Below are 514,397 nucleotides of genomic sequence, written 5' to 3' on the forward strand. Positions count from 1 at the left end.
CTTCCAGCCTGTTTTCCCCTTTCAGGGAAGTATGAATTGGTGAATCTGGGAGAACAGACAGGGTCTAGTATGTTCAGGCTCCTCCGGGTACAGTTTCTGGGGTCGAGGCTTATGTGTGTCTTCTCATTGGCACTTGGCTGGCTACATGGTAACTTGGCGGCGCACCCTCAGTCGCGGCCCCAGCTCTTCCTGAAGGGCACGAGCTCCTCCCTGCCTCCGGTCCTGCCCTGGCTTGAGCCTCGCAGCTCTCCACTATGGCCTGCCCTCCGGTCTTCGGGACGGGAACTCCCTCATTTTTCAACGCCACCCGCTTCTCGCCATACTCTTTTCTACTGCCCAGGGTTCGCAGGTAAGACCCCGCCTCCTCAACCCTGTCTGCTTGCTCAGCTCTAGCCCCAGCCCTGCCCCTAGGGCCAAGTGGGCCTTCTTTCTCTCTCTCTCTCCCGCCACTCCCCGTCCCCGCCCACAGACCCCTCTCTAACCCCGCCCACCCTGTCTGTGTTGGTTCCCCCACCAACACACGCCCCAGGTCCCGCCCCTTCTTTCATGCCACACCCTCCTAATCCAGGCCCCGCCTCCAGCGCGGTGGGGCGTCTGCGTTCCACCACTGCGTTGGCTAGGCGCAGCTTGGGGGCCCACCTTCGCAGTGTTCTGATTGGCTGCTCGGACATCTTCCCACCACACTCCGTGTGTCAGCTGACTAACGCTCCCGATTAGTGTGCGGGGACTGGAGGGTGGCTGTTCCTACCTCTGAGCTCAGGTTGCGGGGCTCCAGCGGCAGTCATGACTGAGGGCACGTGAGTCCTCGCGCTCTGGACCCCACAAGAAGGGAGAGCGCTGTCGGGGCTCCGAGATTGGGTCACGGCGGGGAGGGGGCTTCCAGCCGAGGTCCCGCAGCTGGGGACCGCTTGGCGGGGGCGGGGCTGAGGGGAGTCCGGTGGGATGGGGGTCCTGTATCTAGCGGTAGAAGTAGCACTAAGAATGTTTGCATTTTGGGAGGTGAGGATGACGGCCTGCCTGTGGGTGGATGGAAGTGAGACCTCTGGGCTCTGACCTAAAGAAGAGGAAGGATGCCCATTCATACTCGTTTCCAGGTGTCTGCGTCGTAGAGGGGGACCGTATAAAACAGAGCCCGCCACCGACCTCAGCCGCTGGCGTCTCAGCAATGAGAGGGGAAGGCAGGTGTGGACCTATTTTCAGGAAGAGGACAACCCCGGCCGGGAGCAGACTGCGCTGGAAGCTCACTCCTTGGGATTGGACACTGTAGGTGCTCCAGTCTGCTCCTCACACAGTATCTGGGACTCCTGCCCCTATCCCTTTTCCTTAGCGCCAAGAACCAACAGAGAGCGTTCCAAAGCTACCTGTGGAGGGTAATTTTAAAGAAGGGGTGTGTAATGTGGGGCCTGGGCCCCATGTCACTAAAGCTGGTTCTTACAGGAATCAACTGAGTTAAAGACAAGGCATGAGTGGAATGGACCCCTTTGCTTCAATTCCTCTCTCAGTAGATTGTGAGTAAGGATCTGCTCTGATTTGATTTTTTTATTCAGAAAAAATATTTTTGATCCAATGAATTTCATGTAAGAAATTCAGCTAGTCAAAGAGTATGCAGTATAAATGGGACCTCCTGGTCAAGCCCTGGCCTCCACTCGCTGCCAGTCACTGTGTGATCCCTGGGCCCCTTCCTGTGAGATGTCCCAGGTCTGGGTGGACCTCAGTGCCCCACCCCACCCTCTTGGGCATTTGGTTTATTTATTTAGGATGGCTTGGAGAAGTGAAGAAATTAAAAAATATGTTTGACTGGAAAGCAAAACCATGAGAATGTGGAACTGTCCTTTTACTTTGCTGAGATGGCAGTACCATCATCAAAGAGTTTCAGAAACAGCTGAAACTTTTATAGTAATTCAGATTCATTGTTTCGGCTTGGGCTGTCAATGATGAAAGAAAGCTCCTTTAACCTGGCCACAGACTCCCCTCAGGTCTCATCTCTTTTCTCCTTTACAGAGGAGTTACTTTAAAGACTTGCCCAAAGCCCACACAGCCCACGAGGGGGCTCTGAATGGGATAACATTTTACATGGGGCTGCAGGCGGAAGATGGACACTGGGCCGGTGATTATGGTGGCCCACTCTTTCTTCTGCCAGGTAGGAGGGTGTTGTCCTGTCCTTTGGTAAGGGCACCCTGGGGCATCATTGGGGTACTGGCCTGACCTCGTTCAAGCTCTTGGTGTATGTCTGTGGTGTGAATGAGAGCAGGTAAACACCTAGGAGCTCACCTGGAAAAGGGTTGGAGAGGGTTACCCCGCACCCTGCTTGTTCTAGTGTTGGTCCTGGAAGATGGGAGTGAAGGCACAGCTGGTCTAGTGTTCGGACAAGGGAAGCAAGTGGTGGCCTGGGGTGAGTGGGGGAGGGGAGGCTTTTGAGTTCCAGTGCAGTGTAGTGGGGCATTCTGGGTGGAAGGCTGAGCCTGCGCAAAGGTGCCTATGCAAAGGCAAGGTAGTTTGAGTCCTCTGTGGGCGGCTCTGGCTGCCCAACTTACCTTGAAGGGTTAGCTGAGGAGCTCAGCCAGGTGAGCTGTAAGTTAGGAGGACTGCTGCTGGGTTTGGTCTGATGAAACTATAGCATCCTGTGAATGTTTCTCTAAGGAAATACTCAGTCTTGTAGTATGGGAAATCACCTTCTATAAATGTATGCAGAGGACCCTTTTTCCTAGGGGGAAGAACACTGCAGGCCCCTTGAGCTCCCATCTCCACTTTGCTTGACTCCTGGATTTTTATCTTTCTGTCCAGGGGCTCATGGGCCTATCCTGGGGGGCAAGTCAAGGCCTCTTTCTTTCCTTTCACCCACCTGGAGCCTGTTGAGACTGCTTTGACTCTGGGCAAAGCAATAGGACTTCAGGTGCCTTGGCTGCCTCACCTGTGACATGGGGGTGATGAGAATCTGGTTTGAACATATGTATATCACTGTGGTGAGCACTGATTCTGGGGTCCAGCTCCCTGAGCTCCAGCCCCATCCTCACCTCTTAGTTTCCTTCCGGCTGTGCCTCAGTTTCCTTCCCAGTGCAGTGGGGGAAGACACTGGCTCTGCTTCCTGCCTGTGTGTGTATTTCCTGTCTTGACAGTGTTGTGACTGTTCTGAAAGGAGATGGGCTTGTTTTCTGTGAGCCTCTGTGGCATCTCAGCATCTAGCTGTCCTTCTAGGCCATGTCTATGGCTATTGTGGTTACCAGGGCTTTGATGCCTCTGAGTCAGAAGCAGGCATTGTTCCATGGCACACTGGCTGGGCTCACCCTGAGACTCCCGTGTGGGGTGTCACAGGTATGTGGTTGACAGAGTTGATATGGGAGTGTGCCGGGGAGCAGCCTGTGAGTACCAAGCCCAGGAGGGCCAGGCAGGGGAGGGAAGGTTCTTTGTAGCTGTTTATTGTTGTCTATCTCCCCCACTTGCAAAGTGACATATGCTAGTAAGTAACTTGTACAACAGAAACATATAAAGAAGTAGATGTTACTCCACCCAGGGTGTCCCAGCCCGTGTGGGTCCTGGAGTGGCTGGATGAGCTCCGCATACCCTGTGTGGGGAGTGTCATGTGTGCTGTTGCTGCTGTACCTGGGACCTGTCTCCAGAGTCCCTGCTGGTGCCAAGAGGAGCGGCCTTTCTAGGCTTTTTTCTGTGGGAAGAAAAATGTTGAGAAAGCTCCCTGTTGGAGAGATTGTCATGAGGAAAGGGGCCAGGCTTAGCAGTGCTGAGTGCCTGCTCCTAGTGACGGACATCTCTTCTGCCACACAGGCCTCCTGATCACTTGCCACGTGGCACGCATCCCTCTGCAGGCCGGATACAGAGAAGAGATGGTGCGGTACTTGCGGTCGGTGCAGCTCCCGGATGGTGGCTGGGGCCTGTGAGTCTGCCCAGCACTGTTGCTGCCCATGCGTGCATGCATGTGCACAGATGTAGCATATGCATTTGTCAAAGGGTGGGGTGACCGTGACTGTCGACCTGGTTTGGGTGGGGGAAGAGTTCAGTGTCACAGCTTGTCTTGTAAATTGGTTTCGTCACTGGCTGAGAGGCTTGAGACCCTCATGCGACAGTGAAAACCATCCGGCTGTTATCATTAAGGCAGAAGGCACTGGTTCTGACTCTGCGGTCACAATAGGTGTAGCCAGGCTGGTCAGTTCTCCCTCGTCTCAGCCTGCCTCATGTGGGGGGGCTCGCTCTGGGATCAGGGCCCTCCCCCAAGGTGGTCAATTGCCTGCCCACCCTGGTCGTGGGCTCTGGTTGGGCCAAATCCACATCACTGGCCTCCATTTCAGAACCCTAGGGGGACAGCTCAGCCTCTGCTCGCCTCCTCAACAGGGGCGGGAGTCTCTCGAATTTGAGGCCCTGGCTCTGGCCTGTGGGTCCCAGCACACCATGACAGATGTTGAGATCTCACAAGGGCCTACGGCAGGCAGCTCAGGGTGTTAGCATGCCCTGACATGTTGCCCTGTGTGTGTTCTGTGTGCCATAGCAGTGAACGGGCCTTCGTTGGGTGGGTCATGCTGATTGAGGTGTGGGAGAGTAAGCAGAGGAGGCAGGCGGGTTCTGCAGGGCCAGTTTTGGAGCTGCTTAGTTGTCAGGAGAGGTGGCTGTTGCGGGTGTTTCTTGTGCTGCGGTGTTATGGAGGTGTAGGCTGTTTTAGTGGTCCTGATTTTCTGAGGAAATTAAATGGAAAGCATTGCGTAATTTCTTACATGTCATAAAAGATATTTTGGTACTCCTTCTCCTGCTGCTGCAGGCACGTCGAGGACAAGTCCACGGTGTTTGGGACTGCGCTCAACTATGTGTCCATGAGAATCCTGGGTGTTGGGCCCGACGATCCTGACCTGGTACGAGCACGGAACATACTTCATAAGAAAGGTATACCCTGCACAGCACACGCTAAGTAAAGGGTCTTTGTTGCTTCGGTTTAACTTAGTTCTTGCAGATGAGAAATAGAAAGATGCACCTTTACCTGAAACACTGGGCAAAATACATGAACAGGGAATTCATCAAAGCAGTAAAGTAGCCTTACCTGTAGTTTTTTAAAAAGCAAATTAAGATAAGCATATACCCTCCCGCGCGCTGGGTGGGGCTTCTGGCAGGTGGCACCTCTCCCCGCCTGTGTGTTCTGAAGGCTATTAATTCAGCCCTGGGGAGGCGCCATGGTTCCCTCTGCTCTGAGAGCTCCCCTGCTGCTCTGCAGAGCCTGGCAGGTCTCACCCGCCTGCCTCTTGTGGCTGTTCCGCTGTCCCCCTGTCCCCCTGCTCGGGTGCTGACGCACAGGGGCTCTGGTGCTCACGCATGGGTGGCTCCAGCCAGCCCCTTGAAGTACCTCGGCTCTGCATGCTGCTTCCTCTACCCGGGGTCCTGCCGTCCACCTTACCCCACTTCTTTGGAGGCTCCTACCCTTCACCTGGCTCCTTGCATGTTTCTTCTCTGGGAACCCTTCCTGACTTGCCCAGCTAGATTAAGCCTCCTGTGTGCATTCTAACGACATCCTGCCCTCTTTTCACATGTCATTCTTGCAGTGAGTTCCTCATTAGCCTCTGGTCTCACTGGCTGCTTTTGGGTTCCTTGCCCAGGGAGGGAATGTGTTGGGCCGCCCTTCCTTCCCTGGTGGCTTCCTGGGTTTGGGCCTCCTCATGAAGCCTAGCCAGGATGGTGTTCTGTGCCTGGGACCCATGTTGCTGGGGTGGCTCCAACTCGGGCCAGAGTGTCACTGAACCAGGTTGGAGTCCCGGCCTGCCTGCTGAGTGGGGATGCACAGGTCAGGGGCAGCTAGGAGTGGCCCTAAGAGGAGAAGGCCGATTGTGCTCACTGCCCCTCATCACTTTTCCAGGCCCATGTGGCAGGGGCTGCTGTGTGCATCTGGGCCCCTCACCTTCCCAGGTGGCTGCCTGTGTGTGTCCTTCCTGAAGGCAGGGATGTGAACGCCTCTCAGGGCTGGACACACTTATTTTGGAGAAGCTGCTGGTCCCACCTTGTGGCTGTGGTGCTGGATAGTCTGGAGCCTGCTTCTCGTGGGGCTTGGAGGATTTTTAGCAGGACTTTGCCTTCAGTTCATGCAGGAAGGGCCTGTGCGACTCCTGAGGTCCAGTTGGAGGGAGATGACGTGGGCCTGTTCTCTCCCCAGGCGGAGCTGTGGCTATTCCCTCCTGGGGGAAGTTCTGGCTGGCTGTCCTGAACGTTTACAGCTGGGAAGGTCTCAACACCCTGTTCCCAGAGATGTGGTATGCTTTCCTCTGTGGGGACGCGGCTGCTGGGTCCCTGCTGCCTTACTGAGAGCAATGACAGGGCCCTGGGTCCCTTGCTGCAGACAGTAGAAGAAGGGAGGGAGGTGCCCTGGGATGGGCCACGTGGCAGACAGGTCACCGTACAGGGCTGTTACAGAGCCCTGGTGTGGAGGAGGGAAGCTCTGGCTCTGTTGCCTAGGTGAGCATGATTGCATCTTGTTGTACGGACGTTGTGCGCATCTGCAGAAGGGGAGAGGAGGTAGGAGCCCAGCACCCCTTGCCAGCCCCAGCGCTGGGGTAAGCTGTGCTGTTTTATCTGTCATCTTATCTCTCTTGGTGGCAGATGTTAAAGTTAATCCTAGACATCACACTTACCCATGAACACTTCAGTGTGTGTCTTCAAAGATAAGAATTTTCTTTTGAACAGAACCACCTTACTAGTTACGTACTCAGCAAAATCGATACTAGTTCCTTATTGTTTAATACCACCAGGGCCTTCTAACATTTTGTAAATATGTAATGCAGGCTGGGACATTTCCCCAGAAAACAGTCACATGCATAGAAGTACCCTACTGTGCTTTGTGGGTGGTGAGGCCCGAAGAACCTTGCCAGCCCCCTCACTCTCAGCAGGGTTGGGGCCCCCAGGGAGCATCAGAGAGCTCGAGGGGCTCTCATGTTAGGTGACTTTGGTGGAGAAAGAGTGTGAGGTAAAGAGGCCACTGGGGAGATGACAGCAGGGTCCTGGAGGAGGTCACAACCAGGTCCAGCAGGGTCCTGTGATGGAGGTCACAACCAAAGGCTCAGGCCTAACCATTTTAAATGAGCTTTTTATTTTGGAATAGTTTTCTGTTTCCAGAATAGTTAGTCTGGAGCTGCCCCACAGACCCCTTGCCCATTTCTCACTCCTGACGTTCCCTGTTACATGGTTTGTCTACAACTGAGAAACCACAGGCCGTCCTGAGCGTCAGGATGAGCGTCCCAGCTTTAGGGGGCATCTGGTAGGTCCAGGCGTGGCCTGTGCCCTGGAGCACTGGGGGGTGAGCATGGGTGTGCAGTGCTGGCCTTGCGGACTGGGGCCAGGACATTCGTTCACCCTGAGTCTGTGCTTGGGAGGCCTGGGGCTGTGGCGGTGGCGAGGGTGGGGCTGGGGCTCCTGCTGATGCCCTATCTCCCCAGGCTGTTTCCTGATTGGATGCCTGCACATCCCTCCACACTCTGGTGCCACTGCCGGCAGGTTTACCTGCCCATGAGCTATTGCTATGCCACCAGGCTGAGCGCTGAGGAGGACCCGCTGGTCCAGAGCCTGCGCCAGGTGAGGACCTGGCCTGGGTCGTCCTGCAATGTGGCTCCCGTGGGCCTGGGGAGCTGAGCCCCCGGAGGTTGCGGTGAGGCCTCTGCTCCTATCCCCTCAGTGACTGCCCAGGGGGACTCTTGCAGTGGCATGGGGTGCAGGCACACCCGTCACTGGGGTGCAGGCCCGGAGGTGGGGTTGGGGTGTGGGGTGTTCATCAGGGTGTGCCCTGGTAGGACAGAGGGAGGAGACATCTGTGGGCAGCTGGGGGCTGAGGCACTATTGCCCCCAGGAGCTCTATGTGGAGGACTATGCCAGCATCCACTGGCCGGCACAGAGGAATAACGTGGCCCCTGACGACCTCTACACTCCACACAGCTGGCTGCTCCACGTGGTGTATGGTGGGTGCTTCCTCGGGGCTGGTTGAGCCTCCCTGGGGTCATCGATGCCTGAGGTGTTGATGAGTTTGTCCTCTCCTATCGTTTGGGTTATGTGGTGGTGGGCCTGCTACATCTGCCTCTTGTCCAGCAGACTTGCCCTGTTCCTGCCCTTGGAATGAGCCTGGGGTTTGGGCTCCTAGACGAGAAAACTTGGAGCCGAGGGCCTTGGAGGGTGTAGTCATTCCTTCTCTGGGGCAGGGAAGGCAGTTCCCCACCAGGCCCAATCCAGGCTCACCTCCCTGTGGGACCCCCGGAGGCCAGCACAGGCTGCTGTGTGCAGAAGTGGTCATGTTCCCTGTGCTGGGCCCTGGGCGGTGTTGGGTCTGTGCCATACCCACGCTGAGAGGTAGCTAGATTTGCACTCATGAGAACTGTCCCAGCCCAGCAGGGCAGCCTGCCAGGGTGTGCAGGGGCAGGCAAGGGGTTGGGGGTGAGGGGTGTGGGGAGACAGGAGGAAAGGAAGGTGGAGCGTGGCAGGTTGGGGGTCCTGGCACTGCCCTGTGCCTGGCTGGGCTGAGGCCAGGACTCCTTCATGCTCCGTGCTCTCTGATGTCCTCACCCCCACAGCGGTCCTCAACCTGTACGAACGCCACCACAGCACCAGCCTGCGGCAGCGGGCCATCCAGAAGCTGTATGACCACATTGCAGCCGATGACCGCTTCACCAAGTGCATCAGCATTGGCCCGGTCAGTGCCCCCTGCCTGCTGGGTATTGGCCTTGGGTGGGCATCCAGCTGCAGCCCTGGCATGGGTGAGGATCCAGAATGGAAGGCTTAGAGGCCAGTCTCTGGGGAACTGGAAGTAGGGGTCTCTTTGAGGGTGGCCCTCTGATCCCACAGGACTCCATTCTGCCCCATCCGTGTGCCTGGTCCCGCTCTCACCCCCACCACCTAGTGAGGCCACCTTTTAGGATTTTTCTGGCCAGCCTCACTTCCAGTAACAACCACCTGCCCTTCTCTTATGGGGTTCAGGGTGCCAGGGGTGCTTGGGTTTCATTGCTGGATCTTTCCAAGCCCCATGATGTGGAACTCGCTGAGCTTCTGACCTGGCTTTGCCTCATGGGGGCAGGTGTGGACACACCTACAGGCAGTGCGGCCAGGAGCACAGCAGCCAGTGCAGGGTAGGGGAGGCCAGCTCATGGCTGTGGGTGACGTGTGCAGGAGGTGGAATGGTTCTGAGCCCCTGGGTGGGCCATGACTGTAAGTTCTTGGGGGTGTACCCAGCCCCACTCCAGACCCTGCCCCCAAGTATTTTCTGGGCCTCATGGAAACCCAAAGGATCAAAAATGATGACACCCCACAGACCAGTCAGTTGTGCCCCTCTAGCAGCAATGCGGCTCTTGGGGTTTGACTCAGCATTGAATAAAGCACACCTGGCTGGAGAGAATGTCGGCTGTGGTTGGATTTGGACTCAGGAGATCCCTCAGTGGAAGGTCTGACCTCTAGGACTTGCCGCTCCGAGCATGTAACCTCCTGCACAGGCCTGGTTTCTGCATCCCCCCCCCCCCCCCACCGTGCCCCTTACCCTGCAAACCTGCTCTGGCACCTGCATGGTGGTTCTGCTTGCTGGCTGGCTGCTTGGGCTCACAGGTCACCCTCCCTGCTCTGCGCACACCCTCAGCCCCTCCCCACTTTCCCCGGAGACCTGGTTTCCTGGGACCCCACAGTGGCTGTGTCTGTCTCAGGGCCTGGGAGCAGCACACACTCAGGAAATGTGGGTTAGAGCAGAAACATGGTTTAGCAGGGTCGGGCTACATCCTTGTACCTGGGAGGTCTGGAGCAGAGCCCTGACGGACCCCTCTCCTGTAGATCTCGAAAACCATCAACATGCTCGTGCGCTGGTATGTGGACGGGCCGGCCTCCAGCATTTTCCAGGAGCACGTCTCCAGGATCCCCGATTACCTCTGGTGAGTGCGGCGGGAAGGCCCAGTTGGTTGGTGTCACATTTAGTCTCTGATGTGGCTGAGGGCCCAGTGTGCATGTTTGTGGGCCCTGCTGCCACAGTGGCAGATGTGTGTCAGTATCTCTATCTCATGTCCCGGTGGGGGTGCTGTGGTGTCTGGCATGACACTGAAGCCAGTAGTTTCGGGGTTGATAGAAGCTGGGGAGGGTCTACTCCACAGCACAAACTCTGGGTGTTTTCAGAAGGCAGAACCAGAGGGCCTGTGGGTGGACAGGGAAGCTATGGGGGAATGTCAGGAAGACTGGTGACAAGGGGAGCTGGTCATTTGTGGATTGTACCTGGGAGGGGGCCTCCTGCTGCCCCTGCGCACGGCTCGGGGGAGGGGCGCTGTCCTCTTGTTCCCTGTGCTGTGGGGGCTCTGGGCACCGCCTGACTCCCAGCTCTTTGCCCTCTCCCCTTCACAGGCTGGGCCTCGATGGCCTGAAGATGCAGGTAAGGGCTGCAGGGCTGGCTGCTGGCTTCCTTTGCCCCCATTCCTGCCTGTGGGTTTGTTAGATTCAAAAGTCACCCCTTGCAAGGCCTGGCAGTATGGTGAGCAGCCACAGGCCCTCTGTCCCGTCTCTGAGGGGACATGGGGTGCCTCCTGGGCTGGGCCACTGCAGGGGAGCCTAGAGCCCTAGGGTTGTGGTAGTGCTGATGGTCAGAGCCTCCCAGGGCTGTGGGAACGATGAGGTTCAGAGCCCAGTAGAATTGTGGGAACATTGAGGATAAGAGCCCCCAAAGGTTGCGGGAGCACAGAGGGTCTACAGCCACCATGTGGGAGCCAGAGTAGTTCAGAACTGCAAGCCGGGAGGTGGAGTTCTGAATGGGACTTCCAGGTATATGTTTCAGTGATTTTTAGGAATATTACCAAGTGATGCAATTATACTGTCAGTCAGTTTAGGAGCATTTTCATGACCTCAGAGCTCACACACTGGCCTACCAAAATTCAGGCCTCAGGTAGGAGGGGAGCCCTGCCCTCCGATCCCCAGCCTGCCCAGCCGTCCCCGCCTCTGAGGGTTTGTAGCCTCATCCCCTAGCGCTGAGATGCACTCCCTCGGGCCCTTCTCTGTATGCGTCCCACTGGTTTGGATGTGGTAGGTGATCTGGCACCATCACTGCCCCCACCCCAGGGTGTTTCCTGTTAGCGGCCCTGGGGTGGGGCGCCACGTCACAGGCTGCCTGGTCTCATCTTCTCTGGCTGTAGGGGCCCTGGTTCTGTGCGCTGCACCTGCTTGACTCATCATGGGAATGTGGAGGGTCCAGCAGGGTCCTTGGGGCACCTAGGTCACTGGGCCTTTGGTAGGGGCATGGGGTCAGCACCCGCAGTGCAGACTCACCTCGGTTCCCTCACCAGGCATGCCCCGAGCCCCTTGCCTAGCTCCTGACTCCCACGCTGCCGGTCTCTTGTAAAAGGTTTTTTAAAACATGCCCAATAGAGGAGGGCGGCAAGCCCCCATGTGGGCCCCTGCAGCACCTCAGCAGACGAGGGCGTCCTGGTCTTCAGGAAACTCCTGTACTGCTGCCGCCGCCGAGTCAGGGACGCCTTAGTGTGGTCTGCAATGGGTTTTTTGGCATCAGGACTAGAGCTCAGCGGCTGATCCTTGAGGTCACTTTCAGCTAGCTGTCTCCTCAGTGCCTTCTTTCCTGGCAACTTTGCCTCTAAAGGGTCCACTTTCCAGATGTGACTTACTGCTTCCCCTGGGCCCCATGTTTTCTGCACACTGACAGTTGGACGCTGAGGCTTGATGCCGTTCAGGTTTCTTTCAGCCCGGCGTCTCTCCTCTCCGTGTGCGTTTTTCCCACTTGTCCCTCTGGGCCAAGATTGCCGGCTGCCCCTTTGGTCACCTGTGGGCCTGGGCTGAGGCGTTCCCACTTCCACCCCATTAACTGCGTGTCTGTCCCAGGCCCGCTCTGTCTCCCTGGGGTGTGGTCGTTGGTATTCTGGTGGGAACGGAGTGCTGACCAGGGAACCGGGCTCCCTGGGTGGGTTTGAGGGAGGCCTTCCCAGCCCAGCTGAGGCTTCGGCCAGGCCCCTCCACCTCAGACGTGGGGGGCGTTTCTGGGCACTGCTGTGAATGGGACCAGAGGCTGTCGCTGGGCGGGTAGAGGCCACAGGCAGTGGAAGCCATAGGTGGTGGCCGTCTAAATCCTGAAGTGCCCTGACAGACCTGGCCTGGCTGGTGGCCTGGTGAAGGAAGGTAGGGCTGCCCTGAGCACCAAGCCTGCGTGAGCTTTGAGGGGTACACAGAGCCCAGGGGGTCAGGAGGCGCTGGGCTCCTGCCTCTTTGCCGGAGCTGGTGGGAGGACGCTGCACTGGCTCCTGTAATGTCTCCCCGTTTGTGTGCAGGGCACCAATGGCTCGCAGGTCTGGGACACCTCGTTTGCCATCCAGGCTCTGCTGGAGGTACGTGGCTGTGTCTGTCTGTCCCTCAGCCTCCAGCTGACCTTCCTGTCACCTGTCCCTCTGCCCAGCACGTACACAGGCTGATCCTGGCTCTTCGCTCTTCTGGGCTCCAAGGCCTCTGGCGATGGTCCAGCTGAGGCCGGGTCTTGCTCGGCCTCTTGGGTCGTGGGCTGGCTCAGAGGCTCCTGGAGCAGGGAGGCTGGAGAGGCTCTGTCCCAGCAGGTAGGGCAATGGGGGCTGTTCCGGGCTCTTCTCAAATGCAAACTGCTCCTCTTAGACACTTTGAGAAGAGCCACTGAGCATTAATAGAGAAAAATGGGGGTTTTATTCTGGTGGAATGAGGTCGCAGAATCCTGGGGAGCCCTGAAGAGGGGTCTGGGCCACATGGGGACTGCCTTGGACAGGTCAGGACCCTGTGGGTGTGGTGGGCAGCTGTGGTACCCCTCCTGCCCACTCTGTTTCTTCACTATGTCATTTTGATTTGCCAGTGGACGCCTAAGCACCCAGGTGGGTTTGCTCCCGGTTCCCACGGGTGGCAAGACGTCACTAGGACCATCCGGAGACCAGCCTACCCACACAATTCCTGCAGCCAGTGGCTTAGCTTCTTCTCTCTTCCAGGCAGGTGCACACCACAGGCCTGAGTTTTCATCCTGCTTGCAGAAGGCACATGAGTTCCTGCGGGTCTCACAGGTGAGCCCTAGGAGCTGTGAGGCGCTTCGCATGGGCAGAGGTGCCCCTCCCATCCTGCCCTCCCCAGCTCAAGGGGTGCCCAGCGGGGTTTCCCAGGAGTGAGTGGGGCTGTGGGTGGTGGGCCATGGGGGTGATGCCTTGAGGGCTCCCTCAGGCACCAATGACTGAGAGGCCACAGCCCTGGGCCCCCCATATCCTGCTGTACCAGCCCTGCCCTGGTGTCCAGTGTGGCAGTGATGTGTTCCCTCCTGTGCTTTCCACGCATGTTCTTCGGATGCTGCCCAGGTCCCAGACAATCCACCTGACTACCAGAAGTACTACCGCCAGATGAACAAGGTACCACGGTTGCACCTGCCAGCCCAAGCCCTGGGAGAGGCTACCTGTTGGCTGGGCCTGGTCTTCAAAGAGGGCTCCTCCCTCGGCATCCTGGGGCTTTGTCCTTTCATGGATGATTGTGGGTTCCAGTGACGCTCCCGAGATACCTGAACTGAGTCTCTGGGCTTGACTGGGGCAGCTGAGCCCCGTGGGCTTCTTCCCAGGCTGTGTGCACACCCGTGCTCTGTGATGCTCCCAGACAGACGCAGTCAGACATGAAATAAGCACAGGGAGAGGGCAGAGGGTGGAAAGACAGTTTCTTCAGCATGTGTGAGAGGGCAGACACGGCTGTGGCTGCGTCCTTGCAGGGGCCAGGAGGGTGCCTGTGGCTATCTCGTGCCTGTCCTGTGGAGGGGCCCGACAGCTGATGGGGTGAGGCTGCATCCAGTGGGGTTGCTGTGCTAGAAACCTGAGGCCTGTACATGCTCGTGCATGTGTTCGGCTTGGGGCTGTGGAGGGTGCAGTGGCCTTGGATGCTCACGAAGATGGGTGTGGGCTTGGCCTTCTGCCCCCGCTCCTGTCACAGCCTCCATGCCTTCCACAGGGCGGCTTTCCCTTCAGTACTTTGGATTGTGGCTGGATTGTTGCTGACTGCACAGCCGAGGCCTTGAAGTCTGTCCTTCTTGTACAGGAAAAATGTCCTTTCGTCACCATGCACATCCCACGAGAGCGGCTCTTTGACGCTGTTGCTGTGGTGAGGCTGCTGGGCATGGGGCTCTCGTCCCCAGACCCTGAGGGTGCCGTGCACACATGGGTCCCTTGGGTTTGTTTAGTGTTGCAGATGAGCTGTGCACTCGTGCAGTTCCCACGGGGCCTGTCTCAGCCACACTCAGGGCCAAGTGTGAGCTGGAGGGGCACATCTGGGCTGGCAGGAGGCCCTGGTGGTACTGAGTCTTGCACTTCCCCAATGGTATGCGAGGCAGTGTCCTTGGCCCAGCCACTGAGGGCAGGCTAAGGCTGGGCCTATGAGGCTGCTGCAGCCCCATTTTCTGTCTGGTTCTGGAGGCCAGCAGACCTGGCTGTTGACCTCCCAGAGGGCTGGGATTCTCACAGTGTGCCTGATGAAAGAGGGAAAGCCTTTTAGCATGTCCATTTTGGTGCATGTCTTCCAGCAGAGGTCACGTATGTGACTTAAGAATGCATGCACATGTTGGGGTGTGTTCCCAGATGGTTACTTAACAGGGTAGCTAACTGATAAAGGTTGTAGCCCACTGCCAGGGCACCTGAGGGTCTTGGTCTGATGTGAAAAGTAGCTCCCTGCTGCCCACCCCTGCCCATTGGTGCCTAGCCCTGTCCATTGGGTGCTTAGCCCCACCCAGACCTGGGCATCCACATGCTCAGCTCTCAAGATATGCTGTTTTTGGTTTTAGTTGCTGGAGTTGAGAAACCCTGAGGGGGGGTTTGCTACCTATGAGACCAAGCGTGGGGGTTACCTGCTGGAGCTGCTGAATCCCTCGGAGGTATTCGGTGAGTAGCCAGCCTGCCAGTGTGTGGGCACAACCCGCCCTTGCCAGCCCCGAGGAAGATTTGCTGAGCAGAGCCCTGAGGTCTATCCCCTGGCTAGGGGCAGTGCCCACAAAGGTGCTGGCAGATGGTGATGGGTCCTTTAAGGCAGGGGTCCCCAGCCTCTGGGCCTCGGACCGGTTCTGGTCTAGGCCTGTTAGGAACCAGGCCACACAGCGGGAGGTGAGCTTGAATGTAGGGGCCTGAATCATCCTGAAACCATCCCCCACCCCTGATCCATGGAAAAATTGTCCACAAAATCAGTCCCTGTTGCCAGAAAGGTGGGGTTTTAAGGAGCCTCCCAAGCACTGGAGTGTTTCATGCTCCTTGGCCTCCAAAGGTAGCTGTGGTGCCCCTGATGTGAAGGGAAAGCTGCGGTTCTGGCTTGGGGGTCACGCCCAGCTCTGGCCCTAGTCCGGACCGTCTCCTGCTCTGTTCTTCATGGAAACTGCCCCATCTCCTGAGCGCTCCTTGCAGGGGAGGTGTCGGTGTGGCCCGTCTCCCTTATGTCCTCGTGCTGTGTGTCATGGTTCTGGTCTGTAAGCGCTGGTTCTTTACCCTGGGCTGCCTCTGCATGCCTTGTACCCCTCTTCTTAACTGTGAACCGGGTCCAGTGGAGGGTTTCAGGGTGGGATGCAGCTCTGTGCTGTGTGCCCCCTCCTTCACCCTCTTGCACTCTGCTGCTGACCTGGCTGTCCCACAGCAGATGGGCTTCCAGATCACTCAGTCACCAGGTCACCTGTGTAGGTACCACCTGCCACCTTGTGGCTATGGTCACTAGTGACACCTTACTCGTTTCCTCCAGGGAACTTTCAGGCTCTTGATGTGCCATGCAGGCCCCACACATTAGGTGCTGGGTTCTTCACCGTTTGGCCTGAATTGCCAAGGTGAAGCTCACGATCCTTCACTTTCCCAGGGGACATCATGATTGACTACTTGTATGTGGAGTGCACCTCGGCGGTGATACAGGCACTGAAGTATTTCCACAAGCAGTTCCCAGAGCACAGGCCGAGGGAAATCAGGTAAGGGTGGCCCGTCCACGTAGCCACGGGTGCCACCAGCTTGGCAAAGAGCTCAGACACTGCAGGCGTGACACAGAGCCATTGTCCTCTAACGAGGGCCCTGGAGTGAAGCTCATTGAAACATGGGAGGGCTTTCCAGTGTCCTAAACCTGGTTGTTTGCCCTGAAGTGCATCAGAATTGTGTACTGGGGCTCCAGGGAGTGAGCATGGTTACAACACAGGGGCAAGTTATTTCACACATCTTCTTAATGTGAAAGACCCACACCCCCTGCTTCACCTGCATCCAAATAGATGGTAGCTTTCCAGCCTTTCCCTCTGAAGTCTGACACCTGTGCAGAGCAGCGTGCAGACCCTCGGTATGGTGCCTGAGGAACTGTCCTGAAGTTGGCAGAGTGTCCGCAGGGCGCACACATGTTACCAGAAGCTCCGCTCCTACACCCAAGGACCCAAGGTGGGGACTCGTGGGCTTGGCGCCCTTCTCTTGGCCTTGTGCTTGAGAGGCTGGGCTGGCAGAGTAGCGGTTCGCACTGTGCTTGGCGGTCAGTGTGTCTGCTGAGTGGGGGTGCCACATTGTGTCCACCTGTTTGTCGTGGGTCTGCGCAGGCTGTCCATAGTTATTATGAACCACCCTGCCGTGAATACATGTTTTGGGCACACAGGATGTCCGGGAAGTGTGTCATAGCCACAAGGGCATGTGCCTTGCCTTCCCTCTCTGGTTTTGAAAGGCTTGTGCTGGGTCCCCACGATGAACTAGGGAGTGTTTTTTTTTTTCTTTCTTTGTCCCTGAAAGAGTTTGTGTGAGATTAGGATGCTTGTTCATGATAACTTAATAGAATTCACTTATCATCAAACTTCTAGGCCTGGAGTTCTTCTGGGAAACGTTCACATTTTTGAGTCCTGTCTTTAGTAGTTATAGGACTATTCAGGATCTCTATTTCTTCTTGAGGCCCTTTTGATAAGTTAATTTTCCTAGTGATTTGTACACTTTACCTAAATTTCAAATGCATTGCCTAAACTTTTCGTGTTTTACTTTAACTTTGATTTCCACTCTACCTGTAGTCATTTCTTCCTGTCACTCATATTTATCTGTGCCTGCACCTGTGTGTTTGTTTCCTGTTGCTGAGGAACAGTATCACTGCAGACTTGGCTTAAAATGATGTGTGGCGATCACCTCCGAGCTCCTGGGCCAGGGGCTAGGCTTGGCTGGGGCGCGTCACCGCCCGGCCACCATCTTGTCTGAGCATCAGCGGAGGAGATCTGCTCTGAGCTCGTGTGTTCGTTGGCAGGTGTCCATTTCTTGTGCAGTGTCAGCCTCAGGACCCATTTTTTTCTGGTTGTTGGCTGGAGGCCACCCTTCATTTCTGGACCTGTGGGCCTCTGCGTGGCTTTGCGAAAGCTGGCAGGGGAGAGAGTCGAGAGAGGGACTCTGCTGGCCAGAGGAAGGCCAGAGTGCCACGTGATGCTGTCACCGGCACAAAGTCCCATCCACTCTGCAGGAATCTGTTGGTTAGAAATAAGTCTCAGGTGCTGCCCACGCCGGAATGGATGATGTGGGGTGAGCCCCGGAGGAGAGGGTCATGGGCACCTCAGTCTGTACTTGGGCCTCCTCGCTGGCCTGTTAAGGGAGCCACTTTTTCCTTTAGGAGTACCTGTTAGACTTGTGATGGAGCTTCTCTGCCCTCTGAATCTTTTGTTTTCTCTCTGGTTTTTTATTTTTAAAGTTTCATCCCATGTGATTTACTCAAGCCTGTGCATGCCCCGACATTGATTTCAGGGACACCGATCCTGTTGCAGCTGCTTCTAACCTTGGTTCCTCTCGAGTGTTTGCTTTCCTTTTCATTTAACTCCTTCCTGCGTCCTATAGTTGCTTCTGCTCTGGCCTCATATCTCCTCTTTGAACTGTTTGTTCATCTTCACGTATTTTTAGAAGGGAGAGCACAACTCATTCTTTTCGAGATGGTAGAATGGGTGGAAATGGCGTAAGTCGCTGTTTTGCTGGGATGTTCATTGGACCATCCTCGTGTTGCAGGGAGACCCTCGAACAGGGCCTGGAGTTCTGTCGGCAGACGCAGAGGGATGACGGCTCCTGGGAAGGGTGAGTGACGCGTGCGGGACTGACAGGCCTGCACTCACAGTGTGCCTGTGCTGCTCCAGGGGACTCAGGCAGGGAGCTGCCAGCCTCAGATTTCCGATGGACCTTGTCCTTTGTGAATGCTGGCCCTTCACCCTGGCGGTGTTTGTCAAGTGTGTTGGGCATGCTCCGTGGGCCGTGCCTTGTTTGTTGGGTCTGATTATTCACGTCCCCCCCAAGTTTGGATCAGTTCTTATGTTGTGGTTCCAGCAGACAGACTCGTCCTCTGAAAGCCATGGGCAGGTCTATCTCACTGGTCTTAAGGCTCTGCTGTTGTGCTGACTTGCAAAGGCCATGTGGATGTTTTTCTTGAAAATAACCACAGCCTCCCTGTGCTGGAGGGTGTTCCCATCCTCTCACACCTGCTGTGAACTTGACCTGTGAACTTGGCAGCTGAGACTTTATTTCCCCATGTCTTCCTGCAGCTCCTGGGGGGTTTGCTTTACCTACGGCACCTGGTTTGGGCTGGAAGCTTTTGCCTGCATGGGACAGATTTACCAAGATGGGTAAGTGTGGATATTTGGCCCCTGGTGGGATGGGGTCTTCTCAGCATGATGCTTTGTTGGGGGGAGGGTATCTTCCTTTGATGTTTGATTTTGGGTGTGTTTTTACGTTTTTGAAATAGGAGAATGGGTTAGAGTCCAGCATATGCACTGGATTGGGTTGAGGGAAGGGCTCGGTCTGAGCTGTGTGTGGTGGTCTCGCCCAGTTCTGCCTGGCTGGGTGGGTGTTCATGGGTTGGTCATGGCGGTGAGGCCACCTGCAGCCATAAAGCCTTTCACTTTATCTATGGTAGGGGGCGCCAGCCCCCCTTCCCTGGCCTTAAGGAGACCTGGCCAGGGTGACAACCCAGAGGCCTTGGGTCTCCACTGTGTGATGGGGTCTCGTGTCTGGTGTCTCTGCAGGGCAGCTTGTGCAGAGGTCTCCAGGGCCTGCAACTTCCTGCTGTCCCGGCAGATGGCGGACGGAGGCTGGGGGGAGGACTTCGAGTCCTGTGAGCAGCGGCGTTATGTGCAGAGCGCCCAGTCCCAGATCCACAATACATGCTGGGCCCTGATGGGGCTGATGGCCGTCAGGTGGGGGCAGGTGAAGGCAGGACACTGAACCTGGTGACTTGGGTGGGGGGCAGGTGGCTGAGCTCTATGCAGGGATAGGAGGAGGTGAGGTTGCAGGGTTTTGGGGGCAGAGCTATAGGTCCATCTGAGTGATCTGAATGCACCTGCGAAGAGGCTCACTACCACAGCGCCATGACAGAGGACCTGGGGCTGAGAGGCCCCAGGAAAACAGTACGAGGTGTGAACCATCTACAGCTGCGCTCCATGGTTCTGCCTGTGTCCACAGCAGTGCTTAGCTGTGTGTGTGTGCAGGCAGGTGTACACACAGGTATGCATGTACACACATGCAGATGTACACACAACATGCACACACATGTACACATAGATGCGCGCAGTTATACTGCGCTGTGCTGCCTTGTTGGGTTTGGGGCCATTTACAGAATCTTCCTAAAACCTTCTACAAGTTAGGCCAGGCTAGTGTGAGCAGCAGGGGCCTAGTGTGTGGGGACGTTGGGGAGAGGGGTCAGCCCCTTGTCTGCTTCACACAGCTGAGCTTGGTCCCGAACCTGCAAGGATGGTCGAGGTTAGCACACGTGGCCTCTGTGGCCCTCAGAGGGCCCTGAGCACCAGTGGGCAGGGTGGGCACCAGGCGGGGTGTCCTCCTCTCCTGGGGGGTGTAGGAGAGCAGCACCTTGTGGCAGGGACCCCTGGTCGCCCTCGTTCACCGGGCTGTCTGCCTGGCCCTGTTCAGCTCCACAGGTGCTGCGTCCTCCACTTCCCCGGTGGAGCTGGGCAGCGATGGCCTGAGGTGTGCTGACCGGCCCTAGCGGGGCCGGCACCTCCTGGGTGTTGGGTTAGGTTTTCCACGTCTGTGTCCTGTGCTCGGCTATGGAGGGTGCGGGCTGGGTTTTGGCTGCAGCTAGTGGTGGTTTCATCCACAGAGTGGTGATGGTGTGTTCACTGCCTCCTCTCCTCACAGGCATCCTGACGTAGAGGCCCTGGAGAGAGGAGTCAGGTGTCTGCTCAGAAAACAGCTCCCCAGTGGAGATTGGCCCCAGGTATGCTGTGGAGGGCTCGGCACTGACCTCAACTTTATGTCCCCTCCTGGCCCTGTGTCCCTCATGGGGTGCTCAGTGGCACGGTTTAGCTTTGGGCATTTGAGAGACACCGCCCGTGAGTGGCCTTTGTTGAAGGCAGATCTGTGATGGTCCTTGAGAATCTTGCTTTTTGCAAATGAAGTAGAGGCTTGGGGGGCGGGGCTGCTGGATCCAGAAGGTGCTGGGAGGCCCTGGATGGCCCTTGGGTTCTGCCTGATGGCCCCTCATGCCCGATCCCTGCTGGCATGGGGTCATGAGGTCATGTGAAGCTAACTCCCCTCCCCTGAATGAGTTTGGGGTCAACAAGCCTGTGCGGGACTGGTGACCAGGCCAGAGGGTGCTGCAGGTGGAAGGCTCCGAGAGCTGGGAGCACTGCCGTGGAGGCTCTGCTGTGCTGACTCCCCATGAGCTGGCCAGCCCTCCACCTGGGGTGTCACTTCAGGGAGCCTCTTGGCTCCCTGGTGGAGCCTGAGTTGAAGTTCCTGTGTCCTTTCAGGAAAACATCTCCGGGGTCTTCAATAAGTCCTGTGCCATCAACTACACGAACTACAGGAATATCTTCCCCATCTGGACCTTAGGTCGCTTCTCCCGCCTGCACCCTGAAAGTACCCTTGCTGGCTACCCTTGAGAGGGGGCCTGTGGGCGCCTGGCCGGCGGGGCTGCAGAGTGAGGTTGGAACATCTTGCCTGACCGGGAGCCATTGAAGCCTGCCCCACCCTCCCCTCTCTGGTGGGAATGCTGGGACCAGGCCTGCACAGGGGCAGGCTGGTGGTTTAGATGCTTGTCAGTGTAGGGCCAGGGTGAGGGAAGGAACGAGATGAACTGTGACACTAGAGAAGGCACGGCGTGTCTGCGGCCCTGGGCGTGTGTCCTCGTGTGAGCCCAGGGCTGGGAGCGCTTTCCTGACCAATAATAGTCCTCAGCATTGTGCCTTATCTGCCTCCTGCCTGGTGCTGGACTCACCCCCAGGATGGCTCTTTCTCCATCTTCTGTCTGTGAGACCGAGGGAGGTGACAGCTTCCCTGAACAGCCTGGGGTAGAGGGGCTGGGCCTGCCTGTTCACCACGCCACCCTGGCCTCAGTGAGGACAGGGACCAGCACGGCAACCCTGCCCCAGATCTCATTCATCCACACTGCACTGCTGTGCATTCAGTTTCCGGGTGCCAGCATCCCCCCTCCAGAGTATACAGTCATCTCATAATGACAGAAACACCCAGGGGGGCCAAGCATAACAAACGGTGAAGGGTTACTGGTTTGGTGGCTACCACAGCGGGGCACCGCTGTGTGCCAGGGACAGCTGAGCACCCCAGCCTGTCGGTCACCACCCACTGAAGCTGGTCAGGCATGTGTGACGCTCAAGACACTCTGGTGACAGCTGTGACCTTCGTGCCCTAGTTTGCTCTGAGTTGAAGTAGGAGCCAGATTTCCCAGTAATGCTTCTTGGGTGGTAAACCACTCATTTCCCTTCTGGCTACTCTAAACCGTTTGGTTCTATGTACATGGACTTGGGGCTCAGGATAGACACTCTGGGGCCTGGGTTTGCCACTGGCCTATGAGGATGAGCAGCTCATGTGCTCACAGCCTCCCCGGGGGTATGACTAGGAGGAGTCACCAAGAGCTTTGATGAGAATAAAACCCGAGCCTGGTGTTACCTGCAAGGCCCCACCCCAATGCCACCTCCACCTGTCATTTCTCTGTGCCATCTCCTGGACTGACGGCAGCCCCACGCTGCACTTCCCTGGCCACCTGTCCTCCTTAGCCTCGTCATCACCTTCCTGGAACCCATCAGGGCCCTTGCCACTCTCGGAGGCTTTGCCTACGTGGCCCTCCTCCTCCTGCTCTGGTGGTCCCAGACTCTCAGAGCTCATTGGCTCCTCGGTTTCAGGAAACACAAGTAGCTGCTTGAAGATAAGCAGGTGCCTTCCTAGGTATTTCAGGGAAATGATTTGCCTCAACCTGATTAAAAATCGAGTCCTCTATCCTAGGTAAATTGCTGGAGTCTTGAATTCAAACCTCTATTTTTCATTGATTAAATTTTGAATATTATGCTGGGAAATTTTCTCTGGAGTTTTGTGAGGTTTTCTATGTTCACCATGATGTAAATTTCACACCCTTTGAGGAAATGTCGAGGAACTCATAGTGGAAACTTACCTCTAGGAGAAATGCTTTTCCTTACTGAACATAATTGCTACTGCTACATAATTTGTATTTAGGCAATAAAAATGTCTTAGGAATCCATACTCCTTCCTTGTCTCCCAGCAATTGCATAAGAATCATAGGTTGCCTGGTCGGCTTCCTTTACTTTTCATCTCCACCCGCAATATAAATTTTTATTTAATAATTCACTTTTCTTCAAAAAGGAATTAAGGTTAGAAACTCGAGGCAAAGGGAAATAAGGGCAGGAGAGTCTGATGGTTTGGGGGAACGTTAGCACACGAGCTCCCTGCCAGGGGGCTGATTAACGTGCTGTCGTTGGCTTCCAGACTCTGAGCTGGCTCTGCAGGAGGCAGTGAAGAGGAAGCTCATTGTAAGACAGGACCCCCGTGGGTTAGGAGGGGTGCGAGTCCCTGGTTGTGCCGGTCCTCACAGCGCGGCAGCGCAGTGCACCTGGTCACAGCAGAGCCCATCAGCACGGTGCCTGCAGGGGCAGCTTGGACAGCGGGGGATTTACTGGGTACGCTGGGCAGCACTTCTTGACCTTGAGCTCCCCAGTGATGTATGACCTCAGTGTCTGGCATTTTCACTTGCCATCTCTGGTGCCATTCCAAGACCCCCTTTCCTCAAGAGGATGAGAGTGATAGAGATAACTTCGGAGTTACTTGTTTTCTTTAGCAAAGATAATTCAGCCAGTAGTTTCCATGTGATGATGGGGACAGTGATGTGTCCGAGACCCATCCTGACTCAAATGAAGGACAGCTGGTTTGCATGGCTTCAGGCAGCCTCAGTTGCCCACCCCACAGCCAGGCCTTGTATGGTGGTGAGATGCAGTGATCCTGAGGCCCCTTGTTCCCTGATGTCCCCTCTGGTTCTTGGGCAGGTAGAGGAGCAGGGCCAGCCCGTGGCCGTTAAGGCACAGGTGAGTACTACAACCCCCGTAGTGGCCAGGAGACTTCAAACCTCAGGGACCTGTTGGATGATACAGGCTGGGGCAAAAGAAGGTTTACAGTTGTGAGCATGCAGAACAGTTCTTGTATTATTTATTAATTATATTATTTTCCATATGAACACCTGTGAACATGCTTTTGCCTCACCCTTTATTGAGTGGTGTGTAACTATATATGCTTGGAGTCTCCAGGGAAGGGTGGCAGGGGGTGGGGGTGGGCAGGAGGCAGAAAAACTTCCCAGGTAATCATGGCTGAGATTCTTCCAAATATGAAATATGTAAGCCCAGAGATCCATGAAGCTCAGCAGACACATACCAGAATAATCACACAGGGCCCCTTAAAAAAACAAAACCAAAAAAGCACTTCATAACCAAACTGATCAAACCAATGATGAATAAAAGTCTTAAAAACAAAAGCAGACATCACATAATAGGTGAACAAAGACAAAGATGATGGCCAGCTTCTCATTAGGAACAATGTGGGGGAGAAGAGTGGGAAAAAGAAAACAACTGGTCACCTTAAAGTTCCATATTCGGAGAAAACACAAGCCAGAGCCGAAGGACTTCTCCAGCCTCCTCGCCCTAGAAGAGATGTAAGTTGTTTGGGCTGGAGGATAGTGACGGATGGAAACTGGTCCTCACCAAGGAATAAAGAGCACCAGAAATGGCAAGTCTGGGAAATGTAGAAGCTAACCCCCTACAGGGGGGTTATTTAAAAAATTTCCTTTACATATAATTAACTTTCAGAAGCAAAAGTGATAATGGCATTTTTCGGGTCTGGAGAAGTGACAGGACCCCAATATGGGAAGGGTCATGGAGAGCATGGGCCAGTGCTGCTGTGGGGGTCTTAACTCACGTAGAGGTGGTACGTTCGGCGGCAGCATGTTCTTTACGATAGACTGATAAGGAGAAGAAACTGATTGTAAACCCTAGAGCAAACCGCCACCACCAGGAGGTAGAATGATCAAAGTGAAGACAGGAAAAAGAAGAAAGAACAGATGGGACAAACAAAACAATTAAGATAATGGAGTTAAACCCAACTCTAGGGCAAAACTGTGTCCTCCCCCAAATTGGTGTGGAACTGAATTAAGAGACAGGGATTTAAGGAGATAAGGAAGATTAAGTGAGGCCATAAGGGTGAGGCCCTCATCCAACAGGACTGGTGTCTTCATGAGAGAGACACACCAGGAGTGCACAGGCAAGGAGAGAAGGCCACCGGAGTGCATGGGGGGGTGTGTGGGGGGAGGGGCGGGGGGAGGGCTATCTTCCAGCCAAGGGGAGGGGCCTCTGTAGAAACCAGCCCTGCCCACACCTTGATCTTGATCTTGATCTTGATCTTGGAAAAGCAGTTCTTGGAGCTTCCAGAACTGTGAGAAAATAATCTTAGGTTGTGTGAGCCCACAGTCTGGGTTGTTTTGTTATGGCAACCCTAGAATACTAATGTACCAACCGTTTCAATAATTTTATTTACTGTAAAGGGCTAAGTTCTCCACTTGAAAGGCAGAGATGGTCACCCAGACAATAAAAAAGCATTACCCATACATGTCGTACATAAGAGATTTTAAGTATAAAATACAGGGTAGAAGTACAGTTCAGGAAAATAAATAACAAAGACACTAGGCCTAAGCAAGCAGAAGTGCTGTATTTTAATACCAAAGTCGACTTCAGGAAAATGAATGGGACCAGAAATAAACCATTAATACTGATAGGAACGTCAGTTCATCAAGACAAAGTAACAGTCCTGAATGCATATGCACCTAGTAACAGTTTTAGAGGGCATGAAGCAAAGGTGGAGAGAATTGGACGGATACTCAAAGTGGGAGATTGTGTCACTCGTTTCAGGAATTCTAGACGCAAAGCCCACCTTGAACCAACTTGCGGGAATCGGCATTTGTGGAGCGTGTCACCTCACGTGCTTTTCAGGCGCTGGAGGGCGCGAGGGCTGTTTGCTGGGCCTGGCCATGTGCTGGGCCACGAGTCTCGAGGAACCGCACAGGGTGCGTTCTCTGATCATGATGTAGTTAAATTACGGGAAGACTTAGAAAATCCCAGAGATTTGGAAATTGTTAAACAATACACTTCTAGATAACCTGTGGTCAATAATGAAAGCACTTGGGAAATCAGAAAATACTTCCAGCTGAATGAAAGTAAAAACACGGCATCAAAGTGGGGGGTTGTCGCTAAAGCAGCACTTTTACAGAAATGCCGATAGGCTTACATGTTGGTGCTGTAAACCAAGTTTAAAGTCAACGATTTTATTTATTTTTGAGATTCTATTTATTTTCAGAGAGGGGAGAAGGGAGGGAGAAAGAGAGGGAGAAAGAGAAACATCTGTGTGTGAGGAAAACATCGATCAGTTGCCTCTCCTACGCCCCCCCAGCTGGGGACCTGGTAGCCAGCTACTTAGGCGTGCTCCCCGACCAGGAATTGAACTGGTAACCTTTTGGTTTGCAGGCTGGCACTCAGTCCACTGAGCCAACCAGCCAGGGCTAAAACCAATGATTTAAGTATTCCCCCTAAGGGATCTTAAAACCAAAGTGTTCAAAGAGGGGAAATAATAGATAAAAAAGTTAATTTCTATTAAAGAAAAACATAATAGAGAAGACCAGTGAAACCAAAAGCTGATGCTTTGAAAAATTAACAAGCCTCTAGTCTAAGGAAGTAAGGAGACAACCTGTATCAGGAATGAAAAAGGTACATCACTATGGATTCTGCAGGTAGCAAGCAAGCTGTCCAGCTTGCCCTGCTGAGTGCTGACCTGGTCGGGTCATTCCCGGGGCCTGCTTCTTCAGGCTGGTCACCGGCCGAGCTGACCGTCCAGCCTGCCCCACTGAGCCTGCCCCTTCCTTCCGGGCCATACTGTTCCCACCTGCCCTGTTTGACGCATACGCTGCTGCCGCAAAGACCTGCCAAGGCTGCCTCTCCGCTTGTCCCTCACGGTTTCCGCCTTGGCTGTGTTTCTCTGTCCTCAGACTGCGGGGGTGGGGGTAAGGCGATGTCACAAACTGCCGAATGACAGTGCTCCATGGTGTAGATGAGGCAGATTCCTTCACAGACCATTGCCTAGATGGACATGCAAAGAAATGGAAAATTGAAATAACTGTGTCTGTTTAACAGATTGAATTATAAATTAAAAAGTTTCCCAAAAGAAAACTCTAGGCCCAGACGGCTTCACTCATGAATTTTATCTGACATTTAAGAAAGAAAGAAACTAACACAAATACTGGAAAATGGAGGAGGGAACCCTCTGCCACTCATAAGGTCACTGTGACCTCGACAGCCAAACCAGACCAGGACGTTACAGGAAAAGGAGACAGTGCAGTTTCCCCTCACCACATAGAAAACACTTAAAGTAACAGCATGTTGAATCCAGAACTGTGTTAAAAGCATCACGACCAGAACACTGGCAAAAATGTTGATAGGCCCGAGGCTGAAGGGGCTGGCAGGGGGGTCCGACCCCCGCACAGCCTGCAGGCCATGCGCAGCCCAGGATGGCTATGAATGTGGCCCAACACAAAACCATAAATTTACTTAAAACCTTTGCTTTGCTCATCAGTTTTCATTAGTATTTGTGTTTTTAATGGGTGGCCCAAGACAACTCTTCTTCCAGTGTGGCCCAGAGACGCCACAAGGTTGGTCACCCCTGGTGACGTGGAGAAGGTTTTCTTGCTCTGGGAAAGAAATGGGATTTGAATGCAATGGGAGGAGCCCATGGAGGGCCTCTGCTTTGGGCTCTGGAAGCCCCCACACCTTTCCTGGAGGTGCTGCCCTCTGATGTGAGGGCCTGTGGGTCCAGACACTAGTGGGGGGGGGCGGGAAGTGTAGGGGACCTTTGGGACTTAGAAGTCCTCCTTCCGACAAAGCCTGACTCTGGCTTACGGTCTCTGAAGCGGCATGACAGACACTGGGCAGCATGGGGAACAAAGGCCTCGCTCTGCCTGGAGACACCTGCGCACCGCCTGCTCCCAGGGTACTTTGATGCTGAGCCAGGGGCCCAGCACTGGGGCTAAAGGGATGGAGGACACGCTGGTTCCCTTTTGGGGCTGTGTTCCTTTTCCAGAGGGTCAGGGGGTGACCTGTCTGTTGCCTCGTGGTTTTGGAAAAGCAGGACCAAGACCTTTGGAGCCAGGAAATAGCATGGAGCTCAGTTACCTGATGAGCAGTTACGGGAGGGGCTTCCTGGGGTGGTCCCATGGGGGCGCTTCACGGAGGCCCGGCAGACCGTGTGTGGGCTGCAGTCTGGTTCTGGCTCTGGCAGTGAGCCACAGGGCTGCCTGGGATTGGTCCAGATGGCAACCATGCTCCGGCGGGGGGGTCTTCAGTTAGGTCTATTAAATGTCAGTGTTCAGACCCTCTGCACTGTCTGTTAGGGACCCAGATGTGCCGCCTGGGCTCTTTCCACCTGGGCAGTGTGGTCAGCAGGCGGCCTCCACCTGCCAGTCCTTTGGAGCTGTTGGGGCTTCTGAGGCTGGGACCTTCATGGACTCTCAGCTTGGCTTCCCCTGCCCTCACTGCCTCTTCTTCCCTTGCGAGTGTGTCCCAGGGGCACAAGACACCGGCCTGGGTTTGGGCTGATTGGCCAGCCTCCTAGAGCCTGGCTGCGCCTGGAGTTTGGAAGTGGCTGGGCTGGGGGCGGTGGAAGGTCGGGGTCGCAGGGATTGAGAGCGGCCGCACCAGTCACTCAGAGTGAAGGCGGTGTCCCCACTGGGCCTGCGGAGTCCCATGGTGTGGATGGATTGACAACCCTCAGCCTAATATTCTGGCTGTTCCTAGAAGGTGCCAGAACTGTCTGGTCTCAGGCCTGGTCCTGTATGTTCCCTTGGCCGGGCTGGCCTCCCCATGAACATCTCAGGTCCCCCACCTAGACTTTCCTTGGCCCCACCTCCCTCGTTTCCCCCTCGTGTGAGTTGTCTGCCATGTGCGCCCCGGTCTGGGCACAGTGCAAAGTCTGTGGGTAGGGGTGGGCAAGGCGCTGCCTCTTTAAGGTGACATCACAAGGCTGTGGAAGGTGGGGCCATCGTGGAACTCTGGTCTGGACCGTTTCTGGGGCATCCGTGGCTCTGGATTTCCATCTCCATGGGGCCCAAGGCCCACACGTGAGCAGGAAGTCGTGGCCATGGCTGAAGGAAACGAGCTGATGAGCAGGCTCATGAGTGAGAACGCCGACCTGAAGAAGCAGGTACGGCTCCTCAAGGAGAACCAGATGCTGAAGCGCCTGCTCAGTGAGAGCTGCCAGGAGAGCTGTGGCCGTGGCAGCCGGGACATTCTCTTCCCCAAGGCGCCTGCCTACCCCGAGGACTGCTCCCCTGGGACTGCAGGTGAGGGCCCAGGCTGGCCCGGGAGCAGGGGGGCTGCTCCTGCAGGTGGTCCCAGCCACCCTTCCTTCCCTCAGGTCCCAGGTGCTCACTCTGCTGAGTGTCCTCAGGTGAGGCCCTCCTCCTCTCTGAGCCCGTCAGTCCACGCCTGGACAATGGGGTGTGGTGGCTTAGCCACTGGAGCTGGGAAGTGTATCAGTCAGTGACGGGCACATGAGCACTGCCACAGTGGTTTAAAACAGGGTGTGTGTGCTCTCTGGTCCTCCATGTCCTCTGGGGTTAGCCCGGCAGGCTGGCACCCCCCTCTGCTGCACATATCCCTCTGCTGGGGCCGGAGAGCTCACCTGGGCTTGGGCATCTCATAGCAGGGGGAGGTTCGACAACCATGCCAGCTTCGATCCTCTGCTGTATCTCCCCTGCTCACATGCCATTAGCCAAAGGAGTCCTGTGGTGGAGCCCAGCACCCGGGGCAGGAAGCGACCATGCAGGGAAGGAGGAGAGGTGGGGTGGGTGCAAGTCCCTGGGAAGGAGTGAGCTCAGAGCTGGAATCAGCTTACCACGTAGCATCTCCTCCAATACTCTGACTTTTCATAGAAAAAAAATAGTCTTCGATTACTTGCTGCAAAAGTAGTTGGTTCTGATTTATCTATTTTTGTGAAAAAATTCCCTATCATACATGGAAAGTGTGACTTGGGGCGTGGCTGATGGGCATGAGTGGTTTGGACATAGACCATGGACGGAGCCCTGTGACCGAGCGAGCTCTTGGGAATGAGCCCGTTCAACCGCCTGGCCAGGCCGGGGCTGAGCATGCACCCGGCCTGCTGGATTGCCCTGCTGGATCAGACAGCCTCTCTGCTGGCCTTCGGACCTGCCGTTACAGGGTGAACCCCTTTGGCGGGGTGCCAGTCCCCCAGTGGGATGCTCCAGGGACTGGCTGCTGGGCTCTGCATTGGATGTGGTCACTTCCCAGAGTCCACCTGAGCACCTGCCCCTGCCCCCGCCCCTGAGCAAGGTCAGTACAGGTGAAGGCGACTGCCTCCTGACTGTGGTGGCTGCACAGAGCTCATGGGCCTGAAGCCCTTGGCTGCATGGACCCCTTCATGTCATCTGAACACCTTGGAGCTTCAAAGGGGATGTTAAAGAGGGAGCTGGGTTAAGCATGGGGTCCTCAGGGGTTGAAGGGGGAAGGCAGGAGTAGAGGGATATACCAGGAAGGAAGCCGAAGAAACCCCAAGCCCCCAGGCCCCAGCCAGCTGCAGCCCCCTGTTCTGAACTCGCCACTAGTGGCTAAGGCACCTGCTTGTCACTGGCGCTTGCTGAGGAGGGACTGGCCTCCCAGTGTTGTGTCCTGGGTGTGACAACCTGGTAAGGATCAATGCTGCCTTCTCAGGCTACTAGGAAAGACTAATGTGCAGCCACCAAAGGACTTGTCCGAAAGCCTCACTGCCTGTGACAGCTGCCGAGTCCATGCGCCTCGTGCGGCTTCATTGTCCTTCATCCTGAGACTTGAGTCAGGCTGAGCCGACCCTCTGGGCCCAGGCAGGCAGTGTGGTTGGCAGTGGGAAGGTGCTGTGGTGTGCTCCCTGACCCTGTGCCTTGCCTGGATGGAAGGTGGGCTTTGGGAGGGTGGAAACCATCACTTAGGCTGGGCTCTTCCTATAAGGACCCTTGTCAGCATCTAAGCCAGAGCTGAGTCTCCTGGGTCACAGCCAGCACCCCTGCCCCTGGGCGAGTCCAGGTCTTGTTGGCTGTCAGCCTGAAGAGCAGCTCCATTCACCGGTCAGCTGAGGCCACCGAGCTTCCACAGAGAGGTCTTGGAGCCCAGGGCAGAGGGCATGGGCCAAGTCCCCGTGGGCCCTGTTACCCCCAAGGAGGGACCTCAGCTCTGATCTGGGTCATCCCCACAGCAGGGACTCTGGCTGCTGAGTCCGGCCCCACTGGACCCTCAGCTTCTGCAGGAGCAGCCTGGTCCCTGGGGACTGGCGGATGAGCGAGAGTTCCTGCACAAGCAGCAGTTCCTGCACAGAGGGAACCTCACAGCCGCAGCTCACACATCCCACAGTCTCTCAGCCTCTGCCTTCAAAAGGATGTGCTTTAAAAACTCGTTTTTCTTATTCAACAATATAAATACCCAAGACGACACACACAGAAGGCTGTGCCGTGCTCCTGGCCCCACCCCCAAAGGCAGCCTCTGCCAACGTTTGCTTGGCTTTCTATCTGAGGTTTTTGATGTGTATGTCTGGGCATCTTTTCGCCTTCACTTTGACTTTCCCTCCACCGTCCGTCTCCCTGCCGTCGCCCATTGCTCTCTTCTGTAGATCTAAACGCCAGAGAGCAGACTGTCGGTGTGAAGTTCATTGTCCCTCAGCCCAGCGCCATGACAGGCAGTGTCCTTCCAGCACGTTGTGACCACGGACAGCCTGATGCGTGCCTCTGTGACCTGCTGCAGGGGTGACTGCCCGGGAAATCCTTGGGTCAAAGGGTGCAAGCGGTTGAAATGTTGACACGAACGCTGACAAATATCCTCTGAAGGCTGCGTGCGGCCTCTGCACTTTGCCCGCGGAGGAGCAGGTGCCGCCTTCCGGCACCTTCCCAACGCCCAGCACTGCAAAGCAGCCGCGCCTGCTCCGGGCGCAGGGCGTGCTGGGCTCCTGTCGGGCTGTTCCCTTTACTTGGGTTTTCAAGCATGACGAAAAAAAAAAAAAAGATAATTTTGATTCCTTCACACTGGATGGCTACTGTTGTATTGACTGTTGTCATTTTTCATTTGACAGTCTGAGGGGAAAGAGGTCAGTGCCCCCGACTTAAGAGTCCAGGTGTTGCCTGCTTTGAAAATTCTTGCAGCGCACCTGTTGAAAGTTGCTGCTTTAGAGCATAATTATTTTATAACTTCTAGATTTGTCTTCATTCCTTATTGGTCCATTTAGGTTTTCTACTTCTTATTGAGTCATTTAAAAACAATTTCCCAGAATATCTCTTCTTTTGTCAAAATTTTCAGTTAGTATGTAATTGCATGTAATCTTTTATAATTTAAACATTTCCTCCCTAGTCATTCTTATGCCACTTTCTCATTTCCAGTTTTATTCCTGCATGGCTTCTATTTCTCTAAAGTAGCTGTCCACGGTTTGGCTATCTTATTGGACTTTCCATAGAGCTGTTTCCAATTTATTTCTACTGTCATTTTTATTATTTTTTAACTTTTGCTTTCCTTAAGAGTTACTCTCACATCTTGATTTGAGTATTTAATTTTTTTGGTGATTTTTAAAAAGTAGTTAAAGCACTTATGTTGCTGATTTCATGCCAAGTATAGTTTTAAATGTATTGGTGTCTTACTATAGTGTTCTGATTTTCATTATTTCTCAATAATAGTGTTTTCTTATTTTTATTTTTTATTTTTGATGTGATTGTTACTCAGGAGAATCTTTTTAATTTTGAGGGGACAGAGTTTTTTGTTGACTCTTGTTATTCCTTTATAGTTTTATTGTAATGTGGCTTAAAATTATACCTACATTTTGGACATGACTGATGGTTAAATTAAAAAAAAAAAACGTTGAACAGAAATTTATTGAAGTCTTGGAAACAACAGGAGGGAATTACAATTTACTAAACAGAAGCTGAAGCAAAGCCCAAACTCATCTGACCACAACAAAAGTCCCTTTAAAGCCAGTCATAGATGTCACTCTTCCCCAGATTCCAACCCCTGGGAGGGAACCCCCTTTCTGAGCACAGGGCTCCTCTGTCCTCTGCAGAAGAACTCAGGACTGAGGGGGTTCGATGTCTCATGCTGGTCAATTCTTGGAAGATGTCCATTGGGAGTTTCAGGGCCATGCAGCCGACTGGGGCGGGAGCGGCGGAGGCCCTTGGGCAGCAGCCGGGATTAGTGGTGTTGGCTGTGGGCAGACTGGGGGCGGGACTCATACTGATCACTTTCCTTCTGTAGAACATGTTTTTTGGGGAAAACATTGCTGGGGATGGATTAGTTGGTCTCTGAGTAGCCACATTTAGGATTTAATTTTGTAATATAGTTCTTAAACTATTTTTAAAATATATATACATTTGCTTTATTTTGAGGAGAAAAAAAGTGACACAGGAGTAGATGACATAGGAGTTGAAATGCATTTTATAAGTCACAAAAGGATCGGTAGGTTCTATATGATAAGAGTCACCATAAAAGGGGTTGAAATGTCACCAAGGCACCTACTAGAAGAAGGCATTTTATGAACAAGAAATTAGGATGCAGAATACAAAAGGAACACTACCAATAATTTAAAATGACCACCCAACCAAAAAAATGAGCAAAGAAGAGACACAGATAATATACAGAATGGAACCCTGACAGGCCCACGGATCCATGAGACGTTCAGTGTCACCACAGATTAGGGAAGAGCTATGTGTCATCATCAGCTTGGCCTGCACATACCAAGGAGTGATGGGGGGGCGGGGCAGAAGCTGCTGCTGTTGTAGAAAACAAAGTTAAATGCACGCACCTGAGCCCCCCTGGAGACAACAGAAGCACTCTGGGAGCGAGGAGGTGGGTCAAGGGATACTCATCACAGCTTTGCTTTTACAAGAAAAGCTGGAAACAGCCCCACATGCAGTAGGGCACTTGGTAAAAAACTCACCGTGCCCATGTGTGTACATATCCACATGTGCAGAAAGGGGTTGGCTGAACCAGGTAGCTACCAAGGGACTCAGCACAGATAAATCTCAACAAGGATAATGCTTCAGCAAAAGGTATGTTGCAGGATAAAACAGGCATAGGTTGATACCATTTACGTAAAATTTAAAAAGCAGTAAAGGTCACTCTGTATTGGGTGTGAATGCACACACAGGTGGGTAGGAGCTCGAAGGTACACTTGCTCCCCATGCCCATAAACTTGAGTCAGGTGGCTTCCTTGGACAGGGGTGGGGCCCACGGTCATTGCACCTACTGTCCTTCACCTTCCCCAGAGGGGAGGGCTCTGAAGATGGGGAGTGTGAGCAGGTCTCACAGCTTGGGGTGGGGCAGGCGAGTGTCCTTAAAGTGTCCTCTACACTTCTGGGGATGTTTTAGGAACATCAGCCTGACCTCTCCTCCCTTTGCTCCCTGCTTCAGTGCCAGATATTGGAAGGTTCACCAGCGTTCCAGATGTGCCCTCCCAGCTGCAGACACCCTCCCTAGAGGACCTGCTCTGCTCGCACGTCCCGCTCTCCAATGAGGATGATGCTTCCCCAGGCTGTGCCACGACCTCCCAGGTGCCCTTCAAGACTTTCCTCAGCACCCCGGAGCTGCACACAACTCGAAGCGCGGACAGGAAGCTCTGCCCACTCCTGAACCCGCTGCAGGACCCCCTGGTGGACAAGACCCTGCTGGAGCCCAGGGAGATGGTGCGGCCCAAGAAGGTGTGCTTCTCGGAGAGCAGCCTGCCCTCAGGGGACAGGACCAGGAGGAGCTACTACCTTAATGGTATGGGGGGTGGGGTACCAGGTGGGCACGTGGTGCAGTAGCCGGCAGTTGGGTAGGGAAGCTCTGGGTGGGCAGTTGGGTGCAGCTTCTCCATCCGTCCAGCACAGGGAGAGGGTGTGGTTGGGAGACCAGGGTCAAGGGCTGCTGTATCTGTTCAAAGGTTCTGCCCATTTAAAGAAAATTGAGTTAGTTTTCTTTTTTTATTATTTATTTTTAAAGATTTTATTTATCTTTAGAGGGGAAGGGAAGGATAGAGGGAGAGAAATATCAATGTATGGTTTGCCTCTTGTGTGTCCCCTGCTGGGAACTGGCCTGCAATCCAGGTATGTGCCCTGTTTGGGAATCAAACCACAATACTTTGGTTCGCAGGCCCGCACTCAGTCCACTGAGCTACAGCAGCCAGGGCTAAGTTATTTTTCTTACCATTGTGCGGTGAGAGTTCTTCATATAGTCTGGATACATGTTCTTTTCTGGGCATGTGTTGCAAATATGGTTTCCCAGTTGGTGACTTTTTCATTTTTATAACTCTTTTGAAGAGCAAAACAATTTAATTTGATGAAGTCTGGTTTATTGACTTTTTCTTTCGTACGTATACTTCATGCTTTCTGTGTCCTGTTTAAGAAGTCTTTACCAAACTCAAGATCATAGATATTCTCTCTGATATGTTCTTCTAGCAAGTTTATAGTTTTAGGTTTTACATTCAAATTCCTGGTCAGTTTGAAGCTAATTTTTGGATCTGGTATGAGGTTTGCATTAGATATCCACTTCTTTCAATATTTAAAGAGCTTATCTTTACCCCACTGAATTGACTTGACATTTTCTTGTCAAAAATCAATTGTCCGTATATGTATTAAGTCTACTTCTCGCTTCTTCAGTTTGTTCTATTTTTCTGTGTCTATGTTGATTCTAACACATACTGAGTAAAGCAGATTGCTCTTTTTAATGTGGGTGGCCCTTATCCAATCAGTTGAAAGCCCAAATAAGACAAGAACGCTGACCCCTCTCAAGGAAGAGAGACTCCTTCCTGCCCTTGGACTCCAATGGAAACATCTTGGGTCTCTTGCCTGCTGCTCTGGACTGGAACCACACCGTTGGTTCGCTTGGTTCTCAGACCTCTGAACTCAGGCTGGAGCTGTATCATCAGTCCTCCTGGGCCACCAGCTTACTGACTCACCCTTCAGACCTTGGCACTTGTCAGTCTCCATGATCACGTGAGCCTCTGTTGTCTATAAGAAACACACACATGCACACACACATATTGGTTCTGGTTCTGTTTCCCTGACAAATGCAACCCTGCACCCTGAAACCTCACTGAACTCGGTGGTCTGGCAGCTTTACAGCAGATTCCTCAGGACGGATGATAATGTTGATTGTGAATAAAGACAAGGTTATTTTTCCATTCTTAATCTGTATGATTTTCCTCCCTGTCTTAATGCATTGGCTAGAACCCCTGGAATAATGTTGAATAGAAATTGTAACAGTGGGCAGTTTTTCTTTTCTTGATGTAGGGGGAGAGCATGCCGTCCGTCACCGTTGAGTATGATGTGAGCTAAGGTTCTTGTATGTGCCTTCACCAGGCTGAAGACCTGCCCTTTGTTCTTCAGTTTGCCTAGTTATCAAAAGAGAATGTTGGACTTTGTTGGGCTTTTTTTCTGCGTCTGTTGAGATGAGCATTTGGTTTTCATTTGTAGTTTGTTGATACAGTAAATTACAATGAAGAATTTTAAAACCACCTTTGCATTCCTGAGATAAACCCCACTTGGTCATGATGTATTATACTTTTCTGTATTGCTGGATTCAATTTGCTAAATTCTTCCTAAGAATTTTTGCTCTCTGTGAGGGATATTGGTCTATAGTTTTTTTTAAAGATTTTATTTATTTATTTTGATAGAGAGGGGAAGGGAGGGAGAAAGAGAGGGAGAAAAACATCAATGTGTGGTTGCCTCTCATGCGCCCCCAACTGGGGACCTGGCCCTTGACCCAGGCATATACCCTGACTTGGAATTGAACCAGTGACCCTTTGGTTCACAGGCTGGCACTCAATCCACTGAGCCACAACAGACAAGGCTATAGTTTTCTTATAATGTCATTTTCTAGTTTTGATACGAGTTTAATGTTGGCCTTAATGAATGAGGTAGAAAGTGTTAAATCTATTTTAATTAGCTAGAAAAGTTTGTATAGAACTGGTATCATTTATCTTTTAGATGTTTGGTAAAATTTTCTAAGCCTTGAATTTTCTTTGTAGGAATACTTTCCCTCCACACATTCAATTTCCTTAGTTCATACAAGGCTGTTCGAGTTACCTGGTTTTTTTTTTCAACGTAAGTTTTGGTAGTTCAAGTACAAAAGTAAGCTTTTGTGTCTTTTAATGAATTGGTTCATTTCATTTAAGTTGTCGAATTTATTGGCATAAAGTTATTCCTAGTATTCTGTTATTATCCTTTTTCATGCCTGTAGGATCTGTGGTGATGCCATCTCTAATTTCTGATGGTGGTAATTTTTGTCTTCTTTTTTTCTGTAATAAAGGAGGTTAATCAATTTTATCGTCTTGTTTTCTTTGAAGAATAGGTTTTGGGCTAGATCCTGGAAGGCCTAGGTCAGACTACACATGGTTTCTGGGAAATCTCAGGGGCAGCTTGTTTCTTTCAGCTAATTTATGCTTTAGAGAGAGAGGGAGGTGGGGAGAGCGATCGATTCCTGACGAGGGGAGTGTTTTGATAGAGAAGGGGGGTGTTGTATTCTGCGCTTCTACCCCTCATCCTCCCTAACCTACTTCTGCGTGGGGGTCTGGTTCTCGGCTTTAATTCCCGGGTAACTTCTGTGGCCTTGCAGTGTGACTAGGGAAGGGGCACACTGAAAACCACAAAACATCATGGAAAGAAATTAAAGAAGAACTAAAGAAACAGGAAGACACCTTGTGTTCATGGGTTGGAAGACGATATCATTAAGTGGAAAACCTTCCCAAACCGATCCACAGATTTCAATGTAATCCCTCCCAAAATCCCAGCTGGCTTTTTTGCAGAAGTTAATGAGCTTAACCTAAAATTCCTATGGAAATGCAAGGGGCCCAGAATAGGCAAAACAGTTTCAAAAAAGGAGAGCACAAAGGGGGACTCACACACACCAGTTTCAAAATTTGCTCTACAGTTACAGTAAGCAAGACAGTGTGGTAGTCATAAGGATACTTATACAGACCAATGGATAGAGTTGCGGGTCAAGAGATAAACCTGTGCATTTAGAGGCTTGATGTTTGACGACGGTACCAGAACAATTTAATGGAGAGAGGTGGTCCTTTCTACAAATGGCGCAGGGACAAGTGGCTGTCCACATCCACAAATGAAAATTAAAGTGTTCAGTGACTTAAAAGAGCTAAACCCATAAAACTCTTTTTTTTAGATTTTTAAAATTTAATTATTTTTCAACTACGGTATTCTGTCTTTTACTCCCATCCCAGCCCGCCCCCCTTGCCCCCCACCTCCCTCCCATTTCCACCCCCCTCAGTTGTTGTCCATGTGTCCTTTATACTTGTTCCAGTAAACCCTTCCCCTTTTTCCCCTGAAATTCCCTCCCCTCTCCCCTCTGGTCGCTGTCCCCCTGTTCTCTATTTCAGTGTCATTGTTTTTATTTTGCTTGCTTGTTTGTTTTGTTGTTTACCTTCCTGTTCAAGGTGAGACCATATGGTATTTGTCTTTCACCGCCTGGCTTATTTCACTCAGCATAATGCTTTCCAGTTCCATCCATGCTGTTGCAAAGGGTAGGAGCTCCTTCTTTCTTTCTGCTGCATAGAATTCCATTGTGTATATGTACCATAATCTTTTGATCCATTCATTTACTTAAAACAGAGATGAATCTTATGACCCTGAATTTGGCAATACATTCTAAGACATGACATCAAAAGCATGAACAACAAAAGAAAAAGCAAACCTGACCTTTATTAAAAAAAAACTTTGGTGTTTCAAAGGAATACATTTCAAGAAAGTAAAATTTCTATCCACAGGATGGGAGAAAATATTTGTAAATCATGTATCTGACAAGGGAATAATACTCAGATTGTCTAAGAACTTTAGCAACTCAACAGTAAAAAGACAACCAATCTAATTAAAAATGGGCAGAGAGAGCCAGCCAGCTCCTGGGCACAGGAGGTGCAGCAGTGGTGGCCCCCCAGCTGCAGCTGGTGGCATAGCTGGTGGCAGCTGGTGGCACAGCCCATCTGCAGCTTCCGGACTTTCCCATCCCAGGTGTGCTGTCCAGGGATACCTCGCCCCTCCTGAAGGGCCTGTCTCCTTTGTGCTTCCATCAGCCCACTGGCGAGTCACCAGAAGAAGACCCATGGCAGCAAGATTGATGACATCGTGGGCCTAAACTCCCGAGGCCTTCTGTTCGGCCCCTCCGCAGCCCAGGAACTTGGTTTGGGCCGTGTGCTCATCCAAAAGGGAGGAAACCTACCTGGCCCCTCAGTGTCCACCTCCTATGCGCTGGAACATGGGAAGGCTGACCTGGAAACCCAGAGAGACACCCTGGAGCCAGGGCGGAAGGTGACAGTCATGGACGATCTGCAGGCAGAGCCCTGTGTGTAGCCTGCGGGCTGCTGGGCCAGGTGTGGCCCAAGGTGTTGGAACACGTGAGCTTGGTGGAGCTGACCTTGCCCAATGGCAGGGAGAAGCTGGGGGCTGTGCCCTTCCTCTCCCTCCTCGGCAGTATGAGTGACCTTGGTACCCCCCCCCAACGCCAAGCAGAAAATGGAGAGGGCCAGCCTCCATGGCTACAATGACTTCCCCTGCCTGACGGTGGGCACTTGCTGCCCACCTGGCCTTTTTTTTAAACGTCCATTCCTGTGGTGAGTGACTTTATCCAGCACCCAGGGACCTTCCTGCAGGTGCTGAAAGTGTAAAGACCTGGAGCCAGCCGCTCAGGGCAGAGCCAAGCCCAAGCTGCTCAGGCTCCCCTACAGTGAAATAAGAACATGACCGGAAAAAAAGTGGGCAGCGAACTTTCATACACATTTCCCCAAAGAAGATACACAAATGGCCAATAAGCACACGAAAAGATGCTCTATATCATTAGTGACCGGTGAAATGCCACTTTGTGTCCATGTAGATAGATGGCTAGAGTAAAAAAAAGGGACAGCGAAAGCTGTGGCGGAGGATGCGGAGAAGCTGCGCCCACTGCGCAAACAGTCCGGCAGTTCCTCCGAAAGTTACGCGTGCGGCTCCTGTGGGCCCCAGCAGTCCGTCCGGGCACGCGCCAAATCAGCAGGGAGCAGTGGTCCACGCAAACGTTTTTATGTGAATGTCCACAGGAACATGACTCACAGTAACCGAAAAGCGGAAACAGCCCAAGTCCCTGTCCATACAATGGACCATTAATCAGCTGCAGTTAGGAGTGAAGCTCTGATTCACACTCCGGCATGGGTGGACCTGGAGAACATCATGCTGAATGGAAGCCAGACACGAACGGCCACAGGCTGTGTGATCCCGCTCATATGAAACGGCCAGAATAGACAGTTTACAGGGACAGAGAGCAGATGTGTGTGTGTGTAGAACTGTGAGTGGCTGTCAAGGGGTATAGGGTTTTAGTGATAAAAATGCTTTGGAAATAGATTGTGGTGATGGTTGTACAACTCTGCGAATACAGGGAAAACCACTGAATTGCATACCTTAAAAGAGTGAATTTTACACTATGTGAATTATACCCCAGTAAGCACCAGTAGCTGACCGGGGAGGCAGCGGGCCCCAGGCCTCAGTTCCTTCGGCTGTGAGCAGCATGCGCAGCCCCGGGAAGGGTCACTGTGAGGGTAAATGGGGTCGAGGACGGCTCCAGTGCAGGGCCGTGCCGGGTGAGGAAACCTCAGGGGGTCCAGGTGGAACCTCACCAGGACCCTCCCTCCATGACTTAACTCTGAGGCCCCAAGGCTTTGCCGGGAGCTGCTCCAGCTGCCCGAGTGGCCACAAGGCCACTTTCTTGACACCTTCCCCCAGTGTTTCTCCTGGGCCCTGGGAACCTGGCCTCTGCCCCCACACCTCCTGCTTCCTCACCCTGTGACTTTGCAACCCTCTGACCAAACCCCACGGCCCTCATGTAGCTCCGGGTCCTATGGCTCAGGAAGGGCCTTCTTCCTGGAACAGCCACCCCCTGTGGCCCCTCCCTTTCTGCACTCCCACCTGCAGAGCTCACCTCCCCTGAGGCCTGGAGTATCCCCAGTGTGCTTCCTCATTCAGCCCCGTGAGCAGGACAGGGGCCCTAGGGCCACCCAGTGGCCCATCTGTCAGCAGCCTGCCCAGAAAGGAAGAGGCTGCCAACACCTGGGCTTGATTCGCCTGCGCCTGCCAGCTGCCCTGTTGCTGTGCGAGAGTCCCTGGGTGGGGTCCCGGGACAAGTGGTTCCACGGACACAGGATGGAGCCACAGGGGGGTGAACAACTGCCGAGGTTGAAGGCAGAGCTGTGACCCAGCCACTGAGGCCTCATAGATTCCTGTGCAGTAAGTCCCCTTGGGCTGGTCTCGTGGTGACCTAGGAACCCCCTGAAGGCCACAGAGCCAGTGAGGGCAGGGGTCCGGCTGACCTCTTTGCGTGGTGTCAGGGGCAGAGCCTCTGGTGGGCGTAGGCGTCTGTACCAGGACCCGGGGCCTGCTGTCCACAGCACCGCACCCGGCCTGTGTACCCACTGCTGGCCGCTGGGCTGAGCCAGCAGGGGTGCGCCCAGTTGACACCCTGGGAAGAAAAAACTCTGGGGTTTTAGAAGTGGGTGTGTTGTAAGCATCTCCTGCAGGGATGGATGAGCAGCACCCGGAGAGTCTGTGCCCACAGGTTGGGAGGGGGCTGCCAGGTGCCCACTCCCCATCGTGTGGCCTTTGGGCTCCGGGTGTCTGACCAAGTCTCAGGCCACCTTCCCTCACTTTGCGTCTTTCGGTTTTGGAGGCATCTCAGTTCCATCAGTCGTCACCGGCAGGGCGTGTTCAAAGAGCACATCCATCTGAAGGGTGTTGACACGCGCCGCGTTGTGTGATGGCCACTAGTGACATTGGGGCTGCTGTGGAGACGGGAGACTTGGAGGGGTAGGGTGGCGGATGTGACTGGTAGTATCCGGGAAATTATTAAAAACAGAATGTCCTGCCAACCCAGCCATCCTCTGCACAAACGTGGGAAAGGAGTCTTGTTATTGAATAAACATTAAACCAGCCTGTGAGGCCCTGAGGTTGCTAAGATGGACAGAACCTCCCCTTTCACCAGCCAGGCAGACTGGACCCTTTACGTGTTACAGACGTGCTCTCATGTCAACCGGTACCCCACCCTCAGGCGGTGGGAGACCTGGGCATTTGTATTCACCTGGTCATAGGACTGGGGTCTCCCTTGACCCAGGGCAAGCTGGCAGAATCCCTGGGGACGGGGGAGGGGAGGGACACGAGAAACAGTCCTGGGCTGTAAAACAGGCTTTTCCACATCTATGTCCATATCAAGGGGAGGAAGAAGCCAGGACTGAGCATCCAGGGAACATGTTTTCCAGGGAACATGTTAAGAAAAGGGAAAAGAGGAAGGAAGGGGTCCTTCCCCTTGTTGGCAACAGAAAATTCAGTTTTCCTTTAAATTAGTATTTACCCTCACAGTGGGGGCTGGAGGAGGGTGCTCCCCACATGACCAAGACCAGGGCCCTAGGGGGACCCCACCAGAGGCCCCACAGACTTCACCAGGAACCCGAGGAAGCCACTTTCACATCAGTTCTTTGCCTACAATGGGTACTGGACCCCAGGCAGGAGGAAGGTGGGCAGCCCTGGACCCTTCATGTGGGGGACCCCAGCCTGTATCACCATCCTCCCCCGATCCCCTCACAGAGATTCAGAGCTTCACCAGTGCCGAGAAGGACGGGCGCATCGTTGGGGAGATTGCCTTCCAGCTGGACCGGCGCATCCTGGCCTACGTCTTCCCGGGGGTGACTCGGCTGTACGGCTTCACCGTGTCCAACATCCCTGAGAAGATCAAGCAGGTGTGCCTCCCTGCCCCATGGGGGTGCCCTCCCTGCCCTGGGGTCCCCTTTCCACCCTGGGACAGGAGACTGGGTGACCCACTGCCCTTTCACCTGTGGTACCCATGCAGCTGTAGCAGGGCAAGCCTGAGCGGTGTCCGAGGCCCATGTGCCACGGGGGCCTGAGATCCTGCCATAAGTACCTCTGCTCTGTGGCCTGGGACAGTCTCAGGAGCAGCTCCTGGGGCTACAGAGCATGTTGGCTTCCTCCTCATCTTGGACGGGGCCCTGCTCTTGTCCCTGACACTGGCTGCTGGAGGGGTGACTGGGCAGCTCACTCCCTGTGGTGGGGAGCTTGGCTCTGGGCCTGGTTCCCCCTTTACGAAGCTTCCTTCATAGAAATCTGGTCTCTGCCCCTACCCCGGCTTCCCGTGGTGGGGTCTGTGGCTTCAGTGGCTCGGCCCCACCCCACCATGTGCCATGTCCCCAGACGTCCATCAAGTCCCTGGATGGCTCTGTGGACGAGAAGAAGATGCGGGAGCTGACACACCGCTACCTGACCCTGATGGCACGCCTGGAGAAGCTGGGCTACAACCGCGACGTGCACCCCGTGTTCAGCGAGTTCCTCATCAACACCTACGGCATCCTGAAGCAGCGGCCCGACCTGCGCGCGAACCCGCTGCACAGCAGCCCGGCCGCCCTGCGCAAGCTGGTCATCGACATCGTGCCCCCCAAGTTCCTGGGCGACTCGCTGCTGCTGCTCAACTGCCTGTGCGAGCTCTCCAAGGAGGACAGCAAGCCACTCTTCGCCTGGTGAGCCCGCGCCCCGGCACCTGCCACGCCTTTCCTGCAATAAACGTGTTTGTTCCAAACCCGGGGGCAGCCGTGCCTCCTGCGCGTCCCCTCCAGACGGGGGAAGGGCCATGTCCGCCAAGGGAGTCCCGAGGGCCACAGGCAGGAGCGCTGGCCAGAGCAGGCGCCCTCACGGACCGGCCGGGCCCACCCGACGCCCACAGCCCCGCCAGCTGCCCACACCTGCGTGGCACTTGTCACACTTTATTAAATACATCTGTTTACTTGTTTACCTTTACCTTTGGCTCTTTGAGGGCATGGAGAGCGTCTCGGTCACCCCTGGGGACACAGGAAGTGCCCCTGGTATTCGGAGAATGGGGCCCACACCACAGACCACAGGAACTTTCCCCTTATCCAAATGCAGGGCCCGAGGCGAGGGTTCAGGGGCCGGCAGGATGGCTGCCGAATCTGCGGGGCCCTGTGCAAAATGAAAACGCAAGCTTCTAGTTCAGAATTAGGAATTTTGAGATGGCTACAGCAGAGAGTGAAGCCAGGAGTGAGTGGGTCGTGCAACTGTGTGGCCAGTTGCCCATGAAGCTGGCCCAGGGCAGGCAGTTTATCTGGGAGATGGTTCGGGGACGCAGGGCCCTCCCACTGGAAGCCAGGCCAGCCCCCGGTGTGCCGAGAGGCTCACCGCGCCTGTCCCCTGCCTGAGTCTGGAATCGGGAGTGCTGACCCTCTCACTGGAGATGGTGATAGAAACGGTGTGGGCGCCAGGTGAGATCACTTTTCCCTATAAACGGTGGAGCTTTCCGGGGTCCCCTGTTCAGGGACTATTTGTAGCACCTATTAGAATGTTCACTGTCTCACAACCCAGCGTCACACCAGGTCCAGTCCCTGCGTTGTGTGTTCCTGCCGTGGCCACGCCCTGGCGTGGGACCATTTCCACAGGGAATGTACCACAGCTCATCTCTCCTGTGGGCCACCATGGGGAGGGGACCTCCTGGACCTGGAGGTCCTGGAGGTCAGGACCAGGGCCTGGCGTCAGCTCCCTTCTGGGGTTTGGCTTCCAGTGCAGTATCTCCAGTCACTTCTTTGTCGTGGGGGCCGGGATGAAGGTGTCGGGGTTTGAGGGCCAACCCGAGTGTGGGGTAGCCTGTCCCTCGGTGCTCACAGCCTGGTGGTCCTGGACCCCAGGACCCTGGGCCCCGTCTTGGTCAGTTGGGTCACGACAAACACCACAGACAAGGTGGCTTAAACACCAGGCACCCCTCATCTTACAGTCCTGGAGGCTGTACAGCCAAGGTCAGGGTGTCACGGGGCAGGTTCCTCCCGAGGCCTCTGGCCTTGGCATGTAGACACGGTTGTCTCCTGTGTCATCACATGGCTGTCCCTCTGTGTGTCCGTGTTCTAATCTCCTTTTCTTGTCTTTCCTCTACTGAGGATGTGTTTATGGATTTGAGAGAGGGAGGGAGAGAGAGGAATGAGAGAAACGCTGATCGGTCCCTCCCGTATGTGCCCCGATTGAACCCACAACCTAGGTATGTGCCCTGACTGGGGACCGAGCCCGCAGCCATTTGGAGGTGTAGGAGATGGCACTCTAACCAACTGAGCCACCTGGCCAGGGCATTTCCTCTCCTTACAGGGACACCAGTCTCATTTGATTAGGGCCCACCCTTGTAACCTCATTTTAACCTAATTACCTCTGGAATGACCCTCTCCCCCAAAATAGTCACCTCAGGGGTTAGGGCTTCAATGTGTGCATTTGAGGGTCACAGTTCATTCCATAACAGACCAGCATCCTTCCCTCCCAGCCGCAGAGCACCGACATCTGGCGGAGGGGCTCCTGCCTCTTGGGGGTTTCTGTGGTCACACAAATGCAGCACCAGGGGCCTCTGCCGGAAGAGGTGCTGGCGGGCACCCCGGGGCCGCAGGTTGTCTCCTGGCATCAGGGTGAGTTTGGAGAGCCACCTTTGCTGGGCCTTTGGCGTTTGCCAGACGCTGCTGAGGCTTCCACAGTCCCTCTGGGGACCCAGAGATGGTATAGTCATCACCCACAGTCACCCACAGTCAGCAAGGGGGGAGCCATGGCTGGAGAGGGCCTGGCCAGTCCCCAGCCTCTGAGGGTCTCTGGGTTCCCCTGTCTGCTCCGGGGTGGTGGGGCCCCTCCTCCTCCGAGTCCCCTTGAGTGGAACAGTTGGGGATCTGAAGATCTGGGCACCGCCTCGTCCTAGCCCCATGGAGACTGCCGAGGGGTGAAGCAGCCTCAGACACCGACCACCCTAAAGGCTGCGTGGGGTACCTGCACCCGGCAGAAGGGCAGATGGGGTGCAGCCTGCTCTTGGGAGGGGATCGTGGGGCAGCCACGAGATTGGTGGGGGGCCTTTGCAGAATGAAATGCCCACCCTGATTAAAGATCATCAAAGATTTTGCCTGGCTGGTGTAGCTCAGTAGATTGAACACGGGCCTGTGAACCAAAGCGTCACCAGTTCCATTCTCAGTTGGGGCACAGGCCTGGGTGTCAGGCCAGGCCCCAGTGGAGGCCTTGCAGAGGCCACTGCACACTGATGTTTCTCTCTCTCTCTTTTTCCCTCCCTTCCCCTCTCTCTAAAAATAAATAAATAAAATCTTAAAAAAAAAAGAGATCATCAAGAATTTTAAGATAGCATTGACCTGAGCAGAGCCTTTGGAGCACATGGCCTTGAGCTGCTGATGGGGGTGCATTGACCCTTTAGGGAGCCCCTGGCCTTGGGGAGCAGTGGCCACAGCTGGGGAGAGCCAGCCCTGACTCGGCCTGCCTGCCCCACCAGGGCCCCACACACCCGCACACACTCCCTCCCCTCCCACTCCCCTGCCTGACCAAGCTGCACTGGTCTCTGCCCGGAGCCAGGCCACGCCTGCAGCCTCACGGTGCCCTTCTTGTCCCTCGGACGCCCTGAGGCTTGAGAGTTTGCATGAAGAAATGGAGGCCCAGAGGGCCACCTGGAGGGTCCTGAGGGAGGTCACACAGAGGGCCAGCTCTGGCCACAGCCTGGTTAAGAGTGGAGTCTCAGCTGACCTGAGGTGTTGGTCTGGTGAGGACTTTTCCCTGCTGAGGGTCCTGGTCCCAGGTGCTTATTTTAGGGGTTCCCACCCCGGACAGAGCGGTCCCTCCTCCTCCTCCAAAGTCATCAGTGTTGCCGTGGATCCTGGGTCTGCCCCGCCCCGACCGCTCAGTGTTTGCCCAGGAGCCAGCCTGTCCCTGTCCCCTCACCGTGGCTGGTGGTTAATAAGCAGCCCGGTGGGGAGCGTGAAGGCCCTGCAGGACACGGAGAGCCCTGTCCGTCCTCCCTTCCTGCCTCGTGAGAGCAGCGTCCTGATCAAGGCTCAAGGCCCAGACCATGTCTCGCCTGGTGGAATGTGTCCCCAACTTCTCAGAGGGGAACAACCAGGAGGTGAGGTGCCAGGGGGGCAGGGTGGGGGCGGTGCAAGGGTCTCAGGTGGTGTGGCATCGGGACTATCTTCTCTCAAAAGGGACCACCTCCTATCACCACAGTGACGTGCATGTCCCGTGAGTGTGGGAAACTGAAGTGACCAACCTGGGTGGTCAGGCAGGGGGCCTGACCCCAGATTTGGACAAATCACTTGGCCTCTTGTGAGAATGGGGCCCCCCACCCCCACCCCCAGGGCTGTTTGAGGGTCCTCACCACGGTTCCTCCGTCTCCCCTCCCCACAGCTTATCGGGTTGAACACTGTGATCCTCACAGCACCTACGAGGGAACTGAGGCACAAAGAGTTTAGGCAGGCGACTGAGGGCCACAGAGCAGTCTGTACACAGCCCCTGCTCCTAACCACTGGGCATTTCTGTCACCTCAGAAGGTTCTGGGCCTTTCATGCCTCCCCATCCCCCCCATGCAGCTACTCCCACCGGAGGCCTCTTGGAGGGCCTGAGCCCTGGCCTCTGTGACCCGGGCCTATCGGTCACCTTCTTGGAGCCCCGGCAGCTCCTCTGCCTGTTCTGCTGTCTGCCTCAGTTTCTCCTGGAGGGGCCACTCACTGCCCCCTCCTTGGCAACTACAGCCGGCCGTGGTCTCCCCTGGCTCCTGCTCTTTCGGGAATTCCCCAGTGCTCAGTGCCAGCTTGCTGGGAACACCTTTGGGTGGGTGGGGCACAGGAGAGAGACAGCCACCTCTGAAGCTTCCATTCCTTCTTCCAAGTGGGCAAACTGAGGCGTGGGCCGGGCTCTCGCCCCCAGGTGATTGACGCCATCTCCCGTGCTGTGGCTCAGACCCCAGGCTGCGTGCTACTGGACGTGGACGCCGGCCCCTCAACCAACCGCACCGTCTACACCTTCGTGGGGCCACCCGAGGATGTGGTGGAGGGTGCCCTCAACGCTGCCCGGGCTGCCTTCCGGCTCATTGACATGAGCAAGCACAAAGGTGGGGGGCTGTCTCGCCCACAGGGCGTGGCCTGGGGTCTGGGGGCTTGTCCTCAGAGGACCCCTACAGCCCCTGAGGGGTCTCAGATGGAGCCCATGGAACCGGCTTGGCCAGGTGGAGGTGCCTGGTGACTCTGGGCAGTGAGGCTCGGGCACTCTAAGCAGGCCCTGAGGCAGGGGGTGCAGGGCAAGGTGAAGACTTGGCCCTGTTGGAAAGCAACCTGTCAACAGCCTGCAAAGGCAAACACACTGGGGCGGCAAGCAGGGTCCAAGGTCTCTGACTGCTCATGGGAGGAGGCCAGGCCCACAGGCAGGGAATTCACAAGTGAACTTGGGAGGAGATGGAGGCACATGTCAGAGTGAGGAGGGATGGAGAGAAGTGCTAGAGTGTGGGGAGGGGTACAACACCTTGAAGGGGGTCTGCTGGCCAGCAGCAGGGGCTCAACATGGACTCCGAGCTGCGGGGGAGGGAGGGCTGGACGACCAGTGCTGGGCCAGGAAGGCCCTCCAGCCTGGCCAGGACTCTGAGAGCACCAGCAGCCCTTTTGTGTTTTCTTTGTCGTTTTAAGGAGAGGGAGGGGCTTACACTGTAAACCTGAAAGTAAAAGGGCAAAGTGAGAAACACCACCACGCATCTGAGATCAAAGAGTAGCTACTCAGGCCCTGGCCCCGTTATGGTGATTCCGTTGGGAAGTTCTGTCCCCGCACCAACATCAAAGGGTGTGGGTTTTTTTTTTAATTCAGAATTTAAAAAAATTTTATTGATTATGCCATTACAGTTGTTCTATTCCCCCCCTTCATTCCCCTCCACCCTGCACACCCCCATCCCCACCATTCCCCCCTTTAGTTTATGACCACATGTCTCAAGTTCTTTAGATTCTATATTTCCCATACTATTCTTGCCCCCCCATCTATTTTCTACCTACTGTCTATGCTACTTATTATCTGTACCTTCTCCCCCCTTCTCCTCCTCCCACTCCCCTGTTGCTAACCCTCCATGAGCTCTTCATTTCTATGTTTCCACTCCTGATCTAGCTGTCCTCTTAGTTTGCTTTTGTTTTAGGTGTGGTTGTTAATAACTGTGAGTTTGCTGTCCTTTCACTGTTCATCTTTTTTATCTTCTTTTTCTTAGATAAGTCCCTTTAACATTTCATATACTAAGGGCTTGGTGATGATGAACTCCTTGAACTCGACCTTCTCTGACAAGGTTAAGTGCCCTTCCATTCTAAATGAAAGCTTTGCTGGACAGAGCAATCTTGGATGTAGGTCTTTGGATTTCATGACTTGGAATACTTCTTTCCAGCCCCTTCTTGCCTGTAAGGTCTCTTTTGAGAAATCAGCTGACAGTCTGATGGGAACTCCTTTGTAGGTGACTATCCCCTTGTCTCTTGCTGCTTCTAGGATTCTCTCCTTCATTTTAATCTTTGGTAATTTAATGATGATGTGCCTTGGTGTGTTCCTTCTTGGGTCCATCTTCTTTGGGACTCTCTGAGCTTCCTGGATTTCCTGGAAGTCTATTTCCTCTGCCAGATTGGGGAAATTCTCCTCTATTATTTGTTCAAATAAGTTTTCCATTTGTGGCTGTTCCTTTCCCCCTTCTGGTACCCCTATAATTCAGATGTTGGAGTGTTTAAAGATGTCCTGGAGGTTCCTAAATCTCTCCTCATTTTTTTGAATTCTTGTTTCTTCATATTTTTCTGTTTGGTCATTTTTTCCTTCCTTCTAGTTCACTCCCTTGATTTGAGTACCAGTTTCCTTTTCATCACTATTGGTTTCCTGTGCAATTCCCTTCATTTCAATTAGTTTAGCCTTCATATGTTCCTCTAATTTATGACTAAAATCAACCAGTTCTGTGAGCATCCTGATCACCAGTGTTTTGAACTGTACATATGAAAGTCTTGCTATTTCTTCGTTGCTTAGAGTTATGGGCTCTGGGGCTTTGAGATCTTCTTGAGCCATTTTTGGTCTATTCACGCCTGTTAAGTATGAGGAGCGGAGCGTTAGGTGTTCACCAGGGCAGGGCTGTCCAGGTCCCTGGGTTGTGACAATGTATGTGGGGGCAGGGTCAGAGCGGGGAAATGGCGGCCCCCTCTGCTGCCTCCTGGGGCCTCCGCTGGGGCCTGCTTGGTCCTGTCTCACTGCCCACTCCCTCACTGGTCTATCGGTCAGGCTGAAGAATTCGTTGTTATCAGACTTCTGAAAAGTTCAATTTTCTGTGTTCTGACTATGTTTTCTGTTGCTAATATTTTGTTGTCTCTAAACTTGGTTGTGTGAGAAAGCATGGTATTTCCACCTCCATCTTGGCGGAAGTCCCAGGGTGTGGGTTTGATCCTGAACTGATTGATGTTTCTCGAATCAATGTTTCTTTCTCTCTCCTCTCTTCCTCTCTCTCTCTCTCTCTCTCAAACCAAAAACCATATCTTCGAGTGAGGATTAAAATAAAAAAGACTAGCAACTCAGGAGGCACTGGTTCAGGCAGAAGCCCAGAGATGGTTCTGATCAGGAGACACAGACAGTGGGCATTTATGAGAAGGGCGGGGAACTATTTCACCAATAGAAGGAAGCCAGTTCTGTTGTGCAGATAACATAGTGACGCTGATTCTAAAGAACGCCTCAGTCCTGCAGCCTAATATCTGCTTTCTGTTATCCTTGCAAACGGTTCTCTGGGGCGCCCTGTTGCCTCAGGCACAGTGCAAAAGTTATTTTGGCCTGTTTGAACCTTCCAAATGTGCAAGGCAGTTCCTGTGGGGGCAGCTCAGGCTGCATTTTGAAGTGGCTCCATTTATGTCCCGGGTCCCTGTGGTTGGTGTGAACAGCTGGGAGTGTGTGGATGGGGACACAGATGGGGGCACAGATGGGGGCCTGAGGGGGAGCCCCTGCCCAGGCCCTCAGCTGGGCCTCCTGGTGCTCAGCCCCCATCCCTCTGCAGGAGAGCACCCTCGGATGGGCGCCCTGGATGTGTGCCCCTTCATCCCGGTGAGGGGCGTCGGCATGGCCGAGTGTGTGCTCTGTGCCCAGGCCTTCGGCCAGCGGCTGGCAGAGGAGCTGAGTGTGCCAGGTGAGTGGCCCCTGAGGAGGGGCACCTTGATCCCAGGGGCTCCCCCAGCCAGGCCCTCTTCACTTCAGTTCCCATCAGCGTCTCTCACCCTTCTCTGCTTGGGACTCCTTAAAAATGCAGATTATTAAAAACAAAAAACCCCTGCCACCAGCGAGCTGACAAGGAAGAATATTTCTGCTTCTTCCATAAGGAGATAAAAGCTCTGGGTGCCCCAGCCTCTGGGAGGCCCTGGGGTCTCATGCACTGAGGTGGCGGGGGTGATGTGTGGACCAGAGCAGCCAGTTTGTGATGTAATTTATCAAGATGAGTGGACAGCCCTATCAGTCCATCCCTCCTAATGGAATCATCTCACTTTGGGGGATTAACCAAGAAAATGACCTGGAACAAAGGGGGGCAAATTGGAAAGAAAGCGTGTGGTGGACAGGGCACCTGAGCTCAGGGGCACACCCCGCCCCATGCAGATTTGGGGGTAGCACACACCTGTTGCTGTGCTTGTGTGGGTGTTGGGAGTCTGTGGTGAATTTCCTCAATTTGTGGCCCTATTTATTGCACAATAAAAATATTTTTTAGAAAGAAATATAGGCACCCTTGCAATAGCATGCCCTAATTCTTTTGGTCAGCTGATGGCTTTTGCAGGGACAGCTGTATAGGGGGAGCAGAAGGGTGGGGACTGCCCTGCCCCTGGTGGGCAGAGGAGCCGTCCTAGCCCATGCTGAGTGTCCATCGGTGACCACCCACAGAGAAAGCACACTCCTGGAGAGGTGGGAGCTGAGGCTGGCAAGCACGGCCTGCCTCAGTTCTCCTCTGGGAATGGGGGTTCTGGAGTGCCCACCAGCCAGCGCCTGACCAGCAGGCCCCCCTTGCAGTGTACCTCTACGGTGAGGCAGCACAGGTGGCCAGTCGCCGGACCCTGCCGGCCATCCGGGCGGGGGAGTACGAGGCTCTGCCTGAGAAGGTGTCGTGTTCTCCCAATGGCGGGCGGGTTTGGGGTGAACCCTGCAGGGGTATGTACCCTCTTTGTCCCCTCCAGCCTCAGTGGGGCGCCCCTTCCATAGAGTGCAACACCCCAGGGTGAGTTTTTCCACAGCTCAAGCAGGCCGATTGGGCACCCGACTTTGGCCCCAGCACCTTTGTCCCCAGCTGGGGGGCCACAGTCACAGGGGCACGGAAGTTCCTCCTCGCCTTCAACATCAACCTGCTCAGCACGAAGGAGCAGGCCCACCGCATCGCCCTCAACCTTCGGGAGCAGGGCCGGGGGAAGGACCAGGTAAGAGGTGTCCAGGCTCGCCTGCCATCGCCGTGGGCGTTGCAGTGGGCCTGCTCCTGGAGGTTGTCCCACAGGCCACCAGGGGCACAGGAAGAGGGTCAGAGTCTATGTGGCACCATGGGGTGGACCTGCTGACCAGCCCAGCCTCAGAGTCCATACCATGTGGGAAGGGGCAGGGTGGGGTTCTGTTTGCAATGGGGGAGCATTTGCCTTAAAGGACATTTTCCGTGGAAGCAGGCAGGGCTGTACCTGCTGTTAAAATACTGCAGCACTTTTATCCTGAAAGGAGGGCAGCTGCTCTCTAAGACCCAGTTGCCCTCGGTACTCTCAGGTTCCCCCAGACATTCCCAGATACTCCCAGCGACCCCGACCCACCTGATCTGCCACGGCACCTTCACTTAGGTTGAGCATCAGTGCTGTAGAAAGTCTGAGTTGGACACAGCAAGACACAGGGACACCTGGTTAGGAGGGACGCCCTGCCAGTCTGTTAGCCCCCCACCTCCAGAGGCCCCAGGTCCCCCGGGTCCCCAGCCTGCAGACACCATTGTGTGAGTACAACACAGAAGCAGGGAGAACCCAAATCCTTCTTCTGCTCTGAAGTCGAGGTCAGAGGTCCCTCCTCAGATGGGCTGAGTCACCCCAAGGATGAAGGGCGGAGAGCCCCTCCGGAGTGAGGGGTTCAGTGGAAGGAAGGGACCAATCGGGATTTTGGAGCCACATAGGGATGGCTACACAGTGTGGGTGGAGTGCTGACCGAGAAGCAGGGCCTCATCTGAGCTTGGTGCCCGTGGGGTAGGCCTCCTGGAGCTTGGCCCCCTGGGGCCTCAGTTTCCCTGTGGCGGGCAGTGCCCTTCCTGCCTGCTCCTATGAGAGAGTGGGTGAATGAGGGGGTGGGCCATGTGTGCTTGGCCACCGGGAGCACCACACATCTGCAGGCCATGGGGGGCAACACACCTGCGGGCATCCTTGCCTGCCTTGTCCAGGCCTCTCGGGAGGAAGGGCCCCCCCCGGCCAGCTGGGGGTGCAGGGGCAAGTAGCTCTGAGCACCGGTAACCAGGAGGTGTTGGACGGGGCATGGGCTGAGAAAGGCTTTTTCCTTTTGCAGCCAGGACGTCTGAGAAAGGTTCAGGGCATTGGCTGGTACCTGGATGAAAAGAACCTGGCTCAGGTGTCCACGAACATCCTGGACTTTGAGGTCACAGGGCTGCATACGGTCTATGAGGAGACCTGCAGAGAAGCCCAGGTGAGCAGGATGGGTGCCCCTCCTGGCTGGGGGTCCCTCCAGGTGAGCAGGGCGGTGTCTCCACCACCCTCTTGGGAGTCCTCCTGCCTGGTCCCCTGGGGACTGACGCTGGCTGACCTCTGCAGGAACTGAGCCTCCCAGTGGTGGGCTCGCAGCTGGTGGGCCTGGTGCCCCTAAAGGCCCTCCTGGACGCCGCTGCCTTCTACTGTGAGAAGGAGAACCTCTTCATCCTGGAGGAGGAGCATCGGATCAGGCTGGTGGGCTGTGCCCCCAAGGGAGGGGTCAGCCTGAGGGTGGGGAGCAGGCTGAGGGCTGGGGCGGGGGGAGCCGGTGAGTGAACTCTGGGCTCTGGGAGCAGGTCTGGGTGCTGGCGGTGCCCAACCTGTGGGCCTGCAGTCCTGTCCTGGGGCCCGTAGTCTCTCCTTTGTTTCATTGCGCTTAGAAGATAAGACCACGCTATTTGCATTTGGGGGGCACCACTGCCATTTGCTTTGTGACCAGTCTTGTAGAAATGTGCTCAGTCTTGTAGAAATTCTGGCGGGAGGACCATCTTTCAGCCTCCCTTGCTTCCCACCGGTGTCTGTTCTGGAGCCACCTCACCTCCAGACTCCTCACACTTCCAGGTGTGGGGGTGAAGCTCCGGCACCTGGGTCCATGGATTTTTGTGGCCCCATGTGTCCCACGTGACGGCTGTGCCTTGAGCTCCACCGGTCTGGCATTTTCCCAATCTGAGTGCGTTTCTGACATTGAGCAATGATTGGGTCTCTGACAGTTTTTTGTTTGGTAGTTGAAGTTATTTCTGAGCATTTGCCAACGTAGCAGGTATGGATTTACTTATGTTCAATTTTCAGGCATGTTGGAGTGTTTGGGGGGGTGTCAGTGTGTCCTTCTGGTTACTGTATATGGACGTTAGTCTATTTTTAAAGTATTCTGGTGATTACTATTATAACTTAATATGCTTACCTCTTTTTATTGAGTTCTTTCCATTTTAAAATTATATCCAAAATTTAAAATTTATTGATTTTTATCAGTACATTGACCGCCTTCTATGGAAATGGGAAAATAAACACACAGTATTTATCCCCACCTTTTCTTCTTTCTCTATTTTCTGATTTTTCTGAGTTACAGTGTTTCCCAGGGAGGTTCTTTTGGTGGTTTTTTCCCACTTTTTTTTATCATGGTAAAATACGCAGAACATAAAATCTGTCACCTTCACCCTTTTTGAGTGTATAGTGCAATGATCTTAAATACACTCGCAATGCCATGCAGCCCATCACTGCCACCCAGGACGAGCTTTTCTGTATCTGCAAATCATGTCGTGGGGGGGGGTTGACGGTGTCCCCGAACCTGCCGGGTGCTGGGCAGCACCCCCATCTTAACAGTGTGACGTCCTCTATCCGTGAGCATGGGGTGTATTTCCATTTTTTGTATGTCTTTAAATCCTCTCATCAGTGTTTTGCAGTTTTCACCGTGTAAGTCTTTCACCTCCTTGGTTCATGAATCCCTAGGTGTTTTATTCTTTTGGACGCTGTTGCAAATGAAGTTGTTTTTGTAAGTTCTTTTTCAGATTGCTTATTGTCCATATATAGAAATGCAGCTGACTCAATGCGTGTTGACTTGGTATCCAGCGACTTTGCTGAATTCATTTATTAGTCCAAGTGGGTAAAGTTTTAAGTTTAATAACCTACTTCCTCTTTTAGCACTTTATGAATACTAGACAATGTCTGTTGACTCCGTGAAGAAAGACAAGAAGGTGAATGCACTGTGAGAGTGGCCATCTTTGCTCCAGATTTAAATTGTCACATACATAGCATTGACCTTCTGTACCTGTATCTGCATATGTTAACTATACTAAATACCCACAGGTAATTCATCTTAGTTCTGTAAGTGAGGTCGGCTCATGCCTGGCATTTCCCACCAGCCTCCTTGCTTGTCTGTTGCCTGGATTTCACAATGAAGCCGATTTTTAATGAAAGGCTCACGGTGGCTTCATTCTGTGGATTGTGGCATGTTTGGGAATGTCTTGCTGTGACTTTACTGTTGCGAGACAGCTGGACAACCAAAACTCCAAGTCACTTGTTTTTCCCTGAGAATGTTATGAGCATATTGGTAATTACTGTCTTTTGGAATTAAATGTCACTTTGGGAGGTCATCTCCCCGCTCAAGGCAACCCATGCTCTCTCAGTGATGCCCCGTGGATTCCCCACTTCCCCTGGGAATTGAGTGACGCTGCCTCGTATGCGTGGCTGTGGATTGTTTTACCTTATTTTACCCTTGGGAACAGGGTTCTTTGAGATTTATGGGTTTCATTCTTACTTACTTTCAGGCACATTCTCTTTAATTATATTTTTGACCCAGTTATTTGGTTCTTTTACTTCAGGGACACCGATTATATTGAAGAAGCAATTTCTGTCTTCTAAATATTCTATCTTTTCTCTGCTTTCTTTTCATTTATTTCCCCCTGGATTAATGTGTTTTTCTCAAACTTAACTTCAAGTCACTGGTACAGTTTATGGCCAGTTCATTTTCTCTTTCTTTTTTTTTTCTTTTAAATTCTCTTTGTAGCTTTTACAAAAGTTTGTGTAACTTTTTATTTTGATGTGGTTTTCTACTCGCAGAAAAGATGTGGGACTAGTACCAGGGACACTTTTCTTCCTTCCAGATTCACCAGGTGTTTGCAGTTTGGTCCATTTGCTTCATTACTCTCTGTATTCACACATAATCATATTATTTTTTTCTGGACCATTTGAGAGGAGGTTGAAGACGCTGTGCCCCTTTACCCCTGACTTATTCAGGTTGTTTTGCTTAAGGACATAGCGTTCCCTTATACAACAGTATAATTACCAAAATCAGGAAACTCAATATTAATACAAATTCTAGCATCCAATCTATAGGGTATAGGCAATTGTATCGGGTCTCAATAACTCCCCTTACAGATATTTATCCTCCTTTCCAGGATCAGACTACATGGTGCAGTTAGTTGTCACGTCTTTTGTCTCCTTTAATTGGGGACAGTTCCCCAGGCCTCCTGGCTGCTCCTCATTGACCTTGGCAGACTTTAAAGTATGAGCTAGTTGTTTTGTAAAGTGTTCCTCGGAGGCATGGGCTGACCTTTCCACGACCCGATGCGGTCATGAGTCGTCTGCAGGAGCAGCACGGCAGGGACGGGCCCTCGGAGCCACGGGTCAGGAAACCACGCGCCCTTTCATCTCAGGGGATGGATGACTTGGGACCTTGGCTGAGGCGGCAACGAGACCCCAAGTTTTCCACTGCTGTTTTTCTGTTCTTCCGCTTGTAATTAGTAAGCGCTCTGTGAGGGGGGACTTCAAGGATCTGCACACACCCCGTGACTCCCCAGATTCCAGCCACAGGTGTCTGGGGCCAGCAGTGGCTTTCTGACTTCATCCCAGAAAGAGCTTTCACATTTGCCACATACGAGTATTCCTTACTGACGTGTCTGATGTGCTCCTCTATTTTCTGACGTTCTGCTTTATATTCTCTAGCTGAAAGGTCTGATTTTGCCCTTTGTTCCTGCTAACTCTCTTGTGGCATTTTGTGATTTTGGGTGTAAGTGTGGGCTCTCTGGAGCTTTCTCAGTGGTAGTTCTCAGACTCCTGGGTATGATGTCGGTGTCTGCTGTTAGATAGATGCTTGGGGGCACTGCCATGTGGGCCTCTTCATTTATTTTCTTTTCCTCACAAAATTTATGTTTTAGTAAGTACATTTTATTGATTGTGTTATTGCAGATGTCCCATTTTTTTCCTCTTTGCCCCCCTCTGCCCGATACCCCCCTTCCCTCCAGAAATCCCCACCTTACTTCACGTCCATGAGTCGTACATATAAGTTCTTTGGCTTCTCCATTTCCTATACTATGTTTAACATCCCCCTGTCTATTTTATGCCTGCCAATTGTACTTATTCCCTGTACCTTTTCCCCCATTCTCCCCCGATAGCCCTCCATGTGCTCTCCATTCTGTGATTCTCTTCCTTTTCTAGTTGTTTGCTTAATGTGTTTGTGTTTTTTAGATTCAGTTGTTGGTAGTTTTGAGTTTGCTGTCGTTTATTGTTCGTAGTTTGACTTTCTTTTTCTTAGATAATGGATCACTTTAGACAGAGTCTCATGTTTGCCACTCTGGATGCTCATGGCTGGTGAGCTCCGTGAGAGCACAGCCCACGCCTTCGTCAGGGTGACTTAGGTCACCGTTTCCAGGAGAGATAACTTTCTGCTTCCCCCAGAGGAAGGCAGAGACTGGGATGGGCCCCAGCTGTGTCCTGCACAGGGCTGTTATTCTGGTCCATGCTCGGAGATGTCGCCTTTCAGGGCCCTGCTATCTGACGCCCACTCGTCGAAGGCTCGAGCCCCCCCCCCCCAGTTAGGGGGGCCACTGTGTCCCCAGGATGGACCCAGTCTTGGGGCGAGCAGACCTTTCTGATTCACCTTTCTGGTCCCTACTGTCCTGGAATGATTTCCTCTACTCTCTGCCAGCTTAGCTGGGTGTTTGCATTCATTTTACAAATTCGGTTCATCTGTCTGGTGTTTTTTGTGTTAGCGGGGCTTTGCCTAACGATGATTCTACAAGCACCCTCTCCAGGGGCCACTCCACCTGTCCCCATGGTTTTGGAGACACCTCGTGATCACCCCTGGGACCCTGCTGGCTTGTTCCTCTCAACAGCACTTACCACCTTCTTTTTGTGTGGAAATGTCAGCCTGTTTGGCTCAGAAAGAGCTGGGCCTTGGTCGCTGGCATATGGCACCGCAAAGTGTTTTGAATGTTTTTTGGCAGAAGGAATTCTAATCTTAAATGGGGATTGTTGCCACTTTATTTTGAGTTTAGGTAAAATTCACTGTACCTTGCGTAACAAGTTTTATATTTAGGCAAAGCAGGCAGCTGCTAGGCTTTGAAGGCTAGTTAGCTGTTGACTCCCGAGGAGATAAAGCCTCGTCCAGAGGGCAGTGCTGCTGGCCCCTTTCCGTGATGATCTCCTGCACGCGGTGTCGCCTGTGGGGCAGGCGGGAAGGCCTGCGTGGTTCAGAATGAGGGCCAGGTGCTGAGGGGTCGGAGGGCCGGCTCCTCTCCCTGGGCCTCAGTTTCCCTCTGGAGTAACATCCACGGGCGAACCCGTCAGAGGGTCTGGCAGGGCTGAGGTGCCCGCTCTGGGCTAGGTGCTCTCCTGGGTGGGTCCAGCGTGGACGGGAGCCAGCAGGGGTCAGCAGGGCCCCTAGTGGGGGAGGGTGTGGTCGGCTCACCCCGGACTCGCCCCCCCGACAGCAGCTGACGACCAGGGTGGGAATGCTGCGTGGGCCGAGGTGGCACTGAGCCTTTGGCGGCCTTCCTTATGCGTGGGGGACGGGCTGAGGTGACCTGTCAGTCACCAGCCCCTTCTTTTCCAGGTGGTGAACAGGCTGGGCCTGGACTCCTTGTCCCCCTTCAATCCTAAAGAACGGATCATCGAGTGAGCAGGCTCTCCCAGGCCCCCCCTTTTGGTCTCCCACGCTTCCGGCCTTCCGCTTGGTCACTTATTCCTCAGCAAACACCTGGGTGCCTGTGCCAGCTGTGGGGTTGGAGGCTGGCTGGGGGGTGTAGTGAGGCCCCAACAAGGTCCCGTTCTATCCTCAGGGGGCTTCCAGGGGGATCACAGCTCCCCCTGCCCCCCAGGCTCTGGTTGCTCTGCAAACTGGGACTGTGCCCCCTTTCTCATGTTGGTGAGAATGGGGTGAGGGGGTGAGGTGGAGTTAAGGACCAGGATCTAAGCCAGACCTTCTTTGACAGTCTGTACTTACCACCCAGGCCTGTCTCTGTCCCTCCTGGGTCCCGCAGATACCTGGTCCCCGAGAGCAGGCCTGAGCAGAGCTTGGTGGACAAGTCCCTGCATGCCTTTGTCCGAGAGGTGGGCGCCCGCTCAGCCACCCCAGGGGGCGGCTCTGTGGCAGCGGCCAGTGCAGCCATGGTGAGCTCAAGCAGGAGGAAGGGACAGGACTGGGGACAGGGGTGGTGGCAGGGCTCCCAGTCCCTCAACTTGCCCCTCCGCAGGGCGCCTCGCTGGCCTGCATGGCTGGCCTGATGACCTATGGGCGGCGCCAGTTTGAGCACTTGGACGTGGCCATGCGACGCCTGATCCCACCCTTCCACGCAGCCTCGGCCAAGCTGACCGCGCTGGTGGACGCAGATGCCCAGGCCTTCGGAGCCTGCATGGTGAGTGCCCAGAGGGACCAGAATGTGGTCAGTGGTCAGTGGTGATCTGGAGGAGAGAAAGCTGTGTGCCCTCGGACGCATCCAGGCATGCTGCAGGAGGCAGGGCCCCGACACAGCCGTGCTCCCAGTACGGGGGCGCAGACAAGGCCACCTGTCCAGGCAGCGGCCAGAGGGCCTCGAGCACATTGTGTGGAGAGTGACAGGCCTGGCGTGGCCATTCCCAGGCAGAGGAGCATTTGGGGAAGGCGGGGGCACAGTCTGAACCTTTACGTCTAGACTTTGGGGACTGTACTGCTGCCTGGGTCACTGCTGAGCAGTGACTGCAGGCTGGGTGCTGTGGGAGGGGCAGGATGCAGGGACCTCATGAGACCCCTTTGGGGTTGGCAGTCCTGCCCAGCTGCCAGCCCTTTCTCTCCAGTCCCTTAGCGCCCTCTCTGGGGTCCCTGAGCCAGGTCACCTTCCTCTGTGGGGGGCCCAACACCGAGGGCTTTAAACCACGAACCCAACAGAAGCGCTCTTCCCAAAGTGAAGTCTGTGCCGTGTGCAAATGCTCGCCCAGTTGGTGACGTGGGTGCTGCTGTGAGGCTGCCCCCACCCAGCCCAGGCCCTGTGTGGCCCGGACCGGCTGCGCCTCACCCCAGGTGTTTCTGTGCTTCGTCCCGGCAGGAAGCGATGAAGCTGCCTAAGAGCACCCCCGAGGAGAGGAACAGGTGGGTGCATCCCGGCTAGTGAGGTGCGGGGGGACAGCGGGCTCCTCAGAAGGACTTCACTTCCAGTTAGGCTGCCCTTTGGTCCTGTGTCTGTGGTTAAAGAATGACTTTCCTAGCGTCCCCACCCTGGCTCTGTCTGCTCAGAGCTGTAGGGGTGGGGTCCAGGGTGGGGTTCCTGAGCGACCTGGGCCAGACCTTTGGTACTCCCTTGGTTTCAGACGAGCAGCTGCCCGGCAGAAGGGGCTGAGACAGGCAGTGGCCGTGCCTCTGGAGCTGGCGGAGACGGTGGCCTCGCTGTGGCCGGCGCTGCAGGAGCTGGCCCTGTGTGTGAACCTGGCCTGCCTGTCAGACCTGCAGGTACATGGTGGAGCCTGGCCTCCCAGCATGGTGGGTCACCAGGCAATCACAGACATTCATGGGTGTTTACTGGGTGAGGCCCGGGCATGAGCCCATCCCGGGTGGTCTTGGTGTGTTAATCTCATTCAAAGATGGAGAATTCAGGATCTTACCCAAGGTCGCAGGATAGACAAGTAACTCAAACGAGTCTTCAGAGTCCACCCCTGACCTTGTCTGTGCCTCCCCCACTCCTTCCACCTGGCCTCCTGGTTCTAGAAAATGAGAAGACAGCTCCCGGACATGCACACACCACACGGTCAGCAGCCCGTGTGCGGGGGGCTTGGGTCTGAGATTTCTGCGGCTCACACTCTCTAGACCCCGCAGTGTGTAAGGTCTGTATCAGTCAGACACCTGTGTTCTGTGTCTGGTCTTGAGGCCACAGAGGAGTGTCCCTTCCTTCCCTGGGAAGGCGGCTGCATGTGATTTGTCAAGAATGGAAGCCACCTGGACACAAAGGCTGTGGTTCCCCCCACCCAACTCCAGGTTTCCCTGTGGGCATCACCCTGAGCTCTCCTTGCCCCGTGGGATCCTGTGAACGTCTAACCTGTTGGAGCTCATTGGTGAGGACCCTACCTGTGGTCAGCTCCACCCAGGCCCGGGCACCACGCATTTGGTGCATCAGGTCGGGGAGCTCCGGGGCTAGTGAGATGTGGGCCTGGGCCAGCTGAGCGTGAGCCTCTGCGTGCTGGACGGCACAGGGTCCAGGGACCCCCTGGGAGGGCCAAGCTCCTATCAAGTGACGGGCCACTATACTCACTCCATCACCCATCAAGTCCATACCTGGGGTTTTGACCCAGGATAGGCCCAAGCTGCTCTGAAGCTGATGTGCCAGGTGGCTGGGCTGTGCTTAGATAAGAGGGGCCTCCATTTCTAAGCTTGAAGGCGGAGAGTTGGCTGTGGTCATTAGCTCTGTCCTCTGGGTTGACGAAGCTGGAGCCCACTCCCTGCTGCAGGATGCAGGCAATAGTCCTCAGACGGGCTGCCCAGCTGCCTCTGCGGCCTTGGTGCCATCAATGCTGACGAAGTGCCAGGGCTCCGAGGGGCAGGCATGCACCAGGTTGCTGGACGCTGCTGCTCAGCCCAGGCCCAGGCCCCTTGCTGAGAGTGGACAGGGCAAGCCTCACTGTCCCCCAGCCCTGTCCCTGTGGCCTTTCAGGTGGCAGCCAAGGCCCTGGAGACAGGCATGTTTGGTGCATATTTCAATGTGCTCATCAACCTGAAGGACATCAGTGATGACAAGTTCAAGGACCAGGTGAGCTGCAGGCGCTCAGGGCTGGTCCCATGGAGGGGCCTGCAGGAGCCCCTTGGGGCTGTGGTTTGCAGCTGTGGGCCAGAGCCTCTGGTCACAGGTCTTCAAGGAAGCGCCTGTCCAGCTTTCTGCAGGTGGACGAGGCCTGGCTGGGGTCCTCTCTCAGGGTTTCTGTGGAGGCAGGTGGCAGTTTCTTTTCCCTCACTGTGGGGCTATGGCTGGACTTGAGCCAGTCCTGACTGGGGACTGGGAAGCTGCCGGGTTGGGACCCCTGTGCCCTTGACGGAGAGGCAGCCTGGCTACCCTGGGACTGCCCACGGTGCCTACCTGACTAGTGGGGCTGCCTGGGCCTGGGGTCCCCTGGACTGGCCAGGCCAGACACTGGCACCAGCAACACAGGGCCTAAAGAACAGTTGCCCATCGATGAAGTGATCTCAGCTTTGGCATTCACTGTTCTTTCAGTGTTATTGTTATTGGGGTAAAATTTACAGAACAAACAATTTACCATTTCAAAATGTACAATTCAGGGCTTTAGCATATTTAGAATGGTGTGAATTCACCACTTCTATCTAGTTCTGGGACATTCTTGTCACTTCAAAAAGAAGACTCCACACCCCTACACCCTGTTCCAGCCCCGGCCCCCGCTGCCATTGAGCTGTGTGGTTTCTCTCTGCGATCTTGTGAGAATTGTTGAGAAGCTATTTCAAACTTGGGACTTGGGGGCACAGTGGCCTTTTCAGGGCCAGGCTGTGTCTACATCTGCCTGGTCCAGCCAGGCTGATGATGTTGGCCATCCTCAGAGAAGTCACTGTCCATCATGTGGGCGCTGAGTTAAAGGACTGACCACCTGAGCACCGCCCCTCTGGCCTTGGGGACAGAGCCCTACCCTTGGCAGTCATAGCTAAAGTGGGAAGACGGGGGTGGGGGAGGAGCCTGGGGCCTGCCTGTCCCCAAAGCTCAGGACAGATTAAAAGCCCCTCCCATCTCCAGTGAGAGGCCTGTGAGGAAGCCCAGGATGGCCCATCATCTGAGTGGACAGGCCAGGGAGCTTGGGCCAGAGGTGGCTCAAGGAGGTGGCAGGGAAAGCCTGGGCCGGCAGGGATGGGCTCAGTCACAGGGTGCTGACCAGGCCCCTTGTCTGTCAGATCCACCAGCGCATTTCCAGCCTCCTGCAGGAAGCCAAGACCCAGGCCGAGCTGGTGCTGGACCGCCTGGGGGAGCGGCAGGAATGACGGCCAGGAGGGTCCTCACTGGACTCAGCACCCCAGCTCCCCCTCTCCCTCCCCAAGAGGATCCAGTTTGCCTGACAAGACAGGGCAGCCTTTGGAGATGGTCCTTGTGAGGCCCAGATGGTGGGCATGGGGGGTGGGTGGGACCCGTTTGAGGTTGGCGGTGTTGCCCACTGTCACCTGTGGCCTCTAGTAAAGTGACAACACACCACTGCGTGCGTGGAGTGTTTGGGGTCTGGGGGAAGGGACTGAGCGCAGTGGGCAGGGTGGGGACTGGTGACGAGGGTGAGCTGGGGACATGAGAGGAAGCAGAGGCACAGGGGACAGGCCGGCTGCAGGGCCCCGCGTGTGAGGTGTGAACCCAGTCACTGGTCACTGCAAGCACCTGGGGCTTGGTGCAGGGTACCCAGTGACCCGACACAGTGGTCTCGGGGTTGAGCGTGAGCACAGCCCCCATGGAGTCACAGGTTCTTTCCAGTTGCATCACTTCCAATGTCCGGCGGCAGACAGGTGTCTGCAGAACAGGGTGGCTGAGTCTCAGTGACACTCAGGGCAGGTAAGAATGAGGAGCAGCTGGTGTGTCAGAGTTCCTGGGGAGGTGACAGTCTGAGCCAGAACAAACCCCCTGGGCACGGGTGGCCCTGCTGACCCACAGCCCTCAGCATGAGTGGGGACTAAGCCCCTGCAGTCTAACACGGAGCTGCCCTGGCTGGTGCGTGAGTGAAATCAGTGTGGCCTGTCCTTGCTCAGGACACAGCAGGAGCGGACTGCTGTGCTTCGTGACACCGCCTGCTGTCACAGTTGGGGTTTGGCCCTGAGAAGTGGCAAATGGGCATTAGTGTAGTCCCGCTATCTTTCCTTTCTCCTTTTTTTTTTATCCCACACTGAGGACATGCTTATTGATTTTGGAGAGAGGAGAAGGGACAGAGAGGGAGAGAAACATGGATGTGAGAGAGAAACATCGATTGGTTGCTTGCCTCCTGAACACACTCTGAACGGAGACTAACCCGCAGTCTTGGCATGCGCCCTGACGGGGAACCGAACCTGTGAACTTTTGGTTATGAGACAGTGTTCCAACCAGCTCAGCCACACAGGCCAGGGCTCACTATCTCCTCCTAGATCTGAGTTTGGCCATCTTTGCATGTCATTAGTGATCTATTTTTTTCTTTTTAAAAAATATATTTTATTGATTATGCTATGACAGTTGTCCCATTTTCTCCCCTTTATTCCTTCTGCCCTGCACACCCCCTCCTACCCACATCCCCCCCTTTAGTTCGTGTCCATGAGTCATACTTATTATAAGTTCTTTGGCTTCTACATTTCCCACTATCCTCAACCTCCCCCTGTCTGTTTTCTACCTACCGTCTATGCTACTTATTCTCTGTACCTTTCCTCTTTCTTCCCCTCCCACTCTCCCGCTGATAACCCGCCATCTGATCTCCATTTCTGTGGTTCTCTTTCTGCTCTAGTTTTTTGCTTTGTTTTTGTTTTTGTTTTAGGTGTGGTTGTTAATAACTATGAGTTTGTTGTCATTTTACTATTAATATTTTTTATCTGCTTTTTCTTAGATAAGTCCCTTTAACATTTCATATAATAAGGGCTTGGTGATGATGAACTCCTTGAACTTGACCTTATCTGAGAAGCACTTTATTTGTCCTTCCATTCTAAATGAAAGCTTTGCTGGATAGATCAATCTTGGGTGTAGGTCCTTTGCCTTTCATGACTTGGAATACTTCATTCCAGCCCCTTCTTGCCTGTAAGGTCTCTTTTGAAAAATCAGCTGACATTCTATGGATACTCCTTTGTAGGTAACTGTCTCCTTTTCTCTTGCTGCTTTTAAGATTCTCTCCTTATCTTTGGTCTTGGGTAATTTAATTATGATGTGCCTTGGTGTGTTCCTTCTTGCGTCTAACTTCTTTGGGACTCTGAGCTTCCTGGACTTCCTGGAAATCTATTTCCTTTGCTAGATTGGGCAATTTCTCCTTCATTATTTGTTCAAATAAGTTTTCAATTTCTTGCTCTTCCTCTTCCCCTTCTGGTACCTCTATGATTCAGATGTTGGAATGTTTAAAGATGTCCTGGAGGTTCATAAGCCTCTCCTCATTTTTTAAAATTCTTGTTTCTTTATTCTGTTCTGGTCGAATGTTTCTTTCTTCCTTCTGATCCACACAGTTGATGTGAGCCCCAGTTTTCTTCCTGTCACTGTTGGTTTCTGGTACATTTTCCTTTATTTCACTTTGCATAGCCTTGACTTCTTCCTCTATTTGTGACCATATTCAACCAATTAATTCTGTGAGCATCCTGATTACCAGTGTTCTGAACTGTGCATCTGATAGGTTGTCTACCTCTTCGTTGCTTAGTTGTATTTTTTCTGGAGCTTTGATCTGTTCTTTCATTTGGACCCTTTTTTTTTTTTGTCTTGGTGCACCAGTTATGTATGAGGGGCGGAGCCTTGGGTGTTCACCAGGGTGGGGCAACACTTGTTGCTGCATTTTGTCGCTGTATGTGGGGGAGGGGTCTGAGAGAAAACACAGGTGCTTGCTCCGCTCTCTGCCGGATTGAGTCACTTCCCCCACTACCCGCAAGCAAACTGAGCCCTTCTAATGCTGATTCCCAGGTGGGTGGGCTTGTGTAGGTTCTAGGACACTGTGGGTCTCTCCAACGAACTCTCTCTCCAGTGAGGCTGGGAGTTTCTCCCGCTGCTGTCTCAGCCACCATAGGTGTTTTCAGTCTGTGGTTTGAGGTTTTATTGCCTTGCACTGGGACCCCAGGTTGTGTGGTCTGTGTCGCTCCCCAGTTGTTCCTCCTGGTTTATCTTCACACAAACATGGGACCTCCTGCCCTCACTCCCCGCATCCACCAGCTGCCTCCTTGCTGCAGGTCCTCCCCGCTCTGGCTGCCTGACTCCACCTTTCCTACTGGTCTGGGTGTTTCTTCTTTAACTTTTTGGTTGTGGGACTTCCATACAGTTTGATTTTCTGTCGGTTCTGGTTTTTTGTTTTTAAATTTGTTGTCCTTCTTTTGGTTGTGTGAGGAGGCACAGTGTGTCTACCTACGCCTCCATCTTGGCTGGAAGCTAGAAGATCCTGTAATTTTCTTAAATTGCTCCTATTTTCTTTTCTGAGGCATGTTTGTGTGTTGCCTGCTTTTCTATTGGTGCCATCTCCTGACTTACCTGCACCTGCAGAGGCGGCTTCCTGGCCCCTGAAGGTGCCTAGTGTGACTACCTCTGGGAAGGAATGGTTTGGGGATATGGGAGCATCCTTCACACCTTTACTGTGAATCTTCTATATAATGTGTGTTTGTGGCAGCAAGCAAACATTCAAGGACTGTGTCATACAAAACACCCAGGGCCACTGTGGTTCCTGTGAGCGAGCATGTCCATAGGAGTTGCAGTTGGAGCTAAGAGGACTTGGTGTGGGGGTGCTGGTGAGGGAATATTGTCAAAAAAATGTTAGGATAGGATGTTAGTGAGGGGATGTGCCACTCTGAGAGACAGGAGCATGGCTGGTCCAGGCCCCTGGTCTTTGCTGGGTCCTCTTCACTCACATCCATTCTTCTGAGGGGACAGGATAATGTCCATGTGGGTCCAGGGGGACAAGAAGGCAGAACACAGGGTCCTGCCATCTGGGGCCACGGTGAAGGTCTGAGGGAGTCCCATGTGTATGAAGTGAAGGTTCCTGCATGGAACCATCATAGAACCCTAACTCCAATATCACACATGATGGGCAGTGTGTCTGAGGGTCCCTGAGGGGCTGAGGAGTGGGGACGTGGGGCTCAGAGGGCAGTCCCATGTGGGGGCTGGTGTCTTTGCCCTCTGGGGAGGTTAGTGGAGAGCTCTGTGGACACCAGCATGGCGAGCACTCTGTGGGGCTGGCCCGCACCCTCAAAGAACCCCAATGCCCACTCATGGGTGTTGTAAGTCCCTTCCAAAGGGACAGATGTTCTTGCCTCCTGGGGGTCAAAGGCTGAAAAGGCAGGTGCCAGTGTCAGAGAGAGGGATGTGTTTTTCCCTGCAGAGGGGCCCCTGGGCAGCGTCTGGCAGGCAGAACAGCAGCTGTGTGGAGGTGGGGAAGTCTCTGCCTGCCACTACCCTTCCCACCCCTGGAAGTTCCCAGGCATGAATGCTTAGGTCTGAGTCTTCTGGGTGGTCTCAGGGTCTTCTTTTCCTCTTACTGGCAGTTTGTATGACTCTTTGTGTGGTAGAGAAAATGGGGTGTAGAAGGAGAAAATGCTTGGCTCAAAGCCCTGCCTCCAGCTGCAGGCTGTGTAGGCAGACAATGAGCAGTGAGGAAGTACCTCCAAATGAATTAATCGGCCCCACAAGGGAACCAACAAGGTGTCAACATGTTCTGGGCTGAATGGTGTCTTCTCCAATTCACACATTGAAATTACAGCCTCTGGTATCTGAGAATTCGGTCTTATTTGGAAATAGAGTCTGCAGATGTAATTAGTTAGGTTGACATGAGATCATACTGGAGTAGGGTGGGTCCTGATCCCAAATGACTGGTGTCCTTATAAGAAGAGGAGCTGTGGGGACAGACATGCACAGGGAGAAAAGCATGTGAAGACTGGGGTGCTACGGACAAGTCCAGGAGCTACCAAGAGCTGGAGCACACCTGGGCAGATCCTTCCCAGAGCCTGCGCTGGGGCCTCCGGACGAAGATGATCCACTAAGATGATCCCGTTGTTTCAGCCACCAGCCTGTGGCACATGGTTAGGGCAGCACCAGGACACTGGATAGTGACAGTGGAGCATCTGCATGGGCCCCAGTGGTTTAACGGGGCATTTCTCAGAGCGTGAGTTTAAAGACCTGGAAGTCTGAACAATAAGTCACTGATGTTGCCAGGGAAAAAAAGAAGCTGTCCATCCAAATAACCACAAAATAGCCCCCTGCAGACCAACAAACTAAGCACTTTGACCCTAGACTGAGGACAGAGGGAAATGTCATTGACCAAGTAGGGTTTGTTTTGAGCCCAAAGCTGACTAGATAGGTATGGATTTTATGGTTGATGCTGTGAAAATGAATAAAGAAAAACTTAATAAAATTGGAGTGGGGAATCCCTGACGGGACACTCTTCTGCAGGACCACCCAATGCCCACCCCACTGCTCTCTGCAGACTCCAGCAGGAAGAAGCTACCTTAAGACCATTTTACTACCCAGGCAGGAGGAAGTTTTTCTCCTTCCCCAGCAACAGCCCAGCCAATGAGAAGCTACCACCAACTTGAACTCTCGCTTTCCTCCAGTAGACTTCTGCTCATAACTGCCCCTCCCAGGTCCTCCTTTTTCCTTTGTTCTCCAGGCTGGCCTATGAGTTTACCATAGTTTGCATGTCCCAAATTGCAATTACTCTACTAGTCCCAAAGAAACCCATATTTGCTGGTGAAAAAAGTGGCTATTTTAAGGTTGTCAAGATTGTCCAGTCTGTGCACTTTGGGAGAGTGTGGACAGTCAGAGCTGGAGGTGGCATTTGCTCCTACACTGTCTCCATGTAAGTGGGGGCAGAGGGTTGGGAGCATGATAAATGCTGGTGGGCATGTGGACTGTCTGAGTCCAGCTGGCCTCTCAGGAGTCCTTTGTGGGCACAGACACATGGAGGCTGGGGAGCAGCAGGTGGTTCAAAGCCTTTATTGGACCAGGGGGTGTGCATACGGGGACCTGAAGGACCTGCTGTCACAGCTGTGTCTGATGGAGGCAGGTGACCTCCAGAGGTGAGGCGGAGACCTGGGTGCAGGGCTGAGTACACAGGGCTGGCAGAGCGCCTCTGCAGGGTGCTGGGAAGGCGGGTGGGAGTCCAGGGATAAGGCTGGGCTGGAGGGAAAACAAGGCCTGTCGGTAAGGGTCTGATGCATGCCCTGGGAAGCCTCTGGGACTGGGGAGGGTGTAGGTAGTAGGGCGTTGCTGGATAGAGAGGAGGGGCGTGGGCATCAGTGCCCAGGGCTGTAGGACCCCCGAAGATCTGGGGATAGGGGTGCTCCACTCCTGACTTCACACCCACACTAGAGAGGTTGAGTCTGCAGCATTCTGAGCTCTCTTGGTGGGAGCAGAGTAGCACCACGGACAGGAGGACAGCGCCTGTGGGGCTGGACCACAGGCCGGGCGGGGCGAGGGGCGCTAGCAGATCCAGCGGATGAACCTGTCGAAGAAGCCCGGCTGGACCAGGCTGTCATAGTCCTTCTCACGGAATATGGCAGCTGTGTCGCCCAGGCTGATCTTGGAGAGCACATCCATGTCCACGTCGCTGCCCACCGCCACCACAGTGGGCACCACGTTCTGCTTGCGCATGGAGTGCACTGCCTCGTCCAGGCTGTGGTTGCCCGTGACGCCGTCCGTGAGGAACACAAAGGCCAGCTCAGCGTGGCGGCGTGTCCCAGCCAGCGTGCCGAGCACCACCTGGTTGATGGCGTGCACGATGCCTGAGCCCACGTGCGAGAAGGAGTTGAGGTAGCGCGCATTCTCCAGCGCCTCGTGGATGACTGTCAGGTTGGAGGTCAGAGAGAAGGCCACCTGCTGCTCGCTGGGGCCCCCAAACTGCAGCAGCGCCATGCGTGCGTTGAGCGGGTCGTCGTCCCTGCGTGCCAGTGTCAGCCGCCGGGACACCTCCTCCACGAAGCGCTGGGCCTTGTGGAAGTTCTGCTCCCCCAGTCGCTCGGAGCCGTCCAGCAGGAAGACGATGTCCACGGGCCGCTGGGTGCACTGGGCCACGTACAGCTCTGGGGGGAAATAAGGGTGGTGGGCAGGGGCGACCCAGGCGCAGCCCCGCTGGCTCCACCCTGGCCCTGCCATGCCACTGCCAGGCCACACCCCCACCGTGGTCCAGCCCACGCTCAGCGCCATGTCTCTCTGTGCCCACCCACTGGAGCTATGTGGCCCCTGCAGCTGGGGGCACTGCACCAGAGTCACCGTTGTGGGAGCCCACCCCAGCCCCAGGCAGGGGTCTGGTGTCCCTCACTGTCGTCTCCTCGGACCGTCACCATCTCTCTTGGTTGTGCCTCTACCAGGAAATGTTTCCAAACCTGGGGACGGAAGGCCCTTTCCACCCTACGAGCACTGCCTAGTGCCTGCTCCAGGCCGTCCAGGAAGGAAGGGGTCAGCAAAGCCCCTTCACTTGGCCCAAGAACTGGATACCCTCAGAAGGGCCACAGTCTGTTGGGGAGCGGGTGTGGGAGAGAGGGGCAGGGAGGCTGTCGGCTTGTTTGTAATTGTGTAAAGAGACCTGGAAGACTGGGTCCTGAAGACACCCAGACGCAAGGACCCACCTGTGGCTCTGACCCCAGTACCTGCTGCCCTAGAGCTGCCTGGCATCAGCCAGGCCACATTTCTTCTGGCCCTTGGAGCATCAGAAAGAGAAGGAACCTGTGTCCCCTCTGACTGGACAAGGCTTTGGTGGGCAGTGGGCACAAGTGTGGCCAAGACCCTTGCAGTAGCCTAGGTGTCTCACTGCTACCCGAGGAGAGACTCTATTCCCCCCTCTGGATGGCTGACCAACAAGGACATACCGGACAACGTCGAGGCCAGCCTGCAGCCAGGACCAAAGCTGGGCCTCTGGGGGCTGTGGGCACCCGCACAGCCTGAAAACCCACTCCCCACACATGTGGGGCCACCTGGCCAGACACGCAACCAGGCTCCTTCCTCAACGCCTCACTCCGGACCTCAACCCTCATCACCACCGGGGCCGGGCAGGGACGGGACTGGTCCTCCTGCTCTCGGCCAGCTCCTCCACCCCATAGGCACCCCTCCTGGATATGGGCCAGAAAGGACTCTTGTTCACAGCCCAGGTCTGCCCATCCCTGAGGCCGGTTGGCGTCCCATCAGGAAGAAGGTCCTGACCTGCAGCACCAAAGCCTGAGGGCCTCTGCCCAGGACCTGACTCCGCCGCGGCACCCACCTGCACGGGTAGGTGACTGCGGTGGGCCAGCCCCCAGCTAGAAGCAGGTCACCCCAGCCAGCAGTAGGTCACCCCAGCACACAACCGACCACAGCAAGGCATTCACATTCTTTGTTTCTCAGCTTTTATAGAACATGTAAGATGTGCTCACGGCATCTACAGAACACCCCGACCTGGGTGTGTCGCTACAAGGTGCCGGGCGCCAGCGAACAGGATGCTTTTCTAAGGAGCTTATTAAGGACGTAGCTTATGTTCATGGCAGTGCAAACGAAGAGCAGCTTGTTTTCAATGCACATGTTCTCTGGGCACTCCGACCCTGAGTCCTACAAGCAGGCAGACATGTGGCGAGGGGCCGGTTTGGGGAAGGTTTTCCTCAACATGGGCACAGAGGCCGGAGGCTGAGCCAGGGCTGTTGAGGCTGTCCAAGGGCTCTGCTGGTCCTCTTCTTTCCCCCCACTGACCCCCAACCCATGGCCGGGGGCCTGTGCAGCAGGGAGGTAAGACCCTGGCTGCGGGAACCGGGCCGGGTGCAGACAGGAGCAGGTGCAGGGGCCCCAGCTCAGGATGAGGCCTCCTCTGTATTAATCCGGCTTCTGGGGGAGCAGGCCCTGGGGCTCTGAGCATGCCTCTGAGATGGGGTGTCTCTGCGGTCCCCAAGGGCCTGGGGCAGGCGGAGGACGAAGAGGTGGTGCCCATAGACCCTTTCGAGCCTGTTGGCCAGCAGTTTGGACAGGGTTGCCTTAATGGGTAACTCTTAACAACCTCAAATGTTGTTGGAGGTTGGACAGCTCAGCTGGACTGGGGTGGTGGGGTCAGCTGAATACTGTGCCCCCAAAATGCCTACATCCTAATCTTGAAGCCTGGGAAAGTGACCTTATATGGTGAAATTAGGGCTTTCAGATAGGACTAAATTACAGACTTTGAGATGGGAGATTGTCCAGGGTTACCTGGTCGGCCCTAAATGCCCCCTGGTCCTTATAAGGAGGGCAGAGGGAGGGTAGGCGACAGAAAGGAGGCCATGTGACCATGCAGGCAGCAAGGAGAGTCAAGAGGACTCTCCCTGGAGCCCCTGGAGGGAGCCTGGCTCTGCCGACACCTTGGTTTTGGGGTCTGACCTCCAGACTGAGAGATTCCTGTTGTCAGAGCCCCCAGCACACGGCGGGCAGCCCGGGGAGCAAATGCGGGCGGCCCTGTTGGGGCAGCTCCGACCTCTCCGAGCATCGGCAGCCCTGTGGCTTCAGCAGAGTGCCAGCGCCGTCTCGGGGTCACCCACAATGTCCCTGTGAACCAGCTTAAAAGTGTCAATGAACAGCTCCATCCATTCCTGCCGCTCGCCTCCTGTGGCGAACTTGGCCCGCTCAGCGGTGTAGACCAGCACGGCCACCAGCCTGGAGTAGGCAGCCGGGTCCTGCGTGAGCTCCGTGGCGTTTAGCAACTGTTGGATCTGGGGGATGCTCGTGGGGAAGGAGGTGTCCGGGCCCTCTTCCGTGCGGAGGAAGGTGACCGGGGGCACATCGCCAGGCCGCCATCCATCTGCGGGGCATCCAGAGAAGGCTTTAAGGGACGTGGTCGGCGTGAGTGGGCCTCCAGCCGCCCTCCTTGGGCCTCTCTCCTTGGAGGTGAGTTAGAGCCAAAGCCAGGAACAGGGCTGAGGCTCAGCCAGGGGTCGGACGAGGAGACGGGGACACTGCAGTGCCAGGGCTTTGGGGGCCGGCAGCAGGGCACGTGCCGAGGAGACGGAGCGGAGGGCCTTCTTGTCCCCACAGACCTCAGGAACTAATGACAAGACTCTCGGCTCAGACCACTGCACTGAGACCTGATCAGACTCTAATACAGCTGCTGACCGCTCACGGTGACCCCGGGATGAGGAGCCCTGCTCCTTACAATCCTCCACGTTGCCAGGAGAACTCACTGCACACTGTGGCCCAAACCTGACGACAGGGCCCCTCTTCGAACGGTTACTTTTGAAAGCCGGCAGTTATAAAACCTTCCCTGCTCTTAGAGACGGACATTTTCACCCACCCAGGAAAGGACCCCGGAGCAGCAAACACAGCAAACACTCGGGGATGCCCCCGCCCTCTCTCCCAGCCCCTGGAGGTCCGGGCCTCACTTCCGTGGGCACCGTGCCCCGACCTGCGCCACCGCCTCCTGTCCTGCAGGGCTGAGGAGGCTGAGGAGTCCTGGGTGCGTGCTGGTCAGCAAACCCAGGTGGCTGGTCACATGGACCCCCCACCTCCATGCCCTCGGTGCCTTTCCCTCAATGCACCAGCCCTTACAGAGTCCCCTGCCTTTGTTTGAGGGACGCCGGGCTCAGGATACACTGGGCCCCCTCTCTCCTGCAGCAGCGATCTTGGAGTAAAATCTGTCTCTGCCTCTCTGTTTCTCTTGGACACTCTCCTGGTTCTGACACAGTCAGGCTGCCCCTGGCCCAGGCCAAGCCCAGGCCTGGCTGGACCTCTGGGTGGGCGGGGCTGTTTGGCCCGGAAGACCAGGGCCATGCCAGAGGTGGTGGCACCCCCGCCCACCAGCGCCTGTTTGCAGCCCTGAAACACTGAGGATGCCACTCAGCTTGCCACAGGACAGTGTCTGCATGTCACAGCACACTCTGTAGTCACATCTGCTTTCTTCTCTCTGGTCACAGTGTCTGTTTTACTTGGAAATTTCTACTTCCTGACCAGGGGATGAGCCTGTGAGTCTGGGCGGAGGTGGTAAAGGCAATGCAGGGAGGGGGCTTCAAGGGGCCTGTTCCCTTTCTCTGCCAGGTCCTGGGGGCTCAGGGCAAGCCAGGTCACTGTCCCAAGGGGTCTGCATTACTCTAATGCAGAAGCCAGACAAAGGCATCACAAGAAAGGGAACTGCAGCCTGAGATCTTCCCATGAGCAGACACAAAAATCAACAAAAATCAGCCAGATCGAGTCCCACAATATAGAAAACACACTCCATGACCAAGCAGGATTGCCCCTGGTCTGCAAGGCGGGTTCAACATTGGAAAATCAACTGCCGCGTCCATCACACCAACAGGCTGAAGAACAACCCCGCGATCACATCACCAGCCCCAGACACACCATCTGACAAAGCCCACTGATCCGGGGGTGGGGGCGTGGGGGGGTGGGGAGACCTTCCTCAGCTCGGTCCGGAGCAGCTACAAAGAACCTCAGCTACCACGGAACGACAGGGCCAGGTCAGGGCCGGGTAAGGGTGCTGGGCGCTTGGGTTTGGGGTCTGGTTTCTCCTCTAGTGGGGCCACAGTTACTGTGGGACCCACCCCCGAAGGACTGGGGCGCCCTGGGGGCAGGGCACAGCCTGCGGACTGACTGGGTCTCAGTGGGGAGCCCGGCTCCCTTGACTCAGGAGGGGAGGAGCCCTGGGGCAGCATCTCCGGTTTGGGGTGGTTCTGGCCATCACACAGCTGTCCTCAGCTGACTCTGGAGACCCCAGGCCCAGACTGTCTCTGGGACGACCGCACAGCTTTGTCACAGAGACAACTTTGAGGAGCATTTCCTTGGAAGTTCTCTGTCAGAATAAGTGGGGACCCTGGCCCCCAGTTCAACACATTACTTCCTGAAGGTACCTCAGCACCTTTGAACCTGCTTGGTGGCCCCAGGCCACCGGCTAGGAGCCCGCGCACAAGCCCAGGAACACTGGCTGCAGGTGCAGACGTGGGTGTCCTCTGCGGACTGGCCAGCACAGCTGGCCTGTACCCCTCACGGCAGCCCCACCTTTCAGAGTCAGCTCTGGTCCTTGCCTCAACACGCCCTGGGCAGTTGCCTGTCACTCAGCAGGAGGGGCCAGCCATGGTTCCAGGACCACTCAGTAGGGAGCGACGCATGGCTTGCCAACAGGGGCTCAGCTCCTGCCACCCCTGGGACACCTGAGCGGGTGCTGTGGTTCCCGGTCCTGGTGCAGCTGCAGAGGTGTCGGTACAGTCCCAGAGGAGTGACAATGCTGTCTTGCCCCTTTCTGCCTCTGGAAGACCCCTCACTCCTGGGAGATGCCTTGGAGACAGCCTCTGTGCAGCCCAGGGCCCCAGCCATGCACTGAACCATGTGGGGAGGGGGCGTGGAGCCCTAACCGGGAGCTGGAGTCGGCCCCCAAGGGAAGAAGGATGAGCCCTCAGGGGTCTGAAGGACCTGGCCCGACAGCCTCCGGCGGCTGTACAGACTTCACCTCCCAGAAGGTTTAAAACTCTTTTGTTTACTGGCTCCAGGGCTCCTGCCTGGGCAGCTAGTGGGGCTGGAGAGGGGTGAGGAGTGGGGATGGGGTGGGGGTGGGGTTGGCCCTGTCTGTCTCTCTCGGGCAGAAGAGACCACCAGGCCTGAACACCAGGGCACCAAGAGCAAGGCCAGGCCCGCAGCACCCACTCCCCACGTGTGCCAGGGGGGCGGGCTGCTGAAGCCGGCTGAGCCCTCCAGGCCCCGGCCTCAGAGCGGCTGGGGCCGAGGGGGCTGAGGAACCAGGGCTCTGGGCTGAGAGTCCAGTCCCAGGGCTCCTCACTACGGACGGGCCCCACGGTGCACTTTCCTGTGCGACCCTCTGGGCCCGGTCGCTGCTAGTCTAGGGAGGGCACTTAGTGGCGCCGAGTGTTACCTGTTTGGCAGGGGAGGTCCGGGCACACGATCTGGGGGTCTAGGAGAGAGGAAAGGAGGCCGGGGTCCCGGTCAGGCTCCGCTGCCCGGGGCGGGGGCTGGGCTCCCTCAGTGGCCCACCGAGGCCCCAGCCACTTCCCTCCTGAGGTCCCTTCCCTCCTGCAGGGATGAGGGCTGACAGGCGGGGGGGGGGGGAGCTGTGAGGCCCCGCTGCTGCTCACCGGGGCACAGCACGTCCTCCATGTCGTCGATGAACTTCTCGGCCACCAAGTCGGAGAAGAGTGTCATGTTGCGCACCTGCTGGGGCTTGTCACACGCGATGGAGTTGAGGTTCTCGCTCTCGTGCTTCTCGTGGAACATGTCCCCGATGCCGATGGCCGTCACGGTGACATCGTGGTTGCACAGGGCCCGCAGGTTGAGGTCGTCATCCCGGGGGTCGTGCCGGCCGTCCGTGATGACCACCGCGAACACGCGGGTCTTCTTACGCCGGCTTTCCTTGATCAGCTTGTTGTAGGCGAACTTGAGGGCTGAGGGCGTCCAGGTGCCGCCCGCGATCCACTCGAGGTTCTTGACGGCCTCCTTGAAGCTGGACAGCGAGTCGATGCGCTCATCGTCCAGCTGGATGGCCTCGAAGGTGCCCTCGTGGCTGTACTGCACCACGCCGACTCGGGTCCCTGCGGTGGCCGGGTGCGGGCGTGAGGGGCTGGCCTGAGTTCTGTCACCGCCGCCCATACCCGGGGCCACCCTCAAGTGGGGGCTCTGGGACCGTGACCAAGTGAATGTCACGTCCCTCCTAGGACTGGATCCCAGCATGTTCTGCCCGCTGGTCTCCCACCCCCGCCCCTGCTCCTGAGGGTGTGGTTGACCTGTCTCGGACTTGGGGTCCTTGGCGATGGCCCCCAGCCTGTTGACCACGTTGATGACGAAGTTCTTCTCCAGCGTGAAGTTGGTGTAGCCGATGCTCTCAGAGCTGTCGATGACGAACACCACGTCCAGGGCGCCGCACCTCTTCTCACAGTCTGCGGGGGGGGGGGGTTGGCGGCGGTGGCTGTGCGTGCTTACCTGGGACCAGGGTGCACCCCAGACCACGGGGCGCACAGCCGAGTGTACGGCGGGAAATGACCCCACAGCGGAGGGAGGGACTCAGACGGTGACCCCGACCCCTGGGCACCAGCCCGGGGCAGCCCGGCAGCACCACCCTGCGAGGCCGAGACTCACCACAGCACCCACAGGTCTCCCGCACGTAGGTCATGACGTCACACTCCTGCAACACAGGTGTCATCCCAGCTGGGACAGCGAACCCGGAGGGCGCTGGGGTGCCGCCGCCACGGGGAGGGTCTGTGGCCCTGTTCCCCTGGCCTCTGACCTCCACCGCCACCCTGACCCTAACTCATCCCTGCTGACCCTGCTCTCTGACCTTGCACTAACCCCACTCCTGCTGACCTCTCCCTTTGGCATTGCCCTTGCTGCCCTAGCTTTTTTGGTTTTAGGAGGAAGGACATGGATACCAGCCCTGGGTGACACCTACCGTGAGGCCGGGGTCTCCGGGGGGGCCAGGCTCTCCCTGGAGGAAGAAGGACGACAGTGAGAGGTGACTGCTGTCACGGCGAGGCCGGGCAGGGACCCTGCACACTGACCCCGCACTTCCACCACAGGCGCAGAGCCCCGTGGTGCAGGGTGTGTGCTGGCCTGGCTGGCCCAGGGACTATGGCACGAAGGCCACATGGACCTGCGACCGACCTACCTCAGGTCCCGGGTCTCCTCTCGCCCCCCGAGGACCTGGCTCACCAGGGGGACCAGGATCTGCCTGAGGAGGAGAAGGACAAGTGGGCTCAGCAAACACCTAGGTGGTCCCTGCACACCCCCCAGGTTTCTGGGACAAGGAGAGAGAGAGAGAGAGAGAGAAGGAGGGGGGAGGGGAGGGGAGGAGGAGTGGAGAGAAATGAGGGAGGAGGAGGGACCGGGAGGAACCGGGAGGACACCTACAGTTTCGCCCTTTTCTCCTTTCAGCCCCGGTGCTCCTTTCACTCCGAAGTCACCTCTGCCCCCCTAGGACACAGGACACATAGGTTAGGCCGGCAGAGGGGACATCCGTGGAAGAGCTCGCCCCCACCCAGCCTCCCCAGGCCTCCAGCGAGTCTGCGGAGTCTGCTGGGAACATGGCATGCTTTGGGACGGGAGGACCTGTGCCTGCTCTCAGGCTCAGTTAGGGCAACAGCACAGGGCATCTCAGGGGACCCAGATTCAGGTTTGACAGAGACTGTGCTCAGCTGGCTGCCATACTCAGCACTCAGCACTCAACACTCAGCACTCAGCACAGGGCAGCTGCTGGTGGCCAAGCATGAGGTGAGAAGCACTGTGCTCCAGCCACAGGAAGCAGGGCACCGGCCACCCCAGGTGCGTGCAGAGGGGCCCCACGTACCTCGGGGCCAGGTGAGCCTGGCTCGCCTTTGTCTCCCTGGAAGAAAGGAAGGGTGGCAATTACTGGGCACAGACCCCTGAGAGCCAATGTACTAACCCTGGGACACAGCTGGGGACCTGTGGGTTTCCTGCACCCCTTCCCTTCCCTCGCGATCTCAGTCGTCACAACCTGTGGGCGAATGCTGCCCACACTGCGTCCCGACAGTTCCTGGGGCACCTGCCCCCGGGGTGTGCCTCTTGTGTGCCCTCCGCACCCTGTCCCCCAGGACGAAGGCCCTCCAGGGAACCAGTGGGAACCTTCAGGCCTTCCCGGAGATGCCTGCCCCTCCCCGAAGCTCCCATCCTATGCCAGGACTTACAGGTGGTCCTCGGGGTCCTGGGTAGCTGATTCCAGGTCTGCCAGGGTCTCCCTAGAGGACGGGTGGGCCATCAGGGCAGGTCCAGTGGGAAACATGAACACTCAGCATGGACTGAGCTGGCAGGGCTGAGCTTTGGCGGGGGGCACGCTCCCCCACAGGGTGAGAACTGCAGTGGCCACCCAGCCCCCTGCCGGGCCCCCACGCTGAGGGCCGAAGGTGCACTGCTGGCAGCCTCCCTCCAGGGCTGAAAACGGCCTCAGCGCCCCGCCCCCACCCTCTAGTCCAGCCGGGCCGGGAGGGGGCATACCTTCGGGCCAGGCTGTCCTGAATCTCCACGGGGACCAGCGTCACCGGGGTCTCCCTGAGATCCCTGAGGGCAAAGAGAAAGAGGAGAATTCGTACAGATTGACTTTGCTCAGCTCTGACCACCAGGTGACACTGCCTTGCTGCCCTGAGGGTCACTGCCTGGCCCCTCCCCTTCCGCGTGCCCCCTTGGGGCTCCCAGGCCCCACCTCTGCTTCCTGCTCATCCCCCACCCCCACCTGGTGAAGCTGGACCATTCAGGGCAGGACTAGGATGTGAGGTCCACAGGGACCCTCGGCCCCTGTCCCACTGCCTCAGTTTGCCACGGGGACAGTGTCCTGCAGAGGACAGGAGAACCCAAGTGGCAGTGCAGGGCAGGGGAGTTAGACAGTGAAGGACAGGCAGGGGCCTCAGCCCCAGAGCCGCAGGCCCCTCCCAGGTGATTTGCCACTGACCTGCTTCCCGGGCTCCCCCAGAGCCCCCTGGGGGCCTCTGGGTCCAGGCAGGCCTCGGTCTCCCTGGAAAGGAAGGGCACCTCAGAGACCTTGTCATCAACACTGCAGACGTCGAAGGGTGGGGGAGAGCTGCCGCCCCCCAGAAGGTCCTGGGCATGGCCTCTGTCCTCAGCCCCGACCAAAGCGGCCCTGGTCGGGGCTGCAGGAAGGGAAGGGCAGGGGAGGGGCAGGGGGTCCCAGACTCAGCCCTCCGGCCAGGGTGCTGGATGCTGCCTGCCCCCCACTTACCTTGGCTCCTTTGCTGCCGATCTCCCCAGCCAGGCCCCGGGGCCCCTCGGAGCCAGGGTCACCCTGTGAGAGGAGAGCCCAGTTATCTGGGGTGTGTGGGAGGAGGTGCAGCAGGAGGGCACCACACTTTCTGGAGAGGACCCCAGATTGTGGGGGTGACGTAGGAACAGCAGCCTCTCGCAGCTCGGGCAGGATCACCACCCGTTCCCACAGGAGGGGCCCCCCTCAGCCCTTCATCCACGCCACACAGGAAACTCCGATTCTGCCCCCAAAACAGGACACCCCGCCCAGCTACAGGAGGGTGTGCATGTGGCGGGAGCCTGTGGGTGGAGCAGTTGGCAGCTTTCATGGCTGTGCGCTTCGTGCTGTGTGAGTGAACTTGGCCGAGCCCCAGCCAGGTTCCTCCGCAGGCAGTGCAGGTGGGGATGCCCTGGCTGCCTCTCGCTTCCCCAGACCTTTCAGGGAGTGTCCCCACTGAGAGGCGTGGGGCCACATTCGTTCTCCTTTGCCACAGGACCACCAGCACCACGGTGGGAGCCCGGCGCAGAGGTGGACACGGGACAGCACCCACGCTTCCCACGCACAGACACTCACCTTCTCGCCTTTGCGGCCATCACTGCCTGGGCTGCCCTTGGCTCCAGGGTCTCCCCTGCGCCCCTGCAGACAGTGGGCATGTGAGTGGGGGCCACAGGGAGAGCCCACACCGGGGGACTCTGGTTTTGGGGTCTGGAAGCCTCTCAAGAGGGCCTCAGCCTAGACACTCATCCTCTGCCCGGACGGTGTGATCCCAGCCAAGGATTTAGGGAACGATGTGGGGAGGGGCTCCCGGTCAGCTGCCAGTGCGGGTCGCCTTTCAGCTAACGCGACTGGGACCTGGCTTGCACTGGCTATCGGTGCGCCACTCAGCTCACTTGCAGGCTGGGCCCGGCCAGGCCTCGGCATGCACCTCCTGGAGGACCGGCCCTGAGCCTGGGCCCCTTTTGCCCTGTGGCAGGGCACCCAGGGCTGGCTTGGCAGCATGAGGACGCTTATGTTGGACCCACAGAGTGTATGCCTGGGCCTGCGTTCAGCCCTCAGGGGTGGCCCGCGGGAGGGCAAGGTGGGGGTGCTGGGCCACTTCATGGGTACTGAGTGTCCTGCAGGGGTGTGGCCGACACTTTCCTCCTCTGCAAGGGGTGTGTGGAGGCACACTGGGGACTCTCGGACTCAGAGGGGCCCAAGCAGGGCACAGGCCAGGAGGGGCTGGGCAGGGACCTTAGGCTGGAGGGGCCTGAGAGGTGTGGACTCACGGGCTCGCCTTTGCGTCCTCGAGGCCCTGGCCCACCTTTGGCTCCTTTCACACCAGAACTTCCTGGGGCTCCGCTGTTGCCTTGATAGCCCTGCGGGAAGGAGACAGCTCAACCAGGTGGGATGACCTGGGCCACGTGAGCAGGCTTGGCCTTACTTGGTCAGGTGGGACTGGATGTGACTCGGGGGGTGGGTGCTCTGTCACCCAGCCACAGGACAGAGAGGCTGGTCACCTGCTTGGGCATTGGGCTGGCGAGGGTGCCTGCTCTCTGTCCTGCCCCCCACATCTGTTGGCCCAGTGGGCACTGCGGTGTGTGGCCGGGGCAGGAAAACAGGGACCCCGGGGGCACTTGCCTTGCTTCCCTTGGCCCCATCGTCTCCTGGGGGCCCTCTGCGTCCTGGGCGGCCAGGGTCCCCCTGGAAGGGTTTGGAGAAATCAGCCTCATGTCCTTTGGATATGGACCAGGGGCAGGATGCTGGAGGGGCTGGGGGCATGCGCCTTCCCTCCCATGTCGGCAGAGCACAGTCTTGGGGGACAGGCCCCCCCATTCAGCTCCGTAGGTGAATGAATCAGACATGGCCCCTGTCTGAGTGTCTGAGGCTGCTGGCCCGGGAATGAATACCGGTGGGCAGAGGGATACCTCAGGTGGCCTAAGAGGCATAACCTCAAAGGCGACTTCCACAAGAGCCCCCTGGAGGCCTGGCAGGAGGGTGGGCTTGTTGCTGTGGCCATTGAGGCACCGTGCAGCTGCCCGAGCTGCGACTCTCAGCTCCGAGTTAGACGCAGTTGGAGAGGACCCCAGAGGGCACCCCACAGCCCCCCGGAAGGACACAACTAAGCCTCCCGCCCCCTCTGCCTGGTCTACAGGGACAAGCCCCTCTGCTGTGCTTCTCAGCCTAAGTGCATCCCCCAGAGGCCCAGCACCACAGCAGGGAGAAGGCCACCTGGAGGGCAGGGACCCCGGTCTGCTCTGGCCGCTGCCCCGTGGGCTAGGCCACCTACCTTGGCACCCTGGTCTCCGGGTTCCCCAGGGCTACCTGCGTCCCCTGGGTAGCCGTCGAGGCCCTGTGAGAAAATGGGGAAAGAAGCTGTCTGGGTCTCTCCCTCAGAGCTGCACTTGGGGTTTCTCCACTAGCTCAAGGCCAGCTGACATGGGGACGGTGACCAGCCCCCCCCTGCCCACACACACATTGTCTGGATTGGATGTCCCACCTGGGTCTCGGTGGCCAGAACCCGCCAGACCTGGGTGGGACGACCAGATAAACCTCAGAGCCGAGCTGTCAGGACTCTAGGGAACAGCTGCCCCAAGGCCACTTCATCCTGTTGTGACCCCAACCCAGCCTGGTCCCTGGGCAGGGGCAGGGACGGGCAGGGCAGGGCCAAAGAAGGAAATCAAGCTCAGGGACTCCCGGCTTCCCTGACCCTGCCTGGTGCCTCCAAGGGGTTTTAACGTTAATGCGAAGAGGAGCCAGAGCCATGCTTACCCGACTGCCGGCGTCTCCCTTGCAGCCAGGAGGTCCGATGCGCCCCAGCTTGCCCTGAAGTAGGAGAGGGGAGCAGAAGACGCGTCAGGGGCAAGAGTCAGGGGATGATGCGCCAACGGCAGGTGTGAATGTGACAACGTGACAGGCGTAGGCGTGGTCCATGCCAGCCTACGAGCACTGGGCACACACGCGTGCTACTGTGTGTTTTAATGGCTTGACTGTCACGGCGGCGTTGCTGTGGGAGCGGGAGAGTGGGCGTGGTGCAAGTGTCCAGAGTGCCTCCTCCACGTGTGTGCATGCCTGTATGCACGTATGATGTGTGTGCATGGGCGAGTGCATGCACGAGATGTTTGTGTGCATGCGTGTATATGTGTGAACTTCCACTCAGGCCAATGTGGGGTTGTGCAGAATACAATGGAAAGTTCCTGCGAGGCTGGGCCGTGGTTTTCAGAGGCAAGTGTCCATTCCTGGACACCGGCAAGTGTCCACTGCCCTTGCAGTGGCCTCATTTGTCCTGCATCCGGAGCACAGGTGCAGACTGGGACTGCTACAGCCACACACTGGGGAGAGGCCAGGCCCCAGGGAAGGACCCGGGAGCCTGAGAGATGCTGCTGGGCACGATCCCCCTGCCTGGCCTGGGATGCAGCCCAGGGAGCAGAGTTACCTTCTGTCCATCCGTCCCATTCTTGCCTGGCAGGCCGGAGGCACCCTGGAGGGAGAAGGGAGAGGGGACTCTTGTCAGACCCGACCGTCATCCCTCGGAGGAGCAGGAAGGTGGGGTGCCCTGCCCACTGGCCCAACACATGGCTTACCTTCCGCCCGTCAGCTCCAAATTCTCCCTGTGCAGAAGGAAAGTGAGGCTGTGAGCTCAGATCTGCAGCATCACAGACGACCCCCCACCTTAGGGGCCCAGCTCTGCCCTTGGCCAAACGTGAGGCCAGAAGGACCCCAGGACCAGGCCACCACAGCACAAAGCCACATAGTGCCCCCAGCAGGAACTGCAGGCTGGCCAAGGATGCTGTGGGGAGTTGGGGCTGAGGCTCAAGCAGATGCCAAGTGGAATCTGGCTACTGGGAGCTGGAATCTCACCTTCTCTCCTTTGAAGCCAGGAACACCCTGAGGTCGGAAGGAAAGAAAAGCAGCGTTATGGTGGGGAGTGTGTGTGTGACCCAGCAGGTCACCAGAGCGGGTAGTGGTCACCAGCCTTGGGTAGGGAGACATGACTGGACTCAAGACAGACGTTTGGTTTGGGGACAACACTCAAAATACTGAGGTGCTTCACTTCCTTGAGTTAGGGGAAAGGAGGTGGGCTGGGCCAGAGACATCCTGGCCCTTTGGGCTGGTCTCACCGGGAGCCAGGCAGCCTTTGGCTTGTCCCCAGCGTCCCCAGCCATGGGAGCAGGGCCGGGTGCAACTTGCCTTGGGTCCTGGGAATCCGATGGGGCCTTCAATGCCTGGGTCCCCCTGTGGAAGAACAAAGGGCCATGGGTATAATTCCAGCCTGGAGAGCAGGGGCTGCCGGGCTGGGTGGGAGGGCACGTACCTGTCGCCCTTTCTGTCCGGGCTCTCCAGGCTCGCCCATGTTGCCCTTGGCGCCCTAAAAACAGACAACAGAAAAGGGGTAAGTTGAGGCAGGGAGGGGCAGGGTAGGCCATTAGGGACCCTGTCACTGGTTCCTAGGAGATGGAAGAGTGACAGGCTCGGTGTCAGCATGGCTTGGCCGCTAGTCCCCACCAGGTGACAACGTCAACTCCACATCAGGATATCCCACAGTAGGGTCAGAGGCCCTGACCTCAGAGAATCCTGACCTCTGTCAGTCCAGGGCCTGTTTTAGCCATTTCTCTGAGCTCTGACCAATAGTCCGGGGTGGGGTGTCCAGCTCCGATTCCGCACTGGCCTAGGCAGCACCCACCCTCACGCTGTCTGCGATACCAACTTGTTTGCTTTATATGAGCATTTTAATGGCAAATCTTAATTTCAAAAATGTCTCTACTTTCCTCACAATGTCATTTAAAAAGGAAGTAGATAAAATGGAGTTTTAGTTTCTCCAGGGTCAGAAGCGTTGAATCCATCAAAGGGTAGTTGGCCAGCAATTCATGGTTCTAGAGGGTTTGGGGGCTTCCCAGCAGGGCAGACTCCAGGGTGGGCTGGGTATCTTACCTTCTGTCCGCGGTAGCCTTTGGGGCCAGGGGGCCCGGGGATCTCCAGACAGCTCACCTTGTAGCACTGAAATGAGAAGCAAGGGGCAGCGTGAGGGCAGCACGACAAGTCCAGCTGGGAGGGAGGGAGGATGCTGCCCAGGCCCCCAGCCTGCTGCGGGTAGGCCATCCTGAGCACCGGGCTGGAAAAAGGGCCGGAGTCAGAAGGTGCCCACCAGCATGGGGGTCTATATATGCCCAAGTCCAGCTTTGGGAACCGAGTCTGGGCTGAATGGTGACTAACAGGAGCAGGGTCGAAAGAGCGGTCGGCTGGCACCCTCAAGTATCATGCTGCGGTGCTGTGTACAGCTCTTCAGGGGACGGTGTGCTGGCAGGAGCCTCGCTGAGTGGGAAACACTCCTTCCCAGCCTGTGACCTGGAGCTGGGTGTACAGGCACGGGGGCACGTCAGGGACCCGGGGCTGCACATCCCGTGCTGGGCACCTAACTGGCCACTTGACTGGGCTCACGGGGACCGATTTTGTCAGTCCAGGAGGACGCCCTCAGCCTCAGTGCTCACCCACTTGGCGTGTGCTTGGTTCATGACCCTAATCTTGACCTCCTGGGTTCAAACTGCATGGTTTGGATCAGAAGCCATTGTACCAAACTCAAGAGTCTCAGGCCCTACATGGAGCAGAGGGGTCTCCCTCCCTGGTGCCCAGGGAGTGCCAGGGGGTTGGCACGGCAGGCAAAGTGTGTAATCTCTGCTGGGTGAGCGCCTCAGAGGGCCCAGGGCACACCCAGCAGGGCTGGCAGGGACAGCAATGCCTCTCACCTCTCCATAGGCTTCATGTTTCTGCAGAAAAGACAGAGAGAAACCTGGGTTAGCCACGAGCTGGAGATCAGGGCCACTCCTCATCTGGCAGAGAAGCCAGGGTATCGGAGCAGGCGGGACCCTGACCAGGCTTACCTCAGTCACAGAGGGTAAACTGAAGCTGATGCCCAGTGACCAAACCCCGGGGCTCCTGAGCCCACCCTCCACCCCACACTTGTGGATTGACAGTGGCCCTGGGAGGATAGGATGTCATGGCTGCTCACCATGACCTTGATGATGCGGTTGATGGTGTCCTGGTCGATCTCGCTGGTGTCTGGCCGCATGGTGGCGTAGTTGCTGCGGTAGAGCTCGTGGGGCGCGCTGGCGATTTCGCGCAAGCCCTGCTCATTCAGGTTCCGGTTCGGGGCCACAGCGAAGAGCCGGATGCCTTCCTCGCGGGCCCGCTCGGCCTGCAGCTTGATGCCACCGCATGGGCTGCCAGTGACGTGGCCATCGGTGATGACCACTGCGAAGTTGATCGCGCCCTTGGTCCCCTGCTGCTGGACCTGCCTGGTCATGTTGCCCAGTGCACAGTCGGTAAAGGTGCCGCGGCGGAAGGATCGGATGCCCTGCAAGCCCTTGATGAAAGAGGCCCGGTCGCTGCCTGGCGGGCTGAACACCTCCACCTGGTCGGAGAAGTGCAGGCCGCCGTAGCGCCAGCTCAGGGCCACCTGGTCCAGGTACAGCTCGTCCTGCAGCTGGCTGATGAACTGTGGAACAAACTGCTGCATGTGGTAGAGCAGGCTGTCGGTGGGGGACTGCATGGTGACGCTTTCCGAGGTGTCCAGCACAAAGTACACATTGACCGGGCAGTCGGCTTTCTCTGGGGGACACGGGAGGAGTCACTCGGCTGCACACCGAGGCCCTGTGGTGGGCCGTCCTGGAACCCTGAGCAGTGGGCGGTCCTGGGCTCTGCCTCACACCGGCCACACCTGCATGCAGGGCCCTGGCTCCCCACCAGCTGTCCCTGCTGTGCCCTTTGCTTATTGTAGGAGCCCCAGCCCCAGCGCTGTACCTGGACAGCTGCTTCTCTCTGAGGTTTCTGGTGCGATGACCTGCTGCTGCTGGGCATGCAGAACTCCCAGGAGCCCCCAGAGCAGGAGGGCGGAGCAGGAGCCTCGGAGCATCTTGGTAGCACCTGTGGTCCCTGACGTCCTGCAACAGGGAGGAGTGGCTGCTGCAGACAGTGCCCTTCCCTCCCCCCAGAGCCCTCCTCCCCATGGTGGTGGGGGCAGCGCACGCAGTGGGGCAGCCAGCATGGGGCTCAGGGACCCAGGTGGGGGCTGCAGATGTTTAGTGAGTGCAGAGACTGCCAACTTTGGGCTCAGTTCTGGGTGGGATTAGCTCATTACCCAATCTCCCTACCCTGGAGGCTGGGTCTGGAAGACAGGCAGATTCTTGGGAACTCAAACAGTTGACCACATTGTGAGAACAGGGCAGCATGGACAGGGGAGGGGGTGTCCTGGGGGCAGGCAGAGAGGTCAGCTTGGGGTGACTGGGAGGAGAAGCATTGGGGGAGGGGTGAGAGAGGCCCTGGCCAGGGTCGGGGGTGGGCCTTGGTACTTGATTCTATCGTCCAATGACCCCACACTGACCAGTTAGGGAAAATGGCCTCCGGAATGGAATATAGAGGCCAAGACCCAGACAGGCCTGAAGGCTGGCAGGCAGTGGGTGCTCAGGGTTGGGGCACCTTCCCCAGAGCCATTCACTGTGCCCAGGCATGTTTCCACAGATGTGAGCTTTCCCTGCCCCTTGCTGCCCTTTGCCAGCCCCACCCTGCAGCTGCATAGCCTGGGAGAGCACCTGGAGGCTGGGGCAGGTGGGGCAGCTGGGCTTTGGGGACCCGATGTGAGAGGAATGAGAACTGTCTGTGGGAAGGTGGGAAAGGGACCTGGCCTGGCTCTTCTGATGGGGACCCCTGAAACCCCCCAGCTGCCTCTCAAAGCCCTGGGAACACTCTCAAGCAGCCTTTGCAGAAGCCCTTGAGGGGAGGAATTGAAGCCTCCAGCCAACAGCTGGGGGAGTAAGCTGTCTTAGAGGGATATCCTGCATCCCAGTCAGGGCTTCACTTGACCATGACCCTGGCCAATACAGACTGTGGCTGCACCTTATGAGAGCCCTTGAGCTGGAACCACCCAGTCAAGCCCCTCTTAAATTCCTGAACCACATAAATTATGAGATAGTAAATGCTTCTTGCTTTAAATCACTGAGTTTTGAGGGAATTTATCATGTAGCAATAGATAAAGAATAGAAGAATCAAACTCCCCACAGTACTGTAGACAGAAGACAATGAGATAATAACTTTGGAATTTTGAGAAAAACAAAATGAACCAACAATGTCTTCCTGGTCAACTTATCTTTCATGTACAAGAATCAAAGTCTCAAGTGAAAATGGGCTCAGATCTATACTACCTACATACCATTGTTAAAAAAAATTTTGCAAGGAATCTCTGCAGATAACAGAATAAATAAAAAGGCAAAGAAATTTGAGAAGTACCATAAAATGTAGAAAATGAAGGGAAAACGAGTCAGGAAGCATAAAATTAAATGCCAGAAAAACGACATAGATCAGTTGTGACAATAAATGTGAACGGTTTAAATTCTCCTGTTAAAGAGAAACCTTCCGCAATTGGGTAAAAAAATGAAGCCAATGTCAATGACGTCTGTGAGAGCCACACTTAAAATTGAATGTCACAGATAGTAAAAAGAAAGTGAGTGGGAAGAGGTGGGTGCAAATGAAAGAAGAGGGGGAGTGTTGTGTGCGACTGGGTAGCATTTAAGACAGAAGAATGAGAGGTGGGGCCAAGGGATAGATAAAGGATGAAGTCTAGTTATGAACCTTCACCTACTGCATGTCACAATATAAATTGTATAGAGCAACATCTAAAGATTGATAAGAAAACTTACAAACTGAAGTCGTGGTGGAAGATTAAGTCACCTTTTTAAGTTATTGACAGATCAGATAAATAAAATATAGAACTGAATGTCAGTTTTTATGAAACTTTGAGGGTAACAAGTAGGGAATACATATACATGTGTATTTTCAAGATTTTATTTATTTAGTTTGAGAGAGAGGGGAAGGGAGGGAGAAAGAAAGGGAGAGAAACATCAATGTGTGGTTGCTTCTGACACGCCCCCAACTGGGGACCTGGCAAAACTCAGGCAAGTGCCCTGACTGGAAATCAAACCAGTGGCCCTTTGGCTTGCAGGCTGGCGCTTAGTCCATTGAGCCATACCATCCAGGACAGGAATATATATATTTTAAACATAAAGAATTTGGATAATGTGAGTAAAACACATACATATTACCTATTTATATCTTTGAAACTGAGAAGAAATATATATTCTTTTAAAAAATTTATTTACTCATTTTTAGAGAGAAGGGAAGGGAGGGAAAAAGAGAGGGAGAGAAGCATCAGTGCATGAGAGAAACATCGATCAGTTGCCTCTAGCATATTCCCAGTGAGGGGCTGGCCCACAACCCAGGCATGTGCCCTGATGGGGAATTGAACTGGTGACCTTTTGATTTGCAGATGAAACTGAACCCATTGAGCTACACCAATCAGGGTGTGAATATGTATTTTTAAATTTTTTTTTTTACAAAATTTGGTCCTAGAGTAAGCTACAAGGAAAGCTTACATTTATTTTTTTAAATTGGAAATTGTACAGATCAAATTCTCTGAGTCACAATGCACAACCAGCCACTGACAAGACAAAGAAAAAAATCAAAACACCTGAAAATTTAAAAATTCTCCCATAAAAACTACATAGAAATTAGTAACAATGAGAATGTTACACATAAAAACAAACATGAGAAAGCCAAAGCTATAATCAGAGGAAAATGTATAGCCTTTGATACTTCATGTTATAAAATGAGAAATTAGCATAACAAGTTAGGCATTGAGTTGAAGTAACTAGAGACAAAGAAAAGTAACAAGATGAGTCTCAGGAAAGCAAGAGAGAGAAAATAATAAAAAACAATTGATTAAAAAGTACTCATACTAGAATAAAAAATAGATCTAAGAGCTGACTCTGAAAAGGACAATAAAATACAAAATTTTTAGCAAGTCTAATCATAAGTACAAATATGAAAATATACAAATTTAAGAATATGTAAAATAATATAGGAGGGAGGTGTTTGTGGCTGTTTGTTTTTAACAGTCATACCACATGCAGCTCTGAGCTAATACATGTGAAAGACTATTTTCTGGGAGAAATTTTGAGGAGAGGTGACGAATTGTCTAGACTCTGTTCTAGAAGGAATGAACACACTGGAAGGAAATATATCCCCAAAGGCTCTTGCCCAGGCAGCTTTTGAATGATTCTTTTGCATCTTCTAGGACAAACATATATCTGCTATTTAATATGCTTCAGGACATAAAATTAAAAGCTTTTCAATTCATTTTTAAACTTGGCAAAACTTGAGACCAAAAGTTGACAAAAGAAATCCTGAAAAGGAGCTCTACAAAAATTTTAATCTTAGAAAATAAAACCCAGTAGCATATTAAGGACCATTAAACCAGGACAAAGATTTAGTTATAACAAAAATACAATGATGCAACACTAGGGAACATATTAATGTAAGTCACTTTACTATAAAAAATAGGAAATCATTTTCTGTTTTAATAGAGCTCCCAAATGTCTATTTTTGTTTTAAAAAAAGACAAGGAACAACTTCATAACAAATGTATGTGTTGAATTAACATTATAAAGTATATATATTTCAAATTTAGACCCAATATCATATTTTATGCAAAAACTAAAACAGAGGTTCTTTTCTTTGTGGGTCACAGACCCTTTTAGGATTCTGGACAGTTTCACCTGACACAAATGCACAGATATGTGTATATCAGAAATCATATCCCTTAAGAATTCAGGGAGTCCATGGACCTGATCCTGGATTAAAAACTCTTGCACTCAAAGAATGCCCATTAGAATAGAAAAAAAGAAAAGCAAAAAGAGTGTTCATCTCCCTTTATTACTCAGCACTGCATTGGAAGCCAATGCAATAAGACAAAAAAAAAAACCCACAAAGTATAAACTTGGAAAGGAAGAGATGGTAACTGCCGTGTTCAAGATGGGACTGTCTACCTAGAAAACCCAAATGAAATCAACGGAACATAGTTTAGGGGAGAGAGAGAAAGGTGGGGAGAGTAGAATGCAGTGAGGCAGTTAAAATTATTGTGTATATACACATATATGTTCAAAAGCTATACATTTTCTTCTACTAGTAACAACCAATTAGATAATGTAATAAAAAACAGAATTTAAACTAGCAAGAAAAAAACATGTAAATCCAAGGAATAAACTTAACAAAAATCTATTTTCAGAACATGCAAGCCTTAAGAAAAACTAAAAAGTTTTCTAAGGAACACATTGGAGAGATAAATCTTGGTTTTAGATGAGAAATAAAATATTTAAGAATATCAGGGGGCATGAGGGGCAAAAAATGGGACAACTGTAATAGTACAATCAATAAAATATATATTTTAAAAAAGAATATCAGTACTTCTGACTAAATATAAAACAATAAGAATTTGATTAAAATCTTCAAGAAAAGTTTTTGGTTTTTTGCTCCTATGTACTGACAAAATAACATCTAAGATTTATCTAGAAACATAAGTAAAAGTAGCTCAGAAAAGATAAAAAATAAAGGGTGGTGAGGAAACATGCTAGGAAGTGCAAATGATACAATCAACTTACGGTGATTGAACATTTGTGGTTTTGGTGCTGGGACAGGGCAACTGACCACGCAGCAGTGGGCACAGCAACGTACACGAACTGAGGAGGTGAGAGGGTGGCCTTCAGAGCAGGAAAAGGGCTGGGACAAGGGCTCACCATGTGCGCAGAAGTAAAGGTAACCCCACCTCACACAGGACACCCAAATAAATCTCAGGAGAAGGAACTGAGTGCCAAACATGGACCAAAAAAGTCTTTGAAGAAAACAGAAAGGATGAAATTCAATGGAGTGTCTTCCATAGTAATTCTCCTCTAGACACTGTGCGCCATCACTTAGCACTCACACAGTCCTTGGATATAGGCAGTATGAGAACACCATTTCATGGAGAAGGCAACCGAGAGTAAGTGCAGGTAACTTGTCCAAGGTGTTCAGCTAAAGGCTGAGGTCCAAACCCAAGCAGCTTGGGTCCAAGTTTCCACTCCTGACAACTGGGCTTCCACATATGACCTTTGTTACAACAAAAGCAATGTGAGAAGAATGCGAACAGACTAAGAACCAGGCAACAGACTTTCCAATTCATGATCAAGATGTTACATTCATAAGGTTTAAAATTTCTGATGGCCTCTTATTAGGTGTGTACATGTTTATAATTGTCATATCTTCTTGCTGTATTGAACCTTTTATTGTATATAATGTCTGTTTTTGTCTTTTATTATTGCTTTTGATCAAAGTCCAATTTCCTCTGATATTGATACAACCACCCTTGAATTCTTTTGGTGCATGGAATAAACTTTTCCATCCTTTCACTTTCAACCTATTTGTGTTTTTGGGTATAAAGTGAATATTTGTAGAAAGATATATAGTTGAGCTATTTTTTTAAAAAAAACCCATTCTGCTAGTTTCTGTCTTTTGATTGGAGGGCTTATCCATTTACACACACCTAAAGGAACAACTGTTAAGGAGAGGCTTACTTTTGCCATTTTGCTATCATTTTCTTTGTGCCTTATAGCTTTTTTGTTCCTCGTTTTCTGCATCACTTTCTTCATTTGTGTTAAGTTGATTTTTGCAGTGAAACATTTACATACCCTCTTCACTTCTTTTTGTGTATATACTTTAGGTATTTTCTTTGTGGTTACCATGGGGATTACATTTAACATCTTGAAGTTACAACACTGTAATTTGAACTTGTGCTTTATTTCAATAATGTACAAAATCTTTGCTGCTTTAAGAGCTCCACCCCTAGCCCCTTCAGTTATTGATGCCACAAAATTACATCGCTGAATAAATTTTAAATTAAAAACATTTTTTCAAATACACTTTAAATTCAATATTGTTTTGTATTAGTTTTAGGTGAAAAGGACATCTTTATCTGTGTGTCCAAAAGTGTAAACAAATATTTTTAATACATTAAATCATGTGGAAAACAAAATATGAAGTTACAAATCAAAATTACAATTATACTAGCTTTTAGATTAATAATTGTTTTTTAAAGTATTCATGTCTTAAATCACGTAGAAAACAAAAAGTGGAGTTATACATCATTGTTACAACAAGAATAGTTTTTTATAATTGCTCACGTACTTATCTTCGTTGAGAAATTTGTTTCTTCATAGGCTTCAAGTCACTGTCTAGAGTGCATTTATTTCACCCTGCAGGGCTCCCTTGGGCATTTCTTACAGGGCGGTTCCTGGTTTAACAAACTCCCTCAGCTTTTGGTTTATTTGTGAATGTTTTAATTTTACCCTCACTTTTGTAGGACAATTTTGCTGGTATAGGATTCTTGGGTGGCAGTTTTAATTTTCTTTTAGTATTTTGAATATACCAGCCCACTGCATCTAATCTCCAGAGTTCCTGATGGGAAATCTGCTAATAACCTTATTGAGGATCCCTTGGATATGACAAGTCAGTTCTCTCTTGCTAATGTTAAAATTCTCTCATCTTTCGAATTGTATTATAATGTGTCTCAATGTGACTTTCTTTGAGTTCATTCTACTGGGAGTTCATTGATTTACTTCAATGTTTATATTTATGTTGCTCATAAAATTCGGGAAGTTTTTGACCATTATTTATTCAAATATTTTCTCGGCTCCTCCCTTCACCCCACCTCCTCTGAAACTCCCACAACAGGTTTGAAGGTCCTTTAGGTTCTGTTCACTTCTCTGTAATCTTTTTCCTTTCTGTTCTTCAGAACATTGTCTTATCTTCAACTTCACTGATTCTTTCTTCTGTCTGTTAATATCTTTGAATCTCTCTAATACATTCAAAAATTATAGTTATTGTACTTTTCGGCTCCATTATTTATATATTCTATATAGGTTTTTTGTTTCATTATTGATATTTCCATTTTGTTCTGGCCTTCTTTTCTTGGCTTTCTCCAAGCCTTCCTTTATTTTAGTTCTCTGAGCATCTTTAATGGCTGCGTTAAAGTCTTTGTTTAGTAGATCCACCACCAAGTCGCTTTCAGGGACAGTTTCTGTTGGTTTATATATTTTTTCCTTCAAGTGGGCCATACTTTCTTGTTTCATACATATATGTCTTGGAATTTTTGGTTGAAAACTGGATATTTGAATCTAATAATGTGGTAACTCTGTAAATCATATTCTTTCTCTTCATTAGGGTTTGCTGGTTGTCTTCATTTGTTTTTGTGTTGATTGTTGTAGGCTGTCTCTGTGCCAAGGATCAGTCTGAGATATAAATGTAAGATCTTCTCAAGTTTTTCCTGAGCCTGCACCTTCCCCTGGGTGTGTATATACAGTTGTTTTTGAATGTCCTAGTCTTCTCTGTCTCCCAAAAGGAGAAAAAGAAAAAAATAAATGGGAGGAAATGACACCAACCCTCTAAATCCCCTTGAAGTGAATTCAACCAGAGAGGAAAGGACTTGCAGTGATGAGGGAAATGTAACAACAATAGCAACCTCAACAGGTTTAAAAATAAATTACACATAAATTACACAAAGTGTCTTCTCTGATCATGGTGGGATAATGTTAGAAGTCAGTAAGAGAAGAAAAATGGAAAAATTTACAAAATTGTGGAAATTAAACAACTCACTCTTAAACAACCAATAGATCAAAGACAAAAATCACAGGAGAAATTAGGAAATACTTAGACACTAATAAAAATAAAAACAAAGTATACCAAAACATAAGAAACACAGCAAAAGTATTACTAAGGGAGAAATTTACATCTCTAAATGTAAAAACATAAACATAAAAACAAGAAACATTTCAAATTAATAATCTAAGTTTACAATTTAAAGAACTAGAAAAAGAACAACAAGCTAAACCCAAAGATAAAGAAAGGAAAGACATAACAAAGATTATAGCAGAGATAAGTATTAAAATAAGTAATAGAGAAAATAAATGAAACCAAAAGTTTGTTCTTTGAAAGGACCACTATTGACAAACTTTTAGCTAGATGGAGTAGGAAAAAATAGAGAAGACTCAAATTACTAAAATCAGAAATGAAAGTGGAGTTTTACTACTAATTTTACAGAAATAAAAATGGTTATAAGAAAATACAATAAGCGATTGTATGCCAACAAGTCAAGTAACCTAGATAAAATGAACACATTCCTAGAAACAAAAAGCCTACAAAGGCCAAGTCATGAAGAAATAGAAATTATGAACTGACTTATAAGTAGTAAGGAGATTGAATCAGTAAATAAAATCTCCTGACAAAGAAAATCCTTGGACATGATGGCTTCATTGGTAAATTCTACCAAACATTTAAAGGAAAATCTAGCACCAATACTTCTCAAACTTTTGCATTTCAATTCACCAAACTTCAATTTAAGAGGAGGGAATACACTCTAAGTCATTCAATGAGGCCAGCATTACCCTTATACCAAAGCCAGACAAAGACACTACAAGAAAACTAGAAACAAGACCCCTTATGAACATTGGTACTATAATCCTCAACAAAACATTAGCAAACATAATTCGGTAGAATAGTAAAAGCATTAATCACCATGAACAAGTGGGTTTTATTTCTGGAATGCAAGGATGGTTCAACATATAAAAATCTATCAATGTAATATACCACACTAACAGAATTAAGGAAAAAAACCCTTATGATTATCTCAATCAATACAGAAAACACCTTTGATAAAATTCAACACCCTTTCATAATAAAAAAAACTCAACAAACTAGGACTAGAAGGAAACTACCTCAATACAATAAAAGCCAGATATGAAAATTCTGTAACAAACCTCATCAAACATCAATGGTGAGAGACTGAGCTTTTCCTCTAAGATCAGGAACAAAGCTAAAATGCCCACTTTGGTCACTTCTACTCAACATAGTATTAGAAGTCCTCACCTTAGCAATTAGGCAAGAAAAAGAAGGAAAAGGCATTCAAATAGAAAGAATGAAATAAAATGATCTGTTTACAGATGATATGATATTATATTGTAAAAAACCCTAAAGATCCCACAAAAAGAAACTTAGAATAAATAAATTCAGCAAAGTGCAGGATACAAAGTCAACACTGAAAAATCAGTTACAGTTTTGTTCACTAACAATGTACACTAACAAAGAAAATTAAGAAAACAATTCCATTTACATTAGCATCGATAGAATACAATAGGAATTACTGTCACCAAGGAGGTGAAATATTTATTCACTGAAAACTATAAAACATTTCTGAGAGACATTAAAGATTTGAATAAATGGAAAGATGTTCCATGTTCATGGATTAGAAGACTTAATAGTAAGATGTCAATAGCACCAAGGTGATTTACAGATTTAATAAAATCTTTACCGAAATCTCAATGTTGATTTTTTTACAGATAGAAAAATCCTTTCTAAAATTAATAACAATCCTCAAGAGACCCCAAATAGCATAAAAAATCCTAAAAGAAAAGGACAAAGCTGAAGAACTCACACTTTCTGATTTCAAAACTTACTACAAGGCTATAGTAATGAAAACTGTGGTAATGGCATAAAGACAGGTAACATAGACCAATGGAATAGAAGAATAGGGAGTCCAGAAATAACCCTTGCATATATGGTGAAATGATTTTCACCATATGGTGAAATGGTCATGACCATTCAATGGGGGAAAAGACATTTTTCAACAAACAGTGCAGGAAAAACTGGATTTCCACCTGTGAAACAATGAAGTTGGAACCTTACCTAACACCACACATAAGGATGAACTCAAAATGGGCCCGTAACCTAATGTAAAATCTAAAACTATAAAAGTTTAGAAGAAAACAGAGGGCAAAATCTTCACAACATTAGAGTTGGCAATAGTTTCTAGGATATCACATCAAGAGCACAGACAACTAAAAAAATAGACAAATTAGCTTTTGTGAAAATTAAAAAGAAAATTATGAATAAAAAAGCAACCTACAAAAAAAAGCAACCTACAGAATGGGAGAAAATATTTGCAAATCATTTTTATGATAAGGGATTAATACCCATAATACATAGAGAACTAAAAATCAATAATGAGAAACCACCAAACAACCTGATTCAAAATGAGCAAAGGACTTGAACAGACATTTCTCTAAAGAAGAATTACCAATGGCCAATAAGCACACAAAAAGATGCTCAATGTTACTATTAGGGAAATACAAGTCAAGGTTATGAGATACCACATCACACTCATTGGGGTAGCTACTATAAAACCCCCAGAAAACAAGAAGTGTTGGAGGGAATGTGGGGGAACTTGAATTGTTTGCTGGGAATGTAAAGTGGTAGAGCGATTGTGGAAAACAGTGTGGTGGTCCCTTAAAAAAATAAAAGTGGGTTTACCATACACGTATGGTCCAGCAATTCCACTTCTGGGTATATACTCAAAAGAATTCAGAGTAAAGAGGTAGTGTACACCCACATTCACAGCAGTACTATTCACAATGGGTATGTATAACAAGCAAGCAACCCAAGTACCCACCCAATGATGGATGAATGGATAAGTATAATGTGGTCTGTATGTACAATGGAACGTTATTCAGCCTTAAATGGGAAGGAAATTCTGACACCTACTACGACATGGGTGAGCCTCAAGGAAATTATGCTAATAAAATAAGCCAGCCACAAAAGGACAAACATTAATGATTCCAATGATATGAGATACTTACCTCGAAAATTGTAGACAGAAGGTAAAATGGTGGCTGTCAGGGGCTGGGGGAGGGGATGGGAAATTAAGGGTTTCATGGGGACAGATATCAGTTTTGTGAAATGAAAAGAACTGCAGAGATGGATGGGCACAACAATATCAATGTACTTAAGACCACTGAACTATACACTTAAAAATGGCTAAGATGATAAATTTTGTTATGTGTATTTTACCACAATTTTAAAAAATTGGAGGGGAAGCTCTTACAAATTAGTAAAACATTGGAGCCCATGAGGCAGTTGGGGAAATTATCAACACTACAGTAACAATATTTCAGTCAGTAGTCAAAACATGGTAAACTGCACAAAAACCAAAGACACGCAGACAAACCAACAAGGCGGCATTCCTCGTCTGTGACATTGGCAAACAAGAAAAAAGTCAGTGACTCTGCCCTTCGTCGGTCCCTTGTGACAGACACCAGGGCCCTTCTCCACTTCTCTGGTGGGCGTGTGGCAACAACCTTGAAAAAGCACTGACACCTTTCACAAGCTTTGACCTAGACTCTGTTCTCCTGGGAGCAGGGGCCCCACACAGCTGTCCACTCCTCACCTGCTCATTGCAGTGTCTACAGTGGGCCACCACCGCTGGTGTGGCGTGGGGCGTTGACACGTGTTGAGTCCCCAGTGGGTCTGTGGTGAATGCTGCTCTGACATGGCCCAAACCCAATATGCGCCCTCAGAGGGGAGCTGCGCCCCCCAACCCCGCCCCCAGCCTGTTCAATGAGCTGGACCCCATGAACCCAGGGTCTTCTTTGGCTTTGCACGAATGTGCGAAAGGAACCACAAGAGGGGCTGACCCAGTGAAATGTGGGGCCATGTTATAAAAAAATCAAACTATAATATTTGTGTTCTTCCTGAAACAATCACAAGAACTAGTTTTCCCCGGATCGTAAAGTGTTTTGTGGTTGCAAACATGATCTACCCACACCCCATGTGCATGGAGACCCCCGCAGCAGCCCTGGCAGGTAAAAAGGGCAGGTGCTGTTCATTTGTCCTGACCTCATTCTACAGATGAGAGGCCGGAGGCCGCAGAGGAGGGTGGGGGAGGCCCAGGAAGAGCCGTCGGGCCCAGCTCCTTCTCCCAGGCACCGGCCATTCCTTTTCCGTCCTGGTCCATGCCTGCTGGGGAGCTCGTCTGAGGCTCCTCTGCTGTCCGGGGCTCCCCGCATGCCTGAGGGATCACAGGCGGCCCCCTCCACAACAGAGCCACCCGTGCCAGCTGGCAATGCAGAGTCACCTCTGGGTGTTGGTGTGTACTGCCCAGTGTGAGGGACCTGTGCCCCACCTGACCAGGTGGCCCAGTGGATGAAGCCCAACTGTTGCCCTAGACATTACCTTCCCTGTGGCTTCTCCTGCTGCAGATGAGCCCAGCAACTGGCCCAGCCAGCTGTGTTCTGCACAGGCCTCCCAGGTCACTTTCATCAGCACAGGGTGGTACCTCTGAAGTGGCCAGGGTGGCCCAGAGGCCTACTGAAACATATGTCCAGCCAAGGGGACACACCTGGGCCCTGGCTACCCAGCCCCTCAGGGTACCAGGAAATCAGGAGTTTCCAAGTCAAGTATGCCTGGGGCCCAAGCCCTCTCCCCTGCCCCACTCTCCTGCTTCTGAATGCCTGAAGGAAGGCAGACAGTTTCCCAAATGCCTGTCCCGCCTCCCAGCCTCGGATGTTAGGGAAACGTAAGATGGCCTCCTGGCCAGAACTCCTGTATTGAAAGGAAAACGCCAGGGAAATCTGTGGATCTCAAGCCTACTTCTTTTTGGACATCCATCTGAAAGTGAAATTCCTCTCCTCTGGGACAGCTGGGTAGACCAGGGCTGTGGGCGTGGGAGTTGGCTGTCTCTTCTCTGGGTACAGGGCCATATTCTAGGTGGGCACTGGGTGGAGTGGTGGGAACACCTGGGTCACCACACCCTGCTGTTTGGTGTGTTGTTACTGTGTTACTAGGGTCAGTAGGCCTCTCAGAGACTGACCCCCGCCCCCAGTCCCTGAGGGTGCTGGGACTCAGCTGGGATGGGTGAGGAGTCCTGGGTGGGGCGGGGCCTGGCCCAGCAGGGAAGCCGCCACAGGCCCGGGCTGGGCTCCCCCCGTTACTCCCTGTAACTGCCTCTCGGCCCCCTGCTTAGTCTCCCAGCGTAGTTTTGGGGAGGAAGCCAGGGTGTGAAGGGCTCCTCCAGCCACAGGGGAAAGGGGGAAAGGCTGGGTTGTTGCTCACTCTGAGGGGGGGCGGGTGTAGGACCTGCCTCCCTCCCCGCCCTGTTCCTGCCCTTGGTGCATTGGAGACCCCGTCCTCCCCTGGTGCCTCCAGAGCTCATTCTGTCCTGGCTTCTCTTCCTAGGAGGAAGAGCACCCTCTTCCTCAGCCCAGGGGAGAGGGGCCAGCACCGTTGGAGACCCTGTGCCCAGTTCCACATCACAGTGGGGGGTGTCTTCCCAGGGGGTCACTTGGGCCCTCAGCTCTGAAGGTGTCTTCCAGGCCGCAGACCTCCCGGGCCTATTCGAATAGATCTGAATTCAGATGCTGAGCCCCTCTGGCTATTTGGTTACTTGGAGGGGTGTGAGGTCCTTGCAGACGGCCCCAATTTCTGCATCTTAGCATTGAGTCCAGGAATAAGGAAGGATTCCCCTTCCCAATTGCGTCCCAGAAGAGACCAAGTGGGGGGTCAGCACGCAATTAACTCGGCACCCCCTGGTCCCACCGCCGAGGCCGCTAAGGCGTGGACGTGAGGAACTGTGACCTAGCGCCGAGCAGTTGCAGCGGGGCCGTGAAAGAGGGCCCATTACCGAGGGGCGGGGAGAGCCCACAGGGACTCCGTCCTAGGAGGGCCCATCCCGGGTGCCCTCGGGACCCAGGTCCTCGGCGCTCCTGTCCTGTCCTGTCTGGCAGGATTTGCTCGCGAGCGGGATGCAGCTCCAGGCGGCTGTCCGGATCCCAGGGCCAGACCACACGTCCCCACGCAGAGGGTCCGGGTCCCGGGGTGAGGGGTGCTTACCTGACCCTGAGCGCGCGCGGGGCGCCCTCGCCGGACAGGTCCCGAGGAGGCTCCGGGTCTTGACCGCCGAGAGTCGGCGCGGAGTGGGCAGGAGGGAGGGGACCACGGGAGGGGCCGCGGTCTTTATACCCACCCCGCCCCCTCCCAGCCCGCCCCCAGATGCGCGGCCACCGGGAGGCGCTGCGGCCACGCGTATGGGCCAGTAGGGGGTACCGCGGGCAGAGGGGGCTGTAGGGGAACCCGGGAAGGGCCAAATGGGAGTGGGGCGGAAAAGCTCCCCTCCCGCACCCAAGGCGCGGGCAGGGTGGGGCACTGCCACTTTTCCCGAAACAGTCCTGGGCGAAGTCAGAGGCGCTCCCCACGACCGGCCGGTCTGTGCTGCCCTCTCCCCACTTGCCGGGCCCGCGTCCACTCGGGGTTGGGGACCACGCCCGGCACCGAGGGTTGACGAGGGGCGAGCTGCACTCCCCCTCAAAGGAGCTGCCCCTGGCTGCTGCGGCGCAGGACCCTCCGCCGGGGCATCCCCCAACTCAGAGTCCCCAGCTCAGTGTCTCCCTGCACAGAGGGGCTCCAATTCACTCCGTCCGGGGACCCACAGCTCCCGCAACGCCACAGGTCGGAACATGAGTCCTTCCTTGGTGGCCTCCTCCAGCCCTGAGGGCCCTGGGCTGACAGGGGCAAGGTCGGAGATTAAGGGCCTGCCGTAAAGCCTGCGAAGGGCAAGGGTAAGGGGGACAAGCCGGAGCCTCAGGTGCTCTGGGTGGGGAGTAAGGTCCCTCTTCCTTGCAAGAACCCCAAGGTACCCTCGGGGTTGGGCCCCGAGACACTGTGATGTCCCTACTGTGGTGGGGATCCCCACTCTTGACTGCCGAGCGGCAGGCCCCCAGGACAAGGGCTTCACCCTGAGGTGAGATGTTGGGAGGACTGGGGGCTAGGACTGTGGGACAGGATCGCAGCACCACCGTCCCTGGCTGGGGGCGGGGGCGGGGGCAGGCGCTCCCTGCGGCTCCAGCCTTAGATGAGCAGCCCCACAAACCTCCGGTTGAGCTCTCTCCCACGGAAAGCAGAGACCCCAGAGCTTCCTGGTCAGCTGTTTGGGCCCCAGGAGGCCCTTGTGTGCATACCCTCTGGTCTTCCCGACCACCTCTTTCCATCTGCGCCTTGATTTCGTGCCCCTGGGTCCCATCTCCCTGCCAGATAATAAGTGCCAAAGGCAGGGGTCTGTAGCGGCAACTGTGTTCTTGGTGGGCCCGGCAGTGGTGGCTATTCAAACAGGAGGAACAGCTTCCTGTGTGAGGAGGGACAGGCTGCCCCTCTCTGCTCGCCAAGGTCCCGAGAGTTTGCCCTGGTCTCCCACCTGTTTCCGGCTCCCACAGCCCCTCAGGCTGGACGTGCGTCAGTGCCCACTCCTCTGCTTTTTACTGCCTCCCGCCTGGGCAATGTCAGCCAAGTGCTCTCCTCGGCCACCTTTCCTGTGGACGGTGGGTATTGGAGCCAGGGGGCACTGGAGAGGGTGTGTGTGTGTGTAAGTGCCAGAGTGTGTGTGGTGTGCACCTGTGAGCATGGGAGTGCACGTGTGTCTGTGTGTCATGACCGAAGCTCCGCCCCTGCTCCTGAGGCACACTGACGAGGGGCCTGTGTGCTGCCCTCAGCGTCCCCCTGCTTTCTCCCAGGGCCCCACTTCCCACGGGCTGCTTCCTAGGTAGGAATACAGGCCCACTCCTTTGATTAGGGACTCATTGGCTCTGTGTGCTCCCATCAGCCTGCCATTCCCCCCACCCCGCCCCCACCTCTCCTCCCACTCTGTCTTTCAGGGGTCTCTCCGCTGTGGTCTGCAGGTTCCTGTGTCATCTTCGGCCCCTCCTCGGATCCTTCGCAGCCGCTCTCCCACAGATCCCTGGTCGCATCCAATCTTGCTTAGGTGCCTCTGCAGAGGACCCCAGTGGGCGCAGGGCATGCAGGAGGGGGTTCCTGCTGGCTCACCCACCACTGGCAGGTGAAGGGGACACTGTCCTTGTTAGTGTGAGAGGTACAGGTAGTTCCTGGAACAAGGTGGAAGCCCAATTGCTGGATTTCATCAGGGGTGACCTGGGAAACTGTCCCTGTGGAAGGGGGCAGCTCTCAGGTATGAGGACTCAGGTGTTTGCAGGGGGCAGTGGGTTGGCTGCTGAGTTGCACTGATGGACCCACAGAGGGATAAGGGAGCTGCCCTGCAGTGAGGGGCTCGGAGTGAGGACCGGAGGCCTCTCTGGCCTGGGGAGAAATCACATCTCTGGCAGAGGACATGACGAGAGGACACAGGCTGCCGGTGAGTTTGAATGCTCACTGACGCCGGTCTGTGAAGGTCAGGACCCCAGCCAGGATCACTGAGACGTGACCTGGGACATCCAAGGGGAAGCCTGAGGACATGGATCTGTAGGCCCTTGACCTCTCAGAGCCTTTGGAGGGCCACCCCTTCCTCCTAAGAACCAGCACTGTGCTGGAAGATGCTGAGCTCCTGCATCCCCACAAGGCACCAAGCGCCCTCATCAGACGCCGCCCTACCCTGTCCTCTGACTGCCAGGCTGTGATCCAGGAGAAAGGCCGACTTAACCTAGATGAGGACGTGCCGGGCCCGGTCAGGGAGGGAAGGAGCTGCCAGCAGGCAACTGCAGGAGCCAGAGGCACCCCTGGGGAGTGATGCTGGGTCACTGACTCAGGGGCCGGCGCAGAAGACAGGAAGGAAGCATTAACTGACTTAGAGGCACTTTCTCGGAACATGGAATTTAATCTCCTGGCAAGCTCTTCAGGCCACGAGCAAACTTAGTTCTGGGGAAGCTGTCAGCCCCTGCTGAGCAGAGCGGACATGCACAAGCTGCTCTGGTAGGTGGCCATGGAGGAACGAAGGGGCAGGGGCCCAATAAGAAGGCGTGGCCCTGCTCTGTTCTTGGACTGCAGCTGATTTTTTCCATCCGGAAGTGCCGACTGCAGAGGTGGCCAGGCACCAGGAGGAGGGACCAGGCCACACCTGCACACACATACACTGTGATATCCTCCAGTTCTCCCCCAAAGAGACCTACAACATTTACTGGGTGACTGAACATTGGGGAAAGGACTGTCAAGACATTTCGAGGACAACTGGACAGGGATTCTGAGTGGACGCCAACATCAGGAGACCCAAAGTGTCATCGTGGCCTCCCTGTTGGCAGAGGGGCCAGGTAGTAAAAGGAATCCTGGCTGGAGTGTTGGTCACTCTGGGTCCCCTGGTCAACAGACCACCCAGTGGTCATTTCCCCGGTCCCCAAGTGTGTCATTGTACCCTCACACTGGGGTCCTGGTCGTGCGCTTGAAGACATTGTGGGAGGGACATGCAAGGGAGAACCTTGAACACTGCCCCCTCCGCAGCCTGGATGGAAAAGCACAAACGGCACGGCGTCCCTGGAGGTCAAGGCCTGGAGGATGCAGCCGTGGTGGCCAGTCTCATCTCCGTCAGGTCAAGGGCTGGTCTGGGCCTTGCAGAGAACATCAGACCCTGGACAGTGACCCCGAGGCTTCACCAAGTGGCAGCTGGACCGCATCTGCTGTGCCGCACGTGATGTCCTTGTCACAGCAGATTGATAAGGCTATTGATTAGCAATTACCTTTTTTTCATCCCACTTAGAAAAAAGGATTAGAACAGTTTGCATTCACATGGGAGGGACGGTAATACTCATTTACTGTTGGCTTCAGGGCTGTGCTAACTCGCCCTCTGTCCTAATACAGCCTGAGGAGACCTTGACCTCTTGGACATCCCACGGGACACGAGACAGACTTGTTACAGGAATGATGTTCTGCTGACTGGGCAGGACACGGGGAGGAGCCTAGTGTGCTGGAGGCAGTAAGGTCCATGTGCTCCAGCATATGGAGGATGGGAGACAAGCTTGGTAAATCCAAGGACCTGCACCTCAGGGGAGTTCCTAGGGGTCTGGTACTCAAGGGTGTGCCAGGATAGCCCCCCGCAAAGTGAAAGCCTAATTGCTGCATCTTGCACCCCCCACTTCAAAGGAGGGAGCACAGGGCTCGGTAGGCCTTTTGGGTTCTGAAGGCAACGCGGTCCATTTTGAGGAATACTGCTCTGGCTCATGTCTCACGTGGTGCAGAGGTATCTGGCTTGGAGGGGCCAGGAGCAGGGATATCTGTGTGGCTGGCCCAGGCTGGGTGCTTGGACCACGCTGTGTAGGAGGTGGCAGTGGGGGCAGAGATGCCCAGAGGAGCTCGGGTGAGCTGGGGCTCAGCAGCAAGGCCGCGCACCTGCAGAGCCTTCACCTGCAGGGAAACACTTCCTCCTCCCGGCAGGGCGGCTGTCACCCCTAGCTTCTGCCCTCCGGACACCAGGCTCTGGCTTTGAGTTGGACCCGTTGGGGAGGCTGGACACTTGCTTTGCAACCTTGTATGTTCCTACCCCTTCCTTCTGTGGGGGGATCCAGTGGTAACGACCGGCACCCCACATGGTGGGTCTTTGTTTGCCTCTCCAGGTGGTAATGAAAGCATCAGTCACACAACTGCTCCACGCCTCCCGAGGACCATTCCACACAAGTCACTGCACCTGCAGCTCACGAGCCACTCCATATAGCTCCCCCCTGCCCTCTGCATTAAGGGAAACAGGCTGGAGGGCTAAGTGACCTTTCCAAGACCCCACGGCCAGCCAGGGCAGGGTTAGGCAGAGAGTGAGCTCTTTGCAGGGGTCCTGGGACCCTGGTATTGCCCTCTCGTTTCATACTGCAGCCCACCCCACCCTTGGCTGTGGGGTGACAGTGAGCTCTGCAAGGTGTGGGACAAACCTCAGACCACAGCAAAGATACCAGATGCCCGCGTTTCTGTGGAAACCAACAGGGCCTCCCAAGGTGACTTTACTGAGACAGCCTTGGAGGCACCGGACTCGGCCTTACTATCTTTGTTACTGTCTCTTCTCAGACCAGACTTGTTCCCTTCGATTTGCCGAGAGGTGCGCTTGTTCTGATGTTCTCGAATGCAGGTGGGCTTGGTCTGCTCCCTCCTCGTCCTGCCCTTCTTGGCATCCCCGTGTGCTGGGCCCACAATTGTGCCAGCACCCACACTGCCCCCTTGTTCCTACAGGCAGAGGCAGGACAGCGCGGGGATTCTGGGGTGCACAGGCACAGAGAGGCACCCCGGGGAGCCCTGCCTCTGCCAGGCGTGCCAGACCCGGGGGCTTGGTGGAACCAAGCTGCTCTCTGCTTGCAGGTCCTGCGAGGCCAGCTGCCTGAGGCACACGTGTCCCTCGTGAGTCGTCCTGTTCCCTGTTTCCAGCAAAGAAGCCCAGGCCAAGATCACATGACTGTGCCTTTTCTCTGCAGCCCGTGTGTGGGGAGGTGGTGTGCAGATGAGTAACACAGACGTACCTTGACACTCAGGAGATGAACGGGCACCTACAGAGACATGTGCGAGCCATTAGCGCAGGAGCGTCTATATTGGGCCCATCCGCCGGAGCAGCGCTGAGTAATGCCATTTCCGTCCGTCTGCCCACACGCTCTCAGGCCAAGCAGCAGTAAGTGGTTCCATGTGGACCAGCCCTCTGTGGCTTTCTCATGCTCAGCACATCTTGTGGGGCTGTTCCGGGAGGCAGGGTGTTGCTCCTACGGCCTCAGAAACACATTTAGGGAGACCTTTCAGAACATGACTCTGCACTCACATTTTCCTTTGCTCCTGCTTGGGTTTGAGAGTAATGTTCCCCTCCCCGCTCCCCCATCCTGCGGCCCCCAGCGGTCCTCGCCTTTCTCCAAGGACTATCAGAAATTACAAACCCCACCAGTAATGGGCGCTGGGCAGTGTGTCACTGTGTGTTCCAAGTCAGTGGCAGGGCAGCGGGCTTTTTATTTTTCAAGCCCAAACTGAATCACTAGTCTCAGCATCTCACCTGGTCCTGGGCAGCGGCCCCTAGTACTTTGGTCTGATGTCTCACAGCACTGGTGACAGCTCACTTCTTCAGTGGGAGCCGGGCCTGAGGCTGGGCACTGGGGAGAAACCCTCACGTGGCAGGTGGGCAGGCACACCAGGGGACAGGAAGGTGGAGGCCTGTGTGCTGGTGGCAATAGGTGCCTCCCAGGTAGAAAGGGGCCGTGAGTACCTGGTAGACTCAGTCCAGCCCCAGTGATGCTCCTGAGGGGTCTTTACTTCTCTTGCATGTCCGGCCTTGGACATGTGGTCATTTCTTGGAAAGCGAGGCCGGCCCGAGGGTAGCAGCTCCCCAGTGTAGAGTCCGCAGACCTCCCCTCACTCGCTTGGGACAATCAGATCCTGTGTCATGAGGGTCTCACAGGACACGATGATCACAGGGGAAGGGAGGGCAGGTGGGGGAAGAAAATTTCAAGTCTTTGAACTTCTTCCCCCTCCACCACCTCTGAGCATGTCTAAACTACATTAAGTTAGATTACAAATATTTCAAAATATTTAGTCTCCTGTAAAGCTCCTCTTAACCAGCTGTGCCGTGCTAAATGCAAAGGGTCGCCAGAGGTCATGTAACTAATTTCTCCGCTGGCTCAGGAAGGCCATGGCGGACACTCCAGGGACCCAGCCTGTTGGTGTGAGGACGCCAGGTAACTACACCACAAGACTTCTCACTGGGAGTCCCCTAGGGGGCAGGGTCACCGAGCCCCCAAGTCAGAGCAAAACTTCATCTGTGTGTGTTTTCCTGGCACGAGGGCCTACAGGTCTCACTGGACTGATTCTCAAAGGAGCGTGTGACTCTGAAGGCGTTGCACACTCACGAGGAACTGGGACTCTGCAAAACGCACAGGAACTGAACGAGCAAAGATCAACCTTTCTGCTGTGATGTAGGCGGTCCGGGGGCATCGCCCTCACCACCATGACCATGACCGTGACCTTCCACTGCTGTCAGTCCTGCCACTGACCCTCACCACCACCTTCATCCCCATCAGGACCACTGCCAGCCCCATCACCCGAATCGGGTATCTGCTCCTTAGTAACAAACCATCCCAACACTGAACGGCTTAAAACAGCCGTTTTATTTGCTCGCTTTTTTGGTGGGTTGGCGCTTGGAGCTGGGATCACCGTGGGGCAGTTCTGGGACAGTTCACAGGAGCGCGTTTCTGTGGTGGCCATCAGCTGGAGGCTTGGATGGGGCTGGGCAACCCAGGATGGCAGGACTCGTGGGTCTTGTGGGGCTGGGGTCTTGGCCCTCCTCCCTGTCGCTTCTCTAAAGGGCAACTCAGACCTGTTTTCACGGTGGCAGGACTGCGGCCAAATGGGAGCAGAAGTGAAAGGTTCTTGAGATGCAGGCTCAGGAGCCGTTGTACACAATATGCCGTGAGATGCCAGTCAGAGCCAGGCCAGCCCGGGCTTGGGAGTGGAGAACTGCACTTCAGCTCTCGTGGGATGAGACCGCAGCTAGTCTGTGCCACCCACTGCAGCCTCTGTCATCTTCATCTAGCCTCTCCAGCCTCTCTCGGGGCAAGATCTGCCCACGTCAGGGGCTGGGGTCTTAGAAAGACATGGCTGCTGTTCCCACAGGTCTTGCTGTGCAGGTGAGGACACAGACACAGTCGTGATGTCGTGCTTGTGACGTGCTCCGCAGCTGCACTCGCAACCTCTCTCTCGAGGAAGAGAGACGGGCAGGGGTCGTGGGTGTCTGGGGTCCTCCTACCTTGGGGCAGGAGGCAGGGCCTCCATCTGATGCAGGAGGGCAGCGTGCCTGCCTGTGGGACTGTCTCCTGTAGAGCCCTGCTGCCCGATATGGGGGGTCAGGAGGCAAAACAGCCCCTTGGGCACCAGGAGCTGGTGTGGGCCAAGTGTTCCCTGGAAAGTAGGGACACTGCCTGGAAGGGAACCTCGGGGCCACCTGGGGGGACACACATTTAACAGACCCCCATCCCTGTTCCTCCCCTCAGGGCCAGGATTTTGGGACTGTGTGACCCCCCATCCCTCCAACTGTGAGACTCCCCCGAGGTCAGGAAGGGCCGGAGGCTGTGACAGTCAGTTTCCTCCCTGTGGGGTCTTCTGGGGACACTTGGACAGACTCCCCCCCCCCCCCGCCTGGTCTGCGCCCTCATGAGGCCTGCTGCCCCCTCCCCTCCTTGTGGGCTGACTCTGGGAGGGAGACTCAGCGGCATCAGCCACAGAGAAGAATCAGTTCCCTTTGATGGAACCACTTTTTGGCAGGAAGAGATTTTAAATTGTCGGACAAATCAAGCCCTAAACAGAACCAGCTTGTCTGAGGGTTAACAGCCTTGAGACCCAGAGCAAATGAGCAGCCCCGATGAATTCCCATAGACCTGCACTTGGGGCCGAGCTGCTTTGTGGGTGGTGACCGGAATGGATTAGTGAGTTGGAAGCGACTTCAAGGGAGCCTGGTCCAGGGCTCTGGATAATCACGGTGCGGGGTGTTCTGAAATGCCGCCAGGGCCCAGCAATTTTCCAGCAGGATCAGGGACTCCCAGTGCCAGCAGGGGCTCAGCTCAGCCACCCTGGAAACTCAGAGCTCCCCTTGCCTGGCCCGTGGCTACACGGGCCCTCCCTTGTTGCGAGCACCGGGCCACCATGGACGATGCCGTGAGGCTAGCAAAGTGCCAACCGCCCTCCCTCTCTCGGCCCACTCAGTTATCCACACACCTAACCTGCTGCATGTGTGAACATGGCAGCAAGCGCTGGGGGGACACTGGCAGTCACCGCTTCCATCTGCAAGGGAGGTGGCACCATCCAGGGCTTCATGGGTGCACAGCCTCACAAGGGAACGATGCTCCTGCAGAGAGGTCCCCTGCCACCGGAGACCTGACCTATGAAGTAGCCTGCATCCTGCTGATGGGGGTTGGAAGAGGCTGCCCCAGCTTGAGAACAAGGTCCCCTGGGCTGGGGGTCAGATAGGGGCTGGAGGGGCAGGAAGCTTTGGTGGCCCTGGAGGGCACAGTGGTGCCTGGAGGATGTGAGTGAGTGGGTGAGAGGGCCAGGGCTCTCCCCGCAGGAGGAGGGACTGGAGCGCCTGCCAGTCTGCTGGCCCCACAACTGGAGGAGGCCTCCTCCGGCCTCGCCTTCTTCATTGACATCCAAGCCACGGCTGACTTGGGGCGTGTGGACCCGAAATCTTCATGCAAAGCCACTGAGGTTTCTATCAACAGGCCTTCCTGCTCCATCCTCTCAGCCTGACCTGAGGAGGAGGGCTGTCCTCCTGGGGATGGGCTCTTTCACTGCCCATGTGGCTGGAAGGGGCTGAGGCTCCAAGCCAGTGGCTGTTCACCCTGGCAGCCTGGGTGAGGGAGCGCCCGCAGCCTGGGCACCAGAGCCAGGTGACTGGCCAAACTGCCAGCCCCACCCATAGCAGAGGCCCCCTGCAGGGCTCCCCTGTCCCCTCCCTGCTCAGGGTTGGGGATGGGAGTCCTGTGGGGCCCAAGGGAAGTGCCACACGGCTGTGGGTTACACAGCCAGAGCTTCCGTCCCTGGACCAGCTGAAGCGGCCACAGGGACTCCTGAATGACACACTTTCCAGACCTGGGTTTCTGAGCTGCATTAGTCACCCTGAGGACGTGTTCCAGAGGTGGTGGGTCCAGGTGAATGTGTCATGGCTAGTTTATCAGGAAGGAATTTGGCCGTTTGTGAGTAACTGTGGAAACAAGCACACGCATTTTGGCAGCACAGGCCTTCCATGCAGGCACAGTGCGGGGGAAACTGTGGATCATGCCTTTGTGTCTCCTCTTATCAAGTGGTCCCAGGGAGGTCACTTCATGCCCACGAGGCCTGTGGGGTCTGCCCTGCACACCACTCCCGGCCTCGCTGTCCCCTGCAGCCTGCGCTGCCGGGGGCCCAGCTCAGGGTCCAGCTTTGTTCTCAGGTGCCCCCAGGAGTGAGGCCTGTGATAAATCTACTTGTGGGTGCTGTTAAGGTGGCCAAGAAGTGACCTTAGGATAGGAGACCATCTGATCACGCAGCTCAGAGACGGGTGCAGGAGGGGGTTGCAGGCAGGACGAGGTGCCCAGGGGAAGGGGACGTGTGGAAAAAGCAGGAAGGGTCCTGTGCGGACGGATAGTCAGAAAACCTAGTCCTCCAGCTGCAGGAAACTGAATTTAGCCAATGGTCCTCGGTGAGCTTGCAAGACCATCCTCTTCAGGGCCTCCAGTCAGAACCCAGCTCGGCGGTCACCTTGATGTCAGCGTGTGAGGACCAGCTGAGTCCGGGACTTCTCACTAACAGACTGTGGGCTGAGAGTAGGCACTGTTTAAAATGCACTTTGTGGAAAACCGATACATTCCTGGGTGCTCCCCGCACTTAGCCCAGGGCTCCCCAGCTCCTCTCAAGGCCAGCAGTCTCTCGCATCTGCCCTGCACAGGGAGCTGGGTTCAGGACCCACCGGACAGCACCCAGGGACCTCACCAGCTTGCAGGCTGCATGCTCCTGACATTCACCAGATGTATTCCCGGCTCCCAGTAAGAAGCTCATGTTCCAAGGAGGACACACAGACGGCCAATATGTATGTGAAAATCCTGGTCACTAATCACCAGGGAAATGCAAATCAAAACCACCTCATACCTGTCAGAATGGCTGCCATCAATGCGTGAGCAAACACAAGTGGGCCAGCACGTGGAGAAGAGGGAACCGTTGTGCACTGTTGGTGAAAACGTGAATGGGCGCAGCCACTAGGGAAAACAGTATTGAGATTCCTTAAAGAATTAAAAATAGAACTACCATACGATCCAGCAACTCCACCTCTGGGCATTTGAAGAAATCCTGAACACTAATTCAAAGAAGATAGATGCACTTCTATGCTCACTGCAGCATTATTTACAATAACCAAAGCATGGAAGCAACCCTGGTGTCTGTTAATACACTTGCCATTTGTGACAACATGGACAGACCCCTTGAGGGCATTTGCCGAGGGACATAAGTCAGGCAGAGAAAGATGCCACGCAACTTCACTCACATGTGAAATACAAAGAACTAAAACCAAACCAAAACACGACAGAGCTTCACAGATCCAGAAACAGGTGGGTGGTTGCCGGGGGCAGGGAGCGGGAGGTGGGCGAAGTGGGTGCGGTGAGTCAACAGGTACAGACTTCCAGTTATAAAGTAAGTAAGTGCTGGGATAAAACGGCAGCGTGGTGACTGTACTGTGTGTTGGGAGTTTCTAAGAGCGTAGATCTTGAAAGTTCTCGTCATAAGAAAAACATCTTGTAACTGTGTGTGATGGTGCCAGCCAGACTTACTATAGTTACCATTTCACAGCACACACAAACATCGAATCATCACATCAGACCCCCGAAGCATAATGTCACCTGTCAGTTATACCCAAGCAAAAAACCCCGCAATGATAAGGAGAGACAGCCAATCCCCAGTCAGCCAGCAGTGAGCTCTGGGGCTGGGAAGCCAGCGGACGAGTGGGTGTGGGCAAGGCATTTTGCCTGTACCACCCTCCAGATAATGAGAGCAGGTAACACAAGGAGGGGCTGCAGGTGATGGAGGTGCTCAGGCAAGTGTGTGTGTTTCATCAGGGATGCAGCACACGGCACACTCACGGTACCCACACCTCCCGGTGTGCACTGCACCCCCATGGCCCCTCCCAGTGACGTACTCCCATTATGGCACATACATCCCCATGGCACACACCCCATTGTGCAAACACCCCACAGTGTGGGGGCTGATCTGCTGTGTGTATGAAGGCCGCTTTTCAAGAAGGAACCAGGGACAGTCCTGTGAGAGGGAGGAGGGTCTCAGTGCCCCTCACATCCCATGGCAGAGCCTGTCTCTGTCGGGAGCCCTGGGTGGTCACTTCACTGTGCTGGGATCCTGTGTCCTCACAGGCATGAGGAGCTGGAGGAGTGTGCTGTGTGTATGTATGTAGGTATACGCATGCATTTATACAGCCATCCACATGTATAGACATGTACAAGTACTTGCATGCCTGCATTTGATGTGCATTATATGTGCATGCTCTGATACACATCTGTACATGTGTGCATGCATACACGTGGATGTCTCTCAGTGTGTAAGTGCATGTGTGCATGTGTTTATGGGTATGCGTGTGCACCTCTCTCTCTGTGTACATATGTACATATGAGTAGCCAGATACTCTTGGTAGGGATGAGAAATTGTGGTGACCACTCTCCCAGATCAGGGTGGACATGCATGGGAGCAGCACATTCTAGAATGTTCCGGCTGGATGAGATCAGATGTGTGGCCTACACATGTCAGCCAGACCAAGCCAGGGGCTCACAGGAAGGGAAGAATCTGGTTGAAAAGCCTGTGCGAGTGGTGGGGGAGGGAGGCACCGGCTTCCTCTGAGTCACACATGGGGTCTGTTTCCAATTATGTGTCCTGCTGGTAGAGACCGGCATGTGGGAGCTTGGTGTTGGAGAGCAAGCCTGTGCAGCCTGGTGAACCCCTCGGGCCCGGTCCAGGCCTGGCCACTGGGGGCTCCTGACCGGGGGCCGGTTTGGCAGCAGCTGCGTGTTAGCACTTCTGACCCCACATCTGGGACCACTTGGCCTGAATCCTTGTTTGTTATTTAAGCTTTTTTGTATTTCTTTTATTAATTAATTAAAGTGGAATTTTTTCATGTGTGTCCACTTATATTTATTTTTTTGTGACTTGCATATCTATAGTCTATTCTTTTTCTTACTGATTTGTAGGAGGGTTTTTTTTTGTGGCAATTGAACTAACACTTTCATTACAATGTTCAAGCTTTTCTTTTCCGTTTCACCTCTGTTGATATTTTAAGTCATTATTATAAAAAGCATTGCCTGGTTTTTCACCCAAATCCTTGGGTTTTGTGGACAGGTCGGCCCTGGGGTGGGCCTGGGGTCCCTCCTGAGAGCTTCTCTGGCCCAGTGTGACCTGCTGCTCTGAGGGCCCACGCTCAGTGGAGCCGGGACACCGTGTTCTTCACTTCCCTGTAACTCAGCTCCACGGCTAGTTGCTCCCTGCCCCTGGGACCTCAGCTGTCTAGTCTCCACCATCGGGAATTTTCTGACCCTCCCCTAGAGAACCCAGCAGGTCTCTGTGGCAAGGGGCATGGGGGTTGGCAGAGGGGGCCTCTGCCCAGGCCAGAGCCAGGAGTGTCTGCTGCCCAGCTTGGTCCTTGGTACCTCAGCCTCAGACTCCAATAATTACCAAACTTTCTCTGGTCAGGACCCTCAAGGAGTGTGGATGCCCCTTCTGCTTTGACTCTGTGTCAAGTGGGGAAATTTCAGGAGGCCTCAGGCCTGGTGGTCCCACTGTGGAACCCTCATCCCTGCCTAGCCAGGTGGAAGTGGGGTGGTCCTGCCTCATTCTGGAGGCCACTCTCCCTGCCAAGGTCGCCTTCCCTAAGCTCAGCCTGAAATGCAGGATCTTTCCGGAGTCTTCTATCTTCCCGAGGTCCTTCTAGCCCCCTTAAGGACCAAGATTTTGAAACATGAAAGTCAGAACAGGCCCATTTCTGCTCCTTTCTGTGTGAGGTGGAGTCAGGAGGTGCACGGGGGCCAGTACCTCGGAGAAACATCAGCAACTCTTTCCTCCAACGCCACCGGTGGGCCACCCAGGGCAGTCTCAGAGACCTACCACAGCTCCCGTCACATCTCTGTGTGAATTCACCTTGCAGCTCCTGCCTGGAACCCGGAGAAGACTACCACCTACCGCAAGAGCAACCAAGGGTCACGGGCTTTGCGGCTGCTGTTATGGGCGTGGTGGTGTCTGCACAGCAGGCTGACGAGACCTCGGTGTGTGGAACATGACCATTGGTTTGGCGAATGTGTTCTTTTCTATTCTAGTGAGAAAGGCCGCCACAAACAGTCTGTGAGCATGTGGGATGGACTAAAATGTTCACTTCTAGTTCTGCCTCAGGTTCTGTTGACTTGTGTCCTCTATCATAATATGGCCCAGAGAAATACAGACTGCCTGGTTATCCCACAGAACATGACATGTGAATGACATTGACGGCATTCTGCCCATCAGGAAGGCCAAGAACAGAAATTCTGAGTCCAGACCATGCTACCTACAGCAGAAAACCGCATGCACTTGGAGAAATGCTCTTGGAATGTTAAGGGCCTTGATGGGACGGTGCACTTGACCATGGGACTACAAACATTCGTGTGTCTGAAACTCCCCATTCTTTAGGTATGGCCTGTTGGACTCACCATGTCATAAGGCCACACGGGTCCACTGGAAGTCTTTCCAAAGATGGGCAGAGGGTCTGGGTAAGCTGCATGAGCAGGTGGCTCTGACCCCCAGGTCATCACAACAATGACACAAGTACCTCTCCCCAGCTCACACCTACAGCTGAGTGTGGGGCTCTGCATGAAGGGGGAGGAAAAGGTCTTCAGTGGGTCTCTAGATGGGGTCAGCCTGTTACGGGAACAAGCTGCAACTGAATGGCAGCTGCATTCCAGCCATTGTCCAGGGCACCCCTGAAGATACTGGAAAAAGAAAGCTGCCCAGTGGATGGTGCTTCAAGCACAGAGTCATCCACTCTTTGTGGCAGGAGAAGTGACCAGGCTAAGAATGTGTATAGATCCCCGGGCAGTATTTAATGGCCTAGCTGTCTGGTCAGGAACCCAGAAGGAAAAGACCTCAGGATCAGGAATGAGAAATTCTGGGCAGAGGCATGTGAATGGAGAATTGGGAGTGGACAGGAAGTGTGAAGACTTTTATACCACTTGTTAACATCTACCGGGAAATATTCACTGTGGAAGTGGCTCTCAACCCCCAAGCAGAAAACGTGACTTGGCCAGGAGACATTCCCAGTCTTTTAAAAAAAATACATTTTATTGATTATGCTATTACAGTTGTCCCATTTCCCTTCCTTCACTCCCATCCACCCTGTGCACCCCCTCCCACCCACATTCCCCCCTTTAGTTCATGTCCATGTGTCATACTTACAAGTTCTTGGCTTCTACATTTTCCATACTATTCTTACCTGTCCCTGTCTATTTTCTACTTACCATCTATGCTACTTATTCTCTGCACATTTTTCTCCTCTCTCCTCCTCCCACTCCCCTGTTGCTGACCCTCCATGTGATCTCCATTTCTGTGGTTCTGTTCCTATTCTAGTTGTTTGTTTAGTTTGTTTTTGTTTTAGGTATGGTTGTTAATAATTGTGAGTTTGTTGTCCTTTCACTGTTCATGTTTCTTTAACTTCTTTTTCTTAGATAAGTCCCTTTAACATTTCATATAATAAGGGCTTGGTGATGATGAACTCCTTGAATTTGATCTTATCTGAGAAGCACCTTATCTGTCCTTCCATTCTAAATGAAAGTTTGCTGGATAGAGCAATCTTGGTTGTAGGTCTTTGGATTTCATGACTTGGAATACCTCTTTCCAGCCCCTTCTTGCCTGTAAGGTCTCTTTTGAGAAATCTGCTGACAGTCTGATGGGGACTCCTTTGTGGGTGACTGTCCCCTTAGCTCTTGCTGCTTCTAGGATTCTCTCCTTCATTTTAATTTTGGCTAATGTAATTATGATGTGCCTTGGTGTGTTCCTTCTTGGGTCCAACTTCTTTGGTACTCTCTGAGCTTCCTGGATTTCCTGGAAGTCTATTTCCTTTGCCAAATTGGGGAAATTTTCCTTTATTATTTGTTCAAATAAGTTTTCCACTGGTGGCTGTGCCTTTCCCCTTTCTGGTACCCCTATAATTCGGATATTGGAGCGTTTGAAGACGTCCTGGAGGTTCCTAAGACTCTCCTCATTTCTTTGAATTCTTGCTTCCTGACTCTTTTCTGTTTGGCCATTATTTGCTTTCTTCTGGTCCACTCCATTGATTTGAGTCCCAGTTTCCTTTTCATCGCTATTGGTTTCCTGTGCAATTCCGTTCATTTCAATTAGTTTTGCCTTCATATGTTTCTCTAATTTGTGGCTATAATCAACCAGTTCTATGAGGATCCTGATGACCAGTGTTTTAAACTGTGCATCTGAGAGTTTTGCTATTTCTTCATCGCTTAGGTCTATGGGCTTAGGGATTTTGAGAATTTGCGACATTTTTGGTCTGTTCTGGCCCTTTAAGTGTGAGAAGCGGCGCCTTGGACTCCCAGGTCGCTGGGTTGTGACGCTATATGTGGGGGCGTGGTCAGAGCGGGGAAATGGCGGCGCCCTCTACTGCCGCTCGCCGGTCGAACCGCCCACTCCCTCGCCTGTCCGCTCGCACACAAATAGGCAACCCCAGTCAACACGCAGCACCGCTTCCCTGCTGTCTCCTCCGCGGTCGCTCGCCTGGTCACTCGCTGGGTCGCTCACTAGGTCCAACCCTGCGCCTGGATTCTGCTTCTGGATTCTGCACCTGAGCCCGTCTGACCAAGTCCTCCTGTGCAATCCCGCTCCACCAGCCACTGGTTTCGCCCCTTACCGGTCAGGCTGCAGAATTTGTTGTTAACGGACTTCCGAAAAGTTCAATTTTCCGTGTTCTGGCTGTGTTTTGTGTTGCTAATATTTAGTTGTCCCTAAACTTGGTTGTGTGAGAAGGCACGGCACATCCACCTATACCTCCATCTTGGCGGAAGTCACCCCACAGGTATTTTTAATCAGTGTTTTTCATGCTTTATTTCCCTGCACTGGGACTCTGGGTTGTGCAGTCTGTCCCACTCCCCAGTTTCGCCTGGTTTATCTGTGCACAAATGTTGGACCACCTGGCCTGCCAGCCGCCTTGCACGCCACACCCCCTCCACAATCCGCCACCCCGCTGGGTCCACCTGCTGCTGCTCCATGCACTCAGGGTCCACCTGCTCTTTTTGCTGTGACCCCTCTCCATCCTGGCCGCCGGACTCTGCCCCTCCTACTGGTCTGGATGAATGTGTCTGCTTTAATTTTTTGGTTGCCGAACTGCCATACAGTTCAATTTTCTGTCAGTACTTGCCTTTAAAAATATATTCTAAATTGTTATTCTTTTTTTGGTTGTGCAAGGAGGCACAGTGTGTCTACCTACGCCTCCATCTTGGCCCAGGGTTGACGTTCCCAGTCTTCGTTGTCAGCTTCCCAGCTCTGAGATGGTGAGCATGTGAATGAAGTGGTCACAGTGGTGGGCGTGGAGACTGTGACAGACCCAAAAACATGGATGCAAAAACATGAACACACACTTCCAAGGCAGATGCAGCTGCCACAGAACGTCCAAGTTCTGAGCAAAAGAGAGCAGTACTGGGCCCTTGTTATTCTTCCAGATCAGCTTGGTACTTGGTGGCAAGCCAGCTGCACTGGGCTGCTTTGATCATGGAAGGGCTCAGGGAGTAGGCAGGTATTCCAGGACACACCTGCCTTAGTTACAGAGCTCCAGCCCACACGGCACAGAGCCCCCGTGGAAGCTCACAAGCATCACAGGCAATCAGAAGCCCATGTCACAGTGAAAGACGGTGGGAGCAGGCCCGCGACCTCAGGCCCAGGGGTTAGACTGTGGTCCATACCGTCCAGAGTTGGCTGGCTTGTTGGATGCTGGAGAGGCTCTCTAGAGTAGAGCTGAAGCGACAGTGAGGAGGCAACAGCGAAAGTATGGGTGACCCTGTCAGGGTGCAGTGTTGGAGACACTTCCCCGGTGCTCCGTCTCCCACAGGAAGGATGCCCAGGAACCAAAGGGTCAAAGCAGCTGTAGCATCTCTGCCACTGGCCCGCTTTGGAATGTTGGATTTCCTGTCCTTGCAACTTTGGGCTCTACAGAGTTGAAGGTCAGGTCCCCAAAAAGTCCCACTGGGCCAGCAGGGCACTTTAGATTCCTTATGGCCAGGGTCCAGCAGATGAAGAGTCACCGGCTTAGCAGAGTCATTGGCTCTGGTCATCTGGAGCTAGGACAGCTTTCACACCAGAGGGGCTAGGAGGGACACCCCTGAAATCTGGGTGATTCACGTGGGTGTCTGCGGCAGCCTTTCCCTGTTGGACACATGCATCCATGCAGCCTGAGAGGGTTTGACTGCCAAGGGCTTGGACTTCTCCAGAATGAAGGTTTGAGTCACACCCCCTGGAGCCGTGGGGACCTGCTCTGATGAAGGTCCCCAGCTGGCAGGGGATTCAGAACAGATGGTGAGAGAGGACCAGGATGAGTGCTGTGGCCCTGAGACCTGCTGCTGTGATGGAGGCTGCGATTTACCCCACTGACCTTCCTCCTCTAAGTTTCCCCTGAACGGGAGGCCTGTGGAGCTGCCCCGGGCTGAGTGGAGAGATGGATCCATGCAGTGTGAAGCGTGGTGGCCGTGCCGTGTGCACTAGGAGAGCAGAAGTGATTGATGACTCCCGTGGTGTCCTTCTTGGACGTCCCACCATGCACCCTGGTCACACCTCAAGGGATGCTCTCGCCTAGTGACTCACTTTGTGGGGATGCTAATGCAGGTCATTCCTGTGACGCACAGGACCCCCATAAGAGAGAGTTAGGCTGCAGAACCCTCACAGCCTGCCTGACCTCCCCAACCCCTGCAGAGTGGCAGGCCCAGACCTCCTGCCCCACCCTCCTCCCTTCCCCCACTCCTCCCCCAGCTCCGCCAGTTTTATCTTTCACAAACATTTCCCCAAGAGAGCTGCGCTAATCTCATTTTAGCATCTGTGTCTTGAAGGACATGAGCTAGTACTTATCCCCCCTCCTTTTGTTTTTTGGAATGCTAGTGTTTTTTAAATTAAGCCCAGGGATTATTCAGTGTTTCTGAGAGAAGTCTCTGTCTAAATGGATTTAAATGGTTCATTGCTTAGGGCCCTGTGAGAACTGAAATGGAGCCTGCCTGAGATTGAAGTGTGCTCACACAAAAATCCCCTCAGAGCCAGACGAAGGGAAAAAGATTTGCCCTAAGTTTACACGAGCACTTTAATAGCCAGCTGCCAGGGAGGAAGGTCATGGCTGTAGGCACTGCAGACGGTTCTGGAAGGGGGCAGAAACTTTGTGCCAGTGAGGGCCACTAGACCAGGGGCAGTTCTGCCCCCCCACAACCAGCTGATGATGTGACCCCAGTGCCGCCAGCTCACAGCAGACAGGCCAGTCTGAGCACCTGTGTCCCCCAACTGTTCCAGGCCTGCCTTCTCTCTGGCCCCACTTCCCGGGCCCCGGTTACCTCCAGGGGAGCTGCGAACGGCCTCCGTGGGTCCTGATGGGCTTGTTGCTCTCGTGAAGGCTGCGAGGCTTCTGGGCAGCTGCCCGGCCTTTCCCTTGGCTTCCAGCCTGAACACATTTTTAAGGGGTGGGTGGGGCATTTCTAGCCTAGATATTTTTATAGAGCTCTTGGTTGGGAGAGTTACACGCTGCTTTTCAAAGCACTATTTTGCTGCAAGTTCTCTCCCCAAACGGTATTGTAAACTGTAGTGTGAAATTACATTGTACTTATCTTCTTATGCATTCACCTTGAAGGTAAGGTAGGTGTTCAATAGGATCATGTTTAGCAAACAATAATAAGATAATTTGAGAGTCTTCTGCTACCATCCAACCTAACAGAGGCCCAGAGTGATGAACAATTGCCAAAGACGACACACAGAAAGGGGCAGCTGGGAAAACTGAGAGCACCAAGGATGTCAAAACACTCAGTGTTTGCTCCTGGCAGGTGTTCAATAGCCATTTGGCGAACTAAGAGTAAAAGGGGCCATTTGACAGATAGGTTAGTGTGTGCTAGAAAAATTTCAGTATCATCAGAGTACATATTTGAGATTCAAAACTGGGTAGACATTTGAAATTCCTTATTCAGGACCAAACTGGAACAAGTCAGCAAAGAGAGAACTGGTGAAACGGTCTGGAGTCCCCGGGCTTCCCGGCCGCCTTCTCCTGGCCCGGCCCGGCGGGGCCTGGCTGAGCGGGCGAAAGGCCGCTAGCCGTGCGGAGGAAGCTTCCTCTCGCTGGCTCTACCACTGCTCTGCTGTGCGGCCTCTTTGCTCCTTGGCTGTTTCGCTTTACAGTGAAACCATTGGAATAAAGGAACAATGTGTTCCTAGCAACCGAATTCTGTGATTTCTAGAGACGAGGTTTCCTCGGCTTCAGGATGTAAATGGCTTCAGAAGGTCTGGCTGTTCGAAGGGGGAGGCCAGCGCTATGAGTGGTTGTGTTCTCCTATTTGAATCACGAGCAGGGGTGGAGCGTGTGGGAGCGGAGGTTGCCCCTGCATGGGCCTGGGGGAAGCCTGTCCCAGGGCGGAGGAAAGAGAACAGGGCCCTGCATCCTGGCAGCCCCTGAAGACGGCGTGTGCCCACTCAGCTCTGGTGGGGGTGAGGCACAGAGTGAGCTGGGAGAGAAGGAGTTAGTGAGAGTTCGTCTGGGTTTTGGAGCGCACGTCCCGCTGAGTCTCCAGCCCTAGGTGTCTGCTGGAAAAATGTAGTGTGAGCCGGTGACACAGCTGCGTGTGTTTGTTTTTGGTGTTTCCAGAGAAACAAGAGGAAGAAATAAAAAAAATGAAGTTTCCACACGTATCCACGCTGACTTTAAAACCGTCTGTGTGCACGGGGAAAGGAGGAAGGCTCGGCCCACGTGCCAATAATGGCGCTCTCTGTCCCGCTCGGCGGCCCCGCCACGCCCAAGTGCACACACTTACTCACACGCAGCAGCGGAAACGCGAGTTGGTTTTTCCATGTGGGAACGGGCTGCCCCTTGGTCTCCGTGCCAGGACCGGTGTCACCACATGAAATGACTGGTAGCCAGGGTCAGGAGGAACACACTGCGCTGACTGTTACCTTAGATTACTCAGTGGATTAAATAAAACCACCCAACCTAGAGAGTCACACTGGTCTGTATTATTACCTGGCTATAAATAGGAGGGAAGAAACTGTTATTAAACATCAGAATTCAGGGAACCGGAAAGGAGGAGGCTTGATCTCTCCTGACTTAAAGAAAAGGCAGAGAGCCAGATGGGACAGGCCAGGGGCGTTGTAATTGATCCCCTAGGACCTGACACGGACCCTTGTATGACTTCAGGTCCGTACAGAGTGGACGAGGTGCCGGGCCCTGCCAACGCCCTCTCCAAGGCATGGAATGGGGTGGGGCCCGTCTTCTTCAACCCAGGCCCAGAAAAAGGGCGCCGCATGTGCAGGGTGCCAGGCCAGCGTGCCAGTGGGTGGGTCTCAGCCTTGCTGCCAGCTGGCCATCTGGGCAGTCACTGGGCTCTTGTCTGCCTGTGAAGTGACGCATTGGCCACTCTGGACCTTGGCACGTATGTTTCCCTCGCTCCTGCACAACTCTCAGGGCCATGGTCAATGCCTCCAAGGGAGGGCGCCTTCAAAAGTCTAGGACACAATGGCTGCTTCGAGGCACTTCCCACGGAAACAGTCTGCGTGTACCTTTTTCTTTCCTTCCTTCTTTCCTCCCTCCCTCCTTCCCTTCCTTTTTTTACACTGAAATAAAATTCATCATTGTAACCATCTTAACGTGCACGATTCACTGGTGTTTAGTGCAGCCATCACCTTCTCGCCCCCAGGGGAAACTCGTCCCCATTGAGCAGTAGCTCCCTCCCTCCCTCCCTCCACTAGCCTCTGGCAACCACCAATCTGCTTTCTGTCTCTGTCAATTTGCTTATGCTGGACAGTTCATGCAAACAGAATCACACAGTCTGTGATGTTCTGTATCTGGATTTTTTCAGCATGCATAATGTTTTCAAGTTCGACCCGTTGTAGCACGGATCAGTGTGTCATTCTTTTTGTAGCTGGTAAAACCCCATGGTCTGGACAAATCACAATGCATTTATCCACACGACTGTCTTCTGGAGAGTCATATGAAACTAGCTTCTTTGCTGCCCTTTATTGGGTGAGGGCAGCGGAGATGGGGTGGTGGGCCCATTCCATCCAGTATTGACCCCAAACGAGCTCTCACACAGGGCTGGAAGGCCCCTAGCACTCACTGGAGTTCCCACTACCAGCACCTGAATAGAAGCTCCAGACCTGCAGGGCTTCCTGAACTTCCAGTCTGGTCCACGTGACTTTCAGCAGGACGGGACTTCCTTCCCCGGGACTTGGCAGTCTCTGAGAGTCCTGAGCTCACCAGAACCTGAGTGTACCTGTCCGGCCCCTCTCTGTGACTTCCAGGGGTGGGACTTCCTCCTTCTGGGACTGGGTTACTTCCATGCTTCCTGCTTGCCAGGGCCATCATGAGTTTTTTAGAGTTGGCACCCCTTGGCAGCCACAGGGACACATGGCTCTTGAGCTAGGGCGAAGTCAGGGTCACTCAGTGAGCCACTTTGTGCCTTCCCCAGGCTCTCTTGGTCCCCCTCTTGGTCTTGGAGTTCACGCTTGGGTGGCTGCTGTTCTGGTTAATGACAGCTCATAATGGAGGAGACACGAGAAAGGCATTAAAGCTGCAGCAAGGAACAGAAAGGCAGCATCCTTCCAGGGGTGCTGTGCAGCATGAACTGGAAAATAGCCTGCAGACGGTAGCCAACTTCTTCCGGGCCTGGGGGTTTAGCCATGAAGACTTGGAGCCCTTATCCAGCGATTCAGGACTCTTCCTTGTGTCTTCACAGAGTAGCCAGTGGTGCCAAGGGGGGGCTCACAGTCCTGAAGCATTGGCTGCACCCGCTCCCTGTCCTCTAAATTTGCATTTTTCTCTTTTGAAGGCAGTGTTTGAGGAGGATGGACGGAGGGAAGGCACAGGGGGACTGTCACCTTAGCTCCCTGCATTAGAATCTGCTACAATTTAACTGCATGAACACTTCAGGGGCAGTCCTGTCTAGAGGACCATGCCTGTTGACCAAAAGGGGTACACTTGCACTTCTCAGTTGCCTGTGAAACCGAGTTGTCTAATTTCAATGCTGCTGCCCCACACCGAAACCCTTTCTGGAAAGCCAGAACCAGAGCCCATGCTAAGGAAGTGATTACCGCAGCTGGGAATCAGGGAAATGTCTGCCTGGTTTGGAAAAAATGTAAGAATGTCTTACAACAGCCAAAATAGGGGTCATGTAGAAGGCTTGAAGTGGTATGGGAAGGGCCAAGGGGGTGGAGATGACAGGTCCCCACTGAGGCAGGATCTACACTGACCGCTGGGTGACGGTCCAAGGGAGAGGAAGAGTCAAGCACAGTCTGGGACTGAGCCTGGGAACTCTGGGATTATGGGAAATCCAGGACAGCACTGAGAAAGTCAGGATGGAGGGAACGCATTATCATAAAGGGCTGACTATGAGCAGATACGCTCCACCCGACAGCAGCCTGAGGCTGAGCACTGCCGGCGTGGCTGGTCTGAAAGAGATCCTCTCCGTTCTCCAGGGACCTCGCGTGGGAACCCACTCCCCGACTTCCCTTGTACTCTTCCTAACATTTGAAATGCCTTTCCCCCAGCTTCAGCTACATGACCGTCAACCGCCTTCCAAGACCTAAAGATTGCCCCTGCATGAAAACTTTTCTGGATGCCATCCAAACGCCTGTGGCCTCTGTCCCCCTCTGAGGTAACGCACAGGGTTTGGCAAACGTACATTCATGAAACTCGATAAACATTTATTTTAAGTTGAACTTATTTCCTTCGGTGTCCCCGTTGGGACAGGCCATCCCATCCTTCTTGGTCAGAAGTGGAGACTTTCCACTGGAAATTCCCAGAGGACCCAGTAGCTGGGGCGGAGGTGTGTGCTGTACCCCATCCAGAATGACTCACTGTGGTCACCCTGTGACCCATTTTCCACTGTAAGTTTTGGCTGAGTGGATTCTTACGATACTTCTTTTTCATTACAGTCGCCTCCTCACTGAAAAAGCGAGTCAGAGTTGGGAATGTTCAGCTTCACAAAGACACTTTTGAGGGTGGAAAAGGGGAAGGTGAAGGCGGATCCTGCAACACTGTGGCGTTACCTGCACTGCTTTTCTCCTCCAAAATAAAATAGTCGCCTCCATCTCTCCCTTTGCTAGTCCTGGGACAAATGGGTAAGGGAGTCCGCGTGGGTCGGGGGGACACCTTGCCCATTATATGAAGACAGTGAGCAGTGAGTCTGCGTGACTGTACGTCAGGGAAAGTTAGGTGCTTCTCTCCCTCAGAATCATCCAAAAATGATTTCCTAAATGTGGCTGACTTTTTAACAACTGCTTCTACCCATGTGACCTCTTTAACCTTCAGAGAGTTCCAGGATGAGGTGCGTCAGCTTTTCTCCAGGCCTACTTGTACCCCAGGGCGTTGCAAGGTGTGCTCCATGGGCTTAAGTGGGGTTTGGAACTCTTCAACTGTGCTCCATCGAGCACGCCCTTTAGAAATATAAAACACTCTGTTAATTTCTCAAAATTTAGAGTATGGTACGTACAACTCTGCCAAGTTGGTACCGTAAATAACAACAGTATCGCGACTTGTAGAGGTGGCCACGTGTGCGAGCAAGAACACCGAGGGGCAGGCGGACACACAAGCTGGGCTGCAGATGCACTGAAGGATGCCAGACATCAGGGAGCACCGACACTCTAGCACTCGGGCTGGTAGCCATTGGCTATTTAGAGCTTGGAAGGAAGGCGGGAAGGTGAGCCGTGGGCTCTTCCAATGTCACATCGGGCCGCTGTTTAACCAGCTCACCCAAGGGTCATCCGGACTGCATGCCTGTGCGCCACATCACCGTTCACTAAGGGTGCAGGTTCCGTGTGAGCTTGCAGGCTCTTTCCAGGATGGATGCGAACAGTCCTTGCGGGGCAGAACGGATAACTCTAAAGGTCGTGATTTGTCTGCTCTGTAGGACGCAGCACACGGGTCTCCCACTCAGCACACTCCTCTCAGAAAGTCTGTCCCGATGGACGGACCACCCCTGCTCTTCTAAGGCCCATCTGCGCTGGCCCTGCCCTCTCCCGGCTCCTCACTGGAGAGACTCTGCCATGTCCTTGTCTCGGCTCTTATTTGTGCGAGAGCCAGGTCTTTAATTTTTTGAAATTGTGCTTTGACGGTGAAGATGTGCATGTCCCTGTGAGGCCTTTGCAGCGATAGATGAGAGTGACAAGGCCATGTCACTTGCCTCATGAATCACAGGACCTCCAAACCCTGCCTGGAGTAGAGGTGACCCCCACATGCTTTCATCTGGGCATCTTCTGGGCACACAGATACCGGTCCTGGCCACGATGACGGGTCAGACCTCTCTCCCTGGGTGAGAGAGAGGGAAGCGTAGCCCCAAGTGGGAGAGCTTTTTTCTTTCTAGGAAGGACTTTTTGTTCTAGGCACAAAAGTAAGTCTCTTGAGAGGAGGTGTGGTATAAAGCTAGAAAGCATGCAGTGAATGTCATGGTTCCTTTTTTTCCCTTTCCATTCCCTCTCCCGCCCTCCCTCCTTCCCTCCCTCTGAGCATTCAGCACAGTGAAGAAGACACAGTCTCAGTTCTCATGGGGCTTGTAGTCCAGGTGACAGAACTGAGAGGTAAAAGCACTAATTTACATAAAGGGAGAGACTGTTATTTTGAAAACTGGCTGCACTTGAGCTGGTAGCTTGAAAAGTCCTGTTGGGGAGAGACCCTCTCTGCTCGGTGGGTTGTGGGAGGGACCCCTGCTCTGTCTGCCCCTTCCACTGGACCGGGCGGAAGAGGACTGGGTTGTATGGAGGGTCAAACCACAGGGGTGCTGAGCAGACCCTGAGGGGCTGGCATCCTTGGAGGAGATAGATGGAAGGAAGATTTCTGGACGTGAAGAAGGCACAAGGCTCATGGGCTTGGAGCCTGGTTTCTGGGACCTGATGTACATATAGCCCACTGGTCTCTAGAAGTCTAGGACCATCATGGTCACCCCAGCCTTAGTCAAGGGTGTGCTCTTGGGCTGGGTTCAAACTTGGGCTAAGGCAGTGACCAGCCTGGGGGCATTCCCCCCCTTAACCATCTGTCCCTCCTCAGAGTGGGCAGGGTGGTTCCTGCCCTGGTGAGACTTATGGTCTCCTGGAAGATGAGACATGAAATAAGCACAGAAGAAACTAGGTAACAAAACTAATGGTACCACGCTCCGCTGCGGTGCCGATCCCCCACTGGCACAGGTTCCGCCTATGATGGCGGTTGGTGATGCATGCTGGGGGGGAGTGTGACAATGGCGCAGGCTTCCTGGCAGGCGGGAGCGCCTCCCCTGGCCACCCCTGACCCTGCTGTGGTCTGTTCAGTCACAGCTGCAGCGGAGCCCCCTTTCACCACTAGCCCCCAGGCTCTCACTTTGGCTGCTCTTGAGAGAAGCTCTTGATGCTGCCTGTTCACTTAAGCTTTTCCATCTGTGGGACCAAACTGGGAAGACCAAGTTCTAACCATAAATGGAAACATTTCGAAGGGGCCACGGAAAACTGCCAAATGACTTGGGAGATGACTAAGCAGCCAAGGGATGGCAAGACATTGCGTGGTCCAGAGGTGCTGGCTTCTGTCTCGGAGGGCTGAAAAGATGGGGCGCCAAGGGCTGTGTGTGAAACTCGGCAAATGCTACACCAGCAGCAGCAGTAGTGTGCTCGCCCAGCTTTCTCGGAGTGCCTTCCAGTAAAAGACTACATTGGGAGATGCTCGGTTGGAAAAGGGAAATCTCCAGTTTGACCTCCTTAAAGTCAGTTACAAGGTAATGAAAGAGGACCTTCTTTTTCAAAGTTAGGACTGAATGATGTTGGCAAAAAATCAGAGATAGTTTGTTTCTACATGGACCGATACATGGTATATTTGTATGTATGACAAAACAACCAAGCATCAACAGATTTGGTCAATTTAATGAAAAACAGGCAAGAGAGGTGATTATTTAGTGCTTATTTTAAAAAGCTTTTAAACTATTGCTATGTGGACTCAAGTGTTTTAGTTCCAAAATAGCATATTTTTTTCTTTTATTGTTTCACATTTACCCCAATTCTCTGCCTAGAACTTGACGAAGCCACAGCATAGTCCAGACAGGCCGTGGGTGGCTATGCGAAAATGAGGCAGCAAGCCAACGAGTGAGGCAAGACTCGCCGGGCAGAGGACACACTGGGGCTCATGGGAGGCATTTCTGGCCCCTCACACAGTGACCGGAGCTTCTGAGCCTCTCCAGTTGGATGTCTGTCAGACAAGTGAGAGTTCCCACGTTGGGCATGTGGGCAGCTCTCCATGGCCCCAAGGCCTGGCAGAAAAGTCCTGGGGCTCACCGTCTTGACAGTGAATCAAAATGGAAGAATCAAAGCGGAGAATCGAAGTGGAAGCTCAGGAAGGAGCAGACGCTCTTGGTACTCATCCTCCCATTGGCAATGAGGAGACCTCACCCCCGAGTGGCAGCTCATGCTGGGCTACAACAGGTTGTGCGCGGCAGGTCAAAGACTCAAACTCAGGCCGGCTGTATGTTCACCCACCTCTGGGGCACACAGCGACACCCTATTTTCCAGCCTATTTCCTGTTGGATGGAGCCACACGGATGGGTACTGGCTAGGGGTCGTAGGTAGAAGTGATGGGTATCTGGCCCATGAACCACTGCTATGCGGCCCTCCACACTTTCTTTTCCCTTTCACCTGCCTGGGTGCAGAGGGCTCACCCTCTGGTTGGTGATGGCAGGCTCTAGCAGGGACAGAACCACTAATGGAAGAATCCTGACACCCCACATGACCCCATGGATCGAAGCACCTCTGCCCTGACAACTTGCTCTGACTCATGGCAGGAGCAGCAATAAGCCTTCAGGAGCTACGCTGCTGAGATATTAGTTACCTGTCTCAGTCCTCAGCTTACCAGCCGACTTGAGAACACCTTCCACTATCCCACACTGCCGTCCGGGCTCCGAACTTGGCCAGATCCTGAGCATTGCCCTGGTGGGGCTTGGTGCCACAGAGAACACATAAGAGGTTGTTTGACTTGAAGTTTTGACTAAGGGACCAAGATGCAAGGAATAGAAGCGCAGGGAAAGAAGGTCTGGATCACCAGCTGAAATCTCTGAATGGGTGACTAAGACCCAGTGACGGGGCACCATGCTCACAGACTGTCTATGAACAGGTCTGGGGTGGACAGAGGAGGGTTTGTGAAGCTATTCCTTCAGAGGCAGCTGCTGCTGCTGCCTCCACTCCCCAGCTCCTTGGTCAGCACCAGCTGGACACTCAGCCTGAGGGGTTTCTCTTTGTTGGTGAACAGCAGGAAGCTGAGCCTGCCTGGGGCCTTTGGGACTGTGAGGAGGCTGTGCAGGGCAGAAAGGAAGAGGGGGGTTTGGGACAAACCATACTCCATTCAGAGAAGAGGGAGCCAGAAGAGATGTGTGCATGTGGCCAGATGTGGGCCATGTGCAAGAGGAAGCTGGCAGGGCCCTCTGAAGTCCTGCCATAGGAGGTGCCTCGGAGGGGGAGAGGACTTATACAGAGACAAACCCCATGGACAGACGGACCTCTGGGGCTCTAGAGAATTGGACTGGCAAAGGGAAAAGCACATCACTACATCACAGGACACGGGTCAGAGGGCCCAGGCCGAGCTGGGCGCTGGTCTGCTGGCTTCCAAACCTTCCCCACCACTGCACCGCTCTGCTCGTACCCGAGCAGGGCTGACCCTACAAATTCTACACCCAGGTTCTCCTGTGGGAAGCCATGCTAATACAGGAATCCAACAGGATTTTCATTTTTTAGCAAAGAAAAGTGTACAAATCTTATAATTTCCCATAGCTGTAGGGAACCATTTCACATGGTGTAGAAATGTAGCTTAGCCGCCACGTGGATGATGCAGACCCTGGCCTGCAGGATCCATGTTTGTTGCAGCTGCTACACGGACTACAGAAATCCTGTGGAGAAAAAGGGACGGCATGGCTGCTCTCTTAGTGAGAGAGAGTGCCCCGGCCCCTGCCTGGACAGGCTTTTATTGTTTCTCTGGGTACATTACATAGAGGGTAGTCCTCATTTACTACACCCAGGTTCGAACTAGGTGGTTGCCTTTTACAGACAGCAAGTGAGAGGATGTTGCTAATTACATCAAAGAAGAAGGATGTTTGCAAACGTAAAGGGAAAAGTGGTTGAACTGGTTACATTTCATACTTGGGAGGTTTAGCTCAGATTTTAGGAAATTGCAGTAAGCCCTTGTGCCTCAATTCAGGGTGAGGGAGTTTTAGCAAAAGCAAGTCTGATAGTGGCCTAGGTACAATGCAGGCCTGATTCCTAACAGGAAAACCTCTCCGCGGGCATGGTCCTGTGTGCCACTCACTCCCCACTGGTTTTTCATGTGGAGGCTGGGCTATATTTCCACGCTATTCAAAATGATTCCCTACACATAGCATCAAATGTAACTTAGGGAAAAATCTAAGAAAATAGGTGCAAGACCAATACACTGAAAAGTGAAACTGTAACTGAGAATAAAGGTAACCTAACAGGACAGAAATATACCAGGCCCGTGAGTCAGAAGACTCAGCATTACTAGGCCCAGAGCCTTTCCCAAATAGATCTTTAGATTTAATGTGATCTCAATCGACCACACTGTGCTGTCACCCCATGGGTGGGAATATTCTCTGAGCAGACAGGACCTGCTGGAGCACTGGGTGGGGCTATAGAATCCATCCTTTTAGAAAACTCCTGGTGAGCCTTGTGATTAGTTAACCTCACCACCTACCATGCAGGGAGCAGGCAGCCAAGGCAGGGGAGAGAGGAAAGCTGAACATCGCAGCGAGACCCCAGGGCTCAGCCTCCCCGAAGCCCAAGGGGGACAGGTGGTGAGGGAGGAGCAGGTGTGCCCCCACACTCCACCTCACCGGCCCGCAGCCTCATTCACCAGTCACAGAGTGTCCTCACTGAGCCCACTGAGACCCTAGCAGTGACCAGGCCTCACAGTGTCTATTTCCTCACAAAGCAGTTTGGCTGCATCCAGAAGGAGGGTGCAGATCCTGTCTTCCTGCCCTGTCACCCTCGACAACTGACTTCCACCCTCACAGTCACCTCATGGACCCTGAAGACTTAAAACCGCTGCCCTCACTTCTGCCTCCCAGGAGGGCAGTGAGAAACATCAGGGACCACAGGGAGCTCTAGAATAGTCAGCTTCCCCCGCAGTGACCTCCGAGGATGGCCTCGTACTTCCACTCACAGCTCATGGACTACGACTAGCTGTAAGAGTGACTGGCAAATGTTTTCTAGGTGGCGCAGTGCCACCCTGAACACGGAGGAGGGAGAGGAGAGTAGTAGCATGGGCAGCCTCATCCCCTCCTGCATTCACCCTGTTAGATGAGGAGGTCCTAGAGTAGCCCTTCCTAGCCCTACCTGGGCCCCTTCTTATCTGGCCTCCAGGGGGCGGTAGGCTGGTTCCCAGACTCAGGTCCTGGTCCTGATCCTGATCCTGATCCTGCCTGATCCTGATCCCCGAATTCAACGTGGAAAAGAAGTAAGAAGCCTCCACTCTGCCTGCCCCTGTGGGTCTGTCCTAAGTCCCCAGGGCTCCCTGTGAGACCCTCCCGTATTGTGTGCTGCCTGGAGGGGTCAGTGGGCCCCTGAGCCCCTGGCTTTCCTGCCCTCTCTGCGCATGTTGAGGGTGAGTCAGCGCCCTGCCCCCCCCCACATCCCCTCCCCCCAGCACCTTACCGCTCAGGGTGGCCCCCTGAGCTCCATTTTGCCAGTGAAGAAGAGTAAGAGAAGGAGAGGAAGAGTGAAAGAGGGTGCGGCAGGAGGAATCGCCCATCTCATTCTGGGAGCTGGCTGCCAAGGAGCCTGCGTGCCAGCGCGCAGGGCTGGCTAAGGGTTTCCAGATGTGCTGCATCTCCGCGTGACTTTCCCAGGCGGCTGGGCTGCGACAGACTGTCCCCGAGGACCCTTTGTGCAGCTGAAGAATGGCAGCCTGACGCTTGTCCTGTGTCCCCTGGGTGCAGTCACCAGGATTGGCAGCTTGGCCTGGAAAGCCCCTGCAGGCCATACGCCTCAACCTCCAGGGAGGATCCCCTCGGAGTGCAGCGTGTCTGGGGGCGGGGCGGGGGGGGCAGTAGGAGGTCTCAGGGCCCGGGGCAAATGCAGAGGTCTTTGCCCCAGGAGGAGCTGCAGGTGAGGCACCCAGAGGCATTTCTTCAGGGTCCCAGGTTAAGTCGCAGGCCTTGGGGGGACTGGCACACCACGTGCTCCAGTGGAGCACCTCTGGTTCAAGACCGGAGCCCACTAGGACCCTTCTTGCCCCTGTGAATGCCTCTTGGCCTTAGAGACAGGTGCCCTGCGGTGGCGTTGGGGGTGGTGGCAACAGCAGGGGCCCCCTGTCCAAGTCTCTGTCCACTGCTGTGTGCTTGCCAGGCCTCTGTGCGCCTTCTTTGTCCCTGAGCCCTCTTTCCCAGGCCATTTTCCCCGTAGTTGTTGCCTGTAAAGGCTGAGAAGACCAGACCCACCCCCGCACCCCGCAGGTTACCAGCTCCTGAGAACCTGGAGGTGGTGGGTGCCTTCTGTGGTGGGTATTGGAGAGCTGCGCCTGTGTGCTCCCGGAAGACAAGAGGGGAGCTCAGCTTGCAGGCCTGCCCCCCACCTCCTGGTGGTGGGACTCTAAGCATTCTGGTCCCCTGCCATCACTTGTTTGGATTTGCTTTGTTTTGTTTTGTTTTGTTTAAATAACATGATCTTCCATGTCACCCATTAAAAACTGCTGTGACCAAGCAAAACTAACATTTCCTCCTCAGGGACAGGGAGTTTCCAAGCATGTATCTTGAATTCAATGTCCTTCTGCGGGGAAAAAAAACTACATATTTAAAGATAAGAGTAGCACACCTATGAATAACATCCATAGAAAGAGTAAAATAAATAAAACCCCTCCCCACTGAGAGGAAGCAATAGATGATTGTGCAAAGAATAGATTTGATCAAACATGCTTGGAAGAGATGTTTGTCATAAACTGTGAAACTGTCCACTAAAGTTTCACGGTTCAGCTTTCTCCCCCAATCCCCTGAGAAACAGCAACAAACTAAATGAGGCCAAAGGGAGGGGAGGCAAAGCTGGCTTATCTTCTTTGCTTTGTGATTCCTCCTCTGACATGCCTGCAGCATTTGCCTGAATTTCCTCTGGATTTGGATTCCCAGATGCCAGGTTATGCAAGACTCTTTTCCATTTTTGGCAAAGGAAGTTACTTAAGGGGGCTTAAGTTGGAAGAAGCGTCCTCTGGCTTCTGGCCAGCTGGCCAGCGTGGAGGCCTTGGGCTCCCAGGGACTAGGGGTGAGGAACCACTGCTGGTTTGCGAGCGCCTGCCCCTGGCAATGTCTCTTTGGCACCAGAAAGCCTTTCCAGAAGCTGTCAGCAGACTCCTCCCTCATCTCCTTGCCAGATGTGGGTCACAGGCCCTCTCCTGACCAGAGTCTGGCAGGGAGGACCTGACTGCCTCCCAGCCCCGGGGACAGCCCTGGAGCCCAGCCACTCAGGGGAATGTGGGCAGGGAATAACACGGGAGTCGTCAAGAGGAGGGAAGAGTGGATGAGCGTGGACAGGCAAGTAACTGCTGTAGCAATGGCTCTTGGACCATCATCGTTCATCTGCAGAGTCTCATGGGTGGGTCACAAAGTCATAGGCAGGTCCCATGGGCTGTGATCATGGTCATTAGAGTGGTGGTTCTCAGCAGGGGTTTGTCACCCTCTGGGGGTATTTAGAAACATAGAAGGGGCTTCTGAACATCAAAGTCATGGAGGCATAGCATGCATTGCACGTATAGATATACACACAACAAGAGGCACCCATTTGAAGTGCACATTTTGATGCATTTTGACAAATTTATGTAACTATGTAACCATTAGCATTCTCAACAAAGAGCATGCCCCTCTGTCTGAAAGGATCCCTCATGCTCCCCTTCCAATCATTGACTTGCAGTTTTTTAAAAAATATATTTTATTTATTTATCTTTAGAGAGGAAGGGAAGGAAAGAAGGAGAGAAATATCAATGTGTGGTTGCCTCTCATGAGTCCCCTGCTGGGAACTGGTCTGCAACCCAGGCATGTGCCCTGACTGGGAATCAAACTGCGATCGTGTGGTTTGCAGGCCTGCTCTCAATCCACTGAGCTACACCAGCCAGCGCCTGATTTGCAGTTTTAATTGCCATTCGTTTTCCAAATTAACTGCATGTACATGGAATAAGACAATGTTTGTTCTTCTGGCTTCTGCATAATGCCTTGGGATGCATTCCCATTCAACTGTTGAGTATTTTATCATATGGATATACCACAGTTTGTTTACCCATTCACCAGTCTGTGGGCATTGCCAGCCCATCAGTTGGTTTCCAGGGTGGGGCCATTATGAATAAAGGCTCATGCTCAAGCCTTTTTGAGAATGTGTCTTTGCATTCCTTGTGGGTAAATCGATAGAATGGAACAAGCTTCCTCATCCAGTGAGCGCACACTCACCTCTCTAAGATAGCGCGGGTTTCCCACAGTGGCTGCACCGTGTTACATTCCCATCGGCAGTGAACGGGAGTTCCAGTTCCTCCAAACACTGGCTGTTGTCGTTCTTTCAAGCGTCAGCCATCACTGAGATTGTGTCGCGCTGTCTAATCACAATTTTAACTGGCATTTCTCTGGTGGCTAATGATGTTGAGTACTCTTTTGTGAACTCCCTGGCCAATTGTATATCTTCTTTCATTAAGTGTCTGTTCTAATCATTTGCTTTCCTTTAAAAAAATGCTTAATCTTGAAATGTAGACTCACAGAGAACTTGCCAGTAGAGCAGAGTTCCCATGTAGCCTTCACCCAATTTTCCCAGTGATATCATCCTACATAACATCAAAATCAAGCATATCAAACCAGGAAACTGAGACTGGTACCAACTTGGTCATTGAACTGCAGACTTTGGATTTCATCAGTCTTCCTGTCTGTTTCTCCTTCCTTTCTATCCTTCCTTCCTTCTTTGGTACAGAGTTGACAAATCTGTAGACGTGTAATCATGATCATGATCAGGATGCAGAATGTTTTGCGCCCTCCCCCCAAAGACAGCCCCTCATGCTTTCCCCCAGTGGTCACACTCTCCCTCTAGCCCTCTCCCCTGGCAAACACGAATTTGTTTTCTATCTAAACAATTTGGTTATTTCAAGAACATTTGTAAATGGAGCCACACCATATGCGATCTGCTGAGGCTGACTTTTCTCCCTCAGTAGCATGCGGTTGAGATCCATTCAAGTTGTTGTATCAAGAGTTTGTTCCTTTTTGTTGCTGCATCGAATTGCATTTTGTGGATCGAGCACTGCGAGTCATATTTACCCAGTTACCTCTTTGAGGACATTTGCATTTCTGGAATAAACCCCACTTGGGCCTAGTTTATCATTCTTTGTGTATATTGTTATATTTTATTTGCTAACATTGTGGTAATTATTTTTGCATTTTTGTTAATGGGTAGTATTGGTATGTAGTTTGGTGCTATCTTCGGTTTTGATATCAGATCATGCTGGCCTCATTAAATTGATTGGGAAGCGTTCTCACCTATTTTCTGGAAGAGATTTGGTAGCATTGGTGTTATTTCTTCTTTAAATGTTTGGTAGATTGATAGAACCCTCTATGCTTCCTGAACTTGTGTGACTTTTTCCCATCACCAAGTTAAGGAAGTTTTTTGTCATATCTTTTTTCAAATAGGTTTGCTATCACTTGCTCCTTTTCTTCTCCTTCTGATAATTTCTCTGATGCAAATGTTGTTATGTTTCATGTTGTCCTGAAGCTCCCTTAAATTATCCTCTTTCTTTGAAATATATTTTATTGGTTGTGCTATCAGTTGTTCAATCCCCACCCCTACTTTATTCCTTTCTGCCATGCACCACCCCCTCCTACCTGCATTCCATACCCTGCCCCCTCAGTTCATGTCCACAGGTCGTACGTGTAAGTTTTTTGGCTTCTCCATTCCCTATACTATTTTTAATCTCCCCGTCTATTTTGTACCTACCACTTATGCTTCTTATTCTCTATACCTTTTCCCCTGTTCTCCACCTTTTACCTCCCTGCTGATAACTCTCCATGTGATCTCTATTTCTGTGATTCCTTTCTTGTTCTAGTTGTTTGCTTAGTTTGTTTTTGGTTTTGTTTTGTTTGGTTTTGATAGTTATGAGTTTGTTGTCATTTTACTGATCATAGTTTTGATTGTTTTCTTTTTCTTAGATAAGTCCCTTTAACATTTCATATAATAAAGGCTTGGTGTTAATGAACTCCTTTAACTTGACCTTATCTGGGAAGCACTTTATCTGCCCTTCCATTCTAAATAATAGCTTTGCTGGATCGAGTAATCTTGGATATAGGTCCTTGCCTTTCATGACTTCAAATACTCCTTTGCATCTCCTTCTTGCCTGTAAGGTTTCTTTTGAGAAATCAGCTGATAGCCTTATGGGCACTCCTTTGTAGGTAACTGTCTCCATCTCTCTTGCTGCTTTTAAGAATCTCTCCTTATCTTTAATCTTGGCTAATGTAATTATAATGTGCCTTGGTGTGTACTTCTTTGAGTCCACTTTCTTTGGGACTCTCTGAGCTTCCTGGACTTTCTAGAAGTGTATTTCCTTTGCCAGATTGGGCAATTTTTCCTTCATTAGTTGTTCAAATAAGTTTTCAGTTTTTTGCTGTTCCTCTTCTCCTTCTGGCACCCCTATGATTTAGATGTTGGAATGTTTAAAGTTGTCCCAAAGGTTCCTAAGCCTCTCCTCATTTTTTTTGAATTCTTGTTTCTTCATTCCATTCTGGTTGAATGTTTGTATTTTCCTTTTGCTCCAAAGTGTTGATTTGAGTCCCAGTTTCCTTCCTGTCACTATTGGTTCCCTGTGCATTTTCCTCTATTTCACTTTTCATAGCCTTCAGTTTTTTCTCTATTCTGTGACCATACTCAACCATTGCTGTGAGCATCCTGATTACCAGTGTCTTGATAACTGTGCATCTGATAAGTTGGCTATGTCTTCATCACTTAATTGTATTTTTTCTGGAGTTTTGATGTGTTCTTTCATTTGGGCCATATTTTTTTGTCTGGTGTGCTTGTTACATGGTAAGGGGCTTTACCAGGTGTTCACCCAGGTGAATGCCCTAGGTGCTCACCAGGGCGGGGCAACTCATGTCACTGAATTGTGACACTGTCTGTCGGGGAGGGGTCTCAGAGGGAACAGTGCTGCTTGCTCTGCTCTTGGCGGACTTTCAGTCACTTCCCCTGCTGCCCATAAACAAATAGGGCCCTTCAGGTGCTGATGCCTGGGTGGGTGATTTTTTGTACATTCTAGGACCCTATGGGTCTCCAACAAACTCTCCTGTGAGGCTGGGAGTTCTTCCTGTGGCCTCAGCCTCCACAGGTATTTGCAGCCAGAGGTTTGAGGCTTTATTTCCCTGTGCTGGAACCCTGGGTTGCATGGTCTGTCTTGCTCCCCAGTTGTTCCACCCAGTTTGTCCGCACTCAAATGTGGGACCGCCCTGACTGCCAGCCACCACTTTGCCCATCCCAGTCTGCCAGCAGCCGAATTGCCATGGGTCTTCTCCACCCTGGCTGTCAGTCTTCGCCCACCTTACTGGTCTGGATGAATGTCTTCTTTAACTCCTTGGTTGTCACACTTCCATACAGTTCAATTTTCTGGCCATTCTGTTTGTTTTTTGTTTTTAAATTTGTTGTTGTCCTTCTTTTGGTTGCATGAGGAGATACCATGTGTCTACCTATGCCTCCATCATGGCCAGAAGTTCCCAAACTATCCTCTTTCTTTTTGAGTCTTTTTTATTTTGTTGTTCTGACTAGGTATTTCTTGCTACCTTTCTTTCAGCTGACTGCTTCATCTAGCCTGCTTTTAACTCCTTCTAGTGTATTTTTCATTACAGATATTGTATTCTTCATTTTTTCCTGGTTCTTTTTAAAAAAAATATTTTATTTGTTTATTTTTAGAGAGAGGGGAAGGGAAGGAGAAAAAGAGGGGGAGAAACATCAAGGTGTGGCTGTCCCCTACTGGGGACCTGGCCTGCAACCCAGGCATGTGCCCTGACTAGGAATTGAACTTGAACCCTCTGGTTTGCAGGCCAGTGCTCAATCCACTGAGCCACACCAGCCAGGATAAAATAGTTTCTTGAGGTGAAAGCTTGGATTATTGTTTTGAGATTTTCTTATTTTTTAATATAAGTATTTAATATTTTAGTTTTCCCTCTAATCACACCTTTAGCTGCATAGTACAGATTTTGGTAGGTTATATTTTCATTTTCATTCAGTTAAATATAATATTTAACTTCCCTTGAGACTTTCTGTTTGTCCACAGATTATTTAGAAGTGCACTGTTAAATTTTTAAGCACTTAGAAATATTTATGTTACCTCTCTGTTATCACTATCTCATTTGATTTTATTATCATACTTTGCATGATTCAATTCTTTTATCTTTGTTAAAATTTTTTGAATAACACTGAGTACCATTTACCTTGGTAAATGTTCCATCTGCACTTAAAAAATATTTGGTTCCTGCTCTAGTTGGGTGGAATGTTGAATAAAAGCCAGTTAGTTCTCATTGATGAACAGTTTTGTGTCATTGCTGATTTTTTATTTGTGCTTGGAGAGAAGTGTTGAAGACTTTACAATTCTGGATTTGTCTATTTTTTTTCTTTTTTATTTCTGTCTTCATGAGTATTGCTTCATGTGTTTTGAAGCTGTGTTGCTAAGTGCAAAAATATTCAGGATTGTTAGGTCTTCTTGGTGAACTGGTCCTTTTATCATCAGGAAATTTTCCTCCTTATCTATGATCATTTTATTTTCTCTGAAGTCTACTTTAGCTGATATGAACATGGGTACCCAATTTTTAAATTTGTTTTGCATATCTTTCCATTTTCACACTAATGTGTCAATATTATATTTGAAATGAGTTTTTGTAAATAACATAGAAATGGGTGATTTTAACAAATTGACAATTCCTGTCTTTAAATTTAGACCACTTACAGTTAATGTAATTATTAATGTATTTGGATTCTGGCCTACCATTTCATTATTTTTTTTCCTCCTTTTTTTTTTTAACTTCTTCTCTTTTCTAATTCTTGCTTTTGTTTGGGTTGTTTGAACATTTATTAGTATTCTATTTTAATTTATTGATTGCATTGTTACATATATAGCTTTTTAGAATTTTAAAGAGTTTCCTATCAATTACAATATGCACACTTAACCTTTCACAGACAACTGAGAAGCACCGTTTTACCAGGTCTCACATCTGGTTCCCAACTCTGCGGGGTCAGGGACTTGGAACTTCCTCTGCTGACTCACTGGGCCCATGGCCAGGTCTGGCCACTCACTTTCTCATGACTTGCTGTGAGGTTGTTTTGCGTCTGAGGGACACGGTTTAATGCCAACTGTCCCTAAGCCTGTTGGAGCTCCTTTGCAGCCACTCCCCATGCCCCGTGCCCTCCAAATCAGGCCAACTCCTACCCAGAGCAGGACAGGTCTGCTTGGGAGTGAGCTTGCCCCAGTTCTCCACGAGGCCCTGAGTGAGGTGGAGCCAGGCAGTTCTGTTCTGGGGGCCAAGAGCTTCAGTGGCTATGGTGCCAGCACTAGCTATACAATGACCACCAGCCTCCACTCATTCATTCATTCATTTATTTCTCTCATTTACTTAACTACTTTTAGAGAGAGAGGAAGGGAGGGAGAAAGAGAGGGAGAGAAACATCAGTGTGGTTGTCTCTTGCGTGCCCCCTACTGGGGACCTGGCTGGCAACCCAGGCATGTGCCCTGACTGGGAATCTAACCGGCAACTCTTTGATTTGCAGGCCGGCACTCAGTCCACTGAGCCACACCAGCCAGGGCTTGCTGGTGCATTTGTTATCTTTTCCAAGCATCTATGGGTGCCTTTGCCTGAGTAAACCCTCTTGGCTGTGCCCTCAGAGCTTACCTGTGGCTTCACTGGGCAGCCCAGTAGGCCACAGGAGCTCTGGGCACGTTGGAACAGTGCCTTCATCACCCCTTCAAAGGCCAGAACAGCCCCACTGTGGATTCTGGTCACACTTTTATTTGTGATTTGCCTTTCATGTGGTTGTTCTAAGATGTAATCTCACTTTATTTTGCACTGAGTGAAATATTTTTGATCAATATATCAAGTCCCGCACAAGGTTTTTTTTGTTTCTTTGTAGTTCAACGTCAGACTGGCTCCTTTACAATTGGCTGAGAGTTTGGGCCAGTTTTCAGCCATGCTGACAGGGCCAGGGGGCATGCTTGCCTGTGAGGAAGGAGGCATTTTGGGAAAGAAAGTGATTGTTATACAATGACAATAAGAGTTGATTTCTTACCTTGAGAACATCTTCCATTGTGTGATTTTCTAGGTGTTTAGGTTTTCTCTTTGAGGGGAGCTGGGTGGCCTCTCCAGACATCTCGGGGAAACCCCAGACCTGCTCCTGGGGACAGGGCAGGTAGATGGGGTGAAGCAGACCATGGGAAGTTTGCTAGCAGGGAAGATGCTACATCTGCACCTTGCCCAAGGGCACCGCCCCTTGTTCCCGACACCCCAGTCCCTGACTTCACTGGTGTCCCCTACAGCTCTTCTCTCTCTGGCTTCTCTCCCTCATTTTCTGCTCTTCCTTTGTTCGTGTGTTTTCCCCTCTTCCTTGGCCCTCACAGTCCTGTCTCTCCAGCCAGCTTCCTTTCCGGGAAAACCACTGAATCCCCAGAAAGCCCCCAGTTCCAGAGTTGAAAGCCTTGGACTGTTTCCATCAGGGAGCCAGCCCAGATGGGAGGGTTGCCCGGAGCCATTGGGAGGTGTGATGGAAGCCAGCTGGGGTCTTGTCCAGGCCAGGACACCGCCTTCCTGAACGCAGCTTTCTGTGGAAGTTGAAGGCGCAGTGGGATGACTCCCAGAGTGGGCTGTGGTTTGGAAACTGGAGGAATGTGGCCGAGCTGAGGATCCTGGAGTCTTGTATCTGAACTTGTTCCTGTGCAGGCCGTGGGCCTCCTGACGCCAGCCCAAAGCCCAGAGCCAACGGCTGCTGCAGGGAGGAGAAAGCTGCCCATGCAGGCACTGAGGTTGGGACAGTGGTGGCCAGGCTGGGACAACTTCAGCTTCTAGTCTCCCAGCACCAGCACTCACAGTAGAGTGGCTTCCTAGGTGCCACCCCTCACTAGCTGCCCACTGTCTTCAGGACAAAACTTCCAACAGGCTTGTTTCTTGTCCCCTTTGGCTCCTTTAGAGCATTGCTTCGCCCATCCCCCCTCGTTCAAATCCTGTCCCCAGTGCCCTGTGCCCCTGTCCGTCCCTGGTTTCTGGACCACTGTCTGTCTATAACATTTGCCTTGGCACTGGTGCCTCTGGCCCCAGACAGGCCTGTGCTTGGGACCCGATTTTTTGATTTATCATCTTAGGGGGTACAGACACAGTAACAACAATGAAGTTATTCAAGCAGACGACCATGGGAAGTTCATCATGCTGAGTTTATTTGTTGCTGGGAGCTGAAGACACAACTCCTACCTTCTCACTCTGCCCAGACCTCATCCTGGAGCACAAGACGAAGGGCGGCCAGTCCACACCCTGCAAAGATGACTCGGGCTCCCAGGGCCCATTCTGCGGCCCCTTCTGGGCCTCTTCTGGGCCAGCCATCATCGCAGCAAACCCAGTCAAAGTCCCTTCTAACATCCAGCTGGTGGCAATCTTCACAAACACGTCTGTGTAAGATCATGTTCAAAACTTCAAAGACATCTCTTTTGCTGGGCAGGCGCCCACACACGCCCCGTGCAGTTGATGGCAGTGACAATATCTGCCTGGTTTCTGAGTGGGATTGCTTTCCTATTGGGTTTTTTTAAATGTATTTAAAGTTTTCATGCATACCAAATGCCTAAAGCTGTGTTCCTCCCATCCCCCTTCCAGAATCAGGACAGAGAGAAGTTTCTGGACCCCACAAATTCTCTGCTGTTTCCCTGTGTGGACAAAGACTGCCCTCTCCCCAGCCCCTGGCAGCTTTGCCTCTTCCGGGCACCCACAGTAGAGTCCTGCGGCTCCTCCACCTTTGGCCTGATGTCTGTCACTCGGCACGGTGTCTTCAAAAACATCTATTTGTTGGGTGTGTCTACTCTTGCCCACTGTAGCGCTCTGCACGTTTCTGTTCTATGTTGTGCCACAGCCCATAGTTGCTAAGGGACATCTGGGCTTTCCCAGCTTGGTGCTCATGAATCACACTGCCACCAACATTCACAGGCACGTTTTCGTGGTGATTGTGGGTTTTCATTTCTCTAGCACGAACCCTAGGAGCAGGCATGCAGGGTGCAGGGTCAGTGTGTGTTTGTAAAGGCTGCACTGTCTCCCAGGCGGGCAGTGCCAGTCTGGGCCTCCAGCCATGGAGGAGACCTGCAGCTGCTCTGCCCGCTCTCTGTCTTATCGGAGGGTCTGTTTTTTAACTGAGCCATTTCGGAAGTGTGTAGTCATGTTACACGTGGTTTGATCTGCATTAAATCGTGATCAATGACACTGGACACCATTTCATGAGCTCACCTCTCATCAGACATATTCTTTGTGATATGTTTTGTAAATATTCATTTTTTGAAATTGGGTTGCTTTTCTTTCCCTTATTGTTGAGTTTTGAGGATTCTTTGGGTATTCTGGGGATGTCCTTGGTCAGTTATGAGATTTACTGTCATTTTCTCCTGTCTGTGATTCATCCTTTTCGCCCCTCGATGGTGTCTTTCAGAAAGCACAGTTTTTAATTTTGATGAATTATGATATTTCGATCCTTTCTCCTATTGATCATGCTTTTGGTGTCATTTCTAAGGCTTATTGCCTAATACAGGGTCACAAGCTTGAAGCCCCACATTTAGGCATGTGGTCCATCATGAGTCTCTCTCTGTGTGAGGTGAGGCGCCTGCCGAGTTCGTCTTCCTTTTGCGGAGGCAGGACCAGCTGCTGCAGCACCACGTGTTGGGAAGGGCATCCTTCCTGCAGGGAACTGCATTTCCATCTCCAGCAAATGTTCCAGTTTTCCCAGCAGAGATGAAGGTCTGAGGACGGCTCAGTAGGGTTTCTGGGATACCCAGGCACATGTCTCCTTCCTGGGTCAGCAGAGGGCCGCCTGGCCCTCCATGACCTCCAGGAATGAGCAGGCGTGGGAAGAATTGGACTCTTGTTCTTTCTGTGCGGGGCTGCCTGCTTCAAGCACCTCCCAGCCTTGGCACCTCAGGGGCAGTGCCTCTGAGTGGCCGTCACATCATTATGCTCCACTGTCCTCTTCGTCCCAGCCTTGCCATGCCAGGTGCCCCTGCCTCTGCATCCAAGCAGCAGACCCTCTGCCAGCCTGGAACCTGACCTTACCCTAGCCTGGAGGCAGAGCTGCCACCAGGTCACCTGCATAGCCCCGGTCCCCACTGCTGGGTCCCCTGGCCTGCTGGCTGGGTGCCCTGAACATTCTCTCTCATCAGGGAGCTGGGGAGGCTGCGGCTCTAGCCCCGACTCCTCCACCCCACCAGCCCTGACTCTCAGCAGAGCCCTTCCTTCCTGACAAGAGGTTTCCTGCAATGCTGGACATTGACATTGCTTCCAAAATTTGAGTAAATGTTTACATTTCAGACTAATTCATTGGTAAATATTCCTAAAAAGAGTAACTGGCTCCCAGAGGAATAAACTTTTTTTGTGGATGTCTGTACCTCTTTTTAAATTGAGATCGCTTTTGCAATATGAAAAAAAGTACTAATCCCAAGGGTGCGGCTCCAGCATTGCTCCCCCAGATCCCTCAGCACCACCTCCCAGATCTGGTACCCCAGGGGCAGCCCCTCTGCTCAGTGCCACATCCGACCCCCGAGCATCAGAACCTCACAGGAAGTCCGAACACTCTGTAGCTGGGTCTCCTCGCTCAGCCTAACCGTTTGACAGCCGTCCTTGTCTCTCTTCACTGCTCAGCAATATCCATCCCACTGTATGGCCATCCCCAGATTGTTTGTTCCCCTGCTGGTGGACATTCAGGCTGTTTTCAGTTCTGGGCTGTGGAGTAACACCGAAGCAAATGCTGTTGTGTAAGCCATCGTGTGGACATCAGCGGGGGCCTCTGCTACCTAAATTCCTGGGAGTGGGCCTGTGGCGTCAGTGTCACAGGAAAGGAGGGTACATGGGGGAGCAGTTTCCACCCAGCTGGACACCCTCAGTCTCACCAACAAAGTCCAGACATCTTGTTGTTCCACATCTTTACCACACATGGCTCGATTTTAACCATTTTCGTGGGAGTTGGGTGATAACCTCATCATGGATTTCATTTACATTTTTCTAGTAAATAATTATGCAAAGCACTTTCAGATGGTTCGAGCCTTTTGGATAATTTCCTTGGCAACTTAAAATGACCCAAGTTTATCATCCTACATTTTTATAAGGTAAACATCCACCGCAGGCCAAAGTCTAGAGGGTGGTGCTCCTTCTGAGGCTAGAGGAGCAAAGCCAGTTTCTTGTCTTTTCCAGCATTTCCAGCTGCCTGCTTCCCTGGCGCATAGTCTCCCTGCTCCCTCCTCTATGACAACAGCAGTGGGATCAGTGTTCCCCTTATCACCCCGCTCTGATCTCCTCCGGCTGCTGCTTCCCAGGGAGGGACCCTTGTCATTCTCCTGGGGCAGATGATCAAGGATAACCTCCCTCTCTGATTAGCTATCGTAATTCTACCCTCAACCTTAATCCCTCTTTGCCACGTAACCCACAGATTCATCGGGCCCAGGGATCAGAGGCTCCCATCTTTGAGGAGCTGGAGACTTTCACTGAACATAGAATCCTATTCATTTGGTTTTTTTCTTGCATCACTTTAAAGGTGTCATTCCATTGTCTTCTGCTTGCATTGTTTCTGACAAGAAATCTGCTGAAATTCTTATCATCATTGCTTTATAAGTCACATGTCTGTTTTCTCTGGCTGCTTCTCCTAATTCCCTGTTACACCGTTGATCTGGAGCAATTTGATTATGATGGACCTTGGCTTGTTTTTATCCTGCTTGGGATATGTTGAATTTTTTCTTCATCTGCAAGTTTATAGTTTTTAACACATTTTGGAATAAATTCAACCTTTATTTATTCTAATGATTTTTCAGAATTCTTTTCTCTCTCTTCTTGGGGTTCCTATTACATAAATATCAGACCACTTGATGTTATCTTGCAGGTAACTGCAACTCCATTTTTTCCTGTTTTTAAAAATCTCTCTCTGCCTCTGTTTGTGTACTTTCTATAACTATATCTTCTGGTTTGATGATTTTTTACTCAGTGTCTGATATGCTATTTCATTCACCAGTTAGGGAATGAAATTTTGAATTTTTTAATTTTTAGCTCCAGAAATTCCACTGGACTCTTTTACATATCTTCCAGTTCTCTCATTGTGTTCATGTTTTTCTTTAACTTATATTCAGCTTCCAGCCAACACAGTCGTTCTTTGCTCAGCTTTGTATTCATGCACGACTTAGTATTCAACAAGTTCAAGACCCCTTTTCAGCATTCTGAAGTTCTTCTCTGAATGGGTCCTTCTCCCTAATTCTGCCCTTCACATTCTTGCTATGTCAGGCTTCCTGAACTCTGCTGTATGTCCCCAGCCCAACAGGATGATCATCTGTTGCCTGACTCTTCTTTCTTTGTTCTCAAGTGGAAAAAGACCCTCAGGAGTGACAGTCAGGGCACTTGTGGAGTTCATCTCCTTTGTTTCCCTCTCATGGTCACTGTCCTGCACAGACTCACGTCCAATGTTTGAGAAGAGGTCTTCTCTATATTTTATCCAGTTTTGCAGTTATTTATGGTAAGTGGGCAATTTAGTGCCAATAACCCAGTATAGCTATCAGCAGAAATTATTTTCCTTAATTGTTTTAATTTCTTAAACATTCTTACTGGATACAAAATTTTAGGTTGGTGTTTACCTTTTGGCACTTTACAGATGTTATTCCATTGTCTTCTGTCTTTTGTTTCTCATGAGGACAGTCTATCTTTTTTCTTTTTTGTTCTGGAATTTAATGTATTTTTTTTCTTTGGCTGCTTATAAATGATTCTCTTTACCTTTGCTTTTTATCAGTTTGACTTCAGTGTGTTAAGGTGTTGTTTGCTCTCCATTTACTTTAATGGATGTTCACTGAGGTTCTTAAAGTTGTGTATCCATAGGTTTTATACATTTTGGAATTTTTAGCTATTACATCTTTACTTATCTGGGTTTTTTTTGTTTGTTTGTTTGTTTTTGCCTCTTTTCCTCTCTTTTCTTTCTGGGACTTCAGTTACACACGTCTTAGACTACTGATGGGGTCTCACAGGTACGTAATGCTCTTTCTGCCTTTTCCCTTTCTACTCTTATTTCTTTATCTGTTTCATTTTGAATAAATTTGTGTTCATCTGTCTAGGAATTCACTGATTTTTTTTCACTTTGCCTAGTCTTCTGTTTAGCCCACCCATTAAGTTATTTTATCAGATATTCTAATCTTCAGTTCTAGAATTCCCACTTACTTCTCTTTTTGAAGTTTGAATTTCTCTGCTGAAATTTTCCAGCTTCTTATTCATTTTTAATCTTTCTCCTAAAATTTTTATTTGTAATACTTATTTTAAAGTCTTCGTTTGGCAATTCCGACATCTGTATCATCTGAGAGTTGACCATCTTCTGTTGAGTGGCTTTTTGTCTTGGTAATGGGTCACGTTTTCTTGCTTCGTCACCCATCTCATAGTTTTTGACTGCATGATCTATGTTTTGTACAGAAGAACAGTGGAGACTGAAGTAGATAATAGTGTTCTCAGACAGTGCCAGGTAGCTAGGGTGAGGGGACGAGCTCTCCTATATAGTGAGGGGTTGAGGTGGGTTTGAGTTTGGCTGCAGCTTCACTGAGTCACAGATCTCATATGGCTTGAAGTGTCTGGCAGTGAACTCTGTCCCATGTGACTCTAGCATGAAATTCATCTTTGACCTCTGTGAAATTACAAGGGTATGCCTGCCTTTTTACCCCAGACCGCAGCCTCCCAGACCACCACGACCTTAGCATAGCATCTTCCCTGGAATTTTGTCCTGCAAATTCCTGCCGCCTCAGCCTCCCTGAGCTCTGACATGTCTCGTAAGGTCAGTGGGAGAACTGGCTTTGTGTTTGAGAATCCTTCAGATTCTAATGCTCACCAACCCACTCAGTTGTTTAAAGGTTTTGAATTTCTCTGCACCCCAGGAGAATTCTTCTGCCTTGAGAGGCCTGATTTCCATTTGCCTGAGTTCAGATTTGAAAACACGTGCGGGGTGAAACGTGGCCACAAGTTCTGTAGTGAACTCCACCCCTCTCTGGGGTTTCATTCATTTCAATTTCCCATCTCCATGGCTCCACAACGCTTTGACATTTTTGCTTCCTAGTGGGCCCAGTGTTTTCCATTCTTTTGGAGAAAGAGGTATGATCATGACCACCTACATTTTGACTGGAAGCAGAACACTTGGCACACACTTTTTTTTTTTTTAAATTTAGAGAGGGAAAGGGAGGGAGAGAAACATCAGTGTGTGGTTGCCTCTCACATGCCCCTTACTCGGGACCTGGCCCACAACCCAGGCATGTGCCCTGATGGGAGTTGAACCAGTGACTCTTTGGTTCACAGGCCAGCACCCAATCCACTGAGCCACACCAGGCAGGGCTACGTGGCCTACACTTTTAAAGTATCTTGATAAAGATCCTAATTTCTTCCAGCAAGACCGAACTCATGTGTAGTCCCAAGAGCTGTGCACATGTGTGCACACACCTATCTTACTGATTTCTTGCACTATTGTTCTTTGTATTTTTGACTAACAATAAATTTTATATTTTCATACATTTAGTAGGCATTTCTACTTTTCTTTCAGGCTTTTATTTGTTTATTTTGGGGGATCATTATCTCTTTATTATTAGTTTATAAAGCATCTATGTGTTTGGAGGTTAATTTTATCTCTAAAAATTATACGTGTTACCCAAGAACACATAATTATTAAACGATGCTAAAACTGCGGTTCTTTTCCTGGTACCCTATTTTTATTTCTTTCCCTCAGAGATACCAACTTCTAACAATTTGACAACTATATTTTCTCTTTTGTTTTAATGCATTTATTTATGTATAAATGGATCCAGTATGAAATTGTTGACATTCAATTACTTTTGTATCATAGAAACAACAATTTCATATCATTCATCTAATGATTAGTTGGAGCTTGAAAATAACAAAGTCCCATCTCCTACACTTGTACAGTTCTTTGGTCTTTTCTTATTTTGTACTGATGACTTTCCTTTGTTATATATAAATGCACATATTTAATAGTACTCATAAATAGTTTTAATCGCTTCTTTTTTAATACGTTTATGTTGTCTCTATATTTCTGCTATTACAAATGATGATGCAATCTTCTTTGTGCACATATATTATTTTTCTCTAGGAGGTACATGTGCTGGTGAGATTATATTTATCTCATGATCTTTTTATTCCTACAGCTTTGTATGTTTTGATCACTGATAAAGGTCTTCCGTTTAAAAAAATTTTTGGCAATATTTTCTGTTTTCTCATTGAGATAAATTTGAGAATTAGCTTGTTAGTTCGGGATTTAAAATTGATTAAAAACCAACATCTTTACAATGTTGACTCTTCACAACCAGGAATGGTGTGTTTCTTTCTTTGCTCAGGTCTTTATATTCATCGATAAAATTTGTAGATCTTACACTGTGAAGATAAGAACTTCTTATTTATTTTATATATTTGCTATTGCAAATAGGTCACTTTTTCCCATTATATATTTTAATTTTGTATGTATAATTTTCTACATAGTTATCCAGTTTGTCAATGAGTTTGGTTTAGGTAATAGTGTTTTTAGATATGGTTCTGAAAGCATGAGTTACAAAAGAAAATATAGATAAATTAAACTCCATCAAAATTAAAAATGTGCTTCCAAGGACACATTAAGAAAATTAAAACACAATGAATGGAATGGGAGAAAACATTGTCAAATTGTGTGTCTGATAAGAGATGCATATGCAGAATTTATAAAGAACTCCTACAACTCAGTAATAAAAAGACAAATAATCTGATTAAAGAGTAGACAAAGGATGTGAACAGTCAGTTCTCCAAGGAAGACAGACAATGGCTAATAAATACGTGAAAAAACACTCAACATTGTTAGCCATTCGGGAATCGTTAATCACAACCGCAGTGAGACCAGTCACAAAGCCAGGATGGCTAGAAGAAAAGATATGCAAATGAGTGAGACGTAGGAGGAGCTTCACACCTTGTGAGATAGGGCAGAGCCACTTTGGAGAGCAGTTTGGCCGTTCTTCAAGAAGTTAAACACGGGGTTGCTGTATGACTCAGCAATTCCATTTCCCGCTATATAGCCAAGAGAATTTAAAGCAATGTACACACAAAAGACCTTGTACACAATGTTTACAGTGGCGTTACCCATAACAGCCAAAATGGAAACACGTCCCTGACTTGATGGATAAACGAAAGCTGGTCCGTTCCCATGAGGGGATATTACTCATCCACGGAAAAAGAGGGAGTCTGACCCGCTGCACAGCAGGGGTGAGCTGTGAAACCGCTGCGCTGAGTGGAGGAAGCCACACAACGGACTGCAGACGGCGTGGTCTCACGTACGTGACTCTCCAGAGCAGGCACATCCACAGAGAAGTGAAGTAGATAAACAGTGGCCAGGCACTGGTGCGGGGGGGGGGGGATGAGACGTGACTGCTAAAGGGTGAAGGGTTTCTTTTGGGGGTGATGGAAATATTGTGAAATTCAACAGTGGGGATGTACACGTACACTAAACACCTTGTACACTTGAAAATGCTGGACTTTATGGTATGTGAGTTTTATCTCAAAAAAATTACTCCTGGTTTTAAAAAAAAGAAAAGAGGGGGAAAAAAAGGTTATATATGTCCCCTGAGAAGATGTGGAAAAGTCAACAAAGAAGTATAAAAGATTAATTAAATGTCCCCCATGAGCCCACACCCCCATCACACCCACTTCCCCGTTTCTGTGTGGTGATGTTGCCTGCGCGCACGTGTCTCCACGTCCATAGATTGCTTTTAAAAACGGGATCCTCTGGCCCTGGCTTGTGTGGCTCAGTGGATTGTGAACCAAAGGGTCGCCAGTTAGATCCCCAGTCAGGGCACAGGCCTGGGTCGTGAGCCCGGTCCCCAGTAGGGGGCACATGACAGGCAACCACACATTGATGTTTCTCTCCCTCTCTTTCTCCTTCCCTTCCCCTCTCTCTAAAAATAAATAAATAAAATCTTAAAGAGGAAAACAAAAACAGGATCCTCAGCAGGTACCTGTTCGTAACTGGCTTTTTCCTATATATCGACATAAAATAATATAATATAAACCACACACACACATATACATATACATATAAACCCTTTCATTTGAATAAATACATATTGCTGTGTAAAAAAATAAAGAATGATGGGAGCACAATGCAAGGACGAGGCCACTGGGGAAAGAAGGCAGCCCTTCCAGGCCCTTCTGGCTTCTGGGCAGGACCGATGATGTCCTTGAGAAGCAGGGCCACTGAGGAGGCATGGGTGGGCTGCCCCAGAGCAGGCACCGGTCTGCCCGGCCCTGCCGTGAGGGACACAGCCTCTGTGCTGTGGCTGGGAACTCGGGAGGCTGCACGTCTTACATTCCTGACAGCTCTAGCAGGAGGCCACGTGCTTTTTGTCCTCATTTCTCACACACTGGGAGGATTCAAATGTTATCAAAACAGAGAAGAAATATTAGTCCTGGGATGAGGCCCAACTGTGCGGCGTCCACGTTCGCTTCCTGAGAAGGGGGCTTGGGGAGATCCACCGTTCGCCTGCAGAAGACTGAGAATCTGCACATTTGCAGGGTCCCCATGGCAGCAGCTGGCCCAGGCTCCACTGGGCTCCCACAGAGGAAGCTGTGTCCTCCCAGGGGCCTGGGCCTCCCTCTGGCACACTCGCCAGCCCCAGTGTGCACCTCATCATCCTGGGTGCAGTGGGGAGTTGGCGGGGGCCGAGTGCAATGTAGGGCTGTGGGATGCCTTGGCAGGTTGCTCACTGGTTGCAACTGTGCAATGTGTGTGTGCGTGTGAGCTCATGTGCATGTGTGTTCTTGCTGGTGGGCCTGTAAGACAGAGAGAAGGGACCGAGCGAACCACTGAGGCAGAGACGTGGAGAGGAAGTGGACCATGCCTCTGCAGGCAAGACCCGCCTCCTTTCTTGGGAACCCCCTGTGGGGTCATCTGGGTGCACAGGGAGCTGGGAACCCTGCCAGGTCACGCGCTCTAGTAAATGCAATCCTTGGAGATGCCTGAGGACTGCCAGCAGCCGTGGGTGGTAAAAGAATGCAGGGTTTTGACTCAAAGGCGTGGGCTCTGACTGCCAGGTCCCCTCCCCTGATGTGCGTGGCCAGTGAGTGGAAGGCCCGGTCTGTCAGGCAGGCCCCACTCCTGACCTGGTGGGGCCCTGCAGCCCCTGGGAGGTCCCACCCTCAGGTGCGCCTCGGTTTCCTTGTCTAAAAGGCTCCTCTTTCACCAGCGCCCCCCACCAGCTGTTTCGGGGGTGCAGGTGGAGGGCTCAGAACCCGAGCCTGAGGCTCCCGTGTGGCTCCCAACCTGTGTCGACGTTGTTGTAGTTACTGTTACTCCCACGGCTGCCAAGTCAGGTGCCAGGACCGGGCTCACCTGCTCCAATGTCAAGTCCAAGAAACCCCTGCTAGTGTCCGGGCTCTGCTGCCCTCCATCCCTGGCCCCACCTGGCCCCTGGCTTCCAACCCCTGCAGTTTGGGGAATCGTGTGCTCCCCACCGGAAGGATGGCTGATGGGACATGTCCGGACAGGGTGCTGGGGGTCAGCGAGCAGAGACGCCCTCCTACCCCACCAGCAGACAGTGCTGCCCCGGCAAACCCTGGATGTGGTCTGGTGGGGTGGGGGAGAGCCAAGCACGAGGCCTGGCAGGCTGACTCCGGGGGGCCCTCGGGTCCTAGACCCGAGGGGTGGGGTGGGGACTTGGAACCCTGGACACGCAGCTGCAGGGACACAGAGCAGCTGGTGGGCGCAAAAGCCCCTCTGGCCGCCAGGCCTCCCAAGCCTCCCACACCTCCCCTCGGAGGCCCCGTTTCCTTCTGATTCAGAAGAAATCCTTGTCCAGATGCGTTCCACTCCAGGCGTTTGTTTAATGTCAAGTGACAGTTTCTGGGAAGGGCGGTGACTCCCAAGATGAGCTCCTGAGCAGAGAGGCCCCACGCTGGGGGAGGGCAGCATGCAGGCCCAGGGCTGGTCCCCCAGCTGGACAGTGGGGGAACAACAGGGGGGAGCCACCTTGCAGCAGGGGCGTCCTCCCACCCGCATGCCCCGCTGGCCCAGTGCGGCGGCCACCTCTGGACCCAGCAGCAGCAGGAGGCCGCTCCCGCAGCAGGTAAACCCCGTAGGTGTGTGGCCCAGTCTTCGCTGCTGTTACCGATGCATCAGCATGTGAGCCCTAAACCCAGTCCGGTCACTAGCTGCCTCGCTCTGCCAGGGCGCCCGGCAGACGTGGGGGCCCCACCACCTTCATGAGCCCGACTCGACAGGTTCCTGGAGGAAAGGGTGAGCCAGTAAAATATGAAAACTAAACCTGCCACTTTCAGCCTCTGCCTTTGTGGGATGTTTGTTTCGCAGCCGCTCTGACCGAGGCCGATCCCAGACCCCAGCCCACAGAGGGTGGCCGCACCTGGGTGTCACCAACAGCTGTAGAATAAGGAGCCAGGACAGGGCTCTGCTTGGGGTCTGGAGACATCCCACTTTGTTTTCTGTTTCACGGGGTCTCACTTCTCCACCAGGCAGAGAGCTCCCCACAAAGTAAGACCCCCCACAATGGGAGCCCTAGGGGAGATGGGCACAGGTGGCTACTCCTTCTCCACAGCAGATGGTGCCCGGCAATGGGTTCTTTCCCCGTCCTCGCACTGGGACTCGAGCCCGCTGGTTGGCCAGGCCCTGACTGACTGTCCATCCCGGTTCTCCCTGGAGACAGCAGGGCCGGCCCTGCCAAGGCTCAGCAAAGGGGGAAGGATGACCACTCCCCCCACCACCAGGACTGGCCCTTCAGGTGCTCACAGACCTCCACTCTTTCATCTGCTCAGGCGATGCAGCCATGGGTTCCCACCCCAGCATGCCCCCCACCCCAGCTGGGACCCTGTGCTTAAGGTAAAGCTCAGGGCTGGCCGTCCACCCTCTCTGGGCAGAGGCTGGATTCCCACTTTCCTGTGAAAGGAAGCAGACGTTCTTCCCTCGGGGCAGCACTCTGCTCTGGGAGGGGTGCCCGGGCGGCTCTGCTGCCTGAACAGAGCCCTCTGTGCTTTGGAGACAGGGTTTCCGGCCGTCTAGGGAGGACCCCATCTCCCAGGCTCGTTTGCTCTCAGAGACTGCGCTTCAGCCAAGAGACGTGGGTTGCAAGGACAGAGGTGATATCCCGTCTTTTGAGGGCACGGAGAGAGGGGCAAGGCAGTGGACACTGAAGGCACACTCTGGGCTGGTCACTGTGATCATCAGGGCCTCTCTGGCCCCGATGAGATGTTTGCAAATGGCTCTGAGCAGGAGCCGGAGAGAACATGTGGTTCCCAAAGCGCAGCGTTAAAGGGTGCGGACAGCAAACTCCCTCCCAGCCCGGAGAAGCTCTGAGACAGGGAGTGGGTCCTCTCCGAGCCCCACCTCTTGGTTCTCCTTCCCTCTGGGGCACCTGGGGGCCTCAGGCAGAAGTGTTGGCCACTGAGGCCTCGGACCGCAGGTCACTTCCCTCCCAGGACACGGGTCTCCAGCCTGCCTGCTTTTCCCGTAAACCTGCCCCGACCTGCGTGCTTTCTCTGAGGAGGCGGAATTTCTCCCCTGCATTTACATATGTCCCCTTTCCTGGGGTCGCTGTGTTCCCAGGGCTCCATGCAGAATCGAACCTCGTCTCTCCAGCACCCCTCTCAGGTCTCCAGAAATCGGTGTGGAGACACCGTGCCTGTCTCGGTAGGTGCAGCAGGAAGGGAAACCAGCCTGGCCCCACAGCGGGGTGCACAGGCTCTGGAACCCCAGGCTGTGGCACCAGACCGCCCCTTTTCCTGGTGTGCACTGTACGCCACTGCCGGAGTAGATTCCCAAGGTCGGTGGGAAAACGCCAGGAGTGTTGGGAAGGCGAAGAATGTGACCCACAAATACTCTGAGTTCCTCTGCGAGAGAGGAAATCTGGTGTCCTGTTGCACTCCAAATCTCCTAGGTTGTCTTTATTGTTGCTGAAATGATCTGAGGTTTTATAGATAAGTTTTTAAATAATAATCAAATAAACTTAAAGCTTAAATATATAGTTTCTTTTAAAAATTTACTTGAATTAAATTTTAGAGCCAGGGAAACAGCAGTTAGTTAAACCCAGCTCACCACCCTAAGTTTGACTTCTCACCACTGTTTCGTTACATCATGTCTTGCCTGAGTTTCTAGTTTTACTTATTTCTCCGTGAGTTAAAACCAACCTCTAACCGTCCTGCTACCCGTGTGTGTGCTTTTACGTACCGTGGGAGGCAAAGATCTTTTATATACGCTGTTTTGGATCTGTTATCTATGCATCTTAGTTTTTCTCTTATATTTTTCACTTCATATTCTCTGTAGTGTCCTAAGAGATTTTCTTGAACTTTGCTTTGAAATGATCTGGCTTTCTGCAAAATCCAAAACTGCTATGCATTCTTCGCATTTAAAAAGTGGTGGCATGTGTCACAGAGCAATAACACAGCAGCAAGGGGGTCACCTCTGCGGAGCCACCAGGTAGGTTTACCGCTTGGCGACATCTTGTCCTGTTTGCTCCCTTTAAGAAATAAAACCTGCAAATGCAATCAGACCTTGTGTGCTCCTCACCGACTCCAAAAGCATGGGGTCCCCGAGGGAAGCAATCATGTTCCCGTTCAACACGAGAAAATGAACTAACTCACCGTACCGCAAGAATAGAGAGAAAGTCCACACAATTGCGATAATACATGCAAAATAGTGTTTAATGAAGGCCAATATTCACTCAACACATAAAATATTAGCAAGTAAGACTCTTAACCCGAGGGAGGATGTTTGTCAAAATTCACAGTTAACATCAGACTTGGCAGTGGAACTAGAAGATGCCCACTGTGCTCAGGAGCAAAGTGCAGTTGCCCGGCCTGGCAGGCCCCGCCGTCTGCAAATACCCCCAGGTGCAGGGCTGTGCTTACCTGGGTGTGAGATGCGGTGGGGCTGTCCTACCCTTCTTCGCCCCTGACAATTTTTAAAATGCTATTTTGTCTAGTGTTAATAAAGGTAATTTTTGTTGAGTGTTTACTTACTTGATCTGTATTTTTCTTCGTATGCTTAGCCTGTTAGTGTGGCTTGTTCTAGGTGTGTAAGCAGCATTAACCAAATAATGTTTCATTTTATTTCCATATGGTCTTTGGATCTTTATCCTGTAAATGAGTTTCATCCATGTACAGTTGCAGTAATTACTAACCTATTTAAACATTTTTTTACTACAAACTTATTTTGGATTTGCTCTTTACTAGAGTTTTTTCCTATGCTTTTTTCTTCCTGACTTTTGGTGCATTTTTAAAAAATTATTTTTCTCTTTCTCTGTTAGTTTAGAATTTCTATTTTTTCAGAGCTTACCTGAATGTTTGTTATACACCATACACTACACATTTTCTAAGAAAGTCTAAAGTTACTCAGTATTTCTATCATTCTCCATAACATGAAACTTTAGCGTGCCTTAACTACTCATTGAACTGCCTCACCTTGTTATTATTGGCTATGTTAGTTTTACCTTTTTAAAAGACTGAAGCAGCCCTGGCCAAGTAGCTCGGCTGGTTAGAGTGTTGTTTCAACACACCAACGTTGCAGATTCGATGCCTGGTCACAGCACATGCAAGAATCAACCAATGAATGCACAGGTAAGTGGAACAACAAATTAACGTTCCTTTCTCTCTCTCTCTCTCTAAGAAAAGAACAATAAAAAAGACTAAACTTTTGAAACAGTAATGTATTATAGATCACAATAACCATTTTTTCTTATAACTAATGCCATCTCTTCAAAATTTATTTTCTTTTGGGTAAAGTACATCCTCTACTCTATCCTTTCGTGAGGACTTCTAGACAGTAGGTTTCTCCATTTTTTGTTCTGGTGTTTCATTGCTGCTCAACAGACCAGGCTCAAGTGCAGTGGTGTGAACAACTGTGGCCATCGCCTCTCAGAACCTGCAGGTCAGGAGCTCAGCCAGAGTGCGGCAGAAACGCTGGTTTCTGCTCCACGGCTGGGGTTTCAGCCAAAAAGACTCGAATTGCCGAGGGCTGTGACCACCTGAAAGCTTTTCACTCCCACACCTGGTATCTGGGCTGCAGCAACTCAAAGAACTGGCTCAGCGGGGCACCTGTGCATGGCCTCTCTGCGTGGTTTGGGCTTCCTCGGAGGTGACCGCTTCACAGCGGAGTTCTCGAGGGTGAGCAGAGCTCCCAGAGCCAGCATTCTGCTCCAAGACAGACGCCTCATTGCCTTTTACAAAGGTCCAGCCTTGGAGGTCACATGGTGTCATTCCAGGCTCACCCAGACGTAGAAGAAAGCGTCACAGACTGCCACCTCTCATGGAAGGAGTGTCGAAGAATCTGCACCCTGTTTTAAAACCACTAGAGTCTGTCTGTAACAAGAGTCGTTTATACTTCTTCCCCTAGCAAAGCACACTCATTTTCTCCAAGACTTCCCCAGACGGCTTCATGCTGTTACGGTTTCAGGTGCATACTCAAAGTCAAGGATCTCTTTCTCTAATTAAGTCCAGGTGTGAATACAACGCCTCTGCTTTGGTTCTTTGGACAAAGTTCCTCTTGTTTGAAGACTTTTGGGAAAAGGAGACAGTCTTCGCCCAGCACACTCAGCCTACGATGGTGGACAAGGACAGAGTCATCACGGCGACCACTCCTGACCAAACAGGAGCAGAGTGGGGGGCACACAGCCGTCACCAGCCCATAGCGAGTCTCAAGTCAGCTGGGCATCTGCCTCAGGCCCCGGTCAGGGCTCCACCCAGTTCTCGTGAGAGACTGTTCTCTCCGCACTCTGCTTGGCCCTGGGTCATCTTTCATCCCCCATACGAAACGACCAACACGTGTGGCTGAGTGTTCGTGGCCTGCCTCCTTTCTGTAGAAGTTCAGGAGCCCAAGACCTTGTCCAGCTTTGTGCTACTCTGTTTCCTTTAGGCCAAGATGATAACGTTCCCTTAAAAACACCGCAGGGTTCAGTTTGTATAAACAGCATCAGAAAAAAGAGCCACTCCTAAAAGCAGATCCTCCTGTACCTCAGTCCCATCCCCACCCCCACACGCGATCTGAAAATTCCCAGGCTCCCAACTGATAACGTAGAAGGTCTGGAAGGCACACCCATAGGTCATTAGAAAGTTGACTATCTCTTTGTAATGCTCTTTGAGGCCCTGATTTCAGTATTTCCAGGGCCTTAACTAGCCATTTTACGATCACACCCTTGTTTTCATCTTTACTCTGCGACCACCATTTCTGAACCATGACCTGGATTTGACCTTCATTCTTGAGAAGATCTGTATTACTTTCAGAGTCGTTTTCTTGCAGAAGAGCCTGTCCTTCTTCAATTTCTCTCAATTTTACTTGAAAACTGAAAAGTTTGTCTTCAGCTCATCTCTTTCCATTTTGTAGTCACACTGTTGGTTTTATCTTTCTCCTGAGCCTGTGCCTCCCTGCGGGGCCCTGGGCTTTATCTGGACCTTCAAGGCCCTTTCTTGCATTGAGAGCTCTTCGCTGCCTGGAAAGATTGTCCTGAGCCCCCTATGTTTTCTCTAAATTCTACTTGAAAACCAGGCAGTTCATTACTTTAGTTTGCATCTCTATGCGCAATTGTTTTTACTAGACCCTCACTGTTGAATAAAGACTTAGCTGGGCATAAAATTCCAGACTGATAGTTGGAGCTGTTTCTCCAATGTTTCTTGATTCTATTAATCTTGATGAGAAGTCTGCTGTTAATCTCTTCCTCTGTAGCTCTGTCTTTATCTCTGAGGTTCAGTAGTTATATTCTGTGTCGGGGGGGGGGCGTGGACATTATTTTCTCTGCTTGAAATTTGGAGTCTGCTTTTCTCTCTGAGGCAAGGAAAGGACTGTGTTTCCTGAGACCTCACAGAAGGCTGGCACCAGAGCTAAAATGAGAACCCAGGCCTCCGACACCCCAGTAAGTGCTTTTCTGCAGTCCTGCCTTCTTCCTAAGCACGTGCGGCCTGCCGTCTGCTTCTGTGGCTATCTTCTGTAGTGTGGACGGGCAAGCAACCAGGGAGCTCACTTACATGATGGTGTACTTTCTTTAACTGGATGTACCTTCACTGAGGGCATGGATTCCATCTTTCTCTTTCTTAACACTGTTGACAATGCAATGTCATGGAGCATGTACACATGCTCGTTTGAGAGAGAACAGACTTTGGAGCTGAGCGGACTTGAGTTACAACCTAAAGAGCCACTGATAGTTGTGTGGTCTTAAAAAAAAAATTGCTGCCCTGGCTGGTGTAGCTCAGTGGATTGAGCTTGGGCCTGCGAACCAGAGGATTGCGATTCAACTCTCAATCAGGGCACATGCCTGGGTTGCAGGCCAGTTCCCAGCAGGGGATGCATGAGAGGCAACCATACACTGATATTTCTCTCCCTCTCTCCTTCCCTTCCCCTCTAAAGATAAATAAATAAAAAATTAAAATATTGCTATTCTCCTGGAAGCTTACTCTTCCCATTTTTAAATTGAAAATATCACCATCTTTCTTTTAAGACACAGAGAGATGTTTGGCAGGTGCTCAACACAAGCCTGCTGGACAGGGGATCGTAAAAAACTACCGGGACCTCGCACTATGTGGGAGCGGGGAGAGACTACAGGCAGGAGGAGAGATATTTGTTCTTCGCTTGTCCCCACAAACATTTGCAGACTTGAGGGCACCTCTAGGTAGAACATGTGTCAGGCTTCTGTTTGCAGTGCCAGGTGGATGGCGTTGCTGTTTCTGGCTACCCCATCTTTATTTTTCTGAGTGTGGAGGAGGTTTACGAAGGAAGAAAGCCAGATCCCCAGTCCCTGGCTCGCTCTGCAAGTTCATCTCGGAGCTTCCCAGTGATGTTCCCCAGAAGCCTCCAAGCAAGTTCTGGAGAAGGGGTGGTGGCGAGGTTCCAGTACTCGGTGCGCTGTTGTTGGAGGCTGGCTGGTTTCCTCCAGCACTGGGGTGAATGGCCATCTCCAAATGGATTTAGGTCGCTGCTATGAATAATGCTTGTTTGCTTTATAATTACTTAACAACAGGGTGATACCCAAGTGGATTTAAAAACATTTTGAATCTGTTTTCTTCAGGACATTGAGTTGAAGAGCTCTGAAAGCACAAATGAATTCACTTAAAATGTGACTTAACCCTTTGGATGTACGTGTTCCAGGTGCCCTGATGGTCTGGTGGTTTTTTGTCACGCGGGCGTGGTGATCTACCTGAGGTTGGTGCCAACACAGCTGAAGAAAGCGCATGGCTCAAGCAAAAGGAGAGACCAAATCCTTGTTAATGAAAGTTTTGGCAGGTCAGAGAGTCCTCCATCCAGCAGATTCCCCTGAAATGAAAGCTGTTCTCCAGGAGATGCCAGATCCTGGGTCATGCTTTGAGAATGTTCCCTGAGCTTCGTGATAACCTCCCCAGGGTCACATCTGGCCAGGAGGCCACACGCCAAACACTTCATATCTAGGGCCGAATTTGCAAATTTACAACAGGAGGGAAAAGTACAGCAGTGACGTGTGCCAGAAATACCTTATCTGAGGGAATCTAAGGACACAGAGTTTGATGATCATAAATCTTGCTTATTTAATGGTTTCGTGGTAGGTTCGTGCACGACCAGCTCCTCACATGCTCACCAATGGTGGGTGTTGTCAGCCTTCTGCATTTCCGTTTGCATCCATCCACGTGTGCAAACCCAGTGAATTCAACGTACACATGTATGGGACCAACACTCAGATCAAGACACAGGACATTCCCAGCATGACTCTTCCTGATAAATTTTCCCTTCCAGAGAGAACCACTATTTTGATTACTGGCTTAACAGATTGGTTTTGCCTCTTTCGCTCGAAAAATATCTGTGAGAATCATCATATTGTCATGTGTCTCTGTTGCTTTTTAGGGCTGTATACTAGTCTATTGATGAATTATACTCCAGTTTATTTCCTCATTACATGGTGGACGGACTTCCGAGTGGCTTCCAGCTGTTGGTTTGCTGTGAATGTGCTTTTGCCTTGTATGTGTTTTTTTTGTACTAACATTTCTAATTTTACCCAGGGTGGAATTGTTATAGCCCAGTGAGGTGTATACACAACTTTGGTAAAAAAAAAAAAAAAAAAAAAGGGCAGTTTTCCCAAGTAATGGAGCCTCTTGACAGTCCAGCAGTGGTTTCACATTCTCACCGACACTTGGTGCTACTGGTCCTTCTGGATTTCCGCCATCCTGGAGCTTGTTGAGTCATTTCCTTATTGACGGGTATTATCCTTGTCTGCAGTTGTAGTGAACTTGCAAATGCTGTGGCATCGCACTCTGTCAGCCACACCTTAGGGCCCTGTGGAAGTATTTCTGGGCACGGGTCACGGGGCACTTGGCACTGCAGCGTGAAGCTGCAGGGAGCACACCTGTCGTGCAAAACCCACGCAGCCTGTCCGCCGGCCAGCTGTCCAGCATTATGCTGCTTCGTCTTGTGGGACACAGTCGCCCTTGTGGAGACACGATGCCTTCCCATGCTGAGACCCCGATATGAAGATACCAAGGTCACTCCCCTGAGGACCCCGATCCCAACCACCAGGTGGGTCCTGGAATAAGCATTCTTTCCCCACCTGTGATTGGCTTAGAAATGCACATGTGGTGTCTCTTTGGCCAATGAAACACAAAGATGAGGGCCGGGATTCTGGAAAGAGGTTTCCTCTTGACAGGGAGAGAAAAGGAGTGAGGTCCCGGGCTGTTTTCATGAAGTGGTCCCCATAAGGGGCCTTGTAGGGGCGTCCCGTGAGATGGTCCAATGAGGGTTCTGTAAGGGGAGGGAGAGCCTGTGAGGGGGCATCGGGACCAGGGACGGATGGGTAGGAGTCCAGCCTTGGGCTCTGTGCAGCTACAGCACCATCAGCAAGAGCAGGAAGACCCTCCTCCTTGAGTCCTGTCTGCTGGGTGTCTGTGATGCTGTGTAAGGCACCTTCTGCCCAGGGTGGCAGCCAAGGACTTCCATCTCCTGTGGCACTAGCCTGGGAGACAGAGGTCACAGTGCAAGCATTCCCCCCCCCCCCCCGCCACCAATTGAAGTAATACTCTGGTGTAGCCAGAGCGAGCAGCTCTCATCTTCCTCCAAGTGGCGTCTGGACAAGTGTTTTGTTTGGTTTCCGAAGCTCCCAGAGCATGCCAGGAATGCCGGGCCTCTTCTCCAAGTCAGTGGCTGCTCGTTAGCATCACCTGGGCTCCTGTCCCGAGGTGGGGAGTCACTTAGGCTGGGCTGGGCCTGGCGTCGCAGAGCTGAAGAGCCCCCTCTCGCCCTGTCATTGTGCGAATGTGAAGCCAGCCGAGAACTTCTGCTCCGAATGAAGGCTTGATCAGGTGGGACTGAGGGCCACCTGGAAGAGGCGGCCGCCTGTAGAGTCCACGTGGCGACTCCAGCTCTCGACGTGACCTGCGCTGTGGGTCTGCCAGGTCACCTCTGCTTCTGCAGTTAGTGGGATGCAGCCTGACACATGGAGAGTCCATCACGTGTCTGGGACTTGTCGCTTAAATTGTGTGCTCCGTCTCCCGGAGCAGTTCGGACCGTGCTGCCCTCAGCACAGGTGTCCCACACGTGCTCTGCCACGGAGGGAAGTCTGAGCGGCACCAGGGCAGCTGCCCTGACAGCCTGCCCCACCACATTTGGGGACCATCTGGGAGAAGCAGAGATCAAACGCAAGCCTGTGAGGAAATCTCACGAAATCCAACTGGCAGAAGATGAATGGATATGCAGAACACAGGGCGAGAACCCTCGGAAAAGCCACATGAAGGCAAAAGTCGTGGTAAATCTAACCTAGGAGCAATGTCTTGCAAAAGGCAAGATGGCGGGCAGAGGAGGCCCGTGTGCATTGCGCACTTCTGGAGGGCAAGTTGCAGTCACAATTCCCTGGTCCCTTCATCTACAGCTGTGGGGTAGGCAATTCTATTGGTTTACAGATTTTATTTAAGCACTTCCCATTCTACTTACCATGCCCTGGGCGCTGTCTAGGTGCCTTTCAGAGGTCACGCTGACCCTTGGGACAGAGGTCTGCTGTGGGAGTGTTAGTGCTTCCACAGCAGAGATGAGCAGGTGGAGGCACCAACCACCACACTCCGAGTCCCAGTGGTCATGTCCTGACCCTGTGCTCAGGCCTACAATTAAAAAAAGAATTTAAATTTAATTATTTTTCAAGTACAGTTTTCTGCCTTTCACTCCCTTCCCAGCCCACCCCCCACGCTCCCCACCTCCCTCCCATTTCCACCCCCCTTAGCTGTTGTCCCTGCGTCCTTTGTACTAGTTCCTCTAAATCCCTCCCCTTTTTCCCCTGAAATTCCCTCCCCTCTCCCTTCTGGTCGCCGTCCCCCCTGTTCTCCATTTCAGTGTCTTTGTTTTTATTTTGCTTGCTTGTTTGTTTTGTTGTTTAGCTTCCTGTTAAAGGTGAGATTATCTGGTATTTGTCCCTCAAATTTAAAAGACTGATCAGACCGAATATGGTGAGGATATGAAGCACATGGAGCTCTCGGACACCGCTGGTGCAAGTGTAAAATGGCGCAAACACTCGGGAAACAGTTTGCCTGTTTCCTAAAAACTAAACCATATCTGTCACCATATGGCCCAGTCAGTCCGGTCCTGGGTGTTTACCTAAGACGAATGAAGACAGGCCCACGTAAGGGCTTGCATACCACTGTTCATAGTCGGTCCTGGCCATGCACCGACAGTAACACTGCAGTTTTGCAAACTTTGCAAACTTCGCAGGCAGCGCGAGCAATTTAGCAACATGTATCATTTTCCCCAACAGAAGCTCAGTCTCCAGCTTGAATGAGGCTGGTGGTGGGTCCCTATGGACTCCTCCTCCATTTGGAGACATTTCGGGTTGCTCTGAATATTCAGAGAACAATAAAAATGGAACCACTATAGAAGTGCACACTGAAATATGCGAGTATGTGTTTGTTAGGATTTCGCTTACATGCCCTATTTTTCTTACTTAATGAAGTAGCATTATAAATTTCTTCCAAATGGAAACAGTGTTGAAAACATTTTAATCATGTGGCCATTAGTGTATTTGCAAAAGTTGCTCATTAGAACTTCTAAACAAAAGCTAATTCCATCGCAGAGTATAATTGGTATTATTTTTATCCCTAAATACTTCAGTATGTATTTCCAAAAACCAAGAACATTCTCTTACATAACCACAATACAATGATCCCCGTTAGGAAATTTAACATTGATATGATGTATGCATCATCTAATCCAAAGACCGTACTCCAATTTTAGTGATTGTCCCAATAATGTCCCTAATCACCTCCCGCCCCAGTGCCCGGTCCAATCCTGGATCACCAGTTGTGTTCGGTCATCATGTCTTTAGTGAGTCTCCTTTAATCCGAAGCAGTTCCTTAGGGGCAACGTGATACAACTAGAAATCAAAGCAAAAAATGTAAGTGTCCTGTGTCTGTATATTTTAAAACTTTGTTTAAAAACTCTTGTGTCAAAGGAGAAATGCCAACAAATTTCAGAATTGCTAGGAAATGGTGATAATGAAACATGAGAATCTAGGGTGCATAGCTCCAGGCAGTTCTCAGAGACAAACTTAGAGCTTATATTTATATCAAGAAAAGTAAAAGAAAAGCAATAAATGAATTGATTGTCAACCCCAAAAATTTAAAGTAAGAATGATTGAGGAAACAGAAAGCCATTAATAAGGCCGAGTCAGAAAATAACTTGGAAAACAGAAAAAAAGAATCAACTAGTAAAAACCCAGTTCTTTGAAAACAACGAAGAAAATAGATAAACCAGTCTGTAACCTCATCCTGAAAAAAAACAGTAGAACAATAAATACACATAACAAAAACCCTAAAAGGAGGAGGAGATGACCATTAGAGAAAATTAAATAAATCTTAAGAGATTACTTATAACTCTAAACCAAAACACTTGAAAGCCCGCCTGGCTGAAAAGTTGATTTTCCATGATTTACCAAAAATGAGTAAATAAATATAGAATGACTAAGCAGACATAGTCACACAGAAAAATGAGAACTGCTCCTTCTCAAATCACCAGGCTTCAAAGGGCACTGAAAAGAAAAGTATCAGATGATCCCCACACGTGCAAAGAAGATCTATTTCCTCCTTCTCTTTGATGAATAAATAAAGAAATGTGCTTAATGGGGTGCACTGGGGCATTCCTGACAAAGTCAAGGCCATGGCCAGGACACGCACTGTCATCACCCCTAATGTTGAATATCCTATTAGAAACACCGTCACATGCAGTCACACACACACACACACACACACACACACACACACACACACACACACAGGAACTGGGGAGGAAGAGATAACAGACTCTCTTGCAGATCGAAGTATCGTCGTGGTAGAAATCAAGGTGATCAACTGAAAAACTACCACAAGAAGAGAATGCACCGAAGTATCAGGATATAAAATTTGCACAGAAAAATAAGTAGTCCTCAAGAAAACAATGACCAAACAGGTGTGAAAATAGATAAAATAGAAATTAGCAACAAATATGCAAAACTTACATGAAGAAAGCTATATTCTGAGACAGTAAAATAGGCAAACAAATGAAACTGTTCTTAAACAGGAAGACCCAGTATCATGAAGATGTCAAGTCTCCTTAATTTATAACTGAGAATATTTAAGGGCTCTTCCTCTCCTCCAGTTCCTAGGAGAATTGATTCGAAAGCTCATATGAAAAAGTAAAAAGGAAGAGTCAGGAAAATGCTGGAAAAGGTTAGCAATGGTTGGGGTCGGTGGGGATAGTGTTATCCCTGGCAGATGTTAAAAAAATACTGGAAAGTGTCCATAATTAAACGTGTGATTCTGGTGTATAAATAGACTGATCAGTTAAACAGACTAGAAGACCAAAAACAGACCCATATACATATATGAATTTTAAGTATGATAAAGTCAGCACCTCCAGTCGGGTGAAAAATGGAATTTTCAATACATAGTATTTGGGTGATTTGGACAGTCATTTGGAAAAATAAAATTGGGTCCATATGTCACACAATACATAAGAGAAACTTCAAATACAGCAGAGATCTAAGCATATAACATGAAGCCATGTAAGTACTAGAGGAAAATATGTGAATTGCTGTATAATTGGGAGTGGGGAAATGTTTTGTAAATATTGTTCAAAATTCAGTATCAGTAGAGGAAATAATCAATGAATTTAGCTATATTAAAATATAAAACATCCCTGACCAAAAAAACCAAAAAGGCAAAAGAGCGATCAGCTGAGAACAAACCCTCGCAGGTTGTCACTGAGGGCTGGTTTACTTATTGAGACAGGAGTTCCTGGAAACAGAGAATTAAAAACTCCGACCAGTGGAGCCACGGGCAAGGGCCATGAATATGCCTCTCCTAAAAAAAAAAAAATGGATGTCCACGGCCCTCAATGTATAAATAAGTGCTCAGCATGATTTGCAGTGACAAAAATGCAAATAAGTGCACAAAACCCTGGTTCTTAGCCACCAGGTGGACAAAGAGATGTGACAGCAGATTTTACTGGCACGGCTGTGCGGCTGTGTGGCTGTGCGGCTGTGCGGCTGTGCGGAGAGGCCAGCGTGCACTGTTGGCCACGGTGCAAAACGGCACAGCCCTATGGAGGGAGCTGGCGGGTCTAGCAAAGTCACAGATGTGTTTCCCTTGGTCTGTCCTGAGGATGCACACACGTGCAAGAGCAGGAAATGACACATGCGTGGGGGTTTTCTTCCCAGCCTGAGGATTGGAAGCCACCCAAATGTCTTACTCGGAGATGTTGCTTGAAACCGCGGCAGATCCACAAGATGGAAAGCCCAGTCGCTGCAAGGAATGAAGACACAGCTGGAGGAACCTCTGGCCGGTGTTGGAAATGGAAAGGCAGGGTGCGGGTCTGTGAGCACACTGCACTGCCTTTGGTGCAGAAACAACGTCGAGAAAAGGGAGCACTGAAAGAACGAGCCAGAAAGGAGGGAAAATGGGCGCCTGCAGGAAGCGGACCAGAGGGGGGTGGAGGGGCAGGCTGGGGAGGGCAGCCTCTCTGGGGCACTCTTTGACCTCTGACTTTTGAACCAGGTCACTATTTTACATATGTGAACAGTTAAATTACTAAGAAAAAATTCCCCAATATTGAAAACAAGCTGAGAAAAAGTAAACCCAACTGCCTGTGTTACTGATAGTTTTACCCCAGAAGGAAAAACTCTGTTCAGCTGCCTTCAGAACATGAAACAAGAGAAGAAGGACTGCAAAGAAGCCTCAAACCTCAGTGTTTAGGGGGGAATCACTTGTAAAAGGCAATTTTGGAAAATTGTGGAAATTTAAATTTGGCCAGGCTTCAGAGGATGTTTCAGAGCTATTTTTAGCTTGGTATACTGAATTTTGAACGCGATTCAGCAATGGTTTCACGCTCATGTAGAAAGGGGTCCTTATTTTTTTTAGAGATGCACACTGGAGCATTTATGTGGGAAATGCCAGGTCTCTAACTGACCAAGACGTTTCAACCATAAAGTCGTGAAAGCCAGTGTGGCCAATGGCGAACAGTGGTCACTGGGAAGTGGGTGCGGGTGGTCAGCGCACTGCTCTCTACTCTGCTGTATGTTTGAGACGGTTCAGGAGTGGAAATCAAAATGGTGATTGTAGAACGAACAAGAAGGATCTACTTTAGACGAGGGGATCGTGTTGGCAGCCGGGACAGTTAAGCTGATTCTTGAGAATGCAGGAGTGTGAGAGAGGGAGGGTTACGGTCCCAGCAGGAGCAAAGACTTGGGGGGGGGGGCAGTCACAGGCAGTTGACATAGTCTCCTAACCCCTCATTTTTCAGCATCTTTTCTTATCCTGAAAAAGGCATTTCCTCAATAAACGAGCAAATTACTCTGAGGCCTGTTCCCATAAGGAGCTCTTCTTCTCTGCCCTCCGTCTGGACTCAGCCTTCCACACAAACCAGATGCTCTCACTGGCAGCCAGCACTTCTCTGGAAACCGGGAGGGTGCCTCGGAGGTGGTGCAACTGCTCCTCTTGGCCCCAGGAGGACAGGGAGGGCCGACCCAGAGGAGCACCCACCAGCGTGGCTGCGGTATAGGGTCCCGAGCGGGCAGGGCAGAGCAGTGGGGTCTCAGAAACCAGTCACCGGTGGGTCAGCAGTGGACTGGAAACCTCCTCCTTTCTCAGTGGAGTGTGAACTGAGGGCACCCACAGCCGAAGGGCTGGGCTTGAGGAGAAGCACGTGTGTGTAGGTGACTGGCCCGGATGGTGGAGGCTTCCCTGAGGGAGTCGAGCCGCCTCGGAGCCGAGGCTGGGCTGCGGGCACTGAGCCTCCTCCAGGCCCCGCTGTGCGGCCGGGACTGGGCTGGGGGCGTGGCTCCCGTGTTCTTTGGACTGAGTGTTTTCTGAGGAGTCCAGGGTGTCTGCAGCCAAAGTGACATAATCCACGTTCAAGATGTGAGGAGCAAACTCAGCTCATAAACACGTCCGCTCACCCTGCACTGACCAAGCACAGTTTGGGACTTGCTGGTAGATTTTTAACAGGAAAAGAGTTTCGACAGGGAGCAACTCCCGGCTTTGGGGCGGGGGCCGGGTTGAAAGACGCACTGCACTTCGGTGAGAAAGTGTGGGGCCTATTGATGCCACGACAAATCACCACGGACTTGGCTGCCTGAAACAGCACATATTTATTTGTCTAAAGTCATTCAACTTAGTTCTGGAGGTCAGAAGTCCCAAACGGGTCCTCAGGACTGGTTCCTGTCACAGGGGCTCCAGGGCAGACTCAGTTTCCTGCCTTTTCTGGCTTCTAGAAGCCCCTGCATGTCTCAGCTCATGGCCTCTTTCTGCATCTTTTAAAGCCAGCAGTACCCCGTCTTCAGTCTCTCTGACACTGTCTCCTTCTCCCGTGACCACATCTCTTTTCTTTCTTTTTTTCCTTTCTTTCCTTACTTCCCTCCATCCCTCCTTCCGTCCTTCCTTTGGGGTGCTCATACAAAGAGCTGTGCAGACTTCATAGGTACGGTCCTAAGAATTTTGACAAATGCACATGATGTAACCCACACCCCACCCAGGTAGACAGCTCGTTCATTACCCAGAAAGTCCCCGTGTCCTCTCAGCCAGTCCCCACGGGCAGAGGCAGCTGCTGCCTGACTCTCACCACGGGTGTCCTCACACCTTCTGCAGTGGATCCTACATCATGTGCTCTGCTGGCTTCTCTCATGCACTGCGGCACCTGTGAAACTCACCTGCAACCTCTGCTCCCTTCTGTCGCAAGTCAAGTTCACGGCAAGGGTGAACCACAATTTTCTTGTCCGATCTCCCGTTGATGTGCAGTCAAGTTGCTTCTAGTTTTTGACTCTTATAAATAAGGTTGCTATGAACTTTCTTCTACAAGTCTTTGCTCGGACATGAGTTTATTTTTTCATTGCTTTTGTCCAATACTCAGAGGGGGTAGTGACATTGTACGGTAGGGGCATGTGTGGCTTGGGAACTGTTGAAGATTCTGAGGTGGTCACAGCATTTCACAAAGCCACCGGCAGCTTGTGAGGCTCACAGCCTCCTGAACCGAACATCGGTGGTGTTGGGAAAATCCCAGCCATTCTGGCCAGCTCCCAGCTCATGGTGTCTACCTCGCAGTTCCCCGAGGAGGTGTCAGTCTAAACTGGGGGGTGCATCTCAATCTCTTGGGGACCCCATCTCAGTAGCTAAAAGACACAGGAACCCTGAGTTTAAAATCCTGCCTTGAGGAGGACATCCCTTTCAAGAGCCAACAACATACTTGGTGTCACCGCTGTCTCTTTAGAAAGTGGCCGCCACACAAGCGTAGGGGGACTCTGGGTTGCAGACATCTCTGGTGGGGCTGGCCCCCCCAGGTCTTGGCTAGTGAACTGCACGGCCAACAGCCCTCTGACCTACGCCTCCCGTGTGCTTTCAAAATCGTAGATGGAAAAATGTTCCTTCCTGCACATCCTTAGCATAAAAATATACCATAAAGACCAAGCATTGGTTGTAGTTACAAACGCGAATGTGTTTGTTTTTTCCAAAAAAAGGCAAGAATGGGTGAAAAAAATGCCACTACAGTCTGTCTAAAAAACATGCGCCCACGCTATGTGTCTCGGGAGATAAAAAGTAAAAGGATCACAAAGAAATATTCAAAAAATGCCAACTAAAGGAGCGGGCGACGTGCAGCCTCCCAGGCAGCACGGACGGCAGAGCCACGGGCACCGGGGCCACATTCCCAGGCCGGGGAGAGAGCCGGCCCGGCCGAGGGGTCACGCCCTGCAGTGCACAAGCAGCCCCGATATGTGCCAGGCTAATGGAGAAGTTGGCATTAACCACAGTCCCGGGGGCTCTGACTCCCCCTCAGAAGGGGACGGATTTTGGGGGTGGGCGCCATGCACCCTGCGTGTCCCCGGTGCTAGTCCTGCACGTTCCCAGTCTTGGCGGCCGGGTCCTGGGAGCTTCCAGGGTCAGCGGAGGCCGACCTGATGGGGGAGGACGTGGGGGTCAGGGGCCCTCCCTGAGCACTCCTTCGGACCTCACCGCCCCGCTTTCCAACACAGAAAACTCCTTCCGGGAGAAGGAGGCAATTGCAGCCCAGAGGCTCCTAAGTGAGGGGCAAGGCCTGGGAGGGAGGCCTCAGCTCCAAGCCCTGAGAGCCTGGACGGGACAAAGGGGCGCCACAGTCTAAAATACTGCTTTATAAACTTGGAAAGGACTCAGGTGTGATGGGTCTGCGGTTTCCGGCATAACACGTTTTTAATTTTTAAAAAATCTTCACCCGAGATTATGTTTATTGATTTTGGAAAGAGAAGAAAGAGAGAAAGAAAGAGAAAGATCGATCAGCTGCCTCCCGTATGTGTCCTGACCGGGAACTGAACCCACAGCCTTCTGGTGTATGGGGACCACGTTCCAACCAACAGACCTACCTGGCCAGGGCCATGACGTATTTTAAAAATAAACGGTTTCTGTAGAATGAGGGGACCCTTGTGTTTTCCTGGTGGGTATGGGGACAAGAGGGGCAGAGAAGGACAGTGTGGAGGAAAGTGTCACTGATTTCAGATTGGCTTTCTCAGCCAGCTGGTTCCAGTTAGAGGTGATTCCAGTTAGAGATGAGTCACAGGATTAAAGAAGCACCTCCTTCTTAAAGGGGAAGCGCATGTTTCCAAGTCTCACTCTGGTTCAGGAAGAGGTCCCTGGGTGGCCACCCCCAGGCAGGCAGAGAGAGACCCCGACCCACCTGGAGGGAGGCTGGGGAGAGGCAGGCACCCCTCACGCACCCAGGCCCGGGCCACCCCCCACTAAGCTGCCTTTTCCAGGCTGGCCCTCTGGCCTCCCTGCTGTGGGTGCGTCCGGCAGGGTGGAGGTGCCTTGGCTCTAAACAGGGAGGTGTCTGATGTCTCCTCTGATGAGGACACGGGTCCCCACTGCATGGGTGTCCTGTCCTGCACTCCCGCTGGCTGAGGGCAGCCGGGACCCACATCTTCCCCTGGTCCCCTGCCAGCCCTGCCAGGGACAGATGAACACTGGGGTTTTGTGACTTCCTCCCATGCATGTGAATGGGCTCGGCTTCCCCGATCCCTTCCCCCAGCACAGAGCCGCAGGCGGGCATCCCACCAGAAGCCCTAACCTCCTGCAAGTCCTCCCGTTGGCACCAAGTGCAGACACGGCGGGGAGTTTAATTCCTCGAAAAGACAATCACAAAGAGTGAAAACTTTTACTTGGAAAATTTGCGGACGGGGACATGGTTGAGAAAAACACAGGAAGGAGTAAAAGTAAAACTAATGAAGAAGGAGGGTCTCCTCTACAATGTAGAGCCGCCGCTCCCTTGAGGAAAGAGAGCTTGGCTTGTTTCTAAGATGGCACGTCACCCCGTACCCCGAGAGATGGCGCGGGGCCCAGGCCTCTCTGTGCAGGTGGGAGGGGTTGACAGGATAGCACCGTTGTCCTCGGGGTCTGCGAGGACACAGGGTCAAGGAGACACTATTTTCTGCGGTTCTCTGGAGGTGCTGGTCCGTGCTGGGGCGCTGCCCCCGGCTCTCAGGCCGCGCTGCCGGAGCCCGGGCCTGGGCAACAAGACCCTCACAGGAAGCGTTTGAGAATCCTCTCAACGCCGGCTTTCCAAAAGCGAGACACAGCCCGTGGTCTCTCGAGAACGAGGTCGTGGACTTCGACTCGTGGGTAAATGAGATGTTAGGTGGAGGGTCCTGCAGGGTTAGTGAGGGGGGTCGGGCTGTGCGCAGCTGACACCCCGGGGAAGTGAGGCGTCGGGTTCTGATAGGCGGGGGCCGGAGCCAGAGGGAGGTTCGGGGTGTCAACTCGGGTGGTGAGACGAGCGTTCGGGTGTGCAGGGAAGGGGGCCGGTCCCAGGACTGGGGCGCAGAGCCCGCTCGCATGGAGGCTTTTCAAGCTTTTCCTTTTAAAAAAATGTAGCTATTTGGGTGGGTCAGGAGGATTTACGTCACATTGTTACTTTTCTCGGGTCGGGGGAGGCTGGCTAGCCCAGCGCCACCTTCCTGGATACCGTCTGGTAGAAGACGCCCCGCACCAGGGCCGCGTAGCTGGGCACGCGGAACAGGTGGCGCTCGCCGAAGGCCACGTCGTACTCGGCCGTCTTGCCCGTGACCAGGACTCGGACGTGCGGCTCGTTCACCTGCTGGCCCACCACCACCACGAAGACCTCGATGCCCGCCCGCTGGGCCTCCTGCACGGCCTTCTCGATATCCGCCGCCGTGGCCCCCTGCGAGTTGCCGTCTGAGAAGAGCAGAAGCCTCTTCTTGGTGGCCCCCGACGAGGCCTCGCGGTAGAAGCGGGTCACGTATCTGATGGCGTCGTTGACGTCGGTGGCGTCGTTGAAGAAGTCCATGCCGTCCACGGTGCTGGCGAGCACGGTGTAGTTCTGCAGGAACTGCAGGGCGGCGCGCTCCGGCTGCTGCTGCCCGGTGCCGCTGTACTGCACCACGGCCACGCGCACGTCCTGGGAGGCGTCCGCCCGGCCCGCCGTCAGGAAGCGCTCGGCCAGCTGCTTGGCGAAGCGCTTGGTGGTCTCGAAGTTGTGGCTGCCCACGCTGGCCGAGCCGTCCAGCAGGATGGCGATGTCGGCCGGGGAGGAGAACTCGACTTGGGGGGGCGGAAAGGGCGCTGGTTGGCACGCGGCGGGGCCTCCCAGCACGGCCCGGGCGGGGGTGGGGGAGGGGGGCAGCCAGGCCCCGCCCAACCATCATTGTCTCCAGACCCTCCCCCCTGGGGGCCCCCCCACCAAAGCCCTGTCCACACTCCCGGTACTCACTTGGGCAGGTGTAATCTGGACATTTCTTGTCTGTGGGAGAAAAACAATGTGGCATGAAGCCAGCGATGTAACCCACCCCGAGACAAAGAGGATACCAGCACATCTCCACAGAAAACACAGCGCAGGTGTGCAAACAGGTGTGCTCCTGAATGCCTGGCCAGCCTGCTCCCTGGCCCACCCCTCCCCACCAGGCGGGGTGTCCCCTTATTCAAGGGTGAACCTTTGAGGTGATGACATGGTCCCCCTGCATTATTCTGTGATCACCCCACCAAGCCAGTGAGGGGTGAGGCAGAGTCTTGACCCCTTATGAGAATGGGGAGACCGAGGCTCAGAGGGGAGTGAGGACGGTCTGCAGGTCAGGGTCTGCAGGTCAGACAGCCTGTGACATGCTGTCCTGGTGCCATGCCGTCCCCGGGCCATGCTGACCACATGCCCATCGTGTGGGGAGAGGGTCCAAGTCTGACCCAGCAGCTCTCGGGCTGCCACCCAGCTGCCTGCGCCCTGAGGCCGCTTCCAGCACAGCCGCGTGGGGGCGCCTGCCCCGTCCCCGCCCACCTATGCAGATCTGGGTGGTGATGTTCTTCAGGAAAGCGTCCTCCAGCAGCTCCGCGTAGTTCTCCTTCACCAGTGAGATGCCCGGCCGGCCCTGGGGTGCTAGGCCTTGGCAGGAAATGACATGGAGCTGGTCGGAGCCCGCAACGAAGCCAAACAAGTCCTTGATGCCCACGGAGACCACCTGTGGGGAGGGACAGCGTCAGCCGGCCCTGGCAGGGAGGGCGCCCCACGCCTCAGGGTGCAAAGGCGGCAGCGTGCGGCTTGCAGGCGGCCCCACCTGAATGTCGGGGCCGCAGAGCACGTTGAGCGGGGTGGTGTCCCTCTGCGTGTCCGAGCGGCCGTCGGTGATGACCAGGGCGATCCGGTCGTTCTGGGTGGGTGGCAGCAGCCGGTCCCGGGTGTACTGCAGGGCCTCGCCCGTGAACGTGCCGCCCGCCATCCACTGCAGCTTCTTGACGGCTCTGCAGGGCCATGGCCCAGTCAGTGTCAGGGCCGGGGCCCAGGTCAGGTGCAGGGTCAGCACCGGGGTCGGGGGTTGGGCCTGGGCCTGCCGCGGGGGATGGGTGGGCTCTTAGAGCTGCCCATCCGGCTGCCGGGCGGGTGGCACTCACTCCTTGAACTCCTGGGCGTTCCTGATGTTGGGGCTCCTCATGTCCACGTGCTCCTGCATCTGGTTGTGGCTGTACTGCACCACGCCTGCGTGCGACTGCCCGGGCTCGAACTGGGTGGGGACGGGCGCCCAGGTCAGGGGAGCCCCACCGCCCCCTACCCTCCATCTGCCCCAGGCCAGACCTGGCAGCCACTGTCACATGCCAATGGGCTGGGCTTTTGGCTCTTGAGTAACACAATGCCCTTTCTTCCCAGGGCCCCCAGGACCTGGCCCGCCTCCACACTGGCATCAGGAAAGACCCCTGCCTCCTGGGAACCGCCTTCCCCAGAGTGCAGAGGCCAGGGAGGGGCACACCTTGACCAGCTCGTCCCGGCTCAGCCGGTCGATGACCTTGATGATGAAGTCCTTGGCGATCTCGAAGTTCTGCAGCCCGATGCTCTCGGAGCTGTCCAGCACGAAGAGGATGTCGATGGGGCCGCACTTGCACTCTGTGGAGGGGGTAGGGCAGGGGCGGCTGCTGCTGTACAACCCGCACGGGAGGAGGGGCACAGGCCCACCCCCCACAGGGCCGGCCTACCCCAAAGCTGAGACCATAGGAGTTAGAAAGTGACACTCACCACAGCAAGCTGGGGAAGAGGAAAAAGATGAGGTTAGGTGACACTGAGACCCCAAGTCCCGTGTAAACCCTCCCGCTAGCTCCCACCTCCCTGGGTCTCCCTGACCGGGCTTCCCAGTCACCTCTCAGTGGGACGAGGAGGAAGGCTGGTGGTCAGGTTGAGAGTGGCCCAGCCCCCAGGGACGTTCTCGCTGGTGGGACACACACCTGCCCCCCCCCAACGTGTCTCCCCCTCACTCAGACACTGGGTGCAGGACACGCTCTTTCCAATCGAGCTACTCAAGGGCGGAAACACTCACAGCACATTTTCATAATGATGTCCAGAATCTCGCATTCCTAGGGAGGGGACAACAGTTCATGATGGGCCGACTGGCCTGTCACCCAGCCTGGGTGGCCCCGGGCGTTGGGGGTAGGGCTGGCCCTCCGGGTCACTTTTCACTGGGATGACAGCCAGGCTGGGGACATGCAGGGGCTTCCCACTTCCCGGGGTGTGTCCTGCTCTGACCATAGGCCCCTGCTCCTAAGCACGGACACCTGGTGTGGTCACTGACATGTGGACGTCACATGTCGCCCATGGCCTCACGTGTCCCTGTGGCTGGCATTGGTTCCCACCCCCATGGGATCCTTGGCCAGAGTTGTTGGCCCCAAGGACATGCACAGACACCCCACTTACATCCGGTCCTGGTGGTCCTGCATGTCCTGGGGGTCCCTGTCAGAGAAAAGGTGGGAGAAGGGCTGGAAGTTCTGCCCTGCGGCCCCACTCGCCGGGCCCCTGAACCAGGGGTCTGACAGGGGCTCTCGGCAAGCCCCGCTGGGCCCTCGCGACCCCACTTCCCACTGGGAGTCCCCCTAAGGCCAGGGACAGTGGAGGCTTCAGCACACTGAGGGCTGGAGAAGACCCAGTGACTGCCATCTGCTCTGTGACAACTGGCCAACACAGTCCTTTCCCTGGTGGCCGGTGAGTGTGCTGGCCGGGCCCCCGTGCGCAGCCCACCGCGCTCACTGCCAGAGCGGAGCATCCTGCTCCGTCCAGTGGCACGTCCTCCTGGGGTGCACTCGGCTGGTGGGGTGCAGAGCCAGAGCAGGCCTTGCTGTGCTTCCGTCACTGTCCCCTGGCAACTGGCCCTCTTTCCTCTCCCTGCTCACCACCCAAGGTGCCCCTCAGAACTGTCTGTTCCCTCTGACCCCCCAGAGAACTGTTCCCCAAATTTCTAACTTTCTCCCCCAGCCCCCTCTCTACCTACCGCAGCCTCAGGTGCGTCTGCCCCCATCTGGCCCCTGGGCCAGCCAGTGCCTCTGCTCACCTGGGGGCCTTCGGGGCCCCGGTACCCCTTCGCGCCTTTGGCACCGCGGGGTGAAATGTCGTTGTTCTGGAAGGAAGCAGCATGTGTCACAGACACAACCACTCGTCCCTCCCAGTCCCCACCCTCAAGGTCTCACAACCCGGGGGACAGTGGGGGGTGGAGCACTCACGTCCTCTCCGGGCTCTCCGGCCTCTCCCTCGTCCCCCTTGAGGCCGGGGTAGCCTTTAGTGCCCTGCAGGGGACAGGGGAGCACGAGTTATCGGGGCGCAGGGTCCCTGAGCGGGCACGCGGGTGGGGCTGGGGCCAAGGTCTCCCGTGGGCGCCTCGGGCAGAAAGGCCGTTCTGCCGCAGGCATCCCGGCTGCTCCTTTCCTTCACCAACTTTTCTATTTTAAATCAGTGTTACCATGGTCCAGTTTATATGTTTCATTTCATTTTGAGGATAAGTTTTAAAAGGAAAAATACAACGGAGATACTGCCTGCCCTACCCCTGGTACACATTTCCTGGGGGAGAAACTGAGGCAGAGAATGGCCAGACTGAGGTGCAGGGGAGGCTGGAGCAGGACCCCGCTCTCATGCACCATGAGGGCGGTGACAGCCACCAAATGCACGCCAGTGGGGACACCCGTGGTTGGAGACACGTGTTGGGGGACTTGGCAAAGAGCCTGGGCTAAGGATGTTTGCGTTCGCATGTACGCGTACACGTTAGAGTTTGTACGCGTGAGTGTTTGCATGTGTGTGCGTGCACACCGGCAGCCAGGCAGTGGGCGGGTACTCACGTTTATCCCGGGGGGGCCCCTGCTGCCTGGATAGCCCTGCAGAGGAAGGTGGGGCAGTCACGCCGGGCTCCGACCCGGGGACTCTGAGGACAACCCAGCTGTCCCCTGGCTGGGTGCCACCCACCGGCCCACGTGAGCCCAGCTGCCAACAAGGAGGGTGGTAGGTGGGGGGCACTCACAGGGAAGCCAGGGAAGCCTTCAGTGCCGTTTCCAGGGGGACCGTCTTCACCCTGGGGGAGCAGACCATGTCCCATCACTGTGGGAGCCTCCCAGGCCTGGGACGTCTCCAGACGGCATGGGCACAGTTGTGATGCTTTTGGGTCCCTCGTCAGCCTGGAAGGCGTCTCCCAGCCCAAATGGCCCTGGGGGTCCCCTGCCCCCCTCTCCCAGACCTTGGAGCAGGTGGTCCGGCAAAGCGCCCACATGTTCAGTGACCAGGGTGACCACAGTGACCGCAGTGTCCATGGACACTGAGGGAACAGTCACCTGCAGAGGATGCTCTCTGTCCAGTTACTTCGACCAAGACCCTCAGTTTGACCACATGAGCTCGGAGCTCAAGCCCAGGGCTTTTGAGGGTCTCAGGAGACCAGATGTCAGCCTCTCCGGGACCCTGTGCCCCTGGGCCCGTCACTCACCCTTTCGCCCATCAGTCCGGGGTCTCCGGGGGGTCCTACGGGCCCTTGGGCACCTCTGGGACCCTAAGGAGGAGAGGGATGGGTTTGGGAAAAGTGAGTGGGCACCTGAGGGATGAGGTCTCACAGGGGAACATGAGAGAAAGCATTAAATGGGACAGCAGCTGTGCGATGATTGAAGGAAGGGCCTTAAACCCGCGGTCCCAGGGCTGGGACAGGGGTACCCGGGGATCCAGAGCGGCCTGCGAGCCCAGCAAGGGCGCTCAGAGGAACAACCAGACCCAAGCTAAGGCGTGGCTCAAAGCGCATGTCAACAATGTTTTGAAAAACTGTTAGAATTTTCGGAGGAGGCTCATCATGAAAAAGCAAATCTTGTGAAGTCAAATTTTCAGGCATAACGGGCAAAGAAAGAAAAAGAAATTGGAAAAAGATAAGCCAAAATCTTCGTATTATTCATCTCTGAGTGGTACTATTTTAGATTTCGATTCTCTTTTTAATTTTCGTCTGTTTTCCAAATGCCCTAAAATGAGATGAAACATCTACACGTGCCAGTAGCCAGGGGCCTCTTCAGGGCGGAGAGAAGGGGCCGGGGTCAGGGCGAGCCCCTCCTGGAGCCGAGGGCAGGGAGGGCTACTCACCTCGAGCCCCGGGGGCCCCTCGTCTCCTCGGTATCCTTTAGCTCCAGGGGGGCCAGCATCACCCTGCGAAGAGATGGACAGGCCCCGCTGGACCCCCACCTCCGCCAGCCCTCCCACCGTGACTAGCTGGCCCGCTCCACCTACAACCCCCTGGGGGCACATCACCTGCCCTTCTCGACCCAGGGTTTCGGTCCCCTAAGCACTTCATGGACACCCCCAGCTGGGCCGGGGGAAGGAGGGTGAGAGCACAAAGTTCATGGACCTGCTGACGCCGGTGCCCCATCGGCTCACCACCCTCAGACGCCCTGTTGAACGTTGGGATTTCCGGACCAGGTCCTTCTCGGACGAAGTCCTCTCCCAGCTGTGTATGACTCCCAGTCATCCAGCCTGTTTCATCCACCAGCTCGCAGCCAGGAGGCTGCTGCTGTGTCCGGGGTCCAAGAGGCCTGTGGCCCTGGCACCTCAGGAGGCGTCAGCACTACACACTTTGCACGTTGGCCAGGAGGACCAGCAGCCCCGCACCCCCCCTCAGGGTTCACAGTCTGGGCCCTGAGAGGCCAGGTCGGGACATAAAAAGGGGAGGGGGCAGGAGGGAAGATGGAAATGGAGGCCCTGGATGCCCCAGGCCGGGCCAGTGGGAGGGGATCTGATGTCCCCTCCAGGTCCCTACTAGCACCCACCCTCCTCCAAGGAACAGGAACCCGGTGACCCACCAAGGGCAGCAAAGACCCGGCAAACCCCGGACCGAGTCCCTGCAAGCTCACTTCCCCACCGCTCCTGGTGGGCAGCCCTGGCCTCCACAAGGGCAGGAGGGGTGGTGCCCAGGGCAGGAAGGCGGGGAGGGCGATGCCTGCACCTTTCCTCCACTGTTGCAGTTCTCAACTGCTTTCCCTTGGGATTTGGAAAAACATTTCCTAGGAAATTCTGAAGGGGACCCCTGGTGTGGGAGCTGACTGCCTTGTGGGGGTGTCGGCAAGGTGGGGAGAAAGGGGGAGCCTAAGGGGCAGAAACAGCGCTGAGGCCAGGAAGTCCAGCATCTAGTGTGGGTGGACTGGGTTCCAACGCTGCCTGAACCCGCCCCCCCGCCCCGTGGCCCCCAGGCAGCTGGGAGCACGAGCTTCGGGCCGACTGTTCCCAGCTGGTCATAGGCTGGAGGGACCAGGGCCCCCTCCCAGAGGAAGCAGTCACCCCAGCATCGCCAGGAGCCCCTATGACCCGGGCTGCTCTCGCCCTCACATGTAGAATTACTTGGCGATTATCACACACATGTCATTTGGCCAAGCAATTGCTCCTAAGAATTTATTCTGGTTATAGCCTTGATGTATTTCAAGATGGAAGGAAAATGGATGAATGGATGGATGGAGGAGTGGATGAAAAGACCACAGGTAAATCAGAGAGATGGATTGACGGGTAGGTACGTGACAGATGGGTAGGTAGGTGAGTCACTGGCAAGAGGGACAGATAATGGACTGGACAGACGACAGATGTTAAGTGACAGAGATGAATGGGTGGCTGGGTGGGTGAGGGGATAAGGGATAATGGATGGGTGGGTGGGTGGACAGACACACAGGTGGACAGACAAGGGACCTGCCAGAGCAAAAGATGGATGTTGATATTAATCAAGTGTTTTTCTGTAAAGCCAAACCCTGGGGAGAGCCTCTGTATGGGAGAGATGGGCACATTCGGTGAGTTTGCTCAGTGGCCACTGCGGAGGCCAGGGCCGGTCTGCACCCCTTCCTGACTCCTCCCCCAGCCCCCAGCCCCAACAGGGTCAGACCCCTTGCTTCCTCGGGGTCCTACTCTCCCCCCACCCCAGCACGGTCTCAGGAGTTCTGGAACCTTCTATGCAATACACACCCAAATTGCCCTCCAGCCAGGATCTCATACCTGGGCTCCAAAATCTGAACGAGTGCCCCCTCCCCCACCTACCACCCTGTGTCCTCCAGTGTGGGGTTCCTGGGTCCAGGGCTCTGCCCTCAGTGACCCAGCCTCACTAGGCAAGGGCGGGGGCTTTGTGCCCAGGGGCCTGGGGCCCCCTCACCCCTTCGGCAGCCAGCCCTGCCCACACCCTGTCCACCTGGATATTGGCCTCCACCCCCCACAGCCTTCCTCTAGCTCCAACCAAGCCAGGGCACGCCTCCCCACCCACTCGGAGGGCAGAGCTTGGGGGGACAGTGGCAGTCTCTCACTCGGCTCCGTGTCCTGCCAAGTGCCCACAGATGACCAACGGGGTTCCCTCTGTGAATGCTGAACATCTGGGGGCCACAGGAGCTAGGCCCACTGTCGCCAATTCCCACTCCCTGGCTCCAGCTGCCCCCAGCTTCCTGCAGCTGGCTCCTGACCCTCATACCCCGGGTCACGCCTCCTGCAGCAGGGAGACCTCCCCACAGATCTCTGAGCCGCCGGGAGCATTTCCGCTCCGGGGGGAATCGGCAGGCCCGACTCCCACCTGGACACTCCCTCAGACGGCCAGGTTTCCTACCGGGTCTCCGGGGACACCAACGGGGCCTTCCCGTCCCTGTTCGCCTGGGGGTCCAGCTTCACCCTGGAAAGGAATAAGATGGTGAGGTGGGGACTGCGGAGGGCGAGGCCTGGGGGGCCCAGAGCTGCCCACTGTGCTCCGGGCCTCATCCTTCCTTCCTACCACCCTACACTTCTACCCAGAGTGGCCACCTGCGGAACTGTTGAGTGACCTCTGCGATTCCAGGAGGCCCGGCAGGGACGCCAGCAGCTCCTCCTGAGGCCCAACTGCCTCTACTCCGGGAGGTTCCCGATTGGGGTCCTGGGAGCTGCAGCCCCATCACGGGGGGCTCTGTCTGCCAGGAGTGTGCGGGAGGCATGGCCTGGCCTTCGGTCCCGTTTCCCGATCTCAGCTCAGGAAGCTGAGTTTGGAAGGGGGCCATAGCCAGGTTATCCCTGCTTTGGTGTCCCTCCTCACCCTGCATTGGGCCTTGGGTAGAGTCACTGTCCCTTCGGGGCACCTGACTACACGCAGGCCCCTCACAACCTCACATGGTGTCGCCTGGGTCTGCAGTGGGCAGAGGGCCCCTCCGGCCTCTGAGGTTGGAAGCTCCACACCCTTTCCCCCTAACTCGGGAGCTATGCGGTGGGGCCTGCCCTCCCGCTGGGACCAGCAAAACCTCGCCACTGAACCACGAGGCCGGAGAAAGCCTAGCTCGGCCACTGGGCCAGGACCAGCCTCCTAGCCACAGGTTTGTGCAGCCGCAGCCTCCCGATGTTCCGGCCCTTGCAGTGTTCACGATCCTAAGCAGAACGCAAGCCGTCTGCAGAAATGTCTTCAGAGTTGTTTGGATGGGGGCGGGGGCGCTGCTGGTATTTAGAAAAGGTCCAGGTGTGTGGCGAAGGGCTGGAATAAGGACACTGAATCACAGGGAAAGTTGTGCAGCTACGTAAGTGACAGGTCGCCTGACGAGAAGACGTGGAGCTGGAAATGGGGAATGTGCTGTGGGGAATCTGGCTGCGTCTCATGGGATGCTGGACGGTCGTTTCCCACACCAGCTGGTCCTCGGTGATGGGGGAGAGGCCCCTGCTTCGCCCTGCATGCCTCGGCCTGGGCCTGGCTCCTGGCTCCCTTCAGACCCAGGCACAGGGCGCAGCTGGAGGTCTGGGCGAGGCAAGGACGGCAGCTGCTGCCTTCCCTGCACTAGTGGGAACTGTCTTTGTTTGGAAAAACAGAAACCTAGGGGCCAAAGGGACTTGGTGGCAGGTGTCCTGTGATTCTGACAGCTTGGCATCAGTCGGTCCCCCCCTAGGGAGGTGGGGCCCCGGGTTAATGAACAGTGACTCACCGGGTCTCCTCTTGGGCCCCGTGAGCCGGGGGTCCCCTGTGGTCCTCTTTCCCCAGGGCCACCCTGTGCCGAGAGAGGTAGGAGGTGAGGTTGCAGACCCAGACCCTACGTGGGAGGGACTCAGGGAACGGGTGCAGAACCGACACCCCCAGCAGCTCCCAGCTGGTGACGCGGCCACGTCTGGTGTTAAGCAGGGAGGCCCAGAGCCCAGGGCACCTCTCCAGCGGACTCACCTTTTCTCCGGGATTGCCATCCGGCCCCGGGTTGCCCTGGGATGGAGAGGAAGAAACGGAAGCATTAGTTTGGGATGGGAACTCAGCCTGAGTCTCAGGAACAGGGAGCAGGAGGCCAAACAGGGGTGCTTACCTCATCGCCAGCCTCACCCCTCTCTCCCGGGGGACCAGGCTCTCCGGGGGCTCCCTGGGGGGAACAAGGGTACACTCATCCATCTCTGGCCTGGCGGTGTCTGGACTGCGGCTGGCCGGTGCCTTGCAGCCTCTCCCCCGGCCCGGGCACCCCCACCCAGGCTTAGGTGGAAGGAGGGGGTGGGGTGGGTGGCACGGCCTGTGCGCTCACCTCATCTCCGGAGGGCCCTGCGGCCCCCGGCCTCCCAGGCTCCCCGTCGGCTCCAGGCTCCCCCTGGAAAGATCACAAGGGTCAGCCCCTCCTGTCCTGTCCCGTCTTGGGGGGAACCAGGGGACCAGAGGTGCCGTGGCCACCCCCCTGCTGCAGAAGGCAGGTGTGATGGGGATGGGAGAGTCTGAGGCTCAGTGACACAGGGTGGACGGAGGGTCCCCTCGAGCTAATGCCCCTGCCCATCAGTTGTGATGTTTGTCCCCTTTGTGGCCCACCATTCCCGCCCCCAGTTTCCTCACTGGCCCACAGAGCACAGCAGCCCACAACCTCTCCCGGGCCTATGGCCTGGACCACAGACCTTAGGGACACTCAGTAGCCAATAATGCCCCAGGCCAGCCCCCGGGGCTTCACAGCACTAACCTTTTCTCCCTTCAGTCCAAAGGCGCCCACATCGCCCTTGGGCCCTGGGGGTCCTTGAATGCCCTGGTGAGAGGATTGGAGAAGTCAGTCCACAGTGTTAACCAAGCAGCCACCGGGCCGCACCTGTATGCCGCACAGCCCTCTGGTGGCCTGAAGCACTTTCAGTCTTAAAATATCGATGAGAGAAAGCAACTTACATCGAATCCTGGCGAGCCCTTGCAGCCCGGCAGGCCAGGGTACCCCGTCTCCCCCTGGAAGGAGGAAGGAGGGTTTGGCAGTCAAGCCCTTTGGCTCTGGCTCATCCACACCCCTCCCGGGGAAGCCCCACTCCAGAAAATGCTCTGATCTTGGCCAGGTGGCTTGGGGTCCACAGGGACCTCGGGCTCAGCAAGACATGTCTCCTATCTTTCCCACCGCCTGTGAAGTGCCCGGGAGTGGCCACACAAGGTCCTTGTCTGCCGACGTCTGGAGAAGTGCTTGGCTTTGCCCACTGTCCCTCCCCTGAACCGTGTGCCCTGGTCCCCGGCCCTCCCCCGTGGCTGGGAGTTACCTTCATGCCGTCCACACCGTCGATGCCACGTTTGCCCTTCTCACCCTGTGAGGAGTAAAGGGCAAAGGCCAAAGGGTCAGATGAAGGTCAGAGAGCACCCACCCGCGGGGCAGAACACATGTCCCGACCGCCACACTCACCTTGTACCCCTTGGGTCCCCTGGAGCCCTGCAGAGACAGAGAGGGAAGGTGAGGGGGGTGGTCCCCCCACCATGGGGAGAGTCCCCCTGTCCTCCCAGGGAAGTGGAGGAGGACGGCATGGAGGGGCAGCCTCCCAGGTTCCTCGCGACGGGGACACCAGTCAACCCCCCGGCAGCTTGTTGGGGCCCAGCCACACTGGGGATGGGCAGTGTTGTCCTTGCGCAGGTGAGGGGGGACTGCTCTGCACCCGGAGGGCACACCCCGAAGTTGTGCCCCACTCACCTTCTCCCCTCGGCTTCCTTTTTCTCCCTACGAGGCGAACAGAGGAGGGGAGGGGACTGTTAGTGCTGTCCCAGGGCCCGGTGCCCAGGCGCAGCTCCTATGCACTGTGGCTCGGCCCCAGGACAGGCCACTGGGGTGGGGCAGGGGAGACGCACCTTCATCCCCTGGTAGCCGACAGGTCCTAGGTCCCCAGGCCTTCCCTGAAACGCAAAGCAGGATGTGTGTTAGACACCCCCTGGGGGCGGGGCAAGCCCCCACCAGCCCGCGGCATTTCCCACTTTATTCCGGCCTGGTTAGCCAGAGATACTGGGTGCTGACCACTAGCCCAGCTGGCCCGCTGCTGCCCTGCTGGCTGGCATCTGAGGGGCTAGCTCCGCTGTGAAGGCCCCACCTCCACTGAGCTCCAGGGAGGAGCCAGGGCTGGGTTGTGGGGAGACTGGCCAAGGCCAAAGCAGAGATCAGGGGACTTTCTGCCAACCCCCCGCCTTCCCTGCTGAGCACAGGCTGGGCACGTGTGGGAGGCCCGAGGGGTCCCCCTGTTGGGGTGCACTGGACGGAATGTCTGTGCAGTGCTCCGGCCTGGCTGCCCACGGGGGTGTGACCATGGCACTCAGACTCCAGCCATCCTTCTGGAAGTTCCTGTGTCCTGGTCCCTCAGCCTCAGGCTTCTCAGCGCTTCCAGCCCCAGGGTCGGGCGCTTGACACTCACGGGGTCTCCGGGTTCTCCTTTCTCTCCTGGGAGACCTGGCTTCCCTCGTTCTCCCTGGAACACAAAGCAGATCGAGGTTAGGGGACAGTTTCCCGAGTATTTCTGCAAAGCTGGTGAAAGGGACCCCTGCTGGCTTGTGTGCTTTTCAGCCGCCTTCTCCATCACCTGTGGCCCATGTTGGGACCTTCGAGGTCAGTCCCAAATGCCCCCTCCCTCACAGCCCACCAGGCTGTGGGCTGCCCACCAGCGGAGAGAGGCCTCTGCCTCTTTCTTCTCTACCATCCTGCGCTCCATTCCAGCTGCTGAGCTGGGCTCCCGGGTGGGCCATGTGGACTCAGAGACCTTCCCCCTGGGAGATGCTGGCTCAGCTCCCGTGGTCAGTGGCCTCAGGGCTTCATGCCACTGAAGCTGACATTTGTAAGGAGAAGCCAGAAATCTGGACTTTCCTCACCAGTGTCCCAATCTGTAAGTACCGGCAACAGATCCCGATTTTCAAAGTCTCCCTGGGTAAGCCACCTTGGCCTGGGCCCCAAGGTCGTGCCTCTCTCCCATCAAGGCCCATTTCCAGGAGCCAAGCGCTCAGGGGACACTTTCAGAAAGGGCCAGTTCCTCCAGCACAGGGAGGGGCAAGGGAGCTGCAGGACTCCTGTCCTTCACGCCAGCCCTGCGCCAGCCCTGGGCCACAGGGTCACTGTGCCTGGCTTCTTCCCCCAGGGCCGAGGGCATCTGCTCAGGGAGGGACGCCTTGCCCAGTGGCAGGTGCAGGGTGGGTGCTCAGGACCCCGGGGTGCCAGGCTGCAGAGACAGTTCTCCCACATCTACTCAACACCTCTCTCTCCTGGTGTAAGCAAGGGCAGTGTGCGACCACTCACCTCGTACCCAGCGTCGCCCCGTGGTCCCGGAGGTCCTCTGGCTGGCTGCAAGGCAGAGAGAACGGTCAGCCTGGGACAGGCCATCCCCGGAGGCCCCGGGGGTGGGCGGGGCACCCACACTCACCTGGCACTCGAAGGAGCAGCACTGCCGGAGGAGGGACAAAGCAACACGTTAGAACGCTGGGCACGGCTGCCGCACGCAGGGTCCCAGCAGGTGACCCCCGGGTCCCTGCAGGTGCTTGAAGGGCTTGGCTTGGGTGCCCAGGGTTGGGGACAGGACGGGACCAGTGGTGACACCTTGGGCAGTGGGGGGGACGGGGCTCTTACCACTTGCTCCACATTATTTTTCTGAAAATAAAACAAAAAAATCAAATTAATTTATATCTGCAGCACAGGAAGTCCCTGCATCCGGACGTGGGAGGGTGACAGTGGGGCGGCCACTCACAATCATGTCCGTGATGGTGTCGATGGTCTGGCTGATGGTCTCCTCCGCATCGCGGTTCTGCCCCCAATCGGCCGCCGTGAAGTTGCGCCGATACGTGTGGTCTGTGGCGATGATGCTCAGACGTGGCTCCTGGGGTGGACGTGGCAAAAGCAAGGGTGACCGTGATGACCAAGAATGTGACCCCTCCCCCACCTGTTCTCCTCCCCATGCCCTGTTCTTCATCTTGGTTTCTGCGTCTCTGCACCCACGGGCTGGGCCCAGGGCCCCCTCCCTGGCCACAGGCTCCTACCAGGTGGTCGGGCGTGATGGCCACTGAGAAGACTTTGACGCCCAGGTGCTTGGCCTCGTTCACAGCATCCTCCAGGCCCCCACATGGCTCCTTGTAGCCTTCCAGGGGGTGCCCGTCGGTCACCACAATCAGGTACTTGTTCTCCTTCAGGTGGGAGCCCCTGCAAGGGGGTGGGCAGCCGTGAGACCCTGCCTGACTCCAGCTCCCTCAGGCCACCCCTCACCCTGACAGCCCACGGCCCCCTTTGGCCGGCTGAGGCGTGGCATGAGAAGTAATGGGGGCAGACACCCCGGATGGACACTCAGACCCGAGATGCTCTGCAAAGTGGGGTTTCCTGTTTCACTGAACAGTGTTTATCTTTGCCAATCCTGCTACAACATGGAATCATAAAAACAGACATAAAGCAGAATAAATAGAATTTTGTGGGGTCCCATTTCCTGGAAGACTAGTTTGGAAAATGCACACACAGCCAGGGGAGAGGCACTGGTCCTCACCCACCCTGAGGCATCTGGACGCAGAACCTCCAGCCCAGGCAGTGGCGGGGGGACGGCTGAGGATGTGCACACCCCTCTCCCCACCTCGAGTGGGGCCCTTGGGGCTGCAGCGGAGCGGAGCCACAGCCGGAGTCCCCCCTCACCCTGCAGCTGCTGCCTGCTCACTGCTGCAAAGGTTCCAAGTAATATGCAGGGACAGCACTGGGGACATCGATGCTCTCACGGGGGTCCTTCCCATATGTCACCCCTCTATCTATGTCTGTCTCTCTGTCACTGCCCCTCTGTCTCTGACTGCAGGCATCGTCTCTGCTTGGCCAGAAGGTGGCCATGATGGCGACGTTTCAGCTCCCTGCTGCTTGCAGTGGTGGAGGAGACAGTGGGTGGCTCCAGGGAGGGATGAAGGGATTCAGAGTGGCCTTGGTGGCCAGGGAGGAGGCTGGGCAGTGGTCACTAGCATGATCCCATTGGTCGCTAGGACTGGTCCTCGTGGATCTTGGGCACCAGAGGTTGGTTTGCCAGTGAGCAGCCCCTGGGGCCTGGTGAGGTTCAGGGCAGCGACCATGCTGGGGTCAGGAAGGCAGAGGCCCCCAGCGACATGGGGCCTGTGCATCTCCCCAGAGGCAGGAGACATGGCCGGACTGGACCACAGACCGGGCAGCCACGTGTGTGCAGGCCTGGGGGTGGGGCGTGCTCACCCAACGAGCAGCTCCTCCAGCCCCTTCTTGATAGCGCAGTCTGTGTAGGTGCCCTTGCCGAAGTACTTGACCGCGTCCACGCTGGCCTTCAGCGCGTCCCGGCCGCTGGGCATGCGCGTGAGCCCCTGGATGATCTCTACTTCGTCACTGTAGTGCAGGGCGCCCGCATTCCACACCAGGTTGCGGTCGCAGCGGTAGTACCTGCAGGGGCGGAGGGTGAGCAGTGGCCCTCCCGCTCCCCAGCTGCTGTCCATCCAACACGAGGTCGCCCCTTTCACAGGTAGAAGACCACCTGGCCCCGTCCTGCCCCAGAGCTGGGAGCCAGGCCACCATGGGCTGGACTTTGCGTGTGGCCCTAAGACGCCCAGTCCCTGACTTGGTGGCCACATGTGGGAAGGTCGGCATGGTCAGGGGGCTCAGGCTCCAGCCAGCAAACCACTGGTCTCCTGACTTCCAGGGACCTCGGATGAGCAGCCGTGTGTGCCTGGACTGTGGTGGCGGTGCGGAAGGGGTCCGCCTCTTAGTGGATGGTGGTGGGCAGGGTGGTGGGGGCAGACCCCGCAATGGTGAGCGTAGGTGAGGCCAAGTCTAAGCAGGACACTGGCGAGGGGTCCCCGTGGGTGTGACTCTGCACCTCTCTCCCCCACGCACCTGGACCCCGGGACTCTCAGCTTTGCTCTGCCCAAGCCTGGGGGTGGCCTGCGTAGCAGCCCATTCAGCAGATAAAGTAACTTAACTCCTGTGGCCGTGCTAACAGTGACAATCACTAGAGGAGCCTATTCCAGTTCATGGGGGTGGGGGGCTGGTGGAGTCACAGGAGGCTGATTAATAAGGGGCCAAAGGTACACGGGAGGGGTGCCAGCCCACATGGCTGCCCAGCACCACTCCTGGGGGCATCATCCACGTAACCCCCAGCGCCCTTCCGGCCCCTGGACCTGGGCATTCGGGGTGGGTGTGGGGTTTCGGGTGTCATAACACCACGCGTTGGGCAGCCACATCCTCTCTCCTGTGGCCCTACTAGGTGGGAGGAGGTTCAGGGCCCTGGTCAGCAGGTCGGCAGGGACAGGGCTGGGACTAGGGATGGACCCTGCATAGTGGGAGGAGTTGGGCTCTGACCCAAGCCCCTCCTCCCTACTGCTCTGTCCTTCCACTGTGGGCGGGTCCTGTCCTTGGCCACACCCTCCCACCCACCCTCCCAGTGCTGTGGATTCATCACACAGATGAATGAGCAAGTGAATGAATGGAGTGTGCCACGCCCAGACCCTGAACCAAGCCGGTGGCCCTTCCAGGCCCCTGTGTCTGAGATTCTGGGCACACTGAGACACTGGGTCTGGACACAGGCTCTGACGCCCCATGTGAGCAGCAGTTGGTGTCCAGGTGGTTGGTGAGGTGCATCCCCTCCAGGCTCCACTCGGGGCCTCGGGCCACCTTTTTAAACCTGTTCGGTTGGGGAAGGGAGGCAGTTCTTCTCGTGCGTTTGGGGCGATGACAGGTGCCCCGCATCGCAGCGCTGTCCTCTCAGACCTCCGGCTGGCCAGTGCCTCCACCCCCTTCCCTTAGCCTGCTCCGTCTTGAACCCTTCTTTGGTGCATCCGAACCTCTGTGGACTTTGGGAAGGTACGCGAGTGACCAGGCCAACACCTCCCTTCTCAGATGGGGAGGTTGAGGCCTGACTCCCTGCTGGGCGATGGCAGGCAAGGCACTAGGCTGGCCAGTGCCCTGGGCCCAACGGCCTTTCCTCAGAAAGGCTCACAGAGATGCAGGAGAGGGGCCAAAGTGTGCCCTCTTACCTGTCTTTCAGGTTGTCGATGAAGCGCTTGGTGAAGGCCTTGACCTTGTCTACCAGGGCCCCATAGGGCTTTAGCCTCAAGGCCACGCTCTCGGAGGTGTCCAGCACAAAGAAGAGGTCCACGGGGCAGTCTGGGCCAGGGGTAGGAGGAGATCTGTCACTCATGCCCTGCTCCCCTGGGGACACACTGAGGCCAACTTCACCCACTCGCCCTTCAGCAACTCTGACCCTGCCGGCCACTGCCCCGGTCAGCCACCCCCGCTGTGCTGAATGGTTCTATCGAAAACAGCTGGCCCCCAGCGATGGGTTGGGGTGGCTGTGAGAAGCCCCACAGTCGGTCCTGAGAACCCTGCCAGGCCTCGGGGAAGGCAGGGAGCTCCGCCCTGGACCACCACTCTCTCACTACGTTTCCAAGTTAAATTTACTACCGGGGCCGTGAACTTCAGAAAAAGGTGTGTGGGAACAGGTAACCACGTTTCCTGACTGACCGCCAGGCAAGGAATCGGATGGAATTAACTGGGGTAGAGAAAGAAAACAGCACCTGATGGGCAGGACAGTTGCTCATCAAGTGAAGGGCTGGAGTCTGAGACCCAAATGAAGGTCATTGTCCTCACTGGGTCCTCCGAGCTAGCCGCACTGGTGACCAGGGCCCACAGGCCTTGCTGAGCTGGGGAATTTCAAGCACCCCCACGAAGGCCCCCATCTACAGCTCTCAGGCCAAGGAAAGAGGCCAAGGGTTCCGCTCAGGCTGGATGCGTCCCGCCCAGGCACTGCCTCACAGGGCAGCAAAAAGCACAGTTGGAGACTCAGCCCACTCACCTTGGAAGGCAATGGCTCTCTCGGCTGCCGGGAGGTCCTGTCCTGTGACCCAGCAGGCCTGCAGCAGCAGAGGAAGCAGAACGGGGGTGAGCCTCATGTCACCGGCCTGCAAGTCACCATCCAGCAAGGGCAGGGGCCAGGGTGGGCTGACAAGGACCAGAGAGAGAGAGAGAGAGAGAGAGAAAAGTTGTCTGCTCTGCTGGAGTTACTGCCTGGGAGGGAGGGAAGGAGGGAGGGAGGGCGGGGCAGGGGAAGGAGGAGCGGCAGGGGAGGAGGAGGCTGGGGCCCGCCCAGAGAGGAGTGGAGGCCGGGGTCTCCTCCAGCCCAGGCCTGAGTCACTGTGACAGGAAAGTCTCTGGTCTCCGGAGCAGCTTTGAGCCCAGGGCACTGCTCTGCTGAAGGGTCCACTTCCCCCACATGGGGGCTGCGCTTCTGGTGCTCACAGAACAAAGGCGCAGTTGAGTGGAAGGTGCCAGAAGAAAGAACTGCGACCTCAAATGAGCCTCCTCCCTACGTGGTTTGGTGGTTTCCAGTCCCAACACCTTGTGGAGCTGATCTGTGTGTTCACCGACCCCCACACTGACCACTCCCCACGCACGGGGTGCTGTGGGTTTCAGTGTCTCAAATCCACTGCTTGGTGGGATTTCGGAGTTATTTTTCATGCAGATAATTCCTCAGTTCAGTCAAATACATGTTCCGAAAACACATTTCACTTTTTACTGTGGGAAAACAAACTCAACAGATATATATATATTTGAGGCCCCGTGTGAGTGGGTTCCAGATGTGCTCAGACCCAACCCCTGCGCCAGAGAAGTTTCCAGAAGACCTCTGCTGGAGCTGAGCTGGTGACACTTGTCTAAAATAGGCATAAATTGTTTATAGTTTAAAAAGGACACGGAAGTTCTATAACCATGATAAGGAAAGGTTTGAGAAAAACTTCAGAAATCGTACTTCTCCATCATTCTAGGGTTCTGGTATTTTTCTCACTTTCCCCACCCACTTCATGGGATCTTTATAAACTGATTGTATGGATAATTCTACCTGCCACTGATTTCACCCAGACTGTGCCGTGGGCACCCGCCCCCCATCCCCCACCCCCTCAGTGCTCTGAGGTTTGGCACAGGGGCGTGCAGCTTACGGGCGTCTTATTGGAACAAACGGGGTCAGACCTGGGTGCAACATGGCGGCCCGCTCACTCGGCCCACGTCTGAGCTGTCCTGCCTGTGAGGGGCAGCAACTTGGACATTCTCGCAGCTTTGGGAGAAGAACATGTTGCGTCAAATGCTGGAGCAGTAGAGGCCTGGCCAGGCCACGGGTGCGCCCCAGGCTGGCGGCGATTCAGCCACGTGGTTGGGAGTGGGTTGCTACCCAGCGGGTGAGAGCAAACAGACTGTCTATAAAACGGGAAGACATGTCCACATGTCCACACGGGGACAGATGATGTGGCTCCCAGGCCGAACTGCTTCTCTGGCTCTCCCCACGGGGATCCTCACCAGGCACCAGTTTGTGGACCACCAGTGAGTCTCCGGGGGTGTGACCCGTGTGACCGCTCCGTGGAGAGGCAGTGGGCCCCCACCTTCGGCCCGGCAGCTCCCACACTCAAGCCCATCCTGCGCTTCTCTAGAGCCGGGCAGGGGCCACACAGGGCCACACAGGCCTGCTGAGCGGAAGGAAGCTCTCACACGAGGGGCACCAGCCCCCAACGGTGCCTTCGGACTCACGAGAGCTCAGCAGTGCTCCCTTCAGAAAATTTTATTTTCCTTTTACAAAAAAGGTGCATGCCCATCATAAAGAAATTACACGCATAGAAAAACACCATCTTGTCTCACTGCCCAGAGGTAACAAGAGCTGACGCTTTCGTGTCCTGCAGACTTTCTGCTCATTTTCATAGACGTGCAGTCGCCTGGGACGTACCGGCTTCTACACCTTCGTCCCTAGTTTTCTCCAATTACAAAAGTGGCACATATGCACTAAAGAAAATATAAGAAGGAAAATAAAAACCATCCTGAACTCTCTGGCTGAATGTGCGGAGCCAATTGCTGTGTTTTTCAATGTGGCAGAGGGGGGGCTGCCTTTGTCTCCTCACTCTCCTGATCCCTCTCTCTCCAGGGGTGCCTTGGGGTCCTCTCGAGGGGTGGGGTTGCCTCTGAACATCTCAACATCGCCCCACAGCTGCCCCTGCCCAATCCGGGCCAGTCAGTGATCAATGTTCACGCACAAAATCTGTCCCAGCTCCTCCCCGAGCCTGGAGGCTGCGTGGACACCTGCAAGCAGGGGGCTGCTGAGAGACGGGCTGGAGGTCCTGTTGAGAGACGGGCTGGGGGTCCTGCTGAGAGACAGGCTGGGGGTCCGCAGGGACTGAGCCGGGGTGGGGAGCGCAGGGGCCTTTTATGGGGGGGTAGGAGCAGGGCAAGGCTTTCCTCCACAGCCCATAGTGTGCATGTGTGCACAAGCATGTGTGTCCAGTGGTGCCCATGAGCAGATCTGCACCCTGGAGCCCCGGCCAGTCCCGTGGTCACAACCTGGCCCAGACGGGGGCCCCAGAGTCCCCCTGCCAGGAGGAGCCTTCCATGAGCTCCCTTGAATGGACCCTTGCTTCCTCTGTTCCCAGGTCCCTGCAACTCTTGGTGCCTGGAAAAGTCAGGGCGGGAAAAGGGGAACCACCCACAGCTCTGCAGCCAAGACTTTAAAACCATGAGGTGGGTGGGCGTAGGAAGGAAGGACGTCCTGAGGGAAACCTCCTGTGCCCCACGGACAGTGGCCAAAGGAGACTGGTGCAGCCCAGGCCTGCAAGGGGACGCAGCCCTGCCTGACTGCTGGGAGCCCCTGCCCCTCCCTCCCCATCCTTTCCTTCCCCTTCCCAGCCCCTCCCGTTTCTCCCCCTCCCACTCTCCCTCCGTGGAGCAACAGCGCCCCCTCTGACACACAGACGCCCAGCCACAGGGCAGGGCCTTCTTCCTTTTAAAAAAATCCTCTGCTCCCTCCTCCCTATCTCCATCCCCCTCATTTTTTTTCTCTCTCTCTCTCTAAGGAAACATCCCAGGAACAAGTGAGGCATGAGGGGGTGGTCCAGTGTCCTGCTGGCTCCACCAGCCACAATCGGGGCCTGGTGTCCCCAGACCAGGAGGTTGTGTCCACCCGCCCACTGTCCTTCAGCCAGAGGGACTCTCCGCCAAGAGCACCATTGTTGGAGTCCCAGACTGGAGGAAGGGCTGCCGCCACCCCAGCCCAGGGTCAGGGTCCCTCAGACCCAAGGTCCACTCGAGGAAGGGCAGCTGGGCCTTTATGGAGGGGAGGTGGTGTGCGGAGCGACGGGAAGAGGAGGTGAGGACAGAGGGTGGGGAGGAGCTCCCACCAGACCTCCACCCTGGTCTCCAGACCAGGGGGCACCGTGGATGGAGCCCCCCAGTGAGTGAAGCCCCCATGAGAGGCACCGTCTGTCCCGGACCCGCCCGGCCTCACTGACTTCACTCCCACTTAGAACAAGTCCCTCTGCAGAGAGTGAGGATGGGGTGCTCCTTGCCGAGGGTGGGGACCCCCATTCCCTACTCCCTGCTGCTCGCTCCGGTCTGTCTCCTGTGGCCTCACCACACCATGTCCATACAGTGACGGCGAGTGATGGATGGTGGCCATCAGAGTAGCCCACACTATACCCCACGCCATCTGCCAGCTGGCAGTGCCGTGGGCACGGGATCGGCGAGAACACACAGCCAACCATCTCAGACCCAGCTTTGACCCCCTGCCCCTGGGTCCTCCCTGGCAGCTCTGGGCAGCTCCAGATGCCCCCCCGACCACATTCTCCATCCACCATTGGAAGGCCCACCTGCCCACTGCACAGACGCAGGGCCAAGGCTTGGCCTGCTTTGCTGGCGAGGCCGCCCTGCGATGAGGCCTTCCGGCTTAAGGTGGCGGCATGGATGGAGCCCAAGAGGGCTGCCCCCAGTCTCCGGGCCGGAGTGTGGGTCCCAGCACCCAGCAGCCAGTTGCCCACTCAGGCAGCACTGATCTCGGGAGCAAAGTGCACTTTGCTGGGTACTGGTCTGAAATGGAAGTTTCTGGGTTAAAACTGTACATTTATGATGACAAACAATTTTTTCAGTTCACAGAGTGCTGTTATCTATGTCCCCCAGTTCAGCGCTTCCTTGGATGCTGGGGTAGGTGAGCAGAATTGAACCCCATTGTCCAGATGGGCAAACTGAGGCGCGCAGATGAGCGCCTGTTGAGAGAGACCCAGGTTTCTGGCCTCAGCCCAACCGTCCCTGAGCCGAGCCTCCCTGTCCAGTGCAGCTTGGACATAGGCAAAACGTCCTCCTTGGGCTCCCAAACGAGGGCTCCACCTGATAGAATTTTCCGGAAAAGGAGGACAAACACAGCTGGGGCAGTGTTGGGACCTGGGGGTGGGGGGACAAACCTTCTTAGCATCTGTTGAATGAAACCCTTTATGATTTCTTTTTAATTCAACTACCGAGCGAAGTTCTCTCCCACTTAGAACATGATGCATCAAGGGAAACAATGTTTCCACAGGTCACACACGTGGTTTCCATGGCCGTGTGACTGTGGACCTTGGAGACGGAAGTGCCAGCCTGCCTCCCGCCCTCACCAAGGCCCAGGTCCCGAATGGTAGGCTCTGTCCCTGCCCTGGGTGTGGACAGCCTCTCCCTCTGTCCCCGTCTCCGGGTGGTCCCTCTCTGGGCCAACTGCGCTGCGAGGGGTTTGGTGCTCTGACCCGGCACCTAGGACAGGGTGGGCCCGTTCCCTAGCCTGTGTTTGCCGACTGCTCAATGAGTCAGCTGGACAGGAGCAGCCGGTGGTCATGTCCAGTGGGCAGGGCCTCGGGTGGGCCAGTCATGCCAGGCTGGCTGCCCAGGAGAAAGTGCCGGGACCAAGGGGACATCTGAATCACCCAGTCCTGCAGGCCAGTCCCTCAGGTGAGGACCCAGGTCCTAGCTGACAAGGAGCCTGCGTCAGTCAGCAGCCAGCAGCCCAAACCAACAGAAAAGAGGCCAGGACGGGGAGGCAGCTCCCAGCCGAGTCCTTGCGCGCCAGCACCCAGAGGGAGAGGTGGAGGCTGCTGTTCAGAGGGAGGGCACCCTGGGCTGCCAGCCTGTTGTCCGTGGGGACAGGGACAGGCCTCCCGTACGTGAGGGTGTGGAGGAGACCAAGCTCATCCCTGGAGTTCGGCCTCCAGACTGACTTGCCACAATCACACCAAAATATGTGGTTTTTTTTAAAGCTGAAAAAGCGTGGTAACACACCACAGACTCAACAACAGCATCGTTCAGTGAATTGGGGAGTGCAGTGAGGAGTGGGGGCTGGGCAGGCAACGCCCCAGGACAAATGTGCCCAGGGTGCTCAGAGGATGTCCCCTCAGAGATGGCAGGGTCTCTGGTGCAGAGTGGCACTGCTCCTGGGGTGCCTGGAGCATCTCTGGACACCGGCGGGACCCGGCCCAGGAGGAAACGTCTGCTCTCGCTGCAGCGCTGTGTCCCCGGCCCACTGCTTGTTTTTCTGTTGTTAGTGCCCGCATTCATTTAGTGGGAAGCTCAGTCCTCACACCCCTCCCTCGGTCACCCCCTCCTGGGGACACTGGCCAGGGGAGCCATCGGTCAACTGTGCCCGAGAAGCTCAATGAGTCTCTCTGGCCCTCTTCCCAGGGCCACGTGCACCCTCTGAATTTGCCCTTGTTCCATTGCCAAGGGCTGAGAATTTTATTTTCTGGTAGAATCAGACATAGGGACTGTGGTTGCGGCACCATCATCTGAAAGACACACTGGAAACGAAGGAGAGAGGGAGGGAGGGGGTTGGGGAGGGGGTGTGCAGATCCGTGACCCACCGATGCCATGCCAGAAGCCGACGGGGACGGGGGAGGTGCGGTGGCCACGCCAACCACGACAACCACAGGGCCTGTGCACAGGAGGCAGTTGCCCCAAGACCTAAGCTCTCGCAGGGCACCCTGGACGGCATGGAAAGTCTCACTGGGGCCATCAGGCAGGGGACCCGCCCACTACACCCCAGCCCTGGCCGTGGTGACTCCGCTGTGGGTCTGGACGGGTTAATCTTTTTCCAGTTACCTCACGGTGGCCTCTGGTTCTATGGAAAAAGCAGAGCATCTGGCGCTGATATTTCCTTAACGGCTGTCTGGGCCTGTGGGGGAAGCTTGGCTGCTTGCCTCAGAGCCTTGCAGACTTCCAGGGGGTGGAGGAGCCTGGGGGAGGGGGCTTCCCAGGCAGCACCAGCCACTGGGCCCGCCTACCCCCGGGCCAAGAGCCACCCAGCAAGGTCCCCACAGCCAGCCCAGCATTCCTGAGAAGAAGAGTCATTTCCTGTGCTGCTGACTCCTGGGGTCGGGGTCCTGGAGGCAGTGGGGCCGTAGCCCGCACTGCTGGCCCCGGGCTGGCCCCTCACGCGGCACAGTGAGGCTTCTTAGGGGCTGGTGAGGGGCCTGCCACCCTTCAGAGGAGGGGCTTCCACTCTCATCCAGTAGGTGGTACCATGGGGGCCAGGACCCCAGACCCACAGGCTGCCCCCTTGGAGGGGGAGACCTCAGGGTCTTCTGCCCGCCCCCCAGCTTCCTTCAGGGGGGCTGAGGGCCTGGGGCCTGGTCCCAGAATTACTTGCGTTAACCCCACGCTGGTCCTACAGGGGCTCGGGTGCAGGGCCATGTGGCCTGTCCGTGGCCAGGTCCTCTCTGAGTCACACAGCAATTTTGAGGCCCCATTCACAGGGGGGAGGGACACGGCCCAGGGGCCCCACAGACCGGCAGCCCCTCCGCGCAGAGATGGCTGCTCCCGACCCAGAGAGAAGCACGGCTCCTCCTCTGCTCGGCCTGGTGCAGAGCGACTTCAGTCCCAGCCGCTGACCCTCACCCCGGCAAGCCCCACCTCTTGCTTCCTTCCCTCCAGCACCTGCGAGGGGTTGCTCAGACACACCGAAGTTCTGGGAAGCCACTGAGTCTGGCCTGGCGGGCCGCAGCTGAGCAGGGGGCAGTCACACTGGGTCTGGTCTCAGCTCTGTCACTTACTGGCTGTGTGACTTCAGGCACATCGGCTCCCAGAAGCTGTTTCCTCAAATTGTCCAGAGAAATCCTGACAGTGCTGGGGGCGGGGGGGCCGGCAGAGGGGACGGGGTGACTGCCTGGTGTCCAAGCTGGGCCGCCCGGGAGGCAGAGGAGGACGAGGATGCGGGTTGGGATCTGAGTGCCCCCTCCCTCATGTGGTCCCTGCTTCCCCACGTAAGCACCACATCCAGGGACAAGCTGTGCCCTCTGAGGGACCTCTGGAATTCTCGGGGACACGCCTGAGGCCTTTGAGGCCTCAATGATGTCCAGTCAAACCCAGGAAAGCTGCTGTCCCATGGAAGTGGGGTGGCACCCTGCACCGAGGCCTCCAGGGTCCCCCCGTCAATCACCCTGAAGAAGCCGAGTTAAAGCTCCTCTGTGGATGCTCTGGGGACTCCAGGGTATGGACTGGGCAGGGAGGGAACAAGGGCCTCCCTGTTCTGGGCCACAGGTGGGCATAGCGTCTGGGGTCCCGGGGTGGGGGAAGAAGGTGCCTAGGGCCCTGACCCCCACTGGGGGAGGCTGGGACCCCTCAGGGTTCACCAGGAGGATGAGGGGTCTCCATAGGTGCTGGGCTGACTGTGCTCCCTCCGCACAAAGGAAACCATGCAATCGGGCCCTGATGCTGGTTTCGGAGCCGAGCGAGGCTTAGGTGGGTGTGGGCCTGGACAGCAGGGCTTTGATGGCAGAGGGCAGGTGTGTGGGCAGTCCCAGGGACACAGCCCTGTCTCTGGGAACCTCGGCCACGGTACCAGCCCAGCAAAGGGCTGTCATCCACAGGGCTGTGTTCAGGAGTGAAGCTGTGCTCAGGAGTGAAGCATGGGGCAGCAGAACGGAGGGCCGGCAGTGGATGTGAGGAGCTAGGGCCGCCATTGCCATTTTTCTTCTCCACCCAGAGGGGTCAGCTCAGCCTGGGGCCCTCAGTGCCTGGGACTCACACAACCAGCCAGCCCCCCTCTTCCTTTCCCCAAACCTGTAACGAACCCCCTGGAAAAAACTGGAGGGCCTGGGGCGCCCTCTGCTGCTGGCCTGGGCACTCGCACCACACAGTCCGGCCCTGGGACCACCTGGACGCCTGGATTCGCTGGTGCCCCAGAGATGCAGGTGTGACACGGCTTCCACTAGGGACAGGGACTTGTGTGACGCCTGAGGACACCAGTTCTGCCAGAGAGACAGTGAGGCTGGGTCAGGCATTGCCCCCAAGTCCCACCCAGGCCTCGGGGGTGGAGTCTTGATCCCACCTCACCCCACCCCACCCAGGGCCAGCAGCCAGCAGGCTCAGCCCAGGACACAGGGAACATGGGGGTCACCCTCCAGCTCTGGTCAGCCTGGCTGGCCTATTCCCAGCTTCTAGCCAATTACCCAGGAGCTTCTGCCCTGGCTCCTGAGCCCTGAGCTGGCCAGGCCAAGTGTCCCTGGACCACCGGGACCCTCCCTGCCAAGGTACACCAGGGCCTCACCCAGTGCTCTGAGCCCAGGGGCGATAGGGGCAGGTGGTCACCCAGGATGTTAGAGGTGAGCCCCCAGCAGCCCCAGGACCAGAGTCGCAGCCAGGTGACGGTGGTGGGGGTATTTCTAGGGGCTCTCGCTATCCATCCAGGCCTCTGTGCTCCTCTGTCATCTATCAATATCTACCTGTCATCTATGTAACTATCACCTATCTGTGATCTCGATGTCTGTCTGCCTATTACCTGTCACCTGCCTGCCTGCCTACCCCCGCCCCCCACACCTGTCAGTCATCCCTTGCAGGGTTAGCCCGACCACCTCGTTTCCACAGTGGGAACTCCCTCCTCCTCCTCCCTCCAGTGGGAACTGGGCCCCCCTTAGACACAATGTGTTTACTTGCTTGGCCCATCCCAGAACCCACACGAGGCAGCTTCTGATGTGCTTACCCGTTCCCAGGTGAAAAGTAAGCCTACTAATCAGAGTTTAGTGTGTATTTACATTTTCTGTCTTTAACCTAAGAATACAGTCAAAATACTCTGCGCAAAGAATTCTTAGGTGAGTCCCCACACTGCCCCTCGCTGTCAGCGCGCTCGTGTTCGTCGAAATACAGTTAGGTGTGCGTTCTACTTGGCTCTCCTCCCTTTTCTATTTTAGCTGCTCGTGTTTCCGGGTGTGGGAAGCCGTGACGCAGTCCTGACATTCAGGAAGACTGCACCCAGCAGGGCTGTCCCCCGTGCCCTGCCCAGGGCCCACCCTTTCTGCTCTGTCCCCGCCCAGAGACGCCTCACTGTCTGTAGGGCCACAGGGCCCCCAGCGGGTGGACCCATGGCTCTCATCACACATCCGAAGGTGTTGTTACCGCACAGAATTCGGAAGATGGAGGAAACATAACGTCTGTAAGCGCCCCGTCCAGGGGGAATGTGTCGAAGTCTGTGCTTCCAACCTTGAGTGATATAAAAGGGGGGTGGGTGACAGAAAAGCCGAGCGGAAACCACTGGTCAGCTTCAGCTTCTGACCCGAAGCACAGGCTTTTAATGCCTGTGAGGAAGGCCAATTGTACTTAAAACACACACACTTTCTAAACGAGCGTGGAATCGCACTGTACCAGCTCCTTTGTAACTTGTGTTTTCCACAGGACAGATCACTAGCGTTTTCCTCTATTATTAGAGGAGGCAGTTTCCAGGGGCAGGGGCTGTCCCACTGGGTCAGCATTTACTCAAGGAGTCTGGTGTTTTAGCTTCAGCGTTTTCACTGCTGTGACAGGGACTCCTAACTGTCTTTGCACGTAGAAGTTCGAGCCCACCGGTGGCCGTTTTCTCACAGCAGTCTTGTACCAGAGGAGTGCTGTTCCGCCTCCGCAGTGGACGTCGGCATGGCGCGGTGTAAGGAGAGTCGCGAAGGAAGTAGTTGGTGGAAATTAACTCCCGGAGCCAAGAGAGAACCAGACACGCCCGCCGCGCTGGCCCGCGCCCAGGTTGGGGACCCTGGCTCTCAGCGCCGCTCTGCATCAGAGGGAGGTGGTGAGCGCCAGCTGGGCTTGCTCTCTGGGCCAGTTGGACGGACGGGGCACTTCCTCCACTGAACACGTGTACAAATCACAGTTTCCGGACCCTGAGAGTCAGCTCCGATCAGAATCTGTTGCTGTCCTATACACGTAACCCGTTCCCCACCACGCTTTATTCTTAAGTGGTTTTTAACATCTCCAGAGAGAATAGGATTTCTGGTTGGTAGGAAATGGGGTCAGAAAGGTAAGAGGGCTCCCCCGGTCCTGGCCTTCCAGGATGACCCTGGCCCTCCATGCCACGCGTGTTGCGTGCTGGCAACCCGTCTCAAGGCCCTTTGCTCCTGTGTCGGCCCTCCCACTGCCTGGCGTTGCGTCCACATTGTCTCTATGCTCCGGGGGCATATGCCCTTTGGGCAAGAAAGGAATTTCTCAAACAAGACTCAGAAGATGCCCTGACTGGTGTGCAGCACAGATGGCTGGGCGTCATTCTGCCAAGTGAAGTGTTGTTGGTTCAGTTCGCAGTTGGAGCGCATGCCTGGGTTGCAGGTTCAGTCCCCAGTCGGGGTGTGTGTGGGAGGCAGCCAACTGAGATTTCGCTCCCTCTCTTTCTCCCTTCCTTCCCCTTTCTCTAAAAATGAATAAATAAAATCTTTTTTTAAAAAAGACTCAGAAGTTCACAAGCCATAAAGAAGAAATGGATGAACTCGGTATAATCATCAAGACAGTGAAGGTTTGCCTAGAGCAGGATGAAAATAGGGGCTGGAATCACAGCAGCTCAGCCAACGAATGATCGGTCCCCAACATACTGTACAAAGAGCTCCTAAAACTCGATGAGAAAAACAAACAACCCGACAGAAAAAATGGCAAGAGCCATGAAACCGCATCTCAGTGAAAGGAAACAAGGCTGGTGTTCAAACGTAAGGGAAGAGGTCAACTATACTGGGAGTCAGGGAAATGCAAATTAGAACAATAAGCATCTTACGCTCACCAGAGAAGACACATTCAAAAGTCACCTAGTCCTAAGGACCCCTCAGGCCCTGCTGATGGGAGCAGACTGGCACAGCCAGTTTGGAGAACAGCTTGGCAGGCCCCGGTCAGCTCCACCCGCCCCTCCCTGAGGCTCACGCCCGAAGAGTGACCCGCCAGGTGCAGCGACCTGGTGCAGGTGTGCCAGGAAGGGGCCTCCCTCAAGCAGGCAGGGCTAGTGCGGGCTCAGCCAGAGGGCCGTTGCCTCTTCATTCTCGTGCCCACAGGCAGTCCAAATAGACTGGTATTTTCTATGGAGTACAAACCCTCATGGTGTGTACCAGGAGATCCCAGGGGAATGTGTATGCCAGCAATCGTCCTCATGGCGAAAACAAACAGAAACTGGAAATGACCCCCGTTCTTTCTGCAGTGGGGGGTACATGTGGCCATCCCCTGGAACGCTGTTTGGCTGAGAAAATGGCTGAGAAAGTGTCAACCCTCACACATGAAGTCGCATGGAAAACGCTAGTCCCAGAAGAGGCATTCAGTATGATTCCACTTCTCAATACTTAAAAACGCATGAAACTCGACAAGGCGATGTGCAGGCCTGCTCACACATGGGGTGAAGTGGGAGGGGCCGGCGATAAAGGGCGCAGGCACGGTTTCCACGGGGGCGGAGGACGTGAGCACAGAGGGGTGTCTATGGCCCTCCAATGCGCCCGTGGGATCCTGAGTGGATGGGTGAGTCTACTTCCACTACACGTATGTGGCATGCTCTCCCCAAGTACATGAAATGATCATACATCGTTTCTGCATTTTAATAGCTTTGTTGAGGTATAGTTCCCATACTATAAAATTCACCCATTTAAAATGTAAGACTGTGTTTAGTATACCCACAGTGCTATGCAACTATCTAATTTTGGAATATTTCATCACTGCGAAAAGAAACTTTTACCCACTGACAATCACTTCCCAGGACACTTCCCCAGTCCTGGCAGCCACCATGCCAGACACTTCATAAAAGGGATCTGTGTGACATGTGTGCCTGGATTCTTTCATTTAGCACGTTTTGGGGGTTCATCCATGTTGTAGCTTGTATAAGCACTTTATTACATGCCAAACAATATTCCATTCTTTGCTATATCATTTTATTTGTTCATCAGTTGATGGGCACTTGGGTTGTTCCCACCTTTTGGCTGTTATGAATGCTGCTGCGTGACCATCTCCACACAAATGTTTGAGTGGACACATCTTCACTTCGTTTGGAGAGACGGGGAGTGGAGTTGCTGGGTCAGGTGGGAACGCCACACTTGATGCCTTGAGGAACCGCCGTGCGCCTCGCCCAGCGGCTGCACCACTGCACTCACCGCCGCAGTGTTCGAGTGTGCGGTTCCCCAGGTCCTCACCAGCACTTGGCCTTGTCTGTCTATTTCGTTGCAGCTGTCCTGGATGTGCGAAGCGCTCTTGATCGGCATTTCCCTGGGGACCGATGCCGTCTGGGTGTGGCTATCTTTGTGTTTATCCTCTCTCAGGAGTTTGTTAGTTTTCTTGAATATGTAGATTATTGTTTTTCATCAAATTTGGGAAGTTTTCAGCCATTTTTTTCTTTGAATTTTTTTTCCTGCCCCATTCTCTCTCACCTCTGGTACCCCCATCATGCATGTGTCGTTGTACTTAACGGTGGCCCAGGCTTTCCTGAGGCTCTGCTCATTCTCCATTCTTTTCTCTTTCAGTTTTTCAGGTTAAATCATTTGTATTGATGTATCTTCAAATTCACTCATTTTGTCCTCCTGCCAGATCAAATCTACTTTTGAGTCTCTCCAGAGAATTGTTTACTCAGTTATTATGCTTTTCAATTCCAGGATTTCCATTTGGTTCTTTTTGACAATTTCTATTCCTTTGTTTATATTCACTATTTGACGAGTCAGTGCGATTATGTTTTCCTTTGATTCTTTAAGCATGGTCTCCTTTGGTTCTTTGGACAAACACCAGTTCCAATGTTTGTCTGCTAAGTTCAACATCCGGGCTCCCTCAAGGCAATTTCTGTTGGCTGTTTTTTTTACATTTTCTATTTCTGTGCATACTTCGTAATTTTTTGTTAAATATTTTAGATAGATATTTTAGTCACTGAATTAGTGCAAGCATGTCACTAAACAACAAATAAACAAAAACAAGAAGCTGGGTTGAAGGAATATTTGCAGCTCTCTCTGACCACCTTCTTCTGACCTTCGTGCTTTGGACTGGAAGGAAGAGGGGAAGAACTCTTTGCCAGTCGTTCCAGATATGGGGGTTGGAGGGGTGGGCGACCCCACCTGGCTGCGGCCACCCACACAGTGTAGCTCTCCCGCGGCCCCTGGTGCAGAAATGGCGCGTGCCGATGCCCACTGGCTGCCGTGCTGGATCTTCCACCCCGGGACCTGGGGAGATGGGCGGTGCCCCTTTCCTGCTGAGGCCTCGGGAATGGCCGCTATACGACCCAGAGCAGGGGGGCTGTGTCCACAGATCTAATGCCGTTGCATCCCACTGCTCCCACTGAGGTTCCATCACTTTTGTGGCATAAATACCTCTAGATTTGTCAGTTGGGGTGTTTGGTTCATCTCTAAAGACTTTACATAATTGTCTTTGTTAATTTTTACTCCAGTCTTGACTATTTCTTTGGGGGAGAGGTTTTGCTGAGCTCCGCATGCTGCCGTTTTAGAAGTTCTCTCTCCCCTAGTTCATATACTTTTAAAAGGAGAAAAAAACCAACAAAGAATGGGTTATTTCTCGGCGAGGGATAGTAGTTAGCTCCGTGTTTCTCCTTTCAACTTATCTCCATTTTCTGACTTTCCAAGTGAACATGTATCACTTAGACAATAAAATCTCACTTGCAAGTGTCAGCACACGTGGCACTGAAGCAGGCAGCCCTGTCCCCACTTCCCCTGTGTGACTCCATGTGGCTGCTCCCCCTTCATGTCGCGACAGGTTCCCAACCTTCCCCACTCTAGTCCCGCTTATTTTGGGACTGGTAACATTTCCACAAAATTTATTCTCAAGTTCCTTGGGTCTCTTTGTGTCAGAAGCAGGTCTCTCGTGCCTTCCTTTCCCCCTGGTAGACACCTGGAGTCAGGGTGACACATCTTTGCCATGTTACAGGTTGGTTGCAGGTGTGTTTTCAGCCGTTTGGTTCATGCTGCGACACAAAGCCCCCTGCAAGAGCCCCGCCCCCGCCTTTAGGGGGCTCTGTGGGAGCACCAACAATGCAGCCTCCTCCACCGAGCCAGGAAGATGAGCGCTCCCAGGAGTAAGCGGGTCTCTGACTGGGTTTGTGCACGTGCCTGACAGTCACCCTGTGTCCTCATCCTCTCCCTCCGGGAGAACAAAGGTAACTCCCTCCCGTGTCCTCAATTAACAGGGTCTGCCTGGCTGGGAGCCACCCAGGAGGAGAGGCCAGCCCCATCTGGAGGAAGCTGCAGAGTGTTTGGATGAGGTCAGTGCTGCAGAGGGAGCGCTGGGCTCAGGCTGATTCTGAACTGGGTCCAGCAGCCACGCCTGCCTGCCCCAATCCGTCTTCAATTCCCCCTTTCACTTGGGTTATTTGTATCAGCGGTATTTTGACTCCTGGTCCTCACTGCATGCATTTCAGACCTTGTTTATTTGAAGATCAGAGACATGCCCAGGGAGACTGGGGATGTGGGCACCTCCCTTCCTCCGTCAGCTCACAAAATCCCATTGTGAGCTAGTGCAGCTGAAAGGGGGCGACTGGGTTTTTGCCAAACTTTCAGACAAAGTCAGACCCAAATTTACACATTGGCTGGATCCCATTTTGGATAGTTCTTAGGGCATAAATACAAACAGAGCTTGTGAATATATAGGATCCTGGGATTAAATGACTTGTAAATTTTTTTGCTCGCGAGCTTGGTAAATTAACCAGAAACACATGGGCAGGACTTATGTAGAAGCCACGACTTTACAGCCAGGCCCTTGGCAGCACCTTCCAGGGCGCCAGCGAGGGGACTGGGAAGCGGACGCGGGCTAAACCCTCACAGGGCCCCACGTGTTCTCTCATCACTGGCCAGCACGCTCTCTCTTTCCCGTGTGTGGAGGTGGCTGGGCCCCAGCTGAAGAGCAGATTTCCTCCCGGGGAGAGGTCTGCTGTGGACCACATCCCGAAGCAGAGAGCATCTCCATCACATCAGCAAGCGCTTGTGCCCCTTAGGGAAAGAGCTGGGAAACCACGTCCACCCACCCAGGTCCCCTCCCACACAGGGGACTCCCTGCCCCTTCCTGGTCACCAGGATCATGATTCCGGGGACCCCGCCCTCCTCCTGGCTTTCCCAGCTTGTTGGTGGCCTCCTGCCACCTGGCACTGGGCACAAGTCTTCTGGGGAAGTTCTGGTCATTTCCTGGACACTCTGGGTGGCCCCCATGGCCTCGAGTGGACCAGGACTCCTGTCTGTCCCCAGGCAGCTGTGGTAGGAATGAAGTGGTCAGCTCCCTTGGGGTTTGGCCTTTAAATCTGAACTTTTGTGGAGCTGGGCTCAGAGGGATGCCAACCTCCCCGAAGTCGATTGTCCACGCAGCTCAGGCCTCCTTCTCCTCCTTTTTCCGCTGTCCTCAGACACAGTGGACATGAGTGATTGGGGCTGGACAGGACAGGGTCAGGGCCCATGGGTGGCTGCTCTACACCTGGAGCAGCTCCTGAGGGGGCCTCCATGGGTCTCTGCTTCCTCCCGAGTTGAGCGGTAAGGGGGTCAGAAAGTGCGTCCACAGAAGGGTCTGGAATGCTACCGACGGAATGGGCGCTGCATGGAAGGCTCGGAGACAGAACACTGGGGTGACCCTATGAAGATGCCACACGTCAGGCAAAGCCTGGGCCACACCCAGGACGGCAGCTTCAGACACTGCTCCTGAGTCACCACGTCCCCGCCCTCTTGATATCAAAGCCCATTTGTCTGGGGTTGAGGTGCTCCTGCCAGGGTGAGCTCAGGGTCCCCATCTGGAAAGGAGGGAAATCGGAGGACCCCTGAGGCATCTCAGGCCTCAGTGCACACATGCGTGTGCTCACAGGTGTGTGTCCGAAGGGGGTCAGCACTCACCGTACCTGAAAGGATGGGGTGCAGGGCTAGTTCTGAAGGTACCTGGCTCAGCACCTAGACTCCCGTGCCCCTTCCTGACGCGGTGAGATGTTGCCCAGAGCCTGTCCGTCACATGTGAGGGAGAGGGAGCCCCCGAGTGTGATCAGATGAGCCTGGGAGGCGGGGAGGGGCGCCGTGCGGGGCTGCAGGGGCCCTTGGGTGTGTCTGGGACCGGCAGTCCCCCAAGTGTGTGGGGACGGGAGCCAGGAAGTGGGGGGTGCGTGGGCGCTGTGGCTGACCACTGTGGCTCTTCCTGGAGGCGGCAAGACCACAGCCTTGACCTGACTCAGCGGGGTTTGTGCAGAGCCCACCACAGGGCCTCGCCCCCGCACCCACCCCAGATCTCCAACAGAACCCTCTAAACCGGGCCTTGCTGGGAGCAGTCGGGTGGCTTGCCAAGCCTGGGCACCCTGCCCCGACCACTTGGATCAGACCCCAGCCCGCCCAGACAGAGGCGGGGGCTGTGTTCCAGCCGCCTTGCCCACCCGGGCTGGGCTTCCCCAGCCTCGGCGCCAGCCCCACCCACCCGTTGCTATTTGGGGAGCACACAGATTTTCCTTTTACTCTGTCTCCTTCCCCTCCTCATCCCTTTGCCGGCAGGGCTGGCTGGGCGGTCATTTCTGGACTCAGACTCGGGCCCGAACCCAGCCATTCTCTAGAGGCCCAGCAGAAGTTCAAGGCACCTCCAGGGGCCTTCTCCTGGACAACATGCAAACTCCCTCACGGGACCCTGGGGGGACGCCATGCTTCCCAGCTCGACAGGGGGCGCCGTCCCTTTCCACCCAGCTTGTCTCCCTGCTCCTGTGAGCCCCGAGTGGCGTGGGACCCAGGCCTTGCCCGTGTGTGGATGGGGCCGGCTCCACACTCTCAGGTGAGCGGCTACCTGGGCCCAGTCTAGAGGTGGCATGTGAAGCCCTTTGGTACAGATGCAGCCCACAGATGGCCCAGCCTGGTGGTAAAAATAATCAATTAGGTGCCAGCGAAAGTTTTCACATAACATCCAAGTCTCCACAGATCAGCACTACACGGCTTCTGCCCTGCGGATGGGTGTGGTCTGCACACGTCCGGGCCTTTCCCGTGGTGCACACACCAGCAACGTACCGAGGAGCCGTCTCTGCCCTAACATCTCGCCCGGTCTCCAAGTTGCAACCGTCTACCCACAGTTCTGGTTTGGGAGTCACTGCGGGGGCGGCCGGGGTGGCAGAACGCTGGTCCGTGACAGGACCAGCAAATGAATTATGGCGGCTGCGAACGAGGGACCCTGAAGGAAGACCCAGGAGCAGCAGGACAGCGCACACTGGTCCCTCCTCGCATGTCTCACTCGGTCCTGCGCGAGGGCTGGGGGTCGGTGTCACGGGAGACTTGCTTCTCACTGTATCTTCTTCTGTGTTACTTGAACTTTTAGACATCTGTGTACATGCATTACTTTTTCAAGAAAAATTAGTATAGAATAATGTGACCATTGTTCATCAGTGGATGAAGGGACGAACAAAATGTGACCCATAAATGCAGTGGAATGTCATTCGGCCTTAATAGGGAGGAAATCCTGCCACAGGCTACAACCAGGATGGACCCTGAGGACTGTGTGCCAGTGACATGAGCCAGATACGGAAGAACAAGTACCCTGTGACTTGTCTTGCAGGACGTCCCTGGACGAGTCACATTCACAGACACGGAGGGCAGACGGTGGGTGCCAGGCGCTGGGTGGGGGCGGGAACTCACACTGAATGGGGCGGGCGTCCCAGTGTGGGAAGTTGGAAGAAGCACGGAGGTGGGTGGGGGCGACGGCGCCAGGAAGTGAGTGCGGTTAGTGCCTGTGAACTACACACACAAAACGGTCAAAACAGGACATTTTAACAAAAACATCATTTTCAAAGTTTTTAAAAATTAAAAAAGAACTGAGTATCAGTGGAGCCTGGGCAGGGGGCCCTTCCAGGAGGTGTGCTGGGGTGTCAGACGCCAACCCGGAAGTAAGGACTGCCTTCCCCCAGGTAAAAGCGGGCAGTGGGAATGGATGGAAAAAGACGTTCTCAGCAGAGAAACAAATTATAAAGAGAACCTAGTAGAACTTTCAGAACTCATAAAGAAACTGTCAGGCCCTGGCCAGGTGGCTCAGTTGGTTGGAGCATTGTCTCGTACACCAAAAGGCTGCAGGTTCGACTCCCAGTCCGGGAACATACCTAGGTTATGGCTTCAATCACTGTTTGGGGTGCACATGGGAGGCAAACGATTGAAGTTTCTCACACCGATGTTTCTCTCTCTCTCCCCCTCTTCCCTTCCTTCTCTCTGAAATCAATAAAACTTATCCTCAAGTGAGGATTTAAATAAATAAATAAATAAATAAATAAATAAATAAATAAAACTCAGAAAAAGATTTGCTAATCACATTTCTGAGAAAGGACTTGTATCCAGAATATATAAAGAACTCTTAAAAGTCAAGTTAGAAAACAAACAACCCCCCAAAAATGGGCAAAATATGCCCTGGCTGCTGTAGCTCAGTGGATCGAGTGCGGGCCTGTGAATCACAGGATCGTAGTTCGATTCCCAGTCAGGGCACATGCCTGGGTTGCAGGCCAATTCCCAGCAGAGGACGCACGAGAGGTAACCACACATTGATGTTTCTCTCCATCTCTCCTTCCCTTCCCTTCTAAAAATAAATAAATAAAATCTTTAAATGGGGAAAATATTCTAACACTCATGTCACCAAAGAAGATACATGTATGACAAGCACACGAAACGATGTCATCATTAGTCATTGGGAAAATGGAAATTAAGTCTGGGATAGGTACCGTACGTAGCTACCAGACTGGCTGAACCCGAAACGGTGAGCGAGCACCTTGGCTGCAGCTTGCCAACGCGGTGGGAACATGAGGAGGGGGCACAGCGCTCAGAAAATCGGTCTGCCAGTTTCTCTGAAAATTAAACACACACTTACCAAAACCCAAACATCGCACTCCTGGGCATTTACCTCACGGAAATGAAAACTTACGTACACAGAAAACCTGTATACGACGCTCACAGCCACTTTATTTGCACAGCCCCAAACATCCTTCAGGGGTGAGTGCTTGAACCAGCTGCACTCCGTGCACAGCATGGACTCTGACCCAGAAGAGAAAAGAGCAAATGATTGAGAAGCACAACAACTTGGATGAATCTCAAGAGTATCATAACCAGTCTCAAAGGTCACAGTGGGGAGCAGCCACCCCAGGATGTGCCACTTTGCATGTGGACTATTGTAAGCAAAAGACAATCAAGACCCAGTCAATTCCAGGAAAAAAACTTTACCTCCCCCTTAACTGCCTCATAGCATTTAGACAGGGCGCCTGTACCAGGAGAGCCGGTGCCAGAGCTAACTTCCTTATGTGAAAGACTCACCTGCATGGCAGTGCAGACATCAGATTTGCAGACATCTGCTCTTCTCATCCTGTGACTGCCGCTCCTTCCCTTTGAAGCTGCAGGTCCCTACCCGCTCCTCCTCACCTCTGGGTGGCTCTGGACCTCAAGCTGCTTAACTGCCTTTGGTTTCCTATTTTTATGGGGCTCCTATACGTATAAAATTCAGTGTTTTCCTCCTGTTAATGTCTCATGCCAATTTAACTTTTAGACCAGCCAAAGGACCCAAGAGGGAAGAGGGGAAACTTTTTCTGTCCTCACAGTTCCATATTGTATGATTCCATCTAGATGACTTTCTGGCAAAGAGGAAAGAACAGACAGAGCACAGGTGCGTGGTTGCCGTGGACCAAGAGCAGGAGGTGGGTTAGACCGAAGGGGCAGCAGGACACTTTGTGGGCCCGATGGATCTGACTGGAATCTGGGAGGTGCTGCTTTTGTCCAAACTCGCAGAATTAATCGACCACTATGAAGATTGAATGGCGGAGTACATAAACTAAAATAAAGATGTAAAAAGCCCACTTCCTGGGAGGAAAAATTGGGACAGCTATTTTAAAGGAGACTTAATAGACATGAAAACAATGTATGAACCTAGACTGATTCCGTTTCGGAAAAATGCAGCTACATAGGTCACCCTTGGGATAACCAGGGGAAAGTGAATATAGACTAGAAACTCTATGAATTGGTGCATTTTTAGCTGTGATGATTCCATGTTCTTGTAACAGTTCCCTTGTCCTTAGAAAGGAAAAGGAGACCCACACTGACACATTCAGGGGAGCTGTGTCAAGATGGCTGCAGATTCCTTTCAAATAATGGGGGGGAGTGAGAGCAAGAGAGAGAGAGGTGGGTATTGGGATTCAGAGACCGAGGCAGAACTCTGGCCAAAATTATAAAATTTTTCCAATATTCAGTATGTTTTATTTATAATAAAGGTATATTTTTAAAATTCTGTGGGGAAAATAACTCTAGACAGGTGTTAACATCTGGGACTGAAATTAAATTCTAAATTCCTAAGCCAAGAGAGTTCAACAGTATTTTCCAATTGCTCCTTCCAAGCTGGATGGAAGTGTTCCTTGCTAATAGGCTCTGCATCTGTTTGGAAGGTTCTAGAAACCACACCAAGAATGCACTTTGCTCGGTCTTGCTCTTGTCTTTTGTACTGCACTGCAAGGTGCCGAGAAGGGAGCTTCTGCAGCTGCAGCTGTCATCCGGACCCCTGGTCTCCCACCTTCCCTGGGTGGAGACGAGTGGGGGGTGGCCCGGGAGACAAGCAAGGCCCATTAAGGCCACCTTAGTGGGCAGCTGACCACCAGTGCCCCCAAACCATGGGGAGAGGCATGGCAGGAAACCTGGGGTCCACGGGGAAGTGAGCACAGTGGGAGCTGTTGGTTTTGACCACCATGTTGACCAGCCTCCCCTTTGTCTTCAACTTCATTTGGCTCTTACAAATTTAGGAATGATTTCCCCCCTGAATTTTCAATGACATGGAAAGATGAATGGCTTTATTGTTTTATTAAAATTTCACTAGTGATTTCAAAGTCATGTACAAACTCCTATTTTTAAGTGTGCATTTGAAAATTTTTTTTTACAAATCACAATTATCCATAAGAAAACATGCTGACTTTCTATAAATGGCTCCCTTTAAATCACTCTTACACACACACAACCACAGGAGGCATACTTACCAATAGATGGACACCATCTCTTAATTATAGTTAAAAATAGAAGCCAGGGAAGCTGGGACCTGGGACATTCCTATATTGTCAGGGAGCCTCGTGATGGCAGGACTGTCCCTGGGCTGGGTTATGGAGGGAGCTGGGAGCCCTCTATCCCTCGGAGCTGGCCTGGTCCTTAGTCCTTATCTGGCAGGGACATGTGGAGACAGTGCCAACCAGCACAGCTCTCACCAAGCTGGTTTATGTCTTGGAAGTTTTCACTTGACACGGGGCTCTGCTGCTCGACTCCGAAAGCCAGGCTGCAGGGCTACCAGCAGGGCCCGGGTCTCCCGCTGGGCACCTTCCCTCCTTGGCAGCACCCTGAAGCTCACAAGCCTGTACCTGGCCTCCTGCAACTCAGAGGGGAGGAAGCAAGAGGAAGAGTTAGGGAGAAGGGCCCAAGGAGGGGAGTGGCCTTGCTCCACAGCGCATACCTGGCGAGCACCTCTCTAGGCCGGGCAAGCAGGCTGGTGCACACAACTGACACCCCATGCCCGTCAGGTCCCTCACATTCACCTGTGCAGCCACCCAGGAATGGAGAAGGGGCTGTGGGGTCCTGCAGAGAGGTATAAGAAGGCGAGTTACGAATGCTCTGCCTGGACAGGCTCAGGAGGCCTCCTGCTAAGACCCACTGGCCTCACAGCCAAGGGCACAGAACATTTCTGAAAATCAGCATCCTGTGACACTCCGGAAGGATGCCATCAACAGCTTCTCCTCTGCTGTGAACATCCCTGGGCTCCTCCTGTGTGGCTGGGGCTGCAATCAGCACTGTGTCCTGGGTTCGAGTTGGGCTCCGGAGTCACTTCTCAGCAATCTTCTGATTCCTTATTAATGTCAGCCACCAGGCCACAAGGAATTTAATGGCACCTACAAATGTCACTGGACCTTCTGATTGTCCTAATTTCTTTAAAGAGACATCTTCCTCAGAGTTCACTAAGATATACTGTTTGGGTGAAATACATTGTTTCAGAGGTTTTGATGGGGGTGTTTTAAGATTCATGCAATTCCTGAAATCTCATGCAGTGATGAATGGTCTGCTGTGCCTGGGCACCAAATGTGGGTAAGAAGACCCTGTTTAAAGCACAGCAGTTTCTTCACCAAACTCTTCAGGAAGCAGCCCCTTTTCTCCGAGCCTCTGCCCATCTGTGTTGTTTGTGCAGGGCAAACTGATTTTTCCCTTCCAGGCTACAGGCAGGTCTGTCTTCTCCCTCTCTACCTGCTGCTCTGACTTTCGTTGCTTTTTATTTAAGTAAAAACAAGTCTCTATAAAAAGACACTTTAAATCTTTAATGAAATGGACAATTTCCTTAAAAATTTATCAAAACAGACTACAGAAGAGACTTTAAAATTTCTGAATAGATAAATTTCCATAAAATGAACAGAGAAAGGTGAGTGTCTTTTCTTCTCCCAAACACCAGGTCTGGAATACTGCTCAGAACAATTCTTTTTTCCTCATACAATTTTTATTTCTAATTTTAAGAATCACACTGTGACTTAGCATCAGTGATTAGTTCTACCTCACCAGAAACTGCTAAACCTGCCAGGAACGCACGGCACTAATGCTATTGACCTTTCCTCGGCTGTAGAAAAAAGGTGAGAATCTCCAAATTCCTTTTTAGAGGAGAGAATGACATTGATTCCAAAGCCTGGGACAAAGCTAAATATAAAAGGAAGTTACAGACTTAACTTACGAATATCAGTGTGAAAATCCCAAATAAAACACTGGAAGACAGACAGGCAGTGCATCAGAAAGAACAGAGCGCATAATATCGAAGTCGTCACAAAGGCTGTTCGTTACCAGGAAATCTATTAGTGGAATTCATTGTATCAATCAGAAGATCATATCTATAGATGCTCAAAAGGCATTTGTCAAAATTCAAGAGCTACTATTGATTAAAGTAAAACTCCCAATAAAACAGGAACAAAAAGCCCTGGCTGGTATGGCTCAGTGGGCTGAGTGCCGGCCTGCAAGCCAGTCAGGGCACATGCCTGGGTTGCAGGCCAGGTCCCCAGTAGGGGGCGTGTAAGAGGCAACCACACATTGATGTTTCTCTCCCTCTCTTTTCTCCCTCCCTTTCTCTCTGTCTAAAAATAAATAAATAAAATCTAAAAATAAAAAGGGAAGAAAACAGGAACAAATGGATACTTTAAAAATAAAAACACCGACAACTAAACACCCCCATCTCAGTGACAGGTCAGCGTCATGGTTTGGAGGGAAAACAGCAGACGTGTTCCCACTACGGTGAAGACCAGCCAGGTCCACCACTAGAACGTGCTGCTGTACTGGAGGGTCTAGTCAGTGAGATCAGGGAAGAGAAGCAACTTAGAGAAACGAAAACTGAAACGCAGCAGGAAAACACACTCTACTCGCACACCATCACGACCATGTGTTTCATGGAACTCTATCGAATGCAACATACACTGTGTCAGTCACTCTTAGGCGTTTTATGTGTAATTCACTTGATCCTCACCCAGATCCTCCCTTGGAGATATTGTGATATCACATTTTACAGAAGAGGAAACTGAGGCATATAGAGGCCAAATGGCTTGTCCGAGCTCACACAGCCAGTGAGTGGCAAGGCTGGGATGGAATCCTGGCAGTCTGCCCCCAGAGCCATAGATGATACAGTCTATACTGGGAATATCCACGAGAATCATTGGAAAAACAACTATAATAAGTCAAGCAAGGTGGCAGGGCACAAAACCGATATATAGGACAAGCAGTAATCGGGTTGAGGGTATAATGAAAGAAAAGACCCCATTACAACAGTGACAAAAATGAAAAAGTGCCCAGGAATACAATTAACAAGAAATGTGCACAATCTCTGTGAAGAAAAAAAGCAGCACAGAAAACAAGGGAAAGATATACCATGTTTTTGGAAATGTAGACTCAACACATAAAGCTGTCACTTCTTCATAAGTTAATAAATTTAATACAATCCAGTAAAAACACCAGCTGGTTTTGTTTTGGAATAAGTAAGCTTATTCCAATTTTGCATGGAAAATAAACACACACACACACACACACAAAATCCTTAAAAAAGAAAAGTAATAATGGGATATTAGCCTTGTTGAATGATACGATAAAGCCTAGAAATTAACACAGTGTGAAGTTTCACAAATGGAAGGGCCAGTGGGTTAGAACAGAAGGCTGAGCAGACTCGGTGCCTGCAGGAGACTGGTATATGCAAAGGTGCTTCTTGAATTAGTGGGAGATGGGTTTGTTCTGTAAATGCACTGGTACACCCAGGTGGCCATCAGCAAAAATATCATGTCGGGGCACACATGCAGAAGAAGAACACACTGGACCTCAGTCTAGAGAAGCAGAAAGAATGTTCAGTACTAACATCAGTTGTCACAATCACTACATTTCAAGAGGTTTACATCTCCGGGGTCATGTAAAAAACTGGTGCTTTTCAAGTCATGGAAATTATTAAAATAACTCTGAATTTGATACAATTTTGTTAGAGCACTTAGAAAAATGTAAACATGAAGAAAACATGCGATTAATTTATTAAAAACAGTTGTTGAAGAATTAACTGAATTAATGGGAAAGTGTGTATAAAATGCAGGGGTAGATGGGATAAATAAACCAGAGACTATTGCTTCTTACCAAGACGAAATAACAAGGAAGATTTATATTCCTGCCTGAAACAAGATAAAACGAAACAGAAACAAAATATATGAAACAATGATTTTGAACACTTTGGATGCGGGACAATGAAGGACAGTGAATCTCAGAGAGAAAGGAAGCAAACCAGTTAAGTCCTGCAATTGCTCAGTTAACTGGAGATTTTCCAGGCTATGGTGCCTGGAGGATTCCTCTAAATGAGGAGCTTTAAGACTCTGGTGAGGTCAAGGCAGTGTGTGTTTTCAGGGGAGAGTACTGAGAAGAACAGAGCTGTGTGACGAGAGAACCTCAGATCTGCTGGCAGCCCCTCCTCAATAGTTAGCAGAGTCGTGATCAACACATGTGTGTAAGAAAAGTACTCAAGGAGAGGAAAACAGCATCTGGAAGGACTGGAGGGGATGACAGATTTGTAACTGCAGAAAAGATGAACTTGAAGGCGTTGCTATAAACAATCCAAAATAAAACTCAGAGAAAAATGAATTTAAAACAACAAAGAGAGCAGCGGTGAGCTGTGAGACAACTTCGAGTGGTCTGATACATGGGTAACTGGAGGCCCTGAAGGACAGAAGGACACGGGATGGGGGCACATAAAACATCTTTTAAGAAATAATGGCTGAAAGTATCCTCAATTGATGAAAACTATCAACCACGTAGGTCCTAGCAGCTCAAGAAAACACAAGCATGAGACACTTGAGAAATTATAATAAGGCACACCACAATCTAATGGCTCAAACCATCAATAAAGAAAGATTTTTAAAACAGCCAGTAAAAAAGACACACTGCGCACAGAGAAAGAAAGATGAGGACAACCGAAACTTGTTGGACACAATGCAAGTGAGAAGACAGTTCTCACAAATGAAGTGCTGAACCAACAAAACCCGAGCGAACCCATCAAAAGCAAAGGTTAAGTTCAGACTTTCCCACACAGACATTCCTGAAAGAAAAGTAACTAAATAAAATTTAATATTAAAAAAAAAAAAAAAGAATTCCTCACCAACAGACCTGTACACGGTACACATTTCCCTCAGGCAGCAGGAAAAGAATTCTAGGCAGAAATCTGGATCTGCACAAAGAAGTGAGAAGCACTGAAAACGGTAACTATATGGGTAAATACTTAACATGTTTTCTTATAAAATCTTTTAAAAATATGAGATAAATTTTTATAAAAATTGCAATATCCTAATGTGAAGTTTATAACATGTATAATTAAAATGCAAGACAGCAGCATAAAAGCCATGAGGCGGGAGAGGCGAAAGTGGGCTCTTTTAAGCTTCTTACGTGTGCATGTCTGAAGTAGTGTATCACCTGAAGGCAGACTGTGGGAAGCTTACAAAGCCTAAATCAAAAATAACAGAATAAGGAGTTATAGCTAATAAGCCAACAAAGGATCTAATGGAATCATAAAACTATTAGGTGAATCCAGAAAAAGTCAGAAAATGAAGAAAAAGGAACACAGGTGGGATAGCTATACAACAGGCTTAAATCTATATATATCAATAATCATGTTAAATATATCAATAATCATTGGAAATATTCTAGATATTCCAATAGAAAGAGATGATCAGACTGGATTAAAAAGGCAACTAATTTTAAATATAAGACACAATTAGGCTAAAAGTAAAAAGGGTGGAAAAAACATACCATGCTAACACTAATATGAGGAAAGCTATGGTGACTGTGTTAGTATCAGACAAAGTGGATATCAGAAAAGAGAATAATATTAGAGGCAAAGAAGGCAATTTCATAATCAACTGATCCAGAGGATATAACGACACTAAACATTTATGCACCTAACAATAGTTTCAAAACAAAGTGAAAATAGAAATGCAAGGAGAAATAGACAAACCCACAATTGTAGTGTGTTGCGCAGGTTATAAGATACAAGATTAATATACACAGTCAACTGTATTTCTATATATTGACAATGAACAAGTATAAAATTAAAAATTCAAAACAGTATAGAAAATATGAGATACTTCAGGATAAGTCTGACAAAATATTTGTAAACCTGTACAATGAAATATATAAGCACTGCTGAAATAATCTAAAATATAAAAAAATGAAAAGATATACCTGTTCATGGGTCCAATAACTCTTTGTTGTTAAAGTTGCCAATTATCGCTGAATTAATGGTAGGTCCACACCACCTCAACCCAAACTCCAGCAGATTTTTTTTGTGGGAAATTAGCAGCTGATTCTAACATTCATATGGAAATACAAAAAGGACCTAGAACAATAGTCAAAACAACTTTGAAAAGAACACTGTTATCTGATTTCAAGACTTATATGGCTACAGTGGGTAAGACAGTGTGGTACTGGCATAAAGACAAACAAACAGGCCAATGGAAAGGAAAAGGGAGCGCAGAAAAAAGCAAACCCACACGTACATGGAGAACTGACTTTTGAGAAGGCGCAAAGGCAGTTCAGAGGGGAAATGACAAAACTTCTAGAAGAAAAAAATGAGAAAATCTTGGTGATTTTGGGTCAAAGATGTCTTAACCATGACACTAAAAGCACAATCCATAAAAGAAGGATTAACAGTTAGGATGTCATCAAGTTAAAAACTTTTGTTCTTCAAAAGACACCTTTAAGAGAATGAAAAGACAAGCTACAGACTGGAAGAAAATATTTGCAAAGCATGTACTTCAGAATCAATATGCAGAATATATTAAGAACTCACAAAACTCAGTAAGAAAACCAAATTCATAAAATGGGCAAAAGGTTTGAACAAATACTTCAGTAAAGATACAGACAGCAAATAAGCACATGAAAAAATGCTCAACATCATTAGTCACCAGAAATGCAAATTAAAACCACAACCAGGAGTCACTTTGCACCCGTGGAGACAGGAAGAATGAAGACTGAGCTGGCGGATGCTGCTGAGGGCGGCGGGGGCGGGGGGGAGGAGCTGGCACCCCTACCATATGATCCAGCCACTTCATGCCTAGCTATCTACTCACAAGAAATGTAAAAAATATGTCCACACTGGGTTTTGTACATGGATGTTCACAGCAGTTTTATATGTAGTGTCTACTCAAGGGTGAGCCCACCCCGACAACACCCCTCACCTCAGGATGCTGGGCATCACCTGGAGCAGGTGACCCACCTGGCACAGGGTCATCCCATCTGGGCACAGCCCCTGCCCTATTTCCCCTACCCACCCCGTGCTGACTCCTGCAGGCATCCTACACGAAGTCCCCCTGGCACTCACTCCCCAAACTGCTCCTGGGCTGCTGCTGCCACCCAACAGACCAGTCACACCTCCCTGTCCCTGTATCACCCTGTGCCCACCCTTCCCCCACTGCCCCACACCTCACCAGCAGCCTCCCCAGAGCTCAGACTGAGAGAGCCCTCTGTCTGCCTAGACCTTTTCTTTCACAGTCTGCACTCAGGAATCCTGCTGGTTCTCCCTTCAAAACGCCTCCAGAGCCCAGCCCATGTTCCCTGGCACGGCCCCACCTTCTGGCAGTGCCTGCAGCTTTCAGAGCTTGTGCCCTGTGCCCTTGTGTTACCTGCACCAGCTCTGGTGCCCAGCCCTGGCTCCAGCTGCCCCTCTACCTGCTGTTCTCTGTCCAGGCCCACCTTGTCACCCGTTTAACCCTGCACTTCCAATTTTCTGATGCCCTCCTCATTGCTGGGTTTATCACATCTATTGCTTTCTGAGGCATTTATTCACCTTGTCTACTGGCCACCTGCTGCCCCCATACTGATGGGGGTGCCCAGAGGAAGGCCCATGTCCACCACATCCCTGCCACTTCCCAGGCCCCGAGTGTTAGTTGGCACGTGGCCAATGGATCTGGGGGATGGGTGAACTGCATGAACTTAAACCATCTGATGTGCAATGTGGCCTGACACTGCTATTCTGTGAACCCAGCTTCAAGCAGGGGACCCCAGGGACGGTGAAGGAAGTTTGTCGCAGAGGCCTGGGCACACAGGGTGGGTGCCTGGGGTCTGGCCAGAGTTTGGGCAGACAAAGGGGACTCCTGCTAAGAGGGGAGTGGGGGGAAGATCATCCCAGCCACTGCATGCTTGATGGGTTCTAGAGGTCGATGGTCTTTGTACATCTGTCGGTCGCCCTCTGCCTGGGACCTGTTTCCCAACCAGGGCTTTAGCATCCAAGAGGAGCCACGGGCTCATTCAAGGTGAGCACAGTTAAGCCAAGTGGACAGTTCGGTGAGGGTGTGAATGTACATTCTGGGAAGTGTCTGGGGTCACCATGGGTGGCCCAGTCTCCCATGCCCACAAGGACAGGGGGAGAAATTGGCACTTTGGAACAAGGGCAAGAATGGAGTTTTTGTTATTGTCATTGAAGTAGTTTTGCAAAAGTAAAACTAGAAAGATTTGTGCAAGTCAAACAATTAAGAAAGGGTTGGGAGATAGGGGACAAAGTCTTAATTTGTGTGAGAGAGAATCAGCTTTGTTAGATAGCAGGTGGCCATAGGGTCAGGTCTCATTAGTGTGTGACTAGGCACGTGTGTGTGCCTGTGTGTCCACACAAGCATGTGTGCATACCCACGGCGGGGTCTGAGCAAGGGGCACAGAGAGGAGCCAGAGACAGTGGGGACAGCCCACAACATTTATTGAACTCGAACATGGTGCTGAGGAGCTTCCTGGTCAGTCCATGCCCTCCAGCCACCCGGGAAGCCGCCAGGGCCCATGTGTGCCCCCCACCATGACATCTCTGTGACGTCAGGGCCTAGCACACCCCTTCACATCACTTCTCAGATCAGGACCTGGCACCTTCCCTTCCTTCCCTAAGAACAAGGGGAAGGACACAGCCTGACCCCAGCACGAGACCTGCGTGGACACGTGGGCCAAGACAAGCACGGCTGCACGGGGAAAGAGAGTGCACAGGTAGGGCCAGGGGAGGGGCAGCCACGGGTCTAGACGGTTGAGGAGAGGATGGCTTATAGGATGTGCTGTCGAAATGTTTAAACCAACTCTTAAAACAGTTACACTGACACTAAGGAACGATATTTCTAAAATGTCATAGATGGGAATGCCCCCAAGCATTGAACAGAATAAGCACTGCATGCGACGTGTGAGCAGACTGGAGAAGTTACTGAATGAGCGGAGTCAGGGAGGGCCTGCAGCTCACAGGCAGCTGTAGATATAGACTTGCTTTGTCAACATGTGAACCTCTACGGCACAGACCGTTCTGTTAGTAAAGAAAACCTCTATTTGTATTTGTGGCGAAGGGTGGGCTGTCTGTACAGGGTGCGTGAACCAAGTGGACGCCAAGGTTCGTGGTGTGGAGGATGCCGGGCAGGATTAGAGCGCGCCCATCCCAGTGACCTCAGACGTCAGCCTAGAAGAGACAGAGGCACAGGGAGACAGGTCACAGCGTTCTCATAAAATGAGACCATACTGGAATGCATCACTCTGTGGCATCCTCGCAGCTCTGGCACCCATCTCCCTTTTTATACGGCAGAATCTCAGTTCACTGCTCAGCAGCCTTGAGCTGGAGACAACAGCCCAGCAGAAAGAAAAGGACGGTAGGGACCAGATCCTGGGGTTCTTCCTTCCCAGGCTCACAGCCTCTCCATCCCAATGCCCCATGCCTGTCACCATATTAGAGGCATGACCAGAACCACCTGGGCAGTCAGAAGCCATCACAACCATTTCTACAGCAACCATTCAGGGAGAGGCACTGGAGTCATACTGCCCACAGGGGCTGCCTCTCTGTCTACTTGGGTCTCCTTCCAGCTCCCTCAACACTGTGGGGTAGGGAGGAGGGTCTGGCCCCAGGTAGAGGCAGGGTGCCTTCCCGCCCCCTTGAGGTCCCATCTTCCTGTGGTCACACCATGTTTTCCAATGTGCCCTGGGCAAAAAGGCCGAGGTGAGTGGCTCAAGAATGGTCAGAAGAGTTGCCTGCTGCTCTGGGCTCCTCACCATGTGCCCTAGCTGGGACACAGGACCCTACCTCCCCCAGCGTGTAACCATGAACCCTCCCACAGTTCCCTAACGCACTACTCTGCAAGTGTCAAGGTTTGGGGGGTCTCCACAACACACACCATGAGAGCAGAATAACCTAGTAATGTGTCTCTGAAACTACAGGACCCTTTATACTGAATCTCAATTAACCCAGGTATATGGCTGACCCCAGACCCTGGATGGCGTAGCTACTGCCTTCCTGAGAATACTCTTACCTCTAACCACCTAGGCCCTCACTGAAGATCCTTCAGGGTGAAAGGTAAAGTGGAAAAGGCCCCAGGTCTGTGTGGAGACTCTCCAGCACCTTCCATGCTAGGCCCAGCCAGGGGAAGCCCTGGGGAGGCCCACTCTGCACCCACAGGAGCCAGTCTCCGAGTGCCCTAGCCACTGACTGCACTCACCTGGCATTGATGAGGTACTGAGCAAGGCTGATGTTGGCTGGGGTCCCTGTGATGGTGATCTGGCGCTCTGATGACCCTTCTGTAGCATTGGCAATTTTGATCTGAGCTCCAGACATCTGTCGAATTTCATTGATTTTGGTCCCTTGGCGTCCAATTATACAGCCTATTAGCTAGAAAAAAGGATGGGGGAATTTCTTAGAGAAGAACCCACGGTGGCCCTGAGCAGAGTGTGCAGAGCCCTGGGGGAAGCTCATGGGGTGGCCCAGCCTTGGTTTCCACCCCAGGCCACCAACTCCTTGCTTCCGGAAGCGAGAGGCACTGCTTTCCTGTGGAAGGGATGGGAGGCATGGGCACCAGGGCTCTGCTTGGTGACCTATTTGCAAGCTATCCCAGAAAATCAGGAGACTGGAGAGCCACATGGCTGTCACTTGCTCAGTGTCCCTTGGGGGCCTGAGAGACGTGGAACCCAGAGACCCAACACCAGCACCAAGGCTAAGGCCATGTTGACATCTTCTTGGCTGGGTTCTCAAAGTGGTGGGATGTTTGCCTGAAACCAGAGTAAAGCTCACTGCTGTTTATAACCTGTCTTCTGATAAACTTGGGTGAAATTCTGAGGACATGTCAGATGCTCTCTTTCCTTCCCATCCTGTGAACTCTGTTCAAGGATGAATGCAGTAGCCTCTGGGCCACTCAGCCAGCTAGAGGAGGAGATGGTCATGGAGAATGAAGGAGCCAGAGGGACCAGAGCCAGGGCGTCCCCAGGACACGGAACAGCCACATGTGGGACCAGAGTGCAGCCTGAGGTCAGGACCAGCTCTCCAGGGCCTCTCCCAGCCCACCCTGCTGCACATGGAAGTCTGAGTCCATGGACAGAACTGAGTCCTTTCATTCACACGGGGGCCTCAGTGACAGCTGACACGGAGAGAAGAGGCTGGAAAGTGGGGCCTATGCAGTTGGTTTCCTATCCACCTCTCCTGTGGCAGCCTGGGCGAGGGTGTCACCACAAGTGCTAACATAAGTTCTGATTTCTCATGTCAGCAAGGCAGCAGGTGCAGGGTCTGGGGGTAGGCTGCAGGAAATCCATTTCCAAGTGAAGGGATTCTGAACCTATGTGATGACAACAGCTCACTGTGGACACAGGTGCATCTCTACTGCTTTTCCATGAGGTGACTTATGGTATCTCAGTTGTGCTCATCTGTAAGGCCATCTCTGCTACTCTCCTAGGTTAGACCAACTGCCAACTAGACCTTAACACAACCCCCTGCCCCAAAATGTCCAGACAAACCTCTGTCCCCAAGCTGCTCAGCTTCCTCCACCTCCTGCCTAACTCTACCTACTCTCCCCCAAACTCTACCTACATCTTCCCAGGCCCTGCCCATACACCCTGGGGCCCACCTACCTCCCTAGGCTCTGCCCGTATCTCACCAGCATCGCCCCTCACTCCTTCATGCCTGGCCCTGAGGTTAGGGAGAGTAATTATAGAGTTATCAGCCCAAGATCCTTGACTTGCTCTTCCCTGCCACCCTCCCGCTAGCAGAGAAATCTTGAGGACTCCTCACTGACCCAGTCAAGGCAGATGACTGGCAGGCCTGCTGCAGTGGGCCTGGGGGCAGCAGAACTGCAAGGGGAATGCAGGGCCAGCTAAGTTCCCTGAAGACTCGGGTCCTTAGGAGTCCACCTAAGCTCCCTGCCCTGACCTGGTGTCCTTCCGTTGTCCTCCCTCTGTCCTCACACCTGCCTTGGCCACTAGAAACCAACTGTCTGGCAGCCCACCTTCTCTTCTAGTGCCTTCACACCTTGGTGCAAGTGGCCCTGCCCAGCCCACACAGTGCTATGCGCCTACTGCACAGCCTTCCTCATTTCTGCTCCAGTAAGCCACCTGAGGAAGATTTCCTCTGGCATGTCTCCATCCCTAGTTCTCTTAAACACGTCTGTCTTTCCATTTTCTTGCTGAAAACATCCTCACACCCAGCCCTCCCCACCACTTCAGAGCATCTCCCTTCCCTGAGACCTCACACACAAGGGACCCTGAGCTGCTCTCTGCCCACCCCTCCATGGCTGATGTGAAACAACTCCCTCCCAGATAAAACCATGCTGTCTGAGTGCTAATGAGAAACCCCAGCTGTCATGCAGCCCCCTGACAATGACAGCCGGCTGAGCCTAAGATTCTTCTAAGCAGCTAGAGGGTATGTGAGAAGCCACAGGCCTCTCTAATCCGGACGAAGCGTGAAGCCCACACCAGCTAGGGCCCAGGCTGGCTCCTTTGGTAGAAGGCACGCTAGGCCAGCCCTGCTACCCAAGGCTGCCTTTTCACCTGGCCCCTCTGGCTCTCCAGGCTCCTCAGGCATTCGGTCCGGAAACCAGCCCTCTAAGCCCTTTGTGCCTCATTGGACATTTAAAGAAAGACTAGAGAGGAACTCTCAAATAACACAGCCTCCTCCTCACCAGACTTCCACGTCAAACCCCACAGGAACCAAGGGGCATACCTACCCTATCACACCTTCTACAGCTGCCTGTGTGAGCCCTAAGGTTCCCTGTCCCAGCAGAAGGGGCCCGAGCATGGGGACACCACAGGCACAGTGACACAAGTGAGGCAAGCTGTGCAACAGGCAGTGAGAGCACAGCGGTGACCATTAGAGATGGAACACAAGGCTGCCAGCTGCTGGGGGCGGCTCCATGCACAGCTCCATGCATGTAGCTCCATGCACGGCCCCGACCTAGCCAGGATTCCCATGGCCACAAGGGCTGGCTGGCTATGTCGTGGATCCTGTGTGCCATTTAGGTCATCACATTCATCTGTGAGTAAGTTATGGTGACATATATGTGTTGGCACAATTTCCCTTTGTCTGATTTAACTTTGACCAAGAGACAAAAATGAACAAGATGAAAGGCAAGTGTCCCAACAGACACATTCTACTTCCTTCCTTCTCTCTCCAAGGTGGTAGGAGGCCCAGGGGGTACACGTTCCCTGCATGAGATCCTTTGCCAGGAAGGGTCAAGGAATGTGCTAGGAAGGGTCAAGGAGTGTGCTCTGCAGGGCACACAGGTTCCAGAAGGTACCCTCCTCCTGAGGAGCTCCCAGCAGGAGGGTGGTGGCCATGCACTGGGAGGGGACACAGGAAACATTTCCATACAAGCTTATCCCCTTGCCTTTTAGGTTCATTTGGGTTTAAAACAAAGGCCCAGCTCAGAGCAGGATACCTGGCATTGGTGAAATGGTGTTTTAGGGAAAGGCTACAAAAGGGGGACGCCCAGAGCAGAGGCCACCTGCATGTATGGTGTGGGCAAAAAGACTCGCAGGCTGCCCAGAGCTGCCACTTGAGGACCAGCCACAAGGGAGGACATGTCTGGAGCCTTGAAAGCAGAAACCATCTCCATTTGAGAACGAAGAGCCATGTCACCCGATGCAGGAATCTGGCCTGCAGCTGCATGAGGGGCCCTGGTGAGAGCAGTCTTTCTGGAGGGCCTGCCTGTCCAAGTGTCCCACTGCCCGACCCCTCCCACACTAAGAGCAGGCCTCCCTCTGAGGTCACAAGTCTGTGCTTCCTGTGGTTCGTCTACTGAAGGGAAGAGGCAGGACTTCCTCCTGGGCTGGTGTGAGGTGAAAAGCAGTGAAGGTTACCAAAGGCTCTAGTGCTAGGGCAAGAAAGCCCGTGCCCCCGACATGGCAGCCTTTCTGCATTGCCCAGGACAACTGTTCCTCCAGGACACATGGCCCACATCTGCCCTGGTGTCTTGGGTTGGGGATCCGAGTCAACATTCTTAGTATGATCCACGGTTTCAGAGGGTGATGATGAGGGGACTGAATGTGAAGGCAGCTCAAAAGGCCACCTCCTCAGCTGAGCCCAGGCAGGAATAGATGGTGGACACCAGATCTAAGAATCAGACAAACCTGTGACATCCCCGCATCCTGCAGACTCATAGAGAACCCCAAACCCTTCAGAGACCCAGGGGGCACAGGGCAGGGCCACGCCAGACCATCCCTGGGTCCCCATTTTTCAAAGGCCAACCCTCAACCAGGGCAGTGCCTTCCCATGGGGTCAGTGGGGCCCTCAGCTTCCCAGCCAGCTCTGGCTTCTGAATTCTAAGTAAACCTTGAAGACCTGTTTGCTCCTTTCTAATCTGGTATCTTACGGGCTTTTATGGGTATTAAACTGCTTAACATGGGAAGGAAGGGGGAGGTCATAAGTAGAGTCAAGGGGGCTCGGGCATACTCACATCATTGGGAATGGTGAGCTCGTGAGTGCTGGCCGGGGGGCTGGCATCCAGACCTGGGCACATCAAGGGTACACGGTTAGGCTGGTGGAAGGCTGCTTCCATGGCACCCCAGTGCCTGGTCCATGCTCGGCCCACACAGGCTGGGCAGGGCCAGGGCTGGCTTGATGGGTAGGGTCAGTGCAGCTGGAGGCTGAGGACCTTGTGAGCTCTTCGCTCTACTGCAGTGCAACTCCCGAGTCCCAGCTTCTCTCAAAACAAGGAAAATGAAACCCAGCAGAGCAACATTTCACTTTCTCCTTTTGGGTATGTCATGATGTCCCTCCTCTGCCACATGGAGGGACATCTCTTGAAACCCTTCACAGGCACAGAGAAAGCACCATGCTAAGCAGCTCTCAGGGTGTGGCTGTGTCTTAGAGACTCCATGGGGACCCAGGGTGCAACCCTGTGACCCGGGTGCCTGTCCTCCATGGGTTCTCTGTTCCCTATGCTCTTCCTTCTCCCTGACCAAACAGTGCTCAGCCCCCTCTGCTGGCCACCTGCTCGGCTGTGGTGTCAGCTGTCTCTGACACTACGTTCCCCAAAGGAGCTACTCAGCCTGCTTCAAGTCCCAGCAGCCCCGGCCCAGCATGCAATTCTTCCAGTCTGGTGCTTCACTGATTCCAAAAGTCTGCTGGGTTGCGGGAAGTCTGCATTTCTATATGGGTGTCCTATGTAGGGGATGAAGACACAGGCCTAATTTGTCACCAAGCCCCAATCTTTATCTTGACAAATCTTAGTTTAGGAGCCAGCAAATCAAGACAGCTTATCAGAATTTGAGACGAGATCTACTCTTGCTTTGGAAACAGTGACAACAAAATGCAGAGGGGGACTGGAGTGGGAAAAGCAGTGGAGACAAAGGCCCAAGGCAGGCTGGCTCCCTGTACGCCACACTTCCACCTCCTCAGGAGGCATATCAAACCCGAAGTGCACAGCTGAGACCCTGCTCTCTTGCTCCTGGCCCCATGTGGTCCCAGCATCTCGGGTGACACAGCTCAGCCCAGAGCGTGAGGCCCTCTGGCTCCACCCCTTCTTGCCACCTACAGCAAAGACCAGGCTCATGTACCTTCAGGATATTCCAGAACCCGAGCCCTCCACCTCACATTGGTCTCTTCCTCTGCTCTTGCCTCTCGGGATGGCCCAGAGAGGTCCCAACAAGACGCGGATCAGATGCTTTCAAGACTCAAAACCTGCCAAGGGTTCCAGCTTCTTCCCTGTGCCCCCAGCCACCAGTCTGTGCTCCCTGACACTGGACCTGGGGCTGGCTTGTGCCCAGTCTCACCTCCTACCCTCTCCTAGTCCCCACCCCCTTCCTGCTTCTTCCTCCACAGCACTTGTGTCTCCAAAACCAGATACACTGTGACCGTCTGTTTCGATGCCATGAGTGACTCTGTAAGGACCATACTGTCCTGGGGGACGGCTGAGCATGAGGACTCAGATGGAAGATGCTGCATGAGCCATACATCCAGGATTGTCTGTCATTTTTATTTTGTAAAAGCTGAACCTAGAATTTCTGTTCTTTACCTTCTTTTAGTAAAGGTATTTTCAATACAATTATTTGGTGCTCAACCATCAATACACATTCTATTAACAGTGACATTTAAAACATCATTTAAGAGATTTCCTCAGTCCTGTCTTAGTCTTACACAGGAACTTCTAGCAGCCTGGCTTGGGATGGACATAAAGCCACAAGTCACGTTTGTTCAATATGGGGAGAAAGGTATCAGATTTCTTTTCAAGAGGAAAGTAACATTAAATTAATAATGTGAAGACATGGCATTTAAAACTCGTATTCCTGTGTGTCAGGGCTCTGTGCCAGGGTGAGTGTCTCTCCTACAATGATGGCAGCCCCTCTCTAGGACAAGAACAATGCTTCCCCCACACAACCCAAGCCTGCTCTGAAAGCAACGCTGGCATCAGCCTTCAGGGTCCTGTCAAACAAGTCAATGCCTCTCCTCACGCTCGCCCGGCTTAATCTGCAGCAATGCAACACGTGTGCGTGCATGTGAAATGTGTGCAAATGTGTGTATGCCTGAGAATGCAGGGGCTTCAGGTCCCATAAGGCCTTGGGGAGGGAGGTCACTACAAGGAGGAGTGAGTTCCCTGTCCCTGAGGCCTGAAGGCCTTGGGGAGGGGCCATAGGGGAAGGTGGGGGCCTCAAGACTTCTGTGAGCCCCAGGTGCACAGATGGGCCCAGATGTAGCCTGTGATGAAGTCTTGGGGCTTCCTTCAGCCTCAGCTGCACCCTGGGGCCCAGAACACACCCCTGGGCTGACAGCCAACACCACCGGAAACACTCCTCTCCTGCACCTTTCCTTTAACTGGACACTTGCTCTTCTGCTCTGTTCCAGGATTTCCGGGCGGAGTGGGCGGCCCTTCCCTCCCTCAGAGGATACTCACTATGCCAGACCACAGGCCTCCAGTGGCCTCACTGCTCCTTGCCCTGGGCAATGAGACCTATAAATCTCTGCCCTGCCCTGCACTATCCCAGCACCATTTTAATTCAAATCAGAAGGGTGACCAGAGTAGTCTTATTGGGGAAGGTGTGCTCCTGCCTCCTAGAAAATACATTTTGGGAAGGCATACATCATAGCAAAGTCTGTACTTTGCCACACGTCTTGCCACTAGGAGAATAAATGACAACACAGACGGTGGCTGTCATGTTCGAGGACTTTGGATGATGGGCACTGCTGGAGCCCATGACCCACCATATCACTCCCAGCAGTGACCAAGGCAGAAGCTAGGAACTACGGATGTGAAGGTGGTGGGCACGCAGGCTCCGTCTCCACAACATGGGTCTCCCCTTGCCAAGGTGCTGGCTGTCCCCTCCTCCCCAGGTTGTGCCCCGGAGCCCAGGCCTCCACTCTTCACTAGAGTGCTTTGTTTTACCTGACGTCGGGCCCATCAGATTTTGAGCTTCTTCGGAGGAGTGTAAAGGCAGCTTTTCTCCTGGAGAGCAAAGAAGAAACAAATTTAATGTTTTGCCCTCAAGGAGATAAGCAAGGTCACTTCAACTAGGGAAGCTCAAAATCTGACTGGCGCACAGCAGCCCAGCATGTCTGATGGGCTCTCATCTGCCACAGCTGCCAAGGCAATGCTCTGTGTGTGTCATTGGAAGGAACCCACCCTTGCTCCTGTGCTCAGAGGGGAGCTGAGGACCACTGTGCCCTCGGCTGAGGTCTGGCTTATCTTGGTTTCCCCAGGGGCAGGGCAGGTGCTGTCCTGTTGGGTGTCACTCCTGGGATGTGCACTGGAAGAGCATCCCTGTGTGCTTGTCTGAGTTCTCGAGCCTGGACAGAACAGGCCCCAGGGCTGGCCAGGTGGATATGTTCAACAGGAAGGGCCCCAGAATGCCTGAGTGCAGCAGAGAACAGGCAGACCCTCGATGGGGCAGATGTCCCTTCTCATAAGATGCCCAGCTGTGAGATGACTAACCCTCTCAGGGGACACAGAAAGGCCTCCTGCCTGGCCTTCAGCAATGTGCACACTGACACGTGTTAACACACCCTTGGCATTCACGGCTAGAACTGTACCTGCTCTGCTCACTGCCCTGAATAAAGCCAGTTCAGAGAGAGAAAGTCCCCAGGTGAGAAGAGAGGAGGTCAGAAAGGGCAGCTGGGTACGTACCGGGGAAAGCGGGGTTGGTCTGTCCGAGGGGAGGAAAGGGGGTTTGCTGCATGGCCAACTGGTGGAGCTTGGTCAACTGCTGGGGGTAGGAGGGACATGAGAGCTAAGAAGGTTATTGTCATCGAGTACAAGTCACACCAAATTAAAAAGGCAGTAACAGAACTCTGTACAAATAGAGATAAAGAGGGGCCATGCGAACACATGGCAGACGCAGCAGAACTCAAGGACTTGGCCTGGGAAAACCAATGGGCTGTTGTCAGCAGGCGCACTGAGCCCCTTTCTTCTTGGTTCCCTGGCAGCTGTGGCCTGAACCAGTCAGACTTCCCAACCACATGGGCCTCAGTGGACAAATGACCACCAGACCAGCAGGGAGGCCGCTGGTCCTCTGGGATTCATAGGGAGGGCCTAAGAGCCACAGAACAGGACCTAAGAGCCCCACAGTCATGCTGCCACTCAGAGCTCATGTGCGTCTGTGGGAAATACATGTGATGCTCCCTTCTGCAAGCCTGCCCTGCCCAGTCCTGGGGCAGACCTGGGTCATTCCAGGGCTAGCCTTGCCTCACATTCTGCCTCCTGTAACCTCTGAGATTATAGGGTATAGTATTGGAAGGTTCTGTGGAGGGCGTGTGTGACAGTGCCCCAAGGCCTCCCTGCACTGGTACCCACTGTGTCTGAGCAGGCAGCTCTCTGTCCCCTATCCTCAGCCACTAGTCTGTGGGGCAGGGGGCTTTGAAATAGTTTATGTAGTTCTTTTATCTCAGCCTCATTTCTTAAATGAAAACTAAACATACCCCTGAGGGGAGGACAGCACATTCTGGGAAATGTCCTCAACCCCTCAGCCTTTTCCCAGCACAAAGACCAGTCAGAATGCTCCCGGCAAAACTTCCAAAGCCAACCTTGGACTCATTAAGAGGCAAGAATGGGGTCTTCTGTGAAGCCCCCAGAGGCCAGTAGGTGAGGACCCTCAAAGCTGGAACCCCCAGGTATAATGAGAATCTGACCAGGCACCCACATCTGTCCCATCTTGCAAGATCTGGGCTCCTTCAGTACTAAGACAAATGCCAGACGCTTCTTTCCAGTGCATGGAGGCTCACTGCTGCCCACAGATGGCCCCTCTCCCCGAGCCTTCTGTCCCATCCTTGCCCTTGAGCCCTGCAGGGGCAACACCTGGGCACAGGGGTTCGTGGTATGCTAGACCGTCATTCTGGCCACCTCCTGCTTTTACAGGTCAGGGCTCAGTGTGAGGAGGTGTGAAGCCAGGCCATGACCAGCTTGTGGCCTCTTGATCACATCTTTGAGGCAGAACCTTGGCGATGTGAGGCACTGGGATGCGGGTGGCCTGTCTTCCTACATTGTTCCTAAGCATTTACATCACAGAGCCAGCTGATTCCCTCTTTCCCTCCTGGAAGTCCTAAGTACATTAGAAATCCTAAGTACATCCTAAGTGCAGCCTTGTACCCTCTCGTAGGGTTCTCCCTGTCTTCTAGGTGCTTCTTGACCTGCAGCACTTGGGTGGGTGGGTCTGCTCAGAGACAACTGGCCACATTCCAGACTCCACAAGGCCATCCCAAGCAGTTATTGTGCCTACAGCCTGCGGAGAAGAGGTCAGGGGAACTTCTAAGAGTTCCCAATGAGGTGGTGTCAACTTGATGGACCTGGGGCTGGGGCAGCTGTGCCCTGTGTACAAGTCACACGGAGTCATGGAGGCATTCAGTGGGGACTGTGCTCCGAATCTACCCACATGGGAGAGTTCAAACTAGGCCTAAGATTTGCTCACAAGGAGGTAACTACAAGTTACCAGGGTGTGAAGTAAGCCTTGTTTCTGGAGACAACAAATGTGACCTTAGAGTGAAGGCCAGCCCTGTCTTGCTCAGGGCAGTCAGTCATCAAGAATGGGGCATACTTTGGGGTCTGACCAGCACTGGGATTTCCATGCAGATTCACATAGGGAGGGCAGCCTATTGGTGTGTAACCAATCCTTGGGGGCTTCAGGGCTTCTCCCAGGGGAATGGGGCCAGCAGGGAGGCCGAAAAGCCCTGACAGGCTGCTTTCTGTTTCTGTTCCACTATTTCACTCCCTGTCACCTGCTCACATGTCTGACAGTCAGGCTGGCATGCTCCCATGAGAGCAGGCCCTCTCTTATCTGTCCCTGCATCTCCAAGATTGCAGAGCTGTGCACTGGTCTGTTGGTGGGGAAGAACCGGGCTCTGGAGGCAGAAGCCCCTTGATTCAAACCCTGACAACTCTGTGGAGACAGGACCATCTGGTGTCCTGGGGCACCATCCCCATCTGTAAAGTGGGGGAACATATGTGTGTAAATGCCAGGCTGGGAATGCTGTCCAGGCTAACTGGTGCGAACAGTCATGTTTACTACCAGGAGATTTCCCACCCACTGTCCGCAGGCTCCAACCATGGAGGTTTCTCCACCGCCCCCCTGGAGGTTAAACAGATGAGGTGCATCAAGCAGTCCCTGCTCCGGAGCCACCAGCTGTGTGTTACAGCACAGCTCCGCTCATACGCAGGGGCCTGATACCTCCAAACCCAGTGATTCCCACTGCAATGTATGTGCTGCTTTTTATGAAACAATGGCCACAATGGCACATAAATCCTCATTCCCACTCACCCACAAGGGTAAGTGACACCTTGAGGAAGCGCTGGACCAGCACCAAGATGCCTAGAAAAACACCACCAGTGGGGAGCTGACAGGCAGGCGCCAGCTAGCATCTCTCGTCTTGGCTCTGCCCTTTAGTTAGATGAGCACTTCACCTCTTTGAGACTCAATTTCTACATTTTGTAAAGGAGGAAACAGAACAAAGTGCTAAGGGAAATTCCAGCTTTTTGAGAGATTTCCCCATTAAAAAACAAACAAGCAGACTTCCAGTTCCCACCAATGGCTACAAATCACAAGGAGAAAAGCAAGAGGGAGGGAACAGAGGAGGTATATTCCAGGTCCTTCTCCAGGCTTGTCATTTCCACTTAGTGTTGTGTCAGGATAGAAAAACATAGACAAACACCAGGCACAGACAATGGCTAAAATTTAAATATCCATAAATAACTCAATGAATCATCACAAAACATACCATGCAACTACCTCTCACGGTCATAAATATGTCACCAAAGCAGCTAGATATGCATTCAGGTCTCTTTTCTGTAAAATGCTTGCTTGTGTCTTTTGTCCATTTTTTCTATTGGGTTGATTTTTGGTGATTCACAAGAAAACCTCATGTATTTCAGATACTAATCCTATTTCAGTTATATCCGCTGAAAAGATCATTTCCTCACCCTCCTTATGGTGCCTTTGGAGAAACAGAATTCTAAAATTTATTGTAGTCAAATTAATTAATATTTTATGGGTTATGTTTTAAGAAACCCTTCCCTGACTTGTGTACAGAACAATATTCTACTGTATTTTCTTCTAAAAGTGCTATGTTTTTCTTGTGAAGAAAAAAAAGAAAAGTGTCTTGTGGTTGTTGTTTATGTTGTAAAAATCAATTTTCTCATGTGGACAACCTACCATCCTGGCATCTCGGTCACAGATCTGGCTCCCTCACCCACGTGGGCCAGACCCCGGCTCTCTGTTCAGGTCCACTTGCCTGCGGCCTCTCCTTGCACCCAAACCACAGGGTCTCAGGATGGCCCGACTGTAGGTCTTCCTATCACTAGGACAAATCTCCCTACCATATGTTCTCTTAATAAATATATTGGTGATTCTTGGGTTTTGCTCTCTCATATGAAAATTTAAAACAGCCAGTCAAGATTTTGATTGTAATCATATTATTGCATTTTGTGCCTCACTTTGGGAAGAATTAACATAGTTAAGATACTTGGTGTTTCTACCCATGGTACAGAACATGGATTGTTTCTCCATTTATTTTGGTCTTCTTTAACTTTTAATGAAAACAAATCTTTTTAAAAGTCATCTTTTAATTACTGATTTCAACTTAACTGCTTTGTGATCTATGATTCCAATTTGTGAGAGCTGGTGAGTCTTCTTTATGGTCAGAATGTCATCAAATTTTCTCAATGCTTTCATGAATTCTTCAGCTCTGTTGGGTGTAGTGTTCAATATATGTTAATTATATCAATCTCACTGAATACTGTTAACATCTTCTTTCTTCTTGTCTACTTGACCTTTACTTATGAGACTGACGTACTACCTACTGCGCTAACAAGGCACCTTGCTTGACCTTTACTTAAAGAGAGGTATATTAAGGTTCCACTACAATGACTGTCAAATTCTCTTTAGGATTTGTCATTTTTTCTTTATATATGTTGAAGCTATGTTTTAGGTGCCTATAAATTTTGAATTGTATCTTCTAGTGACTGAACCTTTTATCAATATGTAATGACTAGATAATGAATCTGCCTTAAAGTCCTTTTCCCCCGACTGATAATATTTGTAAATTGGGTTTCTTTTGGTTAGTATTTTCCTAGAATAGCTTTTTCTATCTTTTCAGTTTCTCCAGGTTGTTATTCTTTAGATGTCTCTTGAAGGAAGAAAAAAAAAGCTAGATTTTTATGTAAGTCTGACAACCTTTGATTTTACTGAAAAATCTTTTACTTTGATCACAATACCCATAGATATAGACTAATTTCTGCCATCTTTTTTTCTTTGTACCTCTTATCGACCTGATTTTCTAGGGTTTTTTTCTTCATTTGTGTTCTTCTTTTATAATAATAATTGTCCCCTTACCCACTTTCCTTTCTGTGCCTTTATGGAGTTTATATCATTGAAGTCTTTTCTATTGGTGGTCACTGGGTAACTGTTATTAACATGCAAATTTAAAGCCTATATTCAATACCTGTACCTTTTTCCTGATGATACAGTGACCTACAGGATGTTTAAATTCCCCTGAACCCCTTCTAGTCTTCTTTACCCTATTTCTGTCTATTTAGTTCTGTTACATTAATCCCACAAAGTAGACAGCACTGATACTGATTTTACAAAGTGTGTTTTCATTTACCCAAATGTTTAAATTTTAGTGTATTAGAGAGTACCCATATTTTCTTATGGTTTGTGCTTGTGTTAATGAAAGAAATGGTAATTGTCTTTGCTCACACTCCTTGCCTTTCTACCCTTCCTTCTGGGATCATTTCTCTTCTCCTAAAGGGCATTCATGAGAAGCCTGTTGGTCACAGCTGTTTGTCTGGAAATGTCTATATTTAGGTCCTTGGAAGATGCTCTTGAGATATAATTTTAGTAACTAGCTTTTATTATGTCACCATCTTCTGGCTCCCACTGTTGCTGGTGAGGTGTCAACTCATTCTCTCACTGTTATTCTTTGTAATATTCTTTTTATCTCTGACTACTTAGAAGAATTATTTTTGGTCTTTGATGCTGTGCAGTTTTGCTTTGATTTGTCTAAGGTAGACTTTTTTTTGTTTGGGATTTGTTGGGACTCCTGAATGCAAGGATTGGTTCCTTTTATTAACTCTAAAAATTTCTTACTGCTTATCTCTTCGAATGTCCCTGTCCCCATTCTGTTATCTGTTCCTGAGGCTCCAAATTAAATATATGTTCTTCCCTGTTGTCTTTGTCATCAGTGTTTCTCAGACTTTTTGTGTGCCCACAGGCCACCCAGAAGTCTTGATTCTGAGAAGGAGTAGGCTGGGAAGGATGGCCTGTCCAGAGCCCTGCTACTGGGCAGCTCAGTAGGAGAAGGAGCTGATCTACTTGTTTAACCCTAGGGAAGGGGGACACAGACAGGAAGATTTAGCTCAAACTAACATCAGTGGCAGTTAACCCAGATCTCCTGTTTTGTTGAGAGTGGCTGTAGTAGCCCCAGTCTGACAGCAGGTGGGTCATGGGCACCTCTCCCCGACCTGGAGCTACTCAATCTGGAAAGAACAGAGACTGTTGTGTGGCCATCAGCTGATGGCCACAGAGTGCAGTGCTAGTAGTCCTGAATACTCTTCCCGTGTGTGCTATGAAATTTGAGGAGCAGCCTCAGTGCCACCTCCCCACAGGGCAAAGGGAGAGGACTTCATGTGTCTACAGTGAACCGTGCAGCCCATCAGCCCCTGGAAAGATGTAACTGTGCATACTTCCACTGATCTCTTTATTTCTATCATTACTCACACGTTGCTTATTTCACAATAAGTAGCTACCTATTCCAAGTCCCTACAATTTCCCCTCTGTTTACTCTCTAAGGGACAAGTTTCCTGGAAGATACTGGTGCCCTTATTACTCCCAGTTATTTAACATCCTCTGCTGAAATCAAGTGGTGTGGGGAGTGAGCCCATTCCTCCATTCTCTGCCTCCTCACTGGAAATTTCCAATTCCTTGCACGTGCAATTGGATGATGGTCCCGATGGCTACTTCACACTGTTAGTGCAAGGCTCAGGCAAGAAAGCAGAGGTGGCCAGTGCTTTGTCACCTCTAATATGTTGGTTTTGTTGTTGCTTGCATTCAACACCCTTTTTAAACGAGGAGCTATTAAGTCTGGGGATGATGTGGAAACTGAAAACTAGAAATAAAGATCGCACATGAGGGTATGCTTGAAGTTAACTAATTTCTTACAGGAGAAAACAATTTCTTCCTGGTGCAATTGCATTAAAGTGGCAGAGATAGTGGATGAGAGAGAGAATGGGGCAGTCTCTGCACTGTCCGTCCAGGCTTTGCAGCTCTCCGCACCTGCTCCCACACCTGGATCTGGAGTCCTCGCTGCCTGATGCCAGGGGCAGGACAAGCGGAAGGCAGTGGGCTGCTTCTGAGACTGACGGGCAGCTGACCTAGCACTCTAGTGGCCAGTGGCTGTGAGTCCTTCCTCCAGCCAGCAGTCCCTGTGCCTCTCCAGAATGTACAAGAGTGATAAGCTTCCAGAAGGATTCGGGCAAAAGTGCAAAAACCTGGAGGGAAACTGGTGACATGGTGGGTGGGAGGAGGTGTTGACAATTCTTAAAGGTATATCAGAAAGCCTTCTGTAAAACTGAGCACAGAAAAAAATGTGTAATTTCTTTCTAGATGAAGAAATATTCATATCAGATCTAAGAAGTGTATTCTAGTAAGGCATGTCTGATTCAGGTAAGATATTACGATCCTAAGAGATGTCTATGGTATATCAGCCACTGTGGTTGAAATATTTAAATTGGACATTCAATTATATTATAAAATAAATTAATATTTCCTGTAGTAATTATATTGGGTTCTAAGAAATGAAGCTTTTAAAATTACTACTGACTACTGAGCCCAGATAAAAACTGCCTTCCTGGCCATCATCACCTATGTCACCAAATAGTCATTTTATTTTTGTTTTGGATTTATAAATGTGATTTATAAATAACCATCCAAGTCTTCCACTCTCTGTGCCCACAAGAAAAACAGTTATAAAAGCTCCTCCTAGCAGGGTGCCAGCAGCTGCTCCCAAACCCACTGCTGGTCCAGAGGGCAGAACGTCCGGCACAGAAACCCATCTCGACAGCAGCCACCTGCACCACATCTCTACCAAATGAGGTAAGGCAGCTGTAGAACGGTAGTTATAAGTTAGTTTAAACTAATCTGAAAAAACTGTCAAGCTACCCACTCTGAAGAGACACTGAGAAAATCACATGAAAAGAGCAAAACAACTGATTGATTTGGGGCCCTTCACTAAGGGCCAGACCACTGTTGAGTTCTCCAGCTGTAAGGTCAAAGAGCCACATCTTTGAACCTGCTACTGCACACACACACATTTCCCAGGGCAAGAGACTGCCACGCCCTGGGTTAAATGAAGGCTACGTCATCCTAGAAACCAGGCCTCTTGACTCCATTCTGATCTCCCATCCCCACAACTCTGGACATTCCATTAGAGGCTGTGGAACCTGCCCACTGCAGTGCCACTGATCCCACCTGGTCCCACAAGTGCCCCCTTGCCCTGCACAGCACTCCTGCATGTGGGGTTGAGCCAGCCCTGCCTCAGATGCTAATATCTGCCTCCCTCAGTCCATGGGCTGTGGGTTAAGACAATACAGGACAGGCATCACCCATCATCTGGAGTCAGAAACGTTCCTGGGCTATGGGGCAGTTCCTGACAGCTGCTGGGGTCTCACAGCTCCCCTGCTCTGAGTTTCATGGGCAATGCCACTGACCTCCTGGAAGTACAAGACATCAACTTTTTCTTTAAAGCTGCTGATGGTTCTTTTGAGAAGGCAGAGGAGGTTCACACCTTCACCCACTGTCCACCACTGAGATCTCATTAAAATAAATTCATAGAAGGGTAAAGAGTATCTCAAGTAACAGAGAATAGGGGATGTGGAGGAGTCACGGGCTGGGCCAGGTACTGGCATATGTGGAGGCTGAGGTGGCCGTGGGTGGCTTCAGCAGAAGGTTCAGGAGGGATGGTCAGGGGACTGCAGTGAGATTGGGGCAGAACTGGGTATCACCATACAAACTGCCTAACATTGGAGAGCTATGCCCCTGCCCAGCTTCTATTTGACAAGTGGAGCCCTAACAGCACATTCTGGGCAGGAGGAAAATGGCTTCCCAGTGGGGACAGGCAGGTGCACCCACCACTGATTTAGAATTATACTGTCCTCACCTCAGGGTGAAAACCAGGAACCATTAACAATGGCTTGGGGGTGTGATGGGTGGGGAGAAATTTCTTTTCACCATGTCCTCTATCATTTGATTTCTATATGTGCTGATTAATAAGGTGGGCTTTTTTTAAAGGAGAAAAATCATCAGCATTTCTTTTCTACTCAATAGAAACTTTCCTTCAGTGACAGTGAACTGATCTCTGTATTTCCAATGCGTGTACTTACTAATGTTAGTTACTTCTGAAAAACCCTCCCCCGCTCTGCTTTTTTGCATGGCACTCAGATGACCCCCACATCACCTGCCCAATTCAAAGTGCAAGGGTTTGCAGAAGAGCTGAGTGCAGGCTCACCTGCGTGGCAGCACCTCCCTGTCAGGAACAGAGCTGGAGTATTTGAAGCTCAGCAAATGTGCAGTATGGTGTAGAAAGAAAAAGGGTCCTTAAAATGGACTGCAGGCTCGCTCCACCTGCCGAAAGCAGCAAAACCAACGGCCTGCCTCCGCCTCTTTTCCTTGTTTCCTCCTCCCTCACCCCATTTTTCCTGGCACCAGCCAGTGTGGCCATCTTTACCTGCTGTATCTGAACCCCAGAGAGAAAGCCCTTCACTCTCCATTGCTGCCCCACGTCTCGGCCTGAGAGCTGCATGTGGTCCCCTTGGCCCCAGGCCACAGGAGTCCAAGATGCTTCTCCCTGAAGTGCCTTCAGGATGTCTTTGTCCCCCAGCAATGATGTTACTAACTCTAGAATGAAACCAAGGCCTGTCCCCTTTGGCCTTCATACTTTATGGACCCTGTTTTAACTAGGGCTTCACAATGGAAGAGTATCACCTTCCCAGATGTTCAAATACCCTTTCTGATGCATCGCAGACCTATTTAACAACACATCACCTCACTTCTTAGGTGCTTATAAGATACTGCTATTCCTGCCAGGGGGCAGTGGTGGGCGCTGGGGACAAGGCAGTCCCACAGTCATCACCCACCCAAGGCCCCATGTGCAAAGGAAAGCCCCCACTGCGGCAATAATCAAAACAATTTGACATCAGGCCAAGTCCTCCACATGAGTAGAATTAGTGCTAAGAGGTTTAAGGTTATTCAAGGTCATATGGATACAACAGAGGTCAGGAACACTGAGAGACCGGTATTAATATTATTGTGTAATATTAATATTGTAGCAGTTCACAGCAGCATGCAGGTAGTAAATGGTAACAAGAAGAGGAGGGAAGGGAAACAAAGTGAAAACTCACATCTGGGTGCGGGATGGCGTACTGTCCCTGGATCGTGTAGGCCTAGAGAGAGAAACACCATCAGCCAGGGAAGCAGAGGCCCTCTCCTGCAGAACGGGCTTTCTCCTGGGCGGGACTTTCATGTGAAGAGGTCCTAAGCCCTATGGTTACAGCTGTCCCCTCCCAGAGCACATCTCCACCTGCCTCGTGAAGGACAAAGGGGAGTGACCTCGAGTCAAGCCTCACCACCACCCCTTGCTGGCTGAGCTACAACCACAAACATGAACCAGGGAGTTGCACCCCACTTCCTAGAGGTCTGCAAGAGGGAAATGACTCACCCCTGAATGCTTTTGACTCCCATACCCCCAGTTTCTTAAAATACTTAAAAGAAGTCTTTAAAAAGTGACTCAAAACCAATTTTGCAAAAGCCAGATTAAGTAATAAATGCAACCAAATCAGTCACAAGACTGACCAGTTCATCTTCCAGCCTCTGAGAATGGGGTGGCTGTTCTGACTTGTGGGGCAGCACACTCCTGGCACAGCTCCCAGGAGGACCAGAGTGGGTACTGAGGCCTCATTTGGTTTCAAGACAGTGACTGGGACCAGTCACAGCAAGTGTGGGACCCTGCAGCCTCTCCTACTGGTCCCTACACAAACCCCGCTGACAAGTAGAGGCCCCACCCATGCCACCTGCCTCAACAGTCCATCAGCTAAGATACTTCCAAAAATTAATGGCCAAAAAACAAACCACACAGAGTCAAGGGAGAGTAAAGACCAAAGACTTGCCATCAGGTCTTGGTGACGTGGAATGTGCCCATCAGCCCCAGGCCAGCCACATTTGGGCCTGCAGGCACAGGGTGGCTCAGATGTGGAGGGACATGGCTTCTAGCACCTGGCCATGTAAGGCCCCCATGGCATGTCCTAAGCTTACAGCTGATGGCCCACCCACATAGGTTCCTGTGAATCTGAAGGGAATCTCAGGCCTGTCCAAAAGTCACTTCCAGAGACCCCAAACTGAGGGTAGTTTCCAAATGGCAGGTTTTGTATCTGCTGAGTTTTCATATAAGCAGTCCAGCCTGGTGTTAAAGACCAGCCAGCCACTGGACAGGGACCATGAGCGGAGAGGCCCAAGTGTGGCACTTCACAGGAAGTGAAGTGATCTCATCAGAGAGCAAGTGTCCTGGGGAAACAGCAGTGCGGAGCTGCCTGTGCTTGTGTTGTGAGTCCACAGAAGCTGCATCCACACCTCACCTTCAGGGTTTTTGGAGGTGTCCCCAAGCTCCAATGTGTCACCAAACACACACTGACCTGGGACACATGCTGCCCCCACAGAGACAGGCAGGGACAGGCTGGCCTTGCAGCACTGCAGTCCTGCATGTCTGAGTGGAGCTGCATGGGCATCCTGACAGGGCAGGTCTTTGCCCTGACATCTTAAGTTTCTGGCTCACTTTTCCTTCACTTCGGTGGCTGTGGTCTTCAGTTTTGTTTAAACTGTGTGCATAGTTGACCATCTCCTCTGGATCGAGGCAGAGTAAAGGTAGACAGACAGATAAAAGGTTCTGTCAAAATGAACTTGTATCATCTGTGGTCAGCTGGAGAAGCAGGGTACCTGCCCGCTGCCTGAGACCTCCAGGGGTATGTTACCGCCGCAGGCAGGCCACCTGCAGGGAGGGTGTCTGCTCACAGTTAAGTCAGGGTGAGATTCTCTGGCCACACAACTCTGAAGTCCAGGTTTGAAGTGTGTCCAGAGGGCAGTGTGGGGTCTGATATTGGAGGGGCTCCCTTGCTGTGTTAGGTCTCATTTACACCCTCATTTCTGACACTTTACTGTGGCTCCTCTGCCTGGTTACCTGCAGTGCAGTGGTGACTCTGTCTCATGTGACTTTGGCCCCCAAAGATGACCAAGACTAGCCATTGGCTGGCCTGGACTGTCCCAAAGGCATAAGCACTGGGTTACAATGCTGACAGCCTGGTGATCACCTTGGGACAGGTTCCCATGATGGTGGTGACTGAGAGGTCGGCCGACTGTCCTGCCTTACAGATAGGGGGATGAGATGGATGGCAGGGTGCTGAGCACAGCCCACTTCAGCCAGGGCTCCCTGGGACCCTGTTTGTGTTAATATTAATGAGCCTCCTTTTTGAATAAAGTTCCACACTTCACTGAGTGGTATGATCACTGGTTTGTTCCCACCTGAGTCAAGACCACACAGGTAACTAACCTGCTAGCTAATCACGACTGTGGGGGGAAAGGAAACAGACTTCTGAACAAGGCCCACTGTGACACCCCGCTCTACCCTGCTCTCTGAGGTTGGTGAGAAGAGAGGGGCAGCCATGAGCCCTCAGGTCCTGGCCTCTGGGCCTCCCTTGCCTGCCCATGGCTGTTGTGGAAGATGTATGAGCATGAAGCCTCCTGGCAAAGGTCAGGGGCGTTGGGAGACTTAGTGTGAGTCAGGCTGGAGGAAACAGAGACACCCCAAATACGTACACCCGTGGGGTGTGCCGCGTCTGGATGGGGAAGCTGGGAGAACCACAGGGGAGCTGTTGCATCCCTCAAATGCTACTAAAGATGTAGAAACAGAGGCCCCATCTTTCACCTGACATGTGAGTCAATTCTGAAGATACAATTCCCTTATGTAGAGGAGAAAAAAATGAAGAAATTTGTTATGTGCCTCTTTCCTTTCTTTTTTAATGATAAAGTAAAGCGCCACGGCTGTTCTCCCCTGACCTGGATCACCTCTGGAAAGTCTCCGTCTTAACTCTCCTTTGAACAGACACACATCACTGCCGACTGGACACAGAGCTCCTCCAGGCACCACCGGCCAGGCGTCTTCAAAATCCAACCATCTGCTGTGGCTGCGCAACCCGAAGGTGGGCAGGACAAACTGAGATGCTGGGCATGCCTCTGGGCACAGCTCCCTCTCTCCTTGCTCTCTCCAGGCCCTACTAAGTTAACTGCTGCCACGCGTAAAATTTTTCTGTGACCCCTGACCTTCCAGGCCCCTTCCTGGTAGGAGAGCAAAGAGGGCAGTGGCTCTAGCCAAAACGATAGGCGTGTAAAGTGAACGTCTCTGGCCTGCTGCGACCGCGAAGGCCCTCCTCCGGTTGAGCATCTTTCCCTTCCTCAGAGGCATGACTCTTCCCTCGTGGGCTCTTAGGAACTCCTCTGTGGGAAGTTGGGAATGTGTATTTCAGGGAAAAATGGGACTCTAGCTCTTATAGTCCAGGCAGAACTGGTGTGAGCGTGGACCCATGGTCCTCCTGTGCCAGGTCAGGGAGAAGACGTTTCTGGGGCCTAGACTCCACAGGGTACCCACCTGGCCCTTTCTGTCTGCTGGACACCGCCTAGCCCGGCCTTTCTTATGCAGCAGCCCATGTTCACCCCACTGCCCACCCCGGGGCCTGGCAGTCTGCCAAGAGAGCTCTGCATCCAGTGCTTGGGGGGCAGGAGACGTGCACGTGAGAAGGGAGAAAACCTGAGTGCACTAACGGGCAGCGGCGGGGGCTGCAGTAAAAGGCTGAGGTTGGCAGTGGAGGCCGCGAGCGGGTCGGCTCTTACCTGACCACCTGCAAAAATGACAGGGGTGGAGGCGGGCTTTGGGCGGTAGGGAATGGTGGCACCTTTCGGTGGGGACTAGGAAAAGGGACAGGAGAGGGAGAGAGAACGTTAGACAGCCTCACAGCGTGACAGTCATGAGGGTGGGGAGGCCTCCTTCCCGAGCCCTCCCATCTTGCTACCCTCATCTGCCCCAACCCCCTGGGCCAGCAGCGCCAGAGGGGTGGGGGGACACCTCGTGGTGGAAGGGTGCCTGCCCAAAACCATGCCCTCACCACCTCAGTTTCCTCCAGGCAGTCACTTCTCTCCTCTTAACCACTACCCTAATTGCCCCACCTGGTGCCAATCACCCACATGGGTGACAACCACCCCAGTAGTACGGTAGGGAGTGTGGGTTTGAGAATGAGGAATAAAGGAAAGATGTGACCCTGTCGTTGCCCGTAGGACCCTGCACACTGGGCAGATGGCCAGATGGCCGCCTCAGGCCTGGGCACTATTGCTCCACACGTGTGTTAGCCTGGGGTTGTCCCGAGAGAGAAACTCTCCCTTTCTCCTGGATCCTCCAGAAGAAGCTGGGCTGTGTGTAGCTCCACCATGGGTGCTTCAGGCCCCATGTCCCAAGGCCTTGCTTAGCCTGTGGTGATGTCTGGCTGACATAATCACAGCAAAGTTAGAAACATCCAGTTTCACTATTTAGAAAAGGAGCCTTTAAAAAAAACAAAAAGCTTAGAGTCCAAATTAAATATTCCACAGTCATAATGAGCTTTGCTATAATTTCCTTTCATTATTTTCTGTCCAAAAGTATAGGATTTTTTCTTCTGGTGAATGATATTCTCAAGTATCCGAAGTCTGCCAAAGTTGACCTAACTCCTGGGTCAGAGGCAATCAGGCCCTCCGTGTCCCCCTGGTGGGTAGTCTTCTCTTGTTGCAGCAGCCACAGGCCAGGTCTGGTAATGGAGTCAGGAGCCAGAGGCAGATGGTGTGGGCCAGGGAAGCCTGCCCTACTGGGAGTTCTGGAGGTCCAGCCCACAACCTGGCCAGGTGGGTATGGCATCAGAGTGTCCCCACCCAAGACACATAATCACACTGTCATGTGGGGACAGCAGAGTAGGTAGCAGCTTCAATTCTGCAGCCCAGGCCACATCATGAAACCTTGAACAGATTGTGCAAACTTGGCTATGCTGGGTGACCTTGGCTGTGCTACGAGACCTCACCATAAAGTGGAAGGGGTACCAAGAAGGCCTGTGATCTGACTGCGACTGGTGTCTGGGGTTCAGTATTTCTGCGGTTACGAATGAATGCCTCTAGAAGTGTTTCTGTGCAAACTGGGGTTCACTATGGTCTCAGACTGGACTCAGGGCTCACTGTGGAAGAACCATGACTAAACCAAGCATGAACGAGTGACAGTTTTCATGTTTCAAGGAGAGGGCTCAGTCTGGGTGCTGCCCCTGTCCCTGAGCCAGGCATCGTGCCCCTTGTACCATGAGACTCAGCCCATCCCCGCCACTCCATAGTGCCCTCTGACCCCATCAATGGCAGCATCAGCAATCCTAGCACTGTGAGTTCTGCCAGGCCATCTTGCCAAGGATGACAGCATTCCCGATTCCCAGCTTCCTCTGATGAAGAAGAGGCCCTCTGAGTAAAGCCTCCTGTCCGGCTTCCCCCTGGAGCAGGTGCTGCTGTGCATGGTTTTTTACCCAGGGCCCCAACCAACTTGCTCGCACTAAGGGGCAACCTTCTAGGTGGTAATTTCAAAGCCCCACCCCCATAGCTACACCTGAAAGTCCTTTTGTCTTCTGCTTTGTTTGTGTAGTTACTCTTCACTTAGAAGTGGACCCAACCGTTTCCAGGTGTGATGAATCTTCCTCCCCAGGTAGTATGGCTGCTCCTGACCTTCAAGAGCTTTGTGACACTGACAAGAAGGCATCACCCCAGTCCAATGCTTTCTTTGATTTTAGCTGTGTGTACTTCACCATTCACCAACCACATAAGCCTCCAGCCATCAGGAAGGACACAGGGCAGTTGCAGTCATGGCCTGGGGGGGCGACAGTGCCCTGCAGTTAACGAGGGTTGAGCCTGCTTCTGGGGGCTGACCATGAACGTGGAACAGGCAACACCACCTGGAAGGAATTCTGAGGAGACCACGAGTTCTCCTCTGACACTTGATGGGGACATGGGCAGCTGTGTCAATACTGGAACTGTTATAACTCTTTGCCACCCTGAGGCACCCACTGCTGCTTAACAGATGGGCACCTGCCAGCATTCAAGAGTCCTAGGCCTATTGCTACTGCTTATATGGCCTCACTGGAGGACTGAAGGGAACATGGGTCAGCACCAATTGTCGCCACGACCAGTGGTTGGGGAAACGCCAGAACAACATTTAGGAAAATATTTTTTTACTTCACAAAATACACTTCAGGAAAATAAGAACTATACAATTTTTTTAAAGAGTTGGACATGGGTTTTAATACCAAGCCAAGTACGAAAGAGTGATATACCCACAGCTGCCCAGCAAGGTGCGGTTCCCCTGGGAGATGGCTGTGGCAGTCACTCAAGCAGATCCTTGGGCCCCCGCCACCTGGCCACCAGCACAGTTGCTGGAGCCTTTAATCTGAGCCAGGATGACTTCATTTTAGCCTAAAGAAACACAGGTAACTATTGATTGCTTCAATGATTGTTGTTGCATTTTTGGTATTGTCTGAAATTTAAATGTCAGGGCTTTTTTCCCAAAAATTTCAGGAGAGGCTTTGTCTTGCTCAGCTGTACCTTCTTTGCTTCTCCTTTGGCTTTTAATCCTTTTATTTACTTTTCCATCTTTAGAATTTGGGCATTTTCGTGCTTTTTCTAAATCCTGTCCTTTGTACCTTGATGGGGCTCTCAGATGCCTTCAGCAGGTCTGGAGCAAGGAGTCTTGCCCACAGGAAGCACCCTTCCCCTCCAGTCCCCATCTCCAGCACAGCCTGTCTTCGGTGCAGACGCCCCTCCAGTGCAGATCTCTTTCCAGTGTGGACCCCTTTCCAGTGCAAACTCATCTTCAGAACAGACCTGTCTTCACTGCAGATCTCTTCTACCATTTTTGAGGCCCAACCCTTTAGTAAACACCCTTCATATCACAACTAATAACTTTCCATCTCAGTTCCAGGAAAAAAGGGAGGAGCACATGCCTCCCCACATGTCTTCTCCAGTGACAGCCCATTGAAGATGATGGACCACCCCCGATAGGTGGCAGGCACCAGTGCTGTTCCTCCACGGTGGCTGGCATGGCTTCTTGGGTCACCTTGGGCCTAGATCAGTGACCTGGGTCATATATTTCTGATACCTGGCCCCTACACAGCCCTGACCTCATGAAACATCAGGGCCCCAAAGCACAAAAGCCTTTGTTGTCACCAACACTAAGAAGCCACAGCCAGCGTGTAATGAGAGCAGGCTGGCCATGAGCACAGACGCAGAGACTGTACCTCCAGCATGACCACACAGATCTGCTTGACGCACTGGATGATAGCGTCGGGAGTTCCTGAGATGGTCACTGCCCGCTCTGTGGAGTTGGGCAGCATGTCCCCGGCCACCTGGACCTGGGCACCTGTGGACTGGAGAAACCAGACGTTGGAAGGGGCAGAGCAGAGAGAAGAGGGGGCAGCAAATGCTGAAGTAGCACTTCCTGGATTCTCTGGAGGGCACAGTGTACCAGGAAGCCACCCTGACATGGGCAGCCCTCCATGGGCAGCCAGGCCCTCCGCATGTTCCCTTGGGGAGCCCCTGTGGGCAGATCTTGTCTGTCTCAACCCATCACTAGCACAGAGCTGGTGCAGGATGAGCACTGCTGCCTAGGAGGCATTTTAATTGGTGGACAGTCATTCGCAGGAGACAAAGACAGAAAGGGAGTCACTTTTTTTCAAATATGTGGAATTCTATCTCCTCTGTGAAGTTTTAGGTCACAGAGAAAGATGGATTCAAGATGAGCCTAAACTTTGTGACCTATTTACTTGAAGGAATGAAGAAGAGGTGACCACCCTCATTCTGGAAGGGTAGGATCAGGCCTTCCCTGAAAAGAATGAACATGAAATGATAAACTCTGCAGTTCCTACCAACTCCATCCCAGCTGAGATGGCTCCTGTTCTTCCAGAGAACTGAGGGCAGAGACCACAGACCCATGTGTAGGGCCTCTGTGCCTCAGAGCCACATGACAGGGGCAGGGTACTCAATCCACCTGTCCTAGGAGGCCCCTTCTCGTCCCCAGTAGAGGCACATGCAGTGCCTGGCACCTGTGCACATGCCCCCTTACCCACCCAGTGGCTCAGCACCCACCAGGATGGGAATGGTCCTGTTACCTCCCTGATCTCCTTGATCTTGGAGCCACCTTTGCCAATCAGGGAACCACACTGGCTGGCTGGGACCACCAATCTCAGCGTCACTGGGGGCTTGCTGGTGGCAGGGCTGTTGCTCATGGAGTTGATGATGTCCTGGGGATGGAGAAAAGTGGGTGTGTTGGCTGACAGCCTGTGTGTGAATACCAGGAATGCAGATGCAAGGCTCTGCTTCGAGCCCTTGATGAGCCAGGGGGCAGGGAACACAGGCTAAAACAGACTAGCAGCGAGGGCCTTTCTCCGAAAGGCTCCAATTCATGGGGAAGAGGACCCAGTGTGAAGATCTATGCACTCCTAGATGAACGAGCACATGCCCAGGAAAATGGCTGAGTGTGCAGAGAGAGGGCACAGCAGTCAGGTTGGGCAGGTTACAGCAGCTTGAAGACCAAGTCAGGCTCAGAAGGACAAGGAGAGAGTGGTGGGATGGACAGAAGGGGACCCACAAAGACATGTGCCAGGGCAGCCATGGTGCTGCTATGGACAGGGCAGGGTGCAGACTGGAGGGTACCTGGACTCATGTGTCCGTAGGGCCTGGCAGAGCATAGGGGTTTTGGACAGAGACAGTGACATTTTTGACAGAAAAATGTATTCTCCAGCTTGATCATCCTCTGAATAAAAACATTCAATGTATCTCCAAATAATTAAAAAATTTTTTGAAACACATAAAAACTTTAAGATGTGACTCACTGACATATGTACACAGGCATTCATGTGACCCCACAGGGAATTCCCTCCTTCACCTGTGTTCCTTTACCCATTCACACCTAGGCCAAACTATTCTACCTATGGTCAGGCCAGCTGCTATAGAGAGGGCTGAGGCCCACACACGCTGGTCAGAGCCTGGGGACATATCAGTAAGATGGGCAAGCATACCTGCGGACCAAACAAGGGAGACACTGATCCACTACCAGGTGGATCAGAGCAGGGAGAGTCCTGGGAGGTGGCGGAGGGGACAGGAGCTGAGAGAGGTTGTCCTGAGTGGGTTAGGCCATGACCTTGTCCAGATATAGTGAAAGAGGTGCATGAGAACAGGCTGGGACCAGCCCTGTCCAGCACTTGTCTCAAGTGGGTGAATCTTACCTCCTCAAACTTATAGGCGATCATGGCAAAGGCCTTGAAGATGGCATCAGTCGGGCCTGTGATGGTCACGATTCTTTCTGGGCAGTTTCCTTCTGAGATGTTGATCCGGGCACCACTCTAGAAGGGAGTTGAGTAAACCGCAGAAACCGAATTAAAGCTGACCCTGCAGGGCCAGTAATGGGTGGCTTCTCCCCAACAACTGATACAAATATATTCAATTGGCCTCTGGCGGGCTAAGCTTGGCACTAATCAGTAAAGGTCTCTCCAGTATTGCCTTCTACAGTGAAATTTTAATTAGAGAAAGGACCTGAGTGAGCAGTAAGGATGCACTGTGCCCACGGCAGTCCCTGCAGGAACCGCTGGCATCTGCATGTGGGGAGGGGCCTCGGTGCTGCTGGGTGCCTCTGGTCAAGTGCAGTGACTGCAGCAGCCCTCCTGCCCATTGAAGACAGTACACAGCTGATGCACACAAACTCACCTCTTCACGCATCTTTTTCACAGTTTCTCCTTTCTGCAATAAAGATTTAGACAACAGGAAGAAGGGTCACTCAGGGGTCTGCTACAGGCAAACAGAAGGTTTAGTGCAGCGGTGTGAGGTGTTGGGGAGCCCCCTGAACCTCAGTGTGCCCTGGGTGAGCGGGCAGCAGCTCCTCAGAAGGTAGGGCTTCCTCCTACCAGGTGCTGCCCAGAGCCTGGCACACTCCATGACTCACTGAGCCCTCAGAACACCCAACATGTGAGGCCACAGAGGACGAAACCCATGTGTTTACCCAGGAGTATGTAGCTATGAAGGCAGAAGGGCTTGGACCTGGGGACCTGATTGCGTACCACACTTGGCCAGGGCACCTGCTCCATAGAGATAGGAATACACCCAGCTCACAGCTGTCCCCATCTTCATCATAGGCAAACCAGGACCAGGCCCACAAGCGGGAGGGGACAGGGGGACCCCCTGAGGAAAGAGCTGAACTTTGAGCACTGGAGGTACCCCCACTGCACAGGGACCACTTGGGATCCCAGGAATCCTGCGGTGGTCAAAATGGACTAATGTGAGGGCAGCACCTCCCCGCTGACTTCTCCCATAGGCACGAGCTCCAAATAGGCTGACTTCCCCCCCAAAGAATGTCTCTTCTGTTTTGGAATGGAAATGCAGAGACTCACTACCACTCACAGAGGTAGGTGACCGCTCTGGGGAATGGAAGTAAAGGAACTCTTACTGGGCTGTCACACCCAGGAGGATGGTCTGGCTACCAGGGCAACGGGAGGCAGGCAGGGCTGCTGAGTGATCAGCTGGGAGCCAGTAAACAGGATGCTCTCAGTCCAGCCCCACAGTGGTTTGCCTTGAAAGTAGGAGACTTAGAATTCCTCTGGGATCCTCACTGCACAGAGATGCATGCTGCTGTCCTGCAGGCACCTCTCTCCCAACCACAGCACAGAGACCCCGGCAGAGGCAGAGAGTTTGCTTAATAATTACCTTCCCAATGATGCTTCCAACTTCCTGTAAGAAAGATCACAGAAAGCTGATGTCATAGAGCGGAAGGAGAAAGCAACTATAACAGACACTGTGAACCCACCTGTTCTGAGTGAGGAAGGGACATTTAGACAGTCATAAGAGGGCTTGCAGGCCCTATGTCTGGAGAGTCCCTGTGTGCCCATCTGACCACCACTGACCCTGGTCCTGCTCTGACAGACAACAGCTGAGCAGAGGGGGAATGGCCAGCTGCTTCCCAGCTAAGCAAGTAGACACACCTATGCACTTAAGGCTGAAAGGAAACCCTGCAAGAAATAGGTGAACAACAGAATCTCCCTCAATTTTGTGATATACAGAAAAGTTAGCACTGCCTTTGCTACTTCACATTTTTGAAAAGGTAGAATATTCAAAGACACCCTTGAAGTAGTTCTAAAGCCTGAAGCCCATGACAGTTTGGACATGTGGTCCCAGCCAGGTCTGCTCATCACAGCACCTCTCTGTTCTGGAGAGACCCACATAGTACCACTGTGCATCTCACAGAGGTGGGACCAGCCTGTTTCTAGTCACTAAGAATGACATCTTTAAGAATAAAACTTGTTGGTATCACAAAACAAAGACCTCAGCAATTACGTTTCCACTCCCAGGGGTGTCCAATCTATAGCCCGTGGGCCACACACAGCCCAGAATGGTTATCAGTGCAGCCCAACACAAAATTATAAATTTACTTAAAACATTATGAGATTTTTCTGTGATTACATGTCACAATGCATTTAATGTGTAGCCTAAGACAACACTTCTTCCGGTGTGGCCCAGAAATGCCAAAAGGTTGGACACCCCTGCCTAGGCCATGGGGAAGGGATGTATGTGCATTGGGGACTGGGACAGCAAAGGACAACTAAGCATAAGATAGTGACCCCTTTGGTGGCCAGTCAGGGACGTCATCTCCCATGGGCAGGGTTTGGTGCTGGTTGTGGCAGCTGAGGCTGGAGGTAGGGCCACATAACTGACTCCACAGACTGCCTACTATGGTGCACATCCAGCTTCCACAACCTTGACCAAATGCCACCCCCAGCTGAGGGAAGGAAAGGCTGGTGGTCATCTCTCCATCAAAGAAAGGGATGCTCCAGGTGTCAGCACTCCCCCTTCTGGAAATACAGGGTGGGCAGAACCACAGGCATGAGAGCAGAGCTTTTGCCAGCCCTGGCAGAGGCCACACACATCCTGAGAATCAGGCTTCTTATAGCACAAATGTGGGACAGAGGAGAAGTTAGGATGGACCCTGTGCTATAGGATTGGAATTAGGGGTGTAAACTGCTAGGGCCCAATCTAGAAAAATCAATATGTAAATAAATATGCAAATGTGTATGTGCATGTTTGTATTATAACACAACATTCACACATACACACACACACATATACACACAGGCACACATGTACGTTTTCCATCTCTGTCTGGGACCTGCAATAGACCAAAGGCAATGACCACCCCACGTGCCCCAATATGGGCCTCGAACACCATCCTCCCCTCAAATAAGTCAGGCTTCTTTGAAGGAATGGCTGATACCATGACTGCAGCAGGGAAAGCACAAGATCAGTCATGAGCAGTGTTTCGGGCCAGAAGCCAGGCAGTGCTATAAAAATGATGGGCCATGTCAAAGGGACATAAGAGCCAGCCTAGAGGGACCCCCGCTGGGCCATGTCAAAGGGACATAAGAGCCAGCCCAGAGGGACCCATAGAGGGACCCCCACTGGCCAAGACAATATGAGCATTAAAATAAATAATGACAGAATGGAGAATAATTGGATAAAAGAACAAACCCTGAGTCAGTCTATGCAGACATGAATGAGCGAGTGGATGAATGAATACACTGAAAGCCTACTGACTAGCAGGGTACCTACATAGTGTCTATGTACCCCCAACAATGACTACCTAGAAACAGTGGGAGAAAAGCAGTTCTAGGTGGAGATGCCTGGCAGATATTTCTCAGATTGGGTGATCAGTAATGGGACACCCTGAAATCTGGACCACCTGATAGGAAAGCTTCTGTAATTTTCCTGCCAACTAGTGAGGAAACATCAGAGAAAGCCAATATGAGAGACATTCTACAAAAAAATTGGAGAGAAATGTTCAAAGGTAAAAGGCCAAGGAAGACCAGGGCAAGTCCTTCAGGTTGAAAGAGGCTGGAGACATGACAAGGACATGCAGTGTGAGGCCACCTCGGAGTGCCCTGTTGGGAAGGGCAGTGCAGGGATGACTGGGACTGTCAATGGAGTCTGTGGTCAGGTGGCCAGAACAGATCAGCATCGCTGTCCTGACTTGACAGATGCAGGCGGTAACGGAGGAGAACACTGAAGCATATAGAAAATACATGCTAATGTACTCGGCGACAGGACATCAGATCTGTGACTCACTAGCTTTCAAATGGTACTAGAAGTGTACTTTGGGCTGGACTGCTCCTGCTCTATAAGTCTGAGATTACTTAAAATTTTAGAATGCATAATACAAAACAGAGTCCCCAGCAGTGGGCAGGATCTCCCTTCCTCCCGGCTTGTCTGATGCCTTCTTTGGAGAGTGACAAAGGCAGGGCTTGTGCTTCTGTACCTTTCCATGCATTAGCAGGCGGATTGTCAGGGTCACATTCAGGCCACCTTCTGAGACCTTGGACTCCATCTTTCTCCCAAAATGCGGCTGGGGGTGGTAGGTTAAGGTGCCAAGGGTGCCGTGAGGAAGGATAGATGGGGCCCAGATGGTGTCACCTGGAAAGAGAAGGCACAGATGCTGCTGACAACACCAATGGCCAATGCAGTGGGGGATGTCCTGGACTCTGGGGGAGTAGGAGGCTGCTGACAAGAGGCAGAGGCTCGGGAAAAGGCTTCCTTGGCATCCATGGAATGACCTGCCAGGGCGGTAGGGGGATGGGCCTCAGGAAAGCCCTCCAGGGACAGATCCAGCCCCACTGCGCAGTAACTATAGGACAAGCACAGGTCATCAAGTCCTCTGACCTCAGTTTTCACCTCTGTAACAAAGAAACAGCTCTCTTAGCTTCCGGAGCTTCCCAGGGGTCACCCAGTAAGCCCTGGGGCCCTCATGTGCATCCAGTGAGTGCCCATGGTGCTGTGAGTTTAATGCTGCCCATTACTCTCACATTGGTGCCAGGATTCCACCCTCCTGCTGTGGGGATCACTTTGACTTTTTACCCTTAAAAGTCAGGAATTCCAGGTATTGCTGTGCCCTTGACATCTAGAGTAGAGATACCTTGGTAATCCTCACTTCAGAAGTGGATTTAGTGTCTATCAACTAAACTGCCCCAGAGCTGAGCATCCCCCTTTGTAAATTTTCAGAAAATGCTTTGCACCCCCATTTCATTGGTCTGTTTGTGGTTTACTTTATGCAGACAGCTGGCTCAGAGGTTAGTGAAGGCAATATGAAGGCTCTACTTTGTGAGTTACAGGCAAGGAGTGATTGTGGGCAGTGAGCCTCTAGGAGGGAGGAGTGCAATGAGCCCCAGGCTGTGTGCTGGTGCTCAGGTCCTCGGGACTTGGCCTGAATGGGTGAATCATGGAGGACAATGTCCAAGCAAAGAGCTGAGCCCCCCACTCAGGTCCACATGGGGTTCATGACTGCAGCCCCTTCTTGGGGAGGATCCAGGTCCTCTTCTGGGCTGGATTCTGAGGACAGGTCACCCCCTGACCCTGGTGTATGAGTGGCCACACAAAACCAAGACAGGCACTTGTGAGGATTTGAGCAAGGTCAGTTGAGGGCTGGAGTGGACAGTGTGGAGAGGACTCTGAAATACGACAAAGAGAGGTCTAGGAGAACTGGACGTACACAGCCCAGATATTGGGGGATGGCTGGGGTACACCTGACCCTGACTCTAGGGCTGGGAGTTGTTACCTCATTCTTAGGGCTGGGGTATATGTGGGTGGTGTTTGTATAGCCTTTCTTGGAGTTGGAGCAGGCAGTCTGGGCTCCTGTCTGTCTGTGTAGTGCGCAGAAGGGGTAGGTGCTGGAGAACCACCTGTCTGGGTGCAATGGAACATGGCAGGATGTGGGGAGGTGAGGGGTATGTACAGGGATATTGCATGATGAACACATGGGGACACATGGGTGCAGAGACATCACAGCGTCATGGGAGATGCACAGACAGGAGGAGAAATGAGGACAGAAGTGGCCTCAATGGGAGCAGGGGGCCTACTGGTTAAGAGAATGGGTGGGCAGGCAGGCAGGGGAGCTGGGGATGGGGGCCATAGGGATCTGACAGCAGAGTGTCTTTATTGGTCAGAAAGGGAGGAAGGTCTGGCCAAGGGAAGATTCTGGATGACCCCGGTGTGGGTCTAGGTGTAGGACAAGCCCTGAGCCAACCACACATGGCAGCATGACAGGCCCCCAGGAGTCACAGCCTGCCTGGGTGCATACGTGAATGTGCCAGGACAACGAAGGATGAGGCTTTGGAAGTCCTAGAGGAACCCAGGGCTGGCTATGGAAGAGCTCCTCACATACTACCCCACATTTAGTCCCCTCAATAATGACAACGTTACATTGCCTATGCTGCTGCCTAAATCCTTCAGGAAAAAAAGTGCTGTGAAACCTGCATGCATCCTCACGCACCCGTCAGGCTGTCTGGACATTGGGCCTATGATGTAACTTGTAAAGATGAGAGGCTCCGTCCACACAGGAGAGATTACAGGTTAAAAAGGCAAGCTTCTTCTCTAATCTTAGGGGTTTTTTTGGGGACAAAAAGTTGTTTTTTCCCCATCAAACTATTTCTCCTGAAAAATATGCTACAAGAAAAAAAATATAGCACAGAATCAAAGCACATCCCATCACTTATGTGATATGTAACGGACACCTGCAAAGAGCAGTCATGGGTGGTTGACAGGCATGGGCAAAATTGACAGCTACTAATGCATTTCTGCAATAATAAGCACTTACATTTAAAATGTATTTATAGGCAGCTTCAACACACTCCAATTATTAGTCCTAATTATTCACAATTAGAACATTTAAATAGCAAGGATTTTAACATGAAGGTATAACACAGCAAGAGAATTTTAAAAATCATCCTTCTATATGAATGTCCTCTATCCTCACTGTCCAGCACAGTGGCCACTAGCTGCATGGGACTAGTTGTAGTTAATGTAAAAAGTTCACCAGCAACGTTGAAGTGTTGAGTAAACAGCCTCATGTGGCTGTGGGCTGCAGATGGGGGAGCACAGAGAGCGTTGCTATCCCCCAGAGTTTTGGTAAAGGCTCAGTGCACCTGGGCACTTGGAGGAAAGGCCTTGGAAAGGAAATGGGCTCTAGCTCCAGTGACTGGTGTGGCACCAGATACAAGAGCTCCTCCCTACAGAGGCACCCTGCAGCAAGCCCTTTTGACTCCGGGATGTGGAAGGCTGAATTCCCAGTACCCACACACTGGATTGCCAGGTGCCAGGTTGGGGAGCCTGCTTCATTTTCATTAGAAACACCTCCTCCTGTGTCAGGGGGACAGCAGGGCCCTGTGGCCTTCTGTTATATAAATGTTTCCAGCCCATGATGGAGAAAGTAGGTCAGCGAGTGCCAGGGGTGCTGCAGGCTCCAGGCTGTCACCTACCATCAGTCACACAGGCCAGCGAGCTGCTGCAGAGGCCAGTGCCTTCCTTCATCACACACACAGTGCATGTCACAGTGCTCTCTGCAGACTAGTGGGAACAAGAAACAGCCCAGGGAAGTGGTTAAGATCACCTGTGACACGGTACCCTTGACCCTGAAGAATTCACCCTGTGCCAGATGGCGAGCAGAGCCAGCCAGAGAGTGGCATGGGACAAGTGACTTCTCCGGGATAGTTGGGCTTCTCAGTGGGTGTGGGTCATCCTCTGGTTGTCCTGCCAGATGCTAGGACACCCGCTCATCCTAGGCAACCTCAAGAGTGCCCAGGGCCTTGCTCCCAGTTCAGGGGTGCCGCTGCCTGGGAACTCAGAGGTGCAAGTGGAGGAATCCAGGGGAAGCAGCAGCCAGACTCCTGTGTTCACAGTCACCCAAAAAAGAAGGGTGTTCTACAAAGTGGCAGATTTGTCTTGCCAGCTTTCTTTTGGTGTTAGCATGGTTTATCTTCTTCGTCTTTTATTTTTAACTTCTTTGTGTCTGTGTATCTGAGTTTCTTATAGGCAGTATAAACTTAGACCCACTTTAAAAAAAATCTTATTTGATAACCTCTGCCTTTTAATGGGCCATTTAGACCATTTGTAGTGGTTGCTGATATGGCTGAGTTTAAACTGATCATTCCATTTGTTGTGTGTTTCTACTGTCTATTCTTTGTTTTCTATCTCTATTGTTTATATTCTCTGCCATCTTTTGGATCAAATGCATACATTTTATGATGCCAGCTTACCTCCTTTGTCCACTTGCTAGTTACAATTCTTCGTTTTGTTATTACAGTGGTTGCTTTAGGGTGTAACTATTACAGGACAATGTCCAGTGGTCTTGGACACTTACATGGAGTGCTGCAGCTCCCAGGCTGTCAACTACCACCAGAGAGCCTCACAGAAGTCTGCTCCCCTCATGCTCTCACTGGCACTGTTACTGTCACACACTTAAGTTCTACCTATGTCATAAGCCCTGTTTTTAGTTTAAACAATGATCTTCTAAAGGGATTTGCATAACAAGAAAATACCTCATTCTTACCCATTCTTCACTTCTTAGGGTGCCTCCCTAAGATGCCTCCCTGCTGCCATTCTTCCTCTACCCGAAGAATTTCCCTTAGTATTTTTGGCAGTGCAAGTCTCCCAGTGATGAATTCTCTCAGCTTATATTTGTCTGAAACATCTTTTTTTCAAAGTCAGTTTTGATGGCCACCTCACCTGGTGGAGAATTCTAGGTTGACAGAGTTTTTCTTTCAGTCCTGGAGAGGTGCTGTCCTCACCTCCTCACTCATCTTGTTCCCAGAGAGGAACCCGCCGAGTCTCACCGCTGCTCCTGTGCGTCACGTGTCTTGTTCCCTAGCATATGAGTTCTCCTAATCACTGGCTTGAGCAATTTGATTACGATGTGCCTTGTTAGAGTTTTCTCGTGATTTTTTGAGCTTGGGGCTTCCGTGAGCTTCTTGGACATGTGCCTTAGTTTTCATCAAATTTGGAATATTGTGGCCATTGTTTTTTCAAATGTATGTTCTGCCCCTGCCACTCCCCCATTTTCAGGGCCTCCAAACACACATACAATGGCTCCCTGAAGTTGTGTCACAGCTCACCGATGCTCTGTTCATCCTTTCCTACCTTTTCCCTCTCTGTCTTTAAGCTTACTAACACTTACCATGTGATGCTCAGCTGTGGCTCCTCCCACTCAGTATATTGTTTATTTCAGACTGCAGTTCTCACCTCTAGGGATTGGTCTGGGTTCTTTTTTCCTCTATCTTCCACATCTCCAACAGTTTAGTTATAATAATGACTTCAAAACATTGTCATCATTGCTGAGTCTAGGTCTAGAAAGTGAACACCAAATTGGGAGCGCACAGGCACTGACAACTTGGACAAGGGCTCTTTCGCCAGGGGTCACAGGGCACGAACTCAGCAGTGCATGGCTCAGACCCGGTCTTCCGGGGGCATCACACCAGCACTCTTGCGAGCCAAGATGACGGAGACCTGACAACTGAGTCGCTTCTTCAAGCCCACTGCTCTCTCCAATCCTGCGGGCTGGCACATGGCTGCAGTGCAATGGCAGACACAGTACCCTTATTCAACTCAGTGTGATCTATAATGCGATGATCCAAACCTGAAATCCCGTGGTTTCCTGTGTTGAGCAGTGCTGGAGGGCAGGACTCCGGAGCCAGAGTATCCACTGGTGGAAACTGGTCTCAAGTCCCCCAGGCAGGGCAGCAGTAGCCTTCAGATGGTACATTTATTTGTAAGGGCTCCCCCTGGTTTTCAAAGATTTGCCCTCTAATGCCGGGCTGGAGAGAATTAGTGGGAACAGAGGCAGATTTTGTGAGTGTAATTCCGTGTCTAGATGAATTCTCCACGTACTTAAATGTTCTTCCCACACCTGTGCCCTAAGGCTAAGGGGCACGTAAAGCAATAAATATTTGTAGCTATTTCAAGGTAATGTCACAAGTACAGAGCAGGGAGACTAAGGTATGGACTGTTCAAAATCACAAAGTGACTTAAAGGGAGAGCTGGGTCTCTTCACACCAATGCAAATCCTTTCCAAGAGCAGCATTCGGGAGGAGAGAGGGAAAGGATGGCTGTGGGGCACTGGGAAATTAAGGGGAGGGGTTGATTTGACACTGGGGTGAGTAAATGGCCCACATTCCCATGCTGCCTGTTGGGAGTGCTGAGTCTACCTGTGATCAAGACCAGATTTCCTGCTTTGTGGCCCTTCTGCAAGCCAGTCTGTGGCTAGAGAAGCCCCTCTGAACTAGGTCTAAAGGGATCCAGGCACACAGACTTACATGTTCCTATCTGGGCCGTGTCTTTGCAAATGAGGCATCAAGAGAGAGGTGACGAAGAAAATCTTTACAATTTCTAAAGATACCCCAGGCTTTATGTGACTTAATAATTCTTCTCCAGTAAAAGGAAACAAAACAGAAGGCACTGATGTCTGTGCTGCTGTCCCTAGCAGCATTTGGGAGCTGGCCCCAAGCCACTTGGAGCTTTCCTGCCTACACTCTACCTCCCCCAACTCCACCACCACTTTGGCTCCAGAGATGAAGACGACTCAGGAAGGAACATTCAGGAAGCAAACATACAAGGGTGATTTGACATGCAAACTTTGTAATCATCACATATATACATTCTTTCTTTCCCCATATGTAAAACACATTTGTTTAAATTTCACTTAAAACTAGTGACAGATTTACGAAGTCAGCTTCAAGGGGTGGTTCTGTGAAAGGGCTGAAACTGAAGTTAGGAGGCGGCAGGAGGGCAAGTCACTGCACAGGAAAATTCTGTTGCTGAACAGACATTTGTAGGTGGAAGACACCTGAGAATGCTTGCTGATGGTCCCTCTTGGGAGGCCCAGTGGAACCACATAGCCTGCCTCGATGTGGCACAGCCAGCCCCACTATGACAGCCCGCCCCAGTGTGGCACAGGCAGCCCTGATGAGGTACAGGAGTCAGGCATCAAAGACCAGGGCCTGAGCCTGCACTGGCTGCTCTCATACCAACACCTTCCTCCAGGAACACATAAAGGCAAGAAGCAGATTGAAATTTGCCTCATAGGTAATTGATAATTAATAACTTTGTTAATTCAACGAGTATTTCCTTGGCAATGATTAAGCTGTAGGCAGTGTGCTGTGTTTATCCCTGTCCTATAGGCAGGAATAAACAGGACAGGCCTGTCAAAAAACCATCATGATAACAGTTACAGGAGATAGAACCAGAAGAGGGCCCACAGAGCAGGGCTGTCATGGGTGAAACCCCCCTCCCCTCAATGTAAAGCCATCTGGGAGTTAGTCATAGGCCAGGATGAGTCCCCAGGCAGCAGCACCTGGGGGCTGTGAGGGCTCCTGGGGGCTGTGAGGGCTCCTGGGGGAAGCTCTGAGGACTGTCACCCTTACTTTCCAGAAATGCTTCCAGGACAGCAGTCATGCAGGCATCCTGTCCCAGGAGGGCAGTGCAGCTGTGAGATTCCACTCTGGGAAAGGAGGCCCTGCCCCACCTTAAACCCTAGTGCTCACTTGGTGGCCCAGTGCCTCACCTTGTGGCCCAGTGCCTATCTGGGGGTCCAGTGCCCACCTATACCCCAGTGCTTACCTGGTGACCTGGTGCCCACCTTGTACCCCAGTGCTCACATGGCCAACCTGCAGTGGCTTTAGAGTCACCTGGATGGGGTGTGTTGACCCTCAGGGCATGACCCAGGAGACCCAGGTGGCCCTGGGAGCAGCATTTTGAGGTTGTCCAGACTCCTCTTGAGTGAAGCTGCACAGGGGAACCATGGATCCTAATTCCCACCCCAGACTTTCTGCCACTCCACCTTAGGAATTCTGGTAGGCTGCCATTAACAGGAACCAACAACCACTCAACAGTGACCTGGCATTCAGGCCTGCTTTCCTCCTTGAGAAAGAAATTGGGAGGGGGCAGTGAGCTGGTGGAGGGGGACTGCAGACTGTGGGAAGTGAGGATGTGGAGGGACAGGAAGACTTGTGGCCATATGGCCCAGGGCAGAGGAGGGGAGATGTTTTTATAATGGAACACCACTCGGCCATAAAATGGAACAAACTATTTATGTACTGAACAACTCTCTGGTGAATCTCCAGAGAATTAGGCCAAGAGTAAAGTCAATCCCCAAAGGTTACAAACTGTAATTCCACTTATGTAACGTTCTTGAAACGAGAAAATTCTAGAAATAGAGAACAGATTAGTGGTTGACGGGCTGAGGAGGGGGTGTGGATAAGAGCAAAATGCTTGTGGCTATGAAAGGGCAGCATGGAGACCCTGTGGGGATGGAATGTTCTGTGTCTTGTCCGTACTGGTGTCAGCTTCCTGGTTCTGATATTCCCACTGTTGTATTCTAGATGTTACAATGGAGGGAAGCTGCGGAGCCTGGGATCTATTATTTCTTACAACTGCACGTGAATCTAGCTACCTCAAATACAAAATTTATTTGAAAGAAGCTGCTATGACTTGAGATTGTACCAGATAATTCTCAATGCACAACAGATTAAGGGAACCAAATATTTCCTCTGATAATTGAACAAAATAACCATCTGGACACCGTATGAAGTAATCGAAGTTAAAAAATAATAATATCAGAGATCAAAAATCACCAGCTCCTCTTGGGGGCAGCATTTAGACCAAGTTCCTGGCTTTAATGCTAAGTCAGAGAGCCTATGTCCTTCCTTCACTAGCCTACCACCCACACATCTACTTACACACTCATCCATTCACACATGCATCCACTCACACATATATGCATTCATACACTCACACACTTACACACTAATCCACTCTCCCATGCAGCCACTCACTCACCCACTTACACATGCACACTCAAGCACCCACTCACACTCATTCACTCACACATTCAGTCATCCACACATGCACTCACCCACCCACCTACGCACCACCCACTCACTCACCCACTCACACACATGTTCACTTCATTTGCATACCCACACACTCATATATGCACTCACTCACACCCACCCCTCACACTCACCCACTTATGCATGCACACTCAAACAAGCACCCACTCACACCCACGTGCACATGTACTCTGCCACTTACACATGCACACTCATACCCACCCACACATTATCTACTTTAGCACACACACTCACCCACTTGCCCATGTACAGATGCAACTATGCATACATGCGCTCACAAGTGCCCACTCAGCCACTAACTTGTCCACCCACTCACCTACTTCCACACGCACACTTACACATTCTTGCATGTGGATGTTTCCCCAGTGTCTACTTCAGTATGTATTGGTACTAGGTATGCAAGGGCTGTGGCAGACATGTCCCTTAAGAACCTCTACTAACAACTTGGACTCAGCCTGTCCGGGAAGATACAGATCATTCTGGAGCCCAGCAGTACTTGGAGATGTGTACAGTCTTTGTACAGGGCTGGCCTGGTGAGGACATTGTGTGACACCAGCCATTCTGCACAGCTCAGGGGTCATGGGTGTAGGCAGAATGTTTGGGGATGCATAGAGAGGTTACCCATGACTCTAAAGATCGCACACGCCTGTGTCGTTTTGCCCCAGTTTGTGGTGACAATGTGATGGTGAGTACAAACATCGCAAACACAAAAGGACTTCCAGTCCTTCCTGTAAGTACTGGGCCAAGGCCAGCCCTTGCAAGGTGGGTCTTGCACGCCCCAGGGAGGTGCTGAGACTCCACACCCATTCCCTCCAGGGCAAGCACAGAAGTGTGTGCCTGGTACCTGATGGTCCTGGTTGCCATTCTCAGAGGACGTAGCCTCTCTACAGTCACACTCTGTGGCCATCAGCTCTTGCATCGGAACTTAGAGAGATACATTTTGCCTTTTATCATCAGTGACCTTTCAGGACCTCAGACCATGCTGTCCTCCCCTTGCTGACACCCTTGGGCATCTTCCCATCGCCTGTGTAATTCAAGCCAGGCTCCTTTCCTGCCAGAGCGCTACCCCCAGGCCTATAGGTACCATCCCCCCACCAACCCTGTAGAACCCTAACCCAGCTCCACTGGCCCCCCTCCAGCCTGCTGCCTGAGGCCTTCTGCTGAGGTCAGTCCCTGCCAGGCCTCTACCTACACTTCCTAACTGTCAGTGTCCCATCTTTCCTGGGCCCTGTCCTCCTCCACAGCCCTGGCCCTATTGCACTGGGGCAGCAGACATGTTTATCCCCTTCATTCAACACTGAACGCCCAGTTCCTAGCTCACAACTTCGGGCCCACAGGAGGGCAGGAGCAAATCCAGTACAGATTTAAAGATTGGGTAAGTACATACGATGAGCACCAAGCTCTGTTCTAAGCTCTGTTTCAGGCCATTCTGAACCAGAACTCAGTGAAACTCAGATACTCATGAAACAGCTAAGATTATATTTCCTTTTCTCTGAGATAACATTTCCATTTTCTCTCTCCTTATTCATTCATTTGGTCACTGAGGGTTTGCTGGGGGCTTCTGTGTGCTAGAGTTGGAAGGAGTGTCTGGGGGACACACTCAGCTGGGGCAGCAGACCGCCCAGCTGGCCAGGAAGAGCTGGAGACCCCTAGGTCTTCTGGGGGAAATGGGACCTGTTTGCACATCCAAGCTAGATGACCTTCCTCACCATCCCAGGCTCACTGTAATTTGCAAATCCACCAGTTCCCAGTAGAGGGCAGAGGAAACACACATCTTGTTAAGGCCAATAAAAGGTTGTAGAAAAATACCAAAAAGAAAAGAAAAGAAAAAAAAATCTCACCCCTCTGGAAATAAAATAAAGGACTGCCATACCTTATAAATTCTCAAGATACAGGGCTGTTTTTGTCTCTCTGTATTTGAGGTGATCCCATTTAAAGAGGCTTACAGTTTGTTTTCAGTTTCACTGGTTTCTGTTACTTTATTATTTCTTCCCTCTACTTTTTTCTTTTAGTTTTTTTATGGTGGAAGCTTAGATTGTTTGGAGACTTTTTCTCATGTTAGTACTTAGAACTATAAATTTCACTAGGGGCGTTGATTTACTTGCATGTTATAAATTTATGTATATGAGTTCAAAATATTTACTAATTTTCTTTGAAAGTTCCTCTTTGATCGGCACATTATTTAGAGGTATGTGTATTAATTTTCAAGTCTTTGTGGACATTTTCTAGTTATCTTTGGTTATTGATTTCTAGTTTATTTTCTATACTGGACAGAAAATATACTTTTTATTATTTCAATCATTTTAAATTCTTGAGGCTTTCATTCTTTTGCACAGAGTATGTCCTACCTTGGCTAATATCCTGTGTGCACATGAAGGCTATGTTGTGCCCTTCTTTGTTTGGTGGGCAACCTGTAGAATCTACCTGATGGGCTATGCTGTTCAATATGTCTCTATCCTGACTCTGTCTTCTTGGTCCATCAGTTACTGAGAGAGCAGAGTTGAAATCTCCGACTATAATTGTGAATTTGTTCTTTTCTTCTTTCTATTCTATCAGTTTTTGTTTTGTATATTTTGAGACTCTGTTATTTGATATATATGTACATCTCAGACTGATATGTTCTCTTGGTGAACTGATCATTTTCTAATCAAGCAATGTCCTTCCTTATCCCTAGTCATTTTCCCTGTCCTAAAGCCCACTTCATCTGACATTCTTTTGACTAGTGTTCACCTCTGTCCTTTAACTTTTAACTCGCCAATAGTATTGTATTTCACATTGGTGTCTTGTTTACTGCACAGAGATTGATCTTGCTTTTTTTATCCACTCTGATACTTTCTCACTTTTATTTCTCACAACTATTTATTTAAAAAATTTTTATTGTATTTTTCCATTACCATTTATCTCTCTTAATCTCTCACTTTTAATTGGCCTATTTACATAATCTTCTTTTTTATATTTGCATATTTAATAGTTACCAACTCCAATGCATGTGTATATAGGTGTGTGCACAACTTTGAAGTAATTTTAGCTTCATGAGAAATTGCAGAAATCATACAGTTTCTGCATACCCTTACCAGTTTCCACTCAACATAACTGCAGGACTTTATCAAAACCAGTGTCAGATGTGGGTAAGACCCTATTAATAAACTGCCCCAGTCTTCCTATGCCCCTTTGTTTGGCTGGCACATATGGGATTGTATCACATGTATAGGTTTGTCTCCCTACCTGCACAAGCAGGATCACCAGGGAAACTCCTGTATACTATCCCTTTATGGTCACTCATTCCCCTGAACCCAAACCCCAGGCAACCAATGATCTGTTCTGCATCACTATACTTTCATCGCTAGAACTTTACATAAATTGAATCAAACAAATGTGGAACTTATTTCAAAGTGGCCCATTTTCACTCCACATTATCAGTCCATAATAATGCTTTCTAGAGCTGCCAAATTGTTGGACATAACAGAGACTTGTTCCTCTTTGCTGCCCCGTAGCATTCCGCTATATGGTTGTACCACAAGTTGTATGCCCAGTTACCAGGAAGGACACCTGGGTCAATTCCAGTTTTTGTCAATTACAAATGAAGCAGCCAAGAACAATAGTGTGCACAGCTTTGCATAAACATGTTTTCATTCTTCTGGGATAAATACCCAGGATTGTGATCACTGGATAGTATGTTAAGTATATGTTCAACTTTACAGAAAATTGCCAAACTGTGTGTCCAAGCAGCCACACCATTTTCTATTCCCACCAGGACAGACAGTCCTGGGAGCTCTGCATCTGTGTCGGCACTTGGCACTGTCGGTGTTGCCACTGTAGCCATGTTGACAGATGGCAGTCAGATCTTGCAGTGGTTTAGTTTGTTTTCCCCAACACAGAAGGATGTGACATTTATTCCTATGTTATTTCCTATCCACTTGTCCTTTTTGGAGAAGTGTCTGCCTCAGTCTTATGTCCATTTTCTAACTGGGGTGTTTGTCTTCTTACTGTGGAGTTTAAGAAGTTCTGTACAGATCAGGGGTATATCCCTTGTTGGAATCTCTGGTTCGTTTTTTCAGATCTTAACAGGGTCTTTCACTGATCAAATGTTTTTGTGACCAGTGCAACTTCTAAATTTTATCTTTTATGGCTTTCGTTTGAAACTCTTATCTTTATAGGTGTGCCTAACCCTTTCTCCTAGTTTTCTACTAAATAGCTTATTGTTTTACACTTTACATTTAGATATTTGATCCATTTTGAGTTATGAAGGCATGAAGTTAAAGTCAAGAGGGTTTTTTTTTGGGGGGGGGAGCATGTTTTATTTTTTTGTGTATAGATAGCCAACTATTTCAACATCATTTCTTGAAAAGACTGTCCTTTCTGTATTAAGTTGCTTTATTTCCTCTATCAAAAATCACTTGTCCATACTTGTTTGGGTGAATTCTGGGCTCTGTTATGTTTCTTCTATGTATGTACTTGCCTATGAACCAATATACAATGTGTCTGTTACTATAGCATCACAGTGCCTTAAAATTACTCTAACTTTATTCTTTTCAAAATTCTCTTGGAATAGCTAGTTCCTATGTGTCTCCATGTAAATTTTAAAGTCACCTTGTTTATATCTACAATGATCTCTGCTAGGATTTTGATAGGAATTGCATTAAACTTATAGATCTATTTGGGAAGAATCATCATCTTTACTATGTTGAGTGGCCCAACCTACGGAAACAGGATGTCTCTTATTTAAGTCTTTTTGTTTTCTATCATTAGTGTTCATTGTCTTCAGCATTCAAATTCTGGGCATACTTTTTTAGATGTATAGCAAGTATACAACTTTAGGAATTCCTAAAAATGGTGATGTATTTTGAATTCTGGCTTCTGACTATGAACGTACTATGAATAGTCAAAGTACATTCATGTACTTTGAATTCTGACATTGATAGCATATAGAATATTATCGATCTTTTTGTATGTTGACCTCTCATTCTTAAACAAGTGAACTTGCTTATTAGTTCTAGGAGGTTTTTGTAGCCTTAATGGGATTTTTGATGTACGTAATCATTTCATCTGCAAACACAGACAGGCTTATTTCCTTCGTCCAAATCCATATGCCTTTTATTTCCTTTTCTTGTCATATTGAACTGGCTAGAACTTACAACATGCTGTCCAATAGGAATAGGGAAAGCAGACACCATTGTCTTGTTAATGATTTTAGGAATAAAGCATTAGTCTTTCACCATTAACTATGATGTTAGTTTATAGGGGTAGCTTGCTCCATTTTGACCAGAACCAAAACCACATTGATCTTTTTTAATGATTAAAATGGCAAAATCTATTTATAACCAGTATTAAGTGAAATTCTGATAAAATAAATTTTCCAACCATTCTTTTTCTTTTTTACAAAGGAATCAACAGAATTGTAGTAAAATACTGTTATAATAAGCTGCATAGCTGTAACAGTAGTAGGAGCGGTAACTGGTGCACATGTCCCAGGTGCTGTTACATAGGCTAACCCCTCTGTCCTCAGGCAGGAGGGCCAAGGCCATCGCAATTTACATATAAGAAAAAGAGGGGTTATGAACTGAGTAACAACCAGCTGGTTCCAGATCTCATACTCCTGACAACTGGGTAGGTAAATTCTACATATTTTCATGCTAGTCAAATATAAAGACCAATGGTGGTATTTGTTTCAGAACTGAAGGAAAGAATCTCATGGTTGAAAGTGGCATGTAACTTCCAAGTTTTAAGGCTTTTTCTGGGGGTGGGAGCAGCAGGTAGATTTGGATATTAACGTAGAAGTAGTTTAAGGTGTCTGGGATTTATAACAGCATCGCACTCATAGCAAATGCACTAGCTTGTCCTCTACAACATGAGATTTCTTGCCCAGAGAAGGGAGCAGAGGTCCTGCCAGCAAACTGCTACCCAAAGCCCACATGGCTGCATGAAGTGCCAGTCAGGGCTCCCATCAGCTGTGCTTTGTCTGGGGCTGTATCTGGGCCTCAGCTGTCAGAGGAGGTGGCTATGATCAGAACCTCAGGGAACGAGTGCAGACTTGATTTATTGTGTTTAACAGCTCAGTGCCCCATCAGGCTGCAGGAGCCAGTATAGCAGAAACCGACAGAGCTTATTAGCTGCTTTGTGCTCCTTGAAAGACTCACAATGCAGATTTTGTCCTTGGGGCCATGGAGGGGAGGGGAGTTCTGTCCTGTAATGATCTTGCCAGGCACAGTTAGCATTGGAAAGACAGGGTTTACACAACCTGACTTCAGCGAGCATTCTGCACAGCCTGCTGGCTTGTCACTTGCATGCACACAAACAAATGTGATGGGGCTGGGGAATCAGTGGCCTGCCCCCCTTCCTTCCCATGCAGAGGCCCTGGCATGCTGGCCTCGTATCAGTAGTAGTGTGGAGATTTTCTCTTTCTGGCAAAGTGTGGGCTTCTGCCAGTCCTAGCTCTGAGAAAGTGCACAGGGTCTAGAGTGTGACCTGCCTCAGAGTGTCTAACAGACATTTCAGGTATTGCAACAATGTGTTCAAGGTGAATAATAACTCTGCTGTGGAGACAGGGCAGGCCTCTCTAGACCTGGTTCTGGTTCTGGCTCTGCCATCCCCACCTGCCCCTGCGGTGAGGAGCTCGTGTGCCCAGCACCCGCACTCAGCATGTGTACAGTCTGTCTGCACACAATCTATCTTCCCACGGACCTTCTGGCCACAGTGGGAAGCCAACCACAGCAGGGACATTTGACTAAAACACTCAGTTATTACCAGGAGCCTGGCACCAGTCACTGGACAAAGGTGCCATCACCCTCAAGTGGCTCTAAGTTTGGTGGAAAAATCAGGCTGCAGCCTGGGACAGCTGGCAATTCCAAAGGTTGAAAACTCACCATCCCTACTTCAGCCCTCAAACAGAGATAGGTCGGGGGTCCAAAAGTCCCCCTTTTGGCAGGAAGGAAAGGAGAGCTGCTTATAGCACCAGAGTCAATGAGACACCAAGGGAGAAAAGGCTGGGGAACAGTCTCTATGCTTCTACTGCACTGGGAAGCACTGCACACCCCGCCCTCCTGTCTCCATCGTGGACTGAAGGCACTGCCCAGGCCATTGCTGGCAGACATCTGAGACCATAGGGAGAAAAGAAGCTAGGTGTGGGCAAGTGGTGGCCAGAGAGTCAGGATGGCAGATGTGCAGGGCCTGCTGATTTGGCACTGTGCAGGCCTCAGTCAATGAACAACCTGAGCTTTCTGATGTTCTGCAACTGGGTTCAGTGCAGCTTGGTGGACACCAGAAGTGAGAGCAATAGCAGGAACAGAACCATGGTGAGCCCATGACTGTAAAAGGTCAGGGCCTGACCCAATTGACAAAGGTGTCTGTGTGGGCCACACAGATGTCATAGTGGGCCAGATATGCAGCACAGTGGGAAAGGGATGCCCAGGGACAGATGCCCCAAATCTTCCTGTAATCTCTCATGCAGGGACACACACTCCGCTGTGGGTCTGTGCTTTTTGAATTTCAGGGCCTTGGCAGGCCCTTGGCAAGTGAGTGCCCCCATGACACAGAGACAGGCCAGCAAGACAGGTACAGATGACAAGACTGGGCACATATGATCCATAAAAATCTATAAATAATTATAAGAAGGGATGGGTTTAACAGGGTGACTAGAATGATACCTCTCTACACAAGCAAACCTAGAAAATATAATTTTGAAAAAATTTCAATTTATAAGAACCTACTAAAAAACCAGAGTTGGGATAATTCTAAGAAAAGGTATGTAAAACTTCTATGTAGAAATCTACAAAACACCAATAATTTGTCAAAACAATAATTTGTCAATTCTCCCTAAATTGATCTTAAGATTCACTTCAACAGACAAGCTGATTTTAAAATGTATGTGATGAACAACAATTAAAAAAATTTTTAAAGTATGTGAAAAATTAATTAGGCCAAGTGTAGGCAAGACATTCCTGAAAGAAAGAACCAAGTGAGAACACCTATTTACCAGAAAGTATGGGCACTCCGGTCTGTGTAACAGGGGCACAGGAACAGATGACTAACCGATGTGCCATGGCAAAAACTCAGGGACAGGAACACACAGTGGGAGAAAGCAGAAGACAGTCTTTCCGATCACTGGCACTGGACAGCAGGGTCAGCAGCTACAGAAGGAAACATTGCCCTAATGACCCCACCCCCAAATAAACCCCAGGTGGACTGTGGCTCGAGATCAGGAGACAACCTAAAGATACTATCTATATGAAGTGAGGACAGGGACAGATCACTTAGACATGACAGCTCAGTGGTTCCAAGAAGACTGATAAAATGGACCACATTACAATAAGGGTCTCTTTGCCAACAGACACAATTAGAAAGGAGAAAATGAGTCCACAGAGTGGGCAAAGATATCTTCACTTCACTTAATCACTCAGGGCTCCTATTCAGAAAATACTTACAGATTGCCCATAGAGAAGTGGGCAAAGCCTTGACCAGCCACCTCCCAAATGGCTGATGAGTATATCAGAAGGCAGCGAATCTCATCAGTGATGAAGGAAATGCAGGTTATAGTCATAGGCTGGACACCAGGACAGCTGACACTCAGCACAACACAGCACAGACCCCCACACCAAGCCTTGGGGTGCACGGCCTGTGCTGGAAGGCTCAGCTGCTGCTCACACTGTCACACCAATCCCAGCCCTGTGTCGGCCACAGGTCTGTGCTCTGACCCAGCACATCCAGCTGCTGAGCAGCAGAAATTCTAACATTCTGATCAAACACTAACAGAATCAGCATGTATAAAGAGTGCTAATAACACAAGGCCAAAAGGAGGTTTATTCTTGGAATGCATGGGTGATTAATATCAGGAATTCTGTCCATGTCATTAGTAAATTAAAGGAGAAACTCAACAACCATACAAATAACAAAGAACAACACCCAATGCTGACATCGCATTCACCATGTGCCAGGTACACTCCTTGCTGCAGTCCTGTAAGGAGGTGTGTCCCCACTCCACCCCCAACATAGGGCCAGGGGTCACAGCTGGGATGTGGGGGACCAGGACTCAGCCTGGGGCAGGTCTTAGATCCCCGCTGAACGAACATGTGCTGCTTCTCAACAGCGGCTGGAAAAGCATTTAATAAAACTTCACAGCCACCAAAAATAAATAAAATAAAATAAGGAAAGGAGAAATGTCTTAAGTAAGGTAAAGATTGTTTACTCCTTCCCCTGAAAAAACAAAACGTTGATTTTGAGTCTGTGTCCTTGTGACTCCTGCCCTTCTGCCCTCCTGCACTCGGTCGCCTCTGCAGCAGAGGTTCTTCCCACCTGAGGGGACTCGGAGTGCAGAAGGCAGAGGCCTGGTCACGGGCACCTGCCCTCCCAGGAGTTAGCCTCGGGACCCTGTCCTTGGTGGGTGTCTTCACAGGATGTGCACAAGTCAGGGCACCTCAGGGCCACCGGGGCTCTCCCTATTGAGAGGGCTGGCTTCTCTTTCCTAAAGGACACAGGGTCACCCTCCAGAACGAGAGCAGTGCCATGGGCACAGAGATGCAGTGATGCTACTAACAGAACAGTCAACTGTATAGTACGCAGACAAGACACAGGGGCCAGAGGCAGTGAGTGGCTTGCCCATGTCACTGAAAGGCTGGGCTGGTGGCAGGCAGTGAGCTATGAGTTGGGGACATACTGGCAGCCCTAGGCAGCCTGGCCCAGGCCCCAGCCTCACTTCCTACCTTGCCATGTGAAACAGAAGGGCCTGGGACCTAGTGGTCCAGCCTGTGACCACAGGGTCCAGGAGCTTCCAGCCAGAACACACTGCTCCCAGGCCAGCCCTTGTGCAACTGCCCAAGGTAGAGGCATCAAGTCTGTAGGTCACTGATGTCTTTGTGAGGGCCCCAGGAAAGCAGGAGAGGGCCATACCATTTGTTCCACTTCACCAGCCCAAGCTCCTGGCTGCCTGGTGTCAAGTCTCCTAGATGCATAGGCTCATGTTCCTATAAGATTCCCACAGCATCACAGATGAAATCACAAATACTCTTAGCTGTGCCAGAGGAGTAAGCTCACATGAGTTTATTTCTGTCAGTGTTGTAATATTTTAATAATAATATCATTACAACACTGACAAATAGCGCTGGCTAAAAATAAAATATATTTTTAAAAAAGGTATGTGCTAAAGAAACTAAAACCATTAATAATCTTTCCAAATGAAGGAGAAGAAAATTCAGGAAGGAAGAGAAATAAACACAGCAAATGTGAGTAAAACTGTAAGGGGATAAAAATGAGAGCAATACAAGAAAAATAAATGATTCGAGTAGTAAAAAGTAGACAAGATTTATAAGGGTTAAGAAAGTAGACACAACACCAGAGAGCTAAAATTAAAAGTAATTTCAGGAAAACCCCACAAAACAACTTAGATAAGAAACTCCAAAGACAAAAAAATCAAATGTAAAATATGGCTAAAGGCTACAAAAAACAGATTAAAAAACTGAGAATATCACGAGTTGGAAATTGAGCCTGGCACCCCTGATTTGAAAGTGACTTTGATAAATGGGGGCGAGAGCACCAGCTCTGGGCCCTGCCCGAGGATGGAGCTGAGCCACAAGATCCGCAAAGACCCAGCGTGCAGACACAGGAGGCAGCAGCCTAGGCACAGGCTCTAGAAATGCACACACATGCTCAAGCCTGTGGTCTGGCTGGGAAAACTCCCTCCCCTGAAGCCCTGGCCTGTGTTTCCTGCTGGGCGTGGACTGCTCTGTCTACTGAGGATGCACTGACCCTATTCTGAAAGGGAAGTTAAGAGTAGGAAGGGGACAGCCAGGGACCTGGATGGGGCAGTGGTGAGCCCATCCCCATGTACCCCCGTACTGTGCTAAGGGGTTTGAACTTATAGTCAGGTCCCACCCTTCAGGAAACCCACCCTGTGGGGAGCCAATTGAGGGTGTCATAGGAGAGGGCCCTAAGCACATTCTCAGACCTCTGACTGTCCCCATCCTCAAGCTCTGCCTAACTCACTCTGGGAGAGGGAGGGGAAAGCTGAAGATGCACCTGAGGGGTCCTGGCAGCTTCCAGGGGTGGGGGCAACTTAGCATAGGAGATTGGGGGCCAGCGAAACCATGAACTTCCCACAGCAGTGACCGCACTGACCATGGGCTACTGTGGGAGAGGGCGGGGGCAGGGTGTCTGGCGCTCCTGACAAGATTTAATCTCCTGATTTCAATCTGCTGATGGTCCCTTAATCTGAAAACTGTATAGTAGCCGACACATTTAATTTACTTGTAATGGGTTTGGTTGTTTTTATCTGCATGTGTGTTGGAGGAAAATACAGACAGTGTGTGGACAGTGGAGCTTGGTGTTGCCATTGGACAAGATACAAAGGCAGAAATGCTGTACTGGCGAAGCCAACAGGACAACCAGACACGGATCTGTATTCTCGGATTTAGTCCTACTGCAAAAAAGGACTTTGCTGCAGCAGGACCTAAATTTATCAGAAAACAGGTTTCCACTGGCCTGCCTATTGCCAACCCCAGCACTCCACCACCAGGGCAGGCAGCAGTCTGGGCTCCAGTGATGACGTGCTGCCCTGGGAGCGAGCCACCATGTCCCAGCATGCCTCCCCAGTTCCTCAGCATCATAGGCCAGGGTCTTTGCCAACTGGGGCTACAAATGGGGGATGGGGATGGGGATAGTGGCGATGCTCAGGAAAGCTGAGCCAGGAGGTGGTCTCTCTGTGCTTCTGGAAGTCTGGCCAGGCAGCTGTGCTGGAGGCAGGCACTATATATGCAGCCAGGGGACAGGCCAGCATTCCTGTCTTGCTTCCTCCCTGTGCACCCCAGCCCAATCTGAGGTAGGGAGCTCTAGAACCCAGGGTGTCACTTATTGAAACCACCTGTCCATCCCAGATGCTACTCTGTAGGTTCTTTGGCAATTTCAAGCTGAGAAAGTAAAAAATATTCATTGCATGGTCATCCGGACTAGTGGCTTTTAAAAGATTTGATTATAACAGCCACAAAATCTTTTAAAACAAGTTGAAAGCACAAAATAAAAGCAAAAGAAATGCAGACAGAATCACTCTGGCTAGGTGAATGGGCAGCACCCTCGAAGCTGAGGAGACAGGACCCCAGAGGCTCTGAAAAACATGCAGATAGAGGGACAGAGCCATCCTGAATTTTCTTCCAACCCTACCAGGGTGGGAGTTGATGTCACTGGAACCTTTTCTCCAAAGAGACCACATACTATCTTCTTGTTTTGCATAGATACCACAGTATATGTGTGTTCTGTGACTAGATTTTGAAACTCAGGTCTAACTTACAGGCAGGAAAATGCACAGATCATAGGTGTGCAGGTTAATTTTCACATAGGGACTTACCCACGTAATCAGTTCATGACGTGGAACACTCTATACTCAGAGAAAAGTGCCTGTGGCCTGTCCTGCAGCCCAGCCAGCCCCACACAGAGCTGCTTGCTGCTGTCACACGGTCCCTTCAACTGCTGATCTGCTTGGTGCAGTATCCACTTTCCTGCCTGGCTTCTTTCACCCAGAACAACAGTCCTGAAATCCACCTGTGCTGTGTGGCAGAGTCAGCCTCTCTAGCACTACTGACTACTGCCCTGCTGACTGGGGCTCCACAATGGAGCGGGGCCACAGAGGTGATCCTTGTTCTGTCAATGAGCATCAGCTGAGGAGAAAAGTCTCTGCGCCGTGTGTGTATACATGGAGACATGGTTCTGCCAGGCCACGGGATGTGCCATCTTCACAAGTCTCCACATGAAATACTCCTCTCACTTCCAGGCCCAAACAGAGCCCACATATCCTAACAGGTGCAGGAAAGGTCCCCCTTCTCCCTTATAAATATTGTAGACACACATGCGGTGAGGCATTTTCCCAAGTTGTGTGGGAGACCCGCAGAGAGGCTGCTCCATGAGGTCCCATGCACACCTAGCTGTCCCCTAAGCAGTTTTCTTTCAGGTGCTGCCATCTTGGATGCCTCTTGGATGCTTGGTTTTCTCCCATTCAACATTTCTTGGAACTGCAGGTTTATGTCTATAGGCTGAGGATTCCATCGTGCCCATAGCACCCACGTCCCTGCAGTACCTGTAGGTCTGCAGCACTGAGGACCTGTGCCCTAAGCTGCTGCTGTCCCACTGACAGGTCTCCTTGCTCTAGGCCCAAACAGTGCCATCAAGAGCAGGGGTGTGGGCACGGCATCGCAGGCTGCTGCCTTTAGGATGCATGCTTTGCCAGGGGTGCCGTTCTCCAAAAAAGGCTATTTTAAAAACTCAACACAAGTTTTCTGTGAATCCTTGAGCTCATCACTTTGTCTCACATACCTGGTGTTTAGTGGGAGAGAAGGTTCTAAATTGAGCATTTGTTTTTAATAGATAGCTAACTGATCCCATACCATTCATTGAATTGTTTATCTATTACTGCTGATTTAAATACACACCAAGTTTATGCAAGCAGAACAGAATAAAACAAAACCAAAGCCATTTCCCCACTCATCCAGGACTCCTGTCTGATGGTCCCATCTCTCACCTAGGAGCATGTTTTTAGATGTTTTTCTTTTCTCTTTTAAATTCTATTGGGTTGTTTTAATGACAGCACTCCCCCCACACACACATAAGTGAGGGGGGTCACACCCTCAGGGGACAGGGCTCAGAGCTCAGCAGGTGTGAGCTGCTGGCTCCTGAGCTGGCTGCCCTCTCACTCTGGAATGGGACCCCTTCCCCTAACTAGGCCTCCAGAGATGTCCAGACATGACAGTGGCTCCTGCAGTCCCCTTGCTTCCCAACAGACAGCCTGTGGTCACTCACTTCCTAGGCGAGGGTGTCATGAGGCATGGCCTCCTGCTTATCTGAGTCCCAGTGAGGACCACAGTCTCTCCATGGTCCTTATCTTCTGGTTTTCTGTGAGCAGCCTGATCAGCAATGGGGAAGATGGGCACTGCTTACCAATGGAGTCTTGCTGTGTGGCACAGACACAGATAGACCAAGCCCTGTTAGACTTTAGCCCCACAGGACAAACCTATACACCAAGTCACATGCAGTAGAAAACCCATGAGACCATACCACATGCTTCCCCTGGTTCATATCTGACCTGAATGATCATTAGACAGCTATGCTCAAGAGCACAGCCACTTGCCTAGGACACTGTTTCACCGCAGCAACAGGTCACATGCCTGCTACACGAGGAGTGCCACATGACCATAGTTTATACTTTTACTCCTGTATAATCGATTCACTGGCTCTCACACTTATGTGGACATCAGTACCACCAGGAAGGTGTGGTAAATCAACCAGACGCCACCCCAGAGTTTCTGATTCAGGCTGTCTGGGGGAAGAGGTAGCTGAGAACCTGCCTCTCCAGAAAGTTCTCGGGTGATGGTGATTGTTCGGGACCCTCTGGAGAACTATTGCCCTGTACTATTCATAAAATGATGCAGCCAACTTGCCCTGCTGGCGTGGCTCAGTGGATTGAGTGCCGGCCAGCGAGCCAAAGGGTTACCGGTTTGATTCCCAGTCAGGGCACATGCCTGGTTTGGGAGGCCAGGTTCCCAGTAGGGGGTGTGCGTGAGTCAACCACACATTGATGTTTCTCTCCCTTTCTCCCTCCCTTCCCCTCTCTTTAAAAATAAATAAATAAAATCTTTAAATCAAAGTAAATAAATAACGAAGCCAACACTCAGAAAGAAGGAAGTCTAGTACTGTCCCCACAGGCACACCACACCAGCTCTGCTGAAGGATGGCCCGGGGATCACAGCATCAGCCTGCTGGTCCTCAGTCCCTGACCTCTGAGGCTCCCACCTTGGTCAGAATGAAGGTATGTCTTCAAGAGCTCCAGCTCTAAGGTGCCCAAGACACCAAACCTTCCTGAGACTTCCTCATATAGTGACAATCTGCTTAATGGTGGGTGGTTTCTGCCACTCATGAAGAGCCTGGAAATCTTACACACATGGATGGCACACAGTACCCACATGTGAAGCATTCAAGGTCAGAGGGCACCTAAAGAGCAGCCCAACTCTATCACGTGCCCTTTTTAGTTCCCAAGTGAGTCAAGGCCAAAAACAACGAGCATGTTGTTAAGACACCAGGCCCGTGTGTTCCCTTCCCAGGTCAGTGTGAAAGGGAAGGACATGCACACTGGAGACAGGCAGAGGCAGATACCAGCTATGAGGACCAGCGTGCCCATTCTTCCTGCTTTCTGTTAGGATAGTCTTCCAAGAAACGCAAAGGGGTCATGGCCAGTTACTTCTGCATTGTTGCATTTATGTTACTTCTGGAAAAAAAAGTCTGTTCTGCTGTAAGAAGAGAAAATCACCATTGGGTAACACTTGTGGGGCACAGACAGCAGTTCTCATTTCCCCCTAAAGGCAATAATTTGAGGGTATAACCTTGCAATTTTATTAACACAAACATACATGGCTGTCACACCAGAGTGTCTCAGTCTTGTTACCACATGAGATGACTAAGTGGTCACATTATCCTAGACAATGGGGACACATGTCAGGCGTGGTAGGAAAAGGAGACTGTTCAAAACTTCATCAAAATATGTGGAACCTCCCCAGGAATGAACAAATTCTATAATCATACATACGAAAACATTGAAATTTTCTGCCCTATCTTACTGAAAGAGTAGAAAGAGTTCCCTTCTTCAAGAATGGAAAATGGATAAGAAAGAGTCCTTTAGAAATATGCCATGAGACTGCTTCAAAGGCTGCAGTTGGAAGGAAATGGATATCGCTCTAATAGAGTATTTGCACCGGGCATTACTCTCAAGAAGAGAAAAGCTTCTTTTCTTACCAAGGGTGCAAATGCTCTTTTTTACATCTAAAATGTAGAATTCATGATTGGAAGTGTTTACATTTACTTCTATGAACTTGGCCACAGACCCATAATTCCTGGGATGTTAGTTAAAATACAAATAAAATATTAGATATTTTATCTATGAAAGGCAAAAACATTTTTTCCTATAAAATATAAATCAAATACCATTATGACTTTGGTTCCCACAAACTATTTTTGGAAACATTTTTTCCCCAGCAAATACAAACAGGAGATACAATTTGTCTCAGCACGGCACCAATGATCTACATACATTTTGAGGATATTTTATTCTACTCATTATTTGCCAAAATACGTTCATTGAAGGATCCTGAACTAATGGAATACCTTAGTTCATTTACAGGTCAGGCAAAACCCCCCAAATTTGGTTATTTATAAGCTGTAAAATTCAGGTTATTTTACAAACACCTTTAAACTACTATACATTCTACACCTACTTATCACAAAGGAATCACGTTCGCTGGCCTTCCCATTAATAAAAGAATTGTGTTATTTCTCAAGATTAGTATCAAACCCCAAAACTGTACATTCTCCATCCAATACTAATGTACAAGTATTAACCTTGTTCAGATATGCAGACCTCACTCTCCATTCATACTACTGGAAGCCAACTGCTCACCTGTTTCCTTGAGAGGTTGACATTCCCAAACAAAGGCGCTCACCATACTGAGAGCGCAGAGCCCCACTCCACAGGGATGGCTGATGTTTTTGAGTATAAGAATTATATTCCCAAACCTACTCCAGTATCACTGATGACAAACATCTGTAAAATTGCATGTTTACTTTTCTACACAATAACACTTTAACATTAGACTGTTAATCGTTGACCCTGATCCTTAAAAACGAACCAGATTTTGGAAACAAAGGACCCAATATGAATACTCTCATCGGAATGCCCAGAACTATCTATAAGTTAGACACCCTGTCCACTCTCCTGGTCCTGAGCAAAACACAACATTGCTGCAGCAAGACCTCACGACACTTCCTGATGACCCCCACCCACCCTGCTCCTCACCCTGGTCTCCGTGGGCTCCGTGTGCATAAGCCTGTCCTCCTCGCCAGGGCAGCCTTCGCTGGACCCCAGCACCCCCTTACCTCCGAATCCTCCTCGCCAGGGCAGCCTTCGCTAGACCCCAGCACCCCCTTACCTCTGAACAGAGCAGCTATGCGGTCGGGCAGGGCTGGGTGGACGTGGCTATTGGACAGATGGTCACTCTTCCCGTTTAGAGAAGGAGAAAATTAGAGTGGTGTTTTGTTCTAAACCAAAGGAAGCTGCAAATCCCATTGGCCTCAGGTTGGAGACCTCGTGACATGGGACGAGGCACATGTGACCTACTTTTTGCCCAACTCCCCTCATTCTGTTGGAGGGGTGCGCCTGGCACAAATATGCTGTCATTTCAATGACTCTTTCCCCCAAACAGGGGCTACCGCACAAATGCCTGCAGGACATCCAGTGCAGCAGCTAAGCCCTTGGAAAGGAAAGGGTGGGTGGGGGGATCTCATGACCCAATATTAATCAAAATGCAGCTCTTAAGACTTGAGCTGTCACTGCCACTGTCAGCTGTCTGCTGTGGACAGGCCTCACAAGAAGCCAGTCCTACCGATGCACAGTGGGGTTGGCCCCAGGACTGCAGGCTGAGGCTCTTCTTCAGCAGGATGAGGGGCCTGAAATGGCACCAAATGTGAATTCTCACCTTCCCATTTATTCTTCATTGTCATCTACAGCTTCCAGGTCCAGCTGTAAAAGCAAGCTGCACATGGAAGCTTGGGAATAGATGAGCCCTGTGCATCCTTCAGAGCCACCCAGATGTGAGGGTTCTGATGTGGGCAGTGAAGGGTGGAAGGGTAGACCAGGACCCCGGGGGAGAACAAGGAGAATGCACGCTGGTCCACCCATCAGGACGGGCACCCACCAAGCAGGAGAAAGTTGCCCTCTAGCTCCAACTTCCACTGAGTTATTATCTGTATCTCATCATATCACACAAAATCAGGTGTGGATAAATAACAAAACATGTATCAGCCTCACCAGTGTGAATCAGTTGGTTGAGCAACCTCCCACAAAGTCAAATATCGCCTGGCTTGCTTCCCAATCAGGGGGCATTACTGGGTTGCGGGCTGGTCCCTGGTTTGGGTGTGTGTAAGAGGCGACCTATAGATGTTTCTCTCTCACACCAATGTTTCTTCTCTCCCTCTCTTTCTCCCTCCCTTCCCCTCTCTCTAAAATATATATAAATAAAATCTTTAAAAAACCATGTATGGAGTAGTGGTGAAAACATGGATGCAGAGTGGCTGTGAGGATGAGTGTGCATTTGGCCAGGGGGGGCCTGAGCTGGCCACTGTGTGCACCCACTATCTCTGCCATGACTCTCTAATACCAGCAAAGGTGCACAGAGAGAAGTGGGGGACATGCAGGTATCTCTGACCAAGGTCAGCCTGATCATTCCTTGCAGGATAAAAAATTTAAAATAACACAAGTACTCAACACAATATATGGATGATATATTATCAAGTTGTACACCTGAAACATATATTATTTCTTAACCAATGCCACACCAGTAGACTCAATAAAATTTTTTAAATAGATAAAATAACACAAGTACTGGATAATCATTACAGAAAAACAATAAAAAATGCATACATGCAAAAAAATAACAATTATCCAGAAAGACCACCAGTGGTAGTGATATATTTTTGAAGTCTACCTATTTATATTTTTTCCAATAGGTGTGTGTTAATATATTTTAAATTAAAATAGGATTAAACCACCCATGATTGTCCTGTTTTTCTCACTTACCACTATATATAAAACATTTTCCTATGTCAATATATTTAAATCTACATAATAGTGATCAAATTCCCATAGCATTCTATTTTATACATAAGATTTCGTGTATTTGTATGCATAAGAATGTAACCAATCTGCTATAATTGTGTATCCAGGCTTATGAATTGTTGCATTATACAATGTTTTAATAATAATCTTTGGGCGTACTTCTTCATATCCTTCTCTTATTTCCTTGGAATACATATTTATAGATGTAATTTCTGGGTCAAAGGATACATGTGCTTGAAGCTCTGGCAAACAGTGACACACTGTCTCAGCCAGCTGCACTCCAGGGTATCCCACCCTCCCACACCAGGGCGGGCTCTGTCACTGGTGCCTGATTTCGCCGAGTCCTGGGGAAGTCAACGTTTAGTGTCCAGGCAGAGGAGGAAAATGCTAACAGTGAACATTAATACAAGCCTTGCTGTGTGTCTGGCACTGCAGGCTAACTCACTCCTCCCAGCAGCTCTCCACATAAGACCTGCCCTAATCCTCCACAGAGAGCAGTGCAGTCACTCATGGCGAGCTCACAGTCAAAATGCTCGGCCATTGAGGGCCCACGCCCCTGCCTACAGGGAGTCTAACAGCATCAAGTATCACTGAGGGAATGTAGGGGAGGTCTGGATACTGACCTTTGGGTCTGGCAGGGGCAGCTCTGTGGACCTTGACAAGGCAGGTCTGGTGTAAGATCAACGAGTGGTGACAGCAAGGACAGTTGTCAAAGGGACAGATTTGGGTGGTTACTGCAAGTGGATGTGCTGCCAAAGGGCGTGCCTGCCTGCTCATGTGCAGTGGAAGCAGAGACAGGCAGCAAGGCAGAAGTCAAACCCGTGAAGAGATGAGAGGAAAGAAAGCAATGTACAGAAGGGACATGAAGGACTAGGGTCACCAGCTGAAGAGGAGGAGCTAAGGGTGCAGGGACTACAAAGGCGAAGAGGAGACATGGCCCAGAGGTTGAGGAAAAATGGGAGATGGTGGCATCCAGGGCACGAGGGGCAGAAAAGCTACCCCTAATAAGCTGAATGCAGCTAAAAGGGACAAGGCCAGGGGGAGAACTGAGGATGTGAGTGTAAGCAATTTCAAGGGTAGGGGGAGCACTGCCAGTGGAGAGAGGAGTGGAGGAGAGGCAGTGGTAGGATGTGGGGGCAGAGGAAGCACACTACTCCCCTGGGGGGTCAGCCAGCTCTGGGCGCTCAGTGGCTTTGTGTTCATTGGAATGAGTTGGGCTAATGGCTGGTCATCTCCTCTATAGCTGTGGGTTTTCTGTCTTAGTGGATTCTACCCATTACTTCTGTAGCCATGTCCTGTGAATATGTGGGGTGATACACTTAGCGAAGAGCACACGGGTACCTGCCAAACGTGGCCAGGCCGAAAGCAGGCAATAAGCAATGCAGGTCTTATGGATGTAGGCAGGCTGGAAAGGAGACAAAGAGACCAGCAGGAGACCTGGATCCTAGGATCCAGGAGCCAGGATCTTTGGCTCCTGGCTCCTAGCCTGGGGGTACTCCCAGCCCATCCTCTACCATGTACCTGAAGAACTCTGGTCAGTCCCAGCTCCAGTTTACATAACCAGCCTTGCTCTCGACCACAGCCTGGGACATGCCAGTCGTGTGAAAGGAGTCATTTCCGTAGGCTCCTCTCCAAACCCAGAACAGACTGGCAATCTGCTGTGACCAGTCACTGACGTATAGCCGACACAGACACCTGGAGGCTGAAATGGTTTTAACCTTCCTTCATGGAAAGAAGAACAAAGCAAAGATCAAAACAGCACAGGACACACGCTTACGGAATTAGGTCAAGCACCGTGGGATTAAAAATGCTGAACTGCAATTCAAAAAACACCAAAACCGGACAGGCAGCATCTAGGTAGGGTGGGCAAGACAGCTGATACTGAGAGGAATGGTGACCTTGAGAGAGTTGACAAGGAGGTCCTTATTAAGTCTTGTGACTTTTTAAAAAGTATTTTTATTGATTATGCTATTACAGTGTTCCCAATTTCCCTCCCTTTATGCCCCTCCAACTTGCAGCCCCCAACCCCCTTTCATCCTCCCCTTAGTTCATGTCCATGGGTTACACATATAAGTTCTGTGAGTCCTCTGTTTCCTATACCATTTTTTATCTCTCTTTGTCTATTTTATGCCTACTAATCATGCTTCTTCTTCCCTGTACCTTCCCCCCCAATTCCTCCCTTCCCTCTCCCTACTGAAATCCCTCCATGCGATGTGCATTTCTCTGATTCTGTTCCTGTCCTGGTTGTTTGCTTAGTTTTTGTTTTCATTGTTGTTCTTTTCTTTTAGGTTCATTTGTTGATAGTTGTGAGTTTGTTGTCATTTTACTATTTATATTTTTTATCTTTTTCTTAGATAAGTCCCTTTAACATTTCATATAATGATGGCTTGGTGATGATGAACTCCTTTAACTTAACCTTATCTGGGAAGAACTTTATCTGCCCTTCCATTCTAAATGAAAGCTTTGCTGGATAGAGTAAACTTGGATGTAGGTCCTTGCCTTTCATGACTTCAAATACTTCTTTCCAGCCCCTTCCTGCCTGCAAGGTTTCTTCTGAGAAATCAGCTGATAGCCTCATAGGCACTCCTTTGTAGGTAACTCTCTCCTTTCCTTTTGCTCCTTTTAGGATTCTCTCTTTCTCTTTAATCTTGGGTAACTTAAAGATGATGTGCCTTGGCATGTTCCTCTTTAGATCCAACTTCTTTGGGACTCCCTGGGCTTCCTGCACTTCCTGGAAGTCTATTTCCTTCACCAGATTGGTATTTCCTTTACCAGATTGGGGAAGTTTTCCTTCATTATTTGTTCAAATAAGTTTTCAACTTCTTGTTGTTCTTCTCCTTCTGGCACCCCTATGATTAGGATATTGGAACATTTCAGGTTGTCCCAGAGGTCTGTAAGACTCTTCGCTTTTCTGAATTCTTGTTTCTTCATTCTGTTCTGGTTGGATGTCTATTTATTCCTTTTGTTCCATCATTGCTCTGAGTCCTGGTTTTCTTCCTGTCACTGTTTGTTCCCTGAATATTTTGCTTTATTTCATTTTGGGTATCTTTCATTTGCATTTGCATTTTTCGACCAAGCTCAATCAGATCTTTTAAGATGCACATGCACCTGGGAGGTATGTTAACTCAGAACCTACTGAACATTTGTGTTGGGAATCTGGATTAACACAGGAAACAGCTTGAAGGAGACTCCCTGTGGCTGCTGTTGTGCCTGTAGGTGAATAAAACATCCTCAAGTGTATTCTTAAGGCTTTGGCAGTCCCTCTTATTAAAAACACATGAATAATCTAGAACTGGGTTGGAGAGGGACAAGGCATGTGAGCTGATGAAGGAACCTCTGAGGCCTGATTTACAGGTATACGCTGGCCAGAGAAAGTCAGTCCTGTAGACTCAGAACTTCAAGGCCCATCAGAGAGAATGTGGACCTCGGGGCGGAGCGTACAGCAGCACACAGAACACATGCTCCTGCATACATGCACACTGGCGTAGAGACACACACGCTCCTGTACACACACTGCTGCACAAATACACTCATATTCCTATACTGGAACACACATGTACATACAGTCCTGCAAACATGCACTCATGCTTCTACATGTGTTTCTGACACATTCTCATAGACACTGGCATACATGCTCCTGCACACACAATACTGCACACATGCTCACAAGCTTCTATACACACATAACTATACATACATGCTCTGCAACCATACACACATGTTCCCACACCCATACACACGTGTGCTTTCCTGCACACATACTCTTGTACCCCCCCACACACACACTCATGCATACCACACACATACCAGGACTGTCAGCAGAGCCAGGCCAATGTGCAGTGCTTAGCACAGGACTATGCACATGGCTGGTGCTCACTCACAGAGAACCAGTACAGACACTGACAACAGACCCAGCTCTTCAGATTCCCCACCCAGCATTCTTTACAAAGTGGCAAGATGAAGGTCTATGGGAGTAAAAACAAGAACTCTTAGGGGAAAACAGTTCTAAGGGTACCCATGCTTGACAAAAATTTAAAGCAAAGAGCCATGGGGAAACATTTCTGCCTCAGTGTTGACCTGCTCCTGCAAGCACAGACCAGCTTCTTCAAACGCCAGCTCAGCACAAAGTGACGTCTCAAGAGTCAGCAAGCCAAGAGGTTCCCACATTATCACATTATTGCATTGACTGCCTTTCTTGTTAAATATTCCCTCTCATGGTCTGGCTTTCTCCCAGGCACTGCTTCCCAGTTGAAACCCTGTCATGGACTAAAGACAGTGAAATGCAGGTGGGCCACATGGAACATACTTCACTTTCAAAGGTGAGTCTGACTTTGTTACATACATTCTTGGTAAACAAACAAATGAGTAAACAAAAGATACTTCACAGCAACTCACCTTCCCCCATAAGCGGCTCTAAGAGTCAGAGCAGATCCATAGACACAAATGTTCAGACTCGTCGTAATTTAGAGCATCATAACTGGAACTGGTGATTTACAGAAGGTCTGACTTTTGTCTTGAAGCACAACTACCTAAAACACAAAAACACAGGGCATAAGAGCTTACAAATTTATGACCCTGTCCATTAGGTTCAAGAGAATGAATGGTTTTCTTGCATTCAACAGAGCAGCAAATGTGTCTTAAGCATTCAGGTACAAGGCAGGCACAGAGTATAGAAGTGCAGTACCAGTGAGGATGAACCCTAGGACACTGCTCTATTGTAACCCTAATGAGGCAGCTCAAAATATGAGGAGGCTTCCACTTTATAAATGAGAAGTCCCAAAGAAGCTTTTTGGTAAAGCTGTACAAACTTTTGAGAGTATAAATAAAACACTCAACTTTTTATTTATAATATTTAGTATGTTTCTATGTATTTACACTGATTTAAAAATAACATTTATGAAATTATGTATTAGTTTAAACACATAGCTGGTTTTCACTTTCATGGTTATTATAAATGCTTTAATTCAAACTCTTCCATTTCAGCATGCAATTTTGTCCAAATAGAGCCACCTTCTGTACCATCTGATGTTTTTCTAGAGTGTATCATTTTTGCCTTGGTCTATCTAAAGTTTTTGACTTTCTACATTTTGAATTCATGTTTATAGCTCAAATTAGAAATTTAATCCTCAGTCACAAGTACCCATTTTTATAAAAGTATCCTGTTTGCTGAATTTTCCACTCTATTCCATAGGTAGATATTTATGACCTTTACAAACTATTGCTTTAGACATTTTAAAAGGCTTGTTTATAACAGTGTCTCAACATTTGGAACTGTGAGGTCATAGCACCAAAAGTAATTAGAAACCTATGTTAAATGCCTTTGCCTTTCTCTGAGCCAATCAGGTAACCACTGCAGGCAATAAACCACAGCAATGACTGAATTTGTCTCAAGCTAAAATGTCATATCCATATAATATGTTGAGGTTCAAATGGAATGTGAGAAAATACCACATGTAAGAAAATTCCATGTAAGATAACATTGAGTAAAACCTCCCTTTCATATGGTCACACAGCATCTCACTTGAGAAGACAGTCACACACAAGTGCAGTCGAAGGTTTAAGGTGCTGTTGATCAGAGGATGAGAGGGGCCTGACTGTCGAGTGAGGCTTCAGGTCAAAGAGTGAGAATTCATCAGAAAGCAATGGAAGACTTTTTAACAGGGGGCTAAGGCAATTCAAAAGGAAAAGAATACTCTTTGTCACACACGGTGCTGGAAAAACTGTGTATCTACATGCAAAAGAATGAACTTGGACCCTAAACTTATACCATATACAAAACTTAACTGAAAGTGGATGAAAAACCCAGACTTATGAGCTAAAACTATAAAACCTTTAGAAGAAAACATTGAAAAAAATCTTTATGACACTGGATTTGGCAATGATTTCATGGATATAATACCAAAAAGCACAGGCAACAAACAAACAAACAAAACAGATGAATTAGATTTCCTCAAAACTAAAAGCTTTTATGTATCAAAGGGCACTAATCAGAAAGTGAAAATATAACCTACAGAATTGGGAAAAACATTTGCGAGTCATATATCTGAGAAGGAATTAATATTCATACTACATAGAGAAATCTCACAATTCAACAGTTTTTTAAAAAACAACAAAAAATGTGCAAAGAAGTCGAATACATCTTTCTCTAAGGAAGATATACAAATGTCGAATAAGCACATGAAAAGTAGCTCAACATCATTTTAGAAAAATGCAAATCAAAGCCACAATATCATTTCACACCCACTTAGGATAGCAATAATAGTAGTAGGAAGAAGAAGGAGAGGAGGAGGAGGGAGAAAGAGAAAAGGAGGAGAAGGAAGAGGAAGGGAAAAAAGCAGAAAGTAATAAGTGTCAGCAAGGATATGGAGAAACTAGAATCTCCATACGTTGCTGGTACAAATATAAAATGGTATAGCCACTTTGGAAAACAGTCTAGAAGTACCACGAAAATTAAATGGAGAGTTACCATATGACCTAACAATTCTAATCCTAAGTATATAACCATGAGAACTGAAGATATGTTCACACAAAAACTTGTACATAAATGTTCACAGCAGCATTATTCATAATTGCCAAAAGATGGAAAAACCCAGGTATTCACCAATTGATGAATAAGGAAACAAAATGTGGCATATTCATACAATGGAATATTATTTAGCCACAAAAAAGAAATGAAGAACTGATAGCTGCAACATGGATGAACCTACAAAACATTATGTTGAGGGAAAGAAGCCAGACAGAAAGGCACATACTGTCGCATCCCATTTACATGAACTGTGCAGGGCAGGCAATCCAGAAACAAAAAGTGGACTAGTGGTTTCCAGGGCTGAGTAAAGAGGGGAATGGGAGTGCCTAACAATGAGCGTGAGGTTTCTTTCTGGGGGATGAACATGTTTGTAATTAGTGGTGATGGGTGCACAACTTTGTAAATATTCTAGAAACTACTAAAATGTATACTTTAAAAGTGTGGATTTTATGGTATGTGAATAATATTCAACTAAAAAAACAGAGGTAATAAAAACTCAAAAGTTTATTTAAAGCAACGGAAGAAACCTCCCATTAAACATGACAAAATTAACATGTGTTCATCTCCACCTTACAGGAACTGCACTAAAATGACACAAGATAAAAAAGCACAAACTCACAAGCACTAATAAGTCAAAAGAATCTAGAACAACCAACAAGTAGTGTCAACACAACTCTGGAATCTGGACAGTGGATGAAAAACTGGTGACCAATACAGCCAAGCAAAGAGCGCTGAACCTAAGCCTATAAGGGAGAAGCCACTAGGAAACTCTCGTTCACACAACGGATTCTAGAAGGCTGCCGCATGGCTCCCAAGGTAAGACATGGAAGCCAGGGAGTAGAAACAGAAATCATCATTTACATTTTTTGGAAGGTAGCTTCGGGCCCCCAGAAATCCTAATCAGTAGGTAAGTACTCTTCTCTTCCCATGGACAACTGAAGAGAGTTACCCACTCAGAATATGACAACTAGTGGTTCTAAAGGTAGGGAAATGCTGAAATTAAAACCACAGTATTACATGTTAGAAAACAGATGAACAATGAAACTCTTGCCCCTTCTCCCTAAGAAGCTCTCACAATGCCAGCAGACAAGGATTATTTCCTCAGTAAGTTCTACACAACAGAAATAGTATAGGCAGAAATCTCTGATACAAATGCAATCAAACCAGAAATCAACAAACTTTAACCAAAGGACAATTTACACTGTTTTAGATACATCTAAAGGAAACTAGTTTACTAAATACAAATAGCCCTGTGACACTAAATTGGTAAGGAATACCATGAGACTAGCAATTTGGACAATGACATGACAGACACATTCATGCAAAGCCTCACTTCCTACATCACCAACATGTACCAAGGAGCCAGGGCCACCCAGCACCCTGTGCAGTTAGATAAAATAATGATGAAATCTCAGAGAGGAAAGGCTCTGCTATTCCTTTTCAAAACACAATTGGTATTAAGAAAGAAGACATCGAATGAGGGACATGACCCCTTTCCTCACCTCTATGGCCTTTGCTACACGACCCACTTAGGAACAGCAGAAGCCACAGTTTTTAATGCCTTGCTGAATAGGCTGCCACAACAAATCAGTGTCAGAGGCTAGTCCCTTGGTCTTTCCCTATGCCTTCGTCTTGCCCAGAGAGGGTGAGCGAGGGGAGGGCAGCTGAAGATGGTGTGGAGATAGAAAGGGGCTGTGTTGGGTGGGATGTTTTAGGCCATTTTAAGAAAGGGTACAGGTGAAATCTGGAGGAAACCAGGTTCTGAGAAGGTTTTGAGAGAAAAAAAGCCAATGATAAATCATGATATTTTAACACAGCAACTTGGCTGCTGGTGTGAAAAACAGGTTGAAGGTAAAGAGGGGCAGGAGAAGAAGCCAGGAGAAAATCTAAGAAATTAAGCAATAATCCAGTCAAGAGATGCTATTACGTGCATTGAGGAAGTATGCAGTGGCTGTGAATTCAGTCTTATGAGCAACACCCAAGCCAAGCCAGCAAACGGCCTGTCCAGCAGAAGAGGCCAATGTGCCATTCTGCTACAGTTCACATAGTCCAGTGACAAGGTAATGAAGAGGTAGAATGCATGAAAACACACGAACATGATAGTGTGTGCGCATAAAATGCAGCACCTGCCATTTAGAGGTTACTCCTCCTCTAACCCCTAGAGAACAACAACAAAAAAACTGGCCATGTTCTGACTCACTGTGCAAGTTTCAACAAACGGAAGACAGGAAATCAACAGACAAGGCTTTCCACCCACTTGGCAATTAAATTAGAAATCATTAGCAAAAGATAACTTTGTAATCCCCCTAGACAGAACATCTTTTTCCATGCTTCTCAATAAGAAATGAACAGCACAACATAATAATGAAATTAGAAAATAATTTGACCACAACAATAATAAAATTACTGCATGCCCGAATTTGAGGCAAGCAGCTAAGAGAAAGCTAATAGGAAAAGTTACAGCTTTAAAAGTGTGTATTCTGAATAAAGAAAGGCAAAAATTAGTGAGAACAAAATCTAATTTAAAAGTTAGAAAAATAACAAGACATCCATAGAAAGAAGGTAATAATAAAAAACAGATCAGAAAAGAAATAAGATCCAACTGAGAAAATGAATACATATAACATTTATTTCTTCAAAAAAAAAGGTCTAAAAATATGCAACCTGCTGATGACATTGATCAGGAAAAGTAATCCAGAAGGTATGGATAATTTAGTAATTTAAAGGAAGACAATGATTTAGTAATTTAAAGGGAGACTAGACTATTTCTCTGTAGTTTTCCTGCTGAGTCTACTAAAATGCTGAACATTAAATATGAAAGAAATATGAAAGAGAAAAAATCAACAAATGCTAAACACTGAGAGAACAGGGATGTTAAAATTCTCTGACAAAGATGGTAAGGCATCCATTACAAAAATGCTTCAAAGATCATTTATGAACATGCTTAAAGCAAATCTCTAAGAACCTTCACAGAGGCACAGAGGTGAACAATCTACACACTACCAAAAGCCAACCAAAATAAAATAAACAATCTCCATATAGTCATTAAAGAAATTGCATTTATAATAAAAAGCTCCAGAAAAAGACAACTCCAGGCCCAGATGGCTTCATTGGAGAATTTCAACAAACATTCACAGAAGAGTGAACGGCAACCTTGGACAATCTTTAGAGGAAGTAGAATACTTTCCCACTCATTTTGTGAGGCTCCTCTCAACCCTGATACTAAAACAAGAGACAAATACAGTACAGAAAAAGAAAACTACAAACCAATCTCTCTCATGAACAGAGACACAAATGTTTTTAAAATTTAAGTTAGCAAAACAAACCCAGCAATGTGTAAAAGAACCATACGCCATGACCAAGAAGGATTTATCTAAGTATGCAAGACTGGCTCCATGTCAAAAATCATTCAATATAACCCACCATATCTACAAGCTAAGCTAACACTGAGCCAAACAAAGGTCAGAGGGTCTGTGAAGCATTCAACAATGTTCTTGATTCCTCTCCAGTCAAACTTCCCTAGCCCCCTGTGTCATGCATGACCAAACACTTGCACTACCCAACTAGATGAGGGCAAAGGCAGCACAGGTCACTTTACTGCACTGGTGACAAGCATCCTGAAGAGGTACAGCAGGACTTCAACTGACCCGAGACTGATGGATGTGACATGTGCAAGCCACAGAGACCTAGGCCATGCTGACAGTATCGAAGCCATTGGAAGGTGGAGCCTCCACACAGTGGCTGGGCAGTGACATCAGAGGTTGGGATGACAACAATAATAAAAACAAGCATTACTGTCTGGCAAACAGTTTCCTGACAGTTTGGGGGTGCCTTCATTTTGAGAGGCCATACTGAAGAGGTACACAAAGGAGAAGAACCCAGGAGAACCAGGGTGTGGGCTGGTGGCAGCACAGGCGGGAGATCCTGATGGGAGGCCAGGAGGGCAGATGGTGTAGGTTCCCTCTATCTAAGAGGGCAGACATTCCCAAAACTTTTGATCTCAAGACCCCTTTACTCTCTTAAAAATCACTGGAGACACTGAAGTGCTTTTGTTTGTGTGGGTTCTATCACTATTTGCCTTATGAAAACTGAGGAATTTTAAATATTTTATGTAATAATTCAAGAATAATAATACACCCAATACAAGTTAACAAATGTGGTATTTTAAGAGCAATATTTTCCAAAAATTAGTGAGGAAATGTGACATTGGTTTCTATTTTTATAAGTTTCCTAAAGCCTATCTTAATAGAAGACAGGAGGGCTACTGTATCCACTTCTGCAGCTAATTTGTTGGGATATGTGTGTCTGCATTGAAGTAGGTGAAGACAATTGGCCTCAACTGGACATGCAGTTGAAAAAGGGAGAGAGACTTCCATGACCTTTTCACATAATTGGGCACATTCTTCTTTGCCACAATACCAAAACTCGACAGTGGTGATTTCTTAAAGGCTAGTTGCAGAGTGCACTCTAAAACTACAGGAAAACCACATCAATGACCTCTCTAAATTATTACATTTTAAAAGCCATTGGTCCACCTAAACCCTCAATATACCTTTTACCAAGGCCTGGTTTTTATAACATCATATATTGGTCACTGGAAAATACTGGTTCTCCCTTATGCCAATCTCCTCATGTCACGTATTTTACTAAATAATATTAAACATCACCATCAAACTCATCAGAAAAGTCTTGAGGTATTCTGAATCTGTAGATAGTAAGTAGCAGATATACATTTCGGAAAATTCTCATTTTTGCTTGAGAGCTCAAAGGTCATCGGGGCAATGAAATCCTGACGCTACAGGCTAATTAATGTCAATCATTTCTGAGAAAATGTTGGTCAAATACCCAAGTCCAACAGCTGTTCTCCACTCATTCCACTAAGTGGAAGCAGTGTCCTTGATGGGTGTGGTCTCCTCACCAGCCATACCAGTGTGCTTCCTGGATGGCCCTGTGCTCAGGGGCCAGCAGAACTCCCTGTCACCCACCATGCTGAAAGCTTACAATCTGATACAAGAAATATTCTGACTCTTCATCAAGGTCATTATCAAGTGTGGCTGGAGTTTTCTTTTGGTCATGAGTGAGTCTAGCTAGGAATACAGTGACCACTAGAGGAGTCTGGGGCCATGGCCTTAATGGTGCTCGGGCAGCAGTTTAAACACAATGCATCATGACTATGAAAACTGTTTGACCTTGCAATCCCCAGAAAAGATCCGCAAACCATGCTCTGAGGACCACAGCAGTTGAAGATAAAACTGAATGAGAATGCATTTGAGTGGCAAACACCTGTTAAAATTCAACTTCATGACAAGGATCTAATTCAGGATATGGCCAACACATCTGCAGTCAGCTTGGGTGGCCATAACAAAATACCACAGGCTGGTATCTTAAAGGAAGTTTACTGTCTAACAGTTCTGGAGGCTGGAAGTCCAAGATCAAGGTATCATTAGGCTAACTCCTCTAAGGCCTCTCTCCTTGGCATATAGATGGCCATCTCCTCCCTGTGTCCTCACGTGACTGTTCCTCTGTAACTGGCCCTATTCCAATCTGATTAGTGCCCCTGATCTCCTCTTCTCATAGGAAAGCCAGTCAGATTGGAGTACAGCCCACCCCAAAGACCTCATTTAAGGCCCTAATCCCAAATATAGCCACAGGAGAGGTTAGGGCTTCAGCCTGTGAATTTCGAGGTGTACAATTCAGCCCACAGCACCCTCCATCCAAACTGCTAACGAAACACTTCCAGATGGTAGTGGGGGAGACCTACAGTTGAAGTTTCCCTATAGAACTTTCTAGACTCTGAGGCCCAACAATTCAGTCTAGAGAGGGGTGAGCCTCAGAAAGAACTGGGGTTATGACCTCTAGTACACAGCATGGGCTGCCATTCAAGAAAATGAAAAGCTAAGTCTGTGGGGGTCCTGCACTGGCAATGGTGCTACTAAAGAGAAATGCTGTCAGACCTGGGAGGAGGCAGGCACAGGCAGGGAAAGCGCCAGGCCTCTAGGGTCCTCTTCACTGTGGCCATGGAAGAAATGGAGTATAGGGACCTCAGGAGAAGGGGTCTCCAAACCACAGAAGTATCCACCCCGGCCCACTGCCTGGTCTTGTAAATAAAGTTTTACTGGCACACAGCCATCGTCATGCACTTGCTTTCTCACACTGATGTTTCTCTCTCCCTTCCTCTCCAAAATCAATACACATATCTTCGGATGAGAATTTTTTTAAGGCATGGAAGAATCTTCAGTGCATATTTTGAAGTAAAAGAAGCCAACCTGAGAAGGCCGCACACTATATGATTCCAACTCTGTGACATTCTGGAAAAGGCAAAACTATGGAGACAGTAAAAAGATCAGTGGTGGCCAGGGGATGCAGGGAGGGATGAATAGGCAGAGCACAGGTCCTACTCTGTGTTATAGATCAATGAAACTACTCTGTATGTTATAATGACAGACATGTCATTATCCATTTGTCCAAACCCACAGAACATACACCACCAAGAGTGAGCTCTAATGCAAATTATCAACTCCAGGTGATCATGATGTACCAATGTAGGTTCACCAATTGTAACTAATGTGCCCTCCGGTGGGGGCTGTTGGCATGAGGGAGGCTATGTTTGTTATGGGGGCAGGGATGAGGACTATATGGGAAATCTCTAAACCTTCCCCCAAATGTTGCTATGAACCTAAAACTGCTCTAAAAAAGACTAAACTCTTCATTTAAAAAACTTTGGTTCTTCCTCACATTTACTTCTTTGCTAAGATTTTCCAGTGTTTCATGTATTTCAAGTGTGTTTGTAACTACCTCTGAAGCATTTTTACGAAGGCTTCTTTAAAAGTCTTCATCACTTAACCACCTGCGTCACCTCAGTGCTGGTGCCTGCTGTCTTTTCTCATTCAAACTGAGTCCTCCTGGTTCTTAGCATGATAGCTGACTTTCACTTGAAATCTGGGCACTGTGATATTATGCTATGAATCCTGGGTCTTATTTAAAGGTTTGCTCTGGCCTCCTCGGACCCCATTCTAGCAAGGAAGGGGGTGAGGTGTTGCCCTGTTGCTGCCTGGTTGGGTAGAGGCTCAGGTTCTCCACTCTACCTCCACTGACACCTTGGTGGGGGCCTTATCATGGCGAGGCAGGTAGGGGAGTGCTGGCTCCCCGCTTGGCCCCCACTGAGGGGAACTTTTTTAGAGCCCAGCAGGGATGAAGGCACGGGACTCCCACCCAGCCTTGTCCAGTGCCAAATGTGCAGTTTGGGCTGGAGCACCTTGTTACACAGCCTGGTGTCCTCCACTGGCCTTTCCTAGAAAGGATGCATCTGGAGTTGGGGTTCTAGGGGAATGTGTGGCCAGAGTAGAATGCTTCTTATCAGATGTTTCTATCTAGCTAAGCCCTTTTGCTTAGAGAGAGAAGGGCTGTTTGGATTTTTCTTTGTTTTTGGTCTACATTCACTGGCACTGCAGTTTCTGACTTGTCCAGCCCCCAGTCCAGGACAAGTGAGGCAAAACGAACTCCCAGGGGGACCACTGAGTCTTTCCTCAGGTCCCCAGGACCTAGTCTGGCTAGTCTGTCTTTGTCTCTCTACTGAAGAGAGTTCCACGCTTTTTTCCCATATAATGCCCAGGGTTTCAGCAGCACTCAGTTGGAGAAACAGGAAAGTATCTCCACTCTATTGCTCTGGGAGCAGAAGCCCGCGGCCCCACTTTCTATCCTCACAGATGAGTCTGTACTTAAAGGACATTATGGAAGTGCCATCACAGAGTAGGCATGCTCTGACATCTGCTGCTTTTGCTTATCCACAGTGCTGCCCAGTAGTTTGTCTGTCTTCGCCCAGGAAATCCAAAGTTCAGATAGATTGCTATAATTGACAATGCTGGGATTTGTCTCACTTTCATTTTTTTCATGTCTTCTGTTATATACGTTTGTTTCATAGCTAGTAATTTGGGAGTAACTGTATTTTAATACTAGTGGTTAAAATATAAAGAAAAAGAAAGCCTGCATTTGAATTTATTTCTCTGATAAGGTCAGAGTGCTGCTGTGAAATGGAAGATTCCACACGCATCCCCACATCCCATCACTGATCCCCCTGTTGAAATGACCTCACTGTCATGCCTGATGGAGGTCTAAGCAGACACCCCCAAGTGGCTGCTTCAGCCAAGGTGCCTCAGAAAAGATGAGGTCAGGGGTCTGAGCTTTTCTTCCTTCTGTCTGAAGGTTCTACTGAAATATGGAAGTTCCTGCCATCTCAGTCTTCTATCTGAAGTCCTACTGAAATATGAGTATAAATGTATACACAGGAATGGTCTGCATAGCCCTGAAAAATAGGACAGGGCCCCCACTACTCCCCTTTCTCAAACAGGCCACAACCTTAAGGACTCTTGTCCAATAACACTGGGCTACAGTCTACCCAGATGGACCAGTTATCCTCTCACTCCTCAACCCCCCAGAGCCCTGGACTGGCCCCCCTCTACATGGGCTCTCCAAAGGGCAGTGTGCCCTGCTGACCTCAGGTGCCCCACCGCCAGAGAAGTCAGAGGTTAGTGCCCTCCTGCCCTGGCTGTCCTTTACTCTCACCTCTTGAGGGTTTGTCATCTACAGGAGGCTCAACTGAAGTAGCCAAACCAGAGGAGTGACTGCAGTCCCAAGGAGTGGGTATCCCAGGAAACCTGCCCCACAAAGCATCTTCATCTAGACTCTGAAGAAACTTGCTTTCCACTTTAGAGCCTGGTCGTGGGGGGGGGGGCGTTCAGGCTGTTGGGAGACCCCATAAGAACCACATCAATGAGCAATGAGGCAAGGCCCAAAGCTCATGTATGTACAGCTGCTCGGAACCTACTGTGTAGCCCCAGGTGGAGCACGCAGGTTGCTTGCTGGACCACGGGACTGAGGGATGCTGGCCTGGCCTCAGGGACCAGGGTTGTCTTCTCTTCAGTTGCCTATCTGTGAAATGAGGGGCTTCAAGGTTTGCAAACATTTCCCCCAGGAGAAACATTCCTTTCCAAAGCAATTGTACTAAGACCCCATATCCACCACCATGAGGTGGGGCTCTTCAAGAAGTTCAGACCTCTATTGCTAGTGAAAGTCCCATCTCTGGATGGCCCCTAACTCCTGTGCAAATTTCTTGGGACCCCTCCTACATACATAGGGTCATAAACGTTCTTGCCAAAGCAACAGACTGAACACAAGAGAAAGCCTTGGCAGGTGTGAAATGATGAAGCAGCAGACCAACCTGGGGGCCAACCCTAGGATTTCATCATAAGAAACCATCATTGCTACCAATACCCCTCAGAAATTCCCGCACCCACATGCCTTGAAGACAAAGCTGGAAAGGGAAGGTGAGAGCTCATGGCTTGGTTGTGAAAGTGAATATGGTGTCACTGCATGATGCCAGGCCTGCTCAGAGCCACATGGCTGTAAACAGGCAAACCTGATGATGGGGTGTAGGGAACATAACATTACTGTGGCCCTCTGCTTCCACGAGTGAACATGAGGACTCTGGGAGAGACTCTGAGAGTTATCTTTTCTGCTATGATTTGGTTTAGTGCCTTAAGAGAACAAACATACTGTACGAGAAGAGAAGAGAAGAAAAGAGAAGAGAAGAGAAGAGAAGAGAAGAGAAGAGAAGAGAAGAGAAGAGAGAAGAGCTAGAAATCCAAAAGGTATAGCAAGAAGTTGAGTGTTTTGAAAACCCCAGGTGCTCTGTAAACTAATTTGCAGTTCAGTGTAGACTTTTCTCTGGAATGGCCTAAAGTGTTCTAGAGAAATAAGGAGGGAGGTAGGACTTCTGGGAGACAGAGCGAAGGCAGAGCAAATTCTCTCCCCCAATGACAATGATAAAATTACACAAAACAGTCCAAAAAATAATCATTTTAGGATGCTGGAAATCAACCAATGGCATGTGACAAATTGAGAAGCATTTATTCTAGAAAATCTATTGAATCTCATGTCTCACAGCAAAGGGTGGAAGCCTTCCTGTTGCACGTGTCTAAGCACGACTGATGCATGGGTGAAGAGAGGCTTGCCCACACAGGCACAGTCCCTAGGAAGTCAGCCTTGAAAATAAACACAGGACGCTGAGCAGAGAGCTCATGCTGTGGAGAAGACAGGTTCCACAATTTTCCAGGCAGCAGGAAACCCGAAAGTGTTCCATTGGTAAAGAAGAGTTATCATAGTTCTGTTGTTCTTGACAGACCAACATTGCTCAGCGACACAGGTAGACATGACCATGGATCCTGGACCACAGGAATCTGTGTTGAACTGCTCTGGTTTGCATGTGTGTGCATATATGTGTGCTTACAGGTGCATGTGGCATGTGCGTGTGGTGGCTGTACAATCAAACCTATGGAGAAACCAGAGGCCAAGAGAGCTGCCTGGTGTGCTGGAGCTGCTCCGCAACGGCAACACCAGGAGAAGACACTTCTGGATGCAAGCACTGAGGGTGTGGCACAGCCACAGATGGCAGGGGAGAGGTGTTGGTGGAAGGAGGGCACGAGGAAGCCAGAAGTCAACCCTGGGCATGCAGAGTGAAAGGCTGGACCCTCTCCTGGGCATGAGCAAGAGCTGGACACTCAGGCTGGGGCTCAGAGTGAGCTTGGTTGGAGATATTACCAAAGTTGTTGTGACTCAGATGAGACTGAGTTCCTCAGCCCCAAGCAGGGCTGAGGACCAGGACAATGTGGCTAGAAAGAAAAAGAGGGGGGGGACACAGCCAGTGCTCACCAACAACCCAAGAGAGTAGTAAGATGGAAGGACAGGCCATGCATGAAGTACACACTCTTTCTGAGGGCGGTTCTGCTTCTAACTGTATCAAACCCACCAAGTTCACCTGTAAGGGATGGCCTGCCAGCTCTGGACATGAGGATTCTTTGTCAGGAAAGAAGTAGCTGGACAAAGAACAAGTGGGGGATTTTAATTCCCCCTTTACAGCATATTCTGGATACAGGGTGACATGGAACATTCCCTTCAGCCTGTTGAATAACTGTCCCCACATAAGTCTCCTCAGTATCCTGTGATAGTGTCACCCTGAGCAGGGTCCTCTCCAAAGAGACTAAGGACGTTGGTCAACAGAACCTCCCCAACTCAACAGGGGTAGTACTTTCATTCTGGATATTGCTAAAAGCCCTTGGCTTCCTGTCACAAAGAAGCCAGAATGAGTAGTAAGAGCTACCCTAGTGACAAGACCAACCACTAAGTGGCAGCAGAGCTCTGCGGTCTAATGGTAGTCCTTGTAAAGAACACTCAGGAAGACTCGTGCAGAATGTGTCCCTCCCCCAGGTCTGGTCTCTCCCCACTCTCCCCCAGGGGCCTGCAGACTGCGGTCTTTCTGGTTCTATCTACTTTCTTTATTCAGGAGGTGTATTTACACACAGTACCCCTCACCCAAGACCTCATGGGGGCTGAAACCACAGGTAGCACCAAACACTGCATTGCTAGGTTTTCTCCTATACACTCACACCTATGATAAAGATTAATTTATAAATTAGGCACTGTAAGAGATTAACAGTAACTAATAATAAAATAGAATAATAACAATATACTATAATAAAAGTCATGTGAATGTGATCCCTCTCCAGTAATTTTTCTACCTTTTAGCCCCTACCTATTTCTGAGTCTGTGTGACCATCCCTTACTTGCAGTAAGTGGCTTGGTTTACCTGTTTCAGGGGATCGCTTGCTGAAGTCCTCGTAGAGGCTCAGTGTTTTCTGGAACAACATGTTGCCACCCACCAATTAGAACATGTTTTTGGTTCACGTCTTCTACCCACAAAATTAATACCCTTTTCATCTTAACTAAGCATTATGAACACTGTGGCCATAACTTTCACAGTGTGAGGTATGACAGCAAAACTAACATGAATTTCTTTTTCCTTCTTCACAAGAGCCAGGAAGCACAGACAGACAGGCCACAGCCCAGAAGCAGTGGCCATACAGCCCCTACACAAAGCCTTGTGGGACCCAGGCCTGGCCACACACGCTCCTATCTGCCTCTCATCTCTCTGCTCCCAGAAGCGCTGCGCAGGAACTACTTTCCAATCTCTGCACCTTGTGGTCTCCTTCGCTGCCTGTGTTTTAGAGGAGCACAGTATGGCCCCTGTCTCCCATCTCCAGATAACCCTGGCTATTGACTAGTAGTCCTCTTTAAGTCTCCTGTTTGTCTTCAATCAATCCAGGCATCTGGCAATAAGCAACCTACTGTCACCACAGTCAGTCAGATGGAGCACCAGGGAGTGTCTCCCGCTGGCCAAGATGGCGGGAGGGGGAGGTTCTTACACTGAGCACCGCCAAAAGCTAGAAATATGAATGGATAGGTCCCCAAGCATGTCAAAAGCTAGGAATATGAATGAATAGGGCTTGAGCATGCCAAAAGCTAGAGAGATGAATGGAAAGGGCCCCAAGTACACTAAAAGCTAGCAAGATGACTGGATAAAAAAAATAGCCTCCTCCTCCCTATCCCTATTAAGAATGGAGGGCTTGAGCAGTGAAAGGAGAGAGATGGCCTTTGAAACAAGAGTCCACCATTCTCCCAGGTTGCATGGCACCTGAATAAACCCTCTTTCTTTTTGCACCAGCACCTGCCTCACAAATTTGGCTTTTGTTGCAGCAGGTAGCTGGACATCTGTTTTATTTGGTTATACTACCAGCAATTGCTCTTATAGTGGTGTTTGAAAAAAATATAAAACCTACCTCTGAAAGTACAGGAAAATCTGTAGATTAACAACTGAGTTAAAAAAAAAAGAGAGAGAGAGAAAGAAATGAAAAACAGATTGCCAAGGTTCAATCTACTTTAACAGAAATGCCACAGATGAGAGCTCATATGAATCAGCAGCAATAATGAGTCAGTCAAACAAGGATGGCCATTTTCTATTGACACAATGATCATGTTTCCCCAGAAGAGCAAGCATTGAAATACGTAGGGCCAGATGGAGTAGAAATAAAAACAAATGTGAACATAGCATTGCTAGCCTAGCATCCACTGCGTTCTGAACAATGTAACATGATCATCAAAGTGTGCAAGTCTGCTGTCTTGAGTTCAACTTATTAGTGTCAGTCACCTCATACGTCCTTTTCTCTTCTGTGACCTATGACAGTTTGGACGATCGCTCCCAACCACATTCTCCCTTTGCCAACGGAATCACTCAGTACAGCCACGCTCCAGACCCTCTAGCACCTCTGATGCTAGGTAGTCATATGACTTGTTTGGGACAGTGGGACCTTAATGGTCAGAGGAGGCAGGACACAAACCCCGATGGTTCCTGTCCAGGGGGCTTGCCCTGTGTGCTCCTGTGACCCAAGAGAGGAGAACTGTGTTGCTGCCCCTTCAGCCCAGGCATAGTATGAACACAGAGCAGACCTGAACCAAGGGACAAGTCTGGGTCCCGCCTGGTTAGCCAAGCAGGTATTCAGATAGCATGCCGTTTCACCAATAAGTCTCCAATGTACATTTGATCTAGGAGTATCTCTCACAGCTACGATGCAGTTCCCAAATAATAAAATAAAAATTCTTTAATGTCACCTAACACCTAGTCTATATTCAAATTTCCAATTATCTCTAACATGTCTTTTTACAATTGCTCTTTTCAATAATAATCCAAATCAGGTTTTCAGAATAACTTTTCTTATGATACATATTTTATTCTGCACCTCCCCCTTCTCTTTTTATAAGCATTTAATTTGTTGAACATACAAGTTCTCTTATAATCTTCCAAATTCTACATTTAGCTGAGTGCCTGCTCATTACATCTTGACATGTCCTCTGGCCTTGAGTTTCTGAAAACTAGTAGTTAGTTCTAGAGGTTTGCTTCAGACTCAGATTCAATCCCTCCTTTGTGCTGGGCTGTGACTTTTCCACGGGGTCAAAGCACAAGGCAGAACAGAACCTGGTTCAGCCTATGGAGAGCAAGACCAATCAAATGGTATCTTGGGCTGGTCAAGATACCATAAAGTATGTAAAGTGGAGTCACTTATGTCAACCAAAATGGCTGCCAGTCAGCTATGACACTGGTTCAGGAGGGAAACTGCTTAAGTCATGCTAGACACATTTGGCAAGGAGATACACTTAAGATATCTGCACACGTGGTCAGAATAGCCATGTCTGCAGAGAAGGACCACCCACAGACAGGTTCCTGGGGAAATCCCCACCTGCCAGCAGGGGTGCCAAGACAAGGGTAGAGTACACCGCTTTCAAGCTATAACTGACGCAGGCTCCGGACCACTGCTGAGACTGCTGAGAGCCACACCAGACTGCTGTGCTATGCCATACTGATCTCCCTTGACATTGGCTGCCAGAAGCTCTGCCCTGCTGGACTGAGGACTTCATCTGCCCTCCTTCCCACCTGGCTCCAGAGATCCTTCCTTGCAAGACACTGATGACTCCCTTGCCCACCGTGCTGTATCCCGTACCTGCAGACTGAGACTCTGAGACTCAGGTTCATTATTCCCCACTGATTTCTCTGTGTGTGTGTTATATTTCTCTGAGATTAAAGTGTGAGTAGGATATTAATATATGTGGATCTACTTTGAGTTGAACCTGCATTCAATAAAAGCTGAGCAAATAGCATAGTTACTGTGTGTGACTCTTGTCTGTTCCTTGGTGTGGTATGGCTGGTGAGGATGCTCAGCGGGCAGCTAGCAGAGCAGCTGCCTGGTTGACTTACAGGAAAGATTATATCGAGAACATATGCTCACAACACAGCCCCCTCTCTTGATGCTGCAGTTGGCAGTGAGTCTGGTGGTCTCTCTGAAACAATATGAATATAAGTAGAAACTTTACTTCATCCACTGCTTGATACACTGTTTAAAATATAGTCTTCACAGCAAAAGAGGGATGGCTTGCTGGATTCTATCATTATTATTTACTGATGATTAAAACATTGAGGTTCACCTAACAACCTTCAGAGAACAATGACATTCCCATTGTGATTCAGATTCATTATGACTCATAATGGATTATTATGTATTTGCTATATTTCAGTCCACTGCAGTCCCTAGTTTCTTGATGTTCACAATGTTACATCTCTGGCACCCAGAGTCTTTCAAGGTAGCTCATGTGTGATTTTGAAATTACCTCATTAGTCTTGTTAGTTCCTTTCCTTTTATTTTAAACCAGATGTTTCAGGCCTCTCTTATATACATTTACTTATTTGCACAAAATAATAAACCACTCCTCCAAGAAATTTGCCCTTTTAGACACTACAATCCTGACAGCAGAAGTGCTCATAACTCCTAGAATTGTCCTCACAAAATGTGCTAGAATACATTTTTTTAAAAACAGTAAATCCTGCCCTGGCCAGTGTGGCTCAGTTGGTTGGAACATCATCCCATAAACCGAAAAGTAGTGGGTTTGATTCCTGGTAAGGGCACATGTCTAGTGGTGGGTTCAGTCACCAGTGAGGGCACTTACGGGAGGCAAACAATTGATGTTTCTCTCTCCCATCAATGTTTCTCTCTCTGTCTCACCCTCTCTCCCTTGCCCTCTCTAAAATCAATAAGCATGTCCTTGGGTGAGGATTATAAAAAAAAAATAAAATAAAATAAATCCTGTGATTCATCCAGACAGTGGAATACTATTCAGTGACAAAAAGATACGAGTCATCAAGCTATGAAAAGTCATGGAGGAACCTGAAATGAATGATGTTAAATGGCAGAAACCAATCTGAAAAGGCTGTATGCTATAGTAGTCTACTAGCCCAGAAAATAACACAATATTTAGAAAGACTAAAATCAAAAAAGGTATATCTGTGGCCACCAAAGAATAAAATATAACTAACAAAAGGATACCATGAACTCCCCCAAATATCTGAAAATTAAGCAATAGATTCTAAACAACTCAGGGGTCAAGAAAATAAATTGCAAAATAAATTAAAACTTTTGATAATGAAATGATTAAAAAAACAATAGGTCACCATCTGTGGGATGCAGCTAAAAAAGAGTTGAAAAAATGTAGAATTGTATTAGAAAAGACGAAAAGTCTAAAATCAATGATATAACCTACTTTAAGAAGCTAGAGAAAGTAGAGCTAATTAAGTCCCAAGTAAAGATGGCAGGTGTGGCAGCCACAGTGATGTCCCTGTCCTGGGATCCTGTGAACATGTGACCTCACCTGGCAAGGACTTTGCAGATGTGGCTGAGGTTACAGACTTCAAGTTGGAAAATTATCCTGGGTTTATACAGGGGGCCCAATATAATCACAGGAGTACCTTAAAGTGGAGAACCTTTCTGAGCTGGGTCGAGAGAAAAGGGATGATGGATGGATGATCAGAGAGACATGCTGCCTTGCTGAGATGGGAGGCAGAGGAAGGGATCATGACCCAGAGGGTATGGGAAGCCTTTAGACACTGAGAAAGACAAACAGATTCTCCCACTATACCCCCCTCAGAGACACCTTCTGGAGACCCCTGACCCAGTCTGGACCCTGAGAAAGGGAAGAACTCAGGGAGGGAGGGACCAGGCAGCTCAGTGACTCATATGCTATTAGGCCAGGAAAAGGAGACTTGGGAGAACAGCAGCCCAGGCTGGCTGAGTAAGGCCTGCAGGGAGCTCCTGGTGAACTATTCTCAATCCACAACCACAGTGATAGTTCACATCTCAGTCCAGGGGACAGGGCCCTGCATATCCCATGGGATCTACTGAGCAGTCTGAACTCTGACCCTCAAACCCAAGGACGTGCAGGGCCAGGATGCCTGCTGAGTAAGGGGGCAAGTTTGAAGACAAAGCACCATCTATAAGAGAGATCACTGGCTTTACAATTTGAAAAAATAGTTTTGATTTCTCACTATGAACTATTTCAAACCTAGAGACACTAAAAGCTATGAGATACCAGTGTACCTGATATTAAGGATTAACAAATGTTAACACCATGCTATATTTGCTTCAGCTTATTTTTTTAATGAATAAAACATTAAAAAGACTAAAGAAAAATGGTCCAGCAGCCTCTTCTTTGCTCCTGTGCCCCCCCCAGTCCCTGCCAATGGAATGGGCATTTACCCCCTGCTCAGTCTCACTTCTCTGTGGTGTGTGAGCTCCAAACAAGATGTCCTGTTATGGCATGTGTTCAGAAGGTCAGCATCAGTGGCATGACACTGCACATGTCCCACTGCAGCTCACATTCAAGACTTATCCACACAGATCTAACTCTTCATTTCACAGGTGTATTTACACACAGTACCCCTCACCCAAGACCCCAAGGGCGTTGGAACACAGGTAGCATCAAACACTGCATGTCCTAGGCTTTCTCGTATACATGCACACCTATGATAAAGGTTAATTTTTAAGTTAGGCACTGTATGAGATTAACAACAGTAACTAATAAAATAGAACAATAATAACATGCTGTAATAAAATGTATGCAAATGTGATCTCTCTCTAGCCATTTTTTATTTTTCAGTCCCCGCTTATTTCTGAGTCTGTGTGGCCATCCATTACTTGTAGTAAATGGCTTGGTTTCGTCTGTTTCAGGGAATCCCTTGCTGAAATCCTCACTGCCCTCAATCAGAACTGTTTTTGGTTCATGGCTTCTACCCACAAATTTAATGCCTTTTTCATCTTAACTAAGCATTATCACACACTGTGGCTATAACTTGCATTCTGAGGTGTGACAGCAAAAGTAGCACAAACATCTTTTTCCTTCACGATTTCACAGATAGAATAGTCGTTCTTACCATAGATCTCAGCAACCTCAGCATGCAATTTTTTTCTTTCCTTATTGAGAGTGTTTATCTTTCACTTAACGGAAGCACTTTACAGCATTTCTATGGCATCTCTGAATTGTCTGCACCACTGCTCTTGCACTTTGGAGCCATTATTAAGTAAAATAAGGGTGACTTGAACACAAGCCCTGAGATCTGATAACTCAGACTGCTCATGGGCAGAGTGTTGTAGACCGCTCTGCCTAGTTTTAGGAATTGTATCTCTACCCCTTGTGGCTAAGGGCAAGAGAAGACCTCTGGAATGCCAGCCACAGGAGACAAAGCCTATCTCTGGTAGCAAACGCTGCCTCAGTTCCTCTCCCTGCCCCCAGAGCTTGGTTGGAAGTCAATGACAGGTAAGACCCCTCACAGTGGGGGGCAACCTAAGCCATACTCCATCACCTGGGAGGCCTTCATGGAAGGACTCTGGGGGCTGCAACAGAGAGCAATGGACTCTCGCCCCCCAGCTTTGTCAAAGCCTGAGTCCCCATGTCCTCTGGGAGAAGCACTTTCTGGCTCTAATCCCCTTAAGCCTGAATACCTGATGGGGAGAGGTGCAGCTCCTTGCCTGGCCAGAGCGTGCCCTGGGGAAAAATCTGGCACCACAAAGACTTGCTGATAAACCTGTGAAATCTGCTCTGCTAAGAGTGCTTTCATTCATATGATAAGGGTCTGAGAGGAAATGAGTATGTCTCCCAAAGTTTCTGCAACTCTCTTCCTGAAAGACACTCACTCAGACTGAAACCCTCAGACCTCTTTGAAATGTTATTTACTGTTTGATCCTTGCCGCCCTGTATTCCTGTGTATTACAACCCAATAAAAGGCTATGGAAGAGGGCGCTTGGGGCCTTTTTCTCCTCGGAGAAACTGGCCACAGCCCACTTCTCTATCCCCAAACAGATCTCATCTTGTCTCAGTCCTATTTACTCATTCATGTGTGTCCGTGGCACTGGGGGGACCTCTCGAAGTAGTCGCCCCCACAGCAGAGAGTATGTACAGTGTGGAGATGCAGGACAGAGGAATAATTCATATGCTGTGTGGGGCGGAGAAAACAATGTGAGATTTCAACATGCTGCTCAGAATGATGTGAAATTTAAAACTTAGGAAAACTTGTGAAATTAAAGACTTATAAATTCCACAGCTTATTTCTGGAATTTTCCACTTAATATGTTTGGACTGTGGTTGACTATAACTGCAGGTAAGTGAAAATTGGCCTCAGTATTTGCACAGGAACCTGCTCAGGTATGTCTCCTTGTACACATGTGCCTGGTTTTTCTTGTGTATATTCCAAGGAGTGGGAAGGCTGGATCCTGGGGACATGGCAGTCCTCCACCTTCCTGGACACTGCCAGGCTGCTCTGCCAGGTGGAAGTCCTGGTTTAGCTGTCCCAGCCACATTTGAGGGCCCTCCAGCATGCTAGTCAACCTTCTGTATCTTCAACCCATGTTTACCAAAAGTCAGACAGCAGCCCCTCCCTGTCCTACTTCTCATTCCTGGGGCTGATGGAGGCTGATGGGGCTGAGGGAGGCTGGACCCCTCAGTGGACACTGGCCAGATATTTCATCCTCCATGGCTCTAGCACATTCTCTGTCTCATTTCCTAAAAACTGTTTGCACTTTGCTTCCCCGATCTGTAGCCTTCCTTGCATAGTCTGCACGCAAGCTGAACCCAAGTGCATAAGAAGGTGCTCAGAGTACATTGAGGACTCTAGGCTCATGTTGGGATGTGTTAAGGGAACATGAGACAAGGGAACAAGGCCGGAGGGTGGGTGGTACACTGCAGTCAGGGGAAAAAAAGCAGGTTCCAGGGTCAGGCTCCTGTTGGGTACCCAAGAAGACACTGTGGGAGGATAGCTGGCCAGGTCCAGAATGTGTCCTCGCAGAGAGGTGCCCACGTCCACAACCCTGTCTGTCAGCAGAAGGCCTCAGAGAACAGGCAAAACACCTGAGCTTTCAAATGCTGCACCATTTATTTATTGGTGGACAAGAAAAAGAACGTGTATGGTCAGGAAAGACCCATTCCCAGGGACGGGAATGGCAGGGCTGGTGTGGCAACAGCCATAGAAAGGGAGGTTTTCAGAAAGGAACACAAGAATGGTCAATAATTTATTGACTTCAAAAACAAGCAGACCATGCATAAGTTGGATCCACAGCTTCGAGGCAAGGAGAAATAAAAAGCTGGCCAAATGTGGACAAGACTGGCTACAGCTCAATGTTTTTTCTAAAAATCTAAGCAAGGTAGTTACTCAAAGATAACTATGACTATAGGTACTTAAAAAGGAATGTATTAACATTATTATTTGTGACAGTGTGATTCTCTACCTAATATATCTTGACTTATAAGACCCAAGAGGATGTAGTTTACTGGTGACAGATTATAAACTAAAGATGCAAAAATAAATATCTTTGCTATATACCAGTCATAATTACAATAGAAACCAAGAATACAAAATATAAAATGAAAAAGGATAACTTGAATAAAGAGTGTGCAAGATCTACACAAGAAAATCACAAAACTTCACTGACTTTGGATGAAACATGGGCAGACAGCCCTGGCATTCATGTCCCAACATAAATGGGTCATTTTAATGGGACACCAACCAAAATCCAACTAGGTTTTTTATGGGAGTGGGGAGAATATGATGGGTCACAACACAACTTTTTTCATAGAAACAAACAAATAGCCATGAGATGGACTATATCTGAACACTCTAAAAGGGGCAAGCACAGACTGTTAAGTTACTGATACAAGTGGCATTTCTCATCAATATGGAAATTTTGATTAATTGTAAAATGGCTCTGAGATGACTGGCTAGTCCTTTAAAAACAAAATATAACAAAGCACAGTTATCATCTGGCTTTGTGACACTGTCTTCTGGCCCCAAACCCACACTCCTCTGTGCTGCTGGGCTGAGTCCACAAACAGCACCTTATCAGCTTGCAGCCCCAAGGGCACAGGTCTGGACACAGGACAGTTGGTTCTTTGGGGCAGAGGCTCATACATGCAGCTGGCTGCATTCCCGCCTGGAGCTGGGACCTCTTCCTGGCTGCTCAGGTGATGTGAGGCCCAGTGCAGCTTCCTGAGGCTATAGGACTAACTTCCTTGATGGCCATCAGCTCCCAGAGGCTGCTTACATTCCCTAGAGCACAACCCTCATTGGGAATTTTCTTGTGCTTCTGATCTCCAGCTTCCTTCATCACTGACTTCTTACCATGACTTAAATGGCTCATGTCACTGGGTCAGGCCATCCATCACCTGCCTTCTGACTCACTCGAAGTCAGCTGACTAGAAACCTTAATTACATACACAAAATCCCTTTGCCAGGCAACACTATATAATAGAGGAACATGTCCCACATCCCACACACTCTCAAAGGGAAATGAAACAAGGCCTCACACCAGGTGAAAATTTGGGGGGACTACCCTAGATTTAGGCCCACCATACCTTAAAGGCTGGCTTTATGTCAGGTTCTCTAGCAGGAGGTCCTGGAGGGGGGGACGGAGGCAAGAGGTCAGGCAGGTTCCTCCCTTGGCTCCTCAGGCAGTGGGAGGAGGAAGTCTTGGCAGAGGCAGCTCCTTTTCCAAAACTCGGCCCCTTCAGCATCTCCATTAGCACTAGAGCTGCGGCAGCTGCCCAAGGTGAAGGGCACTCCCTGGAACATAGTGACCCCCAGCCTGTGACCCTAGTCTTGGGGGCCTGTTCTACAGAAACAACTGGGCTAACCCGCATGACTCAGCAGTTCTCAGCCTCAGCTCCTCATTCTAAATAGAAACAAGCAAACACCCACCTTTCAGTATTTCGAAAAGTACTCTGTAATTTGCAAAGTGCTATACAGATGGAGAATTTTAGGCCTTATATTCCCAGGATGATTCTAGAGTAAGAATAGGAGCTAAAAAAGCAAAGTGTGAAGAAAGCATTTTCTGTATTATCTCTGAAGGTGTCTGAGTCCAAACAACACCAAGATCTGACTATTTGCTAGTGGGTTTGGGAAGAAAGGAAGACCTGTGCCATGTGCTCTGGGGAGGACATGTCTCCTGACCACTCCCATGTGCAGGGCCAGGAGCCTGCATCAGGCTCAGGTCATCCTCACAGAAATGCCTTACCTGCTCATGCAGGAGACCAAAGGGGAACCAGACAGCATTATCTTCAAGGCCCCCAGCTCAGTTTTAGCTGCTTCTGTGCTGTTCTCCATGTGCTGCCCCAAGAGGCCTCAAGCTCCCAACCCAAAAGGTCCCACATGGCTGGGAGGCAGCAAAATGAGGGAGAGCATGGGGGTTCCCCAAGGAAGAGAGGAAAGATGGGACTCTCCACTCGTAATAAGAACTGGCTGGGGATCCTGACCTTGGCTTCCTCCAGATGGCCAGCTCTGGGTGAGAAGGTGAGGAGGTGGTTTGCAACCCCAGCAACAACCCCAGTCACACATAAAGAGTCCCTAGGGGTCCTTAGACCCTCTGCTGTCAAAGGCACAGAAGTGTCCTGAAACAGCTCTGTGCACGTCCAAAGCCACAGCTAAGAGTGCCATCCAACCTGCCACAACCAGAGACTGAGGACAGCTTACCCCCATGCTTTGCTCTGTGGACACTTGAATATCAGGTGCACCAGCCCAAGAGATCTCGGGATGAAACTCAAAGTCAGGCACTCTGAGTGCCTGGCTATGCGGCCCCCAGAATCCTGGCCTCGTCTGACTCATCAAACCTCTTGGAAAAGGGCAATGGCAATGGGCACCTTGCTCCCTGCACTCCTAGGATAAGACCAACCAGGGCCTTTTCCAGAAGGACCCACAGGAGCCCCAGGGACAGCAGCACCCTACTTAAACCCCAACTTCCCCTTAACTGCAAGAAGTGATCAGAGGAACTGCTCACACAGCATCCCAGGCTCAGGCTGAAGGGGCAGGACCAGGTTATATAAAGGAAAGAAAATTCAACTCAGTCTCCATTTTGAAGGGGCTCTGCAAGGGATTCTCAGTGACTTTCCTTAATGAAGCTGAAGAATCAGAAAAAAAAGTGCTCACAACAAAATAAAGAATTTTTATTTCAAATTGTAATTCTGCCCAATACAAATGAAATTTTCTTTATTAAAAACAAGAAAAATAGTTACAAAGAATATAAGTGTTTAAGAGAAAGGTCTGAGTATCAATTAAAAGTGCAGGAAAACCTAAACCACCCAAGATATGTATGAAAGGCAAAACTCTTTTCCTCATGCAGCCCACAGCCAGTGTCCCTGTGGTTGGCGGTACCTCCAGACCTACCCCCACTGTGTTCTCATACCCTCAGCTGCTCCCCAGAAGCCCTCTCCTGGGGCTCTCACACTTTCCTGCTCCCATCTCCCTGCAGGCTTTTGCACCCTCTGCAAACAGAGGGATATTCCAAGAGCACAAACTGATCTGCCTGCTTATAAGCCCCAGGCCTCTCAGTAGCCAGGAGAAAGTGTAAGTCCCCAGCCACACCTCCCCATATCATCCATTCCATGTCTTCTCTCCTCACCCTGCTGACCTCACCCTCAGAGCCCAACCACAACAGCCAGGGCCATCACAGCCCTGAACTTTCACAGCCCAGGAGACACTACAGATACTCATAAATGTAGTTATCTTTCATGACCATTAAGCCAAGAAGAGACCAGAAAGGGAGACTAAGTCATCAGAACTGTTTTATGTTTTGAAAGATCATCCTGACCACTGATGACAGGACCTTGGCTCCAGTGAAACTTTGTGACCTACTGGGACACCTTGGGCCCTAGCCAACCTGTAGGACTGGACAGGAAGGGCCCCCCTAGTGGAACCACTAGGAGGAGGGGAGTAGTAAGAGTTAAGCAGCATGTGCACCCGTCAGAAGGCACCCCAAGACAAGGACCCCCTCTCGAAACCCAGCAGAGAGGCCGCAAATAGCTCATGAAGAGGTCCTTGAGAAATATTAGGAAAGCTTGCGGAGGGATGGTAAGCACTGCAAGGCCACCAACTGGATAGCTGAGTAATGTTATTAAGAGACACTGGAGGGACATGTGAGTTACAAAGGTGATTCATTTTTTATTTTAAGATTTTATTTATTTATTTTTAGAGAGAGGGCAAGGGAGGGAGAAAGAGGGGGAGAAACATCATTGTGTGGCTGCCTCTCCAGCACCCTGCACCAGTACCTGGATTGCAAACCCAGGTATGTGCCCTGACTAGGAACAGAACCAGCAGCCCTCCAGTTTGCAGGCCTATACTCAATCCACTGAGCTATACCAACCAGGCATAGGTGATTCATTTTTGTAATTTAATTAGTTTAAATTTTGGTAGATCACAGAGAATAATTATATAGGTTTGAATCTTCACATGCTGTTTTGCTGTTTCCCTCCTATATTATCTGACCTCGTCTTGCCGGTACAAACCAAATATTTACTAATGTGATGGATCAGCAGATGCAGTGAGGAGCCCTGATTAGCACATAATCTCTAGAATTCCTTCCAAACAAAAAGGCAGTCCACAGCAGAAACTGGGCAAGAAGCATACAGTACTGAGATAAAAGGTATTGTTTTCAAGTTGGACAAGTGAAGGAAATAGAGTGACCAGGGCAATGCCAGGTGTGGGTCACCTCCCTGTGAAACCTCCTAGAGAGGAGCAGAGGAGGTTTGGAGAAGAGCAGTGGAGCACATTTGTGTGCTAACCTGACTCAGCCAATTCCCCTTCCCTATGGTTACCTCCTTCAACATCAAGAGGTCACTGCAGCCAGCACAGTAGGCTGGCCTGGGACATCAGATGTCCTCAGAAATGGTAGCGGTGCTGTGGGGGAGAGAGAAGCTGGTACGATCAGTCCGGGAGGTGGGGCTGCATGAGGGCTCACACAGGCTGGATGTCACAGATATATCAGTTCACACAGCTCTCCTCCACAGTTAGGTCCAGGATGAGACTTCCACAGGGCAGGCATGAAAAAAAGATAGAAGATGACAAAAACAACACTGTGGGCAGATCTGGAGAATTTTCCAGGGTCAGGCGAGTGGGCATGGCAACAAGAATGGAGCAAGTCTGGGACTTCCAAGTTTAGTGGTCCCAGCTCCCAGAAGGGCACCAGGGTGGGGAGTGGAGGGGTATAAAAGCCTAGATAGGTGGGGCATGGGGAGAACAGAAGCTTGGTGTCTCCTCCCCTCACCCTACTGACCCCACCCTCAGGGAAAAGGTGAGACTCCCTCCTGGAAAGTGGCCTAAGAATAAAGCTGTGCGGGAGGACACAGGTGTGCACAGGGTAGCACAGGTACAGGAGGCCAGCTGGTGACCATGATGAGCAGCAGAGAGCCAGGATGGAAGGTGGCTTGGGGTGGCTGTGTGGCTGGAGCAGAGGCCTGGTAAGGACTGGGCCTTCAGATTAAGATAAGCCCAAACCCACATCTCAACACACCCATGCCAGTGCAGTCAGGCCTCAGGCCTGTCTCAGGAGCATTTCTTGGACACAAAAATGTGCACAGTGCCACCAACGCACTTGGTACATCATCCACTTCATGCGCAGCTGGCTCAAACCACAGTTTCCTTGGTTTTGATGGGTTTCTCCCTTCACCATAGCCTCTATCTGTAAAAGGGGACATTGTCTCCACTACACAGGGAACTGGTCTAAGGTCACCACCAGGAAATGGTCCAGAAGGCTCAGAGCCTACAGGCCAGCTACCGTGTCCTGCTTGGGGTGTAAGCAGAAAGCTCTCCATGAGAAGCAGACGTGTGCCCAGCGCCTGGCCAATCTAAGGGCTTTACTGAGTTCATCTCTCTTTGCTATTGGTCTTCTGGGCACACAACCACCCAGCAGTCGGTGCTGTTCCTGACAGCTTGTAAACCATGAGTCCACAGAGAACTGTGGGGCCATGGCTGGTTTACACTTGACACTGAAGACAGTAGCCACAGTGACAGGATGAGGCACTGCAACAGGAAAGGCTGCCTACCCCAGATGCCAACCTAGGAAGGAATCTGAATGCCAACTCCCCTCCGGGGCCTCCTGCACTGAGAACCCCAATGTCACTTCACAAGGCTACTTGTCCTCTTTTCATCAGATGTTTAAAATTATCTTCTGAGGAATTTATTTGTTTTCATTAAAATTCCAGTTTGAGGAAAACACTGAGGAACTAAAACAAAAGCCTGGCTCCAGCAGCCCTAGCTCACCTTTGAGTCCCCACCCAGCACATCCAAGTGTCACCTCATCCTCCCAAAGTCTCCCAGGACGTCTGTCTGAAGATGGATCATCACATTTTCCACTGAGAAATACACAATGGTTTATTGTGATATAATTTCAAATCTTGAGGAAATTATATGACTATTACAAAGACCTTCTATGTATACTTAGTTGTTCCTCCAACTGTTCACTTTTAGGCATATCGTCTGTCATTCATATATTCATTCATTCATTTACTGGTTCACCCTAACGATCTACACCTTCTGAGAGTGATTAGCAGACATTACGCACCTAGACCCCAGATATGTTAGTGTGTATTTCCTAAAAACAAGGACACCCAGGTAAACACAGTACACTGATGTAATACAATTACATAATTCCCTGGCCACCCAGTCACTGTGTCCCCCCACCAGGGCTAAATTCATTTTAACCTGTCATAAACATAATTTAAGAGGGCACTGAAATTAGAAATTAGAGCTATGAAATTAGAAATGTTATTATCAACAATGTCTCCCTTCTAATAAATTCAGCAAAACAAATTTCATGTGAGGCCAAACCCCATGCAAGGTTTTTTATAAAGACAAAAGAAAATAAGAAACAAAGTAACATCCCTACTGACAATAACACAAACCATAAAGACATGAGAACAAAAACAGAAAAACCATAATCTAATATTTTTAAATTGATTAAAAAACATTAAGGTAATAATGCAAGGGCTAAAAAAAGAGAATCAGAATTAGAAAAACTCAAGAATGAGGTCATAGAACTTGGGAAAGAATCTGGAAAAAAATATTTCAAAAATCAAGATGAAATTAAAATATCAAATAAACACAGCAAAGGAAAACACAAAACTTTTAAATATCAAAAAGAAAACAAAAAGCCCTGGCTGGTATAGCTCAGTGGATTGAGCATGGGCCTGCGAACCAAAAGATCTCAGTTCAATTCCCAGTCAGGGCACATGCCTGGGTTGCAGGCCAGTTTCCAGCAGGGGCCAGTTCCCAGCAGGGGCCAGTTCCCAGCAGGGGCCAGTTCCCAGCAGGGGATAAACGAGAAGCAACCATACATTGAAAAAAAGAAAACTAAAAAAAAAAACAAAAAACGAAGCAATGAGAATTCATGAAACATGGAGAAGACGGAAAGAGCAGCTACATAAAGGACTAACGCGGGGGCCAGGTGGCTTCCAAGCCACAGCTCAACCAACTCTTAAAATAAAACATATTTAAGACTAAATGCTTTGTTGGAATCCATCTGCTAACACTTTATTTATAGTTTGCACATCTGTCTTTGGAAAGGTAGTTACCTACAGGTCATTTTAAGATTACTTGCACAATCTTTGTGTCTCAATATCGTTAATCTCAAAAACTGATTAGGGGAACTTTGTCTCTTCTTTGCACTATGAAACAATTTCCACACCTAAAAAGTACCTTTCCCTGTAGAAGTGGGGTCTAGTGAGTTACAGATCTCTGAGCACAGTTTCAGTTACTGCCCCAGTAATGGGTTATTCAGACTTTTTATGCTTCAATCATGTTGAAGCAATTTGGTTGATTTACATTTTTTCTAGAAAATTATTCATTTCATCTAGATGTTTCAATTATCTTGCATTAAGTTATAAATAGCAAGCTCTGAAAGTGTGAACAGCCAACACCCATACGGTTTTTACTACTTTCCGGCTACCCAAGTTTTAAGTTTTGCCTTTTCCCCCTTGATCAAGTTTGCTGACAGTTTTAAGTATTTCATGGTCCTCTTCCAGAATTTATTGCATCAACTAACAAGTTTTCAGGTTCTACTGTATTCATCTCTAATTTGTCTTAAATTATTTTTTAATTCTTTCTCTAACAGTTTGAGTCACAGGGAACTCATTTATTTTAAATGTTTCTGGTTTTCTGACATTTTCCCCTAAGAATTGTTTTGGCAGCATCCTTCATGTTTTGATATGCAGCATTGTCTCATCTTCATTATTTTAAATAGTTTACACTTTATTTAAAAACATCCCCAAATATCTACAAATATAATGGAGTCTGGGTTATTTGGGGGTATCATTTGTGATTATTTTCCATTTTTATTGTACTTAATGACTTCTGTTGCTGAAAAATAAAATTTTCTTTAAAATAAATAAATAAATAAATCCCTCATTTTTTCAAACCAGGGTAAATGGTCCTGATGTGTTTAAAAAAAAGAAAGGAGGGAGGGAGAGGGGAGGAGAAACAAGAGAAAGAACATTCTATGTTTGGAACAGAGCTCATCAAGAATGCTGTGAAAATCCTTCGTAACTGTATATTTTCCTTTATTCTTGATTTGTTTAAATTAAAGTTTCCCATTATGGTACTAGGTTTGTCCATTTCCTGTCCTACAAGATCTTCCTTCATATACTTTACAGCTATGTAATTATGTACATAAAAATTCATGAATACCAGCTCTCCTTAGAGGATTATAGCCTCTCAAAATGAAGTATCTTTGTCCCATTTAATGCTTTTTATCTTTTTCTTGAAAATAAAACTGTTAGTTTTGCTTTCTGGTGATTAGAATTTGCTTATACCCTGGCTGGTATGGCTTAGTGGAGAGAATGCCAGCCTGCGGACTACAGAGTTCCAGTTCGATTCCTAGTCCAGACACATGTCTGGGTTGCAGGCCAGGTCCCTGGTGGGGCGCACATGAGAGGTAACCACACTTTCATGTTTCTCTCTCACCTTCCCCTCTCTCTAAAAGTAAATAAATGAACTTTTAAAAAAAGAATTTGCTTAGCATACTTCCCATGAAAAAATTGTTTTAAGACTGAGTTCCATCTCTTCATAGAGAAAATGAATACGTTTTTTATTTATTTAAAATGTTTTTCAAGTACAGTTTTCTGTCTTTTACTCCCATTCCAGCCTACCCCCCCACAGTGCCCCCACCTCCCTCCCATTTCCACCCCCCTTACTTTTTGCCTATGTGTCCTTTATACTTGTTCCAGTAAACCCTTCCCCTTTCCCCCTGAAATTCCCTCCTCTCTCCCCTCTGGTCACTGTCAGCCTGTTCTCCATTTCAGTGTCTTTGGTTATATTTTGCTTGCTGGTTTGTTTTGTTGTTCAGCTTTCTGTTAAAGGTGAGATCATATGGTATTCGTCTTTCTCCGCCTAGTTTATTTCACTCAGCATAATGCTTTCCAGTCCCATCCATGCTGTTGCAAAGAAACTGTTCCATCCTTCTTTCTGCTACATAGTATTCCATTGTGTAAATGTACCATAGCTTTTTGATCCACTCATTTACTGATGGGCACCTAGGTTGCTTCCAACACTTGGCTATTGTAAATTGTGCTGCTATAAATATTGGAGAGCATAGGTTCTTTTGGACTGGTGTTTCAGGGTTCTTAAGATATAATCCTAACAGTAGAATTGCTGGGTCAAAAGACGGATCCATTTTTAATGTTCTTAGAAAATTCTATACTGTTATCCATAGTGGTTGTACCAGTCTGCAATCCCACCAACAGTGAACTAGGGTCGCCTTTTCTCCACAACCTCTCTAACACTTGTTTGTTGCTTTGTTTACAATGGCCATTCTGACTGGTGTAAAGTGGTATCTCACTGTGGTTTTAATTTGCATCTCTCTAATGTGATATTGAGCATCTTTTCATGTGTATGTCCTCCTTGGAGAAGTGTCCTCCTCGGAGAAGTGTCTGTTCAAGTCCTTTGCCCACTTTTTAATTAGGTTGCTTGTCTTCTTAGAGTTGTGTAAGTTCTTTGTATATTTTGGAGATTAAACCCTTGTCTGAGGTATCATTGGCAAATATGTTTTCCCAAACAGTTGGTTCTCTTTTCATTTTAATACTGTTTTCTTTGGCCATGCAGAAGCTTTTTATTCTGATGAGATCCCATTTGTTTATTCTTTCCTTTATGTCCCTTGCTCTAGGGGACATATCAGTAAAAACATTGCTGCGTGAAATACCTTGAGATTTTCTTGCCAGTGTTCTCTACGACTTTAATGGTGTCATGGCTTATATTTAAGTCTTTCATTTACCTTGAATTTATTTTTGTGTATGGTGTAAGCTGGTGCTCAAGTTTCACTTTTTTGCATGTAGCTGTCCATTTCTCCCAACACCATTTGTTGAAGAAGCTATTTTTACTCCATTTTATATTGCTGCCCCTTTTGTTGAATATTAATTGACCGTAGAGACTTGGGTTTATTTCTGGGCTCTCTATTCTCTTGCATTGGTCTATGTACCTGTTTTTATGACAGTACCAGGCTATTTTGATTACAGTGATCTTGTAATACAGTTTGGTATCAGGTATTGTGATCTCTCCTACTTTGCTCTTCTTTGTCAAAATTGCAGCCACTATTTGGGTTCGTTTATACTTTCATATACATTTTTGAAGTCTTTGTTCTATGTCTGTGAAATATGCTATTGGTACTTTAATAGGTATTGCATTGAATCTGACAATTGCTTTGGGTAGTATGGACATTTTGATGATGTTAATTCTTCCAATCCATAAACAAGGTATATGTTTCCATTTTTTGTGTGTCTTCCTTGATTTCTTTCTTCAGTGTTGTGTAGTTTTCTACATACAGGTCTTTCACCTCCTTGGTTAGGTTATTCCTAAGTATTTTATTTTTCTTTTTGCTATATAGAATGGGATTTTCTTTTTTTATTTCTGCCTCTGCTGTTTCATTGTTGGTATACAAAAATGCCTCTGATTTCTGGATATTGACTTTGTATCCTGCTGTTTTGCTGAATTCATTTATAAGGTCGAGCAGTTTTGGGGTGGAGTCTATAGGATTTTCTATGTATACTATCATGTCACCTGCAAACAGTGACAGTTTTGTTTGCTCCTTTCTGATTTGGATGCCTTTTATTTCCTTTTCCTGTCTGATCGCTGTGGCTAAAACTTCCAATACTATATTGAATAGAAGCAGTAAAAGTGGACAAACTTGTCTTGTTCTTGATCTTAGTGAAAAAGCTTTTAGTTTTTGCCCATTAAGTATGATGTTGGCTGTAGATCTCTTATATATGGCCTTTATTATGTTGAGGAATGCTCCCTCTATTGCCACTTTGCTGAGTGTTTTTACCATAAATGGGTGCTGTACCTTATTAAATGCTTTTTCCACATCTATTGATATGATCATGTAATTTTTGTCTTTGCTTTTGTTTATGAGATGTATTACATTTACTGATTTGTGAATACTGAACCACCCTTGCATCCCTGGGATGAATCCCACTTGGTCATGGTGTATGATCTTTTTAATGTATTGTTGGATGTGGTTTGCCAATATTTTGTTGAGGATTTTAGCGTCTATGTTCATCAGCGATATTAGCTTGAAGTTTTCTTTCTTTGTTGTGTCTTTATCTGGTTTTGGGATTAGGATGATGCTGGCTTCATAAAAAGAGTTTGGGAGTCTTCCATCATTTTGGATTTTTTGGAATAGTCTGTGAAGGATAGGGGTTAGCTCTCCCTTAAATGCTTTGTAGAATTCTCCTGTGAAACCATCTGATCCAGGGCTTTTGTGTGTCGCAAGTTTTTTGATTACTGCTTCAGTTTATTCTGTTGCTATTAGTCTGTTCAGGCTTTCTACTTCTTCTTCATTCAGTTTTGGAAGATTATATTTTTCCAGAAATTTGTCCATTTCACCTAGGTTTTCAAATTTCTTGGCATACAGTTCTTCATAGTAATTTCTTACAATCCCTTCCATTTCTGTGGTGTCAGTTATAATCTCTTCTCTTTCATTTCTGATTGTGTTTGTGTCCTCTCTCTTTTTTTCTTGATGAGCCTACTTAAAGGCTTGTCAATTTTGTTTATCTTTTCAAAAAAACCAGCTCCTGGATTCATTGATCCTTGGAATTGTGCTTTTAGTCTCTATGTCATTTAATTCTGCCCTGATTTTGGTTGTTTCCTTCCTTGTACTTGCTCTGGGCTGTCTTTGTTGTTGTTCCTCGAGTTCTTGTAGGTGTAGGGTTAGGTTGTTTGTTTGAAATGTTTCTATCTTTTCTAGGTAGGCCTGTATTGCTTTGAACTTCCCTCTCAGGACTGCCTTCCCTGTGTCCCATAAGTTTTGGGTAGTTGTGAGTTCATTTTCATTTGTTTCCAGAAACTTTTTTATTTCCTCCCTAATTTCATTCTTGACCTATACATTGTTTAATAGCCTGCTATTCAATCTCCATAATTTTGAGTGTTTTGGGTTTTTCCCTTTGGGGTTGGTTTCAAGTTTCAGTCCCTTGTGGTCAGAGAAAATGCTTGGTATGATTTCAATGTTCTTGAATTTGTTGAGGCTTGTTTTGTGTCCTATCATGTGGTCTATCTTTGAAAATATTCCACGTGCATTTGAAAAGAATGTGTATTTAGCTTCTTTGGGATGAAGGGCTCTATATATATCAGTTAAGTCCATTTCATCTAGGGCACTGTTCAATGCCACAATATCTTTGTTGATATTCTGTTTGGAAGATCTGTCCATTTTTGACAGTGAGGTGTTAAAATCCCGTACTATAATTGTGTTGCTGTGAATATCTTTCTCGAAGTCCTCTAAGATTTTCTTTATATAGTTGGGTGCTCCTATGTTGGGTGAATATATATTTACAATGTTTATGTCTCCTTGGTGGATTCTTCCCTTGGGTATTATGAAGTGACCTTCTGGGTCTCTCTTTATGGCCCTTTTCTTGAAGTCTATTTTGTCTGATATGAGTATTACTACCCTGGCTTTTTCTTTCCTGTTTGTTTGCTTGGAAAATTTGTTTCCAGGCCTTCACTTTTAGTCTGTGAAGGTCTTTTGTCCTGAGGTGGGTCTCTTGTAGGCAACATATGTGTGAGTCATGCTTTCTTATCCATTCAGCTGTTCTATGTCTTTTGATTGAAGCATTTAATCCATTTACGTTTAAGGTTATTATTGATAGGTACTTATTCATTGCCATTTTTGTACCTGTGTTCCTCTCTGTCTCTCTCTCTTTTCCTTTCTTTCCTTAGAGCAGTCTCTTTAGCATCTCTTGCAGAGCTGGTTTGGTGGAGGTGTATTCTTTTAGTCTTCTTTTGCCTTGGAATCTCTTTATTTGGCCTTCTATCTTAATTGAGAGCCTTGCTGGGTAAAGTAGCCTTGGTTACAGGCCTCTGGTTCTCGTTACTTGGAATATTTCTTGACATTCTCTTCTGGCTTGGAGCATTTCTATTGAGAAGTCAGCAGATAACCTTATTTGGGACTCCCTTGTATGTTACTTCCTGTTTCTCCCTTGCTGCCTTTAAGATTCTCTCTTTGTCTTGGAATTTTTCCATTTTAATTATGTTGTGTCTTGAAGTGGGCCTCTTTGGGTTCCTCTTGATTGGGACTCTCTTGTTTCCTAAATTTGTGTGACATTTTCTCCCATCAAATTAGGGAATTTTCCCTCATTACTTTTTCAAATAGGTTTTCTATCCCTTGCTCTTCTTCTTTTCCTCTTTCTGGTATCCCTATTATACTGATATTATTATGTTTCATATTGTCTTGAATTTCTCTTAATCCCTCTTCATTCTTTCTAAGCCTCTTTTCCTTTTCTTGCTTTTTCTTGGAGTTTTTTTCTACTTTGTCCTCCAACTCATTGATCAGATCTTCTGCTTCATCGATCCTGCTTTTGATTCCTTCCACTGTGTTCTTCAGTTTAGAAATTGTAATCTTCCTTTCCTCTTGGCCCTTGTTGATAGTTTCTATTTCCTTTTTCATGTTGATATAGTTTGCAGTGAGTTCATTGTAGTTCCCCTGTAGCTTCTGATAGTTCATTGTGAGCTCACTGAACTTCCTGATAACCAGTGCTTTGAATTCAGTATCTGATAGCTGACTTGCCTCTATTTCATTTAGCATTCTTACTGAGGCTTCCTTCCTTTCCTTTCATTTGGGGATTGTTTCTTTGTCTTTCCATTATTTGTGAGACTCTTCTTGTTAGCGTCAGCTTCTTAAATTGATCTGTTCTGGCTCTCTAGGTTTATGGTGTGAACTTCTGTGGTAGAATACCTGTGAGACTCAGTGGTGTAGTCTCCTTGACCTGAGCTCACTGGTCTTAGGCTGTCCTTTAAGTTGGCTCTGTGCTTGTGTTTGTGTTTTGATTGTTTCTGGGTCTTTCTTTGGTGGGTGCTTCCCATCAGCTGGTTAACTGAGGGTCACTCTGTCCACCACCTCTTGTAATTTGTTGTGCTGGTGAGGGCAGGTTGTGCTGAAGCTAGTTCTTCCATGTGTACAAGGTTTTGAGGATTCTCTTTTGCTCTTGTTCAGTTGTTTGTACTGAGTAGTTTCTCCACTATTTAGTTGTATTTCCAGATAGATCCTGGATTGAGGTTTGTGTGGTTTCCATCCCCTCCTTTACCCTCTTCTGTTGTTATCTGTTGGTGGTTCCTTTGTTGTTGGGTTTCCTCTTCCAGTGGGTATCCTGGTGTTCACACCTTCCGCCTACTTTCTTGTTAGTTTCAAACTGGCCAAACTGGTTTTTCTGGTCTTGCTGGCTTCAGCAGGCTGAGGGGCAATTGGTGTGGTTTCTCCCTTCCCAATGTGTACTCAGCCAGTCTTGCAAGTACTCTCCCAAGAGCTAGTCTGGCGCCTCTCCCCAGGGCCTTAGGTGGGGGATCCAGGTCTTCTTCAGAGTGCTCTTTATCTGGAGTTATTGCTGTAGGCTGGGGTGCAGGCACACGCACTCAGCCAGGCTGCCTCGGTCCTGGGGGCTTGGGCGTGAACCCTTCCCAGTGCCATGGGGGAATGCAGGGCCTTCTGCACAACCTCGGGATCACTGCCTGGCTGGGTGGGGCGTAGGCCGATCAGCTGTTGCAGGAGAATCCCCCCGGAACAGTTTTACTTTTTGAGAAATTCCTCTTATTCAAGCCTGCCGCTCAGTAGAGCCCAATTCTCCAGCCAGACTGGTGACCATTGGGGTCAGTGCACATCACTGCTTGACTCTCAACTCTCCCAAGCCAGTGACCACAAACTCTGTGGGTGATCACGGTCCCTGTGTGTTTCCCTCTTTATCCTTATTCCCCTCTCTGAAACTTCAAGCAACCAGGTCTCTCCTGGTGCTGCTCAAACTCTGCTTGGCCAGGGAGGGAGAAACATGAATACACATTTGAACTAATACCTACATGATGTCTTGCCTTATATATTTTCTATGATTTCTACATTTTTCCCTTCTATACTACCTTTTAGTGACTTAATCAGATTTTCTTTGTTCTAGAGTTTTTCCTCTACAAGATTGAAATTGTACCATCTGTGCCTCTGACTGGTAACGCCTCGTAAATTGTTACTGTGTTTAAATGCATAGTTACATACCATAGGCTATATAGGAGTAGATCTACACAACCCTTGGAAAACACCGAAGTTTAGGGAACTTTCATTTTTTTCTTTCTTGTCACTATATAAATACATATACATATGATTTTTAACTATTATTTTAATTTGCATGCCAATGTGCATTAACAATTATTTCATAACTGGACTCTTTCCCTACTATTAGTGGGATCAAACATCACTCTCTTTATAGATAGATGGTGGCCTTTTTTTCACTTTGTCAAGTGTCTTAAGGGTGAAGCTAGTAAGTTCTGAGCCCTTGACTGTCTGGAAACATCTTTCCTTCGCCCTTCAATTTGAATTCAAGTCCAGTTGTGTATAAGATTTCCAGTTTGGAATAATTTTTCCCCAAGTTCTTTGAAAATGTTGATCCAATTAATTCTAGAATAAAACTTTGGCATTGAGAAATTTGATGCCAACTGCTAGCTAGACCTTTGCTCCTGCTGACTGCTTTTGGTAGTTTTCTTGTATTTGATAATATCCTGAAAATGTGTCCTTATACGTTGAAGCAGTTGTGGTTTCTCACTTCCCCTGCTCAACATTTAGTCCCCTGACATGTTCTGTGCCTTAGAAGGATCCTTATAGCAGCTTTTCATGATTCCTCCTCAGCCTTTTACATTCTCTCCTTTTTAGACTCCTACGCAACAGAAAATGGAACTTTTCAGACTTGCTTCGGCCTCACACTCTCCAACTCTCAGTCCTTGATCTTCATTCTAGAGTAGCTCCAGATCCTCTGGGTCTGCATTCTGGAATAGTTTCATGTCCTCTGATCTGCATTCTGAAATAACTCTGGGACCTTTAGGTCTGAATTCTGGAAGAGCTCCAGGACTTCTAGGCCTGCATTCTGGAATAACTCGGGGTCCCCCTCCAGGTCTGCATTTTAGAATAATCACTGACTAATTTGTCCAATCACTGATTCTATCTTCATTTTGCCCATACTCTGATTTTAAGCCACCCTGATTGCTCCACTTTGACTAAGTTTTCCCCCCAAAATCTTTGGTTTTTCTTTTGAAGGAGCAATGTTTTTTTGTTTTGTTTTGTTTTGTTTTAAATGAGTGTTCTTCTCTTTATGCCATTAACTCTTCCCTTGAGCATCTTCTTTTATTGTTTTTGGTGATTCTTCCCCCTATTGTTAGTTCTCCTCAAACCCATGACAGCTCTTGGCTATGCCTACAACTCTACTATTGAGAATCCTGATTTGTCTGCCATGGACATAAGTTCCATTCACTCTGGTCTGCCCTGGTACTTGGGGGGAGGAGAGGTGGGTACCTTTGGACTGTATCTGCCAAGATTTTGTTTTCTGGAGTAATTCTCTGCTCTCTGGAGTTGGTTGCTGTCAGGACACAATACCTGCTGCCGTGGTCCAAAGAATACACTGGCAATGGGAGTCAAGGCATGGGGCAGGGGTGGGAGGGGCTTCCAACCAATCTTCTTAAAGTCCTGATGTCCACTAACCCTGAGCTGGGTGTCCAAATTCTCATTCCTAGAACATTAGGAGTCTCTACCTGTCTTCTGGGATATTTTGATTTCATATGCACTATCTGTTTTTATCCCTTAATAATTAATTAAAACATCTGACCCTCTACCTGCACTTATCAGTGTTTCTACAAATGTCATAAGTTACTTTTGTTGTGGCTGTCTTAGAATGTATGCCTTTTGGGGGATTCTGGTACAGGTGACAGAGGATGAATCCTCTCTCAGGTAACCATCTTGTTCAATCTGCAGAAGACTGACTTGTGTACTGATTTGTACTGTGTTTTTAGAAAAAAAAAACAAAAACAAACCCTACTTAGGTTTTCTTTTAACAGCCAGTTCCTGGAACTACCCAAAGCCAGTTAATGAACTACCCAAAGTATTAAAATACCCATTTTAAAGTTCTGGTTGATAAAATGAATCTCAAAAGCCACAGCCTGAAGCCGTGTATGTGGCCTCCATCTGCTTCCAAGCCTAGTCCTGACATAGCACCTACTTCCCAGCCTAGTCCTGGCATAGCAGTCCACAGAGGCATAGGACAAGGGTTGGAGAAACATAAGGACAATCTGCCTGAGGTCCCAGTGAAGAAAGGAGAGAAGAAGCAGGACTTATACCTAAACAACTGTCTGTTGCCCTGTGAGTGGGCACTGCCACTGGGCTGAAGACAGGTCATAAGGTGGAGGTCAGAGCAAATGAGGCCAGAGAGGAACCACAGACTTGTTTTCAGAAGCAGAACTCAACCACACAATCACTTTGTATTTAAGACTTACCCTGTAATTTCCCTGTTGTCTAATTACCCTGTGTCACCTCATAATACTTACCATATAGTTAAATGGTTGGCAGTTACCATGGAAACCAAGTACTGTTCTCTAACTTGAAAAGGTAGCTGTATTTTTTTTAAAATTCTTAGTTGTATTGTACTTTGAAAGAAATTAATTCACAACTGCTGCCAACTTAAAAACAAAGTTAGTTATGGATAGCTGCCTTTTCTGCCCTCCCACCTCCTCCCTGGGGAAGTATGTCCATCCCTCTCCCAGATTACACCTAGAGTCACCATCGTCTACTATTTGCATGAGTGCTTGTCTCCCTCTGTCCTCAACTTGCTTCCTTCTTGCTTGGCAAATGTGACGACCTGTTGAAATGTCACTCTCTGCCAGTCCCTGCGTATACCCAAACAGTTGCATAGAACTAGAGAAAACACAAACCACTTCCACTCACACCACAGACTACAAGATAGCTTCTGCACCACAGTCAGCATACCGCACACCAGTCAGCACACCATGCTCCCTGCTCCGGCCATGCTTCCAGTTCTCCAGCATTCATGCGCAAACCTTAAGTTGAACCCTATGCAATTACCTTTCACTATGTGGCAAAAACATGTAAATACTGGCAGTTCCTAAGGATGATGTGTATTTCATTCAAATTCCTCTGTCTTCAAACCTCCCTTGTCCCCCTCACAGGAAGGTTTCCTGGGATGCAACTCCTCTGGGCAATGACCTACCCACCTAGCCTGCTCCTCCAGATAGCCACCTTATCAACCCCTGCAGCTCAGCTGATGACCCCATCCACCAGTCACTGTTGCTCCCACTGTGGAATAAACCTTCCCTGGCCCCTGCCCTAGTGCTCGCACATCACTTTTTACTCTCATACCCTTGAGTCAACAAAACTGTTCAAGCTCCATTGACCTTCATGAACCACAGTTCTCTCTCCCAAACTGCTGCAGGGATAGAGTCAGACCTCATTCCTGACCTATGTGGTGTCCTCTGGGCCTCCTCATCTCCCTCATGGGTCCTGGCTTAGCCCTTAATCAGTTCTCTGTTCTACTGCAGCCTGTCAGGTTGGGGCACCCGAACCCATCCCTGATCCTCTTCCCTCTCTGATGCTCCCTTGATGAGCCTCTGCTTCCTGCATGAAATCTGCATGAGTCCCCACTTCCAGCCCATCCTAATTTTAGCTACAGTCTCATCTGTCCAGCTGCTGATTCAACAGTCACCTGAATGTCAAAGTGTCTCACCTTAATATGTCTGAAGGCCGACATTCCCACTATACTCTCCACAGTCTTAGTCTCAAGAGCTCGAGAGGATGCCATCCTTTATCAGCCTAAAACCTTGCCATCATCCTTGCCCCCCTCACATCACTGCCACTCTGCTGGGAATCCACACTGGCGCTGCCTTCCAAACACATCCCAAATCTGACCAGCTTTCACCACCTCCTCAGCATTACTTCTCACCTGACTCAGGTAGCACCTCCTTATTGGCCCCTACTTCCACCCTGGGTCCCCTAAGTGTCTATTCTCCCACCAGAAGTCAGAGCAATTCTGCAAGAACCACCTTCTGCTCTGGCCCCTCTGCCCTCACAGAGTGAAAGCTCTCATAGGCCACAGTGACCCATTCACACCTCTCTCCCTTGCTCACCAACCCACCACACTGGCCCATGGCTGTTCTCCAGCCATCCTCACACTGAGGTCTCACACTGGCTGTTCCCTCTGCCTAGAATGCTATTCTCTTTCCATTACTCATGCACTCACCTTTACTTAAATGTCACCTTCTCAGTGAAGGCAACCTGATGGCCCTGTTGACCACTAACAACCTCCAACCACAACCATGCATGTGCACATGCACATGCCGACACACACGTGCACACACACACACTCTCTCACTGTTGTTATCCCTTTTCCTTTATCAATGGAGCTCATCACTTGCTTTCTCAGGTGTAGTCTACCTTTTGGGGCTGTCTCTGGGGACAGAGCCTGTCATTGTGTTTGCTGACAGGCCTGACCCAGCCTAGAACCAGAACCTGGCATAAAGCATGTACTTGATCTGTCTGCAAAAGGAATCTGTTGAATCTGAGTTCACAATTAAAATTTCCCAGCTTCATTAGAATTACTCCTAAAATCAGTTCTGATTCTGAAGTGTCTCATTACCTTCACTATGTTTCTAACCCAAAGAGAATCACCTGTAGTCAGTGAAAGCATTAACATTCTGTATAGATGAAGAATAACATCACCACACACTCCAGGTTGCATCACTGAAGTGACAGGACGTTCTTTCTCATTTCACTACAAATGACCCTGTTAAAGGAAACGAACAGCTGAGAAGCATCCGAGAGGCATGAGTACCAGCAGGTTGTGCTCACCCTGTTAGGAGGTTAATGGAAGCCAGGGTACAATTCAGGGTTAAGAACCTTAAAAGAAGTGGTCAAGCAAAGGGAGCAACCGGAAGTGAGGACCAGGCCCCGAGTTGGGGTGGGAGAAGGGAGGGTCAAGATCTGGGCTGAGGTGGGTCAACCAACAGGCACTGAGGTTGGGCACAGGCAGGGCACAGGTGGGCAAAGCAGACCAGGAGAGGCAGGGGTCACAGGTGAGTCATTGTTTGCAAGAGGATGGGGCCGGGCAGGTAGGTCACCAGCAGGGGTAGATGAGAGTACCTGGGAGTGTCTCCTTCTCCCGGCCTGTGGACGCCTGTCCTGCCAGCCCACCTGCTTCCCCCGAGGGTGAGGACACTGTCCATCTACCAAAAAGCAAGGGAAAAGTGTCACGTTACCCGATGAACTCAGCAAGGCCAATGTTGTGGCACACCTTGAAATCCCACTTGGCCCCAATTACTTATCATTCTCATATCTGGGGGTTCACAAACACCTGATATATTTGAAATTTGATTTGTGACCATCAGCAATTGTCACACACAATTTCATAGGTCAAGGCGTTGCTCCCTGGTGTGTGTGTGCCCCTGTCCATGCCCCACGTGGATGCTCCCACCGTCTCCAAGGTGCCCTCCCTGCCTCTGCTCTGATCTACTCAAAGTCCTTACCCTGTCCATGCATCCTGTATAGCCTGAGCTGCACCTCAAAGCTTCAACTGCTTACTGTGGCTTCTGACTTACAACACATTGTTGGAACAGCAAGTGCCCTCAGATACAGCAGAAATGTGTTTTTACAAATCTGGCAACAGATTTGGAAGAGTTCAGAGGTGCCTGGCATGCTGTGGACCCCAGCCAAGCACCTATGTGTACTTCAATGGAATAAAGAAACTGAGGAAGAGGCCCTGCCTGTGGGCACTGTCACCCTCCTGGGAGGTCTTTCCTGAGACTCCATGTGCAGTAACCCAGGGCCACCAACCCTAACCCTCACAGGGAATGGCTGGGGTCTCAGGAGGCTCCTTAATAAAATGAGGGCGGCAGGAACATACTTCTAAAAAACTTAGATGAAACCTCAAGATGTAGTCATTATCCTACTCATACCCAAAGAATTATGTTCCAGAAATAGGCACTGGATTAAAAAGACATGCCAAATCCCTAAAAGGGGGAGAAACTAACAATACTTAAGCACTTTATTTTTTACAAGCATTTTCATTATTATTCTCTTACACCCAGTATTTGCCAGATTAGGAAGCAGGTATGATTATCACCACTTTTACAAAGTGGGCATAAAGCTCAGAGAGAGAATGCAGCTGTCAGGGTCACAAGGCGGGAAGATCCTGCTCCATCAGCACAGTGCTGCCCTTTGGGACGCGCTTCTGTGCAAGGAGCAGGACAGACAATTCCTTCAGAGGGTGAGGGTAAATTCAGGACATGTTGCTATTTATGGCATTTTAATGACTGTTATTCTGTGTCCCTTCTATGTAGGAGCAGTAATGATGCCAGAACATTCTCTGCTCTGTGTGTTCCCAAAATGGTGGGTGAATTATTTCACTTCATGTTTCAGGTTTCTCAATGATTAAATAATAGTAACCAACCATGAGTCTGGACTAAGCTTGGCAATACACATAGATTCTTTTAACAATATAACAATTAAAACTCTTCCTGGTCTTAGGTAGTTTTCATAACTCTTCAAAACTATAGTTTTCTAAGTATAAAGAATAAAAATATAAACAAAGAAAAGTCAGACTCTCTCCTACTTTGCTGAGTTCACAGTCACTGTCACCATCCCTGTGAGCCCATCTACAATGTTCTGTGTGTGTGGCAGGAGACATGCATGCCTGCTCTGCACCTGCCACAGTATTCTTCACCTTCATACAGCTTAGAGTTTTCTTCAATCAGCACATTCAAAGGTACCTCAGCATGAGAGGTAAAATACTGTACATTTTTAATTTCATAGAAATTAACCAAAACCTCCTACATATAGGTCTAGGCAAATTATATCCCATCAAGTTCATGAGTACTATCCTTCCAGCCACTGCCCACATGATTCACTGTTCACATTCTGATCTCTGACAAATTGAGATGTGAAATGTTACCATATAAGTTTAATTGTTCAAGACTTTAAGGTCTTTTTTATGTTCCCTGAACATCTGGACCTTGTATGTGAAAGGCCTGCTCATGACCTTTGTACATGAAGCAGAATAATTAATGACTCACCATGGATGGTGTGGGAATTACCACATTTACATGGTGTGAGTCCCTATTAACTATTTTTGGTTCTTTTACTGATAATCTCTATGTGATGCTCTTAAATGCCTCATGCATTGGTCAGTTGGCCTGGAAGAACATGAAGCAAATAGATCGTGCCCTGGTCCCCTCTGCCTGCTCACTCCTCACTGTGCTCCTCCATCACTGCCATGCACACTACTACTGCTTCTCATGAGGTCTGTGACATTACCATCCTGTTCTCCACACTCCCTGTATATTGTGCACGTGGGGTCCCCACCAGACTTTCTCTGACCTTTCACACCCTCACTCCACGGCTCTGTATGGTGTCTGGTCCCATCTTCAAGGAGCTCTTTCAGCAGGGGTGTGTGAGCATCGCTTTTCCCTACATGCTCACATGTTTGAAAATATATTATTGAGAAAATTCTTTCTTTCCCAAAGATTTCCTATACTTTGCTACACTTTTATCTAGCATGAAAATCCACCCCTGTGGAAACATCTGGGACCAGCAGACATAAATAGAAAAATGGGTAAAACCCAGAAAAGCACTTCACAAAAGAGATCCAAATGGCCAATAAGCACATGAAAAGGTACTTAAGTCTCATTAGTAATCAAAGATATGCAAATTAAAAACAAAAATAGATGTAAATACTCACCCACTAGACTGCCTAAAATATAACAGTCTGGCAATTCCTTGCCAAGTGCTGGCAAGAACAAGGAGTAATGGGAACGCTGAAACACCTTCCCATCACTTAGGCTGTTATTTTGTTCTGAAAACCATTCTACTATAGAGGAAAACAATGTACCCACTGATTGTAATGGAAAAATTATGATGTGTTCAATCCCAACCAAAAATAACCAAACAATTTTCACAGGTAGAAAAAAATATGACTTGGATGGTAAAAACAAACTTATGAAAGTAATAAATAATTTAAAAGCAAATAAACACAATCTGCATTTGCTCAAAATGAAATATTAGGAAGGCTTGACAGTATGCCTCAGAGGAAGAGGACAGGATTTCCCAGTGGTGTGGCTGGAGGAGAATGGTACAAGAGAGTCACTCTTGGGAAGGCACATTCTAATTTCTGCGCTATTTTTTCCACCAATTTATATGCCTTTTGAGGTTCATGGTTATTTTGCACTGTGAGTGCACGTACAAGTTGCAGCATGGCACAGCACCATTAGGACAGGATGATGACACATGGAAAGAGATTCACAACAAAGAGAGTGATGGGAGATAGAACCGCTGTGGCGGCTCTCACAGGATGCACACATGAACCTATTGTTGTTCATCCAAACACTGCACGCAGTGTCATTCATTCCATATTTTCTGGTGGAAAAGGATAAGGGGGAGAATAGGAGAAGGTCCATCAAGGAACATGTATAAAGGACACGTGCACAAAGCCAAGGGGGGTAGGTTCGAGGGTGGGAGGTGGGGACGGGTGGGATGGGGGAGCTGAGATGGGGTGAAAATGGAGATAACTACTTGAACAATAATAAAAAATAATAAGAATAAGAGTAAGAAAATTTAAAATTTTAAAACTCACAATAGTAAAATTAAAATACTTTGCATTAAATCTAATAAAATATTTGTAAGGAAAAAAGAAGAAATTGATATATGTCTCTTTTTTGAAACCATAATGCTATAATATCACTTCCATATAGTTTATGTAATTTGTTTTGGGTACAGAAGTCATTGCAGGGAGGGGAAAAGATGGTGCTCCAAAATTTGGTGTAGTTTGGAAGAGCACTTGTGGAGAAAAGGGCTTGCCTGATCAATCACTACGTGAGGCACCTCTGTATTTTGCTGGTCTGAGTACAAACTATGAACAAAAAGAATGGATCAGATAAGAAGTGCATGAGCAGAAGAATGGATCAGATGTGCATGAGCAGGGGAGCAGCAGCTCCACTCAGAGAGGCATGGCCAAGAGACTTGTGCCAGATGCAGGCCATGGCTCCTGGGAGAGCAATGGGCCATCTTGAAATCTGGTTGCTTTTCAGACTGTCTTTGCCTCTAGTTGTCAACAATCATGTGCTTAGATGTGAGAAGGGTGATTCTTGTTTGTTTCCTTTCTAACTTACACATTTTAGCATAGGCTGTTTCATGAATCTAGCATTGATACCTTTCAATGGCTTGGAAAAATCCATGGCCTTTACCTATTCAAATATTTTTATTTATTTATTTTTAGAGAGAGGGGAAAGGAGGAAAAAAGACAGGGAGAGAAACATCAATGTGTGGTTGCCTCTCACATGCCCCCTACTGGGGACCTGGCCCACAACCCAGGCATATGCTCCAACTGGGAACTGAACCAGCAGCGACCCTTTGGTTTGCAGGCCGGCATTCAACCCACTGAACCTTACCAGCCAGGGCACCTATTTAAATATTTTTAATGCACTGCCCCCCACCAAAACTCATTCCATTCCATTATACCTTTTGACTTTGCCCACAGGTCACTCACATTCTATTTTGTATTCTGTTCTCTTGTGGTCGATACAGATACCCTGCACTGAACTGCTGCCCACCCACTAAGCCTGTTTTCTGTTATGTCCGGTCTCCTGTCCAATGAAATTATTCATTTTAGAGCCTATATTTTTCAACTGTAGAATGTATGTATGATTCTTTTTATAGATTATAATTCACTCTGGATCCCTTACTTTCTAACACAGGTTCCAGTTATGTTGCATATGGCCCAGCTGTCTGCCTTGCTCTTGGTCCTGCCTCCCATTACCTACCCACCCACCCACACTCTGCAGTGTCTGAGCCACAGAAGAACTTGTGACCTGGAAAATAATGTTTCACAGGACCTGGTGTGTTGGCTTTTCCCAATTCTTATTGCCCTGCTCTGAGCCTGGCTATGGTGGATAGATGTTATACTGATCATGTTTGTTATTATGGGCACACTCTTCCAGTGACATTGCCCCCACCCCTTGTTCAGGCCAATATGCTGCTCAGAAAGAGCTCAAGACTGAAATTTACTTTTTAGCCACCCATGACACTACACTATTAAGTTTACAATCAACCACAATCCTAAGTCTTTATTGAATACCCACCAAATTTTAAAGAAATCACTCAATGCGTAATCTGTATAGAATTTTAGGTAGCCTACTGTCCTGGCCTCAAGATGTATCATCTATTGGACGTGAGCACAGGGAAGCTTAATGTTACAAAATCCAAAGCTTGGTTCAAGGCCACAAAAGCATCAGGGTCATAACGAAGGTTTGATTCTGTCTAGGATAGTGATGCAGACACCTGGCTAAGGGAGAGGGAAAAAGCAAGGACTGTGAGGTATGATGGGAGGACTGGTGGAAGAAGACCACTGGCCAAACCATACCCATTTCCCTCTCCATCTCCCAAATTGCCAATGAGTCCTGCAAAGTAGTCAGAAAAACAAACCACTCATGGTCACAAATGTAAAAGGCTTTCTGTAAGCCCCAATGTGACAGCATGGATGGCTGGGAACCTTAAGGCCCCTCTGAAAACCTTCCAAAAAAGCAGTGTGCCCTGGAGGGAGACTTAGGCCCCAGCTAAATGGTGTGCCATGTAAGAGCCAGAGGTCATGGAGCCTCCTGTCAACATCCTACATGAGCTGCTAGCTTCTAAAGTGGCATGAGGCCCAGCCCAAATGAGCTGTCTGTCACCCCGCTCAAAGTACAAGGCCCTAAGAGAGATGAGGGCCTCACATACTATGCTCACACACTTTAGGGCCCAGGTAGGACCAGACTGGGCTTCTCTTTCAAGAAACACCAAAGCCATGAAAACATCCTACCATGTTAAAAAAAGCACACACATACAAAACACAGCAGGAGATAGAAGAAGAACATATGTTCAGAAATATGTACAAAAAGAAACATGAGTGGTTTCAGTCATCAGCCTGTCAAGTGCTTTCAGAGGAGAAAAAAAAACAAAAACTCACAAGAGATTTTAAAACTGTAAACTGGCCATCTAAAAAGAAAGGGTAATAAGACTATCATGAAACAAAGTTCTAATAGAATTTAAACAGCTTTAAATGAAGTCAAGTCTAGAAAAACTGTAAAAGAAATGTAGGACTTTGGGACCCAAAGGAGAACTGTGATGAGGGGTGACACAGAGCCAGGCCAACCTGCATTTCACTCGGGCACTAGAGTTTTCTAGCATTTAGAAAAATTACTGTAATCTGCCCAATGCCAGTTCCCTTTCTGTTGATGGGAATGCATAGATGCCTTGGGAGGCAGTTACAGAATGGGAGTGAGGCCCTCCCTGGGGATCCATGCAATCCCCTCAGTTCACACAGGGAACAGTGCTCTCAACAGGCTTTCAAGGGCAGTTCAAGCCTCCAGGCATACCAACACCTTCTAACAAACAGCACACTGTCACCTGGTCTCTAACCCAGGGTTGCAAGTGCCATCTCCCTCCCACCTCCCAAGGAGCAAGTCTTACTTACAGCACTGTCAATGGTGGAAACTTTTCCTGTAGATTCAAACCACAGAAGAGATGCAGGAGAGCACTGTGGGACCAAGTACCAGCAACATTGGTGGCCCCAGCACTTCATGGGCCCAGAAACTAGCTGGGCTGCAGGCAGTGAGTGAACTCAAGGAGCCAGTGAGGGCGAATGAAGGAGAGAGAGGGAGACTGTGCACGTGTCAGCGCAGGAGCCCTTGGGCCCGTGGCTATGTCATCCAAAGCCTGGAATGCTGCTACTGGTGACAAATCCCCTGAGCTTGAGAGGCAAGTGGAGTCCTGTGTTCTGGAACAGCCCACTGCTGCTGCTGCCTCCTGCAGATCTGTGCTCGCACAGGACAGTGCAGTGGCATTCTCACACCTGGGTGAGAGGGGCAGCAGTGGAGAGGAGGAGGCAATGGGTGGCCGGTCCACACCAGTGACTTCCACCTGCTTCTGTCCTCTGGGCAAAAGGAGTGTAAGTTTCCAGGAGGTAAAACCATCAGATTCTCATGCAATGAACACATAAACAGGACTTTTGAGCTGTCTTCAATGTTTTCTTTTCTAAACAAATTTAAATCTCCACAACTTGCAAAGAAAAGTCATGCTGGTATATTAAACTAAATCAAGTTGAATTACCAGGAAACTATCACACAAGAATGTGATAATGATATTCCAGGAAATCTGAATAAGTCTCCCTTCAGATATATTTGCTTTGCCACCCATAAGAAACAACGATTAAATCCCACAGTCTGATGCTAAGTAACAAGAATTCTGCTAATGATTTTCACTGTGTAATTGAAGTGCCTTCAGCAATTTACTGTCAGTAAAAGCAAAGCCAAGTAACACCATATCTAAAAGTGAGTGTCTCCAATGGCAGAAATCTTCATCTTGTTGAAGGATTGTTGCTGGGGCACATGAGGGTGCCTCTGAGGGGAAAGACAGCAATAGCTCTCAAAAGGCCTCTGCCTCTGCCAGGACTGCCACACAGAGGGTGGTCCCACAGCCCAGGGGTCTCCTCTTAAAAAGGTTAGAAGACAATACCACCAGGGTATGTATGAGGGAACAGCTTGAAAGACAGAAGCTCACACATCCTGCCAAGCAAGGACACTGGTGGTACCTTTGGCCAACCTGTGTAGTTGGAGGTTCTAAAAACTACAGGTACCTTATCAAACAGTCAAACAAAATCCAGAACCATGAGAGCTCATTAACTACCTGAGATTGTGTGTCCTCTTTCACACTGTTCATCCTTCAGAAAGCCCTTTGTGTCTCCTACTCCAGAAAAGGCCCAGCATGGACACCCTTCCTCTCTGAGCCCATCACTACCCTGTCTCACTGTTCTGGCCTGGGAGTGCCCAGCCGGAGTCTGACATACAGGCCAGGGAGCCAGGGCCTGGTGGTGGATTCCCAGGGACAGGCCAACAGAGACCTGCCTTTGTCACCAGAGGGCTGTCTTACTTATCTTGTGCATATCCTTCTGTCTCCCTATACATAAGGTCCTTCATTTATGAAAATAGGAATAAAAGAATGCCAGGTGGTTTGTCAATAAGTTAAACATATGACTACCACGTGACCCAGCTGTTCCACTCCTAGGGATATGTCCCAAAAAAGTGAAATAGGTGTTCAGATAAAACTTGAATGAGAATATTCAGGACAGCACTCTCCACAATGCCAAAAGGTGGAAAACACCCTAATGTCCATTAATATCGCACATTGGTGGAATATTATTCAACCCTAAAAACTATTGAAATTGTGATACATGGTACAATATGGAAAAACCCCGAAAACATGCTAAGTATAAGAAGCCAGACACCAAAGTCCACACACTGGATAATTCTATTTCTGTGCCACGTCAAGAATAGGCAAATCCAGAGGCAAAATGCTGATTGGTGTGGCCAGGACAGTGGTAGAGGGTTGGGAGTGACTGGTTGATAGGTATGAGGTTTTGTAGGGGGGCTATGACAATGCTTTAGAACTAGATAGATCAGGCAACTGTACAACATTGTGAATGTACTCAATGCCACTGAATTGTACATTTTTAGTAAAAGGTGAAAGATTTATATGATCTGAAGAGAAACCAGAGTATGAATTGTACATTTTTAAATGGTTAACTTTATGTTGTATGAATGACACTTCAATTAAAAAGTGGCTACCTCAGAGTTGCTTTTAGGATCGAAAGTGAGCAATATGTCAATGTGTGTGTGTGTGTGTATATCTAGATGACAGATGATAGATGATAATAATGAATGTATATATTTGCATATATTTAGATATACATATAAATATGCTTTTCCTTAAACAATGCCTGACACATAGTAGTGATACTCTTCTTGTTCTTGTTAATTATGTGTTGGCCTTCCCATTTGCTGAAAAAGAGCCCCAAAGAGCCAGCTATAAAGAACAGACAAGTTAACAGCCATGAGGCCCAAAGGGGCAAGCAGGCTCTCAGATTGAGGAGAGCCTGACAACCACATACTTGTCCCAAAACTCTTCAATGACCAATAAGTGACATCTGTTTATATCTGATGGGGCCTGCCCTCAGACAGGCCAACCCCAGATTACTCTCCCAAAAATGCAGCCACTGAGTACATAAAACATGGCGCTTCGGGCAGCTCAAGCACCACAACATAGAGCCACAGACAAGGTGGCTTGAATGGCAGACATTTGTTTCTTGCTCTTCTAGAGGCTAGAAGTCTGAGATCAGGGAGTGGGTATGGTCGGTTCCTGGTGAGGGGCTTCTTCTCAACTTGCAGATAGCCTCTTTCTCACAGAGTCCTCACATGGAGAGGAGAAAGCACTCTAGTGTCTCTTGCTCTTCTTATAAGGCTGCAGTCCTGTTGGATTAGGGTCCCACCCTTAGGATCTCATTGAACCTTATTTATGTCTTTAAAGGTGCTGTCTCCAAGTGCAGTCATACTGGGGGCAAGGAATTCGATGTGTGAGTTCAGGGACATAAGTCAGTCCATAGCAAATGGTTTCTTAGGAGGAGAAAATCTGTGCCATGATGAGCCACGTGAATGAATCAAGTGCATCCTTAACGACTCCAAGGCTCTGCTTACAGGTGAGGCTTAAGAGGGACATCTGGAGGCTCTAAGTGAATTGTCATCTTCAGTCTCTGCTGTGAAACTCTACATGATAATGATACCTGGACTGCCACATCAGTATTAGGAAGAGACAAGAATATGGGGGCAGACTATTTTAAAGTCACTGTGGCATTTCCACATTTAAAAGACATAATTTGCACCCAACATTACTGTTAGCCCCAGAGTGTCCATGAGACTTTCTGGAAGTATTCAACTAAAAACATCATTCCTAAGCACAATTATTAAGAGGAACATAATCTAAGCCTTTCCCAATCTCAGCAACATGAAGGAAAAGAACAACCAGCCCTTATTCAGAATGAATGATTTGCTTCTTTTATTTTCTCTGACTCTGTTAAACATCATCCCCAGTGACTTTAGAGAGTGTCAGTGGTCACCACAGTACCCCACAATGCAAGGCTGAAGCTGGAAGGGAGAGGAAATCCCTGGGTGATCAGACTCAAAGTAGGAGCCCAAGACAGCCATGGGAAAGCAAACAACCGATGAGCCACAATAGGAAAATGTTCCAAGGGTTTGACAGGCTGGCTACCTGCTGGCTGGGACAGCAGTCACAGCTCTTTAGTGCAGATACTGCAGTATTTATTTATGCTAGCATTCTAGTTTATGCTGCTGTTTCTACCAACTTCTTCATTTTAGGAACGTAATTTTTCTAAAACAAAAAATCTGGTCACATCATTCCTTGCTTTACACCCACAAAAAGCCTGCCCTGGCCTGAGAATGTGATCCAATTCTGTAAGGGTCTCCTGGGCCCTAGCCTGCCCCCCCCCCACAGCACTATCCCAATAACCTGAAGCAGTCACCGCAATGCCACATGGACACTGGCTCACACTGCTCAGTCTACCTGGAGTACACAGCCCACCTCTCACCATCCCCAAAGGATCACTGGCACCAGTTTCCCAACTTGGGAATGAGGGTAGACCCAGCACTGCGTGCCATCATACAGGATAGTCAAGTCTGCTCCAGAGGTGGACACAGTGCCACGTACCATCCCAAACCCGAGCAAAATAAATTGGCATCAGACTTTGCCTTAAAGAAATCTAATTAAGACAGTTCTCCCAAGCCAATTAGGTACAGACTTCTCTCAGAGGTGACAGAGATTCTCCAAGGCCAGGGCCAACCTGGATTAGGGCTCGGGGCATATATTAGAAGTGTATGTGTGTGCGCATGTGCATGCAGGTGAGAGATACATATGGATCATCATGCACATTCTTGTCTTACTTCACACACAGAATACCAAGTACACACACGTCTTTCCAGTCGGCATCTAGGAACTTGTCTAAATCCCTAAAGCTCATCAGCTCACTAAATGCACATAAAATATTCATATGAAACATTTCTCTATTCTTTAGGAAGGAACTCTGTAAGATGACAAGAGGTACTCTGTATAAGTAGCTGCTCCCAGGACCCCCATGCAAGCCCCTGCAGGAGATGCTATCACACCTCCCTCTCTGTAAGGAAATCCAGGCAGTGGCAGAATGCCCATGGGTCAAGGTCACCCAGGAAACATGTAGATAAGCTAGGATTCAAACTGAGGGGACTGGCCCAAGGTTAACCACCAAATAGAAAGGAACAAATAGCACCAGCATTCACGTAGTCAGCAGTGCTCTGGATATTCTAAGCATTCATCTCAACCAGCAACCTGGACAGTGTTGCAACCTGGGTCAGTGTCACAGCCACAGGGCATACAGGTGGGCCCAAAAGCACCAGACACTACCAGTAGATGTGCACAAAGCTGGGGAGAAGGGGATACCAGGAGAGCTGGCCCATGAACCCTACATACAGAGTCGCTGTCCTTGAACCAAATCAGGCCAGAGAGGGCTCAAGGGGAACCTACATATTCTATTTGGTAGCTGTTCCTGTGATAATAGTGACCCTGGGCAGGGAAGAAGGAGCCACACTGAAGGCACCTTGTGAACCAGGTTCTGAGCCACGCACTTGCACTGCCTAATTATTCCCCACCATCCCCCGGCAGATGAGATGCTTGGCTTGGAGAGACTAAGCAAGTTGCTCCCAGTCACAAGTGGTCAGTGCAGGGGCCCCATTCTAACTAGTCCCCATTTACTGTGAGGCAGACCTAAGTAACCCAGGCCACAGTGGAATCAACGTGAGCAGGTGCAGGAGAAACGCCCACAGAGAGGGCACGGATACCTCTGGCTTCTCCCCAAAGCTAAGCTGGAGAGGCTGTGGCCCTCCAGAGCAGGTTACCCCTAGAAGCTGACCCTGAGGTTTCTCTTAAGCAGCAAGGTAGGTGGAGGAGAAAGAGAAAGGATCTAACCTAGCCCAAATCATTGGCCTCCTTGGGAAGCATCCCTACAGTTCCCTGGACTGGCCTTTCCTACTGGCTCCTCCTGTACCAGGCATGTGCCACATTTGGGAAGGAGGTGCTCTGGGCAGGCCAGGCTGTGCCCACTGAGAGCAGTGAGTAGATTCCATGCCTGGCCCACACTGGGCCTCTACCACTGACCCTTCCCCTCTAGTTCCAAGCCCTTGGGGCCCCTGTCCCAGTCAATGGGGCCAAACTCACCACACCCCCTTCCTTCCTGGAGCACCACATTATGGGCTCAGTTACCTCAGCTCCCAGGAAACTCACATCTGTCTCCACGTTTGTAATTTTCACTTAGTAAAGAGTACAGAATGATGACACCATTCCCTCCCTTTGCCAGAAATCAAGACACAGAAAGGAACATTTAGACCTTACTTTTAGGTTCTGTGACTGTTTAAATTAAAAGCACGAAAACACCCTTGAGTTAACTGACTCCACATGTCCTCCATGTGCACTAACCATAGATGACTGCCCCATTCTCAGAAAACTCTCAGGGCTCCTGTCTGCTGGGTCACATCCATGTCTACATCCATGTCCAGCACAAGCTGCTCAGTGGCTTCCCCCCCCACACACACACACAGCTGGGTTTCTGTGAGGCACCTCATGGCAGCAGTGAGATGAACTGAAATAGGCAGAAACAGGGTCAGAACCACCAGCACCTCACACCAGCAGACAGTAACTAGTAGACAGTCAGCTGGTTTTGCTGGAGCACAATGGTATTTGTGAAACAATTATTTCAATAAGAAAAAAAGGGGGAGGAGACTTTTGAGCTAAACTTTCACATTTCTAATAATAAAGCTATTTTCTGTCATTATTTCAAAAACAAAAGCCATGCATAGCATTATATGATTAGAAGCTAAACTAACTGGTTGTTTGATACAAATAAAATCAAGTCTAACCTATTAGTGAGCAAATCTGAGCAAGGTGGGGCCAGACCAAAAAAAACCAGTGACCAGACTGAGGCTTCTAGGAGCATGATAAACATGGGAAGAGTGAGTGTCCTATAAGAAGCCAAGAGAGGATAAGAAATAGGTAGTTGTATTTGACAGACATGTCCCGTGCATGCAGAGCAGTCCACATAAAGCAAATCACGTTCTCCCCAGGGCTGACAGCACTGCTGTGATTACCATCCAAGAGGTTGTGCAGTGGGCAGTGGGCTGCCCCTCCCATGGCCCTCTTCCTCTGCACCATGAACACACCCAAACTGAAGGTGGCTGAGACCCGGCCAGTGTCACCCCTCCACACCTGGGAATGCCCCTCTTCCTTCTATTCCTCTTCTCTGACAGGCATCCAACCAACCAGATTCCCTAAAGTTAATTCTGCCACCTGCTACCCATTGTCTTTCAAATATTCCTTGCAGAGAGAGTTCAGAAGAAGACAGGACAGAAGACCAAAAATGAAAGGAAAACAGTAACAAACCCATGTCCATACAGCACTCTTGTGGCTTCTCCCCCACGTATTATAGTTATAACAGCACAAACACTGAAGCACCATCAACCCTGAGACTGTATCAGGAAACCTTGTGCCCAGCACCCACACAAGGCCTGGTACATGATCAGAGAACCAGGAGGGCTCAATGAATGTCACATAAATGAATTATCATCCAAGTGTCATCCAAGCCAGAAATGGAGAATAAGATTTCACTCAAGGACTCAAACTCCAAAACCTCAGTTCTGCAAAATATGCTCCCAGCACTAGAAACACCCTTGCTACTTGTATTGTTTTGGCAGCAAAGAAGCTGGTTAGAGAAGGAAACAGATTTAGAGCCGGCTGTAGCACTGTCTGCCCAAGAGTGACCAAATTTGGTCACTCTAAACTTGTTAAACTTCTAAGCAAGGTATGTCAAATTCAATAATAAGCAAGAAGACAAGCACTAAAGAAGTTAGATACATACATACTGTTTTTTTAATTAAATTACTTAGACAAAAGCCCATACCACACAAAAAAGAGGATGAAAATAACCACAAAAATTATAAGACATGGAAAGGTCAGATTCAGGCTAATGCTTGGAAGGTCTGCAAGGCAAGTGGTCTGATCTACAAGGGTCATGTGGAGATGGACCTCCAGGGCCACTACCTCACTTCAGACCAAGAGACCACTGGAGGAATTCCTCCCTGAGAGTGAGGTGGTTTCATACATGTCCACAGATTCTATGATGCTCCTCATGTTCTAAGATTCTCTCATGAGAATATAACTCACCTCCCCCAAGAGTAGACTACTTGGTAACACACTTGTAAAGTGTAAGTGTCCTGACATCTAATATTAGGACATAACAAGCATGTGATTCTTCCTTACCCCTCTTTTAGATCACCAGCATCAAAGAAGTGAGTTCCCATGCCATAAGGACACTCAAGTAGCCCTATGAACAGGCCTAAAGGTAGGGAACCAAAGTCTCCTGCCCAAAGCTACACAGGAAGCCAACTTGGAAGCAGCTCTTCCATCCCCAGTCAACCTTTATACTAGGGAATTCCATTATGCCTTTTCAATCTTTCTCCACATCTCTTATCCCCTCTTTCATTGTTCATATTGTTTTGTCTCTCTGTGCTGCATTGTCGATAATTATTGTAATTACAGCAAAAAAAAAAAACCCAACCTTAGAAGGATGGTGAATACGGAAAAGAAGGTAAGAGACAAGAAGTATAGAGTAAGAAAGTCTGGAATAATATAATTGAGTTTTTGAGGAAGAAAATGTGGTAAAAGTAATACTTGACAAGACAAACCACATGAAATATTTTGAAAAGCTACTCCAGTAAAAAGGATTCTGATATCAAACAGAAGCTTCAATCTACAGAAGAAATAGAGTATTATTGGGTTGGCCAAAAAGTTTGTTATATTTTTTCCATATGATGGCTCTAGTAGTGCAACTTCATTTGAAACAATTTTGTTAAATTGTATTGTGACAGCTATCAGTGTGCATTTTTTAAAAACTTACCAAATTGGTGAATTTTTGTGCAGCCATTTTAATATTGAAGATGGAAGAAAATACGCAATGTTTTCAGCATATTATGCTTTATTATTTCAAGAAAGGTAAAGACACAACTGAAATGCAAAAAGCGGTTCATGCAGTGTATGGAGAAGGTGCTGTGATTGACTGAATGTGTTAAAAGTGGTTTGTGAAGTTTCTTGGTACTGTTGACATTTTGGCCAAATAACTTTTTGCTGTGGGGCTTCCTAACACATTGGAAGATGCCTGGCTTCTACTCACTAGAAGCCAATGGCAGGAGATAGCCGACATATTCAAAATAGCTAAGTCATTAAGATATTGGTAAAAATGAAAAATGTGTCTTTTATTTTACGGGAAAAATGTAACAGACTTTTTGGTCAACACAATATAACAACTAAAGAGACTGAATCCACAGTTTAAGCTGTCCAACAAGGGAAACTCTACACTCACTGGCTTTAATGGGAAATTCTAATAAACAATTAAGAGAGACAAACACTAATTCCATATAAACTCCTCCTGAAACTAAAAAAGAAGTGAACACTTCTCCACCCACTTTATGAGGTCAAAATTACCTTAATAACAAAACCACATAAAGCTATTTCAAGGTAAGAAAACTACAGACCCTAATCCCTCATGAATATACATGCAAAAATCCCTAACAAAATCTCTTTTACATAATACATCATGACTAAGTAGGATTTAACCTGGTAATGTTAGTTCAACAGTAGGAAATCAACCAACATATCATTTTTATACTCTTAAAAATGAAAAACCATTATTTCAATAAATGTAGGAGAAGAATTTGACAAAATTCAATAAGATTTTATAATAAAAACTCTCAGTGAATTCCTTACCGTGATAAAAGGTACCTATGAAAAACCTATAGCTATCATCATACTTAATGGTGAGAAACTGAATTCTTTCCCTCCAGGATCAGAAACTAGGGAAGGATGTCCATTGTACCCTCTCTGCTCACCATCATCCTGGAAAGCCTAAGTAAGTGCAATAAAGGAAGTAAAAGAAATAGAGTATATGGACTAGAATCTAGTAAAAAAAAAACAGTAAGACTGTGCAAGATACAAGATCAATATACAAAAATCAATTATATTGATATACGAGATCAAAAAATTCAAAATAAAATTAAGAAAACAATTACATTTATAATAAAATGGAAAGTAAAATACCTAAGAATAAGTTTAACAAAAATGCAAAACCTGAACTGTGAAAACAAAATATCACTGAAAGAAACTATTAAAAACCTAATTAAATATAAAGACATCCTGTGTTTCTGGACTGAAAGGCTTCATATTTTTATTAAGGCAATAGTTCCCAAATTTATCTACAGATTCAAGACAATCACCATGAAATGTTTATGTGCTCTTTTCAAATATAAATGGTCAAGGTGATCCTAAAATGTATATGGAATAGCAAAAAAAAAAAAACAGATTAGCCAAAACAATCTTGAAAAAGAAGAACAAAGTTGAAGGACTCACACTTGCCAATTTCAAAACTTACTACAAATCTACAGTATTCAAGATAATGTGCTATCAGCATAAGGAAGGAAGGATGGATGGATAGATAGATACTGGATTAGAATTGAGAGTCCAGAAATAAACCTATACATCTATGGTCAAATTTAATTTCTTTTTTAAAATCTTGATTTTGTTTTTTTCCATTACCGTTTAGCCCCCTAATACAATCATCCCTCCCAAGCAATTACCACATTGTTGTCTATGTCCATGAGTCTTTCCTTTTTTATTGTTTTCTTCCACTACCATTTAGCTCCCGAACACAACCTATCCCCAGCAATCACCACACTGTTGTCTATGTCCATGAGTCTTTCCTTTTTGCTCAATCCCTCCATCCCCTCACCTCCTGCCCCACCAGCTGTTCATGCTGCTCTCTACCTATGACTGTGCCCATTTTCCTTGCCAGTTCAGTTAGTTCATTAGATTCCACATATGAGTGAAATCATACGGTATTTGTCTTTCTCTGCCTGGCTAATTTCATTTAGCATAATGTTCTCCAGGCCCATTCATAAAGTCACAAAAGGTAATATTTTCTTTTTTATAGCCAAGTAGCATTCCATTGTGTAAATGACCCATAGATGTTTTATATACTCATCTACTGATGGACACTTGGGTTACTTCCTTATCTTGGTGATTGTAAATAATACTGCAGTGAGCATAGAGGGGCTTATGTTCTTTCAAACTAGTGTTCTGGATTCTTTCAAATATATTTCCAGAAGTGGAGTCACTGGGTCAAAAGACAGATCCATTTTTAATGTTTTGAGTTATCTTCATACTGCTTTCCATGGTGGCTGCACCAATCTGCATTCCCACAAACAGTGCAAAAGGGTTCCCCTTTCTCCATATCCTTGCCAGCACTTGCTGTTTGTTGATTTATTGACGACAGCCACTCTGACAGGTATGCCATGATATCTCATTGTGGTTTTAATTTGCATTTCTCTGATGATTAGTGACATGGAGCATCTTTTCATATGTCTAGTGGCCATCTGTACACCCTCTTTGAAGAAATGTCTATGCAGGCCCCTTGCCTGGTATTTAATTGGGTTATTTGGGGGGTTTTTTGGTATTGAGTTTTGTAAGCTCTATACATTCTGGATATTAATGGCTTATCAGATTGTGTTGTGTTGTAGACCGCTCTGCCTAGTTTTAGGAATTGTATCTCTACCCCTTGTAGCTAAGGGCAAGAGACGACCTTTGGAATGCCAGCCACAGGAGACAAAGCCTATCTCTGGTAGCAAACGCTGCCTCAGTTCCTCTCCCTGCCCCCAGAGCTTGGTTGGAAGTCAATGACAGGTAAGACCCCTCACAGTGGGGGGCAACCTAAGCCATACTCCATCACCTGGGAGGCCTTCATGGAAGGACTCTGGGGGCTGCTACAGAGAGCAATGGACTCTCGCCCCCCAGCTTTGTCAAAGCCTGAGTCCTCATGTCCTCTGGGAGAAGCACTTTCTGGCTCTAATCCCCTTAAGCCTGAATACCTGATGGGGAGAGGTGCAGCTCCTTGCCTGGCCAGAGCATGCCCTGGGGAAAAATCTGGCACCATAAAGACTTGCTGATAAACCTGTGAAATCTGCTCTGCTAAGAGTGCTTTCATTCATATGATAAGGGTCTGAGAGGAAATGAGTATGTCTCCCAAAGTTTCTGCAACTCTCTTCCTGAGAGACACTCACTCAGACTGAAACCCTCAGACCTCTTTGAAATGTTATTTACTGTTTGATCCTTGCCGCCCTGTATTCCTGTGTATTACAACCCAATAAAAGGCTATGGAAGAGGGTGCTCAGGGCCTTTTTCTCCTCGGAGAAACTGGCTGCTGCTGGCCTCTTTCTCCCCAGAGAAACTGGCCACAGCCCACTCCTCCATCCCCAAACAGATCTCACCTTGTCTCGGCCCTATTTACTCACTCACACGTGTCCCTGGCACCAGGGGGACCTCGCAGAGAGGTCGCCTCCACAGTATCGGTGTTATGTTCTCCCATTCAGTGGGTTGTATTTTTATTTTGTTGATTATTTCCTTTGTATGCAGAACTTTTTATGTTAATGTAGTCCCATGTTTTTTTTTTCTTTTTTGTCCCTTTCCTGAGAATATATATATGATAAAATATTGCTACGAGCAAATGTTAGAGATTTTTGCCGCCTATGTTTTCATCTATGATTTTTATGGTTTGGGGTCTAACATTTAAGGCTTTGATCTGTTTTGAATTTATTCTTGTGTGTGGTCTAAGAAGGTGGTCTACTTTCATTTTTCTGCACATACCTGTCCAATTTTCTCAACACCATTTATTGAATAAACTATCTTTAACTCATTGTATGTACTTGCTTACTCTGTCGAATATTAATTGACTATAAAGGTGTGGGTTTATTTCTGGGCTCTCTATTCTGTTCCATCTATGTGTCTGTTTTTATGACAGTACCATGCTGTTTTGATTACTATGGTCTTATAGTATAGTCTGATATCAAGCAACGTGATTCCTCCAATTTGTTCTTTCTCAGGATCACTGTTGCTACACGGGGCCTTTTGTGGTTCCATATAAATTTTCAAAACATTTGTTCTAGTTTTGTGAAATACATCATTGTAATCTTGATAGGTATTGCACTGAATCTATAGCTTTATTTGAGTTGTATGGACATTTTAATGATGTTAATTCTTCCTATCCATGAACATGGTATGTGCTTCCTCTTATTTGTATCTCCTATTTCTTTCTTCAGTGTTTTATAATTTTCTGAGTACAGGTCTTTTACAGCCTTGGTTAGGTTTATTCCTAGGTGTTTTATTCTTTTTGTAACAACTGTGAATGGGACTGTTTCCTTAACTTCCCTTTCTGTTAGTTCATTTTTGGCATATAAAAATGCAACTGATTTCTGGATACTAATGTTGTATCCTGCTAATTTGCTGAATTCATTTATCAGTTTGGTAGTTTCTTGTTAGAGTCTTTGGGGTTCTCTATATACAGTCAACTACAAATGACGACAGTTTTACTTCTTCCTTTCCAATTTAGATGCCTTTTATTTCTTCTTATTGTCTGATTGCTGTGACTAGGACTTCCACTACTATATTGAATAAGAGAGGTGAAAGCAGACCTCCCTGTCTTGTTCCCGATCTTAATGGGAATGCTTGTAGTTTTTCCTCGTTAAGTAGGATGCTGGCAGTAGGTTTGTCATATATGGTCTTTATTATGTTTAGGGATGTTCACTTTGCTGGGAGTGTTTATCATAAATGGGTGCCAGCATTTTATCAAATGCTTTTTCTGCATCTATTGATATGATGTCATGGTTTTTATCCTTCATTTTGTTTATGTGGTGAATCACATTTATTGATTGGCAAATGTTGCACCAACCTTGCAATCCCAGAATAAATCCCACTTGATCATGATGTATGATCTTTTTGATGCATTGCTATATTCAGTTTGCTAACATTTTGTTGAGGATTTGAGTGTCTATGTTCATCAGGGATAATGGCCTATAATTTTGCAGTGTCTTCATCTGATTTTGGAATTAAGATAATGCTGGATTTGTAAAATGAGTTTGAGAGCCTTCTCTCCTCTTGAATCTTATGAAATAGTTTGAGAAAGAGAGATGTTAGTTCTTGGAATGTCTGGTAAAATTCATCTGTGAAGCTATTTGGTACAGGGTATTTGTTTTGGGGGAGTTTTTTAATTACTGCTTCAATTTCATTGATATAATCTGTTTATTCATATTCTCTGACTCTTCCTGATTTAGTTTTGGAAAAATTGTATGTTTCTAGGAATTTATCCATTTTATCCAGGTTGTCTAGTTGTTGGCATTTAGTTGTTCACAATATATTCGTACAAACTTTTGTATTTCTTTTTTACTTTATTTATTTTTAGAGAGAGGAAGGGAGAAAGAAAGGGAGAGAAACATCAATGTATGGTTGCTTCTCATGTGCCCCCAACCAGGGACCCAGCCGGCCATGTAGGTATGTCCCCTGCCTGACTGGGAATCAAAGCGGCAATCCTTTGGTTCAGAGGCCAGCACTCAATCCACTGAGCCACACGAGCCAGGGCCAATCCTTTGTATTTCTTTGGCTATTATTTGTCCTCTTCCATTTCTGATTTATTTATTTGGGCTCTTTCTCTTTTTTTCTTGATGAGTCTAGTTAGAGGTTTGTCAATCTTGTTTATCTCTTCAAAGAAACAGCTCTTAGATACATTGATCTTCTGTATTTTTTTTAGATTCTATTTCATTTCTTTCTGCTCTGATCTTTATTATTTCCTTCCTTCTACTCATGAGGGGCTTTGTTTGTTGTTCTTTTTCAAGTTCCTTTAAGTGTAAACTTAGATTGTTTATTTTGAGCTTTTTCTCATTTTTTGAGATAGACCCGTAATGCTATGAATTTCCCTCTTAGGATTTTTTTTCCCAGTGTCCCTCAGATTTTGGATTGTTGAATGTTCATATTCATTTGTTTCAAGGTATCTACTGATTTCTTCCAAGAGCATGTTGTTGACCCATTCATTGTTTAATAACATGCTATTTAGCTTTCATGTCTTTGCATGTTTTTCATTGTTCATGTGATTGATTTCTAGTTTCATAGCACTGTGGTCAGAGAAAATGCTTGATATGATTTCAGTCTTCTTAAATTTACTGAGACTTGTGTTGTGCCCTAAATGTGGTCTATCCTAAAAAACATTCCATATGTACTTGAAAAGTATGTAAATCCTGCTGCTTTGGAATGAAATGCTCTAAAAATACCAATTAAATCCATCTGATCCAGTGTGTCATTTAAGGTCACTGTGTGCTTGTTATTTTCTGTCTGGAAAATCTATCCATTGAAGTCAGTGGGGTGTTTAAATCCACAACTATGCCTGTATTTCTATTGATCTCTTCATTTATGTCCATCGAGATTTGCTTCACATATTTAGGTGCTGCTATGTTGGGTGCATAAATGTTTACTAGGGTTATATCTTCTTGTTGGATCGTTCCTTTTATCATTATGTAGTATCCTCCTTTGTCTCTTACTATAGCCTTGGTTAAAGTCTATTTTATCAGACATAAATATTACTACCTTAACTTTTTTTTCCTTTCTATTTGCATGAAATATCTTTTTTCATCCCTTTACTTTTAGACTGTGTGTATCTTTCAATATGAGATGGGTCTCTTCAAGGCAGCATATATATGGGTCTTGCTTTCTTATCCATCAGCTACCCTATGTCTACTGGTTGGAGCATTTAAGCCATTTACATTTAAGGTAATTATTGATAAATACATAGTGCCATTTCATTCTTAAACTATTTTCCTCTTTCTCTTCTTCTTCTTAAAGCAAGCCCTTTAACATTTGTTGCAGTACTGGTTTGATGTTAACAAACTCCTTTAGCTTTTTCTTATTTCTCCTTCAATTTTATTTATTTATTTTTTTTGTTTTTTAATTTATTTTTTTATTGATTATGCCATTACAGTTGTTCTATTCCCCCCTTCATTCCCCTCCACCCTATCCCCCCATACCCACCATTACCCCCCCTTTAGTTTATGACCATGTGTCTCAAGTTCTTTAGATTCTATATTTCCCATACTATTCTTGCCCCCCCATCTATTTTCTATCTACTGTCTATGCTACTTATTTTCTGTACCTTCTCCCCCCTTCTCCTCCTCCCACTCCCCTGTTGCTAACCCTCCTTGAGATCTTCATTTCTATGTTTCCACTCCTGATCTAGCTGTCCTTTTAGTTTGCTTTTGTTTTAGGTGTGGTTGTTAATAACTGTGAGTTTGCTGTCCTTTCACTGTTCGTGTTTTTTTAACTTCTTTTTCTTAGGTAAGTCCCTTTAACATTTCATATAATAAGGGCTTGGTGATGATGAACTCCTTGAATTTGATCTTATCTGAGAAGCACTTTATCTGTCCTTCCATTCTACAACCAAGACTGCTCTATCCAGCAAAACTCTCCTTCAATTTTAAACGATAGCCTTGATGGGTAAAGTAGCCTTGGTTGTAGGTCCTTGCTTTTCATCACTTGAATATTTCATACCACTCCCTTCTGGCCTGAAATGTTTCTGTTGAGAAATCAGATGACAGTCTAATTGGTGCTCCCTTGTATGTAACTACCTGCTTTTCTCTTGTGGCCTTTAGGATTCTCTTGTCCTTAAGCCTGGTTGTTTTAATTATGATGTGTCTCAATGTAAGCCCTCTTTGGGTCCAACTTGTTTGGGACTCTCTGAGCTTCCTGGGTTGTTGGGGACTGCTTTGAGTGGTTTCAGAGACTGTAGCCCCACAAGAGCAAGCTCTGAAAGGGGCTGGTAAGTCTCTCTGGAAAACCAGGTCATAACACAGGTGGCAGGCATGACTCGATTCTAATCTGGCCTGAAATGTACATTTTTGTCCTCTGAAGCCAGCTTTCCTCAGATAAGCCCTGTTAGTATAACTCAGATGTTTGAATTCAAGGCATAAAGAGTGAAACTCCCTACTTCATGACTTTATAGCCATCTGACACCTGCATGTCTCACAGACCCCAACCTGAAAGATTTCTGTGTTTAATTGTTATTTATAGTGTTAGTTTTTTTATGACTACAGCCTGTTGGACATTGACTGATAAGCTATGCACACGTGCTGTATCCTCCTGCACTTCCCAGCCCTAATAAAAGCCATGTCGGAGAAGAGATCAGGGCATTCTCCACTAGAGGGAATCGCCATTCCTTTTCCTGCCAGAACAACAAGACTGCATCTGAACCACTCTTTATTTCCATCTGCGGCAGCCCTGGGGAACCTCATGGGCTGAAGTTCCCCTCATTGGACTGTGTGTCTTTTTCCTTTACCAAATTAGGTAAGTTTTCAGTCATTATTTCTACAAACAGGTTCTTGATCTTTGCTCACTCTCTTCCCCTTCTAGTATCCTGTGATGTAGATGTTGTTACACTCTATGTTGTCCAAAATGCTTTTTAAGATCTCATCTTTTTTTAACTTTTTTTTTCTTTTTGCTGCTCTTCCTGGATGCTTTTTTTCTCCTTGTCTTCCAAATCACTGATTTGATCCTCTGCTTCACCTAATCTACTGTTTATTTCTTCCAATGTATTATTTATTTTAGATATTGCATTCTTTATTTCTGCCTGATCCTTTTTATGGCTTCTATGTCTTTTTTTCACACTGTTGAGTATCCTTATAATATTACTCTAAACTCTCTGTCTGATGTATGCCTCCATTTCATATGGTTCTTCTTCTGGAGAATTCACTCATTCTTTCATTTGGGGTCTGTTTCTTTATCTTCCCATGTTTACTGCTTCTTTGTTTTTTCTACCTTAGTTATTAAATTAATCAATGAAAAAGCCTCAAGCTATAATCAGCAGCCAAAATTAAGCACCACAAGAGTGGAGCAGACTAATTTCTATGGGCATGGTTATCGCTTCCCCTCAGGCTGATGCCACTTGCGGAGGAGTGCTCTCCCCAATAAAAATGGCTTCTGCAGTATGGGGAATGACTTAGCACAGGGATCCTGGAGGCTGTTCCTTCAGTTCTCTCCCTACAGCCACCAACTCCAGACTCTCCTCAAGTGTCTCTAGTTCACTCTGCCCTCCTTCTGCTATAGCCCAAGGTAAGTGGCTGCAAATGAAACGTTGTGTGTTGGCCCTTTAGGAGGCTCTCTGCATGTCATGCCATCTCTCCCTGGTAGACAGAAACCCTGCTATTTTTCACAGCTGGATGTTATCTGGGTTCCTTTCTAGTTCCGGTACTGTAAGCTGGGAAGCCCAACTTAGGGTTTAGACCCCACACTTCTCAGGGGGGATCCCCAACCACTGAAATATCCTTCTGGAATGTCAGCTGCTGCCTGTGGGAGTCCAGTCTGCCCTCTCAGGCCTCCTCCACACTCCCTACCAGTCTGGTTGTGGTAAAGTGGTTTCTTCTGTCTGTCCTTGGTTATAAGGCTTGTTTCCAGCTAGTGTTCGGTTGGTTTTATTTCTCAACAATTTAGTTATAATTCCAGATTGGTTCTGCGAGTAGTTTAGTACAGCTTCCACTTAGTCTTCCTCCATCTTGGACCTCCAAAATGAATTTTAATTAGAATACTAAGACCATTCAATGGGGAAAAATTAGCTCTTTCAACAAATGGAGCTGGGACAGCTTGATGTCTATATGCAAGAGAATGAATTTGGACCTCTGAGTCACACCATATACAAAAATTAAATCAAAATGGACCAAAGACCTAAATGTAAGAGGTGAAGCTATAAATGTCTTAGCAGCCAACATAGGATAGGGCAAAACCTTCATAACCCTTTATTTGGCAAGTATCTTAAATCCAAGTAACCAAAGAAAAAATAGACTGTGCTTGATAAAAATTAAAAACTTCTCTGTGTCAAAAAGCATGCTACCAAGAAAGTGAAAAGACAATCCAAATAATGGAAGAAAGCTTATATCAATTATATATCTAAGGAGCTAGTATCCAGAATATATAAAGATTCCTTATAACTCAAAATTAAAAAAACATCTTATTTTAAAAATGGGCAAAGGATATGAATAGACATTTCTCCAAAGAAAATATACAAATAACCATTAAGCACATGGAAAGTTGCTCAACATTATTAGCCATTAGAGGTATGCTAATCAATACCACAATGAGATACAACTTTCTACCTACCATTAGGATAGTTATAACCAAAATAAACAAACAAACAAACCCAGAAAAGAGCAAGCGATACAAAGAAACTGGAACACCCAAATATTGCTGGTGGGAATGTAAAATGTTATAGTCACTCTGAAAAATAGTTTGGCATTTCTTCAAAAGGTGAAACATAGAATTACCATATGATCCCACAACTTCACTCCTAGGTATAAACTTAACGCATACTCAAACAAAAAACTTACAGATGAATATTCATATAACCAAAAAGTGGAAACAACCCAAATGTCCATCAACTGATGACTAGATAAAGAAAATAGAAGCATATCCATAGAATGGAATATTATCTAGCCACAAAAAAGGAATAAAGTACTAACAGATGGACCTTGAAAATATTATACTAAGAGAAAGGAGCCATTTATATGAGATGTCCAGAACAGGCAGAGAGACATATTGTAGATCAGTGGCTGCCAGGAGCTGGGGGCTGGGAGGAGTAGGGAGTGACTGCTAATGGGCATGGAGTTTCCTTTAAGGGTAACAAAAATGTTCTAGAAATAGATACTAGTGAAGGTTTCACAGGTTAGTGAAGATACTAAAAAAAAAAAAAAAACACTGAATTTTACACTTTAAAATAGTGAATGTTATGCTACATGGATTTTATCTCAAAAAACAAAATAACAAGCCCTGGCTGGAGTAGCTCAGTGGATTGAACCAAAAGATCGAGGTTCAATTCCCAGTCAGGGCACATGCCTGGGTCGCAGGCCAGTTCCTAGCAGGAGCCAGTTCCCAGCAGGGGACACACAAAAAGCAACCATACATTGATATTTCTCTCCCTCTCTCCTTCCCTTCCCTTCTAAAGATAAGTAAATAAAATTTTTAAAAAATAACAAAGAGATGCCAATTATCCCCAAATTAATCTATACAAATCCAACACAATTTCCATCAAAATCTCAGCAGTCTCTTTTGTAGAACTGACAAGCTGATTCTGTAATTTATATGGAAAAAGAATAGGACTCACTAGGAAAACAATTTTGAAAAAGAAGACCAACAATGAAAGACTCATCTTCCTGATTTCAAGGCTGACTTTAAAGTTACTGTAACCAAAATATTGAGGTATTGGTGAAAGGACAGGCATATCAAGTAATTAGACAGAATACAGAGTCCAGAAATAGATCCACCTATATAAAGTCAACTGACAAAGCAGCAAAGATCATCAATGTAAAAAATAATAGTCTTTTAACAGTGTTGAAAGAAATTACACCCACAGGGAACAAAACAAACTTTCCCAGTATTTTGTAGTACCATATTTTTAAAAATTAGCTCAAGGTGGATCAAAGGGAAGAAAATGCATCAGAGACTAAAATGTAAAACCTAAACTATACAATTTCTAGAACTAAACATAGAAAATAATTTTTGTGACCTTAGGGAAAGTGTAGAATTCTTGGCCAGGACACAGAGCACAACCCATAGAAGAAAAAAACTGACAAATTTTACTTTATCATAAGTAAAATTTTACTTTACTTAATCAAATATTTCTGATTTTTTAAAAGACACTGTTAAGGAAATAAACCACATTCTGGGATAAAATATTTGAAAAACATATATTTGATAAATGACTGGCATCTAGAGTATATGACAAACCCTCTCAACAATGAGAAGACAAATGGTACAAAATTTAATGTGTAAATTTTAATGTGTACAATATCAGAACAGACACTACACCAAAGAAGGCATACAGATGGCAAATAAACAGAAAAAAGTGTTCAGTATCATTAGTCATCACGAAAATCAATGCAAATGAAAACTATGAAGTGCCACTGCACTTCCACTAGAAAGGATACAATTTTAAATTGACATCAAGTGCTAACCATTCCGAAAGCAACGGGGACTTTTCACACATCACTCCTTAGCATGCAGATGGTGATCACTTTGGAAAAACACTTTGTAGTTTCAAAGTTAAACACATACTTATGGGATCTAGAAAAGCTCAATCCTAGGTATTTATGAAAAATGAGGAAAGCTTATAGCATGTTTATTCATAATCCTCTAAAACTGAAAATCTCCAAATTTTCACTAATTGGTGAGTGAATAAACAAATGTGATTCATTCATTAACTATCATTCACAACAATAAAGACACATCTCAAAGTATGACAGGGAAGTGAAAAACCAGACTCAGAGCTACACGGTATGACTGCACTTCCATGACATTGTAAGGAGTAGCGTTCACTTACAATAAACAGAGCTGTGTTTGTCAGGAGGAAAGAGAGGAGAGAGGGCAGGAGGGAATTTGGAGTAATGAAAATATTCTATATCATGATTGTGTTGATAGCTAATATCTGCATGTTTTGTCAAAAATGATCTCACCTATAAGTGGAACCTAATCAACACAACAAACAAGCAAGCAAAATATAACCGGAGACACTGAAATAAAGAACAAACAGACAGTAACCAGAGGGGAGAAGGGTGGGGATAATGGGAGGAAAAGGGGGTGGGTTTCTCAAGGAACATGTATAAAGGACACATGGACAAAGCCAAAGGGGGCAGGATCGAGGGTGGAAGGTGGGGATGGCTAGGGTTGAGGGGAATGGTAGGGGGAAAATGGAGACAACTATACTTGAACAACAATTTTTAAAAACCCCCAAAAGAGTGAATTTTATACTACACAAATTTTACCTCAGTAAATGATGTGAAAAATTAATCCCAAGAGGGTAAGCATAAAGAAATCTGTATCTAAATAACATGCTGGTGAAACTGAAAACCACCAAAGACAAAGAAGATTGTAAAAGTAACCAGAGTTTTAAAAATTCCTTTAAATGAGCACAATTTAGATAGAAAGATGGCTTCTCCACACCAATGGAATACACAGACAAAAGGGAATAATTAAAGATAAAGTGCTGTAGGATTTCTAGTATCATTTGGGATGTAGCTAAAAAGACTTACTATCTGTAGACCAGCGATTCAACCTTTTTCATCCCATGGCACACAAAAGCTAATGACTAAAATTCTGTGGCACACCAAAAATACATTTTTTGTCAATCTGACAAAAAAGTAGGTATAATTTTTATTAACAAAAATTATAATAACAGTAACTACTTACCCTTTTTGACCCAAAGTGACTTTTTAAAAAACCAGATGCTTATACTTGTATATAATATTTCTGGTACCAACCAAAATTAACCAACCAGACACAGCCTTATTACGTGACATAACCAATAAGATGCAACTCTATTATATGATTGATATTATTCAAGACAACGCATTCACACTGGCCAACACAACTATTGTTTTGTTGGCTGTTGCATTTTTTAATTTGATGACCTAAGGGAAAAGAGGTCAGTGCCCTTCACTAAATAGTCAAGTATTCCATGTTTTAAACTTTTTTGCACACCAGTTGAAAAATCACTGCTTGAGACACTGATAAATTAAGTATACACATAAGACAAACAATGAACACAAGAGAAACCACATTTACACAGTGAAGGAGAAAACTAAATGAGGAAAAATCATTTGTCAATCAAAAAATGAGAAGAAACAAACTAAACATAAGAAAGTTGAGCTAAACAGAAAGACAAAAATCATATTGTACAAAGGAGTCCAAATCTAGTAAATAAAAGTAAACTAAAAGCCCCAGTCTTTAAAAGACAAAGATTGTAAGACAGGATACAACAAAATGTTATTAGACGTCATTTTAAAAGACGCACTACAACATGCAGATACAGAGAGACTGAAAGAAGGGGAGAAAAATATATGCCAGGAAAATACATCAGAAAATTTTACTTTATGGCAAAAAAAAAAAGCATTACCAGAGATAGGCCACATTACATACAGATAAAAAGGTTCAGTTTATTAGCAACATACAATGATTCCAGCCTTGCATGCACCCAAAACAAAATCCCAACATCTGAAAATGAACAAAAAAATATATAAATCCCCAATCACATGGTCAGATTTGGATCCAACTATCACTGGGATCAACACATCAGCTACAGAAAAATATCTCTAAGGACAGAAATGATTTAATCAGGATTACCAGGTTTCAGCTACTGAAAACACAGAGCTTATACTCCATACCAGCAGGCACACTCTGCTTTGAAACCAGAACATTTACTGTGCGCAACCACACACGAACCGCCCTCCACACACATAAGACCACGCAAAGAGACTACTTCACCCATAACACAGTAAGCCAAAAAAGTTAAAATATTTTAATATACTGTATATATAAATATAAGTGTATATTATAATATAGTTTGTATTTTTTAACCTTGATGTATTTGGAACTGAAACTTCTAAATAACTCCTAAGTCAAAAAGGAAATCATAGTGGAAACAGACAACATTTATGAGCGAAGGATAATAAAACACCAGCTATCTAAATTTGTGTACTACAACAAACTGTACATTAGAAGAAAATGTTAAATTTTAAATGCTTATTTATATGAAAAAATGCTGAATATGAATGTGCAAAACCCAATATAAATTTTAAAAAAGAACAGTAAACTCTGAGAAGCAAGAAAGAAAATAAGAACAGAAACTAATAAAATAGAAAAATAAATATTCCATTAAAAATCAACATATTCAAAGAACCTATGTTCATAGCAGCACAATATACAATAGCCAAGAGTTGGAAGCAACCTAGGTGCCCGACAGTAAATGAATGGATCAAAAAATTATGGTACATATACGCAATGGAATTCTATGCAACAGAGAGAAAGAAGGAGCTACTACCCTTTGCAACAACATGGATGGAACTGGAAAGCATTATGCTGAGTGAAATAGGCCAGGCATTGAAAGACAAATACCATATGATCTCACCTTTAACAGGAAGCTAAACAACAAAACGAACAAGCAAGCAGAATAAAAACAAAGACACTGAAATAGAGAACAAGTCGGCAGCGACCAGAGGGGAGAGGGAAGGGAATTTAAGGGGGAAAATGGGGAGGGATTTTGAGGAACAAGTATGAAAGACACAGGGATGAGGACTGGGGGGTGGGGAATGGGAGGGAGGCGGGGAGAAGGGGCAGGGGGGACTGGGATGGGAGAAATAGACAAAAAACTGTACTTGAAAAATAACTAAATAAAAATTTTTAAAAATCAACATATTGAACATTTTACTTAAAAATAAATGTAAATTTATTAAATTTAATAAATTTATTTACCCTTAAAATAAAATAAAGTTTAAACTTAAAAATAAGTAAGTTTAACAAAAATTAAGCTACACAAGTACTAGGATAAAACATGAGTAATTTTCTCTTTAATCTGAGTATAGAAAAAGGATATGTAACTGTGAATAAAAAAACACATTCAATAAAAGATATATAAATTCAGCTTTATAAAAAATAAAAATGGTATGGCAAAAATGCCATGAGAAAATACTTATGAAAATTAATAAATTTAAACATTACAACATATATTATAGAAAAAAGAAATGATATTCCGAATGTACAAGAAACTCTGATTTTTTTGAAAGGCAAAAAATGACCAGAAATCCTACTTAAAAAAAGCAGAAGACATAAAAAATGATAGAAACCTGTCTTTAAACTTGTGAAAAAGTGTTCCATTTAGCTCACAGGAAGAGAGAAATGCAAATTAAAACTACACTCAGCTACCACAGCTCTCCTGTCACTTTGGCAAAAACTGACAAGCTTAAGAATACACTTAGCAGGGCACACCATGGTGGGAAAGGCGTGCTGATACACTTGGTGGTGGAAACAGCCAACGGGACAACCCCTCAGGAGGTGAATGTGGAAATATCTAGCAAAATGACACCCATACTTTCCACTGAACCCAGCTGTTACACTTCTAGGAGCCAATCCAGAAGACACAGTAAATACCTGTGACATGGCTATTCATCAGTCTATAATAACATAAACTTAGTTACCCCAGCATCAGGGGGAATGCTGAGATAAACTATAGGAGAGTCACACAATGGAGCAGCACCAGACAGCAGGAAAAAAAAGAATGCAGAAGCCCTCTGTGAACTGGTGTGAAGTGACTTCCAGGAGATACTGTCAGACAAAAAACACCAAGTACAAAGGAGTACATACAGATAGCTGCACAACACTACAAATGCAGTGAATGCCACTGAATGAGATACTCACAAACGCTAAAAATGGCAAATTTTGTTATATATTTTACCACAAAAAATAGTAAAAAGCATATTTAACGACATATATTACATATATTTTGTATAAGAAAGAAGAGAAACTTAGAACACATACATACGTTTGCTTTTTCCCTAAAATGTAATACAAGAAGAATAAACCACAAAAAAGAGCAAGAGAGAGAGATCTGTTTTCCTACAATAGTATGTTGGTGACTGTTTAACCAATGGCCCTTAGCAATGAGAGGAGAGGCCCAGTCCAACCACTATGGGAGTCAAACTACCAACATGATGTCATTGAATATGGAGTAGAATAGGAATGTGCAGAAGTGGCTCTCAGGGGCTGGTGAAAGACTACTTTACAACACCATCATCATCTGCAAGGGGTGGGCTAATGGGAAGAGAAAGGACTGTAAATATTGTAAATACAGTAAATGTTATATTTATTACTTATACACATAATATATGTGTACATGCATTTATACATGTGCATGTGTGTGCACATATGTTTGTGTACATGTGTATGCATGTAGTTCCCATCTCTGTCCATGAACAGGGGTTAGAAGTGAAGACAACCCAGGAACAATAAGCATACCTAGTACCCAAATTCTGGTGTTTAATAACATTTCCATACTACAAGGAAGCAGAGGCCTTCAAAGAAATGCTGATTCCAGGGCTGGGCAGGTTAGGGACATGAGCCTGAAACATGATACAAGAAATATTAAAAATAAAAATTTAAGAACAAATAGGGAGAGGGAAGAAAAGGAAGAAAGGGAAGGAGGGAGGAAGAGAGGAAAGAAGAAAGGTGTTATGAACTGAATGTGTCCCTCCAAATTGGTATGTTGAATCCAAACTCCAATGTGATAGTATCAGGAGGTAGCACCTTTCAGGGTGGTTAAGTCGTGAGGGTGGATCCCCATGATGGGATTAGTGCCCTTATGAAAAAGTCCCCAGAGAGCTCTCTGACTCTCCACTACGTGAGGACAGTGAGGCATCTAGCTGCAATTGAAGAGGGCCTCACCAGAACCCGACTATGGCAGCAATCTGATTTTAGACTCTCAGCCTCCAGAACTGTCAAAAATAAGTGTCTGTTGTGGATAAGTGACACCTGGTCTGTGGTACTTTGTTACAGTAGCTTGACCACACTGACACAGAGCTAAGACAAGAAGGAAGGGAAGAGGGACATTCCACAGGGCCAGGAGTCCACCTGGAGAATTCCTGCCGATCTGGGATAATTTGTGCTCCAAAGTCACTGAAGACAGTGAAGAATTATAAAGTAGGGCAGTGATGAATTAAAAAACAGGAAGCCATGAAACTAAACTGATAATACACAGATAAATAAAGAGAAAGGGAAGAGGAGGAGGGCTCCTGCTCACGGCAGATGGCCAAGCGCTAACAGGTGTATGCAGAGAGTGTTGGAGCTGGACAAACACCATTTTGCAACCATCACAGTAAAGACTGGCCTAGCCAAAAACATCAATGGATTCTCAATTTTCCTGAAGAGCAAGATATCTGCATGTTCTTAAAATACCTTCCCCTCTATTGCTTATTATCAGTAGTCACAAGAGGGAAAGCAGTCAGGATCCTGGAAGAGAACAGACAAGTCCTTGATTGAGTGAACGGTCTAACATCCCCCAAAAGGTAGCTGGACACTGAAGCCCTGAGAAGGCCTACCTCACAGGTGGAGAGTCCACCCAAGAATGCACAACTGGAACCTCAACATGAGGAACCACAGAAAGGGAGGGACCACATTCTTCATAATCTCAATGTCATAAGGGTGACAGAAAGGTTGTGAACATGTCCCAGGTTGAAGGAGACTGAAGGCCCAAGACAGCTAAGTGTAACACGTGCACCCATTGGCTCCAGCCCTGGAGAGGAGCCGGGGTTGAGCCCGTCGAGAACACTGGAGTGCAGGACAGAGGGCACTGTTAGGTCAGCGATCACTGACCAGAGAGCCCTGTTTTTAGCAAACAGCGGCTCTGCCATCTCCACATCCCAACAATGGGTCCTTGGGGACTCCTTGGGGACTGACTTCTAAGCAGCTTCCTACACTCTCTGTCTCTTTACTCTTCAACCTTTGTCTCTTTGTTAATTCTTCTTTGGGTTTTAAACTTATTCAGATAGCTCCTATTAAAAAACACAAACGAACAGCTCTCTCCTAAACCTGTATTTTCAGAGGCAGACATGTGAACAGCACCCCCACCATCAATGCCAGCCCAGTGAGTCTACATTTTCCCACACCACTGAACTGAACCTCCTTCTTAGTCATGCCAAAGCCAGTGACACCTCTAGTCCTTATTTTACTGTATTTTCCTCCATTAACCTGGTAAAAAAAAAAAGGTTTTGTGACAATGGATGATGTTACAATTAAACAGGCATGCTCCAAAATTGCTGGTGAAAATGAAAAATGCCCCAATTTCCTGGAAGATAATTTGACCATGAGTATTTGAAGCCTGAACTTCTTACAATTTAATACTAATGAAATGAAGGGGTTAAGAAAAGTTCCGGAATGGGATATCTGGACTTGTCTCTGCTCTGGTGCTAACTCCAGTGTCCTTACTGATGAAGCAGGATAATTAAACACCTTGGAGAATAGTGGGGACCGAGTGAGAAACTAGAGGCTGGAACACAGCAATGACTGGAAACTATCTTCTCATATGGTCACATACTTATTCCTGGAAAGACACCAATGCCCTCACCCTCTGGTGAAAGTTTAAATGCCCGAACCTGCCATCCTCTTAGCTAGGACATTGCTCCTCCTCTGAGACTGTGCAGAACAGGTAAGGAGATCCCGTCTCACAGAGGGGGAAACAGTGCAAATGGGAACAACCTAGCCAAGGTAATAGGGTAATAGCGGCAAGAACTAGAAGCAGAACACCATCTTGGGGTCCCCAGGCTGTCTCCACCAGCCCAGGTGGGCTCCTACCAGAAAGTTTTTACTATGATTTCTGCTCATGCGCTCCCAAATGTATACAAGGGGATAATAAGAACAGCTCACTGTCATGCTCCCTATAACAGCTGCACTCCAGCAGCCACCAGCCCTGCTACCTCTGGCCTGAGACCCAGGCCCTGCAAAGATGGTGCCCTGCTTCAGTGGAGTTGAGAGGCAGCCTAATACCAGCATGTGAAGAGGGCAGGAAACTGTTAAATATCCAGCATATTTCCTCAATTACAGGGGGAGCAAAGCTGTGGGTTAGTCTCATGACCTGAAAGAGTAAAATAGCCAGAGCACTTGGAAAAAAGTCAAAGCCTATAATGAAAGCCTCATTCTGCCTCAGTGTAACTGCAGTTGTTACTGCTACCCTTCATACCCAAAGATAAGGTGGCCCCCCCATAAAAGTAATATAAGATTCATAGTAGCAGGGGAGTATGCACTAAATCAAATGGTGTAATCTGTTAAATGCCACTGGATTTCTGGAGAAAGAAAAGAGAAGGCTGAAATAGAAGAATGAGTTTACTTAAACATACAAGTAAAGCATCCTTGGCCCCTCTGACTGTGCATGACATTCCCCAGGTAGAACACATCAAGCTGCTCACAGCCCTCCACACCTGGGAACACCTGACTCACTTGTGCTAAAGAACACCAGTCAAGGGGCCATGTGTGAGTTGAATGGGCTGTGCACAGACAAGCTGGCTCCTGCATGTCTGAATGTCTCCTAGAGGGCACTCCTCCACCCCTGTACACCATCCATGGCTACCACAGACCAATGACAACAGTTCTCAGATCCATCACTGTCTCTGCATACAGGGCCGCCAGATAGTCTGGCAGTGCGGCTGCACAGGGAAGAGTGAATGAGTCATCTCGTGAAAAGCAACCAACCCCTTCATGCCAGGCTGCAATACGACCTAAACCTCTGGGAGCACAGCACGGTGCCACATCCCTGGGAGAGGAAAAAGGCAAAGAGAGACAAGTGCCCTGGATGAATGCCACTTGATCGCAGAAGAAAGGAAGGCTAAGAGGAGGGAGCGGGTGAAGCTCCCAGTGCCTGGGGTCTCCATGGCTGTGGCATTCAGTTCTCTCTCAGAGCCCTGTGAGTGCCTATGCCCACTATAAATAAGGAGTATATGTAAAATGAAGGGCAAGACTGTGAAACCTCAGAGGGGTCTAATGTCAGCTGGGCTGGAGGCCTCTGCAGCCATCTGCACTTCACTATACTCCTGGACAGGATATAAAAATGTCCTCCCCTCCTGAAAACTAGAACCTGCACACCTTCACTCATCTTCCTGGTCCCAAGGACCACAGTTCAACAATGACATGGTATCTTGGCATGGGGGACGAGCAGGTGGGAAGTACCCATCGATGCTGGAACTACTGCCAGCACAATGCCTAGGAGGAGGCCAGCACCCTGGCAGCACTCCCTCAGGGGGCACTGCCAGGTGACAGAGGGCAGAGGTGACACTGCCCCTAGACTGTAGCCTCCTAGATCAAGCCAGCATCTTGGCCTAACAGCATGTGGACTGCACGCCTACCTGTCAAACAACAAATCCTCTTGCTAGTCCCCCCACCCTCACTCTGAAGTACAGTGAAATCAAGCTATACACACTTCATATCCATCTCTGTGGCAGACAGCTAGCTATTCCTCCCAAGTCTATTCCTCCTTCATGACCACAGATCTGTGAATGAGCACTAAACCTCCCAGGAGATGGCCCCACCTTCCAGGAAACCAGGGAGCACTCTGCCACATTACTAGTATATAGTTGTCCTGTATAACATCATTGGCAAACAGTGCTCCTGTATAACACCCCTGGTCTGCAGTTTTCCTGTATAACACCATTGGTATGCACGGTCCTGTACGCCACCATTGGTGTGCAATAGTCCTGTATGACACCATTGGTATACAGTGGTCCTATGTGACACTGTTGGTATGCTGTGGATCTGTGTGACCCTGCTCATGTATACAGTCCTGTATGACACCATTGGTATGCAGTTGTGCTGTACAATTCCATTGGTATGAATCTGTCCTGTATAACATCATTGGCATGCAGTGGTCCTTCATAACACCACTGGTATACAGCTGTCCTGTATAACACCACTGGTATACAGTGGACCTATAGTTGTTTTGCAGAGGTTCTGTATAATAACACTGGTATGCACCTGTCCTGCATAACACCACTAGTTTGCAAGGGTCCTTTATAACATCGTTGGTATACAGTTGTCCTGTATAACACCACTGGTATGCTATTATCCTATAAAACACGACTAGCATGCAGTCATTCTATGTAACACTACTGGTATGCAGTTGTCCTGTATAATACTATTAGTTTTCAGTGGTCTCGTATAATACCATTGGTATGCAGTGGTCCTGGATGATACCATTTGTTCACAGTGGTCCTGGATGACATCAGTGGTATGCCATGGTCCTGTATAACACTGTTGGTTTACAGTTGTCCTGTGTAACAGCATTGATAAGCAGTCGTCCTATATAACACTGTTGTTATCCAGTGATCCTATACGACAACATTAGTATGCAGTGGTTCTCTATGACAGTTAATGTGCAGTGGTCCTGTATGACACCACTGGTTTGCAGTGTCCAATGTATACCATGATTCAAGTTGCCATAACTTACATTTCACATCCTTAAAGTGCTACTGTTTACCCTTTCTGCTTCCACATGGTGATAACACAGAAGATGCACATTCAGTTTGTTGTATTAGAGGTAATGCCAACCGAGTGTGGTAGAACCATACACAAAAAGGCAAGCCACCCAGAGTCTTGGGTGGTCATGGCCTCTGGGCAGGAGGCCTAGTGGAGCCCTGCCTACCCATCTCCGGGACTGTTATTTCCAAGAGACAAACTTGACTTATTAAAGCTGAGTGTTTGGGGAACTCTGTTTCAGCCGCTGATCTCTCTCCAGTGCAGCCCCCATGGGCTCAGCTATGCTGTTGTCACATGTATGTCCCAGGTCTCTCGTCCCCACCCTCATCTCAGCTCACAGCAGGGATCCATATGCCCCTGGAACACGTCTCCCTTGGATCCCACACAGAAGTGAATCTGGTCCCCAACTCCAGACTCACTTCTTATTGTATGTGCTCTTCCCCTCTCTCCAGCCCCAGATGTGACATTCCCTTGCTGTTGCTCTTGTGCCACCCTGTCTGTGTGCTCTCACCTTACCCTAGTGAGTCATGGTGTGTCCTCTGCAGGACCCCAGCCAACAACCACCAGCCCTGGTCAAGCTCGGGTCACTGCTCCTACATGACCATAGCCCCAAGGGATCACTGTGTCTACTTTCCCTGAGGTAGACAGGCCATATCCTCTGGAATGTAAAGCTTCAAAACTGGACACAACAACAAAAGCATAGTCTTCCTCAAGAGGGGAAAAATCACCTAGAAAATTTTAAAACAAAGACTAGAAATGACAAACATCTGATGAGAACAGGCCATATCAAACCAATGAGATGGGATTTAAAGTGTCTTGAAAGAAAATGGAAAGCCAGATGCACTGCTTAGAAAACAGGTTAAAATACCCCAAAGAACATTCAAAAGGCTAGAGAGATAACAGGGTAAACCTAAAGGAAGGAAAATAATGTTCAGTAAATGAGAAATTAAATGTAATGCAAATAAAACTATAAATAATTAACATACTGAAAGCTTTTAAAGAATAAAATAGCTAAATTAAAAATGAAGACAAATTTGACAAATCTGATGAAAAAACTGAAATAAGCATTACAAATTAAAAGAATACAATAAGAGACAAGAATATGGAAAAAGTCTAAAAGCACATGTGTATACATCTGTGCCCACGTGCCTAAAAACTTCCCTGAAATAGACTATTTTCTAAGAAAAAAAAACCCAGAAATTGTATAGGCAGTCAACAATTTGTCTACAAAATAGACTCCAGGTTTAGGGGCTTTGATAGAGGAAATTCTATCAAATATTAGGCCAACAGCATTTGCTTTCTGTAACAGATGATGCAAAAATATGAAACAAAGGATACAAAAATAGGAGAAGGAACTTCCAGTGAAGATGGAGGCATAGGTAAACACAGCTCTCCTCCTCACATAACCACATCAAAATTACAACTAAACAACAGAACTACCGTCACTCAGACTGTCAGAAACCAAATTGAATGGAAGTTCAACAACTACAAATTAAAGAAATCACACCCATCCAGACTGGTAGGAGAGGTGGAGACTAAGAGATGTTAAACAGACTGGTCCCATACCCATGTGTAGTGGATACAAATTTGGGAGGGCTATCTCAGGAGCAAGGAGTCATAGCCCCATACCAGGCCCCCCAGACCAGGGTTCCATACCAGGACAGTAAGTCCCCATAACTTCTGGCTGCAAAATCCAGCGGGCATTATTAAGTCTATGGAAAAAACTGCTGGAGTCCCAAGCAGTTCCTCTTAAAGAAATAGCACACATTTACTTGAACTCACGGCCTCTGACCTCCAGCACTGGGGTAGTAGCTTGAAAGGCATCAGTGGCATCCATGGAGAAACTGAAGTATCTGGCATCAAGGCAAGAACTGGGGAACAGCTTCCTCCCAGATAGAAAGGTATGCAGAGGCCATTGTTCCTTTTCTGAACCCTCCCCCCATCCAAGAGAGCCACAGAGCTGGCAGGTGGGTGTCATATGACACTCCATCAACCTGGCAAACACTGTGTGCCCTACCCTGGAAACCCCCTGAAGCTCCACCCCACCCAACTTAAGGGCTCTCCCAAGCTGTTGACAGTGGCCTTTCCATATGAACAGCCTGTTTTGGCACATGCTTCACAACTTCCTAAAATGTCTCAAACAAGTAATACCTAGCTTCAGTGAGCACCTCGCCCTCATACCTCTTGCTAAGCAGCCCCAGGCCCGGCACTAGCAGCAGCCAGCCTATGTTCACAGCTTGGCTTCACCTGGGAAACTCCAAGCCCAGCACAAGTAGCTGCCATCTCAGATTGCTTTGTAGTTCATAAAGGGTGGCCCCACGCAGAACACAGGTGGGGGATGACCTTGGCCTGCACCACCTGGGAACTCCCAGACCCTGTGTACCCAGTGGACAGCTAAAGATCATGTCAGAGCACACCACCCTGCCCCTGCAGAATTGATCCTTCATTGAGGGTAGAGGTTGGTGGTCAGTGATCACAGCTAATCCTTGCAGCTGTCTGGCCTGGGTAAATCCCTCCCATTGACCTGCCAACAGCAATCAAGGCTCAACTACAAGAGCAGGGTTTATTCAGCACACACAGAGGGCATACCTTGAGTACCCAACTTGGGTGATAAAGGAGGCTGTGCCACTGGACCCTACAGGACACCTACTACATAAACCATACTACTAAGACATGGAGTCAAAGCAGCTCTAATATATAGAAACAAACACAAGGAGGCTGCCAATATAAGGAGATAAACATGGCTCAAATGAAAGAACATATCAAAACACCAGAAAAAAGAGCTAAACAAAACAAAGATAAGCATATGCAGAGCTGAAACAACTGGCTCTAAAGATGCTCAAGGAACTTAGTGAGGACCTCAAGAACATAAAAAAGACCTGGTAAGAAAAGAAGGACACATTAATTGAAATAAAGAACAATTTATAGGGAATCAACAGTAGAGTGAATGAAGCCAAGAATAAAATTAATGATTTGAAACACAAGGAAGCAAAAAAAAACACAACCAACTAGAAACAAGAATAAAAAAAAAAAACCCACGAGGATAGTATAAGCAGACTCTTGGACAACTTCAAGAGGCCCAACATTTGCATCATAGGGGTACCAGAAGGAGAAGAGAAAGTCTTAAAAGATGAGGATTCTTTTGTAATACTTCCCCAGATCCATTAGAACACCTAAAATGAATAATAATTTCCTGACATCATTAAATAATAGTGTTTTAAAGAAGAAGAAAAGTAAGGGAAGTTTGTCAAGTCATGTGTGGAAGCAGGTTATCATTTACATGACTCTGAAATAAATTATAAATTAGAAAAAAAAGAAACATAACGCAGTAGCACCTTGGCTCTAATCCTAACCCTCACACTAACCCCCACACTAATCTGTACAAAAACTAATGCTCACCCTAACCCCAATCCTAATCTATACAATAACTAATGTTCACACTAACCCCTAACCCTGGCCCTAACCTGAATTCTAGCCCTAACCCTATTAATAACCTTTATTCTAGTCCAAATAAAATATTGGGAAGGACCCTGGCCAGTATGGCACAGTTGGTTGGAATGCCATCCCTATAACCAAGCCTGCAGGTGTAATTCTGGGTCAGGGCACATACTGAGGTTGTGGGTTCAATCCCTAGTCCAGGTGCATACAATCCCTAGTCAGGGCACATAGGGGAGGCAATCCATCCATGCTTCTCTCTTGCATTGATGTTTCTTTCTCCCTTCCTCTCTTTCTCTAAAAGCAATGCAAAAAATATCCTCAAGTGAAGATAAAAAATAAAATAAAATATTGGAAGGGTATTACAATGGGAGAAAGTATTAAAAATATCAATAAGCACTGATAGAATTTATTCCAAGAATCAACACAGAATTTCATCAATGAATTTGCTATATTAAGAAGCAAACAAGCAAGCAAAATATAACCAGAAACAAAGAACTAAAGAACAAACCAAAGGTAACCACAGGAGGGTGGGGAGATAACAGGGGAAAAGAAAGGAAAGGGTTATTCAAGGAACATGTATAAAGGACCCATGGACACAGCCAAAGTGGGGAAGGATGGAGGGTGGGTGGAAAGGGGTTAAGTAGTGGTAGGAAAATGGACACAACTGTACTTGAACAACAATTAAAAAAAGAAAGAAATGAAAGGAGGAATCATATAACTAACTTAACAGCAGCAATGAACACATTTAGTAAAACATAACTTTTGTTTGGCTTCTTAAAATCAAGCAATAGATTAGCAATAATTAGGAGAAGACTTCTATTACTTGATGTAAAGGATTTACCAAACAGCAAGCATACTTCACGGTAAAAACGCTTGGGTCAAGTCTTGGATAAGTCAAAATCCAACTGAGAAAGCTACTGCAACTAAAAGCATTTTTTAACATAAGGCCACACCCAAATGCATAAAAAATGATAGTTTTCCTATAAACTATTAAGTATTAGAGAAATATAATAGGGAAATTCCTTATTACAATAACCAGATATTGGAAAAGAGTTTAAAAGAGAAAAGTACCTATAGCAAGAAAGCTACAAAATATAACTGAAGGTTAATAACAAAATGGAGAAATAGAATATCTTCCTAAACTAGAAACTAACAGTTAAAATTTCAGCTGTTTACAATTTACATTACAGGTTTTATTCCTCTAAAATGAAATCCCAATCTCAGATTAACATTTTTAATTTGAAAATCATCATTCTAAATTTCATCTAGAAAGTGAGTAGCCAAGAATAGCCAAGATATTTTTAAAATAATGGTGATATCACATAAATTTACCATAAAACTAAAGTAATTAAAATAGTTGTACCAGCTCAAGCACACACAGATCAATTTGAGAACCTGGAAACAGACACTAGTATATACAACATTTTCATGTAAGTTGCACGCATAGGACAAAAGTAGCAACACAAATTACTGCGAAAAGGAAGTACTTTTCAACAAATAAGTGTTTTTAGTACTTAGAAAAGAAAAATAACTTGTCTTCACCTAATAATACATATCAAATTAAATCCCAAGTGGATTACATGGGTTAATGCAAAAAGTAAAAGTGGAAAATGTAAGTGACCACCCCAATTTCAGGATGGAAGAGGTTTCTAAATGTAAACACAATAGATGATGACATTACAAAGAAAAATACTGATATAACTGCCCAAAACACCAACACCAGATTACAAGATGAATGAGTTGACTGGGGAAAATACCAAGAATGTAAAAGCATAATGTCTTCAATAAAACTGTTTTACATATAAGGAAAAGACTAAATTAACTAAGCGACAAAGCTTAATCCACTGTACACATTACATTGGTTGCCCATGTTTTCAGGGACACAGTAACACAGGCACTGTGTGCTGCTCTCATCTAGCCATCTTGAGATCAATTCGGCAGTGACACATCCCGCCTCTTAAAATATCCATGTCTTTTGACTCAGGAATTCTATGTGGATGAATACTGCACACTGCCTCACAATGAAGGGAAGCTGATTTATGCTCCAGCATACTCAAATTAGTGACAGCACTGAGTAGAACCCAAATTTATTAAACAAGAAGGGAATGATTTAATAAATTCCTACATCCATAAAGCGGAAACCATGCAACCTTTAAAAACTGAGACTTTCACCATGGCAGAGTGACTCAGTTGGAATATTGTCCCAAGACACCAAAAGGTTGCGAATTCAATCCCCAGTCGGGGCGTGGACATTGATGTCTCTCCCTCTGTTTCCCAACCATTCCCCCCTCTCTAAAATCAATAAACATACCCTCAGGTGAGAATTTTTTTAAATAAAATTTTCAACTGGAAGACATGGAACAGTTTGCAGTATATCATTCAGTTTAAAAGCACGGCACAGAATTGTATATACACTTTGATCTCTGATGCAAAACCTGGAGTGAAGCAGACCAAAATGTCTGCAGCAGTGCCGTGGGCCCAGAAGCCCCCCGAGCACCAACCACCAGCAGGGTCTTCACTGAGCATCATGACAGAGTGGCTCACACGTGTGGGGGAGAAACAGAATAGACACACAAACATGGGGACCTGGGATGCATGGCATCATGGGAAGGGAGTTGCTCTATGGGTCTAAAGCTGCAGAGCAGAGCTCAAACCCCTGAGGAGAAGTATTTTTTCACTGGATTTGGGGGAGGCAGAGACCACGTGAACCAGCCCAACGGTGCAAACAAAGCCCTGCTGGGGAGGACCAGATGGCCACACAGTCCAGCTTGGCCCTGCAGGAGACAGGAGAGAATGGAGAGGCCTTGTTTTCATAATTATTTTTTTGAATAACAGCATTTGCTATATTACCTTTCAATTTTATTTTTAACAAAATTGTAAATGTAGATGGTTTTCAAGTCAAAGAATTCCACAAAATTTATCATGAAAACAGTGTCCCCTCCCACAGGCATCTCTCTTGGTTCTTCTCTCCTCTTTTGGTATTTCTCTCCACATTTTAATTCCCAGGTTCAGTTCGTTCTTCTTGACTTTACAGTCTGTGTCATCCACTAACTTCTGACTATGAACATGAAATTAACCCTCAGAGCCACCCACACACCTCTGCCCACTCTGTTCTGACCATCAGTTGCTAGTACGCACTGTCAGGACATGCACATGGAAGCTCTGTGACCTTATTCCTTCGCCTGCTGCATCTCCCTTCTTGTGCTTCCTAGAGTTAACAAGGGTTTGCTGAGTGTCCTGTGTACTTATGTCAATTTGTCTCCAAACACTTGGCCAGGCATCACTCAAACATAGCAGGGAACAACAGCCTGATCTAATCACACACATCCAGCAGTCCATCCCAGGTTTCCAGTGTTGTGGGGCCATTAGGGCAGGAGCTAGCTCCACTTTCTGTTTAGAACTGCCCCCCCCCCCCCACCAACCGCTGTGCCCAAAGACTCCAGTCCACCCCCAGAGGAGGAACCTGCAGTCTTCAACCAGGGTGGGAAAGGATTCTCAGGCTTGCTGGGGGAGGGGGCTGAGAGTCTGACTGCTTCTTAAACAGGCTTTCCACTAATTTCCTACTTCAGCCCTATTTTCATTGCTGCCTCCTTCCACCCCTCTCCCTCCACCCCATTTTCAGAATGAGTCCTGAGACCTGGTGGAGGGGTAACTGTCTGCAGTGCAGTATATTCATCTCCCAGGCCTCCCAACATATATATATACTCATACATGCACGTGTGTGCGCCTCTCAGCTTTTTGTTTTTCAGATCTGCTAGATCCCTCTGACCACCTACTTTCCCAAATTTCCAAATTCTGTCACCTTCTCTCTTAATATCTTGGCAGGTTGTGTGCCCTTTTAGTGGGCTTTTAAAAGAAGCAGAGGTCACTGTAAATTTAATCTCCCACTCTGACTGAAAATCAAGGGAGGAATTTTTTAATTAATTTTAAGATGGGAGCTATCAAGTCATCCTGGATACTAACAGAGGTGATCTGTCAGGAAGAAGAAGTTGGGGTCCAGGAGTGAGGTGGCACAACTGAGGCAGCAGCAAGTCCCTAAGTAACAGAGCGAGGGCCTGTCCTGGGATGCAGGGAGCATCAAGTGGAGGGGCGGGCTGGCAGCATTCCAAATGGGAAAGAGGCGCAGTACCGGCTGAGACTAAAATCTGAGGAAGGAAGATCGGAAGTGTAAGCATGGCCTCAGATAAAAGCAAACCCACCAGGGATGTGTGGCCAGAGTCGGGGTGGGGATGGAAGCTGTGCCAAGTCCCTTGGCCAGTCTGCATGGCTGCATGGCTGCATGGTCTCCCAGCACAATACTGTGCTGTTATTGCGCCTAGTGGACACTCAACCGCATGAAGGAGTCAGGGGTGTTTATGAGAAAATGATCGCAGGGCTACCCTGTGAACTGCATGCAGACTATGTGTGGCAGGGTCACCAAAGTCGCAGCAGGAAGGGGGCCTCTAAAGAAAAAGTCCTGCCCAGCAAGCTCATTGCCATAGTCCTCCTATCTAGGTGAGTTTTAAAGTTATGTTTTGATGTGCCAAATTTCCCAAGTCTATAGTGAAAGTTATTATCTTAATGTAATGCAGGAAAAAAGCTGTGAAAAGCAAATAACCAATTCAGTATTACAAAGACTAAAAGACTTCAAAGTAAATAAAAATGTCAACAAAGTTCCTGTTAACATTATCTCTTAATTTCCTGATCTTAGTGTAGCCTAATGCCCAGGCCTGAGCTGGGCAAGGAGGGGTCTCTACCACCAGCCAGCTCTGGTGGTAGAGACCCCAATTCCCCTCTGCCTAACAAAGCGGGCTTTCAGGAGCCCCAGCTTTATCTAAGAAGAGGCATCACACTGAGGCCAGAAGCCCATCTTCAGCTTCACTAAGTCAGACTGCCCTTCGCTTCAGTCTAAGGAAGTGTGGAAAGTTCTCAGAGACTTGAAAATGGAAATCCAAGTTCTTCCAAACCACCAGTTCCCCTGGGCATCACCCACTGCAGATGAACTCCATACTGGCTCATCACAGCCCCAGGAATCCCACTGAAAGACACTGTAGGACTCAACCAGGATTGCCAAGGGAAGCAGAACCATTTCTGTTCCAACCAGATGAGTGTTCCTAACAGCTCCCTTCAAACCTGCAGAAGAGGCCACAGGTGCCCTATAAAAAGCTGGCTGCCTTCACTTAACCCAGCCTCAGGGAATTCCCAGATCCCGGCTACAGCCCCCTGGAACTGCAGTCTTGATGGCTCAAACACATTATTTGTCTCTGCCTTTCTTTATGGCGTAGAGCCAGCGGGCACTGTGCTGCGCCAACAGGGTGGGTAACTCAGACAGCCTGGCCCACCCAGGCATGCTTATTCATCTCCAGAACTGCAGTCAGTCCAAACTAGGGCGGAGGAATTTGGACAACACCAAAGTCTATGGGGAAAGAGGCCCAGCGTATCCGGGGCATTGTTTATATGCCTCAGTTCCAGGAGCCCTTCCCTTGGGGTTTCTGTGAAAATTAGATCCAGATTTGCACAATTACAATGTTGGTCCCAAGCCAGGAGGAATCTGGATGTTCTCTATGTAACAGCCTCAGTTTGAAAAAAAAAACAATCCGACGAAGATAGGAAAAAAAGACTACCTAGATCCCCACTCCCATAGTCAGCCCCCATTCCTGACATAGCAAGAGGCACTCAGGATGTCCCTATACGGCCCTGATGTGTCTCTGATATCCACTGACATCAGCTCCTGTTCCTGCTCCTTCACTCCTCTTGGGTCCAGCCACACTGACCTCCTTGCTGTTCCATGAACATGCCAGGCACATCGCCCAGAGCCTTTGCTCCATCTTCCCTGGGGCCTGGAGCCCTTCACCCTCCAACACCCACAGGGCTTGCTCTGTTCAATTGTTCCCTTCTCAGGGCCTGCACTGACTGCCCATTCAAAACTGCGCCCAGCACTCCCACAGCCTTCCCCGTTCTTCATTTCCTCCACAGCAGCATCACCACCCGACACACTGTTACTTACAACATTTGTTTTGTAACCCCCACAAGGACGTAAACTAAAGGTATTCTAGAAGAGTGCCTGGCACATCACAGACATTCTACCAATACTTGCTGAATAAAGGAAAGAACAAACAAGGTCTTTGTTCAAACAATTTGTTAAGTAAGAATGATCCTCTTCAAATGTTCAGGATTAGGTTAACCAACAGCCCTAAATACATATGTGCACATGCTCCCAACTCTTGCCACCATCTCCCAAGGGGGCTGCTGATGAAGTCACCGTCTTGCTGCAGATGACAGGCCCTGGAAGGTCAGTGGGCTGTGCCTGTATTGCCCTTCCACCAGAATGGCTAAGCTTAGCACTCCATGGTGGCCCTTTGGGGCTGCCATCGAAACCACTCAATGAGAAGGGCAGACACTGAGTTCAGGGACCACCTCACAGCATCCAGGCAGCTCCCACTTATCCTACCCTCATGAATCAGACTCAGGCTAATGAAGTGAGAAGCCTTGGATCAAATCCTAGTCTCATCACTGGCCGCCACGGTGTCGTCACTTCCTTGAACCTTGGAAGTGAGTAGAAGAGTACCTACTTCGCAGGGCACATGGGGACTAAGCAAGACATTTAGACCAGCATAGCTGACACAAATCAGGCATTTCATAAAAATTAGCTGCTCATTTGTATTCCATGCAAGGCTGCTGAAAACTTTTAGAAAATATTAAGTTTTAGAAAAACAGATCTCTTAAGGATAAATTTAAAAGGAGTCATTTCAAGGTGGTTTTGCAAAACTGGAGTCACAGACACAAAGAGGTGTCCACATGGCCTGGACACGTCATCATGGGCACAGAGCACACTCATCACTACTGGCTGGTGAGCACCACTGGAGCATGAGAAAAAGGCATGTGTCTGTGCAGCGCACACTAACAACTGGCCTCAGGTCCACTACTGGACAGTTTGGTCAGGTTAACTTTGGAGAAGAAAGGTTAATGGAAAAGGAGAAAGCAACCTCTTTTTCAATTTTGGTCCTACAAAAGCCAGACAGAAAATTGTGCATATCGCTGGCACTGCTGTTGCACCCTGACTCATTAACAGGTCCCTCATGTGACACAAAACCAAGCCATAAGGAAGGGCAGCAAGACATGTGGCTTCAGGTGCAAACAAGATTTTAAAAAATCAATTGCTGTAGAAAGAATCACTCAATTAAAGACATACCCTCTATAAAGGCATTTTAAGAACCACTACTTACATGGAACCATGTGAAGATCTTCTCTCTCTGGACACAGCCCTGTAAATAGGTTAAAAAATGATTATAATTGAAAATCACAGGTAGAAAATAACACAAAGAATGTTCTATCACCTTAGACATCAGGCTTCATCACACCAAAGTAATTTACTTAAAAAATGTAATCATAAATCATGTTTGGAAAGTCAAAGCAGTTTTCCAGGGAAGGAATCCCATAAAGAGTAGTTATTTGAAACTGAGTCTAGAACTTAAAAAGTACCAATGAATGCTCAGAACCCTAGACTGCCCTAAACTGTGACCAGACCAAGGAGGCCTGCCTGTGCAAAGACTTCAATGGTATATAAACGATGTTACTGGAGACTCCTTCTGGCAGTGCAAAAGCCTCAGTCTGAAGAGGATGGAGGTATCAGAAACTGCCCAAGAACGACATCCATTTCCACCCATGACAGAAGAAGAGGGACTGACTCTCCTGTCTCAAACAGTTGAGAAACAGACAAAAGACCTGAGACAGCGTGTTCAGACACAGGCAAAACAGGCATCATGGGACAATGATCGCTGAGGGAAAGAAAAAATGTGATGCATCCTGATCACACAGACTGCAACATGGGGAGCTTGCAGGCTACAGTGCAGAAGAGGGGCCCAGGCAAAGCAAGCGGAGTCCTAAAAGGAAGAAACAGCATTGAGATTCAGGGAGACAATGACAGAATGAGCAGGGCAGAGTACCGGAAAGGAGAACACCGCACAGAGAAATGTTCCAGAGACCTGTGGGGTACGGGGTGGTATGTCACCTCAGTCTTCACCCGAACCATGTATCAGCACAAGTGAGTGAGCAAACTATTTGCAATCAGAGAGAGCCAACAGAAAGAAGCAGGACAACAGAACTTGTAGTGCCCACTGCTCTAGAAGTGTATCATTCCTGAGCTCCTGGAAGAGTGTCGCCTCAGCAGCAAAGTCACATTAGCACCAGACGAAACTGGTGTACCAAACTAAGAGCTGTCTAACAATGTCCAACAGCAAGCCACCAAAAGATCTAAACTTTCTAACTCAAATGGATTCTAACAAGAAAGTTTAAAATATTTAAAAGAATACAGAACCCAACAACATAAATTGCACTATATCTTCCACCTATTCAAAAAATAATAAGCATGCAAAAAAAATCTCATGAGAACAGCTGATCAATAAGAAAATGATTCAGACATCACACACAAAAATAATTAGTGTACAAGGTCCTTAAAATAGCTATTATAAATGCACTGTATATGTTTAAGAAAATAGAGGAAAAGATTACATGCTATGGAGACATAAAAAGTATTTTAAAAGACCCAAATCAAACATCTAGAAATAAAAAAATTACATATCAGAGGTGAAAAATACACTGGATGGGATTAATGTTACATTAGTCAAAAGGAAAGATTAGTCAACAGGCAGACAAAACAATATGTGCAGATAAAAGCTATCTAAAATGAAAGACCCCTCTTCCCTAAAACAAAGAAAACGAATATACATGTAATTGAGGACTTAAGAGTGGAGTCCAGGTTGAGACAAAAATATATTTAAAGAAATAATACAAAAATTGATTAAAAATTATGAACCTATACATCCAAAAGTCAATAAATCCCAAGCAGAAAAAACACGAAGGAAATTAAACCAAGGCATATCATAATCAATTTACCTAAAGAGAAAAACTTAAAAGCAGCCAGTGAATAAAGAACCATGGTGCTCACTTTGGCAGCATATTTACTAAAACTGGAACAATATGGAGGAGATTAGCATGGCCCCTGCATAAGGATGACATGCAAATTCATGAAGTGTTCATATTTTTGATATTTTTTAAATAAAAAAACAGCTTGCATCCTAGCTACTTACTGAAGGTCCCACAATGTTGCATTCTAATCTTTGAGGTAGACAGTCTTAACTCCACTTAAAATACGAGATGACCTAGGATGAGGGAGGTTAGATGGCCTGTTTAAGGTTGATCATCCCAGGATGGGAGTTTATGTTTAAAACAGTGGTCCTCTCTCCTGCAAACTCACACCACCTAGAGATCTTCTGTTTTTCTCAGAGTAGCTGGAATCGAAGGGGATATTAGGAAGAGAGGTTCACTGCAAGTGCTCATCCCCACCTCCATACTCCACCTTCACTGTCAGGGCTAAAGTGGAGATCCAGTGAGGTCCAGCAGCGCACAGAAAGTTCTAGCACTCAATACCTTCCCAGCCACTTCAAGCCCTGACTCTACCAGCAGTCTTGAGGGGCGAAGCCAGATGCCTTATCACTTGATGACATATTTCTTCCTGCCTGAGATTGTGAAAAACATAAAAATATGTAAAGAAACATTGTTTAGATATTAAACATACTGCCTACAGACACAGAAATAAATAAATAAATAAATCATGCACAGAGAAACAAACACAGACAGGGGGACAGAGGACTTTTCAGAAACAATGCGAGCCAGAAATTAATGAAATTATATCTCCAAAGTAATGAAAGAAAAAAAACTGTCAACCTGAAAGTACCATACGTAGTAGAAATGACTTTCAAATACAAAGGTAAAATAAAGACTTTTTCCAACAGACAAAAGCTAAAATAATTTATGTCCAACATACCTGAACTAGGAAAAACATCACACAAAAAGAAAATAATATCAGAAGATAATCTTGACTTACAAATAAGAAATAAAAAGCACTGGAAACAAAGTTCATGGATAAACAGAAATGTGTATTTCCTTAATTTTTAAGGTTATTTTAAAAGATAATAGACCATTCAATGCAAAAATAATAACCATGTATTGTGGGGTTGGTAAGAATACAGAAGTAAAATGGCATGACAATGACATAAAGGCCAGGAAAAGTTACGTAGAAGTTACTGTTCTTAGGGGGGTTGTTTGTTTGTTTGTTTGTTTGTTTAAAGAGAGGGGAAGGGAAGGATAACAAAAGAGAGAGAAACATCAATGCATGGTTGCCTTTTGCACACCCCTCACCAGGGACCTGGCCCACAACCCACACATGTGCCCTGACTGGAAGATGGACCAGCAGACCTTTGGATCACAGGCCAGTACTCAATCCACGGAGCCACACCAGTCAGGGCAGTTCTTAGGCTTTACACTACAAGTAAATGGGTATAATATTACTTGAAGACAGGCAGTGATAAGTTAAGCACATATACAATAAATTCCAAAGCAACCTCTAAGAGCAAAGAGTATAACTAATAAACTAGTAAAGGTGATAAAATTGATCATAAATAATCCACAATAAGCAGAAAAAGAGGGTCTAATTAAAAATGAGACAAATAGAAACCAATAGCATATCATATCAATATTCACATTACATATAACTGGTATAAAAATCCTAACTGAATTAAAGAGATTTTAAGATTGGATAAAAAATAGAACCCCTCATAGAGTTGAAATTCAGATGGCTCATAAACACACACAGCAGATCATTCTCCCTTTTAAAGATTTATGGCAGAAAAGCCAAGGTTTGCTAGGTAGTACTACATAACCTTTTAGTCCAGAACAGCTTAGAATACTGAAAGATATATTTGAAAAGACCAAGTACCCACATTGGGCTACCACAGCAAAATTTAACTTCAACAACTCAAATTGATGAGTTAGTAATAAAGACTTGGTTCAAGAACCAGCGCATCAAAAGGAGGAAGCAGCAGCTACAAATCTGGCCAAGTCTAGCACTAGAAGCACCTAACCAAATCATTTCAGTAAAGGAGAACTCTTTATCTGTAACTTCTACAAGCACTCATCCCATTAGTCCTGGCATTGTGAATGTCTATGATCATGAACCAACTAAAACTTCTTTTATTGAGCAACCTGGAGGGACTGGTGCCTAAGTGTGGAATGCATCATGGGATTCTCAGCCTCATGATCTCCAACAGATATGTTTGGGTGTCTGATCTTCCCTGGGCCTCCATTCCCTGTGACATAGATCAGTTTATACTCTGTATTACTAACCCGTGGATGATCAACCCAACAGTCTAGGTCAGTCCCTCTTCCCACAGTGTCCTGGTCAAGGGGGTATGGCTAGACTCATCTTAATTGTGATGGCTAACCCATCCACAGCTCTTGAAAAAGATCTGAGATCCAAATCCTGCCAAACTGAGAGACATTTCCAATCTGAAATGGGTCAACTCAATGTAAATAGACTAGTTATTTATCATTTTCTATAAGAAGAAATCCCTTTATCTTCAATCACTGCCTGAAATTTCTGTCCTCTGAGCCTCATTCTAGTATCAAGGGCAGTCATCAATGAATGCCTTAGGAGGAAGCAGAAGCCAGACAGTTTTCCTTGGGTCCTAATCTGTCCCAATTAAGCCTAGCACCATGAAAGCACCCCAGCTAAAGTCAATACCATGTAAAAATGCCTGTCCCCCAAGAATCAGCTTTATTTCTTTTTTTATTATTTATTTATTTATTTATTTATTTTTAGAAAGAGGGGAACGGAGGGAGAAAGAAAGGGAGAGAAACATCAATGTGGGAGAGAAACATTGATCTGATTGCCTCTCACACACCCCCAACTGGGGACCTGGCCTGCAACCCAAGCATGTTTCCTGACTGGGAATCAAACTGGCAACCTCTTGGTTCACAGTCTGGCCCACAGTCCACTGAGCCACACCAGCCAGAACCCATCTTTATGTCTCACACAAAGAAAGAAAGAAACAACAAACATTTAGGGGTATGACATCTGCAAGATCGGTAGACTAGAAGGTGCCAGCACTTGCACCTCCAGAAAAACAATGATTAATAGACACTACCTATGAAAATAGCTCTGAGAGAGCTGTGAAGTATAATGCAAGAGCTACAGCAACCCAGTGGAGCACAAAAATAAGAGATGGCAACATAGAAAAACATAGGCAACATTTTACCTGTGTCAACCCACCCCCATTCTCATACAGCTTGTCACCAAAAGGGATCCCCTCAGCTCTGACACTCCCCTTTGGAGGAAAAGGAAAGCAGAAGACTCCAGCAGCTTTTACCACCAGGGACCCAGGCAGCCCTCGTGGCTGTCAGGGACACTCCAAGTTTTGCCACTAAGGACTCCCTCAGTCTTTGCCTGTGCTAATCTCAGCTGATGGAGCTTCCCAGAATCCATGTCACTCAGCTTCCCAGAATCCATGTCACTGAGCACTCCAGAGAAGAACCAGTGATGTGACCCCAACCACAGCAGCCCTGGCCCAATGCATGACCACCCACACCCTCAATGGTTAGGTATAATAAATGGATATTGATGGGGTTCAAGCAAAGGTTTTAAGCAGGCCAAAAGGACTAAAGGGCCCCAAACAAGTCTGCTTTATTTATCCTGGTTTGTACACATTTTGAAAGCCAAGACTCAAAGATTACTAAAAAGATATCTGACCCACAGTTGCATCAAGCTATGATTAGAGAGATAAATGAAGATGAAGGTAGACAAAAGAACCAGGGTCCTTTGACTCAACCCCTCACTGGAGCCCAAAGCCTTTGCACCAGAGTAGGTAAAATGGTCAGGATGTGGAGAAGTTTCTAGACTTCTTGACATGAAAGCCCCACGAACTGTAGTACCCAAATCCATTGGTGAAGCCCTGGTGTGGACTACAATTAGACTGAGAGAATATAAAGGCTGTTCTCCCAACAAAAGTGTTGGTAGGATTATGAACATTAGGATGTTTAAACAGGTTTATACAAATAGCTTGTGTCATCTTTACCTGAATGTTTTTATGGGAATGGATATTCTATCTGGCTACACAATGCTTACCCTACCAAGTGTTGTAAACCAAAACTGGCTATTTATAAGGAAACCACTTGAAATACAAACATATACATGAAATAAGAGAAAATGATGAAAAAAGATGTACCATGCTAACCCTAATCAAAAGAAAGTTTGAAACAATAATTAAATTAAAAAATTTTAAAAAATTTTTAAAAGAAAGTTTGAATGGCTATATTAACATTAGAAAAAGTAGGGTTCAGAGCAAAGAATATTATCAGAAATTCAAAAAATACATTAAATAATAATAAAGAGCCAAAACCACTCGATAGAAGATCAGTAAAGAACATAGGGGACTCAACACTATCACCCACATTCTTGAACTGATATTCACAGAGAACTCTGCACCAACAATTTTCAACCTTTTCACCTCATGGCACATATAAACTAATTACTAAAATGCCACAGCACACCAAAAATATATTTTTGCTTACCTGACAAAAAATAGGTATAATTTTGATTCATTTATACTACACAGCTATTGTTATGTTGGCTGTTGTCAGGTTTTTTTTATTTGACAATCTAAGGAAGGGAAAAGAGGTCAGTGCCCCTGGCTCAATAGTCAGGTATTGCCTATTTTAAAAATTCTTGTGGCGTGCCAATGTGCTGTGGCACATCAGTTGAAAATCGCTGCTCTACATGATAACAACATAATACATTCTTTTCAGTAATCATGAAATATTTTTAAACACCATTGCAGCCATTAAAAAAATGCAGTAAAACTTAAAAAGTTGAAATCAGAAAAAGTATGATCTCAAACCACTATGGAATTCAATTAGAAATCAGTAACAGAAAAGTATCTTGAAAATCCTCCAAATACTTGAAAATAAATAGCACACTTCTAAATAGCACATGGGTCAGAGAAGAAATCACAATAGAAATTAGAAAGCATTTGAACAAAGTAAAAATGAAAATATAAGATATCAAAATGTGTGGGATGCACCAAAAGCAGTACCATGAGGGAAATGTGTAGTACTAAAATGCCTAGGTTAAGGAAGAAAAGTTCTCAAATCAATAACCTAAGCTTCTATGATAAAAAACTAGAAAGAAAAAGAAGACCAAATTAAGCCTAAAGACAGCAGAAGAAAAGCAATTAAAATGACAGCAGAAACCTATGAGCTGGAAAGCAATAAAAAATGCAGAAAATTAATGAAACCAAAACTTGTTTTCTTGAGATCGATAATATTTATAAACATCTAGCTACACTGATCAGGAAGAAAAGCCAAGAAGATACAAATTACAATTTAATAATAATAAGTAAAATATTACTATTGATACAAAGGACATTAAAAAGATAAGTCAAACCACAATGTGATACTAATTTGACACCTACTAAGATGGCTATAAACAAAAGACCAGAAAATAACAAGCATTGCTGAGGATGTGGGAAAATAGGCACCTTAATACATTACTGGTATAAATGTAAAATGATTCAAGCCTGGGGAAAGACTGTCGGTTCCTCAGAACATCAAACATAGAGTTACTATGTGACTCAGCAATTCCACTCCCAGGTATATGTCCAAAATAAATGAAGACAATGACTCAAATAGATATTTGATCACAGTATCACTATTCACAATAGCCAAAATGTGGAAACAACCCACATGTCCATCAACAGATGAATGAATACACAAATTGTAACATATCCATAAAATGGAATATTCTATGGCCATAAAAAGGAATCAAGTACTGATACACACTACAACTCAGATAAACCTTGACACATGATACTAATTGAAAGAATCCAGACATAAAAGGTCACCATAGTATATGATTCCATTTATATAAACATCCAAAATATGTAAATCCATAGAGATAAAAAGCAGATTAGTTGTCCAGAAGATGGGGGAAGGGAGAAACAGGGTGCGACTACTTAATGGATGTGGAGTGTTTGTTGGCATGATGGACAAATTTTTAAAATTCTGAAACTGAGTGGTAGTTGCACAATACTGAATACACTGAATGTCACTGAACTGTACACATTAAAATAATTCATTGCTCCCCAGCTGGTGTGGCACCATGGATTAAGTGCCAGCCTGTGAACCAAAGGGTCGCCAGTCAATCCCCAGTCAGGGAACATGCCTGGTTTACAGGCCAGATTCCCCAGTAGGGGGTGCTCAAGAGGCAACCACACATTGATGTTTCCCTTTCTCTGTCCCTTCCCACCTACAAATAAATAAATGAATGAATAATTGCACCTTATGTAAATTTTACTTCAATAAAAAAATATAACATAACAAAGATGTTAGAAATGTGCAAGATAGAGGCAGGAGGAACTGGATGATCTGATCCAAATGCCTTTATTTGATGCTGTGCTTATAGGTGAGCTGAGTCTGGACTGACTGCAGCCCTGGGGACAAGGGCGGGGAACTGGGGAGGCTAGACTGGTGTTTTTAAAAGATAAAGCACAGGATTTGTGAGGGGTCAGGGGAGAGGTTAGTCTCTTGCTCTTCTGGGTGGGTGCCTCAGGGTTTCAGGATATGAGCCAGAACAACAGGTCGGTAAAGAGCAGGACTGTTCCCAGGTACCGGAGGGTCAATATGACCACAGGCCATTGTGGCTGGTGCCAGATGTCTATTGTGCCTGGTGGGAGAGAGTTCTGATTAAGCCTGAGGCTATCAAATGAGTCAGAATAACTGAGTCATGGACAGTCCAGCGGGTTGGAAAACTGTCCTGACTGGGTCATGAGCAGTCTGGCAGATTGGGAAACTGGCCTGACTCTTTCAAAGGGAATGTTAGAAACTACTGTATGGCAATGAATTTAACAACTTCAATGAAACAAGTTCTTAGAAGAATCAAGCTATCAAAACTCACTCAAGAAGAATTAGATAACCCGATCTATATTCAAGAAATTGAATTCAAGCTAAAAACCCTCCCACCAAAAAAAGAGTCAACTGGATGGTTTCAATGGTGAATTTCACCAAATATTCAAGGGAGAATTAATACCAATTCTTTGCTAACTCATTCTGAAAACTGACTACAAGGGAACACTTCCCAACCCAATCTATGAAGCTAGCATTAACCTGATACCAAAACCACAAAAAGACATTGCATTAACACACCAACATTCCTCATAAATATAGATGTAAAAATTCTTAAATTTTAGCATATGAAATCCTACAGTATACAAAAAAAATCATGACAAAGTGGATTCCAACCAGAAATGCAACTGGTTTAATGCTTTTTTAAAAATCAATATAATTGATTTTTATATGGATGGCCATATAAACTGACTAAAAATGAAAAACTAAGTAAAAAATTATATGATAATCTCAATAGATGCCAAAAAAGCATTTGGCAAAATCAATATCAATCATGAAAAAAATCCTCAGTGAACTTTCTGAACCTGATGAAAGACCTCAGGTTAAAACACCCAGCTGACATCATTCATAAGGCTGTGAGACTGAATGCTTGCCCCCGAATCAGGAACAAAGCCACTTTAACAAATAATTCTTAGTATGATACCAAAGACATAATGTATGTAAGAGAAATATTTATAAGTTGAATGTCATCAAAATTTAAAACTTTTGATCTTCAAAAGACACTTATAAAAGTGAAAAGTCAAGCTACAAACTGGGAGAAAATATTCGCAAAACAAGTAACCCATAATAAAGGACAGTATCCAGAATATACAAAGAACTCTCAAAACTGGATAAGAAAATAACATAATTTTTTAAATGAGAAAAAATACTTCACCAAAGAAAACATGTGGATGGCAAATAAACCCACAAAAAGATGACCTAGCAGAGAAAGAGACAAGGCACTGAGGCCAACCAGAACCCAGTCCAGGAGCAGAGTGTGTAGGCCCAAAGGAGACACCCCCCCCATCCTGAATGCCATGGCAGAAGAAATCTATGATATGTAAACTTTCAACAGTAGGACACAGAAAGAAGAAATGGCCTCACTGTCTCCTCAGGGACAGGCAGACATGATGGGATCACTTGCTTCCAGCAGTTTGCAATGTGCTGACAGGAGAAAGTACAGGGCCCCTAAACATACATGGGGACCTGGGGTCAGAGCACCAGGCCTGTCAGGTGGCTCCAGGCAAGGTCTTCCTGGGGTTGGACCTGGTTCCTCTGCTCCTCTCTACACTGACCACACTCACTCCTTTAGGTGAGCCCACCTAGTCTATTGCTATAAATACTTCCTACCCTGATGATTCTCTAAAGTAATCTCCCCGACTCTGCCCTCTGCCCTGAGCTCCTATATCAACTGCCTACCTGACCAAGCCATCTGGATGTCTAGATCGAAACTTCAAGACCAAACCTGGCCCTCCAGAGGTCACCTTGCCTCAGTTATTCAGGCCCCTAGGAATCATCTAGGCCTTTTCACACTGCCTCTCTGACCCTTCTCCAGCAAGTTCTGCCTTAGCAGGGCCTCTGACCTCACCCTCCCACCAGCTCCCATCTTGGCCCACCATCTGCTCCCTTACAGACTCCAACCAGAGTCAGCTTCAGAGAACAGGAAGGTGGACCGGACCTCCTCAGGCACTAAAGATGTCATCCAAACCCTCGTGCTCCTTTTCCACCTCCACCCCTCTAAGGTCCCCTCACCTGGGTCTGCTCCAGCTATTGCTGCTGCAGCTGGGGACTCACTGTGCGAGCTCCCTCAGGCCACGGGCTCCATTGCCACCTCCTCAAAAGACCTCCCTGGACCACCTGCCAGGATCCCCCTCCCTTTTATCAGTCTTCCTATTCTAATCCATCTGTCATTCACTGTTTCATGTTTAAGCCATTTCCTTTTTGGGGAGTCCCCTGCCTCAACTCCTCACCCCCAAGTGAGCCACTTGGTGGCAGGAGCAATGTGTGTTCCCTACCACCCAACCAAGCCTAAAAGAGTGAGGAGGAGCTGAGTGGGAGGAGGGCCCTTGAAGCCTTTGGGACAGGTGCACACACAAAGAGACAAATGAACAGACAGGCAGCTGCAACAAGTGGGGGCCTGCACACTCTCCCTGGAGGTGGCCCTGAAGGAAAAGAAGCAGCTGTAAAAAAAAATGTGTGTCTACATCTGTGGCTCTCTGTCTCTTTTTTCAAAATCACAGAATAAAATAATAGGCAGGGGAAAAAATGAAGACATTGTACCCATCATAAGAGACTTGTAATTCAACTAATCACAAAAAAAAAACACCCAACCACAATTAGGACATGTCTGAATAAAAGTCCTCATCTGTTCAAGTTTACATGTCCCAGTTGAAAGCTGCTGCTGGCCACATGAGATACAGCCCAGATCCCAGTCTGTCCCATTGTCATCAGTTTGAACATGAAACCCTAGCATCATATATGTAACCCACACCCACAATGTAATTTTATCTTTGGAAAGACATTTAAAAAGTGCAGACCAGAAATGAGAAAATTAACAAGTAGAATTTTATTCCTTTTGTGGATTTAGCCAGAGATACAAAGAATAGTCATCCTCTTATTAAAACTACTATTTGTGATTTTTCTTTTACAAGCATGAGCACCCACCAGGAATGAATGCACTCCCTTCCTGAGGGACGGTTCTGTCTTTCCGCTGCCACTCTCAGGCCCAAGCAGCCCCCATGTTCCAGCAGTCTGAAAACCGTTGGCAAACAGATTTTCCTCTAAATCCCACTGAGGCCTCCATCCCAGTCCCAGCACCCCTGCCCTTGCCTCTTCTTCTTCCCATGGCCATGTACACATATCCACATATCCAACACCCCTGTCATCCTTTTGACACTGCTGATATTTTACATTAAAGCTTAAATGTTCATGTTCTGAAATGGGCTGTCCCACCTCATTGTTCAGGGGAGTGGGGCTGGGATCCTTCAGACTCCCCTTGGAGCAGCTCCTTCTAACATGAATTCTTGATTTCTGGGGCTCTTCTGTCAGGAGAGAACAAGCAAGCAGAGACCAGCAGTGAGTGGAGGCAGCAGCTGGGGGCTATTCCATAGGACGTTTAGCCTACCACTTCCAAAGACCACTTAATGAGGACTTGAGATAATACTGGCTGTTTCACGGTGGGACACACAAATGCAGCTCCTAGGCATCCACTCATAGGTTCCATTTTGCTAAACAGGAGCTCATGCTTTGACAGATCTCAGTGAAGAAAGAGCATACATTACTGTTTTTACCTAAAACTAAATAGGTCATTGCAAAGATCTGACTTCAGGAGGAATACAGTCTTGAGTCCAAATATCTCCAGATCTGAAAGACCAAGTTCCTCATTAACTCACCCCCTGCAGCAGAGCAAATTCAGAGTTCTGCAGTGCCAACCAGAAATTGTGGTTAACTAGAGTTTAAAAGAGCTTCATTCCAATCACAGAACCCACTAATGCAGTTACTGTTTTGAAGTAATTATACTCTTGGTGATGGTCTCAGCAGAAAAAAAACAAGGTAGCCAGAGCAGGGGGGTTGAACTTTTACTCCTCAACCTCAAAAAATACTGTCTGGACATCAATGCAGAGCAGTGACATACATAGTGGTGATGTAGGCAAGGAGACCAAGGAATGTAAACCCCGAAAGCCCCTTGCCTAACATTAGCCTGTGCAGCATGCCAGCTGTGCTCCCTGCCCTGGGACAGCAGGTCCTTCATCTTCCTACGCACCCTGGTGCAAGGTTCCTCCACTCTGAAGCTCACAGTTATGTGCACAGCAGCTGCCACATCCCGGGAGGGGCCATCGCTTGTTTCATTTCCTATTTAAAATATACCCTATTCCGTGTGTGTGAATAGAGATATGCATAACCATATTTCAATCCTTTTAAATTATACTGAACTTTGTTCACTATCAACTTCCAAAGTCAGTTTGGTCTCTCACCAGGGTATTGAAGTTGCCTAAAATATATCTACTAGACTTTCTAGATAATTCTCCAAATGAAAGTTTTTCAATCCATGACAAAGAATTAGCTCCACACACCCCCACCTGGACCTCCCCAAAAGCAAGCTGCCAAGCAGTGACAGGCTCTGGCAAGGACAGAAGGCCAGGTGCTCAGTCTCTGCTCCTTATAATGAGTATGTATCCTGCGATTGTAAAATTCATGCTTGCTCTTGGTATATAAGGCTTGGAAAGCACAGAAAAGTGCAAGAAATATATTTAAAAGCATCTCCAATGCCCAAAAAGAAGCAATGACAGCAGCAGAATGTATTTTCTTCTAGTTGTTTCTCATTATAACATTATCTATATATTTTTTAAAACAAAATGAGATAAACCCTATGTGCTTTCAAAACATTAAAATATATCCATGTTTTTGATATTTGTAGAAAATGTCCATTAACAGCCTTTTACTAATATGCATTGATATTCGAAATTTTCTATACAGAAACTTACCTATTATTTGAAATTGCTTGCATTGTTTTTATGCTTAGAAAAATGTTTCTATATGTGAAAAATCAGACTTTTTACCATACTTTTTCTATGAGTATAAAAATGACATACGTTCATTTTTAAAATTTTAGAAAACTCAAAAGTACATGCAAACAAATACTAGCAGTGATAGGAGCTCAAAGACATGGACACTGTGGACCTTTGGTTTGTACTTCCTTCAGGACTTGGTTTGTGTATAAAATACCAAAAAACACACCTGTATAACATGCATGCACAGGCACACACATATGGCTATGTTACACATCATGTAGACTATTTTTATGTGTATTTTGGCTTCATATGCTGGTGGATTTCTTCATCTCATGACTCATTCCTGTAAACACTAATGGCCACCTAATAATGGATTCTGCTGTAAGAGTACAGTCACTGACTTACTGAATCCCCTACTATTGTGTATCTGGGCTGCCTCCAATTGTTAATGATTTGAACTCATGATGTAATGAGCATTTTCTGTACATAAATTTAGTGGTTATCTGATTATTTCCTGAAGCTAAAGTCTACAGAATAGAATTTCCAGCCAAAATGACTGAGTACTTCTAAAGCTTCTGGTACAACAGGACTAAGAGCCCTCCAGAAGCTCATCTCCCTCCAGTCACAAAACGACAATGTGTGAGAGTTAGATCTCTGTGATTCCTTGCCAAACTCCTTATACTTTTATTTTTTTAAGTATATTTTTTGACTATGGTGTTAGAGTTGTCCTATTTTTTCTCCCCTTATCCCCCTCCCCTCTGCTGCCCCTTCCCTCCTGCGTTCCCCCCACCTTAGTTCATGTCCATGGGTTATACATATAAGTTCTTTGGCTTCTCCATTTCCTACACTATTCTTAATCTTCCCCTGTCTATTTTGTGCCTACCAATTTTGCTTCTTATTCCCTGTACCTTTCCCCCCATTCTCCTTCTCCCATTCCCCACTGATAACCTTCCATGTGATTTCCATTTCTGTGATTCTGTTCCTGTTCTAGTTGTTTGTTTCAAAGTTTTTGCTTTTGTTTTTTAGGTTCGGTTGTTGATAGTTGTGAGTTTGTTGTCACTTTCCTGTTCATAGTTTTTGATCTTCTTCTTTTCCTTAGATAAGTCCCTTTAACATTTCATATAATAAGGGCTTGGTGATGATGAACTCCTTCAGCTTTACCTTATCTACCCTTTCTTTCTAAATGATAGCTTTGCTGGATGGGGTAATCTTGGATCTAGGTCTTTGCCTTTCATGACTTGAATGAAATACTTCTTTCCAGCCCCTTCTTGCCTGTAAGGCTTCTTTTGAGAAATCAGCTGACAGTCTTATGGGAACTCCTTTGTAGGTAACTGTTTCTAAGAGTCTCTCCTTATCTTTAACCTTGGGTAATGTAATTATGATGTGCCTTACTGTGTTTCTTCTTGGGTCCAACTTCTTCGGGACTTTCTGAGCATCCTGGACTTGCATGTCTAGTTCTTTCACCAGATTGGGGAAGTTTTCCTTCATTATTTGTTCAAATAAGTTTTCAGTTTCTTGCTCTTCCTCTTCTCCTTCTGGCACTCCTATGATTCGGATGTTGGAATGTTTAAAATTGTTCCAGAGCAACCTCCTTATTATAAACCTTCTCAAAATATGCCAACAAGATGGTCCAAGAATGACAGGAATATATTCACTATAAACAGTCAGGCTGGTATCTTCTGACATTTGTCGGTATTTATGTTCCTTTTGTAAACTGCCTGCTCAGCATTCACCAGCAAAGTAACTAGATGAGAGTTAATGAAACACTGGAGAATTATAAAAAAGGAGGATGAAGAATTAATTTCTGGTCATAGTTTCAACTGTAAGTAAACATATTATAGAAAAGAACAAATTCAGGTGATTTTATATTAGAATAAAAGAATTTAATAGACCTAATAATAATCCAATTAAATTAGGAGAAAATCACTGTGAACTCAAGGCCATAAAAGGTTCATCTCCAGTTCTCTCACTAAAAGTGGCCACCACACTCACATGCAGCCTGAAGCCAAGATTTTAGCCTCTAACACTGCTTTTCACAAGAAGAAAAAGAAGTCCTTTGCCAAGTAGCTGTTTCTATGACTTGAGGCAGGAGAAAGCAGAGGACTGAAATACAGAGTTCTGACCAGAAAGCAAGGTACCTTTAAATGTCTGGGGCAGCACTGGGGCAGCAGCTGACAGGGTCCCAGGCCAACATGTGGGAAGCTCAGCATAAGAGAATCATTATTATACTTTATCTGTGATCATTATTCAGTCTAATCTGAAACAGGAGCTCAGGCTGAACTCAAGGTCCAAATCATTCTAGAACCTGTGACCAAGTTACCCAGCCTATCAACTAATGGCTCTGAAGTGCAAAGGCTCACCTGCTGATCTACTGTGCCCAGGTCATTTGCCCTCTTAGAAAGGTGCAGAGGTAAGTAAGCTTCTGTAAGAGAACTGCCTCACAAAGGGGAATGGTACTAGGTAAATTCATTAAAACTACAGTGCATATATATTTTGTAAGGTTTATGTCCAGTAAAAAATTCTGTAATCACTGCATTTCTGCTTGCTTTTACTGCTAATGTATTTAAAACAGTAATTTCTAATTTTGCTTAAATTGCTTTTAAATTAATTATTGTATATACATAACATACTGAGCCCTAAATAAAGTCCAAATAGTAGCAAATGTCCCTCTTTAGGTACAAAGTCCTCATAGATATTATGATCCTCCCATTTCCCACTGGCTTGTTTACCTTTCATGGTCAATCTGGTGATGCCCTCGCTACTAATCACTGTCTAGCATATGCCTCCACCTCTTCTACTAGCTTTTGATTTTGATAAGTGGTGATCTTCCCTACAGAAATTTTGAAATCTGGCATTCTTTTACTTTCCAGGTTTGGTGTCCTGATTAGAGAAGTTTAAGCAAAATCAATGACCTGAGTTTTCTGCCACCAGTTGTTCAGCTTTCCCTACCCACTCTGATAGTCCTCGGCTGTCTTTCCTCATGTCTCAATGTGGTGAATTTTATGGTTTGAAAATGATATGTCAAATCAGAAAATACACATAATAGGCATCTATATACTTACCATAAAGAATAAAGAGTTGTCACATTTTGCTTTATTTGGCTCAGGTCTCTACAAACAGCTCTTGCAGATGCAACTAAACCCCTATATACCCCAGGGATCACTTCTGCTTCCCTACAGGTAGGTAATGACATAATATAAAGATGGCACATCATCTTTCACAATCAGTGTTTACACCTTTCCTGGCTATATAACTATCCAACACCACCACAGTGTACCCATACTATTGAAATTTGGTTTTTTACAGTCAACATTGCTAATGAGATTTATGCATCTTGATACCCACGGATCTGATTCTTTCATTTCAGTGCTGAATGATTTTTTTTACTTTATCAATAGAACAAATGTCTAGGACCGTTTTACTGAGGCCAATTAGGTAGTTTCCACCAATTTACTACTACAAACACTGAAGGACCACATCCCTCAGACACTGAGTTCTAGAGAAAATGCCTGACAATGACATTGATGGGTTATATGATATGCATGTTACCAACTTTACTTACATAACCAAATTCATTTTCGAAGTGGTTATATCAGTCAAGCAGTAAGAGGTCCCATTTCCCCATACCTTACCAATATTTATTAACTGACTTATGTTTGCCAATATGATAAATATGAAATGGTCTCTCATTGCTTTCATCCATATTTCATGGATTAACAGAAAAATTACAGGGTTTTCATACATTTATAATATTTCCTGTTTCCTCATTTTGAACTATTGTTTCATAGTCTTTATCTGTTGTGTGCTTATTCCCTCAATATCTTTAATATTAATATTTTTTAAAAGTTATATGACTTTTAAATGTGTCCTCCTATCTGTAGTCTGTCTTTTAAGTCTATAAATTTTATCTTCTACACAATCAGAAAATAAACATGATTTTTCTATTTAATATAGTAAAATAAACCAGCATTTTTTCCTTATAGTTTGTGCTTTTTGTGCCAACACCCAGATGTCAAAGATAGTCTTCACATTCTAGTATTTTTGGTAGTCTTTTCTTCTGTAAGTTTTAGTTTTCTCCTTCATATTCAGGACTTTATTCCATCTAGATTTCAGTCTCATATGTGAAGGTCTAGGTATGGATCTAATTTTATCTTTACCATATGCAGAGAAGATTATCCCAGTAATGTTTACTAAAAGGTCTATCCTTTCCCATGGACTTGTAATGCAATCTCCAGCATTATGAATTTCTATGTGTGTGAGTGTGTGCAGTGGGGTGTGGGTATGTGTGAGTGTATGTATAGATGTGGGTATGTGGGTGTGTGAGTGGATGTGTGTGTGGATGTCAGCAGACGTGTGTGAATGGGGGGATATGTGTGGGTATGTGAGTGGTATGTGTGTGGCAGGGTGTAGATGTGTGTGTGGTATGTGTGGATGTGTATGTTCCCTAACTTTATTGCACTGGCACATCTGTCTATCCCTGGGCCAAAAATACAAGTCCTAAATATTACACCTCTATAATAAAATTGACATTGAAAGAGCAAGTCTCCTCTTGTTCATTTGTTTGTTCCAAAATTACTTACTGTTTTGGTCCCTTACTCTTCCACTGCATTTTAGGATAAGCTCTTCAAAACCCAGAAGAAGATTTGGTTTTTCATTTAATTGACAAATGTCATCTTTAAATATTGATTGCTCATATCATTAATGAAATATAACTGATATTGTCTTTTATTTTTGATCAATCTTACCAAAGTTAGACAATTTTGTTTTTCTTTACAAATAACCAGCCTTTTATTACTTCTATTCTTCTTTGTCCCCCATTTCACAAACGTCTGTTCTTACTTTTCTTATTTCCTCCCTTCTATCGTCTTTTGTTCTCCTAACTTCTGAACTCAGACACTTATCTGATCAATTTTGAGCCTTTTTTTAATCTTCACCCAAGGAAATGTTTTGATTTTAAAGAGGAAGAAGAGAGACAGAGAGAGAGAAACATCAATGTGAGAAACATCAATTGGTGGCCTCCCATACACACCCCAACTGGGGATCGAAACCACGATCTAAGTATGCACCCTAACTAGAGTCTAACCCACAACCTTTTGATGTTTGGGATAACGCTCCAACCACCCAGCCAGGGCTTGAGCCTTTTTTCTCTTCCAATACATGACTCTGAGGATATAAAGATCCCCCCATGCACTGCCACAATCTATAAGCCTTAACTGATATTGTCAAGAGTCGGTCAATTCGGATATTTCCATTGTGACTTCTTCCTTAATTTGAATGATTTTTAGTGTTTTTTAATGTCACATATATAAACTTTCCCTTTTTGTGCTTTTATTATTGATTTCCGACTTTAACTTCATTGGTCTGAGGACATGGTCTAAAAGGACTAGAGACTGACTTTGTGACCATTTTGAAAATGTTTCACAGGTTTCAAGAGAATATGTATTTGCTAGTTAGTTGCAGTTTTTTCATATGACCTAAAGATAGAGCTTGTTCAAATCTTGTATACTTTTATTTATGTGTTTGTATCTGACCTACCAGTTCCTAAGAAATAAACATTAAAATAGCCCATATGATTGCAAATTTATCCATTTCTCCTTATAAATCAGCCAATTTCCCTATATATTTTTTAGCTATCTTATATATCTATAAACTCTGAATTACTCTATCATAACTATTTTCTTTTACATCATATAGAAGTACATTAAAAAGCTTTTTGTCTCCACATGCATTCAATCCAGTATTAACAGAGCTACACCAGTTCTGTTGTAGGTATTAACTGCCTAGTTTATTTACTTTATATCATTGCAAAACACTGTCCCAAATAACATTATGAAAAGCATTTGAGTAGATTTTGTACTGTATTGTTTAAATCTCACCTTAAGAACTTGGTGGGTGCCCTGAAACATGGGATCTCCTGGAGGAATGGATGTAAGGTTTGAGATGAGAATTATACTCGGGTAGCTCTAGGCTTCTGGTGTAAGCAACTAGACAACGAAATGATGGTGGGAAGCTCCCAAGTTCACTTTTGGATCTGTTATGTCTGTCATGCTTGTTAGACTGGCAGATGAAAATGTCAAATAGGCACCAAGTCAAATTCGTCCAGGGTTGGTTGGAAAGGTCCAGGGTTGGAATCATCAGAACACAGAGTGGGTGAGACCCCAGAAGGAGGGAAGGAAGTGGAAGCACAATCAGCCACCACACTTTATAGAGACACAAGGAGCCAGACAGTGCATTCAGGACAGTGTGTGGAGACCACCAGCCCTTTAGGGAAAAAGATAAGGCCAAAGGCAGAAACATAAAATCCCCAAACTGTGACAAAATAGGAACACAACCAGAGTTTGATCAAGTGCTCTGTGCATGACCCACCCCCAGCTGTCCTGGCAACAGGTCCCCTTCCCCAAGCCAACAAGGAGACCACCACATACAAACGAAGAAAACAGAAGTCAAAAGCACAGCCATTACAGTCAGGTTGGTTCATCCTTCACCAAGGTTTTGACAAGAGTCACTGAAGCAGGCAATGAACCAAACCTTGTAGAAAGCAATCTGCATATAACTAAAAGGGTATATTTTCACTTATGCCCACAGATGAACTGATGGGTTGAGCTGATTCCTGTCATTAGTGTGAGTCAAAAGTCACATGGGTACATATCTTTATTGTTATTCACACTGGCATCTTCTCAAAGAGCCCAAAAGCTGAGATGATGTAGATCCTTACCCCAGAAAGCCCCTCATGGGACAGTTAGAACAGCAGCATGCTGAGAGGGGTCCTGCCTGTACTGCGCTGCACTCCCTGCACTGGTCAGGCAGGCTGGGCCCTCCAGAACAGGCTAGAACAGGGAGTACACAGGGTGGGACATGGCTTCAAGGGGTCCACACTGTTAGGAGACACCAATAGCCTCAATGCCATGGAGGACAAAAGACCTCTCTGCCTCAACATGGTGAGCTGCAATATTCAAAAGAGGAGACCGCTTCCTCCTGGGTAGATAGGGAAAGCTGCATGGCCAGACCAGGCTAGTTTGTTCTAGGCCCTATGGGTAGAATTGGCATGCTGAATCCACAAAGGGACAGTCCTGATGGCTAGAAACCAAGAACCAGGTCAGGGGCTCTGCCCAGTCTGGCAGGAACATACACTACATAAGCGGGAGAAGTGGCAGGTTGAACTGGAGAGACAGGTTGCAGGCCAACACCAGAGGATCCGGAACATGTGGTGGAGGGGCTTGCTCACCTGGCCTTTATCTGAAAGATAATTGGTTGCCAAGGACAACTTCACAATGGAGGCACGTTGAAATCTGGAACCCTATTACTATTGGAGTAATTTCCTAAACTCTAGATAATTAATACATTTATCCCCAAACACTCATGTGATGCTGGGAGATTTCCATGTAAATTATATCGAAGCAATCCTCACTAAAAATGTGTCATCACAATTTATATAAATGTAGATCTGGAAAACAGCTCAAGTTAATGAAATGCTGACCATAAACCAGTGAACATACTTTCAAGGGAAGACTCAGAGCAAATCATTTGAAAAGGAAAAAGTTTACTTGAAAGAGACACAGAGAGTCAGTCTTCAAAGCTGACTTGCCAAATGAAAAAACAGCAAAGATGGAAATTCAGGGGATTATAAATTAAAATGGGATACAACTAGACACCTATTAGAATTGTTAAATTTTAAAAAACTGATGCACCCAATGTTTGCAAAGTCTCAGAGCAGTAGGAACTCACTCTCACTCATTCTAGTGGGAATGGAAAATGGTGCAAGCCACTTTGGAAGTATCTTACAAAACTATACAGTCTTACCACACAATCCAGCAATTGTACACCCCAGTATTTGCCTGAGTGAGTTGAAAACTTAATATCCAAACAGAAATCCACAAACAGCTTTATTCATAGTTGCCAAAAACTGGAAGCAACCAAGACATCCTTCAATATGTGAATGGATAAAACTATGGTACATTTGCACAATAGAATATTACTCAGCAATAAAAAGAAGTCAGTTATCAAGCCATCAAAAAATAGATGAATTGTAAATACACATTGCTAAATAAAAGAAGACAACCTGAAAAAGCAATGTACTGTATGACTCCAGTTGTATGATATTCTGGAAAAGACAAAACTGTAGATGTTTTTTCCCCAAATAAGTCAGGGGCTGAGGGAAGGGGCTGAAGGGATGGAGCCCAGGGGATTTTTAGGACAATGAAACTATTCTGTATTATACTGCAATGGTGACTACAAGATAGTAAGTGTTTCTCAAAAGCCACATGCTTTACAGCACAAAAGTAAACCTTAGTGTATGCAACTTCTTAAAAGGTCACTTAGGCTGTCAGGGGAATCCCAGGATGGAATGTAGAATGCAACAAAAGACTTACTGTGTTAAAAATTTACAAAACAACCTCCTTGAGGGGTAGAGAATAAGGTGCTGACCTAAGTCACTTTGGAAACCGTGAAGTCTGTAAGAGTAACGGAAAAAGGAACTAAACTTAAGCCCTGTGCTCTAGGTGACAAAATTGTTTCCTAGGGGTGTGTGTTAACAGCTCTGACACTGCTGTGCATGGATACTGAGATTGAACAAGTAAGTGGTTGGACGATGGTGGAAGCCAGGTGTCTGTCTCACTGTTGGAGTTACACATAAACAAAGGGAGGAAGCTAGAATGATCCATGCAGTAATGGATTAGAGCTAGAAATATCTTCATGAATTGTTTATCTTAAAGATACAGATAGCTACATATAGACACATTTACAGATATATGTGTATACACAGGTTACCATATACACATGTTTCCCCAGTTCTGTCAGCTAAGAGCACCTAGAAGTAACAACACTGCAGTAGCAATATGTATACCAGCACCCAGGTCTTGGTTTCTTATATCATTTTCCAATTAAAGGGGCCCAGGCTCCTGATTTTAGAATGGGACAGGATCTACACAGAGTAAGCCTGAAGCCTCTTATAGCAAACAGAAAGGAAAGAGGTGCTTAAAAAGCAAAACATACACACCTCCACAATGACAGGGGCATGTCAAACGGACACAGGAGCCAGCTGAAAGGATTCCCATTGGCCTACTCTGGAACAACTGGAGCAACAAAATAAATTAGCACAGAACTATGAACCAAAATATAAAATAAACATCCGTGAGTCCATACTGGTATGAACAAAAGATTAAAAAAATAAATGGAAGAGACAGCCAAACCCCCTACAGATAGTTCCAGCACTCCCTGTAGCTGCTCCTTCCTCGGGGAGGGTAAACTCACCACACTCAGATGTGTACTGTGCACCTCAACCTCCTTCCACAGAGGCCAGCGTAGGAGGGAAGAGTAATGCGGAGTGGAGAAACCTGACAGTCACACCTCCGCCAGGGGACCACAGCCAACACCCACCGTGACCAGTCATGTTAATAATATAAACTCTTGATATGTGATAAAAATGGCACTTTACCTCTGTGGTCTTCCTCCCCAAAACCTACACCCTGATCTAACCATGAGAAAAACATCAAATTTCAATAGAGGGATCCTGTACAAAATTCCTCAGTAGTCCTCAAAACCGTTGAGGTCATCAAAAACAAAGAAAAGTCTCATCAACTATCACAGCCTAAAAAGACATGACAACTAAATGCTATGTGGTGTCCTGGGTGGGATTCTGGGACAGAAAAAGGACATTAAGAAAATATTAAGAAAATCTAAAGACTAAACTTTAATTAACAACAAAGTATCAACATCGATCCATCAATTATAACAAAGGTCCCATACTATGTAAAATGTTAAACTGGATGTGGGGTATATAGAGATTCTCTGTACTATCTTTATAATAATTCTGTAGATCTAAAACTGTTTTAAAATTAAGGGCTTATTTTTAAGAAAACCTTCAATTAAAGAAAAAAAGACCAAAGTCGCCAACTTTTCAGTAGTTTGTAGGAAAACAGCAACTTTCTCACAGTACCAACAAATTCAGATAGATTGCATGTACCTTTGGATACTGATATTGCAGAACTCCAAGGGAAGGTGTTTTTACAAGAAAGTCCAAGTTCATGGGAAATGCTCAAGATTTTATTATTTGGGCACCACGTAACTTGTAGTATATCTGAAATGCAAAGTATTTTTCCACCAACTAAGATCTGCTTTGTGGTAATGGAAGCAAAACAAAGTATCAGCTTTGCCTCAAAAATATTTCTAATTCTTACACTCAATTTAAGTATAAGACATTGAATATTCGAGAAGGCAGGCTATCATTTCTGCACACCATAAAATATCTTCACACTTGCTGGTCACTCCTTAACAACAGTCCCCTTTGCTGAGCACTTCCAACCCATTAAACACTTCCTATGCACAGCCGCTTCCCTCACACCAACTCAGCAAGACAGAGAATAATATTTCCATTTTCCAGATGTGGAAACTAAGGCCCAGAAAGGCTAAAGGCTTTGTCTGAAAGCTTTAAAGAGAGCAAGCTAGGGAGCCAACCTTTGAACTCTGGCCTGCCAGGTCCTGGAGCCAGCCAGCTTCTCCCTCCGGGTTAGGATCTGCCAGAGGCCCCTTGGTGTGTGCACACAGCCAAGATACAGCAAGGTGGTCTGCCAGCCAGGGCCTTGCCTGGTTGTGAGCAGAGCTCACTGGTGAAGTGGACATTCTTGTGAATAGTGCAAATGTTCCTGGGGGAACAAAGGAGCCTCCCTACATGGAAAAAGATCAGGAGTCATCTTGAATCTGTGCCCTTGAAACAAAGCCAGGGTCTAAAAGCTTTTACGGAACCACATGCATCACAGTCATCAATATGCCATTAGATCCTGGACATTAATTCCCTAAAAGTATTTCCGAACCTTTGAAAGGATTAACCCTTTACCATATTGAATTGTCCCCTTCCTAGAAGCTATAATTGCTGGCTTTTTTTTTTTTCAACTTAAATGAGACACTGATTTTATTTTTCTACCTTCATAAAAGTTACTTAGATAAAATAAAGCAATGTTTTACAAGTGATCCCTTGCACTTTTATTTCCTGAATATTAGGATGATCCCCTTCAGTTTACAAAAGTTCTATGGCTCCCAAACCTGAAGAGGCAAAAACAGTGCAATCAGTGGGGGTTCCTCAAAGGTTCTGGGAGTCAGGGTACACAGGATCCCAAAAGCCTCCCAAGAGAATTTAGAAGTCACTGAACCTAAATGCCCAGGCATGGAGAATCCCAGTGCCCAGCCTCCTGCTGCCACCTCTTCCCACAAGGTGGCCCCATCAGCTGCCAGAACACCTTCCAAAGCCAGAGTCCCCTGGGAACAGCTTTTTATGAGCTGGACTAACCTTCCTCAGTTCTGTGGCTGATACTCACTGGGGAAGCAGGACTATCCTTGGCATCAGAGAAGCCTCAGCTAAATCCTGACAGCTACCAGTGGAATGACCTTGGGCAAGCTTCTCGACTCTTCTAAATCTCAGTGTCCTCCTCACTTTCCCAGGGCTGCATGAGTGGTCATAGGACAGCATGGCTGAGTGCTCAGCACTGCAGCCTAGCAGATGGATCAGTGCACCGCTCCACTGACACTAGAGACCTGCCACATATACCAGCAATGGCCTCAGTCTCTGACTCCCTCTCCAGGAGCCTAACAACAATCAGGAAGCACACTGAAACTGGTCTATCACCTCCACCATTTATATGCCATACTCCTAATAATGCAACCTATATTTGCCAACTGCCTCTGGAATCAATCTGATTATGCTTCCTAAAAGATGAATCATATGCGATGGCCCAGAACCTCTCAAAACAGGGCAACAGAAGTTCATCAGGAATTCAGATTCCCAGGTCTCACACCTGCTGGATCAGAATCTGCAGGTTTAAAGATCCCAGTGATCCATGTGTGCATTAAAGTTTGAGAAGCACTGGCCTAGATCCCTAGAGACCACATAATTTCTGTTAGGAACTATTTCAGACTAGAAAGCATTCTTTTCTCCCCACTGCTACTATTAATAGCATGTATACACACGTAGACAGCATGAAGAGTAAACAGAGACTGGCTTCAAGGGCCTGAAAGTAAGAATTGTAAAAATAAAATATAAGTGTGCTGACAAGCCTCATCACCATGAGATCCTGTCATCTTTTTATCAGCCTCCCTCTACGCACTTTCTCCTCTGTCTGATCAAAGTTTGCAGAGATAGTGATTTTTTTAAATATAAACACCCAATTCCTAGATGTAGGTGCCACTGGGAACTGAAACAGTCTCAGATTGAAGAAGAAAGAGAGGAGGAATTCACTGGCATTTTCTGACATCTTCTGAAAGCCAGTGAGTTCATCTTTCCTGTCCACAGTAGACCAGCACCACCTCCCTCCACCAGTTCTTAATCTAAGCTGCTAAAAGGCTTCCCATGCCTTTTGGGGTTTGTGCTAACTGAACCAAGCTCTTGCTGATTAAGCCAAAACCTTTCCTCTTTCTAGAGCATTACTACATGGGTAGTAGGTTGGGGACTGAAGGAGAGGAGGGCAGGGTGGGGGAAGGGAAAGACAGCAAATAACGAATTTTATCCACCACACACCAGTACACTAGGCTCTGCTACTAGAAACCAGCCCAACAAGGCATCTGGGCAGTGCTTAACAGAAAGAGTAAGCCTGTCCCCTGGATGCTGCAAGACTTAACTAGTTTGGAGACCTAAGCACTACAATTCTGCCAAAGCGCCCAGAGACTCTCCTGTGCATTCAGGGTGGAGAAGTATGACTCCTAGAAAAAGGGTCTGCTGGAATCATTACCACTGGCATTCTGTAGTAATGAGGTAGGTTTTCCAAAACACAGGACTGCTGATGTAATGGTGTAGGTGACTTGGCTACTGGGTGTCCTGAATAGTAGAAGTCTCTAAGACAAATGGAAGGTCTTTCCAAGACTGGTGCTCACAAACCATAAACACACATATACGAAAGTAACAGTGTGTCCTGACACTGGACATCCTCTGTGCCTCTCCCACCTCCAAGTGGACCAAATTGGGGAACCTATGGCCAGGCCAACATTTATCTCTGCCTGCTGGGCATATGGCAGGAGGCAGGGAACAATGGTGTGATGACCATTTTCATATGACCAATGAACTAAAAATGTTTTTTGTGATTTTAAAAAGTTGGGAAAAAAAAAAAGAATGAGACACGTCACATGGGGTCTACATACCTAAAATATTTACGTTCAGACTCCTGGTTTGTGATAACCATAGGTGCCCAGATGTACCCAGCATGAGTCCACACTGGGGGGCACTTTCTCTACCAACCTTATAGTCAGGAAAGACCTGAAATGCCTTGAACAGGGGAAGCCAACATAACCTCAGTCATCCTAAGAGCCTCAAGGAAAAAACCACTAAGTAATGAGCTTCAAAAGGAACACAGAGAGGCTCTCGTGTCCATGTACACAAGGAGACCATCCAGTTGAGTGACTCAGGAAGAGTCTGCACAGGCACCTCAGCTGGTGAAAGGCCCTCCCCTGTGACAGCCTCAGTGGAGGCCAACTAAAAGAGCACTACCCAGGCTCCCAGAAACCAAAGGAAGGCAGTACTTGCTTATCTCCCAAATCAACTGTCATGATGTATTCAACAGACAAGAGCACTCTGTGTCATATACCTTGCACTATATCGCATCCCTCTGTAGGTCATCTGGCTCACAAAATTGATTTAGGAGAGATTATTCAATTCCATTTTGCATTTTCATGTTTTGGAACTCTGCCAGCAGCAACTTCTGTTCTTCCAGAGGTCAGAAAGCTATGGACAAGACAATCTCCTGCTGTTGTAAATGGAACTCCATATTCCCTTTATGAATTTCCTGTCAATCTTCAAATTACTTCAAATACAATTGCCCTTCATTTAGACAGTGTTTTATGTCTCCATGTCTACCTTCTTCCCATATTTGATTACCTTGTCGGCTGCAGACAGCTCTCCCCAGAGACCCTCTGGGCGCCTATGTCGAAGGGAGTGTTGGTGGATGGGGACAAGGGGGGGCAAGTGCAACTTCTGGTTTGCAGCAAGCTGGCTGACCACAGCAAATGTAAGCTAGTATGTCTTGCATTTTAAAAACTCCTATTCTTGGTCCCACTTCCCCCACCAACCAACACCACAACTCCATTCTTTTTGCAGAAAAACAAGTGAACAATCATTGCTGTCTTCTCCTCTCACTCTGGTCAGGCTTTACCTGCCCTTTCCTCGGCCACCAGCCACTCCACATTGCCAGTGTCTCCCTCAAGCATCTTCCACATTTGATACCTATTACCTCATCCGCTCAGTGCTTCCTGAGCTGCCACTTGACCAGCTACTCTTCTCAGTCACTCCTATAGAAGTGTGTCTTCTCCTAACCTCTTGACATCAGAGGGCCCTGCCTTGGTCCCAAGTCCTCATCTGTCTCTGTATCTCCTTTCAAAAACTGTCCCTTCACCTAGAAGCCCAGCAGTCCCAAACCTCTATCTCTCTCCCAAACCCCAGCTCATGTACAGGGGCCTGTTCCTACTGCCTGTGTTGTGTATCCTAACTAGAGCCTCAGGCCTCCCAGCCCCTCCAACCCAAGGCACTGAGGGCTTCCCCATCCTTGGCCACCAGATGCCACCTTTCAGGCTATCTGAGCAAAAATCACTCTCTCCTTTTCACACCTCTCCTTTTCACATCACAGGTCTGTGTTTGTGAGCAAGCCCTGTGAGCTCTACCAGCCAACCATGACCAGAACCACTGCATAGCCCACTGCCCTACTGCACACCACTATCTCCCTTTCCCAGGTTAATGAGATGACCACCTAACTGGCTTCCTTTTGTCCTTGACCCAGAAAGGGCAGGCAAGACCATCTTGTTAGAGCCTAAGTCCAGTCCAAACAAAGGCTGACCAATGAGATCAACTTCTACAGGCAGCTGTATGACAAGGAGATTCATGAGCTGCAGTCCCAGATCTCCAACACGTCCATGGTGCTGTCCATGGACAACAGCTGCTCCCTGGACCTGGACAGCATCATCGCCAAGGTCAAGGCACAGTATGAGAAGATGGCTAACTGCAGCCGGGCTGAGGCTGAGGCCATCTACAAGATCAAGTATGAGGAGCTGTAGACATTGGCTGGGAAGCATGGGGATGCCCTGCATGGCACAAAGACAGAGATTTCTGAGACTAACTAGAACATCAGCAGAAGCCAGGCTGAGATCGATGGCCTCAAAGGCCAGAGGGCTTTCCTGGAGGTTACCATCAAGGATGCCAAGCAGCCTGGTGAGCTGACCACCAAGGATGCTCAGGCCAAGGTAGCTGAGCTGGAAGCCACTGAGAGGCACCAAGAAGGACATGGCCCAGCAGCTGCATGAGTACCAGAAGCTCATGAAAGTCAAGCTGGCCCTGGACATGGATATCGCCACCTACCGCAAGCTGCTAGAGGGCAAGGAGAGCCCACTGGAGTCTGGGATGCAGAACACGAGTATCCATACCAAGACCACCAGCAGCTAATGAGGTGGGCTGAGACCAGCTTATGGGAACTTCAACTACAGCCTGGGCTTCCAGACTAGCCTGGGCTCTGGAGGGAGCTCTGGCTACTTCAGCTGTACCAGCACTAGCTCCTCCAAGACGGTTGTGAAGATTGAGACCCAAGATAGGAAGCTGGTATGAGTCATCTGATGTCCTGTCCAAGTGAATGACTACTGTGGTCCCTCCTGTCCTCCAAGCTGGCAGGAAAGGAGCTCTATAGGGGAGCAGAAAGTACAGAAGACCCACCTGAGGCACAGCCCCAGGCTTCAGCTCACCCTTTGGGTGGGGTTGTTTACTGCCTGGGCCACTACCTCTTACTCATGCCTCCAACTAAAAGCCAAATCAAGTGGGGTTTTTTTTTTTTTCAACCGAAATAAAGCCTCAGCTGGCTCTGCCACCAAGAAGAAACTGCCAAACTGTTGTCCAGAGAAGCTATATACCATTTTGCATTCCCACAAGCAATGTATGTTCCTCCACATCCTAACCATCATTGGCTATTACCACTATTTTTTTTTTGTCACAGCCATTCTGACCTGTGTATCTCATTGTGGTTTTAATTTGTACTTTCTAAATGGCTAATAATGTTGGGTATCTTGTCATGTGCTTATCTGCCATGTGTATTATCTTCTTTATGATGAAATGTCTCTTTGTGTCTTCTGTCTCTTTGTGTCTTCTAGTTGAATTGTTCTCTTTTACTGCTGAGTTTTGATAGTTCACATATTTTCATTACCAGTCTTTTCTTAGTATATGATTTGTAAATATTCCTTCTAGTCTGTAGCTTTCCATTATCTTATCAGGTTCTTTTGCAGAGAAAAAGTTTTTAACTTTCATGAGGTCCAAATTATTAATTTTCCTCCTATAAAAGATGTTTTTGTATACAAGTCTACAAAAGATGTTTTTGTAGACTTTGTATACAAGTCTAATAACTTTGTCCATACCTTGCCCTAAAATATTTATCTTATTCCTAAGTTTTATAGATTTGCATCTGTGATACCTTTGAGTTACTTTTTGTGTTAAGGTATGAAGCAGATTAAGGTTCATTTCTTGCTTATGAATGTGTGATTATTCCAGCACTATTTGTTAGAAAGGCTAACTTACTACCACTGGCTTGCTTCTGCAATTCTCAATCATTTGAGAAAATAATTTCTCAAAAATCACTTGGGCATATCGCCACGATTCTCTATATTATCTCCATACTGGGTTCCCTAAATTGACTGACCTCTGTGTCTGTCCTTCTGACAGTACCACATAGTCATGATTACTGTGGACATAAAATCTTAAAATTAGACAGACTGATTCCTCTCCCTTTAGTCTTCCTTTTCAAAATTGTTTTAGCTCTTTTGGTTTCTTTGTTTTCCATATTTACTATAGAATCAGGTTGTCTATGCTTATAAAAATGTTTGCTGTGATTTTAATAGAAGTTGCATTAACCTGGTATAATAATTAGGGGAAGAGTAACATCTTTATTATGTTGAATTTTCCAGTCCAAGACCATGGCCTGTCTCTCCATTTTTTTAGAGCAACTTTGATTTCTTTCATCAGGATTTTGTCATTTTCAGCATAACAGTACTATACATGTTAAAATGTATACCTACATGTTGTTTGTATATTTGTAATTTTGGTATCTCTGTGTTTATTGGTAGTATGTAAAAAGTAAACTGATTCTTGTGTGTTTATTTTGAATTGTACAACCTTGCTAAACTCATTTGTTGGTTTGGTTGTTCATTTTTTTCCTTCGGATTTTCTACATTTTTGTAACTTCCTATGAGTCTATAACTATTTAAAAATAAAAGTTTCAAATGTATGTGAGATACAGCTAAAGCAGTGCCTAGAGGGAAAATTATAGGTCTAAATGCTAATGTCAGAAGAAAAAACACCACAATTATCTTAGTTCCTACCTTAAGAATCTTGATATACATATATTCATATATATACATATATATTCATATACATATGAATACATATATATTAAAAATAATTAGAAGGAAGAACATAATAAAGACTAAACATCAATAAAAGAAAAGGACCGCCCTGGCTGGTGTAGCTCAGTGGATTGAGCGCGGCCTGCGAACCACACGATCACGGTTCAATTCCCAGTCAGGGTACATGCCTGGGTTGCAGGCCGGTTCCCTGCAGGCCGGTTCCCTGCAGGCCAGTTCCCAGCAGGGGACCCACAAAAGGCAACCATACATTGATGTTTCTCTCCCTCTCTCCTCCCCCCTTCCCCTCTAAAGATAAATAAATTAAAAAAAAAAAAAAAAAGACCCCAAAACTAGAGAAAATCAATGAAAGCGCAATCTATATATTTGGAAAGTCAATAATTGAGTAACTGCTAGCTAGATTGATCAAGAGAAAAAACACAAGTCACAAATCTCAGTAGTAAAAGATATCATTACAGGTCTTACAATAACAAAAAGGATAATAATCCAATATAAAGAAATTTTATCTCACTGAACTTGGTAACTTAGAAAAAAATCAACATCTTACAAAACACAAGTTACTAAAACTAACTCAGACACGAAAATCTGAAAAGTTGTAAAAAGCTACCTTCTTAATTTAAAATTTTCCCACAAAGAAAACATGAAGTCTGGATGAATTCTATCAAAAATTTAAAATATATTGAGGAACAAGTATGAAAGACACAGAGATGAGGACTGGGGGGGGGGAATGGGAGGGAGGGGGGAGACCGGGCGGGGGGGGGGGGGGAAGAGAAAAAAAAATGTACTTGAAAAGTAACTAAATAAAATTTAATATTTAAAAAACAAAATTTAAATATATATATATATAATCTGACACAAACTCATTTAGAAAAGAGAGAACACTGCCCAATACATATTGAGGCTACTTTTATCCCATCACAAAACCAAGCAAAGACATTAGAAGAAAAGAAAACTACTGAACATCAATTTCCCTCATGACTCTAGATGTAAAAATCCTTTCAAAAGTATTAGGAAATCAAATTCAGGAAGATAAATAGGTAAAAGATAGATAGATAAAAATATCCATCAGGACCAAGAGGAATTCAACCTAGCAAGATTCGTTTAACATTTAAAATGAAATAAATGTGCCAAACCGGGAGGACAGCAGGGCTCAGGGAGTTCACAGTCTCCAGAAAGACTTAATTCAGTGGGAGAGCTGAACTACCTGAAGAGACTCTGAGAGTGCCTTAGCACCTAGGCCAGCAAAGAGGCAACTCACCCTAATTAGTGAGTTGCCCCTAATTAGTGTACCTCATGCGCGGCACAACTGGTGGATTAAAGCACCAGCCTGGCGCAGTGGAGAGGGGGGGAGGCTCAGCAGCGCACAGAGGACCTGGGCTGGAGGCTGGGCAACTGTGAATATTGCAGCTCAGACCTGACACCCATCCTCGCAAGACCAGAGGAAGGGAGAAAAAAATTAAATAAATGCAATTCAAAATATTAATAGAATAAAGGCAAAATAACCCATGATTTCTCCATAAATACAGAAAAAGCACTTGACAAAATTCAACACAGATTCATAATAAGAAAAATTTTAATTTAGGAAACAGGAACAAGAAGGGAATTCCTCAAGCTGATTAAAAGTATTTACAAAAAACCTAAAGTTAACATTATAATTAATGGGGAAATGATATGACTGAATGTTTTCTCCATAAGATAAAGAACAAGGCAAGAAGATTCACTCTCACCACTTGTATTATAATATACTGAATATCTGTGATAATAAGTTGAAAAAACAGAGGGCACACATATTGGAAAGGTGTAAGTAAAACTGTTTATTTGCAAATGACAAGATCAAAGGGAAAGGTTATTAAAACTAATAAGTGACTTTAGCTAAACTGAGAACATAAATTCAATATACAAAAATAAACTGTACACTAGCTAACCATTAAAATGTAAATCTTTTAAAACTACCACTTACAATAAAAACATGAAACATTTGAAGGGTACATTTAACCAAATGTGTGCAAGATTTGTATACTTGAAGCAAATCTTTGGAATTTCCTGAAGGGATGAAAAGATCAGGTATCTTTTGTTGTGTTACTGAGGCCACTTGGAAAACCTCCAGGTCACCTAAGGATAGGTCCATCCACGGGGGGGGGGGCGCCACCCCCCCCCCGCGCGCGGGGAGCAACCACGTGATTAGAGGGTTGGACCTGTCAGCCCCACTCCACCCACCCTCCCAGCTCCGCCCCTGAGCTCCAGGGTAGGAGAAGAGGTGGAGATTGAGTCTTATCACCAATAGCCAATGATTTAATCAATCATGCCTAGGTAGGCAATGAAGCCTTCATCAAAACCCAAAAGGTCAAGCTTTGGAGAGCTTCCAAGCTGGTGAACACCTGGAGATTCAGGGGGACTGGTACAACCAGAGAGCATGTAAAACTTCAAGCTCCCTCCCACATACCTTGCCCTATGCTTCTCTTACATCTGGGTATTCATCTGTATTGTTTATAGCATCCTCTCTAATAAACTGTAAAGACAATTAAATGCTTCTCTGCGTTCTGTGAGCCACTCTAGCAAATTAACCGAACCCAAAACGGGACCATCCCATTTATAGCCAGTCATTTAGAAGATACAGATAACAAACAATGAAGACTTTTGACTGGCATCTGAAGTGCCCTGGGGCAGGGGTTGGGGGCTGGCAGTCTTGTAGAAGTGAGCCCTTAACCTGTGGGATCTGAAGCTAACTCTAGGTAGTTGGTGTCACAATTGGACTAAATTGTAGGGTACCAGCTGGTGTGGGAGAATTACTTGGTGGCGTGAGAAAAACACATTTATCAGTGATCAGTAAAATGCAGATTAAAACCACAGAAAAATACCACCACACAACCTCCAGAAAGCCAAACAAGTACAAGAAACCAGCAAGTGTTGATAACAATGCATTGTTGGTTAGATTGCAAACTGAGTCAACCACTTTGAAAAACTATCTGGCAATTATCTACTAAAAGTAAATAACAGCAAGCCTTATGATACAACAATTCTACTTTTGGGTATATATGCAAGAGAATTGTGTATATATGTCAGCCAAAACACATCAAGAATATGAAGTCAGAGAGGCTTTATTATTAATTGCCCCGAACCGGAAACATCTCCAATGCCCATTTGTGGTAAAACATTTGAAAAAACAGGCACCTTGTGCCACATATGTATAATGGAATACTATCCCACCTTTGCAACTGTAAACAAAAAGTTGATGAGGTATTTCGTCCACAAAAAGGATTTACTCAGGAAAAAGAAAAGATTGTAATCCTGCACGTGCAGATATAAGTCACATACACACATGCATACACAGAAAAAGGCAAGAAGCAGCAGGAAGTTCTTTTCAGAGGGGAAGAAGAAGGTAAAAGGAAGGGCTGTCACAACCCTGAAGCTCTGTTGTAAACCTAGAGTTCTTCCTATAAGGCTATGCAGACCTACATACAGTGTAAGAGCACCTCCCACAGGCTCTCCCAATTCCTGTCTTGGTTAAGTTCTCTGTCAGAAATCTTGACAGCTATAAATAAAAATTCCTCTAAACATCGTTTTGAACTCCTGCTCTGGCACAAACTGGCTGAGAACACCCTCTCTATTGATTTCATTTTTTTTTACCTTTCCTTTTATCACTTTAAAACTCACAAAGGGCCTGCTTTCCTGCTTTACTGTATCCTACTAATAAGACAGAAACAGAGTATGCAGCCATGTCTCATGTTTAAATCAGATGTGTACTATTTATATCCACAAACTACAAGGGGCATTTCATCCATTCTGTGGCAACAGAGGAGGCAGGGAGTGGACATCACACAGGCTCAGACATGCTGGTCATCATGCACCAGACTCCAGGTGCACACCTTGAAAGACATGGAGGACAACTGTTTTCTATTTTACTAATTAGAAATCTAGCCAATAAAGGACAACAGCTATCACTTGTTGCACACCAATAAACACTAACTAGAACTTTAGTCAAATAATCAGTTGAGGGGATCTATGGGAGGAGCTGGGGCTTATGAAGTTCTTGCACTTTACATAATCCCAAGAACTCAATAGGAAGAATTCTGTGTTTCTAATAAAGGTCTATGGTTCTAACTTCTCCCTCCCTTAACTTCCTTTTCCCTTTTATAAACACCCCTCCACTCTGGCATACAGGCCAGAGTGTGCAAGTGGCTTGCCATGTCTGCATGCACTGGGCCCAACCCTTCCCATACCTCCACCCCCAACAAATAAATCCTTCTTGGTGACAAAAACACCTAGTTGATATTATTTTTCAGTCAACAACACTTACTATGTGCCAGCCCCACTGTACAGTCTCCAAGATCAAGCTGAAATGCCTGTCCTCTCCAAGGCCTTCTTCCATCCCTCCAAAGTGCCTGCCTTTCAAAATTCCAGGTCCTTCCTTTGCTCTTCTCTGAAGATGCATAGCTGACGCTTTATGGTGCTGAGACTTATGTTCTTGCATTATCTCCGTCCCCGATGGATTACATGCTTCTTGGGGATGGGGCTACTGCTCACCTGTGTTTACATCCTTAGCATCCACCAGCACAGGGCTTTTCTGTAAACAATGTGTTGGGTTGAATTTCTAGCATCACAACTCAGAGCCTCAGCCTGAGAAGACTTTCTGAAGAGGAAGAGGTTTAGGGATCACTTGATGAAAGCAAGAGCCAGCACATGGCACAGGAAAAGAAAGAGCAATCTTTGTGATGGTTCTAGTCTGCTGCAGTGACAGTATTAATTCCAGTGGAGCTCTTGGCCAGGAATGTGGGAGCTGAAAGGCTGATGAGCTCATCGCTGAAATGCTGGCAAGCATGCTGGTTCTTGGCCCAGCCCCAAAGAATGTGATGTGAACATTACCCGCCATTAAGCTGACTCAGAGAACAAATGATTAAGTTCCTGATAATCAAGGAGAAGATTCTGGCTTGGCCATTCTTCCTTCTGATGCAACCTGAGTTTAATGCCTGCTGAGGCATAATTCCAGCCCAATACAAAGGAGCAGCTCTGACGGGGTGTACGTATTCTCAGCTAGTCCTGCCTCATGGCAGGGGGCAAGGAGCATTTCACTGACTTTCTAATGTTCTACCAGCCATTCACAATCCTCTGTGAGCAATCGTCTTCAATATCAGGCCATAAAACAGGTGATTCTGTTTATAGGAGCCGTGCTATTTAAAGACCAGCTAGCTCATTAACATCACCCGTCACAGCCCTGCACTTGATGGAGCAACTCAAATACAGACCACAAATGGAGGAAAATCTTCACACATCAAGGAAATAAAAAATATTAGTGGCCACAGATCACCTAATCCACACCTCTGAGGACATCAGAAAGTAAGTCTCTAGGCAGGATTGATTCCCAAATGGCCCAAAGACTAATAATCCCACAATATTTCCCAAATTTTCATTATTCTTTCATTCTAGAGGCCTTAGGGTGGGGGTGCAGTGAGACTCCCATGCATGACTTAACCAGCAGGAGGCGATGGCAGCACTTAGAAGGTAAGCCCAAGTTCTCGCTGCCCTCCCTCCACTCCATTCTGGCACAGATCTCACCACACACCCCTCTTCCTGTTCACTAACACCAACCTCACTGACACCTGTTTCCAGAAAGAGACACAGACATTAAGAGTCCAAAGGCACACAAAGTTTATCATATGGGGACAAGAAGCCAGGTTTCTGACTTCAGTTCCAGTTTCAAGGAACAAGGGGCAAGAAGAACCACTCACACCAGTGATAGTGTTTGCCCTATAAATCTGTGCTCTGAGACAGGAGCTCTAAACCTGGTTTCTCAGGAGCCTTGAATGACTAATATTCTGTGGTCTATGATGCCCTGTGGCTTAGCTAATTCCCTTCTTTTTATAAATATTCGATCATGCTTAACACCTTCTAGACAATAAATTAGAAACTGAATCTTACAGTTTAAAATATTTTTCTCATGATGGTCTGGGAACTGAAAGGGAAATGCAGTTAATCAGAATTCCCTATTCCCTGATTCCTATTAGAAGTAGCTTTACTGTTCTTTCTATACAGAGCACTGGAATCAACCCAGAGTTCCCACCCAGGGAGAGGCATGAGAAAGAGCTGGAATGAGCACACGGCTCTGCAGACATGTGGGCTTGTATTCCCACACTCCCTATGGGCAACGCAGCTCATCCATGACAATGACATCCCTGGGCAAGAGGCATGCTTCTCCACCTTTGTTTCCCCACTGGCACCCAGTAAACTTGAGTAAGCCAGCCAGCCAACAGTCACTCCCTCCTCACCCACCATGTCACTCTGGCACAGAGCCCTTCTGCAGCTGCTGTGCTGAAGCACAACTTTCCTGTCTCCTCTGTCTTACACAGTCATCCCTAAGTATCTTCAAGAGATAATGATTCTGAGACCCACAAAGAGTACCGAAATCCACAGATGTTCTAGACACTTATATAAAACGGTGTAGTATTGGCATATAACCTATGCACATCCTTCCATATACCTGAAATCATCTGAAATACCTAATATAATGTAAACACTATGTAAACAGTTGCTAAACTGTTCTGTCCAAGGAATGACAAGAAAAAAATATCTGTACACGTTCAGTACAAATACAATCATTGTAGGCCTAACTTCACAGTACACATCAACAATAATGTAACATTTTAAAAATATGCCCTGGCTGGTGTAGCTCAGTGGATTGAGCACGGGCCTGTGAAGCAAAGGATTGCAGTTCAATTCCCAGTCAGGGCACATGCCTGGGTTGCAGGCTGGTTCCCTGCAGGCCAGTTCCCAGCAGGGGATGCATGAAAGGCAACCACACATTGATGTTTCTCTCCCTCTCTCCTTCCCTTCCCATCTCTCTGAAAATAAATAAAAAAAATATTTTTAAAAAAGTACTTTTGATCCAAGGTTGGTTGAATCCATGAATGGAGAACCCACAGATGCAGAACCTGTGAATATGGAGGACCAACTGTATATTCTTAGCCAGCTTTTCAGTTGAGAGCTTGTCCTACCAACCTTCTTTCCCTCATTTAAAAAAAAAATAAACACCCTAGAAAAAAACCGTTAGGATCAGTAAAACTATCTACTGTACAATACTTTTGATCTCCATCTTAGTACTTACCACAGAGGTCTGTACCCCACTAATAATACTGGTACTGATAAATGTTGCTGAATTACAGAACAATCTGGAGTCAGTCTCCATCAGAGCAAAATCGCTCACAGAGTTTTTGAGTTGAAAATCAGATTCAGGACTTCTGGTCAATATGGTGGCACAGGCAGACAGGGCTCACCTCTTCATACAACCACTTAGTTGTAAGTGATCAAGTGGTTGTAATCGACGACTTGATTACAAGCATTAGTTGTAATAAAAATTACAACTAAATTATAGAACAACCATCACTCAGAACCATCATAAATCGAGTTGAATGGAACTCTGACAACTACGGAATTAAAGAAACTACATCCATCCATACTGGTAAGAGGGGTACAGATGTGAATGGGCTGATCCCTCACCCACATCTGGTGGATAAAAATTCAGAAGGGATATCTCCGGAGCGAGGAGTCACAGCCCTACACCAGGCCCCCAGCCCAGGGTTCCAGTGCCAGGAAGGTAAGCCCCCACAACTTCTGGCTGCAAAAACCAGCAGGGATTGAGTCTGTGGAAGAAACCTTTGGAGTCCCATGCAGTTCCCCTTAAAGAACCCACACAGACTCACCTACTCACTCACTCCCCTGAGCTCCAGGACCCGGGTAGCAGCTTGAAAAGCACCCAATGGTATACAAGGAGAAACTGAAGTACCTGACACCAAGGCAAGCTGAGGCTATTGTCCCTTTTCTAAACTCTCCCCCTCCCCCAGAGACAGCAAGCTGGTGCCATAACTGAGACCCCATCAACCTGGCTAACACTGTTTGACCACCTTGGAGATGCCCAGAGACTCCACCCCACCCAAATTACAGGCCCACCCCAGCTGCTTTTCAACATGAATGGTTAGTCTTGGCTCATGCTTCACAACTTCTTGAATCCTCTCAAACAACAGCAATGGCTAGCTAGCCTCAGCGAGCCCCAGACCCAGCACTAGCAGCAACAAGCCTAGATTCACAGATTGGCTTCACTTGGGAATCTCCAAGCCCAGAACATGTAGCAGCCATCTCATACTGCTTTATAGCTCAGCTCAGGCAAGATACAGTGGTGGGGTGTGGGGGACAGGGCTGACCTTGGCCTGCACCACCTGGAAAACCCCAGGGCCAGTGCACCCAGTGGACAGCTACAGACTACATCAGAGTACCACCACACTGCCCCTACACTGCTGATCCTCCACGGAGAGCAGAGGGTGGTGGTAAGTGGTCACAGCCAGTCCTTGCAGATGACTGGTCTGAGTAAATCCCTACCATTGATCCACCAACAGCAACCAAGGCTCAGCTGCAAGAGCAGGGTGTGCTCAGCCTACACGAAGGGTGCACCTCAAGTGGAGGTGATCAACTTGGGTGATAGGGGAGGCTATCCCACTGGACCCTATAGGACACCTACTACATTCGGCCACACTACCAAGACACAGAGTCAAAGCAGCTCTACCTAATACCTAGAAACAAACACAGGGAGGCTGCCAAAATTAGGAAACAAAGAAGCATGGCCCAAATGAAAGACCATTTCATTTCTGGAGGTCAAAACTCCAGAAAAAGAGCTAAACAAAATGGAGATAAGCAATCTATCAGATGTAGAGTTCAAGACACTGGTTATAAGGATGCACAAGGAACTTAGTGAGGACCTCAACAGCATAAAAAAGACCCAGTCAGAAAAGAAGGATACACTAATTGAAATAAAGAACAATTTACAGGGAAACAACAGAAGAGTAGATGAAGCCAATAATCAAATCAATGACATGGAACATAAGGAAGCAAAAAACAACCCATCATACAAGAAGAAAAAAGCATCCAAAAAAATGAGGACAGCATAAGCAGCTTCTGGGACAACTTCAAGAGGTCCAACATTTGCATCACAGGGGTGCCAGAAGGAGAAGAGAAAGAACAAGAAACTGAAAATTTATTTGAAAATATACAATGAAAGAAAATTCCTGAATTTGGTGAAAGAAAAAAATATGCAAGTCCAGGAAGCGCAGACAGTCCCAAACAAGATGGATGCAAAGAATCCCACTCCAAGATACATCATAATTAAAATGCCAAAGGTTAAAGATAATGAGGGAATCTTTAAAGCAGCAAGACAAAAGGAAGTAGTTACCTATGGGGGAGTTCCCATAAGATTGTCGGCTTATTTCTCAAAAGAAACTTTGCAGGCTAGAAGGGATTGGTAAGGACTATTCAAAGTCATGAGAAGCAGGATTCTACAGCCATGATTGCTCTACCCACAGCAAAGCTATCATTTAGAATCAAAGGGCAGATAAAGAGCTTCCCAGACAACAAAAAACTAAAGGAGTTCATCACCACCAAATTATTATTATATGAAATGTTAAAGGGACTTATTTTTAAAGGTCAAAATGAACATTAAAATGGCAAAAAAATACGAATCTATCAATAATTGAATCTGAAAACAAACCAAGCAAACAAGAAGAACAAAGACAGAACCATGAATACAGACAGCAGTTTGATGGTTGCTAGATGAAAGGGAGATAAGGGAGAATGGGTGAAGAGGTGAGGGGATTAAGAAGTACAAACAGCCCTGGCTGGTATAGCTCAGTGGACTGAGCGCAGGCCTGAGAATGAAAGGATTGCAGTTTGATTCCCAGTCCAGGCACATGCCTGGGTTGCAGGCCAGTTCCCAGTGGGGGACGCATGAGAAGCAACCATACAATATTTCCCTCCCTCTCTCCTTCCCTTCCTTTTAAAGATAAATAAATAAAATCTTTAAAAAAAAAAAAAAGAAGTACAAATAGGTAGTTACAAAATAGTCATTGGGATGTAAAGCACAGTACAGGAAATGGAGTAGCCAAAGACCTTATATGCATGACCCATGGACATGAACAAGGGTGAGGAATTGCCTGAGGGAGTTGGGGGTGTGGGAGGAGGTGGGGCAAAGGGGGAAAATCAAAACAACTGTAATAGTATAATCAATAAAACATAATTAAAACATTAAAAAATTCTGACATCAGTTTCTAAAATTTACAATATTAAAGGTGAAATAAATTCCTCAGTCAACTTCCTTCCGACGTTAATCTTTCCATTGAACCTACTTTCCTGTTAGCATTCACCTAAAAACAAATAAACAAATAACTCAGTCTTCTCTCTGACTCGGTGTTTGGTAAAACTCATCAAATCAGCAGTTCTCTGAGGTTCTTCACCAAAACCATCTGTTTCCATTCAATCCCACTATCCTGTGCCACTACACAAGCAGCTCTCAAACTTTTTAGATTCAGAATCCTTTTCATTTCCTCGAATTATTTTTAAGTATATTTTATTGACTATGTTATTACAGTTGTTCCATTCCTTTCTTCTCCCCTTTGTCCCCCTCTGTCCTGCACCCTCCTTCCACTAAGTTCATGTTCACAGGTGTTACATATAAGTTCTTTGGCTCTTCCATTTGCTATACTATTCTTATCCTCCCCCGGTCTATTTTGTACCTACAATTTTATGCTTCTTATTCCCTCTACCTTTTTCCCCATTCTCCCCCTTCCTCTCCCCACTGATAATCCTCCATGTGATTACCATTTCTGTGATTCTAATCCTGTTCTAGTTGTTTGCTTAGTTTATTTTTGTTTCTGTTTTTTAGGTTCAGTTGTTGATTGTTTTGAGTTTGTTGTCATTTTATTGATCATAGTTTTTTATCTTCTTTTTCTTAGCTAAGTCCCTTGAACATTTCATATAATAAGGGCTTGGTGATGATGAACTTCTTTAGCTTGACCTTATCTGGGAAGTACTTTATCTGCCATTACATTCTAAACGATAGCTATGCTGGATAGAGTAATCTCAGATGTAGGTCCTTCCCTTTCATGACTGTGAATACTTCTTTCCAGCCCCTTCTTGCCTGCAAGGTTTCTTTTTGAGAAATCAGCTGATAGTCTTATGGGAACTCCTTTGTAGGTAGTGCCTTTTCTCTTGCTGCTTTTAAGATTCTCTCCTTATCTTTAATCTTGGGTAATGTATTTATGATGTGTCTTGGTGTATTCCTCCTTAAGTCCAATTTTTGGGGGACTCTGAGCTTCCTGGACTTCCTGGAAGTCTATTTCCTTCACCAGACTGTGAAAGTTTTCCTTCATTATTTGTTCAAATAAGTTTTCGATTTCTGGCTCTTCCTCTTCTCCTGGCACCCCTACGATTCTGACATTGGAATGTTTAAAGTTGTCCCAGTGGATTCTAACCCTTTCATTTTTTAAAATTTTTGTTTCCTCATTCTGTTCTGCCGGAATGTTTATTTCTTCTTTCTGTTCCAAATTGTTGGTTCAGTCCCAGATTCTTTCCCTTCGCTGTTTGTCCCCTGTATATTTTTATTTATTTCACTTTGCATAGCCTTCACTTCTTCCTCTATTTTGCGTCTGTACTCAATCATTTCTGTAGGCATCCTGATTACCAGTGTTTTGAATTCCACATCTGACTGGTTTGGCTATCCCCTTATGGCTTAGTTCATTTTCTGGAATTTTGATCTGTTCTTTCATTTGGGCCATATTTCTCTGTCTCAGTGTACCTGTTGTGTCATAAGGGGCAGAGCCTTAGGTATTCACCAGGGTGAGGCAACCCACTTTGCTTCGTTGTGGAGCTGTATGTGTGGGAGGGGTCAGAAAGGGAACAATGCCACTTGCTCAGTTCTCACCCTCTTTCAGTCACCTCACCTGCTACCCACAAGCAAATTGGGCCCTTCTGGTGCTGATTCCCCAGTGGGAGGGCTGGTGTATGTTCTAGAACCCTGTGGGTCTCTCCAATGAACTCTCATTTGAGGCTGGGAGTTTCTCTCACTGCCACAATCACCACCGGTTTTTATAGCCAGAGGTTTTGCCTTTAGTTTCCAGCACTGGAACCCTGGGTGGCATAGTCTGTCTCACTCTCCAGTTGTTCCTCCTGGTTTATCCACCCACGAATGTGGGACACCTGGTCCTCCAGCTGCCACCTCACCCGCCCTGTGTGCTCCCTGCTGCTTGTCCTCTCTGCCCCTCCTACCAGTATGGAGGGATGTTTCTTCTTTAACTCCTTGGTTGTCAGACTTCCATACAGTTCAGTTCTGGTTGTTTTTTGTTTTTAAATCAGTTGCTGTCCTTCTTTTGGTTGTGCACAAAAGCAACCAAAGGATGCTTTCTATCTACCAATACCTCCATCTTAGCCAGAAGTCAGGATCTTCAAATTATTTTTAAATGGGTTCTATCTGATATTTATAGTACTTGAAATTAACACAGAGATTTCAAAATTATATATTCAGTAATTCATTCACAACGAATAATAAACCTATAATATGTTATGGGAAATAAAATTTTTATTAAAAAACTATATTTTCCAAAACAAAAGTAATTTTTTAAAAAATGTTAGAAGAATTTGTGGAACTCTTTGATGTCAGGGTTAATAAAACACAGCTATATTCTCATATCTGCTTCTGCATTCAATCTGTTGCAACCTGTTGTTCTGGTTAAAGTATGTGAAAAAGCCCATCCTCACATGGACATGTGGCTAGAAACAGGAGGCACATTTTCATAGGTTTATCAGACCACTGTGGATGCTACCCTTTGGGAAATTCATACATAAACACTTGGTAAGTGGTCATTTCTTAAAGGTTAGTTGCAACATGGAGTCTGAATAAACTCAATAAACTAAAAATAAACTTTTAGGACTATATCACGTTAAAACCCATTATCAGTCAGTTTTGCACCTTGAACAGATATTTTGCTCATGCATGACTGTTGTAACAACATGCATTACTCATTTGGAAAATAATGGTTCACTGAGTTATCTCCCAAATGTTAACACATTTCAATATACAATGTCAAAAAATCATATTTGTTAATATCATCACCTGGGTTTATCAGAAACGTCTTTGAGTTTGGGAAGTTATCAAGCTTACCATGGCAGATATAACTTCTAATTTTTGACTGAAAACTCAAATTTTTATCAGTTACAACAAATGCAGGGACTTATTTCACTTTTGAAGTGACAGGTTCAATTTTCAGACGTTGTCAGCCAAAAACACAAGTCTGAACAACCATAGTTTGTTTGTCAGTTATTCTTTAAAGTAAGAACAATATTTCAGCAGAAGAGGAGCTAGTTCAGCTCCCAATCCACAAAAAGCACAAGAGCTTTTCCTCAAAACAATTGTTGTAGTTCCATCTGTAGACGTGCATTAAGTGAACTTTCAATTCTGTCCCTTAGAATATTAAAAAGACAGGTGCTGGAGGGCCAAGATTTAATAAAATTAATAATTTTTATTGCATCATCAATGACATTCTTTTTTTTTTTGTAGAGAATAAAGTTTTTATTCACTCTCCAAGAAAGGAGAGGGGCATGGTGTAGAGAAATATGCCAGCTCATCAAGGACATCTTTAAATTATGTTGGCTTTTAAGCAACATCATGATGTATGGGAGGGGGTGGTGGTGAAGGACACCATCAATGCAAGTAAAGTTTGGGACCCAGCCTTGATGGTGCTCAGGCACCCATGGTTTTTTTACCCTCCATCATTTTGTGTCAGCAGCCCAAATATCAACACAGTAAGAAAGGAAATAATGTCTCAGTACCATTAGGAAAATCACTGTGATCTCACCAACCCTCTGAAAGGGTGTTAGAGTACCCTCAGGGTCCATAGGTCACAAATATCATGGGTGTACTTGGGGTGTCAAGAGAGCAGAGAAGAGGGTCTGCATCTATTGGTGAAGCAAGATATCTACCACGTCTAGCCTTCAGCATGACCATTATCGGTTTATAACTGAGTGCCCTTTGACTATTCATCAGATAGTCCTCCTTCTTAGGGTGGAATTTAATTCTCTGTTCAGGAATGACTTGTGACTCCCTTCCAGCTCAATATTACAATCTAGTTCTTTACCTAATGGTGCTGCAAGTTGTAATGCTGGGGCCTCACCTGCAGATTTCCCTGATGGACCAGTCAAGCCTGGGCCTATATGTAGGAGTATACCTGCCTGAACAAGATCTTACACTAGACAGACAGGCCCCGCCGAGAACCTCAGCCTCAGCACCCAACAAGACACGGAGGGGCTGACACACCATAGTGCAGACTCACTGAAATGACCCCACACACCGCTGTTCCTAGGCACTTACTGCTGGGCCTGAAGAAAAGGAGACCTGAATGAAGCCAGGCTCTCCTCAGCAAGTCCAGTAAAGCGCAGGGCCCTGCCTCAACTGCATTTTGTTCTTGTACATGGGAGAGTCTCTAGGGACCTTGCTGTAGAATGCGAGGAAGCGCAGCTACTCCCCACTGAACCCCTGTTGGCCCACGAGAAGCTGTGCCCAGAACAAAAACAGAATGACAGGTTCTGTGTGGGGTGTGTCCAAGAGCAAAAGCCCCTGGACATCCAAATGTGCCAGGAGAAGTCGGGGTGCCATGTGGGGGCTGGAGCCCAGTTTCAGGGGGCAGGGAAAAGAGGTGGCCAAAGTTAGGTCACAGAACCCTGTGCGAGTCAGTGGTCCAAATGTCATTCCAGTGCCCTAAGATAAATGCAGCTATGATAACTTCTCTTGATATCAGCCACCATGCCAATCGTGTGGATAAGAGAAGAATTTGAAAAGACCATTAAACCCGACCTTTCAGCTTCCTGAGAGAAGTATGGCTACCACGACGTGAACAGTTTCTCAGTAAGTAAAACAATCTACTTCGTTATTAGATATTAATTAAGGAGGTAATTAATCAAGTCTAGAAAACTCAGCAAAAGTTTAATCTAAAGCGGCTGTGAAAGACATTCATATGAAACATGGTTCTATTACAAAGCCTCCTATGTTTAAAACTCCTTAAAAACTCAAACTGCCAGTCTGGAACATTAAGTACTGCAGACAATTATTAACTGTGTCATACTACAGATAACTATAAATTTCATTCTCCTTCAAGTGTCACCATCTTGGACTGTTTCTTATTTGTTTAAGGATAATTATGAATAGAGCTAAGAACTCTTTGAAAAAGCACCAGAGTCAGTAAAAATCACCAAGGGGCATGTTCACTGGCCCCCTTCTCTCTGTGAAGCTGTTAAGTTTCCAGAGTCAGTGTGGGTACAGGATGTTATAGTAGGAGCACTTGGCTTTAAAGGATGAACTTAGTGTGCTACATAAATTATTAATCCCTCAAAGTACTTCAAGATGAAATAATAATGCCCTACCCACCAGAAAGCTTTACAATTGAATGTGTTTGCATGTCTATCATCTCATTTCTCTTCCACGATGCCCCCAAGAGAAATATAGGCCAGGTACTCATATCCCCCTTTCTTCAAAGCAGAAATAGATGCAGAGCAAGGTATGGGCCCCAAGCCCTGGCTACCAGCAGGCAAAGAGGGCTATCCTGTGAGTGTCCTACCTCACTGCAACCTGGGCTCAAAATGGTTTTCTTCATCAATTTTATTTATCTTATTTATATACCAACTTATTCCCCCAAAATTGAAGTGTCATATTTTTTCTTCTTGTAAAATCAGAAAGGCTTGATTTTTCAGTGTGAATATAGATACAAACAAGAAAGATGGACTACCATGACACACCCTTGTAATGTCTGTCTAGAAAACTTCCACAAATGTACACCTTTATTTCCACATGGTAAAGAAATAGAAAATGGGTCAAATAATTCCCAAAGAAAGAGTTTAAGTCAGAAATTTTCCTCTTTTAAATTCTCTGTCATTAAATACATATTTCAACGGTGATGAATTAAGACAGAATGGATTCTTTGAAGAGGGATGATGCCATAATAAAAACCATTGTCAGGCAGCTGGTAATAAGGAAGCCCTACTTTATGCATTGCAAAGTGTTTCCAGTAATCACCTAAAGGCAGACCATAATCACACCCAGCCCCCAACTCAGGAACAGGAGGAAAGGGAGTGCCAGCAGTCTGGTTGACTGCCTAATGGGGCATCAGAGAAAGGGATGAGGGTGGGCAAAATTGGCCTACTTGGGAGAAACAGGACGGTATCTAGAAACAGTCCAGGAACATGGGGCTTGTCTAGTGAGAAAAGCCACCCCTTCAGCTCCCCGGGAATATAATGTAAGGCTGAAAGTATTCTGAAAAGCAAAAGCCCAGAAAGACTCTGCGATTGAAGGAAGGGCACAGCTGTACACACAGATTAGATTATAGGGTTTCTCTCCCATCCACAGCCATGCCTTCAGATACCCTGAATAGCAAGACAGAGACAATCACCCTAGGTCTCAAATTATTCCTCAAAATAATTCTGCAGATACAATGTCTAGCACTTGCGAAGAAATAAGACACCATGAGCAAGGAACAGTAGAAGTCACAAATAACAAAAACAGATCCACAAAGACATGAGAAGTTAGAATTATCCAATGTAGGCTATCAAAAAAACACTTGCAATAACACAAAAACAAACAACTCCATTTATTTAAATGGACTAAAGACTTGAATAGACATTTCTCTAAAGAAGATCTATCAATGGCCAATAAACACATAAAATGCACAACATAAGGGATGCTAATCAATAATAAAATATCACTTCATACCCATTAGGAAATAAAAGTGTTGGCAAGGATGCAGAGCAATTGGAATCTGTGTACACTGTTGATGGGAATGTAAAATGATACCACTGTAGTAAAAAATGATATGGTGGTTCCTCAAAAATTAAACACAGAATTACCATATGAGCCAGCAATTCCACTTCTGAGTACATGCCTCCAAAAAAGTGAAAGCAGAAACTTGAACAGATGTTTATACAACCATGTTCATAGCAGCATTATTCACAATAGCCAAAAGGTAGAAGCAACCAAGTATCAATGATCAGATGAACGGATAAGCAAAATGTGTTCTATACATACAATGAAATATAATTCAGCCTTTTAAAAAAAAAGAAATTCTGACACATGCTACAGCATGGAAGAACCTTGAGGGCATTATGCTAAATAAAACAAACCAGTCACAAAAGGACAAATATTATTTGAATCATCACTTATAAGAGGTTCCCAGAGTAGTCATATTCATAAAGACAGAAGGTAGGATGGTGAGAGCCAGGGGACCAGGGAAGGGAATTATTGTTTAATGGGGACAGTTTCAATTTTGCAAGATAAAGCTCTGGAGATGGATGGTGGTGATGGTTACACAATGATATGAATATACTTAATACCAAAGAAATGTACACTTAAAAGTATACACTGAAAATGGTATACTATGTATTTATGTTATAAATAATGGTATAAAATGTATTTATGTTATATACGTTTCACCACAACAAAAAACACAATGATGTATGGAAAAGAATATGGCAGTTCCTTAAAAAAATTACCATATGATCCAATAATTCTACTTCTGGATATATACCCAAAAGAATAGAAAAGGGGGTATTTAATTCATACTTGTACATACATATTCATAGCAGCATTATTTACAATGGCTAAAATGTGGAAGCAACCCAAATGTCCATTGATGGATGAATGGATAAGCAGATTGAAGCATGTTAATATAATGGAATATTATTCAGAAATAAAAAGGAAGGAAATTCTGACATATGCTATGACATAAATGAACCTTGAAGACATTATGATAAGTAAAATAAGCCAGTCACAAAAAGGCAGATAGTATATAATTTCACATACATGAAGTGCTTAGAACAGTCAAAATCATTGAGACAAAAAGTAAAATGATGGTTTTCAGGGGCTGGAAGGAAAGGGGATGGGAATTATTGTCTAACAGGTATAGGGTTTCAATTTTATAAGATGAGAGAGCTATGGAGACGATGGTGGTGATGGCTGCACAATAATACCACTAACCTGTATACTTTAAAATAGTTAAAATGTTAAATGTATTTTCCTGCAACTTAAAAAACTAACAAAATATACTACACTTGCTATGTCCAAAAATATGAAACATTAGAAGCTATAAAAAGTAACATAGCTTTCAATTTTTTAAAAATCTAGAACTGAAAAGTAAAAATACCATGAACAGGTTTCAAAGCAGATTAGGTGCAACTGAAGGGAGACCTGGTGAACTGGAAACTGGGTCAGAAGAAAATATTCCAACTAAAGCATGGAGAGACCAAAATCTGGAAAATATAACAGAGATGGTATGAAAATATATGGCTAGAGATCTAACACATTTAATAAGTATCCTGAAAGAAGAGAGAAGATGAGGCAGAAGTGATATCTTAAGATAACAGCATCATATTTTCCAGGGTTATAAAAGATAATAGGCCATCAATACAAGCAGCCAATAAACTTTGGGAGGGATGCATGGAACCTAGTGAAACTACAGAAACCTAAGGACAATGAGAAAACCTTTTAAAAGCAGCAGGAAACACACAGATTACCTCCAGAGGAACAGCAGGTATATTGACTACTGAATTCTGAACAGGAAAAAATAAAAGCCAGACACTGTGGAAAGATACCTCCAATGTGTTGAAAGAAAATAATGCCAACATAAAACTCAATATACAGGAAAAAATCTTTTAAAAATAAAGGTGAGAGGGTGATGTCAGCGAAAATAGCAAAGTAACAACCTCCAAAAATTCCCTTTCCATAAAAGCAAAGAAATAGCGCAAAAATTGTCAGACTCAACTTTTTTTCAGATATCTGGGAATTTAACCAAAGGCTTGCAGCAATCTAGGGAGCATTTGTTAAATAAAAATGGTTGAATCTCCATAAGAAGAACAAATCTGCAGTGTTTTCATTTGCTCTACTGTTATTCACTCCCCTCACCTTGCGACAATGCCACCTTGACTTTATAGCACTCTTGAAAACCAAAAGCCTGCAATCACAGTGAAAACCAGCAGTGTGGCATTGACCAGTGAGGCTCAGTTGGTTGGGTGCAGTCCCACAAAGCAAAAGGTCACCGGTTTGATTCCTGGTCAGGGCACATGACTGGGTTGCACATTCGGTTCCCAGTCAGGGTGCATGCCAGAAGCACCCAATGAATGTATCTCTCTCACATCAATGTCTTTCTTTCTTTGTTCTCTCCTCATCCCCTATCTCTAAAAAAAAAAAAAAAAAACCCCACAAATAAAATTGTTTTCAAAAATGAAAACCTGCTGTCTAGCAGCCACAGAAGAGGACAGAATATGACTTTTTTTATATGACTTTTTTTATATGACTTACAGGTTCTACTTGCAAGGCTGTTTTTATTTGACCTGAGTCAGAGCTTTGCTCAGAGGTGTACATCAAAACAGAAGCAATTGTTTAACTACCTGAGACAGTGGACAACAGTTGCATTAAGTAATACATTAACCCAAACGCTTAAAAGGAAAAGCTGGGGCATGAGATGTCCATAGGGGATTTCAAAAACTCCAATATATCCCTGGGAATCTAGAAGGCCACATGTATATGTAGAGCTGTATACACACCCAAGGCTGTACAAATGGCCAAGAAAGACCCAAGATGGCTGTAAGCACTCACACTGGGCTGACTTTGAGGCTCTGCACAGGGAGGAAGTGAAGACTAAGACAGAGTTGTTAACTGCCTGATTAAATGTTGAAGCATGCCCCAATATATACACACAGAGTCTATTAGGAAACACTGATTGAAAACTTATTGATTCCTGTCATTTAAGGAAATCTCTGTCCAGTCATTAACTGACGACTAGGCTAGCCAATCAGAGACTTCAGTGGAAACACATGACAAAGAATTCAGACTTTACAGAGTTAGTTCAGGAAAGTAACTAAACGAAATCTACAACAAGCAGCAAAAATAAAAAATCCCACAGGAGAGTGGAGAATTATATTTTCAGAACTGCCACTATATTATTCAAATGTTCGGTTTTCAACAAATCATTATGAGACACAAAAAATAAGTGAGTATGACCCATACACAGGGAAAAACCAATCAATAAAAAGTGCCCTGAGGAAGCTCTAATAAATGGCTTTACAAGATAAAGACTATATATAACCTATTTTAAATATGTTCAAAGAACTATAGGAAACCACATCCAAAGGATTAAAGGAAAATATGACAATGATATCTTATCAAATAGAAACTACTCATAGAAATAGAAATTATAAAAAGAACCCCAACAAAAACCCTGGAGCTAAAAAGTACAATAACTGAAATGACAAATTCATTAAAAGGATTCAACATCAAATTTGAGCAGACAAAAAAGAATAGGTGAACTTGAAGATAGGTCAACTGAAATTTTCCAGGCTAAAGAACAAAAATTTAAAAGTAGGAAAAAAAATGAACAGAGCATGCGTGAGTTGAGCCCAATCTCTCCCTCTTACTACAAAACCTGATTGTAGTACTTGCCTTGAATAAACTCTTCCCACAAAAAAAGAAAAATCAGAGCCTCATAGATCTATCGGACACCATTAAGCATACCAACTTATGCATAATTAAATTCTCAGGACTAGAAAAAGGGATATGACAATATTTAAAGAGGTAAAAATTAAAAAAGACTGTCAAGATTTCTATATCCAGCAAAATTTCTATCTCCTTCAAAAGCAAAGGGCGGGGGAAATTAAGACATTTTCAGATAACAAAAATGACAGATTATGTTACTAGAAAACCTGCCCCACTGGAAATACTAAAAGGATGCCTTCAGGTCAAAATGAAAGAATGCTAGCCAGTACCTCAAATCCAGGTAAAGAAATAAAGAACACCAGTAAATGTAATTGCAAAAGTAATTATAAAAGACAATATAAATGTAATGTTTGTTTGCAACTATTTTCTCTTATCCAGAATAAGAGATAACTATAAGATACAATATTTATAAATCTGAGTTGATGTCCACAGAATATGTAAAGATGTGCTTTGTAAGACAATAGTAGTACAGAGGAGAGGGAGGTAACTGAGATATACAGAAACAAAGTTTTATATATTATTGAACTTAAATTGGTATGAATCCAAACTAAATTCTTTAAGTTATTGATAGTAAGAAGCCCCAGGCAACCCCTGAGAAAATAACAACAAATAAAGTTAAATAAATGGCAATGGAATTTAAAATGCACACTAGAAACTATCTACTTAACACAAAAGGCAGTAATGAAGAATACAAAACTAAATAGACATGACATATTTACAAACATAAAAAACAAACGACAAAATAGCAGGAATAAATCCCACCTTATTAGAATTGCAATAAATGTAAATGAATTAAGCATTCCAATTTAAAAGCAGAAGCTACTGTATTTTTTTAAAAACATGGTCCAATTATACACAGTATGCGAGTACACTCTTAAATTCAAAGACACAAATAGATTGAAAATGAAAGGCTGAAAAAATATATAAAAATGTAAACAGGCCCTAGCTGGTATGTATGGCTCAGTGGACTGAGGACCAGCCTGAGAACCAAAAGGTCACCAGTTCAATCCCCTTGGAGGCACATGCCTGGGTTGCTGGCCAGGTCCCCAGCTGGGGGCATGGGAGAGGCAATTGACTGTTTCTTTCCCTGTCTTTCTCCCTCCCTTCTCCTCTCTCTGAAAATCAATGAATAAATATATAACAAAATGTAAGAGAGCTGTAGTGGCTATACTTACTTCAGACAAAATGGTCTTAAAAACAAAAATTGTTACTCAAGACAATATATAAAAATTATATACACATGTATCTAACAGCTAAGCCCCAGAATACATGAAACAAAAAACATGAACAGAAACGAAGGGAGAATTAGACAATTTAACAATTATAGCTGGAGATTTCAATATACTATTTTTAGTACAGGATTGAACAAGACAGAAGATTGGAAGGAGAAAAGATTTTAACAGCCCTATAAAACAACTTAAAAATAAAAATACATTATTTTAAACTACACATGGAACATTCTTCAAGAGAGACCAAATGTTAAGCCAGAAAAACAAATCTCAAAATTTAAAAGAACTGAAATCATAAAATTTTTGTTCTCTGACAGCAAGGGAAAGAAATTGAGGCCAAAAACAGAAACTCATAAGTTTGTGGAAATTAAACAGCACAATTCTAAGTACCCAAGAAATCAAAGAAGAAATCACAAGGAAAATTAGGAAACACTTTCAGATGACTGAAAATGACAACACAACATACCAAAACTTATACAAGGCAGCAAAAGCAATGATTAGAAAAAGTTATACCTGAGACACCAATATTACAAAGGAAGAAATATCTCTAATTAATAGCCCAAACATCTACCTTAAGAAATTAAAAAAGAGCATACTAAACCCAAAGCTAAAAGAAAGGAAAAAAGAAATATTAAACATAAATGAAATAGGAAATACAAAACAACAGAGAAAAAAATGAAACCAAATGGTGATTCTTGGAAAATATCACCAAAACTGATAAATCTTTATCTAGATTGACCAAGAAAAAGAGAGAGAAGACTTAAACTACTAAAATCAGAACTACCAACTTTTCAAAAATAAAAAAGATTATAAATAAATATTATAAACAATTGTTTGCCAAAAAATTAAATAACCTACGTAAAAAAGGACTAATTCCTAAAAAGGCACAAACTCAAAAGTGAGTCAACAAGAAATAAAAAATTTCAATATACCTAAAATAAATAAAGACACTGACTTAGTAACTGAAAATCTTCCACAAGGAAAAGTCCAGGACTAGATGGCTTCACTAGTGAATTCTACAAACATTTATGAAGAATTAACACTATCCTGCACAGACTCTTCCCAAAAATTGAAGAAAAATGAAAGGATACTTCCCCATTCATTCAAAGCCAGTATTGTCCTCATATCAAAATCATACAAAGATATCACTAGAAAAAAACACTGTAGAATAGTATGTCTTAAGAATACAGATGCAAAAAACCTCAACAAAACAGTAATAAACTGAATCCGACAACATATAAAAAGGATTATCTACCATGATCAACTGGGATTTATATCCAAGGAATGCAAGGTTGGTTCAATGTAATGTAAGACATTAATAAAATAAAGGATAAAACCACATGTTCATCTCAATAGGTGCAGAAAAAGAATTTAACCATAAAAACACCCTTCTGTGAGAAAAATACTAAATAAAATAAAAACTGAAAGGTATTTCCTCAACCTAATAAAGGCCATTTACAAAAACCCACAGCTAACAACATACATAATGGAGAAAGACTGAAAGCTTTCCCCTAAGATCAGGACCAAGATAAGGATGTCTGCCCTTGCCAGAACAATTCAACATTATACTAGAGGTCAAAAGCGTGGAAATTACACAAGACATTGGAATAACAGTTATCCAGATTAGAAAGGAAGAAGTAAAATTGTCCTTATATGCAGATGGTATAATCTTATACATGACACAGAAATCCTCACTAATCCACTAAAAAACTATTACAGCTAACAAATTCCATGCTAATGGATTAGAAGACTTAATATTGTTAAAATGCCAATACTCCCAAACTGGTCTACCCATTCAGCACAATCCCTATCAAATATCCCTTTCATGCAGAAATTGACAAGCTAATCCTTAAAATAATATGAAAATTCAAGTAACTGGGAGTAGCCAAAACAACCTTAAATGAGAACAAAGATGGAGGAGCCACAATTTTAAAACTTAACACAAAGCTCCATTAATCAAGACTATGTGGTTCGGTCATAAAGAGAGATGTATAGATCAATGGAATAGAACTGAGAGTCCAGAAATAAACCCGTATTTTATGGTCACTTGATTTTCAACAGAGATTCTAAAATCATTCAATGAAGAAATGGTCTTTTCAAAAAATGGTGCTAAGACAACTGGATAGCCATATGCAAAAGAATAAAGTAAAACTCCTCTTTCATACCATATATAAAAATCAAGGGTTAAGAGTTAGAGGAACAATTATAAAGGGCATATGGACAACAACAAGGGAGGCTGGAAATGGGGGAGGGTAGTGGGGAGGGCTGCGGTGGTGGTGAAGGGTGGGGAGAAAAGGCAGAAAACTGTACTTGAACAATAATAAAAAAAAGAAACGTACTCTACTTTAAAAAAACATTAAAGTAATTTTTAATTAAAAATAATAATACCACTTCTCCGCCTTTTGGCTAAGATCAAGTGTAAAAATAATAATAAATTATCATTCTCAGGTCAAATAGTTTAAAAAAGTGTCTTATATATCATGCATATAATCAAAGTAGAGTTTCTAAATCCATGACTTGAATAAAAAGAGCAGCAAATCTCCTGCAAAAAAAAAAAAACAACAAAAAACCTTCTACATCACTGCCCTGGCCAAGTGGCTCAGTTATCTAGAGTGTTGGTCCCAGACACCAAAAGGCTGAGTGTTCAATCCCTGGACAGGGCACATACTACAATGCCAGTCAGTTCAATCCCTGGTTGGAGTGTATACGGGAGGCAATCTATCAATATTTCTCTCTCACACAGATGCCTCTCTCTCTCCCCCCACCCCTTCTCCTTCTCTAAAATCAGCAAATATATCCTCAGGTGAGGATTTAAAAAAAAAAAAAAACTTGTACATGACTTTTCATGGCACATTACTCATAATAAACAAAAAAAAGTAGAAATGATCCAAATGTCTTCCTACTGATAGATAAAATGTGATATACCCATACCATGGAATATCATTCACCCATGAAAAAAGAATGAAGTACTGACACATGCTATAACATCAATGAATCTTAAAAATTTTATACTAAGGGATATTTATGATTCCATTCATATTTATGATTCCATTCCTATAAAGTTTCCATAATAGGCAGATTCCAAAAGATAAAAGGTAGATTAATGCTTGCCAGGCACTGGAGGAAGAGAAGAATGGGGACTTACTGTTAACAGTATGAGATTTATTTTTAAAGTGATAAAAATGTCCTTGAATTAGGTAGTGATGGTTGCACAACCTTGTGATAATACCAAAAACACTAAATCATAAACTTTAAAGGGTAAATTTTATGGCATGTAAGTTATATTCCAAAAAAATTAAGTAAATTGAAAGAATTTTTAAAAGAATAAAAGTAAAATCAAAATATTTTTAGAAAAAAATAGGGAGTGTCTATCAGCAGCTGACCTGCAATAAAGGAATGTCTAAAGAAGGTTCTTCAGGCAGAAGGGAAAGGACCCCAGAATGAAGGTCAGAGATGTCAGAGAGAACAATAAAAAGTAAAACATGAATAAAAATATGAATAAATCTAAATGAATACTGACAGCATGTGAAATAAAATGGTTAATATTAATATCATTTACTGGAGTTTAAAAAGGGGACAGAGAATTAAAATACACAACAAGCACATACAAATATGGAGGGAGTGAATGGAGTTCAAGTGTTCTAAGAAACCATGATCTCTGCATGGCCCAGTAGGAAGGTACAACTGCATTGTATGAAGACAATAATAACACATTATCTAGTTTACAGGGTAACCACAAAAAAAATAGAATATAATCTCCAATGTACTGGAGAAAGGGGAAAAGTAGAATGATTTTTTTAAATCATGGTACTAATTTAAAATAATACCATAAAAGAGACAAAAATAAACACAAAATGTAGAACAAGATAAATACAGGGGTGAGCAAAGGTAGGTTTACAGTTATAGTACAGTACAAATAAATAAGAATAAACTATTTTGTGCACAACTATAAACCTACTTTTGCTCACTCCTGTATGTAATATGATTGTGAATTTAGACTCAACTAGATCAGTAATTACATTCGATGTAAATGAGTTGAATGTTCCAATTAAAAGACAAAGATAGTCAACTGGATGAAAAAAAGTCTAATTGTATAATCCTTTCGAAAGACATATCTAAAGTACAAGAATATGGTTGGAAGTAAAATGATAAAAAACAAATACATCATGCAAATATGAGCCTAAAGAAATCTGGAATGGTTATATTAATAGCAGACATGTTATACCACAAAGACAAACATTTATTATTAGAGATAAAAAGAAACCCAAATAAAATCTCAATTCATCTAGAAGATAAAACAATTTTAAATTTGCATGCCACTAAAAACATGGTCTCAAAGTTTATAAATACAATAAAAACTCACAGAACTACAGAGAGAATTAAGACAAATTCATAATCATAATGACACTGTGTAATTATCTTAGTAATGGATGTAAAAAACAGATAAAAAATATATGAGTAAGAAAAACAGAAGATGTGAGTAACATGCTTATCAAGTTAGCTGATAATATAGAACACTGAACCTAGTTCTTTTCAAGCACACAGGAACATTTGAGAAAACTTCCAGTCCATATTGGGTATAAGGCATATTAGCAAGTTTCAAAACATTAAAATGATAAAGAGTAAGAAATTTGGGCAATGCAATCATGCTGGAGAATAAGAAAATAGAAAGTACACATGTTTGAAAATTTAAAAGTATTCTTCTAAATGACCTACAAATCAAAAAATTTTTATAATAAATTAAAAACTACATTATTGCAGTCTACTTGGACTGCTATAACAAGATATCACAGACAGTTTAAACAACAGACATTTATTTCCTGAAGTTCTGGAGGCTTGGAAGTTCAAGATCAGAGTGCCAGCACTGTCAGGGTCTGGTGTGGGGCCACCTTCCTGGATTGCAGATGGCTGCCTTCTTGCTGCATCCTTACATGTCAGGGAGACAGAGAGGAAGCAAGCTCTCCGTTTTCTTCTTATAAAGCCCTAACTACCCCATCATAAGGACCTCACACTCATGGCCTCATCTGAACCTTGGGGCTTCAACATATGACTTTGGGAGGGGCAGGGTACAATTCAGTGTATGGCATAGAATAAAAAATAATGAAAAACCTCAAATCAAACTCTGTATAATGCACTTAAAGCATTATTTATAAGGAAATGTTTCACCTTAAATGCACATTTTAGTAAAAAAGAAAAGCTGCAAATTAATAAATTAAGTATTCATCTCTAATTAGAGAGAACAGTTACAAGAAAGAAAAATTATGGGCCACTTTCACTCACAGACTTGTATGCAAAAATCCCAAACAAATTATCAATCATTGGAATCTAATCAATATATTACAGGAATAAGCTACCATGAACAAGTTAGTTATATGATACAGTAGTCATCTGACGATGATAGAATTAAAGATTTTTATTGTTTTTATGATAATCTTTACTTTAGAAATTTTCTAAATAAGCACTCATTATTTTATAAAACATATATTTTTGAATTAATAATATTCTGATCTCTAATCTTTATGATGTCAACTACTTAAGAATGGCAAGAAGAAAAGAAAAAGGACTAGCCACTGAGCAGCCATTTCATTTGCGTAATCACACACTTCAAGATCTTATGTGTCTCAGTGTCCCGATTTGGTTGAGAACAAAGAAAAAGTGGATAGGAGTGGAAAAGGATTTACAAAGATAGGGATGTGATAATAGCAATTCATAGGCTTTTTGCCCAGACATTAAGGGAGCAATCTCATACACAAACATGTCTATAAATAGAATCCATACTGCACTTTAATGAATAATTTAAAAGCACTTTGCAAACAGGGTTAAGAAAACAGAAACCTAAATGCTCAAAAATCAATAGTTCTGTCCTATCCCAACCTGGTGAATTACAGAAACAGACGTTTGAGTTTTATATTGTTTTTTAGAGACAATGAAAGCTGAATGGTTAAGTATCAAAAGGCTTAAAAACATCTACAAGCTCTGACCTAATAATTCTGCCTTTAAAAATTTATCCTTCAGAAATAATAGGTGATACACACAATGATTCTTGTATAGAAATTTATCAAAGCATTATTTATGATTGTAAATATTTCGAAGCAGCATAAATGTCTAGCTACAGGGCAGTGGTTCAATCAACTGGGACACCCACTGGAATAGTATACAGCCATTCAAAATCATATTTTAAAAGAATATGATATGACACAGGAAACACTCACTATCTAGTACAAAGGGAAAAAGTTGTTCATAAAACACATTATGGAATGAATCCCAACTTTTACGCATACTATATATACATAGAGTATAAAAAAGTATTAGCTATCTTTGTGTGCTAACATTATAAATGATATTCATTTTGTTCTTTATACTTTCCACTTGCTCCAATTTTTCTACACAAAACATTTGCATTAATTTTATAAATACAAAAAAACACTTTTAAAAATAATGAAAAACTGACTAGCTCAAATAAATTCAAACACCCTTCATCAATCCAGACCCACTTCTAGTGAGGGTACAGATCTGACACACTAGTTTTAGTGCAAAACAAATTTCGTTAGTTAAAACAAAACAAATTTAGTTAGTTAAAACTAAACAAAACAGATGCAAAACAAATTTAGTTAGTTAAAACAAAATACATTTATTACCTCAGTTTCTGTGGGTCAAAAGACTGAGAAGGCTTAACTGAATTCTGTGCTTAGGGTTTCACAAGGCTGAATCAAGCTGCTGGCCAGGCCATATTCTTACCAGAAGGCTCAACTGCAGGAGAATCTACTTCTCAACTCCCCCAAGCTATTAGCAGATTTTGTTTACCTGCTGTAAGACTGAGGACCCCCACTTCCGACTGGCTGTCCCTGCATATCAACTTCAGCTCCCGGATGCCACCTCCAGTTCTTGTGATGTGGGCTTCCCCAACATAGCTATTTACTCAATCCAGCAAACAAAGTCTCTAAATAAGTTTCTAGCAAGATACAATTGCATATAATGTAACATAATCATGGAAGTGACATGTCATCACTTTTGCCATATTCTATTCTAAGCAAATCACAGGTCCCACTTCAATGGGAGTAGGTAACACAAGGGAGTGAATACTAAGAGGTGGGGATCACAGTGGAGCCATCTTCATAGAGCCCGTCTACTATATCTTGCCTCCCACTGCAGAGCCCAAGCAAAGAAAGGAAACTTATGCTTGCATCTGAAGACTCCTCTCATCAGTCAACCATCCCTAAACACTACTGAACCTTGCTTTCTACACTGCTGAGGCAGTAGAGTACTGTAAGAATTGAAGGAAGAGTTCACCATGGGTCAGAGTTAACACAGAATTAATTTCAGCAGGTCCTGTGCCAGCCTTGAAGAATGGTTAAGATTTAGATCAATGGGAAGGAATGAGAAAGGAAGACTTCTCCTCTGCATTAAGAAATAGAAAGCAGGCATTTATTTCCAAGGTGGATTCTGGAGAAAGTAAGTAGGAACACAAACCAAACTGATATCTTAACTTCACATTCTAATTGGTCCTTTGATGAACAACACACTTGCAATACCTACAATCAAGACTTAGGTACACTGTGTGAGTTTTGGCTAACTCTGGCACTGACATTAATTAGCCTCCACAGTGTGGTAAATATTACTAATACCCAGTTGTACTAAAATTCCAGGACATGGAAGACTCCACATCCCTACCCCATTTTAAACAAGGTGTGGCCAAAATGACTACTTCTGGCCAATAAAGTGTGAGCAGAATGAACCAGCAACCCTTATAAAGTAATACTTGCTGGTACAAGAGTCTCCATGCTCTAAAAGGGCCCAGATCTAGAACATTTAAGAAGCAATTTGCCAAACTTCCAGGGGGGAAAAAATCCCTTCTTCTCAAGAATAATTACAGAGATAATGAAGCATCACCTTGATACTAAATCTGAAAAAGAGTAATACAAGAAACAACTATTATTGATTAATACTGCTAATGAGCATATGTACCCAAATCCTGAATGAAGTATTAGCATATTGAATCCTATAATAATTATTAAATGTAGTACACTATAACAATGTATAGTTTATCCCAAGAAATCAATGATGGTTTGAAATTAAAAGATGAAAATATTTCATCTCAGTCACAGTTTAAAGAAAAAACAACATAATATCATCTAAACAGGTGCAGAAAGCCATTTGATAAAATTCAAAATCTACTAATAATTTTAGAAAACATTTTATCAAACTATTAGTAGATGAGACAATCTTTAACCTAATAAGAGGAATCTATTAAAAAAAACCAGCAAACTTCACAATTAAAGCTTTAAAAGAATTCCCTTTAAGTTAAAAACAATATTAGGATAGCCTTATCACAACTCTGTCTAGTGATCCAAATAAAGGGAATAAGGCAAAGAATAAAATACTATTATTATAAAATATTATATTTATATTATATTTATTTATATTGCCATTATTTATTATGGTGAATCATATTTATTTTTATTTTATATTATATTTATTTATATTTATAAATATATTGTTTTTATTTATATTTATACTTATATTTGTTATTATATTTATTATAATAACATTAAATATTATTTAATTATATTAAATAATAATAATTTAATAATATTATTAAATAATAATAAAGGAAGAAAGAAATAAAATTATCATTATTCACATGAACACATTTGAAACAGGTCTACACATCAATGAAATCTGATATATTTCAAAGGTAGCATTGCTGGGGAAAGGATGGTACTCAGTAAATATTACTAGAAAAATTCTCAAATTATGTTTCCACCTCAAACAAAAATAAGTTCAAAGAAGAATATTAAAAGCAAATATTCAAAAAATTTTTTAAATTTTAAAGAGAAGGATATCTTATAACTTAGTGGTGACAAAGAATATCTTAAATAAGACTTAATAACCATAAACCATAAGTAAAATATTGATGTTTGACTATATTAAACTTAAACATCTGCTCATCAAAACAACATTTTAAAAGGATAAAAATAGTTCACAAATAGAATCCAGAATATATAAAAAGAACTTCTAAAAAGCTGTACAAAGGACAACCCAAGCAACAAATGGACAAACAATATGTGAATACAATTCAGAGAAGAAGAAACCTAAAGGGATAAGAAGTTCCTAAATGCACTAGTAATCAAGGAAATTCAAATTAAAACAGTGAGATATTTCATATCTACCAGACTGACAACAATGAAAACACCTGAATATACGAAGGGTTAGCAAGGATGTGAAGAAATAAATCCTTGAAGAGTATTTTAACAGCAGCTCTGAGGTTGGAACTGTACCTACCTTATAGCCCCACAATCCCACTTATAGATGAATACCAGGTCCACTATCTCCTCAGTGCCCAGAACAGGGGAAAGGTGGACCAGTGGGACATGGAATTAACAGAGGGTTGGGGGAGACTGAACAGGCTGCTAGGAGAAAGACTTCAAGTGGGACGCAGGCCATAAGATAATATCAGATGCCACGCTTACCTGGGGCAACCTCCTCCCCAAAGCAGCTACATCAATTTACCTTCTACAGTCAATCTGACTATATTATTTCCTCCTTAAACTTAACCAGCTAAAACTTCCTAGAGCAGAATCCCAACTTCTATCAGTTTCCTGGGGCTGCTCTAACAAATTTCCATAAATTTAGTGGCTTAACACAAGACAAATTAATTACCTTACAGTTCTGGATGATCAGATTCGAAGTCACACATGGTTCTCAATGAGCTAGAATCAAGGGCTAAGAAAGGCTGTGTTCCTTTCTGGAGGCTCTGGGAAAGAATCCATTTTCTTGCCTTTTCCAGCTTTCCCTGCATTCCTTGGCCCGTGACCCTTTCTATTTTCAAAGCCAGAAATGATGGGTAATTTTCCTCATTTCACACCACTATGACACTGACTCCTATGCCTACTTCATGTACATTTAAGGACCCATGTGATTACTTTGGGCCCACCAGGGTAATGCAAGATAATATCCTTATTTTAAAATTAGCTGATAGCCTTGGCTGGTGTGGCTCAGTGGGTTGAGCACCCGCCTGTGAACAGAAGGGTTGACCATTCGAATCCCAGTCAGGACACTTGCCTGGGTTGTAGGCCAGGTCCCCAGTTGGAGGTATGTGAGAGACAGCCAAAAGGTGTTTCTCTCACACATCTCTTGCACATCTCTCAACCAATTGATGTTTCTCTGGCACACTGATGTTTCTCTCCCTCTCTTTTTCCCTCCCTTCCCCTGCCTCTGAAAATAAATACGTAAAGTCTTTTAAAAAATAAAATTAAATAAAATTAGCTGATTAGCAACAACCTTCATTCCATCTGCTACCTTAAATCCTCTTTGCCAAGCAATATAACAGATTCACAGGTTCTGTAGATTAGAACGTACTCAGCTTTAGAAGGCCATTATTCTATCTGCCACACAATCTCTTCTCAACTCTCCCCCTATACACACACCTCTAGTGGAGTCCCAACCCTTTCAACATACCCACCACCCCTCCAGCCTCCGCACCACCACATACCCTGTTCTCCCATTATACCAACCTTCTTGCCTTTTTTGAATTGATTTATACCCATGCAAGCCTAAAAATTACAATTCATCCTCCAGAGCTCAGCCCAAAGGCTACATCCTCTTTGACGCCTTCTCTTTTTGCTAGCCTAAATAAATCACCCCTCTTTCAACTCACTAATCTAGCTTTCTGTATATTCCAATTGCAGCCCCGAGCATAGCCCCCTGCAGCCATCTGTTTACATGTCTTTTCCTCATTCAAAGTAGTGAGTCCTTCAATGATTAAGAATTCTGTCTCATTCCCCTGTGGGTTCTCAGGTGATATCACAGAGCCTGGTAAAGAGTGGGCACTCAAAGAGTATTTCTGAAGCTTGGAGGAGGCAGAAGAAAGCAGCCCTGGATTTCCCTCAACAAAACAGATGCAAAGAGTAACCTGGGTTAAGTACACAACCAACGGGGCCAAAGAACTGGTTAAAATGCTCATAACAAAAACAATTCAACAATTCGATGTTTAGTTTGATGCACAATTTACTATCGTGTGGAAGGAACTCTATACCACAAATAACACCCATTAGTTTCTATTGCTAACCTATAGGGCAATTCTAAAGGAACAGGTAAAATTAACCTCGAGAGAAATAAAGAATTTCTCTAAATGATTTACAAAGATGTTCTCAAAATTATAGAAGAGAGCGTAGATGTTGCTCCAACACAGCAGGAATGCCTGGAGACTGCCCAACAGTCCCACCACATAATCAGAGAGCTCTGGTCCTGCTCCAGGAAGGGCGGAAGCATAATGCCAGTGAGTATGAGGGATGCTTACAATCGACACTGTTTAGGGAAAAACAAATTGCCTATATGTAAAAATATCTGTACATGTTATAGTAAAAGTACATTCTTCAGAGGGTGGTTGTTAATCAAACATGGTCACATTTAGTTTCAATGATCTGCTACTTGATATCCATAGCTAGCAAGAAAATTCCCACCTGGGAAGGAAACTGAGCAAGGGAATGAAACTAGTGAGTCTGCACAATTGTCCACTACAAAACAGACACAATAATATGACTTGAGTTTTTTTAATGCACGCTTCCTCTCAGATTCCATAAAATTACCCTGTTTGACTTTTCTTTAATAGTGTGAATTCTGAAATTCATTTTAAAATGTACTCCAAAACCCACTCTCATACTGGAAAGAAAAATTGAAGATGAAAAAAATCAGATGACACATATTCAGCACCATGGACAGTGGGTCCATGACTTGCCTGTAGAGTTCTTGTCATGAGGACTAAGAAATCCAAGCTGCCCAAAATACATAGTATTCATCCCAATGTTTAAGTTTCGGGGTCATTCTAATACATAAGCAGATATTTTTCTTTGTTATGGCCCAAAGGACCAGCCTTCTTCACCAAAGGAAACAACTTCTACCTACCAAAATCTGGTTCACTGACCACTTTTACAATAAAGCCCTGAGATTTCTGAGAAATTAGGAATGACTTTGCCACTGACACATGGCCATGAGTCCACAATTGGCTACAGGTCAAGGAACTGAAATTGTTGAAACTAAAGCACAGCATCCAGTCTTGAGTGGCTAGATTGTTTCAAGGACCTCATGGGACTTTTGCAAATACAAACCCAGCATGCTCTGAGCCTCCCTCTAACAACAGGGAAAGAGACAGCTTCTTTTTAAATGTTTTCATACAAGAAAAGTAACCATACAGCTGTGTATTTTCTCTAAACCTGAGTATTAATAATGACATCTGAAAAAGTGATGTTCTGAGGTGCAATATCACCAGTGATCAGCACCACCTATGGCAGGTAACATCTGTCACAAAGCCCTGAATTCTAAACAGGACACAACCTTTTCAGTTATAAAGACTCCTTTTACCATCAAACCTTTTTGTAACTTTATAACACTGAGTATTAACTAAGAAAATACATAAAGTTGTGCAAATCTTAAAACATGTGTAATGAACCTGCACTGTACAAACAACAGCATCTACATACAAGGGAAAGACAACAGTACTTTGCTGTCCAACATGAGTTGACCAGACAACATCAGTTGACCAACCTCTGTTGCATGTATATGTGAAGACCCCTTGGTTTTCACTGGATCTCCAGGGCTGAAAACACCATCCAAAACTACTCCAGCTCCTCCAACATAAGGATCAATGAGGTCTTTTGGAATCTTGCTAACAATCCCTACAGAGTGCCACTGATCTTCAGTCTCCTGAACCAAAATAGGCCTCCCTGAGACATCTTTTAAAGTTATGAGTTGTTCCTGGGCATGAGGAGCCTGGAAACCAGCTGTCTTCAACAGGAAAGCTCCCTTGCACACTCCTTTGGTTCCCATATCTAAGCCAAGTTTAAAGAACAAAAAAGGGACAGCAGCTCATCCCTGTGCCAGAGGATTTGTTTCAACTGGAGGGTCTGTACACTACCCAGCTAGTCTCTATGGTCTCTCTCTGGTCAAGGCCTACTTGCCCCCAGTATTCCTTTCGGTGAATCGCACACCATGAATCCTCATGAACCCAGGCAGTGCTCAGTCAGCTCGCACACGGGGCAAAACAGGCCCTGAAGTCTGTGCTGCCTCGCAGGGAAGGCAGAAGGAAGATAACCAACCCCACGCGCAAGATTTACGATCTCATTTCTCATTCACTTTTAAATGCGCTGTGTGAGAAATATACTTCGGAGTAGAAAGAAAAAATTAGAAAAGCCACCGGGCAAAAAGAAAAAATAAACTTTTACTGAACAGTACTTCCGGAGCAAAACACTTGTGGGAACAATAAGAAAGACGTTTTGGCCCACCCCCAAACAAAATACAGTGACCAGAACAGAGAAACGTGCCCCTAACCCCCAGGTAACCTCCTCCCCGCTTTGACGCGGTGTCCAAGGAGCGACGCAGACGCCTCGGCTCAGGGGGCAGCAGCGGCGTCTAAGGGAGGGTCCGGCTCTCCCGCCTCCCGCTCAGCACCTGCGCGTCCGCGGCAGCGCCTGCGTCCCGAGCACAGGGCGCCGGGGCTGCGGCCCCCGCAATCTTTCTCAGTCCTATGCGAGCAAGTTTAAGTCGTTTGAAACTTAAGCCTCATAAAGCCCAGAATAAAATCGTGGCAGCTGTTCACCCACAAGCGAGGCCATCCAGCCGTTACCGAAGGCAGTGTCTCGCCAACAACTTCTGAGGGAGTGGGGGAAGGGGAGACCCGCCGCATCCCATCACGCCAATCCCAAACCCCCGCCCCAACCCCCGCCAGGCCCCCGGCCCGCCGCGGCTCCTCAGAGAGGCGGCCCGCTGGGCGCTAACTCGGAGGGTCGCGGGGAAGGGGGGTGACCGGGGCCCGATCCACCCGCCCACCCGCGTTGCAGCTGCCGCCCAAGTTGGCCGGGGCGGGCGGGGCCTCTGCTCCTTTCGCCTCTTGGGGGCTCGGTCAGCCGGAGCCGTGAGCCTCCGCCCTCAAGCCCGCGGCTAAAGTTGGCAGCCGCCGGAGGTCGCCGCCTGGCCACGGCCTCTGACCACCGCCCGGCCCGGACCCCGACCGGGACCCGCCCCGAGATTGACACCAGGCCCCAGACCCCTCACCGGACCCCGACTCCCGGCCTGGACCCCATCTCCACCTGTGGACCCCGCCCCTGGCCCCGCCCGTGACCACTCACTCACCAAGAGCGTGTCCGCGGGCCAGCCCGCGGGAGGCCCGGCCGAGATCGGGAGTGGGGACGGTGTGATCCAGGCGGTGGCGGAGGAGCCAAAAGAGACTGAGTCTGAGAAGTCCGAAGACACTGAAGCTACTGAAACGATTGAGGCGACTGAGGCGCCGGTAGCGGTTCCTAGCGCTCCAGCCGAGGCGCTGCGCGCGGCGCGAGCCCGCCCCCTCTGCGTGATTGACCAATCCCGCGCCGCGCGCCGCCACTGGCCCCGCCCCACCCCAAGAGCCGAGTCCCGCGAAAGCGGGCGTCGCAGACCAATGGAACTGCGTAACAGAGAGTGAACGACCAATCAGAGCCTGTGAAGATCTCCTAAAGGAAAGCAGCAGCGTCGCGAAGGCGAGGGCTGAACCAGGCCAATAGCGATGGGGCAGTACCAAAGTTGGGGCGGGCAGGAGGCGGGGACTTGGGCCGACTAGTCACTTGCCCAGGGCGGGTTCTGGGGGGCGGGCCACAGGGTGGGTTGGGGGCGGGGCCAGAGACGGGGCGGGGCTGCAAGTGGGAGCTGAGAGAGACCTCGAGCAGACCGGTTACTAGCCTGGGCGGGGCCTGGGACAGGGCAAGGGGCGGGGCCACAAGTAGGGTGGGGCCGGGGCGGGTCCCTAGCTAGGGAGTGGCCTGGGAGGTCCCAGCTTCGGACTCGAGCTCCCTCCTATCCCGCGGGCCCGGTCCTTCCTTGATAAGTAAAGCTAACAGTCCTCCCAGTCTCTGGGTCTATTCCCGAGACCCCAGCGAGTCCCCTACCGGCCCCGCCGCCGCCCCTGCCCCTACCGGACTGGGCTCCGATGCCCACAGCGAGCCCGATCCCCCATCTGTCCTATCGCCTCGGTACAAGTCCCCTTCCTCCACGCCGCAGAATCCATTTGTCTGCAGTGTGCTGGTCTGCCCGCGGGGCCGACTCGGGACGCAGATTGGCTTACGCCTGGACGTATACAGGTGCCTGGTTGGCACACCTGCCCACAGGTGACCTGAGAACGAAGACCGAGGCTGGCTGAAAAGCTGGGCTGTCCTCGGGATCAGAGCAAGTCCAGTTGTTTCGTATCATTACCCTTTCTCCACACCTCCTGGGCTGCGGTCTGCTGTTTTGTTTCTATTTCGGTCATTTTCGTGGCTCTCAACCCCTCGTGTCCCATCTCTGCATTGTGGCCTATTCTCAGCAAGAATTATTTCTTCCATCGCAGCATCCACGACACGAATCAGGTCACAGGCACTGCGGTAGCCTCAGACCCCCGGGAATCACTAGGGGACTGGGTAGCTGAGCCAAGCATAGCCCTCTGGACTCTGGAGCCACAGATAGGGCTCATCCTTGATCGATCTCTTTTGCCTTGGAGCTAGGGGAGGGGGCAGGCGGTGGCCAGACCAGGGCTTGGGGGTGGTGGGTGGGGGTCCTGCTTAGGTGTTCTCCGCAAGCACCCCTGCTCAGGGGCTCATTGGCACCATTTGCCCCTAGACAGGGACAGAAGGCATTTCTCGGGCCTCTCCTCTTTGAACCCTGCTGCTTCGTGGGTGGTGAAGGGTGGAAAAGAGGGCCACAGGAAGCCCACTCACTCAAAGGTTACCATTATGACCTCTTTTTCGGAGTGTGGAAGCATTAAAAACGGCCTAGTACTGGAGCCTTACCACAGGACACAAGGAATACCCAGCTGGCACCCAGAGGCAGGCAGCCCAGAGAGAAGACTGGGCAACACCCAGAGAGAAAGTTCTGGAGGGTCCACACCAGAGGAGGTTGGTTACAGGGAAAGTCATAAAGCTACGGTGCTCATGTCCTCACATGTCACTTCTGTAAATCAAAAACAACCTTTAAAAAACAAAGGGCATGGCTCAAAGGGTGAGAAGGGTCTGGTGGGGTCACCTGCAAAGGAGGCAGCATGGTTCATAAGGCTTTCGAAGACTGGGTCTGAAGGCCGGGACCACGGGAGCCCCTCCCAGCAGTGTGGGTGCCACCCATCCTGTTCAGAGCAGGGACGTGTTGTTTAACCGTATGCTCTAGGGGTAAGATGGAGAATGTAGCAGCAGCAGAGGGAGGCAGAAGCCATGGTTCGGTGGTCCCACGATGGAGACAGCAGGACACGACAGTGGGAATTGAACAAGAACGGATGGTGGCAGCACAGTCAGCAGGACTTGGACCAGGAGACCAAGAGTGCAAGAATTTGCAGCGTCCCAACTTCCTGGCTTTGTCAGCTTCAGTGTGACTCCGTAGCGAAAGGGCCAAAGGGACCCTGGGACCCCATTCCCAAGGCCAGAATGCACTGCGGGGGCACAAGCAGAGCACCCGCAGCCCTCCCACCACCACCACCACCCTGCCCCCCCCCCCCCCCCCGCCTAGATTACAGGCTGCCAGCCTCCCACTTCCCAGTCCTCTCCAGGAGCCGGACGCCTCTCAGCTGCCTTCGTCGCCTCCTGAAAGACACAGATAGTCATTAGGAAAGTAATAATAGTGTTTTCGGGACAGCATGTTGGACCCTAACAACTTTCAATTATTTCCAGTTCCTGGGAGGAAAAAGCAGCTCATCTCCTGCCTCCGCCCTTGACACACAAGACAATCTGTGTCTGCGGGCATATTATCACAAGTTAGAATATCTGTGAAAGCCGAACTGCCGACCCGAGCAGCCTCCACCCCCTACACCACAGCAGCTGGGCGGGGCGGAGCTGGCCTGGACTCAGCTCCGCCCCTTAAACAGGACCAGCCCCACCTCCAGGTCTCCACCGTGGGGTTGCTATGCTTCTTCCTAGTGCGCTTTCGCCGTTGTTGCCGCGGTCCTTCCCGTGAGAAGTGCACCCAGGGGCCCGTGTTTATAAATAACTCCATGATGTCTTGTTGAGGGGAGCAGAGAGGGAAGGAGACACATAATTATCATCTGCTTGGAATGATGTCAGACCAAACCCTGGCAAGTCTCATAGCACTGGCCTTCCTGTCACACACATCCATGCCTCCAGGGAGTGTGTCCACCTTATCACAGGCTGGAGCATCTGGAGGGGTGGGGACGGGAGCCGTGTTGACTCCATGTTAGACAGCTTCATAAGGCGGACAAGGGGTTGCGAGGGAGGGAGGTAGAATAGTTATATAGGGAAACAGTCCCTGTGGTAATTAGTGTTAATGTCCTCCCAGGTGTGTAGATCTCCCCCCCCCCCCCCCCCCCCCCCCGGCTTCCTTGCATGTGGAACTCAGGACTGCCAGATGCAGGGTCCCCTTCTCCCCTACTATGGGGAGAGGTCTTCTGTGGATGGAACACAGGGCATCTGATGACTTTTGGAAAATCACTTACCCCCAAAACCCTCACCCCCGTGGGCCTGCCGCAGTGACAGCTTGCGTTGTCATCACAACCACCTTTATGCTTACCTAAACACGAGTTTGGGAACAGGGTGGCAGGGAGGGTTTCCCCTTCAGAAAACAATGAGGAAGAAGCTCCCTTCATAGGACCACAACCCCAAGCCACCCCCAAAGTGTCATGAGCCTGCCCTCCCTCCCTGCACTGCTGCCACTGTTCTCACAAAACTCTGCCTCGGGGAGGCAGGGTCTGCTGAACTCGAAGGTGATTCTGGGGTAGCCAGGGTAGTGCCATGAAAATCGGGAAGTCAGGTCAGTGCACAAAGCTTCCTCCCTGTGACGTCAGAGTCGAAAGACAGTGCCTGACTTGTCTTACCTGGTTGCTGAAATATCCCATTGCAATTTTATTAGGCAGGAGAGTCAAAGGGTCCCCTCTGGTGCCCTCAACCCACCTCCTAAACAACTGTGGGAAGGTCCCAGGGGCAGAAAAACCAGGGCCCATCAGGCCTCTAAGGTGCAGGCTCAGAAGATGGTGTTTCAGGAAATGCGCTGCATAGGAAGTAGTGATGCATGGATGCAGCATACAGGACAGATGCACAGGATGAAGTACAGAGGCAAAGAGACAGAGAGAGAGACACACACACAGAGACACAAAGAAAGACAGAGACAGTGAGAGAGAAAGAGGAAGAGAGAGAGAGGCAGAGAGGGGAGACAAAGTAAAAACAGAAAGAGGAAGGGAGTGAACTGGATCAGCCAGCGCCAGACCCCCAAGTACTTGTCAGGCTCTGGACCATTTCTTTTGCTGTTGTTTTTTAGCATCATCTGGATCCCACTCCACTTTTATCTTCTTTTTTATATATTCAAGGTTTCTAATATTTTGAACAAGAGAGAGTAAACAAGACAGATACTACCTTCTTTTTCCTCTCTGAAAAGAACTACCACATCTGCTCACACATCACAGGAGCAGCAGTAACTTGGGTCATCCAGACTTCCTTTCTATTTTTAGAATTTCAAGGTGAAAGGGGGAGCCAAAATTCCAGCCCTCCTCCATGTACCTCAGCCATTAAGCCTCTACAGTGAGAAGTACTATCTTTGAGTCACTCAGCACCCACCCTCCCTCCCTCCACTCCAGGTGGCAGCTAGAAGCTGGGAGGGAAACACAAGACTTCTGACACCTGCAAGAAGAAGATGCCCCCAAGTTGTATGACTAAATGTGGGTCACTGTGGATGCTTTATCTGTGTATATCTACTGGTCTAAAACGGACTCCTATTCACTTGCTATTTTTTTTATTAGGGTCATGTGAAACTTCTCTGTTGACATAAATAAGCATCTCCAGTCAGCATCAGTGAAGGTGATTTAAACATATTGATCTGATTAGTAGAACACCCTTGTGATAGAAAGAGGGCAAGGGGACAGGCTGGCCCCAACCCTCCACACCCTTATTTACTTGAGACCCCTATTTTCTCAGGGTTTCATCTATGTCATTGGTTCCCAATTGCACTGTCTTTCTACTTTATTGGTCTTTGACTCCTGCCATTAAAGACCTGTGATGAGAATCTTCAGGTGAAAATGCAAGAATGTAAGTGTTGAGAAATAAACCATCAATATGAAAATTAAGGAGGAAAACCCCTTTGCTCCTGTATGGGTCACAAACTGGGAATCTGTGAGCCAGGACAGCATGTGCACCCTGACAGCACCATGCAAGCAAGAGCTAAGGAGTTTGCAAACTCATGAATAAAGGCAAGGCTACAAAACTAATCCTCAACTGTGTCTTGGGGAGGGTCTCAAGTATGCAGTGTGAGGCGCTCCCCAAGATGCCGAGCCAAGGGTCCAACACTAGGCCCTGTGGACAGAGCCAAAGCAGCAGAAAATTTCCTCTAGCAGACAGAGTGCAAAGACAGGTTCTCTCCCTCCCCAAGCCTGACACTCAGGTACCTCAAGTCTGTTCCTCCTTTGTGCACCACCTCCTTGGTGATCCAGCTCACTCCCCGTCAGACAGTGGCCTCTTTCCCCATCACTCTTATACCTGCAGAGGAGAATCCTCAGCCCTCATCAGCCAGGTGCCTCTTTTTTTTTCATCTTTGTCATGGGTCCCAGCTCAGTTACTGAGGATGGAGGTGGAAGAGGTTCTGCTTGCATATCCCTGAGTTCCAGTACCACAGCCACTAGGGCTTCAGCTAGGTATTATCAGATCCACTGAGTGCAGTAGCAATCCATCATATAAAGGAAATAGTGCATTGGGGATCAGGTCTGAGCAGGATGTGAGGCTCAAGACAGTTCCCGTTGGTCTAGACCCCATGTCAACTACCTCCGTTGCACAAGTGCCTCTTCCTCCGCATATCCCCCATGGCCTCATAGGGATTCTCTATGGTAAATGATCGACCAGGAAGAAATTTTAGCCTGAAACACAGATGGCTCAGCACAATATGTTGGTGCCTGCCAGGAACAGACTACTGCCACATCATGATGTCCTCTGGGTGGCCCTAAAGGTGGTGACGGTCAATCCTTCTAGTAGAAGAGCTCTGAACACAACACTTAGTCATGCCATTTATGTGGAGTGATACATGCCATGGGTGAGGATGCTCACAGGCTCCAAGGCAAGCAACCCAAATGACTTGGGCTATTGATCAAAGACCTACAAGGAACGAGATTAGAAATTGGAAAGAAGCAATTTGGGAGAACAGGCATGTGGATGACCCTGCAAAACAAGACCCAGGCACAAGACCCACTTTGTGCCTAATATTGTTACCTCTAGAAAGCACCTCCTCCAGAGGAAGTAACAAGTGGCTAGAGGGACAGAATAAGTCATCAGTGGACACCAGCCAGCCCCTGTCCTCAGCTGCTCCACTTCTTATGCCTGTGTCCCATGAACCAAGTGGCCACAAGAAAAGGAATGGTGGCTGCACATGGCTCCAACAGCATGGCCTCCCCCTCATCGAAGCTGACCCAATGACAGCCACAGCCAAGCACCCGCAGTGCAGACTGACACTGACATGGCACTATACTTTGGGAGACCAGCCATCCTCTTGGAGGCAGACAAATGACCTTGGATGAGAGAGTGATTTGTCTTTACAGCAACTGATATACACTTTTGTACGAGCTTTGCTGCCTTGTCCTACGGGTCTTCCAGTACCCTATCCAATGACTTATAGAGTTACCAATGTTGCCTATGGAAGATTAAAGATGGCCACAAATTCTTTGATATCCTTCCTATCAAAAGGTGAAGTTCATGCTTCTCCTTGAAACTGGGTGGGTTCTTTGGCCAGCAGAAAATGACAGGAGTGGGGCTGCTCCAGTTTCTGGGGCCAGGCTTTAAGTAGCTTCCATTTCTTCTCTCCTGGAATACTTGCTCTGGAGGAAGCCAGCCAACATGTGAGAAGCCCAGCTGCCCCGGGACTGCCGTGCTGTGAGCAGCCCCAGGCTAGTCCCATGCAGAGGCTGAGTGGAAAGAGAGACACCCCTGCTGCCCCCGTGGTGCCAGCCATCTCAGGCCACTGAAGGGCCTTTGTAGGGTTCCAGCCTTAGTCACCCTATGACTACAACCACGTGAGGGGCCAAAGGGGAAACCGTTCCCCTTAACCTACCAAACCCCAGAATGGTGAGAGATGATAATAAATCACTAAAGTTTTACATGGCTTGTTATGCTGCATTGGATAACAAAACTAATTCACACAAGAGACCCATTTCAAAGTAAAGAAGGTACTGCCCTAACAGGTACGGCTAAGTTGGTGTCTCACAAAGTGAAAGGTTGCTGGTTTGATTCCCACTCGGGACACATGCTTGGGTTGCAGGTTCAATCCCCTGATGGGGCACATACAAAAGGCAACTGATCAGTGTTTCTCTCTCACATTTCTCTCTCTCTTTCTCCCTCTCTTCTGCTCTCTCTAAAAATAAATGAAATCTCTTTTAAAATGTAAAGAGGTATGAAAATTGGCACACGATGATGGCGTTCGCTATTGTTACCATGTGTCCCATCACCTAACAGCAGCCAATCTGGAAAGAATGATGAAAAGGCTTGTTAGTGGCTCAGTTAAGGAGCCAGCTCTGGGCCAGAACCCTGCAGGGGTCAGTCACAATCTTCCAGAGCATAGGATCTGTGCTGGAACAACAGTCAATAAATGGCACTGGGTCCCTCGGACCTTGAACACATGTTCCAGGAACCAAGGCACAGAGGCCAGTTTTGCCCTTCTTACCGACACTCTCAGTGAACCACTGGCATGGTCAGTGGTCCTGCCACTGCGGTCTTAGGCTCTGCTGGGTGAGAAGTCCTGATTCCCTGGTTAGGCATGGGGAATGCTTCTGCCAGACTGGAAGCCATAACTACCATTTGGCCACTTTGGGCTTTCGTGCCTGTGGATAAGCAGGCAATGAATGGACTTATTGCACTGGTAGTAATCAACCCCAAATCCCAGGAGCTAGATTTGCTGCTACTCAGTAGAGCCAGGGAAGAAGATGTCTGGGACCGACAGGTTCTCTGGGGCTCTTGGTATCCCCGCTAAGTGACAACTATAAATGCGAAGTTGCAGCAGCCATGGCCCATCAGAGGCAAGGCAACCGAGGGCTTGATTCCTTAAGGCAAACAACTCAGACCAGCGAGGTTCTGGTTGAGGGAGACTGATCTAGAATGGGGTGGAGGAAGGAGATGATGAGTACCAGTTTCAGTGCCAAGACGAGTTGCAGCAGCAGGGACTGCAGCTTGGTTTGCCAACCCTTTCTGTAACTTTTTGGTAGATATGACTAGAGAACTTGGAGAATCATATTTGGCCTTCACTCTCAGAAAATAAGTAAGAGCATCTGTTCTCAGGTGAGGTTGTAAGAGGAAGAGTATAGGGGTAGGGGATTCAGTTTGTGGATCACTTAGGGTTGGTGCAGGTGCTTTGCTGTCTGACCGGCTCAGCCCTGGCGACACTGGCCTTGCTCCTGCAGTCACAGAGCTGAGTTGCTATTGTTGCCACTGCAGCCACTACACATGGTTGGGACCAGCAGGGTAGCTGTTGTCAGTCCTTCATGCCACGGGTAGACAACACCCAATGTCACCTTTCCCGAAGTCATGATGGAGGCCTCTTGCTTGCTTTCTCAGGACTTCCTTGTTGCCTCTGAGGGGTGAAATGTATCAAGATATAACATTACTTGTGTACATGCAACCTGGAAGTATGAGAGAGTAAACACCCGTTCAGGCCAACTGACCAATGAGCCATAGGAGCTAACAGATCAACTTTACCCTTGTCCTTCCACGGCTCAGACAGGCCAGGCCCAGGAGCTCCCTGTGCCCTCTATTAGTCTGTGATGCACAGTGGCCTCCCTGAAATTTGCTTTTCTGCCTTCCAGCCCCAGCTCCCTTGCCCCTCACTCCTTCTCTGGGATCACACTCCCAGGGAAAAGGTGGTACGTACAACTGCCTCAGGCTCTATTTTGTAGGGAAACTGGGCTAAGAATAGACAACAATGATAATGAAAACTTTAACTACACAGCCTGGTTAAAATACATCGGACACTATAAAAGTGTCCAAAATAAATGATAAGTCCAAGCCACAGTGGTCAGGGGAGCTGACGCCGGAGCAGTTCTTAGGGAACAAAGAACAGAGGCAGACCCTGCAGTGGTGGCCACAGGGGCTTTAACGAGCAGGTCAGATGAGAGAGATGGCTGTGCGCCTGCATGAGCTGGGACAGCTGCCTCCTGCAGAACACAGGTCCTTAAGCTCCGCCCCTCCTCAAAAAAAAAAAAAAAAAGACTGGAAAAACTCTACCCATTGTGCTTAGAAATCAGCAGATCTTCATCAAAACAAAAGATACCGCCCCCCCCCAAATAAAAACCCTGAGCACATGACATGCAACTGTGAAGTCCGAATTTCCACTCATTCTTGGTGCATGGATCTCCAGCTAAGAAACTAAAATAAAAACTTGTCTAAGTGATTGAAATTCTTGGTGCCTGGAGAGAAGAAAACATATATTTTCCTATAAAGACACTTCTACAACCTAGATGAGCTTACAATGAAATATTCCAGCTGTACCAAGGGGAGAAACAGCACGAGTCGACAGCTGTAAGAAACAATAGGATTCGTATCCCCCAGAACTGAAGATAAATTAGAGAATGGAAACAACAATAAGATCAAAAGCAATATAAGTAAAGAGAAAACAAAATGTTTAAAGAAGCAAACTATTTAGAAACTCTAGAAATGAAAAATACAGAAATTTAAAAATTGAGGTAGAGGCTAAAAACAAGGCAGAGTAGAAAAGAGAGTCAACAAACTAGAAGGTAGAGACGAGACTATCATGCAGAAAACATCACAGAAAGATTAAAAATGGTTTAAAATATGGGCCACGAAGAGATATGAAATACAGAATAAGACGACCCAACTTAGGCAGTCGGGAGAGAGTGAGAAGGAAGCAATGGTCAAAGAGAGAATGAGTAAGAATTTTCCAGAATGGAAACTGTAGTAGTTTTCTGAGGCTGTCATAACAAGGTACCATACACAGGGTGACTCAAACTATAGACATTTATCATCTCCTAGTGCCGGAAGCTGGAAGTCTGAGATCAAGGCGTTACAGGCTGATTCCTCCTGAGGCCATTCTCCTTGGTGTATAGAAGGTGTCTTCTCCCCCATTGTCCCATATGGTTGTCCCGCTGTGTGTGTGTGTGTCTGTGTCCTGATCACCTCTTCTTATAAGGACACAAGTCCTGTTGGATTAGGGTCCACTCCAGAAACCTCATTTTACCTGAATCTCCTCCTTAAAGACCCTGTCTCCACACACAGACACACTATAAGGTGATGGGGTGAAAACTCCAACAAATGAATTTGGGGGGACACAGTTCAGCCCATAATAGATGCCTGAAGATTAAAAAACAGGGAAGCAGCACTCTGAGACTTGAGCCAAATTAAAACAAAATTCTCCAAAAGGAGAGACACTAGAGAGAAAAAGTTGGTGTCTAAAAAGGTCAGCAGAGGATCGGCAGCAGCCGTAGGTGATGAGGAATGATCCTCTGCACCCAGGCAGGCCGCATGTCAAGAAGAGGGCGTGCTCCCAGACCCCCCCGACGGCAAGGTGGCTGGAGGCCCTTCAGACCAGCAAAGCCTGCAATTACAGATCATCTCTGAGGTGACTGGTAAGAGCCATAGCGCAGTAGGAAGAAGACCGAACCCAGAAGAAAGACATGGGATGCAAGAAGAGGCAGCGAGTGGATGTAACTTGGCCTTGGATGTAAAATCAACGATATAGTGACTAATTTGGGGAAATGTGAAACTAAGATAGAACTGAGATCCTTGACCTTTTGGTGTCCCCCAAGTGACTCACTGAGGGAAGGGGGCAGAGAAACATTGGAGCTTATCTTTGCAGTCATCCGTTGACCTGACACCATATGGATGGGCAACGTGTCACTAGGGTGATGCTGACTGCACTGTTCTCACCCCAAACCACTCTTTCGCCCATGGGACAAAGACAGGAGGGGCCATCATTCTGTAGAGAGGTAGACAGAGGCCCTCTCCCGCAGACCACCGCACACCATGTGCTGTTCCTGCTGCTCACAGGCCCGGACCACCGCTACTAGAAGGCAGCAGACCCAGGTGCTCCTCTCCAGCAAGCAGCACCCCAGAGCTCCATCATGCAAAAGGGCACCTCTTCTATTTTGCACAGAGGAGCCTGGTAGACTAGTGAATCTCTTTCCCTCATCTCCCTGTTACAGTGGGAATTCTTGTGGCTGTCTCACCTGGCTTTTATGTGGCTTGTGGCAGTCTCCAGCCTCACCTTCTCTTCCCATTCCCCAGCCCTGCCCTGCCCTGCCCTGGTGGTGAGCAACCCAGCTCACTCAGCCAAGTTTTGTCCACTACACTTTTATAACATACACCCATCGGCCCACCATAGGCCTGGGCATATGCTGGTGACTAGGTCTGATCTAGAGAGGCCCACCAAACCTTGGAAGCACTCCTAGGAAGTCTAGCGGGGAACTCCAGGGGCCAGGAACCCAGGATGTGGTCTAGAAGGGAGGAGGGTATGATCCATGTGGAAACCCAAACATCTGATTCTACAGGGAGAGTCACAGTAGGGCCAGAGAGGTCTGAGGGTATTCCTTAGGTCTGAGGACAGAATTTCAGGTTACCTGTGCCCAGGTATGTGGATTGACAGGTGATATTGCTTTACTTTAATAACTGTTCCTCACCAAGTAGGTACTTTAAAAGACACACATGCATGCACAGGTATATGCAAATACACACACATGCATACATGTATGTGCACACACATACATAACCCCACAGCCTGGAGATGACATTACTAACATGAACTGAAAGGGGCAGCAGGACAAGATTTCGGACCCTAACCACTTCAGAGGACAAATGAGGCTAAGCCATCATGGTGTTCTAACCAGGCCTGGGAGTGGAACGCTAGCCCATATTTTAACAAAAAGCAAAAGACCTTATAGAATCTATCTGTCCAGGTAAAAAATGGAGTTTTAACAATTAGTGAGAAAATGTTTTAAAAAAACAGGTGATATACTCTGAAAGCTGGTATTTGAACTGTTTTTTAATGTTATGTGTCTTGTTGCCAGAAGTTTCAGTGAGTTCTTAACTCATTTGTTTAAAAACACACAACTGCAACTCTTTCCAATAAGCTTGCAGGAACAGTGATGATGAGTTTCACGGGAGATGGAAATTTACCAGCCGAAATTCACCAAAAGCTTTTGCATAATTGATGGATGGACTGAAACAAACAATATTATGATTTTGGAAGTGCAGCCAACAATGCATCTTTTATTTGAATTTACATATAATTCAAAGGCTCTTTTGAGCTCTGACAGCCACATATTGAAACACGCCCACTTTAGACCCTGAAAATTGCAGTTTTCCTGTGGGCCAAACCAGGTGTTGGAAGGAATGAAGCATATTTACTCATACTAGCCTCCCTAAATAGTATTGCAACTGCCTGTTCTCTGTGAAGAGACAGGACCTGTGTCCACTCCCCTTGACCCAGAGTGGACTCCTATGGACACCTCAATTCAGACCATGGTGTATATGACACTGCAGAACCTGTGTGGCCAGGCCAAAAGGACAATCCAGCTTTCGCCTGGCTCTGTCTCTCTTGGGCCAATCACCTGGAGTGCTGAGGCTGGAGTAACAGTTCTCTAACCTGATGCCGCCACACTGGAGAGGCCATGTGGAGAGCCCCCCGGGCACAGTGAGCAGTTCCTTGGAACCCTTCCATTGAGTTCTCCCAGCCTGGGTGCGGAGATTTTGGTGGTCCCCAGTCACTGTCTGAGTGCAAGAGAAACCCCAGGACCAGATGGACAAAAAGAAATGATTGCTTGTCTTTAAGCCACTGAGTGTTGGGGTGATTGGTACCAGCATCAGATAAACGGACTGAGTGGTTTGCAGAGTCTCAATGCTCAGAAATGTGCAGCTGGTACTTCAAATCGCAGCTCCTGCTGCCACAGACCATGGTCAGCACCCAGGCTTTGGTCCTCCGGGCTCATGAGGGCCTTCAGAAGTGGCAGGGACGAGAATGGGTGCTAATTCCTCTGACTCAGCGAGTACCCAGCGGTGCATCCCACAGCCGCACATGGAAGGGAAGTCAGGAGCCATGGTGGGTAACGCAGGTGTCCACTCATGGTGGGTGCGGAGAGAAATCACACGGTCAAGTCTGTGAAGTCAGTGACCTCTGTCTCAGGAGAAGCTCCTGCTCTGTTCCCCCAGCCCCACCCTCACCTGCCTGAGGGCACCTCACACTTCACTGTCTACCTACGGAGCATATGGCCACCAGATATGCAGCTCGTACTTCATTTTACAGAGGAAACTGCAATACAGGCCGCACGTCACCACTCTGCCTGCTTCCTTAAAGTGCAGTTAAGGCAAAATTTTCCTCAGTCCAAAGCTAGGACATGTTCTCAAAGCACCAGGATTAACAGCTCAGTATTAGAGCAGCTCACATACATTCTGTGAGTTCTGTGACGCCCTCCCCAGGAGGAGGGGCCGTCCCCCCAGATCAGTCTCGAGAGCCCCTTAAATAAGTTGGCTGGACAGAAACCACGCTCCCCCACCCCGCAGCCCTGGCTGTCCTGCCTGACTCCGTGTTACTCACAATAACAGATGACACTTTGCACAAACCTTGGCATTCAAAAATGTAAGAGGAAAAATCTGATGAGGATGAAGTGCCTGATCCTTTCTGGGGTTTATATCTTGGCGTGGGGAGGACTTCGGATTAAAACCCCTCCATCCTGGAAACGGGCACATTGTGCCTCCCGCTGCTTGTCACTTGAAACGAAAGTATTTGGATTAAGCTTATTTTTTTTCTCTTTAAGCTGCCCAGAACATACTTTGCCCTGAGAATGGTTTTACAAAGCAAAGACATTTATTTCCTAAGTGGTGGAAAATTGTACCCCTCTGAGTGACCTGCTTATGTGAGAAGTTATGAAAGGCACGCAAACCAAGACTGATTGCTGGCTCACAGCCCGACGGTCCCCCACTCCAAGTGTGACTACATGATTTCTATTAGGTGTGTAACAGGATCAGTGGGTCAAGTCATACTATCAAGTCAAACATGGCCAAGTGGGAGGGGCCAGGCCTTGGGATCTCCTGGTCCCCTCTCCTAAAACATGGCTCACAGTCACCAGGGATGAGAGAGCCTGCATTACCCCAGGTCACCTCTGGCTGTCTGACTCAGGCATTCACTCCATCTGAGCCTCAGTCTCTTTGGGAGGTAGGGGCATTCACATCCTGACTTGGCCACAAGGTCGCCGTGGAACCAGATGGCATCATGGGTTAGGTGAAATCGAGTTGAGGAAGGCACTATCAGCCATCCCGAGGCACAGCGGGGCCAGCCAGGATGGTGATGTGATTGGTGGGTGAGGAGGAGGTGGTACAAACCAAGCAGGGCCCACAAGGGCTGGTTCTCAGTGAGGCCCCTTCACCTCTGTCTCGTGAAAGGGCGGGGTGAGCCTCCACGATTCCCCCTGCAGCCCCCCTGAAGCAGCCTTTCAGTCTCCACCAGCAGGGCCAGCCCCTCTCCACTCCGAGGTCGGTCAGTGCAGGTACCTACCTCCCCGAGGCAGCAGAAACCCAAGCAGGAGACTCATTCTGTGTTCTGGCACATTCTGGATGCTGGGCGCACATTGGGATTGGGATAGAGATGCAACTACCCCCCCCAACTGCTCTGAGAGATCAGAAACCTCCAGATGGTGGGTGACAAGGACAGTGAAGGTGCCGATGGGACAGACCTGGTTCTTCTCGCTGACACATATAAAGAACATCAGCAAATCTATTAGCGTGCAATCAGAGTTTATTGGTGATCCATTCCCATGGAAGAGAACGGGCCTAGCCAAGGGGCGTGGGTGAAGGCACAGGTTCAGGAGAAAGCAGGGTGGTGAAAGTAAGAGTGGCTGAAGCCACAGCAGCAAGCCCCCGGGGGGCCAGAGGCCAGGTGGCCTGAAGCCAGGCAGCCAGAGAGCCAAGAGCACGAGTGCTTTGTTCTGAGGACTTATGGAGTTGTTGGGATGTGAGAAAAGGGTTATATATTGATTGACAGGTAAATGTGGTGCCAGCTTTCCCAGGGGGGACGTGACTACCCAAACTCAGGTGTGTGGGGGGGCCTGTTATCCTGAGTCTTTATCTTGCTCCAGACTCCATTTGTTCATCTTATAAAACAGATATATGACAGGAGGCAGCTAATTAAAGTTGGGGCAGTTACCCAAAGTTATTTATGGGCTCTTTCTATAAGCATTAGGGACTCCCTCATAAAACAGATAGTGACCAGAGATAGGCAGTTAACCGAAGTTGTTTTATGGGCTTCTTCTTTGGGCATTGTGAACCATCTTCCACCTTCCAGGCCTTGGGATGAAAACACAATTTCAAGGCTTTCTGTCCCAGGTAGTAGAAATGCTACGTAGAATTTCAAGGACTTCCCTCCTTTTTGCTAACATAGTGTTTCTTGTGATGTTGGAACACCTGGTGATATTATAGGACCAGGCTCAGGACTGCTGGGTTAGCAGGTGAGACATGTCTCCCTCCTCCTGCCTGCCTTCGTTTGCTATTCACTCCGCCAAGTGCTAAAAGGCATTTCCTTGCAACCAGGATGCTAGATGCGGCCAATAACACCAGTGCAGTGTCAGAGTTCTTCCTATACTGTCTCCTGCTTCAAAGAGCCCCACATGGGTTGTAATAGAGATGGGGATGCTGAGGCAGGGGGCTCTGGACTCCTAGGCACTCCTAGGAGTCCTACCCAGGATCCCGTGCCAGGCCTTTGGGGAGGACTGGCCAGCCCGCCCATCCCATGGTCCTTCTCCACTGCGATCCCCCTCACAAGCCACATGTCTGCTGGGACATTTGCTCAGAAACACGGGCCTGACACAGACATGCAGAGACCCCTGGAGCCCAGCCCAGGGTCAAGCCCCATTAGGAGACGGGATGTCACCAGATGTCCAGGAGGAGTTGATTTGCCTGAGATCATACAGCTGGGACTATGCTGAGCGAGTGGGGACACAGGGTCTAGTCACCTCTCTGTGAGGCATTGTGCACAGAAGCACACTATCTAGGAACTGAAGCTCATTCTACGTGCCGAAACTTTAACAATGTTTTAATTGACCATTTAATTCAAACATTTAGTTTAGCCCTGGCTGGGTAGTTCAGTTAGTTAGAGCATCATCCAGATATGCCAAGATTGTGGGTTCAGTCTGCAGTCAGGGCACATACAAGAATCAACCAATGAATGCATAAATAAGTGGAACAACAAATCAATGTTTCTCTCTCTCTTTTTCTTTCTCTCCCTTCCTTTCTCTCTAAAAACCAATTTTAAAAATTTAGTTTAAATACGACTTAAACTAATTTTTTCTGAAATGTGCTTTATAATGTTCTGTGTCCCTCAATATGATTTGATGTGCAGACAAAACTGCACCACAGGGCTGGGCCACAGGGAGGTCGAGACAGAGTGGGAAGCCAGAGGTCCTGAGTGAGAAAGGGACAAAGTGGCCCACGTCATCAAGGATCAAGTCCTCTCCCTTGGGCAGCCTGGGGGTGAGGCAGGCATGAACTACTGGCAGGTGTCTGTTCTGTGGGCAGGCCAACTATGCAGAAGGCATAGTGCCAGCTAGGGTGGAGCTGGCCAGGGGGCGCACCCAGCTCTGTGAGCCACCCCCCCTGGAGGGGAAGGGGTGGGAGAGGCAGGCAGGTCATGGGATCTGCATGCATTTTGCAGATGCTAACAGCAGGTGGCGGCGTGGGGGCACTTGTGTAGGGGACAGGACAGAGCTGGTGACAGTGTTTCCCACATAGACATCTCCACAAGGTGTAGCAGTGAGATTGCAGCCACCCAAACCATATCTGGGACCCTCATTGCCTGACTCGCTTAATAAACATCCAGGAAGTGAACCAGAATAGTAGGCACCTCTTCCTACATACAGATTTGCTGGGTTTCCACAGGCTTTGTGGGAGCAAGGGCTCCTCCCAGCCCGCGCCTGGGTCACGATGTTTTATTCACCACGTTTTACATCTTTCATGGGCTCCCTTCCCCCAGAGGCCTCAGAGGAAACGCACAGCGTGTCCTTGTCAGCCGTCTGGACCTCCTTTCAAAGCAGGGCGCGTGAGGCTTCCACTCACATAGGGGTGATCGGTTTGTCAAGCAGAAGCTGGTTGTCGGCTCTTGTATTTTTAATGCATTGCCTGAAAAACAAAATTAAATGAACACTTGTGCAGTATGGGAGGAAAATCGAGAGAGGCGTGCCACCTGAAGGAACCCTGGCCCCTCTGCTCTGGCTCCTACAATGTCCTGGGTGAGCAGAGCCTGCTTCTCTCTCCAGGTCTGCAGCACAGACCTCTCCAAAGCAGGGGGTCTCCCCGAATTGGGGCTCACTGGCCCTAATGCTGCACATCTAACTCCAAGGGAGCCTCTGGTCCCTGTGGGCCTGGTGGGCATCTGTGGCTAAAGAAGAGACCTGCAGACCTGCTCTTTGCAGCTGGCAGCCGGGGACAGTTAGACACGGGGCCTCGATGCCCACTCTGTGCTGTTTATTTCTGCCCAGGGTCTCGGAGTCAGATCCCCAAGAACTGAGTGGATGCACTGGCTCTGCTCCGATGGCGCAGCCAGAGGGACCAGAGCAGAAAGCACAGAGTCGTCAGAAAGACACATACTCACACGTGCACGTGCAGGCACACACACGGGGGAAAGGGAGCACTCCAGGTGGGAGGAAATGACCCGGAAGGAAGCTAAGGGTCAAGGAAGGAATGAAGAGCAGAAGAAGGGGCAGTAGAGGTAAATATTACTGTATAACAATAATAACAATGACTCCCAGAGCTAAGATATAAGTAGATTTAAAACATTTAAGAACAATAATGCAGACAGTGGGTTGGAAATGGAATTAAGGAGTTCTGAGTCCTTGCGTGGCCTGCTAGGGGTGACAGGAGTAATTTATACTAGACTTGTAACAAAGATAAGTGGAATCCAAGGGTAACTACTGAGAGCAAAGTAAAGTCATTTATATCTGGCAGGTTAAAAGGGGATAAACATGGGGTACAATCAATCTGAGAGAAGCAGAGAGAAAAGGAATCAGGAATGGGTGAGAGAAACAAAAATCCAACAGGAATGCGTCCGATATAAACCCAGGTAAGTCACATGTACAAGGACCACATACTGCAGTTAGGAGATAACGCTTGTCACACTGGACTCAATGGAGGCACCCTCGATGTAAGGTGTAAGGATGAGTGGACAATGGGAGAGCAGGCATGCAGGCCCCAAAAGAGCCCTGGTGCAATCGTGTTAACATAACGTCATGCCAGTGAGCAAGCATGTTGAAAAGTGAGGGCTCTGAGGGAGTGAAGGGTTCTCTAAAGCAAGATGGACCATCCCCCGGGAACGTGGTTCTAGGGCTGACTCCTCTGAACACAGTCCCAAAATCTAGCAAGCGACCTTGTAGGGTCAAAGGCAGAAAAAGACCCACAGTCATGCAGGACATCTGAGCATCTATTGGTAGCCAGTAGATCGCACAGGCAAGACCCAGGCATGGATAGTGAAGGCGAGAATAGAACTGTCACCTCACCAACTTGTAAACAACAGCGACTCACAGGTGCGAGAGCAGCCAGATGGCACCAAGGACTGCCCAGACAGCCTGCCGTCCTGCTGGAGGGATCTGAGAGTGGGTTTCCTGGGCTAGTTTTTAAATTATTCTCAGATTGACAGGGCCACCTTTTCAGTTTAGATTTTTGCACCTTGTTTACAAGTAAAATAGGTGGATGATTTTCTTTACCTGTTGAAGGTATCCCATATGTGTTAAAGCATCTCCCCCAAGATGTGGCCTCATCTTGGCTTTATACATGGGTGGCCATGAACATACCAGTCAAGTTTAAACGGATGGAAAGGTACATGGTTTCATTTTTCTCTACTTCAAGCACTACAGTAACCATCCTGTGTACGTCTGTGTGTGCATGCATGTGCGTGTGTGCACACACAGCTTTGTGTGTTTATTGAGAGTGGCAGCACAGCTACAGGGTGGAAGGGTGTGCCCAGAGGGGTCTCCACACAGACATCTGTAGGTTGGAGGCCCCTAATGTGAGCGGGAGGGACACAGCCACCTGGTGGCAGCTGACTCAGGACAATACGCAGGCTCCTGCCCCACTGCCCAAGGCCAACACACCAAACCAGAGGCTTGACCAGAAAGAACAGGAATGGACCTACGGTGGCCCCTGGCTCACTGTGAGACCACTAAGAGGAGAACTGGGCAGCAAGACCCAAGGATGGAAGAGAGAAAGCAACTTTGTCTAAACGATCATTTGTGTAGATGTAGCTGATTCCCAGTCTCCCTCAGATTTGAACAGCTGACCCCACAGCTCTCTTGGACCCATTTTCGTTCTGGGTCCTCAGGGCACCACATTCCCCCTGTGCCTGCACAGTGGGCCCCGTCCCCTCCCCTCCCCTCCTACATGGCTCCCTGGGACTCCTTGGCTTCTCAGCCCCAGTCACTGTGGGAGCAGAGGTGTCCTTGCACAGCCCCAGCCTCTCCGCAGCTGAGGCAGCACGTCCAGAGTACAAGGCCAGCAGACCCTCCAGTCAACATGCCCACGAGGCCTGGCCCACGAGGTCAGAGCAAGCCTGCCGGCCCATGCATTGTTTTGCTTACACCAGAATCAAATCTACCAAAACGCCCTTTGCCTCTGTCTTCAAGCTTTTCCACACTGCGTCCTTCCTGGTGTCTTTACCCTCACCCCCTGGCCCAAGTTCCCATCACAGCTCCTACATTCTTCTGAGAGCCTCCTAGATGGCTGTCCTGCTTCCCCAGCCCCCCACACTTGCCCTGCTGTCCACCCTGAACACAGCTGCCAGAGAGATGCTTGTGAAAACTGAAGTCAGAATATACCCCATCTGCTCGGAGCTCCCACTGTTTTCGCATTTCTCTCAGAGTCAGAACCCACAGCCTCCCCGTGGCCACAGGCATGGGCCCCCACTGCAGCCACATTGACCCCCATGTGCCTGAGCCGGGGCTGGCTGTAGAAAGCCCATGCCCACTTGCTCTGTGTCCAGCCCCACTCAGCAAGACCTTTCCCAGCTGCCCTGACCCCATCCTGCTGCCCCGCCCCATGGTTCAGCCTAGCTGGTGACATCTTCTCCCTGAGTACACAGCTCCCTGGACCAAGGTCCTTCACTGTTTCTCCAGCGTGTGGGACCCCCTAACCCCCACACAGCAGGTGGTCAAGTGGGTTGTGGTGAAGGACTGGACAGAACCCACATGACAGACACCCTCTCAAACCTGCTCCACACTTGACTCTGACCCCAACCCAGCTGCAGTGCAGGGAGCAGTTTTTCACACCCCACACACCTGTCCTTAGCCTGCCACATGGGACCAGGGACCAGAGAAGGTGCACTCACCTTTTCAGTGGCATCTGTCAGTGGCGTGGTCCCAACGCTGTGGCAGCTATGAGCAGCCTGGGCAGGTTTCTTTCTACTCCCAGCAGTGGGGGTCAGGGTGGTTGGGGAGGAGCCATCCCAGGATGGGGTCTGCAGCCAGGGCAGCAGAGGGGTGTGGACAGCGTCAGCAACACGGCCCCGAGCCAGGAGTGACTCAAAACCCTAGGTGGAGACCCTAGGCTGTTCATTGCAGGGTAAGAAAGTGCTGCTCAGGTAGGACCCAGGCCGGAGGGGGCAGCTGTTCCCGCCCTAGCAGGTAGCCCAGACCCAAGGAGACAGCAGAGTCCTGGCTAAGGCCTGGGCTCGACCCCACAGGACTGGAGCCACTGCCAGCCCCCAGCTGCCACCACCGGTCCTTTTCTACCGGAGGCTTCCTGGAGGGCAGCCTCAGGCCCCCCGACGGAGCCTTCCTCTCAGAGGCCCTGAGCATAGGCCCAGGGTCACCTTTGCAGTCTGACAAGACAGGGACCCTCCTGCGGCCCCATCTGGCCACCCTGCTGAGCTGGGGTATGCATATTTGATGAGGCCATGCAGATGAGTCAGGATGTATTTGTGGCCAGGAGGCTGACAGGTGGAGGAGAGATACAGCATCTCGTCTGGGTCTCCGAGGAAGTCCCTGACGGCCTCACTGAGAGGGCAGGTGAGGGCACCTAGGGGACCCCAATGGCAGCAGGAGAGTGAACTTTGTTCTCAAATTCTAGAATGTGACATCTCAGAAGGGGAAGCAAGCCCCGGCTGGTGTGGCTCAATGGATTGAGTGCCAGCCTGCGAACCAAAGGGATGCCAGTTCAGTTCCCAGTCGGGGCACATGCCTGGGTTGCGGGCCAAGTCCCCAACTTGGGGCATGCAAGAGGCAACCACACAATGATGTTTCTCTCCCCCTCTCTTTTTCCCTCTCTTTCTCTGAAAACAAATAAATAAATGTCAGAAGGGGCTGCAGCCTTCAGAAACCAGAGAGGACCCTGAGAACAGAGCAGGTGTCCACCCTAGCCCCGAGGTCTGCAGAGCCCCATCCTCCCAGGGTCGCCTTGGTCACTGCTGCTTGGGAAGTACCGGCGGTGCCGCCAGACTTGCCAGTTCTGCTCCAAAGCAGATGGAAGCCTAAGGCCCAGCAGCAGGTGTGGTTGGGTTTTCTGCTCCCCAGCCAGCCCATACCCGCCTTGTGCCACGGAGCAAATAGCACACCCTTCTGGAAGGCCTGGTTCAGTCCTGCACCTGTACAGGTGACCAGGGTTGTCCATCTAGCCTCACGAATGTCCCTGTGCCCACATGCAAAATGAGAGGATGGTGTCTGTGGGAAGTCCCCTGAGACCCCAGCAGCAGCTTCTTCTCCAGGATGGTCAGTGCCCTTTTCTCTTTACATCTCTGCTAGAGAAAAACGGGGAAGGAACAAGGACATTGCTAGGAAAACAAGTGTCCACTGTTTCCTGTTCAGAATACCTAAACATCTCGACAAATGTACTTCATGATGTTTTTAAAGCATGGCTGAGATGGCCACAGGTAGGTGGAGCAGTGGGAATCCACGAGCAACTGGAAAGAAAGTTCCTTGGGGCTGAGCTCTTGTGACCTGGAGCCCCGACTGTGAGAGCCTGTAGTGGAGGTGGGGAAGCCTGGAGCCTGGCAAAGAGAGGGGTATCGGACAGAGACCCCACGCATAACACGGGGTCTCCCAACGAACCACACACTGGTAGAGAAAACCCAGACCTGCAGAAAGATCAGGGTGGAGGTGGAAAAGAAAAAATAAAAAGAACTAAAGAAAAAAAGGTCTGCTCTGAGAACACCGCATAAAACCCAACTCAATACAAATGAAGGGCCAGCTGTCCCAAAACCCCGTGGTGAACCAAGAAACCCAAGATAAAAATGGGGTTCAACATGGTCCAGGTTGGTGGTAACTTGATGGATATGCTTACAGAAATCAAAGAAGGTATTGAAAACTACCGGACAAGGTAGTTTATCATAGAAATAATAGATTTTCATAGAAATAATAAAGGATAACTACAACTGAAAACTCAGCAAATAGATTAAGCAGCAAATTAGATACAGATGTATATAAAATTAGTGAACAGGAAGATATGTTGAAGAAGCCACCCAGAATACAGCCCGCAGAAACAAAGGACTGGAAATAAGCTCTTTTTAGTGGCCAACACTGTCTGTGCACTAAAAAGACCCCACGTGGCCTAACCAGGGCTCCAGGAGAAAAAGCAGATAAAACGGGGCCAAGGTAATAGTGAAGAGATAATGGATGCAAAAGGCAGCATTTGTCAGATTCTGATGGTTTAATGGAACAAAGCAGGGCACCATGAAGAAGGCTGCACCTAAATATATCATGTCAAGACTGGAAAATTTCAAAGACAAAGAGGTTACAAAAGCATCTAGAGAAAAGGGAGTAACTCACTTAAATAGCAATTAACCCGACATCTCAAAAACAGTGGGAGCCTCAAGACCGTGATATTTTCCAGAGCCTGGGAGAAAATAACTTTCAACCAAGAACTGTTCACCTCATGAAATTATCTTTCTAGAATGAGGGTAAAATGAAAACATTTGCAGTTACACAAAAACTAATTACGATGGAGTAACTGGGTCCAGATTTACTTTCTCACATTAAATAACTAGAAATATGGGCAAAATATGAAAGGAGATGTTTTAGACATGGAACAATAGGTGGGATTGGGTAGTGATCCCTGGCAGATAGGAAACAAATGAGGTGAGACTTTTTTTTAAAAAACAGATTCTTTTTTAAAATATTTTATTTCTTTATCTTTAGAGGGGAAGGGAAGGAGAGAGGGAGAGAAATATCAATGTACAGTTGCCTCTCATGTGTCCCCTCCTGGGAACTGGCCTGCAACCCAGGCATGTGCCCTGACTGGGAATCAAACCATGATCATCTGATTCGCAGGCCTGCGCTCAATCCACTGAGCTACGCCAGCCAGGGGTGAGGTGAGTCTTTTAAGTCCCCCCAACTTACTATCTTGCTGAATTGGAGGCAGAGTTGGGAGTTTGGAGAGCCCAAGACAACCAGAACTTGCAGGGCTTGAGTACCAGAGAAGAGGGAGCTGTGGTGGGTGGGGGCATTTGAAGAAGCTACGTGTCCCAGGAAAGAGCCACTGCTCCTGGCTGTGTGCTGTGGTCACCTCATCTGTTTACAGTCTTGACAACCAAGGGGGAAAAGAAGATGTTTCTTTACACAAAGGCTTTCTGTTTGTTTATCTACAGGCACAAGCCTGTAGATTAACAGATGACTGGAGCCCACGGGCAGGTTACAGTGGCCCTTGAGTGTCCCAGCTCCTGCCCAGCTCTCCCAGGGAAGGCAGAAAGAGTTCCAGAAAGGACCTGGACCTGGGACTGCAGATGAAGATTTCCGAAAAGGCAGCGGGGGAGGGGAACCCCAGCAGCAGTCAGGGGCATGGACAACAAGGGGCCCTTGATGCCTTGATGCCCAAACACTTATTTTTAAGAAATAAGTGTTTGGCCTCCCTGCACAGCCAGCAGGGCCCTGTTGTCAGCAGCAGGAGCCTCTGCGTTGGGAGCGGGAGAGCTGTGGGGCCTGGGGCCTTGCAGAGAGAGAGAGAGAGAGAGAGAGAGAGAGAGAGAGTGTGTGTGTGTGTGTGTGTGTGTCTGAAGATGTGGAGGTGCAGATGGGAAGTGTGTCTGTGGGGGTATAGGTGTGTGTACACACAAACAGAATCTAAAGTCTGCAATTACAATGGCAGTTTATGCACCTTTCTCAACAACAATACCCCCAAATTAGGATATAAAAGAATGAGCTGGGTCTAGTTATACTGATATGGAAAGATCTCTTCAATATATTATTGTTCACTATGTCAAGATTCAGAGCAGTATCACATGGTGTGATCTCACGGGTGTTGTAAGTGTATACATGTGCAAATTTACACACCCGCACCTGTGTAAGTACAGTTTCTGAAAGATCTGGAGTAGTTACAACAGCAGGGGGTGGGAGTGGGGCGTGGGGACAGAACTGTAGTCTGTGGGGGCCAGACACAGAGGAACTTGTATCTCTAATTTAATTCCCTTTTTCATGTTTCAATGATATCAAACACACATATTAGTTTTATACAAATTTTTTTAAAGCAGAAGAAAAAAATCAGTCTAAAAATCTGATTAATTAACTCTGTCTGCAAAAGATGTCCAGTTGGTTTCCCAGTTGCTGTGTCAAATCAAATTGGTGACAGAATTAATCTCTCTCAGTCTATTTTCAATGGAGAGAACACAGTGTTTAGACATCAATCCATGTATTATGAAAATTGAAATGTGTGCCCAGACACAACTAACCTTGCAGAGGAGAAGCTCACATGAGCGCTCTGTGCTTCCTTTTCAAAACCGCTGTGTCCCCGAGTCCTCACGGCCTGCCTCTTCCCTTCCCCAGCTCAGTGGTGCAGGTTATGATGGAGATATTCTTAGAGCCACTGTCGTAAAATGGAGCCGGCCCACGTCACTCCTGCTTTCTCTCTCCATGAGTCAAACAGAGCCGTGCCGGCTACAAGGCGACAGAGACCTGGGCTGTCTTGGTTTAGATGAAAGCTCCTCTCCTGTCGCTGGATACCCTCTCAGAGCGTCACAGCTCCCTCTCCAGGGCCACACCACTCCACAGTCACTGGAAAGAAATAGAACCCTGGGCTCAGACTCTGGGTCTGCATGCAGTGGTGTTCATGTGGGGCGTGGACACGTCCCCGGCAGATGTTGACGACACTCCCCACTTGGGGATCCTGCTCCAACACTGTCTCCTGCCTAAGTCTGTCCTACCACCCGTCACCCCAGAGACCCACTGTGTGTTTGTCTCCCCACCAAGATGTGAGCACCACAGAGGGAACGTGTGTCCTTGTCACTGTGACGCCCCCGCAGTGTTGGCAGGAGCTCTACAGCCAGGCGAGGTGTGGAGATGACACTGTCCAGGGCCGCAGTCCCCACAGACACCCTTGCGTAGCCTGGATCCCTCCCAGTGGAGGAGGCAAGACAGCCACACGCCTCTGGCCCAGGCCTAGGGAGCAGCCACGGCCCCCGGCTCCCTCTCCCCTCCTCCAGCTGATACGTGGAGGGAGCACCAGGTGGAAGGACCCTGTTCTCCACGAGGACAGTGGCAGCCACCCAGCAGTCCCAGAGAACACTCTGCTGCGCTGGAGCCATTGTGATTTAGGGGTCTGTTCCCCAACTCCCCCTCCTTCTCCCTTCCCCCTCTCTCCTCCTGACAAACACCCTTCTCTCCACGAACTGCAGTCTGGGGTGGAGATAATAATATCTGAATGGAGAATTAGAGAACAATGGTGACATGTGACAGAGGGAAGGGGCCCGATTAGAACAGGACTTTAGAAGAGACGCCCTGAAGTCGTGACATTTGGGCTCAGTTCTCGGGGCTGAGTGGGCGGCATGGAGATGCAGAGGGAGGTGAGTAAACATCTAGCCAGTAATTAAAGCCAGTGTGAGGAGGAAGATTCCATCAAACCACAGACTTGTTAGAGAAGCAGGCGCGGGGCCACCTCGGGGCAAATGACAAACTCCAGATGCTAAGACAATGCAGACGTGTACGACCCAGATGCTCCCAAGGTGATGAGATTCGGTGCCACGTGGCAGCACCCCATCCCCCCATCTGGGCCTCCAGAGCCCGTCACGCAGCCCCCGGCACGGCCCCCATCCTCTCGCCCCTCACACCTTCCATTGGGAAATTAAGCCTGTGCAAGCTTTCTCATTACAGCTGTTGATAAAGCAGCTGGATGCAGAGTTCACAAGGGAGCAGAACAGGAAGGGAGAGGCTGGTGGGGCGGGAGGGTGGGCCCTGGCCACAGGTACACACCGGCCGCTCACGAGGGTCACGGCACGTGGAGAGCCCCCGAGCTCTCTGAGAGGAGACCCCTGACTTGGTCAGCTCAGATGGGAGTGACAAAGCACCACAGACGGGATGGCTTAAACCACGGACATTCACAGTCTCATGGTCCCGGGGGCTGGACGTCCGAGACCAGGGCGTCACAGGGCCGGTTTCTCCTGAGGCGTCCCTCCGTGGCATGCAGACAGTCGTCTTCTCCCCCTGCCCTCATATGCTCCTTTCTCTGTGTATCTGTCCTGATCGCCGCTTCTTGCAAGGACAATAGTCCTATTGGATGAGGGCCCATCCTAATGACCTCATCTAACTTAACCACGTCTTTAAAGACCTACCTCCAAAAACAGCCACATTTTGAGGTGCTGGGGAGCAGGGCTTCAACATAGGAACTGGCAGGCACGAATCAGCCCCCACCACCCCAACTCCACTGCAGGAGCTGAGGACAGGACCAAGTGCCAGGGTGGGGCCCACTTCTCCGGCTTTGCCCTTCGCCCTTCACCCTCTGTTTCCGCAGGGAGGCTGTGCGAGTTCTGGAACTGTCTCCAGTGTACATCTCACTGGCCACACCAGCCCCCAGACCACGACAGGCTCACATGAGGTGCTCCAGGGTCTCAAAGGTTCTTAGCAACTCAGCCAACAGCACAGGGGTTCTTCCCAGCACCACAGTCCTAGGGCCAAAAACTATCTGGGACCCAGGAGCCCAGGAGCCTGGTGCAGACAGACACCTCCATCACTCTCAGGATCCAAACACTCGAAAACCAAGTCTTCGAAGTCTGGGGTGGAGGTGGGCGCTGTGCCCTGGCTCCAGGTACTCCAAGGTGTGATGGGGCAGCTCCCCTCTGCACATGCGCCCACTCCCACCCCCGGGCTCACCGGCCCCTCCCCACGGTTGCTGACTGGCCCGCCCCACCCTCCACTTGCCCCGAGTGCTCAGGAGCTCCTCCTTCCCGCGCCTGTGTGGTCATACGGGGCCCACATCAATGTTGTAATTACTTTAAAATCATAAGAAAAACAACTTCCTGATCAAAGAACATGTTTCACACATAATGTTGATACATTGGTCTTTATAAATATAGTTGTAACCATTTTTATTGTGTTTTATGGAGGGGGACCCAGGAAGGGAGGAGCCCCTCAGCCTGGGGAAGTCAGTTGAGGGGACCCCCCTGCCTCAGCACCGCTCAGCCTTCTGGCAGCAGGGCCCTGTGGTCCCCACAGCATCTACCGACAGAACCCTCCCCCTTAACTCCCTGGTCCCTGGCACTTGGCAGGAGCCAAAAGCCATGTGTTAAATTGAGTTTCCCCAATTCTCGTTGAACTGAGTTCAGGAAGCTTTCTGATTCTGAGAAATTCCCTGTGGGATGAAGCCACAGCTGCCCCTTCTTGCCTGCAAAAAGGTGCAAATCACTCCCTGGTCCCATTGGGGGTGGGCACAGCTGGCAGGGATCAGAGCCAGGAGCTTCGGAGCAGAGCCAGCAGGCCGGGTGCCCAGGCTCCCCCAGGCCTTCAGGGGTCGTGGGGGGTGCTGACCTTCCAAGGAGCATTCCCAGGGTAGAGTTACACTGTCCAAGGAGATTTACAACCCCTGGGCCAGAAGGAGGGTGGACACTGTGGTGGTCTTTCTGGGCAGGTGGGAGCTCTCTGGCCCAGGCCTACGATGACTGGGCACTGGGCCGGGCCCTGGAGCCTTGATTCTGGAGCAGTGCTTTGCCAGCCCGCTGAGGCTGCTTGTCAGCAGGAGGGCAGGGCCTCTTCCCGGTCTCTGTGCCTGGCAGAAATGTGAGGCCAGCAGACCTGGAGTGCGTTTCTACATTTAAGGACAAATGGGTGCGGTGGAGAGGGCTGGAGGATGTCAGAGCTTTATTAAAGCAAAGCAGCAAGCCCGACTAGAGCGGGGCAGAGCCGGTGGGGCGGGGGGGTGCATCCGGCCCTGCTCCACAAACATCATCAGTGACGCTGACTTTCTCCCAGGCCCTCTTTACTGGAAGAGGAAAGGACACTGCAAGTTCCGGGCATGTGTGGGTGCTGACTCACCGTGAGGCACCGAAGGCCTGCAGAACGCTGTAATGGGTTTTTGCACTGAGGCTGACCCAGGTCTGGGCAGAGGCTGGAACCGACCTACCATCCTCCATCCTCAGTGAGACCAAGGTGAGCTGGGAAAACAAATAATCCTGCGTCTCCTTTCCTCTTACACAGAACACTTTCTTCCTGACACGGCTGGCCATCAAATGTCGTGTTTCCCCACCAAGCAAGTCTCTAGGTCCAGCTGGGTATCCTACAAATCCATTCAGTTCTGACACCCTCTGCCTGGAGTTAGCTTCAGATCCCACAGGTTCAGGGCTCAGTCCCACAGGACTGCTCCCCATCACTGCAGATGTCAGTCACAAGTCCAGGCTGTCACCTGTGCTTCTGACCGATTGGCTATAGGTCACAGGTCCCTACAATTCCTCCTCGGGTTTGATTAATTTGCTGGAGCAGCTCAGAGCTCAGGGAAATACTGGTATTTCCCAGCTTATTATAGGACATGGTAAAGGACAGGTGAACAGCCAGATGAAGAGATGCACGGGGCAGGGGCCGGAGGGTCCTGAGCACAGGAGCTTTTGTCCATGGAGTTGGGGTGCATCACCCTCCCTATGCAGAAGTGTTCACTAACCTCGAAGCCCCCTAAATGCTGTGCTATTGGATTTTATGGAGGCTTCCTCATGAAAGCATGGCCACTCACTAATTCCATCTCCTACCCATCTCTCCTCCTCTGAAGATGAGGGATTATGGACTGAAAGTTCCAGGCTTCTACTATGACTTGGTCTTTCTGGTGACCAGCAGAGGTACCTCATTAGAATAAAAGATGCTCCAGTCGCTCAGCAAATTACAAGGGATTTCGGAGCTCAGTGTCAGGAGCCAGGGGCAGAAACTAGTGTCTACATTTTCTGTATCTCACAGCAACCAAGGCCCTCCTTTGTCAGGTGAGATCCCCTAGATGTTGCCTCTCACGTGAGACCCTGGCCCAGCCCCTGGGGGATGGAGTATCTCTCCCCTCTGGGAAGGAGGGGCCATGTCCCATCGGCTCTGCTGCCCTGACAACAATGGACCGAGTCTGCCTCTGTGACCAAGAATCAGGAAGTGTCCTCCTGTTCCAGAAGTTCAGGGGGAGCCAGGCCCCACTGTGTACCCCGGGGGCCTCCCCAGGTACTGACAGCGGATGGTCCTTTGTCTTGGCTGGTGAGAGCTAGGCCCTGCCAGTCAGTTCACCGAGTGGTGACTGGTCTCCTGGGGCGAGTGTGCGGCAGGAGATGGGGTCCCCAGGAAGGAGAGGTTCCCCGCTGTCAGTAAGAAGGCAGAGACCAGTGACAATACGTCCTCGCTTGTAAAAGCTGGAGAGTCAGCTGATTCACATTTCCAGTGAGTGAAAGATGACACAAGACATAATCAGCTAATGGAACGCAGGACAGGCGTGACACTGACAACGTGAGGGGCCGGGCGGGTGATGGAATGAACCTCTCCACTGGGCACACAGACCCACTGTACAAGACTTCCAAACAATCACGGAGAAATGAAGCAATGACCCCAACTTGCTGGCCAACGAGCTAGAAGGATGGACAGACACAGGACAGCTGGCTCCATTAGGATGCACCAAGGCAGGATGTCATCGGAAATAGCCAGGTTACCTGCCAGCTGCTGCCAGGCCTGTCCCCCCCCACCCCGAGGGGTCCCATCCTGGGCCACCCACTTTTGCCCCCCATGCATTCCCCGGATGAGGGCCAGAGACACGCAGATCAATCAAGGGCGTTGTACCTGGTAACAAAAGCCCCTTGGTGGATTTCTGCAAATCTAGCACCCAGCCTTGGCAGGACAGCTCCTGCCCTCCACGCTTGAAGGTGGGAGAATTCACTCCTACTCACAAACACCTTTCTTACCCACATTTCACAAGGATGCCCCTGCAGAGCAGTCAGCCCTTGGAGGTGCAGGGTGGGCAGCATGAGACCCCTATAAACTGCTGAGAGATGCCCAGGGCTCCAGGCTAAACAGCAGGGGATTCTGGAGGGTGGGGGCAGGGTGGTCAGGGTTTCCCATTGGCCAGCAAGGGCAAGCCCCAGAGCACATGATGGGGGGGGGGGAAGCAGAGGTGTGATAGGGGAGGGGCCACGTACAACCTGTTCCCTGTGGTAGGGCCTCCCCTTCAAGGATTCGGCTTCAATGTGTGCCCAATGGAGGACTCCACCAGGGGTCTGTCTGCTGTAGGGGGTCCGGCCCATCTTCACAGGGGTTCACCAGGATATCTGTGTACTACATGGGCACCTCATGGTGTCCATCTGCCATTGGGGTGTCTGTCATGGGGGACAGTGAGGTCAGGCTCTGAAGTCAGGACACAGGGGTCTTGCTCCTGGCAGGTGTGTCTGAGTGATGCTGTCACTTTCCACAGACTGGAGGCAGCTAAAATTTTGCGTTGCTCATTGTAGCAACCAAGAGTCCACATGTTTGCAGATCACAGGAGCCAGAACTAGGCTGTACCCTCTCTCCCCTGCACCTGCGGGGCAAGCCTGGCACTGAGATGTGCTGGGGAAACTGTGAAATGCAGGCTCCTGAGCCATAGGCCAGGGAGGATGAGGCCCAGGCCCTGAGCTTGCCTTGGTAACAAGCATCCCTTGTTGAGGAGTCTGGGGGCTGCAGCTCACCCACTTTGTGCAGGGGCAAATGGGATGGGTGGGGCTACCAGGCCAGCGGCCCATGGTTCAGGAGCCTTTAGGAGACAGGTTCTCTGTGAGCCAGGACGAAGTGGGTCCATACCAACCTGAGGATGGAGCAGAGCTCTCACACGGCAGAGAACATGATCACCAGGATGAGAATAACAGTTTCAGGTATGTCTCCCGTCACCTGAGGCTGCAGGATGGACAAACCAGTGGCCCTGGCAGGCAGCTGTGTGAGAGCAAGCCCCAACGTCAGGAACAGACAAAACCCTTCTGCGGGGAAGGACGTGTGGGCTCCTGCGGGTGACGGGCAGGGCCTCTCTTCCCTGCTGTGGATGTCATTACGTGGTGAAGTGAAGACAGTTGTCAGACTCAGAAGTGAATGCCTAAGATCTGCGTGGTTCAGTCCAAGCTAATTACGTCAATTACACATAGCGACATAAAATATGGGGAACCAAACTTGGGTCCCTGCAGGAAGTTCACGACCCTGTGTTAGGCATCAAGTGTTGCTTGGAAATCAGAACCCCTCCCCCATACACTGGTGACTGTGCATCCCTGGGCAGATGTACTTGGAAAACAGGAGACTAAGGAGTTGAATGTGGCTTCTCTGCAGTGCTCCTGGGCTTAGACCAGCACGTGTGCCCAGTGACTGCAGAACAAAGAGAAGGCGCACAGATCTTTGCACGGAGTGTTCATTTTGGGGTAGTGCATACTTTGGGACCCAGTGTGAATGCTGGGGCTCTTCTGTGTTCCCTTTACTTAGAAATGACTACCTGGGACATGGGAGGGGCCCAATGGCATGAGGAAAGTATGCTTAAGACAGTATTGCAAAACTCGCCTACGACATCTGCACTGACCCGGAGGCTCTGAGTGTTCTCCTGGTCCTGCGCCTGCTCCCACCTGTGCTCAGGGCACCTCCTTCCACCCTGCAAGGCCTCCTCCATCAAGGCCAGGCCCTCCCTGGGACACCTCCTCCTGGGATGGGGCTATCCACGAAGCACCGAACAGAGTCCCAAGTGCCCTCGGGTCCCAACAAGCAGCCCCTGATCCAGGTTTCCATGCCTGGGAAATGCTGGTGTGAGAGGCACGGATACCTTTCAGAAGCAGCTCCTGTGTGCCACATGGCCCTGTCTCAAGGTGAGTCAATCTCCATAGAGAGTGGAGGGCCAACTTGGCTTTGAGATGAACAGACTTTACAGGGACCGAGGTGCTCAGTTCAGAAGCCACTAAGGGCTGGAGGATGGAAATAAAACTGTGAGTATTCTCACGGCTCTCAAAGAGTCACAGCAGGGTCTCTGTGCACCTTCTGGCAAAGATAAATTTAACATCCTGACAACAAGCACACAGGTGAGCTGGCAGAATCTGTGATAGGTGTAACACAGAGGCCCCATCCAGCTGCCTCCAGGTGGGCTTGGGCTGCCATCCCCTCGGCCCTTGACGTCAGCCTCACAGGGCCTTTCCCAACCGTGACCAGAGCAGTGCCTGCGGGTGGTAGGGGCCCATCTATGGGAGGAGGGGCTGGGGCCCAGGCTGTTTAGGGCCCAGAAGGCTGCCCTGGGACAGAGGCAGGCCTGTGACAAAGATCAGAGCCTGTGACAGGGCCTGAGGCAAGTGGCCCGGAATGTTCACCTCACCTCCCTCATCTCATTGTCCCAGAAGGACACTTGTTCAGGACACTCGCCCCTCAGCTGCTGGTTGCTGCCTGTGGAGGACGAGCAAGTGGGAAAAGAGAAGAGGCAGAAAAGAAGCCCGTGAAGAACCATCCAGAGGCTTCATCGACCCGGCAGTCAGAGACGAGCCCACCCCAGTAGTGCTCAACTGCCTGAGGACGAACGGGCAGGTGTCCCCAGCAAGGAGGGGGGACGCTCAGCCTGAGTTAAACCCAGGCAGAAAGTCAAGAAAAAAGGAGAGACGGAGATAAAGAGGGGCGGGTGCAGGTGGGGGATTCCAGAGAAATTAAAACTCAAAAGCATGGGGTAAGTGGCAGACTAGGTATCAGGGAACCAGATCAAGTTTGGTGACCAATGTCCTGGATTTGAAGGAAAAGTGAGACAGTCACTGAGGTGGACACCTCCCCCTGGGGCGAGGACTGGAGCTGTTTTTGAAGAATAAACAAAAACAATTCAAATGGAAGAGAAAATAATCGAAGACACCTGGGAATACTTTCCCTGGACTGAGAAAGGATCTGTTTACGCAGGTGGAATGATCCTGAGTGGCCTTAAAGCGTCAAAGCAGAGAAACCCAGATGTGTGTAGGGAATGAGGTTGAATTACAGTAGTTCTCAAAGCACCCTGCGTGTATTTGATGGAAAAATAAAACCTAGAGCTGGACATCAAAGAGCAGGTCAACAAGGGAAAGCCCGCCTGGCGGGCACCCCCCTGTGCGTGGACTACGTGTGGGTTCATGGTTGACTTCTGACCTCTGACACAGCCCCACACTCTCTAGCAGACTTACTTGCTTTCCCTGGAAACAAAGATGCAGGGCTAACCAGAGTGTCCAGCCTTGTATATCACAGAAAATTAGTGCCTTTCCCTTTCCAACTTCATAAAAGCACCCGTCTGAGCCCTGCAATGTTCCACCAGAGGGAGCTCTCACCTGCCGAGGAGAAGGCGGGGCCCGAAGAGAATCCATCCGCTTCTCAAGGTCGGTGGCACTAACAGAGTGCATCTCACCAGAAATGAATTTGCACTGCCTGGAAAACAGCGCTTCCAGAGTTGAGGGCACCCACACGCCCATCCTTCTCAAGTTCAGGTGCAGGAGGAAATGTGTGTTTTCAGAGCGCAGTGCGTCTGGAAGTCTGACGTTCCTTTCCGAGGAAACATGGCAGGACTGGGAACCCAGGGGGCTGTCCTCGGAGACCTCTGGGCCTAGTTTCTCAGCTGAGGTGGCAGCTGGAGCACAGGGCCTGGTCTCGCACCGAAGTCCGTCCGCCTCCTGGCCTGGGGACGCACGCCAGTTCTAGCCTTGGCAGCCGAACGAACCTGGCAACTGGAGCAGCAGAAGCCCATTTGACAAATTAAAGATGTGACGAGGGGGAAAAAAAGTCTCTGGAAATTTCCACTTGAGTTCTGGGGACAGAAGCTGGTCATCCTCCATCAGGACAGCTGGGACCTTCCTGCCAAGAAGCCCAGCAGGCTGTTCCGGCTCAGGGGCCAAGGAAACGGTGGCTCTTGCACAGGCTCCTTTTTAAACATGAGGCGTGGTCAGAGGCAGAAGTCAGAGGACAGGTTTGTCTTAAAATTTATGACCGACTCTCTCCAAGCTGTGTGCTGTGTAATGAGAGCGGGTGAAATGTAATCGGGTCCAATGACACAGCTTTTCTTGGTGTGGGCCCGTTTAAATTATTTGTGTGGTGGATTGGGGCCTTTTCAAAGTACACTTCTGAACCATTTCAAAATCCAGACAGAACTTCACGATACTTTGAGGTAAATGCAAGAGGCAGAGCTGTGGTCACTGGCTCCCCACCCAGTCCCCTTGCCTGTAACGCCAATTCAGATTTTACTGAAACCTGCAATTCCAATTTCTTGGATTGCTCTTTTTTCCCTGCAGCTTTCTTGAGAACACAGATAAGCTGCACAGTTGAACGTGAACAGTTGGTTTGCACACACATGTGAAACAATCACTACAATTATGAACCTGAACGTACTCACGCAAATTCCTTTCTGCTCCTTGCCTTCGCCTGTCCCCGGGCCCCTGCTGACCTGCCCCCCACCACTGTCGACTGATCTGCAGCTCCCAGAATGCCATACAAGTGGAGTCATCAGCATGCACACCTGTTAGCTGGGTGTCGCACGTGACCCAATGCTCCCGTGATGCCGTGTATGCAGCGGTTCCGTCCTTCCCCTGCCACACAGTCCCCCCAGCGTCGATGCACAACGATGACACACCCCTGGCGAAAGACACTGGGTTGCTGCTCGTTTCTGGCAAGTACAAATGCTGAGTTTCTCTTGGGTAAGTACCAGGAGCGGCATGGCTGGGCCACACGGAGGCTGCGCTTTAACCACTTCAGACAACATTCACCTGTTGCCCAGAGCCGTGGTGTTCCTCATCTCCCCACCGCAGTGGACTGCAGCGCCCGTCACTCCACCTCCACGCCAACACCACAAACGTCACTCTTTTCAGTTCTCACCGTGCTGGTGGGTGCGCATGCCCATGACGAATGACGACGTTTTTTCACGTGCTTACATGCCATGTGTAAAACCTTTGCAGAATTTTCCTCCCTCAATATAGGTTGTTTCTAAATAAATAAACAAACAAACAAAAACAGCCCTGGCTGGTGCAGCTTGGTGAATTGAGTGCCGACCTGTGAATGAAAGGGTCACTGGTTCAATTCTCAGTCAGGGCACGTGCCTGGGTTGCAGGCCTGGTCTCCAGCTGGAGGCCAGGCAACCCCACGTCCATGTTTCTCTCTCTTTCTCCCTCCCTTCCCCTCTCTCTAAAAATAAACAAATAAAATCTAATAAATAAACATTCTTTTTATTACAGTTTTAGATTTATTGAGAAATTATAAAGATAATACAGAGATTTTCCGCATGGCACACTCCCAGTTCCCCACTTTATAAACTTCTTCCATTAGTGTGGTACATTTGTTACAGTTAATGAGCCAATGTTGATATGTTAGTACTAACTAAAGTCCAGGCGTTATTCGGACATAATTAGTTTTTATACAATGCCCTTTTTCTGCCCAGGATCCCATCCAGGACACCACATGATGTTTGGTTGCCATGTTCTCTGAGATCTCCTCTGGGCTGTGACAATTTCTCGGACTTTCTCCGGTGACCTTGGCAGTTTTGAGGAGGGCTGGTCAGGCATTTCGAAGGATGGCCCTCCATCGGGATTAGCATGACGATTTCTCATGATGGACCGGGGACACGGGGTGTTGGGGGGAACCACAGAGGTGCAGCACCCTGTTCATCGCGTCTCATCTAGATGCTTGCCATCAACGTGACCTGTCACCGCTGGTGCTGACCACAGTCCCCTGGTGGAGGTGTGTCTGTCAGGCTTCTCCTCTCCATGTTTCTCTCTCCTTCCACACTGTCCTCTGTTGGGAGTCTGAGTTGCTAGAGCTGGTGGACATTGCTCCACGCTGCTCCTCTCCATCCTGGGCCACATTTACGGGCCCAGGAACCCTGGCAGGCCAGCCTCTTGGATGAACACAGCCTGACCCCAGGCTCCAGAGTCCCAGCACTGATCCTGTAATCTCAGTGGCTCTGGATGGCCCACGTCACAGCCCTTATTGAGGTGGAGGTGTGAATTCGGGGGCCACTGTGATCACGGCCTGGGAGTTAACCACTCTTTAACCACTAAGAGACAAGGCTGGGAGCAAGGGTGTGGCAGCTGTTTAAAAAATTGTTAGAATGGCTGTTATCAAAAAGACGAGAGATACCAAGTCCTGGTGAGGGTGTGGAGGAAAGGGAACCCTAGTGAACCCAAGGAAATGTAAACTGGTGCAGCCACTGGAAAAAGCAGTGTGGAGTTTCTTCAAAAATTAAAACCAGAGCCATAATATGATCCAGCAATTCTAAATCTGGGTATTTATACGGAGAAAACAAAACCACTAATTTGAAAAGCTACATGCACTCCTAAGTTCTTTGCAGCATTATTGACGATAGACAAGATATGGAAGCAACCAAGTGTCCACTGATAGACAAGTGTCACATATATACAGGGTGGGGTCAAACACCGTTTCCTCTTGTATTAGTATCTATTAATTATTGTATTATTTTTCATACTAGCAACTTTAAATCTCCTTTTGCTCACCCTGTACAGTGGAATATTACTCAGCCATTAAAAAAGAGTGGAAACTTACCATTTACAACAACATGGATGGACCTAGAGGCTATTACACTAAGTGGATAAGCCAGACAAAGACAAATGCTGTGGGGTCTCATATGTGACATCTTTAAAAAAAAATCAATAAACAAAACAGAAACAGACCCACAGATACAGAGAACAAGTTGATGGTTGCCAAAGGGGAGAGGGTGTGGGGTGAGAACAAAATTTTTAAAAATTATGAGGGGTAAAGCTTGAAATATAAAAATAATGAAACTTATAGTAGGAAAACAGTCGAAAAATAAATACATAAATCACATATTGAGCCACTTGGCAGCCTAATTTTGAAAATACGACCCTTAAAGGATCCCCATGGAGGTGACCTTGGTTTTACCCTCTAAGGGAGGGAGCAAGTCACAGCAACTTCTCCGCTAAACACGGGAGACTCTCCCTAACGCCCCCTCCTGGCCGAGCACTGCAGGTGCAGCCAACACACACCCATTTTCCTGGGCAGTTTGTGTGTGGTGGTGCTGACAGCACGTGTGTTGTTAACTGAGCCACGTGCCCCTGTCCTGAGCTGTGATAAACTCTTCCCTCCTGTCACCCCAAGGACCCTCGAGTTCCCCCAGGAAAGGAGGGGGTCAGAGGCCAGTGAGAATGACTAACTCCTCCCGGGGTGGGCAGCGCCATGCTGTGTCCAGTGGTTCACCCCATGCCAGCATGTCCCCCACCTGACCCAGGCGAGTCAAGATTTAGACACTGGAGGGAAAAGGCACTCTCTCAGCCCCACCCTGCCGCCAGCCCGAGGTGCATGGAGGCGCTAGGGGGCAGTGGCCCCTGGATGGCAGCTGTAGGCTTGGCCGGACTGAGGGAGGTCGCTTGGCATTAGAGCCCTCACAGAGGGCCTGGCCTGGGAGGACGCTGTCCCAAAGGGGCTACAGTGTGCACAGGTGGCCTGGTGTAGGGACTGCCACTCCTCTGCAGGTCTCCCCCTGGTTCCTACCCGCCCACATGACTCTAAGATGACCTGATTCTGTCCAAGACAACGTGTGGTATCCAATTAAACCTGCTGGTGTGGTCCAGAGGCATCGGTGCCTGCTCTGAGCCCTTTCTGTTCTCTCGCTCTGTCCTGGGCACTCAGGCCGGTCCTGCCTCAGGCCCTCTGGTCCCCCATATGCCTGCCCGCCGCCTGCCAGCTCACGTGGTATTGGGTGGTTTAGTCAGCACGGTGTTTTGAAAAGAATTCAATTAGGTTTAATTAGTACAAATTTAGTCAATTTTAATTAGCTTTAACTAATTTAAATTTTTCAATTAGTTAAAAATCAGGCCTTTCAAATAAACGTGTCAGATTTCAGGCCTCCCTGGAGAAGTCAGCAGCACCAACAACTTGGGGGAGGGGGTGGTCAGCCGAGTGAGCAGCAGCAGGGAGCCAGTGGGCGCAGCCCTGGTTCCTGGCCCCATACAGCCTCCTGCCTCCTTCCTGTCCCTGTAACCCCTGCAGCTGGGGACCTTGCAGTCTTGAGTGGTGCCCAACAGTTCCATCTGGGCCGAGTCACCGCCACAGAGAAAGGGTTGTGATGGAGGCCATCCAAATGACGATTCATGTGGTAGGAGGCACCTCTTCTGGGAGACACCTAGCAAATGCTCCCTCTCTTCAGGGGAGACTGGGTGTGGCCTGAAGGCACACTTTCTGCAGGTTTTTCTGCAGGTGGCTGCCCAGGTCCCCAGGCTCCTCTGTCCCCCTCTCTGTGCTACCACCCCAGCTTCTCTGACCTTCAAAGCTCTGACCTATGACCTGGCTGCCCTTGGGCACAGGCTCATGCCCACACAGAGCGGCAGTGCTATATATAGTTCACCGATTCACTCTGCCACACGCCCGCCCCACAAAACAATCAAAACCCAGGACTGAGGGGCAGCCCCACCTGGGGCTGGACAAGCAGTGAGGTGTTTCCCGTGGGGCAAGGAGCAGCTGGGCCAGCACCTGCAACTGTACTCCTGCCTGGTTTCCTCCTCATTCCTGCCCTGCTCCCTTGTCCCCAACACCTTGGACCTGGCCCTGCCAGTTCAAGGGTCACAGTGACTGCTCGAACTCATCATAAAGAGGAGGGAGCTCACAGCCTCAAGTGGAGCCCTGGCCACCCTCGGGGCCACCACTGCCCAGCCTGGCCCCTGCCAGCTCCGAGGGCACCAGGGCAGTGAAGGCCAGTAAAGGGTGCGAGGTCCGATGAGGGCAGGTGAGGGTGGATCAGAGCAGATGAGAATAGGGAGGGCAGGGGAGAGCTGGTGAGGATAGGCGAGGGCTGTGTGGGGCTCCGGGGCTCCTCCAATGCCAGGTCTTCCTGCAGAACTTGCTTCCACTGCTGTGGCTGATACCTCCTCATGGACGTATTTTTAAAACACTTGCCGGGCACGGCATCTCCACCACTGAGCACTGTTACCAGCCACTGACCCCTCCGCTGTAGGGTCTGGCCAGTGACCACTACCCGGGGCTCCAGCCTGAAGGTGCGTGGCCTGTCCTCACATACCCATAACCATCAGGCCAGCCCGCAGGGACGTCTAGGATAGCGCTGTGTTCTGGTGCAGCCAGCTGTCAACTCCCCTACACTCGAACCAGGTTTCTTGCTTAGCCCTTCAGTTCCTGGGGAAGTCCTTGTAGGTCACTTTGTGCCATGTTCCCTGGCCTTGAGCTGAGCCTGCCATGAAACGTGGGTTTGCAGTTACGTGGCCCCAGCCCCCACACCCTGCCTGATGTTGATGGGCGGTCTCTGAACCTGCCTGCATGGAGCCAGCCCTGGGTACATGCCCTGAGTGACCTCTGCCTGCAGACCACAGGGCCCTGCCCGCCCTCCTCCTCCTGTAGCCACACTCCTCCCAGCCCATCCCCTCCCATCCCCCCACCCCCACCCCTCAGGCCACACCCCTCCCTGCCCACCACTACGCAGATCTGGTGGTCAGGGTGGGCCTGCCTGGCACCTGCTTCCAGCCAGACTCCTAGACTCCAAAGTGCAGCTGCCGAGCCTCGTCACCCACAGAGCTGGAGCCAGGGCCAGACAATGCCAGGAGCCACCTGCCACCTGGTGGCCACATCTCTAGCCTAGCCCCACATACAGAAAAAGGAGTAAAAGAAAGGAATTCCAGAGCCACAGTGCAGCATGATGTCACTTAACACTTTTAAACTGGTCCAACAATAGAATACATTTTGAAAACAAAACCGTGGAGTAGCCCTTGTGATCACCACATTCTCGGCATGTCCTCCTGGGGAGGAGAAGACGAGAGCATGGGGTGCTGGTGCCCTTGTTGTTTATTTAGAAATGGAGACGAGGCAGAACGTTAGGATTCGATAAGCCTGGATGGTAGGTTAAAAGTGAAATAAAATTTATAGGAAGAAAACACAAACACTACAAACCATTCTCTTAGCAATTTGTTAATAGCAATGACACTAGTAAAAGCAGGAGCACCGCAGCCTTGTGCCCAGTAACAGTGTCGATCCTCGGATGGATGGGTAAACACCGTGCGGGCCATCCATACAACGAAATATTATTCTGCCCTAAAAGGAAGGAAGTTCTGACGCCTCCTATAACGTGGACGAGGCTGGAGGACATCGTGCTCAGTGAAATAGGCCAGCCACGAAAGGACAAATACTGCAGTTCCACTTACATGTGGTCCCTGGAGTCGTCAGATTCAGAGGCAGAAAGCGGGTGGTGGTGCCAGGGGCTGGGGGTGGGGGGCGGGGAGTGAGTGTTTAATGTGGGCGGGGGTTTCAGTTTGGGAGGATGGAAAGTTCTGGAGACGGATGGTGGTGACTGGCTGTGCGACGGTGTGAGCGTGCTCAGTGCCCCTGAGCTGTGCACTCAGACGTGGTTAAAATGGTGACTTTTATGTTATGTATATTTACCACAATACTTTAAAATAATTATAGCAATGCCCACGGTTGGTGTTTCAATGGGGACCTGCCTTTGGTGGGGGGGAGACAATAGGAAGAAGGTTCGAGCACATCCTTGAGGGCTGGCGGAGGGTTTTGCCTCAAATAAGTTTATTATAACCTGATGCAGTACCACATCTCCTGTCCCCTTAGACAGCTGGATGAACAGCGGACACCCACAGAAGGAGGAACCAGCTGGACTCGCTGACCACAGGTGTGTGCTGCCCACCGCCCACTCCTTCTGTGGGAAACACTCCCACTGCCCTTCAGCCCCATCCCATGCCGTTCCCAGTCCAGGGCTGGGTCCTGACCTGCCTGGCCTGAGCCTCATTGTCCGGCCAAGCGGCCGCCGCCCCGCCCCCAGGCTGGTCAGTGCGTGTTCCCACTGCCGTGCCCGCCCCTGGGGCAAGGTGGGCTGTGGCAACACCCACACCTACCTTTCTGGTTGGGGAGAACCTATCCACTCAGTTTTTCTGGAGGAAAAGAGTTTTTACTGTCCCATGTCTTGTGTTAAAAATGAACAAGCAGCCCTGGCTGGTGTGGCTCAGTAGATTGAGTGCTGACTTGCTAACCAAAGAGTTGCTGGTTCAATTCCCAGTCAGGGCACATGCCTGGGCTGTGGGCCAGGTCCCCAGGAGAGGGCATGTGAGAGGCAACCACACACTGGTGTTTCTCTCCCTGTCTTTCTTCCTCCTTTCCCCCTCTCTCTAAAAATAAATAAATAAAAATTTAAAAAATGAACAAGCAGTTGTATGTTTTGTGAGGCCTCCTCCTACTACCAGATGCAGGCACAGGGTAAGCTGGCAGACGTCATGGCTTGACATGCTCAGCCCAGGCCTGGCTGTGGGGACAGCGGTGGGACCCAGGCAGAGCCCATCTGGGGGGCTGAGGAACAGCGCCCACTGTCAGGCTCAGGCAGGCTCTGCCTCCAGGCACCCTGCTCTGGGCAAGGCACATGCTCCTGTCCCCGGGGGTGACGGGATTCGATTGTTCCTTCACCAGGACCCTAAGGAGGTCCTGGACCCTGGGGCCAGGTCTCTGCACACTTGGGAGCTGCCCAGCACTGATCCTGGGCCAGATACCGAGTGGGTGGCCTGTCCTCCCCAGCTGTGCTCCCTGGGCAGCCCGGACCAGCCTGGTTCCCAGTGCTCCCCTAAGAGTCCCCGGACCAGCCGCAGAGCCACACCTCCCCCCAGTGCTGGCCACTCACCCCCACACCTGGGGCTCTCACCAACGTGGGTTCATTCTGGTTCCTCGTTCACTGAACAGACTTGCAAACAGCGTAACACCCATAACACAGGATCCAGAGTCACTTGTCATGAGAAGGGAGTGTCCCCGCAGAGAGCCTTTGTGTCTTTCCACAATGCCACGTTTATTAGAGGAGACCTCCCCAGTAAGCCAATAGAGTAACACGCAGTAACACGCACAGAGAGAGGGGAGCTTATGCAATAGAAGTGAGCAGAGCAAGAGTCCAGCATGAAGTTCCAGTCCCTGGTGACATCCATCACTGAAGAGGCAGGCTTTGCTCTCAAGCCAGGCAGCTGCAATGGCGGCACATGTCCCCTGGAGCAGAAGTCTGCTCCAAGTGTGACCCACATTACAGCCAAATTGGAGAGTTCTGAGTTCTTATGGCCCACCAGGTATGGAGGTCCCACTCCTATGGGTGCCCAGATGGCATCCTTATCCAAGTGTCCAGACTTGTGGTTTTGGGCTTTCCAGGCCCCTCCTAAGGATGTTCCTGTTACATTCCATTACTTCTGTCTTGACATAGCACCTGACATAATGGGCACAGCCAACAGTGACTCCATATTGGATTGTGAGGTGTCCAAAACGTCTGCCCAGCCCTTGCTCTGTACAGCACTCCACCTTTTGCTCATCCTGGGGCCAGCACCTGCTCAGTCATTTTGCATGCATCCCTCTTATGAGTCCAAGGACCTGGTGAGGGAGCAGTCCCTGCCCTTGTGGGGCTGCAGGGGGATGGTAGGGGTCAACAGGGGACACAAAGGTCAGCCAGTGAGAGAAGCAGAGTCAGCACCTGGAAGAGGGGAAGAAGGGAGAGAAGGAGGGAGTGAGCACTGCTGACCTGTGAAGTCTACCTACGGGCTGGACCTGGAGCTCCCAAGCTCCCTCAATTTCTTTACACACACACACACACACACACACACACACACACACACACACACACACACGTGGGCACCTCACGCACTCTCACATATGCGCACAGTGGGGCAGAAAAGTAATTTTCTACCCTTCTAAATTCTTCTGGCTGGACTAATAATCACACTAACATTATGCAGATTAACAGGAGAAAAATGCCCAAATTTATTCTGTAGAGATACATAGGGGTCCCAAAGAATGTGGGACCTCAGGACAGATAGGGACAATTGAGGCCTGTGTGCCACCTGCGGGAGAAGGAGTAGCGGGAGGCAATGCTCAGGCAGATGGAAAAGCCAGCGTTTGGTGGGCACGTGTTTGCTGGGCCACCTTTAACAATGGGACACAGAGGGGCTCTGCTCAAAGGGGCCTTGCTAGGTTCCTCCCTGTCTTTGATACTAGTCCTCTGTGATGGCAGCTCCTGCCCTGGTTGGGCCTTTTAGCTACTAAAGCCCTTTAGGCCGTTAGGGAGAAGGTCAGAGCTTCTTCCTGAGTCTTTGTTTCTTAAAAAATAACCAGTTTACCCCTGGCTGGTGTAGCTCGGTGGACTGAGTGCTGGCTTGCCGATCAAAGGGCCGCGGGTTTGATTCCCAGTCAGGGTACATGCCTGGGTTGCAGGCCAGGTCCCAGTAAAGGGCACAAGAGAGGCAACCACACATTGATGTTTCTCTCCCTCCCTTTTTCTCTCCCTTCCCCTCTCGAAAAAAAAAAAAAATCTTAAAAGGAAAAATAAACCCTGACGACCAGTATAGCTTAGATAGTTGAGCCTCAACCTGCAAAGTGAAGAAGTCGATAGTTCAATTGCTGGTCCCAGGACACAGGCCTGGGTTGCAGGCTGGGTCCTCAGTTGGGGGCACGCAGGAGGCAACCAGCTGGTGTTTCTCTCCCTTCCCCGCTCTCTAAAATAAGGAAATAAACACAATCTTTTAAAAAAATAACCAGCTTAAAATAATCAATACCCCAAATGGCACATTTGAGGTGGCGAACTCTGGCCCCCCTCAGCACACATACACACAGAAAGGACATCACGGAAGGGTGTCCTTGCAGCCCTACTGTGTATCATACACTCATTCTCACCTCTTCCAGACACAGTAGCTCCTGCTCATGTGTTCTGGGCACAGTTCCGTAGCCCCTGGCATTTCCCTGCACTGGGTGCCACCACCCAGGGAGCAGGGGACCCTCCTGAGTCACACCCCAGTGGCTGCCAGGGTTCCCTTTTAAACAGCACCATCCTCCTCTCCCGGCAGGAGACGCCTCTGTTCAGCTTGATGGGACGTGTGTTGCTCCAGTGGTCAAGTCTTTAATTTTTAACACGAGCAGACAATCAGGTTCCTGCCTGTTCGCCCTCTCAGCATTGAGAAGTGTCTCTCTTTTGACCCTGATGCCCACTCCCCGAGCTCTGCAGACGTGATGTCTGGGCCTGGTGCCCCAAAGCAGCCCTCTCTGTCTTGAGGGTTCAGATGCTTTGGAAATAGCAGAGAGAGCTGCCCGGGCCCAGTCAGTGACGGCCCTGGCCTCGCAGCTCGTGTGAGAGCCATCTGACAGGTGAGCGGGCATCAGCAAGTCCCGTGAGTCCCCAAGGTCTGGAGGGAGGAGAAAGTCACGTGGGCTGTTGAGGAAAGAATATTCAGCAGGAGAAATTCTGGTAGGAGTGAGTTTGAACCCAAATGACACAAACACTGAGAAGCAAAACCTCAACAGGTTGAGGAAATGCTCCACAGAATGGCAGTCCGTAGCTCATTTTATACATTAGAATCGAAGGAGGAGGTGTAAGGGGGCGACATGAAACCTGCAGGCACGAGCGGCGGGTCAGAGAGCCAGGAGAAAGCAAAGAGGGGAAACCTCTGGGATGGACAAAGGGTGGATGGAGAGACGTTTACGTCTTTCACATTGGTGGGTGCAGAATCATAATAACTAACATTTACGGCACAGAGACAGGACTCCAGGACACTGATAACAATGGAGGGGGGGTGCTGTGGTTTCCTGCTCTGGTTGCGACTGTGCCCCAGGGGTCTGGACAGGTGATTATTCAAAATTCCGAAGTGTGTTACCTTAGATGCCCAAAAACAATGGATAATTTCAAAGGTTTCCGTGTAAGAAATGTCCAAACCTATACATAAGTATTATGAGTTTATTTGAGCCAAACTGACAATGGCCAGGAAGCAAAAATCTCAATGAATTGAGAAAATGCTCTGGAAAATGACAGATTTAACACCTATTTTGTAGATTGGAATCAAAGGGGAAGATGTAAGGTGGGCCACACCAAATTCACTGGTGATTAGGGAGGTGAGAGAAAGCAAAGCAGGGAAATTGCTAAGTTTGGATACAAAGTAAAGCGAATACAAAGAAGAATAGATGCATTCTTCTTTTCCATTGGTGAGTATAGGTCAGTTAACAATTAACATGTACAGCACATAGAGACCGTGTGTGGGAGATTATGCCCTCAGGGGTCTGGAAGAAGGGGATTACTCTGATATTTCGAAGGTACGTTATCACAGTGGCAATAAGACAATAGACAGGCTTGGTTAAGGTAAAGACTGACCTTTATCAAGGACGATACCAACCCACGACATGACTTCTCATTAGGTTTCGCTTTTAGTTAGGAAGTGTTCACTTCAGACCACCCTGTCACCAGACAGGGACCGGGCCCAGAGCGGGGTCTGCCTTGGGCTGGCCTGTGATGTGTGGGTTCTTGACGTCATGCAGGAAGTGTATCAGAACATGAGGCCAGGTGATTTTGAGAGGATGTCTATTAAAGCCTGGGACAGTGAAACAGGAAAGGGCCTAGGCTAGAAGAATCGACAGGAGAAAGACTAGGTGGGGCTGCTTTGGCTCTCTAGAAACGTTGTGGCCAAATGAGCCAAGGTGGGGCTACCGTCGGCTCACTGGAGAGTCAGAGAAAGGGGGGCTTTGGGTTGGGTTCAGGGGTTTAGCCATTGCTCCCTGAGGTCCCTTAGAGTTTCGGGGATGCTGGCCTGTGGGGGAAGAAGAGAGGGAGGGAGAGGTGCAGTTGTGCTCCCAGAAGGAGCTGGGTCCTTCGTCTTGAGCATTTTAAAGCCTGGGAGTTTAAGGGAGGTCTTAGGGAAGGATTTCAATAGAACAGTCGTTAACTTTTCCAGGTGTATCCTTTCAGGGTTGTGGTCTCCACTGATTGGTCAGTGACGGGGCAGGAGTCATTAGTCATTGCAGCTGGTCCTGACGTCTTTTGCCTGGTTTTGCTGCTTTTCTGGGAGTGGAACTGAAATACGGCTAGATGAGAACTAGATGTTATCTGCAGGGAGGAAAGATCAGAGGGGTCCAAACTGCAGGACCGGCATCTGCCGGCAGGAAAGGCCACCCTGAGGGGGAGGTCTGGCGCCAGTGTTGCCTGTTGCTAGGCCCGTGGGCCTTCTGCCCTGGACCTTCTGTATCTGGCTATACTTCGCTCAGCCAGTTTGTCCAGTTGTCTGTCTGTTTCCTCATTCCACTTGCCAAGGAATTCTCCTAGCCATTTACCATCCCTCCTCAATCCCATGCGGTTACTTTAGGTCACTGGGTTAGTAAGGCTGCCACAGAGGCCTCCCCAAGCTTGTCAGGTTTATATGTGGCCTCTTTTTCATCCACGAAGGTAAAGACCGACCTTTTTCAAGGAAGCCACGGGCCCAGGATGCGACTACTCACCCTGTCTGGGACACTGTAACGTTAGTCACTCCCTCTATCACCTGGTTCTTACCCTCATCAGAATTTTAGTTGTATAATTCTCCTCATTTTTGGACTATGCCTTTTTAATCTTCTTGTCACCTCTAGAATACAAAGACCCCAGCTTGTCCAGCAGTGCCGTCCTCCCGACGTAGTGTAGGCCGCCTCCCAAGAACAGTGCCAGGCTGACCCTGACTTTACACAACCGGTCTTCCTCCTGTGAAGACCCCTCCTCTTTTGACGCCCTTCTTCCTTTGGCAGCGAGGATCTGGGGATGGGCAGAACTATACCTCTTGACAGCAGGAAGAAGCGACAGAATATGAAACCTTCATCCATTTACCCTTAGAAGGTTAAGATTATAAGGGCCCAGGTCTCTTCAGGGGGAAAATGTTAGCATAGGCAGCTCGAGATTAACAGAAGAGAAAGAAGCAAAACTGGCTAAGCTTAATTAGATGGGAAGCCACAGCTTCATATACTTCATGGGAAAACAGCATTGCCCCACAAAGGGGACCGACACCCCTGCATCCCCTCCCACCGCATAGGGAGGAAGGATCTCCCCAGAAATCAGCCAGCTCTCCAGTACTGGGATTATCCGGTGGGAGGAGAGGGGGGAATTCCTCTGCTGGCAACATGCCCACAAGAAGCCAAGACAGCACACGGGAAGGTCCTCCCACTTTGAGGCGTGGGCAGTAGGAGCCATGATGGTGACCACAAAGGGGAGGCGTCTAACCTGGGAGAAGGATTGGATTGGATAAGAGACGCAGAACCTCAGAAGATCTAGGCAATGATTGGTTAGAGGAAGGGCCCAGCACAAGCCTGAAAAGGAGTGTGAAAGATTGTTCAGTTTGAAAGCTCGAGATAGTAAGATCAAAGCTTTACAAAGGCCTCTCACTCAGTAACACACATTTGTTCGCCTATTTGTTGGTGTGCTCTTGTGCTCACATGTTCTCTCTTCATACCAGCCATGTGGGCTGTAGGCTAAGTGGAGGCAGTCTGGCTTCCTCACCCAGGTGTCTGGGTAACTAAGGGAATCAGTGTTCCCACAGCCTTGGAGGGGCCTGATAACTAGTGTTCTCATAGCCTTGAGACCGCATCCAATAAACTGTTCCCATAACATGAAGTGGGCTCACATGCACAGAATTGTGTTGTTATATCATTTCAATGTTCAAACAGACTCATAACAAAGACATACAAATGACTAATAAGCACGTGAAAATATGCTCAGTATCACAATCTTTTGTCATCGAGGAAAGAGCATGTCACCCCCACTAGAAAGGCTAACACTTAAAAAGTTGACAGTACTAATTGTTGGTGACGTGTGGGATGTGGAATGTGCGATGGGACAATTGCCTTGGAAAACATTTGGGCAGCTTCTTACAAAATGAAACATGCATCTACAATGAGACCTCACAGTCCACTCCAGGCATCTACTCAAGAAGTGAGAACTTTGTTCACACAAAAACCTGTGCATAGGTGTGCCTACATAGCATTATTACTTATAAACACTAAAACTGGCAACAGCCCAAACATCCATCAAGGAATGGAGGGTAGATCACATAATGAAGACCCCTCAGAACCACAAGGGAAGGACGGCCAGCCACGTCCCAGAAACACTGCGGAGTCCCCCTGCCTGGAGAGCTGTCCAGGAGGCAGCTCAGTGCTGGGGCTCAGGGTGGGTAGGAAGGGGCTGGGCTCTCAGAGGATGGAAGTGGTCTGTGTGTGGACACATGTAGAGGTGAAACGTATGTCGTCAGAAAGCATCGAACCGCATACTCACATGGGTGCAATTTATTGCTTGTGAATTGCACCTCAATAAATTGATGTTTTGTGAGCCTGCACTGCTGGAAGTGGGTGAAGTCCTGGGACAGGTGGAGAGCATGGAGCCCCCCTCCCCGTCTCCCTCCCTCAACTCCTGAGAGTCCAGCCCCAGCTCGTGAAAATGCTTGGAAGAGAGTAGTGAGCCAGGAGGTTCTAAAAGAGCAAGAGGCTGGGGCCCAGGGAGAGGCCATGGGGCATGGGAGGAGGCTGCTGCCTGGGTCCCCCACGGCCCAGAAGGGGTAAAGTGGTGAAGTGACAAGGGTCCAGTTGCATGTGACACAGTGTCCTGGAGCCTTGAGATGTGTGTGTGTGTGTGTGTGTGTGTGTGTGTGTGTGTGTGCACGTGCAGGGGGAGTTAGGTGTGCTCTGGGCTGGGGCACACATTAATGGCCACACAGGTTTCCACACGACTTGTCTTCTCCCACTTGTCATCCTCTGGTCCAGGGGCCACCCTAAAAGGCCAAGGCCCCTTGCATCCCTGCTGCGATATGGGATCTGTCTCTCTCCAACCTCAGGGTGATACACTGAGACATTCCGGAAATGACCTCGAATGGTCCTTGCACCACCCAGGCACTCCAGTCCCCACCCCCCTGTCCTCCTGGTTCCGGGGTTCCCCCACATTCCGTCAGTGTTCTCAGAGTCCCCTGCCTGTCTGCCTGGCCAAGGGCAGTGTCTCCCCTTGGGTAGAATCATTTCCCTGGTTTGGGGCTGCCCCTGGGGAAGCATGCCTCCCACTGCCCTGAGACCCTTTGTGCCCCACAGGGCGGGGCTGGCCTGGCTCTCTGGCCCCCTTCACCAGTGACAGTCAGTGGTCCTCACTGGTTGTTCCTGCTAGTGCCTTGTGGAAGTGAGGTGTGAAGGGTAGGTTCTTGTCGGAATGTTCTGAGCTACTTTACCTTACTCAGTTTGAGAATAAATTTGAATTTATTCGCCAAGTTCAAAATAAAAAAAAAAGACCCTCCTGGGCTCTGGAGTAAAGCTCAGTGAGGAGGCAGATGGGACAGCACTGACCTCTTACAACTGAGGTCTGAGCTTTCATAGCCCAGGGCTGAGCAGAAGGCTCCCGGGGTGAAGGGTGGGGGTGGAGCAGCCTGGAGCCCGGGGGCAGCCTCAGGCGGTCCTGGGCACCTGCCTTCTGTGCTGGAGCCTGTCCTGTGTGCAGGTGCCTGGCACTATCAGTACTTCTCTCAGCGTAGGGGGTGGGCTGTTGTTTCCTAGCTGTCACAGCTTCCACACGGCAGTCCTTCCTCTGTCTTGCGACATTCATGTTACTGTAATTCTTGGTCCAGTTGCCCAGAGCATTCCCTATGCCACGTTCTTTTTTTTTCTTTATTCATATTTATTTCACGCTGAATTTGGTCCCGGGCCATGAGCTTCTGTTTCTCCAGTTTCTTCTGGGATGTCCTTTTCCTGCAGCTTCCTCAGCTGGTTTGGGGACAACCTGCTCTTTTCAGTAGGGGCATCTCAGCGTGGCAGGCAGATTCTCCCACGAGCTCTGTAAGTTCTGTGCTGCGTCTTGGGCACTTTGCTCACCTGGATATGCTCAATGGCCAGAGAACCTACATTTAAACCCTTAAGTTTAACATTGCTCTCTGCATTTTTAAGCATGTGCAGCAAACATTCGGCACTCTTTTTGGGCCACCGACCCTGTGTCTAGCACCACTGTTTGGCCTGGGCACACCTACCAACTCCACCATTGTATCGATGGAATGGGAATGCTGCTTTTTTAAAGTGACATCTTTCAGACACCTGGTGGCTTTACTTGGTGGCTTTTTAAATATGCATAGCCTTGATGGCCTGAGCAATTTCACGAGTGTTCTTAAAGTGAACACATAGATTGGAATCTTTTTTATTTTATTGATTATGCCATTACAGTTGTTCTATTCCCCCCTTCATTCCCCTACACCCTGCACACCCCCATCCCCACCATTCCCTCCTTTAGTTTATGACCACGTGTCTCAAGTTCTTTAGATTCTATATTTCCCATACTATTCTTGCCCTCCCCCTTATCTATTTTCTATCTACTGTCTATGATACTTATTTTCTGTACCTTCTCCCCCCTTCTCCTCCTCCCACTCCCCTGTTGCTAACCCTCCATGAGTTCTTCATTTCTATGTTTTCACTCCTGATCTAGCTGTCCTCTTAGTTTGCTTTTGTTTTAGGTGTGGTTGTTAATAACTGTGAGTTTGCTGTCCTTTCACTGTTTGTCTTTTTTATCTTCTTTTTCTTAGATAAGTCCCTTTAACATTTCATATAATAAGGGCTTGGTGATGATGAACTCCTTGAACTTGACCTTCTCTGAGAAGGTTAAGTGCCCTTCCATTCTAAATGAAAGCTTTGCTGGACAGAACAACCTTGGATATAGGTCTTTGGATTTCACGACTTGGAATACTTCTTTCCAGCCCCTTCTTGCCTGTAAGGTCTCTTTTGAGAAATCAGCTGATAGTCTGATGGGAAGTCCTTTGTAGGTGACTGTCCCCTTATCTCTTGCTGCTTCTAGGATTCTCTCCTTCAATTTAATCTTGGCTAATGTAATGATGATGTGCCTTGGTGTGTTCCTTCTTGGGTCCAACTTCTTTGGAACTCTCTGAGCTTCCAGGATTTCCTGGAAGTCTATTTCCTTTGCCAGATTGGGGAAGTTCTCCTTCATTATTTGTTCAAATAAGTTTTCCACTGGTGGCTGTTCCTCTTCCCCTTCTGGTACCCCTATAATTCGAATGTTGGAACGTTTAAAGATATCCTGGAGGTTCCTAAGCCTCTCATTTTTTTGAATTCCTGTTTCTTCATATTCTTCTGTTTTGTCATTTTTTTCTTCCTTCTGGTCCACTCCCTTGATTTGAATCCCAGTTTCCTTTCCATCACTATTGGTTTCCTGTGCAATTCCCTTCATTTCAATTAGTTTAGCCTTCATATGTTCCTCTAATTTGTGACTAAAATCAACCATTTCTGTGAGCATCCTGATCACCAGTGTTTTGAACTGTGCATCTGAGAGTTTGGCTATTTCTTCATCGCTTAGAGTTATTGGCTCTGGGGCTTTGAGCTGTTCTCGAGTCAAAATGGTTTGCTCTGTTTGCGCCTGTTAGGTATGAGAAGCGGAGCCTTAAGTGTTCGCCAGGGCGGGGCTACCCAGGTCGCTGGGTTGTGATGCTGTAGGTGCGGGAGGGGTCAGAGCTGCGCAGTAGCAGCCCCCTCTGCTGCTTCCCACCGCTGGGGCCTACTTGGTCAATCTCACTGCTCGCTCCTTCACAGGTCTATCTGTGTGTGAATGGGTGACTGTGTTCAGCCTGCTGCCCTGTGCCCTCGCTGGGTCCGCCTGTTGCAACACCACACCTGGTGTTCACGCACACAACACCTGGGATTCACGCACCTGAGTCCATCTGACCTAGTTTTCCTGTGCAACCCCACTCTGCCAACTTCTGGTTTCGCCCCTCTTACTGGTCCGGCTGAAGAATTCGTTGTTATCAGACTTCCGAAAAGTTCAATTTTCTGTGTTTTGGCTATGTTTTCTGTTGCTAAAATTTTGTTGTCTCTAAACTTGGGTGTGTGAGAAGGCACAGCGTCTCCACCTATGCCTCCATCTTGGCGGAAGTCCGAATCTCTTGATTTGCATGATTTTGTGGGGTTTTCTGAGTCAAGTGAATAGCAAACCATCTTCAGAGGTCACCTCAGGACAGTGTAATAGTGTGCAGAAAGGAGGTCCCCAAATAGAGATTTTTAAGGGGGTCCAGAAATCAGGGTTCCAGGGAATATTTAAAAAAAGAGTGTCCTCACCCCCACAAGTCTGAACTGGGGGATGGGACATATGGAGCAGTGCCATTGAGAACTGTTTTGCATAGCAACAGTTTTGCAACTGACCTCAGGCATGGCCATTTAACATAGCTATAATTTTGAACTGGTTTCATGGATATGTTAAACAACTGTGGTCATTTAACTGGGAGGCAACTCTCTGGTTACGTAGGTTACATTGCCTCAGTGAGACCTCAGAGATGATTTGCTGCAAGGCCACAGGGCCTCGCCTGCCCGGACTTACTGTGGCAGCCCAGAAAAGCTGGAAAAATACGGGAGTGTTGGCAGGTGTAACCGACTGTGGGAAGAATCGGAAATGGGGCTGCAGAGGAAGGTTGGGGCTGGGATTTAAACCCAGGCACGGCAGCCACGCTAGAGGGGACCACGTGGTCTCGGAGTAAGGGGAGGACCATGTGGCTTGGGGGCTCCCTTTGCCACACAGCTTAGCAAGCCAGACAGCAAGATGTAGCAGCGATACAGACCTCTCTCTCAGCAGTTTGGAAGAATACAGGAGAGACACTGTGGGAAGGAAAGGGGTTAAAGGACTGTTGCTGGTGGGCCAGGAGAAGGTGCCCTGTGGGTTTGGATTAAGGACTGGAGATCCCGGTGACACTGCTGATGGTGCCAGGAACTGAGGAAGGCCTGCTAGTTGAGCACGGACTACTGGGAACCGAGGGGCTACCTGAGCCACAGACCTCTATTTCTTTTCCTGAAATACAGTACCCCTGGCTGACTGGCCCGGGCAGAGGGGGGGAAGGAAGAACTGTGTGTGTTTGTGGGTGTTTTAAGGGACTTTGGGGTTTTAATGAAGACATTAAGTCATTACTCTTGTCTGTATAACTTGAATAAATAATTCCTTTCCTTTTCACCAATCTCTGACATTGAGAGCTGGAATTCCCTGGCCATGGGCAAGGCTAAGCTAGTACAGGGGGACTGAGGGAGAAGGGGGGGTTCATTTGGTAATAGTATCTTGTCTGACCCCATCACACAGGTCCATTCTGTAACAACAGTTTCAGGAAGAGGAAGCTTTTATTTTTTTAAAGGAACTATCTTTTAGTTTAAAAAGATCAAGTTTATTTGCTTTCCACTTTCTGCTTTTCTTGTCGTTTCATTCTTTTTTATTTTCTCTTATTGACTTTGTTCCTTTTCTGTTCCAGTTTCTGAGTTAACTGCTATGTTTTTTTTTTAATTTGAGTAATAAAACTAGGAAATAATACAAACATCACTGTGCAATGAATTCTCCTCCAAAACCAGGTCAGTTTCCACTTCCTCTTTGACTCAGGACTCATTTGCAAAAATAACTGAAAATTTTCAACAAGTTAAGCTTTATTGTATCTTTTTGTTTCATTAATGTCTTCTTTTATAAAGTTAAGTTCAGAAAATGTGGCCTAACCAATTTTTATTTTTATTTTAATTATTTTATTGTTGTTCAATTATAGTTGTCTGCATTTCCCCCCACCAGTCTGCCCCAATTTTTAATTTTTTTGAAATTGGGCTTTGATTTGCAGCTTGGTTTGGGAGCTTTTAAACTTTTTCATGAGACTTTGGGAAAAAAGTGTGTATTCTCTGTACGCATACTGCATTTTATATGAAAAAATAAAATCACCAATAGAATTTGGTTTGTATGCCTTCATGTTGCATTTCCTCTGTGATCTACATACGGTATGTGCCCCAGAGCCCAGGTTCTCAGTGGCTGGTGCGGCTGTGCTCTCCCCTGGTCCCACAGATTTCACTCCTGCACCCCCACCACTGTGGACGTGTTTCATCCAGGTAACGTGCACCCCCGCACCCGTTTCACGCTTTATCTTGAATGCCGCTTTCTCTGGTGTTAACACCGGATCACGCCCATTCCGGGGCTGTGCTTTTCAGCCCATCACTTGCACACTTTTCTCTGTGGTTGCCGGTGTGTCCCTTACAGGTTTTGTTTCTCTGTCCACCCTGAGCTCCTGACCTTGGTCCCAGGTCACCCCATGAGGCAGGCCATGCTGGGCACTAGGGGCTTCAGAAGGAGGAACCTTGATGACCCTGGAGGGTAGGGCCACCATGAGTTGGTGGAGCCAGACCCGAGATGACAAGTCTGATCACTGCGTCAGCCCCACACAGCAGCACCTGCCGACTGCTGACTAGAACCAGCGCCCAGCCTGTGGCTGCTGGCCTGAGCCCACCTTGGGGGGGGGCGGTCCAATGCTGGGGAGACCCAAGGGCCCTCCCAGAGGAAGGCCACCCAACCGACTGACCTCTAAAGGCAGGAACATGCCGTCAGAGAAGCCTGTCGGGCTGCACCAAAGGGCTGACCCACACCCATCGCCTCAAGTTCAGAGGGGACTACTATAGGTTCATTACCTTCTCAGCAGGTTTTTTTCTTTCCCTTTAAATTCAAGGCTGATGACGTCTCGGCTGAGTAACTTCGCAAGAAGCCAATTTGGGAAAACTCAGCGAAGGATACATGGTTTCCTCTGTGGTGTTTATTACAACTCCATATGGATCTATAATTATTTCCAAATTTAAAAATTAATTAAAAGACCTATAAGGCTGATAGATTATATAATTTAAAAATAATAGCTACCCAGATGTAAAAAGGTCTGACTGTGAAGTGGAGAGCAGTTCGTTCTGCATTATCGCTGCGCCCAGGGGAACGGCACAGCGATCGGCACTTCTCGAAACTTTCAATGACTGGTTGGTCTCGTCTCCTTCCCCACGTCACAGCCGGCTGTCGTCACGACAGTGCTGTGTCGCAGACAGTCCCAACACCGTAACTGTCAGAAGAACGCATGCTTCCCCACCCACTGGCCAGTGGGTGGCTAGGGGATTGGCCTGTCCGGGTGGGGGCTCTGGGCTGCAGGGGTCCCACTCCTCTCGAGGTTCTCGTCCTCCTTGGATCAGCAGCCACCAGGTCACCTTTAGAGTCTCTCACTGGGGCGGACAAAGCAAGTGCCACCTCAGGATACATTTCACCTCCACCCCCCCTTATCTGCTCACATCCATTGGCCGAAGCCAAGCTAGGGGTGACTCTGCCACCCTGAGGTCATGGTGGGGGGTGGGCTTTAGTCCAGGACATAGTTGAGTGGGGAGGGCTGTGGGACTGGGTGCTCAGTGGGCTACACCCCCCAAGTGGACCCTGCTGCCAATGGCTCTGGGCGCCCCATCTTAGCTTACATGTCACCCCTTGTTTCTGCCCTGATCCTGGCTGAAGGCTCCTGGACCTTGGGGAGGAAGCTAAGAGCTCTTGAAGCAAACTTGTCTTTGGGTACCAGTGGGCACTGAGGTCAGGGGCTTGGCTGAGGGGCAGCAAGAGCAGGGGCGTCCATCCCAACCCCAACCGGGTATGCACAGAACCGCCTGAGCACAGTGAAACAGAAGGGTCCTGGGGGTGACACAGTCACCTGAGGGCTGAGGGCACAGGTCCTGCATATCCCTAGCCAAGCCCTCAAAGCCTAAAATGTGGCCTCCCCTGACCACAGATGATGGATGGAAGGGGACACAGCTCTCAAACATGCATTTCATCCTCGTGGAAGGGAAAAGCACCCTCCCTGAATCCCTGGCTCTGTCTGCCTTGAGCACTTAGTGGAACAGTGAGGCACAGGCTGCTGTGAGCCTTCCTGGGGGCACTTAGCCTCTGAAGGGCCAGACCCGAGGTCCCTCTGCCTGGGTGGTCGCCTGGACCCTTCCAACATCCTCACTGAAGTCTTCCAGGCACCAGAGAGGCCAGAATGCACTTCATGATGAAGGGTGAACCAAGATGTGGGACAGAAGGACCGTTGGGTCCCCTCCACTCTGAGGACCAGTGCCAAGGCGAGAGCTGGTGGATGGACAGTCTTCTTGGAGGAGACGGTTCCTGGGCCAGATACTGTGGGGTTGGTCCTTGGGTGCCTTGGTGGGAACCTTTTCCAGAGGTGCTTTTGGGGTGCCTGCAGCACGTGTGTGTTAGCATTTGGTCTCAGCCCCATTTCTGCAGCTGACACACGCCAGCAAAATCCAAGACTGGGAAAGGCACAGTCCATCCCACCCACTTTCAGGCCAGAGGCCACTTGGCTGTGCGACAGCCAAGGTATGTTAGGTCAGTGCATGACCTTCTGTCCTTGCAGTGCTGAGCACAGGCCCTCCCTTCTGTCTGCCTCTCCCTCTTTCTCTCCATCCTCAGCCTCTGAGTTCAGTCTCATTCAGCAGAAGTCAGAGGTCAGCTAGACTCCTGCCCTCAGCAGGCCCCCACTGGGCATCTCATAAGAGGACAGTTGGCTCCTCAGCTTCCTGAGATAATCACGTTCCTCCCTGCTCTCTCCTAAGTGCAGCTCAAGGCCATTCCCCCAAACCCCATGTCTTGGTCCCTCCTTTTGTGGGCTGGGGAGTAGGCTGTCTCCCTGGGTTAGAGGCCAGCACTCCTGGCAGCGTCTGAGGGGCCTGGGCAGCAGCTGGCTGCCAGGAGGGGGAGTCTACCTCTAACTGCCCTGGAGCCTGGGAGAACTGGGGGGTGGGTGACCTGCATGAGACTCCTGTGAGGCTGGGGAGCAAGGACAGCTGTGTTCAAATCGGGCACAGCTTGTGTCTTCCCAGAAGGGGTAAGCCCCGTCACTTTCCACATTTCTGGCTTTCAGAGGTGGACTGGACTGGGGACGAGCAGGATCTGGTTGGGGACAAGCCCCCAGGTAACCATGCCCCCCCCCACCCCCAGGACCCTTCTGTTTCACTGCTCAGGCTGCTCTGTGCACACAGATGGGGCCAAGCTGCACGCCTCCAGTCTTGCTGCCCCACGGTCAAGCCCCAGACCTTGGTGTCTACTAATACTCAAGGACAAGGTCCTCTTGAAGTCCTGGTGGGAGGAGGGCCGGAGAGCCCAGACTGGAGGGTTGGCCCCTCGCTGTCTTGACCTGGACTGTAAGTTGTCAGTCTCTACCTAGTGTTGGGGAAGGAAGGGGCATTGGGAGCATGGGGGACATTCTGGGAGGAGTGAGGAGGTAGTGAGCTGGGGGTATCTCTTCAGGGTGGGGGAAAGAAGGGCTGGGTGCTGCTCCACAGTACAACTCCAGGGCCCATCTGAGCTCCTTTGGGAGGAGATGGGGGTTTTTGTGGGCCTGTAGACAGACCCTGGGTACCCTCTGAGCAGATGTGACTGAACCCATGGGTGGGGAAGCCGGGGATCAACAATGCTGGGCCATCCTGACTGTGGCCCCCCCCCACCCAGAGACCAGCTCTTGCTCCCTCTGTGACCCTTGCAGCACCTACCCCCACCCTGAAGCCAGTCCTTACATATCTGGGGGATGAATTATTAAGCACAGAGAAACACTTAAAGCTACAATGACTAAAACGCAGGGTCCATTCTCGAAAGTGACACCCGAAAACATTGGTTTCTGTACCTCTCAGTATGATGATTACACTTTCCACCAGCTGCATCCCTGGAGCCTCTGAGGCCAATGCCCTGGCTCCTATGGCTGCTCCTGACAGCAGGCATCACACCAAAAATTCTGGAAGCTCTTCATCCCCCAGGAGCTGCCCAGGGCCAGCCACTCTTCCCTTGGAGCACTGCTTGCAGGTTACAGCTCCCGTGGGGCGCTGTCACCAAGGCCCTGCCACACCCTGCAGCCCTGGCCGGCTCTTCTAGGAGCAGGGGCGATCAAGGCCCCCCCACCCATGTCCCCCAAGGCACACAGCTCCTGTAGGAACCCTGGGCCTTGTGTGGCCTGGAGACTTCTAGAAGCCCTGGCTGGCATGGCACTAGTCAGCCAGGGGATTGGGGAAAGGCTTGGTCCAACCAGCATTTCATCTGCCTCCACATATGCCAGAGAGACACCATCAGGGGAGGGACTGGAGAGAGGAAGCCATGGGTCCTCAGGTCCTCCTTGCTGGGGGGTGGGGGGAGGTGTGGAAAGACTGCTCTCTGGGCATCTGTGCACGCTTGTGCTTGCTGTGGGTACCACCTCTCCTGTCCCCAAGACAGATGAGCCCATCATCCTGCTTCTATGGGCAGGGTTCTTCTCACTGAGCCCTCATGAGGGTCGGTGACTCATGCTATCCCTTGTGCCAGCTGTCTTGCTTTCCACTCCTCTGTTTCTAGTAGCAGCTCCATCCTGCTCTCGGAGGGGCTGCACTGCTGGTCTGCCCACCCTCCAGCCGGTCCCCATGTCCATAGGCAGGGTCCCTCAGGTGGGGCCCATACACAGGCATGGAGAGAGGAGGACAGATGCCCTTTGGCTTTATCCCTTCAGTTTACTGAGTAAGGCCTGTGGGTGGTGGGACTCCCACACACCATGGAGAAGGCCTGTGTAGAAGAGCCAGCATGGATGGAGGGGAACCCGCCAGGGAACGTGCTCCCTCTTCAGCTCTCCTCACCTCCCAGGAGCCACCCCAGGCCCCACTTAGAAGCCTTTAGAAGGCCTCACATCAATCCAAGGCTGAAGCGGCAGGTGGCCACCCATTCACATATTGGCAGGGGTGTCCAACCTTCTGGCAGCTCCGCGCCACACTGGAAGAATTGTCTTGGGCCACGTATTAAATACACTGTGACACATAATCACACACACACACACAAAACTTGTTTTAAGTAAATTTACAACTTTCTGTTGGGCTGCATATGGTCCATGGGCCACAGGTTGAACACCCCTGAACAGGGTCCATGGCCAAGTTCCTGTGGGGTGTGAACAGGCACCCACACACTTGGAGACCCAGCAGTCCTCACACAGCCCTCGTGGGTCTGCTGAGCAGACACTGCCACCATCATCCTCTGGCCGGAAGATGACCCAAACCCCAGTTCTTTGCTGTGGCCGGACCTTGGGCAGAAACGGCTCTCTGGCACTGAGGGCCTGGGGGCCAAACCTCTTTGTGCCTGTACTTTGGGTGGCATGAGGGCATAGTGGATGCTTCTGAGGTTGTGAGGCCAGGCTCCTGATTCTTCCCTTCCCAGCAGAGAAAAGGGGACAGTAGTTGGGGCATCTGAGGGCTCCCTACGATGCCTTAAACCTGAGTGTCAGTCACAGCCTGGGTAACCCCAGCCTCCCCAGTCATGTCCCAGCCTGTAGGCAGCCTGGAGAGTGCAGCTCATCGTCCAGTGTCCCGGAGGCCAGTGCCAATCACGCATTAGGGGCCTCAACGCACTGTGAACAGGCCCAGTGCAGAGGGGTGAGCCAGCATGGGGGTCAGGGCTGCTAGCTAGTCCTGGGTCACAATCGGGCACGCCACCCTCACCCCACCCCTCCCCTCTCTCAGCCCGGGCACTGGGCACATGTGGAGTGTGTGTGTATGTGTGTGTGTGTGGGGGGGGCTTGCTGTTTATGATCCCATGGTCAAGTATCTGTGCCTGGTTGTAGTCCTGGAGCAGCCACCAAGCCAAATGTGGGTCAGGGTGAACTGCACAGGCCCCGTTGGGGGAGGGAGAACTCCGCCAAACCCCAACAGTCCTGCCTGGCACAGTGACCAGTGTCTGGCTGGAGCTTGTGGGTAAGCCAGGATTGGAACGTTTTAAAATGAGCCTAAAAGAAAAAGCACACGACATTCTTGCTCAGGAAGGCAGGCGGGGCCGCGACAGGGGTCAGGGGGCCGGCACTCTTCCAAGGGGCGGTCACAGCTGGGGTGAGGGAGGGGAGGGCCTCCCTTCAGATTGGTAGGAGACGGCCTCCAGCCTCTAGAACATCCGTGAGCTGTGACCTGGGCACCGTGTGAGTAGGCGCGAAGGGGCTCCGGGAGGGCTGCGGGAGGGCTGCGGCCGGCCTCCGGGGCGAGCTGGGAGGTGGTGGTTTAGTGGAGGCTGCAGCCAGGCGAGGGGGCTTCTGAAGGGGGCTGTCTTAGGGCCTGTATAGTGGGCACTCGGGCGCTCTGGGAGGGAGTGGTCCAGTGGGGGCTGCAGCCGGGGTCCAAATGACATACGGGGGGTGGCCGTGTCCCCCATTTGGCGCCCAGGCACGCTCCACGAGGGAACCGCGTGACCCGGGGAAGTGACGTGGGCGGGTCAGGGAACTGCGATCCAAGATGCGAAATGCATGCGTGTGTGGTCCCAAGAGGTGACTCTCCGCTTGCACGAACGCTCGTGAGTGAGACCTCCGACTGCCGGGCCGGAGATGTAGGGACGCGGGCGGGGGACTGGTCAGGGGCACGGGTTCTGGGCCTCAGAAGTGAATGCAGAGAGAGCCAGTTCTGGATCTTAGGGGTGAACGCAGAGGGATGCAGGCCGCGGACGCCGCGATCCTGATAAGGCGCCGGCGGAGGGCTGTGGGTGCCTGGGGGGTCCCTGAAGTGAGTGCGGCGGTTGGGTGGGGTGCAGGCCGGAGTCTCACAAATGAATGCGGAGGCGCGGACCGGAGTCTGCGCGCAGGGCACCATGGGCGCAGGGTGACACAGACCCATTCCTGTCATCTGGAGACCGTGGGCAACCACCCGCGGCCCCACCTCCGCCACTGCCCGCATGTATGGACCCCAAGTTATACCGCGGGAAGCCGGCTGGCGCCGCGGCATTTCTACCACGTGGTCGCGGCGCGCACATTCGCGACCGGGAGGGCTCACCTCCGGTCGTCTTCCCAGCGGTCCGACTACTTGGTGGTGTGAACGCCGCCCCTACCCTCCTCTGGCCCCACGGACCCTTGGTGCCCACCCGAGAAAGCACGGCTGCTTTGGCCGGAAACGCCTAAGAGGGAGCCCCGCCCTCCGCAGGGCGCGTAAATTTCATGACCCGCCACCTTCCGGTTCCCGACTACAGATCGCTTCCCTAGCCTCTTGGCGCGCTAGGCACTGAGTGCGCTGGAAGTTGTTTCAGAACCTGGGCAGTGTGTCCGCAGCCCATTCCTGAGTGGATCCGCCCTGAGCTAGAGGAGGACTATTCCCGAGGGTCCTGGCTACTTCCCTGCCCGGTGCAAACTCTGTGGTCATATTACAGGGTGCGCATCCTGCTGGTCTCAGAATACAGAATAGAATCTGGGTGGGCTCAGCAATCCAGAAGGCATCCAGGGGTACCCAACCTGCCGGCACAAAAAAATGTGGCCCAACAAAAAAATCGTAGATGTACTTGAAACATTGTGAGCTATTTTGGGGACTACATGTCACACAAGGCATTTAATGTGTGGCCAAAGACAATTCTTCTTCTTCCAGTATGGCCCAGAGATGCCAAAAGGTTGGACACCCCTGATTAGAGGAAGCTGTTTCCGTGGCTGCCCAAAGTGCAGGAGGGATAAAGCCCTTGCAGCTGCGTGCTTTGTGCCCTGTCCAGAAGTGACCTGGTGCCTCCTGCCCCTAAGGGAGACTGGAGGGCCCTCTGCAGACCAAACTGAATCTGCAGAACCAGGACCCTCTGGCGCAGCAGGATTGCATCCCTCTGCAGGTCTGGGAGCCCAGAATCCACTCCCTGGGTTTCCAGATGGTGCTGTGTCTGTTGGACTGCATCCCTTCATCTTCGTCCACTTGTTGGCCCTGCTTATTGCCTCGGTGGATTTAATATAACCTCAAATATTAGTTATTTGTGCTGGGCAAAGATGACCAATACCTCCAGGGTGTTTTAAACTTGTGAGTTGGGTGTCTGTAGCATGGGTGGCCAGGGTGGCTAATTTTACAACTGTATCATGTGATGTGGGGCAGGGGTACAAAGGTTTTTTTTTTTTTTACCAGCAGGTGTTTTTAAAATCTAAGAAACCTCCCTGGTAACCTGGGAGAGTAGTAGCTGGTTTGAAATATGACACGGGAGAGGCAGTGTTTGCTTGGGTCTCTGTGGGGCTGGGAGGACAGAGCCAGGGGAAACTGCTAGTGCTCCACACGCCCCCCAGGGCAGGTGCAGGAGGGGTCTGAGGGGGAACTGTAGGAGCCTTCTGAAGCAGATGAACAGGTCTTTGGGGGAGGCCACCCCATGATTCTCCAGCTGGCCCTGAAGAGGCCTGAAGTTGCATGGGGCTGGGCTGGGGTCAGCACACGTGGGGTCCAGGCCTGGCCCCGGCCTGTTGCCCACTGATCCCGAGCTCGGTCGCCTCACTTGCCTTCTCTGCCTGTTTCTGTGCTGTGTCCTTCCCCCTCCTCTTCCTGGAGCCCAAGATGGGCCGGGCCAGCGTGGAAAAGAGAAGCCTGTGCCTTCCAGGCCAAGGACTTTGAGTCTTACCTGGGATGCTGGCTGCCTGCCACCATTGGTGATCACGCCCACATGAGCTGAGTAAATGGACAGAATGAGACTTCAGGCAGGCAGACCCCACCCCGGATGGCAGGGCCCAGCCTCGGTAGCTGAGGGCCCTGGCTTCTGAGTCAGCTCTTTCTTTTGAACCTGAAGTGGCCTTCCCTCCTGGACGTACTGAGTAATGGCCAAGCTGCCTGCTGTGCTCTGGTCTGGGAATCTGCTTTGTAAACATGTTCCGGCCCTGGGGTGCTCCACATTTTTTCCATCGCTAAGAATGGATTTCAGATAAGACCCTGGGTTTTTGGCCTCTGCTCCTTCTCATGACCCTGTCCTGCCCAGCTCTCTTTGAAGTTGCCTAGCCATCCAGCCCTCATCTTTTTCATAAGTTTTTGAAAGTGTGTGCACAACAGTGCAGAGCATAGTGTGGGAAATGCACAGGAGAGAGGCACATTCCATAGGGGACACACGCCTCAGTTCCAGGGCGGGCCTTTAGTTCAAAGAAATGTAATCACTAACTGTCCCACACATGGAGTCCCCGGGGCATCCCTTTAGTTCGTCTTGCCTCAGCCTGGAGGCATGGTGGCTTGCACTGCATGACAGTGCTGGCACCTGTTATGCACCTCAGGAGCAAGGTGAGGGACTGTGGTAGTTATGAGGCCCAGCAGGTTGAGCCCTGCCCTGGGCAGTGTCCCCAGATTTCAGGGGTGGAGCTGGGGAGCAGCCTGTGAGGTCAGATTGCTGGGTGGGTCAGCCCTGAGACAGAGCCTGTTGGATGAGGAGGCAGCCTCGGGTGCCACCAGGAGAGGCCCGCATGAACCCCATCTCTCCTGCCCTGGACCCCAGGTATCTGTAGACACTCTCCTACTCTGTGACCTCCATCCATGTTGGGGGATCCCTGGCCATCACCTGGGGTGGTGCCTTGCATGTTCATCCTTCCGGGGAGTGTGGCTGGTTCACTTGTGTTGTGGCCCTGGAGAACTGGGTGGTTGAGGATGGGTTTGCCCTGAAGCCTGGATACTGGATGTCCAGGGGGTGAGCTTGTGCAGACCAGCCAGGAGTCCTGGCACAGTGTCTCCTGGGCTTGCTCACTTTGGTTGCCGATGGGCATGCCTGTGGCACGTGGTAAGGTGCAGAGTCCTGAGCCAGGCGCAGACTTTCAGACAGCCCCGTACGGTGGGACCCAGAGCTTGTTTTATGGTGTGCTCTTCTGTGGTTTAAGAAGCACTGCCTGGTGGTTTCAGAAGCTGTAAGCATGCAGGATGTAGAAATGAAACCATGAGTGCTGGGGCACTGGTGTCTGAGACTGCTGCCATTGCCCCAGGATCCGGGTACCGCAGGTAGGAAGGTTCCCATTGCTTCTGGAGATGACAGGATGGACAAGTACAGGGCTCCTGGGGACCCTTGGGGGAAAGGAAAGGTGGGGACCCCACTCCTGGGGACCCTGGGCTTAAATTCTTGGCTGTTTGCCCTATGCCCGCTGCTGGGGTAGGTGAGTCGGTTGCTCTGGTTTCCAGGGAGCAGAGCACTAGGAGTGGGAAAGTGAACTGAGGGCTGTCCTGGGACTGGAATGGGATCCCTGGTAGTGTGTCTACCCCGAGGCGGACAGCTCTGCCTGTGGTACGCCTCCTGGTCTGGGGCTGTCCCCTCTGTTGAAGGGGCCAAGCCCCCTCATCTGTTTGTGTGCAAGCTCCAGGGGGGTTGGAAAAGCAGCCTGAATGGCCTGTATGGCCCATGTGCTCTTTCCAGAAGTCGCAGGTGCCAAATCTGGGCTGCCGGGGGAGAAGGCCAGGTTCCCCGTGCTCCCTTGCCTGGCTGATTGTTTCATTCGGCTCCTTGAAATGGTGGGGGGTCGTCCCAGGGCCCTGTAACTCTCAGGCCACTGTTACCCCCTTCACCACCTCCCTTTGAAATTTTCTGGAATTCCCGAAGCTGCCCCTTGCCCCCACCCTGCCTTACCTTGTGGCCCCACAAACAAACCCACCAGGCCTGGTTTCTTGAGACGTTTCATTATGGTCCCCTGCTCTCATTTTCCTGAGCCACAGAAATAAATATGGGGGCTAAGAAGGTGGAGGAATCACACGCATCCAACCATGGTCCCCTTTGCGGAGGCCCTAGGCCGGTGCAGAGTGATCAGAGGTCTGGCTCGAAGTCTCTCTCTGCCCTTGGTGGCCCCTGGGGGGTCTCTGAGCTCATCCGGTTGTCTTGAGCCTCATCCAGGGAGGAGTGTGCAAACGTTTCCTTCTTGGATGGTCTCTGTGCGGCAGGCTGGATCGAGTGCCCAGAACCTGGTGGCTTTTCCAGAGCACCAGCTCCCGCATCTTGGGAATTTTTAGTGTCCACTGCTTGGGAATCGGCAGGAATTTCTCCCCGAATCCAGACCCTCTGCAGTCACCCTCCGAGAGGCTGTGCATTAAGGTGCACAGAGCTGTCCTGACGTCTCTCAGCCCTGCCCCCATCTCCACCCAGTGTGTCCCCACCTGACACAGTTTTCAGGGCAGCTTGGTTTTTGAACCTCTCTTAAAAGTGAACTTTGTATCCATGCCTTCATGGAAAACCAATAACATGTAGCATATACAGAAGTGGTAATAAAAACAAACAGCAGATTACTTTGCATTCCGATAACTAGACATGATTATCTGCCCCTCTCTGTTAGAAAGGGCAATTAGTGGGCATAGAAATAGTACTGTCACCCCCACACCAAACACAGGCACCACCCAAAGTGCCCCCGGGTGAGGCCACCCACCCTCAGCTCATGATGCAGTCTGGAGCTCCGTCTGTCCCCCTTGCCCAGTCACACCACTCTCTGGCTCCTGCTTCTCCTTTTGTCTCCCCCTCCTACTCTGGGTTCTTCCTATAAACCCCAACTGCCCATCCCCCAGTTTTTGTGCACAGTGTCCCCCCAGAGGCCAATGGGACAGCAAGGGCAGGCTGTCCCCGAGACCTCTCATGGGAAGGGTGTGTGCCCAGCCCACCGGTTATGAGCAGTTGAAATGGGTGGTGTGCTTGGGGAACTGGATTTTAAATTGCATCTAGTTTTAGTTAACATCGAAGGAGCCCCACCGGGCTGGTGGTTGCCGTACAGGACCGGGAAGCCCTGGATACTCCTTGGAGGTGGTGATAGCAAAGTCCCGGTGAATATAGTGTCTGGATTGTCACAAGCCCCGGGGGGGCTGAGACCTGTGGGCTCTCCTCCCCAGCTCCATGTGGGTGTGGAGTCCTGACTGAGTGAGATATGGTTCCGCTGAGCTCCGGGGAGGAGGGGAGGCGTCCCTGGGCTGCGGGTCGGCCCTGACTCTCTGTCCTTCCCTCCAGGGGCAGCATTACCTCCAGTCTCTCCAGGGCCACGTGGGGCCTGGGCAGCATGGCAACCTCCAGCCAGTCCGTGGAGAAGCCGGTGCCCCTGGAGCCCCAGCCAGAGCCCGGGCCGGAGCCTGGGCTGGGCCACAAGCTTCAGTCCTGGCAGTGCCTGGTGTTCTTCCTCTGCTTCTACGGCTTCATGGCGCAGATGCGGCCTGGGGAGAGCTTCATCACCCCCTACCTCCTGGGCCCTGACATGAACTTCACGCGGACGCAGGCACGTGGGCTGGGTCGGGGTGGGATGGGCCTGGCCTGTAAATAAGGGGTAGAGTGAGCAGGGGCACCCCGTGGATGGGGAAGCAGCTGGGGCTGTTGAGGTTACTCGACCCCGGTGGTATCCCGGGTCCTGTCCCCAGTCCCTCTTGGGGCACTGAGGGGCCTGCCTCTCGCTTTTAACCAGACCAGTGGAAGAGCGACTCTGGCCACAGGAGGTCCAGGGCTGCTGCCAGTCTCGCCAGGGGGTGAGAGTGGCCCACCCGCTTCCAGCAGGGACTCTGCAGCCATTTGCCTAAAGAGATTACGGAAGGAATTTTTCTTTACTCAGCAAGGAGGACAAAGGATCTCCTTGAAACCTGACTCGGAAGCTTATACCAGAAGGCACCCTGGTGGTAGGGAATGAGGCGGGACCGGCTCCAGCCCTGGTGCTCCCCTCCCACGGTTGCTGTTCCCTTTGCCGTAAAATAAAAGGAAGAAACTCAGGCTGTTGGTGGGTGAGGTGCACAGCCAGGGCCCCCGTCCAAGCTCTGGCCATCACCCTGCTCGTCCACCTGAAGACCCCCCAGCTGGTCCCGGGCTGCTCACCTGCTCCCCCCAGCCTCTGCTGCCCTTCGGTGTGGCCACCAGCCTCCCCGCCCTCCTGGACTCTCCTGGGTCCCGGGGTGCCCTTCGCTTCTTCAGGAAGCCCCTGCCTCTCCCTGGCCTGGAGCTCGGCCTCCACCTCTTACAGACACTCAAATAGTTTAAGTCAAATATGGTGGCTGTGCAAACGTGGCCTCTCTCCTCCAAGTAACCATCTTGAAAAGATAGAAATGACCGCATACTGGCCCACACGAACTGGGAGCCCTGCTTGTCTGTCGCTGTGTCTGATCCCACGGCCAGTGCTCACTGCTGGAGCTGGTCACTTCCCAGGTGAGGCTGGGCAGAGAGGCTGGGTCTGGGGCCCGTGCCTCCCAAACCCTCTGGGGGCCCCTCTGAGTAACCAGTCCTTCACATCCCCCACTCATGGGTCACCTGGAGGGCTCTCTTTCCTCAGAACACTGATCTGATCTTGGGGGGGGTGGCATTGTCTGCTGTGGTGATTACAGGAACCATGTACGTGAAGCTCTGTTAACAGGAAAAGTCTCTATAGCAAAAATGTTGTGTCATTCATCTGCTCTCTCAGGTTGCATGTGAGCTGAATATATAGTACCTTCCAGAAATGAAGCCATTCCACCGAGCTGGGGTGTCATCAGAGAGGCAGTAGGCTTATATCTGGGGGGCACGTGTGAGCCGGGGCTGCCGGGCCCATGTAGGTCAAAGATGGTCCTACCTAAGTCACACCCAAGGGGATTCAACCACAGAGTGACCCGGTGCCTCTGTGCTCAGTTTGTCATCCCCAAGGGACTCTGCTTTATTGTCCCCGACACCCGCGCCCTCTGCCTGTGGCCGCAGCTTTCGGTTTCCCTCTTGCCTCGTTGACCCTCTGCCCATCTGATAGCTGCTGGCCGTGTCCCTTCAGTATCTGCCTCGGCGTGTGTCTTGGCCGCCTTCCTTTCCTCTGGGAACACATCTGGGAACTTGGCTCAGGCCGGTAGGAGGCTGCTCTCTTGCTGGTGCTGGGTCTCTTGACAGACACCATCTGCCCCAGGGACTTTTTGGACTTCCAGGCACATGGCCCCTTGGTGGACAGTATCATCTGCAGGGGTGGGGGGTGGGGAGGAGATGAGAAACACCAGCAGGTCCTCTTCTCTGACCCCACCCCACCCCTGGGGCTATGACCAAGTCATCTGTCTGCCATAGGTCTCATCAAGGAGGGACTGTTTGATGTTCCCAGAATTTTCCATAAACTTGGCCTGGATAGCTGTAACTGGGCCGTGGCTGTCAGAGACCAAACACAGGCTATTCAGCTCCCCTTGGGGACTGACTTGCACCAGGAATGTCGTGGGGGACCTTCACTGCTCGGTGTTTCAGGGACCACAGTCTTCAGGGTCAGCCTTGGCCTCCCATGGGCATGTGGGTTCAGGAGGCTGCCAGGCACAGAGCTTCAGTGAGGGCCTCCTGACAGCGTCCCCCTGAGCCCCTGGAGGCTTGTCAGCATGCAAGTCCATTCTGGGGTCCTGAGCCCAGGCTTGGATGTGCTGCTCCTGCTGGCTCAGCAGCACATCTGGGTGGGCAGATCCAGGGCTGTAGAAACTGGGTAGAGGAGCTGGAGGGAGTGAGTCCAACCAGCCTCCAGGAGAGCCCTACATGCTGACCAGGGCCCTACTCTGGCCCTTGGTTTCCATCTGTACAGTGTGTCCTCCTCAGAGCACGCTAGCCTCGGGGCTGAGGGCTACCTGTGCTGGTGTTAGCAGACAGTCGTGCTCACATTGTGGTTCGGGGTGGGGAGGCACTACCAAAGGGCCCGACTGGTGGCTGTAGTGCCGAGCTGCGTGGGGTCACGAGCCTGCCATCCTGCAGGTCACCAACGAGATCACGCCGGTGCTGTCCTACTCCTACCTGGCAGTGCTGGTGCCCGTCTTCCTACTGACGGACTACCTGCGCTACAAGCCAGTGCTGCTCCTGCAGAGCCTGAGCTACATTTCTGTGTGGCTGCTGCTGCTGTATGGCCACTCTGTGCTGCACATGCAGTTCATGGAGTTCTTCTTCAGCCTCACCATGGCTGCCCGCATCGCCTACTCCTCCTACATCTTCTCACTCGTGCACCCTGCCCGTTATCAGCGTATGGCCGGCTACTCCAGGGCTGCAGTGCTGCTGGGCGTCTTCGCCAGCTCCGTGCTGGGCCAGCTGCTCATCACCGTGGGCAGAGTCTCCTTCATCACGCTCAACCGCCTCTCACTGGCCTTCCTTACCTTCACCCTGGTCCTCACGATCTTCCTGAAGCGCCCCAAACGCAGCCTGTTTTTCAACCGCAGTGAAGCCACACACGGTGGGGCCTCACCCTCGGAGCTGGACCAGATGCACCCGGGCCTTGATGGGCCCGAGGGCAGAAAGCTGGGCAGAACGCTGCTAGCGGCCTGGTGGGACTGGACCCTCGTGCGCATGCTCCGGGAGCTGGGGAACAGCCTGCGGCTGCCACAGCTGCGCCTCTGGTCCCTCTGGTGGGTCTTTAACTCAGCTGGCTACTACCTAATTGTCTACTATGTGCACATCCTGTGGAATGTTGTTGAGCCCACTACAGACAACACCAAGGTCTACAACGGTGGGGTGGATGCCGCCTCTACTCTGCTAGGTATGTGCAGCTGTCCCTACCTGCCCCACCTGCCCCACCCACCCCAGGAGGATGACAATGGCTGTCCTGTCTCCCCAGGTGCCATCACCTCCTTTGCAGCAGGCTTTGTGAAGATCCGCTGGGCCCTGTGGGCAAAGCTGGTCATCGGAGTTGTGACAGGGTTGCAGGCTGGGCTGGTCTTCCTCATGCACCGCACGAACAGCATCAGCCTGTGCTACGTGGCCTTCGTGCTCTTCCGAGGCTCCTACCAGTTCCTGGTGCCTATCGCCACGTGAGTTGGGCTGTGTGGGGTGGACAAGTGGCCATTGGCTCAGGTAGCCACTAAAGGCCCTGGGGGCCAGGTGGACAGATGGCCGCTGGAGGGCCATGCACCACCCGCCTTCAGGGTGGGGACTGAGGGGCTGTCTGTGTGTATTGACAGGCCTCCCTTCCAGAATGTTCTGTGAGGAGTAGAAGGGGTATGTGCCCAACAGTGTGAAGCAAGTTTGATGGTGGGAGGAGTGGTGAACCCTGGACAGCTTTAGCCAGGGGCCCAATTGTCCCCTTGTCCCCAGCATGTCAGTTCCAGCTGCCTGCTATGACCCTAAGCTCAGCAAGGAGCCTTCCTATGTGACATATTCTCTGCTCCTCCCACTGAGGCCACTTGAGGACAGGGACTGGTCCTTGTGAAGATTTTCCTCCCAGCCTCCCTGCCCTGTTTCCCTGGCCCTGAGTGCTGCTGCGGTCCCATCTTCCGTAGCCCTGTGGCCTTTCACATGCCCCTTTCCCCACTGTGGGGAATGGCAGCTCCTGGCCAAGGAGTGACCGAGGGTGCCAGCTCACCTTCTGCCCAGGGTTCCCCTGATGCTCCCGTTTCTTACACCCCTACAGACTTCCCTGCACCTGCCCAGGGACATCCTGGGAGCTGTTGCCCATCTTGCCTGTGCTTTCCAGAACTTTTCCCCACCGAGTTCTGCTTGTATCTAAGACCCTCGGTGCTCCTTTGAACTGACCTTTCGCAAAGCTGCACGTGTGCCCACACCCCACAGGCACACAGGAGACTACCTCCCTGCACCTCCTGCACCTCGCAGGTGTGTCACCACAGTCCTGCCCAATTCCCGGTATGGGGCACCTCCAGTCCTCTCCTCCTTCCAGTCACGCCCATGTTAGAACACCTGGCCTTACCTTTTCTTGAGCTAAGACAGTGGCCTCCATCCCCTGAGCCCACACTTTCAGCTGCACCTGCCCTGGGCTCCGAGAGCCTGGACCAAACCCAGTGTCTTTCCTGCCCTGCTCCTCGGGGCCAATGTCGGCAGGCACCCTGACCACACTCCTGTGAGAAGACAACCTTCTCGTTCAGCTGTCCAAAATGCAGGTATATTTGGTCTTCTTGGTGATAAGTGATGTCGCATGGCTAGTCCCCAGCTGATGGGGATGCTGTCTCCAGTACTTTGCTATGACAGCCAACAATGAGCTCAATATCCTCTCAACCTGCATTTTTCTTTCCAATTCTGATAATGGCCTCAGGTGTTCTCAGGAAGAGACTGGCTAGGTCAAAGGGCATGAGAGCCAACGAAGGGGTGTCGGGTGATACTGCAGATGCTGTGGAGCTAGCACGCTGCCCCCTCCCTGGTGTTAGCACCACTTCATAGCTGTGGACTTTCTGCTGGGATTCATCTTTTCCTTATTTACCCATAGTACACTTATATCTTCCAAGTGATGGGAGCCTCTAACCACATGTGTTATGCTTTGCCTTTAACCCTACTTACGGAGTTTACAGCGCACCACGTGAAACACTTGTGCAGATGGCATGGCATTAGCTGTGCTGGCGGGGCCTGACCCAGCTCCAGTTTGCCAGGAGCCAGTGTGTCCTCCAGACGTTTGACTGACATGGTCTTGTCTCCGTCTGTATGTAGTCCTTCCTCGTCATGTTGTTGCTTGTTCTGGCATTTCACACATTTCTTGCTCCTGGACCCCAGTACAGCAGAAGGCCCTTGGCTTCGGGCATTCTCTTTAAGGACTTCTTGGGTGTTTTTGTTTGTTATATCTTCCAGACTTTAGAATAGTTCTAATTTAGTCATTATTATATATATATTTTTTTCATCCTCACCTGAGGACTTTTTTTTTTTAGAGAAAGAGGAAGGGAGAGAAAGAGGAACTGTACGTGCCCAGCTGGGGAGTGAACTCTGACCCTTTCGGTTTTGGGGTCACACTCCAACCAACTGAGCCACCCTGGCCGGGGCTAGTCCTTATTTTTAAAGGCACTTCGGGGATTCTGATGGGAAGTGCGTTCAAATGTTAACTTCTTTGCAGAGGGCCAGGAGCTCTGAGCACAGTACTTCCTTCTGACCCCCTTATTTGTCTACCTGTTCTTCCCGATTTATTGAATCATGTAATGACTTTAAAATCATTAAAGACTTTCATTCCAGACTTTTCCTCATGACGCTCTGCCCATTCTCCCAAGGACGATTTTCTGAGCGTGCTGCAGTGACTATGATTCGCTCTGTCAGGGTTACTAGGAGACCGTGCCTTCCCATGTTGCATTTGTCATTGTGTCGCATTCATTCTGAGTCACTGAGGGAGGAGGCAGTGGGCAGCCTGGGTTCTGGGCTGGTGCTGCTGGTCTCCAGTGGCCTTAGTGGGCAAGGCCAATCAGCAGACCACATGGCTGTTTCTGGCAGCCCCTGGCAGCCCAGGGTTTCCTCTTTGTATTGCGGGCACTTCTTGTCCCTGCCCGCTGAGGCTGATCTGTGCCTGCTTTCCCGTTAAGTTTTCAGATCGCGTCTTCTCTTTCTAAGGAGCTCTGTGCCTTGGTCTTTGGAGTCAACACGTTTTTTGCCACCATTCTCAAGACCATCATCACCTTCATCGTTTCTGACAAGCGGGGCCTGGGATTCTCGGTCCGCTTACAGGTGAGCCCCCATTTGGGCTTGCTTCCTTGGGGAGTGGGGACTTTGGAGGGATGTCTGGACCAGGGCCTCCTGGTGGCCACCCAACCAGCAGCACTGTCCCCTCCATGGGACCCAGCCCACAGACCCAAAAAGCACAGGGAGCATGCACAGCGTGGGCTGGGCATTTCTAGCTGGACACTCTGGGCTTGCTGAGTCGCGGCAGGACCATGAAGCGAGGGGCCCAGATCAAGGAGGGAGGGGTCAGAGGACCAGTGCCAGGGGACCATGACCTGGCAACTGCTGTGCTGACATGCACTGTTCCCGTTTGGGGCCCAGGTCAGGGCTGTAATGCCGCCCATGTCTGGGTGGGGCGCAGCCAACTCCAGTTGGAACTGTGGGGCCTCTGATTTGGGCCTGGGCGCAGGTCATCTATGGAGGTCTTCCAGGCCCTGGGCACCACCTACAATGGCTGATGGCCCGGCAAGGATGGAGGCGCACTGTGGGCCATTTCCCTGTGTTGCCAGGGGTTACCACCCTCATTTCAGGTCTCTGCCTATGACGTCAAGGCCTGTTAGACCCAGGCCCTCACTCACGTGACAGCTCTTTGTCTTCTTTACAGAGGACGGATGGAAGTAGAGCAGGCGGGGTGGCCACTGGAGCCTGCCGGCCCCTCTTCATCTGACCCTAGGCCAGTTCTTGGTGCTTCTGGGAAGAGCTTGGGAATGTCTGTCCTCTGTGAGGTGGGGGACACTCGCACATGTGACTCTCACATCTGCTGTGAGGGGGAGAACACTCACGTGTTACTCCTGTGTCCTCAGCCAAGGCAGGGCCTCTCTGAGCGAGCTGGGTCAGCCGGAGGATGGGCTGGCGGGAGGGCTGAAACTGGGGTCTTCAGTAACCGGCCCGCGGGGACGCAGCCTCCTCCTGTGTGGAGCCAGGGCCTCACTGGGTGGGGGGTCTGTTGGGCCTGGTGGGCTCCGTGAGACGTCCTGACACTGTGTGAGCGTGCTGGGTCATTATCACCTCACGGCTGCACAGCTGGCCAGGGAGGCGATGCAGGTGGGACAGACCCTCCTATGGAAACGGGCCTTCTGGGTGGGGTTTGGAAGTGCCCTTTAGGTGAAGACCATCAGAGTTTCTCACGCTTCATGTCCACACAGGCAGTTGGGTCTCGACCCTGCTTCTGGGGGGCCTCCAGGCACACTGCCCACCTCCCAGTCCCCCCAGGCTGAACACGGCACTGCCCACCCTGAGCAGGGTTGGCAAAGTCCCCCGTGGCCCAGCAGGACTCTGGTCCACAGGTGCCTGTGCCCAGGGATGGGTGGGTTGAGAGCCTCCTTCGCTGATGCTGTCCCTCACCACCCAGGGGAAGCCTCCCCTGTTGAGGCTGTCTCTGCAGGGGCAGCACCCTCGGTCCTGGGCCCTTTCATGGAGCCTTGCCTGGTGGCAGCTGACCAGCTGGCCTGCAGGGAGCCCCAGCACCTGGAGGAGCCCCTCCCTGTCCCTGGAGCCCTCAGCTGTCCCTGCTTTGTAGTGTGGCCTTGGAGCGTCCTGAGACTGGGTAGGAAGGGCCCGAAGAGTCTTCCCAAGGATGGGGCTGTCCCCAATGGTCCTTGTGCCAGCCCCTCCCACTTGGCTTCTCTCCATTGGGTCAGATCAAGAGTAATACATTGATTGAACTATTTCTGAGTTAAAAAGTAACTCTAGAAGTGGGGCATTTTGTTCGTAATTGGAAATGCTGATGGGGTTCCTGAGGACAGTCCTTCCAGCCAACCCTTCTCTCCTGTGTGTTCACGGCTCTATCCATCCTGAGCCGTGACAACGGGCAGATGTTCAGGCCCAGAGAAGACACAGCGACTGGGGCCAGTGGGGCCAGTGGCCTGGAGCTGGCCTGGGTGTGTGTGCTCGTTTATCGAAAGTAAACTCTCAACTTTTGGGAAACTTTCATCCACACAGTGTGCGAGGTAATGCCGAGACCCATGCACGGACTTCGCTTCCAGTTGCCCCACTGGTCACGTCCTGTGGTTCTCAAGAAGGTTCCCTCCAGCTGCCCTTTCACGGCCCCGCCCCCTGACTCCCACCCCTCCTCCCCTACCCCTGACGACCACAATCTACGCCCACTACACGATTTTGCTCGCTGTTTTCTCCTTCCTGTTGCACAAGGGGCTGTCTTCTCCATTCCTGTCCAGTTAAGAGACCCTCCTTTAGCCACTGTTCTAGGGCAGGTCTGCTTGTGACAAAATCCTCGCTTAGGTTTGTTTTCTTTTTAATCTGAGAATGTCTGGATTTCCTTTTTATCCCTAAAGACAGATATTCCTGAAGATCGAGGCTTCTGGGCTGACAGTTTTTTTTCAGCATGTGGAAAATGTGCCGCTTCCTGTGGCCTTCCTGGTTTGTGATGAAAAATCCTGTCACTCTCATTGTTTTCCCCTAAGGTGTCAGTTTTTGTTAAGTGGCTACATTCAAGGGTTTTTGTGTTTTTGTTTTCTTTTTGTCTTGAGCTTTCAGAAGTTTGAATATGGGGTGTGGTGTTCTTGCTACTGCTGGGTGGGGGGTGAAATTCCTGAGTCCACAGGAGCAGGGTCAAGGGTCATTACCACCTGGTAGGAGTAAAGGTCCACACTTTCCCTTCGGTTTCCGTGGGGTGAATTTTGCGGCTCCCCACTGGGCCTTGAGCAATGCCACCCTGTGGGGCAGGCCTGGGTAATGAGGGTGGGTCTAGCTGAGCGGGGCTGTTTCATCTGTCACTTCCTGTCTTACTGGGCTGTCCCTGTCCCGGTCCTCTGGCAGAGAGAGCAGCTTTCTGGGGACTCTTTTTCTACATGTGTTGCCATTTCTAGATTGCAGGCTTCTTTGATTTCAAAACACCTGCAGCAAAAAGTAAACAAAGCCCAGGACCCATTGTACATCACTGTGCTGTGCCTCAGGCCCTGGGTCCCTACTGGGCTGTCCCTGCTCTTCCGAGTCACTGCCTTATGTGTCCCAGGGATGCAGCCATTCAGTCATACTGGGGAAGTATATGGGAAACACGCGGCGCCATCCTCCCGGGAGCAGAGTCCTCCACAGTGTCCCTCCTGCTTTACTTCTGCAATGAGCAGGTTTCCTGGAAGGGCTGGGGTGCTGGTGCCATAAGGGGCTCCAGGAGGGGCTCGGGCCTGGTCTGGCCCCAGACGCCTGGAGACTGCCCGTCTCCGTGGTGGAGGTCATAATCAAGAGGGGCATCTTCGTGGGCTGCATGTGCCTCCCTTTGTGTCACTGCTGTGCAGCTCTTCCTGTCACCAGGGCGGCCACTGGCTCACCTGGGGCTGCCCAGGTCTCAGGCTGCCTGTCCTTGGCAGGGCCCCACTGCTGGCAGGGCTGTCTGCAAGCCCTCCGCAGTGCGGGGACTCTCCCCATGGGGCCAAGTGCACATGCGTGGTCCCGTAAAATGAGCAGAGCACCTGGGAGTAGATCACAGAGGCAGCAAAAGTGCCGAGGTTCTGCAAGCAAGTGGTGGGAGCCTCCCCCACCCCCCACGGTGCTGTGTGTGGCGTGGTCGGGAGGACTTTCACACTGCGAGGCCTGCTCAGTCTCACAGTGTGAATTGGCCTCTGCCCCCTGGGTGCCCATCCCACCCTAGCAGGGTTCCCGTGGCCCCTGAGCAGGAGGAGGGAGAGGGAGGACCCCTGACTGCCCCTCCCTGTCCCCCCTCTTTCTCTTCCCCTCAGCAAAGCCCCGTCCCCTCCCAGGCTGCTCCTTACCTCCCTGCATGGCTCTCTGTTCCAGTTCCTCGTCTACTTTGTGTACTTCGTGCTGCTGTCCGTTGCCTACTTCTTGGCGGCTGCACTGGGGATCCTGTGGCACTTCCAGCAGGACCGCCACCAGCCCGTGCCCCTGGCCCAGGAGCTAAATAGCCCCTTGAAGGAGAAGGACCTCCAGGCATTGAACATGCAGGATGGGGCCCTCAGCAACCTGCAGCCCGAAGCCACTACCCTGGCCCAGGAGGACAGCACATGGGCCAAAGGGCCAGTCTCGAGGGAACTGCCTGACTCAAGGGACCTGCCTGAGGCCAAGGCCTGAGCTGGCCTGTTCTGTCTGCCCAGCCCAGTGCGTGGCTGGATTCCTGACACCAGAGGCCACCTGCTCTGCATCTTCCAACATTCTCACTGAGCCTGGAGCCTTGACATCTCAGAACTGTCACATCCCTGGCAGGCTGGCCATCCTCTTGAAACCAGGAAGAGTTTCTGGTGTTGTTTGGATTCCGTTGTTCAGACTATGCAACCAATGACCGATGGGGCTCCTGGGTGCTCTGCCCATGACACACACCTTGAGGGCTACCTGCCTCAGCCAGAGGTGCCTTCGCTTGTCCTGCAGTGTCCCTGAGTCCTGTGCTCCTCGGGCTTCACAGTCTGCCCGTGCTCCATAGCCTGCTGAGGACACAACTGCCTGATCACTGAAGACTGGGTTGTGCCCCTGCCTACACAGGGCTGCTGGGACGGTCCCATGTGCCCGCCAGGCCTCCCCACCTTCACCCCCCTGGGAGGCAGGGTCCCATGAAGTGCTCCCAGATGCCAGTCCAGGGGACATAAGCCCCTGTAGGATGTCGTGGGCCCTGTAGGGTGAGGATGGTAGCCCAGATTCTCAGGGCTCGTGGCTAGGCGGTCACATTTCTAGACGTTCAGGTGATTGAATGGTAAACAATGCTGTGTTTTGTTTTTTTTTTAACTGGCATAAACAAGAAACCTCACTGGGCTTCTGTTTCTGTGGGCAAAGCTGGGTGCGGGGCAGGCAGGCGTTTCCCTGTTAGAGGGAAGCGGGGGTGCTGGTGTCTTTGGGAGCCAGCTCTTCCTTTGCCCCAGGCCCTTGTCATCTTCTCCCTTCCTGAGGTGGACGAACACTGGCCTGCTTCATGGGTGACAGAGGACCACTGGGGCTGCTCACACACCAGCCTGAAGGACACGCCACCTGGGGCTCTGGGAACCAGTGGTGCTGCTGGAGATGAGACCTGAAATACATTAAACAAACCACATGGCCTGAGCGTGAGGGGTTCCCAATTCCAAGCTGGCCTGGGGGGGGGGCGTTGTACTGGCATCCACTGGGAGACTGAGAAGGGCCCAGCCCCTGCCACCAGGCAGGAAGAGACCTAACCAGGGCCCACCGTGTCCTTGATGCTGCCCTTCCCATGTCCCTCTATTCTCATGCAAGGCAGGGCAGCTCAGCACGGAGAGTCCGGAACACACTGCTGGCTGAGTGGGGCACTTTGGGTGCCCTGAGCACTGAGGAGGAGGGTGCACAGGGGGTGGCCCAAGTTACAGCTGATGGTGTGGGTCAGGCTGGTAGATTGGTACCCAGGCATGTCCACACAGGCTGCCCCCACCCCAACCCTGCTGGGAAGGGACAGCACTGTTTTGCTTTTATGTTTGGAGATGGAGTGGGACTTCATGGGTTGGTTGGGGAGTATGGGGTCTTACCTCTGGTCACTGACCCCTGGGATGCACTTCCCCTGCTGCCCACACATCCTCAGCAGCTAGACCAACTGCTCCCTCTGCAGCCTCTCCATGTGCACTGCATGGCTCAGATCCCGCCTCCAAGCTCCCAGAACCTCCTTTGCTGATCCTAAACCCCTTGGCCACCAGAGCAGGGTGGCATTTGCTCCTGGGGCACAAGTGAGGTCCTGCTCTGTGCAGTGTGCACAGCCCCTCGGAGCCAGACACCTCCTGGAACCTGGCCAGCTGCAGCAGCTGTGGAGAGAGTACAGTGCCAGGGGTGGGGACCCAGGGCAGAGCTCCCCCCACCCCCACACAGGCCTGGGAAGGCTGCTGCCCCAGGGAGACCTGAGAGGAGAATGGTCACGTACACCCAGCACCTCTGTACACTCGGGGACTTCCATGCACACCCATGTGCAGCTGTGTGTACCTGCACACTGCACTTCCGGGCTCCCTCAGGGTCTGCCTGCTGGGTGTATGGGGACAGAGGACCCTGAGAACTGGTCTCAGGACAGTGAAGGCTGCCTGCAAAGTGTCTGTGCACATGGTCATTCTTATTTGGAGCCTGTTCAGAACCACGTCAGTCATCAGGACCAGCTCATTTCATGGTCGCAGTACATGGACAGCAGACCTTGAGGGGGTTGGGCTCTGGCCTGCCACACCTCCCAGAATGGCCACCAGAGGGACACCCACCAGCTCCCCAAGAGACCCAAAGCCCTCCCACAGGGACTGACATGAACTTGGAGACGCATTGTTGCAGACAGTGGGGAGCAGGGCAAAGCATGTGGCCTCACCCCACAGCTGGTTTGTGGACACGGTCCAGTCCTGTCCTGCCCCAACCGCAATCCCCTCCAGGCTCCATTCAGGGCTCAGCAGCCAGCAGTCTGGCCAGGGACGGGAAGTGGTGTCCTAGTGCACACTCCCAGGCAGAGCAGGGCCTGTTGGGCGTCGGGAATTCTCACTCCAGAAAGGGGATGCTGGGTGTGGGACTGGGCTGGGCCAGGGGGTGCTGTCATAGCCTGGTTTGTGGAACCCTCAAAACACCCAGCACAGCCATGGCTGGGTCAAGCCCTGTACTCTGTGACCTCACAGGTCACTTGGGAAGCCATCATGGGACAGAGACCCCAAGGTGCAAGGCTGGCTCCAGTGAAAAAGGGATGCACAGACCACTGCACATACAACAGGAGCCAGGACCCAGGGTCAGCAAGGGGACAGAG

The 514,397-nt window shown here is 49.1% G+C and overlaps 8 protein-coding genes, 2 long non-coding RNA genes, 1 other non-coding gene and 2 pseudogenes across 39 annotated transcripts; 8 read left to right on the top strand and 5 right to left on the bottom strand.

Annotated features, from left to right (window-relative positions):
* Window positions 1-232: 232 nt before the first annotated feature.
* LSS (lanosterol synthase) lies at window positions 233-22,428 on the top strand. 2 transcript variants are annotated; one of them, XM_037158194.2, is made up of 22 exons: window positions 233-349; window positions 1,095-1,263; window positions 2,002-2,140; window positions 3,781-3,889; window positions 4,766-4,887; window positions 6,143-6,239; window positions 7,419-7,554; window positions 7,826-7,934; window positions 8,541-8,659; window positions 9,781-9,878; window positions 10,339-10,366; window positions 12,264-12,320; window positions 12,939-13,010; window positions 13,296-13,346; window positions 13,930-14,079; window positions 14,756-14,852; window positions 15,805-15,910; window positions 17,940-18,005; window positions 18,467-18,547; window positions 18,947-19,117; window positions 20,076-20,154; window positions 20,690-22,428. In XM_037158194.2, exons 1-22 carry the CDS (start codon window positions 255-257, stop codon window positions 20,819-20,821), a joined length of 2,283 nt encoding a protein of 760 aa, XP_037014089.2. In that variant the 5' UTR covers window positions 233-254; the 3' UTR covers window positions 20,822-22,428. The 2 variants fall into 2 exon arrangements, with proteins under 2 accessions (XP_037014089.2, XP_037014090.2); XM_037158195.2 differs by lacking the exon at window positions 233-349 and adding an exon at window positions 701-797.
* A 5,919-nt stretch (window positions 22,429-28,347) lies between these two features.
* SPATC1L (spermatogenesis and centriole associated 1 like) lies at window positions 28,348-42,999 on the top strand. The gene is made up of 4 exons (XM_037158217.2): window positions 28,348-28,614; window positions 33,707-34,057; window positions 41,887-42,038; window positions 42,508-42,999. The coding sequence occupies exons 1-4, from the start codon at window positions 28,413-28,415 to the stop codon at window positions 42,832-42,834; spliced, it is 1,032 nt and encodes a 343-aa protein (XP_037014112.2). The 5' UTR covers window positions 28,348-28,412; the 3' UTR covers window positions 42,835-42,999.
* LOC119058732 (adenine phosphoribosyltransferase-like) lies at window positions 37,304-38,828 on the top strand (annotated as a pseudogene).
* A 3,050-nt stretch (window positions 43,000-46,049) lies between the features above and the next one.
* On the top strand, window positions 46,050-62,800 carry FTCD (formimidoyltransferase cyclodeaminase). 7 transcript variants are annotated; one of them, XR_005084311.2, is made up of 14 exons: window positions 46,050-46,243; window positions 47,044-47,227; window positions 50,156-50,284; window positions 51,151-51,239; window positions 51,372-51,551; window positions 52,657-52,794; window positions 52,920-53,051; window positions 58,186-58,247; window positions 58,583-58,742; window positions 58,826-58,987; window positions 59,654-59,697; window positions 59,916-60,054; window positions 60,577-60,653; window positions 61,250-61,339. XR_005084311.2 is itself a non-coding variant. In XM_037158200.2 (14 exons), the coding sequence occupies exons 1-13, from the start codon at window positions 46,190-46,192 to the stop codon at window positions 61,324-61,326; spliced, it is 1,572 nt and encodes a 523-aa protein (XP_037014095.2). In that variant the 5' UTR covers window positions 46,050-46,189; the 3' UTR covers window positions 61,327-61,345; window positions 62,488-62,575. The 7 variants fall into 7 exon arrangements, 6 of the variants coding, with proteins under 6 accessions (XP_037014095.2, XP_037014096.2, XP_037014093.2 ...); XM_037158200.2 differs by lacking the exon at window positions 60,577-60,653 and adding an exon at window positions 62,488-62,575 and having other exon boundaries at window positions 61,228-61,345; XM_037158198.2 differs by lacking the exon at window positions 60,577-60,653 and adding an exon at window positions 62,488-62,799 and having other exon boundaries at window positions 46,051-46,243; window positions 61,250-61,345.
* A 5,384-nt stretch (window positions 62,801-68,184) lies between these two features.
* On the bottom strand, window positions 68,185-99,555 carry COL6A2 (collagen type VI alpha 2 chain). 2 transcript variants are annotated; one of them, XM_037158158.2, is made up of 28 exons: window positions 99,447-99,555; window positions 85,671-85,810; window positions 84,880-85,478; window positions 84,617-84,637; window positions 83,805-83,870; window positions 83,188-83,241; window positions 83,064-83,108; window positions 82,734-82,760; window positions 82,457-82,483; window positions 82,309-82,353; window positions 81,645-81,698; window positions 81,163-81,225; window positions 80,514-80,576; window positions 80,162-80,251; window positions 79,467-79,529; window positions 78,873-78,935; window positions 78,585-78,647; window positions 78,134-78,196; window positions 77,827-77,877; window positions 77,469-77,504; window positions 77,033-77,095; window positions 76,791-76,853; window positions 76,575-76,610; window positions 76,265-76,310; window positions 75,913-76,065; window positions 75,268-75,720; window positions 75,048-75,086; window positions 68,185-69,285 (listed from the first exon to the last, which is right to left on the bottom strand). In XM_037158158.2, exons 2-28 carry the CDS (start codon window positions 85,780-85,782, stop codon window positions 68,687-68,689), a joined length of 3,057 nt encoding a protein of 1,018 aa, XP_037014053.2. In that variant the 5' UTR covers window positions 85,783-85,810; window positions 99,447-99,555; the 3' UTR covers window positions 68,185-68,686. The 2 variants fall into 2 exon arrangements, with proteins under 2 accessions (XP_037014053.2, XP_037014054.2); XM_037158159.2 differs by lacking the exon at window positions 68,185-69,285 and adding an exon at window positions 69,363-71,993 and having other exon boundaries at window positions 99,447-99,531.
* A 69,339-nt stretch (window positions 99,556-168,894) lies between these two features.
* On the bottom strand, window positions 168,895-187,738 carry COL6A1 (collagen type VI alpha 1 chain). Its single transcript, XM_037158206.2, has 35 exons — window positions 187,503-187,738; window positions 186,685-186,814; window positions 184,895-185,095; window positions 183,706-183,865; window positions 183,417-183,545; window positions 183,299-183,319; window positions 183,096-183,116; window positions 182,972-183,016; window positions 182,100-182,153; window positions 181,546-181,590; window positions 181,391-181,417; window positions 181,109-181,135; window positions 180,969-181,013; window positions 180,616-180,669; window positions 180,419-180,481; window positions 179,999-180,061; window positions 179,789-179,842; window positions 179,656-179,691; window positions 179,423-179,485; window positions 178,096-178,158; window positions 175,614-175,676; window positions 174,979-175,041; window positions 174,523-174,573; window positions 174,344-174,379; window positions 173,735-173,797; window positions 173,566-173,631; window positions 172,935-172,970; window positions 172,561-172,597; window positions 172,263-172,271; window positions 172,000-172,133; window positions 171,647-171,756; window positions 171,313-171,496; window positions 171,036-171,216; window positions 170,481-170,510; window positions 168,895-170,311 (listed from the first exon to the last, which is right to left on the bottom strand). The coding sequence occupies exons 1-35, from the start codon at window positions 187,597-187,599 to the stop codon at window positions 169,689-169,691; spliced, it is 3,084 nt and encodes a 1,027-aa protein (XP_037014101.2). The 5' UTR covers window positions 187,600-187,738; the 3' UTR covers window positions 168,895-169,688.
* A 29,152-nt stretch (window positions 187,739-216,890) lies between these two features.
* On the bottom strand, window positions 216,891-436,353 carry PCBP3 (poly(rC) binding protein 3). Of its 18 annotated transcripts, XM_053658032.1 has the most exons (18): window positions 436,155-436,353; window positions 370,029-370,067; window positions 322,879-322,961; window positions 280,792-280,925; window positions 277,918-278,118; window positions 249,347-249,501; window positions 246,748-246,771; window positions 245,755-245,787; window positions 245,277-245,393; window positions 244,161-244,292; window positions 243,291-243,419; window positions 239,767-239,910; window positions 236,301-236,342; window positions 226,545-226,623; window positions 225,807-225,866; window positions 222,882-222,934; window positions 218,664-218,833; window positions 216,891-217,636 (listed from the first exon to the last, which is right to left on the bottom strand). In XM_053658032.1, exons 6-18 carry the CDS (start codon window positions 249,413-249,415, stop codon window positions 217,600-217,602), a joined length of 1,089 nt encoding a protein of 362 aa, XP_053514007.1. In that variant the 5' UTR covers window positions 249,416-249,501; window positions 277,918-278,118; window positions 280,792-280,925; window positions 322,879-322,961; window positions 370,029-370,067; window positions 436,155-436,353; the 3' UTR covers window positions 216,891-217,599. The 18 variants fall into 18 exon arrangements, with proteins under 18 accessions (XP_053514007.1, XP_053514006.1, XP_053514005.1 ...); XM_053658031.1 differs by lacking the exon at window positions 277,918-278,118 and having other exon boundaries at window positions 226,545-226,620; window positions 239,836-239,910; XM_053658030.1 differs by lacking the exon at window positions 277,918-278,118 and having other exon boundaries at window positions 239,836-239,910.
* LEUTX (leucine twenty homeobox) lies at window positions 329,465-381,686 on the top strand. The gene is given in 5 exon segments (XM_053657932.1): window positions 329,465-329,710; window positions 373,599-373,921; window positions 373,923-373,969; window positions 373,972-374,049; window positions 381,625-381,686. Coding segments are annotated over 5 exon segments (756 nt in total).
* On the top strand, window positions 371,742-371,848 carry LOC119058796 (U6 spliceosomal RNA). The gene has a single exon (XR_005084321.2). It is a non-coding gene; the product is annotated as a U6 spliceosomal RNA (small nuclear RNA).
* On the top strand, window positions 396,988-398,680 carry LOC119058755 (keratin, type II cytoskeletal 8-like; annotated as a pseudogene).
* Window positions 436,354-452,862: 16,509 nt separating the features above from the next.
* LOC128626234 (uncharacterized) lies at window positions 452,863-460,695 on the bottom strand. The gene is made up of 3 exons (XR_008390150.1): window positions 460,632-460,695; window positions 456,303-456,431; window positions 452,863-453,106 (listed from the first exon to the last, which is right to left on the bottom strand). It is a non-coding gene; the product is annotated as an uncharacterized LOC128626234 (long non-coding RNA).
* Window positions 460,696-480,234: 19,539 nt separating this feature from the next.
* Window positions 480,235-496,577, bottom strand: LOC128626292 (uncharacterized). The gene is made up of 3 exons (XR_008390218.1): window positions 496,471-496,577; window positions 490,327-490,469; window positions 480,235-480,310 (listed from the first exon to the last, which is right to left on the bottom strand). It is a non-coding gene; the product is annotated as an uncharacterized LOC128626292 (long non-coding RNA).
* Window positions 495,548-512,446, top strand: SLC19A1 (solute carrier family 19 member 1). Of its 4 annotated transcripts, none has more exons than XM_037158163.2 (6): window positions 495,548-495,629; window positions 501,371-501,632; window positions 504,074-504,845; window positions 504,924-505,116; window positions 507,595-507,736; window positions 511,481-512,446. In XM_037158163.2, exons 2-6 carry the CDS (start codon window positions 501,420-501,422, stop codon window positions 511,772-511,774), a joined length of 1,614 nt encoding a protein of 537 aa, XP_037014058.2. In that variant the 5' UTR covers window positions 495,548-495,629; window positions 501,371-501,419; the 3' UTR covers window positions 511,775-512,446. The 4 variants fall into 4 exon arrangements, with proteins under 4 accessions (XP_037014058.2, XP_037014062.2, XP_037014057.2 ...); XM_037158167.2 differs by lacking the exon at window positions 495,548-495,629 and adding an exon at window positions 495,893-495,997 and having other exon boundaries at window positions 507,623-507,736; window positions 511,481-511,702; XM_037158162.2 differs by lacking the exon at window positions 495,548-495,629 and adding an exon at window positions 495,894-495,997.
* Window positions 512,447-514,397: the final 1,951 nt, after the last annotated feature.

Source organism: Artibeus jamaicensis, unplaced genomic scaffold (genome assembly GCF_021234435.1).
Source record: "Artibeus jamaicensis isolate MK-2021 breed Jamaican fruit bat unplaced genomic scaffold, CSHL_Jam_final scaffold_474, whole genome shotgun sequence".
Classification (NCBI taxonomy): Eukaryota; Metazoa; Chordata; class Mammalia; order Chiroptera; family Phyllostomidae; genus Artibeus; species Artibeus jamaicensis.

Bases quoted from the DNA above. Each gene is read 5' to 3' on its own strand.
- COL6A2 (XM_037158158.2), bottom strand. From the start codon at position 85,782: ATGCTCCGAGGCTCCTGCTCCGCCCTCCTGCTCTGGGGGCTCCTGGGA. The intron at 84,638-84,879 runs GTGAGCAGCCAT...TCTTTTCTGCAG, and splicing joins ACCGCATCATCAAGGTCATG to AAACATGAAGCCTATGGAGA. The intron at 75,087-75,267 runs GTGAGCAGCAGC...CCTCTCTCCTAG, and splicing joins GGAGGACGTGCTGTGCCCCG to ACCCCCAGATCGTGTGCCCG.
- SLC19A1 (XM_037158162.2), top strand. From the start codon at position 495,951: ATGCGTGTGTGGTCCCAAGAGGTGACTCTCCGCTTGCACGAACGCTC. The intron at 505,117-507,594 runs GTGAGTTGGGCT...TTTCCCGTTAAG, and splicing joins TTCCTGGTGCCTATCGCCAC to TTTTCAGATCGCGTCTTCTC. The intron at 507,737-511,480 runs GTGAGCCCCCAT...TCTCTGTTCCAG, and splicing joins GATTCTCGGTCCGCTTACAG to TTCCTCGTCTACTTTGTGTA.
- COL6A1 (XM_037158206.2), bottom strand. From the start codon at position 187,599: ATGAGGCTCACCCCCGTTCTGCTTCCTCTGCTGCTGCAGGCCTGCTGG. The intron at 183,017-183,095 runs GTGAGTGTGGGT...TCTGCCTTGCAG, and splicing joins GCTGCTCCTTCGAGTGCCAG to CCAGCCAGAGGACCTCCGGG. The intron at 172,971-173,565 runs GTGAGCAGAGGC...TTTCTCTGACAG, and splicing joins GGGGCCCCGAAGGCCCCCAG to GGACCCCCAGGACATGCAGG.
- PCBP3 (XM_053658024.1), bottom strand. The intron at 239,911-243,290 runs GTACAGTCTCTG...CCCTTTTCCTAG, and splicing joins TCTGTGTGGTCATGCTGGAG to TCCCCACCGAAAGGTGCCAC. The intron at 236,343-239,766 runs GTTAGTGCACTC...TTCTCTCTCTAG, and splicing joins TGCAGCCCCCGCCGCTGCCC to GCCTACACGATCCAGGGACA.
- LSS (XM_037158194.2), top strand. From the start codon at position 255: ATGGCCTGCCCTCCGGTCTTCGGGACGGGAACTCCCTCATTTTTCAAC. The intron at 13,011-13,295 runs GTGAGCCCTAGG...GATGCTGCCCAG, and splicing joins AGTTCCTGCGGGTCTCACAG to GTCCCAGACAATCCACCTGA. The intron at 14,853-15,804 runs GTGAGTAGCCAG...TCACTTTCCCAG, and splicing joins GAATCCCTCGGAGGTATTCG to GGGACATCATGATTGACTAC.
- SPATC1L (XM_037158217.2), top strand. From the start codon at position 28,413: ATGGCTGAAGGAAACGAGCTGATGAGCAGGCTCATGAGTGAGAACGCC. The intron at 28,615-33,706 runs GTGAGGGCCCAG...TCCCTGCTTCAG, and splicing joins CTGCTCCCCTGGGACTGCAG to TGCCAGATATTGGAAGGTTC. The intron at 34,058-41,886 runs GTATGGGGGGTG...ATCCCCTCACAG, and splicing joins GAGGAGCTACTACCTTAATG to AGATTCAGAGCTTCACCAGT.
- FTCD (XM_037158198.2), top strand. From the start codon at position 46,190: ATGTCTCGCCTGGTGGAATGTGTCCCCAACTTCTCAGAGGGGAACAAC. The intron at 46,244-47,043 runs GTGAGGTGCCAG...TCTCGCCCCCAG, and splicing joins CAGAGGGGAACAACCAGGAG to GTGATTGACGCCATCTCCCG. The intron at 47,228-50,155 runs GTGGGGGGCTGT...ATCCCTCTGCAG, and splicing joins TGACATGAGCAAGCACAAAG to GAGAGCACCCTCGGATGGGC.